General features: G+C 41.2%; 3 protein-coding genes and 1 long non-coding RNA gene across 8 annotated transcripts; 2 read left to right on the forward strand and 2 right to left on the reverse strand.

The window, feature by feature from the left end:
• Window positions 1–7513: 7513 nt before the first annotated feature.
• Window positions 7514–74056, forward strand: LOC140736735 (endophilin-B1-like). 5 transcript variants are annotated; one of them, XM_073062617.1, is made up of 12 exons: window positions 7514–7654; window positions 29836–29977; window positions 32783–32911; window positions 40632–40765; window positions 52639–52731; window positions 59390–59476; window positions 60817–60882; window positions 63045–63068; window positions 66059–66148; window positions 66353–66453; window positions 67420–67639; window positions 73404–74056. In XM_073062617.1, exons 1-12 carry the CDS (start codon window positions 7592–7594, stop codon window positions 73509–73511), a joined length of 1257 nt encoding a protein of 418 aa, XP_072918718.1. In that variant the 5' UTR covers window positions 7514–7591; the 3' UTR covers window positions 73512–74056. The 5 variants fall into 5 exon arrangements, with proteins under 5 accessions (XP_072918718.1, XP_072918719.1, XP_072918720.1 ...); XM_073062618.1 differs by having other exon boundaries at window positions 59390–59428; XM_073062619.1 differs by lacking the exon at window positions 60817–60882.
• A 56837-nt stretch (window positions 74057–130893) lies between these two features.
• LOC140736738 (uncharacterized) lies at window positions 130894–134817 on the reverse strand. Its single transcript, XR_012100994.1, has 3 exons — window positions 134754–134817; window positions 134527–134656; window positions 130894–130994 (listed from the first exon to the last, which is right to left on the reverse strand). It is a non-coding gene; the product is annotated as an uncharacterized lncRNA (long non-coding RNA).
• Window positions 134818–142426: 7609 nt separating this feature from the next.
• On the reverse strand, window positions 142427–205421 carry selenof (selenoprotein F). Its single transcript, XM_073062622.1, has 5 exons — window positions 205269–205421; window positions 195159–195326; window positions 160139–160202; window positions 147580–147629; window positions 142427–143054 (listed from the first exon to the last, which is right to left on the reverse strand). Exons 1-5 carry the CDS (start codon window positions 205314–205316, stop codon window positions 142923–142925), a joined length of 462 nt encoding a protein of 153 aa, XP_072918723.1. The 5' UTR covers window positions 205317–205421; the 3' UTR covers window positions 142427–142922.
• Window positions 205422–205711: 290 nt separating this feature from the next.
• Window positions 205712–383717, forward strand: hs2st1a (heparan sulfate 2-O-sulfotransferase 1a). The gene is made up of 7 exons (XM_073062623.1): window positions 205712–206189; window positions 342128–342366; window positions 343833–343918; window positions 363940–364078; window positions 369187–369284; window positions 377690–377847; window positions 380651–383717. The coding sequence occupies exons 1-7, from the start codon at window positions 206066–206068 to the stop codon at window positions 380875–380877; spliced, it is 1071 nt and encodes a 356-aa protein (XP_072918724.1). The 5' UTR covers window positions 205712–206065; the 3' UTR covers window positions 380878–383717.
• Window positions 383718–576716: the final 192999 nt, after the last annotated feature.

Here is a 576716-nt window from a genome sequence, read left to right on the forward strand (position 1 = left end):
TACCTCTTTCTAATGATTTGATTTCATTTTGTACCAACAGAGCAATGCCGTTCCCTCTGCCTTCTTTCCTATCCTTTTGATACAACATGTATCCTTGGACATTAAGCTCCCAGCTATAATCTTTCAGCCTTGATTCAGTGATGCCTGCAACATCGTACTTGCCAATCTGCAACTGTGCTACAAGCTCATCTACCTTAATCCGTATACTGTGCAAATTCAAATGCAACCCCTTCAGTCCTGTATTCATCCTTTTCGATTTTGTCTGCCTTTTATGTTGCAACTCACCTGTTGACTGCAACTTTGCCCTATCAATAACTCCTCCTCACTACAGATTGCCTCTGTTTGTAAATCAGATACCTCATCTTGAGTACTAGTATCCACCTTTCCTAGAGTACTTCTAACATTAAAATATAGGCAGCTCAGGACACTAGTCATAGCATGCTCATCCATTTGATTCCTAACTTTGTCTGAGGTCTTACCAACATCTGCCTCACAACCTCTCCACTATCTGTTCAGCACTCGGGTTCCCATCCCCCTGCAACTCTAGTTTAAACCCCACCATGCAGCATTAACAAATCTTCCCACTTGGATATTAGTCCCCCTCCGGTGTAAACCATCCCTTCTGTACAGGTCCCACCTTCCCTGGAAGAGAGCCTAATTATCCAAAAATCTTATGCCTTCTCCCTACATCAACTCATTAGCCACGTATTAAACTGAATAATCGTCCTAGTTTTGACTTTACTAGCACATGGCATGGGTAGCAATCCTGAGATCACAACCCTGGCGGTTCTACCTTTTAACTTAGCACCTAACTCCCTGAACTCCCTATGCAGAACCTCATCACTCAACCTATCCATGTCATTGGTTCCTACATAGACTACAACTTCTGGCTGTTCACCCTCCCACTTACAAATGCTGAGCACTCGATCCAAGATATCCTGGACCCTGGCACCCAGGAGCCAACATACCATCCGAGAATCTCGTTCTCACTCACAGAACCTCCTAACCGTTTCCCTAATTAACAAATTCTCTGCCACCACAACGCACCTCTTTTCCCCACTTCCCTTCTGAGTCGCAGAGTCATACTCAGTGCCAGAGACCCAACAATATGACTTCCCTCTGTTAGCTCATCCTCTCGACAGAATCCAAAGTAATATTCCTGTTGTTGAGGGGAATGACCACAGGGGTACTATATTCTGGCTCCTTAACCCCTCCCCCTTCTTAATTGTCACCAAGTTTCCTGTGTCCTGCACCTTGGGTGTAACTCCTTCCCTATATGTCCTATCTATCACCCCCCTCAGCCTCCCGAATCATCCGGTGTTCACCCAGTTCCAGCTTCAACTCCTAACAAATGCATTTTGTTAGAAGCTGCGGCTGAATGCAATTCTCACAGTTATAGTCATCAGAGGCACTGGAGGTCTCCCTGCCTTCCACCATCCAGCAAGAGGAGCACTTCCCTATCCTGCCTAGCATCTCTATTGTCCTAGCTGAGCAAGTATAAAGAGAAGGGAAAAAAAATCTTGCATTTTTCTTTTGCTTTCTCTGACTGCAGCTTCTCTTCTTTGAAGCCTTGAAGAGCTAAAGCCTCAGGATCACCACTCTGACAATGTCCACTTGGATGATGGCCACTGCACTTGTCCATGCCTTCCTTTAATTTGCTCTTACTAATCAATTCCAAACATCAACTGGTCGCTGGTCAAAGCTCTTTATCGATGGTGCGACCTGCTGCTGCCTTTTATCCTTGGGCGGGGCACCTGATTGAAGTCCCCTTCTCTCCAAACTTCTGATGTCCGGATTGGCTGCTAGTCAAAGCTCTGAGGAAACAGGGTCAACATGTCAGTTTGGAGACTCTTCGTCAACAATGTTCGAAGAGTCTGCTGGAGGTTTTTAAAATCTCATAGAACACAGAACATAGAACAGTAGAGCACAGGAACAGGCCCTTCAAGCCCACAATGTTGAGCCTGTTACGTTCCCCGTAACTGGGTGACTTACCAGCAAAGATAGAGAGGTCCGCTGAAGTCTGATGCTACTATTTTCAAACGTTTTTATTTATAAAGGGGCACAAACATATGGTTAATACAAAACATTCAGATCATAAACGTCGTCAATACTCAATTTAAAGCACAGGTATAGTAATAATCAATCAGAAATAAGCTCTATCGTTGTCTAGGGGATAATACTGAGTCCAATGGAAATATAAAAGTCACTCATAAATCTGCAGGCTTTTCTGTTTGGGAACCGCTGGCATTTTACGTGTTGGAGAGAGAGATTGGTGAGAGAAAGGAACACTTGCCCGTTGTCTTTTCAAAGCAAATCCCTGTTGTTAGTTAAAAACGGTTTTTCCTTTGGTTTCAGCCACAGACTCCCGATCCGGAATCTAACGCACGTGGCTTCCTTCAAAATGGCTTCCCGCTCCGACGGGAAGCACTATCGTGTCTTCTTAGTGTGTCTCCTTGGTGCGTCTGAGGGGCCGCCTCGGCAGCCCACCTTTTATCGGGACTTGCAGGGTTGTAGCTGTCAATCAGGGTGGGGTGAGGCAATCTCTCCTCATCTCCCAGTCCACGTTGCCCTGAGGGTTTGCACGTAACCCAGTCCCCATTCCACAAAGGTGTCTCCAAGAGACAATGGCCATTTCCGTGGCTTTTGTCTGGCTGAGAGGCCAGACCACATTCCAAAACCTGGAGGCCTCTCCCTCACTCTCCTGAGTCCAATTCAGCACGTCGCTCTCTCTCTTGGGTCATTGACCCCCCCCCCCCTTCACTAGGCTCTTGCGATTCTCACAAAGGAGGGGGCTGGGGTCATAACAAGCCGAATGAATTAAACTAATAATCAAATGGCAAACTAAACTAATGTCTTCTGCCTACACAATGTCTATATCATTCTATTTGCCTCACATTCATAAACATCTCTTCAAAGCTCCTAATGTTTCTGCCTTTACCACCACCCCATGCAGTTCATTCCTGCCATCCACCACTCTCTGTGTAAAGAACTTGCAAATTCCCCACCTCCTTAGAAATTATCCCCCTCTCACCTTAAATGGATGCCCACTGGTTTTAGACATTTCAACCCTTGGAAAAAGATATTGTTGGTCTACTCTATCTCTGCCTCTCATAATCTTATACTGTACACCTCTATTAGATCTCCCCTCAGCCTCCGCCTCACTAGAGAAAACAACCCAACCAAACCATAATGAAATGGAGATTTTAAAATCATCTTGGTCCAGTTTCACTAAAGGTGAACAAGAGTATCTAAAAACAGAGCACACATCGGTTTATTAATTAAACATATACCAAAGCACGGTGAGGAACCTGCCTTGCATATTGTTGATACAGATCAAGACATTATGACAGTGCATTGAGGTAGTACTGTTAGTTACTGAGGAATTGCAGTGCAGGCAGACAATAAGGGACAAGGTCATAGACTCATAGAGCACCACAGCACACAAACAGGCCCTTTAGCCCAAACAGTGCATGATGAACTAACCTCCCCACTTGGGCCATAGCCCTCTATAACACTCCCATCCATACACCTCTCCAAATTTCTCTTAAATGTTGAAATCAAACCCAAATCCAGCAGCTCATTCCACACCCTCACCACCCTCTGAGTGAAGTTCTCTCTCATGTGCACCTTAAACAGTTCACCTTTCACCCTCAAACTAATTTTAGTCTCACCCAACCTCGTGCTTGCAATTACCCTATCTATACCCCTAATAATTTTGTATGCCTCTATGAAGTCTCCCTTCATTCTCCTATGCTCCCCAGAAATCTTAACCTATTCAACCTTTCCCTATAGCTCAGGTACTCACGTCCTGGTGACATCCTTGTCAATTTTCTCTGTATCTTTCAGTCTTATTGATATCTTTCCTGTAGGTAGGTAGCCCGAACTGCACACAAATTAGGCCCCCCCCCCCAATGTATACGACTTCAACATAATATCCCAACTCCTCCACTCGGTACTTTGATTTATGAAGGCCAATGAAGGCCTAAAGCTCTCTGTGTGACCCTATCTACTTGTGACACCACATTCAAAGAATGTATTCCCAGATCCCTCTGTTCTACCACACTCCTCAGAGCTCGACCATTCCCCACATAAAATCTGATTTATCTACCCAAAGTCCAACACTTCACACTTGTATGCATTAAATTCTATCTGCCATTTTACAGCCCGTTTTTCCAGTTGGTCCAGATCCCATTGTAAGTTTTGATAGCCTTCCTTGCTGTCTACTATGCCCTCAATCTTGGCATCATCCACAGATTTGCCAAAAAAGGCATGTCAGAAGGGCAATGTTATGATAATCGTTAGGGACTTTAACATGAAAGTGGATTGGGAAAATCAGGCAAATACTGGTCCTTAAAGAGAATTTGTAGAATGTCTGAGGGATGGCTTTTTAAAACAGCTTGTTGTTGAGCCCTCTAGGGGATCGGCTGTACTGGATTGGGTATTGGGCAATAATCCAGAGGTGATAAGAGAGCTTCAGGTTAAGGAACCCTTAGGGAACAGTGATCTCAATATGGCTAGAGTTTCTGTGAAAAATGAGAGAAGTGCAATACAGATATATACCAAATAAGAAGAAATTTTCGAATGGAAGAAGGATACTATCGTGGCTGACAAGTGAAGTCAGAGCCAAAGTAAAAGCAAAAGAGAGGGCATGCAAGGAAGCTAAAGCTAGTGGGAAGCAAGAGGATTCGGAAGCTTTTAAAAACTTGCAGAAGGAAACTAAGTTCATTAGAAAGGAAGAGATGAATTATGAAAGGAAGCTGGTGACTAATATCATGAAGATATGAAAAGTTTTTTTAAGTATGTAAAGAGCAAAAGAGAGTTGAGAGTAGATATAGCACCAATAGAAAATGATGCTGGAGATATTGTAATGGGAGACACAGAGATGGCAAAGGAACTGAATACGCATTTTGCGTCAGTCTTCACAGTGGAAGACATCTGCAGTATACTCTACCTTACATTCAATGTGTCAGCTTAATGGTCTGAGGGTGGATAAATCTCCTGGACCTGATGGAATGAACCCTTGGGTTCTGGAGAAATTTGCTGGAGAGATTGCGGAGGCATTAACAATAATCCTTCAAGGATCGATAGTTCCTGGCATTGTACCGGATGACTGGAAAATTGCAATTGTTACTCCGCTATTTAAGAAGGGTGGGAGGCAGCAAAAAGGAAACTATAGACCTGTTAGCCTGACATCAGTGGTTGTGAAGTTGTTGGAATCAATTGGTAGGGATGAGATTACGGAGTACTTGGGAGCACATGACAAGATAGGCCAAAGCCAGCATGGTTTTCTGAAAGGGAAATTCAGCCTGACTAACTACTGCAATTTTTTGAGGAAATTACAAGCAGGGTGGACAAAGGAGATGCAGCAGGTGTGGTGTACTTGGATTTTCAAAAGGCTTCTGACAAGGTGCCGCACATGAGGCTGCTTAGCAAGCTAAGAGCCCATGGAATTACAGGGGAGTTACTAGCATGGGTGGAGCAATGGCTGATCGGCAGAAAACAGAGAGTGGGAATAAAGGGATCCTATTCTGGCTGGCTGCCGGTTACCAGTGGAGTTCCACAGGGGTCGGTGTTGGGACCACTGCTTTTTACTATGTGTCAATGATTTGGACTACAATATTAATGGATTTGTGTCTAAATTTGCTGATGATACAAAGATAGGTGGAGGAGCGGGTAGTGTTGAAAAAACAGAGAGCCTGCAGAGAGACTTAGATAGTTTAGGGGAATGGGCAAAGAAGTGGTAAGTGAAATACAGTGTTGAAAAGTGTATGGTCATGCACTTTGGTGGAAGAAATAAACAGGCAGACTATTATTTAGATGGGGAGAGAATTTAACATGCAGAGATGTAAAGGGGCTTAGGAGTCCTTGTGCAGGATACCCTAAAGGTTAACCTTCACGTTGAGTCGGTGGTGAAGAAGGCAAATGCAATGTTGGCATTCATTTCTAGAAGTATAGAATATAAGAACAAGGATGTGATGTTGAGGCTCTATAATGCACTTGTGAGACCACACTTGGAGTACTGTATGCAGTTTTGGGCTCCTTATTTTAGAAAGGATATACTGACATTGGAGAGGGTTCAGAGAAGATTCAGGAGAATGATTCCAGGAATGAAAGGGTTACCGTATGAGGGATGTCTGGCTGCTCTGTTCTAAAAGGACATCCTTCAATCCTGAAGTCGTGCCTCTTATCCTAGACTCCTGTACCATGGGAAATAACTTTGCCGTCTCTAATCTGTTCAAGCCTTTTAATATTCGGAACGTTTCTATGGGATACCCCCCTCCCCACCCATTCTCCTGAACTCCAGGGTATACAGCTCAAGATCATTCCTAATTTAAGTTACTGATTTGATTGAGGGAACCAAACATAACATCTTTAAGTTTGCTTTTGACAGAGAACTAGGTAGGAACATGAGTAGCAATGAGTGAGGAGAGACTTAAGAAAGATAGGGTCTAAGCTGAGTGCCAAAGCAACAACATAGCTGATGAAGTCCAATCTGGTTCTTATGTACAATAAGGTTACGTACGTAGAAACTAAAACAGAAAGCTGTACACTTCCTAATTAGTAGAAGATTGAGAAATGATTAGAAAAAAACTAATCTTTATTACAAAAGAACTTGAGTACAGGAGTAAAGTATGACCTATTATAGAGAGCCACTATTGATACTATAACTGGGGTATTTTGTGAAGTGTTGATTTCCTTACCTACATTAAGATGAAAAGGATGAGTGCAGCAAAGATTGACCATGCTTGTTCTTTAAATGGTACCTCTTATATCTTCATGTTGCAGCTGTACTGTGAGATCGCTTCAAGGGATTGTGACTTTGAAGAAGCCTTCCTCCAGATCAGCTGAAGTCTCTGGACCCAAAACATCAAATGTCTATTTCCCTCAATAGTTCATTTCTGAACTGCTGAGTTCCTCCAGCATTTTCAGTGTTGCTCCCGATTTCAATATCTGCAGTTTTTTTTGTGTGTGTCAGAAAATCGGGAGAGATTGAGTTAGCCCTATATTCTGTGTTTAGGAAAATGGTACGTCCTTATTACAACATACAAAATTATTAGAGAGTAAAACAGGGAGGATGTTTTATCTGTTTAAGGAGACCGGATGTTAGTTTCATGGTTCCAAAATAGTGGGTGGTCTATTTAAGACTTAAAAAGAGGAGAAATATGTTCATTGAAAGCGTAGTCAATATTTGGAGTTCTCTACTCGAGATGACCGTGGAAATTCAGTCAATGGGTTAATTGAAAACGGAGATCCATGGCTTTCTTGATTTTACAGGAACAATGTAGATCGGAATAAGACAAATATAAGAAATAAAGTAAAGATGTAAGGTTAGTCGTGATCTGATTGAATGGTTAGGATTTTTTCTTATTCTGATTGGCTGTGCCTGTGTCATATTCACGCATTTGCTGGATGTGTTAGTGTCGGACAGATAATTGGTTGATTCTGTGACTCCGGTAGATGATTGGTTGTAGCGGTGTAAAATCAGTACTCTGATTGGATGTAACGCATTGGAGGCGGGTTGTAGGGCGTCGTTGGGAGTGCAAGTGGAGTGGCGGCGGTGCCGCCCGGTGTTGATATCGGTTGTGTTACCATGGACTTTAATGTGAAGAAGTTGGCGGCGGATGCCGGCACTTTCCTCAGCCGGGCGGTTCAGGTAAAGTGGGCTAGTCGTCACCGGCCTGCACCTCCCGATAGAGCCGGTGCCGAGGTGACACTAGCGATGAGGCCGAAGGCTGCAGGGTAACTGACAACAGGCGGGCCGACGAGATACAGGCAGCTGGGCCCAGGGCGGTAGCTGAGAGTAGGAAGCAATCCCCGTTCCCTCTGATTGCCCAAAGGTCAGCCGCAATGACCACACTGCCGTCTATGTGCAAATTGGTTACCTCGTTTCCTGCTTTACAAATAGATTAACTTCGTAATTTATAGTATTTAGCATGATTTGATCATGATAGGTAACTGGTTGAATCATTACTTTGAGTAACTAGGAGCTGTTGCATTGGGGCACTGAGTTGTACTGCATTTCATAGTCTATGTTGTGCGAGAACGGTTAACAGTGGAGATTTATTGATTTACAACAAGGGCTGTACTTCTGCTTTGGAGTGTCCTAAAAAGGGTGTAAAATATGTTCTTACCACGTATAATAAAGTTGAACCCTGCTCTGTACCAGACAACGCCCAATGACTGAAGTTTTGTCAAATGGTTTGACTGTTCGTAGCTCGGGGGTTCTCTCTCTCCTTTTTACTAGGGCTTTAAATTGTACGCGAATGCCTTTATACCATGCTGTTTTCTATTGTTCAAGGCAATTGGGAAGTTCAGTGAAGTGGTTACACCTGGAATATTGTGTTTTACTCCCAAATGCTTATGGAAGCTGTCTGATTTCCTTATTTTATAACTTTTTCCAGTTGTGGCATTGCATTCTTTATAAACTTGAGGTGTCACTTTTAACATATCTAATAGACAGTTCCTTTTCTCGTTCTACATAATGCATACTTAAAATTAATACTTCTGAGTAACTCATTAGAATGTCCAGGTAAAAGTAGGATAATGGTGCTGATGGAACATAATAACTTTAGTAATGAGGGTTGTTTAGTTTTCAGAATACTGACCATAGGAGTAGAAATGGGTCATTGAATCTGCTCTTCTTGAACCCATCACCTCTGTTGAGGCATAGGCTGCTGACAGCAGCTCACTGGCCCATCTTAATCCATCCTCTTCAGGGATGAGGTCTTTGGAACTTCTAGCATTTCTGTACCTCTTAGGTTTTTTTAACAGTACTATATAGTGTTGCTAGCTCCATGCCTCACGCTCCTTTTCCAGTTGGGCTTGGGACCGTCTATGGCAGTTATCATGTCTGCTCAGCTTTGGCTATCTCCAGCCCTCCCTCCCCATCTGATTCATCTGCTCATCAACTTCTAATCGCCTGTATCCACTTATCACTTGTCAGTTCTTGATTCACCTCTTTCCGCTGCCTATCTCCCCTTTGTACTCTCAAGCCCTGATGCAGGGTTGTGATCTGAAACATCAAGTATCCTTTTACCTCCAGAAATGTTGCCTGACCCGCTGATGTCCATAAGACGTAGGAGCAGAATTAGGCCATTCAACCCATTGAGTCTGTTCTGCCATTCCATTTATGACATGACCTTTAGAGCAAGGATTGCCAACCTTTTTTATGCTACAGATCCCTACCGTTAACCAAGGAGCCTATGGACCCCAGGTTGGGAACCTCTGCTTAGGGGAATCCTGCATGAGAACTCCTAAGTCCCTTTGCATCTCTGATTTCTGAATTTTCTCCCCATTTAGAAAATATTCTATGCCTTTCTTCCTTTTACCAAAGTACATGACCATACACTTCCCTACACTGTATTCCATTTGTCACTTCTGTGCCCATTCTTCTAATTCATCTTGGTCCTTTTGTAGACTCCTGCTTCCTCAACTCTACCTGTTCCTCCACCTATATAAAAGTGGGGCTACTGTACTGATGAAACCTAGTAAGCCCTTTAGTAAAGAGGGATGTGGGGAAATCCTTTCTAGATTTCATTCACTTGTATTACAAAGAATGCTTCTCTGATTCTCTGTGAAACATTGAAGAAAGCTTTAGATCTTCCTTAGTTAAGATTGTGATTTCATCCATAACTTGGGGAGGTAAATGGATGTTGTATTTATTGCTTAATGCCCAATTGGAGTCCTAAACAAACAAAATTAATAAGAGTTATTATGCTGTTATCTTGATTACTGCAATAAAATATGATTTGTCAGTTTTTTTATAGAAACTTTTTTTTAGATGTGGGAATGGGTTGGGCCCTAAAGAACTCTCCAAGGTAGCCCATGTATTGGAACATAAAAGCTGTCATGGAGGTAAATGTTAGGGGTGGGTCAAAGTATTAATTTTAGTGAGATGTGTTTTCAATGTATATGCGGGGCACTCTACATTATGCTTTGCAAATTAAGTCTTGACGTGAGAGGTCCCATCCTACTTTGAAGTGCAACTTCATTAAGTAAGCAGAGCTTCCAACATTATCTGTGTTACACCTGATTTTTGAAGGACTCTACTAAACACTCAAAGGCTTCAACAATGGTGTAGCAAATATACACAGCAGCTTTGAAAACAGCAACTCAACAATGTGCCAGTTGACATCCTTGACTTTCTGTCTCGTGGTTGACTTGCCATTTGTTCCTCTTGCATAACACATTATTGTTCTGAACTCTTGACAGTTTAAAAAAAAATAAGCATTGTAGATTTTAAAGATGCCATTGTGTATGAATGACACTGGGGAGGGAGGGTGGCAAGTCCAATTGGACCAAGATTAATACCTGACTACAGTATCTGAACGTGTACTGGAAATGTTCATGATGTTAAAATATAGGTAAATGTAACATTAATAAAAATATGTATGCTTCAATTTCCAGTAATAGAAATATTTTGATTTTTTTTTATCAATTAGCCCATTAGATAGAAGATGGTCTTTGGTACTTTCACTTGGTACTATGTGAGTCCAAACTGATGCCCAGAATAAGGCTGATCGAATTAGTCAAGGCAAGGTATTAATTGTTGCATCGGTAACCCATTTCCATCAAGAATTGAATTGTGAGTCATTTACTTTGGGTAAGTTTACAACATGCTGATTGTAAGGCTGAACTGAGAAGAGCACTCCTGCACCTGGTACTGCAGATAATTGTTTTGCTTATTAATTAAAGGTCTGAGAAGTTTGACAGACCAAAGTTGCTGTTCCGCTCACTAGTGAGTAAAGTTGTAGTAAGATCTTTCCTCAAGTTTAAGGCTTCTAATTAACGTATGCTGCTGCTCGAGCAGTTAAAATATGATGGCTGCAGAGTTGGCAAAGGAGCCTCACTTGCACTAGAACCCATCAGTAACGAGCCACATATCAATAGCTTCCCCTTTGGCTCAACTAGAATTCCTGACATTTAAGTCTAGGTGTGAGATTCATTGTGGTCTGTTTTAAACAGCCGTTGGTTCCTGGAGTTAACAGAGAGAACTCCTACCTGGTTTTCTCTGACTGTATGAAAGGAAAGTGTTAATGTAGCTCTTTATATCTCCTGAATTGCTTTATCTATGGTGCAATCAAATATGTTCACAAAAGATTTAATATTCCTAGATAAAAGGACTAGTAAAACTTGTTTTTTAACCTTCTATGAGATTAAGCTACGATAGAGATTAAATGAATAAAATCAGCAGACACCTCTGAAAATATTCTATTTAACATCTGATGGACCCAAGTGATCTACAACCTACCCTGAGCCTCTTAACAAATTTACTTTGTCAGTGAAAGGATGGCACAGAAGAAAGGAAGCATTTTTTTTAAAGAAACCTTTAATTCCAAAAAAAGAATCCGATAACTGGCCTGGTCTCAGTCCTAGTGCATGCTGGATTTTGCTGGCGCCTACAGTTGGAAGTTATTCATTTGTCTTTATGTATGGAGTAGATTGGATCATGAGCATTTTTTCACAAGATCTGCACTGTTATATTCAATTCATGCTCTGATTAACGTTATTTTAATCTAGTATTGCATAGTACTAGAAATATTCATAATATGAAGAAGCAATAACATTGTGGTTAATTTACTGGGCCAGCTATCTAATGTGGTGGTTAAGTTACTAGGCTTATAATGATACAGATAATCAGTGAGTTAATTTCATTGTTACAATTGCTAGTTTTGTATTTAATTAACAAGACAATAGGTGCAGGAGTGGGCCATTTGGCCCTTTGAGCCAGCACCACCATTCACTGTGATCATGACTGATCATCCACAATCAGTACCCCGTTCCTGCCTTCTCCCCATATCCCTTGACTCTGCTATCTTTAAGAGCTCTATCTAACTCTTTATTGAAAGCATCCAGAGCATTGGCCTCCACTGCCTTCTGAGGCAGAACATTCCATAGATCCACAACTCTCTCTACGTGAAAAAGTTTTTCCTCAACTCCATTCTAAATGGCCTGCCTCTTATTTTTAAACTGTTGTCTCTGGTTCTGGACTTCCCCCAACATCGGGAACATGTTTCCTGCCTCTAGCGTGTCTAATCCCTTAATAATCTTATATGTTTCAATCAGATCCCCCTCATCCTTCTAAATTCCAGTGTATACAAGCCCAGTTGCTCCAATCTTTCAACATATGAAGTCCCGCCATCCCAGGAATTAACTCGTGAACCTATGCTGCACTCCCTCAATAGCAAGAATGTCCTTCCTCAAATTTGGAGACCAAAACTGTACACAATACTCCAGGTGTGGTCTCACCAGGGCTCTGTACAACTGCAGAAGGACCTCTTTGCTCCTGTACTCAACTTGACTAATATTAACAGCTTTGTCATTGAAAGCTTATTTGATTTTCTGGTGTCCTAGGAATATAATTTACTGCCATTACCCCAGTTAGATTGTATCTGCTTTGGAAGCCAAAATAATGTATTTTAATTGTCTGCTACCCTTTGAAATCAGCTAACAACTTACTCAGTGATATTAAGGCATTAACTAAAGCAGTAGTGTAGCAGTTAGCATAACACTATTAGAATGCCAACATCCCACATTCAATTCTGCCACTGTCTGTAAAGAGTTTGTATGTTCTCTCTGTGACTGCATGGATTTCCTCCAGGTGCTCCAGTTTTCTCATACTATTCCAAAGACTTGCAAGTTAATGGGTTGTTCACATGGGTGTAATTGGGCATCACCGCCCTGTTGGGCCAGAAAAGCCTGTTACTGTGCTATATCTCTAAATAACAAAACTCTGCATGGAGAAGGACATGGGAATAATGCAATCAGGAGGGGTATGCTGATTTTCCAGGGCATCTTGATCAAAGTTCAAAGTAAACTTATTAATATGTATATGTTACCACCTACTATCTAAACTCATTTTCTTGAAGGCATTTACAGGAAAAATGAAATGAAATAGAATCTTACTAAACACCCTATGTAGACAAAGACTATTGAGACTAGTTAGTTCAAGGTCAGCCATAGCTGTGTACATTGATACAGGGTATTACCATATGGAGAGCAAGCTATTGCCATTGCAGTAGGCTCCCCCCTCCATGCAAAGACAGATACAATTTGGTATCAACAGTGTTGCAGGAGTTGCCAATTAGTGTTGAACTCAATGTAAGACAGCCTTTGGGACTTCAGCTCCAGATTTTTTCCTCAGGATTTACTCCCAAAGCTTTCCCCATGAGTGGGTGTAATCACAAGGCAGCAGAGATTTGAGATCAGTTTTCTTCCTCCCAGATAACCTGCCAACCATTGCTGACAATCCCATCCACCCAAAGTAACTGGTTTTAAGGTGCCAGTAACCTGCCTTTGCCCCTTCTCCTGTCAGTAGAAGTGGTTCTGCTAGGCTTAGTAGCTAAACCACGCTTGAAGGCCAGGAACTGGACAAAGACTGATGGACTTTGATATCAAGGTTTTCAGTTATTTGAAAAACACTGAGTGGATAAATCCATAGTACACAATCTTTCCCAAGTTATTGAGAGAAGCAGAAAACTTTGTTTGCATGCCATCCATACCAATTATTTCATTACAGTAATGCATTGAGGTAGTACAAAGGAAAATAATAAAATAATACAGAATTGTTAGTACAGAGAGATTGCAGTGCAGGCAAACAGTAAATTGGAAGGCCATAGCAGGATAGATTGAGGTTGAGCTAGGCTTGCATTCAACAATAGGATGGAAGCTGGCTTTGAGCCTCATGGTATCTGCTTTCGGGCTTCTGTATCTTCTGCCCATTGAAAGGGGGAGAAGAGAATGTCTGGGATGGGTGGGGTCCTTGATTATGTTGCCAGGGCCTTGACAGATACTTGTATCCTCTTTAGCCACAGGTAAGATCCAAGAAGACTGGAGAAGAGCCAGTGTTGTTACTTTAAGAAGGGTAGAAGGGACAAATCTGAAGGTTATAGCCTGTGAGCCTTGCATTATAGGGAAATTATTGGAGAAAATTCTTATAGATGGGGTCTCCTTATATTTGAGGAAAAACATGAACGTATTGGGGGTAATCAGCACATATTTGTGTAGGGGAGGTCATGTCTTACAAACAAGATAAAGCTTTTCTGAGGAAGTAGTAAAAATGATCATGTTTAAGGCAGTGGATATTGTCTACATTGACTTTAATAAAGCACTTAACAAGATCCCTCATAATTGGTTGATCCAGAAGATTGAGGCACATGGAATCCATGGAGACTACTTGGTAAATGAGATTCGAAATTAACTTGCCCATCCAAGTAGTGATGAAGAAGTGTTATTCTGCTTGGAGGCCTACAACAGTGATGTTCATCTGTTGGGACCTCTGATTATATAAATGAGTGGGGGTGAAAATGTAGGTGGGTTGATGAGTGAATTTGGAAAGGCGCACAGATGGTGGAAATGTGTGTAATGAGGAAAGTTGTCAAAGGATGTAGCAAGATATATCTGTTGCAATTACAAGTGGAGAAACGGCAGATGGTGTTTCACTTTGGGAGGTCAAATGTAAGGGGAAAGTGCAAAGTAAATGGCAGGAGCCTGAGGGGCTTTGGTGTGCAGGGAGTCTACAGCTCCCTGAAAATGGCAGCATGAGTAGATACAGTGGTAAAGAAGATGTTAGCACACTTGCCTTAATTGGTTAGGAAATTGAGTATAAAATTTGGAAAACTTTTTTTGGGCTACATTTAAAGTATTGTGTCCAGTTTTGCTTGCTGTATTACAAAAAGGATGTGAAGGCTTTGGATGTAGTCCAGAGTGTATTAGCTGAAAGGAAAGGTTGAACAAACTTGGATTGTTTTCTCTTGCATGTCAGAGGCTGAGGTGGTGATCCAATAGAAGTATTTAAAATTATGAGAGGTATAAATAGGTCTGTTTATTTCCCTGGGATCAAATCTTAGAGGACATAGATTTAAGAAGAGGACAAACTTTCAAAACATGTTTGCAAGGCAAGTATTTTTTTAGACATTGGTGCATGGAACTTGTTTTGAGAGGAGGTGGTGGAAGCTGATAGAATAGTATTGTTCAAGAGGCACATGATGGGCATGAATGGAGAATGGACCATTTACAGGCAGGTGGGATTATTTTAATCACAAACGAGAAAATCTGCAAATTTTGGAACTCCAAGCAACACAAAAAATGCTGGAGGAGCCAGGTAGCATCAGTGGAAAAGAGTAAACAGTTACTCTTGTTAATGATGAAGGCTGAGACCCTTCATCAGTTTAAGTTGACATAGGTATTATGAGCCAAGAAGCTTGTTCTTGTACTATTCCGTGGACCAACTTTTGTGAGAACTATTGCAGATGAGCAGTAAATTTACTATGGATATCTGTCTCCGGTTAATGTACAGTACTGTGCAGAAGTGTTAAGCACCTAAGGTGCTTACAGTGTTTGGCACAGTATTGTAAATGGCAATGAGGCTTGCTCCCTGATGAGCTTGATGTATCTTATGCTTACAAACAAGCTGGATGAACTCAGCAGGTCGGGCAGCATCAGTTGAAATGAGCAGTCAACGGATGCTGCCCGACCTGCTGAGTTCATCCAGCTTGTTTGTACGTGTTGATTTGACCACAGCATCTGCAGTGTACTTTGTGTATCTTGTGCTTGCTGTTAGGGAGTATTGTAGAATTGTGTAAATATAGCAGATACTAATTCAAACAAGAACCAATCTTCAGCTAATGTAAATTGCAAGTAGAAAATCGAAGTTACTGTACTGTGCAAAAGTCTTTTTACTGTGCAAAACACCCCAGCTTCTATATATGCCTGAGACTTGCAGTACTGAATTTAGAAGAGACTTTCTGTTTGGCTGGAATTTTACAGTGCATGAACAATAATTCAACCTCTGTCATCACAGCAGTAAATGCGTAATTTGAATATTGAAGCTAATCTGTCTTCACCTTGTACACAATTCAGTTAAGACAAGAAAGACACAAAGGTAACTTATAGCTTTTAAGTTGTAAGATGAAAAGTTTGAAATTCTCTGTGCTACAGTAACTATTTTTGTAGAAAGACTAGACAATGTTGAGAATTCGGCTTGCCAAGGCAGTGAATAAGAGAAACCAAAAGCAAGATTTTAAAAATTCTCTCTGCATTTATTTGAAGATTTTGATAACAGTAAACACGTTCAGGTTAGTTGGTGGATACAGGAATGGCATGTGACAGTTGTTCTCATTTTGGATAAATTGGTGAAGGCAGAAATCTTAATTTGAAGAAAAATGCTTTGAAGTGATGTTTTATTGAGAAGGCAAGGGGTCTAATGCTTCTGTTTGTCAAAGTACTTGCACATGGATCAAATTCTGTAATGTTTTTAACTCTGTTTAGCATGAAATGTACAAAATATTTGCAAGTCAGAGATATCTCCTTTGTTTGGAAATTGACTGTAATTGATGGCTATCATGGAGATTTCAAGGAATTTTCAGAAATGTAGCATCTTCCTTGTCATTAGCAGCCCTGTCACCTTTCCCTATCATCAGAGAAATTCTCTTTTTTTCATCCAGTGATAACATAGTCACTTTTTGCAGAATATGAACAAATCAAGAGAACAAATGGTTCGTTTTCAAAAATGGACATTGCAGGAGGGGAAGGGGTGACAATTTGAACTCGGCTAATTAAATATTCACAGCTAGCTGCCTAGTGTTACACCTCATAACCAAGAAAGTGAATGATGCACAGCCAGTAATTGAAGGATTCTTGGAAATTTGACCTATAATGCCCAAACCACTTTAGGTAGAGAAAGAGGCCAACTTGACCTCCTCTACTACCATCAGGCTACTTTCAGGTCTGAGGAACCGCACTTCATATTCTGCCTGGGTAGCCTCCAATCTGACAACATGAACATCGATTTCTCTGATTTCCAGTAACTTTTCTCCATTTCCCCTCCTCTCTTTCCATTTCCCATACTTACCTTTTCTCTTTACCTGCCTACCACCTCCCTCTGGCAGTGCTCCTTTTTTTTCTCATGATTCACTCTCCTCCATTTGATTCCTCCTCCTTCAATCATTCTCACCTATCATCTTCCAGCTTTTCACTTCATCTCTGCCCTTCTACCTACACCCTCACTTGATTTCACTTATTATCTTCTAGATTGTATTCCTTCTCCTCACCCACCTTATTCTAACTTCTTCCTCCTTCCTTTCCAGTTCTAATGAAGGCTGTCAGCTCAAAACATTGGCTCTTTATTCCTCTTCTTAGATGCTGCCTGACCTGGTTCCTCCAGCCTTTTGTGTGTGTTACTCTGGATTTCCATAATCTTTTATCAATTTTTTTGTGTTTAGAGCCAAAATGATTCCCTTGTCTTCCCAAATCTAGATGAACCACATAGCAGCATTACCTTCCCTTACCTTGGTCGTAAGGCAGAATTTTTCTTGCATGCCCCATCTGAGCTTTTCCACACGAAATGACTCTCTTAGCTCCTTTACAAGTGAAATGACTACTTCCTAGTTTCCCTTCCTGGCTTCCATACAAATGTTCATTGCTTTTGTTTAAATTTAGGCATTATTTAATTAATTCAAAATCTAACTGTGCTATTGTCCATTCATCCCTTCAAAATCTTTGACTGGTGGCCCATCTGTGCCCACTCACTCCCACAATATCAATGCTAATTTTTGTTTGGCTTCATTTGCATTTTTGCCTGGCCAAACTTAGAAATGGTTCTAATACATCACAAATGAGATCCTTCATAGTTGTGGTTGTGTATGATTCCACTTTGTCTTCCTCGATTTCTGCAGCTGTTGGCACAGTCAGCCACAAGATACTTGCACATGCCTTATCTGTGATGTAAAACCCTATTACTTGTGTCAATTGGAGCAGTATATCTGTATCAGGAGCTTTTCTAATTTCCGCACCACATTCACATGCAAAGTTTTATCTATATTAACTGCCTATGCTACTTCCTTATCTACCTACCAGCAGAAGAAGTAGTTGTCTTCTGTGGCACAGGTTGGGTCTACTTCCACATCTTCACCATCTGTCAGATTTTGCACTGCTTTCCTAATGTTGGGCTGTTGGTCCATTCTGTCTTAAATGAGCCACATTCTCCTTCCGCTAAATATTTGTAAGGATGTGGATGCTTTAGAGAGGTTGCGGATGAGATTTACCAGGATATCACAAGCAAGAAATTCTGCAGATGCTGGAAATACAAAGCAACACACACAAAATGCTGGACGAAGCAGGAGACTTCTAAGGTGATTGGAGGAAAGTATGGAGAGATGCCAGATATAAGTTGTCTTTTTATTATACTGAGTGATGGGTGTGTGGAGCACACAACCAGAAGTATAGTAGTACAGACAGATGCATTAGGAGCATTTAAGAAACTGTGTGTAGACTCATAATTAATAGAAAAATGGAGGGCTATATAGGAGGGGAGAGTTTGATCATGGAATAGGTTAAAGGGACAGCACAGCATTGTGTGCTGAAGGGCCTGTAGTGTGCTGTAATGTTCTATATTTCGTATGATCTAAGTCTCAATTACATATCTGTATATATCATCCAACAACGTAAAAGCAGTTAAGTCATTAGGACATGGTGATCGTACGGATGTTTCTTCTAGCAGTGTGAATTAAAAGGTCCATTGCTTCAAAACACTTTCTAAAAATTTGATGTGCAAGTATTGTCATTGTTAATGAAAAGTCTTGTTTCTTGTCATTTGCTTGCAGGTTGTCTGTAGTCTAGTGCAGTTTTTATGTTGTTTTACTTAGTCTAGTGTAGCCTTGTGCTGTCTCACATAGTCTAGTATAGTTTTGTGTTTCATGTGGCACCAGGGTCCTGGAGAAACGTTGTTTTGTTTTACTGTGTACTGTACCAGCCGACTATGGTCGAAATAACAATAGACTTGACTTGACATGAAGTGCTGGTGTCTTTTTAAGAAAGTTTGGTGGATTTGTAAAGTTTTACTATTTTTTTTACTTCTGTCATTTATTTTGTTAGCAGTCACTGCTCAGTTGTTAGCTTTTGGTTTTTTGCGTGTGTCAGTTTGGTTGTGATTGTCAAAAAAATTATCTCTGCATTTCCAACATGTAGAGTTTGCCTCTTGGGTTTTATGACATTCTGGGAATAGGAGTTTTCATCTGTTGGATCCAGTTAACTGTATAATAGCAAGATAAACCTTTGGCATGTTAAGTTGATGCTTTTGATATAGGATATGTTTTGCACTTGTGCAGTTATGCTGTTGAAAATTTTATATCCTACAGTTCCTGTACTATCCCTTAAGCAATGAGGTGTTGAATGAACTTGCTGTTTATATTTTCGTTTAGTCTCCAGTAATTTGCTTTCATGTAATCTAGAGTTATTTCTTTGCACCATGGAAGCTAGCATGTGTGAAATTGTGTCACTGGGTGGTACATTAGGCTATGTAACTGTATTTGTAATTTATTTATTGCTCTGATGGGATATGAATATTTTAGCATTTTTTCACAACAGATGCACACAGACCTAGAACTGTACTTGAGGGTGGTAATAAATACTATAACACTCAAACCAACTCTTGGAAGTTTTGCACATCCAGACAATGGAATCTTGTGCATGACAACACAATGCAGTGAGTGTACTTGTGAACTTTGGGAATCTCATTATCTTCTGTTCTCATTGCTAAATTCTCAGTCAGATGTTAATTTGGTATTTATTTTAAATTTAGCACAGTCTTGAAATCTGATTGTTTTAGCAGATTGTATTTCTTTGCTCTACTGCAAAAATCAACCTGCAAATTTACCTTTGGGGAAACCTGTACCAGAATTCCTGAAGTACCTTTTGCACCTCTGATTTCTGAACTAACTCCCTGCTTAGAGAACAGTCTATGCCTTTGTCCTTCTACCAAAGTGCATGACTACACACTTTCCTACACTGAATCTGTCACTTCTTCGCACATTTGTCAAAATCCTTCTGCAGACTCAGTACCTCCTGCCCATCCACCTATCTTTGTATCATCCGTAAACTTTGCCACAAGTCATCCAAATCATTGACATATAACATGAAACGAAGCGGTCTCAACATTGTTCCCTGTGGAACACCACTGGTCACTGGCACCCTTTAGTCCCACTTCCTATCTCCTGCCAGTTCCCCTCTCTCTGTCCATGTTAATATTGTTCCTATAATCACAGGCTCTTATCTTGTTTAGCAGCCTATTGTGCAGCACTTTGTCAAAGGCCTTCTGAAATCCCAAGTAAGCAACATCCATTGACTCTCCTTTGTCTATCCTGCCTGTTAATTCTTCAAAGAATTCCAATCAATTTCTCAGAAAAGAATTTCCCTTAAGGAATCTATGCTTGCTTTGGCCTATTTTATCCTGTGCTTCCAAGTACATTGAACCTCATCCTTAATTGTTCTTAACATCTTGCCAACCACTGAATTCAGGCTTGTAATTTCTTATCTTTTGCCTCCCTCTCTTAGTGGAATGACACTTGTGATTTTTTTTTTCTCTCTAGATCCATTCTTTCATTAGTCTTGTCTCTTGCAGTGTCTTTCCTTGTTTAACTTTATTGCCCAGTTTCATAACACTGGATTCTGAATGTTTCTTTTGATTCCATGTCCACTAGTTTGAAGTGTTCTGGCAGAGCAAAGTAATTTAGTCCTTTCTATCCAGTCAAATTTTATAACACCAGTCAAAAGTAAATATTTTCAGCACTCTTCACGTTCAGATTTCCAAGCACTGTGGTCCTTTGTATCTGACGGGTCCTGCATCGTTTTCTTAAGTCTCTGGTACTTTCCTCATCCAGACATCAACTGATTAACAAGTTTTTACCACTCTCTCATCCAGCACCCCTACCACTTTTGTCATTCAGATTAACTTGCTCTCTACTCTATCACAGATATTCCTTTTGTCCTTTCCCTTCTCAGCAATTTGAAGCAAATTTGTTTTACGATCTCTCATCTCTGATGACAGGTAATTAACCTGAAGCTTTAATGCTGATTGCTTCTCGAATAGATGCTGCTTGACCTGATGAGTATTTCCAAAAATTTTGTTTTGATTTTTACCATGGTTTCAGGGAATGAGAGAAAAGTGTGGTATTGTTAGAACATGGAACATGTTTAGAAAGATGGACGTGCACAGCAGGGAGATGGTGTGTGTGTGCAGAAATAGTTGATTTACCCTTTGAAATTGTTGGGACATGATTGTTCTGTGTGGGTAGCACAGTGCTATATTTTAACATGGATTTTGTATATTGCTTTTTCATAATCAGCAAATAGAAAGCTGACATTGTAATTGAGGATACACAACACTTTACAGTTTATTCTGAAATAGCTATTTGGCCCAGATGTCTTTTCAGCACCAAAATGCTTTAGAGCACAGACAGATTTTGAACAATGGTACCATTCAGTTTACAGCAGCTGCCTCCTAATTTTGCCAGTTGCTCAATCACAGGATAAATGGGGGGAAATGCCATGGTTAACTCTTCATCTGCCTACTTTTATATTCAACTACACCAAATCTTGTATTTGTTTGGAGGGGATATTAGAAATGTAACTAGTGTACAAGAAATCCTGATTCAAAAAAAAAGCTTCAAATAAAAATTTGGTATGGCAATAATTTGTACAACCCCCTCATCCCACTGCATCTATGCCAACTGTTGCGCATCCATTTACAATAGTCCTACACGGATCCCATATAGAACAGTACAGCACAGTAACAGGCCCTTCATCCCATAATGTGCCAAACCAGCTAAAAGGTAAATCAAAATAAAACGCAAAAACTACACTCCTACTTACACAATGTCCATATCCCTCCATCTTCCTCACATTCATGGGCCTATCTAAACGTGTCTTAAAAGCCTCTAATGTATTTGTCTCTACCACCACACCAGGCAGCGCATTCCAGGCATCCAACATTCTGAGTGGGGGCGGGGGGGGGGGGGGAACAACTTGCCCCCCCCCCCCCCACATCCCCTCTGAGCCTAGCCCCTCTGACCTTCAATGCATGCCCTCTAGTGTTAAACATTTCTACCCTGGGGGAAAAAGATGCTCCCTGTCTATTCTTTCTATGCCTCTCATAATCTTAGTTCACTAGTTCAATTTAATATCAGAGAAATGTGTGCAAGATACATCCTGAATTCTTATAACCATATAACAATTACAGCATGGAAACAGGCCATCTTGGCCCTTTTAGTCTGTGCCGAACGCTTATTTTCACCTACTCCCACTGGCCCGCACTCAGCTCATAACCCTCCATTCCTTTCCTGTCCATATACCTATCCAATTTTACTTTAAATGACAATACTGAACCTGCCTCTACTACTTCTACTGGAAGCTCATTCCACACAGATTTCTGAGTAAAGAAATTCCCCTTCGTGTTACCCTTAAACTTTTGCCCCCTAACTCTCAACTCACGTCCTCTTGTTTGAAACTCCCCTACTCTCAATGGAAAAAGCTTATCCACGTCAACTCTATCTATCTCCCTCATAATTTTAAATACCTCTATCAAGTCCCCCCTCAACCTTCTACGCTCCAAAGAATAAAGACCTAACTTGTTCAACCTTTCTCTGTAACTTAGGTGCTGAAATCCAGGTAACATTCTAGTAAATCTTCTCTGTACTCTCTATTTTGTTGACATCTTTCCTATAATTGGTGACCAGAACTGTACACAATTCTTTTGTGTTTTCTTCAATGTCTTTTCTTCAGATGTTCATGAAAACAGAAGAGTGCCACAAAGAATGAATGACAATTAAAACATTAGAACCCCAACCCCCTGTCCTTCCTCCCAGGCACATGCAGCAGCAGGGATGTGTCTACGGAAAATAGCGCCTATGGCAAGCACTGAAATTGCACCCTTGCCCATACATCTAACACCCATCTTTTAGATAACTTTACTGTAATATCAGCTCAAAAATACAAGTCAAGCTTGTTAATCTTTTAATTAACAAATTATAGCCCTACATGAAAATTATAACTGCACCCTCCTTGTTTTCACTGATGCAAATTGGTTAAAGTCAGTTTTTTCAGTTTCTTCTCTTTCTACACTCAGCAGAACAAGATCACAGAGTCTGCCTTGACCCATGGAAGCTCTCAAATACAAAATTATTAGTTTTAACTTGTTGAATGATTTCTCACAGCTGGCGATCGAGACTGCAATGGTTAGCAATATCTGAATAGCAATGCAAAGATTGGGGAAGACACTGTCATCTCCATACTGAAAGATAAATTCAAGAAGCTGTTCAGGTCTTGATATTTTCACGTTGACCAGCCTTGATAGCAACGTTCTGCCATCCAAAAATTTCTTCATATAGCTGCTATCCATCAACATCAGAGCTGTACAATTTGCCCACATTTTCACACTTCTTTAGGTCGTTACTGTCAACACGTAACACAGTCCCTCGACATCAAGAAGGAACCCAAACTTGGCGTCAGTGTTGTGCAAACGCGCGACCTTTCCTCCTTAGCTGTTAACCCAGTGTCTCTCAAGTTCTCATCAGCCATTCATTTCTTTCGTCTCTGATGTCTTTCAACTTCAGTATTCCATTCTTGACAGAGACTGACTCCTTCAGGTGACTCACTGACCAACACCTCTCTTTCATCATAAAATTATCTCAGAGGGCTTTCAAGTCCAGGGCAGCATCGTGGAAGTTCATGCTAGGATCCTGCAGCCTCCTTTGAATACGATCAATGCGAATGAGTACTTTGTTCCAAAATCCTAGCAAAATCAGATAATCATAACTCAGCATGAGTTTGTACAGTTCTTATTTCACTGGTCTCGTTTTCATTGCCTATTGTGTCCTGGAGAACTTGAAGTACCTCCTCAAGATACTTGGTAACAGGCTTCACTGCTTCTGTCCTTGCACTCCACCTGGTTTCGGACTCTGACTTAACAACCACAGGCATGGCATTTTTGAGTTTTTCCCAGTGCTGTGTTGAACGAGAGAAAAACATGTAGAGAGCTTCGATGGTTCCAAAATACGTGACCAGCATTGTATCCTGCTTGGCTGTGTGTACACCAACCAAGTTGAGTGAGTGATTGTCGCAAATCACAAACACTGCCAGGTTGTTTTTCTCACTTATTCTTTGATGAACACCACTTCTGTGTCCAGCCATCACAGCAGCGTTGTCTTAGCACTGTGACCGACAATCTTGTAGCTCCATTTCCTCCTCCTCTAGCTGTTTCAAGATGTCTTCAACCAAGCTCTCAGCATCCTTCTGGCTTATCTGGATAAAACCAAGGAAGGACTCTCTAACACGGACTGTTTTCCTCTCAAAATCAACTTCCACATACCTCATTACTTCTGACATCTGCTCATGGTGTGCCTGATCAGGAGTCAAGTCGAACATGAGACCATAGTACTTGGCTTTATGAATGCTTCTCAGTAAACTTTTGCGAACAGTGGATGCCATCATGTGGATGAATTTGTTCTGGACACCCGGTGAAAGATAAGACATGGATCCAGGATGACTTTCCACATGAGTGAGGTGTTCTTTTATGACGGGGTCAAAGATGGGCAGTAGTTTCAGTAAGCCAAGGAAATTTCCCACATTGGAGTCATCGTCTAGCTGAAGTGACTCCCTGTGTCTTCGCAAAGCCAGGTTCTGAGTTGCAAGGAATTTTATGATTCTCTTCAAGATATCACGCCACTTCTGCTTTTCCTTCTCCATCTGTGACTGAAATACTGCGTCAATAACTCCTGTTTCCAGCTAAATTTCTTTCCACTGTGTGAAGCATTCCCAATGGTTCTTGGCATTTTCATGAACACTAATCCTTTCAGGTGCTTTCCACTGGTTGAATCTCACTTTCCTGCTCCAATGAGGATTAATGGTTTCACTGGGAATAGAGAAGACAACAGATACAAAATACAGACTTTTTAGAAGGGGAATAGACCAGCCATGAGCGAGTCATTTCCTCACCACGACCATTTCCCAATTTCCTCTTAAAGCAAGTTTTGTTCATTGAGCAATTATTTGTTGGTAGGAAAGGCCCCTCACTGTTCTGGAACTACTTCGAACCCAGCTTTATTATTTCTGTTCTTAACGCGTCAGGTAGAATTAATTTTCCGGTATCCTTGTTGAACTTCAGAAGTCCAATGTCATGCTGTTCAATCACTTCTGGTATGACAGTTCGAGGCTCTTTGACACCATCCAGTTCACTGGGTTCAGTGTCAGGTAAAATCTCGTCAATAAACTCAACATCACCATCACCACCATTGTCTTCCCCTCCTGTCATGTCCACGTCCTCTGTGGTAGCCTCACTCTTAATCTCATCATATTCAGATTTATCTGACTTGACTTCCTCCTTGGCTTGTGATCCACCTTCGGATTCTAACAAACTTGTAGCAGGTGCAGGCGACTCCATGGAACGTGTCGAACTACTTGTTCCGGTCTTTTCAAAGAAGGGCATGAAGAACTTGCTCGACTTCTTGGCTTCCTCCACCTCCAACTTTCGTCTCTTCTGTCCTTCAGCTCCACTTTCCTTCTTCGTGAAGAAACGTTTCATGGTCTTACACAGTGCTCTGAAATAAGGCCATGCTAGGGCTTCTCGCCCATGAGAATCAAAGACAGATCAGACATCTGAAGAAAATTCTTTATTCACTATCCGAGGTTGGGTTGTCTGACTTTAAGAGAAACTGCTCAGTGGTGCCCCCCTTCAAGTGGCACCCATGGCACGTGCCGTACCTGCCATACCTTAGATGCGCCACTGAGCAGCAGGAAAGCAATGGCTCTCCCCCACCCACTTCTGCAAAAAAAAAGTATCAGCACTCTCAACCACCAAGCATGGAATAGCAAAGCCTCCCATAAAGACCATAATCTGTAGTACAATAAAAACTAATCATTCATCTGACAATTTTCATGCCACAGGCTCTTGTGCTCTCTCTCTTCCCCCCCCCCACAAATAAAGGGAAAAAGTTGTTGCCTTTCACAACGAGAGAGGAGACACAACAAAATCACTTGCTGATTTATAGTGTTAACAGTCTGTTGTGCCACATTTTTTTAAACCAGTTGTGTCCCAAAAATTGGCAACAATTTCACCCACCAACGAGAGGGGGAGAGGGAACAAATCATTGAGTACAGAGCCTTTTACAGCTGATCCACTGTTCCTGATGTTCCGTTCTGTCCTGCAACACCTCATTCGGTGACACTGACTCAGAATCGGCTCATCCACAAGGCAGCAAATTCCTTGGGCCATCCGCAGGACCGCAAATACTTCGGAACCCCCAAAGTGCGCTCATCTTCTTGACCACATCCTTGGGATATTGAAAAGTGGCCAGCCATGAGCCCCCTGTGAACGGGCCCCACCACCACTAAGAAAGCAAAGTCTGAGTGTAACTCAACATCAGGGTCTTCAACAGAAACCGCCCCCCCCCCCTCCCCCCCGGCCATCCACCCTGAAAAGGAGAGACAGCAAAGGAAAAAATCAAGCTTTTTTTTTAAGATGAACACGGAGTCGCAAATTAGTGCCATCATTACTCAGCCTCCGTCTATGTCTTGTAAACCCATTTTGCTTTGAGAATAAAACTGCAGAAGCTAGAAATCTGAAAGGCAGAAAATTAAAAGCACATTTATTATCAGAGCATGTATAAATTATACACTTTGAAATTTGCTTACAGGCAGCTACAAAGCAAGAAACATGAATTTTAAATTAAAAAAAATTAAATTTAAGATTCAATTTTTTTTAAAAAAGACCAAAAAACCACTGTTGGGGGGGGGGGGTGGAAACACACATCATTCAAATCATGCAAACAATAGAAGCAATACTTGTTCTAGTCTTGCATGGTCTGCTTTTGATTTTTGAGACTATGGTACAAAGTGCTAGACTCCCTATCTGGGTGGAACACATTCCTCGTATCTACTTTGTTACATCATCAAAAAAAGTTAGTGAGTTTCGAAGAGATGACCATCATCTTCTAAACTCTCTAGTATAGAGACCTAGTCTGCCTGATCTCTCTCATTTAACAGGCCTGCCATTCCAGGAACCAGGCTGGTGAATCTCTACTGTGCTTCCTCTAATAGCAAGTATACCTTTTTAGAGATAAAGATGAGGTTTGGCCACGAGAATATTGCGCGGTGGTGTAGCAGTTATTGCAATACTATCACAATTATTGTTCAGTTCCTGCTGCCATCCATAAGGAGTTTGTACTTTCTCCCTTCACTCTGTGGGTTTCCTCCAGGTGCTCCAGTTACCCCTCTCAACCCAAAACATTTATGTCAGTAGATTCATTGGCCTGTATTTGGGGAGTGTGGGCTCATTTAGCCAGAATGGCCTGTATTACTCTGTATCTTTAAATAAAAATAACATGATCATTTCAGAAATACAAATTTTTGCACAATTTTTATTCTCCACGCAACAGTGTGCAGTATATCATTTGGTATTTAAGCATTTAATTTTTTTATTGTTTTTTTTTAAGCCGGTGCTTCTGTTCTGAGTAGCTTTTATTTAAATCATCATAGATTTAGTTTATTGTACTAGTTTAGATATCACTTCTTTTGGGTGAGACCACAGCAAAAGAACTTGGTAGTGATCAGGATATAGGGTTAAAACTTCTGGACCTCCAGACTTTTCTTTGCCTTTAAATGTGCAGGAAGTTTTGAGCATCTGTATCTGTGTCATTAATAATTGGTTTCTCCTGGCAACCAATATGGTCAATGCATTGCTCTTGATCGTACAGGGGAAATGTGTAAAGCTTGAGATGAAAATTGTTGTCTTATTTGTAAATTTAAGAAGCATTATGTTGTCCAGCTACCCTCTTTGAGAAATGTGGCCTCCCATTTTACATTTCCACAGCTACTAAGTCAAAATATGAATTTGGGCAGCGTTGTTTGTTTCAACTGTCCCTAATGAAAGGAAAATGTAAAAAATTATTCAATTTCTGCATGTTTATTGTTGAGGGCAAAACAGCTCTTCTGTATAACTAATGTTACCTCTTGAAGACTTACATCATCTGCTTTGAGTTAATGGTAACAATGGATGGGAAAGGAAGTTTCTGTATCCAATGATGATGCTTCTCAGTCTACTGAATTGCTTTGAATACATTGCCAGTTTTGGCAAGTAGGGTGAAATTGTTTGCACAATTCAGCAATGGGGAATTAACTGTTAACGGACAACTGCAGGAATTTTAAAAAGGTTTTATTTAATGTTTAGATAATGCAAAAGACAAAAATGAGTATTCTTTGGATAGGCAATCTTGTAACCTTGTGTACAGTAATTGCCTCTGAATACTAAGCAGATAGAACCTGATTTTAGTATACTGGGAAGTAACATGAAAGTTCTTCCAGCAGCGGTTTCTAATGCCATTTGGGTCCTACAAATTCTGTCCAACAGCTTATTAATGCAAGATTCTGGGAAGCTGTTGGTCAGAGCTGAACTTGCTCAATTAAAAATATTGTAGGGCTTGCATTAACTCAGAAATACAACTTCAACCTTCAGCAATAGTTTTGACTTCATTACAAGAAAACTGTGCTGTAATATTTCAAGTTGGAATTTAGTGAAGTGTATTGGTGAGTCAATACACTGGGGAAAACACTGGTAAAGTAATTTTCTCACTCTCTGGGTATGGTGGCGTTTTTTTATTTTGAAAGACTAATGCTTTGGCTTGCATATAAACACTATTATAATTGCTTTGGCACAGGAGAAAGTTGCAATTTAATAATTGTCATTACTGAGTTTGCTCTGCCTCCAAAACATTACAGGCAACTGCCCCATTATGGAAGGTTATGGAAGTTCATCCTTATGAAATTCACAAATCCAACCCAAAAATTGGAGGTGTGGAATTTGTACAGAGAATTCATTAATACTCATTGTCCATCTACTGGAAGGGTGTCATGTGGCTGGAAAGAGTACAGAAAGATTCTTGATGATGTTACCAGGAGCAGAGGACCCTAGTTGTGAAGAAAGACAAATGGGTACAGCTTTTGTTCCTGAAGGAGGTATATAAAATCGTGAGGGGCTTAGTTAAGTTTTCCCCTCAGCGTGGGGAAACTAAAACTAGAAATCATGGGATTATGATGAGAGGTGGAAGATTTGAAGTGGGACATGTAATGAGATGTCAGATCAAGCAGTTAAATTCAGTACAATCACACACTTAAAAAATATTTAGATGGGTACACGTATAGATAGGAAAGGTTGAGTGATGTGGGCCAGTCTTGGGCAAATGGGGCTTTTTGGCCCTCTTCCCTCCAGGAGAAGGTTCAGGAGCTTGAAGATTCTTGCGGCCAGATTTGGGAACAGCTTCTTTCCAACTGTGATAAGACTGCTGAACAGATCCTGACCCAGATCTGGGCCGTACCTTCTAAATATCTGGACCTGACTTGCACTACCTTACTTTCCCTTTTCTATTTTCTGATTATGATTTATAATTTAAATTTTTTTGTATTTACTTCAATTTGTACTTCAGGGAGCACAAAGTGCAGAATCAAATATCACTGTGATGATTGTGCACTCTAGTATCAATTGTTTGGTGACAATAAAAGTAAAGTAAATGTAGGCAATTTACTTGGTGTGAATGAGTTGGGCTGACAAGCCTGTTTCCATGTTAACTTTTTGACTTAAAACTGCAAAAGAAAAACAATTGTCATTTTTTATTTTTAGTCACCAGGACTGTGGGGGGGGGGGGGGTGGAAATAAGGTTTGAATATGTCAAGTCCGTCCTTTGCCACACCCTTTCTCTTTTGAGAGTAATGCTGCCGTGCTCTTCATCTTCAAAGCATTCTCTCTGACCCACTGCAGTGTGGGAAGGCCCAGTAGCTACGGCCAGCTCCTTAGGGTAATCCTTTGACCTTTGCTCTATTTTCTCTGTCACTGGGTTTGAACCAACTAACTTAATTCTCTAAACACTGCCTTACTTCCTGATCCTGAAATCCCATCGCTTACCCTGATATCGTCACTTTCTTATCTTTTAGTCCAGAAGCCTTATTCATTAGAGAAAGTACCTTTTTTAAGAGTCTGCAGTTTTTAATTTTCATCTCTTTGGTTTGCTTAAGTTTACAGAGGAGAAGTTTGGTCAAGCAGAGAAGACAGAGTTGGATGCCCAGCTGGAGAATCTTCTGAGCAAAGCAGAAACTACAAAAATATGGACAGAAAAAATAATGAAGCAGACAGAAGTATTATTGCAGCCAAACCCAAGTAAGTAAGCTGTTTTCTTTTTAAAAAAAAGAAACAAATTAAAAATTACCAGCCATTTGTGGTAACAAATTGAATTAAAGTCAAGTTTGATTACAGTTCACAAAGTGCTTGGAAGTTGCAATATAGAAAGAGGACCTTTCATTGCAACTGATCTAAACTGGATGTTGTAATTGAAATGAGTACAGTACATAAACTTAACTCGCGCTTTACCTTTAAACTTTCCCCTGTCGTATTAAAACTGTCTAGTTGTATTTAACATTTCTATAGATTCTGACTATCGTGCAATATCTATGTCCCTCTTAATTTTAGAAACTTCTCGGGTCACTACTCAGTTCCTTTGCCCTAGGGAAGCAAAGCATAGTCTATCCATACTCTTCCCACAACCACAGTCCTCCAATTCAAGTAGCATTCTGGTGACTCTTTTCTGTATTCTCTCTCATCCATTCACATTCTTCCTATGGTGTGGCATCAAGAGATGCAAAGACTACCCCGTGTTGCCTAAAAGAGTTCTGTATAGTTATAACATAGTGCAGCAACTCTTGTTGTCCTGACTTCTATGGCATACTTGCCTTTCACACCACCCTATTATCCTGTACTGCTACTTTTGGGGAACTATTTACTATGTCTTATGTCTGCATGACTTCCCACACTTGCTGGGATTAAATTCCAACCACCAGTGCTCACCCAAATTTCCATTTGATCTATATCCTGTTGGAACATTGGACAACCTTCCTTTATCCACAATGCAACCAATTTTCCTGTCATCTACAGACCTACTAATCATTCTTCCTACATTCATATACAAGTTGCTTCACAAAGAACAATGGACCCATTTGGTGCATCACTCATCAGAGACTTGTATCAGGAAACATCCATCCACCACTTCCCTTTGCCAAGCCAGCCATGAATTTTGAATCCAGTTAGCTAGTTCATCCTGGATCCCATGTTCCTTGTCCTTCTGGACCCACCCTATCATGAAAACTCATTGACTGCTTTTAGACAACATCACCTTCATCAAACTCCTTCACACAAAAAGATCAAATTCTTATGCCTAGTTTCCACCACTTCTCCCTAAAACTCACAAAGTCATACTCACTAACATTAATAATTCCTTGCCTTTCCACACAAGAGGTATATCCTGTTGCTTGATTTTCCTACCTTGATGTATGACTCCCTGGCCTATAGTTGTAGCTACCTGGCTTATCTAATTGTCTTTTTAAATAAAAAGTTGGGCAACCTCTAGTCTTCTGACACCTCACCTGGGACTAACAAAGATGCAAAAAAACTGTCGGGACTCCAATAATCTTTTCCTCAATTTCCCATAGTATAAATTTCACCTGCCTCTGAGGACTTGTCTTCGAATGCACAAGGGCAGATATCTAACAGATCCATCTACGTAATACCTAGAGTATATGCTATAGACAATCAGCATATTCCTCCCTCCATGCCCTTATTAAATGTTACAGGTGAAGAGTGTTCAGTTATGCTTGTATTGGCCTTTTCCATCTTGGTGGGAAGGAAGTCTGGTTGTCCACTCTATCTCTTATCTTCTACACATCTATCAAGTCAACATTTTAAGAACAGCTTATGCCCTGCTGCCATCAAATTTCTGAATGGACAATCAACAACCTGTTTTTTTCCTTTGCTCACTTTCTGTACTTTTTTTTTAACATGTACATATATAGAAATTTAGTTTTTTGATTACTTTCCAATGGCGTACTGTATTTCACGGCATGGTGTATGCCAGTGATATTAAACCTGATTCTTTTATCTTCTTTCTCTACAAAGAGAAAAGCCCTAGCTCACTCAACCTAACTTCATAAAACCTGCTCTGTAGTGTAGGCATCATCCTGGTAAAATATTTAACTGAATGACCAAAATTCTGAAATAGACAGTAGGTGCAGGAGTAGGCCATTCAGCCCTTCCAGCCAGCACCACCATTTACTGTGATCATGGCTGATCATACACAATCAGTACCCCGTTCCTGCCCTCTCCCCATATCCCTTGACCCCCCTATCTATAAGAGCTCTATCTAACTCTCTCTTGAAAGCATCCAGAGACTTGGCCTCCACTGCCTTCTGGGGCAGAGCATTCCACATATCCACCATTCTGAGTGAAAAAGTTTTTCCGCATCTCTATTTTAAATGGCCTACCCCTTATTATTAAACAGGCACGTACACTAAAATATCACTTGGATGTTTGTATTGTTTATGTACAGTACTGTGCTAAGGTCTTTAGCACATATGCCTAAGACTTTTGCACAGTACTGTTTTTGTCAATGTAGAGCAGAGAGCCAGTTTGCAAATCTGACAGGAGCAAAAGATGTTGGGAATGGTGAGGGTGGAGGGCCCCGGGAGGATTGTGGGATAAGTGGCAGATAAGAAATGCCAGGAACTGGTTTGGGGAGTGATGGTAGTGGCATGTCTGCAGACACACCCAGGACTGAGACACCAGGCAAAGTCATGGGATTCCAAACAATTGGTTTATTGATAATAAAAGAATGTCTCTCTGGTGCTTCCTCCCCTCTCCCTTCCCCTTTTCCCGACCATGATTCCCTTCTTGTCCCACTTCCCACTCTCAGTCCGCAGTAGAGACCCAAATAGGAATCGGATTTATTATCACTCCTATATGTCATGAAATTTGTTTTTTTATAAAAAAATATTAAAAGATGTAGGTCAATATAAATATAAACGACTTCGGCACTATTATAACAGAAAATTCATCTTCACTTACTGTCTTGTGATACAACCATGCATGTCCAATAAATAAATCTGATTTTATTTGGTTCATTATTTTCACCTATAGATACCAGAATAGAAGAATTCGTTTATGAAAAACTGGATCGCAAAGCACCGTCTCGAATGAATAATTTTGAACAATTAGGGCAGTATATGCTTGATGCTGGAAATGATTTTGGTCCTGGAACTGCATATGGTAAGCGGAATAAGGCATTTTCTAAAATTAACTTCCTGTGCTAAGTAGAGCTAAATACTATTTATTTTATTGAGGATTCTAAACATATGGAGGTTGACTGGCAATAATTTCACTATGTGCCCCACAGGCATGACAGACTGAATAGCTTCCAGTTTTATATTTTATCAAATGGGCTGCTCTGTAATTTTAAAAAGTAGCCTTTATCCTGATAAACTTCTGCTTTTTTTTCTCTCTTTCTAGAGTTGTTATCTTGTGATCAGAGTCGGAAAATTTGATTAGATTTGGTAATTATTTAAGGACATAAGAGCAGAATTAGGCCATTTGTGCATCGTCTGCTCTGCTATTCCATCTGTACTGATTTATTAAGCCTCTCAACTCCATGCTTCCTTAACCTTTGATGTCCTGACTAACAAGAAGCTGTCAACCTCTGTTTTACATAGACTCAATAACTTGGCCTCCACAGCCGTCTACGGCAAAGAATGCCACAGATTCATCACCCTCTAGCTAAAGAAATCCCTCCTCATTGCTGTTCTCAAGGGACATCCTTGTTATTGAGTCATAAGACACTGAATGTAAAAATAGGCCCTTCAGCCCATCTAGTCTGTGCCTGATGAAGGGTCTCTACCTGAAACGGCAACTATACTCTTTTCCATAGATGCTGCCTGGGCTGCTGAGTTCCTCCAGCTTTTTGGATGTGTTGCTTGAATTTCCAGCATCTGCAGATTTTCTCTTGTGATTAGAAAACTATTAATCTGCCTAGTCCCAGTGACCTGCACCTGTACCATAGAACTCCATAACCCTTCCATCCATGTACTTATCCAACTTTCTCTTAAATGTTAAAATTGTCTCCAGAATTGTGTGCATTCACAACTTGCATTGGCAGCTTGTTCCACACCATTACCACTCTGAGTGAAGATGCTCCCCTTAAACATTTCACCTTTCACTCTTAACCCATGGCATCTAATTGTAGACTCACCCAACCTCAGTGGAACAAAGCCATCTTGCATTTACCCCGTTTACACCTCTTGACAATTTTGTATACCTCTATCAAATCTCCCCTCAATATTGTACGTTCTAGGGAATAAAGTCCTAACCTGGCATATATGATGAATAAACTCATCCATCTCTGGCTTCCAGACAGGTATAGGTATTGATTCTAATCGATGTTTCGATGATAAACTCTTGCCATCTTCTTCAGGGATGATGCCTGGGCATGTCTAGTTTGATGGTATTTATCTCCCTGTATTCCATCCCTCCTGACTGGTTAGTCCTTACCCACAAACAAGAAAATCTGTAGATGCTGGAAATTCCAAAAAATACACATCAAATGTTGGAGGAACTTAGCATTCCAGGCAGCATCAAAGGGGGGGGGGGGGGGTGGAAACAAAAAAGTAAACAGTCAATACTTTGGGCATAGACCTTTTATCAGAACTGGAGAAAAAAGATGAGAAGGCAGAGTAAGGAGGGGAGGAAGAAATGCAAGATAGTAGGTGATGGGTGAAACTGGGAAGGATAAAGTAAAGAGCTGGGAACTCAACTGGAGAAAGATAAAGGGCTGGAGAAGGGGGAATTTGATAGAGGACAGAAGACCATGGAAGAAAGGAAAGGGGGAGGAGCACCAGAGGGGGGTGCTGGGCAGGTAAGGAGATGAGGGGGGGGAAAGGGAGTGGTGAGGGAGGGAGGGGCGTCCATTACGAGAAGTTTGAGTAATTGATGTTCATGCCATCAGCTTGGCATCTACCCTGATGGAATACGAGGTGTTGCTCCTCCAACCTGAGTGTGGCCTTATGGAGGCAGTAGAGGAGGCCATGGACTGACAAGTTGAAATGGAAAGTGGAAGTAAAATAGGTGGCCACTGGAAAATCCTGCTTTTTCTGACAGATAGAACACTGTGCTCAGCGAGTCTTATTGACTCTATCTACATGTGATGGCACTTCCAAAGATTTCTGAATCTATTCCCAGGTCCTTCTGTTCTACAGCAGTGCCAAACTGCTGAGTTTGTAAGACCTACCCTGGTTGGTCCTCCCAAAGTACAACAGCTCACACTTTTCTGAATTAAATTCCATCAGCCATTTTTCAGCCCATTTCACCAGCTAGTCCAGATCCTGTTGCAAGCCAAGATGGCCTTCCTCACTATCTACTACGCCCCTAATTTTGGTATCATCTGCAAATTTGCTGATCCAGTTTACCACTTTATTATCCAGATCATTGGTATAGATGACAAACAACAATGGACCCAGCACCGATCCCTGTGACACTCCACTGGTCACAGGCCTCTAGGCAAAGGGGCAACCATCTACGACCACTCTCTAGCTTCTTCCGCAAAGCCAATGTCTAATCCTATTTACTACCTTATCTTGAATGACAAGTGAATGAACCTTCTTGACCATTCATCTCTCTTTCTCCCCCCGCCCCCCCCCCAACCAATGTGGAGCCTTGTAAAAATGCCTTGCTAAAGCCCATGCAGGCAACATCCAATGAATGCCCTGCTTTTAACTTTCTTGGTAACTTCCTTGGAAAAAACTCTAAGATTAGTTAGACAATTCTTACCACGCACAGCACCATTTTGACTATTGTTATGTACACGCAACCCTGGGGAAAGTACCTCTTACGTGCACGTAACACTAAAAGTTTCAGCAGCAATGGAACACATCTAGAGTCTGTTTTTGCTGTTAACAATCACTACTTTATTAGTAACTATGTAATACAGTAACTTAAACCAGGTAAACCAAGGGTTAGCAGTGTTATGCATATATAGGCATATAAATAAAGTTCCCAAACTTATTCAAGCTCAGGTGGCAAGAGTTAGTCTTACGATGGTATGTAAGAAAGTTCTGTTCAGTTCAATCCATGGAATTTGAAGTGAGAGAGAGATTTGTAATCCAAACAAACAGGTGTAGTTGATCTTCCCATTGTCCTCTGAATCCTCTCATGAAATATCACCAACAGTAACTTCAAGGGAACCACCACCCAGGCAAGGGTTGACACACTGGTAGATTCCACAAGGTTACCCCAATCACACATATGATATCCACTTACCCAGTTTCATGGCATACGAAATAACTCCAACAGTGATTTGCCACAGGGCTGCCTTTCTTCAGTGAACTACCGGCTGCTGCATTGCCTCACATCCATTGACTGTGTCTGTCTCCTGAGTAAATACAGATGCAAAAACCCAATTAAGGTCTCCCCATCTCTTTTGGCTCCGTACATAGATTATCACTCTGACCTTCCAGAGCACCAATTTTGTCCCTTGCTGTCTTTTTGGTCTTCATATATCTGTAGAAGCCCTTGGGATTCTCCTTTGCCTTGTCTGCAAGAGTAGCCTCGTGTTGTCTTTTAAACCTCCTCCTTCCTTTCCTTATTCTATACTCATCTAGTACATCATTTGCTCCTGCCTACTAACACCTGCTATGCAACTTTTCTTCTCTCCTCTCCCCACACCCCCCCACCCCCCACCAAGTATACCAAGCATACCTTTGCCAGAAATTAATCAGCCCCAATCCACTCTTGTCAGACGTATTGCTACTGCCGGAAGTTCCTACCTGCTTCAAAAGGGCAACAGTTGTATCAGTGTCCAAGAAGAGCAGTGTGAACTGCCTCAACGACTATCATCCAGTAGCACTCACATCTATGGTGAGGAAATGCTTTGAGAGATTGGTCATGGATAGAATCCACTCTTGTCTCAGCGAGGACTTGGACCCACTGCAATTTGCCTATCAGTAGATGCAATCTCATTGGCTGTCCACGTGGCCTTGGGTCATCTGGACAATACAAACACCCACTCTGTTTATTGACTACAGCTCAGTGTTTAACACCATCATTCCTACAGTTCTGATCAAAAAGCTCCAGAACCTGGGCTTCTAACTCCCTCTGCAACTGGATCCTCGACTTCCTAACCAGAAGACCACAATCTGTGCGGATTGGAAATAATATCTCCAGCTTGCTGACAATCAACACTGCCGCACCTCAGGGATGTGTGTTTAGCCCACTGCTCTACTCTCTCTCTACACCCATGACTGTGTAGCTAGGCACAACTCAAATGCCATCTGTAAATTTGCTGACAATACAACCATTGTTGCCAGAATCTCAGATGGTGACAAGAGGTTGTACAGGAACAAAATATACCAGCTAGTTGAACGGTGTCGCAGCAACAACCTTGCACTTGATATCAATAAGACAAAAGAACTGATAATGGATTTCAAAAGGGATGAGATGAGAGAGCACACACCAGTCCTCATAGAAAGTGGAGGAAATGAACAATTTCAAGTTCCTAGGTCAGTATCTCTGAGGACCTAACCTGGAACCAACATGTCGATGCAGACATAAAGAAGGCTATATTTCATTAGGTGTTTGAGGAGATTTGGTATGCCCCAAAAAACACTTGCAAGTTTTTATAGATGTACCATGGAGAGCATTCTAACTAGCTGCATCCACAGTCTGGTATTGGGGTGGGGGGGGAGGGGGGGGAGCAGTGTGCTACTGCACAGGATCAAAGTAAGCTGCAGAGAGTTTTTAGATTTGTCAGCTCCATCATGGGCACTTGCTTCTGTAGTATCCAGGATATCTTCAAGAAGTGGTGCCTCAAAAAGGTGGTTATTATTATTAAAGACACCATCACCTAGGACGTCCCCTCTTCTCATTGCTATCATCAGAAAGGAGGTATGGAAGCCTGAAGAGAGATTCTCAACGATTCAGGAACAGCTTCTTCCCTTCTGCCATCCGATTTCTGAATGAACAATGAACCCATGAACACTACCTCACTACTTTTTTTTACACTAATTTAACTATGTATCAATTTTTTGTATATAATATACAATTACACATGCAAGAAAATGTTTGTAAACCCTTTTGCAGTTACGTGGTTTTCTACATTACTCATAGAATGTGGTCTGATCGTTATCTTAAGTCACAATAATAGACAAACACAATCTGCCTAAACTAAAAACATACAATCAATTGTACTTTTCATGTCTTTATTGAACACGATGTTTAATCATTCACAGTCCAGGCTGGAAAAAGTATGTGAACTGTTGTATTTGATAAGTAGTAGAACCTTCCTTAGCAGCAATAATCTCCACCAAATGTTTCATGTAGCTGCTGATCAGATTTTCATAATGGTGAGGAGGAATTTTGGACCACTCCTCCATATACAACTGTTCTAGTTTGTCAGTATTTCTGGGATACCTTGTAAGAACAGTTTCCTTCAGGTCATGCCACAGCATCTCAATTGGGTTAAGGTTTGGCTCTAACTTGGCCATTCCAAAAACACAAATTTTCTTCTTTTTAAACCATGCTGTTGTTTATTTACTCTTGTGTTTCAGATCATTGTTTTGTTGCATCATCCAACTTCTATTAAGCTTCAGTTGATGGACTGTCACCCTGTAAAATGTTTTGATACAATTTTGAATTTGTTGTTCCCTTAATGATTTCAAGGTGTCCGGGCTCTGAGGCAGCAAAGCAGCCCCAAACCATGGTAACAACACACACAAAATGCTGGTGGAACACAGCAGGCCAGGCAGCATTTATAAGGAGAAGCACTGTCGACGTTTCGGGCCAACGAAACCACACACCAGCATTTTGTGTGTGTTGTTGTTTGAATTTTCAGCACCTGCAGATTTCCTCATGTTTGCCCAAACCATGGTGCTCCTTTCACCATGCTTCACCTTTGGGATGAGGTTTTGGTGTTGGTGTGCAGTGACTTTTTCCCTCCCAAACATGGATGTGGATTTCTGCCAAAAAAAATTAAATTTTCGTCTCATCTGTCTACAGAACATTGTGGAACATCCAGGTGGTCTTTGCAAACTTGAGATGTGCAGCAATGTGTTTTTTTTTTTGGAGAGCAGTGGTTTCCTCCATGGTGTTCTTCCATAAATGCTGTTCTTATTTAGTGTTTTACTTGTAGTGGACACATGAACAGAGACTTTAGCAAGTTCTAGCGATGTCTGCAGATTACCCTTGGGTTCTTTTTCACCTTTTCTGCATTGCATGTTGTGCTGTTGGTGTGATCTTTGCAGGATGCCCACTCCTAGGGAAAGTAGCTGCAGTACTGGATTTCCTGCATTTGTGGACAGTTTCTCATACTGTGAACTGATGAACACTCAAGTCTTTAGAAATGTTTTTGTAGCTTTTCTAGCTTCATGCATTTCTATATTCTTCTGAGATCCTCTGAAAGTTGTTTTGGTCGAGGCATGGTGCACAAACAGATCTTTGTTGAGAAGAATGGGCTCTGTCAGACTTATGCAGGGCACCTCTTCAACCCAAACATCTAATCTCAGTTCATTGATTGGAACATCTGACTTACCCCAGAGGTACTTTTGAATCTAAACTGTGATTGTTTAAATAGTGTACTCAGTAATGATGAGAAGTAGTACAATTAGTTTAGGCAGATCATTTGTCTATTATTATGATTTAGATGAAAATCAGACCACATTCAGTAATAAATGCAAAAATAAATAGGCAACTGCAAAGAGTTCATAAACATTTTCTTGCTATATTTTATTTTTTCTTCCCACCCCACTTCCCTTCCAAGTGACAGAGCCAGACTCAGTGCCAGTGACCTAACTGCTGTAACTTTCCTCTGCTAAGTCATTCTCTAACCCCTGCACCCCCCCCCCCCCCCAGCAGTGTACCTATTGTGGAGGGGAGCAGTCATAGAGATACTCTGCACTGGCTGCCTATCCCCCTTTTTACCCCTCCTGACAGTCACCTGTGTCCTGCACCTTGTATGTAACTACCTCCCTGTAATGTCAACCCATCAGCCTCCCAAATCATCAGTAGCTCATCCAGTTCCAGCTCAACTCCTCAACACTGTGAATTAGAAGCTGCATCTGAATGCACTTCTTACAGGTGTCGTAAAGGACACTGGAGGTCTCCCTGCCTTTCTACGTCCCTCGAGCAGTTTCCACTATCCTGCCTGGTATCCTTACTGCTCTGAATGTGCAATAAGAGAAAGAATAAATAATGGGGAAAAAAATCTATTTATGTCTAGCTTTTCCCTTCTAAAGCCATTGAGCCACAACCTTAATTGCCCACACTCCAACACTAGCCACCCCGCTTAAACCTAACTTTTTATTGGACTTTGCCAAGTGCATAATTATGCACAATCTAATGTCTCCTTGGAACTGGTGTGCAAAATGTGACAACTGTCCCCCGCTCTGCCTCCAAGCAATCCAGTGTCTCCCCGTGACTGTGGTGCACAGTTTGTATTCTGAGGCTGTGTCTTCTGATCCTAGATACTGTATAGGAAAAAAACTCCACATCCACTCTAGGCCTTTGAATATTTGATAGGATTCATTGATATTCCACCCCCCATTCTTCTAAACTCCAGAGAGTACAAGCCTAGAACCATCAGATGCTCCTCACATTTAAATGACTGGCACAGAGCTATCCTTTGAGCAGTCAACTTTTGGCTATTAATGATTTATTAGGAATAACTTTATAGTGAAAAGTTGCTATGATTTGGATAAACTTAATGTTTAATCATGTCAAAATGTTTTGTCTCACTGTCTTTGGAAAATGATTTTTTTTTAAAATAGCAACTGAATGCAAACACCTTTGAATGGCAAACTACTGTGTTAGCACAACCGAAAGATTGCAAATTCAATGGCGCTTATAATTTTTAGCACAACAGGGAAAAACTTCATTAAAGTAAAAAATGAAGATAATTTTTATAAATGAGTAGAATAATTCCAATTTGTTCTTTTTTTCCCCCCAACAGGCAGTGCTCTGATTAAATGTGGAGAAGCTGAAAATCGAATTGGTTCTGCAGAGAGGGAGCTAATACACACATCAGCAGTTAGTTTTTTGGCACCTCTTAGGAACTTTCTGGAAGGAGACTACAAAACAATATCTGTAAGTTGGAGGTACTTTGTCTTGGCTCTTCACTCAAAATATTGCTGCTAAAAGTCTTGACTATGCATGCATGCAGTCCATCACTTCCTGAGATCTAAGTTTATTTGAGGGTGTGAAGTTCCTCCTCTTCCTGGCAACATCCACATTTCAGCACTTTGTGTAACAGAAAATCAACCTTTCAGAATTCACAAGTTGCTAACCCAAAACAAATTGTTAACCTGTTTTGCTCCAATGGAATTTGTCAGGAGAAGGGGAGTAAAAGATAAACCTTTCAACTGTCATTTCTTGGCTATGGAAGAAAGAGCCATCTGTTTAATACCAGAGGTAAAGCAAATGCCCACAGTTTCTTGATGAGCAAGGAGTGAGAAATGCTTTCATGGATTGATGGGAAGGTGGATTTTGAGGTTAATAGACAGATTGGATTATAGACAGGATGACTATAATATTAAATGGCTTCCGAGGCCAGGATATCCTAGTCATAAGGTCACACAGCACAGAAACCATCCCTTCATCCCACCTTGTTCATGCCAGCCACTGTACTTAACTAGTCTGGTATGGACCTCTTTGGTCTACGGCCTTCTAGTCAGAGAGTGTTAAATCTGTAGAATTCATTGCCACAAGCAGCTGTGGAGGCCAAGTCATATTTAAGGCAGGGGTTTGATAGATTCTTGATTAGTCAGCGCATGAAGGGATACAGGGAGAAGGCAGGAGATGAGATGAATCAGCCATGATGAAATGACAGGGCAGACTTGATGGGCCAAATGGCCTAATTCTGCCCCTATATCTTATGATATTTCAAGTTCTAGTCTGAATGCTTTTCTAAATGTTGTGAGTGGACCTACAAGCCACTATCTCAGGGAACACATTCCAGATTTCAACTATATTGTGTAGAAAGTATTTCCCCTCTTGATCCCCTCTAAGCTTTTTTCCTGTTATCATATGCCTATTGTTTTGGACATTCCCACAATGGGAGAAAATTTCTTGCAATCCACTCTATTTATCCACCAGTACACTTCACGTCACTCCTCAACTCCCTCTGTTCCAGAAAAAACAAATCTAACCTACCCAGTAATGTCCCTTTCCCACTGGTTCATTCTATCTCAGCAAGCATCCAGATGAATCTCATCTGCATCCTCTCAATACGATCACATGCTTCATATAACAGAACTGCACACTATAGCCCAGATATGGTCAAAACAATGTTTTACAAAGTCGTAACATGAGATCCCCGTAGATACATTCTTTGCCACTGCTGATGAAGAAAAATTGTTTTTCACTCTGCTACTTTCAGGGATCTGTGGATTTATATCCTGAGGTCCTTCAGTTTGCCAACACTCCTGAATATTTACTGAGTACTTGCTTTTCTTGTGTGACCTTGCAAAATGCATCACTTTGTATTTGTCAGATTTATTCCATCTGCCATTGCTCTGCTCAACTTTCTGGTTGGTCAATTACGCTGTCACCTGAGACGATCCTGTTCACTGTCTACAATGTCACTACGTTTCTTTTCTGCAGTCTTGTCATACCTCCTACATTTACACCTAGACTGTTAATGTACAGGGGAAACATTTGGGGTCCACTACTGATCCCTGTGGTACACAACTGGTCATGGATGTCCAATCAATAAACAATTCACCAGCATTCTTTGCCTCTCTATTAACAAGCCAGTTGTGGAAACAATTTTTCAGCTTGTAATGAAGCCCAATGTCTCTAACCTTTTGGATCAACCCACTCTGCATCCCCTTCAGAGACCTTAAAGTACCTTTAGGCAATATCTACTGCATTAACCTCACCAATGTACATAGTTACTTTACAGTATTTAATCAGGTTAGCAAGACATAATTTCTCTTGAATTACTATTATGACTATCCCTAATTGATCGGTGTGTTTAAGTGTAAGTAAATTCTGTCCATTTTCCTCACCATAGATGTTACTCCATGTCCTGTAGTTTATTTTGCTGTCCTTAAATAATTGAACTACATTAGTAACTTCCAGTTATCTGATAACCTCATCTATACTAAATGAAGGTGTTAAAATTCTCCACTACAACCCCAGTAATCTCCTCTGTTGTCTTCTAAGATCTTGGCAATTTATCCACTTCTATGCTGCAAGCATGAAGATTCGTACGGCCAGATTTGGGAACAGCTTCTTTCCAACTGTGATAAGACTGCTGAATAGATCCTGACCCAGATCTGGGCCATACCTTCCAAATATCTGGACCTGACTTGCACTACCTTATTTTCCCTCTTCTATTTTCTAATTATGATTTATGATTTCAATTTTTATTATATTTACTTTGATTTGTACTTCAGGGAGTGTGAAGCTCAGAAACAAATATCAATGAGATGATTGTACGCTCTAGTATCAATTGTTTGGTGACAACAAAGTAAAGTAAGGTATCAAATACCTTAATGTTATCATGCTCTGGAATATCTTGTCCTTGTTCAAGAATCTACCATGTCTTTCTGCATAGTGAATACAGGGGAAGAATATTCACTTATGCTCAGTGGCAAGCTTATTAGAACCATAGAACATTACAGCACAGAAACAGGCCTTTTGGCCCTTCTTGGCTGTGCCGAACCATTTTTCTGCCTAGTCCCACTGACCTGCACCTGGGCCATATCCCTCCAAACCCCTCTCATCCATATACCTGTCCCAAGTTTTTCTTAAATGTCAAAAGTGAGCCAGCATTCACCACTTCATCTGGCAGCTCATTCCACACTCCCACCACTCTCTGCATGAAGAAGCCCCTCCAATGTTCCCTTTAAACTTTTCCCCCTTCACCCTTAACCCATGACCTCTGGGTTTTTTTCTCCCCTGGCCTCAGTGGAAAAAGCCTGCATGGATTCACTCTATCTATACCCATCATAATTTTATACACCTCTATCAAATCACCCCTCATTCTCCTACGCTCCAGGGAATAAAGTCCTAACCTATTCAACCTTCAGAGTGGCCACTGAATATGTTCATAGTATTCTGCTGTAGCCCATCCATTTCAAGGTTTGACTTGTGCATTCCAAGAAGCTCTTCTGCATGCCACTGTTATGATGTGCTTATTTGAGTTGCCTTCCTGTCAGCTTGAACCAGACCAGTCATTTCCTTCTGACCTTTCAACAAAGCATTTCTGCCCACATAACTGCTGCTCACTGCACGTTTTTTGATTTTCACACCATTCTCTGAAAACTCTAGAACAGGAGTTTCCAACCTGGAGTCCACAGACCCCCTCTGTTAATGGTAGGGGTCCATGCAGAAAGGTTGAGAACCCCTGCTCTAGAGACTGATGTGCATTAAGTCGCTGCCGTGTAATTGGTGGATTAGATATTTGTATTAAAGAAAAGGTGTACCTAAGATAGAAGCCACTGAGGAAATATCAACTCGCTCCACACACTTCGCCCATTGGTCCCTAAAGGGATGTATCCTTTCCCTGGTTAACCTCTTGCTCCTAACAATAAAATGCCTTTGGTTTCCCCTCAATATTGTTTGCCAGTGATATGTTAATCTTTCCTCCTAATTTTTCCACAGTGAACATAAGAGTGTTAAGTGCAGTAGAACAGGGGGATCTGGGAATACAGGTGCACAATTCCTTGAAAGTGATAGCACAGGTAGATGTGCTTGTAAAGAGAGTTTTAGGCATAATTGCCCTTCGTAAATCAAGTAGTGAGTACAGGAGTTGAGATGTTGTCCTCGAGTTGTACAAGATGTTGGCGAGGCCTAATTTGGAGTATTGTGTGAAGTTCTGGTCACCTACCTACAGGGAAGATTTCAATAAGGTTGAAAGATCACAGAGAAGGATGTTGGCTGGACTGGAAGACCTGAGTACTGGGGAAAGATAGAATGGATTAGGACTTTAGGAAACCATGCTGACTACGGCCTACTTTATCATGTGCCGCTAACTACTCCAAAACCCCATTCTGAGCAATCAATTCTAACATCTTCCCAACCACTGAGGTCAGACTAACTGGCCAATAGATTCCTTTCTTCTGCCTCTCTCCCTTTTTGAAGAGTGGAGTGACATTTACAATTTTTCAGTCTTCTGGAACCATTCCAGAATCTTGTGATTCTTGAAACATCATTACTAATGCCTCCATGATCACTTCAGCCAACTTTTTCAGAACTCTGGGGTGTACACCATCTGGTCCAAATGACTTATCTACCTTTAAACCTTTCAGTTTCTCAAGAAGTGTAATGTAATGATGACTTCACACACTTCATGTCCTGACACCTGGAACTTCCACCATACTGCTAATGTCTTCCACAGAAAACAGTGTTGCAAAATACTTCAGTTTGTCTGCCATTTTGTTGTCCCCCATTAATACCTCTGCAGCATCATTATCCAGTGATGCACTCTCTCCTCTCTTTTACACTTTATGTATCTGAAGAAACTTTTTGTGTCCTCTAATATTGGCTGGCTAGATTTCATACTCCATCTTTATGTTAATAAGTTTTTAGTTGTCTTCTGTTTGTTTTTAAAAGCTTCCCAATCCTCTAACTTTCCACTAAATTTTGTTCTATTATATGTCCTCTCTTTGTTGGCTTTGACTTCTCTTGTCGGACACAATCATGTCAATTTTCCTTTAGAATATTACTTCTTCTTTGTGATGTATATATCCTTCGCCTTCCATATTGCTTCCAGAAATTTCAGCCCTTGCTGCTCTGCTGTCATCACTGCCAATGTTCTTTTCCAATCAAATCTGGCCAACTCCTCTCTCATGCCTCTCTAATTCCCTTTACTCCACTACAATACTGATAGCTTCTCCTTCTCAAATCTCAGGGTGAATTCAATCATATTCTGTTTGCTTACCCCTTAAGATCTTTTACCTTAAGTTCTCTAATCAATTCTGGCTCATTGCACAACACCCAATCCAGAACAGCTATTCCTCTAGTGGGCTCAACCACAAGCTGCTCTAAAAAAGCTATCTCATAGGCATTCTAGAAATTTTCCCTTCTGTAATCCAGCACTAGCCTAATTTTCCCAATGTACCTGCATATTAAAATACCCCATGCATTTTCTATCTCCCATTGTAACTCTTAAACCACATCCCTTCTACTGTTTGGGGGTCTTTATAATCTCCCGTCAGGGTCTTTTTATTCTAACGGTTCCTTAGCTCTATCCACTATGATGCAACACCTTCTGACCTTATGTTACTTCTTTCTAATGATTTTATTTCATTTTTTACCAACAGAGCAACACCATCCGCTCTGCTTTCCTGTACGTCCTTTAGATACAATGTGTATCCTTGGACATTAAGCTCCCAGCTATAATCTTCTTTCAGCCATAATTCAGTGATGCTTACAACATGTTTGCCAATCTGTAACTGTGCTCTAAGTTCATCTACCTTATTCCTTATACTGCACACATTCAAATGTAACACCTTCAGTCCTGTATTCACTCTTTTTGATTTTTGTCTGCTCTTTATGTTGCATCTCATCCTGTTGACGGCAAGTTTGCCCTGTCATCAGCCTCTCTTTGTTAGGAGTCTCACTACACATTGCCTCTATTTGTAAATCAGCTACCTCACCTTCAGCTAAATTAGTTTAAACCCATCCAAACAAATCTAGCCAACCTGCCCGTAATGATATTGGACCCCTCTGGTTCAGATGTAACCATCCCTTTTGTAGAAGTCATATCTTCCCCAGAAGAGATCCCAGTGTTCCATAAATCTGAACCTCTGCCTGCTGCACCAGTTCCTCAGTCATGCATTCACATGTCAAACCATTCTGTTCTTACCCTCACTGATAAGTGGCACAGACAGCATTCCAGAAGTTATTACCCTGGAGGTTCTGTTTCTCAACTTTCTACCTAGCTCCCTAAAAATTCTCTTCAAGACCTCCTCACCTTGTCTACCTATGTCATTGGTGCAAATATATGCCAAGACTTCTGGCTGCTCGCCCTCACCCTTGAGAATGCCATGGACTCAATCCGAGATATCCCTAATCCTGGCACCAGGGAGGCAACATATCTTCCCGGTGGCCCCGTCTGGCCATGAAGTAATAAGAACAAAGGGAAACTTATCGGATATTTACCTCACCCAAGCTTGGTAAGCCAAAGCCACTCTAAACACTGGCATATTGAGAGGAATGGCCACTCCACTGGCACTTGAGTTATTTTTATTGGCCCTTTCCAATGAATCTCTTGTTGGTCACTCCCCAACTCAAAGAAACCTCTGCCTTTAAAATCTCAATCGAGGTCTTGATTAAAAGGTAGCTCTTTTTACATACTCCTGATGTTGATTGTCCGACATATTGGCCTTGGACCCTCAAACGTCTCATTTTTAAAGGGATCTACTTAGAATCATAGAAATGTCCAATGCAGAATTGAGCCCTCTGAGTGGCTGACAATAGTTTTTAAATTGTATCTGATTCCACCATCATATTTGACAGCACATTCTGGATGTCATCGGTCTGTGTACAAAATAGAATGTCTTCCACTTAAACCTTTTGTTTTGATACCCCTACCATGTTAAAAAGATTTTAATTGTCAACCCTATCTTTACCGTAATCTTGTATACTTCTATCAGGTCACTGTTGGCCTTTTTGCTGATGGAAAGCAAGCCCCTAACTAAAATCTTCCATTCCAAGAAAAATCATGGCAAATTTCCAATGCAATCACATCCCTACTACGGTGTGGTTACTGGAAATGCATGTAATATTCTAAGAGTGGCTTAATCAGTGCTTTGTAAATTTGCAACATAGTGTCCCATTTCTTATATTCAGTGTCTTGATCTATCAAGACAAACATGCCTGGAGAGGGTTCAAAGGAGGTTCACAAAAATGATTCCATGTTTGAATGGCTTGTCATATGGAGAGTGTTTGATGGCTCTGGGCCTATATTCACTGGAATTCAGAAGAATTCCACCAGGCTGACCTCATTGAAATCAATCGAATGGCGAAAGGCCTTGATAGAGTGGATGTGGAGAGAATGTTTCCTATGGTGGGGGAGTCTAAGACCAGAGGACACAGCCTCAGAATAGAGGGGCGTCCTTTTAGAATAGAGATGAGGTGGAATATCTTTAGTCAGAGAGGAATGAATCTGGAATTCTTTGCTACAGGCAGCTGTAGAGGCCAAGCATTTATGTATATTTAAAGCAGAGGCTGATAGATTATTGACTGATCATAGCATGAAGGGATATGGGGAGAAGCTAGAAGACTGGGCTGAGAGGAAAATTGGATCAGCCATGGTGAAATGATGGAACAGACTCGATGGGCCGTATGGCATAATTCTGCTCCTATATCTTGTGGTCTTATGCCCTTTTCCCTGTCCTATCTACTGGTGTTTGCATTTTTTGGGAAACTCTAGGCATGGGCTCCTAGGTTTTTCTATGCATTAATATGCCTTGGTGCCCTACCTTTAACTATATATGCCGTTATTTGACTTCAGTTGATGGATATTCAACATACAAGCAGCTGCTCCCAGTTTACTTTTGCCAGATTCTGTTATTTAAGCCAGCCTTCTCCTAGTTTGAGACCTTAACATAGGAAACCACAATTGTCCCTTAAGTTCAAAATTCAATGTAAAATTTATTATCGGTGTACATACATGTAACCACGTAAAAGTCTGAGATTCTTTTTCCTGTGGGCACACTCAGCAAATCCTAGAACAGTAACTGTAAACAGGGTCAATGAAAGAGCAAAAGTGTAGAAAACGATAAACTATTGAAATACAACTATAAATAAATAACAAGATAAAGAGTCCTTAAAGTGAGATCATTGGTTGTGAGAACATCTCAACAGATGAGTGTAATTATCCATTTGTTCAAGAGCCTAATGGTTGAGGGATACTTTGAAACTTGTAGAATTATGATCACTAACCCCCACATGCTCATTCACTAATGTTTTCACCACTTGCCTGGCCTCATTTGTCCAGATTAGGTCAGTGTTGTTCTGTGTCTAGCAATAATACCTGATTTTGGTCAAAAATGTCTTCTAGGTGCACTTCAAAAATTTCACCCCATTTAAGCCCCATTTTCATGTTAAACAAATTCCAATCAATTTTGGGGAAGTTAAGATCATTATGTACCATATTACTTTACTACCTTTGTGATTGTCTATATATATTCTAGTTTGTATTTTTTTGTGTGAGGGGGATGTATTACCTCATTTCTGTTAGATGATCAACTGCCCCTTATGTGGTTTGTCTACATATCTCCTCTACCTTGTTTTTTCCTTTGAGGGGAATGTACTATAACTCCAAGAAGGTATTGATTACCTCTTATTTTTAAGCTCTACTCATTTGGCCTCATCCTTTAGGGCATTCATTCAGAAGTACTGCAGTGAAGTCTAATCAACATTGATTTTGACAAAGGACTGTACGATATACTAGCCCAGAAAGTTAGGGCACATAGATTCCCATGTGTTTTGGCAAACTGGGTACAAAATTGGTGAAGGAAAGCAGAGGGTAATATGCATCTTTCTGACTGGAAGGCTGATAACAGTGGTATCCTGAGAGATCTCTGCTAGGATTTTTGTTTGTAATGTATAACTTGAATGAGAATATAGGCGAACTGATAAGTTTGCTGACAGTGTAAAAACTGTTGGAGTAATAGATAGAAAACATATGCATAGTTGCTACACTATCTGTAGAGTACCCTGTGTTGCATATGTATTGTAGCTAGCTACTTGTGAGGGGGTAGTGGTAAAAGTGAAAGATTTTGTTGTGTATTTGTGCTTTGTTCTAATCAATTTGGAGCTAGGGACAGTTGGGGGTCATATCTTTTGACCACTTAATTACATTTGAAATTGCTTAACTCAAATTCGCTTGGTACATTTACTATCACTAGTTTTAGTTTTATCACTTCAGGATTGTTTGTTTTGCTAGTTACTAATAAATACATTCGACTTCTGAAGCATTGATCTAAGGGTGCATCATACAGGATAACTCCATGTGGTCTTTAGCAGCGGTGTTGGTTTGTTCATGTTACCATTATAGTAAATGAGGTTGTGAAAGGATACAGAAGGACATAGATTAGTGTATGAGTTCATAGTTCTCTGAAAATAACATTGATACGGAAGCAAAGAAGATATTTGACATACTTAGCATGAAAGGCTGAGATGTTGAGCAATGAATGTGATTTTTCTCTCTCCTTTATTGACAACATAGCACTGACTAGAAAAGTGCTGACTGCAAGTAGCACTGACTAGAAAATGGAAACTACCACTAAATCTGCCTTTTTAAATTTTGTAGGTGCTGACATTAATTGTAACTACAGGTGCCCCCCCGCCCCCCAAACGTTCTCTTTACGACAGCTCGCTGTTACGAAAGACCTACATTAGTACCTGTTTTCGCTAACCAAAGAGGATTTTTGCTTTTACGAAAAAAAGACGCCAGCTTTATACATGTGTTTACCCTGAGAAAGACTACCATGACTGTGAAGCCTTGTGCAAACAGTTGTGTGTGCATGCGTGTACATGCGTAGGCATGTACATGCTGATTTTTTTTTTCTCTCCAAATCTATTTTGGCTCGCTGTCTTCCCGATTTTTGATACGTGAAACTACACCGTACATACAATATTTCTACTTTATATAGGCTGTATATTTATCATATAATTCCTGCTTTTACTATGCATTAGTGTTATTTTAGGTTTTATGTTTTATCTCTGATAGGTAGGATTAATGCTATTAAGATGGTTATTTTACCTAAGTTTTTATATATTTTTCAAGCAGTACCAACTTTTATTCTGAAATCTTTTTTTTACTAATGTTGATTCAAAAATTTCCTCATATATATGGCAGAATAAAAATCCCAGGTTAGGTAAAATATACTTACAGAAGACAAAGAAGGAAGGTGGGTTGGCATTACCTAATTTCAGATTTTATTATTGGGCAGTTAATATTAGATATTTGTTATGTTGGTTGAAAGACTGGGATGGATCTTTTGGCCCTCATTGGGTGAGTTTGGAAATTAAATCGGTACCAGGTTATGCTCTGGGTTCTATTTTAGGGACTTCTCTCCCTTTTGCTCTTTCTAAATTGCCGAAACGAATTGACAACCCGATAGTTAAACATACTTTACATATATGGTTTCAATTTTGGAAATTTTTCGGGTTGACTCAATTCGTTTTAAATATTCCTATTGTATCTAATTGCTTTTTCCACCCTTCAATTATAGATCAAGCTTTTTTGGCTTGGAAAACTAAGGAATTACTAAGATTTTCTGATTTATTTTCGGACAATTGTTTTATGTCTTTTGAGCAATTATCTAATAAATATAATTTGCCTAGATTTCATTTTTTTAGATATTTACAGGTTAGGCATTTTTTAAGTACGGTACTTCCTACGTTTCCAAATTTTGTGTCTTCAGATATTTTGGAGAGTTTGTTTGAATTAAACCCTTTTCAAAAAGGGCTTATATCAAAACTTTATAATATAATTATGAAGATACGTTCAGAGCCCCTTTATAAGACAAAAAATGATTGGGAAAGAGAACTTAATCTTATTATTCCTATTGAGAATTGGAATAGAATTCTTCAATTAGTTAATACATCATCTATATGTGCCGAACATTCATTAATACAATTTAAGGTCGTACATAGGGCCCATATGTCCAAGGATAAATTAGCTCATTTTTATTCTTATATAAACCCTATTTGTGATAGATGTCAATTTGAAATCGCGTCTTTAACTCGTATGTTTTGGTCATGTCCGCTTTTGAAAAAATATTGGAAAGATATTTTTGATATTATCTCTGCGGTATTGAACATCGATTTACAACCCCATCCTATTACCACAATTTTTGGTTTACCAATGATGGACTCACTTCATTTATCTTCTTCCGCCTGTCGAATGATTGCATTTCTCACTTTGATGGCTAGAAGATCTATTTTGTTGAATTGGAAGGAAATTAATCCTCCCACTGTATTTCATTGGCTTTCTCAAACTATGTTATGTTTAAATTTAGAAAAAATTAGAAGTGGTGTATTCGATACTTCTATTAAATTTGAAAAGATATGGAGACCATTTATTTAATATTTTCATATAATGTAATATGACCCTGTTCCAAGCTTATTTGATTTTCCAGCTTTAACCTTATTTATGTTGAGAGGATCGGAGTTGACGACACTGATGATTATGTATTCATGTGAGATATTATAAACAGCCTTTTTTTCTTTTTCTAGTTTTTCTTTTTTTTTCTTTTTTTGCTTCTTTTTTCTTCATTAGCTATTAGATTAGTAGTTTAGTCAATTTTGCAAACTTTTTTTCTTTTTTCTGTTTTTTTTATATCATATATTATGAAATACCTAGATTTACCTTGTTCATACATATACTGTATGGTTCATGTTTTGGGAAAACTCATTTATACTGTAATCATTACTTATGTATTCTTTCATGTGTAATGGGAATTTGTATGTTTGTAATCCCTTTATTAATATATCAATTGTATTTTGTTCATAATATTATTAATACTAATGAAAAGATTGAAAAAGAAAGAAAGAAAGGTTTTATGTGTTATTTGGTGTGATTTGGTAGGTTATTTTTTGGGTCTGGGAACACACAAAAATTTTTCCCATATAAATTAATGGTAATTGCTCCTTCGCTTTACAACATTTCCGCTTACAAGCGGTTTCATAGGAACGCTCTACCTTCGAATTGCAGGGGAAACCTATACCAGATATAGCTCAATGCATTCAATGAATATCGTTCCCTGTAACTGTTACATATTGTCCAGCATCTAACCTGTTTAGGGTCATCTCTAATGCATTTGGTAGTGAAGATCAGACCAGACCAGCACTACACTGACAGCGGTAACATGGCGAAATAGTCGTTAATACCATTGCGTAAAACAGTGGCTTAAAATTTCATTCACTGTACAATCTGTTTCAGTTTGAATTTTCAGGGTTTTATAATGTGTGTACCTGTGATCTGTTAATACTTTCAGAAAGAACGTAAGCTCTTGCAGAATAAAAGACTGGATTTGGATGCAGCCAAAGCAAGACTGAAAAAAGCGAGGGTTTCAGAGTCCCGTTCAGCTGTAAGTACAGCATTAGTGATGTAATTCAGTGCCTGATCCATTAGGTATTCCGATTGAAGATCATTGAGGGAGGGCTCTTCCTGTAATTTGCTGTACTTTTGAAATGTAAAAGTAATGTTGTATTCAATCTGAAATAGTTTTAAATATAATTATTGTATGGCAGTAATTTTCTTTGGAAATTTAAATATTTCAGAGAAACTGAAATGTGATTCTTCCTAGCTACATCGTGTTTGAGTTAATATGAAGTCTTCCAATCTTTAAGTAGCTTACTCAAAATGCTATAATAGATTTATCTTGGAGGAAATATATGATCTTTGAATTGCAGATAAATGATAAATAATATAATCAGCCACATCTTTGTGTTGGCATTCTCATCTTGATTTTTGGATTATAAGTTGAAGTTGCATTGCTGAAACTTGGAACACAAGTATGCAATACAAAACATTTCTGATCAGATTTTAGGCGAAGTTTCTAGTTGCCTTTTTGGCAAAAATCTCATAACTTAATTTCACAGAAATGTTCAGGACTTCCACTCTGACCTAGTCTATGTACCACTGGTAATGACACTTGTACAAATCAATTGGTGATTATAATAGTGAGACCTTGTTAGTCAGACGTTTGCCACCACATCGCATACATTGCTACAGTAAGCAAATTTGAGTGCAGCATCAGATCAGTAACAATCATTTTGTTCTTCTTTACACTTGTGTACTGGGAATAACATTAAACAATTTTAAATCTTGAAATTAGACCATAAGACATGGGAGCAGAATTAGGATACCATAGGAAGCATCCTCTCCTCATCCACCCTAGCTAGTCCTTTCAACATTCAGTAGGTTTCAATGAGATTGCTCATAATTCTCGTAAAGTATTTGAGTATACCTTTTGCACTGAATAAAGGCACAATCCAAACCATCAAGTAATCTGTTGATATGCCACAGTGTTGATAGAAACAGTTCAATGTCTATTCTTTAATTCTTAATGTGGGTGTGCAGTGAAGAAATGGGCATAATCTGAGGTGAGATTGATAAACAGATGACCCTAAATCCATTGCTTTCTCTTTTCTGCAATAAAACCCAATTGGGATCATTTGCAGAGAACAAAATTAGATGTAACTTTTGTATCATTGTGCAACAAACCCTTATTTTCTTTATGAATAGTCATGTTTCAAATATTGATTGATGTAATTATGCAGTCCAGAAGAAACTACAGACCAACTGTATGAAGCTAGGTTTTTGTAAGTTAACCTTTAAGCTCTGCTTTTGTAATGAATTGGTGACCTACACTAATTAAGATTTGTGTTCAGTCTGCAAACTGATCACAGTACGTATTCCCAATTGCAGACCAAAACTCTGCAGCTACTGTAATGATTCTTTATGTTCTATCATGTGGTTCGGGGTGAGGGGGAGAACAGGAAGGAAGAGGAGGAAGCATTGTCTATATAATTATGTTGCCTTGGCAGAGAATTTATTGTCGTTTTGGCCAAAGTGCTTGTGGAAAATGGAAGACTTTTTTTTAAAGTAATAAATTCATTGAGATCTTTTAAAGGAACATATGGAAAGCCAGTTACTACATAAAAAAGCAATCAATCTTTACATTTTAAGCACATCATTGGGCTCATCACTTATAAATGTTAATGGAAAACCTGCTCTGCAAAAACATGTAAAGGTTGGCTTTACATGTATGATGGAAAGTCCAGAAAGAGAAGGGAGGCTGTGAGACGGTGATGGATTTAGATAAAGAACTGTGGAAGAAATGTCACCCTCTCGAATTGAGGACTTGTTACAAGAGGTAGTAAAAAGCAGGCTTAAATTTAACTTTTTTTAAGATATGAGAGTTATTCAGCAGTGAACTAATGAGTGCTATTGATAATGAGGTGATGATGAGTCCTTGAATTGGTAATCTGGTTAGAATGCTATTACAGTCGGCCCTCCTTATCTGTGAATTCCGCATGCGCAAATTCAACCAATCGTGAAAACCCGGAAGTGCTCTTTGAGCACTTCTTGTTCGAGAATGTACAGACTTTTTTTCTTGTCATTATTCCCTAAACAATGCAGTATAACAACCATTTTACATAGCATTTACATTGTATTAGGTATTATAAGTAATCTAGAGATTTAAAGTATATGGGAGGATGTGCGTGGGTTATCGTGGATCAGGATCGAAAAAAATCGGAAGTTCTCTTACTACGTAAGTTCGAACAGGTACTTCTGGTATTATTTAGAGTCAGTCAAACATTTGTCTTAGTATACAGTATATATTTTACCCTTCTATGCATATAAAACACTTAAGAGTGTATGTTTTAGCGCCGGACTCGGAACGGAAGTTCTCGGGACTCGGGACAGATTGCTCCTGAGTGCACTCTCCACCGAGCTGGGTTAATGTGGAGGATCAAAAACCCAAAACTCAATAATTAAACCACTGTTGCTTAGTAATAATTGTAGCTTTCATCAGGGCAGAGCCTTTCTTATTTTATCTTTAAAGTTGTTCCGATTGTTGACAGACGTAGCGTAGCGCTTTTCCAGTGACTGATGGCATTTCACTTCTTTCCGATTGCTTTATTATTTACACTTTATTTTCAATCGTGTTTGTGATTATTTTCGCGAACAGAAGTACTGTGGATTCAGATCTCTGCCGCTGGGCCCTAATGCCCACCGCACGCAGACAGGCTAAATTAGGTCTGGGGTTCGGCTGGGTCCTAAGGTCCAGCGCATTGAGTCAGGTTGAATAAGGGACTTGAGCATCCGCGAATTTTGGTATCTGCGGGGGGGGGAACCAATCCCCTGCGGTTAAGGAGGGCCGACTGTACATAGAATTTAATCCTGGCAAGGTGATGTACTTTGAGTATGAATACGGGTAGAACATAATGGCAGTATTGAGGTGCTGATAGACTACATTGAACAAATCCAAGGGTCCCTGAAGCTGTAGCGTAAGTAAATATTTTCAGGCTGGAAGGCATTCTGGACACTTGCCTTCATAAACCGGGGTATAGAACATAAAAGCAGCAAGATTTTGGTATAACAATTTAGGCAGCAGCTGGATTACTAGGCATTTCTGGTTGCCAAACAATAGAAGGATGTGATTGTACCTGAGAGGGTGTTTAGTTGCTTCACAGGATGTTGTCTAGGATGAAGTGCCTAACCAGACTGGCTTTTCATTAAATAGAAAAGCTGGCGGGTATCCTGACTAGTATAAAAAGGAACATAAATAGTGGGGAAGATTTCACCCAACAGCAGAGGTATCTAGACTTGGAGGGCATAGGTAGAAAGTTTAGAGGCAGAATCTTTACATCCAAAAGGTGGTTAGAATCTGAAACACTGCCAATGTGTGTTGCAAAGGCAAGTAGTCCCACAAAATTTTAACACTTTAAGTTGGCAAGATAATGAAAGGCTACAAATAGGTATAGATAGTATGGAAATGGTGGGCTGAAGGGCCATCTGCTGGCCTTGGACCCCATTTAGGAATAAATGTATGTATGTAGCCCAAAAGTACAATAATGTTGTGCCTGAAAACCATAAAGAGGTAAGAATGAGCAAATACTAGGTTAAAATCAAATTGCTGTGTAGAATTGCAGAAAACTGTATGAAGATTTAAGTGGTTGTAATGATTGGAGGGAAGGGGTGATGACTGGTAGGTTAACTGGAGCTGGTCCCAATGTGGCTAAAATTAAATCACTTGACTTGAACTTAGAATCTTTCCCAAGTTATTGAAATGCAGCAAACATGTCAGCCATCAGTTCTATACATTATCATTTATTAGACATTTGCTTTTCTAATGGATGGGCTCCCTATAGTGCATTGAAGCAAGAAAGAGCTTACTCCCACAGTCATCTGTTGATTTGCTGCAGTTATAATAGAAGGAACCAAATAAATCAGAAAATTCAACTACTTAAATGCTACTAATCATCATGACCTTTGGAATGGGTGCTGCAGTGAGCAGGATGGTGCCCTTTTATCTCTGCAGTTAGCAGTGGAATCCAGTTTGAAATGACTTTTTTTTATATAGTGCTTGCTTTAGACTGTAACATCTAATGGTTCCTTGCAGACAGCAGGAATTTTGTTTTTAGTCCAGGTAGATGGCAAATGAGTGGGATCTACTATATAAATTAAGCAAATATCGATTATGTGCATCAACAAATGGATCAAGATATAAAGAAAATTAACAGCAATAGGGAAAATATTTACTTGGGTAACAAAGCCATTGTCAGTTTACTTGAAGATGGAGATTTTCATGCCTAGATACTCTGCTCATCCATGAATGTTCTTGTATTGGATCTTAATGATCATGGATATGTAAAATACAGATAGAAATGGGCAAATAGTGTGAAATAGACAATGAAATAGAAAGCACTTAATGAATTTGTGGTGCTGTTGGTACCTGAGGTATGTAGTATGCTTTCAGAACTGAAGTAGAGAAGACCCTGTGTTTCTCATGCTTGGTTCAGCATTTAGAAGGCTCTTGACTGATCCCCTGACTCCAATCCACTTTCCATCCTGATCATATTTGCATATTCCTTCCTTGGAGTCATAGGTTATATATAGCACAGGAAACTTTTTGCCCCAATGTGTCTGTGTTGACTAAGGTTGCTACCTCAATTCGCTTAATTTATCGCCATATCCCTCCGGTTTTAGATTCTTGCCCTGAGCAAAATACTTTGATCATTCCCCTTATCTATGTCCCTCATGGTTTTTATATACCTCTAAAAGATCACTCCTCAAAATGTTGTTATTTCATGAAAATACTCCTCAGTTTTTTTTTAAACAACACTACTAGCCACTGTTATTTGGCCTTCCCTGTAGGTTAAGCCCCCTCATCTAGTCAGCATATGCCACAAGATTCCAAAGTACATGCACTCTCCTTGGGAGCAAAGCTGCACACAGTACTCAAAATTAGGTCTTGCCAAAGTCTTGTAAATCCCTTTTTTATTATTTTAATCGCCACCCCCCCCCCCCCCCCATGCACTAAATTATTTTCCGAATTGCTTGAAATACATGTACAAGTTTATTTTCTCCCTCTTGGAATTGAGCAGTCCAGATCCTTTACCTACTAACAGTTATTAGTTTCTCTGGGTTTTTCTATTCCTACTTAACACATTTTTCACTCAAACATTTTTTTCTTGTGTAATGCCATGTTGACAGTGTGTCTGGCTTGTGTTCAGTGCACCCTATTACTTCATCCTTTAATGATGGATTCCAGCATTTGCTGAGGGGGAGATGTTTGAACTGTAGTTGAGTTTGCTTCGTTCCAATCAGCTGGTCTATTCAAGAAAGGTACATCCAGGAAGGCCATTACAATGCACTTACTACACATGGTGGAAGTTAAACATCACCAGATCAAAAATTAAAATCATTAATTTTAATGATTTACCGCTCAGCGGTAACTTGCTGCAGTATCAAGATGAGCAAAATTGTATTTTCCTACATAATGTGGGATCTGGAAAAGCCAGACTGGGTTAGATAGTGCACTGAAAATGTCTTCCCTTGGGAAAAAAAAATTGCACTACAGTGTTATTTGGAATGTCCTGACCAGCTGCATCACCATCTGGTGCAGGAATTGCAATGCATCTGACTGTAGGTCCCGACAAAGGATTCTAAGGACTGCTGAGAGGATTGTCAGGGTTTCTCTTCCACCAATCAGATATTTAACATTAACACTGTTTATGCTGGACTGTTGGACCTTTAGCATTGTCAATGATTCCTCTTATCCATCCAAAGATCTCTTAATCTCCTACCATTAGGTAGGAGGTAGTGCAGCATTAAAACAAGGACTGTTAGGTTGAGAAACAGCTTCTTCCCGCAGGCTATAAGGCTGCTGAACTCCCTGCCACCACTCAGTCTCTTCACATCTGAAGTGCCAGTAGTGTCATACTGTTTACTTTTTTTAAAAAGGTGCATTAATAGCACAAATTATGAATTTATTTGTGGTACTGTTACTTTATATGTTGTGTGTGAGTTGTATGTACTGTGTGCACCTTGGTCTGGAGGAACATTAATTTGTTTGCGGTATATGGCTGAATAACAGTGAACTTGAAAATGTTTGAAATTAAACTTTTGTTCTATAAATCTTTGACTGCAAAAAAATCAGAGTAAAACTCTGCAAAACCCTTGGGTGACAATATTGCACTCTTATTCTACTGCATTTGCTCTTTATTTTATTTGTACTGAACAAGATGAGATCCAGAGTTGGTCCAAATTAGATTAATTCTTTACCAGGTTAAGAATTGTATACTCAAGTGCAGAGATCACATGATTTCAAGTTTTGGGTGTCAGTCTTGATACTAAACAGAAGTAAATTGGCTGGTTGCTACATCATCTTGTGATGAGATCTTAATGAAAAGAATTGTATGTAGTTATAATGACCTCCAATAAAGTATATGGTCATTGTTCTGTGATCAGCTGGTCAAATTACTGGTCCTTTTGATACCATACTACCAGCAAAATTCAAAACTTTTGTGAGGTGGAGTAGAATAGAAATTGACAATTAGAACAGTATTTGGCTATGCCAACCAATTTTAAAAGTTGATTTTTAGAACCGAATCCAATACCAATTAAAGTATGTAATTTATACTGTGCATGGCTCTTCAGCTTTGCTGCATAACCTAACATAATCTATCTAATATGTGTTTCTTGTCCTTATCTATGTTACCTGAATGTTCCAGCAACTAAACGCTTCTCAACCTCAGGGAGACAACTTTATGGTAAATTTCTCTTACATGCTCAACTTGCTGCATGTAACGTGGCTGAAGGTTTGTTGGCCTTGTGTGTTTTGACTTTAAACTTGAATGCTTACTCTTGCTATCTCATCTGAGTGTACCCTTGAGTTGACAATATTTGTTACCTCAGGTAAACTGAATTTCAAAGGGATAATGTTTTAATTTTGAACGGTCTTCTACCCATTTCAAAACATCTGCCAGCATCTGTAGATTTTTCTCTTGCGTTTGATTCTACCCATTTCACTCCAGTTCACCTGACTTTTGTTTTCCTGCCCAGGTTCAGTGTTTTCAATTTTTTCCACTGTATAAACCACCAATATTTTGGAAGGTGGATTGCACATTTCTGCTGTAAAATGCTGATTGAATCAAATTAAGGTTTTAGTTTATGATGTGTCTGTTTAAATGGTACGCTGATACCATACTTTCCAAATGTTTGCTTACCACTATTTTGGGAGGGAAGGAAGGGACTGCTTATTTAAAATCGATCCACTTAGTCTTGATAGCAGTACAGTGAAACTTGAATAATCTACTATCTTATTATTAGGAAATCTGGCTCATTATGTCCTTTCCAGTGCTCCCTTAAATTCACTTAAATTCCTTTAAATTCATTAGGGTCATGTTTCCCACACTGGCCTCAAAACTCACTGGACCCAGTTTCCCATGCTCCCTTTAAGCTTTGTCATTAGGAAATTTATTTCATTTTTTTAAAAGTCAGTTAAAGGATTGTTGACATAATAGTATTCATCAGTATGGAAAATCTTCTAGTCTAGCACCATCAAATTCCTGAGGGTGCCAGAATATCAGAATTTAAATGACATTCAATTTGAGTGAGTTCTGTAAGTGTGAGTAATATTGAAGAAAGAGTTTTCGATAGCAAGAGGAAGTACTGATGTTATACCATGCCATTTCTGTTTCTTCACATCTAAATTTATTTTTTTATAAACCCTTTCAGTACTGAATATTGTCATTAAATTTTAATTCAAAATACTTGCAAAATGTTTTCACAAATGAAATTCCACCAGAATTGGAGGCCCATGTAGAATTAAAGCATCTAATCAGTGTCTTTGGGATTCTGTATGAATTTTACCTCTGACTTGTGTGTACTGAAGGAGTTTTTTTAAACTGGAAGTGAGAGGAAGTGTTGCTTTTGACCAAGAACTGGTGAAAGTGTGGATGTTGCTATACTTAAATGCTGCAGTTCAAGCAGTGCAGTATTTTTATGCATAAATTTTAAAGCCTTGGTGTTCAAAACCAGTCACAGTTATTGATGGTAATTCAGGAATCTTATTTCAACATTATCCCTCTAGTAGAACTTTCTTGGCAAGTTTTCCACTGGTAAATTTAAACTTGTTTTATTCTCTGCTCCTCATTAGAATTGCCTTGCTCTCTCCCTCCCTTGTGGTTATGACAGAATTGTTCTGGATCCTGTAGCACTTCAGGTACACAACTACTTTCACTCACCCCCAACCTCATGCACTGTCACAACGCGTATATCCTCAGTGTTAGTAATCCCACTGGTACAAATCTTGCATATTTCTCAGTTACTTTACCTGCCATGTTTTACTTCTTCTGACCAAGAAACAAGTGTATGTTGGGAGACGATGTTTTTACAGGCCAACTTTCCCTTGTCACAAGTTCTGCTCCCACTTCAGTGAAAGATTATCAACCTGAGATTTTTCCCCACAGATGTCCCTCAGCCTGCTGAGTATCTCCAGTATTTTCTGTTTACCACTTCAGTTTGCCACCTACTTCTTTGCTTTGCTGTGATTGAAAATGTTCACTGCACACGTGAACCTGCAAACAGTGGTGTAATGTTTCTGGCATGTATACTTGAAGCACAGCACCTCAGTGCAGTATCTGCAAAACAACTGACTGGATTTTTTTAGCATATTAGTTGCTCAACCCTGCTTCCATTTTTAATAATCTCTTCCATCCCTGGCCAATTATCTGTTCACTTTTTCCTTATTGCTGCCAGTTCATTCAAAAGCAAATTTCACATTTTCATCGTTCTTAAGAATTTTCTCATAAATTTTTAGACACCAAAAATGTAAGAGTGTCACTTCTGCTTTTCAAATTAGTACTTAATTTTTATTTCATCCTTTTGCATGCCCAATCATCCCTACTCTGAAGTCACCACTGTTGGTTGGTAGGCAAAATGCTTTAAATTCATTTTGATTTCAAGAGTTGCGACAGTGAGTTTAAAAATTCTTGCAGTATAAACAATGAGACTTTGAAATATTGTCATCTTTTTCAAAAGCTTATGCACATTTAAGGTCATGGAATGATTACACAATGATTGTAGCTGACTTGCAAACCTTTGGGCATTCCTGAATGTCCAACAAAATGCCTCTCACATTTCATTGCCCTCTAATGAACCTTGTTTGGCATGGACCTTAAATTTCTGCTTCACAGCAAAAGTTACAGGGTTCCCATCTTTTCCTGACACAGGTTTGGGCAAGAAATCTATTGGTCAGGTCCACGTTCCCATTTGAAAGAAGGATTGTGCAATGAATTGCAGAAATTAAACTTCTGTCTTCTGACTTCAGCTTTTTTAAAATAGAGAATGCAGGTTCTGGAATCTAGAAAAAAAATTGCAGGAACAACCCAGTGGGTCAAGCAGCATTTATGGAGATAAAAGGTGCAAGTCACCATTTTCGGGTCAAGATGCTGCATCAGAACGGGAAAGTTTGCCTGTATTTGTGTGTGTGGGGGGGGGGGGTGGTAGTTGGGGCTAGATGGAGAGGATATGATGGGCAGATAGAACCAAGTGTGGGGAAGGAAGAGGAGCGATTGAATAAAGGGAGGAGAAAACTCACTGGACTTGCAAGTGTGTGGGGTGGGAGGAAAAGGTCACTGGGGTGGTGGGGGAGGTGGAGAGGAGATTCCCTGAAATTGGATAATTCAATAACCTATCCATTGGGTTGTAGGATACCAGAGTGAAATATGAAATGGTTTTATGTAGTAATGGAGAAGCCAAGGGCCTACAGGTCAGTGTGGAAGTGGGAAGGAGAGTTAAAATGACATATTGGCGATCTTTTCCCTCTTGACCCTGATGCAGGAAGCTGACTCAGGACGTTGACTAATGCTTCTTACCACCACAGATGCTGATTGGTCTGCTTTTAACTCTCTGTTCACAATGCCCGTAACATCAGTCTGTCTCCTGATGGATCTTCACAACTGTTATAATGTACACATGTTCTAACAGAGATTTGTATGTGGTAACGATATTTTTAGCCAGTACTGTAGGGTTTTTCTGATACTTCACTGTTCTTAATTTTTCAAAATTCCTTAAAGTAGCTTTTGAATTTTAAATCATTCAAAAACTGAACTTAAATCAGTCTGAAAGGAACAAAGATTTGGGTCTGAGATAAAAGAAACTAGAAGGTTAACCTGAGGTTTACGGTTAGTCTTCAGATTAAGAGCATGCAGCATTTATGTTTGAGATAGCTTTATCTTTGTAGTCATGCATGTTTTTCTCAGTCACAAATTTCATTATAAAGCATAGTTAAAATAAACTTGTTTATCATCAATTTTGTATCACTTCTAAGCAAGTATATTGTAAATAGTGATTTTTTTTGTTATCTGTTTAAATGCTTAACAGCTTTGGGCAGAGGAAGTGACAAAAGTAAGTAAAGTAAAATAGTTTCCTTATAGTAATAAAGTTGAAACTTGTCTATTTAGGGTGAAATAATTTGTATTGCTTTATTAAGAAAATGTTTTGTGCAGAGGTCAGAATAAATGCCAGTTTCTACTTTAAATATTAGTTCTAAGTTCTGCTGTGTAAAATGACTTTCTCTTCTCAGCACATGATATTTCTGGGAGTGAAGGGGCCTTAGATCGTGCAACACTGCCCTTTTTATTATTAAAATTGTTATCTCTTCAACCTTGCAATGTAGGTTAACTGTATTAACATGTCAGTTTTCTTTTAGCGTTAAGTTTTGATCTGCAGCAGGAAAGTGGCACTGTTTTACTTTAGGAAGGGATAAAGTTGAGAATTTGATGTCTGGGTATTACTAAGGAAAAGGAAAATGGCACAAGGATATTGGCAGATCAAATGTAAAATCTGATTTAATTATGTTACTTCAACTTAGTTGCTGTACTGCCTGTTCTTTTAAATGCAAAAGGTAAAGTATAATTCAAAGCGTTTTTGTAAGTGAAAGTATGCATTCATTGTGAATTTTATCAGGCAAACTTTTCACCTATTCAAACATGCCATATACAATTTGCTTTAACTGGTATGTATGAAAGTTGTCACAAAGCAGCTTGTTAATTTTCTTTGGCCCAACCATTGTAATTCTTTTCTCTTTAAAGATATAGTATTGTCTGTATTCCATAAAGCCTACAATAACACATTTTAGACCAGTAGCTTTCTAAGCTTTGCAGTCTGGAAGTCCCGAAATTAATTGAGACTCTTCATGTTCCTAACATTCAAAATATAATTATCCAAAGGAAATCTATGCTATACTGAACTACAAAAGATGTGTTAACTGATGGGGTGAAAAAGCTAATGACACATGCTGGTCATTTAAGTATTTTCCTGTATGCTCGAGGCAAATTGAATGTAAGATGTGCAGCAGTATTTTGAATAGACAAGGCAGATGACAAGTTTGTGTAGGGGAACACTTTGCATCTAGCGATCACAGTGCCATTACTTTCAAATTAAATGTGCAAAAAAAATGGGTCTGGTCTGTAGATTGAGATTCTAAATTGGAGAAAGGTATCAGAAAGGATCTGGCAGGTGTGAAGTGGGGCAGGTTGTTTAATGGCAAAGGTGTATTTGATAAAAGGGAGACCTTCAAAAGTGAAATTTTGAGAGTACAAAGTTTGTACGTTTACTCAGGGATGGACGCAGAGTCTTTAGAAGTGAGGCAAAACAGCATCAACTTCATGGACTCTGTATAGATCACAAAGAAGGTGTTTGCTGTCCTGAGGCAAGTTAGGGTGGGTAATTCCCCAGAGCCAGACAAGGTGTTCCCTCTGACCCAGTGGGAGGCAAGTGCAGAAATTGCCATGACCCAAGCAGAGACATTTAAATTGTCCTTAGTGACAGGAGAGATACCAGAGGATTACAGGATAGCCAAGATTGTTCCGCTGTTTAAGAAAGGCTCTTAAAAATAAAGCAAGAAATTATAACAATACACACAAAATGCTGAGGGAACGCAGCAGGCCAGACATTTATGGAAAAAAAGTACAGTTGAAGTTTTGGGACGAGACACTTCGACAGGAAATTATAGTCATGTAACCCTGACATTAGTAGTTGGAAAGTTATTGGGAGGTATTCTAAAGGTTGTATGATTATTTGGAGATATATTGGACTGATTAAGGATAGTCAGCTAGGCTTCATGCATGCTGGGTCATGTCTAACTAACTTTAGTGTTTTTCAAGGAAGTTACCAGAAAAGGGGATAAAGGCATGGCAGTGAATGTTGTCCACATAGACTTCAGTAAGGCATTTGACTAGGTCCCACATGGGAGGTTGGTCAAGAAGGTTCAGTCGCTTGGCATTCAGGATGAGGTAGTAAATTGGATTAGGCATTGGCTTTGTGGGAGATGCCAGAGAATGGTAGAAGAGAGTTGCCTCTCTGACTGGAGGCCTGTGAATGGTGATGTGCCGCAGGGATCAGTGCTGGGTACATTGTTGTTTGTCATCTACATCAATGATCTGGATGATAATGTGGTTAACTGGATCAGCAAATTTGCAGATGAGGAAGGCTATCATGACTTGCAGAAGGATCTGGACCAGCTGGAAAAATGGGACAAAAAATGGCAGATGGAATTTAATGCAGATAAATGCAAGGTGTGGCACTTTGGTAGGATCAATCAGGGTAGGTCTTACACAGCGAATGGTAGGGCACTGAGGAATGTGGTAGAACAAAGCGATATGGAAGTGCAGGCCACAGGTTGATAGGGCTATAAAGAAAGCTTTTGGAACAGGAGATTTAATGTATTGCATACAAGAGATGGGATGTTATGTTGAAGTTGTATAAGACGTTGGTGAGGCCTAATTTGGAGTATTGTGCAGTTTTGAGCACTAACCAAAAGGAAAGAAATAAGTAAGATTTTCTGAAAGAGTACAGAGAAAATTTACAAGGATTTTGCCGGGTCTATGAAAGAACTGAGTTATAAGGAAAGATTGAATATGTTAGGACTTTATTCCTTGAACATTCAGAGGAGATGGAGATATACAAAATTATGAGGGATATAGATAGGATAAATACAAGCAAGCTTTTTCCATTGAGGTTGGGTGTGACTACAACTAGAGATCATGGGTTAAGGATGAAAGGTGAAAAATGAGGGAAACTTCACTCAGATGGTCATGAGTGTGTAACGAGTTGCCAGCACAAGTGGTATATGTGAGCTAGATTTCAACATTTAAGAGAAGTTTCAATAGTTGTATGGATGGCTGTGTCTCAGTGCAGGCCGATGGTGGTAGGCAGATTAAATAGTTTGGCATGAACTAGGTGGGCTGAAGTGTGCTGTGTATTATGTATTTTCATGAGGAAGTAAATTGTCTGACAAGTAAATTGATTGGGTTTGCCCTGCATTGTGACTAAATTGTTTACTAGCAAGCAGATTTTTGCCTGGCTTTCAATTAAAAACAAACTCTCTTACACAGGCTGAGCAGGATGTCCGGATTGCACAGAGTGAGTTTGATCGACAAGCGGAGATTACAAGACTTCTGCTTGAAGGAATCGGCAGTACACATGTAAGTTTCCTTTGCTCTTGTCACTGTACTTGCTCTGGCTTTGATCTCAATCCAGTTGTTGTAGATTAACAAGCTCCAGTTAAAATACTGCTCGTGTATTTATGTGTACTATTTTGCCTTTTATAGACCTCAAACACTCTTGGCTCTAGTTCATGTCATTGGTTCTAAAATTAACTGTCACTTTTTGTTCCTTTTCTTGCATAGACACATCACCTTCGCTGTTTGAACGACTATGTTGATGCCCAGGTGACCTACTATGCACAATGCTATCAGTATATGGTTGATTTACAAAAGCAGCTTGGAAGGTAATTTGGATTTAGATTGGGAACTTTTTCCCATTAAGTAGTATCTCAGAGGAATACAGTAATTTTAAGCACCTTATGATTTTTGTACATTGCTGCACATCAACTGATTATTTTTTTTAACTCCCCTGAAAAATAATTATCTGTAAAGTGCCTTGGAACAGCCACCTTGATCAGGCATGGAACAAGAATAAAGTTCCATATCACTTTTTTCTATTTAATAATTAACATGCCCTGGGTGATGTGCATTAACATATTATAATGCAAGGCAACGATGTTTTATTAATGTTTTGTGTTGTATAGAGTCATGGAGTTGTACAGCGCTGAAATAGGCTCCTCAGCCTAATTGGTCTATGCCAACCAAGATGCCCCATCCAAGCGAGTCTCATTTACTAGAGTTTGGTCCATAACCTTCTTAACCTTTCTAATCCATGTACCTGTCCAACTGCTTAGAAGATTGTTATAGTAACTCCTGCAACCACTTCTTCTTGCCAGTTCATTTCCCATAGTTACTATCTTTTATGTATATTTTTTTTAAAAACTGCCCCTATTAAATCTTTCCCCTCACTTTAAACTGATTCCCTCTAATTCTTCATGCACCAACTCTGGATGTGGGGGGGGTGCATTCATCCTGTCTATACCCCTCATGATGTTGCAGCAGTTTGGAATTTGATCTATCCTATAGATTAGCTTGGCTGCTGACAGAATTTTGGCTAGCTTCTGTAATACCTGATTTTTCACTTCTGAACTTGTTGCTTACATATCATGTTGTAAATCTAAACATTCAAAACTGTAAATATCATAACTGTTGGTATATTTTGACTAGTGATATCACTGATATCTGATTCTCTCATACCTGTTATCACTTGTAACATGTTGCTAAAGCTAACTTAAAGGGGCTAATGTAGTATGATGTGTCTTAATTTGTGGCTTTTCCTCTGCATTCATGTTAACAATTTTATTTTCTAGTTTTCCAACGGTGTTTTCTTCCAACAACAATCAGACTACCTCAGCATCAGCTATGCCCAACACCGTGCCCCCACTTTCTGCATCTTCAGTCCCATTGTCCACTCTAAACAATCCAATAACCACTGACTACAAGCTGTCATCTAGTGGCACCAGAAAAGCTAGAGTTCTCTATGATTACGATGCTGCAGACAGCAGTGAGTTGTCACTTCTGGCCGATGAGGTGAGTAAGGTTTCTACTTGAGTGTACTTACAAATCAGCCTTGTCATTGAATAACAACATTTCCTTTGTATTTTTATCTTTGCTCCATCTCTCCCAAAAACCAACAATGCTCCTTTGGAGCAGGGGTTTCCAACCTGAGGTCCACGAACACCTCGGTTAATGGTAGGGATCCATGGCATGAAAATTGGGAACCTCTGCTTTAGAGGTAGTGTGCCTTTCGCATCTCTTTCTATGTTTCCTTTATTTATTGGGTATAGTTTGTGGGTGGCAGGGTGGAGATGTGCACCTTGGCCAAGGTGTCCTACCTGCTTAGCCTCCCCAATTAATTTCCGGTGAAGCCATGGGAGCAGGTGGTGAATGTTCTTGTGTGCAGCCAGTGCATATTACAAGTCCTGGTTATGTGATCACTGATGCCAGGCAGACAATCTCTGAAAAGTATTGATAATAGTTGGGGTTACCCATTGTGTAAAGACGCTGCTCAGAAGAAGGCAATGGCAAACCACTTCTGTAGAAAAGTTTGGCAGGAGCAGTCGTCGTTATGGAGACTATGATTGCCTGCATCATATGATATGCCAAATGACAGTTTATAGAACAGTACAGCACAGGCCCTTCAGCCCATCATGCCACTGCTGAATATGCTGGCAAATTAAACTAAATCCCCTCTGCATGTACATAATCTATGTCCCTGCTTTCTCTGCATATTCTGTGCATGTCTCTTTTAAGAGCCACTGTCATATGTTTCCACCTTCTACTGTGTGAAATAAAAAAAACACCCCACATATATTAAACTCTACCCCTCCCCCACTCTCTCAACTTAAATACGTAAATGCATGTGCTCTAGTATTTGACATTGTCTATTCAGAGATGCAGCATAGTAACAGGCCCTTTTAGCCCAAAGAGCCCATCCCCACCCCACCCCCCAATTACATGCATATGTTTAATCAGCCTACGAACCTGCAAGTCTTTGGAGTGTGGGAGGAAACCAGGGCACCCAGAGTAAACTTGCATGGTTACAGGAAGGAGGTGCAGACAGTGGCAGAATTGACAAGGCATATAACAACTTGGAGATGGGGCAAGTTTCAATTGAGAGAGGTATGGTGAGGAAAAGCTGGATGACCTACAAGTGGGGGGGGAGGGAGGAATTCTTCTTGGGATCACACGAGAAACAGTATGTGGATGAGAACCAGGAAGAGCCGAGCCCCCCCACCAGATGTTCAGATACCAGAAGTGACAATTCACATACAGGAATCAAAGGTTTTGTGATGATTATATAACCATATAACAATTACAGCACGGAAACAGGCTATCTCGGCCCTTCTAGTCCGTGCCGAATGCTTACTCACACCTAGTCCCACTGACCCGCACTCAGCCCATAACCCTCCATTCCTTTCCTGTCCATACACCTATCCAATTTTACTTTAAATGACAATACCGAACCTGCCTCTACCAATTCTACTGGAAGCTCGTTTCACACAGCTACCACTCTCTGAGTAAAGAAATTCCCCCTCGTGTTACCCTTAAACTTTTGCCCCCTAACTCTGAACTCATGTCCTCTTGTTTGATTCTCCCCTACTCTCAATGGAAAAAGCCTATCAACGTCAACTTTATCTATCTCCCTCATAATTTTAAATACCTCTATCAAGTCCCCCCTCAACCTTCTATGCTCCAAAGAATAAAGACCTAACTTGTTCAATCTTTCCCTGTAACTTGGGTGCTGAAACCCAGGTAACATTCTAGTAAATCTTCTCTGAAATCTCTCTATTTTGTTGACATCTTTCCTATAATTCGGTGACCAGAACTGTACAGAATATTTGTACAGATTATTTGTGGCTTAACAGTGAAGAACGTAATTAGGTGAGTATATTTCCATTTGTCATGGTGATGGTGGGTTGTTGTCCACTACCTTTACAGTGTCACACAATGAGGGATAGGTTGCCCTTTCATCAGGTGTTCTGACAATTGTGGAAACCTGGCTGTCAGGGGTGGGAAGAAGTAGCTTAAATGTTTTGGGGAATATTTGCCTCTACCACTTCAAGGAACCCATTCATATTTCAGGTTGGTAAATGGTTAATTATTGCAACATTTTCCATAGTACAGTTTGTCATCCATACAAATCAATTCAATATATCTCTCTGCCTATCCATCATCTAAGATGATGATGGTTCCTTTCAGTCAGTTAGTGGGATTTGAATGATACCCCACTCCTCAGGAAGGAACAGCATGTGCGAGAATGAATTTTACGTGAGTAGGGGGTTGCACAGGTCCAGACTCACCCTCTCAACATCCTTCTCGGATCCAGCGGCATGGTGGGGTCCAAGATGGGTGGGGAAGTTCTGTTGCAGTGAATGGCCAGACCAAGCTTCGACGCAAGGGATGCCCTTCCCGCGCTTCACGGCACGTGTTTGCTGGATGGCTGTTGACCCTATGAGAGGGTTCATCCGCCCTTTGACAGGTCTTGTTTTTTGTCTTGCAGGGTGTCTAGCCACCCTCCTCACCAGGCAAGCCTAGTGGGGGAGCTGGTTTAGTCACCGACCACCCGACCATGTGACAGGTAGTACTGGGTTACATGATACCAGAAGCACTCAGACCAGTGACCTGACCTTACGAGTGACCTTACATTGATGTAATGAAATGAATGCATGGCATGAAACACAGGGAAAGGCAGTAACAGAGAAAGGGCAGTGGTAGACAATAAGGTGCAAGGGCCATGGTGAGGTATAGGGTGAGATCAAGGGTCCACTTTATTATACAAGTGTTACCTTTCAGTAGTCTTAATAGTGGGATAGAAGCTGTCCTTGAGACTGATGGTACATGTTTATATCTGCCTGATTGGGGGGGGGGGGGATCAGATTCCAAATCTTAATGAATGGCTGAGCAGATTTGAAGGAACTTATAGCTAACTCTTATTTCTATTTGTGTTGTTAAGAGGATAAGGAACTAGTGCCTCACAAAGACGAGGGCCAGTTTAAGAATTCAGGTGTATGAGGATTAGTGGGGAGAGGTTAGTGTGCTGCAGCTGAGGAGTTTGCGGAGGACACATGAGGTGAGGGCAAGGAAACAAAGTGTAAGTTTGGGACTTGGGCAGCAAATATCCCTTTGAAGTATAATCGAGGGCCACCTTCCTAAAAGTATTAGACGCTGAATCACAATTAATAAGGTTCTATCTCTAAAGTAAAATGCTGTAGAAACTCAAAGCCAAAAACAAAATGCTGGAGGGACTAGTCAGGCAACATCTATGAGGTGAGAGTCACACACACACACACAGAATGCTGGAGGAACTCGACAGCTCAGGCAGCATCTATGGAGAGGAATGGAGAGACTGTGTTTCAGGCCGAGACTCTTCAAGCTTGGAAAAGAAGGGGTAAGAAGCCAGACTCATGGCTTCAGGAAAGTCGACCACGTGAAATGGTAACTCTCACATATTTTGTTTGGCAAATAATGAGCATTTTCAGGTTCTTCTGGTTCTATGTCATGTGTTTACCTACAAGACCTGGAACAGAGTTGGGAAGTGGGATTAGGAGAAATTGTTTTTTTTTGTAAATACGTGTGCAATAGGCCAAGGATCTCAGTCCAGTGATTTTTTTTTTATTATTATCCTCTCATCATTATTGGCCCTGGAAAGCCATTTTAATCATTTTCTTGAATTCTATCAATTTTATTTCAGTTTGGTTTCAATTAACCTGTAAACATTGCTCCAACTAAAAATGCAGCTATCTGTATGTTAACTACCTTTGAGTAGCTACTTGTCAAATGGTTCATAAAACTGGAAGATAATTGTTCATTTTCTCAATGAGATGTATGGGTAAAGCAACTGAATAGATTATTGAGTTCTGAATGGTACTTCAGTAAAAACTGGTGTATATAACCGAATGTTAGTGGACAAAGCATTCAAATATAGTCACTGATATTACACACACTGTACTCTTAACTTTAAAAAAAATTAAGAATGTTTGGTGTTTTAATTGAAATATTCCCACTCCTGATTTTAAAAACCCCGTGAGTCCCAAAAGTGCTCACTTCAAGCCTTTTCAGCTCAATATTTTTTTTGCTATTAGTTTTGAGGATGTAATCTCTTGGTCACTTGGCAATAATGCCTGGGTATGGCCCATCTGACTAAGGACATTATTTCAGCAGATGATATGAATCTAAACACAGAAAAATCCTTAAATGCTCAGTTGGCCAGAATATGTGAGTTACTGTCAAATTTGAGAATACAGGGTGATGTCCCTTTTGAAGCATTCATTTGCTTTGTCTCTCCAAGGCTGTTGTCAGTTCTGCTTAGTGCTTCCAGTTCCAGTAGCATTTTGTTTCAGAATGTGTTGAAAGCTTTGCACACAAATTATTTTTAACTTGTCCACTTTATTTTTGTAACTCATAGTTAATTGTACATATGCTAAGAAACCATGTTGGGAAATTTGCATTCGTATTTGATTCCAATTCATTGGATAAAAGCTTAATAATTTACTCATTTTCTTCAAACATCATATGACAGGGATAAATATAACAAGCCGCAGAATGAAGGAGAGAAGAGGTTGAGGAAAGTTCAGTGAAGCAACATAAAATGCTGGAGGGACTGAGCAGGTCAGGCAGCTTCTGTGGAGGAAAATAAACAGTGAATGTTTCAAGCCAAGACCCTTCATCAGTACTGATGGGGATTCATGAGTCCTGACAAAGGCTCTCACCTGAAATGTTGACTCATTATTCTGCCTAGATGATACCTAACCTGAGTTCCTCCCTCATTTTGTGTGTGTTGCCTCTGGATTCCAGCACCAGTAGAATCCCTTGTGTTTATTTACTGCAGTTGAAGACTTGTTAATGGAACAATAGGCTTGTAAGTGCTATCACATCGTTTACACAGTTACACTACCCTTCCAGTTTAAGAGGATGCTGGGAACTAACTATAAAGTAGTTTACTGTAAAGTAATTTGATGGGAGTAGGCAGTTTAAGTGGTCCCCTATGGACTAGATGGGCTGAAGGGCCTGTTTCTGTGTTGTACTTTTCTGTTACTTTTCGTTCAGCTGCTGTCTCCCTCTGAAATGTCCAACTACTTGAGAATAAGCCCTTTGCCATCTATAAGCTTATTGTGTCTGATTACACTGATGTGACCTTGCCGGACACTTGGTAGACATGTCAACAATTTTCTTCTTTTATGAAGCCTCCACCTTCTGCTAATTATCTTGCCCAAACCTTCAACTATAACCCAATATGAGCTCTTTCTCTCTGATTTCTCCAAGTTCACTCACTGAAGAAAGGGCACCATACATCTGAATTTCACTCCCTTAATGCCAAGTGCTGGAATTCCCTAATCACCACCACCTCTCTGTCCTCAAGGAATTTCTTTAAACTTGCCTAGTGTAGTTCAGTGAAGGCTTGGTTAATCTCCTGTGGAATATTTCTGAAATCTTGCTGTGGAGCACTGTAGGACATTTTATTCTGATAAAGATTATGTATGAAAGTATGTTTCCAACACATCATTTCTGATGAAAGGTTATTAACCTGCTGCTTGTTGAGTGTTTCAATCAATATATTTCAATTATAAATGGTCTGTATACTGTATGCAGATACTGTATAACAGCTTTGTTCTTCCATTGCTGTATAGGTAGGATGTAATTATATTCTCTAAATTTTTAAATATTTCCCTAATTTTTCCCTTCACTCCCATCGATCCCTTTTTCCCTCTCCTATATGCATCTTCTGTAATGATTCTTCCTTTAGCTTTGTCACAGCCTGCAGAATAATAAACAATGGGTTATTTTTTTTTAGGTGATCACTGTGTATAGTCAGCCTGGAATGGACTCTGACTGGCTGATGAGTGAACGAGGGAATCAGAAAGGAAAAGTCCCCATTACATATTTGGAGCTGCTGAACTGAACATGTCACTGCCCATCTTTTAAAAAAAATATTGGTTGTAATTGCGATATTTAATTGCAGCTAACTTTGTATAAAACAGTTTGAAATGTCTTCCACATAATTTGTCCCTGAACCATTTGGGACCATGTGAGTTACATGTATGGCAAAACATGCATGTTGGTTGCTCCGTTTGTCCAGGCCAATGTGACTCCCTTGCTTTTGAAAACATTAAATATTTTTGTGCCATGAATGTTATTTGCTAAAAAGTATCAGCTTCATTTTCTATTTAATATTTCATTTTTGCATACTAGTGCTTGAAAAATCATTTCTTTATTAAACCAACTTGAATACAATGTCCTTATATTTCTAAAACTTTCTTATTGCCAGAAATATGGAACTTAACTTGTAAATTACATGTGCTTAATTAAATGTTGAAAGTGATGTAGACATTGCCAAAATAAAACTCTGTCAAAAGATCTATTCACATGGTTGTGTGCTTGGACATCATAACCATACTGGCTTATGTACTCATATTTGATTAAACTTTTGTTCTTGTTAATCATGGAGTTATATGTGAATGGCTGAAATTTTGCAATAAGGAATTGAGGAATCTTGCAGTGAGGACTTCTTTCTTCTGTTATGAAGTGTCTTGTGGTTATGGTTAATGTAATTGTTTTCCTCTCTGGGGAACTATGCTCTCCATAATGACACCAGCATTATTTGAGACAAGAGTCACTTTTCTAATAGATATTTATCCACTTCTAATATCAACAGGGTGTGGGAAGATATTCCATATGACTGAAAAGTTCAGTTTTGGCAAGTCCAGTATACCTTGTACCTAGCACTTTGGTCTGTACCAGGCTGTAATGTCCTTTCAGCCCAGTGTTTTGCAGACCTTTTAACCTACTAAGATCAATCTAACCTTTCCCTCCTGCATGCCATTCCTTTTTTTTCCATCAGCCAAGTGTTTATCTTGGTTTCATAAATGCCCTGAAATGTTATGCACCTTCTCAGAGAGTAAAGGACCTTTCACCCAGAGCCAAATCATTTCATGCAAGACATGATAAAAAAAAACCTTAAAAGTGCCCACAGAATTAAGGCCAGTGTTTGATCTACGAGAAACTATTGAAATAACTCTGTATTGTGCTGTGGACAGCTCTTATGTAGTGGTGTTTATAGTCTCACTCGAATTCAATATAGAGTGGGGAAATCAAACCCAGAAAGCTTCCAGAATTATTGGGTGAACAGATGGAAACAATATTGGATTTATTCTGAACCTTCTGAAGTTTCCCAAATAAATGGAACTGTTGCCTGCACTTTGCAATCAATTAAGCAGGAGAGTAAGGTCAGAAAGTCTTGAATAACACATACAAAATGCTGGGGGAACTCAACAGGTCAGTTAGCACCCTGATTTCTAGCATCTGTGGAATTTCTTCTGCCTTGTGTTTTCACATAACCATTTGTTCTCAGAAGGTAGTATTAAAATGATGGACTGGCATGGAAATGCTGGAGTTATTAATCCAACGATAGGTGTTCAGATTCTGCCACAACAAAATGAATTTAAACAATTACCGGTAAGTAAATGTGTAATGAGAAGTTTACCTTCTAAACCTGTTTTGTATGTGGTCGAAACCCCACCAGTATGGATGACTGTCCTCTGTCGTACTGAATAATCCATTTGACAGTGTACAGGTGAGTTGTTTCTGTTGCTTTCAGTTCCTTCTGTTGGAGGAACAGAGGGCGCTTGGGGTCCACATCCATAAATCCCACAAAGTCACCGCACAGTTGATAGGGTGGTTAAGAAGGCATATAGTCTGTTAGCCTTCATTAGTCAGAGAATTAAGTTTAAGAGCCATGAGGTAATGTTGAAGCTCTATAAAACCCAGGTCAGATCACTCTTAAGAGTATTTGTTCAGTTCTGGTTGCCTCATTATGGGAAGAAGATGGAAGCTTTAGAGATAGTACAGAGGAGATTTGTCAGTATACTGCCTGGATTAAAGAGCATGATTTATGAAGAAAAGTTGAGCAAGCTAGAGGTGTATAAGACTGAGAGGCATTGAAGGTAAACAAGCTGTGCCTTTTTCCCAGAATGGAAATGGCTAATTTCAAAGGCCATCCATTTAGGGTGAGCAGAGGTGTTACAAGAAGCAGATTTCTTTTAGAGTGGCAGGTGCCTGGAACACACTGCTGGGATTTGGTAGCAGATATGAGAGAGAGGCACTCTGATGTAAGAAAAATGGAGTATTTTGGGCTGTGTTGGAGGGAAGGATTAGATTGGTCATCCTTACAAACTGCTACAGGGGGGGTTCCGGTGACGTCATCGTCGAGAATGGCGGCTTGAGTCACTAGCTCCTCCGGAAAAACGCGTATTAAGCCCCGTTAACCCGTCAAATATAATATTTTTCGAAAAATATTTGAACTGAAAAGAGGGGCAAGAATGGGGAAAAGAAATGGAAGTTTAAAAAGCGACACTGCGGAGCCTGCGTCCGAGAGGAGAGCAGCGAGCGAGGCGGCCGCCGGGCCTCGTTCAGACTTCGAAATCCTGAAAGAAATAATGGAGGTCCAGAAAGATATAAAGCAGCAGCTCCGTCATATTAAGGCAGAGCTCGCCAGCGTTAATCAAAAAATAGCAGGGGCAGAGACTCACATTGAGAAGGTGGAAGATCGCGTTCAAAACGTGGAACAGATACTGAGACCTGGAGGGAAGATCACGGCGGAAAAATATCAGAATCTACAACGTTCCCAAAGGAGCGGAGGGCTCGCCTATGACAGAGTTTGTTGGAAAGTTACTGCGGGATGCGCTGGATCTTCCCCCGGCTATGGAGCTGGAAGTGAAAAGAGCCCACCGCGTGTTAGTCCCAAAACCTACCCAGGATAGAAAGCCACGCTCAATAATAATTAAATTCCTTCGGTACAGCGCCAAGGCAGAGATTCTAAGAAGGGCCTGGGGAAAGAAGAGAGTGTTTTTAGAAGATAAATTAATATATTTCGACCAAGATTACCCCCACCCCCCGCGGTCCTCCAGAAACACATACAATACCCTGAAGTAAAGCGAGTGCTAAAGCAAAATAAGTTTAGATTTCAAACTCCGTACCCTACTAAACTTCGAGTGTTTTATGACAACGGGACACGGTTGTACCAGATGGTGGAAGAGGCGACTACAGACATGAAGGCCAGAGGGTTGCCCGTCAGCGTGACCAAAACGAGGGAAAGCCTGACAGAGGAATTATCCCGCTCCGCTTGGGAAATAGTGCGAGAATCGAGAAGGCAGGAGACAAGAGGAGGCCGAGAGAAATATATCAGGAAGAGACCGGGAGTTTCCCAAAGACAGTCCTCACCCCCTTCAGAAGAGCCATAAGGTTTGGCTAACTTTAAAAATGTTGAGAAGCTAAGCAGAAGCAAAAGTACACGGTGATATACCTATCTCGAGAAGTACTTACTATAATGTGGATTTTATATTACTTAGTTGTTATTCTTTATTCGCTCACTTAATCCTTTTTCCCCACCAAAATGAGAATATATATATATATTTGTGTCTGTGCATATATAAACCCCCTTTCCAGAAAAGTTGGGATATTTTCCAAAATGCAATAAAAACAAAAATCTGTGATACTTTAATTCACGAGAACCTTTATTTAACTGACAAAAGTACAAAGAAAAGATTTTCAATAGTTTTACTGACCAACTTAACTGTATTTTGTAAATATACACAAATTTAGAATTTGATGGCTGCAACACACTCAACAAAAGTTGGGACAGAGTTAAAATAAGATTGAAAAGTGCACAGAATATTCAAGTAACACCGGTTTGGAAGACTCCACATTAAGCAGGCTAATTAGTAGCAGGTGAGGTATCATGACTGGGTATAAAAGTAGCGTCCATCAAAGGCTCAGTCTTTGCAAGCAAGGATGGGTCATGGCTCACCCCTTTGTGCCAAAATTTGTGAGAGAATTGTTAGTCAGTTCAAAAGGAACATTTCCCAACGCAAGATTGCAGAGAATTTAGGCCTTTCAACATCTACAGTACATAATATTGTGAAAAGATTCAGAGACATCTCAGTGCGTAAAGGGCAAGGTCGGAAACCACTGTTGAATGTGCGTGATCTTCGAGCCCTTAGGCGGCACTGCCTAAGAAACTGTCATGCTACTGTGACAATTATAGCCACCTGGGCTCCAGAGTACTTCGGAAAACCATAGATGGTTTGTATTCTGCATGGAGGTCGGTGACCTGTGGTGTTCTGCAGGGATGAGAGGTGACCTGATAGAGGTGTATAAGATGATGAGAGGCATTGATCATGTGGATAGCCAGAGACTATTTCCCAGGGCTGAAATAGCTAACATGAGGGGGTATAGTTATACTCCCCAATGCCATTAGGCTTTACAATTCTACCGCCAGGACTTAAGAACTTTTTAAAAGCTATTATTAATGCTTTTTGAGATAGTGATTTAGATGAATATCATATTTTTTTACTGAGTTAAGTATTGTATGTAATTAGTTTTGCTACAACAAGTGTATGGGACATTGGAAAAAAAGTTGAATTTCCCCATGGGGATGAATAAAGTATCTATCGATCTATCTATCTAGTTTTAAGGTGCTTGGAAGTGGGTACAAGGGGGATGTCAGAAGTAAGTTTTTCACACAGAGAGTGGTGGGTGCGTGGAATGCATTACCAGCAATGGCAGTAGAGACTCTTAGATAGGTACATGGAGCTTAGAAAAATAGTTATGCAATAGGGAAATTCTAGAGTAGGTTACATGGTTGGTATAACATTGAGGGCCAAAGGGCCTGTAATGTGCTGTAGATTTCTATGTCCTATGTTCTAAGACTATGGGAAGGGGAGGAATACAAGAGAGAAGTTATGGGCAGGTGAGAAGGTCTGAGAGGGAAACAAGAATGGGAAATGTTGAAGGTGGGGCAATTACCAGAAGTTCAGGTAATCGATGTTCATGCCATCAGGTTGGAGGCTACACAGACAGAACATAAGGTTTTGCTCCTCAAACCTGAGTGTGGCCTCATCGTGGCAGTAGAGGAGCCCATGGTCTAATGTGTCAGAATGGAAATGGGAAGTAGAGTTGAAATGGGTGGCCAATGGGCAATCCCACTCTTTGTGGGATAACTCACTGTCCATTAGAAATATCAGACTGGTTAATATTATGATCTTGCACTATTAACCTGCATTGCACTTTTTCGGTAGTTTTTACACTTTATTCTACATTTTACACTTTAGTATGTACAGATACTCCTGTACCTTTATGTACTTACGATCTGTATATCTATCTATATATGTATACACACACACACACACACACACACACACACACACACACACACACACACACACACACACACACACACACACACACACACACACACACACACACACACACAAATCTTATGTATGTAACCCCTGGGTCGCCTCAGGCATCGCTCAAACTCGTTCTCGTCTAGGGGGAGCAGCCTTCGGCCCCGCCAAACTGGGTAATCAGCTGGTGTGGATGCTGTGTGATGTCCCCGCCTCGCCCAACAAACAGACAGTACACCTTATGCGATTAAATGAGTACAATTTATAAAGATTACTATAACTAAGCGATTACTAATGATACAGTATATATGAATAAGAGAAAAAAAAAGAAAAGGCGCCAAACTTATCAAAGTCCAAACCACTTCGTGCACAACCATTGGAGCTCAATTACTGAAGTCTTCTGGCCACCATTCGATCCCCTCCGAACTCCTCGACCCGCCTCCTGGGACCGCCACGGTGGTCGACCAGTCGCTCCACACTCCTCTGTCTCTGTCTTCTCTCATCACCGAAAACCTTGGGCCGGAGACCGTCGCCCAGCTTCCAGCATCCCGTCCTCTCTCTCTCACTCCATCGCCCCAACTCCCCAAAATCCCGCCAACAATCAGTTTACAGTCCCAAACAAGCTTCCAGCACTTATCATAACAAAGACGCTAGCATTCCTACTATTAACACAGGCGCCAGCATTCCTACTTTTAACAAAACAAAGACGCCATTTTGATTACATACACAGTAACAAAGAAAAAGAAAAAAAACCCCGTTACATGTACAAACCCCATTTCCCAAAATGCAATAAAAACAAAAATCTGTGATATGTTAATTCACGTGAACCTTTATTTAACTGACAAAAGTACAAAGAAAAGATTTTCAATAGTTTTACTGACCAACTTAATTGTATTTTGTAAATATACAGATTTAGAATTTGATGGCTGCAACACACTCAACAAAAGTTGGGACAGAGTTAAAATAAGATTGAAAAGTGCACAGAATATTCAAGTAACACCGGTTTGGAAGACTCCACATTAAGCAGGCTAATTGGTAGCAGGTGAGGTATCATGACTGGGTATAAAAGTAGCATCCATCAAAGGCTCAGTCTTTGCAAGCAAGGATGGGTCATGGCTCACCCCTTTGTGCCAAAATTTGTGAGAGAATTGTTAGTCAGTTCAAAAGGAACATTTCCCAATGCAAGATTGCAGAGAATTTAGGTCTTTTAACATCTACAGTACATAACATTGTGGAAAAAATTCAGAGAATTCAGAGACATCTCAGTGCGTAAAGGGCAAGGTCGGAAACCACTGTTGAACATGCGTGATCTTCGAGCCCTCAGGCAGCACTGCCTAAGAAACTGTCATGCTACTGTGACATAGCCACCTGGGCTCCAGAGTACTTCGGAAAACCATTGTCACTTAACACAGTCCATCGCTGCATCCAGAAATGCAACTTGAAACTATTACGCAAGGAGGAAGCCATACATCAACTCTATGCAGAAACACCGGCGAGTTCTTTGGGCTCGAGCTCATCTCAGATGGACCAAAAGACTGTGGAAACTTGTGCTGTTGTCAGATGAGTCCATATTTCAGCTAATTTTTGGAAAAAACGGGCGTCAAATTCTTCATGCCAAAGATGAAAATGACCATCCTGATTGTTATCAGCAAAAGGTGCAAAAGCCAGCATCTGTGATGGTATGGGGGTGCATCAGTGCCCACGGCATGGGTGAGTTGCATGTATGTGAAGGTACCATTGACTCTGAGGCGTATATTAGGATTTTAGAGAAACATATGTTGCCATCAAGGTGACATCTCTTCCCGGAACGTCCATGCTTATTTCAGCAGGACAATGCCAGACCACATTCTGCACGCGCTACAACAGCGTGGCTTTGTCGACACAGAGTGCGTGTGCTTGACTGGCCTGCTGCCAGTCCAGATCTATCTCCTATTGAAAATGTATGGCACATCATGAAGAGGAGAATCAGACAACGGAGACCACAGACTGTTGAGCAGCTGAAGTCTTATATCAAGCAAGAATGGACAAAATTTCCAATTGCAAATCTACTACAATTAGTATCCTCAGTTCCAAAACGATTAAAAAGTGTTATTAAAAGGAAAGGTGATGTAACACAATGGTAAACATGCCTCTGTCCCAACTTTTGTTGGGTGTGTTGCAGCCATCAAATTCTAAATTTGTGTATATTTACAAAATACAATTAAGTTGGTCAGTAAAACTATTGAAAATCTTTTCTTTGTACTTTTGTTGGTTAAATAAAGGTTCACGTGAATTAACATATCACAGACTTTTGTTTTTATTGCATTTTGGAAAATATCCCAACTTTTCTGGAAATGGGGTTTGTATATATGTATATATAGGAGGAGTACACAGGGAAATCTTTTCTGTGTAATGGATTTGTTCACTGACTTTTATGAATACTGCAATGGGGGCCCTCAACTCACAAGTAGGAGGGGTTATCCCCCACAGCTAGACATTTCCTCTAGCTCAATGCAGGGTCATCTACTAGAGACCTCAACCTTGGAATCACACGTTCATTGCCATTTTTGTTATTATTTGAGTTTCTTAGTTCTTATTTGTTCAGGGAGTAGATCGATTATGTTTTATTCTAATTTCAATGATACATTGACAGATAAATACAGATGGCTAAGGACAAGGTAAAATTCGTTTCTTTTAATGTAAATGGGCTATTAAATCCAATCAAATGTAAGAGAATTTTATCCAAAAGGAAAAAAGAACAAGCCCATGTAGTATATTTACAGGAAACTCATTTAAGTGATAATGAGCATAAAAAAATAAAGAGAATGGGCTTCACTAATCTGTTTTTCTCCTCATATAAATCAGGACATGGGAGAAGAGTTGCTATTCTTATCTCAAGTAAGCTAAATTTTGAAAAAATGTTCGAAATGGGAGATAAAGAGGGCAGATATATTCCGGTAAGGGGGAATATAGATGACAATTCAGTTACTCTATTGAATATATATGCACCCCCGGGAAGTGATATTGACAATAGACAATAGACAATAGGTGCAGAAGTAGACCATTCGGCCCTTTGAGCCTGCACCACCATTCTGAGATCATGGCTGATCATCTTCTATCAATACCCGGTTCCTGCCTTGTCCCCATATCCCTTGATTCCCCTATCCATAAGATACCTATCTAGCTCCTTCTTGAAAGCGTCCAGAGAACTGGCCTCCACTGCCTTCTGAGGCAGTGCATTCCAGACCCCCACAACTCTCTGGGAGAAGAAGATTTTCCTTAACACTGTCCTAAATGACCTACCCCTTATTCTCAAACCATGCCCTCTGGTACTGGACTCTCCCAGCAGCTGGAACATATTTCCTGCCTCTATCTTGTCCAATCCCTTAATAATCTTATATGTTGCAATCAGATCCCCTCTCAATCTCCTTAATTCCAGCGTGTACAAGCCCAGTCTCTCTAACCTCTCTGCGTAAGACAGTCCGGACATCCAAGGAATTAACCTCGTGAATCTACGCTGCACTTCCTCTACAGCCAGGATGTCCTTCCTTAACCCTGGAGACCAAAACTGTACACAATACTCCAGGTGTGGTCTCACCAGGGCCCTGTACAAATGCAAAAGGATTTCCTTGCTCTTGTACTCAATTCCCTTTGTAATAAAGGCCAACATTCCATTAGCCTTTCAGATATTGGTTTCTTTCAGAAAATTACTGATATGGTAACGGAAACAGAAGGTCTCCTGATATGTGGGGGAGACTTAAATTTACAATTACAACCAAAGTTAGACTCCTCCAATAGAAAAACCTATGAAACAAAATCTTTACTTAAGAAAGTTAATACACTTTTTGAGGATGTTGGTTTAATTGATATATGGAGGGACCTTTTCCCTGACAGATGGGATTACACTCATTATTCTGCTCCACATTCTGTATGTACAAGAATAGATTATTTCATAACATTTGGAAAAGACAAAGACAAAATAAACACCTGTGGAATTGAGACAATAGATGTAAGTGACCATGCACCTATATATTTATCCGTTGATTTTGACCTACAACCAAAGAATACTATTTGGAAACTAAATTCAAGTCTACTCAATGATCCGTACTTTAAGGAACAAATTAAAAAAGAAATTGGTCTCTACTTAGAATTTAATGATAATGGAGAGGTTTCACCTCCCATTTTATGGGATACTCTGAAGGCGGTCTTAAGAGGGAAAATTATAGCGATATCTTCATATAAGAAAAAAATAGGGAATATAACATTATTAGAGGAATTATGAAATAGGCTGAAGGAACTAGAAAAAAAAACAAATTGAATTTGGCACAGCATACACTAGGGGAAATTAAAAGAATTAGGAATGAAGTTTGGCAAATAATTTGACTACGCAAGAAATCAGGAAAAACTTTTTCTGTTTCTGAAAAAGAGGCATTATGAAAGTGGATCGAAATCTATGAAAATACTGGTGTGAAAACTGAAAAAAAAAGATAGCAGAAAATACAATTCATAGAATTAGGGACCCAAGAACGAAAATGATAAAAAATAAGCTAAGTGAAATTCAAGAAGCTTTTGAAGTGTTTTACAAAACTCTATATTCCAAAGTTCCAGGGGGAAGCATAACCCAAATTGACACCTTCTTGAATTCTCTAGAGTTACCCACTTTAAGCGAAGAACAAAATAGAACTGAAGTTGAATTAAAAGCTGCAATTAGTAGGCTTAAATTAAGCAAGTCACCAGGATCAGATGGGTATACGGCAGAGTGGTACAAAGAATTTAAAAATGAGTTAATTCCTGTTTTACTCCCCACACTGAACTGGGCTCTAAAAAAAGGCACAAATGCCACCCAGTTGGAAGGAAGCGATAATCTCAGCTATACCAAAAGAAGGCAAGGATAAAATGGAATGCGAGTCATTTTGACCAATATCCGTTCTTAATGTAGATGATAGGTTATTTACCTCCATCATGGCCAAACGATTAGAGGAGTTTTTACCCATACTGATACGTAATGATCAGACAGGTTTTATACGACAATGCCAGACTCAAGACAATATACGAAGGACACTTCACATTATGGATCATATTCAAAAAATAAAATCGAAGCAGTAGTGATAAGCATGGATGCTGAAAAAGCATTTGATTCGGTTAATTGGAATTTTCTTTACAAGAGTTTTAAATAGATATGGTTTCCAAGATACAATTATTAAAACTACAGACACTATATGACAATCCTACTGCTAGGATTAAAATCAATGGATATTTATCAAATAGTCTTACCCTAGAAAGGGGAATGAGACAGGGTTGTGCATGGTCACCACTACTCTTTGCGCTATATCTGGAACCATTAGCTCAATACATCAGACAAAATAGAGATATCAGGGGAATTACTATTAAAGGGACAGAGCGTAAATTGGCTTGTTATGCGGATGACATTTTGATCTATCTAGGGCAACCAACATACTCTTTACCTAAATTGATGCAATCCTTTGAACAATATGGTCAATTATCAGGATAAAAGATCAATATCAATAAAACCCAATTACTTTCATATTACTATAGCCCACCAAGAGAAATTGAAAGTCGATACCCCTGGGCATGGCACACAGAGTCTTTCAAATATTTGGGCATTATTATGCCAAAAGATTTGGCAAAATTATCAGAATGTAATTATCAGCCTTTATATAAAAATTTAAAGAAGATGTGGCAAGATGGAGCCTGATTCCTTTCTTCAGTCTCAGTTCAAGGATTGAGTCTATTAAAATGAATATACTGCCCAGACTGTTATATCTCTTTCAGACCCTACCAATAGAGATTAATCAAAATCAATTCAATGAATGGAACAAGATGCTATCAAGGTATATTTGGCAGGGTAAAAGGCCTAGAGTTCATCTCAAAACTTTGCAATTAGCAAAGGAAAAAGGGGGATGGGGCCTACCTTCTCTTAGAGATTATTATTTTGCAGCACAGTTGAGAGCTGTGATGTGTTATTGCAACCCATCATATGACGCTCAATGGAAAAACATTGAGGAGCGGGTACTTCCCATCCCCATACAAGCAATTTTGGCTGATAACATCCTGCAAACGTACATAAATACTATTGATAACCCATGGGTGAAATTGACTCTTAAAATATGGAAAACTACTATAAAAGAATATAATCTAGAGGGAGATACTGCAATTCTTAAATGGTGTGCATATGACTCGGATTTTACACCAAATAAATTGGATGCTAGATTTAAGGACTGGATAGCTAAAGGAATAACAGTTCTTTGCAACATAATGAAAGAAGGAACACTGTCCAGTTTTGAAATGCTAAAAGAGAAACACATTAGAAAAACAAGATTTTTATCAGTATTTACAGATGTGACAATATGTTAATAAGACACTTAAAAATGTAACCAAGGTAAATACATGCTTGATAGAGCTCTTTAGAAAAGCATATAATTCAGATAATGGTAGTAGAATCATTTCAAGCATGTATAAGGGGTTGTCAAATCTTAAAACACATTTGACTTCATATATTTAAACAAAATGGGAGAAGGAAGGAGGGATAATTATATCTGAGGAAGAATGGACAACAATATAGAGATATCAATGGAAGTGTACCAGTTCACAGAAATGGAGGGAGTTTGGATGGAAAAACTTGATAAGATATTTTATTACACCCTCTCAGAAATCCCATTATGATAGTAACCTCCCTGTTTGCTGGAGAAATTGTGGAAATCAAAATGCAGATCATTATCATATTTTTTGGGACTGCCCTGTTATCAAAAACTATTGGAGGGGGATACACAATGCCCTACAAGACATCTTTAAATGTGAAATACCCTTAGAGGGTAAGACCATATATTTTGGATATATACCTCAAGAATGGTTGAAAAGAGATAAATATTTAATGAATATACTGTTGGTGGCTGGTAAAAAGACTCTTACTAGGAAATGGTTATCACAGGAGAGCCCAACTTTAAATGCATGGATGGAAATTACAATGGACAATTACAAAATGGAGAAGATAACAGCATCTGTTAATCATAAGCTGGAACAATTTGATTCATACTGGGAAAAATGGTTTAACTACATAATGCCTCATAGGCCTGATTTTATACTCACAAATCAATGAATCTGTTGTAAAAAAAAGATCACTCCCTACTTGTACATAGTTCTTTCCTTTTGCTTGTTTTTTCTTTCCACGCTTTTCTATAAGTGTATACCCCAGATAAATACTTTGTGGAGATTTTGTGATATATATGATTATATGATATATATGTACAATGTCTGAAGTACATCTTATGGAAATGTTTGTTTGATGAACTTCAATAAAAAAATAAATTACCAAAAAAAAAGAAAAAGAGGAACTTCTTGAGCCGGCACAGACAAGATTGACTTGATGGCCTCCATCATTGCTGCATGATTGTACTATTAAACCCCCTGGTGTAAAGAATCATAACAGACCTGGTGGCTTAAGGTTCTCTAATCATTTCTAGCTTCATTATAACATCAATTGCAAGGTTCGGCTTTAGAATTTAAGTTCACACTTGAGGAATGGTTAATCGGGTAATCGGCCATTTAATAGGGGCTACATGACTAAACTTGCAGCATAATGAGTTCAAGTGATGAAACTGAAATCAAGGCAACCTACTGCTGCCAAATGTGATTATTATAAATTGTTTCTTTCATTATTCAGAACGTGTATGTTATTGACAACTTCAGCATTGATTATCCATCCTTAAAAGCTCTTGAGTTATAACACAATTGAATGGCTTGCTCTGGTATTTCAGAGAGCAGGGAGGAGTCAACCTAAATATCGTGAGTCTGAAGTCAAATCCAAAAGAGAATGGAAGAGGACAGCAGGCTTCATTCTCTGAATGAGATTAACAGACAGGTTTTCATGACAATTCAGCACTTTCATGTTCATTATGAATAAAACTTTATTTAAAAAATCAAAAAAAAACAAAATTCTACAGGAATCTACAACAACACACAATGATGAAAGAACTCGGCAAGACAGACAGCGTTTACGGAGAGGAATAAACAGTCAACGTTTCAGGCTGAGACTGTTTCAAGACTGGAAAGGAAGATAGAGTAAGTTTATAAAGGTCAGCACAACATCATGTGCTGAATGGCCTATTCTGTGCTGTGCTGATCTATGTTCTGAAAGCTAGAATTGAACTGTAAGGACAGAGAGGTCATTCCTTTGAAAGTTATTTTTAGATCCACTAATTATGTGTTGAGTCCTTTTAGAGTAAGTTGTGCAATTGTACTTGCATACTGCTTCCTGCAGATGTTACAATAATTCACTGTTGATTAGATCAATCAAAAGCAGTAGATTTGACCTTGATGTTGAGAATATTAAAAATGAAAAAATAAATGTCTGTTTCAAAGCAGTCCATCACAAAGGAGCAGCTGTAAAGCAATGAATTCATTCTAAACTTTTTAAACTAAGTTTTATTTTTGTAATAACTAACATTTCTGAAGTCTAAAGCAATGTAAATTTCAACAAAGAAAAACTATAAACCTGAAAGGGAAAATATATTTGAACAGAAGCTAATGATTAACATAACATTTTGAGAAAAATGGGCTGAACAATGGTAGATGAGATTTAATGCAGAGTGAGGTTTTGCACTTTAGGACAAGCCAGAGTAAGATTTACACAGTGAGCAGTAGGTCACGGAGTTCTGTGGTAGAACAAAGTAACCTGGAAATATGGATCCATACTTCCTTGGAAGACGTGTTGCAGGTAGTAAAGAGAAGTTTTGGCACATGGGCCTTCATAAATTGGGTTATTGAGTTCAAGAGTTGTGATGTTATATTGAAGTTGTATATAGAACCATAGAACATTACACACGGAAACAGGCCTTTTGGCCCTTCTTGACTGTGCCCAACCATTTTTCTGCCTAGTACCACTGACCTGCACCTGGGCCATATCCCTCCAAACGCCTCTCATCCATATACCTGTCCAAGTTTTTCTTAAATGTCAAAAGTGATCCCACATTCACCATTTCATCTGGCAGTTCATTACACACTCCCACCACTCTCTGTGTGAAGAAGCCCCCCCCCAATGTTCCCTTTAAACTTTTCACCCTTAACCCATGACCTCTGGTTTTTTTCTCCCCTGGCCTCAGTGGAAAAAGCCTGCTTTCATTCACTCTATCTATACCCATCATAATTTTATACACCTCTATCAAATCACCTCTCATTCTCCTACGCTCCAAGGAATAAAGTCCTAACCTACTTAACCTTTCTCTGTAACTCAGTTTCTCAAGTCCTGGCAACATCCTTGTAAACCTTCTCTGCACTCTTTCAATCTTATTAATATCCTTCCTGTAATTAGGTGACCAAAACTGCGCACAATACTCCAAATTCGGTCTCACCAATGTCTTATACAACCTCACCATTACATTCCAACTCTTATACTCAATACTTTGATTTATAAAGGCCAATGTACCAAAAGCTCTCTTTATGACCCTATCTACTTGAAATGCCATTTTTAGGGAATTATGTATCTGTACTCCCAGATCCCTCTGCTCTGCTGCACTCCTCAGTGTCCTACCATTTATCTTGTATGTTCCACCTTGGTTTGACCTTCCGAAGTGCAATACCTGACACTTGTCCGCAATAAACTCCATCTACCATTTTTCAGCCCATTCCTCCAACTGGTCCAAATCCGTCTGCAAGCTTTGAAAACCTTCCTCACTGTCCACTACACCTCCAATCTTTGTATCATCAGCAAATTTGCTGATCCAATTTGCCATATTATCATCCAGATCATTGATATAGATGACAAATAACAACAGACACAGCACTGATCGCTGTGGCACACCACTAGTCACAGGCCTCCACTCAGAGTAGCAATCCTCCACTACCTCTCTCTGGCTTCTTCCATTCAGCCAATGTCTAATCCAATTTACTACCTCTCCATGTATACCTAGCGACTGAATCTTCCTAACCTCCCATCTGGGACCTTGTCAAAGGCCTTACTGAAGTCCATGTATACAACATCCACTGCCTTCCCTTCATCCACTTTCCTGGTAACTTCCTCAAAAAACTCTAATAGATTGGTTAAGTATGACCTACCACGCACAAAGCACAATATGTTGACTTTCCCTAATAAGTCCCTGTCTATCCAAATACTTGTAGATTGTATCTCTTAGTATTCCTTCCAATAATTTACCAACTACTGATGTCAAATTTACCGGCCTATAATTTCCCAGCTTACTTTTTGAGCCTTTTTTAAACAACGGAACTACGTGAGCTATCCTCCAATCCTCCGGCACCTGACCTGTGGATATTGACATATTTCTGCCAGGGCCCCTGCAATTTCAACACTAGTCTCCTTCAAGGTCCGAGGGAATACCCTGTCAGGTCCTGGGGATTTATCTACTCTGATTTGCCTCAAGACAGCAAGCACCTCCTCCTCTTTAATCTGTATAAGTTCCATGACCTCCCTACTTGTTTGCCTTGTTTCCATAGACTCCATTCCAGTTTCCTTAGTAAATGCGGATGCAAAAAAAAAAAGCCCATTTAATATCTCTCCCATTTATTTTGGTTCCATACATAGCCAACCACTCTCATCTACAAAAGGACCAGTTTTATCCCTTACTATCCTTTTGCTCTTAACATACCTGTAGAAGCTCTTAGGATTACCCTTCACCCTGACTGCCAACGCAACCTCATGTCTTCTTTTAGCCCTCCTGATTTCTTAAGTATTTTCTTACTCTTTTTATGTTCCTCAAGCATCTTATTTCCTCCCTGTTGCCTATACATGTTATACATCTCTCTCTTCTTCTTTATCAGAGTTCCAATATCCCTCGAGAACCAAGGTTCCTTATTCTTATTCATTTTGCCTTTAACCCTGACAGGAACATACCAACTCTGCACTCTCAAAATTTATCCTTTGAAGGCCTCCCACTTACCAATCACAAACTTGCCAGAGAACAACCTGTCCCAATCCACGCTTTTTAGATCCTTTCTCATTTCTTCAAAGTTGGCCTTTTTCCAGTTTAGAACTTCAACCCAAGGACCAGATCTATCTTTATCCATGATCAAGATATGAAATGGATGAGGCCAAATTTTATAGGTAGGTCACTAGAACTGTCTGGTGGGCCTTTCTGGACAACTACCTACAGGAAGGATACTAATAAGCTTAAAAGAGTGTAGAGAAAATTTACAAGGGTGTTGCAGGCACTTAAGCACCTGAGTTACAAGTAAAAGCTGACCATGTTAGGACTTTGTTCCCTGGTGCGCAGGAGATTTGCACTATAAGGGGAGATCTTATGGAAGTATACAAATTTATGAGGGGTATAAATAGGGTAAATACTTGCAAGCTTTTTCCCCTCAGGTTGGATGAGACTAGATCTAGAAGTCATAGCTTTAGGGAGAAAGATGAAATATTTAAGGGGAATCTGAGGTGGAACTTCTTCATTCAAGAGGTTTTATGAGTGTAGAATGAGCTGCCATTGGAAGTGGTGGATGAAAGTTCAAGATTGTTCAATGGCATTTCCTGTACACAAGTGTAAGAACAAAATAATGATTTCTCAGAATCCGATACTGCACAAAAAACAAAAGATAAAGACTACAATAATTTTTTAAAACACAAATATAAATACATATTTGCTTTATATACATTGATTGTATATCCATAAAGTGATGCTAGGTTGTAATAAGGTGACTGACGGGAAATAATAAAGTAGTGGTGGGGTTAATGGGTGGAGGTGTTGATCGGACTTACTGCTTGCTGAAAGTAAGTCTGGTGGTCCTGGTGTAGATGCTACATAGCCTCCTATGGAAGTGAGATAAACAGTCCACAAACATGTTGTGTGGGATCCTACATTATATTACTGGCTCTTTTCTGCACCTTTCTGTATATGTATCCTTGATGACGGATAGGTTGATACCAGTGATGCATTGGGCAGCTTTGACTACCTGTTGTGGAGCCTTTCTGTCTGTCACAGTGCAGTTTCTGTACCGAGCACTGATACAGCTTGTTAGGATGCTCTCTACTGTGCGTCTCTAGAATGACATGAGTGTGAATGTGCAAAGTCCAGGCTCTCTTCAGATTCCTCAGAAAGTAGAGGTTCTTGTGAGCTTTCTTGTGTTTTAGGATTATGAGAGATTGTGTGTGATGTGCACCGCCAGGAGTTTGAAACTGCTTACAGTTTCCACGGCTGTGCTTCCAATGTAAGGGGGGGGGGGGGTGGATGTGAGTGATGCAAGTTCTCCAGAAAGTGATAACCATTTTCTTTGTCCTGCTGACATTAAGGAAGAGGTTATTTGCCTGGCACCAGGTTCCCGCTCTTCCACCTATCCTCTGTAGGCTGTCTCATCATTGTTGGTGATGAGCCCTACCACTGTCGTGTCATCAGTGAACTTGACATTTAAGAAATTGTAACATTTATGAAAAGTTTGGATAGATATATGAATGAGAGACTTGGTGCTGGTGATGGGCTTAAGCTGGCATGATCTAGACGGGTAAATGGCTTGTTTCTGGGCTGTGGTTCTCTATAACTCTAAAACAATGGAAAACACTCAAATACTCAAGAATGAAGAACCTTTATTTAGACCGGGACAGAGAAGGAACTTTGCTTGAAATATTAACTCTGTTTCTCCTGCAGATGCTGTCTTAACCTTCTGAGTCTTTCCAGCATTCTGTGTTTTTTAAGATTACCAGTATTTGGAGTGTTTAGTTTGATTTTCACAAGTCAAAGATAATATTGTAAGAGCAAAAATGCTACCAAGTGCAAAATGGATCCAGTCTGGGTTCCTGATAGTGATTGGAGGGTCTGGGTTCAGTTTAGTGGGCAGTAGGGGAAAGAAAAGATATTTTTTCTGAAATCCAAAGCAGTAAGGTGTAGTCTGTTTATTGCCTGGTGGACACACACATTGTTAAATAAAGTATACTGTTATAGTTTTCAAGGATAAGGTACTCCAAACTTGAAGAATTTTGGAATAACCTGACCCTGATGTCACTGAAAAAATTATTACTAAAATAAGGAACCAGAGTCTATGTAGATATTTACTGGTTATTTGGACAAATACCTCTGCAAAGTAGTTGTCATTATTACGCTTTGCTGGAGTGTGAATTGTAATTGATACATCACGTGGGTGACAATGGTGTAGCAGTTAGTGTAATCACTTTACAGTGCCAACAGACACTAATTGAGGTTTGATACATGCTACTGTCTTTAAGAAGTTTGTATATTCTCCCCATGACCAGGTGATCCAGTTTCCTCCCACCTTCCAAAGACTTATAGCCAGAGTTAGTGAGTCGTGGGCAGGTTATGTTAGCACTGGAGACATGGTAACACATGCGGGCTGCCCCCAGCATAATCCTTGGACTTAGTTGGTCAGTTACACAAAAATGAGACATTTCACTATATGTTTCAATGTACTGCACATGTGACAAATAAAGCTAATCTCTCTTTTTATGTATGTATTAAACCTTGCTAATGTTCGTATTAAATTACCATGGATCAGAATTTGCAATGCTAAATGTTTAAGTGAACAGAACTAGCTGCAAATCCTCTCTTATTGAGAACAACACCTTGCACGTAGGATTTGGCAGATCTCTCAAAAACCAGCAATGTGTTTCCACACCTGAGGTATTAATTTCCTCCAGAGATCTGTGCATCACCCTGTGATAACTCCTGCTGTGCACTAGAATCTTTGCAGACAGAAGTTATGGTGCTTTTTAATGCGCCCTCCCCCTCGCCCCTCTGACATTTGCCATAATTGATCGGTTGGGACTCTTTATGATCAGTTTTTGATGATCACCTTGGGCTATTCAGCAATGCGTCAACACTCCCTGTACCAATTCCATGAAATACACCCCCAAACTCACACCTTCTATAGAGCCACTATTAAAAATGTAGTGACCAGAAATGGGCACGTAGTCCAGATATGGCTAACCAATGCTGGATTATAAGACATAAACACAAGAGATTCTGCAGATGCTTAAGACCATAAGATGATGGGGCATTATTGTGCCATTAGATTAGATTAGCTTTGTCATATGTATATCGAAACATCAAAATGCAACGGTTTTTGCATCAATAAACAACACAGTCCGAAGATGTGCTGAGGGCAGCCCGGAAGTGTCACCATGTTTCTGGCATCAACATAGCATGCCCACCACTCACTAACCCTAGCCATCTTGGAATATGGGAGGAAACTGGAACACCAGGAGGAAACCCACACGGTCAAGGGGAGAACATACAAGCTCATTACAGATGGTAGTGGGAATTAAAACCTGATCTTACAACTGGCAGTATAATGCATTATGCTAAATGCTACGCCACCATGTTGCCCCTCGAATTTCTTCTGTCATTTAGTCATGGCTGATTTAAGTTTTTTTTTCAGATTTATTCTCCTGCATTCCTCATGTCACACTTAATTGCTTTACTAATCAAAAACCTATCAATTTCTGCCTTAAATACACCCAATTTCTTGACCTTTCATTGCCATCTGATGCAACCAGTTCCAGAGATCTGCCATACTCTGGCTGAAGAAATTCCTCTTTTCAGTTTTAAAGGAGCATTCATTTATTCTGAGGCTGGTCTATGACAGATACAGTGTGACCTGCTGAGTTACTCCAACATTTGTTGACATGGTAGTGTAGTGGTTAGTGCAATGCTTTTACAACTTGGTGCTTTGGAGTTCCACACACAATTCTGACACCATCTGTAAGGAGATTTTATGAACTGCTTGTGAGTATGTGGGTTTCCCCCAATACTCCGGTTTCCTCCTACATTACAAAGATATGCCGACTAGTAGATTCATTGATCAGGAAGGAAGGTGGAATGTAGGGAACGGATCCTCTCTTACTGCAGTGTATTGGAGATCCCTCAGACTCCTGCAATAACAATAAATAATCAGAGGGTGGATCAGTAGAGTCCTCCATACACTGCTTGGGACAAGTCTTAATTCAATAATTTATTGCCACTTGCTGCTGCACTTCTCATTATAAGCAGATGGTGGAGACAAACGTGCAAGTTTGCCAAAACAGCGCTTCATTTCTCTGGGGGAGAGAAAGGATGAGACGTGATAGATGTGAAACTAAAATAAACCTGATTTTTTCAGACATAATTAATGAATACTGATTCTAATAGTTTGCAAAAATGTCTATGCCAAAAAAAAACACAATTCAGCATACAGTACAGTACAGCCTACAATTCATTACAGAGTACAATTCAACAGAGCACAATTCAGCACAAAGTACGATTCATTACAGAGTACAATTCAGCATAGAATACAGTCAGCACGGAGTACAATTCCACACAGACTACAATTCAACAGAGCACAATTCAGCACGGAGTACAATTCAACACAGTACAATTCAACACAGTACCATTCAGTACGGAGTACAATTCAGTATACAGTACAATTCAGCAAAAAGTACAACTCAGCACTGAATACAATTCAGCATAGAATACAAAGAGAACTGCAGATGAAAGAAATCTGAAAATAAAAGCTGAAACTGCTGGAAAAACGAAGTGGATCAAGCAGTGTTGTTGTGAAGCATGTTGTTTTGTGGTAGTGGTAGTGGTACCGTGCAGCAGAAAGTTACAATAAATGAATAAATAATACAAAAGAAGAATAGTGAGGCAGTGTTCATAGGTTCATAGACCATTCAGAAATTTAATGGTGCAGGGGAAGAAGCTGTCCCTAAAATATTGTGTGTGTACCTTCATGCTCCTATTCTTCCTCCCTGATGATAGCAATGAGAAACTGCGATGTCCTGGCTGGCAAAGGTCCTTAAGGTTGGATGCTGCCTTCTTGAGGCATCACCTGAGAAGATGTCTTCAATGCTGGGAAGGATTGTGTCTGTGATGGAGCTGGCTGAATCAACAACCACCTGAAGCCTCTCACAATCCTGTGCATGGGAGTCTCTGTTATGTTTTGTAAGTTCAAAACTAATCAGAAGAAAAACATGGAGCCTGGGAGATAACTTGTGTATCTTTTGTGCATCGTTTTTGCTTTAGTGATGCCCGCAAAAAAATGATGTGGCATAATGACATGTTCCGTTCACCTACTTCACACATGTAACCCATAATGAATTATGTAAATGACAAAGAATATTTCATCAAACATTACATCTACCATATTACTCAAATATTACTGAAATATTAAAAACACAACACTCCTCCCTGCTTAGCTCTAAACTCCAACTCAATAATAAATGCATTTCAACTCAAATATGTAAAATATTGCTCTCTAGTCACTCTAGTCATATATATGAACACAATATGCTATATAATAGAAATCCACAGCATAGTAAATTTTAAATTGTTCCATTCAGGCCTAAAGGTTTAATCGCTGTGGAGGATTTCTTACTCTTGTGGGTTAATGTCTTTCCTGACAAGGGGGTTCCCTCTGCTTGGCAGGAGAGACTTGTGACTGTGAAACAATCTCAGGTTCTGTGACCTCCTCTGTGGTGGTTGTAGGAGTTGACTCTGGGATGGAAGGAAGTGGTTCTGGCAGCTCCTGTTCTCTAATAATGACTCTGATTGCCTCAACCGATTGATGTGTCGTCTCCAGGAGATACAACCTCCACTGTGTAGAAGAGTAGTCCTGTCCTGCCCTTAATCTTTCCAAGAATCCACCTTTGGTCATCTCTGTAGTCCCTCACCAGGACTGCTTGTCCATCAAACCTCCTTGTTTGATGAACCCTCAATTTGTCTCTGCTGTTTATCCAATTTTGAGATTGGATTTGAGGAGATCTAAGCATGAGAGCAAGGGATGAATAAGAAACAGCATAGCTGGTGAGTTGTTAGTTGTGGAGTGTGCTGCATTGTGATATGCAAGGAGGAAATTAGCGAGCTTCTGGTGTAGTGCATTCTGCTGATATCGCTCGTAGTGCGATCTTTAGACTCTGGTCGCACTTTTCCGCCAAGCCATTTGTAGCTGGTGCAGATGTAATACGGCTTATTCTATTCACTTTCAGGAATGACCAAAACTGTTCTGCAACAAACTGTGTCCATTATCTCTGAAGCAGCATTCTGGAACACCAGTCCTTGACAACACATGTGCTTCTCAACACATCACCAGTGTGTGAGGCTGTAGTGGAGGCTATTGGGAACATGGCTGGCCACTTTGTAGCTGCATTCACTACCACAAGAAATTTTTGCCCACAAACAATCAGGTAAAATCTACATGAATCCTCTTCCAGGGCAATGCAGGCCATTCCTAGGGATGGAGAGATGCTGATCTTGGCATCCTCTGTACGTGTGGCATCACAAGCAGTGCATGGCAAGCTGTTCGATCTGCTGATCTATCTCAGGCCACCAGACAGAGCTTTGAACCTACACTTTCACTTTGACCACGCCTAGATGACCAGCATGTAGCTCCTCCAACACTTTAGCTCTCAATGCGAAGAGCACAGCAAATTTCAATCTCCACATTAGGCAACCTGGTCAAGGGCAAGTTCAGCCGGTGCTGATAAAAACAGGAGAACTGAAATTCCTGCAGCACATTCCAGCCATTTTTGATGGCCATGTTTACCTGAGACAGTGCGGGGTCTTTTCTGATTTCTCTTTGGAGACTTCCAATTTGCATAAGAGAGAACACATCAAGACGACTGTCCTCTTTTGTAAATTTTTTCAGGTTTTTCCTTTTCCAAGGGTAAACAGGACAATCCATCAGCATTTCTATGATTAGTTGTCCTCGTGAATTCAATCTTGTAATCGTGTCCTCCGAGAAACGGAACCCATCTCTGCATTTACGCTGCTGTTGTTAGTGGATTGAAAACAGACACTAGTGATTGATGGTCAGTAATGAGGGTAAACTCTCTGCCATACAAGTAATGGTCGAAATGTTTCACACACCAAACTAGACTCAAGGACTCTCTGTCAATCTGTGTGTAATTTTTCTCTGTGATGGTAAGGAACGTGATGAAAATACAATGGGACGTTCACTTCCATCACTCATAACGTGACATGACTGTAACTATAACATAAAGCGAGGCATCACTGCATGATGTGGATCATAATGTGTGAGTATAGTGTTTGATGTCACCGTTTCCTTTGTCTTTTGGAAAGCCACTCCTCACTGCTTTGTCCATTATAATTTCTTCCTGATCTGTAGTAATGTGTTCAAGTGGTGGAGAACAGTAACCAGGTTTGACAGGTACCTGTTACAGTAATTGACAAATCCTAAAAAGGACCACAACTGTGTTCTTTGGCTTTGGGGCATCCACCACTGCTTGAATTTTCTCGACACACTTGTGTAATCCTTGGTACAATCTTAGTGAGAGATGCTTGTTTAAAGAATTCACACTTGTTTCACTGTGCTCTAAGTCTATTATCTTCTAAACCTTTTGTTTTGAGATTTTGTAGAGGGTCCTTGTCTTCCTTATCAGTAACGATGTTAACTGGATAACACTGCATGCCTGGGCAGCCTTGCAACACCTATCCCATAGCTTTCAGCCAGTGTGTTGGTGCAGATAAATAAGCCAAATATAGTGAGAAAAGCCCTTTTGAGTACTTATGGTGAGAAACTCCTCTCCCATCTCCATCTGCAGGTAGGCCTCAGCTGAGCTGTTTTTATTGGAGTATGAAAGTTGCATTGTTTGCTGTGTAACCAAAACTATGTAGTCAGCTTTGAGCTTGCTATTTGCTATGCATGTATCCAATTTAGTAGGAAAATGAAATCTTAAGAATGTAGAAGACAATGGTGTGTTAAAGAGAGGTAGCTAAGAGATGTAGATTAGAACATGATTAAGTCAATGGGTAGAAACAATAGTGGTGGATGTACTTGTGATACGCAACTGTAGACCGATTGGATATGCTAATGCAACTAAACCAGGAGATTGCTATAAAAAATGCTATGCACAAGGATCGGTGGGCAATCAGCGACTAACTCAATGACTGTCTCAGCTTTGATTTGCAAATTAAAGTTTAATACTTCTTGAAGAATCTTCTGCGTCTCCTGGTCATTTGTGGGGCACAAGAAACCACGACATTTTCCTCCAGAAAGGTTTGCCATGATACCCTCTATCCTGAGCAGAGGGTAATAAACTACTTACAGTACTGGGCTGAAGGTGACCTTAAAAAGGACAGACACATTCTTCTTGGCTACTGGGACCACTCGTGTTGCCCTTGGGCTCTGCTCATCCTTGGAAAGAATTCCTTCAGCCTCCAAGCAATCTAACTCACTGGTTACTTTATCACGGATGCTACAAGGAACCATCCAGGCTTTGTAAAACTTGGGTGTGGCATTTCCATTTAACACTTGATATGCTTGAATTTTCCAATGTCATCCTTGAACATTGCTGTGGCATCATCCAGTACCTTTCTAAATTCACTTTCAGTTGATGCTATTGCAGGGGGATTAGCATGCAAATTACAGATGGATCTCCAAAGCACATGTCCACAATGCTGGCCCTCCTGTTTTTACCACACACAAGCCCAATGTGGCTTGTTGGTTGTTGTACTTCACTGTTACAAATGTCATTCCCACAGGAGTTATCTTCCATATAAGTTCTTGGGTGGATATCTGCAAGCATTGAAATGCCATTCAAACTTATTTTGTGAAATGACTGAAACAGCTGAGCCAGTGTCCAATTCTGTAATGAACAGGGGTTTCAATTCTAAATGCTCCTGCATTACTTTCATGATATCAGCAAAGTCAATTTGACTGGTTTGGTTGGAGCAGTTAAACTTCAAAGGAAATTGTATGCCTTTTCACCAATTGCACTCAGCAAAACTGGCACCTGTTTCTCATTGGCTATGTCACTTCCTTCAAAATACTGTTCAATTCATTCAGTATACATCCGCCAGTTAACTTTTGTACAATCGAATGTGTCTATCTTTCCGATGCAGCTGGCCATTTCTGCTTTTTTTTTACATTATTATTATTATTATTATTAACACACTTTCATGAACACATGAATTTTGTCTGTTTTCTGCTTTTTTAAAAACTTGATCATCTTTCTCCCCTTGGAAAGAATACATACTATGTTTTTTTACTCAAACATTTTTCTCTCCTCTTGTGAAAAAAGCATTCAGTGCTTTTTTTAAAACTTGAACGCTTCGCTGCACTTCAATAAGTAGGTAGTCGTCTCGGGTTTGTTTTAAAACTTCCTCATCACCACCATTATGTTTTATAACTCAAAAACTAATTGAAAAAAAAACACAGGAGCCCAGGAGATAACTCATCGATGTACTTCAGTTTTATTTCAGTGACGCGCACAAATATGACATATGCCATTCACGTACTTTGTACGTATAACCTGTAACAAATTATGTAAACAACAAAGAATGCTTAATCAAACAATATATTTACACCATTACTGAAATATTAAATACACCAGTCTCCATACCAGGCAGTGATGTGATCAGTCAGAACATTCTCCATGGTACAATTATAGAAATTTGCTGGAGTCTTTAGTGACATTCACATTTGAAAAGATCTTTCCATAAGTCTTCCTTGACAACGCAACTGAGCATAGAACTTTACAACACAGGAGGAGGCCCCTCAGCCCATGATGTCTTTACTGACTATGATGCCAATTTATACTGTGTATCTGCCTTCCTCTGTTTCCTACCTGCTCATGTGTCAGTCTAATTCTTTCTTAAACATTGTTTTGTATGGTAAATAAATATATTTTCCCCAAAGCCACCGTGTTCTACATTTATTCTCTAGGAGAGAGGCTTAATGAAGTTTAATATGCTGAGTGGGTTTGCACAGCTCCTAGATCTGGAAGGTAATGAGTACAAGTCACCCTCTGGGAACTCAAAAACCAAAATCAGGATGAATCCAGCAACTTGGGTTCAATTCCCGCTGCTGTCTGTAAGGAGTTTGTATGTTCTTCCTGTGAGCAAATGGGTTTCCTCCGGGTTCTGGTTTCCTCCCAGGTTCTGACGCCAATCAGTTAGTAGGTTAATTGGTCACATAGGTATGATAGGGAGACACAGGTTCATTGGGCTGGAAGAGTTTGTTAGCATGTTGTATGTCCAAACAAAATATTAAAAAAAATATGTTCCCCACACATGCAAATTGTCTCCAAACAATCACACACACACACATACACACACATGTTCAAACATCCAACACACATGTACACACACACACTCACGCACACATGCACACAAACATCCACAGACATGGGCACACACACATGTACACACACACACTCACGCACACATGCACACAAACATCCACAGACATGGGCACACACACATGTACACACACACACTCACGCACACATGCACACAAACATCCACAGACATGGGCATACACACATGTACATACACACACACACACACATGCACACAAACATCTACAGACATGGGCACACACACATGTACACACACACACACACACACACCTCTCGAGCCTGATCTCACACTACAGAGGCACAGGCCAGTACTTGCTTATTGTTTTCTGTTCCTCAGTGACTGGACAAAGAACTGAGTCATCTTCTCTGGGTCTCTTTTATCATCATCCTTAGATAAATCAACACCACTCCTGAAGTGTTCAGCCAATTTCCTTTCTTCATATATAGAGCAATTTATTTTCCAAACTAAATGTAGTTTGCCACTGATCTACCCACTTACACATTTTGTCTAACTTAATTTATAACCTGCAAGCCGTTTCAAATGCCCTTTCTAATCTGTTATCAGAGGCAAATTTAATCAGGTTCTATTGAGCTTCTGAATAAATATCCCAAACGCAACTGGGAAGCAGCAGGGATTTCAACACTGATGGATAGAGTGATCTGTTCAGTGCCTGATACAGCTGCTTCAACACCTACCTACCTGTTAATATCAACTTTCAACCAATTTGTAATCCATTCCCAGGCTTATGCACACCAGGACTTACCACAGTTTATGTAGAAGATAGAACAGGAGAGCATTAAGCAGGCAAGTTGTTGTGCTGACCTTAGACCATTAGACATAGAAGCAGAATTAGGCCATTTAGCCAATCGAGTCTGCCCTACCATTTCAATGTGGCTGATCCATTTCCCTCTCAACCCCAATCTCCCACCTTCTCCCTGTATCCTTTCACAACCTGACTGTTAACCTCTGCCTTAAATGAACCCAGTGACTTGGCCTCCACAGCCACCCATGGCAACAAATTCCACAGATTCACCACCCCCTGGTAAAAGGAATTCCTCCTCACCTCTGGATTGCCACCTGTGCCAGTCTTGAAGCCAATTTATGCAAATGCCCTCCTCCCTATGTCTCCTCCATATCCCTCGATTCACTTCATATTCCTGTGTCTACTTAAAAGCGTCTTAAACTCAAAAGGAGCTACCAACATTTCAAGTTGAAACCCTGCATCATGACTGAGAGTGGAGAGAGGATAGAGTCAGTATAATGAGCATAGAACATTACCATGCAGTGCAGGCCATTTGGCCCACTGAGTTGTCCTAACCCTTTTAACCTACTACAAGATAAATCCAATCCTTCCCTTCTTCATAGCACTCTGTCTTGCTTTTATCCATCTTCCCATCTATGAGTCTCTTAAATGTACCTAATGTATCTGCCTCTACCACCATCCTCGGCAGTGTGTTTCATCCATTCACCTACCACTTTCTGTGTAAAAATAACTAAAAATAACTACATCTGACATCCCCCCCATACCTTCCTTCAAACACCTTAAAATTATGCCCTCTCATTTTAGCCATTTCCACCCTTGGAAAAGGGCGCTAGTTGTCTGATCTACTGTATGCATCTTATCATCTTATATACCTCTATCAGGTCACCCTGCATTCTTCTAAATTCCAGTGAGTACAGCTCCTCATATGTTAACCCCTTCATTCCTGGAATCATCCTCCTGAACCTCCTCTGGACTCTCTCCAATGACAACACATCCTCTCCGAGATCTGCGGCACAAAACTGGTGATAATACTCCAAGTATGGCCTGACTAGTGTCTTATAAAGCCTCAGCATTATCTCCTAGTTGTTATAATCTATTCCCCCTGAAATAAATGTCAACATTGCATTTGCCTTCTTTACACGGATGCAACCTGCAGATTAACCTTCTGGGAGTCTTTTTGCACCTCAGATGTTTGAATTTTCTCCCCATTTAGATCATATTGTTCCTTTTACCAAAATGCATTGTCGTACATTTCCCAACACTGTATTCCATCTGCCACTTTTTTGTCCATTCTTCCAATTTGTCTAAGTCCTGCAGCAATCACATTGCTTCCTCAGCACTGCCTACCTTTCCACCTCTCTTGATATCATCCACAAATATTGCCACAAAACCATCAATTCCATTATCTAAATTATTGACAAACAATGTGAAAAGTAGCAGTCCCAATACTGATCCCTGAAGAACACCACTAGTCACTGGCAGCCAACCAGAAAAGGCCCTCTTTATTCCCACTCGCTGTCTCCTGCCTGTCAGCCATTCCTCTATCCATGCCAGTATCTTACCTGTAATGCCATAGGATTTTATCGTTTTAAGCATCCTTGTGTGAAGCACTTTATCAAATGCCTTCTGAAAATCTAAGTAAATGACATCCACTGCCTCTCCTTTGTCCACACTGCTTGCTACTTCCTTGAAGAATTCTAACAGATTTGACAGGCAAGATTTCCCTTTTACAGAAACCATGCTGACTTTGACTTACATTATCATTAGTCTCCAAGTACTGTGAAACCTCGTCCTTAAAAATGGACTCCAACACTTTCCCAACCTCTGAGGTTAGGCTAACTGGCCTATAATTTCCTCTCTTTTGTTTTCCTCCCTTCTTAATGAAGGGTCTCAGTCACAAATGTCAACTGTTTGATGCTTTCTAATCTATTAACCAGTAAATCTTTGGACTGTTAGAGGAAATCAGAGTATCCAAATGAAATCCATGCATTCCTGGGGAGGAATATGCAAAGTCTTTACGGATGCCATCAGGCCACTTACCCATCGAGTCTGCTCTGCCATTTCATCATGGCTGATCCATTTCCCTCTCAGTCCCAGTCTCCTGCCTTTTCCCCGTATCCCTTCAAGCCTGACAAGCCAAGAATCTGTCAAACTCTGCCTTAAATGTATCCAATGAATAGGCCTCCACAACCACCTGTAACAATAAATTCCGCAGGTTCACCACTCTCTGGTTAAAAAAATTCCTCCTCATCTCTGTTCTAAATGGACCCAAGCTCTGACTCCCCAAGCTGTAACAGCATCGCACTACTGTACCATATTGAATGTGTTACTCACAATCCAGACTTGTCCAGCCAATATCCCAAGAGAAGAATTACACAGTTTGAAATCAGACTGGAGATTAAATGCTATAGAATCAATATCACTCTTAACAGCCGAGAGCACCTCCCAGTTCATTGTCTGTCCTATCTTTTATCTCTGTTGTCAATTTTCCCCAGCCAATTTTCCTCACACTTGTGTGCAGCGTGTTATCTATGCTGTGAGAGACTGCAATGCTGTGAGATGCAGAGGGAGCTGGGTGTCCAAGTGCTTCATTCTCAGAAAGCCAGTACACAGGGAACAGCAAGCAATTAGGAAAGATAAGAGAATGTTATCGCCTATTGTGGTGGATTTTAGAGCGGGAGATGTTATGGATAGCTACATAGAGCATTGGGGAGGCCACATAGAATGTAGAAATCAGAGCAGTACAGCACAGGAACAAGCCCTTTGACAACAATGTTGTGCTCAGCTAATGGCACCTACTCCCTTCTGTCTGTACATGGTCCATATCCCCCCATTTTCTGAATATTCATGTGCCTCTCTCTACTGCCTGTTCCACCGCTGGCATTTAGGGCAGCCATGAAGGTCCTCCATCTCTAGGGGTGGTCAGGGCTTCCTTCATCGTGTCAATAGCTTGGCTTTCACTACTGCAGTCATGCATGTCTGGGTGGTGACCCAGGAATACCATCACGCTCAGATGTAGAGGATCCTTCATTGTTGTTTCCATAACAGTTTTATTTGACCCATCAGGGTTGTTAGCCCTGAGCTGAACCCCCGAACCTGGAAGACTGTGGACCACTCTCAGTCTGGCTTCTACCCTTCGACCTGTTTGGCATGGGTGACCCTACCAAGAGCCAAAGCATAAAGCACTGATTCCAGGCAACATCGCTCTCCAGGTCACTGAGGCATTCATGTGCCTAAGAGCCTCTTAAATGCCTCTCCTGGATCTGCCTCCAACATCCCTGGCAGCTCATTCCACACACCCGCCACTCTCTGTAAAATCCTGCCCACACATCTCCTTTGAATGCTCCCCCCCCCCCCCCCCCCCACCCGACTTGAGTGCGTACTTTCTATTCGTGAACACTTGACCCTAGGAAAAAGATTCAGGCAGTGTAATCTGTCTATAACATAATTTTATAAGCTTCTATCACAGTTCAAAGTAAATTTCAAGCTAAATTTATTATCTAACTCTTTATATATGTCACCACATACAACCCCGAGATTCATTTTTTGCAGGTGTTCACAGTAAATACAAAGAAGCACAATAGAATGAGTGAAAAACTGCTCTTAACAAACAGTAACAAACAACCAATGTGCAAATACAAAAAAAATTTAAAAAGCTAAATAATAATAATAATAAATAATAACTATTGAGAAGATGAGTGGTAGAGTCCTTGGAAAGTGAGTCCATAGGTTGTGGAATCATTTCAGTGTAGGGGGGAATGGAATTATCCACCCTGGTTTTTTGATCCTGAAAAAGGGCCCCAAAACATCAAATGTTTATTCCTCACCATAGATGCTGCCTGACCTGCTGAGTCCCTCCAGTATTTTGTGTGTGTTGCTTTGCACCATTCAGTTGTTTTGTGCTCATCACTGTACTTATTGTATTATTATTACAATGCACACTGTTTACACTGACAGCTTCACACAAGCATGGAATTTCATTGCTGTCTGGTGTGTGTATGACAATAAACTACTCTGAATCTGAATTTCAAAATCCAAATCCAATTCAGAATCTTGTTTATTATCAGGGACATGTGCTGTGAAACTTGTTGCTCTGTGGTACATAAAATATCACTAAAAGTTACAATAAGAAATATACAACAAATAATTAAATAGTGCAAAAAGAGAGAAAAATAGAGATTTAATGCGTTCATCTGAATCTTATCAAAATGGTGAGGTAGTGTTGTGGGTCCATGGACCGTTCAGAACTCTTTTTTTTCAATCTCTTTATTATTATTAATAATATTATGAACAAAATACAATTGATATATTAATAAAGGGATTACAAACATACAAATTCCCATTACACATGAAAGAATACATAAGCAATGATTACAGTATAAATGAGTTTTCCCAAAACATGAACCATACAGTATATGTATGAACAAGGTAAATCTAGGTATTTCATAATATATGGTATAAAAAAACAGAAAAAAGAAAAAAAAAGATCGCAAAATTGACTAAACTACTAATCTAATAACTAATAAAGAAGAAAAAAGAAGCAAAAAAAGAAAAAAAGAAAAACTAAAAAGGAAAAAAAAGGGCTGTTTATAATATCTCACAAGAATACATAATCATCAGTGTCGTCAACTCCGATCCTCTCAACATAAATAAGATTAAAGCTGGAAAATCCAATAAGCTTGGAACAGGGTCATATTACCATTCAGAACTCTGATTGTGGAGGGGAAGAAGCTGCTCCAAAAATGTTGAGTGTGAGTCTTCAGGCTCTGGTAATAATGAGAAGAGGGCCTGTTCCAAATGGTGGGGTCCTTAATGATGGATGCCACCTTCCTGAGGCATGGCCTTTTGGAGATGTCCTCGATGGTGTACCCATGGTGGAGCTGGCTGTATCTACAACCCTTTGCAACCCTTTGCAACACTTTGCAATCTTGTGCATTGGCGCCTCTGTACCAGATGGTGATGCACAAACTGATCGTGTACCTATTACACGTGCTGTAACATTTTGCTTGCAACCTTGCATCAATGAGAACGTGATAAGCTTTCATCCTGGAACCTACATTTATTTATTTCTTTAGAGATACAGTGCAGAACAGGCCCAATGAGCCACGCAGTCTAAAACCCTTGATTTAACCTTAGCCTAATCACAGGGTAATTTGCAAAGACCAATTAACCTCCTAACTGGTACGTCTTCGGACTGTGTGAGCAAACTGGAGCACCCGGAGGAAACCCACACACTCATGGGAATTATGAATAAACTCCTTACAGACCGCACTGGAAGTGAACTCTGAACTCGAAAGCCCCGAGCTGCTTTGGCATCGTGCTAACCGCTACGCTACCATTCTCAGAGATGCTTGAGAAGCAATCACTGCCATATAACTTGGAGAGTGAATCTGATTTCCACTCTGAATATTCATGGAAAACATTAACCAGGATGCACATCAAACTGACACTACTGATCATTTTGGATTAGAAAGAGATGCTCAATACATAATAAAGATGGTCTCATATTTTATAGTGTATGTCACGTTTAATCAGAGCTACATGCTTGGAGGTAACTGGAAGTGACAAATAACCATTCTACACTGCAAATAAAAGTCGTTTGTTAATTCTTGATAACAACATGATCATTAATTTAACGAGCATGTGTCATTCAAGCAGTAAGAAAATCTTTCTCTAGTCACCTGTTCCTCAGTAAATTGGTAAGTTTGTTTAATTTATTTTGCTTTATCTAGAGATACCCCACAGAACAGCCCTTGGAGCCACTCCACTGATTTCTTTGTTCCTCTCCGTGCTCAGTGGCGCATCGGGCAGCAACCTTGCCATTTGTTTAACATTTGTCAGTTCTTTATGAGCCCGAGTTGCTACCTCCTTGCTCAATCTAGCATGGGATGGAAAGGGAACAAGGAGCCAGCCGGGTTCGGATCTGAAACTATTCACTTCGAAGTCCGGTGCGGATGCCACTTCAGCACCGGCTGGCTAACCCATCAATTTAACCCTAGCCTAATCACGGGACAATTACAATGACTAACTAACCTACTAGCTGGTATGTCTTTGGACTGTGGGAGGAGACCAGAGCACCCAGAGTAAATGCACATAGACAGAGGAACAACATGAGACTTCATTCGCTGGGATCTCGAAGATTGAGCGAAGAGTTAATAGAGGCACACAAAATTATGAGGGGTATGGATAGGGTAAATGTGAGCAGGCTTTCTCTACTGAGGTTGGGTGAGACTACAACTAGGGGTCATGGGTTAAGGGTGAAAGGTGAAAAGTTTAAGGGGGACATGAGGGAAATCCTCTTCACTCAGAGCGTGGAGAGAGTGTGGAATGAGCTGCCAGTGCACGTGGTGCATGCAAGATCGATTTCAATGTTTATGAGGAGTTTGGATAGGTACATGGATGTTAGGGGTATGGAGGGCTATGGTCCCAGTGCAGGCACTTTAAATGGTTTGCCATGGGCCAGATGGACTGAAGGATCTGTACATGTGCTGTACTTTTCCATGAACCTGACATACAAACTTGCTTACGTAGGATGTCAGAACTGAACTCCATACTTCGATGCCCCAAATTTTAATAGCGTCACGCTAACCGCTATGCTACTGTGGCACCCAGAATTACAGTGAAAAACTCGTCTCGCACCACACACATGGATCAATTCATTACAACGATGCATTGAGGTAGGACAAAGGTAAATCAATAACAGAGAGCAGCATAAATTATTACAGCGACAGTGCAGATAGACAATAAGGTTCAAGGATATGATGAGGTTGATTGTGAGTTCAAGTGTCCACCTTATTGAATGTGATGTCGGCTCAGAAGCATTATAAAGCTGTCCTTGAGCCTGGAGTTACGCGCATTTAGGATTGGTATCTTCTGCCCAATAGAGGGGAGAGCAGAGAGGAAGTACAGTGCAGGTAGGCAATAAGGTGCAAAGCACTGGCGGCACCAGAGGCTTTTTCTTGCTGGTGCTGCAGTGGGGCTGAATTATTCAGTGACGGTGCTGAGGGATGTACCGTATGGTAATATGCATTCGCAAGGCCAGACCCGTGGCGTTCAAAAGTCAGTTTTAAGCATTATGTGCCTACTATAAATGCTGCTGTTGATTCACAAGCAACAGCAATTGATAGATCTAATATGGAAGTGAACTGTGACAGTGTCAACAGCATCGGAGACAACCCGGGCTACACAGTGCATAAACAAACAAACCAACAGAGCATCCGACCCACAGCGCACAGCATGAATCACGCACCAATCCCGCAATCAGCGTCAAATGCGTGCTTTTCAACTGAAAAGCACAACACTAACCCACAATGTCCACTGCTAGTCGCATTACATAGACAGACAATGCCAAAAGATACACCGTTATTAAAGTCAAATAAGGCAAACAACAGATGCAAGGCTATACCAGGAGCCGGACAAATCGTACTCTGATCATGCAATACCTCAAATAATTCATCTACTGAATTTAAAACAATAATCAACAGAATCACCGCTTGGAAGCCTAAGCAAAACTAGTAGGTTTAATAGCAGTATGTGTAATATTTTAGGATTTGCAGGAAACATAAGGACTATGGGGTATCCACCACAAAATAATAATTATAATCAGCATTAGTCTAGGCCCAAATTTTTAAAAAATCAACTGCACTCTCTATTGATATTTTCAGAAAAGCACAATCCGTCTGCTGTTGTGATTTGGTGGCGAAAGCATCAGTGATTTTCTGGATGTCAAGTGCCTTGGTTCTCTGGCTGTTTATGGCCAACAGGGCCAAGTTACTGTTCTGAGCATTGCCACTGCTATTCCTTAGGTAGTTTTTGAGGCGTCTGAGGCAAGAGAAACTCCATTTGCATGAGGCAGATGTCACAGGCAGAGTCAGTGATATGCAGATTAATTTGTATAAATCTATAAATGCATTGCGGTAGGGTGTCATTAGAGCTGGAAATTCCACTGTGTCATTCACTGTCTGTCCTTGCTTTTGTTTTGTTCCCAACAGACGCTGAACCTGATGTAGCTCTGCAGTCAGGTTCACTTCAGTCAGTCCATTGTATTGGGCCATTGGCCAAAGACTGTTCTTGTCTAGGAAGAGCTTGTGTTTGGGACTCAATGCTGAGACTCCAGTCAGAACACCCCCAGTCTCAACTGAGAACCGTCTTTTCATTTCAGTCAGAAGTCTGCCTATAACCGGATAGAAACAGTGCTTGCGAAGGTCATCAGAGGATGTGACAGGTGTGCATTTGGTTTGGGCCTCAACAACAAAACCATGTAGGCGGCGGGGTGGCTGGGCCTATATCCTTTCATGTGGTCTGCTCTGTCTACCGGCCTTGACGCACAGGTCCCTAGCTCTTGCCTGAATTTCTCTCCATGATTTCTCTTCCTGTTTTGCTGAGAGTGCTTCGATAACAGACTGAGCCAAGCCTACAGCAGATGAAAGCTCCAAACTGGGAGATTGTAGCTGGTGACTCGGAATAAATCCTCAAACAAAGTGAGAAGTAAAGCAAACTGCTCATCAATCATTCCATTTACAGCTTTGTCCTCCGTTTTCCTCCGTGCATTTGGTTGACCCATAATATCCTGTAGTGTAGCTAGAATGGCAGGGAGTCTTTATCTTGATCTTTATTGTCATTATACATAGATACAATGAAACTCTGTTTAGCTTCCTCTCAGGCAATTAAATAAACCGGTAGATAAAAACAAGACAGTAATAGAAAAACAGTATTATAAGTTGCAGCAGCACAAGAATATCACAGTAATGCACAAAGTACCATTACTGCAAGTATTTGAGTCCTTGTGTGTGCTCACAGTTTCAGTCATTGTTCTGTGGGAGTGGTGTGATGGAGGCCACAGCTCTGGTAGAAGCTGTTCCTCAGTCTGTTTGTTCTGGCTTTAAGTGTCCTGAACCTTTTGCTGGATGGCAGCGGGTCCTGGCAGTCCTGGGAGCTCCATCCTGACAATTCGCTGGGCCACGATTTCCTTGTAGCCCACAAAGCTGTACAGTACTGGCATGTGCAGGGGACATTAAACAATAAGGCAATGGATTGGTAATGTTTTTTTTTTCTGAAATGATTAAGATTCTTCAATTAGGATAATGAAGTAATTTTGACAATGATATCAGTTGCAACACTGGCATTAGAGATGGTCAGAGGAGGTTGACGAAAACAGTGCCAGGAATGAAAGGGTTAACAGATGAGGAGCACTTGATGGTTCTGGGCCTGTGCTTGCCAGAGTTAAGAGGAATGAGGGGGGATCTCATTAAAACCTATTGAATATTGAAAGCCCTATATAGAGTGGATATGGAGAGGATGTTTCATACACTGGAGGAGTCTAGGACCAGAGGGCACAGCCTCAGAATAGAGGGATGTCCATTGAGGATAGAGATGTGGAGGATTTTCTTTTGCCAAGGAAAGTGAATCTGTGGGGTTGATTACCAGGATTAGTCAGGGCATCAAAGGTTATAAGGAGTAGACGAGAGATTGGGATTGAGAAGAATAATATTTAAATCAGCTATGTTGAAATGAAGAGCAGATATGATAGGCCAAATGGCCTATTCTGCTCCTACGGTATGTCTTACAGTCTAAATGAAAGCTAGATTTAGCCATTGTAATAGTACTTTCATACCCTGTGCACCAAATCGGGAATGGTTTACTTAGTGTCGCATTATTGGGAAATTTTACTAAAGCTAAACTTCGGTGGTACAATAGTGTGTCAGTTAGAGCGATCGCTTTACAGTGCATAACATAATCCTTGATCATGGTTCACTCCCGGTGCTGTCTGTAAAGAGTTTGTACATTATTCCTTTGACTGTATGGGTTTCATCTGGGGGCTCTGATTTCCTCCCACATTCCAAAGATGTACAATTAGTGCTAGTAAATTGCAGGGATGATATGGTGTTATTTGTGGACTGCCCAGAACAATCCTTGATGATTCGATTTCGTGCAATCAAAGTATTTCACTGCATGTTTCTATTAAACCATAAGATATAGGAGCAGAACTAGACCGTCTGGCCTATCATATTTTATCTGCCATTTCATCATGGCTGATCTATTTTCCTCTCATCCCCAATCTCTTGCCTTCTCCCTGTATCGCTTCATGTCCTGACTAATCAAGGATCTATCAACCTCTGCCTTAAATATACCCAAATGACTTGGCCTCCACAGCCACCTGTGGCAGCAAATTCCATAGATTCAACACTTTCCACCCAAATTTTTTATTTCTAGCAAAAGGGAAAATAGAACAAGCTATTTTGATGTACATTTGACAAATAAAGCTAATCTTATTTTTCAGTCATTAAACGTGGACATGGGGTGAACAGTAACAAACAGAAACCAAAGTTTCTCAGTTGGTCTTGATTTTAAAAAGCTACGGCTTTCTCTGTGACGACTTTTAAGCAAGCGACTGCAGGACTTTGTGCATTCTCAGAGCCCCCATCCCTCTTGCTGACTGGTACATTATTTAAAAAACTGACAAACCAGTCCATGGGAAAAATGTTCTATATTGTTTATGCAACACTGAATCAGAAGAAAATAGACGAGCTTGCACTTCCCATGAATACATCAGGTCAACGGCATTCACAGAAAGTTGCATTCTTCATCAATATTAAATGAATTTTGAACCTTTGACAATGACAAAGATAATTGTGATTGATTATGATGGGCCTAGTCAGTTAAATAGTTGATATATCAGACTATCCAATTGAGCACATCTACAAGAAGCAGTGCCACAGAAAGGCGCATCAATCATCAAAGACCCTCACCACCCAAGGCATGCTCTCTTCTCACTGCTGCCATCAGGCAGGAGGTACAAGAGCCTATATCCCACATCACCAGGTTCAGAAACAGTTCTTGACTGGACACGGCATCAAAGGTTACAGGGAGAAGCCTGGGGAGTGGAGCTAAGGAGGGGGAGAAAAGGATCGGCCATGATTGAATGGCAGACTTGATGGGCCAAATGGCCTAATTCTGCTCCTGTATCTTATGATCTTATTACCCTACAAACCATCAGGCTCCTGAACCAGTAAGGATAACTTCACTCAACTCTGCTCCCCAATCTACGGACTCACGTTCAAGGGTTTCATAGTATTACTCAATGGTTCAGCAGTTCCATTTAATATCAGACAATGCATACAGTATACAACTTGAAATTCTTACTCTTCACAGATATCCACAAAACAGAAAAATTCCCAAAGAATGAATGACAGAAATGTTAGAGCCCCAAAGCCCTCCCCCTCCCACACACAAGCAACAGCAAAAGCATCGATCCTCCCCCTCCCCCTCACCCGACTTGCTCCAGCAAAAGCACTGACCTCCCCGCCTCCCCATGCAAGAAATAGCAAAGCTGAGAGAAGAGAGAGAGGAAGAGAGAGTGAGAGTGAGAGAGGGGAGAGAGACAGAGAGGGAGGGAGAGTGAGAGTGAGAGAGAGACAGAGAGGGAGAGAGAGAAAGTGAGAGTGAGAGAGGGGATAGAGAGACAGAGAGAGAGGAAGAGGAGCTTTCTTCCGACAGCAGCATACATTTAACTACTTATTCTGATAGTCACTCTCCTGCTGTGTTTTCACATGCCCTGATGCTACCCAGAGGAGTTCCTCTTGCCGTGAGGCACTTTGTCACTTTATCATTTCCTGTCAGAGTAACCTTGTGTTCAGATATAATGTCGCTTTATATACAGACAATCAGACTATGTGCACGGTATAATCTAAACCTAGGGCATCTCGGGGCAGATGAAAACACCGCGACAGTGTAGGTATGAGGTATGGAGTGTAAGTGTAAAGCGGCGGCACATGGGGAGAATGAATGTTGCTGAGGAGCTGGGATTTGGAGAAAGAATCATTTTATTCTCCTTTACACTTGTGTACTGAAGGATGACAATTAATAATCTTGGGTCTTGAATCTAAGCGCCGGTGGCATTATACGGTTTACATTTTTAACTTGGGTCGTAAATGCACCTTATTATTCATACAGTCATAGAGTCAGAGAAACGTACAATACAGAACAGGCCCTCTGGCCCATTTAGTCCTTACATTTAAACTTCCTACTCCCATTGACCTGTACCAGAACCTTAGCACCCCCATACCCCTACCATCCATGTACCTATCCAAACGTCTCTTAAATGTTGAAATCAAACTTGCATGCGCTACTTGCAATGGCAACTCGTTCAAGTTTCCTCTCATGTTCCCCTTAAACTTTTCACCTTTCCCCCTTAACCCATGATCTCTTGTCTATTTGTTAATTTATTTGTGATAATATTGTGTTGTTTACACACAATATTATCTGTGTGGGGTTATATGTTCTATGTTGTGCACCTTGGTCCAGAGGAACATCGTTTCATTTGGCGATATACATGTGTACAATTGGATGGCAATAAACTTGAACTTGAATCAAGCTGCTCCACAAATCCTGAAAAATGCTGAAGGAAAGATAGCATTTCATACAGCTATGCCTTGTGCTTAATGCAGCTTTTGACTGTGCATTTGCTAAGGGCTATTTTAAAACCAATGCACATTGCTGTAAACATAACAGAGGTGGCTCTTTTAACTACAAATAGAACTAAATAGATACACATAAATACTTATTAGATTGCTCCTAGGGTGGCAATAATACATATTAGCATTTCTGTGTGGTTACCTTTTGTTAAATGCATGTAATAAAGAGCACAGAGCTTTCCAAAGAGGCTTTTGTGCTGTGAAGCATGACACAAGTGAAATATTCCATCTGCTCAGGTTTAGAATTTTATTACCTCTTCCATTCAATAATCTTCAAAAACGTGAATAGCGAATGGGATGTCAAGAAAGCAGCCAAAAAGACAATCAGCTCTAAGTCATCCGCATTTGAAAATTGACCAATAGATTTCCAGAACAACTGTGGATCTCTCTCAGTTTAAGTTACTGTTTTTAAAAAAAGCCAAACTAAAATATTATCCACCAACAAAGATTAGGTCAGCTTTCTGACTCCTAAAAGGACTTTAAAAGGGAAATAGCAAGATTTACAAAAAAAATACAGAGACGTCAGAAGTATATTTGACCCAATAGGAAATCAATTCTAGGCAGGAACTAAAAAAGAGTTCTTGGGTTTCTCTCAGAAAGATTAGTTTCTCCTGTTCACTTAGGGAGAGCGTAAGACCCTATGCATTTTCACTTTCAAGAAAAGGTCTAGGTTTCACTTTAAGATTACACATACGAGGTTGGAAAATTTCAATCTAAAATAGAAATTTTAAATATATACTGCACTGTACCACTGACACAAGTAACAAATTTTGCATCATCTAAGTCAGTAATAATAAATCTGATTCTGAATATTAGAACTAAACAGAAAGTAGAAAAGTACAGGCCCTTCAACCCACAATGTAGTGCCAACTCTTTAACCTACGCTAAGATGAATCTAATCTAACGTTGCCCTCTATTTTCCTATCATCCATGTGCCTATCCAAGAGTCTCTTAAATGTCTCTAATATATCTGCCTCTACCACCACTTCTGGAAACACATTTCACACAGCTACCACTCAATGTGCAGAAACCCTACCTCTGACAACCCTCCTATAGTTTCCTAAGATAGGTTATGCCCTTCATATTAGCCAAAGTCTCTGGCTGCTCACTCTTCTCATCTTATACACCTCTATCAAGTCGTTTCTCATCCTCCTTTACTCTAACGAGAAAAGCCTCCCTCAATCTATAGTGTGGCACAATGGCATAGTGGTTAGCACAAAGCTTTACAGTACCAGCAAACCGGGTTCAATTCCCAGACTGCCTGTAAAGAGCTTGTACTTTCTCCCCATGGCAGCGTGGGTTTCCTCCGGGTTCAAAGGTCCAGTTTAATATCAGAGAATGTATACAGCATACAACCTGAAATTTTTACTCTTTGCAGACATCCACAAATCAGAGAAGAAAAACACCAAAGAATGACAACAAACATTAGAATCCCAAAGACTCGTCCACCTCCCACGCATAGGCAGCAGGAAAAGCATCGACCCTCCCCCTGCTTGCTCCAACAAAATGTATCAATCTCCTACCACATCATGCCCAAGCAACAGCAAAGCATCCAGAGACCATGATCCAGAGTCCATCAAAAACTATTGTCTATCACAACACTTCAACATCTCAGACAGACTCTCTTTCTCTCTCTCTCTCTCACTAGTGAAAAAGAGAGATATCACTCCTGCCACAATGACAGAGGAGACCAACAGCTTGCTGTTTTGATGTTACCAGTGTAATTGGTCATTGTAAATCGTCCCAGGCTAGGGTTAAATCAGGGAATTGCTGGGCGGTGCAACTCAAAGGGCCAGAAGGGCCTATTCTGTGCTGTATTTCAATAAATAAAAATATCCTCATAAGACATGTTCTATTAGCAGATAGCATCTGATATATCTTCACTGCACCCTCTCTAAAGCTGCCACATCTTTCCTGTAATGGGAATCCATATGTTAACATAATTTGTGAAATTATTGTTTATGAGTTTGAGGTATTAATTTTTTAACACAGTGGATGAAAGTGCATGGAATTTGCAAATTAAAGTTATGTGGTGATTAATTTGAAAATGATAATTTTCCTGTTTAATGATTTCAGTGCTAGACAGAAAGTACAGGTATAATTAGGATGATTAATCTAGGTTTTAAAAAAAGCAAGTGATAATATTTTCACAGTTACTGATTAACCGCAGGAGTTTTTTAATCTGCACTCTCCTCTGATTTCACAGGTGCATGGTGCCCTCTGGGCTGCTACCAGCAATCTGTCGTTTGAAGTGCTATCCGATTGCAGTGGTGGGGAGGGTCACCACAACTGGTCCAATGTACATATAAACACGGTCACATGTGCTTTTCTCATCAAATGTCAATGTTTCAAGATCAAGCACGAGAACCTCCCAAGCCTTAAGGGCACTGTCAATCACTGTTCCTACACTGCTCTGCGTGAGTGGTTAAGTCGGCATTGACTGGAACAGTAATCTTTGATCTTTTGGTCAACATGGCACAACTTGAATTTATGCCTTAGCAAATAAACTATCAGGGGAGTGAACTGGGCGAGATAGTTAAAAGAAAGCCTTAGGCATTTCTAATGTCAAAAATAAATCATGATTAATAAGAGTCGATGTACTGTTCCAAATAATATCACAGCAAACTGTATTCAATGCATACTTTTTAAATGTAAAGATTTGTATTGGTTTAATGCAAAATATTTCAGTCACAGCTATGGAATTTGATGAAATAATCCACTTGAATATTAGCATATACAAATGCAGCTGTGTTACATGTTGAAATAGACAACTAATTATATTTTGGTTACAGGAGGTGACCATGATAAAACATTTTGGCAGAAAACATGTTTGAGCACTTACTGAAGGGAGGAGCAGTCCTTTTAAGAATGAGCACTCTTAAATTTCTCTGACACGCTGAGTTCCTCCAGCATTTTGTATGTGTTACTCTGGATCTAGATCTGCAGAATCTTTTGTGTTTAATTTCTCTTATTTGTTCTTCAGTACAAATGTTTGGCAATAATTAGTAAGTGGTGATCTGTCCATGGATTATATTTTAATCAATAGTAACATTGATCCTACAACCAAACTCTTTAACCCCACCCCACACCCTTTACTTTCTGCATGGCTTGTTCTCTGTGTGATTCCCTCGTCCTTCTATTTTCCGCCTCCTCCCCCTCCCCCACCGCCCACCCACTAATCCCGGCACTTAACTCTGCAAGCAGAAGAGCTGAAGAGCTACACCTGCTCATTCTCCTTCATTCAGGGCCCCAAACTGTCCTTCCAGGTGAGGCCACCAATCACCTGTGAATCTGTTGGGATCGTCTACTGCATCTTGAGCTCCCAGTTAGGTCTCCTCTACTTCGGTGAGACATGGTATAGATTGGGGGACCTCTGTGTCGAACACCTTCGCTCCATTGCAACACGCAGGATTTCCCGGTGGTCAATGATTTCAATTCCTATCCCGATTCCCATTCTGACGTGTCGGTCCATGGCCTCCTCTTCTGCCACGGTGAGGCCACTCTTCAGGTTAGAGGAGCAATACCTCTTATTCCATTTGGGGAGCATCCAACCTGATTGCACGAACATCGATTTCTCCAACTTCCACTTAATTTCTCCTCTCCTCCTCCTTTTCCTTTTCCATTCTACATTCTGGCTCCCCCTTACCTCTTTTTTTCACCAGCCTATAACCTCCCTCTGGTGTTCCTCCTCCCTCCCTTTCTTCCACGGTACACTCCCTGTCCTATCAGATTCCTCCTTCTCCAGCTCTTTACCTCTTCCACCTATCACTTTCGAGCTTCTCACTTTATCCCCCCTCCCCTACCCACCTACTTTCCTGCTCACCTGGCTTTACCTATTACCTTGTAGCTTGTACTCCTTCCCTTCCCCTGCCTTCTTATTGTGGCTTCTTCCCCCCTTCCTTTCTGGTCCTGATGAAGGATCTCAGCCCAAAATGTTGACTCTTTATTCCCCTCAATAGATGCTGCCTGACCTGCTGAGTTCCTCCAGTATTTTAGGTGTGTTACTCAGTACTTCCAGCATCTGCAGAATCTCTTGTGTTTATTTTATATTGCAGTTTTTTTCACTTGTAGTTATTTATTTAAAGATACAGCATGGTTACAGGCCATTCAGGACCAATGAGCCCACATCAGCTAATTACACACGGAACCAATTAACTTACTAACCTTTACAACATTGGAATGTGGGAGGAAACAGCCACAGTATCAGAGAGAACATACAAACTCCTTACAACAGTGGCGGAAATGGGCACAAGTTACTGGTGCTGTAAAATATTACGCTAGCCGCTACACACCCGTGCTGCCCTCATCATGACTGGACTCAGTGTTAAACAGTTGTCTGGTCTCAGGGATCCCTCCCTCTCTAACATCCACGAGCCCTATACATACTGAGATGGTTACATTACAGCAAATTTTAGAAGCATATGAAATAGGAGACAATTTGACAATATGAGAGACGATATAAGATCTAATGAGCAGAATGTTAAATCCATCTGACTAAAGATTGGGAATATATATAACGGGGAAAAAATCACAGGTGGGAGTTGTCTATCAGTCACTGAATAATAACATTACTGAGGCATGTAAGAATGGAACAGCAATTATCATGGGAGACTTTAACTTGCACATAGATTGGGTGAATCAAATTGGACGATGCAGTCTTGAAGGAGACTTCATATAATGCGTCTGTGATGGCTTTCTTGAATAGTCTGTTACTGAACCTACAAGAGAACGTACTATCTTAGATCTGGTGTGCAATGAGACAGGTAACATTAGTGATCTTGTAGTTAGGAAAGAATGATCACAGTATGCTTGAGCTTCTCATAGAACTGGAGGGTGCAATAGTTCAATCTAAAACCAGTGTATTATGCCTAAACAATGGAAACTACAATGGGATGAGGGAGGATTTGGCTAGTGTAGACTGGGAACACAGGCTATATGGTGGGACAGTTGAGGAAGAGTGGAAGACTTTCAAAGAGATTTTTCACAGTGCTCAACAAAAGGATATTCCAGTTAAAAGCAAGGACAGAAAGGGTGGGGAGAGCGAGCCTTGGATAACTAAGGAAATAAAAGAAGCATCAAACTAAAAGCTCATGCATACAAAGTTGCCAAGAGTAACGGGAAACTGGAAGATTGGGAAAACTTTAAAAAGCCAGAAAGAACGACTATGAAAGGGAAGCTAGATTATGAAAATAAACTAGCACAAAATATAAAAATGATAGTAAAAGTTTTTATAATTATATATAAGAAAAAGGGTGGCTAAAGTGAATGTAGGTCCCTTGGAAAATGAGAAAAGGGAATTGATATTGGGTAATGAGAAAATAGCTGAGGCTTTGACTATTTTGTGTTGGTTTTCACGGTGGAGGACACATCTGACATGCCAAAGAGAGATGTTATGAATGTGATGGGAGGTGAAGATTTCAATACAATTGCTATCACTGAAGAGGTAGTGCTGAGCAAACTTGCGGGCCTGAAGATAGATAAGTCCCCTGGTCCAGATGGAATGCATCCCAGGGTACTGAAAGAAATGGCAGAAGTTATAGTAGAAGCTTTGGTGATAATTTACCAAAGTTCTCTGGACTCTGGGCAGGTCCCGGTGGATTGGAAGACAATGAATACGATGCCACTGTTCAAAAAAGGATGTAAGCAAAAGGCAGGTAACTATAGGTTTAACATTTGTTTTTGGGGAAATGTTTGAATCTATCATTAAAGAAGAAATAGCGAGGCATCTGGAAAGAAATGGATCCATCAGGCAGATGCAGCATGGATTCAGTAAAGGCTGGTCCTGCTTAACAAACTCACTGCAGATCTTAGAGGATATAATGAGCGCAGTGGATATAGGGGAACAGATGGATGTTATTTATTTGGATTTCTAGAAGGCGTGCGATAAGGTCCTGCATAAAAGTCATATCCATAAGATAAGAATGCATAGAGTTGGGCATGATGTATTAGCATAGATAGAGGATTAGCTAACCAATAGAAAGCAGAGAGTTGGGATACAAGGGTGTTTCTCTGGTTGGCAATCAGTAGTGAGCTGTGTGCCACAGGGTTCAGGCCGGTAACTGTTCACGATATACACTAATGATCTGGAAGAGGGGACTGTATGTAGTGTTTCTAAGTTTACTGATGATACTAAATTGAGTGGAAAAGCAAATTGTGCAGAGATACGAAGAGTCTGCAGAGGGATCTCGATAGGTTAAGCAAATGGGCAAGAGTCTGGCAGGTGGAGTACAATGTTGGAAAATGCAAGGTCATCTACTTTGGAAGGAAAAATGAAAGAGCAGGTTATTATTTAAATATTAAAAATTGAAGCGTGCTGCTGTGCAGAGGGACTTGGGAGTGCTTGTGCATGAACCCCAAAAGGTTGGTTTGCAGGTGCTGCAGTCTATCAAAAAGGCAAATGGAATGTTGGCCTTCACCAGGTTGATTCCAGCGATGAAGAGATTAGACTATGAGGAGAGATTGAGTCGCCTGGGACTGCATTCACTGGAATTCAGAAGAACGAGAGGAGATTTTATAGAAACATATAAAATTATGAAAGGGATAGATAAGATCAAGGCAGGAAAATTGTTTCCACTGGTAGGTGAGACTAGAACTAGGAGACGCAGCCTCAAGATTTTGGAGGAGAATATTTAATACAGAGATAAGGAGGAAGTGCTTTTCCCAAAGAGTGGTGAATCTGTGGAATTCTCTGCCCAATGAAGCAGTGGAGGCTACCTCAGTAAATATATTTAAGATAAGGTTGGTTGGATAGATTCTTGCACAGTAGGGGAATTAGGGGTTATGGAGAAAAGGCAGGTAGGTGGAGATGAGTCTATGGCCAGATCAGCCATGACTTTATTGAATGATAGAGGAGGCACGACGGGCCAGATGGCCGACTCCTACTCCTATTTCTAACGTTCTTATGTTCTCGTGCTCTTGCTCCACCAGCTAATAAGAACATTATTCGCCTCATCATAGGAAGAATGCATCTTTAGAGAAGGTGCAGAGAAGACTTACCACGGTGCTGATTTCACTAGAGACACATCCTTTGAGGATAGTTTGACCAAGCTAGGGCTTTTCTCTTTGAAGTAAAGGAGGATGCAAAGTGCCTTGATTGATGTGTAGAAGATAATATGAGGCATAGATAGATTGAACAGCCAGAGACATTCTCCTAGCTAAGAGAGCATAATTTTAGGGTGATTGGAGAAATGTATAATGGGATGTCAGCGATTTAAAAAAAAATTTTAAACTCAATTTTTAAGATAATTACATAGAATGAATAGTATAATAGAATAATAGAGTATAATATCAGCGCTTCCCCCATCCCTTAACCCTTCCCCCCTTAACATCCCCATCTGAAAAAAAGAAGAAAAAAAAAGAAAAAGAAAGAAGAAAGAAAGAAAGATTGCCCGGATATTGGAAGATCTCCACATGCTCCACGGAACTGAAAATAACTTTAATATATATATTTCTTTCTTTCCCCAAATGGCTAATAACTTTATCTTCAAAGGGCCTATATATTTAATCCTATCTTTTGTAAATAAGGATGCCAAATTTTCAAAAAATATATCATATTCATTTCTTAAATTATAAGTAATTTTTTCAAGTGGAATGCAGCTAAAAATTTCATTATTCCAACGGTCCGTAGTTAAGTATGAATCTGATTTCCAAGTAACTGCAATAGCCTTTTTGGCTACTGCCAATGCAATTTTTATAAATTTTTTCTGATATTTGTTCAATTTAAGTTTTGGTTTTATCCCTTCAATATCACCTAGCAAAAATAATATTGGGTTATGTGGAAGTTGTATTCCAATGATTTGTTCCAATAAAACTCTTAAATTTATCCAAAAAGGTTGAATTTTAAAACAAGACCAAGTAGAATGTAAAAAAGTACCAATTTCTTGATTACATCAGAAACATTGGTCAGATAAATTTGGGTTTAATCTACGGTATTTATTTTTTTGTGGTGTAATATATAATTGATGTAAAAAATTATATTGTACTAGTCTAAGCTGGACATTTATTGTATTTGTTATACTGTCAAGGCATAGTCTTGACCAACTTGTTTCATCAATTTTAATATTCAAATCAGTTTCCCATTTTTGTCTTGACTTATGAATTCCTTGTTTAATTGTCTGTTTTTGAATCAAATTGTACATACAAGAAGTACATTTTTTAATTTTACCTTTTTGAATTAAAATTTCTATTTCATTAGGCTTCGGCTTTAACATTGTTTGACCCAGTTTATCTCTTAAGTAAGCCCTTAATTGGAAATAACAGAAAAGAGCGTTATTTGATATTTGATATTTATTCTTTAGTTGATCAAATGACATCAATTTACCTCCTTCAAAACAGTCACCTATATATCTAATCCCTTTTTGAAACCAGTTATATAAAAGTTGGTTATCCATTGTAAAAAGAATGAGTCTATTTTGAATTAGGGGTCTCTTTGCTAATAAAGATTTCTTTATCTCATCATCAACATTTATCTTATTCCATAAATCAAATGTTTTAATGTAAAAGATTCTTTCTTTTCCCGTATCCATCTGGATTCCCATTTATATATAAAATCTTCTGGTATATTTTCTCCTATCTTATCTAACTCTATTCTAATCCATGCGGTTTATCTTCATCAAAAAAAGATGCAATAAATCTAAGTTGATTTGCTTTATAATAATTCTTAAAATTTGGGAGTTGTAACCCTCCTAGGTCAAATTTACATGTCAATTTTTCCGATATTCTTGACATCTTGCTGATGATGTTCTGATTTATCTAACAAAGCATTTTTTTTAACACAGAGATTGGTAGGTGCATGGCATGCACAGCCATGGGTAGAAGGAGATACATTAGGGACATTTAAGAAGCTGTTAGATAGGCACTTGGATGATAGAAAAAATGATGGCCTTGCAGGACATGGAAAGTGTTAGATTGATTTTGGAGCAGGTTAAAAGGTCAGCACACCATCAGTGGCTGAATGGCCCATACTGTGCTGAAGAGTTCAGTGGTTCCAGTTAATATCAGAGAACATACAATATACAACCTGAAGATCTTATTCTTACTCTGTGTTCTAAGAATATGGCTGATCTTTCACCCAGGCATCCACTTTCCCGCATTAATCCTTAAACTACTGATTTCCCTTAATACCAAAAATATATTTCCCAATGACTGAACTCCAAGGTCCTTTTGGATCGAGGGTGCTCCTCACAATCTGCACTGCCACCCACTTTGATATCATCAGGCATATACTGGCCCAAAACACATGTGATGTTATTGCCCCAAGTGAAGGAAAGACTGCTGTGTAAGAACTTCCTTCTCTGCTTTTGCTTGTAGGATGTTTAGCTGATTAAAGTTTATTTTATAAAATGATAGAAACAGAGATAGGGTAGATAGTCTCTTTCCCAGGGTAGAAATGTCAAATAGCTTTAAGGTGGGAGGGGGAAAGTTTAAGGAAGATGTGTGGGGCAAATTTCTTACACAGAGAGTGGTGGGTGTCTTGAACATGCTGGTAGGGGTAGTGGTGGAATGCAGTTGCATTTAAGAGGGAATTAGACAGATATGTGAATGTGAAGAGAATGGAGAGATATGTAGGGCCTGAGTTATAAGGAACGATTGAATAGTTTAGGACTGTATTCCTTGGAATGTAGAAGATACAGAAGAGATTTGTTAGTGACATACAAAATTATGAAGGATATAGACAGAATAAGTGCAAGAAGGCATTTTCCCTCTGAGGTTAGGTGGAACTACAACCAGAGGTCATGGGTTAAGGGTGAAAGGTGAAAAGTTTAAGGGGAACATAGGGAGAAATTTGTTTGCTTAGAGTTATGAGAGCTGCCAGCATAAATGGTGCATGCAAGTTCGATTTCAACTGTTAAAGGTGTTTGGATAAGTACATGGATGGTAGGGGTAAGGAGGTCTATAGTCCCAGCTTGATGGAAGTAGGCAGTTTAAATGGTTTGGCACTGAGTAGATGGGCTAAAGTTTCTGGTTCTGTGCTGTACTTTTCTATGACTCTATATGGATCATCGGCTGGCGGCGCAGTGACATCAGCGCCGGACTCCAGAGCAAAGGTTCCTGAGTTCGAATCCAGTCAAGCTGCTCCATCTGTGCCAGGTTGAGTGTCGAGCTCGCAACTTGGCCTCGTTAAAAAAAACACTGCGCTGTGAGAAGGATGTGGGGGACCACTCACAGAATCCTTCCTCCAAGACAATCACTTGAAAAAATAATAAGTGGTCGCCGAGGCTCTGGCAGAGTATGGCACACAAAAAAAAAAGGATCATGTGAAGGCAGATGGGAGTAGTTTCATTTGACATCAGGACCACATGGACACTGTGGGCTGAAGGCACGGTTTTGTGCTGTACTGTTCTGCATGTCCCTTTGTACTAGAGGAATCTACAGTTTGTGTGGTAAAATTAAGATCATGCTGTGAATGGTTAGCAATGTATTGTTCAGAACTACTCTTCCGTCTGTTGCCTAGAATTCTGCTCTTGTCTGAACTGTGTGTAGAAAATGTACATGAAATAAAATATGTAAGCTTGTAAAGCCAAAGACAAGCTAAAGGGGAAAGTGAACAGGGTTTTGCAGCTTTTATCCAAAGGATGCACACTAACAACTTATTCCATCAAATATATTGAGCGTTAATGCAATGAGTCTTTAATTATACCAAATAAAAAATCACCACTCTTACCAAATCATCAGCTCTGAACAGTTAAAAGAATGGAAACAGGGCAATAAAATACCACCAGAATTCATTTAAGAATGAGATCCTCTGCAATATTCTATTATAAATATCAACAAATATAATTAAAGGTTTAATCAATAAAGAAACAGTTTAAGGATTTGCACATTTAGCTTTGCATGCAAGCTTGACTGATAATTGTGTCTTCAAAAATGCTTTAGTGCACAATGTTATTGCTTTAATTAAATAGTTCATAATTTATGTTGTAAGTTGAAGGAGTTTTCCGATATATAATGCAGTAACTGTGGGACCAGTTTGAAAGTCTTAAGTAATTAATTTTCATTTTAGAGAACTTATTAACTCCAAACCTCATTACCTCTGATACCTTAGACATAACAGGTGACTAAGTCCCTCTGTGCAGAAGATGACAGTTTGACCTTTGCTCTGAATCAGAAACAGTGTTACTATCACTGGCATATGTCTTGCACATCAGTACATTGCAATACATAAATTATATACAATAAGAAGAACATATTAAATTAAATTAAATAAGTAGTGCAAAAAGAGAGGAAAAAATGCTGAGGTTGTTTTCATGGATTCATTGACCATTCCGAAATCCGATGGCAGAAGGGAAAAATCTGTTCCTAAAATGTAGAGTGTGTGTCTTTAGGTTCCTGTACCTCCTCCTTGATTGTAGCAATGAGAAAAGGGTATGTCCTGGGTGACAGGGTCCTTAATGATGGACACCGCCTTTTTGTAAGGCATCACCTTATGAAGGTACCGTCGATGCTGGGAGACTAGTGCACATGATGGAGCTGTTTCAGTTTACAATTTTCTGCAGCTTTTTCCAATCCTGTGCAGTGGCCCCTCCACACCAGACGGTGATGCAACTAATTAGAATACTATCTGCATTGAACACCATGGGACCATCAGGGATGCAACAGGATTCAAGTGCCCTTAGATTAAGGAAGCGAGATACAAGGAACAGAGGGAGATAACCACATGCAACAGGCCAGGCAGCATCTTTAGGAAGAAGTACAGTTGATGTTTCGGGCCGAGACCCTTCGTCAGAACCTGATGCTGCCTGGCCTGCTGCGTTCCACCAGCAATTAATGTGTGTTGCTTGAATTTCCAGCATCTGCAGATTTCCTCATGTTTGCATTTTTAACCATGTGCAAAACGGGCAAGGTCCCCCTCTCTGAACGTTAGTAGTTGTGCACATGGAGATTTGAGACAATAATAAAATGAGGTTCTGTATTTATCAGTAATGTCATTATCTCCGTAACTACCTCCAATGTGAGCTGTGGCTCTGTTGGTGGAAGTCCAATGTCTCAGCCAGGAGATGTACAAGACACCCCATAGACTATGTACAAGGGAGGATGCAGTGCTGAGTGTCCGTTCTTCTAAAGTTTAATTATTCCAGAACTAACATGATGGAAATCAAAATCTACTCTTCTCTTCATCAACAGCATCACCAATTTCTGTGCCATTGACTTACTAATCATTCCCCTACATTAACATTTGAATAACAGTTAGTACGAATCACTACTAATCCCTGTGGTATGCTAGCTACTGGTCACAGACTTCCAATGCAATAGCAAGCCTCAACCATTACCTTCTGCCTCCTATCACCAAGCCAATTTTGGATTTAGTTATCAACTTGCTTGGATTATATGGGTACTTGCTTTCTGGAGCCAGTCTCTCATGTGGGAACCTATCAAAGGCCTTACTGAAGTCCACCTCAATTGCATCACCTCATCAATGCACTTTCTTAGAACTTAGAAAAATTCAGTCACATTAGTTATACAGGATTACACCTTATCAAAACCATGTTGGTAGTTCTAAATTAATCTCTCTTTCTAAGTGCAATTTAATCCTGTCCTTTCCAATAACATCCCTATGATGATATTACTATTAGTGGAAGCTTGTACACAATCTGCCTGCTGTTTTGCTGTTCCACAACACTGATTTCATGAGATGTAAATCACATTGGAACATACTGATACTAGGAAAGGCATTAGATAAATCCAAATTCCCTCATCACTGATAATATCCTGATGAGCCTTGAGGAGAGGGTAACATCTACCTTCTGGGCGAGCTCTGGGTTAGCAATCAATTAAAGTCTTCAGGACAATAGAGAATTGCAAAAACATTGCAAGGTAATTTTTGCAAAACTAACAAAAATGAAGCAATTTTGTCCAGAAGGGATTTGGATAACTGGATTTTTTTTTTTACAGTTTTCTACAGTAAATGGACAGCTGAATTCACCACAAAGAAGTGCTCAATACACTGCAGCAGATACAGTAAACATTACTGTTTAAATAAAAGAGATTCTGCAGATTGCTGGAAATACAGAGTATCACAAACAAAATGCAGGAGGAACTCAACAGGTCAGGTAGCCTCTGAGGAGAGGAATAAAGGGTCGATGTTTTGGGCTGAGAGCCTTCATCAGGACCATTGGCTGTTTGTTCCTATAAGACCATAAGATATAGGAATATTTGGCCCATCGAATCTGCTCCACCATTTCATCAGGGAGATGCACTTTCCATTTCAGCCCCAGTCTCCTGCCTTCTCCCCGTATCCCCTCATGTCCTGACCAATCAAGAATCTATCAACCTCTGCTTTAAATATACATGAAGACTTGGCCTCCATGACAGCCTGTGACAAAGAATTCCACAGATTCACCACTCTCTGGCTAAAGAAATTCCTCCTCATCCCCATCCTAAAGGGACACCCCTCTATTCTGAGGCTGTGTCCTCTGGTCCTAGACTCTTCCGTCATGGGAGACTCCCTCTCCACATACATTCTATCAAGACCTTTCACCATTTGATAGTTTTCAATGAGGTCCCCCCTTATTCTTCTAAATTCTAGTATATACAGGCCCAGAGCCATCAAATGCTCTTCATATGACAAGCCATTTAATTCTGGAATCATTTACATGAACCTCCTTTGAACCTTCTCCAGTTTCTATGATAAGGGACTCAGAATGGCTCATAGTACTCCAAGTGAAGCCTCTTCAGTACTTTATAAGGTCTCAACGTTACATTCTTGCTTTTATACTCCAGTCCTTTTGAAATGAATGCGAACTTTGCATTTGCCTTCCTCACCACAGACTCGACCTGGAAATTAACCTTTAGGGAATACTGCACAAGTCCTCCCAATTCCCTTTGTGCCTCCGTTCTTTTTGTATTTTCTCTCCATTTCGAAAATACTCAATCTTTCATTTTTTCTACTGAACTGTACGACCGTACACTTCCGGACACTATATTCCAACTGCCATTTCCTTGCTCATTCTCCTAATTTGCCTAAGTCTTGTAGCCTCACTACTTCCTCAAAATGACCTGCCCCTCCACCTAACTTCATATCGTCCGCAAGCTTTGCAACAAAACCATCAATTCCATCATCCAAATCACTGACATAAAGATAAAAATAATTGGTCCTTATACAGACCCCAGTAGAACACCACTAGTCACTGGCAGCCAACCAGAAAATGTTCCCTTAATTCCCACTCTTTGCTTCTTGCCAGTCAGCCACTGCTTTATCCATGCTAGAATCTTTCCTGTAACTCCATGGACTCGTAGCTTGTTAAGCAGCCTCACGTGTGGCACCTTGTCAAGAGCCTTCTGAAAATCCAAGTACACATCAACCGATTCTCCTTCGCCTATCCTGCTTGTTATTTTGTCAAAGAATTCCAACAGATTTGTTAGGCAAGATTTTCGCTTGAGGAAACCATGCTGACTACAACCTACTTCATCATGTACCTCAGTACCCTGACACCTCATCCTTGACAATTGACTCCAACATCTTCCCAACCACTGAGGTTAAACAAATTGGCCTGTGGTTTCCTTTCTACTGCCTCTCTCTTGAAGAGTGGAATGACATTTGAGATTTACCAGTCTTCAAGAACCTTTCCAGAATTTAGTGATTCTTGAAAGATCATTACTAATGCCTCAACAATCTCTTCAGCCACCTCCTTCAGAACCCTGGAGTGTACACTATCTGGTACCGGTGGCTTAGCTACCTTCAAACCTTTCAGGTTCCCAAGAAACGTCTCTCAAGTTATGGTAATTTTACACACTTCATGACCTCTGACACCTGGAACTTCCACCATCTTCCACAGTGAACACTGATGCAAAATACTTATTCAATTCATCTGCCATTTTGTTGGCCCCCATTACTACCTCTTGATAGGTCAAAATTGCAGTCAACAGGATGAGTTGACTGTCCAGCATCATTTTCCAGCGGTCCGATATCCACTCTTGCCTCTCATTTACCCTTTATGATTCTGAAGAAACTTTTGGTATCATTTTTAACATCATTGGCTAGCTTACTTTCGTATTCCGTCTTTATCTTCTTAACACTTTTTAGTTGCCTCTTGTTGGTTTTTAAAAGCCTCCCAAACCCCTAGCTTCTCACTACTTTTTGCTCTATTATATATCTTCTCTTTGGCTTTTTTGTTGGCGTTGATTTCTCTTATTAGCCATGGTTGTGCCATCTTTCCTTTAGAATATCTCTTCCTCTTTGGGATGTGTATATCCTGTGCCTTCTGAATTGTTTCCAGAAATTCCAGCCATTGCTGCTCTGCATATCAATCCTGCTGGTGTTCTTTTCAATCAATTCTGACTAACTCCTCTCTCATGCCTCTGTAATTCCCTTTACTCCACTGTAATACTGATATATCTGACTTTAGATTCTCCTCAAATTTCAGGCTGAATTCAATCATGTTATGATCACTTGCCCCAAAGGATTCTGTTATCTTAAGCTCTCTAATTAATTCTGGTTCATTGCACAACACCCAGTCCAGAATAGCTGATCCCCGAGTGGCTCAACCACAAGCTGCTCTAAAAAGCCATCTCATAGGCACTCTAGAAATTTTCCATCCTGTAATCCAGCACCAGCCTGATTTTCCCAATCTACCTGCATTTTGAAGTCCCCCATGACCACTGTAATATTGCCCTTTTGGCATGCATTTTTAACTCCCATTTCTATTTGTAGGCCACATCCTTACTACTGTTTGGGGCGGGGGGGGGGGGTCTGTATACAACTCTCATTAGGGCATTTTTACCTTTGCAGTTCCTTAGCTCTATCCACAATGGTTCGACATGTTCTGACCCTATGTCACCTCTTTCTAATGATTTCATTTCAATTTTTACCAGCAGAGCAATCCCACTCCCTCTGTCTTTTCAATACAACGTATTTTCTTGGACATTGAGCTACCAGCTATAATCTTCTTTCAGCCATGATTCAGTGATGCTTACGACATCATACTTGCCAGTCTGCAACTGTGCTGCAAGTTCATTTACCTTATTCCATATTCTGCGTGCGTTCAGACAGAACACCTTCAGTCCTACATTCACTCTTTTTGATTTTGTCCGCCTTTTATGTTGCAATTCATCCTGTTGACTGCAATTTTGACCTATCAGGAGCCTCTCCTCACTACACATTGCCTCTGTTTGTAGACCAGCTACCCTATCTTCAGTACTATCATCCACCTTTTCTACAATACTTTTTGCATTGAAATATATGTAGATCAGTCACACCATGTTCAACCTTTTGATTCCTAACTTAGTTTGAGGTCTTACCATCCTGTGCCTCCACAACCTCTCTACTCTGTTCTGGCACTCTGGCTCCCAGCCCCCTGCAACTCTAGTTCAACCCACACAGTGTGCATTAACAAACTTCCCACTAGGAATCTAGTCCACCACCAGTTCAGGTACAAACCATCTCTTCTGTACAGGTTCAACCTTCCCTGGAAGAGAGCCCAGTGATCCAAAAATCTTATGCCCTCCCTCCTACTCCTTAGGCTCATATTAAACTGTATTATCTCCCTATTTCAGGCCTCATTAGCACATGGCATGGGTAGCAATCCTGAGCTCACAACCCTGGAGGTCCTGTCATTTAACTTAGCACTTAACTCCCTAAGCAGAATCTCATCATGCGTCCTACTCATGTTATTGGTATCTATATGGACCACAACTTCTGGCTGTTCACCCTCCCACTTAAGAATGCTGAGGACTGGATCTGAGATATCTTGCTCTTGCCCACAGAACCTCCTGTCCATCCCCCTTCCCCCTTCTTCTTCTTTCCCCTTAACTTCTGTGTCACAGAGGCACACTCAGTGCCAGAAACCCAATCACTGTGACTTTTCTCTGTTAGATCATTCCTCCCGGCAGTGTCTAAAGTGATATACCTGTTGTTGAGGAGGATGGCCATAGGAGTACTCTGCACTGGCTCCCTAAACCCTTTCCCTTTCCTGACTGTCACCCAGTTTCCTGCGTCCTGCACCTTGGGTGTAACTCCCTCTTTATATGTCCTATCTATCATCCCTTCAGCCTCCGGAATGGGATCCGGAGTTCATCCAGTTCCATCTCCAGCTCTTTAACATGGATTGTTAGAAACTGCAGCTAGATGCTCTTCTCACAGTAGTAGTCATCAGCGACACAGGGGGTCTTCCTGCCTTCCCACATCTCACAAGAGCAGCATTCTACTATCCTGCTAGGCATCTCTATCATAGCTGAGCAGATATAGAGAAGGAAAGGAAAAAAGCAACTTAACCTAGAGCTTTTCTTTTCTTTACTTTCTTTGACTGAAGCCTCAAAATCACAACTCTGACTCTGTCCACTCAGACGATGGTTGCTGTGCTGGTCCCTGCCTTACTTTAGCGGATGCTGTCTGATCTGCTGAGTTTCTCCAGCATTTTGTGTGTGTTACTATACATTATGCACCCTGGTATGCATCTGAACTTTGTTCATGCAAAAAAAAAGCCAGATGACTTAATAAGGTTTTGTTCGTCAACTATTGATTTATGTCAATTGGCCAGGTAGTGTGTCCAAAAGTTAGCTAGTCAAAATGTTAATTGCCAACAATCAGACTTTGCTCATTATGGTTGGAACAAAAATTATACATGACCAACATCTTGTGAATCTATTTAAAGGTTCCATCAACAGCTGTGTCTAACCTGAATTCTTCAGTCAGTCTGGAGAGAGGATAGCTCATAATTCTTTGTAATCTATTTATTAGACAGCCTAGACTTCCTGGTTAGGGTTATATTTGGCAGCTTTCACCTGGTTCAGCTGTTCTTCTAAAGCAGACTTGATTATAATGTTAATGAAGAGCTCTGCAGTAATGTTTTTACCACAGAAAAAGCCTGTAATTTTGTTTCAATTATTATTTTATTATGATGTTGAAGGGTGAGAATAGTTGTTTCTGGTTTGATCTTAAACACTATGTCTTTTTCTCTTGACATAGCAAATACTGCTGATATTCTGGAGGTCAGGCAGCATCTGTGGAAAAAAAAGTGGAGTTAACATTTCTGGTTGGTGATCTTCACTCGTCTTGTTACAGTTTGAGCTGCAGCCTCAAGGTGAGATCACAGAGCAGCAAGATGGCACGGAAGCACAGAAGGAAGACAAAGCAGGGAAGTGCAGAAGGGAAGAGTTTTGTATCAAATCTTTTCGGAGTTAACCCATAAATATCAAAGTAAAAGGAAGTTCAAATCGAATTCCCATTCACATTCTGACATGTCTGTCCATGGTGTCCTCTACTATCACAATGAGGCTGAACTAAGGTTGGAGGAGCAACACCTTACAGTCCATCTGGGTAGCCTCCAACCTGATGGCATGACCATCCATTTTTCCTTCTGTTAATTACTCCACCCCTCCCTTCTTCTCTCTTTTTCTATTCTCCAATCTGATTACCCTTTTTTTTCTCATCTGCCCATCACCACCCTCTGGTTCCCCTCCTCCTTCCCTCGATTTCATGGTCCATAACCCTCTTCTATTTATATTTCTTCTTTTTCAGTGCTTTACCTCTTCCACCTATCTCCCAGTTTCTTACTTCATCCTCCCCTCCCCCTCACCTGGTCTCGCCTATCACCAGCCTGCTTGTACTCCTTCCCCTCCCCCTTCCTTCTTATTCTAGCTTCTGCTCCTCCCCTTCCTTTCCAATTCTGGTGAAGGGTCTCAGTGAAAAACATTGACCACTAATTCCCCTCTGCAGATGTTGCTTGACTTATTCAGATCCTCCAGCATTTTGTATGTGTCAGTCAATTAAAAGGAAATTTCTGGTCCATCATATCAAACCAAGGAGTTTATCTAGTGCTGAACTCTAAAGGATGTAAGATACTTTGTTGGAATTTATAGTGTAGATATCCTAAGACTGTACTCTGAACATGATTCTCCTGGTTAGTACTGAGTCCCACTCTACTTTCCAGTAAAGCAAAAAGCTGGAAGTTGGTTGCAGAGTAGAAAAACTTTGCAACAATGACTCTCTCTCTCTTGTTGTCCTCTCCAAATCAAAGATAAAATTGCAGGTACTGATAAACTGCAAAGATGGAAATTTAAAAATAAAACTGAAACTATTAGAAACACTCATCAGATCAGGCAGCAGCTGTGGAGACAGAACCAGAGTTAACGTTTCAATTTAAGGACCCTTCAACAGAATGCTCTCTGCTTGCCCTGCCGACAATTTCCAACATTTTGATGGTGGTGACTTCTGTGCCACTGAAAATTAGACCATTGTTATCCCAGTCTTAATGCATTATGTTCATATACAAAGTTCTGGTAGCTGCTAAATCTAAATATTAGTTTTATCGGTCATGATACTGGATAACTTCACGGAATTGAAAAACAGATATAGCACTTATTAAATTAATTTTAATTAAACTGAGACTATGCCAATGGTAAACAAGGAAAGCCCAGGAAATTAAAAACAAAATTAATTTCAAGCCTGGGGTATCATCTTAAGAAACTCCTTCTGCAATCTCTCAATGCCCAAAATAGTAAAAGCATTTAGCCTCTCCATTCCAAAGAATAGTGCAGCAAGATTGTGCTCTCGCAAAGAGACACTGAATAGTAATTGATTTAGGACGGTTTTGCATTGTTAACTTTTGAAATTAAAATTTTCTTTTGGAAATTATTGACAACAGGGCTGAAAATGAGAGAACTCATTCATTCAAAACAAATAAGCACCTTTTATATAGGGATTGTTGCAAGGCTTCCATCCTTAATTACCCCTGCAAAGCTGGAGCTGAGCACTCCTTCAGTCTGTGAAAATACTCCATTGTGCTTTTAGTAAGCTTCAGCATTTTGATCAAGGAACAATTAAGATATCACAGTTTCTCCCCCCAGGTCAGGATGTGAGACTTGGAGAGAAACTTGCAGGTGGTGGAAAATCTAAACGTCTCCCCTTAGTAAATTCACCATGCTCTGGGTAGGGGTGCTGTTGTAATATATTTTGTGGATGATTACACACTGTAATTAGTGACACCATGGTCACATTACTGGATGGGTTTGGATTGTCATCCAGGAGCAAGGTCAAATATATGATGGCTCCAGGATTTAAATTCAGTTAATAAAAAAGCATCATTAACATTGGCCATTATACTATCTGGCTCATTACTGTTTCTTGAGAAAGGAAACCTGCCATTGTTAACTAGCTTATCAGGTGCTCCAGGCTCACACTGAAGTGAAGTGAGGGCCTCCGTCAGTTGGAGTTGACCGTGGATATTGCATCCTAGCTGTCTAGTTACGCAATCCTGTGCAGTACGATATGGAGAGCAAGCTGTTGACCATGTAGCAAGCTCTCCCTCTCCATGCATCTGATGAACCCAAAGGAATGGCAGAGCCTGACACAGTTTAATACCAGGAGCATCGCAGGAATTGCCAGTCAACATTGAACTCAGTGTAGGTCTCCCTTAGGGACTCCAGCTCTGGATTTTTCCCTTGGGGTTTACTCCTGAAGCCTTCCCCATGAGTGGGTATAGCCGCAAGGCAGCGTTGGTTTGAGATCAGAGATTTCCTTCTCCTAGATGAGCTGCCAACCACGGCTAACAAGTCCCATCTGCCCGAAGCGACTGGTTTTAAAGTGCCAGTAATCCGCCTTTGCCCCTTCTCCTGTCAGTAGAAATGGTTCCACCAGTAAGCCATATGTGAAGGCCAGGAGCTGGACTTGGTTATCAGAGGCTACTTGAGGTGCTCGCCATTGGGAGCATTTAATAGGTAGTGGGAGTTCGACCCAATACCACCCCTGGCTATAGCAACCTTAAGGAACCTAAAGATTAAGCATTAAATGACTCAGCAGGTTTCTCAGCTTTACTGAACCTCTGACATAGGTTAAGATAGAAAACACACAAATTTTAGTTCAATTCTTTGAAGAAAATTTAAACTCCTGCCCTACATTTCCAAAAAGCTCAAGATCAAAGGAAAACCTACAATGGATGTGGAGGATGCATCAATGCCAAAAACGAAAATATCAATCCCAAAGGAATTTTTTCTTTAAATAGGAACAGGGTTCATATCAGGGGAAGACAAGGAACATAATTAACTTGCCTTAATATGCAGCCTTAGTGAATGGCTGGCAAATAAAGCAGTACAATCATTGTCTAGAAATGTATTTAAAGTGTGATCATCTTGGCAAATTACTGGTGCATGTCAGAACCTATGGAAACCCGCCTTAGCAAATGTGAGTCATTATCTTTAAAATTACAAATAAAATGCTGTCCTGAAACCAGTTTCACCACCTTTCCCATGGCTCAGTGTGTTAAATTCCAGCAAAAGTAAATGCTTGGTCAATTTGGATAATTTACTTATGGATGACCTGTGGTAAAACACAGATCTTTACATTACTATTATGTATAGTTTATTAATTCTCATAATTTTTTTCCCTAGATACCAGCAAGAGACCAGGTGGCTAAGTTGTTCATTGACACCAATACGCTCCTCTGAGCTATTAAAGGCCTAATTTCTACTATACTGAGTGAAAAGGTGAAATTCTCCAAGCGGTATTTAAATAAACAGGAACATACGCCCTACTCACATTTAAGGATAGCTTTACATTGTACAATGTTCCCATAATGTCTTAATGCTTTAGTGTTGTCAACTAGTAATATCTGTGTTGTGGACACTCCAGACACTTTCTCCTTCTACTGTATAGAAGGGGCAAAACTCTGAAAAAAAAACACGAGAGGCAGGATTTATGAACATTTGAAGAGGCATAATATGATTAGGAATAGAAAGCATGGCTTTGTGAAATACAGGTCGTACCTTACGAGCCCGATTGAATTTTTTGAGGATGTGACTAAACACATTGATGAGGGTAGAGCTGTAGATGTAGTGTATATGGATTTTAGCGAGCCATTTGACAAGGTACCCCATGCAAGGCTTATTGAGAAAGTAAAAAGGCATGGGATCCAAGGGGACATTGTTTTGTGGATCCAGAACTGGCTTGCCCACAGAAGACAAAGAGTGGTTGTAGACGGTTCATATTCTGCATGGAGGACGGTGACTAGTGAGGTTCCAGAGGGATCTGTTCTGGGATCCCTCCTCTTTGTGATTTTTATAAATGACCTGGATGACGAAGTGGCGGGATGGGTTAGTAAATTTGCTGATGACACAAAGGTTGGGGGTGTTGTGGATAGTGTGGAGGGCTGTCAGAGGTTACAGTGGGACATTGATAGGATGCAAAATTGGGCTGAGAAGTGGCAGATGGAGTTTAACCCAGATAAGTGTGAGGTGGTTCATTTTGGTAGGTCAAATATGATGGCAGAATATAGCATTAATGGCAAGACTCTTGGCAGTGTGGAGGATCAGAGGGATCTTGGGGTCCAAGTCCATAGGACACTCAAAGCTGCAACACAGGTTAACTCTGTGGTTAAGAAGTCATGCAGAGCATTGGCCTTCATCAACCATGGGATTGAGTTTAAGAGCCGAGAGGTAATGTTGCAGTTATATAGGACCCTGGTCAGACCTCATTTGGAGTACTGTGCTCAGTTTTGGTCGCATCACTACAGGAAGGACATGGAAACCATTGAAAGGGTGCAGAGGAGATTTACAAGGATGTTGCCTGGATTGGGGATCATGCCTTATAAGAATAGGTTGACTGACTTGGCCTTTTCTCCTTGGAGCGACAGAGGATGAGAGTTGACCTGATAGAGGTGTACAAGATAATGAGAGGCATTGATCGTGTGGATAGTCAGAGGCTTTTTTTCCAGGGCTGAAATGGCTAGTTCTGGAGGGCATAGTTTTAAGGTGCTTGGAAGTAGGTACAGAGGAGATGTCAGGGGTAAGAGAAGCGAGAAGCAGAGAGAAGCGAGTGTGTGGAAATGGCTGTGGATAGGGTCTTTTAAGAGACTCTTTGGTAGGTACGTGGAGCTTAGAAAAATAGAGTGCTGTGCGGTAGGGTAATTCTAGGCAGTTTCTAGGGTAGGTTACATGGTCGGCTCAACATTGTGGACTGAAGGGCCTGTAATGTGCTGTACATTTCTATGATAAAAGGTAGCAAATGTGAATGGGAAGTCGGATGATTGGGAAGCTTTTAAAATCCAACAAAAGGCAACTAAAAATGCTATAAGAAGGGAAATGAAAAATGAGGGCAAACTAGCCAATAATATAAAGTAGGATACTAAAAGTTTTTTCAATTATATAAAGAGTGAAAGGCTGGTGAGAGTTGATATTGGACTGCTGGAAAATGATGCTGGTGAGGTAGTGTTGGGGGACAAAGAAATGGCAGGTAAATTTAATGAGTACTTTGCATCAATCTTCACTGTGGAAGACAGTAGCAGTGTGCCAGAGGTCCATGAGTGTCAGGGAGCAGGAGTGAGCACCATTTCTGTTACAAAGGAAAAAGTGCAAGGCAACCTCAAAGTGGATAAGCCACCAGGACCTGCTGGACTACATCCCAGAGTCCTGAGAGAGATAACGGATGCACTGGTCATGATCTTTCAAGAATCACTTGATTCTGGCGTGGTCCCAGAGGACTGGAAAATTGCAAATGTCTCTCCACTAAAGGAAAAAGAAAAGAAATTATAGGCCAGTTACCCTAACCTCAGTGGCTGAGAAAGTGTTGGAGTCTATTATTATGGATGAGGTTTCAAGGTACTTGGAGACTAATGATAAAATAAGTCAAAGTCAGCATGGTTTCTGTAAAAGAGAAATTTTGCCTGACAAGTCTGTTAGAATTCTTCAAGGAAGTAACCAGCAACGTGGACAAAGGAGAGGCAGTGGATGTCAGTTACTTGGATTTTCAGAAGGCCATAAGACCACAAGACAAAGGAGCAGAAGTCGGCCATTCGGCCCATCGAGTCTGCTCTGCCATTTCATCATGAGCTGATCCAATCTCCCCTTTAATCCCATTCCCCCGCCTTTTCACCATAACCTTTGATGCCCTGACTACTCAGATACCTATCAATCTCTGCCTTAAATACACCCAATGACTTGGCCTCCACTGCTGCACGTAGCAACAAAGTCCATAGATTCACCACCCTCTGGCTATAAATTTTTTTTCGCATCTCTGTTCTGAATGGGCGTCATGCAATCCTCAAGTCATGTCCTCTCGTACTAGACTCCCCCATCATGGGAAACAACTTTGCCACATGCCTTTCAACATTCAAAATGTTTCTATGAGGTCCCCCCTCATTCTTCTAAACTCCAAGGAGTACAGTCCAAGAGCGATCAAATGTTCCTCATATGTTAACCCTCTCATTCCTGGAATCATTCTAGTGAATCTTCTCTGAACCCTCTCTTATGTCAGCACATCCTTTCTTAAATAAGGAGCTCAAAACTGCACAGAGTATTCCAAGTGAGGTCTTACCAGTGCCTTAACATCACATCCCTGCTCCTAAACTCTATTCCTCTAGAAATGAATGCCAAAATTGCATTCACCTTCTTCATCAGCGACTCAACCTGGAGGTTAACCTTAAGGGTATCCTGCACGAGGACTCCCAAGTCCCGTTGCATCTCAGAACTTTGAATTCTCTCCCCATTTAAATAATAGTCTGCCTGTTTATTTCTTCTACCAAAGTGCATGACTGTACACTTTCCAACATTGTAATTCATTTGCCATTTCTTTGCCCATTCCCCCAATCTATCCAAGTCTCTCTGCAGGCTCTCTGTTTCCTCAGCAATACCGGCCCCTCCACCTATCTTTGTATCATCAGCAAACTTAGCCACAACGCTATATATTCCATAATCCAAATCGTTGATATACAACGTAAAAAGCGGCCCCAACACGGACCCCTGTAGAAAACCACTGGTAACCGGCTGCCAACCAGAATGGGATCCCTTTATTCCCACTCTCTGTTTCCAGCCAATCAACCAATGCTCTATCCAAGTATGTAACTTTCCCATAATTCCATGGGCTATCTTGTTTAGCAGCCTCATGTGTGGCACCTTGTCAAAGACCTTCTGAAAATCCAAACACACAACATCCACTGCATCTCCCTTGTCCAGCCTACTTGTAATTTCCTTAAAAAATTGCACTAGGTTTGTCAGGCAGGATTTTCCTTTAAGGAAACCATGCTGAGTTCTGCCCATCTTGTCATATGCCTCCAGGTACCCCATAACCTCATCCTTGACAATCGACTCCAACAGCTTCCCAACCACTGATGTCAAGGTAACAGGTCTATAATTTCCTTTTTGCTTTCTTGCCCCCTTCTTAAATAGCGGAGTGTCATTTGCAATCTTTCAGTCCTCCGGAACTAGGCCAGAATTTATCGACTTTTGAAAGATAATTGTTAATGCCTCCACAATCTCCACTGCTACTTCCTTCAGAACACGAGGGTGCATTCCAACTGGTCCAGATTTATCTACCCTTAGACTATTCAGCTTCCTGAGTACTTTCTCTGTCGTAATTGTGACTGCACATATTTCTCTTCCCTGACACCCTTGAATGTCCGGTATATTGCTGATGTCCTCAGTGAAGACTGATGCAAAATACTCGTTCAGTTCCTCCACCATCTCCTTATCTCCCATTACAATTTCTCCAGCATCATTTTCTATTGGTCCTATATCTACTCTCACCTGTCTTTTACTCTTTATATACTTGAAAAAGCTTTTAGTATCCTCTTTGAAATTGCTAGCTTCCTTTCATAGTTCATCTTTTCCCTCTTAATGATCTTCTTAGTTTCCTTTTGTAAGCTTTTAAAAACTTCCCAATCCTCTGTCTTCCCACTAATTTTTGCTTCCTCGTATGCCCTCTGCTTTGCTTTTACTTTGGCTTTGACTTCTCTTGTCAGCCATGGTTGCATCCTTTTTCCTTTGAAAATTTTTTCTTCTTTGGAATATATCTGTCTTGCACCTTCCTCACTTCTCGCATAAACTCCAGCCACTGCTGCTCTGCCGTCCTTCCCACTAGTGTCCCTTTTCAGTCAACCTTGGCCAGTTTCTCTTTCATGCCACTGTAATTTCCTTTACTCCACTGAAATACCGACACATCGGATTTTGGCTTCTCTTTCTCAAATTTCACAGTGAATTCAATCATGTTATGATCACTGCCTCCTAAGGGTTCCTTCATTTCCATCTCTCTAATCACCTCTGGTTCATTACACGATACCCAATCCAGTACAGCCGATCCCCTAGTGGGCTCAACAACAAGCTGTTCTAAAAAACCATCTCTTAGACATTATACAAATTGTCTCCCTTGAGATCCAGTGCCAACCTGATTTTCCCAATCCACTTGCATGTTAAAATCCCTTACAATTATCATAACACTGACCTTCTGGCAAGTCTTTTCTATTTCCTGTTGTAATTTGTAGTCCACATCACTGCAGCTGTTTGGAGGCCTGTAGATAACTGCCATCAGGGTCCCCTGTGATTTCTAAGCTCAACCCATAAAGATTCTGTACCTTCCGATCCTATGTCATTTGATAAGGTGCCACACATGAGGATGCTTAACAAGATAAAATCCTGTGGTGTTATGGAAAAGATACTGACATGGAGAGGAATGCCTGACAAGCAGGAGACAGTGAGTGGGAATTAAAGGAGGCCTTTTCTGATTGACTGCCAGTGACAAGTGGTGTTCCTCAGACTGCAACTTTTCACAATGTTTGTGGATGATATGTAGGTGGAGGTGTAGGTAGAGCTGAGGATTGCAGCAGGACTTTTGACAAATGGATGAATGGGCAAAAAAGTGGCTGATGGAATACAGTATTGGGAAATGTATGATAATGCATTTGATAAAAGGAACAATAGTGCAGACTATTATCCAAAATGGGGAGAAAATTCAAACATCAAGAGGTGCAGAGGAACTTAGGAATCCTTGTGCAAGACTCTCAGAAAGTTAACTTACAGGTTCAATCAGAGGTAAAGAAGGCAATTACAATGTTGGTGTTTATTTCAGGGGAATAGAGTATAAAAGCAAGGAGATAATGCTGAGGCTTTAAAAGACAGAAGTCAGGTCGTACTGGAGTATTGTCGACAGTTTAGGGCCCCATATCTTAAAAATTATGTGCTGTTGATCGAGAGAGTCCTGAGGAGGATCATGAGGATGATTCTGGGAATGAAGTGTTTAACATATGAGAGGCGTTTGGCAGCTTTGGGCCTGTACTCACTGGAATTTAGGAGAATGCCGGGGGATCTCACTGAAACCTACTGAATGTTGAAAGGACTAGATAAAGTGGATGTGGAGAGGATGTTTCCTATGGTGGAGGTATCCAGAACCAGAGGGCATAGCCTCAAAATTGAGGGGCAACCTTTTAGAACAAAGGTGAGGAGGAATATTTTTAGCCAGAGGGTAGTGAATCTGTGGAGTGCTCTGCCGCAAAATGGGGCAGAGGCCAAGTCTGTGGGTATATTTAAAGTAGATGTTGATAGTTTCCTGATTGGTCAGGGCATCAAAGGATATGGTGAGAAGGCATGTGTACGGGGTTGAGTGGGATCCAGGATCAGCCATGATGGAATGGCAGAGCAAACTCAATGGACTGAATGGCTTAATTCTAGCCCTATGTTTCATAGTCTTATGGTCTTATCTACCTCATTGTGACCTTGAATCTTACTGTCTACCCAGACGGCACTTCCATTGTACTTTAACACTTTATATTGCACTGTTATTTTCCCTTGTACTACCTTGGTGCATTGTTGCAATTAAATGATCTGTATGGATGGCATGCAAAACAAAGTCTTTCACTGTATCCTGGTACTTGTGTCAATAATAAACCAATTTTCTAATGTAAATTTACCAATTACAGAGGCAATGCAGTAAAAAGCACTTTGGAAATTAGGAACTTGATAAACACAGACTTGGTGAATAACAGGGAACCTATTCGCTCTCAAATGTTGTAATATGGTATACACATGCACAGTGGTTTCCGGTTAATTGGTTCAGCTGCTTATTTGGGACAAGAACAAAAGCTAATCCAGAAAAGGGCCAGCATTCCCTTTGTTTATCTGGGACACTATACCATTTAATTGGGACAGGAGATTGTTGTCCACAACTTCTAACAAGTGTCGGTTGCATGCACTCGTGTGGCTGATGATACCGTGCACAGAGCAAAGTTTTTAAATGGCATCAGTTGCATGTGTTTGTGTTGAAAAATCAGTTATCGTTGCCATTAAATGCAAGTAAGCAGCAAGACAATTCAGAACTATGCTTGCTCACTGTGGTTTCAAGCATTCAGGCTTGGAGATGTCAGAAAAGGACAGGAGTGAAAATGAAACCATTTTACTACTTCAATAAGTTAGCAAGTCTGGAGGATTTGAAGGTATTGACATACATACTGAATGGTACTCTTAGAGTGATTTTTGGGTTTAGTACATTTAGCAGATAACTTTGGTCACTAGTCTTCAGATCTGAATTGTGGATTTAATTTAAATGCAGCTCTGAACAACAGGTTCACAGACAAGGCAGACCAGAAACAGGCATTTAGCTGATTGTCTGCGTGTGCTTGAGTCCAATCAACATTCCACTGCATGGATATGACAGTGATTAACACTTCTTTTGGATGTGATGGTGGGAAGATTGTAAATATGGATCTATTTGAGTTCTCCTGAATTTTCTTTGATCTTTAGTACATAAAATGTGTGTGGTGCTGGGCATAGGCAGACCTTTTGACGGAAAGCATTCCCATATGATGCTTGTTGCACTTTGTTTATTCAAATAAAGAAGCTGCTTCATTTCTATCAATACTGTTCTCTGGTGACTTCATTCACGCAACAAGTTACATTAAAAATGAAAATTTGGAGGATGCAATTGTCAAAAGCATTGCTTAAAGGCAGTACATTATCTGTACTCCCTACACTAACTTGTTCATTTACAATCAAAGAACAGGGCAGCATACACTGGATGAATTCATCTGTTGATAAATATTAGGAACTAATGCAGTTTTATAGTACTGTAGCAGTATTAGTAGTGTAATAATTTGTTCTGTGTTTCATTTAGATACATAACTTATTACTCACTTACTGCCCCTTATGCTGCTGGTATTTAGGGCAGCAACGAAGGTCCTCCATCTCTGGTGGTGTTCAGGCTTTCTTCATTTTATCAGTAACTTCCTCTCTGTTTTTATACCATCAGTTATGCAAGTCCTGGATGGAGATGCAGAAATACCACCACACTCAGATGTAGGATTCTTCATTGCTGCTTCCATGACAATTTTGTTTTTCCAATTAGGGTTGTTAGCCCTGAGCTGAATGCTTGAACCTGGAAGACTGGTGGAATGGTTTAAAGAGTTGCTGACAGTTTTCAAGAAATAAGTGCTTGAACCCAGAATACAATAGGCCAATGACCAATACAATCTGAGGTTGTGTGGGAGGCAGCACTCTGAGTGTTGCCATGCTTCCGTCGCCAATGTAGAATGCCCACAACTTACTATCCCTAACCCTTATATTTTTGGAATGTTGCAGAACCCAAGTCACAAACAGAGTGCCGGAAGTTGAACTCCAGTCACTGGCACTGTAAAGCATTGTGCCAACCTCCATGCTGAAAGAAACATCAAACATAATGCTTCGGAAACAGCTTTTATTATTCCAACATTCCAGTTTCAAACAATACCATCTTCCCAAGCTGTTTTTACTTCAGCAGAGCAGAACACCAGTCAGTGCACAAAACATCTGGCTATACATATCCTCAAAGAGGTTTCATGTTTAGCCTTCACAAAAGTGCAACTCCTTAATGTATCTTGTCCACTGTAGTAAATTGCAAGCACCATACTACCAATAAAAGCCATTTAGAGCCAAAAGAATGTTACAATGGACCCAAGAAGTACAAATATACAGTACATTACAAATTTAATGTTCAACAGCACATTCATTTATGCTGGAAAAGAACCGACTAACCAAATCCAGAAAATTCTATTGATGGTCAGGGTAATAAATCTATTCAGTGCAATGTAAGATTAAACATGATCATTCTGAATCATCACTTAACTAGTATGACCAGGGAGTTCTTGAAATATTAAACTGATATACAAAATGGAAACCTGACCTGTAACAATTTGTAATTTATAAACGCTCTAACTTTTCACTGAGGAACTCTTCCACACTATCTGTGTTCCATTTGAGAATGCTTAGTTCTTCAGCAATGTCCCCTTTGTCATCCAGGAGCTTTAGCACAGGGTCGGAGCCACGCACATACTAGAAAACAAAAGCACATAATGATTATCCAAGTCATTTATTGTAAGTAACAGCTTATAAACTGAGCCAAGTCATTATTTATTCTGTTCTTTTAAATAAGAGATAAGAGGGCGGCACTGTAGTGTGGTGGTTAGCCCAATACCTTACAGTAGCAGCCACTGGATTCAAATTCTGCCGATGCCTATAAGGAATTTGTACATTCTCCCTGTGGGCTTCCTCCGGGTGCTCCAGTTTCCTCCCACAGTCCAGATGTACAATTGGTCATTGTAAACTGTCCCGTGATTAGGCTATGGTTAAATTGTGGGGTCGCAGGGCAACACAGCTCGAAGGGCTTAGTCCACATTCTACTTCAATAAATTAATCTCGCACAATAATGTACACCAATTTTTCTGCTGCTTATACAAATGACATCATTTTTACACACTCAGTTCTAAAAAATTTAAGTTATTTTATATATAAAATGGTATAGGCTTATTAATTTACTTACTGCCAACATCTTAATGAAACAATTTTACATTTACACAGCTACTCAGCATCAATTTCCCATGACATTTTTGGCCACGTACTTTTTACTGCAACAATTAGTGTTATCTTGCTGTGCCAGCTCCTTCAATTCACAGCTAAGGTAATTTATGTGCTTTATGTTCCTCCCCCACCCACCTCCATGCCAAACTAGTGGCAGGTTTTACTGCTAAATGTATAATTACTGCAGCATCTTCTTATTTCAGGGAAAATCCTTGAATTTTAAATCGTGGTTTATGAATATATGACAAACTATTTACCAACAGGTTTACTCTATGCATTACAATAGAGTCCATTTTATCATAGGAAAATTGGCATTATGGTACATGGAAATTATATTTCAGAAAATCTAAAATTACAATGCATATTACTGAACTTCCATGACATCAAACAATGCTAGATAACATTTACACTGTATTATATGAGGAAAGCTATATGTCTAATAATTACCCATTTGTTAGCATTCTGTTTTCTGCACTTTGTCAATTTTGTCAAATTTTCCTAAAACAAGCCTGTTAGACGGTATTACATTACATCAATTACACCATCCTCTCTAACCCTGTGCATTAATGTTTTATAAAATCAAATCAGTTAAACATAGAGTTGCTTTAACAAACCCAAGCTGTCTTTCTTTTAAATTAAACAATTCTGAATGTGATCTAATATTCTCTTGATCAACCCCAAATTTAATTACTTCATTGACAATTAAACCTTTGGAATTCAATTAATAAATTCCCGCACTCTCTTTTCTTCTTCAGCACACTCCTTTTATTCTCTCTTTGACCAAACTGGTCATCAGTGCTATCAGCTTTTGCAGTTACTTAAGGGGCCATTGAGAAACTGTTTTCTGTGGCAGATGTGCTGGTAGGCCAAATGAAGTAATGAGAAGTCACAAGATGCAAAATATAAAATACTGGAAGAACTTGGTGGGCCAAGCAGCATCTGCAAAGGCAAAGGGATAGTCAATGTTTCAAGTGAAGACTCTTTATCAGACTTGATTCCTGATGCAGACAGGAGCTTAACCCAAAATGTATACCATCCCTTTGCTTATACAGATGCTACTTGATCTGTTGAGTTGTTCTAGCAGTTTAATTTTTGCTGAAGCAGCAAGGGCTGCACTTGATTCTTCATATAAACAAACCTAAACTGTAAATAATTCAAATTTTAAAGGCATGGACTCTTATCATAAAGTTAATTACATCCAAGTTGCTCAGTGGATGTTTAACTACCTTAGACTGCACTACCTTACTTTGCACGATTTTGTTGTTTTTGCACATGTTGCATTTATTGTTACATTCTTTACCATTTACCCTATGAGCCTCACATGAGCAAGGAGGTTTACTGCACCCTGATGAATATGATAAAATAACTTGAATTCCAGGTCCATATTCTTCTATGCCTAAGCAATACAAATGCTCATTTAGAGGCTTCTCAAATGGAATCATAGAGCTCTTCAACACAGAAACAGACTCTTTGGCCTATGTAGTCCATGCCAACTGGTCTTTAGCCTTGACCCATCTACCTGCACCTGGACCACAGCCCTCCATACGCCTCTCATCCATGCACCTGTCCAAACTGCTCTTAACCTTTTGGACCAGCCTCCCACGACTGACTTTGTCAAAGGCCTTACTAATGCCCATGTAACACGACTTTCCTACACAAACTTTCTTGATAACCTCCTTAAAAAGCTTTATAAGATTTGCTAAACATTACCTGCCAGGCACACACCATATTGACCATCCCTAATTAGGTGCTGTCTCTCTAAATACATATATATCCTGCCCCTAGAATACCTCCCAATAGATTACCCATGACTGATTATCAGGCTCACTGCCTATATGTAATGCCCTGGTTAATATTATGTTTCTACTACCTTCTGCAAACACGGTGTATCCTGTTAGCAAGCTTCATAGACTAGTGTTTTGGCTCTGGCTAAAGATAAGGAGCCATTTGCCCAATTTAGGTATGTTGTGTCAGCCAATTGGGTTTGTCTTGGTAACGTACCCTTCTGCCTAGTGGGATGCTACAGAAGATTTGAGAGCTGGGCGGGATCAGATTTCTGAAGGACAGTAGTCTGGTTTGGAGTCTTTTGTGAGGAGGTGTAGAAAGAGCACAAGGGAAAACACTTAGGGGATCCCACCCAAATAGGAGATCCTATTTCAAGGAGTGCTTTGTGCAGATGAATGGTTTCAGGGCAGTTCGTCCTGTGGCTGGTGACAGGAACTCTGCGCCTTGAGTAAAGCAATATACCTAACAACTATAGAAAAGAGCTCCAATGCTTATGTGCACATTTAGACTGGTTTAACAGTAATGGGCCCTTTTATGTTTCTTTACTTTTTTCTGTTAACTTCAAGTTGAAATATTGATAAATATAGTTCCTTTGCAATTTTATGCTGGTGTAAGATCTGTTATTTCCTGGTGAATGATAACTTAGCACGGAGCAGCATTTATATAGCATTCACCAGAATTAATTTCCCTCATTGGAATATTCCCACTTTTCTGTTTGATTGAACCCAAATTATACCAACCCTAGACGTGTATGCTTATTGGAGGTGGCCTTCTCACCGGTACCCATGCGTTAGCTAACAAGCCAAGTTTGTTACGAGTCCTGTGAGAGGGTTACCTATAATTTTCTGGTTTATGCCTTTTGAAAACAACAGAACAACATTAGCAGAGTAGCACAAGACAGTTGTTAACAGAAGTGAGAACCAGCCTGACAATATAAAGTTCAGAGTAAAGTGAAAATGGAAACAAGAGATAGCAAGAAGTCTGGAAGCAAACAAAAGGAAATCCCCCAAAAAATTCTGTAGGCATGTGAATTAGGGAAGAGTTGTAAGAAATGGTCCTAATCAGAGACCAAAGGGTAAATTAATTCACAGAGAAAGACCGAATATCTGAAGTACTTAATGAGTACTTGAAATCAGTTCTTATCAGGGAAGAAATTACTAAAAGTTGATAAAGAAGAGGTACTAGAAAGGCTGTACTTAAAGTGATTCAATTCAACTGAAATAATGTGACTGTTTTTTGTCTCCAGAGGTGGTTGGAATCTGGAAAATGGGATTAATGTAATTAAGTACAATGACTGATATGAACATAATGGCAGAAGGGCCTGTTTTTGTGCCGTATGATTCCATTATTCAACTTCTTGGTTTGGATGGAATGTACCCTCAGTTGCTGACTGTAATAAGGAAGGACATTGTGGAGTCTTGATGATGTTGCTACAAACACCTACAGAGCTACATCTAAGGAGAACAGATTCAAAGAAAGGGAATAAGAAAAACCATATAGAGCAATTGGATGCTGGAGAATTAACTGACTCTATTAACTTTTGTTCTGTCCGATCAGAACTATCATACAATATTGCACTGTATTAACAAAGCCTTCACTATTAGAAGAACATTGACAGCTTCAAACAATTGGACAGAGGACAAAACAGCTGTGAATGTCACAAAAGATTATGAATTTCACTTGGTTAGCCAAAGAACCACAAAAGAAAGGTAGATTTACTGCAAATTAGCATCTCTGCCTTATTGTTATTTAAAAAAAATTACTTATTGAAATGCCGAGCAGAATAGACCCTTCCAGCCCTTCGAGCTGCATCTCACAACAATCCCCCGATGCTACAGTCAATAATCAAGAGGAAAATATTAATCATTAGGAACGCTGAATATAATTAAATCTAGTCAACATGGGCTTATGAGAAATAAAACACGTTTGGCAAACTTGCTGTCTATCTATTTCGTTCAAAGTTTAAAACATTGCATCTTCCTAGGGCATCTAACTGAAAATGCTTGCTGTTGTGAAACCTGTTCAAAGATACCCAATGAACTTGATACATCTGCAGGATTAGCAGAACTGTGTGGTGGAATGGCAAGCTTTTGCAAAATGTTAATGGTTAACATTAAATGTGGTGAACTGCATAAATCCTGCAAGAACAAAACTTCCATTTTTATAAAATAAACTGCTTGAAAAGCACCTTATAGATTTTTTTTTTTTAAATTACCTTGATCTGTAGACCCTTGAACATCTTGGGCTTATCACTTCTGACAAAAGCTGGAAAAGATTTTTCAATAATAAGTTAGTGAATTTTCATTTCTTACTCAGATTAGTTTACTCTAGTATCAATACTTAATTACCTCATTGAAATTCAATATTGTTGTCTCCCAAAGCACACAGCAGCTGAACAATAAATTTCACCCATTATCAAATATTTTGAACTAGATTCTTCTCCAACTGCACAGAAAGCAGTACAACATCCACAAGTTTAATTCTACGCAAGTGACCACAATTCATAGAACAGAATATTACAGCACAGTACAGGCCCTGTGACCCACAATGCTGTGCCAAACATTTAACCTACTCTAAGATCAATCTAACTCTTCCTTCTTACATAGCCCACCATTTTTGCATTATGTATTCACTTAACTAAGAGTCTTTTAAATGCCCCTAACGTATCTGCCTCCATCACTACTCTGGCAAGGTGTTCCATGAACCCACCACTCCTTGTGCAAAGAATTTACTACTGACATTCCCCCTATACTTTCCTCCAATCACCTTAAAAATATGCCCCTTTGTATTAGCTACGCAATTCTTGTTATAATTAAGCATGGATGACCAAAGAGCAGACACACATTGGAACTGTTTTGCTCAGTAATGAGTTCAAATGCGGACACTTCCAAATTTAGAATTATATTTTTATTTATGAAAATTGAAAATAATACAGCACATTGAAATGTGCTGGAGCCATCTAAAAATCAAGAGACTTCTGCAATGACATGGGAGTTAGCAACTACTGCTGTAATACAATCAAAGAATGGCTGGGATTGAATTATTAATGATCTCATATTGCACACGCCTTGCTGTAAATGAGTGGAAAGTTGCCTGTTCCTGATACAGGATGGTAGCACTCCTCAAAAAAAGTCTATTGGCTGCGTCCAGAAATACGCAGGGCAAATCCTTAAAAGCAGCAAATTAGTATAGAGTACAGTTGAATTACCACCTCTGCCTCGAGTTCCTCTCAGATTTTATTCAAATTGAAAGAGGTACATGAAATTAAATTATAATTCCCGGATATAGCTGATAGTGTGATAGAGAGTGGCTTCTGAGGCAAACAAGGAGAAAACCAGTTCTAATTTTGAGATTTTAGGGCATTACAACATACTTACCATATGGAGATTGAAATATGAACAGCTGAGCTTTTAGGGGGAAAATTGGCTTTTATGATTTTTTTTCTGAATGACCTGCAGTGTTGCCTTTAAAGCTTAATGATCACATTTCAGGACTGGGTAATGGCACACATATTATATTCACTTTCTTCTTTCATTTATTTAATGCCAATTTCATAGTACAGCTATGGTTACAGGAGTTAATTTTTATGTCAGTTCTATGCTTGTCTTGTCATAGTACATGGCCTATACTGGCCCACTGAGGGCAATTCAAGATGGAGGGAGGCAAGAGATTCACTCCCACAAACCCCAACCCCTATTCTTCACATTGGCCCTTTCTCAAGACTAATGTTCAACTCTATTATATGTACAATAGGAAAGTGGAGGGAACAGAGATGGAGAGGATGTTTCCATTAGTAGGAGAGTCTAGGATTTGAGGGCACAGCCTCAGAATAAAGTGATATCCCTTTAAAACTGACATGAAGAGGAATTTTTTCAGTCGGGGGTGGCGAATCTGTGGAATTCATTGCCACAGAGGGCAGTGGATAACATGTCTTTGGGTGCATTTAAGGCAGAGATTAATAGGTTCACGATTGGTAAAGGGCCTAAGGGCTACAAGGAAAAGGGAGAGAATAGGTCTGAGGAATTTAGAAAAATAGTCATGATTGAATGACAGAGGAGACTTGATGGGTCAAATGGCCTAAGTCAGCTCCAATGTCATATGTTCTAAGGTAATAACATTAAATTTCAATTTACCTTTGCCTAGCACATTAGCTTGAAGACTTGAGAAAAAAAAGATCAGCACTTTGAAGAGATGGACTTCCTTAATAACTTACTAACTCACTTTCATTATAAATATTTTTTTAAGATAGGGAAGAGACAAAAACAACTTATAAAGATCAAGCGTATACATCCATTTCATGTTTTGTGCCTTCTAATGCACAGACTAGATTGGGCAAGATCTGGACAAAATTACTCATTTCACAACAGAAAGTCATAACAAAAATCTAAAATGGCAAGAAAAAAGCCATTATGTTCAGATATTATGTACCCCCATTGTAATAGTGTAATATATGGAAATCTGCTCCATTAAAATATTACAATATTGGGACTGGGAAATAGTGAATTTCCCTGTTGTTGGGTTTATAACCAAGAGGGTTTACAGAAATTACTGCAATAGAATTTACATATAACTATGGCAAATAAATTGATAGTAGTGGGAATCTAAGAAAGCACCGTTAACAGGAATGAAATTAGTCAGACTTTCACTGAGATTAATTTACAAATTCTCTATTAATACAAAATGAAATGTTGTATCAATATGAACAGATCATAATCTAAAGCCCAGGAGAGATACTTTGAAAAACTGCACAACCTTCTCATCTAATGCTAAGGAAGCCATGGATCTTGCTTGATGTCCACACTGACATTTAGAAATAGAGTTATTATTTGTAAAATGGAAGGTGTCATCAGTATGAAAACACATCTTTTCCTGCACCAAGGCAGGGCAGTAGTCACTTGCACAAATCCCAATAAAGATTCACTATGGAGAAAGTGGTGACAACTAGGTTTCTCCTTTATGTTGGTTCACTGTCTTTTGCAGGTACTGCACTGTCCTTTAGAACTTCACCTCCTTGGTCAGTGGTGATGCAACCAAGTCACTCAGTGATGAACATTTTGAAATTCCCTAACCAGAGAACACTGTGTGCCCTTGCTAATTTCAGTATTGTTCAACATGAAGGAGTACTGAGCAGAAATCGGTAGGTTTCCTTGCCCATGTTGCCATACAACTTTGTGGAATTTGGAGACAAATCCACACCTATGCTCCATCTGCCACACATGGAACTTACTGGTGGCTAAACATTTTAATTCCAATTCCCATTCCGACATGTCTATTCACGATCTCCTCTTGTGCCAAGATAAGGGCTCCCTAGGGTGGAGGAGAAACACTTTCATATTCTGTCTGGGTAGCGTCCAACTTGACAGCATGAATATCCATTTCTCCTTCTGGTTAAAAAAATATTCCCTCCTCCTCCCCCTCTAGTCTTCTATTCTCCACTCTGGCCTCTTTCCCTTTTCACTTCACCATTTCCTCCCATTGGGTCCCCTCATCATTCCCTTTCTCCTATTATCCACTCTCCTCTCCAGCCTCTTTATCTTTCTTAACCACCTGGTTTCACCTATCACTTTCTAGCTATTTTCCTTCCCCTCCCCCGAACTCCTTTTTATTCTGGTATCTTCCCCTTTCCTTTCCAGTCCTAAAAAAAGGAATGTTTTTTCAGCCTGAAATGTTGATGTTTTTTTCATTTCTATATATACTGCTTGGCCTGCTGAGTTCCTCAGGCATTTTGTATGTGTTGATTTGGAGCCAATGTTGAGGACTTCTAATACAACTACTTCCTACCTGTATGCCGCTGCACAGGCCCTCTGGAGGGTCTTCCTTATCAGTAGGACTGGATATATCCAAGTGTAGCGATTGAAGTGTCTGGCACAATCATATTCATAATGGCATACCTCATGGACAATACAAGGCCATTGCCTGACTGGTCTGAACAGCTGCTCTTCCAATTTAGACATGCAGGCCCAGATGCTTGTGAACCTACACTGAGAATCTGGAGTTCATGTTGTGGCCAAAGGCTACTCCAATTTTATTTGTTTTCTATTTGACTCTTGCAGTCTTGGTACAACAGATTTGCTTGTGAGGTTCAGAATAAACCAGATCGGATGGGTATGAAGTTTCTTTTTTTTTTTATTAGTTTTTTTATACATTTTCTACATAGCTACAGATTTAAAAAAAACCCCGGACCAAAATGAAGAACATTGATACAGTGCAAAAATAAACATACAATAATAATATGATACAAGGAAAGATAATTGAGAAAGCACCCAAATTGAAGACATGTAAAATTAGTATCCTCCCTAAGCCCCGCAACAAAAATAAATTCCAGACCAACCACAACACACTATAGAGAATATAAATCAGGACAATCAAACCCCCAAAACTGTAAATACACTTAGCAACAGAAGATATTAATGCCTACTACAAAAAAAAAGGAGCTGAAAGCAAGGGACCGAAAAAAAACTTTAGTTAAGAGGAAGGTTATGAAAGTACTCAATAAAAGGTCCCCAGACCTTATAGAACTTTAAATCCGAATTAAGGACTGAATAATGAATTTTTTCAAGGTCTAAGCAGGCCATAATATCGTTAAGCCATTGAGCATGTGTGGGCGGGGCAACATCTCTCTATCTAAGGAGGATTAAACGTCTAGCCAGGAGAGAGGCAAAAGATAATATTCGACACTTAGTCAAACTCAGACGTAAATCTGTCTCACCCCAGAAACCGAACAAAGCAATTAAAGGGTTAGGGTCTAGGTGGTGATTCAGAATATACGATAACGTTATGAAGACATCTTTCCAAAATTTCTCCAAGCTAGGACAAAACCAGTACATATGAATGAGAGAGGCCTCGCCCCTTTTGCATTTATCACAAAGCGGACTGATGTTAGGGTAAAATTGAGATAATTTAGATTTAGACATATGGGCTCTATGAACAATCTTAAACTGTAAAAGGCAATGGTGAGCACAAAGAGAGGTTGAATTAACCGATTTGAGAATCAAGTCCCAAGTCTCATCGGATAAAGAGGTATTTAAGTCATGCTCCCATGCCATTTTAATTTTATCCACAGGGGCACGTCGTAGGGCTGCTAATTTATCACGAATAAATGATATTAAATCTTTACCTAGTGGATTAATAGAAAGAAATAAGTCCATAACATTTTTCTCAGGCATTTCAGGGAAGTTAGGGATTAAAGGAATAATAAAGTGTCTAATTTGGAGATATCTAAAAAAATGAGCATTAGGCAGATTGAACTTAGCAGAGAGCTGTTGAAAAGAGGCGAAGCGATTATCAATAAAAAGATCTTCAAAATGTTTAATGCCCTTCCTATACCAATCATGGAAGGCTGAGTCATACGTAGTAGGTAAAAAAAGGTGATTATGTAAGATAGGGCTAGAAAAGGAAAAACGATGGAAACCATAAAATTTCCTAAACTGAGCCCATAGATGCAAAGTGTGTCTGACAAGAGGATTAACTATTAATCTGGACAAACTACTAGGGAGTACAGAGCCGAGAAGTGCAGAGATAGATAATTCTTTAGTGGAGCTCAACTCCATTGCCACCCAATTAGGGCACTCGGGTTGGCCATGGAAAAAAGACCAAAAGGTAGCACAACGTATATTGGCTGCCCAATAATATAAACGAAAGTTAGGTAAAGCCATGCCACCCTCTTTTTTAGATTTTTGGAGATAAACTTTGTTAATTCTAGAGCGCTTATTCTTCCACAGATATGACAAAATAATAAGAGTCTAAGGAATCAAAAAAAGATTTAGGAATAAAAATTGGGATTGATTGAAATAGATGTAAAAGTTTAGGGAGAACATACATTTTAACAACATTAATACGACCTACCAAAGACATAGATAGAGGTGACCATTGTAACAGACTCTGTTTAATAGTATATGAAAGATTGGCAAAATTTTCACGAAAGAGATCTTTAAACTTCCTTGTGACTGTAATCCCAAGATAAGTAAATTGATTGTGGACTACTTTAAAAGGGAGATCACCAAATGTTAATTCTTGTGCTTCTTTATTAATTGGGAAAAGTTCGCTCTTATGTAAATTAAGTTTATATCCAGAGAACTGGCTAAACTGGTCAAGAAGTGAAAACATTGGAGGTAAGGATGTAGACGGATTTGAAAAAAAAAGTAATAAGTCATCAGCATAAAGAGAAACTTTATGCTCAACACCCCCTCTCCAAATCCCAGTCAGTTCAGGACAATTTCGAAAAGCTATCGCCAAAGGTTCTATAGCCAAATCAAAGAGAAAGGGACTTAAAGGGCATCCCTGACGGGTGCCAAGTTTGAGGTTAAATAACTGGGATTTCTGAGAATTAGTTAAAACAGAGGCAGTAGGACACAAATACAGCAATTTGATCCAAGAGATAAAACTTTGACCGAAGTCAAATTTTTCTAAAACTGCAAAAAGGTAGTTCCACTCTATATGATCAAATGCTTTCTCCGCATCAAGGGAAATAACACATTCAGGAATCCCAGTTGGAGGTGAATATAAAATGTTAAATAAACACCGAATGGGTATGAAGTTTCTAGCATCAACAAAATATATTAAGTACAAATGGGAGCTCGAAGTGCTGTTGGACACCTCACCACTGGGATAATATTCACATTTGGATTCAGCCAGGTCACTTCTCCATTCATAACGTAACAAGGCATAGCCTTCTGTGCAGAGAATTGTAGCTGCAAAATCAGTGCCTATATATGAAATGCCACTGATTAAAATCACCACCTGTATAAAATTCTGAAACAGTCAGTTGGCCATGAACCTGCAAAAGAAGACATTTGGTTTTTGCAAGACTTTTTTGATCATTTTTAGATTAGCTCCATGCGCAGCTGCATGACCAACGTGTGCACTGATATTACCCTTTGCAAAGAATTCATTTTTACTTAATGTGTGAATCTGGCGTATATACTCAGTTCCATTCACATTCCGCTGTCAATATTCTGAATGATATGAGGGACTCGGCCAGATAGAAGATGGGATAAAAATCTACAAAGAAGTGTAATATTTTTTCCCAAACTATCTGAAGTTTATATATAATACTCATCAATCTTATGATTAATTGTGAATCAAGGACATTTTAATAGTGGTAGTCAACAGATGAAAGTATGAAAACAAAACACTTATGTACTTTAAACTAAAACAGAAAATGCAGGAAATAAGCAACAAATAAGGCAGCATTAATGGAGATTGCCTTTCATAAGAAGCAGTAGGTCTAGAATATGTTCGAGTTATTAAAAAAAGGGGGCGGGGAAGAGAAAAAAAATCAATAAAAATGCAGAAGCCAAGAGACTAAATGATACAAGTGTCAAGTCAAAGTAAAATTGTTATCAAGGTAACGTACAGTACGTCACCATATACTTCCTTGATACTAATTTTCTTGCAGGCATTTACAGGAAAGTAAAGAAACACAAAAAATTTATTAAAACACTACAAAAACTGTGGTGAGTTTGACATTTGTAGTTAATGGGCCAGGGAGATGTCAATTAAGATGGAAATGCTAGGCTTGACAAATTATGATGACAGGAGGACTACTTGCATTATAGCTCTTGACACAAAATACCGTAGATTCCGGACTACAGAGCGCACCTGATTAAAAGCCGCTGGCTCTAATTTTAGAAATAAAATCAATTTTTTACTTGTACAAGCCGCACCGGATTTTAGGCCGCACCGGATTTTCGGCCGCAGGTGTCCCACGTTGTAATATGAGATATTTACACAGAAAGATATTACACGTGAGGATTTTTTAACTTTTAATTAAATCCATATGGTAACAAACAAATATATATTGCAAATGCTTTTTTTCGAACCGTGCCTGTAATACGTCTACTTTTAAATATACATACGTATCGGTAACACAAATTACGTTGCATATACTTTTTTACTGAACAGCACGAACAACATTCCAATATCTCCTAGCGACTGGTAAAAATATATATACTGCAGCCTACCAGGAAAAGTTATTGATCGCCTTTAACTTAAAAGCAGCGTTTTCGCTCGGGTCTGATGAGCTCGCGTAACGCGATCGGGTCTAATCGGGTCTAATGAGCTCGGCTAATGTGCTCGGGTCTGATGTGCTCGGGTCTAATGAGCTCGCGTAACGTGATCGGGTCTAATCGGGTCTAATGAGCTCGGCTAATGTGCTCGGGTCTAATGAGCTCGCGTAACGCGATCGGGTCTAATGAGCTCGGCTAATGTGCTCGGGTCTGATGTGCTCGGGTCTAATGAGCTCGCGTAACGCGATCGGGTCTAATGAGCTCGGCTAATGTGCTCGGGTCTGATGAGCTCGCGTAACGCGATCGGGTCTAATGAGCTCGGCTAATGTGCTCGGGTCTAATGAGCTCGCGTAACGCGATCGGGTCTAATGAGCTCGGCTAATGTGCTCGGGTCTGATGTGCTCGGGTCTAATGAGCTCGGCTAATGTGCTCGGGTCTGATGAGCTCGCGTAACGCGATCGGGTCTAATCGGGTCTAATGAGCTCGGCTAATGTGCTCGGGTCTGATGTGCTCGGGTCTAATGAGCTCGCGTAACGCGATCGGGTCTAATCGGGTCTAATGAGCTCGGCTAATGTGCTCGGGTCTAATGAGCTCGCGTAACGCGATCGGGTCTAAACGGGTCTAATGAGCTCGGCTAATGTGCTCGGGTCTGATGAGCTCGCGTAACGCGATCGGGTCTAATCGGGTCTAATGAGCTCGGCTAATGTGCTCGGGTCTGATGAGCTCGCGTAACGCGATCGGGTCTAATGAGCTCGGCTAATGTGCTCGGGTCTGATGAGCTCGCGTAACGCGATCGGGTCTAATCGGGTCTAATGAGCTCGGCTAATGTGCTCGGGTCTGATGTGCTCGCGTAATGCCCCCACCTTCCCGTTTATCGCAAACCGGTATTTCCCACAAGACGCGGCGAAACCGGATGTGACGTCTAGCATTCCGGGCTGTAGTACAGAAAACATACTAACAAATGAATTACTAAGCGAAAATATTATAAACTAAATAACTGCCATAAAGGCAGCACAATGCTTTTCTTCGAGTGTTTTCCATGTTGATGAGGGTGAGTACAAATGACTGATTTACAATAATTTAATTGTGAAAGTGCGCTTGATTTATCGTACAATTTCATTGGACCTCTGTGAACTACTCATCAATTTTATTGGTCTACTGTTACGAGGCAAAATGTTTTTGGCGGCATGAAAAAAAACCATGTATTAGCCGCTCTGTATTAAAGGCTGCAGAGTTCAAAGCTGTTCAAAATGTGGGAAAAAAGTAGCGGCTTATAATCCGACATCTACGGTAGTTATAACCAAACTTTGATACCCAAAGATATCCAAAAATAATATATAGCGGAAGTACTCAACTTTTTTCTCTCAACAACAGATTATGTTTTTCTTCAAAAATAAAAGGTTCTCAAAATCAGTCCTAAATTTGATCTGCATTTGGCAAAACTGATTATTTTAAGCAAAATATACTTTATTCAAAAATGAAATTATTTACATTGAACCATTAAATGACATTCAATCCATTACAGACATTTCCTCTACATTCTATCCATTTCCACATGCTCAGCCACTTGCATAGCACTATGCTGGTTCATCTTTACACACCATTGTTGAGGGGTATACTCTCTGCCACCCTACCCCTCAACTCCCACAGAAGAACTCTAAACTGTGGTCCTTCCCCACTGGGCCCTTGCGGTGACTGCACCAAGTTTCAATGCATCCCTCAGCACGTACTCCTGCAGCCAAGAGTGTGCCAGTTGGCAGCATACCCCCACGGACATCTCCATGTGTTGGTAGACCATCAAGTTTTCGGCTGACCAAAGAGCGTCTTTCACTGAGTCGATGACCTGCCAGCAGCACCGGATGTTGGTCTCCGTGTGCGTCCCCGGGAACAGCCCATAGATCACAGAGTCCTCTGTTACGCAGTTGCTGGGGATGAATCTCGACACTGTCCCTTCCATCCTCCTCCGCGAACCCACAGTGTGCAAACAGGTGGGTCACCGACTCCGCACTGACAGTCCTCCCGTGGGCAGCGGGGTGTGGAGACGACATTCTGGGCGTACAGGAGGGATCGGACTGGGAGGGCCCGTCTCACCGCCAGCCAGGCAAGGTCTTGGTGCCTGTTGATGAGGTCTGGCGATGAGGCATTTTGCCAGATGAACTGGACGGTCTGCTCAGGGAACCACTCCACTGTGTCCATCATGTCCTTCTCCTGCAGTGCCTGCAGGACATTACATGCCGATCATTGCCTGATGGCCCTGTGGTCAAAGGCGTTGACCTGGAAGAACGTTTTTTTTTTACGAAGGACGGGTATGGCAGCAACGACCAGCTGACTGGGGTGTTGCACGGGAGTGGGGCCAGACCCCATCCTTCGTAGCCAGGGTGACAGGTAGAACCTGGGCATATAGTGGTACCTGGTGCCCACATACCTAGGTTCCACACACAACCTGATGCAGCCACACACAAAGCTGGCCATCAGGGTGAGGGCAACATTGGGGATGTTTTTGCCCCCATTGTCCAGGGACTTGTGCATGGTGGCCTGTCTGACCCACTTGCGCCAAGTACAGCAGCCCTGAGAGCACCTCACACCTGATGACCATGTTCTTGCCCATTATCGAAAGGGAGTGCCCTTCCCACAGTCCCTGTTTGTTTCATCTTGGCAGTCCGCTCCTGCCAGTTCTTACTGCACGTCTTGGCCCCTCCGAACCAGTTCCCCAACACCTTCACATGATCAGACCTGATGGTGAAGGGGATGCTGGATCGGTCGGGCCAGTTGCCGAAGAGCATGGCTTCGCTCTTTGTGTGGTTGGCCCTGGCCCCCGACGCCTGCTCAAACTGTTCGCAGATGCTGATCCCCCTGCGAACTGACCTCGGATCAGAGCAGAAGACGGTGACATCGTCCATGTACAGGGAGGTTTTGACTTGGGTCCCTCCATTGTCTGGCAGTGTCACCCCTCTTATGCCCTCATCCCTCCTGATGGCTTCAGCAGAGGATTCTATGCAGCACACAAACAAGACAAGGGAGAGAGGGCAGCCCTGCCTGACTCCAGACCTGATGGGGAAGCTGGCTGTATCCCACCTGTTGACCTGGACTACACTACAGATGTCTGTGTAGAGCAGTTTGATCCAATTCCGGATTCCCTCCCCAAATCACATTTTGGAGAGTACATCCACCATGTACGTGTGCAATATCCTGTCAAAGGCATTCTTCTGGTCCAAGCTGACCAGGCAGGCATCCATCCCCGTCCTGCACGATGGTGATGGTGTCTCTCAGCAGCACGAGGCTGTCCAAGATCTTCCTACCTGCTACAGCACAGGTTTGGTCTGGGTGGATCACCTGTTACAGAGCAGACTTGACTCTGTTGGCAATAGCCTTGGACAGGATCTTGTAGTCCACATTCAGGAGTGAGATGGGCCCCCAATTTCTAATGTCCTCCCTCTCCCCCTTCTGCTTGAAGATGAGGGTGATGATGCCCTTCTGCATGGATTCTGACATGCTGCTGGCCAGAAGCATAGCGTTGTGCACTTCCAGTAGGTCATGGTCCATCCGGTTCCACAGAGCCGGGCTGATGCTGTTGTTTTTGTTTCAGGATCTGGATTGCAACCTCATACAGTCTGTACTGAGTAGTCAAACTTCACAAACTTATATTTCCTTTTACTGCAGACAAGGTTGTTAAAGAAAACAAAGGAACAAAAATGATCAATAAAATGCAGCTGAAAAACAAAGGCTTCAAGGTCAGTTACAAAAGCTTTTAATGTAACCTGTTATTCCATCACTTTCACACCAGTGGGACACCAATATGCTGATTCTGTGTGAATACTAAAGGAAATAAATATCCTAGTGGGAGTCATTAGATACCAAAATCAAATCACAATTAAGAAGTGTGTTGAAAGAATAATTAATGACAGATTTATACAGCTCAATACCACCTAAAAATACCACTTGAAAAGCTGTTTATTTTTTTCTTTGACCTTCGGATAATCTCAATTCCAGGAAAATAAACAATCTGAACATTTTGCATAAATAAGATTAAGCAAGTTTTGCCCATGGAATGTCTACACTGCATCTACACACAACTTAAAAAATCACATGGTTTTACAATCCCTTATCTCCATTACCTCTCAATCTTTCTAGACTTGTTTAACTGTCCTAGCTAACCTCTACTACATGGAATGCCCATCATAAAAAAGTCAATTATTTACGGGGCACAGAAATACTTGTGACCGTGACATCTGGCCTTTTTACTGGCTCCCTTCCCACTCTCCACTGACTTGAACATTTCTTCCAGAGGCTGTAATGCTTCATTTGCACTTCTTCCTATTTATTGTATTGAATTTGGTGCCCATAATGTGATCTCCTCCAGACTGGAGATGCCTTAAACAAATTGGATATATGTTTTGCATAACACCTTTATTCAGTCCATGAGACCGATGCTGAGCTTCCAGTATCAGTCATTTTAATTTTCAATTCTATTTCCACTCTGATTTTGAGTCACAGAGTCATAGAACAATATTACTCAAGATACTGGGTAATTGGATTTCTGTGCTCAGGCACTGAAATGGGATTATAATCCACTATCATATAAATTGGAGGTAAAATTGTTATCACTTACTTAAGAAGGCATTATAGTTTAGCATTTCCTATCTACGAGACCAATAGAAGATTTCCATGCAGCAACATTACAAGTTATACATGCTTTGACTTTCAGTTATGAAGGTTTAGTTGTACTAAAACTAAGATTACATTACAAGAAAGGTTTTATAAACTTACCCTGGACTTGAGGGAACCTGCCCAATTTTCATCCACATACTTCAAGGACAGCTCCAGCATACAACTGAAAAGAAAAGAAACAAATAATAGTCTGTATCAAAAAGCAAATTATGCAAGATCCTCAAGTCTCTGTAATCTGCACGATTAACACAGGGTTGTTTAACGATTTAATCATGTTTTAATTATTCAATATTCCTGAATAATTCACCTTTAAAAATGGAACTACCTCAGCGTCTCTCTGGGAAGTAGTGTGACCAGTATTCAGTTCTTAACGTAGGTATGTTATCAATAAAGATTCAAAGGATTGCTCCATCACCTTTTCTGAGTCTGTCTAAAATCACGTCTTTGTGTCTGTGATGATCAACCCATTAGTCCAAAGGCAAAAGCAGAAGTTCAATAAGCAGATGTTGAAGTTATAAAACTACATGAAGGACTTTTACAGATACTTCATCAAGTTTATTGTCATTTCGACCATAAACTGCTGGTACAGTACACAGTAAAAATGAAACAACGTTCCTCCAGGACCCTGGTGCTACATGAAACAACACAAAACTACACTAGGCTATGTGAGACAGCACAAGGTTACACTAGACTATGTGAAACAACATAAAAACTGCATTAGACTACAGACCTGCACAGGACTACATAAAGTGCACAGAACAGTGCAGGGCAGTACAATAATTAATAAACAAGACAATAGGCACAGTAGAGGACAAATTACAATATAATAATAAATGATGTAGATGTCAGTCCAGGCTCTGGGTATTGAGGAGTCTGATGGCTTGGGGGAAGAAACTGTTGCACTGTCTGGTCGTGAGAGCCCGAATGCTTCGGTACCTTTTGCCAGACGGCAGGAGGGAGAAGAGTTTGTGTGAGGTGTGCGTGGGGTCCTTCACAATGCTGATAGCTTTGCGGGTGCAGCGTGTGGTGTAAATGTCTGTGATAGCGGGAAGAGAGACATCGATGATCTTCTCAGCTGACCTCACTATCCGCTGCAGGGGCTTGCGATCCGAGACGGTGCAATTCCTGAACCAGGCATGATGCAGCTGCTCAGATTGCTCTCAATACTGCCCCTGTAGAATGTGATGAGGATTGGGGGGGGGGGAGGGGGTGGGAGATGGACTCTTCTCAGCCTTCACAGAAAATAGGAACATAGAAAACCTAAAGCACAATACAGGCCCTTCAGACCACGATGTTGTGTTGAACATGTACTTACTTTAGAAATTATTTAGGGTTACTCATAGCTCTCTATTTTTCTAAACTCCATGCGTCTATTCAGGAGTCTCTTAAAAGACCCTATCATATCCGCCTCCACCACCACGCACTCACCACCCTCTGCGTAAAAAACTTACCCCGACATTTCCTCTGTACCTACTTCCAAGCACCTTAAAACTATGCCCTCCAAAACCAGCCATTTCAGCCCCAGGAAAAAGCCTCTGACTATCCACATGATCAAAGCCCCTCATCATCTTATATGCCTCTATCAGGTCACCTCTCATCTTCCATCGCTCCAAGGATAAAAGGTGAAGTTCACTCAACCTATTCTCATAGGGCATGCTCCCCAATCCAGGCAACATCTTTGTAAATCTCCTTTGCACCCTTTCTAGTTTCCACATCTTTCCTGTAGTGAGCTGACCAGAACTGAGCACAGTACTCCAGTGGGGTCTGACCAGGGTCCTATAAAGCTGTAACATTACTTCTCGGCTCTTAAACTCAGTCTCATGGTTGATGAAGGCCAATGCACCGTATGCCTTCTTAACCACACAGTCAACCTGTGCAGCAGCTTTGAGTGTCCAATGGACTCGGACCCCAAGATCCCTCTGATCTTCCACATTAATTACCATTAATACAATATTCTGCCATCAAATTTGACCTACCAAAATGAACCACCTCACATTTAAATGGTTTGAATTTCATATGCCACTTCTCAGCCCAGATTTGCATCCTATCAATGTCCTGCTGTAATCTTTGACAGCCCTCCACACTATCCACAACACCAACAACCTTTGTGTCATCAAAATGATGCAAAGGTTTCGATTCAGGGATGCATTTCTACAATTTGCAGATGACACAAAGTTGGGTGGTAGTGTGAAATATGAGGAGGATGTTAGGTGAATGCAGGTGACTTGGATAGGTTGGGTGAGTGGGCAGATGCAGTTTAATGTGGATAAATGTGAGGTTATCCACTTTAGTGGCAAGAACAGGAAGGCAGATTACTATCTGAATGGTGTCAAGTTAGGAAAAGGGGAAGTACAATGAGATCTAGGTGTTCTTGTACATCAGTCACTGAAAGTAAGCATGCAGGTACAGCAGGCAGTGAAGAAAGCTAGTGGTATGTTGGCCTTCATAACAAGGGGAGTTGAGTATAGGAGCAAAGAGGTCCTTCTGCAGTTGTACAGGGCCCTGGTGAGACCACACCTGGAGTATTGTGTTCAGTTTTGGTCTCCAAATTTGAGGAAGGACATTCTTGCTATTGAGGGAGTGCAGCGCAGGTTCACGAGGTTAATTCCCGGGATGGCGGGACTGTCATATGTTGAATGATTGGAGCGATGGGCTTGTATACGCTGGAATTTAGAAGGATGACAGGGGATCTGATTGAAACATATAAAATTATTAAAGGATTGGACACAGTAGAGGCAGGAAACATGTTCCTGATGTTGGGGTAGTCCAGAACCAGAGGCCACAGTTTAAAAATAAGGGGTAGGCCATTTAGAAAGTTGAGAAAAAACTTTTTCACCCAGAGAGTTGTGGATCTATGGAATGCTCTGCCTCAGAAGGCAGTGGAGGCCAATGCTCTGGATGCTTTCAAGAAAGAGTTAGATAATGCTCTTAAAGATAGCGGAGTCAAGGGATATGGGGAGAAGGCAGGAATGGGGTACTGATTGTGGATGATCAGCCATGATCACATTGAATGGCGGTGCTGGCTCGATGGGCCGAATAGCCTACTCCTGCACCTATTGTCTATTGTCTAATTGACCTGAACTATGGAACTTGACAGTGCTTCACAAACTTCTTTTTATTTATAATCTGGTTAGGCACATGCTGTCAAGCTCATGCACATCATGAACATCAAAAATATATGATCATGTAGGTGGGGAAGGGAAATTTTATGGTAAAATACATTTTCAGGAGACACAAAACGACTGTAGATGGTGGGATCTGGTGCAACTAAACAAGGTGCTGAAGATTTCCTTCTGCACCTACTGACTGACCTACTGAGTTCCACCAGCAGTTTGTGCTTTTGCTATATAGTTTTTGCTGTTCACCTAGATTTTTGGAACTAGTATCTCCTATTTGTTGCATACTTATTCAAAAGGCCATAAGCAAAGATGTTTTAAAATTATTTTTCTTCTTAGCACATCACACTTTAAGTTAGGAAAATTCTGCCAATAGGTGATGCTTTAAAGCAGATTAAAGATACCTTATAAACATGAGAAAGTCTGCAGATGCTGGAAATCCATTATATTCAAAGATACCATTATAATCAATGCCTCTATACATGAACAGTCAACAATACACACTCTAGCTTAGTGACTCACTATGAAGAGTCACTAAGAAGGGTCTACAACCAGAAATGGCAACTTAATGTCTCTTTCAACACATGCTACTTGATCTGCTCAGTGTTTCCAGCACTTTCTATTTTTATTTCAGATATTCAACAACTGCAGCGTTTTTAAAAAAAAATTTCCATTCAGTAACCCAAACAAATATGCAACCATGTAGATCTGTGGATTTTGAGAGATGCAATTTCAAAGTGCAAATTAATGTGTCACATATGCCCATGAAGTGTGAATTCTATGACAAGGAGCTGTGAATATAAAGGTCTTCTCATGTTTTTGAAGAGAACACTGTATCATATTGATGAATTTCTTACAAGGAATGTGGGACCCTGGGACAAATAATAAAAGATTTACTGTCTAACTTCTAATTATACAGCACACATTTTTTTTCTCCATTACCAATGGCCACTGGACAGTAATTTCCCAGCTGCAGCTGGAAGCAATTAGATATTGCAGGTACTATGCAATTGCATGAATTTCATTTTTTTTGTCTAAGCTGGTACCTTCCTATCCCAATCACGTCTTCTCTGCCCATCAATAGATAGCTGCTAAACAAGACAAAAATCCAATTATCCCAGACAAAGAAAACTAAGTTTCCCCATCAGATTTAATGCTATAACAATTGGGAAGGGAACAAAAATGTGGAATGAAACACATAATACAGAATGGTAATTACAGACAATTCAATTGAACAATATAACATCTATTCTCAACTATTTGTGACTGTCCATGGGTTAGCTATTAAACAAGAAGGCATTGTTCTCATTTTATTGAATGCCTTCAACCCAGCACTCTGCAGTGATCAACAAATTATAAGTGTGCTGTTCATTAAATCCTCAAAATAAAAGCAGTAATTATTTACCAGGGGAAATAAAAGAAACAACCCCCAATTAAGGGGAATGTGCTGTTCAAATGCATAACCTCAAAGAAGTTTCAGAATAAATTAAAATCTAACAAGGGTGTTGGGCCTAACTGTAGAAATTAGTGAAGGGAGCAAACAATATGTTTAATGCGACACTACTCAAAGTATACACGTTACTATACACCACCTTGAAATTCATTTTCTTGAAGGCATTCACAGCAAAACAAAGAAATAAAATAGATTCAATTTAAAATTACACACAAACACTGACAAACAGCCAATGCGAAGAAGAAGACAATTAGTGGATTTCTTTTAAGTAAAGAAATAATACTAAAATAATGAGTTGTGGAGTCCTTGAAAGAGAGACCATAGATTATGGAATCAGTTCAGAGTTGAGGTGAGTGACTTTATTCACACTGGTTCAGAATCCTGATAGTTGAAGGGTAATTGCTGTTCCTGAGCATGGTAGTATGGGAGCTAAGCTTCCCGTACCTTCTTTCTGACGGCAGCAGCGAGAACAGATTATGGCCTGGATGGAGGGGGTATTTGATTACAGTATATATCTATGGTTATAAATCAGTGTGTGATCATTTATTATCAAAAGTATACAATAAACATTTAAAATACAGGTGTGCACCACTTAACCTACATTCAGACAATGTCCAATCACATATACATCTGTAGTCCCGATCGGAGTACGTGATGTAGCGGACGTAACCAATCTCATGTATCACGCGCCTCGAGTGTAGCAGCGTTATCTCTCAGTTTAACTTTCTTTTGAAAATATTACCGTAAAGTGCACCATGGCTTCCAAACGCAGCAAAACCACTCCTAGTGACAGCAGCAGCAAGAGGCAAAGGAAAAGTACTGATTTGGAAGTGAAACAAAAGGTTATTAAACAATATGAAGGTGGAAAACCAGTGAATGCTATTGCTCGGAATTTAGGCATGTTGCACTCGACCTCAACAATCCTGAAAAACAAAGAAAAAATTCTCCAAGCTGTTAAAGGATCAGCTTCACTGTAAACAACAAGGTTCAGGAAAATGCAAGAGGGACCTATATCAGATATAGAGAAATTGCTAATGACATGGATTGAGGACCAAACACAAAAGAGAATCCCTCTCAGCACGTTGACGATCACTGCTAAGGCACAGAGCTTGTTCAAAATGCTTAATGAAAAAGCAGGACCAGACTACGATATCAAGTTTAGTGCTAGCTCTGGGTGGTTCAAGCGCTTCAAGCAAGGTTTTTCGCTGCATAATGTGAAAGTTAGTGGTGAGTCTGTGAGTGCTGATGCAGAAAAGAAAAAGCAAACTAGGCAAACAACACTGGACATATTCCTGAAAAAGCCAACACCTTCTGAAGAAGTGGAACACTATGAGGAAGTTGAGAACAGTCATGTGGATGATCCTAATCCTCTTTGATAAATTGTGTGTGATATAGGCTAAGAAAATGTTTACATAAAAGTTTAAAAAGTGAAAAAATTAAAAAGTTTAAAATGAAATAAAAAACTATAGTGTATGTATTATAGTGTACAGTATACAGTTTTAGTGTAAGCTCTTGGTTACTTAGTCAATACAGGGACACTACAGTACTCCATATGAGTTTGCTAAATATATAATATGGTGTTCGCACAACATCCGAATCACATAACATCCAATTTCACAGAACATATCGTGGAAGATAAGCAACGCATACCTGTACACATCACATTTCAACAATGTGAAATGTATGATTAAAAAAAAAACTATTTTAGCATTAAACATGTCAATCAGCTTTGAACAAATACCTTTCCAAGTCTAGGGTACAGGTCATTACTTTTTATACTCCGCATTCAAGTTGCACTGTGATACTGTAGTAAGGTTTCAATACATCCCGTGTTGAAGCACAGCTGTACTATGTACTTCTTATATTTGAAATACAAGTGACTAATTTCTACTCAACACTGTATCTGATGTGAGAGGGACAAATGTAGAGCTTACTAAGTGTTTACTGCATTCCAACAATGCAACAGTTGTGAATTTACATTTTAAAAGTTCTCTGGGCAACACTCACACGAAACAATGGCAGTATATTGTTGCCAGCTGCTCAATTTAACTAATAAATTAAACGAACCTTCACTAAATACATGTTTACAATTAATTTCAAGTGAGTTTTAAAATAAAGAGAATTACCGTAGATTCCGGACTACAGAGCGCACCTGATTAAAAGCCGCTGGCTCTAATTTTAGAAATAAAATCAATTTTTTAATTGTAAAGGCCGCACCGGATTTTAGGCCGCACCGCTACTTTTAAATATACATACGTATCGGTAACACAAATTACGTTGCATATACTTTTTTACTGAACAGCACGAACAACATTCCAATATCTCCTAGCGACTGGTAAAAATATATATACTGCGAGCCTTTAACTTAAAAGCAGCGTTTTCGCTCGGGTCTGACGCGCTTGCGTAACGCGATCGGGTCTAATCGGGTCTGACGCGCTCGGGTCTGACGCGCTTGCGTAACGCGATCGGGTCTAATCGGGTCTGACGCGCTTGCGTAACGCGATCGGGTCTAATCGGGTCTAATGCGCTCGGGTCTTGCTTTTCTTCGAGTATTTTCCATGTTGATGAGGGTGAGTACAAATGACTGATTTACAATAATTTAATTGTGAAAGTGCGCTTGATTTATCGTACAATTTCATTGGACCTCTGTGAACTACTCATCAATTTTATTGGTCTACTGTTACGAGGCAAAATGTTTACGAGGCGGCATGAAAAAAAACCATGTATTAGCCGCTCCGGATTAAAGGCCGCAGAGTTCAAAGCTGTTCAAAATGTGGGAAAAAAGTAGCGGCTTATAATCCGGAATCTACGGTATTCTTTAGCAAGACCAACAAAATGCTGGAGGAACTCATAGGGTGAGGCAGCATCCATGGAAGTGAATAAGCAGTCGACGTTTCTGGCCAAGGCCCTTCTTCTGCTGTATCCTTTATATCTAAAAAGACTGTTAAGGTATATATTCAAAATAATGTAGAGATCTATGAATAACAGATAAAACTATTAATAACAAGCAACATTTTGGTGAAAGTAGATAGACATAAAGAAACCTAAGTATTACAGATCAAAGCTTCCTTTACCTTTTCTTCTTAGATTTTTATACTTTCCAAATACCAGCAACCTACATAATATATAATAACCTGACGAAGGGTCTCGGCCCGAAACGTCGACAGTGCTTCTCCTTATAGATGCTGCCTGGCCTGCTGTGTTCCACCAGCATTTTGTGTGTGTTGTTTTAATATATAATAATATATCATGAACTTGGGCCATTGCCACCCTGGCAAAGAGATGTTGACTGTCCAATCCATCTATACCTCACAATCTTATACAGTTCTATCAAATCGTCTCTCATCTTCCGTCACACCATATAATATTGATATCATATTCTATTTACTATGTTCTCCGAACTGTGTGCGAAGCTCTCTTATTCCATGACACAAAGTTAAAAGTCCTGTTTAAGAAGTACCCATGACAAAAAGAGGTAATGGTTAGCAAACTTACATATTGTGCACAAAACAGGAACAATAGAAACATATATGGCACCATATATATGGCATATTTGGTTGAGCTGTTAAGTTTTTGTACAAGGGACAGGTTGGGGTATTTGGGATTTGCGAGGTTTTGTTTCTTTTTCTTTTTGTGCAGGGAGGGGGATTGATGATTTTCTTTCAACTACTTAAATGATTTTCTGTATTCTATGGCTATTTGGAGAAGACAAATTCCAGAGTTGCATTCTGCATACATACATAGATAATAAGATCAACCTTTGAACCAGCAATCCAAAGAAATGTATAATTTCTCTTTAGAGGTAAGTACATTTACACACAAATAAACAAGCAACACAACACCATGGAAGAGGTCTTTTGGGCTGTCATCTCTGTGCTGGCTCTATGCAAGAGCAAAACATTCTTAGTGTCACTATCTCACAATCTCACTATAGGACTGCAAATTCTTTCAGACATTGATCCAGCACTTATTCCAAAGGCTACAATTGTGTGTAGCTATACTGGTAGCCCTGGCAGTGCCTCCAGACTCTCGCCACTTAAGTGAGAGTGTCACCAAACTACACAAGCCATAATCTCTGTGCAAACGTCAGTTCTCTGAGCCCTTCAATTCTGTAAGCAGGCAGTCAAATTTTCAGATAGCAATGACAACACAGCCAAGTTTATTGCTTAAGCCATGTCATAAGTATGTTGCTCTTGGATACTACACGAGAAGGTTGTCTTGAACTTAAAGAGAAAGCTGGAATGAACTGCTAACTTAACCACACACAAGTCTCTCACTTAGGCAAGTACATACATAGAATTTATTCAAAATATATTAAAATTATGCAAAATACTATATATATTTTCAGCAACTAGAAATTTTTTGGGTAATTTCTTCTGAAGTTTTTACATAGTTGATAGCATTTCCAGTACATCCTTCTGTTTAACTGACTGGAAAAATGAAACATCTGGTTAATTCAAAACAAAATGTTTTAGCATATACTGTGCACCCACGTTTCACAAGATGTAATGTCAAATGAAGGTGGATAGATCAGGAATTAAATATTATCATGTTTTTCTTCAGTAGTAGAGCAATGAAATACAGTACTTCAAAAGGGTGATTGCTGCAAATTTTAATATGATTAAAGAAATTCTGAGGATAAGATACAAGAAAGTTATATTTATTCCTGGTAACTATTGCATTAGAAAATAGCCCAATTCTGAATCTTCAGTATTTCTTCACAGAAGTGATAAAGTGGAACACAAAACAGAGTTCTATTTGCAGAACGCACTTCAGGATAGCTGACCTGCAGGAGTTGTTTTTACATTGTTCCAAAGTCAGTCCATATGGGGTTGAATACAGTAAAGGTTCCTTAATTAATTAGCAGTTTCACCAACACAATAAGCATTAATATCTTGATAATGTCAGAAATGGCTATTTTTCTATTATATTAAATACAGTTTTAGCTATGAGCCAGGAGTGATTTGATGCTCTGCGGGAAAATTTACTTGACTGCACATTAATAAAATGAATACAGCAGCCAGCTGACAGCCGTATGCAGCATCCCAGTTTGGCTGGTTTTCTGAAGAAAAGGATTGCATAATAGTAAAGGGATCAGCTAACATTACTGAAGGCTAGAAAAAAAAAGAAAAACGGCAGTAGGGTTGGGCAATTAAATCACAAATTTTGAAATAAGCTTTGATCTGCAAGACGTACTTCAGCAGAAAATGTTTAGCAGAAAAACATGAGGCAATTTGAATGAGGTTAGTGGATAGGTAAATAAATAGTAGAAGCAATATGGTGCAGATAAATGAAGCCAAGATTTTAAAAAAAAGGCAAGAGTATTTTTTAACTAGTGGTGAACTGGAAAATGTTGATTCACAAGTAATCTGTTGTCCTTGTACACATGGGTGCAGCAAGCAGTTATGAGGACAAATTTTACGTTGGTATTCATTGCAATAAGATTTGAGAATAGGAGCAACAGAAAGACATAGAAACAGGAGTGGACCACACGTTTTTCAAGCCTGTTCTGCCATTCAGTAGGATTAAGGCGTACCTATCCTTGCTTCAAATTCATTGGAGCACTTCAGAAGACATTTTTAAGACTTGCAGTTTTGGAGTTCCATATAGTCCAGATTGAGTGGATTTTCGCCTCTGAAGGGCATAATTTAACCATATATTTAAGTTTCAAGATCATAATTTCTATAACTGTTTTTCTTTTAGTTCTAGATTAGTTGAACCTGAACTCTATGATGTGAACTAAACTGATATTCCTAGATTGTTAGACTAAACCTTTGGATTACTACACTATGCATGAAATGCTGGAGGAAATCAGTAGGTCAGACAACATCTATGGAAAGGAATACACAGTTGACATTTCTAGCTGAGGCCCTTCGTCAGAACAGCACCATTCATATATTTTCTACCCATTTTCACAGTGGAATATACTGAAAACACATCAGAAATTATAGGTAGCCTACAGAAAAGAAAGTAAAGGTACCTACAGCAATTAATAAAAACATGAGAAATGCAAGGCAAACTAATAAAACAAAGCACTGACAAATACCCTGGGCCTAAATGACCTACATCCTAGTATTCCAGAGTATCCGCAGAGGCAGTGGATGTATTGATTGTCATATTCCAAAAATTGCTAATTTCTGGAAAGGTTCCAATGAAATGGTGAGGAAGGCAAAAGGTCTAGAATATAAGAACAGGGATGTGATGTTGAGGCTTTATAAGGCACTGGTGAGGTCTCACCTTGAGTATTGTTGAGTACTGAGTATTGTCCAGAGGACGTTCACAAGAATAATTCCAGGAATTAAATGGTTATCATATGAGGAACGTTTGATGGCTCTGGGTCTGTACCTGCTGGAATTCAGAAGGATGAGGAGGGATCTCATTGAAACCTTTGGGATGTTGAAAGGCCTAGATAGAGTAGATGTGGAAAGGATGTTTCCCATTGGGGGGGGGGGGGGGGGAAGGAAAGAGTCTAGGACAAGAGGGCACAGCCTCAGGATAGAGAGGTACCCTTTCAAAACAGAGATGCCGAGAAATTTCCTTAGCCAAAGGGTGATGAATTTGTGGAATTTCTTGTCACATGCAGCTGCGGAGGCCAGGTCGTTGAGTGTACTTAAGGCAGAGATTGATAGGTTCTTGATTGGACATGGCATTAAAGGTTACAGGGAGAAGGCCAGGATCTGGGGTTGAGGTGGAGATTAAAAAAAAGGATCAACCACGATTGAATGGTGGTGCAGACTCGATGGCCTAATTCTGCTCCTATGTCTTATGGAAATGGAAATTAGCAAATGTCACAATATGTTGTAGAAAGGTGGAAGCAGCAGGCTAACTAGCCTAAGAGGAAAATTCTATTCAATTTTAAGTAGTTTCTTCAAAAAGGGAAAAGGGGTTTTGGAGTAAGACCAAAGCTGAGGACCACAAGACTTAGGAGTAGAATTAGGCAATTCAGCTTAATTCAGTCTTCTCCTAAGCAGCTGTACAAATTGACAAAAAGAAGCTAGACAACTTTGACTAAGTAACGAGAAAATTGTGGATGCGGAATTGCAAAAAAGGTGAATTTAGATCAACAGACCAAGTGGATCAGACTCAGGGATGATAGGTCCCCATCAGTGCTGATAATGAAATCCAAAAGATTCAGAATCAAATCAACCACACGTATTCTCATTACATGAAACACTATCAGTAACAGTGGGTCTACAACAGCCTGGTGAAATGTCAAAGTAGTAAACCTTTAAAATTCAAAGCTGGAATCATTATGTACTAAAAAGTGATTAATTCATAAGACCATAAAACACAGGAGCAGAATCAGGCCATTCAGCAATTGAGTCTGCTCTGCCATTCCATCATGTCTGACTTATTATCCCTCTCAACCACATTCTCCTGTCTTCTTCCCGTAACTTTTGATGCCCTGACTAATCAAGAAGCTATCAACCCCCACGTTAAATATACCAAATGACTTGGCCTCCACATTCCTTAGATATTCCACCCTCTGGCTAAAGAAATTCCTCCTCATCTATTCTAAAGGGATGTCCTTCTATTCTGGGTCTGTGTCCTATGGTCCTAGACACCCCCACAAGAGGAAATCTGCTCCTTATCCAGTCTTTAAATATTCTTCTGAACTCCAGTGAGTACAGGCCCAAAGCCATCAAACGCTCCTCATACATTAACCCTTTTATTCCAGGGATCATTCAGATGAACGTGCCCTGGTCCCTCTCCCTTGCCAGAACACCTGTTCTTAGATATAATGGAGTTGATATAAGTGGATATAATGGAGTTGATTCAGCGGGGCTTAAACTAATGACATTTTAAATTATGTACCCTGGAGACATTTAAAAACCTTCTTTGCTATTTTAGCCATGTCACTCGAGTTCTGGTGATTACAAAGTGTTAAGGGCCTCGGCAACTACGGCAGATAAGTTTGCATAAAGGATGACCACAGTAGATTTTGCATGCAAAAGATCTGCAGCAGCAAGAGCTGGACCAATATTTTTATTATATCATTAATTATTTCTCTATCCTATTTGAAATTGCATATAATAAATATCATGGCTTATTCCCAAATGTTTCTTCATTGCTGGAATTAATTTAAATTAGCTGATAATTTCGGTTACCATTTAACACCATTGAGTGAGAATTTAGTACTATTTGCATCAAGGTGATAATTTGCAAGACAATTAGATAAACTTTACAAAGGGCATCTTTACTTTAAATGTGTGCATACTTACATTTGTTAGACAGGCACAGAATAAACGAGGAATCAGCACAAATATACAAAACATTAGTTAGACCACAGTTGAAGCAGTGCAAAGTTCAACATTCATAGAAAATTTATTAATGAAGTATGTATATGTCACCATATACAATCCTGAGATTTATGTTCTTATAGGCTTTCATAGCAGACCAAAGTAGTACAATAGAATCAATGAAAAATTACACACAAAGACTGACAAATGAACAACATGCAAAATAAGACAAACTGTGCAAATACAAAAAAATACTTGAGTGTGAGTCCACAGGTCATGGAATCAATACAGTGTTGAAGTGCGTGAAGTTATCCACATTGGCTTTCCACTGACGTTGAGTGGGAATATAACCAGAGCTCGTAGGTTAAGGGTGAAAGGGGACATGACGGGAAACTTCTTCACTCAGAGAGTGGTGAGAATGTGGAATGAGCTGCCAGCGCAAGTCATGCATGTGAGCTCGATTTCAATGTTAAAGCAAATTTTCGATAGGTACATGAATGGTAGAGGTATGGAGGGCTATGGCCCTAGTGCAGATTGATGGGAGTAGGTAGGTTAAATAGTTTTGGCATGGACTAGATGAGCCAAAGGGCTTGTTTCTGTGCTGTACTTCTCCATGACTCTATGGTTCAGAAGCTTGATAGTTGAAGTGAACTGTTCCTGAACCTGGTGGTGTGGAATTTAAGGCTCCTGTACCTACTTCCCATTGGTAGCAATGAGAAAAGAGCATGGCCTGAATGGTGGAAGTCTTGATGATGGATGCTGCTTTCCCGTGGCGGCACTCCCTGTAGATGCTCTAGGCAACATACTATAGGATGGATGAGTTTACACCAGAGCAGATGTAGAGGACATATGTCAGGTTGTTGAGATTCAATTGAGGAGAGACTAAGTAAACTAGGCTTGTTTTCTTTGGAGCAGAGAAGGCTGGAGCAATAATTTGATTGAGGTATACAAAATTATGAGGGAGACTGATAAAGCAGTAGATAAAGGACATTTCTTCAATACGTGTCCATGACTAGAATGTACAGAATTAAAGTAAATTATAAGAAACTTAAGAGAGCGCATAAGGAAGAATTTCTTTTCACCCAGAGGATAGTTGAAATCCACATTACACTTCTTAAGGTAGTGATGGAAGCAGGCACACTGCAACACTTAAGGGAGTATTTAGATGAACATTTGTAACACATGAAAGGCTGGAAAAGCTGATCTATATATAAAGATACTTGATGGCCAGTACATTCCAAATGGGCTGAATAGCCTGTTTCCATGTGGGTAATTTATGAACACAGATGGAACACTAACATTACTAATTATTAATTCTAGGGCAAATTAACTATATTAGATTAAACATGTACACTATTTTTAAAATATTTAACCATCATTGACTGTAGTTTTGCATTGAATACTATTATCTCATCAAAGCTAATCAATAAGCTTTAAGACATTGGCCTCAATACCAATTTATGCAACTGGATCCTTAATTTCTTTATTTGCAGACCCCAATCTTTTTGGATTGGAAACAACATCTCCTCCACAAACCTCCATCAGCAGAGGTACACCACTAGGCTGTGTGCTTAGCTCCCTGCTGTACTCACTTTACGCTTATGACTGTATGGTTAAGTACTGCTCGAATCAAAGGTAGTGACGAATCAGCAAAATAGAGGGAGATTGAAAATCTGGCTGAATGGTGTCACAACAACTGCCTCTCACTCAATGTCAAAATAACCAAAGAGCTGATTATTGATTACAGGAGGAAGAAACCAGAGGTCCATGAGGCAGAACTCAACAGGGGATCAGAAGTGGACAGTATCAGCAATGTTAAATTCCTCTGCATTATCATTTCAGACGATCTGTCCTGCATGTAACTGCCATTACGAAGAAGGCACGGCAATGCCTCTACTTTCTTAGAAGTTTGCAAAGATTTGGCATGTCATCCAAAACGCTGACATCTTCTATAGATGAATGGTGGAGGGTATACTGACTGGTTGCATAACAACCTGGTATGGAAACACCAATGCCTTTGAATGGCAATTGTGGAAATTGCTACATTAAGTAGTGGATACAGTCCATTCCATTGTGGGCAAAGGCCTCCAAACCATTCAGCAGATCTACAAGGAGTGCTGTCACAGGAAAAGCAGCATCCATCATCAAGGACACTCACCATCCAGCTCATACTGTCAGGGGCCAAGCTGTCCCAGGCCATCAGAGGGGCAAAATGTGCATACGCCCAATGAATCCACAGTCACTTCCAGGACAGCAGTGACATGCGGCACATGTGGAAGGGCATCCAGGACATCACCAATTACAGGATAACATCATCTGACTGTGCGGGTGATGCCTCCCTCCCAGATGCGCTGAATAACTTCTATGCCCGTTTTGAGGCAGAAAATAACGTGGTGGCGAGAAAGCCCACCCCTCCTACAAATGACCAGGTGCTGTGTCACATCGTGGCCGATGTGAGAAGAACTCTGTGCAGGGTCAACCCACGGAAGGCTGCTGGACCTGACAACATTCCTGGTAGAGTTCTCAGAGGATGTGCAGGCCAGCTAGCAGATGCTCTCACTGACATCTTCAACATCTCCCTGAGCAGTGCCACCATTCCAACGTGCTTCAAGATTACCACCATCATCCTTGTGCCGAAAAAGTCTTCAGTGGCCTGCCTCAACAACTACCGTCCCGTTGCACTCACACCCATATTCATGGAGTGTTTCGAGAGGCTCGTCATGAGGCACATCAAGACCCTGCTGCCCACCTCACTGGACCCCCTGCAGTTTGCGTACCGTCCCAACTGCTCAACAGACGACGCCGTTGCCATCACCCTCCACCTGGCCCTAACCCACCTGGACAAAAAAGACACGTACATTCGAATGCTGTTCATAGACTTCAGTTCAGCATTCAACACAATCATCCCTCAGAAACTGACTGGAAAGCTGAGCCTACTGGGCCTCAACACCTCCCTCTGCAACTGAATACTAGACTTCCTGACTGTGAGACCTCAGTCTGTCCGGATCGGGAGCAGCATCTCCAACACCATCACACTGAGCATGGGGGCCCCCCAGGGCTGTGTGCTCAGTCCACTGCTGTTCACTCTGCTGACCCATGACTGTGCTGCAACACACAGCTCGAACCATATCATCAAGTTCACCGATGACACGACCATGGTGGGTCTCATCAGCAAGAACGATGAGTCAGCTTACAGAGAGGAGGTGCAGCAGCTAATAGACTGGTGCAGAGCCAACAACCTGTCTCTGAATGTGAACAAACAAAAGAGATGGTTGTTCACTTCAGGAGGGCACGGAGCGACCACTCCCTGCTGAACATCAACAACTCCTCGGTAGAGATTGTTAAGAACACCAAATTTCTTGGTGTTCACCTGGCGGAGAATCTCACCTGGTCCCTCAACTCCAGCTCCATTGCAAAGAAAGCCCAGCAGCGTCTCTACTTTCTGCGAAGGCTGAGGAAAGTCCATCTCCTACCGCCCATCTTCATCACATTCTACAGGGGTTGTACTGAGAGCATCCTGAACAGCTGCATCACTGCCTGGTTCGGAAATTGCACCATCTCCGATCGCAAGACCCTGCAGCGGATAGTGAGGTCAGCTGAGAAGATCATCGGGGTCTCTCTTCCCGCCATTATGGACATTTACACTACACGCTGCATCCACAAAGCAAACAGCATTTGAAGGACCCCACGCACCCCTCATACAAATTCTTCTCCCTCCTGCCGTCTGGGAAAAGGCACCGAAGCATTCGGGCTCTCACAACCAGATTATGTAACAGTTTCTTCCCCCAAGCTATCAGACTCCTCAATACCCAGAGCCTGAACTGACACCTTACTGCCCTATTGTCCTGTTTATTATTTATTGTAAAGCCGGCACTGTTTTGTGCACTTTATGCAGTCCTGGGTAGGTTTGTAGTCTAGTGTAGTTTTTTTATGTGTTTTTTTACGTAGTTCAGTCTAGCTTTTATACTGTGTTATGTCACACCATGGCCCTGAAAAAACGTCCTCTCATTTTTACTATGTACTATACCAGCAGTTATGGTCGAAATGACAATAAAAAGTAACTTGACTTGACTTGATACTCTCTTCTCACTGCTGCCATCAGGAAAGTGGTACAAAAGCATTAGGTACCACGCCAGCAGATTCAGGAACAGTTATTTCTCCTCAACTATCAGGATCTTGAACGAGAGGGCACAACTTCACATATCCAACAGTGAACAGATTTCACAACCCATGGACTCACTTTCAAGGACTCTACAACTCACGTTCTCAATATTTACTGCTTATTTATTATTATTATTTTGTTTCTCCCCCACCCCCACTTTTTTTGTATTTGCACATTTTGTTATCTTTTGCACACTGGTTGCTTGTCCGCCTTTGTTGTGTGCAGATTTTCATTGATTTTATTGTGTTTCTTTGCATTTACTGTGAATGCCCACACAAAAAAAATCTCAGGGTAGCATATAGTGACATATAGGTACCTTGATAATGAATTTACTCTGACTTCACTTTGACCTTCTACTTTACACACAATCTACCCTAGCACACCTATACTTTTCAATGACCACACCATTTGTATCTATAGAAAGTATCTATACTGCACTTCATCTATTCTACTGACTACTACAGGCTGTGTATGGATAGAGGCTACTTTGTTTTGATATTGAAAAGTTCTTTATAATGGTTCAGAATATTCAGCTTTGTGAAACAATGTTAGCTCAGCCCACATCATTCCAATTAGAGAAGGAATAAACATAATGAATGGATAATTAGATTACATATATAATTAACCAATGGTTAATCACAAAAAGCTGCATCAAGAAGCACTTACTCAACAATAACAAGTTCATCAAAGCACAGTTTAACTTTGGCCAGGATCAGGTGGCCCCAGCCTTCATTGTAACGTTGGTCCAAACATGGACAAGACAGCTGTAATGCAGAGTGGCTGCAGGCAGCATTAATGTCAACATCTGATTGTATATCAAATTATGCATTCCTGATAAAATTGAAACCAATAGGAAACTTTCCACAGGCAACATCTCATACAACAAAACATTCATATTCTTCTGTGCCCTCCCATTATGCACAAGATACATATGCCTGAAAGCGTGTACAACCAGACTCAAAGACAGCTTCTATCCCACTCTTACAAGTATTGAACAGCAGTTGTGACCTCAATCTACCTCATGATGTCCTTACAACTTATTCCAAGTCCATGGCCTCCTCTTGTGCCAAGTTGAGACCACCTTCACGGTGAAGGAGCAAAACCTAATACTCCGTCTAGGTAGCATCCAACCTGATTGCATGAACATCGATTTCTCCTTCTGGTAAAAAAAATTCACCCCTCCCCTCCCCCCTCTGACCTTCAGCACCTATCACCTCCCCCAAGTCCTCTCCTTCTTCCCTTTCTCCTAGTGTCCACTATCCTCTCCTATCAGATTCCTTCTTCTCAAGCTCTTGACCTTTTCACCCACCTTGCCCCCCCACCCTTTTTATTATGGCATCTTCCCCCTTTCCTCTCAGTTCTGAAGGGTCTTGGACTGAAACATTGACTATTTATTCATTTCCATAAATGCTGCTTGACCTGCTGAGTTCTTACAGCATTTTGTGTGTGTTATAGGTTTCCCCCGCGATTCGAAGGTAGAGCGTTCCAATGAAATGGTTTGTTAGCCAGAATGTCGTAAAGTGAAGAAGCAATTACCATTTATCTATATGGGAAAAATTTGTGAGCCTTCCACATCCAAAAAAATAACCTACCAAATCATGCCAAATAACACATAAAACCTAAAATGACAGTAACATATAGTAAAAACAGGAATGTTATGATAAATACACAGCCTATATATAGAAATACTTTTCTGCAATCATTGCAGTACAGTACTGTCCACCATAGCGAGTCTCACGCAAGCGCTCTTGGTGGAAGCATTCAGCGCAAGCACTCTCGGCAGAAGCATTCTCCAGTAAACTTTAACCTATGAAGCTGCCAAATAAAACCAAATAAGAAATCATACCAAATAACACATAAAAATACACAGCCTATATAAAGTAGAAATAAGTGTAGTTTCACTTACTGGAATCGGGAAGACAGTGAGCACACTGAGGATGGTGCGTTAGGCTGAGTCGTCGGAGGTTGGGGTGGTGGGAGGTAGAGAAGACTGGGGTGTCATCTCATTGTCGTCTGTTTCCATCAAGGCAGGCAGGTCACCTTCTTCTATGTCTGCCTGCCTCGATGTCAAAGGTCGAGGTTCGTCGTCTGCTGTGGCTGACGTGGAAGGCTTGAAAAACGACAGTATGCTTGACTGCTTAGCCTCGCGCATTTTTCTATCATACAGTTCTTTGTAAGCGCTCAAAGCATCCTGCAAACCTGCCCTAAACCTACGTACCCTTTCAAAATTAAAGTCATACTTTTCTGCAGTCATTGCAGCGAAAATCTCACGCAATTGCTTCACGTTCAGTTCCTGGATGACTTCACTTTTGTGCTGTTCGCTACTGCGTTCGATTTTGATTGTTATCCTTTCCTCTTCCAATTGCATCAGCTCTTCATCTGTCAGTTCTTGGTCATGGGATGCCAAAACCTCTTTAGCATCACCTTCGTCAATTTCCACAAACCCAGCCTCCTTAGCCAAACTCACTATTGCTGTATTTATTGTTGATGGTTTAACATAGAAACATAGAAAATAGGTGCAGGAGTAGGCCATTCGGCGTTTCGAGCCTGCACCGCCATTCAGTATGATCATGGCTGATCATCCAACTCAGAACCCTGTACCTGCTTTCTCTCCATACCCCCGATCCCTTTAGCCACAAGGGCCATATCTAACTTCCTCTTAAATATAGCCAATGAACCGGCCTCAACTATTTCCTGTGGCAGAGAATTCCACAGATTCACCACTCTCTGTGTGAAGAAGTTTTTCCTCATCTCGGTCCTTAAAGGCTTCCTCTTTATCCTTAAACTGTGACCCCTCATTCTGGACTTCCCCAACATCGGAAACAATCTTCCTGCATCTAGCCTGTTCAATCCACAGTTTGAAGCCTTTAAAATCATTCACTGCTTCGGGACATAGTTTCCTCCAAACGCCATTTCTCATCCAGACTGTTAGCCTATCCAGAACATCTCCGATGTTGGCGATTGCCAATTTTATATTGTACTCTTTCCAGACCTCTCGCAAAAATGCTTCGGAGTTACCCTCACTGTCAATGGCACTTACAATAAAACGTATCACATTTTGCGTATAGTAAGCCTTAATTGTGGCTATTAGGCCTTGGTCGCACGGCTGCAGCAACGATGTCGTATTCGGTGGTAAGAACGCAACACGAATGTTACCGCTATACTCGGTAATGCCAGGTGGATGCGCAGCACAATTATCGACAATCACAAGACACTTATTATCGAGGTTATTTTCTCTACAGTATTTTTGCAGTATGTATTCAGAATAAAGCACTTGGGTATTCCAACTACTTGGATGCGAACGGAGCACAACGGAAAGTGTTTTCTTATCAATGCCTTTAAGTGCCCTCGGATTTTCTGAATGTTACACTAGTAGAGGCTGAAGGACAACATCACCAGTAGCATTAATAATAGGCATTAGGGTAAACCTGTCTTTCGATGCCTTGTGTCCCTTAGCCTGCTTTTCTTCTATCGAAATAAATGTCTTGCTCGGCAATTTTTTCCAATAAATTGCAGTTTTGTCACAGTTAAACACTTGCTTATATGAATAACCATCTTCTGTAATTATTTTCTTCACTTCTGCTCGGAACTTTTTGGCAGCTTCAGTATCAGCCGAAGCACTCTCTCCAGTAAACTTTAAACTATGAAGCTGCCCTCGCCTCAGAAACCGATCAAACCACCCATGACTGCCTTTAAATTCCACTTTCGCAACACTTTCCTCACCATCGGCCAGTGCTTTCTGTTTCAGCTTATTAAAAAGACTGACTGATTTCTCCTTAAGCATAAGATAACTTAACGGAACACCACGCTTTGTACACCCATCAATCCACTCGAGCAATAGACTTTCCATTTTATCCATTATTGGATGCCGACTAAGAGAGACCACTTTGCTATGAGCAGAACCAACAGTAACATTGACAGCTTTCAAAATTCTTTCTCTCTGCATATAAATAGTGCGAATGGTGGACGCAGGCAAATTCAACGCGCAGACAATGTCCTTACTTCGTTCACCACGATCGAAACGCTTAATTATGTCTAGTTTTAAGTTAAGTGTAACACCCTTACGAGCTCTTTTAGGCTTTTCCGATACAGGTATCTTAGAACTCATCTTGCTAAAAGATGCAAAATAAATCGACATACAGTAAAGCACAGATGCTCACAGGCAGGTGTTTAAGCAATGACGGCTAAATGCAGTTCTGGGGAGGAGCTTGGCTGCCTTTTTCGCGCGCTGTCTTTCGTAACAGCGACTTGACGTAAAGCGAACATTCGAAAAACAGGATACACCTGTATTGTTTACCTGTGCTGCGCTGCATTATGTTTGTAACAGTAACACTTTATTCTGGCACTGTTACTGATTTCCCTTGTACTACCTCAATGGACTCTTGTACTGAAAAGATACAACATGGATGGCATGCAAAACAAAGCTCTTCCCTGTATGTACCTCAATATGTGACAATAGCAAACTAATTTACCAATTTTTTACTTGACAAATTTAAAGTATTGTGTATAGTTCTGGCTGTCACACAACAGGGAGGATAAGGTGGCAACAGAGTGTCCTAAAGAAATTCATCAGGATGTGGGTTGGAATGGAGGGCTGTGGCTATAAGGAAAAATTGGATGGGCAAAGTACCTATGTCACCATATACTATCCTGAGATTCGTTTTCTTGTAGAGTTTCTTCTCATTGGAGACTGAGGGGTGACCTGATAGAGACATATAAAAAGATGAATGGTATAAATGGGATAGAGAGTCAAAATCTATTTCTCCGGGCAGGAGTGTCTAAACGTACAGGGCACCAGTTTAAGGTGAGAGGGGATAAATTTGAAGGCGATCTATTTGGTATATTTTCCACAGAGGGTGGTAAATATATGGAACAAACTGCCAGAGAAGTTGTAAAGGGATCAGGATCAGAAACAGGTTTATTATCACTGGCATATGTCGTGAAATGTGTTAAAATAACAGCAGTTCAATGCAATACATAATATAGAAGAAAAATAAACAAGTAAATCAATTACAGTAAATGTATATTGAATAGATTAGAAATCATGCAAAAACAGAATAATATATATTAAAAAGTGAGGTAGTGTTCATAGGTTCAATGTCCATTTAGGAATCGGAAGGCAGAGGGGAAGAAGCTGTTCCTAAATCACCGAGTGTGTGCCTTCAGGCTTCTGTACCTCCTACCTGATGGTTAACAAAGAGAAAAGGGCATACCCTGGGTGCATACCTGGGAAGATACAGTTACAATGTTTAAAAGATATTTGGACAGGTCTTTGGATAGAAAAGATGGAGGAGGATAAGAGTTTAATGCTTACAAATTGTATCAGTAAAGATAGGCACCATGGTCAACATCGATGAGGTAGCCTGAAAGGGCCTGTTTCTTAGCTGTATGTTTCTATTATCTGAAGTTGTAGGAAATTGCCTGAGTCTCTCAGAGCAATGCTCTGGGTCCAATCATCTTCTGCTTCATTATGAATTCATAGAGTGCATTAGAGATAGTTTCCTGGAACCAACCAGGGAAAAGGCCATTTTGAATCTGGTAGTGAGCAATTTTGCAGTTTTAATAAATGACCTCAGAGTAAAATATTCCCTAGGAAGCAGAGATCATTGTATGTGCACCCATGGCTGAGAAGGGAAATTAGGGATAGTATCAAGTCCAAAGAAGAAACATATAAATTAGCAAAAAAAAAGCGGCACACCTGAGGACTGGGAGAAATTCAGAGACCAGCAGAGGAGGACAAAGGGCTTAATTAGGAAAGGGAAAAAAGATTATGAGAGAAAGCTGTAAGGGAACATAAAAACTGACTGTAAAAGCTTTTATAGGTACGTGAAAAGAAAAAGATTGGTCAAGACAAATGTAGGTCCTTTACAGTCAGAAACAGGTGAATTGATCATAGGGAACAAAGACATGGCAGACCAATTGAATAACTACTTTGGTTCTGTCTTCACTAAGGCGGACATAAATAATCTTCCAGAAATAGTAAGGGACCGAGGGTCTAGTGAGATGGAGGAACTGAGGGAAATACATGTTAGTAGGGAAGTGGTGTTAGGTAAATTGAAGGGATTAAAGGCAGATAAATCCCCAGGCCCAGATGGTCTTCACCCCAGAGTGCTTAAGGAAGTAGCCCAAGAAATAGTGGATGCATTAGTGATCAGTTTTCAAAACTCCTTAGAATCTGGATTAGTTCCTGAGGATTGGAGGGTGGCTAATATAACCCCACTTTTTAAAAAAGGAGAGAAAAACCGGGGAATTATAGACCGGTTAGTCTGACATCGATGGTGGGGAAATGCTAGTCGGTTATCAAAGATGTGATAACAGCACATTTGGAAAGAGGTGAAATCATCGGACAAAGTCAGCATGGATTTGTGAAAGGAAAATCATGTCTGACGAATCTTATAGAATTTTTTGAAGATGTAACTAGTACAGTGGATAGGGGAGAGCCAGTGGATGTGGTATATTTAGATTTTCAAAAGGCTTTTGACAAGGTCCCACACAGGAGATTAGTGTGCAAACTTAAAGCACACGGTATTGGGGGTATGGTATTGATGTGGATAGAGAATTGGTTGGCAGACAGGAAGCAAAGAGTGGGAGTAAACAGGACCTTTTCAGAATGGCAGGCAGTGACTAGTGGGGTACCGCAAGGCTCAGTGCTGGGACCCCAGTTGTTTACAATATATATTAATGATTTAGACGAGGGAATTAAATGCAGCATCTCCAAGTTTGCGGATGACACGAAGCTGGGCGGCGGTGTTAGCTGTGAGGAGGATGCTAAGAGGATGCAGGGTGACTTGGATAGGTTAGGTGAGTGGGCAAATTCATGGCAGATGCAATTTAATGTGGATAAATGTGAGGCTATCCACTTTGGTTGCAAGAACAGGAAAGCAGATTATTATCTGAACAGTGGCCGATTAGGAAAAGGGGAGATGCAACGAGACCTGGGTGTCATTGTACACCAGTCATTGAAAGTGGGCATGCAGGTACAGCAGGCAGTGAAAAAGGCAAAAGGTATGTTGGCATTCATAGCAAAAGGATTTGAGTACAGGAGCAGGGAGGTTCTACTGCAGTTGCACAAGGCCTTGGTGAGACCGCACCTAGAATATTGTGTGCAGTTTTGGTCCCCTAATCTGAGGAAGGACATTCTTGCCATAGAGGGAGTACAGAGAAGGTTCACCAGATTGATTCCTGGGATGGCAGGACTTTCATATGAAGAAAGACTGGATCGACTAGGCTTATACTCACTGGAATTTAGAAGAGTGAGGGGGGAATCTTATTGAAACGTATAAAATTCTAAAGGGATTGGACAGGCTAGATGCAGGAAGATTGTTTCCGATGTTGGGGAAGTCCAGAACGAGGGGTCACAGTTTAAGGATAAAGGGGAAGCCTTTTAGGACCGAGATGAGGAAAAACTTCTTCACACAAAGAGTGGTGTATCTGTGGAATTCTCTGCCACCGGAAACAGTTGAGGCCGGTTCATTGGCAATATTTAAGAGGAAGTTAGATATGGCCCTTGTGGCTAAGGGGATCAGGGGGTATGGAGAGAAAGCAGGTACAGGGTTCTGAGTTGGATGATCAGCCATGATCATACTGAATAGCGGTGCAGGCTCGAAGGGCCGAATGGCCTACTCCTGCACCTATTTTCTATGTTTCTATGATAGAATGTTGCTTTTAGTTTGAGGAGGAAAAGTTAACACAGTTGTTAAAGGGTGTTACAATGGAAGGAATACAACATTTGCTGAAACAGACTTAGTTGACAAATTATCAGAAGACGGAAGTCAACAGACACTTAGAGGTCATTCATGATACTCAGTCAAAATGTAAAGAGGAATGAGTTTAAGGGAGGGATGGCAACCCAAGGAAGTTAAGAAGGGTATTAAGTTGAAAGAGGAGCATATTGATAAGAGGAGGTTGGTATCCTGTGAGCAGTTCTGGGACTACAATTAATGACTTGGAGGAAGGGAGCAAGGGCAAGTTGGAACTCTTGTCACCGGATTATCAAAGATTGAGAGACCATGCTCTTCAAATATGTAAGATCCTTAGATGTTTAGACAGGGTAACTGCGGAGATGATGTTTTTTATCATGGGGAAGTTCAATATCAGAGAGCGTGATCTCAGAATAAGGAGTATCAGATTGAGTCAAGGAAGAATTGCTTCCCTCAGAGTTATACAAGTCTTTGGAACTATTTGCTACAGAGGTCTGTGGGGCTACAGTCATTAAGTCTATTTAAGGAAGAGATAGATTGATAATTAATAGGGATGTCAAGACATGGGAAAAGATAATGATTAAATTAAAAACAATTTCAGCAAAATTGGATTTATTGGAATAAATTCTTACATATGAATGTGTATAGATATAGCACAGAAAGAGGTGTTCCAGTCACACATGCCCATACGGGTATTAATATTTCACATAAACCTCTCCCTTTTTTCTCCACCCAAATCTTTTCAGCAAAGTCTATTTATTTATTCGCTCATCCTGGTATTAAATTTTCTTTTTAGTGAACATACATTCCTATTTGTATTCACACCATTCTTTGCAAGATTACAAGTTACTCCACAATTATAGAAAATAGATGAGTGACAATACCTTCATGAGGAATATGCAGCATAGAATGTGGAAATGTACAGAGCTAAAGAACAAAGCCTAAAGAAAATAGACAGCCCACCATATTTCCTTCTGTACCCCTTAGGTCTGCGCTCATGCTGCTGAAGCTGAAAGCTATTAAGTAAAAAGCCATATTTTGGAAAGCATCCAAATTTTCTTGGCTCCAGGCACATTGCTGTTTCTCTGCCAGCACAGGACTTAAGCCACAAATGATTCATCCTTTATAGTCTTGCTTTTCAGATTGGCTGAATGAATTCAGTAGATGCCGGCATTGTACATGTAGTATGAGAAGATACAAGCTCATGGACTAGGAAAAACATTGTTGCAGCATATTCAAGGCAATAAACACTGAACCTCGATACTTAAAAAAAAGTATTTCATGAATTCTTCAATTAAAATAAAATGTCAATATCCTAATGGTGAAATGTTAATCATATCTGAAAAAGGGTCTAATTTCAGGAAGAAATGACAACTGTTAAATAGGTCAGTGTATCTGTTATAATCAGATTTGGCTTTAAATATGTTAATGATAAATCTCTAGCTACAAATGTAAATTTGAGACTTTGCAGTTGTCAGCTTTAGGCTTTAGAGCACATAGCAGAATACCGGATGATTTCAAGATAATGGAAGGAAGAATGTGGAAGGTTAATCAAGAGCATGTCATCTCCAAGTAACATCAGTGGTGGATGAGGGTTTCAGCACACCTAGATTAAAGCAAGATTGAATTCAGTGATGATAGAAATAAGACATCTTACTGAAAAAGTTAGAAGCTCAAAGTACATTTATATAGAACTACTAGAACAGGCCCACAGCCTCAATCCATCATACTGTGAACCAAAACATTACAGAGCTCGCAGACAAAGAGCCCAGAGCAGAACTGCCTGATCCTCACCTCCGGTCCTGACACCCTGCCTCTTCAATCAATCCAGTCCTGTTTTTAAATTATCTGAACATCGGGTTATTCCTCGCTCTAAGACCCATTCTCATTCATATGCTCTGGGCCTAGACCTCGTCACCACATTCTGGCCAATATCTGACCTTTCCAATCAAATCGACCTGGCGCTTAAATCATATTATCTACACAATCAAGAAGCTGTTTGGTATTCCTATCACTCATTAATGGAGATAGAACAAGTCAACTATATCCAACAAGGCAACAAGTCAACAAGGCAAATGCAATGTTAGCATTCATTTCAAGAGGACTACTAGAAGATAAAAACAAGGATGTAATGTTGAAACTTTATAAGGCACTGGTGAGGCCTCACTTGGAGTATTGTGAGCAGTTTTGGACCCCTTATCTTAGGAAGGATGTGCCAAAACTAGAGAAGGTTCAAAGGAGGTTCACAGAAATGATTCCAGGATTGAACAGCTTGTCATATAAAAAGCGCTTGATGGCTCTGGGCCTATATCCACCAAAATGCAGAAGAATGAGAGGTGACTTAATTGAAAACTATCAAATGTTGAAAGGGCTCGATAGAGTGGAAATGGAGAGGTTGTTCCTATGGTGGGATAGTCTAGGACCAGAGAACAGAGATAAGTTAGCCAGTGAGTGGTGAATCTGTGGAATTTGTTACTACAGGCAGCTGTGGAGGCCAAGTCTTTATCTATATTTAAGGCCAGGGCATGAAGGGATAGGGGGAGAAGGCAAGAGATTGGGCTGAGGGGAAAAAATGGATCAGCTATGATAAAATTGTGGAGCAGATTCACTGGGCCAAATGGCATAATTCTGCTCCTATATCTCATGGTCTTCTGGTCTAACTGCCAAGACATTGGAGGGGTTGCTTAAGGTAGCAGTAAGGAAGGATTAGCATTGTAAGCATATGCAAGTAAATTTTTACTGTTATCGGTTAGTATCACTGAGACACAGCACACTGAGAAGAAACTGGAAGAGGCTAGTGACAGAAGATTCTATAGTCAGGGGCACATGTATATACGTCTATGACCACAAGTGCGATTCCAGGGCAGTTTGTTTTTCCCTGGTACCAGAGTTACGGATGTCTCTGAACATTCTGAAAGGGGAGGGTGAGCAGCTAAATGTCGTGAGCCATATTGAAACTAACAATATAGGCAATTACTGCTGAGTCCATCCACCATAGTGGTCACTTATTCATCAAATTGCTAAGAGGGAGACACGACAAGTCCATTATCACCAGGACTATATGTAATCTCAAGCATCTTTCCTGTAGCTATCCAGCTTCTCAATATCCTGACTGTCCCTGTATAACATCCATTAAATAGTCTTTCCTGCTCTCCTTGTTCTGTTGACACTTAGTCTGTTCATATGTTCACATTTATTTTAGTCTGATTACAGGCAGTCCTCGAGTTACGAACGACTGATTTACGGACAACTCGTACTTACGAACGGAGGGAGGAGAACGCCGTTCGCCATTTAAAATCAGATCATGACGCCGTCCGCCATTTTAAGTCGTTGCCATTAAGTAGAGTAGAGTGTAGAGTGTAGAGTGTAGAGTGTGTAACTTTGTATTTGGCTTAAATATTTCTTCACAAGATTCACCCCGAACCCCCTCCTTTTCCAGTCAGCACCGCCCCCACTTGTCCCATTTAACCTTTCTCAGTACAGGTGGACTTTAGAACCCAGAGCAGCACAAGAACCGCCACCCACAGCTGCTGCTGTATATTTTTTATTAAGTACGATTGCGAAAGTTAAAAAGCAGGACCACTGGAGTTGTACCTGTGCCATGTGCTAGTGAGGCATGAAATAGGGCGGTACTACACTGAATGCATGGCTAAAGAGCTGCTGTAGGAAGGAGAGTGTCCTGACGAAGGTTCTCGGCCCGAAACGTCGACAGTGCTTCTCCTTATAGATGCTGCCTGGCCTGCTGTGTTCCACCAGCATTTTGTGTGTGTTGTAGGAAGGAGAGCTTCAGATACTGGGATGACTGAGATCTCTTCTCAAGCAGAGTCCTGTACATGAAGGACAGGTTACAGCTAAACTGGAAGGACATCAATATCCTGGCAGGGAGGTTTGCTAGAATTACTCAAGAGGATTCAAACTCAAATTGCAAAAGGAGATGGGAAAGGAAACAGTAAATATGTGTTATTTGTGTCAAGTCAAATCAAATCGGTGAGGATTGTTCTGGGCAGTCCACAAGTGTTGCCATGCACCTGGCATCAACATAGCATGCCCACAACTTACTAACCCTAACTGTACTTCTTAGGAATATAGGAGGAACCAAGCACACCCAGAGGAAATCTATGTGATCAAGGGGAGAACATACAAATTCTTTACAGAGAATGGCAGGAATTGAACCTCGATCTTACTACTGGTGCAGTGATAGTGTTACACTAATTGCCAGACTACCGTGCTGCCGGCCAGTAGATCACCAGATGGAGAGACTGACGACAAGGCAGTGGTTAAGTCCAGCAACATAGTATATTAGTTAGCATAATCACTTTACAGGGTAAGCAATTACCGATTGGAGCTCGATTCCTGTTGCTGTCTGTTAAAAGAGTTCCTACGTTCTCCCTGTGACCACAAGGGCTTCCTCTGGGTACTCCAGTTTCCTCCCACAGTCCAAAGATGTATGCTTCGGGGTTGGGTTAATGAGTTGTGGGCAAGCTATGTCAGTGCCAGATGCATGGCGATACTTGAGTTGCCACCAGCACAATCCTTGGACTGTGTTAGTCATTGATAGAAAACAACATATTTCACTGTATGTCTTGATGTACATTGACAAATAAAACTAATCCTTTTTTTCGTTTGAAAGATAGGAAAGATAGTCTGAAATGTAGTTATTTTAATGCAAGTATATTGGATAAGGCAGATGAACCTAAAGCCTGGAACTCAGATATTTGATTACATGGAAACTTGTTTAAAAGGGCAAGACTGGGAGCTCTACACACATATTGGACATGAATGACAGGGATGGAAAAGAGATGGGAATGTTGCATTACTGATTTGGAATAAGGCCATTGCTGCATTAAGAGGGGCCATCTCATAGAGCTCATTCAGCAAAGCGTTATAGCTAGAAATAAGAAGGATGTGACTACCATAATGGGTACAAACTTTCCAATAGCCAAAAAGAGTGACAGGAACACTGATTTCCCATTTGTATACTCAATGCCCCTTTCACTACTCTATGCACCCATGTCACCACTTTCAGGGAGTTAAGGATTTGCACCCACAGGATTTTTTGTGTACATTACACAAAATGCTGGAGGAACTCAACAGGTCAGGCAGCATCTATGGAAATGAATAAACAGTCGACGTTTCAGGCCAAGACCCTTCTTCAGGGCTGAGCCTCTACCTGAAACGTCAACTGTTTATTCATTTCCAAAGATGCTGCCTGACCTGCCAAATTTCTCAGGCATTTTGTGTGTGTTGCTTTAGATTTCCGGCATCTGCAGAATCTCCTATGTCCTTGTACATCAATTTCCCCAAGTCACCTGCTATTTCCTCTTAATGTCCCAAAAGACTCTGACCTCTCAAAGTGCATTATCTCATATTTGTCTGGTTTAAAATCCATCTGCTGCTACTCTGCCCAATTTTGCAGTAAATCTATATCCCACTGCATCTTTAATCAAACTTCTTTGTTACTGATGACACCAGCAATTTTTGTGTCATAATCTACAAACTTACTATTTACACCCTCTACACTCATTCAAGTCATTAACAAAGCATCAGAAGCCACATTTGACATTCTGTGGAAGAATCTCCTTTCCTAGATATAATTTGTAAATTCATTTCTAAATTATTCAAGGTAGAATTATTAATTTGATGTTTGGCAAAACTAAATATCTAACCATTAACCAGAAAGTAACTGTTTTCTGTCAAACAACACACACAAAATGCTGGTGGAACACAGCAGGCCGGACAGCATCTATAGGGAGAAGCACTGTCGATGTTTCAGGCCGAGACCCTTTGTCAGGACTAACTGAAAGGAGAGATACTAAGAGATTTGAAAGTAGTGGGGGGAGGGGGAAATGCGAAATGATAGAAGACTGGAGGGGGTGGGATGAAGCTAAGAGCTGGAACGGTGATTGGCGAAAGTGATACAGAGCTGGAGAAGGGAAAGGATCATGGGACGGGAGGCCTCGGAAGAAAGAAAGGGGGAGGGGGGCAGCACCAGAGGGAAATGGAGAACAGGCAGGGTGATGGGTAGAGAGAGAGAAAAAAAACAAGCAACTAAATATGTCAGGGATGGGTTAAGAAGGGGAGGGGGGCATTAACGGAAGTTGGAGAAGTCAATGTTCATGCCATCAGATTGGAGGCTACCCAACCGGTATATAAGGTTGGAGGAACAACACCTTAACTTCCGTTAATGCCCCTCCTCCCCTTCTTACCCCATCCCTGACATATTTAGTTTTTTTTTTTCTGTCTCTCTGCTCATCACCCTGCCTGTCTCCATCTCCCTCTGGTGCTCCCCCCCTTCCCCTTTCTTTCTCCCGAGGCCTCCCGTCCCATGATCCTTTCCCTTCTCCAGCTCTGTATCACTTTCGCCAATCACCTTTCCAGCTCTTAGCTTCATCCCACCCCCTCCGGTCTCCTCCTATCATTTCGCATTTCCCCCTCCCCCCACTACTTTCAAATCTCTTAGTAGCTCTCCTTTCAGTTAGTCTTGACGAAGGGTCTCGGCCCGAAACGTCGACAGTGCTTCTCCCTATAGATGCTGCCTGGCCTGCTGTGTTCCACCAGCATTTTGTGTGTGTTGTTTGAATTTCCAGCATCTGCAGATTTCCTTGTGTTTTCTGTCAAGTAGCTTTCAAAGTTAAATATTGGATATGAACACAAAAAGGTAATAGTTGAAAAATGTAATTATTATGAAATTTATCTTCAACATGAGCCTGGAGCAGAGAAGAGTACCCAGACAGTGGAAAACATCCTGTATTGTCCCGGTACCGAAGAAACCACAACCAAAGGAGTTGAATGACTTCAGACCTGTTGCCTTGACGTCGCACGTGATGAAGACCATGGAGCGGCTGATAATACAGAATCTGAGGCCACAAACCAGGCACGCCCGGGATCCTCTTCAGTTTGCGTATAAGGAGAAGATGGGAGTGGAGGATGCTATCACGTATTTGCTGCACAAATCACTCTCTCACCTAGATGGGGTCAGTTGTGCTGTGAGGATTACATTCCTTGACTTCTCTAGTGCCTTTAACACCATCCAGCCCAAGATCTTAAGGCACAAACTAACGGAGATGGGAGTAGACTCTCACATGGTGGATTGGATAGTGGACTACTTGACAGATAGACCTCAGTATGTGCGGTTGGGAGACTGTAGGTCTGACACGGTGGTAAGCAGCACAGGGGCGCCGCAGGGAACCGTACTCTCTCCGGTCCTGTTCACCCTGTACACATCAGACTTCCAATATAACTCGGAGTCCTGCCATGTGCAGAAGTTCGCTGATGACACGGCCATAGTGGGGTGTGTCAGGAATGGACAGGAGGAGGAGTATAGGAAACTGATACAGGACTTTGTGATATGGTGCAACTCAAACTACCTGCGTCTCAATATCACCAAGACCAAAGAGATGGTGGTGGACTTTAGGAGATCTAGGCCTCATATGGAGCCAGTGATCATTAATGGAGAATGTGTGGAGCAGGTTAAGACCTACAAGTATCTGGGAGTACAGTTAGACGAGAAGCTAGACTGGACTGCCAACACAGATGCCTTGTGCAGGAAGGCACAGAGTCGACTGTACTTCCTAAGAAGGTTGGCGTCATTCAATGTCTGTAGTGAGATGCTGAAGATGTTCTATAGGTCAGTTGTGGAGAGCGCCCTCTTCTTTGTGGTGGTGTGTTGGGGAGGAAGCATTAAGAAGAGGGACGCCTCACGTCTTAATAAGCTGGTAAGGAAGGCGGGCTCTGTCGTGGGCAAAGTACTGGAGAGTTTAACATCGGTAGCTGAGCGAAGGGCGCTGAGTAGGCTACGGTCAATTATGGATAACTCTGAACATCCTCTACATAGCACCATCCAGAGACAGAGAAGCAGTTTCAGCGACAGGTTACTATCGATGTAATGCTCCTCAGACAGGATGAATAGGTCAATACTCCCCAATGCCATTAGGCTTTACAATTCTACCGCCAGGACTTATAACTTTTTAAAAGCTATTATTAATGCTTTTTGAGATAGTGATTTAGATGCATATCATATTTTTTTTACTGAATTAAGTATTGTATGTAATTAGTTTTGCTACAAGAAGTGTATGGGACATTGGAAAAAAGTTGAATTTCCCCATGGGGATGAATAAAGTATCTATCTATCTATCTATCTATTATTTGAACACATAATACTGTAAATCTGTCAAGTTCAGCACTGAGGCTGCTATGTACCATTGCTGAGTGACCTCAGGTACAATTTGCAATGAAATTAATTGCCAAATCACTACGAAATCTAAATCTATACCCTCCCTCTCTGAACAAAGTTGGAAATCAAGTGACTACTATGTGCAAAAATTCTGATTTATGAATTTTTATCATGTCAGCATTAAAAGCATATAATATACAATAGTTAAGAAGCAGAAGGAACTTTAGAAACTAGGGCTTAGATGGCCATTATAAATATGAAATTCTACCATGCCACAAGAGAAAGGAAACATCACCGCTGCATATAAGGCTGTGAAACAAAACAGGAGCCCATAGTATTACAAGGAAGGTATTAGTATGGATACAAGATTGACTGACTGACAAGGCAAAGAGAGGAAATAAAGAGGTCCTTTTGGTTGCCGGTGACTAGTGGTGTTCTGCAGGCATTGGTGTGGGGAATGTTACTTTTCATACTATGTGTCAATGATATGGAAGATGGAACCCATCGCTTTATGGCTAAGTATATTGATGATACAAAGGTAAGTGGAGGGGCAGGTAGTTTTGAGGAAGGAGGGAATCTGAACAGAGAATGGGCAAAGAAGTGGCGAATGGAATACAGCATATAGTCCTGCACTTTGGTAGAAGGGATAAGGTAGAGACCAAATGGTGTGAGAATTCAGAAATCAGCAATGCAAAGGGACTTGGGAGTCCTCATGCAGGATCCCTGTAGGTTAACTGCAGGTTGAGTTGGTGGCAAGGAAGGCATATGCAATGTTAAAATTCATTTCAAGAGGACTGGAATACAAAAACAAGGATATGATGCAGAGGCTTTATAAGGCATTGGTCAGACCACATTTGGAGTATTGTGAGCAGCTCTGGACTCCATATCTAAGGAAGGATTTACTGATGGAGAGAATCCAGAGGTTGTTTACAAGAATAATCCCAGGGATGATGATGGGCCTGTACTCACTGGATTTAGAATAATGGTGGTGGGGACATCTCATTAAAACCTTGCAAACTTTGAAAGCCATAGCTTGACTGGACATGGAGAGGGAGCAGCCTCAGAATTCCAGGACAAAGAGCAGAGATGAGAAATTTCTTTAGCCAGAGGAATTCATTGCCATAAACAGCTGCAGAGGCCAAGACACTGGGCAAACTTAAAATAAAGTTTGATAGGTTCTTAATTTGTAAGGGTGTCAAAGGTTATGAAAAGAAAGCAGAATTGGGTGGACAGGCAATAATAAATCATTGAATGAAAGCTGTTTCAATGGGCTGAATGTGCTAATGCTGCTCCTATATCTCATGAAGGCCAAAGTCTGACAAAAAGGGTGTGATTTAAAGAACAGATGAGGGTGGGAACTGTGGAGAATGTCCCCAATGCAGTTAACCAAAACATACACAAGTTCTTCAGCAGTATCAAAACAATCTCTGGCCCACACAGCACAGAGTCAAAAATGGGAGAGCCTATCAAGAGGTAGTCGGCACCTGTAGAATGTAGGGACTTTGAATGATTCCTCAGTTGTGGCCTTGTGTTTAATTCCATCTACTAGCAAACCAGTTTCATTACCACTCCAGAGTGCTAATGTTCTAAACTCTACATGATGAATGCTTCACATTGCCACTTGCCCATTCCACCCTCTCCACCTCTATTGTCTAACACATTTTTCACAAGACTGTTAGAGTTGAGCATGTTTCCATGCTGAACATGATGTCTAACCAAGTTAGTCTTATTTGCCTGCAACTAGACTATGCCCCTCTAAACCAGGGGATTCATGTATATGAAGGATGTAAGTAATAAAGTCAATTCAATTCAATCTTGTCTGTGACATGGATCAATACTGTTAACCAAGGTTGGGAATCCCTACTCTAAACCTTCCCTATGCATGTAATTGTCCAAATGTCTTTATAGAATATAATATCATTAACAAACCACCTATTTGATTGCAGGAAAAGTAGCAATTTTTACTAAGTCTAAAGTAACAATGTAAAAATAAAAATGATGCAACAATACCAAGAAAATCTTAATTAAGTATCCATTAATTAAAATGGCTCAGTGTAAATAAAACTTGTGAAGACCTTGTGAATGTTTCACTAATTTACAACAACAAAGCATGCCTATGTAATCAGCGCACTTTCACAATGGTTTGCAAAATACAGTACATCACAAATCACTTAAAAAAATACTAATTCTACCGAAAGTAGAATCTGAAAGTTAAAAATGCCATTGACAAGAGAATTACTTGTGTATTTGTTCTTGAATAAAGAAGAATTAGTACCTTTTTCTGCTCCAACTGGGCTTCCTCTTGACAGCATTGTCTGCAGTCTGGATCTAGTTGGTTGAGCCCAAATTGACCAAGGAGGTCACAAGAACTGCAGAGTAAGTTACTGGAAAAGCCAAGTTCTCGGCAGGCTTCAGATGATAGACTCGCACTACTTGTAGCTATCTGAAATCAGAAAACAATAATGAATGATAGTTCCGATGAAGGGTCTTGTCCTGAAACAACTACTATTTATTTCTCTCCATAGATGCTGCCTCACCTGCTGAGTTCTGCCAGTATTTTGTGTGTTACTCTGGATTTCCAACATCTGCAAAATCCCTTGTGTTTGTAACTAATGATATGATCAGTCAACAGGAAATGAATGAATATTATGAAAGCAAACAAAGTAGTTTTCAGACCCAAAAATAGACTAGATTTTAGACTTGAATTAAAGTGATAAAATTGAAAGACACATAGTAAAACTAATTTTTCCAACTGATCAACATGGCGTGATCACTAGTATGTGTTATGAATATTTCTTCAACCAAGCCTAGAAAATATTCCAGTTTTAGTTGATAAATGACCATTTAAAAATAAAGTGGTCAACAATCAAGGACATTACCACTGTCAATTTCCCACATTCACGTGTCACTCGAGTGCTGAGGCTACCAGAGCCTGACTGGAGTTTGGAATCCTGCAACGTATGGATCACCCAGTAATGGCCAAAATACTCTTATTGCAACATAGCAAATGATTATGGAATGTTTCCTACTTTAATAGTATGCAGTAACATAAATACTACAACTTCCAGCACAGGGCAGTTGACACTTTGTCCACCATCACTGACAATCACCTTGATTGTTTTTGTATGAATGAAGAGAATTGCCAAATGGCAATTTTCATTCTTAATTATTGCAAAAAGCAGCAGAAAATCCTTTGAACTATACAAGTGTATTTGCTTGCATTTTACGTAGTTCAGATATACATATAAGTGTTGGCGCGTGGCCTAGTGGGCAAGGCATCAGACTAGTAACCTGAAGGTCACTGGTTCGAGCCTCAGCTAAGGCAGCGTGTTTGTGTCCTTGAACAAGGCACTTAGCAACACACTGCTCTGCGATGTCACCAGTGCCAAGCTGCATGGGTCCTAGTGCCCTTCTCTTGGACAACATCGGTGGCGTGGAGAGGGGAAGGCCTGCAGCTTGGGCAACTGCCGGTCTCCCGTACAACCCTGCCCAGGCCTGCGCCCTGGAAACTCCAGGCACAGATCCATGGTCTCTCGAGACCGACGGATGCCACCACCACATATACATATAACTGTTTAATATGCCTTTAGTAGCTGTACAAAGTATAATTCCAGAAAGCTCTGAAATACCTTTTGTTCTGTATTATTTGAATAAGTGCTTTCCCATTTGTTAACTTGGTACTTCAGTATTTGAATAGCTTTCTAATTGGCTAATTCTTATACATAAATTTAAATGGGATTTTTCTTATCTCTGTCACATAATAATAGCTGTTCTATACAAGGCACTACCTTATTCCTTTGTCTCTCTCTTTGCTTAGTAGGCCTCTGTCACTATTGCAACTTTTTTGTTCTATCAACTCTTAATAAAACAATTGTGAAGAAACAGGTTTTGTGCCTCTTTCCTGGCTTCTAAGAGAACCTTGGATCAAAATCATCAGAATCGAACACAAGATTGGCTTTTCATAGGCAGTAAATGAATCATGGAACAGTGTTACTCTTACAGCCAGTACTTCACGCTTAGACTTTCAATACATCAAAAATGAGATACTTTCAATCTTCAAATCAAAATACTATTTATCCAAGCACAAAGTTATAATATTCTCAAAATCCTGGATTGGCAATAACAGACCAAACTATCGAAGATAAAAATAAGGCCCTTCAATGGCACTCTATCACCACATGAATATATATTGCATTTTGTTCCTGTGCTGCATAAAAAGTCTACTTTCAATATATTTTACAGCACATATCTGGTGAATAGCTTGACATTTTTTAATCCATCGCAGTTGTACATATACAGTTTAAAACAAGAATGCAAAGATAAGAGGAGAAACCAACTTCGCAGTTTGGTTTCTGAACTGTCCTTAGTTTTCCTTGTACCAATACATCATACTTGCTTCATATTGCTATTTAAAAACCTTGAGTACAACAAGTTGCTCTTTCCATGCTTATATATAGAGAATTTTTAACATTAGGATATGAGAATAATTCAACAGAGATGACTCAAATTTGAAATTGTTCTATGATAATTAACATTTTTTAAAAAAATAAACTTTTTTGTAATTTATTTTTTATTGAAGTTCATCATCAAACATTTCCATAAGATGTATTTCAGATATTGTACATATATATCATATAGTCATATATATCACAAATCTCCACATAATATTTATCTGAGGTATACACTTACAGAAAAGAGAGGAAAGGAAAAACAAGCGAAAGGAGAAAACCATGTACAAGTAGGGAGTGATATTTTTTACAACATATTCATTGATTTGTGAGGATAAAATCAGGCCTATGAGGTGTTATGTAGTTAAACCATTTTCCCAGTATGAATCAAATTGCTCCAACTTATGATTAACAGATGCTGTTATCTTCTCCACTTTGTAAATGCCCATTGTAATTTCCATCCATGCATTCAAGGTTGGGCTCTCCTATGAAAACCATTTCCTATTAAGGATCTTTTTACCAGCCACCAGCAGTATATTCATTACATATTTATCTCTTTTCAACCATTCTTGAGGTATATACCCAAAATAGATAGATAGATAGATACTTTATACATCCCCATGGGGAAATGCAACTTTTTTTTCCCAATGTCCCATCCACTTGTTGTAGCAAAACTAATTACATACAATACTTAACTCAGTAAAAAATATGATATGCATCTAAATCACTATCTCAAAAAGCATTAATAATAGCTTTTAAAAAGTTCTTAAGTCCCGGCGGTTGAATTGTAAAGCCTAATGGCATTGGGGAGTATTGACCTCTTCATCCTGTCTGAGGAGCATTGCATCGATAGTAACCTGTCGCTGAAACTGCTTCTCTGTTTCTGGATGGTGCTATGTAGAGGATGTTCAGAGTTTTCCATAATTGACCGTAGCCTACTCAGCGCCCTTCGCTCAGCTACCGATGTTAAACTCTCCAGTACTTTGCCCACGACAGAGCCCGCCTTCCTTACCAGCTTATTAAGACGTGAGGCGTCCCTCTTCTTAATGCTTCCTCCCCAACACGCCACCACGAAGAAGAGGGCGCTCTCCACAACTGACCTATAGAACATCTTCAGCATCTCACTACAGACATTGAATGATGCCAACCTTCTAAGGAAGTATATGGTCTTATATAAGGGTATTTCACATTTAAAGATGTCTTGTAGGGCATTGTGTATCCCACTCCAAATCTTTGATAACAGAGCATTCCCAGAAAATATGATAATGGTTTGCATTTTGATTTCCATAATTTCTCCAGCAAACAGGGAGGTTACTATCATAATGGGATTTTTGAGAGGGTGTAATAAAATATCTTATCAAGTTTTTCCATCTGAACTCCCTCCATTTCTGTGAACTGTTACACTTCCATTGATACCTCCATATTATTGTCCATTCCTCAGATATAATTATCCCTCCTTCCTTCTCCCATTTTGTTTTAATGCATGAAGTCGAATGTGTTAAAAAATAAACTTTATGTGAAAATACATAATATTGGGAACACAACTATTTCAGTGGGTCCAACACATTTGCAGATAACCAGAAGTTAAGGAAGATATTTTGTATTTGTGGGATTTCTTTTTTCCTTGAAAAGAATGAGAACTTTTCAAATAATAGTTGTTGGTCATTTAATGCTAATGGGTGTGGCAGGTCAATGACACAAGCCTGTAATTGAAAACTGTTTTGATTTATCCTATCATTTATTTACTTCTTTCTTTCCTTCAATGTGCCCACTGGGCTATGCAGACTCTTTAAGCAATGTGTCAGTTTGACAATTCTCATTTTGACAATTGCTCCTTTTTACCTTATCACTTTTTTCCCCAGCCACAAAAGCCTTGGAGGTCTTTACCTTGAATTTTGGTATACTTTAACTGCTTCATCACTTTCAAACATGACCTCAGCTGCCAAAGCCTTAGGTTCTGATGAAGGGTCTTCTAGTTGAAGTATTAGGGTTAGGGTCTGACTCCAGTTGAAGTATCTAGTCAGTTTCTCTTTCCACAGATTCTGCCTGACCTGCTAGAGTGTTTCCAGCATTTTCTGCTTTTATTTCAGACTTACAACTTCTGCCATTTTTCTTTTATCTTTATTAAGTTCTAGGAGTTCCCTCCGTAAACCAGCCTGCTCAAGATCCTCCTTCAAACCCAGTTCTTGACCAAGCTCGGGTCATCTGTATCAAAAATTTTTTTACACTATGTACTAAGTTCTGTTTGCTGAAGTGTTATGGACCAATTGCTATAATAAAACACTTTGTGAATACAAATAAGTTTCAGACTTTATCCCTTACAAGAAAACTAAAAAAAAAAATTAAGGTATTAAGTGATGGAAATGAAAACATAAATTGTATTCAAATAGACGTCACTATGTTTGGCACAAGAACAGCTTAATTTTAGCTTCTTTCTGATTTTGCAAAATTGCTTTGCATATACTTCATATTGCTGTCATGCCAGTCACAAGAGTGTTTAAGACATAGGAGCAGAATTAGGTCATTTGGCCCATCAAGTCTGCTCCACCATTCCATCCTAGCCAATTTATTATCCCTCTCAAACCCATTCTTCGGCCTTCTCCCCATAACTCTGACTAAATGAGAACCTATTACTAATGCTTTAAATATGCAGCCTCCACATCTGTCTGTCGCAATGAATTCCACAGATTCACCACTCTCTGGTTAAAGAAATCCCTTCTCATTTCTGTTGTAAAGGGACATCCCTGTATTTTGAGACTGTACCTTCTGGTCCTAGAAACTCTGCAATAGGAAACATCCTTATCTGTGCCTTTCAATATTCACAGGTTTGAATAAATCTGCCCCTCAGTCTTCTAAACTTCAGAAGTACAGGCCCAGAGACATCACATAACCCTATTACATTAACCCTTTCATTCCCTGAATCATTCTCGTGAACCTCCTCTGGACCCTCTCCAATGCCAGCATATCTTTTCTTAGATAGGCTGGTGCGTGGAATGCACTGCCTGAGTCAGTGGTGGAGGCAGATACACTAGTGAAGTTTAAAAGACTGCTAGACAGGTATATGAAGGAATTTAAGGTGGGGGGGGTTATATGGGAGGCAGGGTTTGAGGGTCGGCACAACATTGTGGGCCGAAGGGCTTGTAATGTGCTGTACTATTCTATTCTATGTTCTATAACAGGCCTCTCTCACAATATTCCAAGTGTGGTCTGACCAATGCCTTACACAGCCATAGCATTCTATCTTTGCTTTTACATTCTAGTCTTCTCAAAATGAATGCTAACCCCTTGCATTTGCCTTCTGTTGGATTGTAATGTTTTTGATTCAGGTTCTTCAGAAGTCAAAAATGAGGCATAAAACTTGTTTCTTACATCCATTTTTATTAAGTTTTGAAAAGACAAAGGAATTAGGAAAGGGAACTAGCAAAAGCAGACTCTAGATGTGAGAGGAAGCTGAAGGTGTAATGAACCGATGTGGCCTGGTCTTCTTGTACCAATTTGCTAATAGCAAAAAATTCCACTGCTTGAATCAACCAATAAGATAGCCCCCATTCAAGTAATGTGATACCTGCCACTGAAACTGTGAAACTTCTAGAAAAAATACAGAGGAACTGTAACCATTAAAAAACCCAATAAACAATTATATAAAAATAGGTAACTACATAAAAGTACAAACAAGCTTAAGAAAGGTAAACTACAAGGAAAATAACAATTATTCAGTCTAGTGCAAAACTTCCTTACTAATGACTGAAATTGCAAATTAACCCTCAGGAAATCTGGCAGAGAACTCCCATGTTCATTTGCACCTCTGATCTCTGAAATTTTGCATAACCATACACTACAACAACACTATATTCCCATTTGCCACTTCTTTGCCCATTCACCTAATCTGTCTATAATCCTTTTACACACTCCCTGCTTTCTCAATATTACCCACCCCTCCACCCATCTTTGTAGAAATCACTAGTATAAAATCAACATAGTTGACCACAGTATGGTTTATCTCTTTAATATAACATCTTCTCAATGTACTGGAACTAACACTCAACTTCTTAGTGGCAAAGGAAGAACATGACCCATCCCTAATTTTATATTTCTTCACCTGACTTTTTATAAAGCTTTCTTTTACTGCCAAATTCACACAGAATATAGTATCATTTCAAAGCCACCAGAAGAACTTTTGTACAGTAACGTGTAAAATTCTTAGGTACATATAGTTAGGGTGCCTGAGACTTTTGACAGTACTGTATTTGTCAATGTGGAGCAGAGAGCAAGTTTGTAAATCTGGCAGGAGCAAAGGATGCTGTGAATGGCAAGGGTGCAGTGCTGCAAGGAGGGGTGTGGGACAGGTGGCAGAGTGCTGGTGGTGGGGGGGGGGGGGAGAGTGCTGCAGATGCATACACACTCAGCCCTGAGGCACCAGGCAAGATCAGTTGATTCTAAACAATGGTTTACTGATCATTACAGGATGCTGGTCTGGTGCTTCCCACCCCCTCCCCTTTTCCCCAACCAGAATTTCCCTCTTCCTACTCCTTCCCACTCTCAGTCCACAATGGAGACACATATCAGAATCGGGTCTCTCATTACTTATGTATGTCATGATTTTTTTTGCTGCAGTAGAACTGTGTAATACATAAAATTACAGTACTGTGCAAAAAATCTTAGGCACCCTCAATATATAGATATGCCCAAGACTTTTGCACAGTACAGTCAATAAACCATTTATATCTTTGAATGTCATTAAAAGTAAGTAGAATTTTTACACTGCATTCAAATTTTTGACTGGGTCAAAGTCATTATCAACTTCATAATTGCAGTAGTAACATCTTCCAGATATTTTGCTGATTAATTTTCTCTTGTCTCCTAGACCAGAGAACCTGTCAAACTTAGAATCCCATTTATGGCTTTATTTTTTGAATATCTTACTTCATTGCATGTGAAGTGCTCTTAAAGTTTGTAAAGCTGCATTTGTACAATATCTCAGTGTGCCATAGAGCACGTTCCAGCCAAAGTACATTTTTATAATACATGGACACACTTCTGCAGAGTAGCAAACGTGGTGGCCAACTTGTATATAGCAGATTGGCACAAACAATGTTTGGGGAGGTGGGACATGTTCAGACTGGATGGATGGCATCTCAACAGACCTGTGTCCATTGACTTGAAAATTTACCCATGCTGTGTGGTGGGGGAAAGGAAGTTCAAACAAGTTTGGAATGGCTTTGGGCCAAAAAGGATTAGGAGAGATAAATATCACCAGAACAAGAAATGTAAATCTTTTAGACTGAAATATATAAGAGAATTCAAGATCTAAGCTTGGATCACAGTATACTCGCACAAATACAAGTATATTTTAAAAGTTTGATGAGCAACGGGCATAATTAATGACCTGGATAGCAAGAATGTGCACCAACAACAGAAACCTGGCCAATAAGAGGGCAGGAGTGAGTTCCAAATGCTTGGATACAAGATTTTCAAGAAAAACAGAGAAGGGAACCTACTGATTCTCACAGATATCTTGACTATATCTCTGTCCACCCTGTCACTTATAAAATTGCTAATCATATCTGAGAGTTCCTCCATCTCTACCACATCTGGATGAAGCTTTCCACTCCGGAGCATGAGATGCCATTGTTTTCAAAGAATGGGGTTTCCTTCAAATACCATCAATGCAGCTCTCACCTGCATCTCCTCCATTTCTCACACATCTGCCCTCATTCCATCTTTCCACTGTCATAATATGGATAGGGCCCATCTTGTTTATACCAACAGCCTCCGTATTCAATACATCATTCTCTGTAACTTCCACTATCTCCAATGGGATCCTATCACTATGAACACCTTTCCCACACCCCTACCTCTGCTTTCCATACACAGCTCCCTTGTTTACTTGACTCTTTCCACTGATCTCCCTTCTGGCATTTATCCCTGCAAGCGTGACAAGTGCTACACCTGCCCTTACACCGCTTCCCTCACCACTATTCAAGGCCACAAGCAGTCCTAGATGAGGCAACACCAACTGTGAGTCTTTCAGGGTCATCTATTTTACCTGCTGCTCTCGGGGTGGCCTCCTTTACGTTCGGTGAGACCGACGCCAATTGGACAACCACTTCATCAATCATCTTTGCACTGCTCATCATAAAAGGCAGGATCTCTCAGTGGCTACCCATTTCAGTTTCACCTCCCATTCCTATTCGCTACCACCTAGATGAGGAGAACAATGCTGTATATTCCACCTGGGTAGTCTCCAACTTGATGGCATGAACATCAATTTCTCTAACCTCCAGTAATTACCTCACCTTCTCTCTTTTTCCATTCCCCCTTTCTGGTTATCTTCTCACCCCTTCTCTTTACCTCATTGGCCTATCAGCTCCCTCTGGTTCCCTCCTCCCTTCTTTTCTTCCATAGCCCACTGCTCGCTCCTATTAGAATCCTTATTCTTCAATCTTTTCCACTTATCTCCTCCATTCTTACTTCATTCCCCCTCCCCACCTTCTGCATCACCTATCACTTGCCAGATTGTACTCCTTCCCCCACTGACCACCTTATCCTGGCTTCTTCCTGTTTCCTTTCCAATCCCAATTAAGGGTCTCAGCCCAAATCTTCCAGTTTATTCCCCTTCACAAAGTGAGTGAGTGTGTGTGTGTGTGAGAGAGAGTGTGAGAGAGAGAGATACCAAAATTTCTATCATCTGCAAAATCTCTTATTCTTAAGGAAGGGATGTGTTAAGAGTAGATTAAGGAAAATATTGTGTTACTGCAGAAAGGATGTCATGGAACAATTAAGAACCAAATCCCTATTTAGAAGTAAAAAAAAATGACACCACTATTCACTAAGGCATCTGACGATACAGAAAAGATATTGAGAAGCAAATTTGCAAGTTACTTGCAGATATGTGCAAAAGTCACAGAGTAGTGATAATAAAAGACTTCAATTGTCCAGGTAGAACAACAACATAAGGGAACAAGAACAGGAGGAATTTCTGAAATGTTTTCAGCAGAACTTTCTGAACAAAATGTTTCTCATCCATTAAAGAAGGCAGCATTGCTGGATCTAATTTTGGGAAATGAGGCAGGCCAGGAGAAATCAGCACTAGTGGAGCACCATCTAGGAAACAGTGATCATAATATTGCAAGAGTTAAAAAAGCTATGGTTAGGGATGTGGACCTCTTCAAGATGAAAAACAGTCAAAGGGAGAAGGGCTGGTTTTGATAAGATCAGAAGAGATCTGATGTGGGCAAATTAGAATCAAGACATAGACTAAAATTTACGAGAATAATGGGAAACTTTTATAGAAGGCATGTTTCTGGCACATTACCATGAGGTAAAAAAAGTTAGATCTTCTTGCAAGAAACATATCCTCAAGAAAAGATTTCTTTTAAAGAGTACACAGTTAAATGAATTTTTTTTCCTTGAAATATACCGACCTGTTTCGGTACTCAATGCATCCACATTAGATGAAATGTGTGCATTTGAAGTCCCAGAACCACCATGCTATCCACAAGAATTTGTTATTTTTCTTCAAATCTAACATTTACTTTTATGTTCAACCATACACCTGTTTTCCTCTATAACCACGAAGTTTTAAAAGCTCGATATTGACGAACTAATAGTACTTTCGGATTCATTACAAATAAACTAAAGGATCACATGAATTTAGGAAAAATGACTTTCTAGATGAGTTGAACCAAAACAGGCAACTGAAATACAAAATAAAATTTTCGTGAAGTTTTTTAGACTATTTCCTATTTTAATAGTCACGACAGTCATTGACCACGTCACCGAAACATTTCCTGGTGGAGCTGCACCTCTTCTATTGAGGCCTACCCCATTCTAGAACTAAGATATCCTATCAAAAATCCAAATGATTTAATTCACTAAAATGGCACAAATCACTAAGAAGCTGAGCAGAATGCGAATAACAAATGTTCAATAATTACCGCATTTAACAGGGAGAAGAACCACAAGAAATACATCTCCACCGCCATCTTAGCCAGCCAAAGCCCCTATAAGGGGGCTTTTATCGCCAGACGATAAATTACAGCATGGGATTAAATTGCAGAGTCAATATATTTTTATAAATTGGTTAAATTAATAAAATAGTCATATCTTGGTTGTTTTATGGTTGCTTTAAGTTTACAGGCGAATTAAGCAGACTACTATAGTGCATTGTCCCAAAGGAACAGAGAGCTGGCCGCGAAAGGGGCGTTGCGGGAACTTTTTGTCTCGAAGAAGATTGGCAGGCAAAGTGTTCAATCAAAACAGGGGTCTGCCGGACAACTGGTCGGGAGCGTGCGTCAATCAAAGGGTGAACGTCGAATGGGAGGGAAGGGGGCGGGAGCAGCTCGCAGCCTCCGCACGTTTTCACCTGGGGGAAGAGAGCGTCGCTGGGGTGCGCGAGAGGCGGCGTTTGGTGTTCGGACGCAGCGCGCGGAGGGAGGCCGGCCCTGGTGCTAGTGGGAGGGCCGTCTGGGTGAGGCAGCGAGAGGAGACGCTGGCTGGCTGGCGGGCGAAGAGCACTGAAAATCGGTGTCTTTGACGGGAAAAAAACACTCCTTAGCCTTCAGCATTGGCGTGTCAACGCATTTGGCGAAATTCTCCATGTTTTCTCGGCGCCTGGGATTTCCCACGAGTTCCAAGCCGCGTCCGTCGTGCGATTTTACTCCTCGCCACCTCTTCCACCTTTTGTAATTTTATTGTTTTTTTTAAAAGACTCGCGTTATGTCTTGATAATTTCATGGGGCTTTTAAGAATTATCATGCCGCCTAAATTGCAGCTGCTTGTGGTTGTGGCATTTGTGGTCGCCGTGCTGTTCTTGGAGAGGCAGATTCAGAAGCTGGAGGAGTCTCGGGGAAAGCTGGGTAAGTCGGCACATTGTGGGCTAAAAGGCATCGATGTATACCCGAGTCTTGTGCTAATGCAGCCTGGAACTGGCAATCCCGTTACAAAATTGTATTTCCTATCTAGAAAAAAATCTATGTTAATCTCTGTGTCATCACCTTTGTGTTCTATTATCACTAAGGCAGCAACTTTTAACAATCCTTATCCTTGATTTGTGCCCGCCCCATTGGTAAGCTAGAAGCTGGGCCTCTGCTAAATAGTTGGCCAATATTTTGAAAATGTGCCCATTTATATTGCTTTAGAGTTGGTGTATGTATGTGCCATTTGAATGGAAAAGCATTGGTGCATGCGATGTAACTTGTTCTGTACCTAGCAAACTTGCTGTAGATGTTGTACATCATGGTCTTATTTTTTTATATAAAGGTGGGGAAGTTGAATTTGATTTTTTTTAGAAAGTGGCATTGTATTCCATCTAAGGGACTTATCGACAGCCTGCGCATTACTTAAGGAAATGTTACATTGCTGGATATGCAAACTTTTCGATGAAGTAATAAGCAGGTTCTTTGAAGTCAATATAAAACAGATACCATGAAGAATAAGCGTTATCCTTGGCATCTTAATCAGTATGTGTTTGTCAAACGAACATTTTTTTTGTCGCGAATGTATATGGGAGCTTGCCGTGTTTGTTGGATGCTGCATTTCCTATAGTTGTGTTGGTACACCAAAAAATATAAAATTGCCTCTAACATTGTGAACGATACGTGAAATCCGCTTCATAATTAGGCTTATTAGTACTCTAATTGTATGATGTACACTTTTTAAAGAATGTTTGTGTAAGGCAAAACAAATTCTGTGAAACATTCTGCTGTCTTTTGAGCTCCCAAGCCGAGAAAGAAGGAAAGCCTAGTGGAGATGCAGTGACATTTAGTTGTCTCATAAACTGACACATTTAGAAGCAAATTTGTCATGATAGATTTCCTTTAAAGAATTTTCAGATCTTGCAATTAGCGTGATTATCTGCTCATTGATGGCGTAGATATTCTATCAACATTAAAATGTGAAAGACCAGTGACCTAGGAAATCAGAATGGTTTAAATATTGTAGCTTGCGAAATAGGCACAATTGCTCAATGACACAACAGTACAAGTTGGATCACTGTAAGTAGCTGAGCTTCAAGGAGGGAATTTTAATCAGTTGCATATTTCACATTCTGCCTCCTACTGCAGACTAGTTACTCTTCCCATTCTTAAATGGTAACAGGAACAAGCCATCTACCTGCTGTGTTGGAACTTGCTGACTTGCAACTAAGGCTTCAGGAGGTGTAAACTGGGTTAAAAATTAAGAGAAGAATGAAATAAGAAATTGCTCAGAGTAGAAAAGTTAAACGCTGGATCTGAGATACAAGGCTGGAATGATTGATTATTTGAAATTGTTAAATTTAATTTTCAGAGAATTATCCATTTTAGCCTTGCATTTTGCATTTCCAGCAATCAGTTTTTGTCTCAACCACCTTAATTTCAGATTTTTTTGTACTTTGACCAGACGTGTTTTGTTATTCCGACTTTTATTTCTTTTTCCTTTGCACTTGTCTCATACCATCTTTGCCAATCTCCCTCCTCTTTGTTTCTTTATGTACTTTCTTTGGATTGTTAAACTTATAATAATTGTGATAGTGTTAACTGCTTTTCTTTAGTTGTAGAGTTATTTTCAGCATTTCCTATTTTTACAGTTTTCCAGAATGCATAGTGTCTTATTTTTGTTTCATTGCAGTGAAGCTGACAAAACTTGTTCCAGGCTTTAAAATTTTTCATTTGTACACCCTTCGATCTGCTCTGTCCACACAGACACACACACAGTCTCACTGGATTCTAGATAATTGGGACACATTAGGTCCAGTACATTTTGGCCAAATTAAGCGGCTGCCCCAGTTAGCGGAGTTTCATGGAAATTTCAAAGTAAGGTGTATCATCGGTATACATACATGTCGCGACATGCAAACCTGAGATCATCTTTTTCTGCGGGCATACGCGGTCTTAATAAATATATAGAACGCTTACTCTAAACAAAATGGAGATATAAATAATGAGCATGAAATAACATAGAAACATAAAAAATCTACTGTGCAATACAGACCATTTGGCCCACAAAGTTGTGCAGAACATGTCCCTACCTCAGAAATTACTAGGCTTACCTATAGCCCTCTATTTTAGTATGCTCCATGTACCTATCTAAAATAGGCCCTATTGTATCTGCCTCCACCACTGTTGCTGGCAGCTCATTCTACGCACTCGCCACTCTGAATAAAAAAAGTACCCCTGACATCTCTGTACCTACTCCCCAGCACCTTAAACCTGTGTCCTCTTGTGACAACCATTTCAGCCCTGGGAAAAAGCCTCTGACTATCCACACGATCAATGTCTCTCAACATCTAAAACACCTCTATCAGGTCACCTCTCATCTTCCTTTGCTCCAAGGAGAAAAGGCCAAGTTCACTCAACCTGTTCTCATAAGGCATGCTCCCCAATCCAGGCAATATCCTTGTAATCTCCTCTGCATGCTTTCTATGGCTTCCACATCCTTCCTGTAGTGAGGCAGCCAGAACTGAGCACGTACTCCAAGTGGGGTCTGACCAGGGTCCTATATAGCTGCAACATTACCTCTTGGCTCCTAAATTCAATTCCACAATTGATGAAGGCCAATACATTGTATGCCTTCTTAATGACAGTCAATCTGCGCAGCTGCTTTGAGCGTCCTATGGACTTAGACCCCAAGATCCCTCTGATCCTCCACACTGCCAAGAGTTTTGCCATTAATACTATATTCTGCCATCATATTTGACCTACCAAAATTTTCACACTTATCTAGGTTGAACTCCATCTGCCGCTTCTCAGCCCAGTTTTACATCCTATCAATGTCCCGCTGTAACCTCTGACAGCACTCCACACTATCCACAATACCAACCTTAGTTTCATCAGCAAACTTACTAACCCATCCCTCCACTTCCTCATCCAGGTCATTTATAAAAATTACAAAGAGTAAGAGTCCCAGAACGGGTCCCAGAACAGATCCCTGAGGCACTCCACTGGTGACTGACCTCCATGCAGAATATGACCCATCTACAACTACTCTTTGCTTTCTCAGGTCAGTTCTGGATCCACAAAGCAATGTTCCCTTGGATCCCATGCCTCCTTACTTTCTCAATAAGCCTTGCATGGGGTATTTTATCAAATGCCTTGCTGAAATCATATACACTACATTTACTGCTCTTCCTTCATCAATGTGTTTAGTCACATCCTCAAAAAAAAAATTCAATCAGGTTCGTAAGGCACAACCTGTCCTTGACAAAGCCATGCTGACTACTCCAAATCATATGATCCCTCTCTAAATATTCATAAATCCTGCCTCTCAGGATCTTCTCCATCAACTGACCAACCACTGAGGTAAGACTCACTGGTCTATAATTTCCTGGGCTATCTCTTCTCCCTTTCTTGAATAAAGGAACAACATCCGCAACCCTCCAATCCTCAGGAACCTCTCCCATCCCCATTAATGATGCAAAGATGATTGCCAGAGGCTCAGCAATCTCCTCCCTTTCCTCCCACAGTAGCCTGGGGTACATTTTGTCTGGTCCTGGTGACTTATCCAACTGGATGCTTTCCAAAAGTTCCAGCACATCCTCTTTCTTAATATCTACATGCTCAAGCTTTTCAGTCTGCTGCAACTCATCACTACAATCACTAAGATGCTTTTCCATAGTGAATACTGAAGTAAAGTATTGATTAAATACCTCTGCTATTTCCTCCGGTTCCATACACACTTTCCCACTGTCACACTTGATAGGCACACTCTTCTTTCACATCTTTCTTCACATACTTGTAGAATGCCTTGGGGTTTTCCTTAATTCTGCCCGCCAAGGCCTGCTCATGACCCCTTCTGGCTCTCCTATTTCCCTTCTTAAGCTCCTTCCTAGCAGCCTTATAATCTTCTAGATCTGTAACATTACCTAGCTCTCTGAACCTTTTGTAAGCTTTCCTTTTTGACTAGATTTATTACAGCCTTTGTACACCACAGTTCCTGTACCCTATCATAATTTCCCTGTTTCATTGGAATGTACCTATACAGAACATACACAATTATCCCCTGAATATTTGCCATGTTTCTTCCGTATTTTTCCCTGAGAACATTGGTTTCCAATTTAAGCCTCCAATTTCCTGCCTGATAGCCATATAGTTTCCCTTACTCCAATCCCTCCGTGGCGTCCACCTTTTCTGCAGCTGTGCCACTATCTCTGATCAACAGTACCACACCCCCACCTCTTTTGCTTCCTCCCTGTCCTTTCTGAAACATCTAAAACCCGGCACTTGAGGTAACCAATCCTGTCCCTGAGCCATCCAAGTCTCTGTAATGGCCACCACATCATATCTCCAAGTACTGATTCATGCTCTAAGCTCATCTGCTTTTTTCACAACACAACATTGCGGAGTCCTTAAATTAGTGTAGGGAGTTGTTTTGTTCAGGAGCCCGATGGTTGAGGGGTAGTAACTGTTCTTGAACCTGGTGGTGCGAGTCCTGAGGCAGGTACCTTCTACCTGATGGCAGCAGTGAGAAGAGCGCCTGAGTGGTATGGATATTTGGATGCTGCTATTCTATGGCAGTGTTTCATGTCAATGTGCTGAATAGCTGAGAGGGCTTTACCTATGATGTATTGGGCCGAATGCACTACCTTTTACAGGATTTTCCACTCAAAGGTACTGGTGTTCCCATACCAGGCCCTAATATAGCCAGTCAGCTTGCATTCCACCACAGATCTACAGAAGTTTGACAAGGTTTTTGATGACATGCTGAACCTCCACTGACTCCTGAGCAAGTAGAGGTGCTGTCGTGCTTTCTTCACAACTATATTTATCTGATTGGTCCAAGACAGATACTCTGAGATAGTAAACACAGGAATTTAAAGTTACTGACCCTCTCTCTACCTCTGATCCTTCGATGATTACTGGCTTAAGGACCTCTGGTTTCCCTCTGATGTCTACAATCAGCTCCTTGGTCTTATTGACACTAAGAGATTGTTATTACACCACTCAACCAAGTTTTCAATCTCCCTCCTGTATGCGGATTCATCACCCCCTTTGATAGAGCCCACAACACTAGTGTCATCAGCAAACATATACATGGTGTTGGAGCTGTACTTAGCCCTCTGCTCTACTTGATTTACACCTATGACTATGTGGCTAAGTGCACATCCCTGCGGTGTTTGAGGGTTGATAGAGATTGTGGAGGAACAAACAAGAGAAAGTCTGCAGATGCTGGAAATCTTGGCAGCATACACAAAATGCTTGAGGAACTCAGCAGGCCAGGCAGCATCTAGGAAAAGTGTACAGTCGACATTTTGGGCTGAAATGTCGACTGCACTCTTTCCTAGATGTTGTCTGGCTTGCTGAGTTCGTCCAACATTTTGTGTGAGATTGTGGAGAAGATGCTTTTGCCAATCCAAACTAACTGGAAGTGAGGAAGTCCAGGATCTAATTGGGCGCATTAAGGCCCAGTTCTTGAAGTTTACTGATTAGTTTTGAGGTGATGATGGTGCCGAGCTGTATTTGATTAAGAGCATCCTGATGTATGAATCTTTGCTGTCCAGATCTTCCAGGGTTGTGTGAAGTGCCTGCGAGAAAGCAACAGGTCTACAGCAGATGAAATGGACCCAAGTTGCCATTCAGACAGGAGCTGATGTGTTTCAACACCAGCCAAGTTTCATCACTGTGGATCACTGGGTGATAGTCACTTAGACAGGTTACTACACTCTTGGGCACAGGTATGATTGAAGCCTGCTTGAAGCAGGTGGGTACCATTCACTGCCGGAATGAGTGTGAATATACCAGCCAGTTGGTCAGCACAGGTCTTTAGTACTCCACCAGGTACTCCATCCGGACCGGATGCTTTCCTTGGAGTCACTCTCTTGAGACAGCCTGCACGTCATCTTCAGTTAACTGAGATCAAAGGAGCATTGGGAGACATAGGGATGCGAGATGGTTCCTCCCTGTTCTGGTGGTCAAAGTGAACACAGAAGCCATTGAGCTCATCTGGAAGCAAAGCTCTGCTGTCCCCTATGTCAGAAGATTTAACTTCGTAGGAGATTATGGCATTCAAACCGTGCCACAGCTGTCGAGCATCCCTTGTTGATTCCAGTCCAGTCCGGAATCTCCACTTCACCCGGGAGATGGCTTTCCATCTGCACCTCTTGTAGCATTCTTGATCTACAATTGAATGCCTCTGATCTGGTTCTCAGTAGGGTCCGGGTTTCTGATTGGGGAAAACTCTGAACGATTTTGTGTGTCATACTCATCCACAGCTGTTTTAATGAAGTCTGTAACGATCCTGGTGTAGTCATTCAGGTCCTCAGATGAGTTCTTAAACACAGCCCAGTCCACTGACCCAAACGCAATCCTGTCACTGTTCCTCAGCCTCCCGCAACCACCTCTTAGCTGTCTTGATCTCTGGAGCCTTGCTCTTTAGGCTCTGTATGCAGGTAGTAGAAGTACAGCCAAGTGATCCAACTTGCCAAAATATGGTCTCAGGAAGGAACAATAAGCATTCCTTATCATAGTGTAGCAGTGGTCTAGTGTGTTGGGACCTCTGATGCAACAGCTTACACGCAATTGATAATTAGGCAGGGTTTTCTTCAAACAGGCCTGGTTAAAGTCACTGACTGTAATTTAAAATGCACCGCCGTTTCTTACAGTCTTGCAAGCGCTTGCTTATAATCGGCCACTGGTGGTATGCAAACTGTGGTCAGAATCACAGATGAGGACTCAAGGCAAGTAGAGTGGTCCACATTTAATCGTTAGTTGTTCTAAGTCAGGGGAACAAGAAGTTGACGTAACCCCAACATCCACGCACTAACGAGAATTAACTATAAAGCATACACCGCCACCATTTTCCTTACCAGAATTTGAGAATTGATTCATTCTGAAAATTGTAAAACCTTCTGGTATAAAAAAAACCAACTACCATTTAATTGTATAACAAGTTATGTATTTAAATCCAGAACAAATTGGAACACTACCAATGCCAATACAGGATTATAAAACTGTTTTAGTTCCTAATAGTGATTGATGGAGGAGTCCATCCACTGTATGCTGTTGTGTATGGGTTGACAGGGAGGGGTAGCACCTCTGGTGAAAGGTCTTGTTCTGCCCATTCTGGGGCAGCTTGCTCACTGATTTTTTTTGTCCACAACAGATACTCAGCTGTCTCTTGTGGCTCCAGATAGCTGTTTGCATGTGACAGTAGTTGGTATACAGCTTCGACAGGTGGGCTAAACTAGATGAGGGTAGCCGGCACGCCTCAAACCTGGTAAGATAAGGACATGCCTGTCTGAGGCGGATGAGATCCAATGGCCAAGAAGGTGGTTCTGCAATGCTTTGTGGAGAACGAAGGGTATGATAAAGCACAGAAGTTATGGTTATCTGCTGCAACCAAGGAAAACCCCAGTTTATGATGACTACTCATACCACTGGACCTGGACTTCTGAGGTTGAGAGAGAGGACTGTCTCAGTACAACGGCATTTCTATTTTAAAACCTCTCCTGCCCAGGTTTCACTGTTATCATCGGATACAGCAGACAACCAGCAGGCCACAGTGTTCTTTTGATTGACTGTAAGTGAGCAAAACCAGTGCAGATAATGGACTGTCTTCATACAATGCTTTTGACAATTGCAACCTCCAAATCTTCATTTTCATTGTAACATTCAAAATGATTATTCATATCTTCAAATTCTTTGTAATTCCTAAATTGTTGAAGTAGTGAAATTGTTTAATTTTTCACTCCCAGCTTTTTCTGGCATCCCGAAGACTGAATGCTTAACACCGCAATGAGCAAAAGGATTCTAGATTTTCTTTCTGCTTATTTCCTGCCAACTATCAGCGACAAAAATTACTTGCATTTGGAACAGAAACACAAACAAATTATGCTATTTAAAATCTATTTGCTTTAAAGGCAGTGTAGTGTCTAATGACCACACATTCACGTGACTAAGGCTAGTTGAAAACTGTTTAGCAACAAGTCTTCTGTCCCAATTAGGAGGCATAGTATCCCAAATAAATGAAGGAATCCGGCTGTTTCCTCAATTAGTGTTTGTCTTTTTTTAAAGCGTTGTCCGAAATAAGTGGCTGCCCTATTAACTGATAGACCAATTAACCAGAATCCACTGTATATAAATATTTATTTATATTATACATTGAGTGGCCACTTTATTAGGTGCAAGATTAGAACCTGGTGTGATCTTCTGCTGTTGTAGCCCACCTGCTTAAAGGTTCAACATGTTATGCATTAGGAAATGCTCTTTTACTTTACTTTATTGTCACCAAACAATTGATACTAGAGCGTACAATCATCACAGTGATATTTGATTCTGCGCTTCGCGCTTCCTGGAGTACAAATCGAAGTAAATATAATAAAAATTTAAATTTTAAATCATCATTAAAAAATAGAAAAGGGAAAGTAAGATGGTGCAAAAAAAAAATGAGAGACAGGTCCGGATATTTGGAAGGTACGGCCCAGATCCGGGTCAGGATCTGTTCAGCAGTCTTATCACAGTTGGAAAGAAGCTGTTCCCAAATCTGGTCGTACGAGTCTTCAAGCTGTTGAACCTTCTCCCGGAGGGAAGAGGGACAAAAAGTGTGTTGGCTGGGTGGGTCGTGTCCTTGATTATCCTGGCAGCACTGCTCCGACAGAGTGCGGTGTAAAGTGAGTCCAAGGATGGAAGATTGGTTTGTGTGATGTGCTGGGCTATGTTCACGATCCTCTGCAGCTTCTTCCAGTCTTGGACAGGACAACTTCCATACCAGGACGTACAAAAAAGCTGGATGAACTCAGCAGGTTGGACAGCATCCGTTGAAAGAAGCAGTCAACGTTGCGGGTCGAGACCCTTTGTCAGGACTAAAGGAGGGGGCAGGGGCCCTATAAAGGTGGGGGGAGGGTGGAACAATCAGAGGAAAGATCAAGGGGTGAGGGAGGGGATAGGCAGGAGAGGTGAAGAAGGAATCTAAGCGGAAAGCACTATGGGTAATAGAAGAAGTGACGGGAGATGCTCCACTGCCACTTCCAACTGCCGGGGGCCCAGGCTGTCAATCAGGTCAGGCCCCGAAGCTGACACTTAATCCCAGAGGGCTGGACTGCCGGCTGAAACAAGTCCATGAACTGAGTCACAGTTGCAGAGGCCTCTGCAAGACTCAGCCGAGCCCTGGGCTCAATTTCCGAGGTTGGTGGCGGAGGCCTCACTTCCGGCAGCTGTAGATGCCACCAACGGAGCTCTACAGTGGTTGCTCCGGGGAAGTGTCTGGGGTATCTTGAGGTCTCCGTCGCTTCTGTGTGGTCATATGCTTCGGAGAGGTGCTGGTTGGAATGGGCCGCGTCTCCAGGCGCTCTGACACGGTAGCAGGCCGCGGGTGTCTGGGAATGTGGTGGACCTCGGACCAGGCCTCGCTGATCGGGTCCAGGTGTGGTCTGGAGTTGAAGAAGCAATTCTAGTGCGTCGGTGATCTCCAGCTGGGTCAGTAGCTTCGCCAGGGTGTTGTTGATCTTGCTAGATGTAGCAAATTGGAGGTTTAGAAGGGTTTCTCGGGTATAGAATAGTGTAGAGGGCAGTTTGCTCGGGAGAGCACACGCAGAGTCTCCAGATACCGGCGCCATCTTAACTTAACCTCTTCTGCACACCTCTGTTGTAACGTCTTTTTTTTTGAGTTGCTGTCATCTTCCTATCAGCTTGAACCTATCTGGCCATTGTCCTCTTGATCTCTCTCATTAACAAGTCATGTTGTCCACAAAACTGCCACTCACCGGATGTTTTTTGTTTTATTGGACCATTTTCTGTAAACTTTAGAGACTGTGTGTATTAATAAGTAAATCCCAGGAGATCAGCTGTTTCTGAGGTACTTAAACCACCCCATTTGGCAGCAAAAATCATTCCACATTCAACAATCGATGATTTGGGCCAAGACCCTCTCCTCAGGACTCAAGATCCTGATGAGGGGATTTGGCCTGAAACGTAAACTGTTTACTTTTTCCATAGATGCTGTCTGACCTGCTGGGTTCCTCCTTCATTTTATGTGTGTTGCTTAAATTTCCAGCATCTGTAGATTTTCTCGTGCTTGAGATTCCACAAAGTCACTTAGATCACATTTCTTCTCCATTCTGGTATAGTTACATTTTCATAAACAACACACAAAATGCTGGAGGAACTCAGCAGGCTAGGTAGCATCTATCGAAAAGAGTAAACAGTTGACATTTCAGGTCCAGACCCTTCATCAGCACTCAAAGCTGCATAAATAGTTTTTCACCTGGAGCTAATAATTTGAGTTAAAGAATGAGAATCGGGTTTAATATCATTGGCACATGTAAAATTTGGTGTTTTGCTGCAGCAGCATATGGCATTACATAATCTATAATTTACAATAAGAAATTATAAAATATTAAGTAAAAGGTTCAAAAAGAGCAAACAAAAAGGAAAAAAATAGTGGGGTTGTGTACATGGGTTCATTGTTCATTCAGAAATCTGATGAAGGGGAAGAGGCTGTTCCTAATGTGTTGAATGTGTCTTCAGGCTCCTGTACCACTTCGATGATAGTAATGAGAACAGGGTATGTTCTGGGTTCAGGCAGGTGGGGCTCGAAAGCCTTGTCTGGCAGACCACCTAGAAGTAGGAAAACTCTGATTTTAAACCTCCTATGCCTTGTGGCCATACTCACCCATGGGAAAGGCTTCGGGAGCAAACCCTGACAAAGAAATCTGGATCCGGGGTCCCTAAGGTAGTTTGATGTTTACAACTTTACTCTGGCACCCTCTGTGATGACACCAGTGCCAAGTTGTATCGGTGTTTGCCTTTCCCTTGGACTACATCAGTTTGGGTGGTAGCAAGCTGCAGGTGTAATCCTTGACCACCCTCTCAAAGCATTTGCTTATTATTGAGGTGAGTGCGACAGGATGCCAGTCGTTCAGACATGTTACCTTGGTCTTTTTACATACAGGGACAATGGTGGATGTTTTGAAGCAGGAGGGCACTCTACACTGGGAGACGGACAGTTTAAAAATGTCTGTAAACACACCTGCCAGTTGTGCTCTGCACAGCCTGAGTACTTGTCCTGGGTCTCGCAGCGATGTGACTGCCCATTCATTGGAAACATCTGCGTACCTCAGCCTCAGATGACCAGGTTGCAGGGTGAAACAGTGGCTTTCCTCGGAGGCTCAAGAGTTAGCAACATCGAACCGAGGGTAAAGGTGATTGAGCTCATCTGGGAGAGAGGCCGCGATGTTGGCGGCACCACTATGTTTGGCTTTGGAGTCTGCAATGGTATGTAACCCTCACCACAAGTCACGTGTGCTGTTTGTTGTGAATCTTGACGCAATCGTGTCCCTGTATTGTTTTGCAGCCTTGATAGCCATACTCAAATCGTTGCTGCACAAGATACTTCACGACTAAAAGAACATATGTAATTGAGTGGAGTTCAAATGTTGATGGGTAAAAGAGATGGTGATGCATGCTGGTGGCTAATCTGGAGCAGGGGTTGTCAACCTGGAGTCCATGGACCCCTCAGTGAATGGTAGGAATCCATGACATAAGGAATGGTTGGGAAACCCTGGTCTGGAGGAAAGTGAGTAAAGATAGATCAATTAGGTTATCATGGAAAAATGGAACTATGAAATGCAGAATGTTGTTGGATATCTAAAATAGAATGTTGGAAATTTCCAGCAAGTTAGGCAGCATCTGTGGAGAGAGACAGGTAGCATTACAGGTAGATGATTTTACATCAGAAGTGTTCAGCTCTGATATACACTGAGAACACTAGTTATTTCAAATTGTTGAATTAATACCTAGTCAGAAACTGCTACTACCTATGTGAAAATCCAAGAAAATGAGGATGTTGGAAATCTAAAATAAATATACGCTGCAAATACTGTGCAAGTCAAGAAATTCTGAGCAGGTTGAAGACCTTTGTCAGAGCTGGGGAAGGAAACAAAAGGTTGTTGAACTGTTGCTGTCTCGAGGGTAAAAGATTTATGTTGGGAGTGTCAAAATATGGGAAAATGAGGGCACAGTGCAATGGGAAATTGAAGTAGTGGGCAGATGAAAATTGTTACCTTTATACACAGAACAGGGTCGCTCAAAGCTTTACAGAGTTCTTGAATGAAAATTTTAAAATCAAGGAATTTTTAACAGCCAGAGACATCCTCAGCTTTCTGTCATTGTAGTCAACTTGGTGATTATGCAGCAAGAAGTTGTGCAGTATCTGTTAAGCTCGATTGACCCTCTTTTTGAAGCCAATGCAGCTTTGGATAAGAGTAATGGTTTACTTTTAATGATTTTCAAGTCACTGCCCAAGAGCGCTGGATATCTACAACCTGGAATACGCAGTTTCTTCAGTTACATTGGGAGCAGCCTCCCAAAAGATATCATATTAATAGTGCACATCTCAAAATTAATGTTAAGGTGGAAAGGATAAAATCTATACTTAAGAAAATTCTGAAGTATTTCCAGGATTTTCTGATTATTTTTCTGTCTTCCAACATGTGGAGTATTTTGCTTTTGTACTGATAATTAACTTTGAGGGTTGCTTCTTCCCTTGTATGCTCCATCCTTCTGTATAGAGTCTGCAGTTTCTGCCATTGACTGTGATCCTCTACTAGATGTTCATTATTACCTTTCTTAGCTTTTGATTTGTCTATTTTTGATGTTCCAGCCAGTCTTCCACCTGCACTCTTTATAAACTTGAGCTTGTCCAAATACCTTTCCAAATACCAATCGCATTGACAGGTCCTCAATAATATGCATTTTTATATGGCAAGGGGAATAAGGCTATATATATTCTTTGACTGATTTGATAGAATCAAAAGCAGTGAAAAAGGGCAGGAGAATGTTTGTGTTAATTGCAAATTGCAGTATGAATCTTGGCCAAAAGAAAGTTTCTGCACAGTAGCATAGTGGTTAGTGTAATGCTATTTCAGCTTAGGGCATTGGAGTTTGGTCTTCAATTCTGGTGCTCTTTGTAAGAAGTTTGTACATTCGTCATGTGACCAGGTGGGTTTCCTCTGGATGCTCAGGATTCCTCTCTCAGTCCAAAGAAGTGCTCGTTACGTTAATTGGTCATTGTAAATTGTCCTATGATTAGGCCAGGGTTAAATAGGTGGAATGTTGGGCGCTGTGGCTTGTTGGGCTGGAAAAGTATGTTCCACGCTGTTTCCCTAAATAAATGAAGGTGTGGTAGCTTTGGAAGAGTGCAGACATCTGGACAGGTAATCCAAAACCAAGCAATTCTCAGACTTGCTGCAGACATCCACCTTTCTACTTCATTGTATACAGCATAGTGACAATACTGCAAGAAGTTGATCTGCATTAGTTGAAAGATTTTAAGCTAAATTGTACCCACTTTCAAAGGCATTGAAGTATTTAAACTATATTCGTTATATATACAGTAAACATTATTGGTACAAATCTTACTCTATGTTAATTGTACAGTCAGTTCAATACATTCAATAAATAGTATGTCAAAGCAGCTGATGTCTTCTCAAACAATGGACCTCTGAAGGCTTTTACAGAGGGCCCAGTCCTTCAGTGCCCAGTGGCAGCAGTAATCTAGACTGTTGTCCTTCCCCACAGAGCCTTTGTTGTGGCAGTGCTGAACTTCAAAGTATCCCTCAGTATGTGCTCCTATAGTTTGAAATATTCCTCTTGCATCAGTTGATTTGATTATGGACCGGCAAGTGAAAGTATTAAGGACGATTGTAAAGGTATGGATTTTCTCTCTCGGCACGCAATAGGTTTGGCGAGGATCACTGGACACCTACACCTTGAAATACATTTTCCGATCACAGCTGAGGTCCAGATTTCTTTTGGGAGATTAACTTCCAACGTGTCACCTTAATAAAATTAAAGTTGTTATTATATTCCAAATTTTAAATGACTGAAAATGCATAGACTTAAAAATAATTAAAATATGCAAATGAACATAAATCCAATTATAAGCTCTATGTGTCTTTCTCCTCACAACTGATTTATCATATTCATTAGAATGGGTCTGCTAGACTGGCTGCTGTTTGATAGGCATTTAGTGGTGAATTTTCTCTCTGAAATCTGGGAGAATGTGCACGGTCCCTCTCTGCCTCGCTCCTCTTTCAACTTTCTGCTTCTTTATCTCTACAGTTCTTTCATGCTTATCCCCTCCCCCTCTATCTTTCCTCTGATTGGTTTTCCACCTGGCGCCTCTAGGCCCTACCCCCCTCCCCTATCTCTATTACTGGGCTTCGGCTCTCTCTTCCCCCCCATTCTTGATGAAGGGTCTCAGCCCGAAACGTTGGCTACTCTTTTCTCACGGGTGCTGCCTGACCTGCTGAGTTCTTCCAGCGTTGTGTATGTATTCTTTGATCCACAGCATCTGCAGTTGTATTTTTGTGTGCAGAAACTCTCACTGCTTCATTAGTCTGAGAGAAGTCCAACCAGGTAATGCAGAAGTTACTGGTCGATTCTTTGAGCAGAAAGTTGCAATGCTTACTTATATTTGCTTGCCAGAAGAGCTGTCATAGATCCTGGCAGAAGTCTTGCCCCATTAACTTTCATATACACATTTTTTCCAATGTTATGTGCAGTTTGGCACCATCTGTAGGGCATTTGTGGCATGAAGTAACAATTTCATCAATATAGCAACAGACAGTCATATTAAGCAACTCTTTTGCCAACAAACCAAGATCTAAGATTAGCTTTATTTGTTACATGTATATTGAAACATACAATGTAATGTGGTGTTTATGTCAAATCAGTGAGGATTTTGCTGGGCATCCCGCACGTGTCACCATGCTTCCAGTGCCAATACAGGTGGCCCCTGTTTTTCGAACGTCCGATTTACGTCAACTCGCTGTTATGAAAGACCTACATTAGTTACCTGTTTTCGCTAACTAAAGAGGATTTTCGCTTTTACGAAATAAAGATGCCCGCTTTATACGTGTGTTTACCCCGGGAAAGGCTACAATGACCATGAAGCCTTGTGCAGGCAGTTGTTTGTGCATGTGTGTACGTGAGTAGGAGTGTACGTGCACATGTGTGTCGGTGCCAATTTTTTTTCTCCTCCCTCCCTCTTCTCTTTCCCCCCCCCAAATCTATTTTGGCTCGCTGTCTTCCCGAGTCTGATAAGTGAAAGTACACTGTACATACAATATTTCTACTTTATATAGGGTGTATATTTATCATATCATTCCTGCTTTTACTACATGTTAGTGTTATTTTAGGTTTTGTGTGTTACTTGGTTTGATTTGGTAGGTTATTTTTTGGGTCTGGGAACACTAAAAAATTTTGCCCATATAAATTAATGATAATTGCCTCTTCGATTTACGCCATTTCGGCTTTCGAACGGTTTCATAGGAAAGCTCTACCTTCGAATAGCGGGGGAAACCTGTATAGCATGCCCACAGCTAACTAACCCTAACCCATATGCCTTTGGAATGTGTGGGGAATACTGAGAACCAGAAGGAAATCCACACAGTCACAGGGCGAACATACAAACTCCTTAAAGGCAGGAGCAGGAATTGATGATTCTGTAAGATTCAGAGGTTCATTTATTATCGAAGTATACGACTCTGCAATTCTTCACTGGGTTAGCAATGAAACCAAGAAAGAAAGGAAAGGCAGCATGATCATCAACCCCCAAATCCCTCCTCTCACTCAAAGAAAACAAACAAAAAAGAACAGGCATATCAACCCCTAAATCCCTCCTCCCACACACAAGCAAGCAAAACGGAACAGGCACATTGGCCCCCATATCTCCCCCTCTGTGCAAAAAACCGAGAAAGATTGGGTGGAAAAACACAATGTAAGCTATAAGACTGGACAAAGACTAGTTCAAGTCCACATCCAAAATGCAACGCTCTTCAGGAATGGTGGCAGGCTTTCCCCTCTCCGGTAGCAGAGTGATCAAAAGACAGGCAGCTAGTGCTCACTCTCCATACGCGCTTTGATGATTCAAGCTCCCTTGTTGCTTTAATCGATGTGTAACGGAAGCTTTAATCTGTGAAATGGAATCAAACATTGTCTTGGCCCCCCCCCCCCCCAACCTTGTCCCAAAGTCTGCCTGCCACGAGGTTTGTGCACATTGCCTCTATCCTAGAAGCCTCTCAGACTGCAAAGTGCTGAAGCACCCAAATGATCTCCAAACTTCTGCATTCACCTTGATGTTTCAATCTTCCCTCATCGTTTTAATCGGAGAAATAGAGTCGAACATCGGCTCGTGGCCCGTCCCACAGCTTTTTCACCACAAGGTTCCCGCATGCTGCCTCTGCTTCCTGGAATCCCCTCAGAGACTGAGGAGCACTGAAAACCCAAACAATCCCCAAACAGCAAATCACTGACTGCAACTGTTCCAGAGTTAATCCAAGATGAAAAACAAACGTAAAAGACATAAAAGAAGTGAAATAAATAGTTTCATGATTGATCCAGAAATGTCGACTGAAGGAGTATTGTACACAGGCATTGTGCTAACCACTATGCTATTGTGTTATCCTAAGGAGAGTTAAAAACACCCTATTTTATAATGCTTTAATGTTTTGCAAACGATTATGCCAACCGTACAGTATGGAACCCAATATGTTGAAATATTAGTTTTATATATATATAAGTTTTTAAACTTTAATATTTACAAAACTAAAGAGTTTGACAGTTTTGTTTTTGGCCCAGTTCACAGATTTCTCAAGAAATATATCAATGTTACACAGTTGGAAATGCTATCTTTTTCAAAAGGTGTCAAACAAGGCAGGGTTAAAATGGACAAACAGCATTGGACTGTTTTGACAAGTTTGGTGACATTATCCCCCATGTCTTGATCAATATTCATTATGACGAGAGTCCGTACAGGAGTGAGGTATGCCAACTAGTGGAGTGATGAAGCAGCATCAACCTGACACTCAATGTTAGTAAGACGAAAGAGCTGATTGTGGACTTCAGGAAGGGTAAGACGAAGGAACACATACCAATCCTCAGAGGGATCAGAGGTGGAGAAAGTGAGCATGTTCCTGGGTGTCAAGATCTCTGAGAATCTAACATATCGATGTAGTTATAAAGAAGGTAAGACAGCTGCTATACTTCATTAGGAGTTTGAAGAGATTTGGCATGTCAGTAAATACACTCAAAACTTCTATAGTTGTACCGTGGAGAGCATTCTGACAGGCTGGATCACTGTCTGGTATTGGAGTGGTGGTGGTACACAGGACCGAAAGAAGTTGCAGAGGGTTGTAAATCTAGTCAGCCACATCTTGGATACTAGCCTACAAAGTACCTAGGACATTTTCAGGGAGTGGTGTCTCAAAGGCAGTGTCCATTATTAAGGACCTTCAGAAAAGGGTATGCCCTTTTCTCACCGTTTCCATCAAGTAGGAGGTACAGAAGCCTGAAGGCACACACTCAGTGATTCAGGAACAGCTTCTTCCCCTTTGCCATCCGATTTCTAAACAGACATTGAATCTTTGGACACTACCTCACTTTTTTGAAATATACCATATTTCTGTTTTTGGCATGTTTTAAAAAAAATCTATTCAATATACATGTACTGTAATTGACTTACTATTATTGATTTTATTTATTATTATTTTTTCTTGGCTAGCTTATGTATTGCATAAGCAGGTTATGCCCATATTCACTCAAACTTAGAAGAACAAAGGAATCTCATAGAAATATACAGTATATAATTCTAACAGAATTAAACAAATTAGATGCAGGAAATATATCCACCATAGGGTGGAACAAATAGCCAAGATTCCCTTTGTTTACTTGGGACATTATGCCACTTAATTGGGACAGAAGACTCCTGCCAAACTGTTGCACCAGTGTTGATCGTCAGCGAGGAAGATATATTATCACCAATCTGCACAGATTGTAGTTTTCCAGTTAGGAAATTGAGGATCCAATTGCAGATGGAGATACAGAGGCCCAGGTTCTGCAATTTCTCAATCAAGATTGTGGGAATGATGGTATTAAATGCTGAGCTATAGTCGATGAACTGCATCCTGCCAAGGTGTTTGTGTTGTCCAGGTGGTCTAAAACCGTGTGGAGAGCCATTGAGATTGCATCTGCTGTTGACCTATTGTGGTGAAAGGCAAATTGCAATGGGTCCAGGTCCTTGCTGAGGCAGGAGTTCAGTCTAATCATGACCAACCTCTCAAAGCATTTCATCATTGTCGATGTGAGTGCTACTGGGCAATAGTCATTAAGGCAGCCCACATTATTCTTTTTAGGTACTGGTATAATTGTTGCCTTTTTGAAGCAAGAGGGAACTTTCGCCCGTAGCAATGAGAGGTTGAAAATGTCCTTGACTACTCCTGCTAGTTGGTTGGTGCAGGTTTTCAGAGCTTTACCAGGTACTCCATCGGGATCTTCTGCCTTGCGAGGGTTCACTCTCTTTAAAGACAGCCTAATATCGGCCTCTGAGACAGAGATCACAGGGTCATCAGGTGCAGCAGGGATCTTCATAGCTGTAGTCGTGTTCTCCCTTTCAAAGCATGCATAGAAGCTGTTAAGTTCATCTGGTAGTGAAGCATCGCTGCCATTCAAGCTCTTGGGTTTCACTTTGTAGGAAGTAATGTCTTGGTGATCCTGCCAGAGTTGCCGTACATCTGATGTTGCCTCCAATCTCGTTCGAAATTGTCTCTTTGCCCTGAAATAGCCCTCTGCAAATCATGCTTGGTTTTCTGGTATAGGCCTGGGTCGCCAGACTTGAATGCCACAGACATAGCCTTCAGCAGACGATGTACCTCCTGGTTCATCCACGGTTTTTTGGTGGATCTTGGTCAATCTTTTTACTGCTTCCATGGTAAGCATCTCTTTCCTCAGATGAAAAGCCCAAAACAGTACTCCTGATGCAGTTTTACGAAGGCCCTATAAATCTGCAGCATTTTAGTCTTGGGCCAATCTTTTAATGAAAACCAACATGCCTGTCACCTTCCTAACTACTATTTGCACATGAATACTTGCTTTTCAGCTGCTGGCATGCAAGGGCACACAACTCTTACTGCATTTTCCATTTTCCCAATCTAAAATTTTGCTGTTAAAGAAAATTACTGACCTCACTTATTCATGCTAACCTGGAGCTATCAGGTATTTATCCATTCACCCAACTTGTCTAAGTTAGGTTGGAGCATCTTTGCATACTCCTTGCAATCTTCATTCCCTCTTTCTGGCTTTGTGGGTTTTATAGTGCTTGTTTTAGAAAAACACTGATTTTCATTTCTCTTGATTCTGTGTTAATTGCATCTGTGAAGTTTGTGGAACAGCAGGATATCAATGAAGTTCTTGTCAAAATTGACAATGAGACCAGTGCTTCCTTGCCCATTATTGTTGGTGAATTCTAAGCTATAAACCTGGTTTTATTTTGGAAGGTTGAAGAAAATACGAACTGCACATCTCCAAATGTCCCATCAGAGATGGTGAAAGGAGGAGGAAGAATTTGATTTAGCTCTTGCTGTCATTTTCAGCACATCGTAGATAAATATAGACTATAGTCAATATAAGCAATAAATTTTGAGTTTTTAGGATGTATTGAATAGAACTAAATGAAAGCAAATGATTTTGAAAGTGATCACTTCTAAGATGAAACTTGTATTGTTAATCTTTGTTTTGTCAAATGAAGTAAATGCATTGCTACCTTTTCAAACTTTAATTATTTCTAAAGTATTTGCAATGTACATTAATACTTCTGAATATCTATGACTTTCTAATTATTTGTCTTTTTTTAAAATTCCTTGATGTAAAACAACATTTCATATCATTTAAGTCCATAATAATAATCGGGGTGGTTCTGATTCTTTGTTGGACGAAATAATGTGGATTTGTACAGCACCTGTTCTGAATGGCCCAAAATGCTGTGCGTCTATAAAGAACTTTTGAAGTTGCCTCACTGTTGTAGGAAACACAGTAGTCGGTTTGCTTTCAGTTAATTCTCAGAAACAGCATTATTTTAATTGTAGCCAATGAGAATTTAAAAAATTTTATTCACATGGTGATTTTTTTTGTTTGAGCAAGGATTGGGTAGCATTTTATTCGCTGGTATTGACTTTGATTATTGGAAATATTTTGTTTCTACAAAGGAATTTCTTCCTCGTGCTTTGTTCTGTCTCTCCACTTCATGTTCCCTCCTGTGGTATTGTGGGTCTCTTCCATTATATTATGAGCACATTCTCCATTCCCACTCATCTTGCTCCTCTTTAATTTGACATCATTGTAGATTCTTTATTTTCTGTGTGGGTTTCCTCCCACGTTCCAAAGATATACAGGTTAGTTGGTTAATTGATCACATGGGTGTAATTGGGTGGCGTGGGCTTGTTGGGAAGTAAGGGCCCTAATTCCATGCTGTAACTCAAAATAAATAATATATTGATTATATCATCTTTAATAGTTTCCCACTGCTTTAACAGCTAAGGATGATATAGCCAGCTTGAAGATTCAGAGGAAAGACAAAATTGCAAAGAATTGAGGAATGTGTTTGAGATTGTTGTATATAAGAAAATTTGACGGAAGTATCTGGAGAAAGCATAAATCAGGGGTTCCCAACCTGGGGTGCCTGCACCCCCAGGGGGTGCGAGATGGAATTTCAGGGGGTTTGACAAAGAGTGGCTTGTGTCCTTGAGTGACGAGTCATCACTCAGCCAGCTGCCAATGTGCCTTGAGAAGTGGTAGTAACATTTGTCCCAAGCACGCTCCAGTCTCCCACTGCCCGAGTCAGCATTGAGGATTCTCATCAGTGTTACCTGGGAGTTACACCTCAGAGTTGAGGAGTCTCATCAATGTTAGCTAGAAGGTTACATCACAGAGTTAAAAATCATCTCATAATGCCAAAATCTTTATACATCCCAAATCAACCATCGAGAAACGACTTCGCGTTAAAACCAAACCCGCAGACAGTAGGTAAATTATTCAATTATAAAATTTTAAAAAGCCGCATTTTAATAAAAAGCAGCTGAAGTCATTCATTCGTATTTGTCTCAATGCATTAAAGAAGTTTTTGAATTTCAAAGGTTTTTTTCTTGAATCGTTGATAATTTTGAATTGTGTTAGTTGAGGAGGTATCATGGTTAGCACTGAGGACTTTGAATCGTGTGATGGGAGTTCATATCTCCGGTAATCTTCGGAAATAGGTGTGTAAATTCAGTAGAGAGTAGCCTAATAAGTCGCATCATGTCCCCGTAGCATTTCCACCTGACGACTTATCTTGGCGTAACTGCAGATAATATCATAATATAATATTCAAAAGCGTATTTCTCGCGAAACTTTGCTATAGGCATTCTGGTTGAGTAAAGCGGTCATCCCTGACTTAGATAGTTTTTCTCATATTAGCTCATATTTTTCTCTTTACCCGTAACCCTTCATCATGTCAAAAGAAGGAAATAGAATGATGACTGTCTGCTTTGGTTTCATTTGCACAACAGGAAATGATGGCTTGCAAAAACCCCAGTGCATTCTTTGTAGCATTGTGTTTTCCAACTCAAATCTGAAGCCATCCAATCTTCAAGAGCACTTCAAGAACAAGCACGGAGGAGCTGATGTTGAAGGACATGATGTTGGGTCATTGAAAATCAAAAGAGCTTGTTTTGATTCACAAGGAACTCTTCCAAAATTAGGTTTTGTTTCTGTTGAAAAACTACTACTACTTGCTTCATACCAAGTGGCATATAAAGTGGCCAAATCCAAGAAGCCCCATACAATTGCGGAAGATCTCAAGCCATGTGCACTGGAAATGGCAACAATTATCCTGGGCAAAGAAGCAAGAAAAGAATTTGAACAGGTGCCCCTATCAAATAATGTCATTCACAACCGAATCAGTGATTTGAGTAAAGATATTTTGGACCAAGTCATCTCAGATGTCAGAGCTAGTCCTCTTAAAATCTCTATTCAGTTGAAGGAGTCAACTGATGTCTCCAGTTGTAGTCAACTTATCACATTAGTGAGGTATGTCAAAGATGGTGCTGTGAAGATTTCTTGCTTTGTAAAGATCTGAAAACAAACACAACTGCAAAGGATGTGATGCAGCTGGTGAAAGACTTCTTTGCCAAACATGATCAAAGTCATTGGTTCTGTGTGCACTGACGGGACACCTGCAATGCTTGGAAATAAATCTGGCTTTTCTGCATTAATGAAAAAGGAGATTCCAGACTTGCAAGTTAGCCTTTGTTTTCTTCATCGGCATGCTTTGGCATCAAAAACATTGCCTCCAAATTTGAAGAAAGTCCTTGATACGTGTGAAGATCATCAACTGGATCGGGGGTGTGCTTTGAACCATCGCATCTTCAAATCATTTTGTGAGGATCTGGGAAGTGAGCATTCAGTTTTGCTTTTCCACACAGAATTCAGTTGGTTGTCACGAGGACAAGCTTTAACCCGCTTCTTTGAACTGCGGGAAGAAATTCCTGGAGGAGTGTGAATGTGATCTGGTTGGGGCAATGGAATCACAGGAATTCGCCCAAATGCTGGCTTGCTTAGCTGACATTTTCACTCGTATGAATGACCTGAGTGTTTCTCTTCAAGGAAAAGGGATAAACATATTGAATGCTTGTGAAAAGTTGAATGCCTTCAAAGAAAAGTTACATCTTTGGCGTCAAAGGATGGAAAGAGGTAGTCTCCCAAATTTTCCTTCACTAGAAGAGATGGTTGATGAAGCTGGATCCATAACTCATACTGTGCGTGAAGAAATTGTGGCTCATTTGGAAATGCTGTCAGAATTGTTTGATGGATATTTTGCTGCTGGAGACCTGAAGATTTCAGAAGAATGGATCATGAATCCATATTCCTACAATTTGGAGAAAATGTCAGATCATGAAGAGCTGAAGGAAGATCTTATTGATTTGCAGACCAATCGAGCTCTTGAAATGCAATTTGAAAGCAAGACTTTGGAGGAGTTTTGGTGTGCAGCACTGGATATGTTCCCAAGACTTAGTGGAAAAGCATTCCGTGTCCTCATTCCATTTGCAACAACATACTTGTGTGAATCTGGATTCAGTTCTCTTTTGTCAGTCAAGACAAAATCTAGGAATCACCTGAATCCACAGGCAGACCTGCAGATTGCAGTCAGCAAGAAAGTTCCACGTTTTGACAAAATCGTGAATGAGAAGCATCAGCAAAGAAGTCATTGAATTTTATGTTCATAATTGGGATTGATTTTACTGTTTACAATTTTTTCTGAATAAATTAGAATCTAATTGCTCAATTTATATTTGCATTTTATGCACGAAGTTAAAAGCTTATTTTTTTTAAGTTCAATTTGTTCACCCGCAGTATTGTATGTGGTTCAATTTGTGGTTTAAAAAATTAGAAATTAGGCTTCTTCTTCATCTTCAAATGTGATATTACTTTTGTAAGGGGTGTGAACATTAATCAAACATTTCCTAGGGGTGTGGCGCATAGAAAAGGTTGGGAACCACTGGCATAAGTGGAAAGAATGAGAAGTAGAGGAAAATTTCAGATGCAGCTGACCATAAAGGAAGAGTGAGCAGAGAGAAAAGGTCTGATTTGAGCCACATGAGCATACATAGATATTTTTCAGGAAAAAACAGCAGAGGTTGGCAAAATGATGTCATTACACCCAACAAAATGATTCCAGTTGACATTTCAGGCCAGTCCTGATGAAGAGTCTGGGCCCAAAATGTCAAATGTTTACTCTTTACGATAGATGCTGCCTGGCTTGTTGAGATTCTCCAGCATATTGTGTGTTGCTTGGATTTCCAGCATCTGCAGATTTTCTTTTGTATGAAAATAGTTCCAGATCAGGATTGATTGTCATGCTTGATATTCAAATTTATTTTTTAAATCATGCTTTCTAAGCAACCAATGAGTGGAAATTTTAATGTCTTTTTTTTATGTAGCCTGTTTCCTTCAACATAAAGGACTAATAGACTGGTATTTAATGATCATTAACTTCCTATTCTTTAGGAAAATCAACAACATATTAAATTTACTAATATTGAACTATGGTCCAGCTTGCTATCATTGGGGTGGGTGGTACATTTGTGCACAAATTATTTTGAAAGTCCAAAGCAGCCTGGAGAGTTTATAAATAAATTCCATCAGTGTCTCAAAGTCATAGTTGAAAAAATTTAATTCAAATTACTTTACTCTTTTAATGACAAATTTTGTGAACTTCTGCAATATAAAATCTGAATCAAAATCTATTGAAGCTGTTAAAACATTTGCTTAATCAACATTGGTGTTGCATTGGTTTTCTAGTCTGGTAAATACTATCAGAGCTTCTATTATTGATAAATGCATTTGATCTTCTATCATTGGCAAATACATATATTGCCCCAGTGTTAAATCAATCCTTCCTCAACTTGCAAACAATTAATTGGATTAATTTGCTCTTTAATTTATACACACTACTGAAATAGTTTATTGATTGTTATATCATTTCATTATCTTTTATTAATCGTGATTTATAGGCCCTGGTTACAGATAAGAGAAAGTTGGCTTTCCCCAAAACACCAGAACCAACAGCTTGTCCTTGGATCCTTGGATTCTCTGTTATGTTCTTTTTTTTTTAAACAGTTTTCTTGGATAAAGGAAAGACTTTAATTCTAATTTATTTCATAGCCTGAATGTGGAAGTGAAATTATCAGTCTTTGCTTCATGCCATTCACATTGAGTTAAAATGTATTGGCATTATATATGTTTAGATAAATGGTTAGTGAGCTCAGGGAATGTTTTAATAAACTATGTTCGTATTGATAACTTAGTTTTGGCTTTTCAAAACAATATTGATCATAGTGACAGGCCAAATTAATTCTGTGGTTACTGGATCAGGGCAGAAGCTGAATGCTCAGAGCTGCCTTCTGATGCTCTCACCTGCCACTTGTTCCCTGCACCCCACCTTATTTTTACTATGGATGTCTAGTCGTTATACACCTCCATCCCCCACCAGGAAGGCCTCAAAGCTCTCCTTTTCATTTTGGACACCAGACCTAATCAGTTTGCCGCCTTCACTCATCTAGTGGAACTTGTCCTCACTCTTAATACTTTCTCCTTTGGCTCCACTCACTTCCTTCAAACAAAAGGTATAGCCATGGGCACTCGCATGGGTCCTAACGATGCCTGCCTTTTTGTCAGCTACATTGAACAGTCTATTTCAAGCAACCCCCACTTTTCCTATGCTACATCGATGACTGCATTGGTGCAGCTTCCTGCACCCAGGTGGAGTTCGTTGACTTCATTAACTTTGCCTCCACCTTTCACCCTGCCCTCAGATTTGTCTCGTCCATTTCTGATACCTCCCTCCCCTTTCTCAGTCTCGCTCTCTATATCTGGAGAAAGTTTATCTACTGATTGACATAAACCCACTGACGCCCACTGCTACCCGGACTATACCTCTTCCTACCCCGTTACTTGTAAAAATGCCATCCCCTTCTCTCAATTCCTTTGTCTCTGCCACATCTGCGCTCAGGCTGAGGCTTTCATTCTAAAATGAAGGAGATGTCCTCCTTTTTCAAAGAAAGGGGCTTCCCTTCCTCCACCATCAATGCTGCCCTCAACAGCATCTCTTCCATTTCACGCATGTCTGTTCTTGCCCCATCCTCCTGCCACACTACCAGGTATAGGGTCCCTCTTGTCCTCACCTCCCACCCCACCAGCCTCTGCATCCAGCACATGATTCTCCGGAACTTCTGCCATCTCCAACAGTATCCCACCAGTGAGCACATCTTTTCCTCACCCCTACTTTCTGCTTTCCACAGGGATAGCTCCTCTACACGACTCCCTTGTTGATTCATCTCTCCCCACTGATTTCCCTCCTGGCACTTGCCCTTGCAAGTGGAATAAGTGCTACATCTACCTCTACACCACCTTCCTTGCTACCATTCAGGGCCCAAACAGTTCTTCCAATGAGGCAACACTTCACCCGTAAGTCTGTTGGGGTCATATACTGTGTCTGGTGCTCCCATTGTGGCCTCCTGTATATCAGAGAGACCCGATGTACATTGGGAGACTGCTTCGCCGTGCACCTATGCTTTGTCTGCCAAAAAAAACGTGATCTCCCAGTGGCCACCCATTTTAATTCCCATTCCCATTCCGACATATCAATCCATGGCATCCTCTAATGTCGTGATGAAGCCGCACTCAGGCTGGAGGAACAACACCTTGTATTCCATCTGGGTAGCCTCCAATCTGATGGCATGAACATCAATTTCTCAAACTTCTGGAAGTGGACCCCCCCCCCCCCCCCCCAAATCACCATTTCCCGTCCCCTTTTCCTTCTCATCTCCTTGCCTGCCCATCACCTCCCTTTGGTGCACCTTCTCCTCCTCCCCCCCCCTTATCTATCTTCCATGGCCTTCTGACCTCTCCTATCAGACTCTCCCTTCTCTAGCCCTGTATCTCTTTCACCAATCGACTTCCCAGCTCTTTGCTTCATCACTCTCCTTTCCTCCTCACTTATCTTGTGTTTCACTCTCCCCTCCCCTCCTTTTAAATCTACTAATCTTTTTTTCTCCAGTCCTGCTGAAGGGTCTCAGCCCAAAAGGTCAACTGTACTTTTTTTTTCCATAGATACTGCCTTGCCTACTGAGTTTTTCCAGTATTTTGTGTATTGACTGATTGGTAAGTTGGTCATTGTAATGTTACGTACCCCGTAACTGGGTGTCTGACCAGCAGAGAAAGAAGAATCCGTTGGAGTCTGGTGGTACTATGTTCAAAAGTGTTTATTAGTAAAATAAGCAAAACAATACCACTAATGAAAATATATATATATAACACAAGTTAGCAATAATAAACCTAATAGTGTAGGGATAATAATAAGCAATAATAAACAAGCTCTATCGATGTCTAGGGGTAAATGAATTGTCATAAAAAAGTATAAAGTTCAGTTCAGTTCATGCGTGCTGAGGTAGTTATGGTTGTTGTAATCGTTGGGGAGAGAGAGAGAGAGCAAGCGAGATGTAACAGCAACTGTTGCGGCAGGCAAACCTTTTACTCCTTTCTTAATCCGTCCTGTCGTTGTGGCCATTCAGTTATGACCCCCCTGTCGTTCAGCTAGACCGTTCTTCTGTGGTGGACTCGTCACTCTGGCATGAGTGGACACACACACACAAGTCCCCACCGGCCCTGCTGTAACACTGTGAGTTTAACTGACCGATCTCCTGGTTCGGTCTCCGATGCCCCCACCTTTCCTTGTGGGTTCCAACACTCAATCAGTGGCCACTGGTGTGTCTGGAGGTTGTCTCTCCAGACCTGTCTTTTATCCCTACTCACGGGGTCTCAGCTATCAATCAATTTTGAATGACTGTGTCCATCAAACCAGCCCACTCCTGCAGTCCACTGAGGAATGTTAATGAGCAAAATAGTAGAAGATAAATAATCCTTGTAGAAGTCATAAATCAACAGTCTCTCTCCCCTCTCATCTGTAGCAGATGTTCTTGCATGTTTTCCATCTCTCTTTCTCATGGTCAGCATAGCAACAGTAATAGTTCGTAGTTCTCAGGAGGGGGTTTGGGAATGGTTAACTCTGCACCCCATTGTCCATCAGGTCTGTTCCTCACTCATAAAAGTAAATTGTCTCGTGATTAGGCTAGGATTAAATAGGAGGTTGTTGGATGGTGTAGCTCGAATGGCCGGAAAGACCAATTTCGCACTGCATCTCAATAAATAATAAATTCAAAGCTTTGCAGTTTGTAATATTCATGAAAATGGTGAATACTCATCACTAAAATAATAATAACACTTCCTGTGAAGCTACTGCAAGTAGTAAACTAATGATAAAAAATTAAGGGTAGGTACTCAGAGATGAGCCGGCAAGATGCTGCCAGTGACCAGCGACGACATCTTGTTTACAAAACTGCTTGATGTTCTTCATCTAAATGTACTTCTAGGATCTATTGCAGTCCATAATTTCAAGACAAGCACGTGCAAGATTAAAAAAAGGTGTGCTAACTTAACTGAATGTGGAGAATAAAATCAGTAACCAAAATAAAAATTCAAGTTTTGACCCAACAACAAAAGCTTCCTGGTACTTTGCTCGAAAACAACTGCAAAGCTCAGTGAGATCTGAACCAGGCAAAGCCGCTGTAGTCGAATGATAAACAATTTGCATGTTATTCTGAAGACAGTATCACTGGCAATGCTGATTGATTAATATACCATATGTAGTCTCTACCCTCTACACAAATTTACTGGTGAGTTTACAGAGATAGTCATTTTCCTTGAATGGATTAGGCTTGTTTACGAACTGGTCTTAAATCTATGCACCAAAACTAAATGACATAATCTTTAAAACTTCAAATTCCAATGCAGAATCCATAGTGCTGATGGATAAAACAAGTAATATTAGTTTCAGTAACCTATTTTGTAACTTTTCCATTTTCAAAGTAATTTATTATCAAGGTATGTATACAGTATACACCCATGAGATTCGTCTTCTTACAGCCAGCCACAAAGGAACACCATAGAACCCATTTAAGAAAACCGCCATATAAGATGTGCGAAAAAAGAACAAATCACACAAACATGGAAAAGTGAACGAATACACACAAAACATTGAACATCAAACTGTAGAGTCCGCAAACATGAGCCGTTGAGTCGAGTGAAACCTGTTCACGAATGGATAATTGTGGCCACAGCCACTGAGTCACTCAGTTCAGCGCTGTCGATAGCTGCAGGCCACCACTGCAAATCCAGTTCTGCACCAAAGCACTTCGATCAAATTGTGCAAATAGTAAAGCACATTTAATGTTGCTGGCATTAAAATCAAGCCACAGCAAGAGGGAGACCAAGCAGATGGCACTGAGCTCCTGTTTGTTGTCTCTTGTCCTCATTGCTTTTAATCTTGCTCGATGCTTCACTCGGCAGAGTAACTGAGTCAACCATGGATTTGCATTCTGCCATTAGTAATCAATGCGGTGTACCCCTCTCTCCCCCCCCCCCCCAAAATGATGGCCATAGCTGCACTCCATGATGAATCCCCCAGAAGGTCGCAGAAGAGCCAGATTGTTTTAGTCAGCCCAAAAATACATTCTTAAAAGGGAAATTACAGGCTACAATCAGTTACAGTTCAGAAGTAGTACAGTCTAAAAGAAGGGAGCAGAGCACTTCTCTGTCGGCAGAGCTAGTATAAAAGGAGAACATCATGGACATTCGGACATTCCAGAGGGTCCAGTCAGCGCTGGGAGCAGAGTACTGCGAATTAAATAAAAGCACACAAGGGGCAAGCGGGGTGGCCGCTGTTGGGAGTAGGCCAGCGGTGAGACTGGGAGCATCAGGCTTTGACTTGAGACTTTGACGAGAAAAGGCTGGGGCCAGAGAAACAAGTTAGAGGATTTGGTCTTGGTTGCCCATTGTACAATGCAGGCAGGATGGCAGATAATGGCAGTGGAATGCTCCTCCTGTAGGATGTGGGAATTCATGAAACCTGCTAATCTCTCTGATGACTATATCTGCGGGAAGTGCAGCCAACTCCGGCTTTTGAAAGACCACCTTAAGGAGCTGGAGTTGGATGAACTTGGGATCATCCAGGAGATAGAGCAGTTGATAGATATGACTTTTGAGAAGGTGGTTGCACCCAGAGTACAGAATTCGGGGAGTAGATGGGTGAAGACCGAGAGAGGTAAAGGGAAAAGGAAGTCAGTGCAGGGTCCCCCGTGGCCATTCCTGTCAGTACCCTTTGGATACTACTGGGGGGGTATGACCTATCTGGGCAAGGCAGCAGCAGCCAGACCAGTAGCCCTGCAGTCGGCTCTGAGTTTCAGAAGGGAAGGGTGAAGTTAGGCAGAGCAAATAGTCAGAGGAGACTCGATAGTTAGGGGGACAGATAGGAGACTCTGCAGCTGCAAAAGACACTAGGATAGTGTGTTGCCTCCCGGGTGCTAGGGTCCAGGATATGTCTGAACCGTTGCAAAACATTCTTGAAGGGGAGGGTGAGCAGATTGTGGTTGGTACCAATGACATAGGCAGGAGAGGGGTAGAGGCCCTGCGTAGTAAGTTTAGGGAGTTGGGAAGGAGACTGAAGAGCAGGCCCTCCAAGGTCATAATCTCCAGATTACTCACGAGCTACTGAAGGTCAGAACAGGAAGATAGCACAGATGAATGAGTGGCTGAGAAGATGGGGCAGGATTTCAAGTTCTTGGATCATTGGAACCTTTTCTGGGGAAGGGGTGCATCTGAACTGGAGGGGAACCAATATCTTGGGAGGGAGGTTTGCTAATGCTATTGGGAAGGGTTTAAACTAGGTTTGCAGGGGGGTGAAAACTGAAGTGAAGAGGCAGAGGATGGGGCAATTGGCACACAAGTAGTGATAGGTTGTAGGGAATTTATGAGGAAGGATAGGCAGGTGATAGAACAAAGAAGCATTCATCCAGATTGTTTGAGATGTCTCTTATTAATGCAATGAGTATCATGAGCAAGGTGGATGAACTTAGAGCATGGATCAATACATGGAACTATGATGATGTGGCCATTATTGAGACTTGGTTGACTCAGAGGCAAGAATGGCTGCTGAGTATGCCAGGCTTTAGATGTTTCAAAAAGGGCAGGGAGGTAGGCAAAAGAGGAAGGGGAGTATTGAAGCTGCAGAAAAAGAGGAAATCATGGAGAGATTGTCTACTGAGTCACTGTGGGTGGAAGTCAGAAACGGGAAGGGGGCAATAACTCAGTGTTTTTATAGACCCTGCCCTCCCATCGTAACAGAGCCATTGAAGAGCAGGTAGAGAGGCAGATTCTTGAATGATGCAATAATAATAGGGTTGTTGTGATGGGTGTTATTTCCTAATATTGACTAGCATTTCCTCAGAGCAAGGGGGTTTAGATAGGGTGAAGTTTATTAAGCGTGTTCAGGAAGATTTTCTGATGCAATATGTAGATAAGCCAACTAGAGGAGAGGCTGTATTTGATCTGGTATTGGGAAATGAACCTGGTCAGGTGACAGATCTCTCGGTGGGAGAGCATTTTAAAGGTAGTGATCACAACTCTTATCTCCTTTTAACATAGCACTGGAGAGGGATAGGAGCAGACAATTTGGGAAAACAGTTAATTGGGGTGGGGGAAATAGGATACTATTAGGGAGGAACTTGGAAGCAGATGTTCTCGGGGAAATGCACAGCAGAAACGTGGCAAATGCTCAGGGAACATTTGCAAGACGTTCTGCATAGGTATGTTCCTTTGATGCAGGAAAAGGATTGGAGGGTAAAAGAATTATAGTGTACAAAGGACATAGAAAATCTAGTTAAGAAGAAAAGTTTATGAAAGGTTCAGAAAGCTAGGTACTGTTATAGCTCTAGAAAATTACAAGGGTGCCAGGAAGGAGCTCAAGAATGAAATTACCCAGGATGAGGCTTTCCGTTCCAGGACATCTCAACTGTCCTCTTTCTTTAAGAATCTTGGTTTTCCTTCTGCCGTTGTCAATGATGCCCTCACCTGCATCTCCATTTCCCGCACTTCAGTCCTCACCCCATCCTCCTGTCACCACAACAGGGACTGTGTTCCCCTTGACCTCACCTACCACCCCACCAGCCTCCGGATCCAGCATATTATCCTCCGCAACTTCCGTCACCTTCAACAGGACGCCACCACTAAGCACATCTTTCCCTCTCTACCCCTCTCTGCTTTTCGTAGGGATTGTTCCCTCTGCGACTGCCTGGCCCACATGTCTCTCCTCACAGATCGCCCACCTGGTACTTATCCCTGCAAGCGTAAGTGCTACACATGTCCCTACACCTTCTCTCTTATCACCATTCAGGGCCCCAAACAGTCCTTCCAGGTGAGGCAACACTTCACTTGTGAATCTGTTGGGGTAATCTGTTGCATCTGGTGCTCCCGGTGCAGCCTCCTCTACATCGGCGAGACCCAACGCAGCTTGGGGGACCGCGTCGTCGAGCACCTCCGCTCCATCCGCCACAACAGACAGGATCTCCCGGTTGCCACCCACTTCAACTCTGCTTCACTTTCCCATTTGGATATGTCCATACATGGCCTCCTCTACTGCCATGATGAGGCCAAGCTCAGGTTGGAGGAGCAACACCTCATATGCCATCTGGGTAGTCTCCAGCCCCTTGGTATGAACATCGAATTCTCCAGCTTCCAGTAATTCCCTCCCTCCCTCTCCCTTCCACCAGCCCACTTCCACTCTGCCTCCCCTTCCAGCTGCCTATCACCTCTCATGATTCTGCCTTCTACTACTACCCATAGTGTTTTTGCCTTACATTCCTCTTTCACCTCTCTTCTTCACCTATCCCCTCCCTGCTTCTCCTCCCCCACCCCTTGATCTTTCATCTGATTAGTTTTTCACCTGGCACCTTCCACCCTGCCCCCCCCCCCACCTTTATAGGGCCCCTGCCCCCTCCCTCTTCAGTCCTGATGAAGGGTCTGGGCCCGAAACGTTGACTGCTAATTTCAACGGATGCTGCCTGACCTGCTGAGTTCATCCCGCTTGTTTGTACGTGTTGATTTGACCACAGCATCTGCAGTGTACTTTGTGTTTATGAAATTACGGAAAGGCCTTGCTGAGCAAAATTAAGGAAACTCCCAAAACATTCTACAAGTATGTGAAGAGCAAGAGGATCAGCTGTGTGGAAATAGGACCAATCAGCAGAGGTACTTATCTTCAGTATTCACCAGTGAAAAGACCTTGGCAGTTGTGGAGATGACTTAAAGTAGACTGAAACACTTGAGTATATAGACATTAAGCAAGAGGATGTGCCGAAGCTTTTAGATCAGTTGGATAAGTTGCCGGATGAGATATACCCCAGGCTACTGTGGGAGGCAATGGAGGATACTGCTGAGCTTCTGGTAATGATCTTTGCATCATCAATGGGGATGGGAGAAGTACCAGCGGATTGCAAGGTTGCAAATGTTGTTCCCTTGTTCAAGAACACGTGGCTGAAGACATGGTGCAGGAGGGAGGGCTTCAGATTTATAGATAATTGGGCAGTTTTCCAGGGAAGGTGGGACCTGTTCCGGCGGAATGGTTTATATCTGAACCGGAGGGGGGCAAATATTCTTGCAGGTAGGTTTGCTAGAGAGGCTCCAGTGGATTTAAACTAGATATGGGGGGGGAGGGGAACCAGAGTGTAGGAACAGATGTATGGGAGAAGGAAGAAAAAGAAGTTAGTAAAGTTCTTTGTACTGTTAGAGATAAACAGAGAGGAAGATATGGAGAATTTCTTAAATGCATTTATTTTAATGCTAGGAGCATTGTAAGAAAGGTGGATGAGAGAGCATGGATTGATACCTGGAAATATGATGTTGTAGCTATTAGTGAAACATGGTTGCAGGAGGGGTGTGATTGGCAACTAACTATTCCTGGATTTCGTTGCTTCAGGTGTGATAGAATCGGAGGGACAAGAGGGGGAGGTGCTGCATTGCTTGTCAGAGAAAATATTACAGCAGTGCTCTGGCAGGATAGATTAGAGGGGTTGTCTAGGGAGGCTATTTGGGTGGAATTGAGGAACAGGAAAGGTGTACTAACACTTATAGGGGTGTATTATAGACCACCTAATGGGGAGCAAGAATTGGAGGAGCAAATTTGCAAGGAGATAACAGATATTTGTAGTAAGCACAGGGTTGTGATTGTGGGAGATTTTAATTTTCCACACACAGATTGGGAAGCCCATACTGTAAAAGAGATGGATGGTTTGGAGTTTGTAAAATGTGTGCAGGATGATTTTTTGCAGCAATGCTTAGAGGTACTGACTAGAGAAGGGGCAGTGTTGGATCTTTTGTTAGGGAATGAAGTAGGTCAGGTGATGGAGGTATGTGTTCGGGAGCACTTCGGGTGCAGTGATCACAATGCCATTAGTTTCAATATAATTATGGAGAAGGATAGGTCTGGACCCAGCGTTGAGATTTTTGATTGGAGAAAGGCTAACTTTGAGGAGATGCGAAAGGATTTGGAAGGAGTGGATTGGGACAATTTATTTTATGGGAAGGATGTAATAGAGAAATGGAGGTCATTTAAAGGTGAAATTTTAAGGGTACAGAAGCTTTATGTTCCAGTTAGGTTGAAAGGAAAGGTTAAAAGTTTGAGAGAGTCATGGTTTTCAAGGGATATTGGAAACTTGGTTAGGAAAAAGAGAGATATCTACAATAAATATAGGCAGCATGGAGTAAATGAGGTGCTTGATGAATATAAAGAATGTAAGAAGGATCTTAAGAAAGAAACTAGAAAAGCTAAAAGAAGATACGGGGTTCCTTTGGCAAGTAAGGTGAAAATAAATCCGAAGGGCTTCTACAGTTATATTAATAGCAAAAGGATAGTGAGGGATAAAATTGGTCCCTTAGAGAATCAGAGTGGACAGCTATGTGTGGAGCTGAAAGAGGTGGGGGAGATTTTGAACATTTGCTTTTCTTCGGTATTCACTAAGGAGAAGGATAATGAATTGTGTAAGGTAAGGGAAGCAAGTAGGGAAGTTATGGAAACTGTGATGATTAAAGAGGAGGAAGTACTGGCGCTTTTAAGGAATATAAAAGTGGATAAATCTTTGTGTCCTGACAGGATATTCTCTAGGACCTTGAGGGAAGTTAGTGTGGAAATAGCAGGAGCTCTGACAGAAATATTTCAAATGTCATTAGAAACAGGGATGGTGCCGGAGGATTGGCGTATTGCTCATGTGGTTCCATTGTTTAAAAAGGGTTCTAAGAGTAAACCTAGCAATTATAGGCCTGTCAGTTTGACGTCAGTGGTGGGTAAATTAATGGAAAGTATTCTTAGAGAGTATATATAATTATCTGGAAAGACAGGGTCTGATTAGGAATAGTCAACATGGATTTGTGCGTGGAAGGTCATGTTTGCCAAATCTTATTGAATTTTTTGAAGAGGTTACTAGGAAAGTTGATGAGGGTAAAGCAGTGGATGTTGTCCATATGGATTTCAGTAAGGCCTTTGACAAAGTTCTGCACGGAAGGATAGTTAGGAAGGTTCAATCGTTAGGTATTAATATTGAAGTAGTAAAATGGATTCAACAGTGGTTGGATGGGAGATGCCAGAGAGTAGTGGTGGATAACTGTTTGTCAGGTTGGAGGCCAGTGACTAGTGGTGTCCCTCAGGGATCTGTACTGGGTCCATTGTTGTTTGTCATATACATTAATGATCTAGATGATGGGGTGGTAAATTGGATTAGTAAGTATGCAGATAATACTAAGGTAGGTGGCGTTGTGGATAATGAAGTAGGGTTTCAAAGCTTGCAGAAAGATTTAGGCCAGTTAGAAGACTGGGCTGAACGATGACAGATGGAGTTTAATGCTGATAAGTGTGAGGTGCTACATTTTGGTAGGAATAATCCAAATAGGACATAGATGGTAAATGGTAGGGCATTGAAGAATGCAGTAGAATAGAGTGATCTAAGAATAATGGTGCATAGTTCCCTGAAGGTGGAATCTCATGTGGATAGGGTGGTGAAGAAAGCTTTTGGTATATTGGCTTTTATAAATCAGAGCATTGAGTATAGGAGTTGGGATGTAATGTTAAAATTGTACAAGGCATTGGTAAGGCTGAATTTGGAGTATTATATACAGTTCTGGTCACTGAATTATAGGAAAGATGTCAACAAAATAGAGTACAGAGAAGATTTACTAGAATGTTACCTGGGTTTCAGCACCTAAGTTACAGAAAGGTTGAACAAGTTAGGTCTTTATTCTTTGGAGCGTAGAAGGTTGAGGGGGGACTTGATAGAGGTGTTTAAAATTATGAGGGGGATAGATAGAGTTGACGTGGATAGGCTTTTTCCGTTGAGAGTAGGGGAGATTCAAACAAGAGGAAGAGTTGAGAGTTAGGGGGCAAAAGTTTAAGGGTAACATGATGAGGAGCTTCTTTACTCAGAGTGGTAGCTGTGTGGAATGAGCTTCCAGTAGAAGTGGTAGAGGCAGGTTCAGTATTGTCATTTAATGTAAAATTAGATAGGTATGTTGACAGGAAAGGAATGGTGGGTTATGGGCTGAGTGCGGGTCAGTGGGACTAGGTGAGAGTAAGCATTCGGCACGGACTAGAAGGGCCGAGATGGCCTGTTTCCGTGCTGTAATTGTTAAATGGTTAAGAAAAATAGTTGAGAAAACCCAGGAAATTATAGACCAGTGAGTCTTACTTCAGTAGTGGGCAAATTGTTGGAGAAGATCCTGAGAGCTGGATTTATGAGCATTTGGAGAGAGACTATCTGATTAGGGATAGTCAGCATGGCTTTGTCAAGGGCAGATCATGCTTTAAGAACCTGATTGAATTCTTTGATGTAACAAAACACATTGATGAAGGTAAAGCAGTGGATATAGTGTATATGGATTTCAGTAAGCATTTGATAAAATTCCCCATGTGAGACTCATTCAGAAAGTAATAAGGCATGGCACCCAAGGAGACCTTGCTCTGTGGATCCAGAATTGGCTCAATCACAGAAGGTAAAGGGTGGTTGCAGATGGTTCGTATTCTGCATGGAGGACGGTGACCAGTGGTGTTCCACAGGCATCTGTTCTAGGACCCCTCCTCTTTGTGATTTTTATAAATGACCTGGATAAGGAATAGAAGGGTGGGTTAGTAAGTTTGCTGATGATACTGAAGTTGGGGGTGTTGTGAGAGTTGTCGGAGGTTACAGTGAGACATCAGTAGGTTGCAGAACTGGGCTGAGAAGTGGTAGATGTAGTTCAATACAGATAAGTGTGAAGTGGTTCATTTTGGTAGGTCAAATTTGAAGACAGAAAATAATAATAAAACCGTAAGACATAGGAGCAGAATTAGGCCATCTGGCCTATTGAGTTTGCTCTGCCATTCAATCATGGCTGATCCATATTTTTCTATCTCCTCCTTAACCCCAGTTCCCAGCCTTCTCCCCAAAACCTTTGATGCCATGTCCAATCAAGAACCTATCATTCTCTGCCTTAAATACACCCAATCCAACTCAGATAAAGATCAAACCATATTATATGAATAATTAATACAGAAAATCAGGTAATTGCAAAGGTACATTTGATGTCGCACCAAAAGTATACAAGATCCAAAGGAGTATAGGAAATTAGATCCAAAACTGAGTCAGTGACAGAAAGACACAATGACCAGAAGTCTGCTAGCAGGGGCTTCCACAGGGCTGGTCTTTGTACAATAATTAGATCTAAATCTAAAGGAAAATATACAAGAAACTGGTTGTGGGGTTGATATACGAGCAGAATGCTATTGTACCTGAGCAGAGGTACGTAATAAGATCATAAGATATAAGAGCCATCTGGCTGATCGAATCTGCTCTGATCCCTTTTTTAAAAATCTCCTCCTCAACCCCGCTTCCCAGCCTTCTCCCCATAACCTTTGATGCCATGTCCAATCAAGAACCTATCAATCTCTGCCTTAGGTACACCCAACGACCTGGCCTTTGCAGCTGTATAATTTCTCCACATCTGTTTTAATAGGGTAACCCTCTAGCCTGAGGCTATGCCCTCTTTTCCTAGACTCTCCCATCAAAGGAAGCATCCTTTCCACACCTACTCTGTCTCAGCCTTTCAACATTTGAAAAGTTTCAATGAGATCCCACTTCATCCTTCTGAATTCCAGTAAGTACACACCCAGAGCCATCAAACCTCATATGATAATCATTTCATTCTTGGAATCATCCTTGTAAACCTTCTCTGGACCCTTTCCAATGCCAGCACATCTTTTCTAAGATGAGGGGCCCAAAACTGTTCACAATACTCAAGGTGAGACCTCACCAGTGCCTTACAAAGCCCCAGCATCACATCCTTGTTCTTATATTCTGGACCTCTTGAAATGAATGCTGTTACGTACCCGTGACGTGACAGTGGTACCCTTGTCCTGTGACTGGGGTTGAAGCTATACTGGAGGTAGTGGTCTTGTGATGGTGGAGTGATGTCATTTTCCCACCAGTAGAGGTCATGTGACAGTTTTTTTTTACAGGGAATAAAAGGAGGACCCCTCCCTGTGAGGAGGGGCAGTTCGTGGCTGGATTTGCCATGTTGACTTCATGCCACTGCGTGATTTAATGTTATGACGCAGTTTAGTTGAAAGATGAAGTTTTATTTAATGCCTAAAGTTTAAAAGGTCATTGCCAGCAGTTTCTTTATAACACTGCTAGTTGAGATTCAGTGGAGAGTGAAGATCAGAGTTCGGGAGATAAAAGATCGAGGAGAATCGATTTCAACAGTGAAACAGGTTCGACCTTGTTTGATCCTTATTTGGGAGGAATTCGTTGACTGTTCTCGTGTTAATCCCTGTGAAATATCAGAAAGGATTGGGAACAGTGTTGTAAAGGAAAGGTCAGTGCCTTTAAGCCGTTTCGTTTTGTAAATTCTTTGTGGGAAAAGTTCGATTTGGGAACCGAAACAACACGACGTGAAAGAGAATTTAAATTGTCTTAAAAAGTCTCTCCCTTAAATGGACCGTGAGCATTTTGAACTTTTGGCAATACTACTTTGAAGAACTTTTTTTTGCAACATCGCTTTAAGAACTGTTTAAGCTGCCGCACAGCAGCTGATTTCCGGTTACGTTAGTGATTTGTTTACTTTTGGGGGGTTTGTTTTCAGTGTTTAATAAACAGGTTATTTGTTATAAAAACCCCTGCCTAACTCATATATTTATTGTTGCTTGAATCCGTAACAATGCTAACATGGCATTTGCCTTCCTCGCCACTGACTCAACCTGCAAGTTAACCTTTAGGGTGTTCTGCACAAGGACTCCCCAAGTCCCTCTGCATCTCAGGTTCCTGCTGTTGTTTTGCTGTTGCTTTTTTGTGTTCTGTGTTGTTCTGCCGAGCATTGGTGGCATGCTTTGTTGGTGCCAGAATGTGTAGGGAGACTTGCGGGCTGCCCATCACACCATTAGGTTATGTTGATCATGAACGTAGAAGTGCTGATTTACTGTCAAAAATGTGTTTTTAGTAGGATGTGATAGAAAGAAAGTTAGGACTACTGAATAGGTTATTCTGTCTTTTTCCTTGCCACTGTTGCCTACACTCTTTCCTTTTCATTACTAATAAGAACTGAGAAAATTCTTGCTGGCACTACAGAAGGGCTTAATCCATGGAAGAAATCCAGCACTTTAAAATTCCAGGTATAGAATGTAGGAGAATAATTCTCAAGAGTGATAGGAAACTTAACTCAAAATCATCCTTTCAATTTTTCTTTTGGTAGCACTTTTTATGGTTTAACAACTCCAAAACAGAAGCTGCTTAGTTTTAATATATGCAAAATAATTGACAAAATTGCGTAATTTATTTCTGTAGCCCTTTTAATGTATTTCAGAGATGTTAGTTAATAAAACACCTTGTAATTTTATGCAAACCTCTTCTGTTGTGTGATAATTAAAACTTAATGTGGAAGTTATAATTTACCAAAACTTTGTAATGCTTATTTCTTCTGCCTATTTATTGGTTCTTGTAAATTTTACCTCTTACAATTCTTTATGGTGATATATTTAATTATTCTCCGTCTTACTGTTTATAATTTATGAAAGAGTTAACCTTAATTAGAAATAGTTTATTCTGCACAGTAACAACAAAATGCAATTTTTACTGTTACTGAGTGCCATGTTTTCCTCATTCCTGTTATAATCAATTATTGTAAAAATCAAATCTGCTTGCTTTGATGGTGGCATTCCCAATATTAGCTTGTTGGATTCATTTATTCATTTATTGGATTTGTGTGTGTGTGTCATTCAGAAAGTTACGCAGATAATGTGCTTTGATCTTCATCTGAGTCACAACAATAGACAAACGTTATCTTCCCTAATAACACGCAAACAATTGTATTTGTTCTCATTCTTCCCCCAAGCTATCAGACTCCTCAATACCCGAAGCCTGGACACCTTGCCCTACTGTCCTGTTTATTATTTATTATAAATGCCTGCACTTTTTTTGTGTACTTTATGCAGTCCTGTGTAGGTTGTCTGTAGTCTAGTGTAGCTTTCTCTGTTTTTTTTATTATGTAGTTCAGTCTAGTTTTTGTACTGTGTCATGTAACACCATGGTCCTGAAAAACATTGTCTCATTTTTACTACGGTATGTACTGTACCAGCAGTTATGGTCGAAATGACAATAACAGTGACTTGACTTGATTAAGACTGAATACACTATTTGAACAATCACAGTCTAGGTTCAGAAACGTATGTTAACCTTTGGGGTAATGCCTTCTACAAAAGCTATTTGGAGTTAGGTGTTCCAATCAATGACATGAGATTGGAGGTGTGGGTTGTAGAGGTGCATTGCCCTATAAAAAAAAGACACAACAAGTCAGTAATTCAGAAAACCAGATAATTATAAAGGGTTCCCAAACTTTTTCTTGCAACTGTATATCAACTTGAATAGTTGCCTACAAGTTTAAAAGAACAAAATCAAATAAAATCTAGTTCCAGGTTTTCTCAAATTCAATTAATGAAGCACTTGAAGTACATGGGTAAACTTTGAAAATAATGTTCATTATTTTGCTTGTATTACCAAATTTAATACGAATGGGGTACAATTTTGGATGGTAGAATTATCTTGCCTGTGGCTGTTGATGGTTTACAATAGGATTTCAACTGAGGCTGTAAGCAAACAATTATGCATGTCTCAGAGATTATTAGATGGATTCCTTGATAAGGTCAGATTATGTACATGCATTTTGAGCTTTCCAACTATTGTCACATAGGCATACAATAATAACTGTGCCAGTGCAGTTGTCTCCCGGAGACTTAAATTTAATTTGAAAGGTTTGCCTCAAAACTGTTGGTGGTTTTGACCCAACCAGCAAGTGACAAAGGCTATGTTTCTCAAACTGTTGCTTCTGTTATATTTCAATTGACATAAAAATGACAAGTCAAGATCATTCATTCATGCCTATTTTGAAAGCCTAATCAACCAGAAGTTTGCTTAATTCTTAGGAGTTCAGTAGTAATTCTGATGGAGAAAAAGATTAAATAGGGCAGTTGAAGCCCTCGGCAGACCACTTTACTTGCATGCAAGTGCTTGCTTGTTTTTTTTAGACTGCAAATAGTGACACGGCCTCCTCTTAGAATTACTTAAAGCACAGTACCCTAATGGTATTGTAATTTCTAATCTGTCCTAATGAAAACAATGATAAAATTATGTGTGTCTTTGCACATTTAATAACAGCAAATTACATACTGCTAATAATGCCTGGATATTTGAAGGAAAATTCAGAAACTGCAGCTGTTGGAAACCTGAAGTAAAAGTGATAAATGCAGGTACCATTCAATTGACCAGCTGACTGGCTCCAGCAGTTTTTAATGGCCAAATAATTAAAATATTTGAAGTAATGAGTCATCTCATAATCCAGTGGATTCCAGTAAATTTGGCCGTTGGTTAATTGCGACTTCTGCTTATTTGGAATTACTCTTAAAGATCAAAAACTAATTGTGATAAAATAGCTGAGATTGCCTTCCTTTATTTAGGACACTATGCCACTTAATTGGGACGAGACTGTTGAACAGTTTCTAACTCATGTCAGTCGTGCACATTTGTGGCCGTCAGTTACTACACCATAATTCGAGTAAACAGTTTTTGAATAGTTTAAAAACGGATGCTACCCGACCTGCTGAGTTCATCCAGCTTTTTTGTACGTCTTGATTTGACCACAGCATCTGCAGTGTATTTTGTGTTTAGTTTTTGAATAGTGTTACTTGCATGCGCCTGTGTTCAAAAAGCAGCAATTTGTTGTTACTGATAGTAGGTGAGAAGGAAAAATCAGTAAGACAGTTTGGAACTGTTTTCCGTACTGTGGGTTTCAAGCTTGAAGATATCAGAAATGGCCAGAACTGAAAATGAAACAATTTCACTACTTCAAGTTAGGAACTACGAAGAATTTGATACTATTGACCATCATCTTGACTGTTACAATAAAATGAATATTTGATGGATGCAGTCACCAAAAGCATTGCACGAAGGCATGTCATTATCTGCATTAGGTGCCTGTGTTGATTCTGTTCATTTACAGTCAGTCAAGAGCACAGCAGCACATTCTGGATGAATTCCCTCTAACTATTAGGAACTAATACAGTTTTATAGTACTGTAGAAGTATTGGTAGTACAGTATTCTAATTTGTCATATATTTTGTTTAAATACGTAAATCATATTTAGTTAGATGATTGCTTCTCTTTTTTTTAAAAAAGCTATTTCCATGAAACTGGCTAATTAGGACTGCCGCTTAATTGGCCCAAAATATACTAGTACCGATGTATCCCAGTTAACCAGAATCTACTGTATTAACTTGGAAAAATGCAATATGTTAATATTGCTTTAGAAAATTCATCAAGTAAATATTAAACACCTAAAGAAGTGTGACCACATTTTTTTTAGATTGCTTCATTTCATCATGCTGCATAAGGCTGCAGAATTCTGTTTCAGTGATTCAGTAATGCTGCAATGTAAGCTAAATCTGGAAAGAAGGATTTTTCTTGAGTAAGAGGGTAAGTGTCCAACCTCAATTGAGTACAATATTTTTTAAGCCTGTTTCTAGGAGCCTTAGTGTATCTACCACTTCCCTAAGGCTGAATAACTAGTAGTAAGGTTGCATTTTAAAATATTTTGGTGCTTTTCATAATTGCCTTTATAGGAAAAGCAGGGGAACTGATTGTTATGCTCTGATATTTATCCCTTAATGGGCATTTCAAAAACTATGGTTGGTGTCGCATTTGTGTTTGAACATTTCTGCATGTGTTGGCTGCTGCTTTCCCAATATGGCTTTGGTGGCTGCAATTTAAAAAAATAGTATTGGCTGTTCTCTGGTTAAGAATGCCCATGGATACCATGACAGGACTTTTAGATATTATAGGAGTTTGTATGTCATGGTACAAACATGTTTGTCCCTTAAAAAAAACAACAACCACCCACTAAACTAGTTTTCCTCCTCTGTCCAATTGAGTAATGGTCTTTTGATGCCAGTCATTATAATGTAGTTTGGTTATACTGAGCAATTTTTTTGTGTATGTTCTGACACTGGTGGCGTAGTGACATCCACGCTGGACTTTGAAGTGAAGGCTTCTGAGTTCAAATCTAGCCAACTCCCTTGCATGCTTTCCATCCATGCTGGGTTGAGCATCGAGCTAGCCACTCGGCCTCATAAAAATAAGAAAGCCGGCTAAAAAAAAAAGCTGTTATGATGGCGTCCCGATGACTCCACTTGGAGATAAGGGATTTCTTCTCTTCTCTTAATGATATCTGAAAACAGAACACATTTGTTACCTGAGAATCATCTGTACCTGCAGGAATTGTTTGCTTAAAAAAAAGTTAGCTTTTTTGAATGCATTATCAATGGGAGCATCTCTCGTTTTAAAGTAAGAGTAAGATGTATGGTGATTTTTAATTTTATGTTGTACAATATTTTAATGGAAAATTAAACGAGAGGTTAAACAGTACAGATGAAAAGGCAATTGTTAAGGTCCTTATGTGAACACAGTTTTCTAATGTGCATTAAAGGATGGGAAATTCAGCGAGCTTGAAGATCTGTAAATTGAAACATTCAATATGCAGCTGACCTTTGTATTATGGCTATTTCAGTAATGCAAAAACACCATTAAGGAGTTTACGATTTCTACCCAAAAAAAATCGGAGTTGTGGAATAAAACATGCTCTCGTGTTAACTTTCATTTTAATTTCAGCTCCCTGCTTCTTGATGTATGTGTAGGTGGTGTGGCTTTTTGTTATGTGATAGAGATGGGTTTTCTCGGAATGTGGTTTCACCTCCCGGTGTTGTCTCTAACTGCTAATTTGCAAATCCTGAAATGCTACCAGCAGTTCTTTAGATCAAATCCATTTTGACAATCTTTAACAATTAAATTTGTTGAAGTCTGCAGATTGCTGGATTAACTTTTAAAAACAATGCAATGCCATGGTTAAGTTTTCTACTGTTATGCAGTAACTATTTCATTTTGGCAGCTTCTGCAAAAGCAGTGCGTCCTGCTGGTAAAATGCTTTGCTTTAGGCTAAAGGTAAGAAGCCCTGCTGCTCAGCTTGGGAATGTTGTGTCAGCCAATCAAGATGGTGGAATCAGAAGTTTCTAGAGAGCTGGGTGGAGAGAGATTTGTGAGAGACACTGGTGGGGTTCATGGTCTTTTTGGTGGGAGCTGCAGAGAGGACAGGAGGGAAGATGGCTGAGAATGTCATGGGATGGGATGTCCCCATTGTACGAAGTGCTTTGTGCAGATGAATGGCTCCAAGGAAGAAGGGCCAATACTCCTGAGAGGGATGTTCGAGATGGATTTTGAGCAAGGTTCGGAATGTGATTTGTGCTTTCATGTAGACCATGCGTCCAGCACATGACTGGTTTAACTGTATTAGGTCCTCTTAGTTTTGTAAAAATACTTAATTTTATGTGGTGTACAGTCTTTTTTCCTGCCAAGCGACAATTGTGTATGGATAGTATTTACATAACAGTCGCTCAAATCAAGGTTTCTTTAATCAGAATATCACAACATTCTTGTTTGGTTGAACCCCAAATCATTAGCAACCCTAGCTGTATATTTATGAAAGCTGGCCTTCTCACCGCTGAGTCCTGTGGCTTTTAGCAGAGCCAGCTAATGAGCAAAGTTTGCACATGAGCCCGGTGAGGGGTTACTCACCTCAAATGGATCTGAATGTGTGACTGAGGAACTGGTGCAGGAAGCAAGGATGTACATTCTTGGACCACTGGGTTCTGTTTTGGGGTAGGGATGAATTGTACAAAAGGGACGGGTTGCACCTTAATATAGGCAGGGGACCAGCATTCTGGCAGACAGGTTTGCCACTGCAACACGGATGTGTTTAAACTAAGTAGTCGGGGGGAGGGGATGAACTGGAAATATAAGGATGGAGTTAAAGGGAAAGTGAAAATAAGAAAAATTAAAAAGGACAACAGAATCAATGGAGTAGAAAGCTCAAGAAGAGATCATACAGTATGGCCAAGTGAAATAGGAATTGATATGAAAGGAGAGGGGAGTAACAAATTAAAAGTATTATATATGAATGCACGAAGTATAAGGAATAAAGTAGATGAGCTTGAGGCTCTGGGAAATGGGCAAGTACGATGTTGTGGGAATAACAGAGACATGGCTTCAAGCGGACAGGGCCTGGGAAATGAATATTCAAGCATATACGTCTTATCGAAAGGACAGACTGAGTGGCAGAGGGGGTGGGGTGGCTCTGTTGGTGAGGGATGATATTCAGTCCCTTGCAAGGGGGGGGGGGGACATAGAATCAGGGGATGTAGAGTCAGTATGGATAGAACTGAGAAATTCTAAGGGTAGAAAGACCCTAATGGGAGTTATCTACAGGCCCCCAAACAGCAGTCTGGATGTAGGGTGTAAGTTGAATGAAGAGTTAAAATTGGCATGTCGCAAAGGTAATGATACTGTTGTCATGGGGTATTTCAACATGCAGGTAGACTGGGAGAATCAGAATGGTACTGGACCCCAAGAAAGGGAGTTTGTGGAGTGCCTCCGAGATGGATTCTTAAAACAGCTTCTACTGGAGCCTACCAGGGAGAAGGCAATTCTAGATTTAGTGTTGTGCAATGGACCAGATTTGATCAGGGACCTCGAGGTAAAGGAACCATTAGGAGGTAGTGACCATAATGTGATATGTTTTAACCTACAATTTGAGAAGGAGAAGGGAAAATCGGATGTGTCAGTATTACAGTTGAACAAAGGGAACTATGGAGCTATGAGGGAGGAGCTGGCCAAAGTTCAATGGAACAATACCCTAGCAGGGAAGACAGTGGAACAACAATGGCTGGTATTTCTGGGAATAATGCAGAAGGTGCAGGATTGGTTCATTCCAAAGAGGAAGAAAGATCCTAAGGGGAGTAAGGGGCAGCCGTGGCTGACGAGGGAAGTAAAGGGCAGTATAGAAATAAAAGAGAAGTCTAACATAGCAAAGATGAGCGAGAAACCGGAGGACTGGGAAGCTTTTAAAGAGCAACAGAAGATAACAAAAAAGGCAATAGGCCAAGAAAAAATGAGGTACGAAGGTAAACTAGCCAAGAATATAAAGGAGGATAGTAAAAGCTTCTTTAGGTATGTGAATAGCAAAAAAATAGTTAAGACCAAAATTGGGCCATTGAAGACAGAAATGGGTGAATTTATTATGGGGAACAAGGAAATGGCAGACGAATTGAACAGGTACTTTGGATCTGTCTTCACTAGGGAAGACACAAACAATCTCCCAGATGTAATAGTGGCCAAAGGAACTAGGGTAAAGGATAAACTGAAGGAAATTTATATTAGGCAAGAAACGGTGTTGGATAGACTGTTGAGTCTGAAGGCTGATAAGTCCCTGGGACCTGATGGTCTGCATCCCAGGGTACTTAAAGAGGTGGCTCTAGAAATCGTGGATGCATTGGTAATCATTTTCCAATGTTCTATAGATTCAGGAACAGTTCCTGCTGATTGGAGGGTGGCTAATGTCCCACTTTTCAAGAAAGGAGGGAGAGAGAAAACAGGGAATTATAGACTGGTTAGCCTGACGTCAGTGGTGGGAAAGATGCTGGAGTCAATTATAAAAGAAGAAATTACGACACATTTGGATAGCAATAAAAGGATCAGTCCGAGTCAGCATGGATTTGAGTTTTTTGAAGATGTAACTATGAAAATGGACAAGGGAGAGCCAGTGGATGTAGTGTACCTGGACTTCCAGAAAGCTTTTGATAAAGTCCCACATAGGAGATTAGTGGGCAAAATTAGGGCACATGGTATTGGGGGTAGAGTACTGACATGGATTGAAAATTGGCTGGCTGACAGGAAACAAAGAGTAGCGATTAACGGGTCCCTTTCGGAATGGCAGGCTGTGACCAGTGGGGTACCGCAAGGTTCGGTGCTGGGACCGCAGCTGTTTACAATATACATTAATGATTTAGATGAAGGGATTAAAAGTAACATTAGCAAATTTGCCGATGACACAAAGCTGGGTGGCAGTGTGAAATGTCAGGAGGATGTTATGAGAATGCTGGGTGACTTGGACAGGTTGGTTGAGTGGGCAAATGCATGGCAGATGCAGTTTAATGTGGATAAATGTGAGGTTATCCACTTTGGTGGCAAGAACAGGAAGGCAGATTACTATCTAAATGGAGTCAAGTTAGGAAAAGGGGAAGTACAACGAGATCTAGGTGTTCTTGTACATCAGTCAATGAAAGCAAGCATGCAGGTACAGCAGGCAGTGAAGAAAGCTAATGGCATGCTGGCCTTTATAACAAGAGGAATTGAGTATAGGAGTAAAGAGGTCCTTCTGCAGCTGTACAGGACCCTGGTCAGACCCCACCTGGAGTATTGTGTGCAGTTTTGGTCTCAAATTTGAGGAAGGACATTCTTGCTATTGAGGGAATGCAGCGTAGTTCACAAGGTTAATTTCCGGAATGGCAGGACTGTCATATGTTGAAAGATTGGAGCGACTGGGCTTGTATACACTGAAATACATTTAGAACAGATGCGGAAAAACTTTTTCACCCAGAGAGTGGTGGATACGTGGAATGCTCTGCCCCAGAAGGCAGTGGAGGCCAAGTCTCTGGATGCATTCAAGAGAGAGTTAGATAGAGCTCTTAAAGATAGCGGGGTCAAGGGATATGGGGAGAGGGTAGGAACGGGGTACTGATTGTGTATGATCAGCCATGATCACAGTGAATGGCGGTGCTGGTTAGAATGGCCTACTCCTGCACCTACTGTCTATCGTCTACTTATGTTACAGTGGTGGATGTTATCATCCGGGGACTTGCTGAATGCTGTGTAATTGCTGTTAAGAATTGATTAAATGGTTTGTATGTTTAAGCCTGTGTTTAAACTGGTGTTGGGGAAGTAACTGATGTGTTTTATTATGGATTAAGATTTGGTGTGATTCAAAGAGATTATCCACAAATGCTTGTGTTTCGAGTTGACTGGATGTCTGAATTCCCAGTGAACTCTTATTCAGAGTGCTAAGTTCTGTAACAATTCTGGGGGAAAGGTGCGCAGATTGTATGGCGTTTTGACTAGTCGGCTGGTAAGAATGTTGTGTTAGTCCAGACTAGCTGCTACATGACTGAAGTCGCGCTGCCTGATTGGTTGGGGGATGTTGGAGAGACATGGCCATGGGTAGTCCATATTTTTAGAGAAGGGGAGGGGCATGTAGCAGAGGGTGAAGACTTTAAAGACAAACTGTTCTCATTTCTGCAAAATGAGGGAATAGAGTTGTGTGATGTGAAAGGTCTAATGGGTCCTTTATTGGTTGATAAAGCTGAGCTGATCTTGGCTGTTACTTCACTGACTGATAAATGCAGAAGTATACCTGTGGAGAACTGAAGTTATTGTAGGCTGAGAGTGTTCTCTGGAGTCAAGCCCACACTGATGGGTAAGAAGAATATGAGACTTGGGCTGAGCAGATATCTCAGATACTGGAAACACACAATTTATAGGTGGCTACACAGTCATGGGTAAAGAGAGAATAGAGCAGTGGGCTAAGCGCACATCCCTGAAGTGTGCCAACGTTGATTGTCAGTGAGCAGTTGATGCTATTACAAATCCACACAGATTGTGATCTTTTGGTGATTATCTTAGGGTCTGAGTGTCTGTCCTGGGACTAATGCATTGATGCAGCCACAAAGAAGGCAGTTGGTTAGGAGTTTAGAGAGATTTTGCATGTCAACAAAGACTCTTGCAAATTTCTATTGATGTTCATTGGGGAGCATTCTAACTGGTTGTCTCATAATGATGTGGAAGCTTCAGTGCACAGAATCATGAGGCTACAGAGGATGTAGTTTCAGTCAGCTCCATCACAGACACAACCCTCCTCTTTCTCGAGGACATCTTCAAGAGGCAGTGTCTAAAGAAGATGGCATCCACCATTTATGACATGACTTTTGTCAAGAGGAGGTACAGCAGCCCTGAAGACCCACACTTAACAATTCAGGAATAGCTTATCAGTTGTTTGAACAGCTCTCAAAGGCTACCTCACTGTTCCTTTTTATTTTTCAGTATGTATTTATTTTGTAATTTATAATTTTATATTTTTGTACTCTACTGCTGCCGCAAAGCAAAATATTTCACGTCATGTAAAACAGTGATAATAAACATTCTGATTTGGAGATGAGCACATGTAGGATGAAGCAATGGCTGCTCATTTTGGAATGTGATAAATAAGGAAGGAAATAATGGGAAATATTAGGGGTTCCACCTCCATTCAACTTTGATGTAGACTGTGACTTATTGACAATTCCTTGCCCCACTCTGCTCTGGATGTTGCTCAACTGCAGAATTCTTCTCAAAGATTGTTGCTTCAAATTCTAGCAACTGCAGTCTCATGTGTCAGCCTTTTTTAAACTTCTGCTTTAAGTAAAAAAACAAAGCAGATTTTTCATCTGGTGTATGTTATACCAAATCAATTTACATCCAGGGAAATTATATGTAACATGCATACTTAGATTTATTGATTTATTGTTAGCAAGCAGCATTGCAGTTTTAAGCAAAATAAAGTTTGAAATACCTTACTAAGTTCAAGTTTGAAGAAAATTTATTATCAAAGTATGTGTGCCACATACAACCTTAAGTTTCATTTTTACAGACATTCAGGTAGGATATTTAGTGAAGCTATTAAGCTATATTATTTAATTATGGAGTTGTAAATTAATAATTTGGTTTGCAATCCTATTTTAGGCAGCTTAAAATCAATATGATTATTTTTATTTTTAATTGCATTTGTTTTTTATTATTAATTTTGTCATGAGTTTCATTCATAGCCATTCTTCCTAAGGAATATATTCCCTAACTTTTGGATATTATGCTTTTAAGACGAAAAAAATCAAAACTTCGCAGTACAACATGTACAACATATTTGACATAGTAAATGTATGCTAAGTTAGAAAATTTGTATAGTAATGGACAAGTTTAATTACTTGAAAGTAGGATAATTGATTTGCATTGTAGCTTGCTATCCCATTGAAATATTCTGATTAAATCAGAGCTAATGGCTATTGTAAAGTTCACAGACATAATATGCAAATGCAGGCAATTCTTGTGTTATGGCAACGTGAATGACAGGAATTTGCTCTTTTAGAATTCATAAGCCACTTCCTAAAAATTCACTCACAAAATTCGTGTGGAGAAGTAAATACAATTTTTCTCCTAACCTGTTCTTCTTCATGTACAAACAGATGTGGCTTTGTGTTCTGTTTACTTGAAACACAATCCCCCGCTAACCCCAGTAACATGGGGCTAGCCTGCAGCAAAAAGTTAAGACACATGTTTTTTCGACTTGTGTTTGCAGTCTCTTTTTCTAAAGACCATTAATTAGTATTGACTACTTTTGCAGTTTTTACATATTTTAAATTCCTGCAGTTCAAAGTTACAGGTTTGCTTTAGTGTAAAAGCTACCACACTAAATTATAAGCCTGAAACCCAGACTGCATTCTCCTCGCGTTCTTTGATTGTTGTGCACCTTGAGTTTGACCTCTTCAGAGAACTCTGATTGCATTACTACTAAGTAGGACACTTTTGAATATTCCATTCCAATGTTCATTGAATCTGATGATGATCTGGTAGACTTCATGGCACTTGTTTGAGCATTTCAGTAGGCAATGGAAGACAAATGTTTTTGAGAATTATTACAGGAATTACTGCTTCTAAACTTGTTGATTGTAGCACAGAACAAAAAGAATTGATACTGACTTGTTCTCCATTCTTTTTCAGTTCATTGCTTTGTGTAAGTAGTGCTCTTCACATAAAATTAGGAGATAGAAAGGAAATGAGCCTGTTCAAATATTAACAGATATTTTGATTATTACTATTAGACTTAAGTAGACATTGTTCAATTTTTAGAAATAGCATAATATTTTTAATGTTAAAGTAACTATTTCTTAGTAACTCTGAATAACTATCCACAAATCCTTGAGTTACTAATTATTACTAATTTGAAAGAACTTGATGGAAGCACAATCCTAAAAGACCGCTGGTTGGATGTTCTCCAAGGTTTGAAAACACAAAGTGCAGGCAAGGCTTTGCTATGTTTTGTCATCTTATTGTCCTTTCTTTTGCATTCATAGCTGGAAGTATTCATTGTACTGAATGTATTTCCTGTGGTCCTAGTGTCACTTTGCTTCAGTTGGCAGGACTGCTTCAAGCAACAGTTCAGAAGTTTTAATGCATAATGCTTCCTAGCAATCCATGAAAATCTTAGGAAAAAATTGTTAAACTGGTGTCCAGTCTGTATTTTAAAAATATTCAAATTGTAAGCTAATCATGTTAATGACATTGTGCTTAAAATAGAGTATTATGACTCAATATTACCATGCTACATGCATATTCTTAAGGAAAAACAGTAATTGCTGTTACTGTTTTGATGACTTTTTAAAATCTAGGATTTGGCCAATATCCCTACTTCCAAGACCGGGAATTTTACTACAGTTCTTAAAAGCTACTAGAGTTATCAGCATCAGGTTTATTACCATTGACATGAAATGTTTTGTTTTGTGGCAGTAGTATAGACAATAGACAGTAGATGCAGGAGTAGATAGATGATAGATAGATAGATACTTTATTCATCCCCATGGGGAAATTCAACTTTTTTTCCAATGTCCCATACACTTGTTGTAGCAAAACTAATTACATACAATACTTAACTCAGTAAAAAATATGATATGCATCTAAATCACTATCTCAAAAAGCATTAATAATAGCTTTTAAAAAGTTCTTAAGTCCTGGCAGTTGAATTGTAAAGCCTAATGGCATTGGGGAGTATTGACCTCTTCATCCTGTCTGAGGAGCATTGCATCGATAGTAACCTGTCGCTGAAACTGCTTCTCTGTCTCTGGATGGTGCTATGTAGAGGATGTTCAGAGTTTTCCATAATTGACCGTAGCCTACTCAGCGCCCTTCGCTCAGCTACCGATGTTAAACTCTCCAGTACTTTGCCCACGACAGAGCCCGCCTTCCTTACCAGCTTATTAAGACGTGAGGCGTCCCTCTTCTTAATGCTTCCTCCCCAACACGCCACCACAAAGAAGAGGACGCTCTCCACAACTGACCTATAGAACATCTTCAGCATCTCACTACAGACATTGAATGACGCCAACCTTCTAAGGAAGTACAGTCGACTCTGTGCCTTCCTGCACAAGGCATCTGTGTTGGCAGTCCAGTCTAGCTTCTCGTCTAACTGTACTCCCAGATACTTGTAGGTCTTAACCTGCTCCACACATTCTCCATTAATGATCACTGGCTCCATATGAGGCCTAGATCTCCTAAAGTCCACCACCATCTCCTTGGTCTTGGTGATATTGAGACGCAGGTAGTTTGAGTTGCACCATATCACAAAGTCCTGTATCAGTTTCCTATACTCCTCCTCCTGTCATTCAGTAGGCCATTCAGCCCTTCTAGCCAGCACCGCCATTCACTGTGATCATGGCTGATCATACACAATCAGTACCCCGTTCCTACCCTTTCCCCATATCCCTTGATCCCGCTATCTATAAGAGCTATCTCTTATTGCCTATCTATAGTGCAATACATATTTCTTACAATTTATAGAATATGAAATATGTACTCTGTGACCACTTTATTAGGTACATCTGTTTATGCAAATATCTAATCACTCAATCATGTGGCAGCTCAGTGCATAAAAGCATGCAGACTTGGTCAAGAGGTTCAGACATTGTCCAGACCAAATATCAGAATGGGAAGAAATTTGAACTAAGTGACTTTGACCATGGAATGATAGTTGGTACCAGACAGGGTGGTTGAATGTAACCTTAGGAACTGCTCATCTCCTGGGATTTTCATGCACAACATTCTGTAGATTTTACAGAGAACAAAGAAACAGGCAGTGAGTGACAGTTCTGTGGGTGAAAATGCCTTGAGAGGTCAGAGGTGAATGGCTAGACTGGTTCAAACTGATAAGAAGGCTACAGTAACTCAAGTGCTCAAGCATTTCAACAATGGTGTGCAGAAGAGCCTTTCTGAACACAACACATTGAACCTCACATTGAAGTGGATGGGCTATAGCAGCAGATAACATCGGTTTCCACTCCTGTACTTAATAAAGTAGCCACTTGAGTCTATATATAAAAAATCGAATTAAGTAAGTACAGGTAGTCCCCGAGTTACGAACATCCGACTTACGGACAACTCGTACTTATGAACCGAGGAAGGAGAATGCCGTCCGCCATTTTAAGTCAGATCGCGACACCTTCCACCATTTTAAGTCCTTGCCGTTGACACTGTGTTGAGTGTGTAACTTCAGATTCAGGTTCAGTTTATTGTCATTTAGAAACCACAAATGCAATGCAGTTAAAAAATGAGACAACGTTCCTCCAGAATATCACAAAAGCATATGACAAAACAGACTACACCAGAAAATCCATATAACGTTTGGCAATCCAGAGTCCGGAGAGGCTGCTGCGTATTAATATCGTGCTACCGTCTTAGCGCGTTCTCCAGAAAGGAGCTCCAAATCCACCAGACAAACAAGACCGAAAACTAAAGCTACAAGACCTGCACAAAACCACATAGTTACAACAGTGCAAACAGGAGCATAATTGATTAAAAAAAACAGACCATGGGCACAGTAAAAATAGTCCAAAAAGAAATCACCACACAGTTTCCAGAAGTCCTCGGTCCCGATAGACTTATCATCCCATGCCGGCAGCAGAAGGGAATTCCCCCGCTATGGACTTCCACGGCGCCGCCTGACTCAGCCTCGCAGACGCAGCAGAGAATGAAAGCTCCGTCAAAACCAGCCTCGCAGACGCAGAACGCACCGACAGCGACCTGACCGCAGCGGACTCCGAGTCCGTCGAAACTCCGAGCCGATGACCATTCCCTCCGGCACAGCTTCTCCGAGCACCATCCTCTGCTGAGTGTATTAAGACGGCCCTGCCAACGGCCATGGGCAACGCGACCCCAAGGACTGGGGGCCTTTTCTTCCCAGCAGAATCCTGGACCTCACAGCAGTAGCAACGAAGAAGGTGTCCTGGAGATTTCCAGATGTTCCTTTATATTTGGCTTAAGTTTTTCTTAGCAAGGTTCACCCTGACCCAGCACCCCCCCCGGCCCCCCCCCCCCCCCCCCCCCGGTTCCGGTCGGCTAGTGGCGCAGTGAGATCAGCGCCAGGCTGGAGAATGGAGGTTCCCGAGTTCGATCCAGTGACAGACTGCTCCCGTGCTGGGTTGATGTCGATCCAGTGACTCCTGTACCATCCATGCGGGGTTGATGTTGAGTGTGCAACTTGACCTTGTAAAAAAAACCAGTCACCTCCAGTTTAAATTCCCACGCAGAATATTGTGGAGGATCAAATACAGTACTCTAACCCAGCACAGCCCGCACTTGTCCCATTTAACCTGTCTCAGTGCAGTGGACTTTTGGACTCAGGGAATTCAGTGCAGTGTTTCTGTTCTGTTGATGGGAAGCGATCGCAATTGAAAATAAAGTGGAAATAATAAAGCGTTTGGAAAGAGTTGAAACGCCATCGGTCATTGGAAAAGCGTTAGGCTGCAGTCGATCAATGATCGGAACAATTTTAAAGGATAAAGTGAGAATAATGGAGCATGTGAAAGGCCCTGCCCTGATGAAAGCTACAATTATTAGTGAGCAGCGCAGTGGTTTAATTATTGGACTACATACATTTCTTAAGTGTTTTATATGCATAGAAAGGTAAAATATATACTAAGACAAACATTTGGCTAACTGACGCTAAATAATACCGTATATACTTGTTCCGACTTACGTACAAATCCGACTTAAAGATGGAATCTGGAACAGAACTCCTACGTAACCCAGGGACTGCCTGTATTGTTAAAAGGTAGCAAAAATATTGAGGTAATATTCATGGGTTCATTGTCCATTCAGAAATCTAAAGGTAGAGGAGAAGAAGCTGTTTCTATAACATTGAGTATGGTTCTTCAGTTCTTGTACTTCTTCTCTGATTGTAGCAATGAGAAACAGGCATGTCCTGGGTGGTGGGCTGGAAAATGGTAATTCTTGGCATGCAACTCTGAAGGAAATCATCATATATTCTCATTTAAGACTACTATAGCTAAAATCTACAGTTAATATTATTTTAAGACATTTTAAGAATCTATTAATCCTCAAAATCAGTAGACTCTGAACTGCAGACCTTTATTAAGAGCGCAGTTTCCTTTTAAGAGTTATCAAAGTTCAAAGTAAATTTATTGTCATATGACATGTATATCATGATATATCACCCTGAGATTAATTTGTTCACCAAACTGAAAACTTGTTGATAGTAATATTCTCAGATCCAAACTGTTGTGCATAAATTGAATTTAAAGTATATTTTTTGGCAGAAAATATTGTATTGTGGTCTTGTATCTAATTTTAAAGCCTTTAAAATTATAATTAGCAGGCTGTATTGTAATATCAGCTCACTATACCAAAATTCTCACTGCAAAGAAATGGGTGTAGCTTTGCTTTGTATTTTTCGTTTTGTTCTGGATTTTGCTTTGTAGAAAGAAGGCAAACCCTGCCAGAGTTGACGTGCATCTAATGTTGCCTCCAACCTCTTCAGGAATTGTTTCTTGGATCTTGAAATAGCTCTCTGCAAATCAGACCTTGTTCTCTTATACAGACCTGGATTGCCAGATGGAAATGCCACAGATCTAGTCCTTAGCAGACTGTGAACCTCCTGATTCATCCATCTCTTTAGGTTTGGGAATGTACAGCAAGTTTTCATGGGTGCACACACTCATCCACACAAGTTTTAATGAAGTCAGTGACAACTGTGGCGTACTCATTCAATGTCAAAGATGACTCCCTGAATACAGTCCAGTCCATCGATTCAAAGCAGTCCTGTAAGTGATCCTGTGCTTGCCTCCCTTGTCCATATCTTCTTGGTCCTCATTACTGGTGCTGCAGTCTTCAGTCTCTGTCTATTCTCAGGGAATAGAAATACAGCCAGATGTTCAGGCTTGCTGAAATGTGTGCGTGGAGTAGCATGGTAGGTACTCTTAAACTTAGTGCAACAGTGGTACAGTCTGATGTATCACTCTGATACTACAGGTGATATGTTGATAATAATTCTTTAGTGACTTTATCAAGCTGGCCTGGTTAAAATCTCTCAAAATGATGGTGAAAGCATCAGGGTGTTCTGTTTCATGCCTGTTGATTGCATCGCTCAGTTCATCGAGAGCTTGTTTGACATTAACTTGAGGTATAGCACAAAATGTCGCTGAAATCTCTCATGGCAGGTAAAATGGTCAGCACCTAGCCAGGTCTGGTGAGCAATATTGGGATGTCACTGACACATTAGTACACCACAAGGAGTTGATCATGAGGCATACACCACCACCTCTGCTTTTGAGAGACTTGACTGACCTGTCATGGCGATGTATTACGAACCTGTCTATTTGAATCGCTGTATCTGGCATGGAAGGGATTAGCTAAGATTCCATAAAACAAAGGACACGTGTTCCTGAAGACAACACTGTAGCTCTGAGATTGTCATAGAAACATAGAAAACCTACAGCACAATACAGGCACTTCGGCCCACATAGTTGTGCTGAACATGTCTCTACCTTAGAAATTACTAGGGTTACCCATAGCCCACTATTTTTCTAAGCTCCATGTACCTATCCAAAAGTTTCTTAAAAGACCCTATCGTATCAGCCTCCACCACCGTTGTCGGCAGCCCATTCCACGCACTCACCACTCTCTGAGTAAAATAATGTACCCCTGACACCTCCTCTGTACTTACTCCCCAGCACCTTAAACCTGTATCCTCTTGTGGCAACCATTTCAGCCCTGGGAAAAGCCTCTGACTATCCACATGATCAATGCCTCTCATCACCTTACACACCTCTATCAGGTCACCTCTCATCCTCCGTCGCTCCAAGGAGAAAAGGCCGAGTTCACTCAACCTGTTTTCATATGACATGCTCCCCAATCCAGGCAACATCCTTGTAAATCTCCTCTGCATCCTTTCTATGGTTTCCACATCCTTCCTGTAGTGAGGCGGCTAGAACTGAGCACAGTATTCCAAGTGGTTCTGACCAGGGTCCTATATAGCTGCAACATTACCTCTCGGCTCCTAAGTTCAATTCCACGACTGATGAAGGCCAATACAGCATTTGCCTTCTTAACCACAGAGTCAACCTGCGCAGTTGCTTTGAGTGTCCTATGGACTGGGACCACAAGATTCTTCTGATCCTTCACACTGCCAAGAGTCTTACCATTATATTCTGCCATCATATTTAGAAACATAGTCATAGAAACATAGAAAATAGGTGCAGGAGTAAGCCATTCGGCCCTTCGAGCCTGCACCGCCATTCAGTATGGTCATGGCTGATCATCCAACTCAGAACCCTGTGCCTGCTTTCTCTCCATACCCCCTGATCCCTTTAGCCACAAGGGCCATATCTAACTTCCTCTTAAATATAGCCAATGAACCGGCCTCAACTGTTTCCTGTGGCAGAGAATTCCACAGATTCACCACTCTCTGTGTGAAGAAGTTTTTCCTCATCTCGGTCCTAAAAGGCTTCCCCTTTATCCTTAAACTGTGGCCCCTTGTTCTGGACTTCCTCAACATCGGAAACAATCTTCCTGCATCTAGCCTGTCCAATCCCTTTAGAATTTTATACGTTTCAATAAGATTCCCCCCTCAGCCTAGTTTTGCATCCTATGAATGTCCTGCTGTAACCTCTGACAGCCCTTCACACTATTCACAAGACTCCCAACCTTTGTGTCATCAGCAAAGTTACTAACCCATCTCTCCACTTCCTCATCCAGGTCATTTATAAAAATTATGAAGAGTAAGGGTCCCAGAATAGATCCCTGAGGCACACCACTGGTCACTGACCTCCATGCAGAATATGACCCATCTACAACCACTCCTTGCCCTCTGTGGGCAAGCTTGTTCTGATCCACAAAGCAATGTCCCCTTGCATCCTTGCCTCCTTGTCAATTTTATTTATCAGAGACTGCATGTTTGCCAAGATAGTTGGTACTGGGAGTCAAAAACCTTGTTTATTTTTCAACAGACCAGCACATCAACCTCTCTTTTGCCAGCGACTTCTTAAAGGGGTGGTGTGCCTGCCTCAGTCCGGTCTATTTCCATCAGTTTTAAACAATGATAGATCATTCAATTGCATTAGAACTTCAGTGTACGCATCATAGATGTAGTATGGTTCTCTGCTGTAACAGGAAAATTTGATGCTTTCCATCATATTCACTAAGAGCTGCTGCAGGGGTTGTCTGTGATATTGGCTCCCCGGAAGTGGATTCTTTTTAAACCATTTTCTAAAAACTTTCTATACTTTTGCTCTGTGGCTACTGTGTTGGACAATAGGTGCAAAAGTAGACCATTCGGCCCTTCGAGCCTGCACTGCCATTCTGAGATCATGGCTGATCATCTACTATCAATACCCGGTTCCTGCCTTGTCCCCATATCCCTTGATTCCCCTATCCATAAGATACCTATCTAGCTCCTTCTTGAAAGCATCCAGAGAATTGGCCTCCATTGCCTTCCGAGGCAGTGCATTCCAGACCCCCACAACTCTCTGGGAGAAGAAGTTTTTCCTTAACTCTGTCCTAAATGACCTACCCCTTATTCTCAAACCATGCCCTCTGGTACTGGACTCTCCCAGCATCTGGAACATATTTCCTGCCTCTATCTTGTCCAATCCCTTAACAATCTTATAAGTTGCAATCAGTTCCCCTCTCAATCTCCTTAATTCCAGCGTGTACAAGCCCAGTCTCTCTAACCTCTCTGCGTAAGACAGTCTGGACATCCCAGGAATTAACCTCGTGAATCTACGCTGCACTTCCTCTATAGCCAGGATGTCCTTCCTTAACCCTGGAGACCAAAACTGTACACAATACTCCAGGTGTGATCTCACCAGGGCTCTGTACAAATGCAAAAGGATTTCCTTGCTCTTGTACTCAATTCCCTTTGTAATAAAGGCCAACATTCCATTAGCCTTCTTCACTGCCTGCTGCACTTGCTCATTCACCTTCAGTGACTGATGTTATGATCCCAGCCCACTCCTTCCTGAGAATCGCAAGATCGCTATTAATTCGGGTCTTGGACCCAGGAAATGAGAGAGAATCCTCAGAAAGACAACGCAACGGATTTGACCATTGTTTCTTGGAGACACCTTTGTGGATTGTGACCCTATGCTACGTGCCAGCTAGCAGGGCTACGTGTACACCCTCGGGCAATGTGGGGTGGGGATTGTATCACCCCAACTTGATTGACATCTACAACTCTGCAAGGCAAGATAAAAGGGAGGCTGCAGGAAGCAGTCCCCTGGCGACGCACCAGAAGGAGACACCATCGCTCATCGCTCCCGTGATAACGGGAAGCTATTCGGAAGCCATGTGTGGTTTGTTTCCCCTAGCCTGGGGAACGAGTGGCTGATAACACCGAAAAGGACTTCGAACTGACAACGGGGAACCCACGTTCCCGATTCAACGGTTTGCATCCAAAAAGACTGGCAAGTTTCTTTTCTCACCAAAAATCTCTCTCTCTCTCTCTCTCTCTCTCTAACACGTGAAACCCAGCGGTCCCCAAAAGGCTAAAAGCCTGCATGAACTTGAGAGACTTTTATATTTCCATCGGACAATATTTTTACCCCTAGACAAAACGATAGAGCTACTTCTTATTGATGATTATTACTATACCCGCGCTTTAGATTGAGTATTGACGACGTATATTATCTGAATGTTTGTATTAACCTTACTTTTAATGTCATCTGCCAAGTTCCTGCCCACTCACTCAGCCTATCCAAGTCACCCTAAATTCTCCTATCATCCTCATCACATGTCACACTGCCACCCAGCTTAGTATCATCAGCAAACTTGCTGATGTTATTCTCAATGCCCATCTAAGCTGGGTGGCAGTGTGACATGTGATGAGGATGTTAGGAGAATTCAGGGTGACTTGGATAGGCTGGGTGAGTGGGCAGATACTTGGCAGATGACGTTTAATGTGAATAAGTGTGAGGTTATCCACTTTGGGAGTAAGAACAGGAAGGCAGATTATTATCTGAACGGTGTAGAGTTAGGTAAGGGAGAAATACAAAGAGATCTAGGAGTCCTTGTTCATCAGTCACTGAAGGTGAATGAGCAAGTGCAACAGGCAGTGAAGAAGGCTAATGGAATGTTGGCCTTTATTACAAAGGGAATTGAGTACAAGAGCAAGGAAATCCTCTTGCATTTGTACAGAGCCCTGGTGAGGCCACACCTGGAGTATTGTGTACAATTTTGGTCTCCAGGGTTAAGGAAGGACATCCTGGCTGTAGAGGAAGTGCAGCGTAGATTCACGAGGTTAATTCCTGGGATGTCTGGACTGTCTTACGCAGAGTGGTTAGAGAGACTGGGCTTGTACACGCTGGAATTAAGGAGATTGAGAGGGGATCTGATTGAAACATATAAGATTATTAAGGGATTGGACAAGACAGAGGCCGGAAATATGTTCCAGATGCTGGGAGAGTCCAGTACCAGAGGGCATGGTTTGAGAATAAGGGGTAGGTCATTTAGGACAGAGTTAAGGAAAAACTTCTTCTCCCAGAGAGTTGTGGGGGTCTGGAATGCACTGCCTCGGAAGGCAATGGAGGCCAATTCTCTGGATGCTTTCAAGAAGGAGCTAGATAGGTATCTTATGGATAGGGGAATCAAGGGATATGGGGACAAGGCAGGAACCGGGTATTGATAGTAGTTGATCAGCCATGATCTCAAAATGGCAGTGCAGGCTCGAAGGGCCAAATGGTCTACTTCTGCACCTATTGTCTATTGTCTATAAATCATTGATGTAAATTGTAAACAGCTGTGGTCCCAATACCGAGCCCTGTGGCACCCCACTAATCACCACCTGCCATTCCGAGAAACACCCATTCACCGTTACCCTTTGCTTTCTATCTGCCAACCAGTTTTCTATCCATGTCAATATCTTCCCTCCAATGCCATGAGCTCTGATTTTACCCACCAATCCCCTATGTGGGACCTTATCAAATGCCTTCTGAAAATCGAGGTACACTACATCCACTGGATCTCCCTTGTCTAACTTAGTTGTCTTCATTGAGGACTGGGAATCCTAGGATAGTTACAATACATGTGAGGAATCTAGTTTCTTATTCTTCTGTCCTATCGTCATAGCTGGACGTTCTTTACTTTTCGGTCCTTTATCGAACTACTGAATCTGCTCTTTCTACTTGTGGCAATATATTCTTGACTGTAATTACTGTGTGTATGTGCGCATGCACACAAACATAAATTTTATTTTTTTCCCTTATGTTTTTGTTCTTTTAGGAATTATCTTCATTCAATGTCCTCTGATTCCCAACCCACATGTCAGTGGGAACAGTTTTGCTATGAAACCTACCATTATGTTTACTAATTTTAATTCTACATCAGATCACCTCAGTTTCAAGGAGGATAATCTTAGCTTCAACAGTGCTTCCAGACAGCAAATCCCCTCATCCTTGTATTCCTTCCATGAATCTCTTGTAGAACCTTCTAAAAATGGGATATTCTGAATTGGACCCATATTTCAATTGTTGACAGTTTTTTGAAGCCCTTTGCGCTTCTGCATTGTGTTTTATTTATAAGATGTACTATGTTTTTCAAACAATTTCACAACCTCCCAAGTCACCAGTTATCTGAACTCCTAGCTTTTTGTATATTACTGTCTTCTCTTTGTTCACTTAATCTCTGAGTACTATGATTGTACAGCAGTTAAATTACCATGGAGGGTTGAAGTAACAATTCAGAGACTCAAATTCAAACCCCAGCGGTGAAATTAAATTCAGTTAATGACTTGGGTTTTAAAAAAAGGGAAAAGCTAGATTTTATAGATGACTATAAAACTACTATGCATATAAAAACCAACCTTCACCCATCTTTACACCCCAGCAAGCTACTCAATTCAAGGACAGTTATGGATGGCAATAAATGCTGACTTAGCAGTTCAGGTCAGATCCTGCAAAATGAAGTTTCTGTGGTGGAATAAAGCTTCATTCAGCACTGATTTGATAGGAAGCAGCTGTTTCACACCCACCAACAACTGGCCTTGGGAGACACAGGTGGCTCTAGTTCAAGGAACAGATCCTACTGACTTGCCAACTGCTCTTCTCATGGAAGACTCTTGACCAGCGCTTTTTCTCCTTCTACTGGTCACTGAGTTCTGACCTTTAGTCCATGTGCCTCAATTATTTATACTTGTTCAACTGTTTGGTTGAATGTCTAGGATAGAACATTCAGCATTCAGCACAGTTCTTTGCCACAGAGGTCTGTTATTGTTCTCTCGAATTGCAGTTTCAACATACAGGTGCCCCCTCCCCCCACCCTTTTACAAAGGTAGAGCATTCCTATGAAACCTTTCTTAAGCTGAAATGGCGTAAAGTGAAGAACCATTAATTTATATGGGAAAATTTTTCGTAAAAGCGAAAATCCTCTTTGTAATGCGAAAGCTGGTTATTAATGTAGGCGGGGGACACCTGTATTATTTTAAAGCTGTTCATGTTAGTGGAAAGGATACTGGAATCATCTGGTTAAAAAGTGATCATTTGCACAAATGTTAATACAAGAGATTTTGCAGTTGCTGGAAGTGCGTGTTACTCTACATTTGCACAAATATTTAATCTTACTCAGAGAAGCTCCCACATTGATGTGGAAAATGCAGTTCTGTGCTGAAAAAGGTTGGAAGGTACTTTATTCTGTAATTGGCTCTATGACACCCGATCTTGGAAGATGTGCAATGTTTTAGTGATTACTTAGTTTGTAACTTCATTTATCGTGACTAATTTTGGGGTGAAATTTCCTTTCACTCCGGTGAGATAGCTCTATTTAAAAGTTTAAGTAAGGTTTAGTTCCACATTAACCCCACTGCCTATCTTTTATGTATTTCATTCATCTTCCTATAGTGAACTTCCGTTTGAGATTATTAAATTGAAGCCCAAAGTGAGGCATTTTATGGTGTTGAAGTACTAACATAAATACAACTTTATTGTGAAGTGTGTCAAACGTGGAATTTTTGCCTCTTGATTTTACGTTGTTAGACCAGAATATTTTCTTGTAACTGGCTGCAGTCTTTTGTTAATGCATTTTATATTTGATACCCTTTTATTTGACTAAATGACATTACTTTAATCTCAGGAGCATTGTTGCTTTTCTTTAAAGAGTTTAAGAAGTAGGTAGAACAGTATATCTCAAGGACAAACTCTTCAGCTTGTGATGTCTTTGCCAATCATGTTGCCAATTTAAACTGCACACTTGCTGCATGTGGTATTTATCACCCAATTCCTTGCCTGCTCATGTGCCTGTCTAAATGCCTCTTAAACATTGCTTGCTTCTACCTCTTTCCATTTAAACTCCCTCACCTCATAAAATTCATGAAGACCTGAATTTCTATTCTGGATTTTAAAAAAACTGCCTATTTACCTGACTAAAATTAGCTGATCCCACCTATGCCTCTCTTGGCAGCTGGGATTGATTCCATCAGGTCCTGGGGACCAATCCATCTAAATGCTCTTCAAGAGAGTCATAGGTAAGTGGACAGCTAGCAGCATTTGCCTAGAGTGGCAATGGGTAATTTTAAAGTGCTTGGAGGAAACTTACGGGGGAGTGGATGTCAGAGGTAGTTTTTTTTCCACAGAATGGTAAGTTCCTTGAATGTAATGCTAGGCTGGTGGTAAAGGCTGATACATTACAGATATTTAAGAGATTCAGGCACAAGGATGAAATAATATTGAGAGGCTATGTGGGAGGGATTGATATTGGAGTAGGTTAAGAGGACAGTATGAAGACCTGAAGGACCGAAGGGCTTATACTATGCTGTGCTATGTTCAACATACCTTTTAAATCTAAGGACATACTTCCCTGATCTTACTATTTTTCATGTCGTTTTCCTTGGTGAATACTGCTGCAAAGTACTCATTTAGTACCTCGCCCACTTCAAGCTCCAGGCATAAATTCACTCTTTACCCTTGAGTGGTCCTACCCTTTTTTTTCAATGTATGTGTAAAATGCCTTGGGATTCTCTTTAATCCCACTCATTCCCATTCATCAGGGACATTTCAGGTCAGGTGCAGAATGCTAAGTGAGGCAAATTTCTGAGAGAAGCTTGAAACCATTTGAGTTTCATTGTGAAGAAATTCACCAAAGTTTGAGTGGTGGACTCCTCTATTCTTAAAAGTTGAAGCGAACATAGTCATTTCATCCAAACAGGTATTCTGTAAAGGCAATACCAATAACTAATATCAAAATTATGATATCGTAACTGTTTATAAGTAACACATGCCAAAATGATTGTTAATTGCTATCTGTGTTGAATGGTCATTATCCTCTGAAAGACAACTATTTTTTTAAAAATCCAATTGGACACATGAAATATGTGATGCAATAATTTAACTTTGTATACCAGAGCTTGTAAATGTTATATGCTTTGATTGTATGTAGAGTTATCATTTTATTCTTGTTGGAACCTTTAAACTGGATCTACAGTGTATAGATTTATTGGCTATACCTGTAAATGCAATCACACACATTTCCAGTCACAATTTCTTGGAAAGAAGAATGAGTAATGTATTTTTCCCAGTTCTCTTTTTATTTATTATTATATATAAAATATTAAAAAATCACTGACAGATAGATCATTTGGGACATTGCTGTTTTTTTCTTTTTATGCATGATGTTTATAAAACACAAATGTAATATCCTAATTTGTTTTTGTGAACATCCATAATACGAACGTCTGACTTACAGATAATTCGTACTTACGATCTGAGGAAGGAGAACGCCGTCTGCCATTTTAAGTCGTTGCTGTTGACACTGTGTTGAATGTTTAACTTTGTATTTGGCTTAAAATTTTCTTAGTAAGATTCACCCAAACCTTCCCTCTTCCCCCCCCCCCCCACCCCATTTCAGTTGGTTGGTGGCGCAGTGAGATCAGCGCCGGGTTGGAGAATGGAGGTTTCCGTGCCGGGTTGATGTCGATCCAGTGATCCCCTTACCATCTGTGCCGGGTTGATAACGAGCTCACAACTTGACCTCATAAAAAAAACACTGCCACCTCCTGTTTAAATTCCCATGCGGAATATTGTGGATGAGCAAATACGCAAACCCAGCACAGCCCCCACTTGTCCCATTCAGCCTGCCTCAGTGCGGTGGTCGTTAGGACCCAGCGGACCTCGGGACCTGCTGCCCGCAGTGTTTCTGTTCCGTTGACAGTGTGCGGTTGTCCTTTAGACCCAGCGGACATAGGGAGCCGGCACAGCTCAGGAACCCCCCCCCGCCTGCAGTGTTTCTGTTCCATTGATGGGAAGCAATGGCGATTGAAAATAAAGTGGAAATAATAAAGCGTTTGGAAAGAGGTGAAACGCCATCGGTCATTAGAAAAGCGTTAGGCTACGGTCAGTCAACGATCGGAACAATTTTAAAGAATAACAGATAAAGTGAGAATAATGGAGCATTTGAAAGGCCCTGCCCCGATGAAAGCTACAATTATTACTAAGCAACGCAGTGGTTTAATTATTGGAATACACACATTTCTTAAGTGTTTTATATGCATAGAAAAGTAAAATATATATTAAGACAAACGTTTGACTAACTGACGCTAAATAATACCGGATGTACTTGTTCCGACTTATGTACAAATCCGACTTAAATATGGACTCAGGAATGGAACTCGTACGTAACCCGGGGACTGCCTGTACACTGATTAATTTTTCATTGTACACTGGATATCTCAGTTCTTGATTTGGAAAATGTTATTTACTTAACTCAATGTGCAGTGAGCTTAGTGGGCATCTTTGTTCTAATTGTGACTGTTTAATAAGGAAAACCAGTGACAGTGGGCAGTAGATTTTTGCTACTGTTTATTGGAATAAAATAGTATTCTGATCATGTCAAAGGTCAAGCAGTGTTTTAAACATTTTTTGGTAAATTATGTAACCTTTCAAACAAGTCTGTTGCCTTTAGATAATCAAAGTATATGTGCCTTCAGTGGATTCTCTCAGATGTACAAATCTCTTGACCACATTTTTTAAATTCTGTACTCTCATCCAAATTGAAAGCTACTTTATGGAATTGTACTCAGGTTTTAGTAAAGTCCATCATGTATACACTGTACCTTGCTTAATTCTTTCAGTGAAGAAAAGCATTATGCAATTAGGCTTACTTTCAAATTTTTGGATCAGAATTGTTTTTATGTATTCTCCTTATGAAAACAAACGTCACAGTTGTTGCACTTGAATGAGTCAATATTGACATTTGTATACACATCTCACTGGTAACATGTGGTTATGTGGAGTGAAAACCATCCAGAAATTTTCTGGCAGACAAGCAGCAAAATAATTAAATTGATAGGAAAGTTTCTATGAATACTTAATTGAAAAAAATAATAGGAACATTTTTTTGCTCTCAATATCTTGAATTTTAAAATTCATTTAGCTGAAGTTATACTAAACGCTCTTGTTATATGACCTTATGCTTGGGTTGATAATGGGTAAGATGTATTATTAGCAGTGAATCTGTTGTATCTAGTTTAATTATACAAATAACATTGAAACTGAAAGGAGCTAAATTGAAAGATAATGAAATACACACTCCAGTTTCATGGATGTTTAGATATGCCACATCCTGTTAAAGAACATAAGGCATATTTCCACTGCTACTTGTATGTTGTTCCCGTGACTGCGTGGGTTTCCTCCGAGTGCTCTGGTTTCTTCTCACAGTCCAAAGACTTACCAATTGGTAGGTTAATTGGTTATTGTAAATTGTCTCGTGATTAGGCTACAGTTAAGTCAAAAGTTGCTGGGCAGTGTGGCTCGAAGGACCTATTCTGCACAGTATCTCTCTCAACAAACAAATAAATAAATAAAAGCATAATTGGCCATTCGACCCATCAAGCCTGCTCCACCATTCCATCATTGTTGATTTATTATCCCTCTCAACCCCATTCTCCTGCCTTCTCCCTTTAACTTTTGACACCCTGATTAATCAAGAACTTGTCGACCTCCAACTTGTGTATATACCCAATGACTTTGCCTTCACATCTGTCTGTGGCAACGAATTCCACAGATTCACCACCTTTTGGTTAAGTAAATTGTTCCTAATCTCTGTTCTAAATGGATGCCCCTCAATTCTGAGGTGTGTTCTGTGGTCCTAGACTCGCCCACTATAGGAAGCATCATCTCTGCATTCGCATTATACAGATTGCAATGAGAAATATCCCCTCCATTCTTCTAAATTCTAGTGAGTACAGACCCTGAGCTATCAAATGCTCCTCGTATGTTAAACCTTTCATTCTGGGGATCATTCTCGTGAACCTCATCTGGACTCTCTCCAATTCCATTGCATCTTTTCTTAGATAGGAGGCTCAAAACTGTTCACAGTACTCCAAATGCAGATTGATCAATGCCTTATTAAGTTTCAGCATTACATCCTTCTGTATTGTAGTCCTCTCGAAATGAATGCTAATATTGTATTTCCCTACATTATATTCCAACCACCACTATTTTGCCCATTCCCCAATTCTGACCAAGTCCTTCTGCAGATGCACTGCTTCCTGAACACTACCTACCCTCCACCTATCTTCATATTGTCCACAGATTTGGCCACAAATCTCTCAAATCCCTTCCTGCAAATTGACATACAACGTGAAATGAAGTGGTCCTAACACCCACCCCTGCAGCATACTACTAGTCACTGGAAGCCAACCAGAAAATGGTTTAACCCTTTATTCCCACTCTTTGTCTCTTGCTAGTCAGCCAGTCTTCTATCCATGTTAATACCTTTCCTGTAGTACCATGAGCCCTTATTTTGTTAAGCTGCCTCTTGTATGGTACCTTGCCTTCTGAAAATCCAAATAAGTGACATCCACTGACTCTCCTTTGTCAATTCTGCCTGTTTCAATTTTTTTCCCTCAAAAGAATTCCAACAGAGTTGTAAGGTAAGATTTCCTCTTTAGAAAGCCATGCTGACTTTGGACTATTTTATAATGTACCCAGAAACCTCATCTGTAATAATAGACTCCAATGTCTTTCCAACCACTGAAGTGAGGCTAACTGGCCTATAATTTCCTTTCTTCTGCCTTCCTTCCTTCCTTCCTTAAAGAGCGGAGTGCATTTGCAATTTTCCACTCCTTGGGAACTATTTCAGAATCTTTGTGATTTTTGAAAGAGTATTATTATTACCTCTACAGTCTCTTCAGCTACCTCTTTCAGAAAGACCTGGGTTGTATTACATCTGGTTCAGGTGACTTATCTAACTTCAGACTTTTCAGCTTCTCAAACACCTCCTTGTAATAGAAAGACATTCACTTTTGTCCCTTGACACTCACACATTTCTGGCATTCTGCTAGTGTACTTCACAGTGAAGAATGATTTAAAAAAAAACAAGTTCCTCTGCCATTTTATTGTCTGACATTACTACCTCTCCAACGCCATTTTCCAGTGATCCGATATCCACTCATCTCTTTTACTTTTTATATCTGAAAAATGCAACTTTTTGTATCCTCTTTTATATTATTGGTAGCTTACCTTCTTATTTCACCTTTTCTCTCCTTATGGGTTTTTAGTTCCTTTCTGTTGGTTTTTAAAAGCTTTCCAATCCAGTCTTTTTTATCCTATCTTTTTTCCTTTGTCAGCCACAGTTGCCTTATCCTCCCTTTAGAATACTACATCTTTGGGATGTATCTTTCCTGTGCCTTCTAAATTGTTTCCAGAAACTCCAGTTGTTACTGTTCCCTGCTAAGGTTTCCTTCCAATTGACTATCGCCAGGCCCCCTCTCATGCCTGTCATGTACCCTGTGACCGGGTTACCGAACCAGCAGAAATGGAATAATACGTAGGAGTCTGGTATTACTGTAACTAATAGTGTTTATTAGTAAACTAAGTAATACAGTACTATAAAATACAAATATATATAAAGCAGGTTAGCAATGATATATACAGCAGTGTGGAAATAGGAATCAAAACCAAGCTCTTTCAAAGTCTAGGGGTAAATGAATAGTCTTATGATGGTGCAGAGTTCAGTTCAGTTTAGGTCAAGGTAGTTGCTGGTGTGTCATTGGAGAGAGAAAGAGAGAGCGAGAGGTGATGCAGTTGCCGTTGAACCTTCCGTTGTCTTCCTGTCCTGTTATGGTCACCGACTGTGACCCCGTACCAGGCACGACCGTTCTTCAGTGGTAAGCCTGTCACCCAGGCAAGGGTGGACACACACACAAGCCCCCACCGGTCTGCCTTCACACACTGTGAACCTCTGATCGATTCCCCCGAATCGATCCTCCAAACCCCCACCTTCACGTGGGTGCACAACGCTCTTTCAGTGTCCCATGGTGTGTCTGTTTGTGTCCTCGCAGACTTGTTTTTTATCATCACTTGCAGGACACCGGCTGTCCATCACCTGGTCCCGCCTTGCTGTCTCAGGCAAGAATCTTACAAGCAGGCAAAGAAAGTGTCCTTGGAGCAAAAGTAAATAATCAGCCATGGAGCCATAACTTTAAATCTTTGTCTCTCTCTCTCACATCTGCGCTGGGTGCCTCCCCAGCACAAACAGTGTCCAAAAGCCAGTCTCATTCTCCTGACATTTTAAAGTGGTTGTCCACAGAAAATATGAACCCTAGGGGTACCTAACATGCCTGGGTAATTTTTTTTTACTCCACTCCAATACTGATACGTTTGATTTTTATTTTCTTCTCAAACTGCAGGATGAATTTTATTATTATGATCACTGTCTCCTAAGGTTTCCTTTACTTAAGCTTCCTAATCAAATCTAAGTCATTACATAACACCCAATCGAGAATTACCGTTCTCCTCGTGGGCTCAGCCACAAGCTGCTCTTATAAGGCATCTCATAAGTAATCTACAAATTCGCTCCATTGGGATCCAGCATCAAGCAGATTTTCCTAATACACCTGCATATTGAAATCCCCATGATTGCCCTTTTTTAAAATACGTTTTCTATCTTATGTGGTAATTTGTTGCCCACATCCTGGGTACTGTTTGGAGGCCTGTTTATAAACTCTAATCAGGGTCCTTTTACCCTTGCAGTTTCTAAACTCTACCCCAAGGGATTCTACATCTTCTGATCCTATGACATGTCTTTCTGAGGATTTGATTTCATTTTTTAATCAACAGAACCACCCCACCCACTCTGCTGCCTGTCCTTTTGATACAATGTACATCCTTGAATGTTAAACTCTCAACTATGATCTTGCAGCCATGTCTTGAAAGCCTACATCATACCTACCAATCTCTTAACTGCGCCAGGAAATCATTTACCTTAATCCATATACTGTGTGCATTCAAATATAACATGTTCAGTCATGTATTCATCACCCTTTTCAATTTTGGCCCCATTATATTTTAACTCATCCCACTGATTGCAATTTTGACCTATCATCTGCCTGTTCTTCTTTAGAGTCTCACTATACACTGCATCTAGTTTTATACCAACTGCCCCATACTCAGCCCTTATAACTGTAGTTCCCAACTCCTTGCCAAATTAGTTTAAACCCTCCCCATCAGCTTTAGCAAACCTGTCCTCAAGGATGTTGCCCACCTCCTCCCCCCCCCCCCCCCCCCCCCGGGTTCAGGTGTAACCAGTCCTTTTAATACATGTCATATCTTCCCCAGAAGAGATCCCAATGATCCAGAAATCCCTTCCCTTCTGAGCCCCAGAGCCATACTCAGTGCCAGAGACCTGGTCACTGCTCCTTTCTCCTGGGAAGTCATCTCTCCCCCCCCCCCCCCCCCCCAGCCCCCCACTCCACGCAACAGGATCCAGAGCAGTATGCCTATGGTAGAGGGGATTGGCCACAGGAATACTGTGCACTGGCTGCCTATTCCATTTTCCTCTCCTGACAGTCACCCTGCCTCATGCAACTTATGGGTGACTACTACCCTGTTGCTCCTATCTATCACCTCTTCATTTTCCCTTGTGAAGTGAAGGTCATCCATCTGCATCTCCAGTTTTTTAACATTTTTTCTCATGAGCTGCTGCTTGATGCGCTTTGTGCAGATGTAGTTTTCCTGGAGAGTGGAGGTCTCCCAAATTTCCTACTTCTCACACAATGAACATTCCATTACCTTGGGATCTATTCTCAGCTCACTAGCTATCTACTAACAGGAAGAAAATCATTCTAGAAACTTACTTTCTTACTTAGAATCTCCACCTGCGTTTGCCCAAGGCTGTTGAGCTGACCACTCTAACACTGGCTCACTCCAACAATGGCCAGTTCATTTACACCTTTTTATAGGCCCCACACAGATTTCAGCCCGCCAAACAAAGAAATGGGCTCTGTATTTATTATTTATAACTGATTTAGAGGGTGGTAACACATCACTTTGATCAATTACAGTCCTTGATATTTCTGTAGAACTGTAAAATAATTACAAAGTTTTACCTTAGTGACAAAATTATAAATGATGTATTGGATGGCAGTATGGTTTCCTTGCATCTGCTGCTGTTGAGCTGGACAGTAGAACTTGCAGCTTATAGGATGGCATTGAATTGACTTTATTTCTTACATCCTTCACATACGAGGAGTGAAAATCTTTGTTACATATCTGTCTAAATGTGCAATCATAGTAATTTATAATAAATGGAATAGTCAATGTAACCTAGAAATACACTCAAATCAGTTTGATGGCCTGGTGGAAGAAGCTGTCCCGGAGCCTGATGGTCCTGGCTTTTATGCTGCTGTACCGTTTCCCAGATGATAGCAGCTGGAATAGTTTGCATTTGGGGTGACTTGGGCCCCCGATGATCCTTAGGGCCTTTTTTTCCAACCTGTCCTTGTAAATGCCCTGAATCATGGAAAGTTCACAACTGCAGATGTGCTGGGCTGTCCACACCACTCTCTGCAGAATCCTGTGATTAAGAGAGGTACAGTTCCCATACCAGGCAGTGATGCAGCCAGTCAAGATGCTCTCAGTTGTATCCCTGTAGAAAGTCTTAGGATTTGGGGACCCATACTAAACTTCCTGTACTGTCTAGGGTGAAAGAGGTGCTGTTGTGCCTTTTTCACCACGCAGCTGGTGTGTACCGTCCTCGTGAGGCCCTTGGTGATGTGTTTTCCGAGGAATTCAAAGCTGTTTACCCTCTCAACAACACCAGAACTGTTGATATCAATAGGGGTTAGCCTGTCTTCATTCCTCCTGTAATCCACAACCGGCTTCTTTGTTTTTGCGACATTGAGGGAGAAGTTGCTTTCTTGGCACCACTATGTCAGATGACTTCTCTGTAGGCCACCTCCGTTATTGTTTGAAGCACTGGTGAGCTGCTGCAGTGCACTGTGAATACTACGCTGTGCTGATGCAGTAGAGGATGTATGTTGTAAAGTTCAAGATAGGTGGTAAATGCTGTTTTTAGAGATGGACCAGCTATTGAATGTTACCAGTTTTTACAGGCAAGCCCTGTGTTATAGTAGTTTATTTAACAAATTCTCCTCTGTGCAATTGCAAAATCACTACAAAAAATAGGAGTTATGGAATAAAAACTCACCAAATTTGCAGCAGGGGGTGGTGGAAAATAATTTATTTTCAGTTCTTGATACATGTGGCTTTGTGTTATGAAAATTGTGATTATAGATAGTGTTATAGGAATTCAATCCCACCCTCATTGCATGTAGAAAAATGGGAACATTCTGGGGAGTTTGGATGAGCCACTTGCTACAGATACATGATTGCAAAATTATCTTTCTATTGGAGATGGCCATTGCTCACATTTTGATAGTGTGTATGTTACTTGCCTCTTAATGTGAATGTTATTGCCCAAAGCGTGTTCTGTGTGGTAGCTCTGCAGTAGGATATGTGCCACTTCATTGTGTGCTGGATCATATCCAATTTTGTCCTGTTGATAAAATAGCTGAAGATAATTGATGTAAAACATGTCTGACCCAAAGGTTATTGGTCTCCAGCAACTAAGATCATCTTCCTTTGTTGTAAATATGGCACCATCCAGTGGAGTGTTTTTCCCTTGATTTCTGTTGACTACTAGATTTTGTTGCAGATCCTTGTTGCCACATCCTGTTTGATTTTATCTTGCCTATGAGAGAGAGATCTCCTGCAATAATTACAAATCACCTCTTTTGAGTCAAAGCTGGAGAATGGTTGAAAACCTAGACCTGGTAGAAATCTACGTGACCAGGTTGATAACAATGTCATTGATACGCTGATGCTCAAAAGATTGATATGCTAAATTGGATATATCCTACATTTGGTGGGTAGAGTATAAATGGGTGATTTGAAAGATTTGTATCGGTTTTGCAACATCTTGACTGGAAGTGCATTCTGGAGGCACAAGCTTTCTCTACAGCTCAGCTGCTAGGTTCAGTAAACTGCTGTATCTTAAGCATTCAGCTGTTACTACTGGGAAGCATGTGAAGTGACTGAATAACAACATGTGTGGAATCTCAATGCTAGTTGCCTGAAACTACTTGTTAGAAACGGGCTCTTAGAATTCAGTATGCAGATAACAATGGGGTTGATTTCCCACTTTGATAGTTTAGTTCCCAGCACAGTACACTCTTAGATTTGCCAAGATTTTGAAATTTGGTCTGTAGGGCTATCATGAGCTGACTTGACTTGCCCTGTGGTATTTGCTTCTGTTCTTTAGCATCCTGTAGCTTTACCACACTGGCAACCTCTTTTTGAGTATACCAAGAGCAGCTGCTGGCAAACTGAATGTGCTGAGGTGAAAGAATGCATTGACTGAATGTTGTGGTGAAGGATATGTTGTGCCCAGAGAATAATAGTGGAATATATTTTTACAGTCGTGCAAAAAATCAATTTAGTAAAGCTGGTGTCACTGATTCACTAAGATCCTTCAGGGAAATGATTGTTCTTATTTATTTGATGCCAGAGTAAAAATCATAATTAACTTTTACTTGCCCACTGAAATTGTCCAACAAGCTGCTGAATGCAGGAGTTGTTTGCGATAGGCATTAATGCTGGTTCTCAATGAACGTTATTCTATAGCCATAAAAGAAAATTTGTGAGGGTAGATGCAACCACATCTTTACTGTATAGTGTTGATGAGAACTATATGTAGCACATGAGCTGCACTGTAACCAAAATGAAAACTAAATCTGACCTTGCTGAATACTCCCAGTATTTTCTATTTTTATTTTGGTGTTGTGTATAGTTTAAATATAATCTGCCTCAGTTGTGTTCTATATACCTTGACTAAATGAAGTTCGGTGTTCACTTTATTGACTTTATTGGCCTTATTGACCTGTTCTCCTACCTTTATAACTCTTTGAATGTACTGCAATGTCCACAGGTTTATCCATGCCACTCAAATCACCAACATTTGAGACCTTGCGTATATTACGCAGCCTTGTTGTATCTCTCTAGGTGTTTGAATCTTGAATCTTATTGGCCATTTCTATGATCAAGCTATCAGACCATCTGTCTGCCTACTGTACAAGCTTTCCTTGCTCTCGAGTAGGCAATCAGTTTCTTTTGCATTACGTTCATTTTGGTTTAAATTATTCATCTAAATTACAAAAAGCAAGGTATTGACTTGTTGAACCTTTGTTGAAACTTGTTTGATAAAGGCCTTCCAGCTGAAAAGCCACTCTTAAACCAGCAAGGCGGAGATGGCCATTTCATTCTTTCATCATCAATCCCATTTTCCCATATTTCCCTGTAATCTTTCTCTTATTTGCTCATCAGCTACTCCTATGCCACCTAACTTTCCAGCTACCAGCTTGCAGTCAAGGTAATATTTCATGTTTGGGTCGGGTGGCGGTGGGATGACTGCATGATTGGGAGGAAGAACTCTTGGATGTGGAGAACTTGTGTTATGTTTGCACCTGAGTCAATGGAGCTGCTCAACCTGCTGTGCTACAGTCCTTCCCTTGTAGTTCTTGCCTCTAGAATCCAGTATGTCATACTCTTGGATACCATGTGCTCTTACTTTGTGTAGTAGTCTGCTTTATGGGGCACTGTCAAAAACATGTGGGTTGCCTTGTTCAACTCTTGCAGTTGATTTTTTTAGAGTGTAATTATTGGCCAAATCAGATTTCTCCCCCCCCCCCCCCGAATAAATCCATGTTAACTCTGATTATTTTTGTCTTCTACAAGAATTATACCATACATTAGAAATGGATTTCAGTCCTGGATTTTCACCGCCAAAATTGTAATAATTGGCCTATTGTTTTAATCTCACATTCCATTTTAAACAATACTATGCAGCAGCACTTGAACACTCTGGCTACATTCCTGAAACATTTGCATTTTGTGCGGTCATGGAGTTAATGTGTGGAAAAATTTAGGATTACTTGATAAGTACCTTTGGTTATAAGAGCAGAATATCTATGTGCTGACAGTTGATTCTATAAATAAAATGAAAATAAAATAATTTATGCTTTAACTTATTTTGAAAATTGTATTCTTATTTGTAACTGGGGAGATTTTGGGTATGATTTTAAATCTTGTGAATTAGTTACACACGGTTATATTCAGCCCTTTCTATGCTGGAGTAGTTCATGTAATTAAATGTCTGTCTTAATTGATTACCTTGGATAAAAATTATAATTTTAAGGATGCCACACATAGTGTTCTGATTCCTCACGTAGACAATAATCAAATTGCTTTCTGCATGTAAACTGAACAATAGCTTTAATCAAGGTGTTTACAAATGTAATTTTCAACTTTTTAGTTGGAAAGCTGAAATCTGCAGATGCTGCGCATATGAAACGAGACTACTGGGTCTACACAGCAAATCAAACAGCATCTGTTAAAAGGAAGACTGAATTTTAAAAGTGGACATTGTAATTGGTTTATTATTGCCATGGTACATAGATAGTGAAGTGCATTTGCTTGCATGGCATCCATTTAGAACATTTCAAACATTCCATCAAGGTAGTAAAAGATAAACAATGTCAAATGTGGCGTTAGAGAAAGGTAGACAAAATGCAAGGGCCATGAGAAAGGTTTACTGGATCATGTCAAAGCTACCTATAAAGGCCTTGAAAACATGTTATCCTCGATGTTGTAATATACTTAGATTTTGAGAGAAAATTTTAGAGCAAAGTCTATAGGTAATTGCCAATGTTACTGAGCAGCAGAGATTTGATTGTCGTTTGAAGGTTAACAAGAAAAAGTCATGAAATTTGAAATTAATTAAAAAGTAGGCTTTGCCAGACTAACAGATAGTATGTAATAGAGCACGAGATTGAAAGTCTTGGAATGCTAATTATAAATGAGTATTTGCTTTCCTGTTCCGTGATTCAGTAATATAGCTTATAAGCTGTTCATTTTAACTATTAAATCTGCGCTGGGTTGCTTGAGAGTGGTGTTGTTGACACACCTAACTGTTTAATGCTGCGTTGAATATATATACCACTGAAGTGGTCAGAAAATAGGAATGAGATTGATATTGTACGTTGCAGTAATTTGGAAAATTAGCACAATTATTTCAGATTTTATTGTTGTACCATTAAATTACACGAACCTAGAAAATAAATTTAGCAATATTAGCAAATAATGATTCTGTCAAGCTATTTAGGTATAAGTACCCTTCACCTGTGTGAAGTGTTCACTGCATTTGGCCCCCAGTATGCTCTGGGTTTCACAAAGGAATAGGGAGTATATTTGGGTGCTCTAGATCAGTATTGTCACATATGAATCTAGTATGTTGTCAGCTTTCTTCATATCACAATTCTTCCTCCAAGTAATACTGATCAATTAGTGGATGAATTTACAGATGTGATTTCATCCAAGCAAAAAATAACTGAACACCTTGCCATCAAAAGTCTCAAAGATTAGATGCAATCAGTTAGTGGATATTAAGTTTCATAGTTTGGAGTAGATGAATTTCTGCAGCAAAAACTTTATATTTATTTACTTCATGCAGGAATGAGATTAATCATCAAGCTTCATTAATAATGATTCTAAATTCATGAGAAAAATGTTGTTGAATTATAATACGTATAAAAGGATTAAACAGTTTAATAATGAGAATTCCAATTATACACTTGAAAGTGGATGTGGATAATTTCTCAATGCAATTAAAACATACAGATTTGTATCAATTTATGCATTGATGAGGATTCAGTGTAGTGTTAATTTATTCTACTTTATTCTACTTAATTTTTTAAAACTTTAAATCTTATCCTCTTACAGAAACAGAATGCACTCTATGGCCACTTTGCTAGGTACACCTACTCATTGATACAAATATCTAATCAGCCAATCATGTGGCCGCAACTCATTGCATAAAAGCATGCAGACATGGTTAAGAGGTTGTTCAGACCAAACATTAGAATGGGGAAGAAATGTGACTTTGACCTTGGAATTATTGTTGGTGCTAGACAGGGTGGTTTGAGTATCTCAGAACTGCTGATCTGGAATTTTCATGCACAACAATCTCTAGAGTTCATAGAGAATTGTGGGAAAAACAAAAAAAAACACTCAGTGGCAATTCTGTGGGTGGAAATACCTTGTTGAATGAGAGAGGTCTGAGGAGAGTGGCCGGACTGGTTCAAGCTGCTAGGAATGTGACAGTATCTCCCATAACCACACATTGCAACGGTGGTGTGCTGAAGAGCATTTCTGAATGCGCAACAAATCGAACCACCTATTGAAGTGGATGGGCGTCAGCAGTAGAAAACCACACAGGGTTCTACTTCTGTACCAAATAAAGTGACCAGTGATGTATGTGTTCCTTCTTTGTGCAGGACAAATGCATTGAAGTTTGGTAATCTTCCAAATATTGCAAAATTGATGTAATATGTTATTTTTCAGTATAACTGGTAATTGAGTAATTATTTTGTTATAGCTGTTCTCATTAGCATCAAGTATGTGCATTGATTCCAGGTCTTCTGACCCTGTTAAAATTGTGAAGAATTGAGAATTGTTGATTGTTCTTTTGGATTTTATTTTAAGAGTATAAATTTAAATTTATAACAATTATCAAAAATTGGAATTAACTGCAAAACATGCGCAATAGTCGCAAAACATGTGACTATTCCAAGAGTCACAGTTGGATGTAGGGAGGTAACTTAAAATTTAATGGTGCTAATTAAGCTGCTGAAAATAAATTGTATTTGCGATTATCTGATAAGGGATGTGCTGATATTGGAGAGGTCCACAGGAGGATCATGAGAATGATTACTGGAATGAAAGGCTATCATATAAGAAGCAATTTGATGGCTCTGGGCCTTACTAGAATTCAGAAGAATGAGGGGAGGTTCTCATGAAACCTATCAAATGTTGAAATGCCTAGATAGAGAGGATGTTTCCTTTGGAGTCTAAGACCAGAGGGAACAGCCCCAGAATAGAGGGACCTCCATTTAGAGTTGTTACGAACACCGTAACTGGGTGTCTTACCAGCAAAGATAGGAGTATCCATTGGAGTCTGGTGATACTATTTTCAATAGTATTTTATTAGTAAAAATACACAAAAATAATATTAATGCAAATATACAGATAATATACGTCATCAATACTAAACCTAAAAGTGCGGGTATCATAATAATCAATAAGAAATAAGCTCTATCGTTGTCTAGGGGATAATGAATTGTCCGATGGAAATATAAAGTTCAGTTCATGCAGGCTGTGGTAGTTGTTGGTAGCTGTGTTGCAATTGTTGGAGAGAGAGAGAGCAGTAACAGCTATTGACTTGCCGACTTTCCTTTACGATCTTGATCCGTCGATGCCTTGTTGTTGTGGCCATTCACGTATGACCCCTCCGTCCTTTAGCTAGACCGTTCTGTGGTGGACTTGTCGCCCAGGCAAGGGTGGACACACACACAAGCCCCCACCGGTCTCATAGCGTCTCTCCTGGTGCGTCTGAGGGGTGTTGCCCCAGACCCTACTTTTATCCCCACTCACGGGGTCTCAGGTGTCAGTCAGGTTGGGATGATGCAACCCATCAAACCCAGCCCACTCTGGTTGCCCCCTGAGGGGGGTTTCAATGAATAGAACAGTACTCAATAAACAATCCTTCTCCATGAGACAATAGCAGTAATCTCTCTTTTGTCAATAGGAGACATTCCAACCTGTGGGCCTCTCTCTCATTAATTTACATGAGCTGTGATCAATAACAACTGCCTTTGGTGTTATCTCTCTCATTTCCTTGGTATCAGACCCGAAATAATAGTGATTTTACGATTCTCAAAGGGGGGGGGGGGGCGACTTTGTACCCTTCTGCCCATCAGAGTTGCTCCTCATTCGTAACAGAATGAAGATGAGGAATTTCTTTCACCAGAGGAATCTGAATCTGGAATTTGTTGCCAAAGGCAGCTGTGGTAGAGAGGTCATTGGGTGAAAGAATACGTACACAACACTGGAAGAACTAAGCAGGTCAGGCAGCATCCGTGCGAAAAGAGTAGCTAAAATATTAAAGTGCAATGGAGCACAATGGTTTTTTTCCCCATATGAAACATTATTTTAAAGTGTTTCATTAATAATGTTCAAGAGTAACAGATGTACACTTATCAGTTTTGTTAAGAGTTATCATACCTTGACAGAGACAATTTCTTTTGCATCCAGTTTACCCTGGAGATCATGAACTCCAACTTTTGGGACAGTTGTCATGTGGAGTTGTTAAAGATCATATTTGAGTCAAAGAACAAGCCCATAAGACATTGGAGCAAAATTAGGACATTCTGCCCATCGACTCTGTTCCGCCATTTCAACATGGTTGATCAAAGTCAAAGTACATTTATTATCGAAATATGTATACTTTATACAACCTTGAGATTCGTCTTCTTATTGGCAGCTACAAAGAAACTCAATAGATTCCATTAAAACAAAAGAAGAATGTCAAACACCCAATTTGTAAAGACAAAAAGAAAAAACCTGCAAACAATAAAAGCAAGCAAATAGCATTCAGAACTGAAGTTCATAAAGGTGAGTCCATACTGTGATAGTTGCAGGACACATCTATAGTTCAGTGAAGAGATGAATACATCTGGGGGAGTAATAAATTGAAGTTCAGTGCAGAGACGAATAAACCTTGTGGAGCAGTGACTTGTGCCACTTCGATATGCTCTCCGTGCCCCACCACTTCAATTCTGCCCGTACCTAACTTTTCCAATTCAGCTCGGCACTAGAAATCGATCAAACCTCGGGACTTTCCTCACTCTCGGGCATCCACTCCACTTGCCTTGGTTCTACCGAATTGAACTGCTAGGTTCGCCCTAGGGATGGCTTGACATTGGCTTATTCTCTGCTCTCCGGCTCAGACCCCACCACCTTGAATCAGCCCATGCACCTTCATGACTCCAGTTCCCACTGCAAAAAAGAATGTTAGGTCATACAAGCAGTTCAAATGCTCAACTCCAACGGGGAAGTTACAGTCTATTGTTTGTGGTGATCATTTAGCAGAAAAAGTGTAATTAAGTACTTTATTAAACAAACTTTAATTTCTATTTTTTCCTCATCCTGATGAAAGGCCATTGACCTGAAATGTTCACCATTTTTTCCCCACAGATGCACTCTGAAATGAAGTCACTATTTTCAACTTTTTAAATATTTGATTCCCTACACTAGACAAGAGTGTACAGAATGTGTACAGAACAAGTTTGATTAATAGTTTTGAGCCAGTAGCAAATTTAACACAGCAGAACTTAAAGCATGCTAATTATTAGTACTTTTATAATCAGTAGAAACACACTGCAGGAAACAACTTCAATCTCAAACAATACAATTAACAGTATATAATCTCTTAGCAGCAAATTAATTAATTTTTTTGCTAAATTATTAATTATTAAATTATTAACGAGAGGTCACAGTTTAAGGATAAAGGGGAAGCCTTTTAGGACCGAGATGAGGAAAAATTTCTTCACACAGAGAGTGGTGAATCTGTGGAATTCTCTGCCACAGGAAACAGTTGAGGCCGGTTCATTGGCTATATTTAAGAGGAAGTTAGATATGGCCCTTGTGGCTAAAGGGATCGAGGGTATGGAGAGAAAGCAGGTACAGGGTTTTGAGTTGGATGATCAGCCATGATCATACTGAATGGCGGTGCAGGCTCAAAGGGCCGAATGGCCTACTCCTGCACCTATTTTCTATGTTTACAGTGGAAAGGAAAGAATGGAGACAAAGGTATCAGTTGTGAAGTGGTAGTGAGTGAGAAAAGACGGTGGTATAAGTTTGTAAAAGGTTGTTAATCACAGCTGTTCTGTAGGAATGTAACTGGATATGAATGAAGTCAGGAGAGTGCAATTTAAAAAAATACTGAAACTGTGGAATAGAGCATTGCAGTTGCTAGGCCTCTGAAATAAAAAAGAATTCTGGAAAATAACAACAGGTCATCATACATTTGTGAAGAGTGACAGCCAGAGAGTTAAAGTTTCACACAGATGACTTTTTTTGAACTCTAGATGGGAAAGGATTGTGATCTGAAATAGTTGAATTTAGTGTTATACCCAAAGTCTGTCATATGCCCTGCATTCGCATGCTGTTTCTTTATTGGATTATTATTATTATTATTATTTATTGGAATGGTGTAGGAGGATGTGGTCAGACTGAGATGGCAAATTAAAATAATAAGGGAAGGAAGCTTGTTGGCTGAACAGAGCTATTGCACCGAACAGTCACCCGATCTGTGTTTTGTTTCTCCAATGTTGGGAGCAGTGTTGTGAATATGAAATGCAGTATGCCAAATTTGAACAGAACTAAAACATTGCTTTGCCTGGTTCCTATGATGGTGGGAAAGAAGTGGGTAAAAGGATCGGTATTACAACTCTTGAGGTTGCATGAGGTGTTCTCATGAGACATGGAATGGGCATTAGTGGAGATGGAAGAGTGAGATGGGTTGGAGGGGACAATTCCTTTGGATTGCTGAGAGTGGGAGAGGACAATGTGGAATTGTGAAGAAGACTGTGGAATGAGTAGGCTATTATGATGTAAATAAAGGCAAAGAGATTGGGGGAATGGAATGAAGACTGAAGTGCAAGAAATAGAATGAATACATTGAAAACCCCATCTACTATTCTGAAGAGACCATTCCTTCTGTGGCTTGCTGATTCAATATTCCATCTGCACCAAAACCCACACTGCCTCTTACAGCAATTTCCCACACAACTGCTGGAGATGGCACCCTACCCAGTTGTTGTCATCTTACCATTCGTGGACACAAGCTTTTTTTCATGTAAACATCAATTCCAATGAGTCACTGATTTGCAGGAGTTCAATATGCAAATCTTCTGCCATCACTCTGTTGATCTGGGAGATGTTGTTGGTTTGTAGAGCTCTTTTTGCTCTGACAAAGAACATTCCATGCATGGGAATATGCTACTAAAATATTCAGTACATTTTACTTTGTTTTAAAAGTTTATAAATTTTTGCTTGAGTTTTTCAGGGAAGCAACCCTTATACAAATTGAAGAAAGACCTCTTCATTTGGTGCTCTCAATGGGGTCTCCACATTGAAGAAACCAAACACAAATGGGTAACTTTTGTATAACATGGGAGTGACCTTGAGCCTCCATTTTTGCCTATCACTTCTATTCTGACCTTGCCCTTTTGCCCTGTACCAGAGAAGCACAATACAGGTTTCCCCCACTATCCGAAGGTAGAACGTTCCTACGAAACCATTTGTAAGCCAAAAAATGTCGTAAAGCGAAGAAGCAATTACCATTAATTTTTTGGGAAAAACTTTTGAGCGTTCCCAGACCCAAAGAATAACCTACCAAATCATACCAAATAGCGCACAAAACCTAAAATAACACAAACGTATTAAAAGCAGGAATGATATGATATAGACACAGCTATATAAAGTAGAAATATTGTATGTACGGTGTAGTTTCACTTATCAAAATCAGGAAGACAGCGAGCCAAAATTGATTCAGAGAAAAAAAATCGGCACATACGCACATGCACACATACATGCCTATGCACGTACATGCACGCGCACACAACTGCCCACACAAGGCTTCATGGTCATGGTCGTCTTTATCGGGGTAAACACACGTATAAAGCAGGTGTCTTTTTTTCATAAAAGTGAAAATCCTCTTTGGTTAGTGAAAACAGGTACTAATGTAGGTCTTTCATAACAGCGAGCTGTTGTAAAGCGAACGTTCGAAAAACAGGGGCCACCTGTATGAGCTTGTGGCCAGCATCTTCCAACAAAGCATAGTATAGGCCTCAGGTTTCAACACCGGTTAGTTTTTATGAGAACAGGCAACTTTGATAGCTTTTATTTCAGATTCATGTAGGTCCTTGCTTTTGGTAAGCATTGTCAATATTTACTTGTGCTTACCAAGCTCACAATTTTGTAAACTTAACTAGCAGAACTAATATGATTAAAAGATAATGAAAAGTAACACACAAAATGCTGGAGGAACTCAGCAGGTTGGTCAGTATCTCTGGAAATGAATCGATAGTTGACATTTCAGGTTGATGCCCTTCAGGACTGAGAAGAATGGGGGAAGACACTAGAATAAAAAGGTAGGAGGGGAAGGTGATAGGTGAAGCCAGGTAGGCGAGAAAGGTTAGGGGTTGGAGAAGAAGGAATCTGGTAGAGGAGTGGACCATAGGGGAAAGGGGAGGAAGAGGAGATCCAGGGGAAGCAACAGGTAGATGACGAGGTGAAAAGTCAGAGTGGGGAATAGAGAAAAAGGGGAAGGGGATAAAGAAATTGCTCTATTAAGATGGTGTGGATGTGTTCTGTGATTTTTGCTTTGTGTGAATTCCATTATTTCCTTTATTAAACTGTTAGAGATACTCAATGCTCAGCGGAGATTTACTAAGTACATCTGCACTATAATGTTTTGGGTCAGGATGTCATGTGCTGCATTAATATGTACATAAACCAAGCTGACACCAGTGTTATTCTGATGGAATTCTGAATTTCATTAGTGATGCTCTTTAGATATTGCAGTATTGTATCCATTGATAATTGATGACTTCTTCACATATTACTTCAATGGCTATGAAAGGCTTTGAGTTGCACTGAAAATGAGAAAGGTGCTGCAGAAATATTTTTAGGTCCCTTGATTCCTTTTTCCTGTCTGCTCAGATATTTTTGTTCCACATGCTAGCCAATACTTTTCTTTCCTTGTTCACTCCTTCAAGCTACCATCCTCACCATAGTGCTCAAGACACTTTATTCAGCCCTATCTATCTTTCCAGTTTGCTGTTTATCTTCCCTTAATATGTTGCATCTCAGCCTGTGTGCATATTGGGTAACTGTCAAATTTCTTGTTCCAAATTTACTGTATTCTTAAATGTTTTGTTCTCCTCTTCCTCTCTGTAATTTTCTATTTACAGCACTCAGCTTATTAAAATTATTTTTTTCTAATTCATAGTTTATACTGTGAATTATCTACTGTACCTATAATTATGCTACATGTTTGTTTCTCTATGGTGTTATTTGGCTTTGCAGTCCTGTTTGCTTTTCTGGTTAATGACTATGTAAGTCTATTCTCTTCCAGTCTTTCAGAGTACAGTGAATTCTGGTTAGTTGGACACATTGGGACCAGTATATTTTGGCCCAATTAAGCGGCTGTCCCAATTAGTTGAGGTTTAGTGGAAGTAGTTAAAAAGGTATAAAAATGCCAAATTAATTTTAATTGAGGAGCAAATTATGTTTTTAAATTAAATATAGAACAAATTAGAATACTGCTAATACTACGATACTATAAAATTGTATTGGTTCCTAATAGCTATCAATGAAGGAATTCGTCCAGCGTGTGCTGCCATGTTCCTTTGACCATAAATTAATAAAATCATCACAGGCACTTTTGGCAATTAATGGACTGCCTTCATTCATCTTCACTTTCATTATAGCATTCAAGATTATTGTTGATGCCTTGAAATTCTTTGTAGCTCTAACTTTCTGAAGTATTGAAATTATTTCATTTTCACTCCCTGATGTTTCTGGCATCTCCAAGCCTGAATGCTTGAAATTAGAGTAAGCAAAACAGTTCCAAATTGTCTTGCTGCTTATTTCTTGCTAACCATCAGTGACAAAAATCTGTACCTTTTGAACACAAACACATGTAACTAATGCTATGTAAAAACTGTTTGCTCTAAGCATGATGTAGTTTCTAATGGCCACACAAGTACGCACGACTAATGCTAGTTGGCAACTGTCTCTTGGCCCAATTAAGCAGCATAGCCTCCCAAATAAAGAGGGAATCCTGGCTATTTTTTCAATTATTTTCTGTCTTTTAAGAGTTTTTCCAAATAAGCAGTTAGCCCAATTAAGAGTGCCACGGTAGCATAGTGCCACGGTAGCATGATTCTTTACAGTACAGGTGACCCAGGTTCCATTTCAGCTGCTATATGTAAGGAGTTTGTATGTTCTCCAGGTGCTTGGGTTTCCTCCCATTTTCCAAAGACTTGCTGGTTGGTAGGTTAAATGGTCATTGTAAATTGTCCTGTGATTAGACTCTGGTTAAATCATGGGTTGCTGGGCAGTGCGGCTCGAAGGGCCACTGTATCACAGTAAGTAAATAAATAGAAAGTGGAATTCACTGTATAAGTAGTTATCTCCTAAGTCTTTCCTGGCCTCCCTCAACTACATCAATAAACGCATGCAAAATGCTGGGGGAACTCAGCAGGTCAGGCAGCATCTGTGGAAAGAAGTACAGTCGCTGTTTTGGCAGACACCCTTTGGCAGGACTGGAGGGAAAAATGATGAGTAGATTTAAAAGTTGGAGTAAGGGGAGAGAGAAATACGAGGGGATAGATGAAACCTGAAGGGGGAGGGATGAAGTAAAGAGCTGGGAAGTTGATTGGTGAAAGGGATACAGGGCTGAAGAAGAGGAAGCCTGATAGAAGAGGACAGAAGGCCATGGAAGAAAGAAAAGGTGGGGGGGGGGGGAAGATGAGCTGAGAGAGGGAAAAGGGGATGGGGAATGATGAAGGGGTGGGGACATTACTGGAAGTTCGAAATATCGATGTTCATGCCTTCAAGGTGGAGGCTACCCAGACAGAATATAAGGTGGTGTTCCTCCAAACTAAGTGTAGCCTCATCACGACAGTGGAGGAGACCATGGATAGACAAATCGGAATGGGAAATGGAATTAAAAAGGGTAGCCACTAGGAGATCCTGTTTCTTTCTGGTGGGTGGAGCATAGGTGCTCAGCGAAGTGGTTTCCCAATCTGAGCTGGGTCTCACTGATATTTAAGAGGCCACACTGGGACCACCAGACACAGTATATGGCCCCAACGGACTCACAGGTGAAGTGTCGCCTCACCTGGAAGGACTGTTTGGGACCCTGAATGGTAGTGAGGGAGGAAGTGCAGGAGTAGGTGTAGCACTTGTCCTTGCAACTGGAACAAGTGCCAGGAGGGAGATCAGTAGGGAGGTGCAAGGATAAGTGCCAGGAGGGAGACTATATCAATAGTTTAAAATCTTCTCATGCATTTTTATTTTCCAAATTTGTTTAAAAGATTTTATCCTTTCATGATAGCTGCTGAACTCACAGTAATCTGGGTTCTCTCTGGAATGTTTTCCCTAAATCTGTATATTCCTGAGTTGAAACAATAAGCTTTGTGACATTATAAATTCTTTTGATGTATCTTCTAATTCTCATTGTGGCTAAGTGGCTTTTCCATTTTTGACATCTCAAAGCATTGTAATGTATTTCCTATTACAAGAGAAAAATCAGATTTTACTGGGGGGGGGGGGGAATGAACAGTCAACATTTTTGACCACATGCTTACACAGACCTTGTGTTTCTCTCTTTCCTCCCGCACCTTTTAAATCTACTTCATTTTTTTTCCTCCAGTCCTGCTGAAGGGTCTTGGCCTGAAACATTGACTGTACTTTTTTTCCATTGATGCTGCCTGGCTTGCTGAGTTCCTCCAGCATTTTGTATGTGTAACTGGTTCCTACCATTTTTATGCTGATTGTGTAGGCAATAATAAGTCAGTAACATTTCAGCTTCAGTATTGCCCAGTCTGTTTTCTTTATCTTCCAGTTCCAGAGAAGTCTCAACAATTCCAGAGAAAACATTAACAAACTTCACCAGTAGGTTTCTGATTGCTCCTTCTTTTGGGTGCAGCAATAAATCACAGAATCATATATATGTATATGTGTGTGTGTGTATGTGTGTATATATATACACATGTACTGTATATATACATTATGTTGATATTGTGTAACATTGAAGTTCTTTGCAATTTGATTTGAAATATTCTTTTTCTGTAATACCTTGCACTTCATTGCTTGACCCCAAGGCAAGATGTATGACTCTTATAATTTAGCAGATGACAGATTATTGTAACAATAGTGTCCAGTGTTCATTGCCAGATAGGTATGAGCTTTAAATAGAGAATTCAAGAAAAAAGGTTGAAGAGGGGTTCCTTTCTCTACTGCAGTTTGTACGGAGATGTGTTTTTGTGATTTGTTGCATACAACTAGACGAGAATTTCTCTCTTGACTCTTGACAAACCGATAAATGCAGTTCCAAATCCTTCACTGGGGCAAGCCATTTACTGCAGTTTTCTATTGATACTGTTTAATAACAGTCTGAAAGAATGTGAGCATGAATGCTATAGATTGGAAGCCATTGGGTTTTCATCGACTCAAATTACACATTGGGAAGGTGATGCTAAATATTTCAATTCAAGAGATTTTTGGTGCAGATGATTTTTGTAGATTGCACCACACTCAGTGAGTTCTTTGCAAAGGAAATATACTGCTTGTGATCAGTTTGTATTGTGCTTTGGTACTCATGCAGCATTACCCTTTGAGTATCTGTTGTGCCTTTGAATAAGTGTTGTGGAAGCATCAGTTTTAAGACAATTCTTAATTTGAAATCTTGAATATTCATGAACTGTATTAATGAAAGCATGGACTAAAACAGAGAAAATGAATGACGTTTGCACAGCAGAAATGTGAAGGCTATTTAGCGACTAATTGTATGGGATTCTGGATAGGTTTGCCCCACTGAGACCAGGAAAGGATGGTAGGGTAAAGGAACCATTATAATCAAAAAGAAAACTTCTTCACTTAGATGGTGAGAGTGTGGAGAGTGTGTTGAAGATGTCTGCAGAGAGTTAGAATTTCAAATTGTATATATACTCTTGCATTAAATGGAACCATTGAACCATTAATCCATTGAATGAACTGCCAGCAGAAGTAGCTGATGTGAGTTTGATTTCAACATTTAAGAGAAATTTAGGTAGGTACATGGATAGGGGGGTGCAGGGTGGGGGGAGTTGTATGTTACAGGTCTTATGAAATAATAAGACCGTGGAATTTGAAGTTGCTCACCCTCTCCACATCTGATCTGATGAGGACTGCTTGTGAACCTCTATTTTCCTCCTGAAGTCAATAATCAACTTCTTAATCTTGCAGACAACTGTGTGAAAACTATTTCAGACCTGGAGATTCACTTTGAAGAAATAAGACGATTACGCAAGATGTTCCTACAGAATGAGTGCAAGGTGAAGGAAATCAGTTGGGCTCTTAAAAGGGCTGACAGAAAAACCAGGAAAACTAACAATGAGGAAAAATACGTTGCTACTGCCTGTCTTCCCTGTATTCTACATTTTCTGGAGGATGGCCAGGATCCTGAAGATTAATGCCATCCACAAACCTGTAAGGAAGCTCAAGTCACAGCTTATGCAGGTCAAAGATGACCTGGGATTTGTGTCAGCTGGCATTTACAGGCACTCCTTTGAATGCGAAGCAGTGTAAATTAGCCAGATGGGATGCATGGTGAAAATCTTCATCAAGGAGCACAGGAGCTGTTTCCATTTCGGTAACCTGAAGAAATTGGCGGTAGCAGAACACTGCATTCGTAGTGGTCATGAGATTGACTTTGCTACCACAAACTACAGAGTCACGCCAATGGTGTTTGGGACCACCTGGTAAAGGAAACATACCTAGGGTTTAGGAAACAAAACACAGAGTAGGCTTTTGAAAATTACAAGGTAGCCAGAAAGGAGCTTAAGGAGTGAAGCGAGAAAGCTAGGAGAGGACATGAAGGCTGTGGTTAGTAAGACTAAGATAAGCCCCAAGGTATTCTACACCAAGGGTGATGTCTAAAGTGAGGATAGGAATGCTCAGTGCTAAAAGGAGAAACATGCCTTAATGAATACCTGTCTTCAGTATTCACCCTGGAGAAGGACTTTGAATGTGAGGTCAGTGCAGAACAGACTAATGTGCTGGAGCATCTTGAGGTTAAGAAAGAGGCAGTATTAGATCACCTTGAAGGCATTAGGACAGATAAGGTCCTGTGGCTGAGCAGGATATACCTTGGGTTACTATGGGAAGCAAGGTAAGAGGTTGCTAGGGCATTGCATTGCATTGATAATTATCTATGTGTCATCCCTGGCCACAGGAGTGATATCAAAGTATTGGAGGATGGCCATCATACTTGTTCAAGAAAACTAGTAGAGATTACCTTTTTATAGATCAGTGAATCTTGTGTCAGTGTTGAGCAACCTATTGGATAGGATACTTAAGGACAGGATTTATGAGCATTTGGAGAAGCACAGTCATTTCATAGCCAGCAAGGCTTTCTGAGGTGCAGGTCATGCCTCATGAGCCTGAAAATCTTTCAAGGAGGTGACAAAGTGATTTGATAAGGGTAGGTTGGAAGATGTGTATATGGATTTTTGTAAGGCATTTGACAAGGTTCCCCCATGGTAGGCTTATCCAAAAAGTGATGAAGCATGGGATGCATGGAAACTTGGCAGCATGAATTTGGAATTGGCTTGTCCACAGAAGGCTAGATGGTAGTTGTAGATGGAGCGTATTCTGCCTGGAGGTTGGTGACTAGTGGTACTCTGCATGTATCTGTTCTGGGACCACTGACCATTGTGATTTTTTTTATAAATTACTTAGATGAGGAAGTGGAAGAGTGAATTAGTAAGTACAGTTGGCCCTCCTTATCCACGAGGGATTGGTTCTGGGACCCCTCGCAGGTACCAAAATTCGCGGATGCTCAAGTCCCTTATTCAACCTGTCTCAATGCGGTGGACCTTAGGACCCGGCGGCAGAACTCTTAAATCCACACTGTTTCTGTTCATGAAAGTAATCACCATTGAAAATAAAGTGGAAATAATAAAGCGATCAGAAAGAGGTGAAACGTCATTGGAAAAGCGTTAGGCTACGTCGGTCAACGATCGGAACAATTTTAAAGGATAATGTGAGAAAGGCTGTGCCCCGATAAAAGCTATAATTATTGTTAAGCAACACAGTGGTTTAATTATTGAGTTTTTGATCCTCCACATCAACTCAGCACAGTGGAGAGCCCACTCGGGAGCGGTCCGTCACTCGATCAAACTCGGGAACTTCCGATCCCAAGCCCAGCACTGAAACATACGTTCTTGAGTGTTTTATTTGTATAGAAAGGTAAAATATGTACTATATACTAAGACAAATGTTTGACTAACTGACGCTAAATGAAACCGAATGTACCTGTTCTGACTTACTTAGTAAGAGAACTTCAGATTTTTTTCGATTCCGATGCACGATAACCCACACACATCCTCCCATATACCTTAAATCATCTCTAGATTACTTATAATACCTAATACAATGTAAATACTATGTAAAATGGTTGTTATACTGCATTGTTTCGGGAATAATAACAAGAAAAAAAGTCTGTACATGCTCGAACAACAAGTGCTGGAAGAGCACTTCTGGGTTTTCACGATTCGCAGTTGGTTGAATTCACACATGCAGAATTCGCGGATAAGGAGGGCTGACTGTATGCAGATAACCTATGTTGTCATAGGTTACAATAGGATATAGATAAGATGTAGAGTTGGGCTGAGAAGTGGCAGTTGGTGTTATATCTGGAAAAGTGTTATATGATGCACCTTGGAAAAGCAGACATGAAGACAGTACAAGATCAGTGAAGAGGAATGGAGGGCTCTTGGGGTCCAAGTCCATGGATTCCTCAAAGTTGCCACACAAGTTGATAAAGAAGATGGTGCGCTAGCCTTCGTCAGTTAGAGGATTGAGTTCAAAACACTGGTCAGATCATACCTGGAATATTGTGTTCAGCTGTGGTCGCCTTATAGGATGGATGTGTAAGTTTAAGAGAAGGGGCAGAGGAGGTTTACGGGGTTGCTGCCTGGATTAAAGAACATATTCTGAGGCTAGGCTTTTGAATATTAGAGTGACGGAGGATGAGAGGCAACTTGATAGAGATGTACAAGATTGAGGCATACATAGCATAGACAGCAGCACCTTTTTCCCAGGGTGGCAATAGCTGATGTAATTATATCTGTTTAAAGTGAATGGAGGAAAGTTTAGGGGAGATGTCAGAGGTATGTTTTTTACGTAGAGCGTGGTGACTGCCTAGAATGTACTGCTTGGGGTGGTGGTAGAAGCTGATGCAATAGGGATATTTAAAAGACCCCTAGAGGCAGGTCCACCAATTTAAGGTTACTCGTTAAGGTTGGTGAACAAAGTGAAAGTATATGAAAATGGGAGTAAAATAAAAGCATGAAATAGATTGAAAGCCAGTTACAGCATGGTAGGAATGAACAAGCCCTCTTTAGGTTAGCAGCGAAACATTTAGAAAGGAGTGGTTCCATTAGACAGGCGCAGCATGGATTCAGAAAGGGCAGGTGTTGTTTGACAAACTTGCTGGAGTTCTTTGAGGGCATAATGAGTGCAGTGGATAGAGGTGGATGTTGTACACCTGGATTTCTAGAAGGCGTTTGATAAGGTGCCGCACAAGAGACTTGTAAAGAAGATGAGGATGCATGGAGTCAGAGGAAGTGTATTGGCATGGATAGTAGATTGGTTAACCAATCTTTGTGATATGGTGCAACTCAAACTACCTGCGTCTCAATATCACCAAGACCAAGGAGATGGTGGTGGACTTTAGGAGATCTAGGCCTCATATGGAGCCAGTGATCATTAATGGAGAATGTGTGGAGCAGGTTAAGACCTACAAGTATCTGGGAGTACAGTTAGACGAGAAGCTAGACTGGACTGCCAACACAGATGCCTTGTGCAGGAAGGCACAGAGTCGACTGTACTTCCTTAGAAGGTTGGCGTCATTCAATGTCTGTAGTGAGATGCTGAAGATGTTCTATAGGTCAGTTGTGGAGAGCGCCCTCTTCTTTGTGGTGGCGTGTTGGGGAGGAAGCATTAAGAAGAGGGACGCCTCACGTCTTAATAAGCTGGTAAGGAAGGCGGGCTCTGTCGTGGGCAAAGTACTGGAGAGTTTAACATCGGTAGCTGAGCGAAGGGCGCTGAGCAGGCTACGGTCAATTATGGAAAACTCTGAACATCCTCTACATAGCACCATCCAGAGACAGAGAAGCAGTTTCAGCGACAGGTTACTATCGATGCAATGCTCCTCAGACAGAATGAAGAGGTCAATACTCCCCAATGCCATTAGGCTTTACAATTCTACCGCCAGGACTTAAGAACTTTTTAAAAGCTATTATTAATGCTTTTTGAGATAGTGATTTAGATGCATATCATATTTTTTACTGAGTTAAGTATTGTATGTAATTAGTTTTGCTACAACAAGTGTATGGGACATTGGAAAAAAAAGTTGAATTTCCCCATGGGGATGAATAAAGTATCTATCTATCTATCTATCTATCTATCAATAGAAGGTAGAGAGTTGGTATAAATGGGTGTTTCTCTGGTTGGCAATCAGTGGTGAGTGGGGTGCCGCAGGGGTCGTTGCTGGGCCTGCAGCTGTTTACCATTTACATTGATGATTTGGAAGAGGGAACTGAGTGTAGAGTAGCAAAATTTGCTGATGATACTGTTATGATCCCAGCCCCCTCCTTGAGAATAGCAAGATCGCTATTAATTCGGGTCTTGGACCCAGGAAATGAGAGAGAATCCTCAGCAAGACAAAGCAAAGGATTTGGCCATTGTTTCTTGGAGACACCTTTGTGGATTGCGATCCTATACTACGTGCCAGCTCTCAGGGCAACGTGCGCACCCTGGGGCAATATGGGCTGGGGATTGCATCACCCCACCCTGATTGACATCTACAACCCTGCAAGTCAAGATAAAAGAGGGGCTGCAGGGGGCAGTCCCCTAGCGACGCACCAGAAGGAGACACCATCGCTCATCGCTCCCGTGATAACGGGAAGCTATTCGGAAGCCACGTGTGGTCCGTTTCCTCTGGCCTGGGGAATGGGTGGCTGATAACACCGAAAAGGACTTCGAACTAACAACGGGGAACCCACGTTCCCGATTCAACGGTTTGCATCCTAAAAGACTGGGCAAGTTTCTTTTCTCACCAAAAATCTCTCTCTCTCTCTCTCTCTCTCTCTCTCTCTAACACGTGAAACCCAGCGGTCCCCAAAAGGCTAAAGCCTGCATGAACTTGAGAGACTTTTATATTTTCATCGGACAATATTTTTACCCCTAGACAAAACGATAGAGCTACTTCTTATTGATGATTATTACTATACCCGCGCTTTAGATTGAGTATTGACGACGTATATTATCTGAATGTTTGTATTAACCTTACTTTTGTGCCCCTTTATAAATAAAAACGTTTAAAAGTAGTACCATCAGACTTCAACGGATCTCTCTATCTTTGCTGGTAAGTGACCCAGTTACGGGGTTCGTAACAATACTAAACTGAGTGGAAAAGCAAATTGTACAGAGGATGTGAAGAGTCTGCAGAGGGATATAGATAGGTTAAATGAGTGGGCCAAGGTCTGGCAGATGAAATACAACGTTGGTAAATGTGAGATCATCCACTTTGGAAGGAATAATAGAAGAGCAGAGTATTATTTATATGGTGAAAGATTGCAGCTTGCTGTTGTGTGGAGGGACTTGGGAGTGCTTGTGCATGAATCGCAGAAAGTTGGCTTGCAGGTACATCAGTTTATTAAGAAGGCAAATGGAATTTTGGCTTTCATTGCTCGAGGGATTGAATTCAAGAGCAGGGAGGTCATCCTGCAACTATACAGGGTACTGGCGAGGCCGCACCTGCAGGTCTGGTCGCCATACTTGAGGAAGAATATACTGACTTTGGAGGCAGTGCAGAGGAGGTTCACCAGGTTGATTCCAGGGATGAAGGGGTTAACCTATGAGGTGAGACTGAGTCACCTGGGACTATACTCTGGAATTTTGAAGAATGAGAGGGGACCTTATAGAAACATACAAAATAGGTGAGACTAGAACTAGGGGACATTTCCTCAAAATTCATGGGAGAAGATTTAGGATGGAGATGAGAAACTTTTTCCTAGAGTGTGGTGAATCTGTGGAATTCTCTGCTCGGGGAAGCAATTGAGGCTTCTTCACTAAATATATTTAAGATACAGTTAGATAGGTTTTTACATAGTAAGGGAATTATGGGTTATGGGGAAAAGGCAGGTGGATGGAGCTGAGTTTACAGACTGATCAGCCATGATCTTATTGAATGGTGGGGCAGGCTCAATGGGCTGGATGGCCTACTCCTGCTCCTATTTCTTATGTTCTAGACACATGAATGTAAGGAACATGGAGAGTTATGGGCATTGTAGGAGGGACAATTGGATTGACTGTGGAGTAAGTTTATATAGGTCAGCACAACATTGTGGTTCGAAGGGCCTGCACTGCACTATGTTCTAGCTGATCTATTAAGTAAAGTCTAATAAGTTTTAATAGCACCTCTGCAAACCAAAAGGTAAGCTCAGTAAGTTAATTAATATTGGTGAAGTAGAGCGCTGCTAATGATTCAACTAAGTTAAAATAGACAAGTTACAAGGGGAATTTAGCCATCCAATTAGTTGCAATAAATTAATCTAGAGAATGGACATGATTAAGGTGCTAATTTCTTTTATTAATGTATCAGATGAAATATTAATACAAGTTACTTAATTTATTTTGGTAAGAGTTTATAGAAAAACTACTGTTGAACATGTCTTTGGGTTGGATTTTTAGAAATGTAATGACAGTAAAATTCATTATTTGCTGCTGTTTCTTTGTGAAAGCTGGAGCAGCTGCAATTTTTGTGCATCCCAATCGAACACATATTTCACTGCCTGGTTTACTGCTCTCCATAGACTTGTTGACATGCAAACTTTAAGCCTTTAGCAAGAGAAGTAAGTGAAAGTATCAACAGTTCACAAATGCCCTTGGAAACATTTATGCTTAGTTACCTGATATCCATTCATTTTATTAATTGCGCTTAACATATTCACTGTTTCTGAAAAAGGTGTACTGATTTTATGTAAATAGATTAATATTACCTCAGATAAGTACTTGGAAATGTAATGAATTTTAGGGGGCAAGACTTTCCACTGATGATGAGCTGCCCAAGCTTCCTAGCCACTTAGCCACACTGTTTCTTCCAACATGCTCTCAGGTGAGGTCTTCATAAGAACCCAGTTTCCAACTGAGATGCAGCATTACACCGGGCTTCTCAGTAGCATTTCTGTAATGCCTCTTGCAGCCAGCAAACTGCTCAAACACCAACCGTCCATTATCCTCCTTCCATCCCCAGCCAACCACAAGATCACCAGGTGTCACTGAGGTGAAATACTGGAATCTTTGACATATTGCCCTTTATTTTCTTTAAAAGCCCACAGGTAATTAAATACATATATTAACAACTGAACTAAATTAAGTAGAAATTAAATTTCTTTTTTCCTGGCAGCGATTTCTGCCTGTTGCTTTTAGTGGTGATACTGAATTATGCCATGTCCAACCAGATAGATTCAGTAGTAGATTTCTTAGCTGAAAAGCTAGGAAATTTAAGAAAGTCTGCATTGCCCTCTTGAAGGACAGATTAAATGTATTAATTATCACGAGCACAACTGTCAATGGGTGTGAAGTCCCAAGTTTCCATCCAGCTGTATTGGTAAAGTCAGCAGGTGCTTTTAGACACAAGGTATGCTGCATTACCGGCACTCCCCACAATATGAAAGGGTATGATATCTTTTCTTTCAATGACTTCCACTGCTTTTTCTGTATTTCATGGCTGTCTGGAGAAGATGAATCTGAGTTGTCATCTGCATCCACACTTTGATAACAAAATGAACCTTGGAACTTGTGAGAGCTGTTCACGTCAGAAATTAACCAGGAACATCTGTGATGGAAGGCAGGCTACCAGCCATCCTCATTAACTTGATGAGTGAGGCTTCTCAGTGCTCTCAACTTTACTTGGCTTAACCTAGATCGGGCAGAGGTCAAGGGAGAAGGAACACAGAAATGTTCAATACTTTCTCAACTGGCTGCCGTTGATCACTTTATACTGACATGAAAGCAATCAACATCGGATTGGGGATTGTGGACACGAGAGTGATCAGAAGTACTTTACTGACGATGAAAAAGATCCTATGGTGGGTGCTATTATTTTTGTGTCTCAGGATATAATCTTGATCTTTCTGGCATTGGTGGACCAAAACTAACTTAATATGATTTGTATTATTAATGTAGAGCAATAAATAGAAGGGAGGGAGGGAAAAAAAGGAAATTTTAGGCCAGTTAGCCTGACCTCAGTGGTTGGGAAGATATTGGAATCCATTATTCAGGATGAGGTTTCAGGGTACTTGGAGGCACATGATAAAATAGGCCAAAGTCAGCATGGTTTCTTACAAGGCCACTAGTGACAGGAAATGTGTACAGTGTGGTCATTGTATAAGAATAAATTTTTAAAAATCAATCTTGTTCAAATCTATAAAGTATTTATTTTAACCCTCTTGTGTTTCCATTAGTTTTTCTCATAATTTTCCAATTCTTATCCTATTATTTTATAAAATATGATATTTTAATGTTTTTGAACGATGGATGTCAATCACAGCTATCATATATGGTATAATTTTATTTCTAGATCCTAGAATATGGGATATTTCAATAAAATCTCTAGGCCTGAAGATATGTATGGGCTTTAATGAGTTAGATGCTTGTTTCATTTTCAATTGTTATAAATTTCATCAGTAAATTTGACATGATCCATTAAATTTTGGAATTGTTTTATATTTACATAAATAGCAACATCCTAAGTGGTGACTTTTGGTGGAGACTGCAGCCCCGTATCTAAATTCTCTCATTCATCATTTGGGATTATTTCTTGACTCTGTACACTTTTCAGTTTCATTTGTCATTCTATATTACAGAACATTTAAATCTGGAATCTGGAAGTTGATTATCATTTGCCATGGAATTGTGTGATAACAGCAAACCAAACTACCAATCACCATTTTTTTCCTGATGTACTTAAGGTTGCCACATGGAACTATAGTTAAACAGCAACTCTCTTTTGCCACTAATAGTTGATTAAATTGGTTGATGGAACTGTAAGCCTAATTACCGTAGATTCCGGATTATAAGCCGCTACTTTTTCCCCACATTTTGAACAGCTTTGAACTCTGCGGCCTTTAATCCAGAGCGGCTAATACATGGTTTTTTTTCATGCCGCCTCGTAAACATTTTGCCTCGTAACAGTAGACCAATAAAATTGATGAGTAGTTCACAGAGGTCCAATGAAATTGTATGATAAATCAAGCGCACTTTCACAATTAAATTATTTTAAATCAGTCATTTGTACTCACCCTCATCAACATGGAAAACACTCGAAGAAAAGCATTGTGCTGCCTTTATGGCAGTTACTTAGTTTATAATATTTTCGCTTAGTAATTCATTTGTTAGTTAAAGTTAGAAGTGTTTTAACTATATTTGTTTTCTGTACTACATCCCGGGATGCTATGACGTCACACCCGGTTTTGCCGCGTCTTGTGGGATACCGGTTTGCGATAAACGGGAAGGTGGGGGCATTACGCGAGCTCATCAGACCCGAGCACATCAGACCCGATCGCGTTACGCGAGCTCATCAGACCCGAGCACATCAGACCCGATCGCGTTACGCGAGCTCATCAGACCCGAGCACATCAGACCCGAGCACATTAGACCCGAGCGAAAACGCTGCTTTTAAGTTAAAGGCGATCAATAACTTTTCCTGGTAGGCTGCAGTATATATATTTTTACCAGTCGCTAGGAGATATTGGAATGTTGTTCGTGCTGTTCAGTAAAAAAGTATATGCAACGTAATTTGTGTTACCGATACGTATGTATATTTAAAAGTAGCCGTATTACAGGCACGGTTCGAAAAAAAGCATTTGCAATATATATTTGTTTGTTACCATATGGATTTAATTAAAAGTTTAAAAAATCCTCACGTGTAATATCTTTCTGTGTAAATATCTCATATTACAACGTGGGACACCTGCGGCCGAAAATCCGGTGCGGCCTAAAATCCGGTGCGGCCTGTACAAGTAAAAAATTGATTTTATTTCTAAAATTAGAGCCAGCGGCTTTTAATCAGGTGCGCTCTGTAGTCCGGAATCTACGGTACTTAGGTGTATTTTAGAGGCACAAAAACAGGGATGAGTGATCTGAAATTGCATGAAATCGCATCAGAGCCCAGTTTCCTTACCAAAATTTTAGGAAATGATTACTCAGGATGGACTTCTCTAGTCAATGCTTAAAATGAACATTAAATTGTATATTCAAAGGCAACACGAGTGAATCTGCAGATGCTGGAAATAAATAAAAACACAAAATGCTGGCAGAACTCAGCAGGCCAGACAGCATCTATGGGAGGAGGTAGTGACAACGTTTCGGGCCGAAACTCTTCACTCCTGATGAAGAGTTTCGGCCCGAAACGTTGTCACTACCTCCTCCCATAGATGCTGTCTGGCCTGCTGAGTTCTGCCAGCATTTTGTGTTTTTATTAAATAGTATATGCTTGTTTATATAAAAACACACAAGCTCTCTTTACTGAGTGGAAGTGTTATTGCAATTTACATTTAATAATAGGTTTCTGTGCGTTGGTGAATTGAATAATACTCCGTTTTGGTATTTGAATGTACAGTAGATTTTATCCTGTAAGTGTGAGCCGGTAAACTGACTGAATTAGCAGTTACAAATTGGGTGCGCTAATCCTATGTGGGGGTGGGGAAGTAGTAGTTTGATACTTTAATTCTTATGACCAAGACCCAGGACACTATTACTGATTTGTTTCTTATTTTTAAATCCTCAGCTCAAGTAATAAATATGGAACTTGATTTATTTAGTTTATGCAAAATTATTTAATCTTATGAGAAAGGATATGGCTATCCTCTTTACTGAATAAAGAAAGTCAGTGTTCCATAAACTTGAAACATCCATGTAACAGAAATAGCATTTCACTCATTTGGTCACCAATAATTTTGAAAAATAACACTGTTTTTCCCAATGTCGATTAAAAATGATAAATTCACTGATATCTTAAAAGCAGGGTTTTTTGAGATTATATCATGTTAACAGTACTCATCAAAGTTCAAAGTAAGTTTATTATCAAAGTACATATGTCACTATACACTACCCTGAGATTTCAAGTCAAGTCACTTTTACTGTCATTTCGACCATAACTCCTGGTACAGTACATAGTAAAAATGAGACGCTTTTCAGGACCGTGGTGTTACTTGACACAGTACAAAAACTAGACTGAACTATGTAAAAAAGAGAAAAAAAACACACAACAACTACACTAGACTACAAACCTACCCAGGACTGCATCAAGTGCACAAAACAGTGCAGGCATTACAATAAATAATAAACAGGACAATAGGGCAGTAAGGTGTCAGTCCAGGCTCTGGGTATTCAGGAGTCTGATAGCTTAGGGGAAGAAACTGTTACATAGTCTGATCGTGAGAGCCCGAATGCTTTGGTGCCTTTTCCCAGACGGCAGGAGGGAGAAGAGTTTGTATGAGGGCTGTGTGGGGTCCTCCATAATGCTGTTTGCTTTGCGGATGTAGCATGTAGTGTAAATGTCCGTGATGGCGGGAAGAGAGACCCCAATGATCTCAGCTGACCTCAGTATCCGCTGCAGGGTCTCACAATCCGAGATGGTGCAATTTCCAAACCATTTATTTTCTTGCTGGCATTAATGGTAAATATAAAGAAACATGATAGAATCACTGAAAATGAACAAACCAAACAAAGACAAATAGCCAATGTGCAAAATACAACAGACTGCAAATACAAAAAAAAGTAATAATAAATAAACAAACAATAAATATTGTTAACTTGAGTTGTAGAGTACTTAAAAGTGAATCCATGGCTTATGGACACAAACATGAGGAAATCTGCAGATGCTGGATATTCAAGCAACACACACAAAATGCTGGTGGAAAGCAGCAGCCCAGGCATCATCTATAGGAAGAATTACAGTCAACGCTTCAGGACGAGACCCTTCGTCAGGACTCATTGAAAGAAGAGATAGTGAGAGATTTGAGGGGGGAGGGGGAGATCCGAAATGATAGGAGAAGACAGGTGGGGGAGGAATGAAGTTAAGAGCTGGAAAGTTGATTGGCAAAAGGGATACAGAGCTGGAGAAGGGAGAGGATCATGGGATGGGTGGCCTAGGGAGAAAGAAAGGGGGAGGGGAGCACCACAGGGAGATGGGGAGCAGGCAAGGAGTGATTGTGAGAGGGACAGAGAGAGGAAAAAAGGGGGAGGAGGGGAAAATAAATAAATAAGGGATGGGGTAAGAAAGGGAGCAGGGGCATTAACAGAACTTGGAGAAATCAATGGTCATGTCATCAGGTTGGAGGATACCCAGACGGAATATAAGATGTTGTTCCTCCAACCTGAGTGTGGCTTCATCTTGACAGTAGAGGAGGCCATGGATAGACATATCAGAATGGGAATGGGACGTGGAATTAAAATGTGTGGCCACTGGGAGATCCTGCTTCCTCTGGTGGACAGAGCGTGGGCGTTCAGCGAAACAGTCTCCCAGTCTGCATCAGGCCTTACCAATATATAGAAGGCAACACCGGGAGCATGGGACACAGTATATCACACCAGCCGACTCACAGGTGAAGTACTACCTCACCTGGAAGGACTGTCTGGGGCCCTGAATGGTGGTGAGGGAGGAAGTGTAAGGGCAGGTGTAGAACTTGTTCCGCTTACTAGGATAAGTACCGGGAGGAAGATCAGTGGAAGGGATGAAGGAGGGACGAATGGACAAGGGAGTCACGTAGGGAGCGATCCCTGTGGAACTTCCTGCCACCCCACTAGGGATAAGGGTTCCCCTTGTCCTCACCTACCACCCCACCAGCCTCCGGGTACAACATGTAATTCTCTGTAACTTCCGCCACCTCCAACGGGATCCCACCACCAAGCACATCTTTCCCTTCTCCACCTCTGCTTTCCGCAGGGATCACTCCCTACGTGACTCCCTTGTCCATTCGTCCCCCCACCATCCCTTCCCACTGATCTCTCTCCCGGCACTTATCCTTATAAACAGAGCAAGTTTCTTGCTCCTGACTTTAGGAAGAAGGTAGAAGAGCCTCAGCACATGCAGCACCATGTTCAAGAACAGTTACTACCTGATGCACCATCAATAACTCTCTGAGACGGGAGGCGAGATATCGGCTTTTATTGACTGCAAGAAAGAACAAGCTGTAATTGACCACCATACTACATCCTGGAGACTAAGGGCAGGGCTCAGGCCTCAATCGCCTTTATACCGGGGTCTGTGGGAGGAGCCACAGGAGCAGTCAGCAGGGGGGGGCGTGTCCAGATAGGTATATGTAGTTCACCACACTACCCCTCAACCATCAGGCTCTTGAACAAAGGGAATAACTACACTCACTTGCCCATCCATTGAGATGTTCCCACAACCAGTGATCTCACTTTAAGGACTCTTTATCTTGTTACTTCATGTTCTCATTGTTTATATTTACATATGCAGTTTGTTGTCTTCTGCACTCAAGTGGATCATTTAATGATCCTGTTATAGTTACTAGTTCATCGATTTTCTGAGTATGTCCGCAGGAAAGTGAATCTCAGGGTTGTATATGGTGACATGTATGTACTTTAAAAAAATTTACTTTTTAACTTTGAAGCTGTGGGTTGTATTCAAACATTAGTGAAGTCTAGCTTAATTTCATGGATTGTGCGTTTTCTTTAATATTGTCTAAAATGTACTTGTGTAATGGGTAGTGACAGTGGAGCGGGGCTGAAAATAAATGATGTTAAAAGTTCACACAAAGTCAGAAATAGAAGGGTTGTGTGTGGTGGTAATAATCTTCTGAGGTGTGTCTATTTCAATGTGAGGAGTATTGTGGGGAAGGCAGACGAGCTGAGGGTGTGGATTGACACATGGAATTATGACATTATAGCTTTTAATGAAACTTGGCTACACGAGGGGCAGTACTGGCAGCTTAATGTTCCAGGGTTCCGATGTTTCAGATGTGATAGAGGCAGAGGGATGAAGGGTGGGGAATGGGGCGTGGTGGCATTGCTAGTCAGGGAAAATGTTACAGCAGTGCTCAAGCAGGACAGATTAGAGGGCTTGTCTTCCGAGGCCATATGGGTGGAGCTGAGAAACAGGAAAGGTATGACCACGTTAATGGGGTTGTATTATAGACCACCCAATAGTCAGCGAGAATTGGAGGAGCAAATCTGCAGAGTAAAGTTGTGATAATTTTCCACATATTGATTGGGCTTCCCATACTGTTAAAGGTCTAGGCGGGTTAGAGTTTGTAAAATGTGTTCAGGAAAGTTTTCTAAATCAATATATAGAGGTACCAACTAAGGAGAATACAATATTAGATCTCCTATTAGGAAACGAGTTTGGACAAGTGAATGTAGGGGAACACTTTGGGTCTAGTGATCATAAAGCCATTAGTTTCAACTTGGTCATGGATAAAGATAGATCTGGTCCTCGGGTTGAGGTACTAAACTGGAAAAAGGACAAATTTTTGAAGGCATGAGAAAGGATCTAAAAAGCGTGGATTGGGACAGGTTGTTCTCTGGCAAGGATGTGATTGGTAAGTGGGATGCCTTCAAAGGAGAAATTTTGAGAGTGCAGAGTTTGTATGTTCCTGTCAGGATTAAAGGCAAAGTGAATAAGAATAAGGAACCTTGGTTTTTGAGGGATATTGGAAATCTGATAAAGAAGAGAGATGTGGGAAAGGTATAGGCAACAAGGAGCAAATAAGGTGCTTGAGGAGTATTAAAAAGTGCAAGAAAATACTTCAAGAAATCAGGAGAGCTAAAAGAAGACATGAGTTTGCTTTGGCAGTCAAGGTGAAGGATAATCCAAAGAGCTTCTACAGGTATATTAAGAGCAAAAGGATAATAAGGGATAAAATTGGTCCTCTTGAAGATCACAGTGGTCGGCTATGTATAGAACCAAAAGAAATGGGGGAGATCTTAAATGGGTTTTTTGCATCTGTATTTACTAAGGAAACTGGCTAGGTGTGTCTATGGAAATAAGGCAAACAAGTAGTGAGGTCATTGAACCTATACAGATTAAAGAGGAGGAGGTGTTTGCTGTCTTGAGGCAAATCAGAGTAGATAAATCCCCAGGACCTGACAGGGTATTCCCTTGGACCTTGAAGGAGACTAGTGTTGAAATTGCAGGGGCCTTGGCAGATATATTTATAATGTCGGTATCCACAGGTGTGGTGCCAGAGGACTGGAGGATAGCTCATGTTTCGTTGTTTAAAAAAGGCTCTAAAAGTAATCTGGGAAATTATAGGCCAGTAAGTTTGATGTCAGTAGTAGGTAAATTATTGGAAGGAGTATTAAGAGATAGGATCTACATGTATTTGGATAGACAGGGACTTATTAGGCAGAGTCAACATGACTTTGTGCGTGGTAGGTCATGTTTAACCAATCTATTAGAGTTTTTTGAGGAGGTTACCAGGAAAGTAGATGAAGGGAAGGGGGTGGATGTTGTCTACATGGACTTCAGTAAGGCCTTTGACAAGGTCCCGCATGGGAGGTTAGTTAGGAAGATTCAGTCGCTAGGTATACGTGGTGAGGTAGTAAATTGGATTAGACATCGGCTTAGTGGGAGAAGCCAGAGAGTGGTAGTGGAGGATTGCTTCTCTGAGTGGAAGCCTGTGACTAGTGGTGTGCCACAGGGATCAGTGCTGGGTCCATTGTTATTTGTCAACTATATCAATGACTTGGATGATAATGTAAATTGGATCAGCAGATTTGCTGATGATACAAAGATTGGAGGTGTGGACAGGGAGGAAGGTTTTCAAAGCTTGCAGAGGGATTTGGACCAGCTGGCAAAATGGGCTGACAAATGGCAGATGGAATTTAATACAGACAAGTGAGGTATTGCACTTTGGAAGGAAAAACCAACGTAGAACATACAAGGTAAATGGTAGGACACTGAGGAGTGCAGTAGAACAGAGGGATCTGGGAATACAGATACATAATTCACTAAAAGTGGCGTCACAGGTAGATAAGGTCTTAAAGAGAGCTTTTGTCATATTGGCCTTTATAAATCAAAGCATTGAGTATAGGAGTTGGAATGTTATAGTGAGGTTGTATAAGACATTGGTGAGGCCGAATTTGGAGTATTGTGTGCAGTTTTGGTCACCTAATTACAGGAAGGATATTAATAAGGTTGAAAGAGTTCAGAGAAGGTGTACAAGGATGTTGCCGGGACTTGGGAAACTGAGTTACAGAGAAAGGTTGAATAGGTTAGGACTTTATTCCCTGGAGCGTAGAAGAATGAGGGGAGATTTGATAGAGGTGTGCGCAATTATGATGGGTGTTGATAGAGTGAATGCAAACAGGTTTTTTCCACTGAGGCTAGGGGAGAAAAAAACCAGAGAATATGGGTTATGGGTGAAAAGGGAAAAGTTTAAAGGAAACATTAGGGGGAGCTTCTTCACACAGAAAGTGGTGGGAGTGTGGAATGAGCTGCCAGTTGAAGTGGTGAATGCAGGCTCACTTTTAACATTTAAGAAAAACTTGGACAGGTACGTGGATGAGAGGTGTATGCAGGGATATGGTCCAGGTCGAGGTCCGTGGGACTAGGCAGAAAAATCATTCAGCACGGCCATGAAGGGCCAAAAGGCCTGTTTCTGTGCTGCAATGTTCTATGGTTCTAAGCACTACCATAAGTGCTTCTTATCATGGGGTTCATCTAGGAACCCCACCATCCAGGTCATGCTCTCTTCTCAATGCTGCCATTGTGAAGGAGGTTCAGGAGCCTTTGGTCCCACACCACCAGGTATAGGAAAAGTTATTATCTGTCAACTCGTCAACCATCACTCTCCTGAACCAGTGTGGATAACTTCACTCACCTCAACACTGAACTATTCCATATTCTATGGATTTGTTATTTATTTATGTATTTGTACAGATTGTTGTCTTTTGCACATTGGTTGTTTATTTGTCAGTTTTTGTAGTTTTTCATTAATTCTTTTGTACTTTGCAAATGCCTGCAAGAAAATAAATCTCAAGGTAGTATATAGTGACTTTAATAATAAGTTTACTTTGAGCTGTAAGCTGACATCCATGATAATATAGCCTACTTGTTTGGCCTTTCATCCACCACCAGCATACTTCACCATCATCTCCCATTTATATCAACTGCATAGATTTACTGCCATTTACCATTAGAAACATAGAAAGCCTACAGCACAATATTGGCCCTTCGGCCCACAAAGGTGTGCCAAACATGTCCTTACTATAGTATTTACCTAGGGATACCCATAGCCCTCTACTTCTCTCAGCTCCATGTACCTATCCAGGAGTCTCTTAAAAGACCCTATCATATCTGCCTCCACCGCTGTGGCAGGCAGCCCATTCCACGCACTCACCACTCTGCGTTTAAAAAAAAAAAAAACACACAACTAAACTTGCCCCTCTTACCCCTGACATCCCCTCTGTACCTACTTCTAAGCACCTTAAAACTTTGCTTTCTCCAAGTTAATGGCTAACTTGCGTGGGAATATATTATTGGTTCCTCATTTTTGGTAATCTGGTGATTTTCAGAGTACAATCACCAAGCTTCTTGACACTTGGGAATGGGAAAAATAGTGGCTCATAGAGCATCCTGTAAGTTTACAAAAATATCTTTAGTTACATCAATCTAACATTTAGTTCCACCGTAGCGTGCTTTCTGATTTTTTTTTTAGTCTCGATGCTTCCTCCATTTGTCTGTCCCAGTCCCCAATGAAATGAACATTCTTACCAACTTCTCTTGGCTATTAGCTATTTTGCACTATTGTTAGTGGCACAGATGACTTCTCTTTAACTCCCGGATGTTCAATAATTGGCCAGTTCTTGCATTCCCACTTTAACAAGTTTTCTCCAGTTGCCTTCCACTCTGTTAATAGGCTGATAGTGACTACAAGCTTGGGAAAAATGGGGTCCAATTTATAGATCCTCACTTTGGAATATTTTAGAAGTGGAACAGGGGAATGTGGAATGCTGTGAAAGAGAAGGACCAGAACCAGGAACACATTGGTACGTTGTATGATAACGATTACCTGATGGTATATACTGGGGAATATTACCTATGAGTAATAAATATATGTTGGGGGGGCCAGCTTAGCCAAATAACAGCAGGAGGGGTTGGTTTACTTAATGTTTAATTAAAACGTTTAAGGTTGCAAAGTGTAGTCATCTTGACACAGATACATTGTTATTAAGTACACTTGGATGAAAATTATCTGTAGCATAGCCAAATACCGAGCGAGGGTCTCAGCCCAAAAAGTCCACTCTTTATTCCTCTCCATAGATGGTATCTGACCTGCTGACTTTCTTTAGCATTTTGTGTTACTGGAGATTTCCAGCATCTGCAGAATCACTTGTGTTACCAAGTAATAATTTCTCCTTTGTTGCAGCATTACTCAGAGTCGAGGTCATAAAGTCCCTACTGCATGTGGCATACATTCCCTTTACACTGCCAGCATCCTGTGGCGCCTGTCTCCACTTTGTACTCTGCAGACAGAGAGAATTTCATCCTGCCTGACTAGTATGGATTTAAATACAGATCTAAGGTGACAAACAATTATGTAATCCAGTGTACAGCTTGGTTTCTAAGCACCCTGCTGAGATTATTTTAAAAATAATCAGCCTATTTCAATTCTCCAAGTGTTGCCTTTTTAATGAAATAACATCTGAGTTAGTTAATCGTAGGACTGCAAGTAGAAAGCAAGTTTGTCTCCTGCCAGCTTGCTGATGCTGAACTGTCACAATCTCAAACCTTTTAAAACGATACATAATATGTACAATATTGATCTGGTGTGCGTGTCATGAGCATTGTGAGAATCAGCCAGCTCAGCTAAGAAATAGCTTGTTGAAGTTAACACAACTGACAAACATATTCACAGTTTGAACAATGTATTAATGGATTAGTTTTCACTATCCTATTGATTTTGTGGTATTTGTGAGGAAACTTGAAATTGTACAGTGCACATCCTGCAAAACCATATCATCAATGTCTCAAGTACTTGGCACTCTGAATTTGATCCACAAGTTGTATTTTTGTACCTGCGTGCTCTGTAAATTTGAAGAATGGTATCTCACAAGTTAGTACTAAAAATCATTTTCGGCTGTCATTTGGGATTGAGGATGACTTCCACTCTGGTTTTGAGGATTCTGATGAGCCAAATATGAAAACTGCAGACAAATAGGGCAGGTAGTGGTTGGCCAGGCAGTGTGTTCGGTAGCTTGAGAGTCAGATTGTCTGTGTACTCCTTAACACATTGACTTGATCTCAATACCATACTGAATGCCTCTTCTCCAGTTGGAGGAGTCATCAGGCAACAAATCCCAGAAGTCGCTGTGGATGTTGCATTTCTTCACTCTTTTCATCTGACCTGGTAATCTCTTACCATAATAGAGATTGAGAGTCTGGGGTGAAGCATGTGAACAATATGGCCTGCCTGGAATAGCTGACTGAGTGTTTTGCCTCAGAGAGGACATCAATGGTTGACCTGCTGAGTTCCTCCAGCACTTTGTAGATAACAATACGTACTGGAATTACCTTCCTGTATGTATTGTCTGAAGTCAGCTTTGATGTTCTTGCAATTTTGCCTTTGTTCCTGTGCCTTGTCATGCCTGCTGTAGGTTGACCCGGTCTCCAAAGCATGTCAGTGGGCAGGGATGAATGCTACCTGATAGATAATTATGGCCCAGTTTATGATGGCGCTGGTGAATCTCAGTGACTGCTGGCTAATGAAACAAGGAAAATATAGGGGAATTAATGGTTATGGGGAAAAGGCAGGTAGGTAGAGGTGAGTCTGTGGCCAGATCAGACATGAACTTATTGAATGGCAGAGCAGGCTCAATAGGGCAGATACCGTACTCCTGCTCCTATTTCTTATGTTCTTATGTTAAAACAACTAAACATTCTTTTTCTAGTAAATGATCACTGCAAGCAATAATCCATTACTTCCCTTTGGACTTGGAGGCAGTTTGATGTGGCAGAACTGAGGTGAGGCAGTGGGCCCATCACCGAGAGCAAGGAAGACCTGATGTTTGATCAATTTAAGTGCTGGGCCAAATTGGAAAAGTCGGGTATGGGCAGAATCGAGGCAACTGGGTACAGGCCCCAGAGCATATTGAAGTACCGGTAACTGAACCCGATGTCTAGACGACGATTTAGGCGTCAGGCCGGATTGAAAAGGTCAGGGGGTTAGGACCCGAGGCGAGGAATGGTTCAGTTCAGCTTGCTGCTCTGCTCAGTACTGAACTGAGGGTCTGGGGACTGACTCTCTGTGGACTTCAGTTCAGAACACTATTTGCTTGCGTTAGTTGTATAATTTGTTTTTTTCCTCTGCACCTTAAGTGTTCGGTCTTTTTTTAATGGGTTCTGTTGGGTTTCTTTGTTTTGTGGCTGCCTGTTAGGAGACAAACCTCAAGGTTTTGTAATGTGTACATACTTTGATAATAATTCAAACACCCTGTCCCTTGGCCGAAAGCTATGCTGATGCTTTGGAAGTGATGGTGAATTTCACCATCAAAGTCTGCCATTGGCAAGAGGTGATGCCTGGGATATAGGAAGTGATACATGTTTTTCAGGGTCTTGCCATGAGGATTTATTTTAAGAGGGCAATGTCCAGTGCAAATATGATTCATTATGCTCAAGTACAAAAAAACCCCACAAATACAGCATTAAATCTTTTCTTTTCAACTCTGACAAATGTTGTTACTGTTCCATTGGTCTGAATGCTATAGAGACAAGATTGTGCTCTGCTGTTCTATGTTCTATACGATAAGCAGGCAGAAGAGATTAGTTTAATGAGGCATCATTCCTGTGCTGTACTGCTTTTAAGTTTCATTTGTATTTTTTCCTCTGAGTTTATTGCACTATCAAAATTTGGAGTGCTATGTTTCTCTTTGGACTGGCAACCCCTGTGACTTCTGGGATTTTGATGTTGAAGTGCATACCCAATTCTTTTAATAACTTGCATATAGATTTTATTTTAAGTTAAATAACAATCAGGAGCATCTAACAGTTTTATTATCACTCTCAAATGTCATAAAATTTGTTGTTTTGAAGTGGCAACAACAGTGCAAAACAAAATAAATACAGAAAGTCCCTGGGTTAAGAACGTCCAACTTACGGACAACTCGTACTTACGAGCGGACTGCCATAAAGCCTATTATATTAAAAATTTGAAAACATTGCGCGGCTTCTGTTGTTCGTCAGCTCGAGGAAGGAGAATGCCATCCACGATTTTAAATCGGATCATGTTGCCGTTAACACTGTGTTGAGTGTATAACTTTATATTTGGCTTAAATTTTTCTCTTATTTACCCTTGTAACCATGCCTCCAAAGCGTAAATCCGATGCAAGTGCTGATGATACATCAAAGAAAAGGATCACGATTGAAAATTAAGTGGAAATAATAAAACAATTGGAAAGAGATGAAACGCCATCGGTCATTGGAAAAGCATCAGGCTACAGTCGGTCAACAATCGGAACCATTTTAAAGGATAAAGTGAGAGTAATGGAGCATGTGAAAGGCCCTGCCCCAATGAAAGTTACATTTATTATTAAGCAACGCAGTGGTTTAATTATTGAAATGGAAAGGCTATTGATGATTTGGTTAGACGATCAAAATCAGAGTAATATGCCTATTAGCCTTACTTTAGTGCAAGAAAAGGCTTGAAGCCTTTTCAATGATTTAAAGCTGCACGTGCAGCAAGTAAAGGTGATTGTGATGAAGAATTCATTGCGAGTAGGGGTTGGTTCAGTCGTTTCCAAGTGAGGGCAAATTTACATAATATTAAACTGCAAGCTGAAGCAGCGAGTGCTGATGCAAGCACTGTGAGTGATTTTCCTGAAATATTGAAAAAAATTATTGAGGAGGGAGTTTATTTGCCAGACCAAATATTTAATGTAGACCAGACTGGCTTATTTTGAAAAAAAAATGCCTGAAAGAACCTACATTTCGAAAGAGGAAAGAAGTGCACCAGGGCATAAGGCATCGAAGGATAGGCTAACATTATTGCTTGGGGGTAATGCATCCAGGGATTTCAAGCTCAAACCTTTGCTTGAGTATTGCTCCCTAAATCCGAGGGCACTCTGCCGTATCATTAAGGCATCTCTTCCCATTATTTGGAAGGCAAATGCAAAGGCTTGGGTTACAGTTGCCATCTTTGAAGATTGGTTTTTGAACCGTTTTTGTCCCTGCTGTTGAACGTTATTGCTTGGCCAAGAAAATTCCTTTCAAGATTCTCTTTGTGCTTGACAACGCACCTGGAAATCTAAGCACTTTAGATGACCTTCACCCCAATGTAAAAGTAAAATATATACTATACACTAAGACAAACTTTTGACTAACTGACGCTAAATAAAAACCGTAGGTACCTGTTCTGACTACCTACAAAATCTTCTTAAAATCTGACTTGGGAACGGATCTCACTTGTAACCCGGGGACTGCCTGTAGTGCAAAAGAATAATGCGGTAATTTTCATAGGTTGATGGAATGCTGATATGAACCAGAGACCATTTTAGTTTATGTAATGAGAATCGGGGCAGGGGGAGCAGATGCTGGTAATCTGAATTTAAATTAGAATATGCAGAACACAGTTAATTAGGCAGTACCTGTGGAAAGAGAAATAATTAGCATTTGAGGTCCACACTCTCACAAACCTCTGAGTGAAAATGTTACCTCTCATGTTCCCCTTAAACATTGTAATTACTAGTAAGATAATTTTTGGCTTCTTGAAATCCTGGTACTAATTCATTTTAAATTTCAGCCTTAAATTTGTAGAGTATTTGTAGCTAAGCATTGTTAATTATTGGAAAACAATGATCTTTAATATTAGTGTACATCTGAGTGAATTTGTGATAATGTGGTAACTTTTAATTAATGCCATACCTCCTCTGACTAAAAATTGATTGCTACAAATGTGCACTCTCAATCAAATTTAGAATTTTGATGAAGAATTTATCTCCCTCTCAATTCCATCTTTTTACTTCACCTTATTTCACCTCAGTTGTGTGATCTTTATGCACATGATTAAAACTTCTAATTATACTTGATTTGGACCTGGGGTGTGAAGATCCCTCCATCTGTTTGTAAGAGGCAATTGGTTGCTTTTCTGCAACAGATTTTGTAATGTGGGTTGGAATTCTGCTTCTATGCTTCAATAACTACAAGTCACAACTCAAAAAACCTACAAAATGTTTGTAGGCAGCTGGAAATGCATTTTGTTTATTGCTGACTACACAAATACAGACTATTGCCTCAAGCCTAAAGCAAAATGTCAGAATTAAGTTGAGATTTGATAGCAATAAAACACTTTGATAGGATTACTGAATTCAGCCCTGAGTCTTGTACATAGCTTATTAAAAAAATCTACGCAGTATCTTGATGAAAACGAAGAAAATGAATACTTTTGAACTAATGCAACTCTTGATAAAATGCAGCAAAAATGTCACTTTCCTGGTGAATTACCTGTGCAATTACTCTTATCTGTGCAATCATCTCTTTCTTATAGTGTGGCAATCAGAACTGTGAACACTACTCCAGTTATGGCCTAATCAGTGTTTTATAATGTTGTATCATAACTTCCATTCCCCACTGTTACCTTTTCTCTTCTCATCGTCTGGCTATCACCTCCCCAGCACCCCTCCTTCATCCCTTTCTCCCATGGTCCACTCTCTTATCAGATTCTTTCTTCTTCAGCCCTTTACCTCTTCCACCTATCACCTCTCCCAGCTTCTCACTTCATGCCTCCCTTCCTCTCCATCTACTTGGCTTCACCTCTCACCTAGTTTCCTCCTCCTCCCCAACACATTCTTAAATTCTTTTCCCCTTTCCTTTCCTGTCCCAATCTCAGCCAGAAATGTTGACTGCTTATTCCTTTCCATTGATGCTGCCTAACCTGTTGAGTTCCTCCGGCATTTTCTGTATGTTACTCTGGACTTCAGCATCTGCAGAACCTCTTCTACGTATCATAACATCCTTGCTCTTGGTTTTTCTGGGTAACTTCACATTCTGTCCAGTTCCTGCATTCTACTAAGAACATTCCATCTTTCCAATTTGGAACAGTTTCAATGCCTTTTATTACCACATTATTACCCTTTTGCCACGCATAATAATATCTGACCATTTTCTCCTTCTGCAGTCTATCCCATCAGAAACATTACATTTGCACTGCCCCTTCCCTTAACTCAATGACTAGCTCTTTGTTTTGTTAACATTGATCAATTCATCATCCATATCATTAACATGATGTGAAAAGTAGTGGACTCCAATGCCAACCCCACAGAACATCACTAGCCACTGGCAGCCTCCTTTATTCCCAATCTTTGCCTTCTGCCAATCAGTCAAACTTCTATCAATGCTACCATGAGGAAATCTGCAGATGCTGGAAATTCAAACAACACACACAAAATGCTGGTGGAACACAGCAGGCCAAGCAGCATCTATAAGGAGAAGACAATGCTTCTCCTTATAGATGCTGCCTGGCCTGCTGTGTTCCACCAGCATTTTGTGTGTGTTGTTTCTATCAATGCTATTACCTTTCCTGTAATTCTAGCAATCTCAAGGACCTTAAGAAAATCCAAGTACAGTCGGCCCTCCTTATCCACGAGGGATTGGTTCCGGGACCCCTCGTGGATACCAAAAAATGCGAATGCTGAAGTCCCTTATTCAACCTGTATCAATGCGGTGGACCTTAGGACCCAGCGGAATCCCAGACCTTATTTAACCTGTCTCAGTGCGGTGGACATTAGGACCCAGTGGCGGAGCTCTGAATCTGCAGTGTTTCTGTTCACGAAAATAATCACGATCACAATTGGAAATGAAGTGGAAATAATAAAGCAATTGGAAAGAAGTGAAACGCCATCGGTCATTGTAAAAGCGTTAGGCTATGTCGGTCAACAATTGGAACAATTTTAAAGGGTAAAGTGAGAGAGGCCCTACCCTGATGAAAGCTACAATTATTACTAAGCACCACAGTGGTTTAATTATTGGGTTTTGGGGTTTTGAGTTTTTAATCCTCCACATCAACCCGCCACAGATGGAGAGCGCACTTGATAGCGGTCTGTCACTGGATCGAACTCGGGAACGAGCCGGATGCCGAAACCTATGTTCTTAAGCGTTTTATATGTATAGAAAGGTAAAATATAATCTATATACTAAGACAAATGTTTGACTAACTGACGCTAAATAATACCGAATGTACCTGTTCCGACTTACTTAGTAAGAGAACTTACGATTTTTTTTCAATCCCGATCCACGTCAACCCACGCACATCCTCCCGCATGTTTTAAATCATCTCTAGATTACTTATAATACCAAATAGAATGTAAATGCTATGTAAAATAGTTGTTATACTGCATTGTTTAGGGAATAATGACGAGAAAAATGACTGTACATGCTCGAACAACAAGTTGCTGCAAGAGCACTTCCGGGTTTTCTCAATTCAGGGTTGGTTGAATTCGTGAATGCGGAACTCGCGGATAAGGAGGGCCAACTGTAAATAATGTCCAGTGACTCTCCTTTGTCTAGCTTGATTGTTACTTCCTCAAAAGGATTCCATCATATTTATTAGGCAAGATCTCCCCTTAAGGTAACTTTGGCTTTTTTTTAATCTTCCAAATACCCCAAATACTCATCCTTAACAATAGGCTCCAATGTCTTAACCAACCACTGAAGTCAGGAGGAGGATGAGGAAGGTGGGTGGTGAGAACAGATGCGTAGGAAGTTGATGAAGTGCTTGAGAACTACATTAACTACTGCAGACACCAAGGCATGTTTTTTGAAGGAGAAAGATCACCTCCCAGTCTCTGTCTCATGATCTCATCCTCTTCTGGCTATCTTCCCTCTCCACTCTACACTGATTTATGGCCACTCCACAAATGCTGTTTGATCTGCTGAGTTTTTCCACAGTTTGTTTTTTCCCTCTTGAATCCAGCATCTGCTATCTCTTATGTCTTGGTGATACTGTATTCCCTTGTGCCCTTGGGTTTTTAAATGAATTCAACCAGTGAACCCAGACAGGCATCTGAAATTGTGAATTCCAACTCTTTGGTTAAAACAAAGGGAAATATCTTTCCTCACTCCTGAAGGAACGTGAATTATCAATCAGCCTTTATCTTCAAATATATTTTTTCTTATGAATGATCAGTTTGCAGATGCATTTGGAGTTCCTTCATTCCAAAGCAAAATGTAAGTCGGTAACTTTATTTTTTGACAGAAACAAGATCTATTCTTAAGTATATGATGTACACTTTTGAACCTGTTTCAAAGGAAGCATGTTGTGATGTTCCCTTGATGTGGTCTATTAAGTGCTGAGTTGCAGTTACAGCCACTTTTTCATGATTGGGCAATTAAAATGAAACTGACAGATTACAAGCGAATACTAACAGATAGCAAGCCAGTGAGAACAGCAGGAAGAGTTAAAAAGAAGACAACTTATAAAGCAGGCATCGGAAGAGTGGGCGATGGAGTAGAGGGAGAAAGAGTAGGAAGGCTTTGGCTCAACGATTACAAGTCGAGGCAAGGTAGCTTATCTGTGTAGATTATTGACTGGAAGTATGTGTGTGAGGCCGGTTTTCTGTGCTTGGTGTCAGATGTGGGAGGTCCGGGAGACTCCCAGCTTCCCGAACGGCCACATCTGCACCAGGTGCGTTGAGCTGCAGCTCCTTAGGGACCATGTTAGAGAACTGGAGTTGCAGCTCGATGACCTTTGTTTGGTCAGGGAGAGTGAGGAGGTAATAGAGAAGAGCTATTGGCAGGTAGTCATTGTGGGGCCTAGGGAGACAGATAGGTGGGTAACAGTCAGGAGAGGGAAGGACAGGAGTCAGAGGCTAGAGAGCACCCCTGTGGCAGTACCACTTGACAATAAGTACTCCTGCTTGAGTACTGTTGGGGGGGAATGGGGTACCTGGGGGAAGCAACAGTGGCTGCGCCTCTGGCACAGAATCTGGCCCTGTGGCTCAGAAGGGTAATGGCAACATTGATAGGGGACTCTATAATTTGGGGGGGGGGGGGGCGGTCAGACAAGCAATTCTGTGGACGCAGGAAAGAAGCACGGATGGTAGTTTGCCATCCAGGTGCCAGGGTCCAAGATGTTTCTGATCACGTCCAAGATATCCTGAAGTGGGAAGGAGAACAGACAGAGGTCGTGGTACATAATGGTAGCAACGACATAGGTAGGAAAAGGGAGGAGGTCCTGAAAACAGACTACAGGGAGTTAGGAAAGAAGTTGAGAAGCAGGACCACAGAGGTAGTCATCTCGGGATTACTGCCTGTGCCATGCGGCAGTGAGTATAGGAATAGAGTGAGGTGGAGGATAAATGTGTGGCTGAGGGATTGGAGCAGGGGACAGGGATTCAGATTTCTGGATTATTGGGACCTCTTGGAGCAGGAGTGACCTGTACAAAAAGGACGGGTTGCACTTGAATCCCAGGGGGACCAATATCCTGGTGTGGAGGTTTGTTAAGGCTACTGGGGAGAGTTTAACTAGGATTGCTGGGGGGTGGGAACCAAACTGAAGAGACGGAGGGAGAGGCAGTTGGCTCACAAATAGAGAAAGCTTGGAGACAGTGCGAGAGGGAGGATAGGCAGGTGATAGAGAATAGACGCACTCAGACTGAGGGTTTGAGATGTGTCTATTTTAATGCAAGAAATATTATGAACAAAGTGGATGAGCTTAGAGCGTGGATCAGTACTTGGATGTTGTGGCCATTACAGAGACTTGGATGGGTCAGGGGCAGGAATAGTTACCTCGAGTGCCAGGCTTTAGAAGTTTCAGAAAGGACAGGGAGGGAGGCAAGAGGTGGGGGCGTGTCATGGCTGCAGAAAAGGAGGAAGACATGGAGGGAATGTCTATGGAGTCTCTGTGGGTGGAAGTTAGAAACAGGAAGGGGTTAATAACTCTACTGGGTGTTTTTTTTTAATATATAGACCACCCAATAGTAACAGGGATATCAAGGAGCAGATGGGGAGACAGATTCTGGGAAGGTATAATACTAACAGGGTAGATAGATAGATAGATAGATACTTTATTCATCCACATGGGGAAATTCAACTTTTTTTCCAATGTCCCATACACTTGTTGTAGCAAAACTAATTACATACAATACTTAACTCAGTAAAAAAAATATGATATGCATCTAAATCACTATCTCAAAAAGCATTAATAATAGCTTTTAAAAAGTTCTTAAGTCCTGGCGGTTGAATTGTAAAGCCTAATGGCATTGGGGAGTATTGACCTCTTCATCCTGTCTGAGGAGCATTGCATCGATAGTCATGGTGGGAGATTTTAAATTCCCAAATATCAATTTGCATGTCCCTAGAGCGAGGGGTTTAGATGGGGTGGAGTTTGTTAGGTGTGTTCTAGAAGGTTTCTTGACACATTATGTGGATAAGCCTACAAGAGGAGAGGGTGTACTTGATCTGGGAAATGAACCTGGTCAGCTGTCAGATCTCTCAGTGGGAAAGCATTTTGGAGATAGTGATCACAATGCTATCTCCTTCACCATAGCATTAGAGGTGGATAGGAACAGACAGGTTAGGAAAGCATTTAATTGGAGTAAGGGAAAATATGAGGCTATCAGGCAGGAACTTGGAAGCATAAATTGATAACAGATGTTCTCAGGGAAATGTGGCAAATGTTCAGGGGATATTTGCATGGATTTCTGCATTGGTATGTTCCATTGAGACAGGGAAAGGATGGTAGGGTACAGAAACTGTGGTGTACAAAGGCTGTTGTAAATCTAGTCAAGGAAAGAAGAGCTTACAAAAGGTTCAAAAAGCTAGGTAATGTTAGAGATCTGGAAGATTATAAGGCTAGCAGGAAGGAGCTCAAGAAAAAAATTAGAAGAGCCAGAAGGGGCCATGAGAAGGCCTTGGGAGACAGGATTAAGGAAACCCCAAGGCAGTCTACAAGTATGTTAAGAGCAAGAGGATAAGACATAAGAGAATAGGACCAATCAAGTGTGAAAGTGGAAAAGTGTGTATGGAACTGGAGGAGATAAGAGGTACTTAATGAGTACTTTGCTTCAGTATTCACTATGGAAAAGGATCTTGGCGATTGTAGGGATGACTTACAGTAGACTGAAAAGCTTGAGTATGTAGATATTAAAAAAAGAGGATGTGCAGGAGCTTTCGGAAAGCATCACGTTAGTTAAGTCACCGAGACCAGACGAGATGTACCCCAGGCTACTGTGGGAGGTGAGGGAGGAGATTGCTGAGCCTCTGGCAATGATCTTTGCATCAACAATGGGGATGGGAGAGGTTCCGTAGGATTGGAGGGTTGCAGATGTTGTTTCATTATTCAAGAAAGCTAGTAGAGATAGCCCAGTAAATTATAGACCAGTAAGTCTTACTTCAGTGGTTGGTAAGTTGATGAAGAGGATCCTGAGTGGCAGGATCTGTGAACATCTGGAAAGGCATAATATGATTAGGAGTAGGTGGCTTTGTGAAAGGCAGGTCATGCCGTACGAGCCTGATTGAATTTTTTTGAGAATGTGACTAAACACATTGATGGTAGAGCAGTAGATGTAGTCTATATGGATTTCAGCAAGGCATTTGACAAGGTACCCCATGCAAGGCCTATTGAGAAAGTAAGGACGCATGGTATCCAAGGGACATTGCTTTGTGGATCCAGAACTGGCTTGCCCACAGAAGGCAAAGAGTGGTTGTAGATGGGTCATATTCTACATGGAGATCTGTCACCAGTGGTGTGCCTCGGGGATTTGTTCTGGGACTCCTACTCTTCGTGATTTTTATAAATGACCTGGATAAAGAAGTGGAGGGATGGGTTAGTAAATTTGCTGATGACACAAAGGTTGGAGGTGTTGTGGATAGTGTGGAGGGCTGTCAGAGGTTACAGTGAAACATTGATAGGATGCAAAACTGGGCTGAGAAGTGGCAGATGGAGTTCAACCCAGATAAGTGTGAGGTGGTTCATTTTGGTAGGTCAAATATGATGACAATATAGTATTAACGGTAAGAATTTTGGCAGTGTGGAGGATCAGAGGGATCTTGAGGTCCGAGTCCATAGGACACTAAAAGCTGCTGCGCAGGTTGACTCTGTGGTTAAGAAAACATATGGTGCACTGGCCTTCGACTGTGGGACTGAGTTTAAGAGCTGAGAGGTAATGTTGCAGCTATATAGTTCCTTGGTCAGACCCCACTTGGAGTACTGTGCTCAGGTCCACCTCACTAAAGAAAGAATGTGGAAACCATACAAAGGTTGCAGAAGAGATTTGCTAGGATGCTGCCTGGATTGGGGAAGCATGCCTTATGAGAATAGGTTGAATGAACTCTTGCCTTTTTTCTTCGGAGCAACGGAGGATGAGAGGTGACCTGATAGAGGTAGATAAGATGATGAGAGTCATTGATCGTGTTGGTAGTCAAATGCTGTTCCCAGGGCTGAAATGACTAACATGAGAGGGCACAGTTTTAAGGTGCTTGGAAGTAGGTACCAATGAGATATCAGGGGTGAGGGTTTTACGAAGAGTGTGGTGAGTACTTGGAATGGGCTGCCAGTGGAGGCAGAAACGATAGGGACTTTTAAGAAACTCCTCGACAGGTATATGGAGCTCAGAAAAATAGAGGGCTATGGGTAACCCTAGGTAATTTCTCAGGTAAGGATAAGCTCGGTACAGCTTTGTGGGCTGAAGGGCCTATATTGTGCTGTAACTTTTCTATGTTTCTAATTTAAAAAAATAATTGTTGTATCACTTGTGTTTGCACCAAGTTTGAAAATTATTAAACTACTGAATGTTTGCTGGTGACTAAAATTAAAATTAGTGACACCATTCACTATTTCAAACTCAGATTTGGTTCAGTAGTGTCAGTCAACCTCCAAGGTAATTTGAATGTTGAACCGTAAAAGAAGACATGCTCTGCATTGTATTAAATTATGTTATTACAGTTTTTGGAGTCAATTCAGCCCACCAAATCCAGAAACAAATTTATAGTTTAAGGAACATTTATTATCAAATTATGTATTCTTTATACAACCTTGAGATTTGTTTCCTTACAGGCAGCCACAAAATAAAGAACCGCAATAGAACCCATTAAAAACAAAAGAATACTGTCAAACACCCATTGTGCAGACAGAACTAAAACAAATTGTGCAAACAATAAAGCAAGCAAACAGCAATTATACAGCATTCTATGTGGCCTATCAGTGGCTATAAACAGCACCAATCGTGAGTTAGATAGTAGGGAAGGTTCAGGAACAAAAGGGAGACACTGCCTAGTGGAGCGCTCATCAAAGGAGCAGTCATCGACAGAGATCTGAGGTAGAGTGGTAGTGCTTTGGTGAGGTATGTGGGTGAGTGGACTTGGTTTTTTTTCTTTCCTTTTTTTTAAGAGTAATAAAGAGCATGTCTGTAGGGTTAGTACTTTGCTCTGGGTGTCAGATGTGGGAATCCTGGAATTTTCCAGTCTCCCAGATGGCCACATCTGAACCAGGTGCAGCTCCTGAGAGACCGTGTTAGGGATCTGGAACTGCGGCTTGATGACCTACTGCTTATTAGGGAAAGTGAGCAGGAGATAGGAGCTACAAGGAGTTAGTCAGCCCAAGGCTATAGGAGTTAGATAAGTGCGTGACTGTCAGTGAAGGGATGGAAAGAACTCAGATAGTAGAGAGTACCCCTGTGGCCATCCCCCTCAGTAATCATTATCTCGTTTTGGATGCTGTTGAGGGGGGTGACCTGACAGAGGACAACCATGCCGATCGGGTCTCTGACACTGAGCTTGGTTCTGTGGTGCAGAAGCGTGAGAAGAAGATGAGGAATGCGGTAGTCATAGGGGATTCCATAGTGTGTGGAACAAACAGGAGGTTCTGTCAGCCTGATAGCGATACCCGCATGGTGTGTTGCCTCTGAGCTACCAGGATACAGGATGTTTCGGATTGGGTGCAGAGTATTCTGAAGGGAAAGGGTGAACAGCTAGAAGTCTTGGTACACATTGGTACCATTGACATGTAGAAAAAGGGAGGAGGTCCTGAAGAGAGAATTCAGGGAGTTGGATAGGAAGCTGAAAATCTCAGGATTGCTGCCTGTGCCTGGTGCTAACAAGTGCAAAAATGGCATGATCAGGCATATTAATGTGTGGCTGAGGGACTGGTGTAGGGGGCAGGGCCTGTGGGTTTCTGGATCATTGGGGCATCTTCTGGGGGAGGGATGACATGTACAAGAAGGACAGGTTACATCTGAACCCAAAGGGGTCCACTATCCCAGCAGGCAGGTTTAATAGAGCTGTTAGGGAGGGTTTAAACCAATTTGGCAGGGGGATGGGAACTGGAGTGATAGGGCTGAGGAAGGGGAAAACAGAAATAAATCAAAGATAGCATACAGAAGAGATGATAGAAAGGACAGGTAGGAGATGAGGCATAATCGCAGCCAGTGGGATGAGTTACAACAGGGCAATAGAGGCATAATGCAGTTAAAATAGAAAGCAACATATCCTGGACTGAAAGTGTTGTACATTCGGCCCTCCTTATCCGTGGGGGATTGGTTCCAGGACCCCCCGCGGATACCAAAAAATGCAGATGCTCAAGTCCCTTATATAAAATGACATAGTATTTGCATATAATCTACACACATCCTCCCGTATACTTTAAATCATCTCTAGGTTACTTATAATACCTAATACAATGTAAATGCTATGTAAATAGATGTTATACTGTATTGTTTAGGGAATAATGACAAGAAAAATGTCTGTACACTAGACGCTAGGCGAACAATGCTCAATCAACAAGTGCTGGAGAGAGAACTTCCGGATTTTCCTGATCCGTGGTTGGTTGAATCAGCGGTAAGGAGGGCCAACTGCATTTGAATGCACACATCATAAGAAATAAAATGGATGATCTTGAAATTCAGTTACAGATTGGCAAAGTATGACGTGGTGATCATCTCTGAAACTTAGATAAAGAATGGCTGCCATGGAAGCTGAATGTCCAAGGTGCAGCAGAAAGATGAGTTAGTAGGCAGAGGGGGTGGTATGGCCCTGTGTATAAGAAATAATACTAAATCATTAGAAAGGCATGACATAGGATTGGAAGGTGTAAAGTCACTGTGGGTTGACTTAAGAAATGGCAAGGGTAAAATGACCCTAATGGCAGTTGTATATAAGCCTCCAAACAGCAGCTGGGATGTGGATTACAAATTACAGCAGAAGATGGAAAAGGCATGTCAGAAGGGCAATGTCATGATGATCATTGGGGATTTTAATATAAAAGTGGGTTGGGGAAAACCAGGCCAGTACTGGATCTCAAGAGAGAATTTATAGGATGTCCAAGGGATGGCTTTTTAAAACAGCTTGTTGAGCCCACTAGGTGATCAGCTGTGCTGGATTAGGTGTTGTGCAATGATCCAGAGGTGTTGAGAGAGCTTAAGGTTAAGGAACCCTTGGGGAACAGTGATCACAATATGATCGAATTTGCTTTGAAATTTGTGAAGGAGTAAGTAAATTACAATGTGTTGGTATTTCAGTTGAATAAAGGAAATTACAATGGAGTGTAACTGGCCAAAGTTGACTGGAAAGGGACACTGGCAGGAAGGACAGCAGAGCAGCAATGGCTGGAGTTTCTGCGAAAAATAAGGGAAATGCAAGACATATATTTCAAGTAAGAAATTTTCAAATGGAAGAATGACACCACTTTGGCTGACAAGTGAAGTTACAGAAAAAGTAAAAGCAAAAGATAGGGCATACAAGGAAGTCAAAGCTAGTGGGAAGATAGAGGCAAACTTGAAATCTGCAGATGCTGGAAATTCAAGCAACACACACAAAATGCTGGTGGAACGCAGCAGACCAGGCAGCATCTATAGGGAGAAGCACTGTTGACGTTTCAGGCCGAGACCCTTCGCCAGGAAGTCCAGACGAAGAGTCTAGGCCCAAAACGTCAACAGTGCTTCTCCCTATAGATGCTGCCTGGCCTGCTACATTCCACCAGCATTTTGGAAAGATAGAGGATTTGGGAAGCTTTTACAAACTCGCAGAAAGAAACTAAGAAAGTCATTAGAAGGAAAAGATGCATTATGAAAGGAAACTGGTGACTAAAATCAAAGAAGATACTAAAAGTATATAAAAGGTAGAAGAGAGTTGAGGGTTGATATAGGACCAATAGAAAATGATGCTGGAGATATTGTAATGAAAGGTGCAAAGATGGCAAAGTAACTGAGTGCATATTTTGCATCAGTCTTCACAGTAGAAGACTGGACATTCAAGAGTGTCAGGGAAGTTAAGTATGTGCAGTGAAAATCTTGACTGAGAGGGTGCTCAGGAAGCTTAGTGGTCTGAGGATGGATACATCTGGACCTGATGGAATGCACCCTCAGGTTCTAAAGGAAATAGCTGGAGAGATTATGGAGGTGTTAACAATGATCTTTCAAATATCGATAGATTCTGGCATTGTACTGGATGACTGGAAAATTGCAAATGTTACTGCGCGATTTAAGAAAGGTGGGAAGCAGCAGAAAGGAAACTATAAACCTGTTAGCCTGACATCAGCGGTTGCGAAGTTGTTGGAATCGATTGTTAGGGATGAGATTACGGAGTACCTGGAGGCACATGACAGGTGAATTTCCTTTTCCTTTTCTGAAAGGAAAATCATGCCTGACTAATCCTGCCTGACTAACCAAGTTTTTGAGGAAATTACAAGCAGGGTAGACAAAGGAGATGCAGTAGATGTGGTGTACTTATATTTTCAGAAGGCCTTTGACAAGGCGCTTAGCAAGATGAGATCCCATGGAATTACAGTGGAGTTATTAGCATGGGTGGAGTATTGGCTGATCAGCAGAAAACAGAGTGGGAATAAAGGGATCCTATTCTGGCTGGCTGCTGGTTGCCAGTGGAGTTCCACAGAGGTCGGTGTTGGGACCTTTGCTTTTTACGATGTATGTCAATGATTTGGACTATGGGATTAACGCACTTGTGGCTAAATTTGCCAATGATACAAAAGTAGGTGGAGGAGTGGGTAGTGTTGAGCAAACAGAGCCTGCAGAGATACTTAGATAGTTTAGAGGAATGGGCAAAGAAGTGGCAAATGAAATACAATGTTGGAAAGTGTATGGCCATGCACTTTGGTGGAGGTAATAAATGGGCAGACTATTATTTGGATGAGGAGAGAATTCAAAATGCAGAGATGCAAAGGGACTTGGGAGTCCTTGTGCAGAATATCTTAAGGTTAACCTCCAGGTTGAGTCGGTGGTGAAGAAGGCAAATACAATGTTGGCATTCATTTCTAGAAGTATTGAATATAAGAGCAGGGATGTGATGTTGAGGCTCTGTAGGCACTCGTGAGACCACACGGAGTATTGTGTGCAGTTCTGGGCTCTTATTTTAGAAAGGATATACTGACATTGGAGAGGGTTCAGAGAGGATTCACAAGGCTGATTCCAGGAATGAAAGGGTTACTGTATGATGAACATCTGCCAGCTCTTGAGCTGTATTCCCTGGAGTTCAGGAGAATGAGGGGAGGGGTCTCATAGAAACATTCCAAATGTTAAAAGGCCTGAACAGATTAGTTAGCAAAGTTATTTCCCATGGTAGGAGAGCCTAGGACAAGAGGGCACGACTTCAGGATTGAAGGATGTCCATTTAGAACAGAGATGCAGAGAAATTACTTTAGTCAGAGGGTGGTAATGTGTGGAATTTGTTGCTACGAGCAGCTGTGGAGGCCAAGTCATTGGGTGCATTTAAGGTAGAGATGGTTCTTGATTAGCCAGGGCATCAAAGGTTATGGGGTGAAGGCAGGGGAGTGGGAACGACTGGAAGAATTGGATCAGCCCATGATTGAATGGTGGATCAGACTCGATGGGCCAAATGCAGTTCTTTTTACTTGAGCAAATGATTAAATTCGTTTGCCATTTGTAGAGACCACCTGATCCTTTTCTGAAGTCATGCAGAGTCAGCGCAATCAACATCAGATTATTTGAAAAAAAAACTTTGTACAATGGAAAAGTCTGAGGCACATGTATATAGCTAGGGTGCCTAAGGCTTTTGTACAGCTCTGTTTGTTAATGTGAAGCGGAGAGAAAGTTTGTAAGCAAAGGATATTGAGAATGGCAAGGGGGAGCAAGGTGGGAGGGCTTGGTGCGGGTGCAGACTGACTAGCACTGAAACATCACGGTAATTTGATTTCTAACAATCGTTTTATTCATCATTACAGTATGTCTCTGTGGTGTTTCCCGCTCCCTGCCTTCTCCCTTCCCCTTTTCCCAACCATGATTCTCTTCTCCCTGTCCCCTTCGCACTCTTAGTCCACAAGTGACTCATATCAGAATGGGGTTTATCATCACTCACATCTCATGAAATTAGTTTTTTTTTGTGACAGTACAATACATAAAATTACTCCAGTACTGTTCAAATGTCTAGGGCACCCTAGCTATGTAGATTTGCCTAGGATTTTTGCACAGTACTATTAAGTATCTAGTATTTTGGACTGTTCTTAAACATAAGAGATTCGATGCTGGAAATCCAAAGCAGCACTCACAAAATCCTGGAGAAACCCAGCTGGTCAGGCAGCATCTATGGAAAGGAATAAACACGTTGATTTAGACCAAGACCCTGTATCAGGATTGGAAATGAAGGGGGAAGATGCCAGAATTAGAAATGTGGAGGGAGGGGAGGGAGTACAAGCTAGGTGATGGGTGAAGTCAGGTGGGTGGGGGGGGGAATAGGAAGCTTAGAAGTGGTGGGTGGAAAATGTAAATGTCTGGAGAAGAAGGAATCTGATAGGAGAGGAGAGTGGACCATGGGAAGGAGGGGAGGCACCAGCTGGAGGTGATAGGTAGATGAGGAGAAGTGGCAAGAGGCCCGAGTGGGGAATTGAAGAGGGGAGGGGGAGAAAAATTACCAGAAGTTGGAGAAATTGGTGTTCATGCCATCAGGTGAGAGGCTACCTCGATGGAATATGAGGTGTTGCTCCTCACATTTTGGTGTTTAATTGGGGAAAGACGAACTTCAGTGTTGTATACAGCATACATACTTTGAAAATAAGTATACTGTGCCTTGAACCCTGAATCTGAGAATGGACTCATTGTGCCAGAAGAGGAGGCGGTGGACCAAAATGTTGGAATGGGAATGGGCTATTTGGACTATTATTGCTTTTTTTAAAACCTAAAGTGGTGGAAATGGTTCTTCTATTAACTTCTGGATGCCAAATCAATTGAAAGTTTTCAAACCAAAGTTGATAAGTATATGCATGGTAAACCTTGATAGGCACTAAAGTGAAGTTCAAGCTTAGATTAGCCATGATGTAATTGAAACAATTCAGGAGGCTAAATTACCTAATTACCTGCTTATGTGCTTGAAAATATAAATGACTGCAGAGGCTGGAATCTGGAGCAACAACCTGCTGGAGGAATTCAGTGAGGCGAGTGTAATTGCCAACTGATTTGTTTCAACCTTATTAATACATTGACAATTCCTTTTTCCTCTACAAATGTAGCTCGATGTACTGAGTTGCTGCAGCAGGTTGTTTGTAGTACTTTTATTCTTGCATGCCTGCTGAAAACTAATTTATATATTTAATCCCTCTATATGTCCAGAAATTAAGAATTTTCAAATTGCTGTAGGGAGTCCTTTCATGAAACACCCATAACACTGCACTTTAATGTATATTTATTTGTAACCCAAATCATTATGTGGGGATGTACAACCACAGCATACTTCCAACTACTTATTTTAAAATAATGGAATGTAGTGTTTTGGAATATTAGTTTGATTTGTTATCATAACCATTTTGATTTGAAATCAAGAGAATGCCCCAGCTTTGCTATTTTTGTAAAATCTGAATTTAGAATGAAACTAACATTTTAATTCAGAAATTCATGGGTCAGGTGTGCATTAGGGCTTGATGGTTCCTCCTTTATCTAAACTGATGAGATAAAGGTAGATATCAGAACCTAACAAAGGCATCAGCAACGTTTTCTCAGTTTACACTACATAAATATCCATTACAGTGACATATTGCACTTTATTGCAGATTAGCCTTTCATTTATTTCTTTGCCATTTCTGAGAATTATTGAGGCACAAAAGTGCTTTATAAAACTTGCTTTAGAAAGTCAGTACATGCATTTAGGCCACACTCCTTTTATCACCAATTAATAAGAGCACTAATTATGATTGACTTTACATTCGAGTTCTCAAAAAATCTGAAAGCATTTTCACTACTCTAGGCTAATAATCCAGTAAATTAATGCAATAACAGAGAGAATGTCTTAAATCGAACAAAGATTAGGAGGCTTGCTATGTTCAGTAATAACTGAAAATACTTGGCAGTTCCTAACCTTGATGGACTTTGTTAATCAAAGCCTCTCTGTTGGGAAGAGAAAAAATCTGCATGCACCAAAAGGGACAATGAAAAAAAAATCACTGAATACATTCTTCAGTTACCTGGCATAAAATTTACTGTGCTAGGTTTCCAGTTGTGCTTGTCACCATCTTGACTGGATGAAGACTCCTAGATTAAGTTCCTGGTTAATTACTGGAAAATTGGAATACTTTGTTCATACACAAAACTGAAACAAGAAGTAGCTTTGAATATTACTGAAATGTGATTTTCAGAATCAGGTTTGTTGTCACTGACAAGTTCAGAAATTCATTTTGTGGCAGCAGTACCGTGTAGGCTTAACAAATTGCAGTAAGTTATAATGAATTAAATATTGCAGAAGAGTAATAGTGAGGTAATGTTCGTGGGTTCATCGACTGTTAAACTGTTTAAACTTCTGGTTAAACTAGCACTACTGAACGCTGTCTGGTAGTTAGAAAGTTAACAAATCCGACTAAAAACATCACTAAAAATATCTTTTCTTTTTTCCCCCTCTTTTTAAATATTTATTTATTTATTAAATTTTAGAAAATTACAAAGAATAAATGTGATGATAAATAGTGAGAAAAATAATATTAACCCTCCCCCCTCCCCTTAACCCTTATCTAAAGAAAGAAAAAAAAGAAAGATTGCCTGGATATCGGAGGATCCCCACATGCTCCATGGAGTTCAAAATAATTTTAATATTTATTTTTACTTTCTCCAATTACTTTATAATTTTATCTTCAAAGGACCTATGTATTTAATCCTATCTTTTATAGGTATGGGAGCCAAATTTTCAAAAATATATCATTCATTTCTTAGATTGTATGTAATTTTTTCAAGTGGAATACAACTATGTATTTCATTATTCCAACGATCCATAGTCAAATATAAATCAGATTTCCAAGTAACTGTGATAACTTTTTTGGCTACTGCCAATGCAATTTTTATAATTTTTTTCTGATACTTATTCAATTTAAGTTTCGGTATTGTTCCTTCAATGTCTTCTATGAGGTAAATTGTGTTAAATTGTTGCTACAAAACAGTGAAGGGGCATGCAACAGCAAGAGAAATTTGGGGTGGTAGTGAGCCAAATGGTGTGCTGCAGAATCATTGCAGATGGAGTTCCACTGCCCATACAACTGGTCTGGATATGAGTTTGGATTACTCTGGGTGCCTAGAGAAGTCAGGGCCTGGGCAGACGAGTTTTGATGCCTATATAACTGGCCTGGGTGTGAGGTTGGATTGCTCTGGCCACTGAGCTGATCTGAAGTGCCTGAGAGTGGATTTGGGGCCTAGAGCAAGGTATGATCCACTGTTCAGAGAATTTAAACGCTGGACTAGATCAGAGGTGAGAGCTGATTTCGTACTCTCTCCACGATGTTCACTTCTCTCTCCAGGGCGCTGGAGCCTTTTGTTCTTCCGTTGTTAGGTCAAATTAACAGCTGGCCCAGGTAGACTGAAGACTGGATATCAGGATCGTGGGTAAGAGCGGATTTTGCTCGTTCTCCGCAATGGTCATTCCCCTCTCCATGGCGCTGAGGCTGTGAAGACTGCCTTGGCTGCTGTGCTCCGTTCCCACTAATATGATGATCTGATAATCGAGTCTTTGAGCCTACTCTGGACAGTTCCAGAGTTTGGATCTGAGGACTCAATTCTGGTTAGGAATGTTGTTTGCAAGATGTTTTTTTCTTGTGCATTTGGATATTGATCTTTTATTTTTATTCTTATTTATCTTTAACTGAATCCTTTTGGGTTTCTCGCTTTGTGGCTACCTGTGAGCAAACAAATTTCAAGGTTGTTTAACTTGTACATTCTTTGATAATAAATGTACTTTGAATCTTTGTTCAGAAATCTGTTAGCAGAGGAGAAGAAGCTGTTCCTAAAATAGTGTGGGTCTTTAGATTCCTGAACCTCCTCCCTGATGGTAGTAATGAGAAGGTGGCATGGCTCAGATGGAGTCCTTAATGATAGGTGCCAATTTCTTGAGGCACCGCTTTTGGAAGATGCCCTCAATGGTGGAGCGGCTTGTGTCTATGATGGAACTGACTGAGTTCAAGTTCATTTTGATTATCTTTCAACCATGAATAAATACAGCTGAACGAAACAGTGCTCCTCAGGGGCCATGGTGAAAAACATACACTGCACGGCACAGCACAAGGCACGCACACCATATTCAAGATAGCAAGAAAACATACAGTCACGCAAAAAATATATATAGATATAGGCTAAGTCCCTGAGTGATATGCCTCACAAATTGATGGTGCAGTTCCCAGCAGTCTGCAGACAAACACACACAATCCAGCTTGTCATTCCACAGATCAAACACTGGCTAAGTCTACAGCCCTCTGATGCCTCTTGCAATCTCATGCATTGGTGCCTCCATAGTAGATGGTGCTGCAGCCAGAGAGAATGCCATGGTACTTCTGCAGAAACTTTCTTGTGTGGTGATCTATCAAATCTCCTCAAACTCCTAATGAAGTATTCCCTTTGGCTTGCCTTTGTCATGATTGCATCAATTTGGTAGGCCCAGGATAGACCCTCTGAGATGTTGATGCCCAGAATTTGAAACTGTCCCCCTTTCTACTGCTTACCCCTCAATAAGGATTGGTGTATGTTCTCCCAGTTTCCCCTCCTTGAAATCTAAAATCAGTTTCTTGGTCTTCCTGAAATTGAGTGCAAGGCTGTTGTCATGACACCACTTGACCCACCAATCTGTTTCACTGTCATGTTCCTCCTCACCATCTGTGGTTTTGCCAACAGTAGTGGCATCGTTGAAGTTATAGTTGGTGTTTGAGCTGTGTCCGGGCACACAGTTACGAGCGTAAAGAGACTAGAGAAGTGGACTAAGCAAAATTCCTTGAAATGCACTGTGTCAATTGTCAGGGAGGAGGTCTGTGGTCTTCCAGTGTAGAAGTCAAGAATTTCCACACTGGTTTTGGCAGATGTTTTGTTGCTTGTTGATTCGTATGTGGGGGTGGGGGAGTGGATGATCATGTTAAATGCTGAGTTGTAATTGATAAACAGCAGCATGACATAAGTATTGCTATTGTCTAGGTGGAAACCCCAGTGGAGAACCAGTAAGATTGCATCTGCTGTAGACTTGTAGCAGTAGACAAATTGCAATGAGTCCAAAACCTGCTCAGGAGTTAATTCTAGCTCTCACCAATCTCACAGTAGGTGTGCATGCTACTGGGCAGTAGTCATTGAGGTGACTTGCCCTGTTTTCCTTGGGCACCAGTATGATTGATGCCCTTTAGAAACAGGTGGGAACCTCCAGCTGAAGCTGTGAATAGTTGAAGATATCCTTGAACACTCTAGCCAGTTAGTCAGTACAGGTTTTCAGTATCCTGGTTTAAAATTAGGCCATACCTTCTTTCTCTCCTGTATCGGAGCATCCTTAATTTTATTACTACTCAGCCATAAGATTTTGCTCCTTGACTAACAAAAGTGAAGGTTCAGCTTGCTACCAATGTGATTAAAATATTGTATAGAATTAGAGATCAAAATTCCATTTGGACAATGAAGCAGTAGTTAACAGGACCCTGATTATTCATATTCTTTACTGTGCTCAAACAAGGCCCACCTTATCATTGAAAAACAAATGCATAATTTGACCAAACTATTTTTACCCATTGTCATTTCTTAAGATTTTGTTTTGGTGGGACTTGGTAGGAGGTGTGGAGAAATAAAGTAATTGTTCAACCAAAGTATCAGGATGGGTACTGAAAAGACTTATTCATGATTACCGGTAGTTGTGTTTCTGCATATGTAATGGTATAACATAAAAATGCAGTACCATACTCCAGATCTGTAGTTAAAATTTTGAAATCCAATCTGAAATGCCACAAAAAGGTACATCCTTAAAATACATCTCCATTGACTCTATTTATGAATAGTAGTTGAGTGAATTGTAGTATTGATATTGCATAGTGTTGGAATTGGTTTTGAATGTAATTAGATGAAAAAATTAAGTTAATTTTTCTTCCTGAATGTAAGAAATTTTGCTTATTGACTGAAACAGCATTTTCATTTCATTACCTACATGTGACATCAGCAATCTATTATTTTGTTTTTATTTATAGTCAATACTGGAATTATCAGTGTCCTTGAAACTGCATTTGAACAGTGTTAAGCTGACGCCCTTGAATGATGCATTTCTATACTCCATAATAATGCAGATTTTTGTTACCGTAACATTCTGCAGTGGTTTAGCAATAGGAAAGATATGATTGCAATTACCATTCTGCTTGGTTGATTGTTTTCAAGATCAGCATTAAGTCAGGAAGGAATTCGATGAACTCTCTATCTGGGTTTGCGACTTTGGGCAAACACATTTTTTTAAAAAATGGCAATCATTAAAAATTTCTGGAGCAAAGAGGTAAAAATCGGAAAAATTTTGTCCAGTAAGCATGATAGAGGTGGTAATCTAAGCAAAATTTGCTTCTGCAGTGAAATTGATTATTGACTGTAATTTGCTTTGACTGCAACTTTTGTTGGAATTGGGGTGAACTAATATGGACCTTGGCCATGGTTTAACTTCTCATCTTCTACACAGCTTAGAAGCAAAACACAAGAGATTTGGCAGATGTTGTAAATTCAGAGCTATCTCTCAACTGATACAATTTTCTTTCTTTCAATTTCTGCACTATCATGTCCACTATATACAAGGCTTTAGTCAGGATTGTAATAGAATACTTTTCTTGCCTGGATGAGTGCAGCTTCAGCAGCGCTTTGGAATCTTGACACCATACAGGGATTGCAGTGTGCTTGATAGGATCCCCAACCACTACAATCAAGTCACTCTACAGCTCAGAGTTTCTACCTTTATACAGGATGCACTGCAGCACCTCACGGAGACTCTTCAGACAGCACCTTCCAAACCCAGTATCCTTAATAGACAATAGACAATAGGTGCAGAAGTAGACCATTCGGCCCTTCGAGCCTGCACCGCCATTTTGAGATCATGGCTGATCAATTCCTAAATGCTAGGCTATCCGTCCAGTCAACTTTGGCCAGCTCCTCCCTCATGGCTCCATAGTTTCCCCTGTTCATCTGCAACACTGACACCTCCGAGCTGCCCTTATCCTTCTCAAATTGCAGATAAAAGCTTATCATATTGTGCTCACTACCTCCTAATGGCTCCTTTACTGCGAGATCACGTATCAAATCCTGTTCATTACATAACACTAAATCCAGAATAGTCTTGTCCCTGGTCGGCTCTCGTACAAGTTGTTCCAAGAATGCATCCCGTAGGCACTCTACAAACTCCCTATCCTGTGGTCCAGCACCAACCTGATTCTCCCAGTTCACCTGCATGTTGAAATCCCCCATAACTACTGCAACATTACCTTTGCCACATGCCAATGTTAACTCCCTATTCAACTTGCACCCATTATCCATGCTACTGTTTGGTGGCCTGTAGACAACACCCATTTGGGTCCTTTTGCCCTTACTGTTCCTCAGTTCTATCCACACAGACTCTACTTCTCCTGACCCTGTGTCCCCCCTTGCAAAGGACTGAATCTCATTCCTCACCAACAGGGCCACCCCACCCCCTCTGCCCACATTTCTGTCCCTACGATAGCACGTATACCCTTGTACATTCATTTCCCAGGTCTGATCTCCCTGCAACCATGTCTCTGTTATCCCAACAACATCATAGTTACCCATTCGCACCTGGGCTTTAAGCTCATCCGCCTTATTCCTGACACTTCGTGCATTCAGATATAGAATTTTTAACCCATTTCTCCTCTCTCTGTTTGAATTGCTGCCTATTGTGCTTAACCCAGCTCCCCGAACTCCCATCGGGCTATACGCCCCTAGAATTTTGTTGTCCTTCCTACATTTACTTATTCTTTCAACACATTTAACTCCATGTTCCATCAGACCATCCCTCAGTACACGAGTCCTCCTTATCACTTGTTCCGCCCCACCTTCCTCTACTACACACTTAATATTCCGGAACCATGTAGTCCCCACCTGTCCTTTATTCTTCCTCTCGCTATCCTCTCTCACATTCTGGATCCCCGCCCCCTGCAAATTTAGTTTAAACCCCCCCCCCCCCACAAGAAGCTCTAGCAAACTTCCCTGCAAGAATGTTAGTACCGCTCCAGTTCAGGTGTAAACCGTCCCTTCGGAACAGATCCCACCTTCCCTGGAACAAGGCCCAATTATCTACAAACCTGAAGCCCTCCCTCCTACACCACCCTCTCAGCCACGTATTAATCTTTATAATCCTCCTGTTCCTTGCCTCACTCGCACTGCTAGAAGGACAAGGACAGCAAAAACCTGGGAGCACCACCACCTGGAAATTACTTTCTAAGCCACACACTATCCAGATTTGGAAATGTATCATCATTGTTGGGTCATAATCCTGGAACTCACCCTAACTGCAAACCCACACCTCAAGATTTGGTGTGGTTCAAGAAGGCAGCTCACCACCACCTAGAGTACAACTAGAGATGGGTGATTAAATGCCAACTTGGCAAGTGCTGCCCACATCCCTTGAATGCTAGTGACTGCATAAGTAGCATTGAAGTTATCCAGTTACAAAATATGGAGAACAAGAAACTAGGAGAACATAGACTGCTTTTATTCTCCTCTGAGAAATGTTTCTAATTTAAGCTTGCTAGCTTGGCATAGGCAGGATTCAAACTCATGGCATCAGCAATTCAGGATTTGGAACCTAAGTAATTAGGGCTAAAAAAAATTGTCGCCACCTTAGAAGCACAGATGTTTAGTGAAGCTCCATATTGCATTTGCTTAAAATCTCACCAACATTCTAAATTAAACTGATGCTTTTAATCTTGTATTTCATCATGATTATTAAGCCATATATTATTCAGTGTTCAGAAATCACAGTAAAAAAATATGAGCTGCCTTGATGATTAACTAATTTGTTTTAGTTAAAATTGAAGGCTTGGAGATGTTCATTTGAAATACTCTTATGCCAAGGCCATGAAACTCTAATTAATTGAAACCAATTACTTAATAAAGAAATCCTAGTATCTATATCTACATTCTCTAAAATAGAACTTTGTAATTTAAAATGGTGCTACCAAATCTGAAATTAATCGTGTGTGAATTAATTTAAAATGTGGCTTTGCATCCTTGCAATACCAGTTTTAAATAGATTTGAAGAATCAAGTGTAAATGTGCCAGCTTATTTAAACTATGCTGCGTCTTTGAATTAATCAAGAAGGAAATCCAGGAGTAATAACTTTGGTTTCAGAATATTACACTGCTGTGGTGTGTAACTGTCTTGCATTTTTACTCTCACATATACCGTAGTTGTCAAATACAAAGGTCAGGAAGCATCCGCAGAGATGAACAAAGCCAATACCCTCTTAATAGCAGGCACCACTATCCCCACTCCTTCACGCAAAGATGTTGACCTGAAACACCAAGCCTGATCCCTTTTCATGAGTGTGATGGACTTGCTGAAGGTTCCCTGTATTGCCTGCTTCTAAATTAGATCTGGCTAATTCTAATATAAAATGATAGACTTGTAATGTTAACTCAGTTTTTTTTAGTTTCCACTGTTAATGTCTGATCTGTGAATGTCCAATATTCTTTTAAATCTGGACTTCCAACATCTGCTGGACTTTGAATCTCTCCATTCTAGCTTTGTTTACTTTTCTCTTTGATTCTCTGTCCATTCTCTTTACCTCCAAGCAGATTAGTTGCCTTCATCCCTACTCTCTCGACTAATACAATTTTCTTTCAATTTCTGCACCATCATGTACGTTTTCTGTATAATTTTAATCTGTGCCATTTCTAACCTTTCCTCATTCTGCTGAACACTCATTAAGAAATATTCAGATGTGTGCTTTCAGATGGATGAGGCATTTGCAGCTTATTGCCTGAAAATTCAGTGGAGGCCAAAGCAATCTGTCACCCCGGTGGTATCCTATGTATGCCTAATGTAAAGTCAGATTATTAAATGATTCCAGTTGCACGTGTAACAAGTAGAAGGTTCTGTTAAATTTTAATTTATTCTGGGTGGCACGATAGTGTAGCAGTTAACACAATCTCTATAAACTATCAATTTGGGTTCATCACCAGCTGCTCTCTGTAAGGAGTTTGTACGTTCTCCCCATGACCTCTTTGGTTTCCTCCCACATTCCAAAGACACATAGATTATGGTTAGTGATTTGTGGGCATGCTTTGTTGGTACTGGAGGCCTGACAACTCTTGTGGACTGTCCCCAGTCCGCAATGAAATCCTCAGATTGTATTGGCGATAGACACAAAACAGCACATTTCATTATATGCTTCAATGTACATGTGGCAAAAAAAAGCTAGACTTTAAAAATCATTAAATTTTATTCAAGCAAATAACCAGCATTACTTAAATTAAATTGTTGAAAATTTTGGAACACACTCTGGGTGTGTTTCATCTGTTTCAAAAATTAAAGGTGTTTTTTTAATTAATGGTACATGTGAAGCAGAAATGGAGTTGATCTGCAGCTCCACAGGCTGTGCTATGTATCTGAAAATACATACAATGGTGTGAAATTGTGGTACTTAACCAGTTGCTTGCTAAACAGATGTCAACAAGTTACGTTGTTGCAATCGAGTGAGCGAATTTTCAAATGTGGTAACTCATGAATTTCTGCAAGAAATCTCTTGGGGTTGTCAGTTTAATTGTAAATGACTTCTCATTCCTTCAGAGGTTTCTTGAAATTAAATTCAAACAAAAACAAAAAAAAATTTGATTAAAAACTAATAACCTCAATAAGTGTCTCATAGTCTGCAATAGATGCTGTAAGTGCTTGTATGAAAAGCAGATTTTGTTGCCGAATGTTTTTAAAGAAGTGATTGCTTAAAAGCTTCTCCAGGCTATGAATAGCTTTGTTCAGGCAACTAAGGAAGAGTCCTATGGCAAACAGGATCAATGATGAGCCCAAGTAAGGAAAGCGATGCAATAATGCGCAGTTGTGTTTGATTTCACATTTGGCTGGAAACCAGACTGGATATTCTGACTGAAATTGTATCCATACTTAATATTTTGCAGACATTTTGACCATTTAACCACAAATTTGATTGTTATGCAGTGATTATGAAGCTGTGTATTTCCTATCTACGTGGTATTTAGTTTGTGTGGATATAAATTTCATTTTTTTCTGCAATGCTTCACTTGCCCATCCTCAATCTACTTCCCCTTTTTATCAATGTATTTTTCAATTCCTTTCTCATATACTCAGACCTTGAAATATCTCTGAAATTTGAATCTATGAAGATTAAATCGACTTGTGGTGATGTCACTTGAGGGGTGTGAAGGATTGTTAATTTCAAAGATTGCACAGTAGAAGCATAAACACCCAGTGTTAGGCAGCCTCTTCCTCATTTTTTCAATTTCGAATTAAAGCTCTTGTATGTAAATTATTAATTCGATTTTGCTGACCGTAGAGCCTGTCTGATGTACTGAGTGTTTCCAGCACCCAAAATTTGTCTCAGTTCCATAATGTGGTAGCAATTTCTAAATCATAACCACATATTAAATTATCTAATTGCAATAACTGGTGCTAATATCTTCAGGCAATGCAATTTGAATAAGTAGAAATTGAGTGTATGTTGCATTGGAGAAATTCATAATTCAAAAAACAATCTGCTATTTCCAAAGTAATAATTCAAGGTACTTTTTAACTTGTAATTATTGCCTTATGTAGATGAGTTGCTAGTCAGCCTTCAAATCTTGGATTTTTCTTTTACAGAGAGGGCAATTGCAAGGCATGAAGTCAGAGAGATTGAACAGCGCCACACAATGGATAACCCGAAGCAAGACCTAGGAGGAGACGAGATGGATGACATCATCATCCTTTATAACCGTGTACCTAAAACAGCCAGCACTTCGTTCACAAACATTGCATATGACCTGTGTGCAGTGAACAAGTACCATGTCCTGCATATCAATACAACCAAAAATAATCCCGTGATGTCCTTACAAGATCAGGTGAGTCTTTAATTTTTCTTCCAGGTGTGCAGTTGTCTTTCCTGTTTTATTAATATACCCAAAATAAAACCAGTGAACAAGTATCCAATGCACATGAGTAAATATTGGATAGATTTTTCTAAAAGATGATTTTTAAAGGTTGTATAGTTTAACCATTTATGAACAGAGCCACACAATTGTCTACATGGTATTCAGTTTGTGTGGAGATAAATTTCACTTTTCAGCAGGTTAGATTAAAAATTGGTACTTGGACAATGACTGTAGCTGTGATAGTTGCATCTGTTACTCTGTTACAGTAGCGTAGCAGTTAGCGTAATGCTCATGCAGCTCAGGGCATCGGGGTCCGGAGTTTAATTCCAACACTGTCCAAGAAGTTTGCACGTCTTTCCCATGAGTGCCTGGGTTTCCTCTGGGTGTTCCGGTTTCCTTCCACAGTCCAAAGATTTACCGGTTAGTAGGTTAATTGGTTATTGTAAATTGTCCCGTGATTAGGTCAGGGTTAAATACGTGGGTTGCTGGGTGATGTGGCTTATTGGGCCAGAAGGGCCTGTTCAGAGCTTTGTCTCTAAATAATTATTTGTCAGTGTTGATGCTCGTCTTTGTTTTACATGACCGTTATTTAAATTAAATAAGTAATCTGGTTCAAGGTAAATGAAAACAATTAAGTTACTTTAGAGGTAGGTACTTAACCTCAGTCTGAAACAGAGTTCAGCAGTAAATTGATGCAGCTTTGTATATCTTGGCCTTGTTTCACATTCTGGAGAGTAATAAATTCCAACATCAAATTTTAAATTATCATGTTTTTGTATGTAACTCTCGCTTCAGCTAGCGGCTTAATATAGGGCATGATAGTCCCCGGCCCGGCCAAAGTTAAGAAATCTCGTTTGGGTGGATGCTGCGTGATGAGTCCCCTGTTACAAAACAGTACCCCAAAATTTAAAAAAGTACACAATATGCAATTAAACGATTGAGCTTTATAATTCTTACTTTGGCTATATGGTTCATAAAGAAAACAAAAAAAAGAAAAATGGCCCATTCTCATGAAACAGTCTATTATGCAAGTTTGGAGTTCACTGATAAGCCAATCGTCCACCATCGACCTCCTCCGATCGCCGCTGACCTTCGGACCCTCGCTCCAAGTCCATTCCGTCTGGTGGTCTACCACATCTCTCCATTCATGTCTTCCCTTCTCATCTCTCCCTGGCAAAAGTGAAAATCTCTCTTCCAGACTCACAAGAAAGAACAACATTTCTCTCATTGGATAGCCCCAGCATTAGAAACCCCATCACCTCTAGTCATAACCCAAACATTGCTGCTACAGAGAAACCATTACATTAGCAGTGAAACATTACAGCATGTTACATGTATTTTTGTAATTCCATTATGATTTTATTCATCAAGTATCTCTGTCAATCTAATTTAATATGAATAACTTAATTCATAAGTGTAATCTTGTTTTAATGCAGGCAAGATTTGTGAAAAATGTTACAACATGGAAAGAAATGAAACCAGGATTTTATCATGGACACGTAGCGTATCTGGATTTTACAAAGTAAGTGAGTTAATTCACAAGCCTCATTTCTTTGGGTCATTAAAATATATATATTCACTATCTCTATCATCTTTTGGTTAAGCATTTGCAATGCAAAATATAAAGTGAGCAACTAATTCATATGGGATATAATTGTTTTGTTTCAAGGCAGAACATAAACTGTAAATTTATAAGTGGAAGAAACTGCAGAAAGTGGTTGGCATCCATTTTCTAGAATGGTACCCTGGATATTACTGTGCTAATGACAAATTGATATTGAGAATACATGAGCACGTTAATCAGTGTAGTAACCTAGAAGAAAATCTTTCATCTGTCAGTTATCCTCTGGTCAGTCTCTTTCTACTTCTGAGTGCTGGTATTTGAAGATAGAAATTTATGTGTATTCTACTTCTAAATGATTTCATATTCTCTCCAAACCAGCAGTATAGAAAGTTAGCTATCTTTGGATCAAATGAATTTGCATATTTGATATTTAAATCCATACTTATTGCATTTTGCCATTATGACTAATGCACATTGTATTTTAAAATTTAGATGGTAGGTGACTTTGGGTTTATGCGGAATTGATATTTTACAGTTTAACGAAATGTGTTCCAAACAGTTGTAAACTGTATCGCTGCCTGACCTGCTGAGTTCTTCCAGCATGTAGTGTGTATAAACAGCTTTGATTTATAATCAAAGAAACAGTTCAGGCAGTCTAATTTATTTTCACTTAAGTACAATTGTTTACATTACATGACGAAATGATGCATTTCGAACAATTTTCCTTTTTCAGTATTGTTAGTTAGATATTTTCAATGATACTTTTTATCACCCTATTAACATTATAGTTCAATCGAAGGTCATTGACCTGAAGTGTTAATCTGACCACTTGCACGTACTTATTTAATAGATTTCAGCAGATATTTCAGAGTCATAGTCATAGAGCACTACAGCACAGAAATAGGCCCTTCAGACCATATAGTCCATGCCAGCCTGGTATTCTGTCTCACCTATCTACACCAGGGCAATGTATAGCTGTTATTTCCCCTTTTTCATCCATGTGCCTATCAAAACTTCCTTTAAATGTTAAATTGCATTTGCATCTACCATTTGTTCTATATGCTCACCACCCTCTAAGTGAAGAGGTTTTCCCTCCTGTCCCCTTAAATATTTCATCTTTCACACTAAACCTACTATGTGGTCACTAGTTCTCGTCTTGCCCAGTCTGTGGGGGAAAAGGCCTGCAAGCATTCACTCTTTCCATTGGTTTCAGAGTTTCATTGGTTTGCTTAAAACAACATTCTCATTTCCCACTTCATAATGACCAACCTCTTCTTTGAAACTGCCTCTGATACTACATTCCTCAACCAAATGAGATACCATCCCTGTTTCAATCTATCAAACATAAGAATTTTTAATATCTTAAATGAAATCATCTCTGCTGCTTCTAAACTTAAGAGTTCATCCATTTCTCCTCCACTTCCTAGACTTCCAGGAACCTGTTAGCCATCTATGCACAGGGAGACCAGATGTGATGAGCAATATTGTGTGTGTCTAATTTAATGCCTTCAGTGTTGTTAACATATACCTACAAGCTGAGGGAGCTCAGACAGCAATATAATTGTATTAAATAATTTTTTAAAATGTCATGGACCTGCTCCTCTAGTTGTCCCCGCTGGGACATGCCCCTCCTTTTCAAGACCTTCAGACCTGTATGTGAACAGCAACTTGCCTTGCATGCCAGATGAATCCACTCCAGGTTTGTCCTTAAGCAGTCACTTGCTATCCAGTCCGAGTGGCTCTACTCAAGGACTTACAGTAGCAATGAGAGGCAGTGACTTGCTTAGGAAGGGTGGTAAGAGGGCTGGGCTGAAGATGAGGATGAAACAGCATGGGTCCAAGATAATCCTCCCCAGTATATTACTAGCTAATGTCCAGGCCATCAAGAGCTGCGTTGATGAACTAAGAGGAGAAAACTACCTGAAAGGGAAGTGAGGGATTGTTGTGTGCTATATATCACTGATACATGGCTTACAAGCTGAAGGCTTCTCAATTCACCAGGTGGACTCTATAGCATCTTCGGCAAAATTAGAGGTGAGGGCTTCTTAATCAACACCTCGGGGTGCTTGGATGTGACAGTTTGGGTGAACTCCTGCTCACACAACTTAGAATAACTAGGAGTGAAGTGTCACCCATACAACCTGCCACAGGAATTCACCAGCTGTCCCGATGGCAGTTTCATCCCACCTCAAACAGGTGTGAAGCCCACAATCAATGAATTTGGTGTCATGACAATCTTTCCCTCAATGCCAGCAAGACAAAAAAGCTGGTCCCTGTGATCAGAAAGTAGGTGGCACACATGCACCTGTCTCAATCAACTGTGCTAAGAGTTGAGAGCTTCAAATTCCTCGGAGTGATCATCACCAATAGCTTGTCCTGGTCCAACCACATAGATGCTAAATCTACTTTGTCAAGAGGTTAAAGGATTTGGGCACTTCCTCATATCAGTCTTAATCAATTTTTTTTGCTGCAGCATGGAAAGCATCCGATCTTGATGCATCTTGCCTTGGTTATGGCCGTGACTAAAAGAAAGTGCAGTAAGTTGTGGATACAACTCAGCATATTACCGAAACTAGCCTCAACTCCCTGGACTCTGTCTATATTTCTCACAGCCTTGGATATTCATTCCGGATATTCTCTCTCCTACTGGGTGCAAGATACAAAAGCCTCAAATTACATATCACCAGCTTCAAAGACAACTTCTACCCGGATAATATAGGATGATTGAATGGTTCCTTGGCATAATAAGATGGACTCTTAACTCTCAATCTATCTTGTTATGAATCAGAATCAGGTTTATAATCACCGGCATGTGACGTGAAATTTGTTATCCTAGCAGCAGAGTTCAATGCAATACATAAGCTAGAAGGGAAAAAAAATAATAAATTAAATAAAAATAATATAATAAACAAGTAAATCAATTGCATATATTAAATAGATTAAAAAATGCAAAAACAAAAATACTGTATATTAAAAAAAGATGAATTAGTGTCCAAGGATGCAATGTCCATTTCAGAATGGGATGGCAGAGGGGTAGAAGCTGTTCCTGAATTGCTGAGTGTGTGCCTTCAGGCTTCTGGACCTCCTACCTGATAGTAATGGTGAGAAAAGAACATACCCTGTGTGCTGAGGTCCTTAATAATGGACGCTGCATTTCTGAGACACCATTCCCTGAAGGTGTCCTGGGTACTTGGTAGGCTAGTACCCAAGGTGGAGCTGACTAGATTTACAACCCTCTGTAGATTCTTTCAGTCCTGTGCAGTTGCCCCCCCCTCCCCCCACCACCACCACACCAGACAGTGGTGCAGCCCATCAGAATGCTCTCCACAGTACAACTATGGAAGTTTTTGAGTGTATTTGTTGTCATGCCAAATCTCTTCAAACTCCTAATGAAGTATAGCCACTGTCTTCCCTTCTTTATGTTTACATCGATATGTTAGGACCAGGTTAGATCTTCAGAGATCTTGACACACAGGAACTTGAAACTGCTCACTCTCTCCACTTCTGACCCTTCTATGAGAATTGGTATGTGTTCCTTCATCTTACCCTTCCTGAAGTCCACAATCAGCTCTTTTATCTTACTGACGTTGAGTGCCAGGTTGTTGCTGTGGCATCACTCCACTAGTTGGCATATCTCACTCCTGTATCTCTTGACCACCTGAGATTCTACCAACAATGGTTACATCCTCAGCAAGTTTATAGATGGTATTTGAGCTATGCCTAGCCACACAGTCATAGGTATATAGAGAATAGAGCAGTGGGCTAAGCACAACACCCCTGATGGGCACCAATGTTACTTGTCAACAACGAGGCTAAGTTATCACCAGTCTGCATAGATTGTGGTCTTCCGGTTAGGAAGTCGAGGGTCCATTTGCAGAGGGACATGCAGAGGCCTAGGTTCTGCAACTTCTCAATCAGGATTGTGGGAATGATAATCTTGCACTTCATTGTCTACCTGTACTACACTTTCTCCAACTAAAATTTTATTCTGCATATGTTGTTTTGCCTTGTAGTATCTCAGTGTGACAAATTGATCTGTGTGAACAGTGTGCAAGATAAGCTTTTCACTGTATCTCAGTATATGTGACAGTAATAAGCCAGTTCTAAGTCTGCACTTAATAAATGCAGTATTCAGTACGTCAATCCTGCACTGTGTCCCTTGCTAATTCTGGCGACTGCTAACGAAGTTGGGAATGAAGCCCTGCAAACTGGTCAAGCAAAAGCTTTTGATGTCATACTCTCAATCTTGGTTTTCAGTAAATTTGTTGGATTTTTCTATTGCCTTTCCAATGTGTGCCTTGATCACTAAAGGGACAGAGCACAAGTCAGGACTTGGTGGAATAGATGGTACCCCATGCAAGGCTTGTAAGGAGGCATGGTATCCAAGGGGACATTGCTTTGTGGATCCAGAATTGGCCTGCTCGCAGAAGGCAAAGAGTGGTTGTAGACGGGTCATATTCTGCATGAAGGTTGGTGACCTATGGTGTGCCTCAAGGATCTGTTCTGGGACCCCTACTCTCCATGATTTTTGTAAATTACCTGGATAAAGAAGTGGAAGGATGGGTTTGTAAATTTGCTGAAGATACAAAGGTTGGGGGTGTTGTGGAGGGCTGTCAGAGGTTACAGCAGGACATTGATAGGATGCAAAACTGGGCTGAGAAGTGGCAGATGGAGTTCAACCCAGATAAATGTGAAGTGGTTCATTTTGGTAAGTGAAATATGATGGCAGAATATAGTATTAATGATAAGACACTTGGCTGTGTGGAGGATCAGAGGGATCTTGGGGTCCAAGTCCATATGACACTCAAAGCTGCTGTACAGGTTGACTCTGTGGTTAAGAAGGCATACGGTGCATTGGCCTTCATCAATCATGGGATTGAGTTTAGGAGTCAAGAGGTAATGTTGCAGCTATATAGGACCTTGGTCTGACCCCACTTGGAGTACTGTGCTCAGTTCTGGTTACCTCACTATAGGAAGGATGTGGAAACCATAGAAAGGGTGCAGAGGAGATTTACAAGGATGTTGCCTGGAATGGGGAGCATGTGTTATGAGAATAGGTTGAGTGAACTTGGTCTTTTCTCCTTGGAGCGATGGAGGATGAGAAGTGACCTGATAGAGGTGTATAAGATGATAGGCATTGATCATGTGGATAGTCAGGCTTTTTCCCAGGGCTGAAATGGTTAGCATGAGAGGGCACAGTTTTAAGGTGTTTGGAAGTAGGTACAGAAGAGATGTTAGGGGTAAGTTTTTTACGCAGAGAATGGTGAGTGTGTGAAATGAGCTGCCAGTGACAGTGGTGGAGGCATTTACGATAGGGTCTTTTAAGAGACTCCTGGATAGGTACATGGAGCTTAGAAAAATAGAGGGCTCTGAGTAACCCTAGGTAATTTCTAAGGTAGGGACATGTTCCGCACAGCTTTGTGGGCCAAAGGGCCTGTATTGTGCTGTAGGTTTTCTATGTTTCTAGATAGGACCATCACACTTCTTGACTGTTCACACCTGTTTTACACATTCAATGGGGAGGCCAAATCCCCTTTTCATGCAAACAGCTTTGATTATATATTCTTTGGTATTACCATTGATGTGGAAGCTTGGCACCAGACTCTAAGGGTGGTTTGAGCTATTAGCACCATCAGGATTGTTTCATCATAATCAACAGTCTTGTATTCTGTCAGTTTGTGATTTTTTCATCAAGGCAGATGACCAATTTGGTTCCATGAAGAGAGCTCTGGCTTCTAGAGGTGCAGGTCATTTTGTATGAATATCACTTCCAAAACATGTTATTTTTCTTAATAATTTCCTACACAGGTTAGTTTTAATTCAATTTGAAGTGCCCAGTTGAAAGTCTCATCTCCATCCACTCTTTATTTGCCAATGAAACAGTATTATCTTCTCACAAGTAAAGGAATCTCCTGAAGAAAGCTTTGTCTTGGCTAATTTTTTGAAAAGGTGTTTAGCTCGCTGCATAGTTTTGTAGTGAGGACAGCAGGAGGAGTATAGGAAACCGTGCAGAAGTAGTACCAGAATAAATAAGGTATCTGGTAGCAGTCTGGTGAAGGAACAGGAGACTGCAAATGCGGAATCTGGAACAATATAAAATCTGCTGGACGAACTTAGTGGGGTGTGCGGTATCTGCTTTGGGGAGAGGAAATCAGGATCTTATGATGTGCAGTCTGGTCACCCAGCCATAGAAAGGATGTCATTAAGCTGGAAAGGGTGCAGAGGATCTTGCTGAAGCTGGAGTGCTTGAGTTCTAAGAACTTGATGATAGGCTGGTACTTTTTGCCCTGGAGCATAGGAGGCTGTGGCGTGATCTTACAGAAGTATGTAAAATCTTGAGGGGAGTAGATAAATTGGGTAATCAGTCCTTTTTCCAAGGCGTGGGAATCTAAAATTTAAGATAGATTTAAAATGAGAGGGGAAAAATTTAAAGGGGTCCTGATGGGCAGGTTTTTTTCCACACAGTGGGTAGTAGGTACTTTGAGGAAGCCGTAGTGGCAGTTGCAATTATAATGTTTGAAAGATATGGGCAGGTACATGAATAGAAAAGGCATAGAGCAGGGGTTCCCAACCTGGGGTCCACAGACCTCTTGCTTAAAGGTATTGGTCCATGGCATAAAAAAAGTTAGGCCCTAAGGGATATGGGACAAGGTCAGGCAGGTATTTTCATTGGCATGGGTGAGTTAGGCCAGTGGGCCTATTTTTATGTTTTATAACTGATTCTGTGCCTGTAATCATGAAGTTTGCAGGTGCAGCAAGTGATCAGAAAGATAAATGGGCACGTGTAGCCAAGGGGTTGGACCAGAAACCAGAAGTAATGATACAATTGTACATGTTGGTGAGGCATGCTGTTTTTAAGAAAGGAATTGGTCACATTTTATCAGGGATTCACTAGGCCAGAGTTTCCCAACCTGGGGTCTACAAACCCCTCAGTTAAAGGTAGTGGCCCATGGCATAAAAAACATTGGGAACCCCTGCACTGGGCCCCTGGAATGAGAGGGCTAAAATAGTTTGATCTGTTTTGTTGTGCAGTTTAAAAGAATGTAGGTTATCTTATTGAAATGTGTAATCCTAGAATGAGGGTGAGAATGTTGGTCCCTTGACATGGTAGATGCTGAGATGTTTTCACTTGTGGGAGCATCTTAAACAAGGTGACATAATTACAAGATTTACAACAGAATTCTCTACCCCTGAGGCTTTTGGAGGCTATAATATTGGAGGTATTTAAAGTGGGGATAGGTATATTTTTGAAAGGTGAAGGAATTCAGGGTTATGAGAAGTTGGCACAGAAGAATAATTGAGGCAGGTCAGCCATAATCATCTTGACTGGCAGGAAAGGCTCAAGATGTTAGTTCAACTACTACTTTCTTGTATCTCTCTATTCTATTATTGTCAGAAGCTGGAAGCAAGTTTTAGTCTACCCATTCAGATGTAGGATACCTTCAGGGCAAGTCTGCTCTGATTACTGTTCATGTAAACTGTCCGAAATACCAAACAAAAACAAAATGATAGCCTATTGTGCAAAACCACCATAGAGTGAGTGATGTCTGATGACTTTCTGTAGACCTTTCAACTGTTTGTGTTATGCTCCCACACCAGCAGGGGGCAGTGTTGCACCACATTGTTGATTATAGATAGTAAAAAAAACTAACAATTACATAACATTAGCGAGATAATGACTATAAGCAATTACACACTTTTCAGAATAATGCCAATCTGATTAACATGTTTGTAAATTATGAGTTTGAGCTATTTTTGTTGTTGTTTCTTATCTCTAAGCTGGAAATGTATTCTGCATTAATTGGTTTTGAGCTGTAGACTCAGAGATCCTACCTAAATCATGTTAAACTACCTCATACAATAAGTTCATAATGTACTGACACCTGGCTCATTAATCTATTTTTACAGTTTCACATCAGAAGCTCCAAATGTTCATGTGAATCAGCCACATTATATGTTATCATTACTTCAGTAATCACTTCAGCCTCCTAAGCGAGCCATTTCATGATGCTATTACCCAGGCCAGGTTCCCAGCCCAGTTCTGTAACATTTACCAGGTTGATGTTTTCAACGATCTAACTGAATATACAATCCATCAATAGCCAACCATGAAGACAGATTCATGAGGTGAAATGAGATTCACTGCCCTTGATATGGTCAGATTAACTTGGAACCACCTTGAAGTTGGAGAGGATCAGGTCTACAGGGAAATACAGGAATAACATCTTTTAATCAAGAATTTTGTTACTGCCGAATCCTCAATTCAGCAATCTTTAATTGCTTCAATGATATATCCTCTTTGAAATGTGGTTGTCCAGTGCCTATCGCACCTACAGGTCAACAGAGGACGCTCTCTCCACAGCACTTCACTCTGCCCTGACCCACCTTGACAGCCCCAACTCTCCTGTCAGAATGCTGCTCATTGACTTCAGTTCAGCATTCAATACTGTGACCCCCTCCAAGCTGATCGCCAAACTTTGCCAGCTTGGTACCAGCTCATCCCTCTGCAATTGGACCTTGGACTTTCTGACTAGCAGACCTCAATCTGTTAAGTTAGACAACCTCTCCTCCTCCACTCTCACCCTGAACACCAGCGTGCCTCAAGGCTGTGTGCTGACTGCGTTCCTGTACATGGTTCTAACTCCATAATCAAGTTTGCAGACGACACCACGGTGGTTGGCCTGATCAGAGGGGATGATGAGACAGCCTACAGGGACGAGGTCCAGCACCTGGCAGCATGGTGTGCTGACAACAACCTGGCCCTTAACACCCAGAAGACCAAGGAGATCATTGTGGACTTCAGGCATGCTAGGAGCCACACTCACGTCCCCATCTACATCAGTGGAGCGTGTATCAGCTTCAAATTCCCTGGTGTCCACATTTCCGAGGATCTCACCTGGTCCCTGAACTCCTCCAGCCTGATCAAAAAGGCGCAATAGTGCCTTTATTTCCTGTGGAGCATCAGGAAAGCTCACCTCTGTCCCAGGATACTGACGGACTTTTACCGCTGTACCATTGAGAGCATACTCACCAACTGCATCTCAGTGTGGTATGGCAATTGTCCCGTATCGGACCGCAAAGCTCTCCAGCGGGTGGTGAAAATTGCCCAGCAGATTTTCAGCACCCAATTGCCCATCATTGAGAACATTTACCATAAGCACTGCCTGGGCAGGGCGAAAAGCATTATCAAGAATGCATCTCACCCTAACCATGGACTTTTTACTCTCCTCCCATCCGGTAGGCGCTTCAGGAGCCTCTGCTCCCGCACCAGCAGGCACAGGAAGAGCTTCTTCCCTGAGGCTGTGACCCAGCTGACCCTCACATCACAGCGCTAAGCAGTATTGTACCCATATTGTACTGTCTCAGTATTTTTATATTTGTGTGCTGTAGCACTTTTTATTCACAGTTATTTTGTAAATAACACAATTCTTTGCATTTCTGGTTAGATGTTAACTGCATTTCATTTGGCTTGGTATTGGTACTCGGCACAATGACAATAAAGTAGAATTTAATCTAATCTAATTGCATGGTTCAGTTTGACAGATGAAAAAGTCAGTATCTGCATGCAGCAAAGTCCAGAACACGTGAAGGCTTGGCCAGTAACTAGCATATACAACATGCTTGTTGGTCAGTGGCCATTTCTAAACAATTGCACTTTTATCAATATCTCAAATTCTTGGGCCCCCATAACTTAGAAAATGGACACTGACTCATGCATGGATTGGCCATTCATTTGCTGAGGCTGATAGTTCAGGATATTCCACAGCTACAACAGTGCCCAAGGAACCAACCATATTCTGGTCAATTGTCATTAACGGTACTAGCCTGAGCCTCGCTGTACGTGGGTTGCATTGTGAATAATCCACATAGTGTGTTGTAATAACTCATATAGTTATTATAACACATCAGGAATTCTCTTAAATGTTGAAATCAAACCAGCATCCACCCCAGTGGTTCAGTAGAAAGAGCAATAGAGGCTTCAGGGTCAGCCAGGGACAGGTAATTATGCTGAATTATCTACATTTGTTGGGATCACAATGATTTGGTCAAAAATAACCCATCCTTGGAGCACTCTGGGCTTGTCTAGTTCAGATCTTTACTTAGCCCTGAAAGTGTACCATTTTGAAGTTACTGTGGCCCTAAGGTCTGAGGATTACCGTACTTTATTTAAAGGCTATTCTCAGTTGATCACGGAGCAATTGAGAACTGCAAGTTTTGACAGTCTTTGGATAATTAGAGCTATTTTCATCATGCTGAAGTGACCAGTTCAAAGTAGTTTTTGAAGAGCCAACTATTTTGACATTGAGTTTTCATTCCCATTCTGTTCATGAGAGCTGAGTGACACCAACAGCTCAAGAGTAAGAGCTCCAATAAAATTGAACATGGTGATGAAAGGTCTGAGTCAGTTCCCTTGCTGCATACTCAAATATCAGTGGTTATATCGAGATCCTGTTTACTGACCAACAAAATAGTTTTCACTGAAAATCTTCCAAAAAAAAACCTGTCTGATCATTTTGCAAAAAAAAAACTTGAGTTCATCTGCATTTTGTGTATGTCGTCTGATCTTTTTTTCTTTATCCCTTTTAAGAGCTTTATGAAATTCTTCTGTGACACACTTCAGAAGTTTAAATTATGAAGCAGAACTCTTGGAATGTTTGCCATTTACAGCAGAACTTAACCATCAGGTGGGACTTTGACCTCATTGAACCGAACAGTAGTTACATTCCCCCCCTACTCCTGGGAGGGGGGAGGGGTTTATTACCCAGCCTCTTGAAACACTGCCATTTATGGACTGTACTAATAATACTGGATATGGTGGGGTCAGATTATTGACTGGACCACAATGTCAACATCCAGCCACATAGGCTTGCTGTGCATTTTGATTTTTGCCATATCTCTAAATGAAACTAAAAAAAAAATAATGCACCCTTCCGACCCAACAAATCCACAATAAACCATGCAGATTTTATCCTTGCTGGTGGCAGTCATGGATTAGGAGCTAGCATCCATAGTATCCAGGACATCCAAGGAGCGAGGTCTCAAAAAGATGGCATTCTTCATTGAAGGACTCCCATCACCCAGGACATGCGTTGCTCTCATTGCTACCATCAGGAAGGAGATACTGAAGCCACATACTCAGTGATTCAAGAGCAGCTTCTTCCCGTCTACCATCTGATTCCTGAATGAACGTTGAACTCATGGACACCACCTCAATACTTTTGTACATTTTTTGCACTACTTATTTAACTTAACTATTTAACGTGTGTATGTTTCGATTGTCCGTCATTTTCTGACGCTGATGAAAACCTGAGTGGGACAAGTTGTATAGTGAAAAAGCCATTGCACTGGGGTAGTTCCACTCTCTCTCCCTCAAAAATCTTGTACAAAAAAAAAATCATCACGACTGGATACTTGGCTGCAGTGGAGAGCCATAATGCCATCTGTGTCTTGTCATGCCCTTCGCTCTACATGAAGCATTGCAGCTCTGCATTCTTGGCCGTTGGATCTTGTAGTTGATCTATATAATATATATAATTGTGCAATATATTATACTTCTGTAATTGTTTTTCTCTATTATTACATATTACATTGTATTGCAGCCGCAAAGTCAACACATTTCACAAAATATACTGTTGATATTAAACCTGATTCTGATTTATAAAAAATAGTCGATTGGGGTCAAGAATTTGAGGAGAAAATTATGTTGCTGCGACTCAGCCAAATGGTCAATGATTTAATAATGAGAGGTTTCATTAAGAAAATTAGTAGCTTGGTTATTTAAAGGAAGGCATCTTTTATCAGCAATTTCTGGTGCACCTGTATGCTGTAGGCTGCAGAATGCTGAAATGTTTAAGAGAAACTAATCCTTAGTTAAAAAATATTGAAGGAATGTGTGCCTCATTCCAAGAAGAATGTCCTTCATGTGCGCTTTATTGCCACAGGTATTAATCACTGAAATCTCAAAGTAATATTTAGTATCAGATATTCTAGGAGCAGATGCTTAAGTGTTTGAGAAGGAGGGTAATTTTTGTAAACATTCATGAAGGGATGAAGTTTGACAATGGCCTGGAGCAAGTCCTTTGAAGTCCTATTTCCTAAAAAGTGTTAATGTAAAATTCTATTTGCATTTCTTTATTTGCAAGGTGAGACCCTCTGTTTATCAAAACACTGTGGATCCTGGGCAGGTCCTGGTGGATTGGAAGACATAGATATCATGTCACTGCTTAACAAAGGAAATGAGCAAAGGCAGGTAGTTGTAGGCCAGTTAACTTAATGTCTGTAGTCAGGAAAATGCTTGGAGCTATCATTAAGGAAGAAATAATGAGACATCTGGATAGAAATAGTCCAATCAGGCAATCGCAGAATTCCTTCACGAAGGGCAAGTTCTGTGTGACAAACTTGACTTTTTTGAGGACATAAGGAGTTCATAAGATAGAGGGGAACAGGTGGATGGATGCTGTATACTTAGATTTCCAGGAATATTCAATAAAGGTGCCCCTTAAGACTTATCCATAAGATAAGGATGCAGTGGAGTTGGGGTTAATATACTATCATAGAGGATTGGTTAACCAGTGCAAGGTAGAGAGTTGGGATAAATGGGCATTTCTCTGGTCGGTGGTCAGTTCTGAGTGGAATGCAGCAGGGTCCACTGCTAGGCCTGGAACTTTTCACAATGTACATTAACGATTTGAAGAGAACACAGAGTGCAGTGTATTCAAGTTTGCCAATGATACTAAATTGAGTGGAAAAGCAAACTGTGCAGCAGGTGTGTACAGTCTGCAAAAAGATATAGGTTAAGTGAGGTGGCAAAGGTCTGGCAGATGGCATACAATGTTGGTTAATGTGTAAGTCATCCACTTTGACAGAAAAAATAGATTGAATTAATATTTAAATGGTGAGAGATTACAGTATGCTCTTGTGAAGAAGTACTTTAGAGTGCTGGTACATAAATTGCCAAAGATTAGTTTGCAGGTGCAACAGGTTATCAAGAAGGCAAATGGAATGTTGGCCTTCGTTGCTAGAGGAATTGAATTTCAGAGTAGGGACTTTACGCTGCTGCTGCTGCTGCACTAGGGTACTGGTGAGGCCTCACCTGGAGTACTGCATGTGGTTCTAGCTTCCTTACTTGAGGAAAGATACGCTGGCTTTGGAAGCAATGCTGAGGAGGTTCACCAGATTCATGAGGGGGTTAGTCTGTGGGGAGTGATTGAGTCACCTGGGATTATACTTGCTAGAATTCAGAAAAATGAGAGGGATTCTTACAGAAAAATATAAAATTATAAAAGGGTTAAATAAGATAAAGGCAGGAAAGTTATGTCAGCTAGCCAGTGAGACTACAGCATCAAGGGAGAAGATTTGAGATGGAGATAAGGAGGAACTGGTTTTTCCAGAGTGTGAATCTATAGAAACCTCTACCCAAGAAGCAGTAAAGTCTAGCTCATTAGACAACTAAGACATCGAAGTAGAATTAGGCTATTCAGCCCATCGAGTCTGCTCCACCATTCTGTCATGGCTGATCCTGGATCCTACTCAACCCCATACACCTTCTCGCCATGACCTTTAATGCTCTGACCAATCAGGAATCTATCAATTTTCACTTTAAATATACCCACGGTCCACAGCTGTCTGTGGCAGAGCGTTCCACAGATTCACCACTTACTGGCTAAGAGATTTCATCCTTAATTCTCTTCTAAAGGGTCTAAAGTCCCTCAATTTTGAGGCAGTGCCCTCTAGTTCTGGACACCCCCACCTTAGGAAACATCCTCCCCAAATCCACCTGAGCTAGTCCTTTCAACATTTGGTAGGTTTCAATGAGATAGACCCTGCATTCTTCTAAATTACAGTGAATACAGGTCCAAAGCTGCCAAACATTCCTCATATGTTAACTCCTTCATTTTCAAAATCATCCTCATGAACTTCGTCTGGAGTGTCTCCAACGACAACACATCCTTTCAGAGATATGGAGCCCAAAGCTGTTGACAATACTCCAAGTGTGGCCTGACTAGTGTGTCTTATAAAGGCTTAACATTATATCCTTGCTTTTATAGTCTATTCCCCTTGAAATGAATGCCAACTTTGCAGTTACCTTCTTTACCACAAACTTGACCTGTAAATTAATCTCATGGGAGCCTTGCATGAGGACTCCTAAGTCCTTTTGTACCTCTGATGTTTGAATTTCCTCCCTATTTATATTTTCTCCCTCATTATATATTTAAGACAGTTAGACAGCTTTTTGTATAATGGGGGAATTAAGGGTTACGGGGTGAAAGTATGGGGGTGGAACTGTGTCCACAGCCAGATCAGCTGTTGAATGGCAGAGCCGTCTTGATGGGCCAGATGGCCGACTCTTGTTTCTGTTTTTTACGTTCAATTGATTTTTATTCCCACTTGACAATTGTGTAGAACAGAGAGAGAACTTTGGACATGGAGGAACTGCTGAAAACTATTGTTAGGTGTTTTAACAGAGCAATATAGTTCTGTGAAAGAGAAGTTATGTTTGACTATTTTATTGGGAGCTCTTTGGGGAAAAGTTAACAAATGGTATCAGTAAAGAGGAACTAGCATAATTTGAAAGTATAAAAGCTCATGGCATAGGAAACAAAGCAATGTGGATGGAAGATTGGTTAGCAAGTATGAAACCGAATGACATAAATAAGTTTTTTGGTTGGTGAGGTACTTTAAGTAACATATCAGAGGGATTTTTGAGAAGGCCTCAATGCTTTACAGTTTATAAGAATTGTGTTTATTAATCCTGATAATAACTGGATCACATGTTTTATGAAATTTGTTTTGCGGTGGCATATGCATGGAGGACTTGGAGGAAAGCACCAAAGGCATCTTTGCTAAATTTGCTGTTTGTGCAATATGTTTTGCTTCAGATTCCAGCATCTGCAGTTCTGTGATTCTTTCCCCTTCATTTCCAGTCTTGGGGAAGGGTTTCAGCCCTAAAAGTTGACTGTTTATTCATTTCCATAGATGCTGCCTGATCTGTTTCTCCAGCATTTTGTGTGTGTTGCTCTGAATTTCCTGAATTGGTAGAATCTCTTGTATCCGGGGGGTGAGGGGGAGTTGGGAATATGGGTAGAATAAAGTGGAAGTAGTGTTGGTGGATCAGTGAAAAAGAAAGTGCTTAATGGTCAGCTTGGTCTATGCTTCAGTGTTGTTTGCCTCTAACTGTGCAAACATTGTCAACCTCTCCAGTGCCATCTCATAACTGTTTCATCCCAGCCATCATCTGGTGAATCTTCCCTACACTCTCTCCACTGTACACATATCATTCCAATACTCTTAAGCGCCAGAAATGCACAGTACTTACTGTGGCCTAACTAAAGTTGTTACACAATGTTTCTCATGTATCCTGTACCTAGTTAATGAATGCAAGTTTCCTGTATACTGCTTTAACCTCTTAATCTCCTATCCTTCCACCTTCAGGGATCTTTGGATATGTACACTAAGGTCGCATTGTTTCTCATGGTATTCTGGCTCAATGTCTATGTCCACCTTTATTAAGATTTAAGATTAGCTTTGTCACATGTGTGTTGAAATATACAGTGAATTGCACTGAGGATGTGCTGGACGCAGCCCACAAGTGTCACTATGCTTCTAGCACCAACATGGCACGCCCACAATTTACTAACCCTCAATCATACATCTTTGGAATGTGAGAGGAAACTGGAGCATCCGGACAAAACCCACATGATCATAGAGAGAACATACTGATCCCTTGTAAACAGCGTTGGGAATTGAACCTCAATTTTACAGCGGTGGGAATTATTATTAATCCTCCCAAAGTGCATCAACTCAAATTTTGCAGGATTAGGTTCCATCTGCAGTTGCCCAGCCCATTTTACCAACTCCTCACTGTTTTGGGGCCAAAGACTGCATTCCACAACATTGAGACCACAAGTTTTCTTTTCTGTAGACTTATTAGTTATACCTCCTACATTCACTTCTAGGTTCATGTATACACATCAGTGAAGAAACAATCTAGTATCAGTGGGGTGCATCCTAAGTTGCTGCAGGAAGTAGAAGGGAAATTGCTGAGACCCATCTTCCACACACCTTAAAGGTTCAGAGATGGCACAGAAAGAGGAAAAAACAGTGTAAAAACATTTGTTAAAAATAAGATTATACTGTAACTACAGACCAGTTGGTTCATCCTTACTGGGGTAATTAGACAAATAGTAATCAACAGCAGAACTGGCCATTGTTTGGACAAAGTATGGATTGATTAGAGACAGATAGTGTAGATTTGTTGATTGTGTTGAATTAATTTTTAAGAGTTTTTTGGATGAAATAATAGGTCATTGAGTGAAATGCAGCTGATAGGGTATGAGCTAATGGCCACAAGATGTTTGATTTACTATCCCATACAAAGCTTGTCATCAACGGTGAAGCCCTCAGAATAAAAAGTATAGTATTAACATGGCCAGAGTAAACAAGAAATAGCAATAGTGAAAGGGTTTATTTAGACTGGAGAGAAATGTGGTTTGGAGTTTCTTTGGATCAGTACAGCTTGTCCATAGTTTGGATTTGGGTTTACGGGACACAATTTCCAAATCTGCAGATGCCGCAAGCTGAGGTGTAGTGAAGCTTCAATTTTAGCATTCAGAAGAATCTAAAAGGAAAGAATGTGCAAGGCCTGGTGAGAGGGCATAATGTGATATTGTCTAACATGGAACTCAGTAAGTAGGAGCTCAACAGGCCAAATAGTCTACTTGCATAACCACTCTATCGTTTTATGTTCTGTCAATTTACTTGCGTACATAAGAAAGCAATTAAAAAAGTGTGTGCTATGTTTTCCTAATATAGTGGTTTTTTGAGTCATTGATAGTTTTTGAGAAAGCAAATCTCTTTATCTCATTCTAGTGTGTGACTTTGGACTCTAAGCAGCGTGGTTGTTCTCGACTGTCGTTCCATTATATTATATCAGACCGCCTTCTTGACTAACAAGAACTGGGACATAAATGTGCGTCTTGCTGGTGATTCTAAGTGACATTATTTGCCTATGAAAGCAATTTCCTAGTAAAGGATAGTAATTTTTAAAGTCGCTATGAATTGTAGTGCAATTCACCTGACTACTGAAATATTCTAGGTCAACAGTAATTTAAATTCAGTTTTCTTGTAAAATGTCTTGCTCTGTTCCAGATGGAATGGTTAGTAAGCAATCCAAGTGGATGTTGATCAATACTCTCCTTGTACAACTATAAAATAGCTGGTGTTGAGACTAAATATATCTTTTTTAACATGGTAGCTGCTTTCACTGTGAATGCAAAAATTATTTGGGGATCTGTAGGTATAAGTTTGATAGAGGGTAGGCTTCCAGTTAATGCATTTGGCCACTTTCTCAAAATAGAAAATAGTTTTCTAATTTAAATGATCTTTTTCCTAAACTTGCATGTTGTCAACCTGTAACTGTTACCTGCTCAGTTGAGGAAAAACACCAGAGACACGAAATTACCTCTGAAACAGTTTTTATTCAGAGAGGAGTTCGCAGCCCCACGCACTTCGGGCGTAAGGTAGCCAACTCCCAATTTGTTGGTTTACAAAGGTCATACTTATACCCAAAAGCAGGGTACTACATTCGCAAATATGGTTACCGATTCGAAATCATCAATTGATTGGCTATTGCATAGCTAAGCATGCGAAATACTCAGAATTTAGCAAAGGTTAAAGTGTAATACCTAGCATTAATACTGACGTACTTCAGGACACTTGAAATAGGTATCCTTAAACTATTTTGCCAAGCACATTGTCTTGTGGTTGTAGGTTCCCTTTTCCTTGTGGTCTCCACGTCTGGCCTGGCACCTTATTTTAGCTACCTCTCCTTACTTCCCCAATGACGTACCTCTCTCTTATCCTGTCTACATATTTTGCTACACTTACCCCTCGCCCACCCCTCTACATGTACCCCTTACCCTCTTCACATTCTCAATGTACTTTAGATAATCTCCCATGAATAAAACTATTTGGAAATAGATCTGATAATTTAACAGGGGGCTTGCCCTATGAACAGTCTTTAGAATTGCACAGGAGTCTTCTAAGTGTGATTATACAGCATGATTGAAGAAAATGCATGTTGGTTGGAAAATCTATCCCACCTCTTGGGGTTCATTAGCTTTAAGTTGCTATAGCTCAAAAGAAAAATGATGTTTACTTAGGTCTGAACTTATCACAGTGGATAAACCATCTCTTGAATTTTCCAAGTTTGTAACCCCAACAATCGTAAAAAGTTAATTGAAGCACATAACAATAGTAATTTTAGTGACTCTTCCTATTAGTGACTCATAATGTGGAATTCATTGCCACAGACAGCTGTGGGGCCAAGACATTGGGTATATTTAAAGTGGAAGGTGATTGGTCCTTGATTAGTCAGGGCATCAAAGGTTACAGGAGAAGGAAGGTGAATAGGGTTGTGGGGGATAATTGATCAGCCATGATAGAATACTGGAGAAGACTCGATGGGCCAAATGGTCTAATTCTGTTCCTATAAATTGTGTTTTTATTAAAATTATCTGCCACAATAGTTTTTAAAACTGCTGTCCAACTTATTACAAATGCTTTTTCCTTAGGGTTTGAAAAGCATTGCATTTTGAACATAGTTTGCTTTAATAATTCAGCATATTTTTTGAATGTTCTGATTATGTAGTTCACCTTTAACTTGCACAGCATTTCTGTAAATCTAACATTTTAAATCTATATCTTGGACATTGATTTTAATGGAATAATTATCAGTTTTAATGTAAATTCAAAAATGGATTCCAAATCTAAAAATAGCACAAATTTTCTTTCTAGAATTGTATTTCCTACAGGGAAGAAACCTAGTTTTTTCTATTCCAAGTACTTTTGCTATTTACTGTGTAATATCTATTCACAAGTTTATACAAAGCTGCTGTATATATACAGACCAGTTTCTCTACTTGTTTTACAAAATAGTTATGTAGGTGGAGAAGCAGGCAGTCATTTGTTAAGTAGTAGAGAAGTGGGGGTAGATGATGGTGTTTTAACAGATTATTGAACAGATTGCTTATTGTCATCAAATAGTGAGTTGAAACGTCTTTCAATTTTTGCAGTTGGTGGATTGGTTACAAAAACTGATGGGGTAATACAGTACAAATGAGTATCAGACACATTATAGTTTCCTTGAAACATTTGTGATGCTATGTTATGCATGCATTTGAGATTTTCCATTTCTATGTAAAATAATCAGAGGGAGTCACATATTTAATTTGTTTCTGCAACTTTTTTAACTTGGCTTTGGATTATCATAAATTCATTATATCTTTAATCTGCTAAAATTTATTTTCTGATAGACTGCAGGTAATTCTTATTAGCAATACAGACAACAATTTTTGAATCCAATGAACCTCGAGTGCAGTGGTATTCTGAATTATGACGGAGCATATAGCACTGATTTTGGAATACTTTTGAGGAAGTATTGCTAATGCACTATAAATTGATGCCATTCAAACAAATGCCTGCAGTGGCCCTGATTTATTGTCCATGAGAGATTAAGATTATTTTGCCTGATCAGTGAGCATATGCCTGTTTTATTTTCTTACCTATGGTCTACTTTCAATGAAAATGCAAAATTCTAGTTTAAAATAAGTTTTCAGTCTACTGATATTTTGATTAAATAATCATTGTTTATTTATGACACCCAACTGTTTTGACATTTTATCATTGTGGCTGTATAATGAGCAAATCTGAACTGGATTGTAATCACTTGGGAACAGGTGACTATTATAACAGTTGTAGTGTTCTGCAGGCAATATCAGGTAATTTGGCAGCAACTGGAGATTATACCCGTAGTATTTTGTGATCATGTACAACTACACAAGGATAAAATTGTTCACCATGAAACCCATATACCCTATCAGGACTATTGAAGGTTTCTCTATTCATCATTGTACAGAAGATTTACTTCACATTAAAAACTGAATTATCAATGTAATATTTCTTCTACCCATTACTTGCAGGTATGGAGTGAAAAAGAAGCCCATATATGTAAATGTAATTCGAGACCCGATTGAAAGATTAGTGTCCTACTACTATTTTCTACGCTTTGGTGATGACTACAGGCCAGGACTAAAGAGAAGAAAACAAGGAGATAAAAAGGTAAAATTATTTAGGCCAGTGAATGTAATCTTTACAGTAGCATAGTGGATCGATATTTTTAAAAGCTAAATACAATGGGCAAGAGTGGAATACTGTGGCTTGATGTTATCAAAATTGATTGTTAGAATGTTTTAATTTACTTAGTTACTTAGAAACATAAAACCTACAGCACAATACAGGCCCTATGGCCGACAAAGCTGTGCCGAGCATGTCCTTACCTTAGAAATTACCTAGGGTTACCCATAGCCCTCTACTTTTCTAAGCTCCATGTACCTATCCAGGAGTCTCTTAAAAGACCCTATAGTATCTGCCTCCACCAGCGTCGCTGGCAGCCCATTCCATGCACTCGCCACTCTCTGCGTTTTTAAAAAAAAAACTTACCCCTGACATCTCCTCTGTACCTCCTTACAAGCACCTTAAAACTGTGCCCTCTCGTGCTAGCCATTTCAGCCCTGAGAAAAAGCCTCTGGCTATCCACACGATCAATGCCTCTCATTATCTTGTACACCTCCTCTGTTTCTCTAAGAAGAAAAGGCCAAGTTCACTCAATCTATTTTCATAAGGCATGCTCCCCAATCCAGGCAACATCCTTGTAAATCTCCTCTGCAACCTTCCTGTGGTTTTCACTTGACTGAAGATAGATGTTGTTCTAATCTTCTGGATCACATCTCTGAAAATTCAGGTCTGATCTGGGCCTTGGGAATGACGCAATGCAGTAAAATAAATTTATCTTTTGCCTTTGCTGGGATGACATCCTGGAAACTACTCCTTTATTGTTTAAGTGAGCTGTAGGGAAGTAAAATCATTTCACTGAGTTAAGAGGTATCATTGATCATGTTACTGGTTATAATTGCAAGTTAATTTGTTTCTAGAGTAATTTTTCCATCATGTTTCTTGTATCATTGCAACTATCATTGCTTGCTATGCTTTCTCTGCTCAACTGTTTGCGTAAAGAGGAATTCTGAAGAGAAGAAATCCATTCACGGCGAAGATATTTATGTTTTGCTTAATCTGATACTTTGACATATTTTTCTTTAATTTCGTTTGCAATACATGACTTGTTTTATGGCTTCATTTGGGTATTACTACAAATTAAGGAAATTAAATTTGGGTTTGCTTGAAAGCACTGTGACTTTTATACTTTTAACAGTTCAGTCACATCGATCAGAAAGTTCCAGACTTAATCTCTGCCAATTTAGAATTAACTCGTATCTGCCAGGCCAGAGATGGAAATGCTACTCCTTGCATTAAGGCTCCCATTTAGAGTTTGGAAAATTAGTAATCATCTCTGCAGAAAGTCTCGGAATGAAAGTTGCTTGTGCCATTTCACGAGAATGGGTACAAAGTAATATGTACTTCAATTAGAAAATTTCTTGAGTTGAAAAATCAAGTTGCCCATATATTTTCCACAACCTTCAAATATTGCATTGAAGGAGAACATTCACTTTGTTCAAGAGCCTTGGAGTTCTAAATAGTGAAACCAATGTTCTATGCTAGTCTATGCATTTCTGTGTTTCATGTGAAAATAGAATTGTGGCTGAACACTTTGCTTAACTAGGACAAGAAACTGGAATCATGTAGCTGTTTTCTAGCAGTAACTTTTAAAAAGCTTTATTTTGGTACATAGAAAACGATGATATGATACCCAAGGAGTCCATCAAAAGGTGTCTGTAGGCTTTCACTGAAATCGGCCAAGATTCCCTCTTAAGTCAAATAGGCTGTTGATGATAATTAGAGCTGGATAAAGCTTATGGCTTATAAACTTTGGTGTCATTCTTTACAAAGGAATGTGGCACAGCACTTCACTGATATCAAAATATTTTAAACGTAGACAGTGTAATATGGGGACCATCTGCACACTGCTGAACACATTACACTATTGATGTAATAAAGGAATAATCTACTTTGGGTTAGCACTATAATTTCTCTTTATCCTTGGTTGTGGAGGAGCTTAGATTCTCCTGGTTACTAGTATGATTTTGGTTTAACTTGAAATGAAGGTTTAAAATGAAGGTAATGCTCTCTTGGTACAGCACTAAGATAAGGTGCTCCTATTTCATAACTGTGATTTAACCCCATTTACTGCTCCTGCACTGAGTCCAGAGTCTACAGATTTGTTTGCCAAAATGTAGCCTTCATGATGCCATACTGATTCAGCTTGTTTAGCTTCATCAAGCACCTCCGGTCCATCTGCCAAAAGTAGAACTGCTTTGTGCCACAATGAAGTCACCCTCAGAGTAGAAGAGTAACACCTTATGTTGCGCCTGGGTGGCCTCCAACCCGATGGCATAAATATCGATTTCCTCTGCTCTTCTGTTCCCTACTCTGCCCTCGTACCTCTTCTCATCTGCCTATCACTTCCCTCAGTTTCCCCCCCCATTCTCTTTTTCCTAAGGTCTACTCTCCTCTCCTATCAGATTCCTTCCTCTCCAGCCCTTTATCTTTCAGCCCAGCTGGCTTCACCTATCACCTAGCTATCCTCCTTCACCTCCCCTCCCCTCCACCTTTTTATTGTCATCTTCTCCCTTGCCCTTCAGTCCTGAGGAAGGCTCTCGGCCCAAAATGTCGAATGTTTATTCTTTTCCATTGCCTGAGCTGCTGAATCCCTCCAGAATTTTGTGTTGCTGCTTTGGATTAGCTACAATTTTCCAAATCAAGCACAACAGAAATTGATTTTTTTTTGTGAGCTGGCACCATTTCATGCAGATGGATACTTAGTACCTTAATTAAAAAATTTACTGTTGAAAAATCATGTTGCCCGTGTTTTTCCACCGCTTTCAATTGTTGCATTGAAGGAGAGCCTTTGAAGTTCAAGAGTTTTGCAACTTTAATTGGTGAAATCAACATTCTTATCTAATCTACGCATTTGTGTATTTCATGTGAAAATAAATTGTGTCTGAGCACTTTAAGGACAACCAACTGGAATGCTTAACGGTTTACTAGCAAGGCAGTGACTACAAGGGGCAATTACAAATCCTCGTTTTGGTGCATAGTATGCAAAGGGGCCATATGATATCCAAAGTGTCAGTCTGCTTGTACTGAAAGTAAGCAACATTTTGCAATGAATAGCAGGCCACTCCTATTTAGCTCACAGCAAGATTGTAGAACTATTTTAGGTTTGGCAAAACAAAGAAAGTTGTTCATGCTGGAATCCGTAATCAGAAAATGCTGCACAAGCTCAGCCATCTAAGCAGCATCTGGAAAGAGAAACCCAGTTAAAGTTATGGGTCAAGAATTTTTTTTCTCAGAACTGGAGTAGATTGGAGGGAGGAATGAGATGTCGGGTAATTCCTTCCCTCTCCCTTCCCCCATCCCAGTTTCAGTCTGCATCCTCCTCCAGCTGCTTATCACCTTCCTCATGGTTCGCCCTCTTTTACTACCCATAGTGCTTTCCCCTTACATTCCTTCTTTACCTTTCCTGTCTATCCCCTCCCTGCTTCCCCTCCCCCACCTCATTGATCTTTCCCCTTACTGGTTTTTCACAAGGCACCTACCAGCCTTCTCCTTCCCACCCTCCCCCCACCTTCTTTATAAGTCCCTGCCCCCTCCCTCTTCAGTCCTGACAAAGGGTCTCGGCCCAAAATGTTGACTGTTTGTTTCCACGGATGCTGCCCGACCTGCTGAGTTCCTCCAGTGTGTTGTGCATATATCTTTGACCCCAGCATCTGCAGTATTTTGTGTTTAGATGTAAGAGATTGGTGTATGGAGATTGGTTAAGACTGATCAAATAATATGGAGCACAAGGTGATAATGCTGAAACAATTAAAAAAAAGTGTACCTGAAGTTGGAAAATTCAATCTTCATTCTAGAAGATTGCAAAGTGCCCAGACTGGAACAGTAGCAAGATTGAGAATTAAAGTGGCATGCAACAAGAAGCTCTGATCACCCCTGCAGACTGAATACAAGTGATCCAGAAAGTGCGTGCCCACTCTGGTTTCCCAAATGAGGAGACAAGATGGGAAGAAGTGAAAGTGAATTAATGTTTCACCCCGGAGTAATTGTTTGGGCCTCGATGGTGGAAAAAGACAGGTCATGGATCATAGACACAGGTCCTTCACCCCACCACATCCAGGCTGACCTTTTTGCTCATGTACACTTAACCCATTTGTCCGCATTAAGTCTGTGTCTTTCTATGTCTGTTAAAGTGATTGTCTAAATGTCTTAAATGTTGAGATATACCTGACTCCACCACCCCCTTGACTGTGAGTTCCAGATATCAGCCACTCTTGATTGTAAACAGAACACTTCACCTTTAAATTCCCTTAAAAGCTCCTTCCATTCACCATAAATCTGTACCACTTTGTGATCCTCCTACTATTGGAAAATAACTATCCATTCTATGTATTGTGTCTCTGGTTCCATGGGAAAGCACTGTGATGGGTGGGAACAAAAGGGCAGACTAGGGAGCCTCAAAGTGAACAGACTCTGTGATATGCAATGAGGGGAAGACTGATGGGGTCATGGTGTAATTTGCAAAGGGGTAGATATTTTGGTATGGTTCTTCGTGGAGGTAAAATAATTGAGAATGGATGCTAATTACTTTATAATTCTTCTTTCCACAATTGTTGAACTTTCACACCTGAGACTTGTGGGTAATCCAAAGACAGTGATCGATTTTCCTTCGTACCAATGAAGTACAATAGTAAACTCAACAATTTGTTAAGCTAAATTTTATTAGAATGAATCTTACCAAAATGTTTAGTAAGGCTGTTGTTGTTTTGTAAAAGAGTAGCAGGTTGATGAAGTATTTTCAGCTAGCCTTTCTAATTTAAAAAATAGTTAATGGGGAAAAATCAAATTCTATTCTGAAAGGCTTTGGGTACCATAATCATTTACTGCAGTGATTTAGTCAATGTGTGGTTTGTTGTAGCATGTTGAAATGTAATTGTGTTAAAGATTGTGCATTAAGATGTCTTCAGATTGGAGTACTGACTTTGACATCATCAGGTTTCTGAAGTATTGGTTTGAAAGTCTGAATTGACTGGCAGCACTTAATACTGCTTGTCCTGCATTGACTGGCTGTATTTATTTCTGCCCGTTCTGATTTACTGTTGGCTTAAAGCAATTCCTTTTTTTTCCCCCCTGCACCCCCCCAACCCCCACTCCAGACATTTGACGAATGTGTTGCAGCTGGTGGGTCAGATTGTGCTGCAGAGAAACTTTGGCTTCAGATTCCTTTCTTTTGTGGCCACAGCTCAGAATGTTGGTAGGTACAATGGGAAAAAAAGTATTTTTCAAATTTAATGAATGTAAATAAAGTGCATTCTTGCTATTTATTATGTTTTATTTGACACATTATTTACTACATCTTTACAGATATACTAATTTATAGAAAATGTTTTAAAAAATCCATTGTAACTTCATTTTACAAAGAATAGAGTTTGAATTACAACCTGGATTAATGATGCTGAGAATTCCTGTTTTCATTGTGTGGATATTAGATAAATTTATAAGAATGTGCTTGGGTCAGAAGGCTATCCGTAGGTTAGGGCTAAACTAACAAAAGAACAATGGGGATTATGGGTGAAATGGCAGGTTAGGGGCATCAGTAATGATGGATAAGTGCAGATGTAGCTAGATAAGGTGGGAAATTCACATTGTTAGTGTGTCTTATGTTTTTAATGTTCTTTAACATGGCAGCAAGGGTTTTGGTTCACATCAGCATGATTGGATTAAGGTAGGAAGCCATTGATATTTAACCATAATTCTGTTATTGACAAATCTGAAGAACTGATTCTTCTGGCTGTATTGAAGCTATATCTGGATTACCAATTGTTCTACATTGCAGAATTATTAGTTCCACAGGTAGGCTATGTTGTAAAGTTTGAACTGTGATTTCTACAGTCTTAGAATGAGGAGGGCAAGGAAAGGGCTTGATGCAGATACAAATTTATTGGTATCTGGTAAATTCAAGATTTGTGTACACTAAGGAAAAGATTGATGTGGAAAGAACGTAAGGAAATGCTGGCAAAAAGATGTTTAGAAAGATGATAGATTTGTGAACATTTTTACTAAAGATGTTGCAACTGAGCTTCAAATGATGTTAAAGTAGCATTGTATAAATTCTTGTTGGTAATCATTCTGGAATTGTAGCAGCAATTTTGGGAGGAGGTTTAAATGGATCAATGATTCTTTTCTTACTATGTAGATTAAAATTCAGATTTTCACTCCAGCGGACTGTTAAAATGAATTCACTGAGCCCCAACCCTGTAAACTGCCCTATATGAATTAATTTAGTATTTCTTTGTTACATGCCTACTTCTTTGAATTGTTTTGAATCAGCTTATTTTGAGACAAAGTGTCAGAAAAATAGTTGTGGTATTTGTCTGAGGTTAAAACACACTATGTGGTGATATCAGTTTGTATTGTCAATGTCCAGGTTTTGGAAACTTGTACCATGGGTGATGGGGTACTACCATTATAATGGAACGGAGCGACTCGGAAGTACAGGGGCCTAGTTTATTGAAAGCAGTGTCATAGGTAGACACATTGGTGAAAAAGACATTTAACATGTTCTTCACCAGTGAGGGCACTGAGTAAAGAAGTTTGGACATTATGTTGCAGTTGTATAACTATTTGGTGAGGCCACACTTTGAGTACTGTGTACAGTTTTGGGTTTCCCTGTTATAGAAAAGACAAGGTTCAACTGGATAGAGCGCAGAGAAAACTTATGAGGATGGTGCTAGGATTAGAAGGCCTGAGTTATGCAGAGGGGTAGGGCAGGCTAGATCTTTATTCCTTAAAATGTAGGAGAATGAGGGGCAGCTTATTAGGTGCTTTTAAAATTGAGAGGCACAGATAATATGGATGGTTTATTGTCTTTTAAATAGGGTTGTCATCATCATGTGCCATGTCATATGACGTGAGTGATCATGGTCTCCGTGACCATGAGTGTTCTTGGTAAATTTTTCTACAGAAGAGTTTGCCAGAGTTCAAAACTAGAGGGGGAACAGTTTAAGAGACATGAGGGGCAGCCTTTTTATGTGGAGTGTATGGAATTAGCTGTAGTAGGAAGTGGTTAAGGCAGGTACAATAGTATAATTTAAGAAGCACTTGGATAGATACTCGGAGGATTGGGGAAATACGGGCCAAATACAGGAAACTGGTTCATGATGAGTGGGTACCATGATTAGCATGGACTAATTGGGCCAAAAGGGCCTGAATTTGTGCATTATTGTTCCATTCCATGACTCTGACTCTGTTGAATGTTATGGCAGCTGGTGTGACCATATGAAAATCTGCCGTGTGCCTTAGAAAAACATAGAAGGGTCATTTTCAGTGTTACTGTATATAACTTTTGTTACTATTGTCACAACTATGATTGATATGAATTTCCATCCCTGACCTACATCGTACCATCCCAGGAAACAGTCTTGTGAATATTTACTGCCCTTCTCATCTTCTAAAGGAGAAAAAATATAAAATTACACGTGTAACTTCCATGTGTGGTCTCTCAAATGTGTATACTTGTAATTTATCTGTATTCTTACATTCAAATCCTCTTGCACTAAAGACAAACATAGCACCAACTTTCCCAGTTGAATATCAGCATTCACGCACTTGTGGGCAAGATAGTCCACTCCCTTGAATATCAATACTCAAAATCTTTCACCATTTGAAAAGTGCTTAGCATTTCTGTTTTTGTTAATAAAGTTGATCAATCTCATATGTTCTCACATTGTACCTCACATCTACCTGATTGTTGCCCACTCAGTCAACTTGTCACTTGTGTTCTTTAATACAACTCATATTCTCAATAAGTTTAATGTCATCAGCAAACTTAAAAATTAACATTAATGTTATACAGTATTATGGTATCATCAGATTATTCATTGATAAAGTTTGATCCCTGCAAGATTCCTCTTGCCACAGCCTGCTAACATAGGAACATAAGAAATAGGAGCAGGAGTAGGCCATCCGGCCCATTGAGCCTGCCCCGCCATTCAATAAGATCATTGCTGATCTGTCCGTAAACTCAGCTCCATCTAACTGTATCTTAAATATATTTGGTGAAGAAGCCTCAAATGCTTCCCTGGGCAGAGAATTCCACAGATTCACCACTCTCTGAGAAAAATAGTTTCTCCTCATCTCCGTCCTAAATCTTCTCCCATGAATCTTGAGGCACTGTCCCCTAGTTCTAGTCTCACCTACCACTGGAAACAACTTTCCTACTTCTATCTTATCTATCCCTTTCAATATAACGACTGTGCTACAACACACAGCTCGAACCATATCATCAAGTTCACCGATGACATGACCGTGGTGGGTCTCATCAGCAAGAACGACGAGTCAGCTTACAGAGAGGAGGTGCAGCGGCTAACGGACTGGTGCAGAGCCAACAACCTGTCTCTTAATGTGAACAAAACAAAGGAGATGGTTTTTGACTTCAGGAGGGCACGGAGCAACCACTCCCCACTGAACATCAATGGCTCCTCGGTGGAGATCGTTAGGAGCACCAAATTTCTTGGTGTTCACCTGACAGAGAATCTCACCTGGTCCCTCAACACCAGCTCCATAACAAAGAAAGCCCAGCAGCATCTCTACTTTTTACGAAGGCTGAGGAAAGTACATCTCTCCCCCCCCCCCCCCCCCCCCCCCCCCCCCCCATCCTCATCACATTCTACAGGGGTTGTATTGAGAGCATCCTGAGCAGCTGCATTACTGCCTGGTTCTGAAATTGCACCATCTCGGATCGCAAGACCCTGCAGCGGATAGTGAGGTCAGCTGAGAAGATCATCGCGGTCTCTCTTCCAGCCATCACGGACATTTACACTACACGCTGCATCTGCAAAGGAAACAGCATTATGAAGGACCCCATGCACCCTTCATACAATCTCTTCTCCCTCCTGCTATCTGGGAAAAGGCTCCGAAGCGTTCAGGCTCTCACAACCAGACTATGTAACAGTTTCTTCCCCCAAGCTATCAGACTCCTCAATACCCGAAGCCTGGACTGACACCTTGCCCTACTGTCCTGTTTATTATTTATTGTAAATGCCTGCACTTTTCTTGTGCACTTTATGCAGTCCTGTGTAGGTCGTCTGTAGTCTAGTGTAGCTTTCTCTGTGTTTTTTTTATTACGTAGTTCAGTCTAGTTTTTTGTACTGTGTCATGTAACACCATGGTCCTGAAAAACGTCGTCTCATTTTTACTATGCACTGTACCAGCAGTTATGGTCGAAATGACAATAAAAGTGACTTGACTTGAAGATTCCCTCTCATTCTTCTGAATTCCAAGAGAGTATAGTCCCAGGCGACTCAATTTCTCCTCATAGGTTAACCCCTTCATCCCTGGAATCAACCTGGTGAACCTCCTCTGCACTGCCTCCAAAGCCAGTATATTCTTCCTTGCGTATGGAGACCAGAACTACACGCAGTACTCCAGGTGCAGCCTCACCAGTACACTGTATAGTTGTGGCATGACCTCCCTGCTCTTGAATTCAATCCCTCTAGCAATGTAGGCCAACATTCTGTTTGCCTTCTTAATAACCTGTTGTACCTGCAAGCCAACTTTTTGTAACTCATGAACAAGCACTCCCAAGTCCCTCTGCACAACAGCATGCTGCAATCTTTCACCATATAAATAATAATCTGCTCTTCTATTATTCCTTCCAAAGTGGATGATCTCGCATTTACCAACGTTGTATTCCATCTGCCAGACCTTGGCCCACTCGTTTAACCTATCTATATCCTTCTGCAGACACTCCACATCCTCTGTACAATTTGCTTTTCTACTCAGTTTAGTGTCATCAGCAAATTTTGCTACGCTTCTCTCAGTCCCCTCTTCCAAATCATCAATGTAAATGGTAAACATATGCAGGCCCAACAGTGACCCCTGCGGCACCCCACTCACCGCTGATTGCAAACCAGAGAAACACCCATTTATACCAATTCTCTGCCTTTTATTGGTTAACCAATCCACTATCCATGCCGATACACTTACTCCAACTCCATGCATCCATATCTTTTAAGTCTCTTGTGCGACACCTTATCAAACGCCTTCTGGAAATCCAGGTGTACGACATCCACCTGTTCCCCTCTATCGACTGCACTCATTATGCTCTCAAAGAACTCCAGCAAGTTTGTCAAACAGGACCTGCCCATTCTGAATCCATGCTGTGTCTGTCTAATGCAACCACTCCTTTCTAAATGTTTCACTGCTAACCTAAAGAGGGCTTGTTCATTCCTACCATGCTGTAACTGGCTTTCAATCTATTTCATGCTATTTTACTCCCATTTTCATGTACTTTCACCTTGTTCACCAACCTTAAAGAGTAACTTAAATTGGTGGACCTGCCTCACAGCATCACGCACCCAAATTCAATCCTGACCTTGCGTCATCTGTGTGGATTTCCTCTCTTCTCCAGTTTCTTTCTCCATTCCAAAGACACACAGAGTGGTAGATTAATTGATATGTAAATTCTCCATTTTGTGTCAGCATAGGAATAATAAAGAGTGCCTGCAGGAATGTATCTTAGGTGATGTCAGCAAGATCAGCCTGTAGATTGTGGGTTATCCATTTCTATTCCTGCCTTTAACAGGGCAATGACCTGCAATTCTGTTGCTTTGGTAGTTGGCTGTGAAAGGCCCAGTAAGTCGTCTCGCCCCAAAATACTTCAGAATTTTGTCACATCTATTTCCTATAGTGTTGTATTGAGAGGGAGCGAGTGGGTAAATATCATACTGCTATTCTACAGAAGTTCCTGTATTCCATAGTCACCTCCATTCACTGCTGCTGTCTTTTAGAAAATGATACAACCAAAGAACAGATGAAAGTTTTACTTTGCATTATGTAGTGTCTTTCTGAGGTCAGTTGGTCGTACTCACAATTTTAGACGGAAATGTGTAGGTGAGACCAGAATTCTGAATTAGAATGTATGATCTAGATTCACACTTGAGTAGTGTAACGAAATGCCCTTTGAATAGATACTACCTGAGGTCTGTCCTTTACAAATTATACTGTAACGTTCTCAGTAAGGGTCTAAATTTGCAGCAGCAGATTCAATTTTCAAACCGTTTATAGTCTGATATCCATTAAAAATGATCATTTTTCTTAATAAGGAGCTAATCACTATTTGAAATTTTTTTAAAAAACTACGATTGCTGTAAATATAAATCAAAACAAAAAATGCAAAGAAAATCGGCTAGTCAGGAAGCATCTGTGGAAAGAGAAACAGGTCACTGGTCCTTCAGAACCTGTGTGGATCTATATATTAGGGTCTAGGAGAAAGTTAACTTTTGGTCTCAATCTCCAAAGGTGCCTTTAAGTTGTGAATGTTGAAAGTGTGCAGAGGCTGCATTTTTTAACAAGCAGCATTGTTTCATTGCTTAGAGGTAAAGCTTGGGAAACAATTTATTGATATTAAATCCTTCACTTAAATGGTGCATGTACCGTAGATGTTGGATTATAAGCCGCTACTTTTTTCCCATGCTTTGAACAGCATTGAACATAGCGGCTTATAATAAGGTGCGGCTAATAGAAGGTTTTTTCCCATGCCGCCAAAACATTTTGCCTCGTAACAGTAGACCAATAAAATTGATGAGTAGTTCACAGAGGTCCAATGAAATTGTACGATAAATCAAGCGCACTTCACAAATTATTGTAAATCAGCCATTTGTACTCACCCTCATCAACATGGAAAACACTCGAAGAAAAGCATATGATGCAGCTTTTAAGTTAAAGGCAATCAATCTGGCGGTTGAACAAGGAAATCGAGCTGCTGCGCGTAATCTTGGCATACATGAATCGATGGTGAGACGGTGGAGATTTAATTTGGGACTGCCGCTTCAGGTCAGGAATGGCTCACGTGATATTAGACAGCAGTACAAGGGAGGGAGGGAGCGAAACTGAGGATTCTGCTGCACCGAAACTGCTAGCGATTCAGTAAACAAAAAAACAGTAAAACTCGTGTGTGAATGGTATCGGGCCAATAAGGACACGTGTCCGATGTTACCAAATACCGGTAGGTATAACAAAGTTTAGCCTTACCAAATATGTGTAGCGAGGGTTTGGTTTGGGGGAAAAAGGAGTATAAATAAGAGCAGAATGTAAGGGGAAGGCAAAACGCGTTCTGCAATAAAGCCACGCTGCACTGTAATCCGGTGTTGGTTGTCTCTCTTCCAAAACGAACACAGGGCAGAATTTGAAGCCCAACACGTGTAATATCTTTCTGTGTAAATATCTCATATTACAAGCGGCCGAAAATCCGGTCCGCCGGAAATCCAGTGCGCCGAAAATCCGGTCCGCCGGAAATCCAGTGCGCCGAAAATCCGGTCCGCCGGAAATTCGGTGCGGCCTAAAATCCGATGCGGCCTGTATAATTAAAAAATTGATTTTATTTCTAAAATTAGAGCCAGCGGCTTTTAATCAGGTGCGCTCTGTAGTCCGGAATCTACGGTATTACATTTAAGGTTGCAGCTGACTTAATAGCTGGGTTCTGATCATGATTTAAAAGATTAGCTTTATTTGTCACATGTTCATCGAAACAGAGTGAAATGTGTCATTTGTGTGGAAGTTATGCTGGGGGAAATCCTGCAAGTGTGGCCATGCTCCCAGCACCAACATAGCATGCCAACAACCTATTAACACTGACCCATACATCAATGTGGGAAGACACTGGAAGAAACCCGCACAGTCAAAAGGAGAATGTACAAACTCCTTATAGACAGTGGCAGGAACTGAACCAAGATCTTGCAGCTAGTGCTGTAAACTGTTACACTAACCACTATGCTACTGTACTGTGATCACCTTTACAATTTTAAAAATGATCTATAATTCATTTAAGCGAAACTACAGTTTTAGAAAAATGAAAGCTGAAATGTGCTTCATTGGACTGCAGAAAATTGCAGACTAGCTAAAGTGCTACTGTGATAGTAAATTGCTTGTGACCATCATTAAATATTAGCTTTAAAACAAAATGTACTGGTCATATCCAAAAGAAATTCAACTTCACTGGTGATTATCTTTTTAAAGTGTTTTTAACATGTACTGCAATTGTGTGTGATTTCATATTGTGTACAGCCAAACTGGCTGATTATACCAGTAGTAGCAGCAGCTGGGACTTCTATGCCAGCAGCTACTTTTTTGCAGAGATGTCCACATTGAGTTTCCTTTTTTTAAATATCATTTTGCTTCTAGCCAAGAATCTCCAAATTTTCAATTTGGCCAGGTTTTGTGCAACTCCAAAGTACATTGGGATATAACTTGCATTTTATTTGAAAACTGAGAAATTGCTGTTCTCCATGGGATATATTCTCATAATAAATCTGTAGAATGTACTGATGCTTTTCCACTGACTGTGCTAAAGACCAGCTGACTGAGACTAGTACAGATTATAGACTCCCTGATGATCAGTGGCATCATTTGGTAGAGTGTCAGTAAACCTACCGGGCTTGAAGGTCCAAGGCTGCAAATAAAGCTTGTTATTTGCCTTGTTGAAAAGAGTGGCTCCTGTGACCTATTTCCTAAACACCTCTGTTTTTAACAAGATTGTAACCTAGTGACAGCAAAAGATTAATTACCTGTCCTGTTTTAGCTGCAATTAACGTGGGTGAGGATCTGCAGAAATCCTCCTGTCTATAGTCTACAAGCGATCATTACTCTTTGTCATTATAGGAATGTTGGAAGCAAATGGGCTTTGGAGCAAGCCAAATACAACCTTGTTAATGAGTATCTCCTCGTCGGAGTAACTGAGGAATTGGAAGACTTTATAATGCTCCTGGAGGCAGTCTTGCCACGCTTCTTTAGAGGAGCAACAGAATTATACCGAACAGGTTAGTCAGAAAATGATTTTTGCATAGATGTGTACTGTTCTGTTAATATAAAGAAATTCATATTTTAGTGTATATTTAAATACCCTGTTTTGGATATCTTTAAAATCATCTGTTAACATACAATTCTCCTGGGTTGTAAACAAAAAATAGAAGATGCAGGGAAAACTTAGTTAATTTGTTTTCTCTTTCTCATTTCTGATAATCTTTGACCTGGAACATTAACTGTTTTTCTTTCTATAGATGCTGCCTGAACTGAGTTTTGCTACCAATTTCTGATTTTGTTTTGGATTTCCAATGTTTTTTAAAAAAATTTCCCTTTAAGTTCTGTCATGAAGAATAGATACATTTTAAAAAGTGCTGTGCACTGGAAGTTGGAGCTATTGATAAGTAATATACTCCATTTTATTTCTAGGGCAGGATTCAAGAAATGTGGTTTAAACAGTTCTTGTGTTCTACCAGAAAAAGTTGTAACTGAACCATAGTTATTAAGTGCAGAAACAAGACTTTTGGCCTGACTCACCTGTATCATGCTAAATAAACTGTTCCTATCCATATACCTGTCCAAATGTCTTTTAAGAATTGTAACTGTACTTGCCTCTTATCACTTCCTCTGGCAACTTGTCCCATATATGCCACAGCTTGTGTGAAAAGTTTGCTCCTCAAGTCACCTTTAAATTATTCCTCTTAATTTAACCCTGTGCCCTCTAGCTCTATATCCACCTACCGTGGGGAAAAGGCTGTGGCCATCTGCCTTATCCATGCCCCTCATTATTTTATATACACAAAATTATACTGAGGTTATACCTCAGTTGTCCTTCTTGCAGGAAAAAATAGCTCCAGCCTATCCAGTGTTTCCTTCTAACTCAAGCCAGAGTGATGAAGAAGCCATTTGCCATGTACTTCATTGAGTACATGGTATCGAGTACAGGAGAGTGCTTATCACGTTCCAAATTTACAAGTCTTGGTGAAACCACATTTAGGTTAGTGTCCATAGTTTTAGTCGGCCAGCAATAGGAAGGATGCCATTAAGCTGGAAAGGGTGCAGAAAAGATTCACAAGGTTGTTACCAGGACTGGAGGGCTAGAGAAATAAGGAGACACTGATAGGTTGGAGTTTTGTTTCCCTGAAGAGACTGAAGAGGGACCGTAAAGGGTTATAATTTCACGAGGAGCATGTATGTGGTAGATGGTAAATGCTTTTTTTCTTGGGGTAAGGCTTTCTAAAACTAAATGACATAGGTCTAAGATGAGAGAGAAAAGATTTAAAAGGAACTCTCCGGGCAACATGTTTCACCCAGAGGATGGTGCATATATGGAACGAGCTGCCAAAAACTGTAGAGGTGGGTGCAAAAACGCAATGCTTAACAGTAACCTGGATGGAAAAGATTTAGAGGGATGTGGACCAAATGACAAATGGAACTAACTCATAGATATCTTGGTCAGCATAGACAATTGAGGTCAAAGGGTCTATTTTTTTGCTCTATGTTTTTGACTCCATGAAGCTCTCTAGTCCTGGCAACATCCCTGTCTAACTTTTCTACACCTCCAGTTTAGTCACATCCTTCCTGTGGTATGTCAGCCAGAACCATACAATGTTCCAAGACCAATCTCACCAGTGTCTTTTACAGCAGTAACATCACTTCCCACTCTTGTCCTCAATGGGCAATTATAAAATATGCCCGTTTTACTGCCTTGCCTACCTATGTCACCACTTGCAGAGAGCTATGTAATTTGTATGCCCTATGTTCTGCAACATTTCCTGGGCCCTGACATTCACCAGGTATATCTTGCCCTGGAGGTTGGTGGGGAGGGGCGAATGTCCTCCCTCTAGGCACATCCCTGCAAGCAGTCCATACACCTCCTCCCTCACTTTCATTCAGAGCTCCATGCAGTCATTCCAGGTGAGGCTACGCATCACCTTCAAATCTGCTGGGGTCAATTATTGTGTCCAGTGCTCTGAATGCAGTCTGCTCCATATTGGTGATACCCATTGTAAATGAGGGGTTGGTTTCGTCAGGCTCCTTTGCACCATCCACCACAAGCGGAACACCCTGGTGGCGAAACATTTTAGTCCCAATTCCTATTCCTATTCCTGTTCTGCTCAGTCTATCCATGGTTTCCTCTTGTGCTAAGATGAGGCCGCCATCAAGGTGGAGGAGCAGTACCTCATATTCTGTCTGAGTACCTTCTAACCTGATGGTATGAATATTGATTTCTCCTGGTGAATAAATTCTCCTCTCTATTCCCCCTCTCCTCTATTTCCCATTCTGACCTTTTATTTCTCACCTGCATAACTTCCCCCTTGGTCACCTCCTCCTTCCCTTTCTTCTATGGTCCACTCTGCTATCCTATCAGAATCTTTTTTTTTTCTCCAACCTTTAACCTTTCCCACACAGCTGGCTTCACCTTTCAACTAACCTTTTTCACTTCCCCCTACCTTTTAATTCAGTCATCTCCACCCACCCCGCCATCCTGAAGAAGGGTCTCAGCCTGAAACATTGAGTTTACTATTTTCCTTAGATGCTGTTTGACCTGCTGAGTTCCTCCAGCATTTTGTGTGAACTGGTAATTAAAAATGGTAGTTACGTAGGAGTTGACCTGGCCATGCACTCAGCAATGCTGCTGCTTTGGCCTGACCACCTACAATTCAATGCCTCTCCATTGACATGGCTCAATATTTATTTGTGTGCTGTTTAACAAAACTTTTACTGTGTAACCTATAAAGTTGGTCAATGTATTGCATATTGGAAAGTAATGGCTCTTCTGTTGTCCTTTCCTTTTTTTTTTGCTTTCCCTTCATTCAGGAAAGAAGTCTCATCTTAGAAAAACAGCAGAGAAGAAAATGCCTACTAAAGAAACCATAGCTAAACTACAGCTGTCTGAGATCTGGAAAATGGAAAATGAGTTCTATGAGTTTGCTCTGGAACAATTTCAGTTTATTAGAGCTCACGCAGTGAGAGAAAAAGATGGCGAACTTTACCTCCTTACCCAGAACTTTTTGTTTGAAAAAATCTATCCGAAAATAAATTGAACAGTTTTTACTCTAATAACCTGGAAAAACTGCATTGAGAAACAATTTTTGCTGAATCAGTTGTAATTTTGAAAAACTGCCCTTTGATTTCCCCCCCTCAGTAAGTTCAGAAAAGGAAACTGCAGTTCGTATCAAATCTGCTCTGAGACTCTTAAATCTGTAAAGGTTTAATGCCAAGAATTACATGAATCAATGAGCAAATGAGCAAGTAAAATCATTTACACAAACAGTATCCCAAATGTGTAGATGGCATTCTGTCATGATTACTAATCAAATTGTGGTATGTTTTAGGGACTCCTGTGTCTTGTAAACTTTTACCTGTAGAACTATTTTTACTAGGATGCTTTATAAAGTGTTTCAAAAGTAATGTAATTTCAGAGTAAGATAAATGATAGTGCTGTACATATTGCACATTTTCTGTGGTTGGACCAAAAGTTACAAAAGGGTTTGAAGTATTTATTTTGCACCAGTTTTATTACAGGTGGTGGAATTGAAAACATCACATTCAACATGCTGTACATCCTTTTTGTGTAAATTTGAATTTGTAGTCTAAACTTTTCCTCAGTTATTTGTATCATGAAAAAATAATATTGCAAAACCAAGTACAAATGTGCTATGGAGAATTGGCCATTACTGGGAAGCCATTGTGGGTGTTTTTGTGTAGCACTTTTGGTTGCATGCACCTGCAGTTAAAAACTAAATGAGCTTCCCCAGTGGAGAGCCTGGTTTGATTGAAATTACCTACAGTATTGTTAGGTTTTTATCACTTTCCAACTCCAATTGAAAAAGTTATGTAGACTAGTGTATTACATTTCTAAATACATTTTAATTGCACTTTTATCAGAAATAATGATTTATCCTATAAACTTGCTATGTTTTCAGAGAGGGGGCATTGTGCTGCTGAATTTCACAAAAGCAAGATTCCTTATATTTAGCCTTGTAACTGCATGCTGCCATTTGGCCATTTGAGTATGGCTACCCCAATCCCTGTACACAGTGATCTGTGATAGAGAAACTTTTATTTGCAGATACCTTCACTAGTTTCTTTGTATTTTGTTTCTATTGAAAACATTCTAGCCTCTAAGATTAGGAGACATACCTTTTTTAAAAAAAAATGTTACAGCAAAAACTATTTATTAGACTCACTTGGCTGTATTTTGCAATGGGTGGTAAGACATCAGTGGACAGAGGGTGGGATATTTACTCACAAAGCTCTGCTGTGATCCATCTTGTTATTCATGGTTGGGGTCTATATATTGGGGAGCCTGGTAGCGTAGTGGTTAGCACAGTGCTTTACAGTACAGGCAGCCCAGGTTCAATTACCACCACGGCTCGTAAGGAGTTTGTATGTTCTCACTGCGACTGTGTGGGTTTCGTCCAGATGCTCCGGTTTTCTCACACAGTCCAAAGCTGTACTGGTTGGTAGGTTAATTGGTCATTATAAATTGTTCCATGATTAGGCCAGCATTAAATTAGGGGATTGCTGGACAGCATGGCTTGAAGTGTCGGAAAGGCCGACTCCACACTGTATCTCTATAAATATTTGCAGAATGGCAATGCTGTTTGACAGCAGTTTGCCATGATGAACCAGAAAACCATGTAGAATAGTGGCTACTACAGTGCAACTTTGGGGAAAATGAGCAGTAAATGACAATTGTACCAGAATCTTCCAAAGGTATCATTGCTGACGTAACCATGACTGATCTTACATCAAGCCTGATAGTGATGGGGGGAGGGAGGCAGAGCATTGGAAACAGTAACCATGACCATGCTCCATGCCCCACAAATTCCTCCCCCCCAGCCCGCAATATTTCAGTGACCTTCATAGTTCTGCTTCAGCTGGTATACTTTTGGCTATGTACCTGTAAGCCAGCAGAATGAAGACATAAAAGTAGGTTTATTTCCCTAGCCTTATTTCAAGCTATCCATTCCATAATTTGGACAGGGCATATAAACAAGGCTGACTTTAAAGATGTCAGATTAGTGATGGCTTCCACACCTCCTGGAAGACACCTGCTGTAAGAATGTCCAGCCCTTTAATGCAGGGAAAGCCTCTCAGATCTTTACCTAATCAGCAGTATAAAATGTGAATTAAGGAAATGGCTTATTGGAATCTGAAGGGCGAACATTCAATGTCCTTTCAAAGTTACTGTGGGAGCAGGAAAATTGTATTTTCTGTATTACCAAGTCTGAACTTGATTTCTTTTCTAAATGCTGAGAAGACTCTCCTGTTCAATCAGGTGCTGAACCTCAAAAACATTGTTGTATTATCTCTGTTATGGTACTACTGATCTTTCAGCCGCTGTAATCCCTGCACTCTTCCAGGAATATGGGACAGTGGGGGCGTATTCAGAATTAACCACTACTAAATAAGTCTCGAATTTTACACACACCTGGTCTGAGGTTCTCAATATTTGGTGTTAGAACTTTAAGCTTTTAGATGTTTGCTGTATATTTAGAGGTGGAGTTAAACTTATGTACCAGTGTCTGATTGGTGTTATTCCCAGCATTGTGCCCAACTTGCAAGGAGCATAGTGGTGGAACTGAAGGCATGAATAAACAAGGTACAGAATGTAAATACTGGGAAAATATGGATTGTGTTCTATATAACTGTTTAAAACACAAGCAGCAGAATAGTGCCTTCCTCATCACAATCCATGTTGTAAAAAGTGTACATTTTTACTTCATTTGAGTATCATAAACAATACCAATGTCTGGACATTTTGTGTAGAATTATTTAGCGGTAATTGTTCTGTTTTCTCCTTGGTAAGGCTTTTTGGTTGTAGCTTTTCAGTTTTTCTGAAGCAAATGCTCTCTAATAAATAAACCTGTCTGAAATATTTGCATTGTATTTTATTTTATGTGCACTGTAGCAAGTAACTCTACAGCCTCTGAAGAGCTCCCAAAGATGTTTCTGAGTAATATTTACTGCACTACTTTTTTGTTTTGAAAATGTTATCACAAATATCTTACTAAAAACTGTGATTTTTGTAAATGACCTGGATGAAGAGGTGGAAGGCTGGAGATTGGAGGAGTTGTGGATGGAGCTGTAGGTTGTCGAAGGTCACAAGAGGATTTAGACTGGATGCAGAGATGGGCAGAAAAGTGGCAGATGGAGTTCAATCCGGATAAATGAGGTGATGCATTTTGGGAGGACAAACCAGAAGGCTGAGTACAGGGTTAATGGTCGGTTACTTAAGAGTGTGGATGAACAGAGGGACCTTGGGGTTCAAATCCATACATCCCTGAAGGTCGCTGCACAAGTTGATAAGATAGTTAAGAAAGCCTGTGGGATGTTAGGCTTCATTAATAGGGATATTGAGTTCAAGAGTAGAGAGGTCATGTTACAACTCTACAAATCTCTGGTGAGACCACACTCAGAGTATTGTGTTCAGTTCTGGTCACCTCATTATAGGAAGGACGTGGAAGCTATGGAGAGGGTACAGAGGAGATTTACCAGGATGTTGCCAGGATTGGAAAACGTCTTATGAGACAAGGTTAGCAGAGCTGGGACTTCTGTCTGGAGCATAGAAGGATGAGAGGGGACTTGATAGAGGTCTACAGATTATGAGAGGCATAGATAGCCAGTACCTGTTTCCCAGGGCACAAATAGCAAACACCAGAGGGCATATGTACAAAGTTAAAGGAGGGAAGTTTAGGAGAGACATCAGGGGTAAGTTTTTTTTACACAGAGGGTTGTGGGTGCCTGGAATGATTTGCTAGGGATGGTGGTGCAGTCTAAAGCATTAGGGGTATTTAAGAGCCTTTTGGACAGGCACATGGATGAAAGAAAAATAGAGGGTTACGGGGTAGTGTGGGTTTAGTACTTTTTTAAAGGAATATATGGGTCGGCACAGCATCAAGGGCCAAAGGGCCTGTACTGTGCTGTAGTATTCTAGTGTCTAGTAAAAACAAATGCTGATGGAACTCAGCAGGTGAAACAGTGACATTTTGTGTCATAATGCTGCATCAGGATTGAGAGTATAGAGGAAAGGTGGTCAGTATAAAGAGTAGTATGATGGGCAGGTCACGAGGATGTCCCTGCATTTATGAGGAAAAGAAACTACAAATCACAGCCATATCACAAGAAAAAATGCTGATTATTTTAAACAGCTATTGGAATCTCAAAACAAACAGAGTAAAGCTTTTGTTAATAACGTCACAGAGAGTAAAAAGGTTCAGGAAGCAAGTTATTTAGTAGCAGAATTTATTACCCAGGAAAGGAAAGTCGCAGAGTTGATGAGAACCAAATAATGCCAGCATGTAAAATTATAGGTAGTAAAATGCCAGGACAGGATGCAGTACGAGAAATTGAAAAGGAAAAGGTTTCACTCTCCTACAGCAGAGTAAGTTGACATACTGATGACATGTCAATTGATGCTGATGAGGTTTTATTTGATAAGCTGAAAAACAGCAGCTTCTCTATCCAGGTTGTTGAGTCTACATATTTCACCAATACATTTCATGTTGTAGCATTTGCAAGATTTGCAAATGATGGTGAAATTAAAAAATACTTTTTTTGTTGCAAGGAGCTGTCTGGATCAAGCAAAGGCTAAGATCTTTCTAATGTTTTGTCTTCATATCTGGAATCAAAAGGCCTTTCTTGGTGGAACTGTTTTGGCATCTGTATGGATGGTGCCCCATCAATGGTTTGCTCCATGAAAGATTTTGTTTCTCTTGGGGGAGGGAGGAAGAGAAAATCCTGACATTGTCTAAACACAGTTTTCTTCACAGAGAGGCACTGATGTCAAAAACTCTGCGATGAAATGTAAAAAGTTCTGGACGATGCTACAAAAATGGTTGACTTTATTAAACAAGTCCAGTGAACTTGAGAATGTTTTTTTTTAACTGAAAACCTGGGCAAAGAACACCAATCTCCTGTTACATACAGAAATCCAGTAGTTTAGCAGAGCAAAAGTTACAACAGGGTGTTTGAGCTGAAAGGTGAATTGCAGTACTTTTAAGAAAATAGTAGGCTAGATTTTGCTGAGTGCTTTGAAAATGAAGAATGGCTGCAGAAACTAGCCTACTTAGTAGAAACCTTTCATCATATGAACCAATTGAACAAGTCTCTGCAAGGCCCTGGAGAAAATGTTTTGACTTCAAGTGACAGAATTCTTGGATTTAAAAGGAAACTGAATTTTTGGAAAAAATATTATGTTGCAAAAGGAAATCCTGAAACGTTTCCAATGCTGTATGGGCTTGAGAGTGATAAAGGATATCAAAAAGTCTCGAGTCTTATTGAAAACCATCTGGAAGAACTGCAGAACAAAATTGAACAGTATTTTTTCCTCCCTTTCAGCAAAAGTGTATGACTGGGTGAGAAACCCTTTCTCTGAATCTTCTGCTCAGACTGAGAACTTGACTTTGAGAGAAGTGGAAGAACTTTGTGAACTGCAGTCTGATCGTGCACTGAAAATGAGATTTACTGACCTGCCCCTAGATAAGTTCTGGATTTCTGTGGAAGAAGAGTCTCCTGCCATTCACAGGAAAGCAATAAATATTTTGCTGCAGTTTTCAACTTCTTAGATGTGTGAGCAAGCTTTTTCTTGATTAGCAATGATCAAGAGCAAGGATAGAAATTGTCTCTTTTCATTTGAAGGTGAAATCAGTGTGTGCTTATCACAAATTCACACAGAATTGAGTATTTGTGCAGCAAAAAAACAAGCAGAAGTTTCATACACTAGGCCTATATTTGAGCCTGATCAAATCACTTGGTAAGAAAATGTTTTTTCAAAGTCTTGTATAAAATTGCGTCTTAGGCTATATTTTTTTATTCATATTGCTTTGGCTTATGGTTTTTAGTAACTTCACTATTCAACATTGTCAATAAATTTTCCTGTTGTAAATGAAATTAATTAAAATCAATTTACAGCCTTTAATCTTAAATCTACTGAGCCTATCTTTAGAAAAATTAAATTCCATTTTGGCTTAAACCAATTAAAATTTATGAAAGGGAAAGAAAGATTAATTTCAAGAAAGGTAAAATAAGCTTAACTACCTTTTTTCAAGACAGATTGGCCAAAAATTTGTTCTCTATTCAAAAGAGCATTGACAATTATTCTAGGATTATTACTACAACTTACAGACACGATAACATACTGTGAGCTTTAGATATAATAATTTTTATGCAGGGGTTCCTCCAGGGCTAAAAGGTTGGGAAAGGCTGCCCTAACCTATACACCTTTGGAATGTAGGAGGAATCTTGTGCACCCAGAGGATGCCCACACTGTCATGGGATAAACATACAAACTGCTCACAGACTGCAATGGGAAATTGAACCCTGATCACTGGCGCCATAAGCATTGCATTAACCACTATGCTACCATGGCACCTTAGGAGGAGATACCAGGAATTGGTGAATTGGACAGGGAAGGTTTAGAGCAGTGTTGTCCAAATAGGTCAATGTTAGAGGAATAAATATGAAGCTCACCCTGAGAAGCAAAAATGTCACCCCTAAATCTTCCATCCACCAACAGCTTGTATCCTTCAACTTTTCTCCTCTGCTGCCTCCTTTTCAACAACACTTGCTTCACTTCATTGGTCTGGCGTCTCAAACCTCCCAAAGCAAAGTTCTCAGCCCAATTCTTTCTCCAGCAGTCCTAAATTCATTTGTGTCATCTAATATTTCATAAGGCATTGGACTCAGCTTTAATTGCCTTGATTACAGATGCAAGAAAAAGTCTGTGGACCCTTTGCAATTACCTGGTTTTCTGCATAAATTACTCATAAGATGTGGTCTGAGTCACAATTATAGACAAACACAGTCTGCCTCAACTAATAACACACACTCAATTGTACTACCACTCGTCATTACTGAGTACACTGTTTAAACAATCACAGCCTAGGTTCAAAAAAAGTATGTAAACCTCTAGGTAATGCCTTCTGCAAAAGCTATTTGGGGCTGGTGTTCCAATCAGTGAATTGAGATTGGAGGTGTGGGTTGTAGAGGTGCCCAGCCCTGTAACCTGCCTTGTATGTCTTTTTTTACTGACAGCCTGCATTTCTCAAGAAAGATCTCTTTATGTACACTATGACACAATCAAAACAACTTTCAGAGGACCTTAGAAGAAATGTAGAGATGCTTGAAGCTGGAAAAGGTTAAAAAAGCATTTCTAAAGACCTGAGTGTTCAACAGTGCACAGTAGGAGAAATTGTCTCCAAATGGATGAAATTCAGTACTGTTGCTACTCTCCCTAGGAGTGGGTATCCAGCAAAGATCACACCAAGAGCACAATGTGCAATGCTGAAGGGGGTGCAAAAGAATCCAAGGGTAACATCAAAAGAACTGCAGAAATCTATAGAACTTGCTGAAGTTGGCGGTTTGATGTTTATTTTTAGAAGCTTTCTATATGACGCATGGCTCCGGGGTTGTGCCCTCAATGGGTTCTTTTTTTCTCTCACTTGCTTAGTAGGGTTTTTTTTTATTCACAAAAATTTTCAATCTTTAAGATAATTTTTTTGAGGCATTGTAAGTGTTGTTACTTCGATGTACCTGAGTATTTTTGAATAATAGTAATAAGATTTGAAAAGAAAAAGAACTTGCTGATGTATCTGTTCATGGGTCCACTATAAGAAAAACACTAAACAAGAATGGTGTTCATGGAAGGACACCACAGAGGAAATGACTGCTCTCCAAAAAAAAACATTGCTGCACGTCTCAAGTTTGCAAAGGCACAATGCTTCTGGGACAATGTTCTGTAGACAGGTGAAAAAAGTTGAACTTTTTGGCAGAAATGCACTTTGTTGTATTTGGACCAACAACAAAACTCCATCCCAACTGTGAAGCAAGGTGGAAGAAGCATCATGGTTTGGGGCTGCTGTGCTGCTGAAGGACCTGGACAGTTTACAATCATTGAGGGAACAATGAATTCAAGATAGTATCAAGACATTTTACAGGAGAATTTCAGGGTAGCTGTCAATCACCTGAAGCTTAATAGAAGTTGGATGGTACAACAAGGCAATGATCCATTACACAAGAGTAAATCAACAACAGAATGGTTTAAAAAGAAGGGAATTCATGTTTTGAAATGGCCAAGTCAGAGTCCAGATGTTAACCCGATTGAGATACTGTGACATGACCTGAAAAGGGCTGTTCATGCAAGGTATCCCAGAAATACTACTAAACTGAAACAGTTTTGTATGGAGGAATGGTCTAAAATTCCTTCCAGTCGATGTGCAGGACTGATTAGCAGTTACTGGACACATTTGGTTGAAGTTATTGCTGGAAAAGGGGGTCACACCAGTTGCTGAAAGCAAAGGTTCACATACTTTTTCCAGCAAATACATGTAACATTGGATAATGTTTCTCAAATAAATAAACAAGTATAATGCTTTTTGTGTTCATTATTTAAGTGGGTTCTCTATCCAGTTTTTGGAGTTATGTGAAGATCTAATCACATTTTAGGTCATATTTATGCAGAAATAGAGAAAATTCTAAAGGGTTTAGACTTTCTAGCACCATTGTACATTCGCTTTAACCTGAACAGGTAGATTCACTTCCATACTGTCCAAGATTACCATTGAAATTCTCACTCCAATTTCCATGTCTGTCCTTGGCCTTCACCACTGTCAAGCTAAGGCTAAACAAAAAATTAGAGTAGTAATGCCTCATTTCCCATCTGGGCAGTTTGCAACCTGGAGTCATAAATATTGAATTTTTCAGCTTCTGGTAACTGCTCCCCCTGCCCCACATTCTTTTCTCGTTCCTTCTGTTCAATCTGACCCCCATCACCATTTCTTCCCTTCCCCGCCTCCCTTCCTTTATTCCATCCACTATCTTCTTTTCCTATCAGATTCAAGAGGTCTAGAACGATCCCTGCCGAAAGCGGAGTGTGGGGGAGGGGGATTTGGTGGTACGATCCTTTTAGAGGTGGCAGAGCTTGTGAAGAATGATGTGTTGGAAATGGATGTTGGTCGGGTGGTAGGTAAGGATAAGAGGAACTCTATCACTGTTAACATGACAGGAGTATGGCATGAGTATAGAAGTCCGGGTTATTGTGTAAGCTTTTAACAGTAGTATATAGTGTTATCTGGTAACTGGAAAGACATAATATGTAGTAAATTTACAGCTTCGGGAACTGAGGACCGGGTTACGGTGATAAAACAGCAGTGATGCAAGACATTAGGAATCATCAGAAAAGTCCTGAAAATTGTTATTTCATTTACTATCAGGAGGAGGCCAAAGAAAACATACAGTCTATATTTGCATCATCTTTTTTCCAAGATGTATTCACTGCTGCAGCTGGAACAGGTATCCTTTGAAAATGTGCAAAATCAGCACCCACTACACCAGCTTAATTGGAAAGATTCAGAAATAAAGCTGCATGAGGGATGTGCTGGAATTTGGGAATTACATGCTTAAGGACCAGAGAGATTTAAGATCAGAGCAGCTGATAATGTTTTTTTTTTCTGGAAATGTGCAGGTTGTTGGTGTTGAAAGTAAAGGGTGCACCATCCAGGCCATGCTCATCTCACTGCTACCTTCAGGAAGTAGTTATTACCCTACAGTGTGGAAACTTCACTCACCTCAACACTGAATTCATTCCAGAACCTATGCATTTATTTTTATAGACTCTACAACTCATGTTCTCAGTAGTTATTTTTATGTATTGGCACAGTTTGTCTTGTGCTGTTTTTTGTTGGGTTTGTGTGTGTAGTTTTTCACTGACTCTATTGTATTTCTTTGTTCTATTGTGAAACAAAATGGTAGTATATGGTGACAGACATAAATTTTGATAATAAACTTACTTTGAAGAGGGAAACATTTGTAATGTTTGCAGTGCAAGAGACTGCAGATGCTGGAATCTAGAGCAACGCAAAATGCTGTTGGAACTTGGGTCAGGCAACATCAATAGAGGGATATGCACTTTCAATGTTTCTGGTCGAGATACTTCCCCTGGAATGAAATATAGATTAGAAAAGGTGGAGCAAGAGCTGGCAGACAATAGGTGGATACAGATGAGGGGGTGATAGGGAGGCAGAGCATCAGAAGCTGGGAGGTGATATTGCAAAGTAAAAAAGAACAGAAAATGATAGACCATCAAACATAGGAGCAGAATTAAGCCATTTGGCCCATTGAGTATGCTCCGCCATTCGATCATGGCTGATCTTATTTTGCCCCTTCTCGGCCCACTGCCTGGCCTTCTCCCCATAACCTTTCATGCTGTGGCCAATCAACATCCTATCAATCTCCAGCTTAAATACACCCAACAACCTGACCTCCACAGCTGCCATGGTAACAAATTCCACAAATTCACCACCCTCTGGCTGAAGAAATTTCTCCACATCTCTGTCTTAAATGGATGGCCCTCTATCCTGAGGCTGTGCCCCCTTGTCCTAGACTCCCCACCATGGGAAACATACTTCCTACACCTAGTCTGTCTAGTCCTCTCAACATTTGAAAGGTTTCAATGAGATCCATGCCCGCCCCCCCCCCCCCCCCAATCCTTCTGAATTCCAGCGAGTACAGGCCCAGACTATTAAACATTCCTCATATGCTAACCTGTTCATTCCTGGAATCATCCTTGTGAACCTCCTCTGGACCCTCTCCAATGCCAGCACATCTTTTCTGAGATGAGGAGCCCAAAACTGTTCACAGTTCTCAAGGTGAGGCCTCACCAGTGCTTTATAAAGCCTCAGCATCACATCCCTGCTCTTATTTTGTAAACCTCTTGAGATCAATGCTAACATTGCACATGCCTTTCTCATCACCAACTCTACCTGCAGGATAATTGTTAGGGTATTCTGCACAAGGACTCACAAGTCCTTTGGTATCTCAGATTTTTGGATTTTCTCCCAGATTAGAAAATTGTTCACACATTTATTTCTTCTACCAAAGTGCATGACACTTTGCCACTTTCTTGCCCATTCTACTGATCTGTCTGTCCTTCTGCAGCCTACCTGTTTCCGCAACACAACCTACCCTTCCAATAATCTTCGTATCATCTGCAAACTTGGCAACAAAGCTATCTAGTCCATCATCTAAATCACTGATATACAGCATAAAAAGAAGCGGTCCCAACACCGACCCCTGTGGAACACCACTAGTCACTGGCAGCCAACCAGAAAAGGATCTTTGTATTCCCACTCGCAGCCTCCTACTTATCAGCCAATGCTCTCTGAAAGCATAGTTAGTAACTTTCCTGTAATACCATGGGCTCTTGGTAAGCAGCCTCATGTGTGGCACCTTGTCAAAGGCCTTCTGAAAGTTCAAATATACAACATCCACTTCATCCCCTTTATCTATCCCACTTATATTCTCATCAAAGAATTCCAACAGGTTCATCAGGCAAGATTTTCCCTTAAGGAAATCATGCTGACTTTCTCGTATCATGTCCTGTGTCAGCAAGTACTCCATCACCTCATCCTTAACAATTGACTGCAACATCTTCCCAACCACTGAGGTCAGGCTAACTGGTCTATAATTTCCTTTCTGCTGCCTCCCTCCTTTCTTAAAGCATAGGGTGACATGTGCAATTTTTCAGTCCTCTCGCAATGGTTTTTGAAAGATCATTACTTCACAATCTCTACCTTTACCTCTTTTAGAATCCTAGGGTGCAGGTCATCAAGTCCGGGTGACTTACATTCCTTTAGGTCTTTCAGCTTTTTGTGCGCTTCCTCTCTTGTAATAGTAACTGCACTGACTTCTCTTCCCTTGCATCCTTCAACATCCACAGTGAAGACGGATGCAAAATACTCATTTAGTTCATCTGCCATCTCCTTGGCTCCTATTATTATTTCTGCTAGCCTCATTTTCTAGCAGTCTTATATCCACTCTCATCTTTCTTTTATTTACATACTTGAAAAAGCTTTTACTATCCACTTTGATATTGCTTGCTAACTTGCTTTCATGTTTCATCTTTTCCCTCCTAATGATTCTTTTAGTTGCTCTTTGTAGTTTTCTAAAAGTTTCCCAATTCTCTGTCTTGCCACTAATTTTTTTCTTTGTTGTGTGCCCTCTCTTTTGCTTTTACATTAGCTTTGACTTCCTTTTCTTTTCAAATCTTTTTATTATCAATCCAAAATTAACAAGAGCACATCGAAGTAAACATCACTGACAAAGCCTCAAAGAGGAAAAAAAGACATTCATATTAAAAGATTGAAAACTTTTTTTGTGACAGAAAGAAAAAAAGACCCTACTAGAGGAAAAGAAAGTGGGGAAAAAAAAGCCCTTTGGGTGTTCAACCCCAGAGTCATGTGTCATACAAAAAGCTTCTAAAAAAAGATAAACATCAAACTGGCAGCTACCTCAGAGTTGACGTTCTCCCTATCAAATTTCAAGTTGAATTCAATCATATTGTGATCACTGTCTTCTAAGGGTTTTTTTTACCTTAAGCTCCCTAATCACCTCCAGTTCATTACATAACACCCAATCCAGTATAACCGATCCCCTCGTAGGCTCAAAGCCAAACTGTTCTAAAAAGCCATCTTGGAGGCTTTCGGCAAACTCCCTCTCTTGAGGTTCGTTACCAACCTGATTTCACCAACATGTTGAATTCTCCTGTGACTGTCTTAACATTGCCCTTTTGACACACCTTTTCTATTTCCTCTTGTAATCTGTAGTCCACATTCTAGCTACTGTGCAGAACTCCAATCAGGGTCCTTTTACCATGGGAGTTTCTTAACTCAACCTGCAAGGATTGTATAAATTTGCTGGAATCTTCGGTGATTAACAAATCTCCTCAAGCTCCTACTGAATTATAGCTGCCGGTGTGACTTCTTTGTAATTGCATCAATATGTTATACCTGACATAAGAATAAAGACAACAGCCTTTTGTGTTGAAACAATGGCAAAAAGAACAGTGTGTTCATGTGAATAATGCAAATCCTCTTTAAATATCTAATTATTAACCACGCTAATTTCTTGCTGAAGTAGGCATTTAAAGATATAGTTGCAGGTAAGGTTGGTTTTGCTATTTCTAAATTTAATTACAGGACTGTTGCCAGGACTCAAGGGAGAAGTTGGGCAGGCAAGGATGTTACTTCATGAAGCATAGGAAGCTGTGGGAATGATCTTACAAAAGTGCACAAAATCATGAGTGGTACAAATAGGATGGTGGCCCTGAGTCTGTACTCACTAAAGTTTAGCAGAAGGAAGGGGAAATCTTATTAAAATCTATCTAATATTTAAAGGCCTACATAGAGTGCATGTTTCCTATTGTAGAGAATTCTAGGACCGGAGGGCAGAGTCTTAGAAATGAAAGACGTCCATTTAGAACAGAGATGAGTAGGAATTTCTTCAGATACAGGGTAAGGGTAAGGAATATGTGGAATTAATTGCCACAGATGGCTACTGAGGCTAAGTTAAGGCAGAGGCTAATAGGTTTTTGATTAGTCAGGGCATCAAACATTAAGAGAAGAAGACAGGAGAATGAAGTTGAGAGGAGTAATAAACCAGCCATGATGGACAGGCATAGCAGACTTGATGGGCAGAATGGCCTAATTCTGCTCCTATGTCTATTGATCTTATGTCTTATGAATGTATTCAGCCTTTTATCCCAGAGATGGGGAAACCAAGAATTAGAGGTCTAAATTCTAAACTCTTGAGGTTTAATGTGAGAGGGGGAAAAAGTGAATAAAGGGTAACTTTTTTCCAATGAAGCGTGGTCCTTGAGATGCAAGAGGAATTAGTTGAGGCAGGTAAATTAATATTGATAACACATTTAGACAGGGTAAATGGATGGAAAAGGTTCAGAGCGTTGTGTGCCAGGTACAGAGAAATGGTCATCCTGGTTACTCTAATCAGCAAACATAAGAGATTCTTCAGATGCTGGAAATCCAGAGCAACACACACAAAATGTTGGAGGAACTCGGCAGGTCAGTCAGTATCTATGGAGAAGAATAAACAGTTGATGTTTCAGTCTGTGGACCCTTCATCAGGACAGGAAAGGAAATGAGAAGATCCAGAATAAGGAGGTGTGGGACGGAGAGAAGTAGTACAAGCTAGAAGGTGATAGGTGAAACCTGGTGTGTTGAGGTGGATGAATTAAGAAGATAGAAGGTGTTAGGTGAAAAAGGTAAAGGGTGGAGAAGAAGGAACCTGATAGGAGGAATCTGAGCATTGAGACAAAGAGAAGGAGAAGGGCACAAGGGGGAGCCGATAGATAGGTGAGACCACTCTTAGAAATTCTCAAAAAATTAACATATCATCTGAAATATTGACAGACTTCTACAGATGTGTGATTCAGAGTAAATTGAGTAGTTGCCTCATGGCCCGGTATGGAAACAACAATGCCTTTGAATGAAAGTAATGGATTTGGCCCAGTCCTTCATAGGGAAAGCCTCCTCACCATTGAGCATATCTATACGGAATGCTGTCGCAGGAAAGCAGCATCCATTATCAAGTTCCTCTTCTCGCATCCCCCCTCCAGGTTATGCTGTCTTCTCACATCTACCATAAAGTCGAAGGTATGGGAGCTTCAGCCCCCACACCAGGTTCAGGAACAGTTATTACCCTTCCAACATCAGGCTCTTGAACCAGAGGGAATAACATAACTCACCCCATTACTCAACTATCTCCACAACCTATAGACTCACACTTAAGGACTCTACAACTCATTTTATCGATATTTATTGCTTGTATTATTATTATTATTTTGGTTTTTTTTCTCATTTTGTGTTTACACAGTTTGTATTTCTTTTGCACATTGTTTTTTTTTCATCCTGTTGGCTGTGGTCTTTCACCGATTCTATTGTTTTTCTTTTATTTACTGTGAATGCCCACAAGAAAATGAATCTCATGGTCATAGAAATATACTTCGATAATAAATGTACTTTGAACTTTGAACTCAGGTTGGAGGAGCAACACCTCGTATTCCATCTATGTAGCCTCCAACCTGATGACATTAACATTGATTTCTCCAACTTCCGGTAATTTTTCCCACTTCCCCTTCCTTTTCTTCAGTTCCTCCACTTATTTCTTCTCCTGTGTTTGTTACTATAATTGGTAATCAGTTTTCATGTAACCACTAACATGGCTGACTGCATTATATAACTTTAGGATTTATATTCAGATTCATCAAAACATACAGTGGAATGCATCGTCTGTGTCAACAACCAACTCAATCTAATAATACAAGATTGTTTAATATCATTTCCTGTATGCAAGTGTAAGGGAGGACAAAATTATTAAGGTGGGGTTAAGAGGAATAATATATCAGCCATGATGGAATGGCCTAATTCAGCTCCTATGTCTGATGGAATTATGTCCTAAATATGATGGAATAAATATTAGGAATGACTTGGATCATCAAAATGTCCATTTAATGGTTCAAACTTAAATATAATGTCCTTGGAGTCATTTTGCCGGGAACTGCTGTGCTGCTATTGGGACGTGTTCTGGAAATGTTATACATAAGACCTCTTGGCAATGCCTCTGATGCTATTCTAAACAGGGAAGTTTTAGCTTATAATAAATTATATCAAGGATTTGTGAGGCTTTTGAGTGTGCTCTGATAATTAACTAAAACTGTATTCCTTCCATCCAGCAGAACATACAAAACCCTGAAGGTTTACCCCACTAGGCTCAAGAACACATTCTATCCTACTAGAATACTATGTAATAGTCCCTTAGTGCAGTAAGATGGACTCTTGGCCTTACAATCTACTTTGTTATGGCCTTTCATCTTATTGTCTGCCTGCACTGCATTTAATCATAGAAAAATACAGCACAGAAACAGGCCCTTCAGCCCATCTAATCCATGATGAACCATTTAAACTGCCTACTTCCATTGACCTGCACTGGGACCATACCTCTACCATCTGGGTACCTATCCAAACTTCTCTTAAGCATCAAAATCAAGCTTGCATGCACCATTTGTGCTGGCAGATCGTTCCACACTCTCATCATCCTGTGAGTGAAGAAATTTCCCCTCATGTTCCCCTTAAACATTTCACCTTTCAATCTTAACCCATGACCTCTGGTTGTAGTCCCGCCCAACCCCAGTGGGAAAACGCAAACCGAAATCTGCAGACACTGGAAATTCAAGCAACACACACAAAATGCTGGTGGAACGCAGCAGGCCAGGCAGCATCTATAGGAAGAAGTACAGTCGACATTTTGGGCTGAGACCCTTCATCAGGACTAACTGAAAGAAGAGATAGAGATTTGAAAGTGAGAGGGGGAGGTGGAGATCCGAAATGATAGGAGAAGACAGGAGGAGGAGGGATAAAGCTAATAGCTGGAAAGTTGATTGGCAAAAGGGATACAGAACTGGAGAAGGGAAAGGATCATGGGACAGGAGAAAGAAAAAGGGAGGGGAGCACCAGAGGGAGATGGAGAACAGGCAAGGAGTTAATTGTGAGAAGGACAGAGAGAGAAAAAAGGAGAGAAGAAAAAGGGGAAATAAATAAATAAGGGATGGGGTAAGAAGGGGAGGAGGGGCAATAGTGGAAGTTGGAGAAATCAATGTTCATGCCATCAGGTTGGAGGCTACCCAAACGCAATATAAGAAAAATATAAGGCGCCAGAGAAAGCAGAATCTCCCAATGGCCACACATTTTAATTCTACGTCCCATTCCCATTCTGATATGTCAATCCATGGCCTCCTCTACTTTCAAGCTGAAACCACACTCAGGTTGGAGGAACAACACCTTACATTCTGTCTGGGTAGCCTCCAACCTGATGGCATGAACATTGATTTCTCTAACATCCGTTAATGCCCCCCTCCCCTTCTTACCCCATCGCTTATGTATTTATTCCCCCCCCATTTTCTTTCTCCCTCTGCCCCTCTCACAATCACTCCTTGCCTGTTCTCCATCTCCCTCTGGTGCTCCCCTCCCCCTTTCTTTCTCCCTAGGCCTCCCTTCCCATGATCCTCTCCCTCTCCAGCTATGTATCCCTTTTGCCAATCAACTTTACAGCTCTTAGCTTCATCCCTCCCCCTCCTACTTTCAAATCTGTTACTATCTCTTCTTTCAGTTGGTCCTGACGAAGGGTCTTGGCCCAAAATGTCGACAGTGCTTCTTCCAATAGATGCTGCCTGGCCTGCTGCGTTCCACCAGCATTTTGTGTGTGTTGCTCAGTGGGAAAAGCCTGCTTGCATTTACCCATCTATTCCCTGTTTGTGTTTATAATACTTTATTCTGGATTAGTTATTACTTTTCCTTTTCTACTACCTCAACATGATGAAATGATCCCTGTGGATGGCATGCAAAGCTTTTCCCATGTTGTAACTACCTTAATTTTCTTTTTCTTTGAAGGTGTTGGTTAAGTATTCTATTTCCTCCTTCAGAGAAGTGAATATAGTAAAGGAGTTCTTCATTGGCTGTAGAGTGGATTGAAGTAGCTGGGTTCAATATGGCACAATAAAGCCAATGCTTTAGTTTCTTCCCTAAATCATTGTTTCATGAAACTGCTTGGCAAAATATTCCCTTTTTGCTTTATTAAGGTGTCCAGATGATCTTTTCCCAGCCACCGAGACCGTCATTCAACCATGAAATGCTTTATTCATGTTGAATTGTTAATGGTAATATAAATCGTGTAATAGTTCTATCCTGATGACCCAAAGTAGCCTTAATTTTCAAAATCTTTCTGATTTCTGCCTTGAATGTACTCACCAATAGCCATTTTGTGATCTTGGAATCAGAATCCGTTTTATTATTGCTGACACATGTCGAGTACTTTGTTGCTTTCTGGCAGCAGTACAGTGCAAGACATAAAAAATACGAGAAGCTACAAAAAAACCTGCAAAAGAGGAATACTGAGGCAGTTTTCATGGGTTCATGGACCATTCAGAAATCTGATGGTGGAGAGAAGGAACTGTTCCTGAAACGTTGAGTGTAGGACTTCAGGCTTTAGTACCTTCTTCCTGCTGTAGTAATGAGAAGAGGGCATGTCCTGGATGGTGAGGGTCCTTAATGACAGATGCCACATTCTTGAGGAACTACTTTTTGAAGATGTCCTCAATGGTGCAGAGGCTAGAGTCCGTAATGGAGCTAGCTGAGTCCGCACCTCTCTGCAGATTCTTTCAATGCTGTGCATTGGGTCTCGTCTTTTCCAATACACTCCTGCTGACTGTCCCCTTGTATCACCTCTGCAACATTAGAGTCACCCTAACCTCTACTGTTCATGCATTAACAATCACCAGGTAATGTTCACTAACAGGAGTCTGTCCACCTGTGGTGAACTACATATACCTATCTGGACACGCCCCTCACGCTGACTGCTCCTGTGGCTCCTCCCATGGACCCCGGTATAAAGGCGATTGGAGACACAGCCCCGGCCTCAGTCTCCAGGATGTAGTGTGGTGGTCATTTGCTGCTTGTTCTTTCTTCCAGCCAATTAAAGCCTATATCTCGTCTCACGTCTCCGAGAGTTATTGATGGTGCATCACCACCTACCTTGGCATTCAATAACTTTGCCAGCACCAAGCTCCCCATCTTCATATCCCTGAATCCACACAAGTGAAGCAGCTGCAGAAATATTGTGCTACAAGCTCACGTCGTAGGTGGGGTACCTCATGTCCTTACGTTGCAAAGTGTTTAAAAAGACACAAACAGATAGAATGCTCCCTATTTGCCTGGTTAAGTACAACTTCAAGAATTCTCAATAATAGACAATAGACAATAGACAGTAGGTGCAGGAGTAGGCCATACGGCCCTTCTAGCCAGCACCACCATTCACTGTGATCATGTGATCATACACAATCAGTACCCCGTTCCTGCCCTCTCCCCTGATCCCTTGACCCCGCTATCTATAAGAGCTATCTATAATGCATCCAGAGACTTGGCCTCCACTGCCTTCTGGGGCAGAGCATTCCACATATCCACCACTCTCTGGGTGAAAAAGTTTTTCCGCATCTGTTCTAAATGGCCTACCCCTTATTCTTAAACTGTGGCCTCTAGTTCTGGACTCACCCATCAGCGGGAACATGCTTCCTGCCTCCAGTGTGTCCAATCCCTTAATAATCTTATAGGTTTCAATCAGATCCCCTCTCATCCTTCTAAATTCCAGTGTATACAAGCCCAGTCGCTCCAACCTTTCAACATATGACAGTCCTGCCATTCCGGGAATTAACCTTGTGAACTACGCTGCACTCCCTCAATAGCAAGAATGTCCTTCCTCAAATTTGAGACCAAAACTGCACACAATACTCCAGGTGGGGTCTCACCAGGGCCCTGTACAGCTGCAGAAGGACCTCTTTACTCCTATACTCAATTCCTCTTGTTATAAAGGCCAGCATGCCATTAGATTTCTTCACTGCCTGCTGTACCTGCATACTTGCTTTCATTGACTGATGTACAAGAACACCTAGATCTCGTACTTCCCCTTTTCCTAACTTGACTCCATTTAGTTCAACATTTAGTCCATAAGTTCAACATTGTCCAGGAAGAAGCAGCTGTTTGATTGGCAGCTCATCCGTCACCCTAAGGTTTTACCCGTACACTGTGCCTGCGCTGAATTCACCCAGACTACTCTGACAGCAACTTTACCACGGTACATTAGGAACATCACCATCTACATATCATTATGAGCTGCTGAGCACATAGTGGTTAGTGTAACACTTTCAGTGCCTGCAATCCGAAGATCAGGGTTCAATTCTCGCCACTGTCTGTAAGGAGTTTATACGTTCTCCCCATGACCACGTGGGTTTCCTCCCGTATTCCAAGGACATATGGTTAATGGTTAGTAAATTGAGGGCATGCTACGTTGGTATTGGAAGCATGGCGCCACTTGTGGGCTGTCCCCAGCACATCCTTGGACTGTGTTGTTGTTGATACAAATGGCACATTTCACTGTATGAAGTGATGTACATGACAAATAAAGCTAGCCTTTAGATCTTTAGATCATGACCTGAAACTGTACTGTCGGCCTGTCATTGTTCTAGAGCTGAAATCCTGGAACTCGCTCCCCAGTAGCACTATGGCAGCGGTCCAAGGAAGCAGCTCCCAGCCATTTTTTAAAGGCCCATAAGGGACTGGGAATAAATGCTGGCTTCGCTAGTGATGCTGAGATTATTAAAAAATAAAACAAAAAGGCTGACTGTGCTAAATCTGCATTTGCCTGCAAGGTGGCTGCAGCAGATACAAGTTGTGACTCTTGTCAGTGTGTGTCAGCATGCGTCCAGTGGTGTAGGGACAGAGGAGAAACAGATGACCAGAACATCTGAAACCACCTTTATAACCACTCCTTCCTATCAAGAGCTAATGTGATAAAATGAAATGATACAATACTTCAGACATGAAATTTACTTATTCTTACTCTCTGCTTTTATTTACCAAATCTCAGTTACTACCAAGCACGGCATGGTAGTGTAGTGGTTAACATAACACCATTACTGCCACAGTGACCGTGTGGGTTTCCTCCAGTCTCATTCCACATTCCAAGGACATGGATTAAATAGTCACACAGGTGTAATTGGGCACGTGGGCTTGTTGGGTCGGAAAGGCCAGTTAAAAGATTCAAGAATCAAAGTACATTTACTATCAAAGTATGTATACATTATACAACCCTGAAATTCGTCTTCCTCACAGACAGTCACAAGACAAGCAAACCATAGAAAAATATCAAAACCTTTCCCATGCGCAAAAAAAACACAAATCGTGCAAATGGGAAAAAAGAGCGAGAAACACAAAATTGAAAGTGCCCAGACACGTTCGATTCAGCTCTATCTCTAAATAAATGAATGAGTAAAATATTGCCCTTGTGCTGGAAGTACTAACTGAAATCAACATTACAAGTGTCTTCTGTAAATCTATCACTGGTTCCTGGTTACCTGCCTTGGTCATTCTTCCTGCAAAGACTCGTGGGTTTGCTAAACACCATCTCTCTGTCATTAAACTATGATGTATTCCTCTCTTTACATTTCTGTTCTACTGAATGGAGATATGTCTCTACCAAAGGAGGTGTAAGCCACTCCTTTCTGCTAGCCTGCAGGTGGCTGTTGGGCAACGTGAAACATCTCCAATCCCAATCAAGGCCACGTGACACCATGGGACCAGGTGGTGGATGGTCATATGAGCAACTAGTGTATATCATACTTCTTTATTATGTGACCAGGCAGACAATCTCTGAGGAGTTTTGTAAAGACACCGCCCAGAAGAAAGCAATGGCAAAGCACTTTTGTAGAAAAATTTGCCAAGAACAATCATGGCCATGGAAAGACCATGATCACCTACGTCATACGACATGGCACATATTGAATGAACACTTAATGGCCAATTCATCCTGTACCTAATAAAGTGGCCTCTGAGTGTATGTTTGTGATCTTCTACTTTTGTAGCCCATCTGCTTCAAGGTTTGACGTGTTGTGCGTTCAGAGATGCTCTTCTGCACACCACTGTTGTAACGTGTGGTTATTTGAGTTACTCTCCCTATCCTGTCAGCTTGAACCAGTTTGGGCATTCCCCCTCTTTCATTAACAAGGCATTTTTGCCCACAGAATTCTTGCCTACTGGATTTTTTTTTCTGTTTTTGCACCATTGCCTGCAAACTCTAGAGACTGTTGTGTATGAAAATACCAGGAGATCAGCAGTTTCTGAGATACTCAAACCACCCTGTCTGGCACCAACAACCTTTCCACGGTCAAAGTCACTTAGATCACATTTCTTCCGCCACTCTGATGCTTGGTCTGAACAATAACTGAACCTCTTGACCACGTCTGCAAGCTTTTGTGCATCAAGCCGTTGCCACATGGTTAAATGATAAGAAATTTTCATTAATATACAGGTGTGCCTAATAAAATGGGCACTGAGTGTCTGTTTCAAGTGAACATCTACCTAGGTTATTATTTAGGGTATCTGTTTCTATTTTTGAAGCCTGGTGAAGCTGCTGATGAAGTTGTAAATCCTTAGAGGCTGAGAATTTTTTTGCCTGTTATCAGAGACGACGGTATGTTATGCCGCAGATGAGCTTAAGGATAATTTTGTCCATAGAAGAATGTTTTCCACATATTGAAATTTTGTCTCTGCTAATATCTCATTTTTTGTCAATATAATTTGTTAACATATGTATCTATAACAGGTGAAATACTTACGGGGAATCTGAGGGGAGACTTCTTCACTCAGAGAGTGGTGTGAGTGTGGAATGAGCAGCCAGTAGAAGTAGATGCAGGTCCTGATGAAAGATCTCGGCCCGAAACATCGACTGTTTATTCATTTCCATAGATGCTGCCTGACCTGCTGATTCCCTCCAGCATTTTGTGTGTATTACTACGGGTTGAATGCTAACATTTAAGAGAAATTTGGATAGGTACATGGATGGGAGGATTTTGTAGAGATGTGGTCTGGGTGCAGGGAGGTGGGACTAGGAAGATGGTCAGGTTGCATGGACTTAATAGACTGGAAGGCCTGTTTCTGTGACTATGACAGATCACTATTTCAGCCAAGGTTGCAGAGATCTCTTTTTTTCCAGATATTAGCCCTCAACAACAATGACGTTAGGCACAGAGAGCATCTCTATTTCTGGAAAAGGACCTTTATTGGCTCAGTTAACAAGCATGTAATTAAATATCCTTGTGCACACCCACTAGGTTTCTCTGACCCTCCACGCATAGTCAAAGAGTAGAAAAGGTAATACCCAGGAAAAGCAGGCTATGCTTGTGAGGCATTCTCTCTTGAAACTGATGTAATCTCCATATTCCCAACATGAGGTCATCCACCTGTAATAGTTGGTCTCCCATAATCCTCCAGTTCTTATTCTTCTCCCTATCAGATCAATCTATGATCTTTCAATTTTGTTTGCTCAAGCTCATCTGACTGACCTGGCTCAGCTTCTTATTGGACCTAGCCCAAGGTTCTTTCCCCCATCTTATATTTTTTAGCAATACAGTGTGGAGTAGGTTTCTGAGGCCCTTTGAGCGCAAGGAGAAACCCACACATTCCACAGGGAGGATTAACAGAGACTCCTTACGGAAAGGAGCTGGAATTGAAATCCAAACTTTGGAACGCCCTGCACTGTAGTAGCATCATGCAAACCATTATGCTACCATTGATTTCCGTGCCCTGGGTGATTTCTTTTGTCATTTCCAACTCAGACTGGTTCAAAACAGTCCACCAGCTAACCAGGTCAGCCAAAACCTGGGCCCAGACCAGCAGATCACAGACGGCTCCTTCTATAAAACTTCCATTTTACATAATAAGCAGCTTCTTATTTGAAAATGATCTCAGATTTAGCCAATCATCAGCAGAAACTCCTTGTGTCCATGTTCAGTTTCTCTGATTAAATTATCTCTGAACAACAACCAGTTCACTAAAGAGTTCACAAAATGGCAGTCTCCTTGAACAGCCTCATAAAATAGCAACCGCCATTCCTGCGACCATATGGCAAGAATAAAGACATTTACTTTGTCTGTTTCCACTGTTCTTGCCTCATTCCTGTTAGTTGATTACTAGATTTTAATTGTTTCTTTATTCACCCGAGTAAGATGAGATTTCATGGAAACCGGCAGTATTCTAACAGGAGTGGACAGATTCAAGGGTAGGAAGGATGTTCCTGGAGGGAGCGAGAAACTTTGGTCACAGTGGGGTGGTAGGGGGTACAATTACGAAAAGGAGAGACTTCTAACGGAGAAAGGTGAACTAATGGAACTCACCGCCCCAGAAAGTGGTTTAAAGAGAGATCAGTATATACAGTATATTGACAAAGAATATGGATATTTTCCTTTGGGCTGGAGGGGTCAAGGCGTAAACTAGAACAGGATTCGAATGCTAATCAGCTAAAGCCGTATTGAATGGAAGAGCAGTTCGAAGGACTGATTCTTGGCCCTTTTTCTGACACAACATGCTTCTATCCAGCTGCCTTTCTGCTCTTATGAAAGGTTTCTCAGCCACCTCCCACCTTCCCAAATTAGCTCAGCTCTCTGATCACTTAATGGTCCTCTGGAGTCTGATTACCTATTCCATTCAGCCGTTTCCCACACCTGACACACTGAACCTTTCCTAAACAAGGAGAGCACTAAAGAGGAACCAAAAAACACTAGAGATTCTGCAGATGCTGGTAATCCAGAGCAACACACGCATACTGTAACAGTTGACAGTCATCGGGACTGGGTCTCGGCCTGAAATGTGTTTCTTTATTCCTCTTCATAGACACTGCCAGACCTGCTGAGTTCCTCCAGCATTTATTGTGTAATAAGTCTAGAATTAAAGACAGTGATGACTTTAATGGTATAATACTAGGCATGGAAGAAGTATTTTGATAATAGCTGATCAAGGCTTTACGTTTCATGAATTTTATCCAACGTCTTCATGGAGTGAACAACAACTGAGGCTTCAGCTGCACAGTTCTTGTGGTGCGGGTTTGGTCCTGTCTTCAGAAACTATCTGTGTGGAGTTTGTCAGCTTCCTCTCTCTGCCTGGGTGCTCTGGTTTCCTACCATGTCCTAAAGGTGTGCTGGTAGGTTCATTAGTCACTGGATGTTGATCTGGAGCAGAAAAATCGAGGAGTTGATGAGCCGTGAAAGAGAATAGTGGGGGAATAAATCAGATGGGAAAACTGTGAGAGTGAATGGTCTCAGTGGGCCAAGTGGCCTCTTTCTACATCTTAGGAATATAGGAATTGTAGTTGAGGCAGTGGTATGATTAGCTGAGTTGAGTATGATGTCCTCCTAAGGGGTTATTCTCTTAATGGAGAACACCTAACATGACTTTGTTTAAAGTGGTGAGGCTAGTGCACAGGCAGTCAGATTGGGTTCAGAGTCCAGTGGCACGGAGTGCAAGATGGCCCTTCATTGCTGCAGATTTCCTCCTGCCATTGTGATGTGTTGACATCTTCTGCAAGCTCCACTGTTGAAGTCTTGTTGGATTTCTCTTTGTCTGGAACATTAAAGTTCAAAATAAATTTATTATCAAAGTACATATATGTCACCATATTCAACCCTGAGATTCATTTTCTTGCAGGCGTTCTCTGGCAGCACGGTAGCATAGAGGTTGGCACAACGCTTTACAGCGCAGGCGACTGGGGTTCAATTCCCGCTGCTGCCTGCAAGAAGTTTGTACTTTCGCCCTGTGATGCTATGGGTTTCCTCCGGGTGCTCCAGTTTCCTCCCACAGTCCAAAGACATAGGTTAATTGGTCATTGCTAATTATCCCATGATTAGGCAAGGGTTAAATTGGGGGATTGCTGGATGGTGTGGCTTGAAGGGCTGTATCTCGACAAATAAATAAATAAATAAATAAATAAATTCAAGAAGCATAATAGAATCATTGAAAAACTACATCCAACAGGGCGGACAAACGGCCATTGTGCAAATACAATAGAGAAAAAAATAATAACAATAAAAAATAAATAAGCAATACCTTACTGCAACGGGTGATCCTACCAGGAACAAAGCGTTAGATGGCTAAGCTCCAGCCAGCATTGCTCTCGAGATCTCAGGAATTCACATGCAGATCCACAATGACAAGGTGACAATCCTAGAGGAAATAGCAATGGAGCCCTAAACCTGAAGGCAATGGACCAAAAGCATGAGTGTGAGATGAAAATGGTGGATTTTTGGCATGCAGGGCTTGATGGGCCAAATGGCCTCTTTTTTGCTATAAATTTCTGTAATCCCACTGTGACTTCATTAAACTGGAAAGAATGCAAAATCCATAAAACTATAAGACATAGGAGCAGAATTAGGCCATCTGGCCCATCAAATCTGCTATGCCTTCTCCCCGTAACCTTTGATGGAATGACCAATCAAGAACCTATCAATCTCTCCCTTAAATACACCCAACGACGTGACCTCCACAGCTGCAGATTGCAACAAATTCCACAAATTCACCACCCTTTAGCTAAAGAAATTTCTCTGCATCACTGTTTTGAAAGGGCACTGCTCTATCCTGAGGCTGTGCCTGCTTGTCCTAGACTCCCCCACCATGGGAAACATCCTTTCCACATCTACTCTGTCTAGGCCTTTCAACATTCGAGAAGTTGCAGTGAGGTCCCCTCATCCTTCTCAATTTCAACGAGTACAGAACCAGAGCCATCAAACATTCCTCGTATGATAACCCTTTCATTCCTGGAATCATCCTTGTGCACCTTCTCTGGACTCTCTCCAAAGCCAGCACATCTTTTCTAAGATGAGGGGCCCAAAACTGTTCACAATACTCAAGGTGAGGCCTCATCAGTGCCTTATAAAGCCTCAGCAACACATCCCTGCTCTTGTATTCTAGACCTCTTGAAATTAATGCTAAAATGGCATTTGTCTTCCTCACCACCGACTCAACCTGCAAGTTAATCTTCAGGGTGTTCTGCACAAGGACTCCCAAGTCCCTCTGCATCTCAGATTCCTGGATTTTCTCCCCATTTAGAAAATAGTCTGCACATTTATTTCTACTACCAAAATGCATGACCATGCATTTTCCAAAATTGTATCTCATTTGCCAATTTCTAGCCCATTCTCCTAATCTGTCTAAGTCCTTCTGCATCCTGCCTGTTTCCTCAACACTACCTGCACCTCCACCAATCTTCGAATCATCTGTAAACTTGGCAACAAAGCCATCTATTCCATCATCTAAATAGTTTATATACAGCATAAAAAGAAGTGGTCCCAACACCGACCCCTGCAGGTTAGTAACTTTCCTGTAATACCATGGGCTCTTAGCATCGTCATGTGTGGCACCTCGTCAAGACCTTCTGAAAGTACAAATATACAACATCTACTGATTCCCCTTTATCCATCCTACTTGTAATCTCCTCAAATAATTCCAGTAGGTTTGTCAGGCAGGATTTTCCCTGAAGGTAACCATGCTGACTTTGTACTATCTTGTCCTGTGTCACCAAGTACTCCATCACCTCATCCTTAACAATTGACTCCAACATCTTCCCAACCACTGAGGTCAGGCTAACTGGTCTATAAATTTCTTCCTGCTGCCTTCCTCCTTTCTTAAAGATTGGAGTAACATTTGCAATTTTCCAGTCCTCTGGCACCATGCCAGAATCCAATGATTTTTGAAGGATCATTTCTAATGCCACCATCATCTCTAAGGCTATCTCTTTCAGAACCCTAGTTTGCAGTTCATCTGGTCTGGGTCACTTTTGTACCTTTAGGTCTTTCAGCTTTCTGAGCACCTTCTCTATTGTAACAGTAACTGCACCCACTTCTCTTCCTTCACACACTACAACATCAAGCATACTGTTAGTATCTTCCACAGTGAAGACCGATGCAAAATATTCATTTAGTTCATCAGCCATCTCCTTGTCTCTCGTTATTATTTCTCCTGCCTCATTTTCTAATGATCTTATATCCACTCTCATTTCTCTTTTATTTTTAACATACTTGAAAAAACTTTTACTATCCACTTTGATATTATTTGGTTTCATATTTCATCGTTTCCTTTCTAGTTATTTTTTTAGTTGCTCTCTGTAGGTTTTTATAAACTTCCCAATGCTCTATTTGCCCACTAATTTTTGCTTTGTTGTATGCCCCTTCTTTTGCTCCTACAATAGCTTTGAGTTCCCCTGTCAACCCCGGTTGTACTATTTTACCATTTGAGTATTTCTTCATTTTTGGAATACACATGACCTGCACCTTCCTCATTTTCCCCAGAAAAACACACCATTTCTGCTCTGCTGACATCCCTGCCAGCAGCTCCTTCCAATTTACTTTGGCCAACTCCTCTCTCATACCACTGGAATTTCCCTTACTCCACTGAAATACTGCCACATCAGACTTTACTTTCTCCTTATCAAATTTCAAGTTGAACACAATCATATTGTGATCACTGGTTCCCAACAGTTCTTCTACCTTAAGCTCCCTGATCACCTCCAGTTCATTACATAACACCCAATCCAGTATAGCTGACCCCTAGTAGGCTCTAAAAAGCTATCTCTTAGGCATTCAACAAACTCACTCTCTTGAGATCCTTTACCAACATGACTACCATAACATTGCCCTTTGACTCGTCTTTTCTATTTCCTGTTGTAACCTGTGGTCCACCTCCCAGCCACTGTTGGGAGGCCCATATATAACTTCCATCAATGTCCTTTTACCCTTGCAGTTTCTTAACTCAACCCACAAGGATTCAACATCTTCTGATCCTATGTCACATCTTTCTACTGATCTGATGCCATTCTTTACCAGTAGAGCCATGCCGCCCCCTCTGCATACCTTCCTATCCCTCCAATATAAAGTCTAACTTTGGAATTCAGCTCCCAACTACAACAATCCTTTAGCCACAGTTCAGTGATGGCCACAACATCATACCTGGCCATCTGTAATATTGCAACAAGATCATCCACCTTATTTCTTATACGACGTGCATTTAGATACAACGTTCAGTACCGTATTTGCTATCCTTTCTGATTCTGCATCCCTAATGATTTGATACTCAGCCTGGTGGCTACGACTATGTCCCATCACCTGCCTGCCCTTCCTGACAATCTGACTGCATGCCATCTTTACTTTTTTTACCATCTATCCTTTCCTGAGTCCCTTCACACCTGTTCCCACCCCACTGCCGAGGTAGTTTAACCCCTCCCCAACAACTCTGACAAACTTGCCTGCAAGATTATTTGTCCCCCTTGGGTTCAGGTGCAACCCGTCACTTTTGAACAGGTCATACCTCCCCCAGAAGAGATCCCAATGATCCAAGAACCTGAAGCCCTGCCCTCTGCACCAGCTTCTCAGTCACGTATATATCTGCCAAATCATCCTGTTTCTACGCTCACTGTCATATGGCACAGGCAGCAATCCAGGAATTACTTCCCTGGAGGTCCTGCTTCTCGGCTTTCTACCTAGCTCTCTAAATTCTCTTTTCAGGAACTCATTACTTTTCCTTCCTATGTCATCGGTACCAGTATGTACCAAGACGTCTGGCTGCTCCCCCTCCCTCTCCAAAATGTTGTGGATGCAATCTGAGACATCCCTGACCCTGGCATCTGGGAGGCAACATACCACCCGGGTCCCATTCACGTCCACAGTATCTCCTGCCTGTTCGCCTCATTATCGAGTCCCCTATCACTAACGCTCTCTTCTTCTCCCTCTTTCCTTCTGCACCACGGACCCATGGTCAGTGCCTGTAACCCGGTTGCCGTGGCATTCTCCTGGGAGGTCATCCCCCCCAAAAGTATCCAAAGCGGTATACTTGTTTTTGAGGGGAATGACTACAGGGGTGCTCTGCTCTAACTGCCTATTTCCATTTCTCCTGATGGTCACCCGGCTACTTGCCTCCTGCAACATTGGGGTGACTACCTCCCTGTAACTCTGATCGATTATCTCCTCACTTTCCCGTACAAGCCGAAGGTCATCCAGCTGCTGCTCCAGATCCCTAGCACGGTCTTCAAGGAGCTGCAGCTGGATGCACTTCTCACAGATGTAGTTCCCCAGTAGAGTCTGGGTCTCCCAGTTCTCCAACATCTGGCACAAAGAGTTAGAGTAAGAGAGGAAAAAAACACCAAAAAGGAACCCTTAACAGATGCTTTACACAGAGTCGCGCCTCTTCCAAGCCAAAGCCTCTTCTGAGCCAAAGCGTGTCAGTTCTATTCTCACCGCTGGTCTACTCCCGACAATGGCCACCCGCTTATCCCTTCTGTACTTTATAGAGCTCTGTTGATGCTGCTGATAGGCCACGTACAATGAACAAACACTCTCGAAGCTCCTTTTTAAAATAACCGCCGCCTTCCTGTGAGATATCTCTCGTGGTAGAACTCTATTGATGCTGCTGATAGGCCATGTGCAATCAATTTACAAGAATTTTACTAGAACTGAAGGACTTGAGTTATAAGGAGAGACTGGACAGGTTGGAACTTCTTTTCCCTCTGGAAATGCTGGAGGCTGAAAGGTGACCTTCTAGGCAGGGTTTCCCATCCTGGGTACCACAGACCCCTGGGTTCATGGTAGGGGTCCATGGCCTACAAAAGATTGGGAGCTTCTGTTGAAGTGGGTACAATCATAACTTTTTAAATATATTTAGACAGTTACATGGATAAGAAAGGTTTAGAGAGATTTGTGCAAAATGCAGGCACATGGGAATAACTGAAGTCGGCAGCTTGGTCAGCATTGACGAGTTAGGCCGAAGGGCCGCCTACTGTGCTATATAACCCTGCCGCCCGAATTTGTGCAGCAGGTTGATTTACTTCTGTGGTTCCCTGGGAGATTAATAATCCCTGGGTTGGCTGGTTTGGACAGATCAGCAAGAAATGCTTTTGTCAACAACTTAAAAGCTGTGTTAGGGAATGGGAAGCCACTGCGGCTGGAGAGCAAACCTGTCCACTTATCCCTTAGAAGAGTTTTATGGCACAATTACATCATTGGAACATGATGAATTGCTGCACAAAGGAGCACTGAAAATGATTTTCATTTTAAACGCTTGGTCTGTTACTTCAGCAATTCACGCAAATGCACAAGCCTTCAGATTATATAAACTCTGCAGTACAGAATGATTTTAGTTCGAACGCTGCTATAAACTGCAGTGGAATTGGCACAGGCGTTGTTTTAAACTGTCCACTCGATGGCAGCATAGGAGCAGCAATAAATGTGTGCAAACCCTAGGTATTTGACAGCACATCAGCCTCTAAGTGAATGTAATCTTGTTCTGTTCATTAGCTTGATTGCTGTGCCTTCACTTAGTTCTAGGTTATGTTACTCATCTCAGCTTCTGGGAGCTCTGATGTCATTGTTCCCATGCAAAAATAAATTACAGAGAATAATAGTGCAACATCTTCTTGCTGAAGCCAAATTGTGTGCACAGCTCAACACATCACAGGAACCAGCCTTCTCTCTAGGAACTATTTTATTATCATATCTCTATTAACCAATTTATATTTACCATATACCAATTTAGGAGTCATCTTCTCACAGGCATTTATAAGAAAATAAAGAAATTAAGGATCAAGGTTCAACTTTATCCACCATCTACATTTACACGTATTAGGAGTTTGCTGTGGTGTTGTTCAGGGCAATACATGCAACAAAAACAACATTCAACAATTATAAACAATAAAAATACATAAAAATAGAGGTGTAAGTACAGATATGGAATAAAATGTGCATAAATACATAAATATCATCAGGTATTTACAATGCAAACCATTATAAAAAGTTACTCAAAGCATTTACAGTGCAGGGTAGTGACTGAGGTAATAGAGAGGTGGGGTATATAACTAGAATGGTTAATCAGATTAACTGCCTGGGGGAAGAATTTTTAAGATGGCGTGGTTTTTAGACTATAAAACCATAAACACAGGAGCAGAATTAGGCCATTTGACCCAATGGATCTGCTTTACAACTACATCATGGCTGATTTATTATCCATCTCAAACCCATTCTCCTGCCTACTCCCTGTAACCTTTCATGTCCTGACTAATCAAGAACCTCTCAATATAAAAAGTTATATAAACTGCATGAACTTTAAATATACTCAGCGACTTTGCCTCCACAGCCTTCCGTAGCAATGAAATCCACAGATCCACCACCCTCTGGCATATAAAAAAATCCTCCTCATCCTTGTTCTAAGTGGATGTCCATCTATTCTGAGGATGTGCCCTCTGGTCCCAGACTCACCTACTATAGGAGATATCCTCTCCGTGCCCACTCTATCTAAGTCTTTAAATATTCATTAGGTTTCAATGAGATGCCTCCTCATTCTTCTAAACTCCAGTAATTATAGACCCAGAATCACCAAACACTCCTCATACGTTAACCTTTTCATTCCCTGAATCATGCTTGTGAACCTCTTCTGGACCCATTTCAATGCCATCACATCTTTTCATAGATAACGGGCCAAAACTGCTCAAGGTACTCCAAATATGGTTTGGCTAATGCCTCATAAAGCCTCAGCATTGCATTTTTCCTCTTATATTTTAATTCTCTTGAAATTAATGCTAACTATGCATTTGCCTTCCTTACCACTGATTCAAGTTAACCTTTAGGAAATCCTGCACGAGGAGCCCCAAATCCCTTTGCACCACAGATTTTTAAATTTTCTCCCTGCTTAGAAAATATTCCATGCCCTTATTCCTTCTACCAAACTGCATGACCGTTTATTTCCCCACATTATATTCCACTGCCGCTTCTTAGCCCATTTTCCCAATCTGTCCAAGTCTTTCTGCAGACTTCCTTCTTCCTCAAACCTATCTGCCATTCCACCTACGTTTTGTATCCATCTACAAGCTTGGCCACAAAGCTGTCAATTCCATCATCCTAATCGTTGACATATAATGTGAAAAGTAGTGATCCTAATACTGACTTCTGCAGAACGCCAATAGTCACTGGCAGCCAACCAGAAAAGCCCATTCTTTACTCCATGCCAGCCAATCAGTGTTTTATCCATGCTAGCGAGGCCCTCCATTGGTTGGGATTGACCACGGATGTTGCATTCAAGGTCCCAATGTGACAGGGTGGTGGGATATGGGGAGCAAGCTGTTGCCCGTGCAGCAGGCTCCCCCTCTCCACGTCGCTGATGGACCAAAAGGAATGGGCGGTGGGTGATACAGTTTGGCATCAGTGATGTTGCACAAGGTGCCAGTCAGTGTTGAACTCAATGCAGGACTGTCTTTGGGACTCCGTCTCTGGATTTCTCCTCCGCGTTCAATTCTGAAGCCTCCCCTATGGGTGGGTGCAGCCGCAAGGCAGCAGAGCTTTGAGATCAGAGTTTTCCTTCTCCTAGATGAGCTGCCAACCGTGTCTGATGAGCCCTATCTGCCCCAGGTGACTGGCTTTAAGGCACCAGTAATATGCCTTTGCCCTTTCTTCTGTAAGTAGAAATGGTTCCACTGGGCTTAGTAGCTAAGCCACACGTGAACGCCAGGAGCTGGACATGGTTGACAGAGGCTATTTGAGGGAGCATTTAATAGATAGTGGAAAATTATTCCCACTACCTCCCCTGGCTATAACAATCTTAAGGTTCCTCTAATACAATGAGTTCATATGCAGCATCTTGTCAAAGGCCTTCTGTAAATCTTAGTGACTAACATTCACTCACTCCTTTGTCTATCCTGACTGTTATTTCCTCAAAGGAATCTAACAGATTTGTCAGGGAAGATTTCTCCAAAAGGAAATCCTGCACCACTTCCTCTGCCATTCGTTCATCTTTATCTGGCTGGCTGGTGGCACAGTGGCATCAGTGCTGGACTTCAGAAGCGGAGGCTCCAGGGTTCGAACCCAATCGGCCCTCCAACCCGCCCTGGGCGCACTTTCCATCCGTGCTGGGTTGAGCGCCAAGCTAGCCACTCGGCCTCGTCAAAAACGAGGGTCAAATCAGGAACGTTCATACCGTGACCCGGTTAATCCGAAAGGAGACCAATCCTGACACCACGCACCAGACAAGAATGGCTGACTCTCTGGTGTGGCAAGCTATGAAATGAATCTGTATCATTCTATTCCTGCCCTCACTATCATGAGGTAATGGGAGTAATCCAGAGATTATTACCTTGGAGATGCTTCTCTTCAGCCACTTCCCTAACTCCTACACTCTCTGCAAAGGACCTCTTCCCCTTTTCTACCTATGTCATTGGTGCCCATGTGCATCTTGGCTTCTGGCTATTCACCCTCCCTCCTGAGAATCTTCTGCAGCTGTTCTGAGACGTCCTGGACCCTAAGATCTGGAAGGTATCCTGACATCCTTTGCTGAATCTCCTGTCCCAAACTATCGAGTCTCTTATCACTATCACTCTGTCTGACTTTACCCTTCCCTGCTGAGCCTCAGTCAGCCATTGTGCTGTGATGCTGTGCCTGGTAGCTCATTCCCTCCACTCCCAGTAGTATCCAAAAAGGTATACTCATTGCTGAGGGGAATACCAATGGGGAACCTGTACAAGCTGCTTACAATCTTTGCTTCTCCTGGTGATCACCCATCTACTAACTGAAGCCTGAATTCTGGGTGTGACCACCTGTGAAAAAGTCTCACCTATGAGGTTTTCAGCTTCCCAGATGGTCCTGAGTACTTCCAGTTCCTGCTCCAGTTCTTTGACCTTGACAGTTCTACCCTGCATCTGTTGAGCCAAATCCTGACCACTCTAGCACTGATCCTTTCCCACAATGGCCGCTCCACGTACATCGCATTTCTTTTTATTGGCCCGGGCCAAGTGCCTAAAAGATCGCAATGATTGCAGCCCGCCAGTAGGTTCCAAGGGCTCCGAGCTCTTTTTAAACCTTGCACAACCTCACCAGCAAACAACATCTTGTGATGATTGTAGCTCATTGAAAAGTTCCAAAAGGCCCCAATCCTTTTTTAAACCTTGTGCAGCCTCACCAAAGAATGACCTCTCGTGACGATTATAAAACCCTGCCTGTCTTACAAAAATCTTTATAGGGATAGTTGCATTGTCACAGCCCTATAGAGCTTTCCAAAAGGGAGATTTTGGAAACAACAGTTTGCTGGGGAGGTACTCTCGAAAACCGAACTTCTGTACCAGCCTCCTCCTCTGTGTAGTCCCGGTGAGACCCAACCACCAGTCATATCGGACAATGGGGTAGCGCTGAAATGTTCTGACTCTTTCACATACTTAGGAAGTGCTGTGACCTACACCAACTCATCAGATCTGGGAGTTGAGAGGAGAATTCAATCAGCTACAAAAGTCTTTGGTGCTTTGCAGAAGCGACTTTGGTCTTGCCACGACATTAAAATGGCAACCAAGGTCAAAGTGTATAACAGAGCCGTTTTACCATCTCTGCTTCATTCAACTGAAGCGGTGACATTGTATCGGAAGCACATCAAGAAATTGCCCAAGACACAACTTAGGCATTTACGCCAAATATTACACATCAAGTGGCAAGAGAGGGTACCAGACGTGGAGGTGCTCAAACATGCTGGGACAGTCAGCGCAGAATCGCTCATCACAGCTTCTCAGCTGCGTTGGACCGGTCATGTCACAAGAATGAGCGATGATCGTTTACCCAAAGCTGTCTTCTATGGCGAGCTACTTGAAGGAAAGAGGAAGCATGGTGGTCAGAAGCTGCGCTACAAAGATGTGCCCAAGCACCATTTGAAGAACACTGACATGAATGTCAACACCTGGGAGAAAGATGCTTTGAGCAGAAGAAGTTGGCGCTGCATTGTCAAGAAGTCAATCCCAGCTATCAAGGTGAAAAGGCAGAAGAAATATGAAGCAGGTCATGAACGTAGACATTCAGTGCTAGACCAGTCAAATCACAAGTGCAACCAATGTGGGAGACGGTGCTGATCCAATTCTGGTCTTGTGGCCCATAAACGTGCCTGCAGAGACTAAACTCTCAGCACAGTCAACATCGAAATCGATGGACAGCTGAAGAAGAAGAAGAAGACTGTCCACTAAGGACTCTGCAGACCCTGTCTATTCTTCTTGCTGCCTCAGTAAAGCAGCAAACATAATCAAATACCTCCCCCCCCCACCCAGGATGTTCTCTCATCTCCCTTCTCCCATCGGGCAGAAGATACAAGAGTCTGAGAGCAGGCTCAAGGATGGTTTCTATCTGACTGTTATCAGAATCTTGCGTGCACCACTTTTATGATAAAATGGACTCTTGGCCTCACAACCTACCTCATTATGACCTTGCATTTTATCGTTTACCTGCACTGCGCTTTCTCTGTAGCTTTTACACTTCATTCTGCATCATTATTGTCTAACCTTGTTCTACCTCAATGCACTGTGTAATGATCTGATCTGTATAAACAGCATGCAAGACAAGGTTTCCACTCTATCTTGGTACGTGTGACAATAATAAACCAATTCCAATAGCAATCCCTGAATTGAAAGTGGTAATCTCATTGTTCACAGTGCTGGACAAATATTTTCAGATTGTGCTTGTTCCTGTATCAGAGGTTGAAGTGCTGGACTAACTCCAGATACGTAGATAAACACATAACCTGACCTGCTATTCCAATACCATCCTCATAGGTGCTATGCTGTATGACTTGGGTGATTGTGGTCCCATGACCATGATTGTTCTTGGCAAATTTTTCTACAAAAGTTCTCTGCCGTGCTTCTGGGCAGTGTCTTTACACATTATCAATACTCTTCAGAGATTGCCTGATGTCAGTGGTCATGTAACCAGGAGTTGTGATGCTGCTCATATGACCATCCACCAATTGCTCCCATGACTTCATGTGACCCTGACTGGGGGTGGGGGGGGGGGGGGGCTAAGCAGTTGCTACATCTCGCCCAAGGGTGACCTCAATGTCAGCAGAGGGAAGGGGTGCCTTAAACCTCCTTTGGTAGAGACGTATCTTGCTACTGCTACCCACATTCCTATACAGTGCAGGGGGAAAATATTTGCAGTATTGGCCTATTATTGTCACATCAACCAAGATTTAATTCTAGGAAATGTGTTTCTTGTATCTACTGTGAAAGCCCATAAGAAAATGAATCTCTGGTTTGTATGTGGTGACATACACACTGTAAGTACTTGGTCAATAAATTTATTTTGAACATAAACGTTGAATGGTAGCAGCCTTTTCCCCAGTGTAGAGAAGTTCAAAAGTAGGGGACAGAGGTTTAGGGGGAGAGGGAATGTTTTAAATTGGATCTGAGGGGCAACCCTTTCACGCAGAGGATGGAATGATCTGCCAGAGGAAATGGTTGAGGTAGATGCAATAGTATCTTTTAAGAAGCATTTGGATAGCAAGCAATAGTAAATCAAGGCAACTGGACCTACTGTGTTGGCTAGAAGACATTTTGCTACTCATCCAAGAGGCTTCTTCAGTTCTGATCCATAGTGGGTAGTCTTTTGGCTTATAAACTCTGTGAGCTGCTTAAAGGTATAGCAATCACACGAGGGTCATTAAAAGTCATAGAGGTAATGAGAAGGTCATTAGTCCTAATGTTCCAAGAATGGAGGTGCTGGGGTAGAGATGTTAGGACTGCATGGTAAGTATCTGATAGGTGGTGTCGTAGCCCAACCCCCTCTGTTCCGGGATTGGTTTTCCAGTTTGACAAAGATGGCTTCTTTAACCTCTCTTTCAAACCACCTGTTCTCCCTGTCAAAATGTGCACATTGTTATCAGCAAAGGAGTGTCCCTTGTTCTTTGGTGTAGATATACAGCCGAATCTTGACCTGAGGTGTTAGTCCTCCAATGTTGGGCCACCTGTTTGTGAAGAGGTTGTTTTGTCTCGCAATATACAGACCTATGCATTGGATAGCATATACAATATTTCTCTGTTGATGTTTGAGCGTAGGATCCTGTCTGAGTGTGTTTGTAGGTTTGAAAAACAGAGGGATTTGGCATTTGTTGACAATCTGGACTTTCACTGAAACCCCAACTACATATGGGATGACTATGTTTTACCATCTGCTTTGGTTCCTATCTCTGTCTGGTGCGCCAATGACCCTGCTGGTTTTTGTTTCTGTCTTGATGAAGGCGCTGTCAGGGTAGCTGCACGCATTCAAGGCTTCTCTCGAATACTTGCACTCCTTGTCTTTAGCTGTAATGTTGGTGGGCACATTCTTGGTGTGGTTGAGAATGTGAAGAGGGTAAGGTGTATGTGTAGAAGGGGTGGGCGAGGGGTAAGTGTAGCAAAATATGTAGACAGGACCAGGGAGAGGATACATCATTGGGGAAGTGTAGGAGGACAGGGAAGAGGTAGCTAAAATAAGATGCTAGGCAGCATGTGGCAACCACAAAGAAGAGGAACCTTGTGACCACAAAGAAGAGGATCCTTGCGACCACAAGACAATGTGTTCGGCAAAGTATCTTGAGCTATTTCCCTATTTCGAGTGTTTTGCTTGTGTCCATACCCATTCCAAGTATTACGCTTACATCTATGCTTTTCCCGAGTGTTTCGCATGCTTAGCTATGCAATAGCCAATCGATGAAGTTGAATCGGTAACCATATTTGCGAATGTAGTACCCTGCTTTTGGGTATAAGTATGACCTTTGTAAACTGACAAATTGGGAGTTGGCTACCTTACGCCCGAAGTGCATGGGGCTGCGAACTCCTCTCTGAATAAAAACCGTTTCAGAGGTAATTTCATGTCTCTGGTGTTTTTCCTCAACTGAGCAGGTTAATAATTTCAGGTTGACATGGTGATGTAGTGTTCTGATAACCCCCAACTTACATTCTAATGGGTGATGACAATGAAATCATAGGTATTGATCTGTGTGGGTTGGTTTCCTATAAACTTCAATATCTAGATATCCATTTTCTTTGAGAAATATTGCACAGTCTAAAAAAGCCAGTCTATTGTACTCGACGTCTTCTCGTGTAAAGTTGATGTTATTATCCACTGAATTGCACCTCATCGCTTTGATCTTGACCCAGGTGCTATCCATGTACCTGAACCAATGACTGGGTGATGTTCCATGGAAGGTGTTCAAGGCTGTCCTTTCTACTTCTTCCATGTATAAGTTAGCTACAATAGGAGACACTGATGAACCCATGGCACACTGTGTTTCTGCCTGTAGAAGACATCTTTGTATTTGAAATAGGTAGTGTTGAGACAAAGGTTGAGTAGAATGCACGCCTGATTCGAGTCGAGTGTGGTTCTACTGTCCAGGGTACTATCCTGATGTAGCCATGTTCTTACTGCCTTGATAGCTTCTGAAGTGGGCATGGATATGGACACCATGGTCTCGTCTATATTCAGCTTCAGATGCCGAACTTACTTGAGAAAGTCCTTGGAATTTTGGAGTGTTGCTGACCGAAGGATTGAGAGTGGTAGTAAGGCATAGTGCATTGTTGTAAGTAATTGAGTTATTGCTGCTCACAACTGGCCTGAGAGGGATTCCTAGCTTGCGAATCTTGGGGAGTCCGTGTAAGGATGAGATGGCATCTCCCAGATAAAGGCAATGATATAAGGCCTGATCAATGACTTTGTTTTTCTCTGAATGTTGCAAACAGTCTATGATCTTCTTCTTGTAACCACTGTAAGATCCCCCTTAAGTGCTTCATATGTTTTAGGAAGCATGTATACTTTGTAGTGGCAATCCTATGTGTTGAGAACAATGGTACACCTTCCTTAGTCTGCTGGTAAGATGGTGATATTCTTTGTCAAACAGGAAAACTCATCCCTGAACTGAGACGGTGGGGTACGACACCACCTCTCAGCTACTTACAGTGCAGTCCTAACATCTCTACCCCAGCAAAGATACAACTAATGACCCACTCATTACCTCTACAACTTTTAACAGCCCTCATGTGATTGCTATAACTTAAAAAAACTCACAGAGTTTATAAACTGAGAAACTACCCACCATGGATCAGAAGACCATGGAAGAAAGGAAAGGAGGAGGAGCACCAGAGGGAGGTGATGGGCAGGTAAGGAGATCTGGTGAGAGAGGGAAACAGGAATGGGGAATGGTGAAGGAGGGGAGGGGGGTATTTACCAGAAGTCTGTGAAATCGGTGTTCATGCCATCAGGTTGGAGGCTACCCAGATGGAATAAAGGATGTTGCTCCTCAAACATGACTGTAGCTTCATTGTGGCAGGAGAGGAGCTCATGGACAGATGCTGCCTGGCCTGTTGTGTTGCTTTCGATTTCCAGCATCTGCAAATTTTCCTGAATTTGGGAGTGTGTGTGTGTGTGTGTGTGTGTGTGTGTGTGTGTGTGTGTGTGTGTGTGTGTGTGTGTGTGTGTGTGTGTGTGTGTGTGTGTGTGTGTGTGTGTGTGTGTGTGTGTGTGTGTGTACGTGCGCACCATGGCCAGTATGGACTGGATAGGCCGAAGGGTCTGTATCAGTGCTACATTGTTCTATGGAGATTTTCAATGAAAAGTTTTGCTTCAGTGCCATTCTGTCAGGTGATGCCACACATTAATACTTCCAGACAGTAAAGGAAAAGGCAGAATGCTACAGGGAAAGTGCAGTACAGGTGAACAAGTAAAGTGCAAGGGTCACAAAGAGGCAGATTGAAAGGTCAACAGCATGTGAGAAGTCTGTTCAAGAGTTGGATTACAGAGGGAATATGGATTAGTCAAGGGACCATCATCTTGGACGAGGTGCTAAAGAGCATTTTAATGAAAGAAAAAGATAAAAGGGAACTATCCCAATGCCCTGGCAGAGGACTTGTCCTTTTGGCAACATCAGCAATGAAAAATACGATCGAGTCATTAATCTGATTACCTGGCCATGGGTTCCCACATAATAACAGTGATTAAAAATTGGCAGCAAAGCTCTTCTGCATAATGCGAAGGCATGCAAATGTCACACCAATGCACATCCTAAAAGGGGAAAAGACTTTTATTTCTGTGAGGACTGTGCTTCAAATGCAGTAGCAACAACTATTCCTTTGAGAAGTCTTGCTGCTGCTGCTGCATTTCAGATGTCACAAAATCTCTCTCTGAGTTAGCCATTCCAATTATCCTACTCTCGTTATCCATTGCCCATTAACATCATACTCGAGGGCCAGTACTGACTGTAAAGACTCAATTTCACCCTTAACAATAAGAGTTATTTAAAATAACACACACACACACACACACACACACACACACACACACACACACACACACACACACACACACACACACACACACACACAATGCTGGAGGATCTCAGCAGGTCAGACAGATAGGCTAAACGCAAACAGGCTTTTTCCACTGAGGTTGGGTGAGACTATAGAGGTCATAGGTTAAGGTTGAAAGGTGAAATATTTAATAGAAACCTGAGGGAAAACTTCTTCACCCAGAGGATGGTGAGAATATGGAACCAGCTGCCAGTGCAAGTGATGGGTGTGATTTTGATTGCAATGTTTATGAGAAGTTTGGATAGATACTGTACATGGATGGAAAGGGTATGGAGGATCCAGGTCCAGGTTCAGGTTGATGGGACTAGACAGTTCAGTTGGCTTGGCATGGACTAGAAGGGCTGAAGGGCCTGGTTCCATGCAGCCATTTTCAATGACTGTCTCTGTAGAGAGGGATAGAGAATCGATATTTCAGGGCTGATGAAAGGTCTCGGCCTGGAACATCAACTCTTTATTCCTCTCCATAGATGCTGCCTGATCTGCTGAGTTCCACCAGCATTGTCTATGTGTTACTCTGGATTTCAAGCATCTGTAAAATCTCTTGTTTTCTTAAGTTATATAACATCTTTCACAGAGCAAACTGTCCCAGGACATGTGACCACTGATCATCTCCATAAGTCTCCTCTTGTTTCTCCGGAGCCTTTACTAATCAGGTCATTTTTACTTCGATAGTTAGCCAATTAACTAGTGGCTAACCTCCCTTGTTCTATGCTTCAGAAATCTGTCACTCACCCAAACTCTGTACCACGTTGACCCTTACAAATCATTTTATCAATGCGCTATAGAATGCACCCGATCTGGCTCACACATCCAGATATCACTTGCACAAGCGCAAGAGATTCTGCGGATGCTGGAAATCCAGAGCAACTCACACAAAATCTCAGATGAACTCTGCAGGTCAGGCAGAATCTATGGAGTGGAATAAACAGGAGACATTTTGAGCTAAGACCCTTCATCAAGACGAAGATAACCCTGCTGATGTTTCAGACACAAGCAACTGGAATCTCTTATTGTCCTCAGAGCAAAGGAGTGTAGGTCAATGTGTCATGGGAATACTTTTGAAGGTGGAATAAGGGATGAGTGTTTGGAAAGGTTTAGGGAGAAAGTTTCAAACAGGCCAGAGGCAGCTGAAATATCCAGCCCACATTATGAAGGATAAAGATTAGCTTTATTTGTCACATGTACAATGAAACAGTGAAATGTGTAGTTTGCACCGATGACCAACTCAACCCGTGGGTGTGCTGGGGGCAGCCTGCTAATGTTGCCATGCTTCTGTCACCAATGTAGCAAGCTCACAACTTCTTAACCCTGATCTGTATGTCTTCAGAATATGGGAGGCCTGCAGATAATGAATACTGAGCTGAAATGAATATGCCTGAACTCTTTTGATTTTGTGTTTTCTGTTCTATGTTTTTCATCTGTTTTTCTTTTGGTTCTCTTTGTGCAATTTGTTTTTTTTTGTATGTTGGTTGGGGGGGGTGGGGTTGATGTTTTTTATTTGAACGGGTTCCATGGTTTTCTTTGTCTTGTGGCTGTCTGTGGGGAAGACAAATTTCAGGGGTGTATACTGCATGCATAGTTTGATAATAAATGTACTTTGAATCTTTGAATGTTTGGTCACAGAGAGTATATACAAACTCCTTATAGACTTTTGTGGGAATTGAACCCCAGTTGCTGATCACAGGTGCTGTAAAGCATTCCACTAACCGCTATGCTACCGTGACTCCCCCACCGTCCAGGCTAGAGGATTTTGAAGAAACCTTGAGACAATCAGTAAACATTAGAGAAGGGCCAAAGACTAGAGAAGCATGTCCCGAAGTGCTGATAGCGCTAGACGGAGACGCTTTTGCTTGCATCTTTGGAAACAGCTCTATTTCTGTCTTTGATATCTTTTTTTTTCCTTTCCTAGGTTCTTTTGAGGACTCTGACCTGGAGTTACATGCTGACTTCGGTTCTTTGCGGGAATGGGACCCGCCCTCAGGACCTCACGACCGGCTGCTTTTCGATATCCCAAAGGCACGGTCTGGATTAGTGGTGCCAGATTTTCGTGGTTCTGGAGAAGGGCTGATTCAAGGCCGGTGCCCCTGACTGAGGCATCACGGGACAGCATGGAAGATCACCAGAAGCGGGTTAGCTGCCGTGTAACAAGAAACCAGAGCTCTCTGGATGCAAAGCTCAGCAAAAGACCATAAGACGCAGGAGCAGAATTAGGCCATGGTTGATCTTTTTTTCTATCTCCTCCTCAACCCCGCTTCCTGTTCTCCCCGCAACCTTTGATTCCATGTCCAATCAAAAATCTATCAAGCTCTGCCTTAAATACACCCAACGACCAGGCCTCCACAGCTGTCTGTGGTAATAAATTCCACAAATTCACCACCCTTTGGCTAAAGAAATTTCTCCGCATCTCTGTTTTGAAAGGTCTCCCCTATATCCTGAGGCTCTGCTCTCTTGTCCTACACTCCCCCACCATGGGAAACATCCTTTGCACATCTACTCTATCTAGGCCTTCCAACATTTGAAAGTTTTCAATGAAATCCCCCCTCATCCTTCTGAATTCCAGCGAGTACACGCTCAGAGCCATCAAATGTTCCTCGTATGGTAACCCTTTCGTTCCTAAAAAGCAACGCAATAGACTTTTAGCATCAGTGAGTTGTTTGTTATGTTTCCCCTCTCGCTGTGAAATGGGGACACTTCTTTTTCCCTTACTAGGTATGTCGAATACCAGGTGAACGAGTAATCTTTGGAGTACTGTAAGTCTGTGTCTTTAATGACGCTTTGCTGCGCGCTTGAGTGCTCGGTGAGGGGTGCTGATTATTTTTTACTGGTGGGGAGGTCATTGTCTTGCTGCTGCTTGTGTGTGGGGGGGCTTTGGGGTTCTAACCTTTAACTGTCAGTCATTCTTTGGGGCATTCCTCTGTTTTCATGGATGTCTGTGAAGAAAAAGAATTTCAGGATGTATATTGTATACCTTTCTCTGACATTAAATGCACCTGTTGAAACCTACTGAAACCTATTGAAACATGAAAAGATTGGCAGAGCAAGGGATTTCTAGACAGTACTGAATGTGTAGAGGATGAGATAGCTTAGGCAAGGGTAAGTGATGAGCCGTGAGATTGTAGATTCTGTAACGTGCAGCAAAAAGCACTCTGCAGAAGGCATTCAATGGGCTGAGCAGATCTGTGAGGGGAATGGAACTATTTATGTTTCAGGTTGAAATCCCACAGTTAATTCCTTTCCCTTCACAAGTGCTGCTGGACTCGCCGAGTTCCTCCTGTTACAGGGAAACGTGATAGAAGATAGAACACAGTACAGTAGGTCGTGTACAGATTGGAGTGTGGTGAGTAGAGCTTAGGGTGAAACCGAGGCTGGATAGAGGGAGTCTAACAAGGACAGTGAGACAGTGGTGTCAACAGGGATGATGTAGGGAGTGATAAATCATGTTGAAGAAGTTGAAATGAGTGATTTTTGCAGCGGGTGGATGGTGAAATTTGGAGCTCAGTTCCATGCCAAACAAGACAATAAAATCACATCTGGTCTGGTTCAGTTTGACTGCGCCACCAAGAAAGGACAAAGTCAATGGCAATAGAGGAACTTCTGCAGAATTTCCACTGTTTGATCTGGGAGAGCTGTGACTCATCTAGATGTATAGGTTACATGGCTAGTGTAGTGTAGTAGGGAGGCAGGAGACTGGGTGAGTTGATAGGCATGTAAGAGAAAGTAGTTGCAGGGAGATAAAAGGGGAATGGGTTTGGTGGGAATCCTCTGGGAAGAGTCAAAGGATTCCTGCTATGTCATGAGGAAATACATATTATTGTCACATGGACTGAGATACAGTGTATTATCTTTCTTTGTGTGCCGTTCAGATAGATCGGGGAGCGTTGAAATCATCGAGGAGTGAGCGGAAGGTGGGTAAGTGTTCGACGCTGTCTACCAGCCTCTCGCTTGCTGCTGCTGGAGAGAGGGTACTGTGTGTGATAGTCTCCCTCTTTCCCTCTCGCTCAATGCTGTTGGAGGAATCCTGGGTCTAGGGCAAGGTTTAATTGGCGCGTTTGTGAAGTGGAGTCTGTAGTTCACATTATGATTATTTCTGGTTTTGGTTTCTTCTTCCTTGTTTCCATTTTTGGCGATTTTCATCGAGGTGGTTTGCAGATAACACTGCACTGGATCTAACTGGGTAGGCTGAACTGAATATGCCGTGACTCTTCCATTTTTGTGTTTTGTATTCTGTGTTTTTCTTTTATTTTTGCCGTTTGCACATGGGGGAGTGGGGTACTGCTTGATATTTTTCTTTTGGGCAGGTTCCAGGGTTTTCTGTTTCTTGGCTTGTCTGTAGGAAGAGGAATCTCAGCGTTGTATACTGCAAACATACTTTGATAATAAATGTACTTTAAGACCTTGAATCTTTGACCAGTACAGTCTGAGAAGTGCTGAGGGCTGCCTGCAAGTGTTGCCACGTTTCCGGTTCCAGCATAGTGTGCCCAGAATGGAAAGTAAAATGCCCACAGACGGAAAGGCAGAGGGGCCACTGGAGGTGAATGTTGAGGTTCTTCATGATGAGTGGTTATGCATTCCATCTTCAAGGACATCATTAGTGACACGGTGGACACTGACTGCTGAACATTAAGATTCAATTAACCATTGGTAGAGAGCTGGGAAGCATTGGTATGTACTAAATTGCTTCAGGGGACTCAGAGTGTTGGTGGTGAGCCTGCAACCACTGCGTGTTCCCAGATGTGCTCACTTTCCAAATCAGATTTATTATCACTGGTGGATATGACATGTAATTTGTTGTTCTGTGGCAGCAGTACAATGCAAAGACATAAAATTACTGTAAAATCTCAAAATAAACAACTTGTGTACTTACTACCCTTTATACTGCTGGCATTCTGTCTGTCCTTGGCCATCATCTCTTTTATGCCCCAGAGGTGGTTCTGGGTCAGTCATGCACGTCCTGGGCGGAGAGTCAGGAATACTGTCATACACAGATGTGGAAGGGTTCTTCATGCTGTTTCCACGACAACTTTGTTTTACCAGTCGGGGTTGTTAGCCCTGAGCTGAACCCCTGAACCTGGAGGACCGGTGGATCACTCTTAGTCTGGCCTCTACCCTTTGACCTATTTGACATGGATGACCCTACCAAGAGCCAAAAAGAATTGAATTGAATTGACTTTATTACTTACATCCTTCATATACAAGAGGAGTAAAAATCTTTATATTATGTCTCTATCTAAATGGGCAATGTGCTATTTATAGTAATTTATAATAAATAATATGTAGAACAGGACAGTCAATATAACATAGAAATACAATTGTATCTGCATGGATTAATCAGTCTGATGGCCTGGTGGAAGAAGCTGTCCCGGAGCCTGTTGGTCCTGGCTTTTATGCTGTGGTACTGTTTCCCGAATTGTAGCAGTTGAAACAGTTTGTGGTTGGGGTGACTCAGGTCCCCAATGAAACTTCTGGCCCTTTTTACACACCTTTCTTTGTAAATGTCCTGAATCATGGGATGTTCACATCTACAGATACGCTGGGCTGTCCGCACCACTCTCTGCAGAGTCCTGCAATTGAGGGAGGTACAGTTCCCATACCAGGCAGTGATGCAGCCAGTCAGGATGCTCTCAATTGTGCCCCTGTAGAAAGTTCTTAGGATTTGGGGGCCCCATACCAAATTTCTTCAACCATCTGAGGTGAAAGAGGCACTGTTGTGCCTTTTTCACCACACAGCTGGTATGTATAGACCACGTGAGATCCTCGGTGGTGAGTATGCCGAGGAACTTAAAGCTGTTCACCCTCTCAACCCCAGATCCATTGATGTCACTAGGGGTTAGCCCGTCTCCATTCCTCCTCTAGAACACAAGCAGCTCCTTTGCTTTTGCGACATTGAGGAAGAGGTTGTTTTCTTGCCACCACTGTGTCAGGGTGATGACTTCTCTGTAGGCTGCCTCATTATTATTTGAGATTAGGCCAAACAGTATAGTATTGTCAGCAAATTTATTTAGTAGATTGGAGCTGTGGGTGGCAACACAGTCATGGGTATACAGAGAGGACAGGAGGGGACTTAGGACAAAGCCCTGAGGGGCACCTGTGTTGAGGGGCAGAGGGGCAGAGGTGAGGGAGCCCACTCTTACCACCTGCTGGCGATCTGACAGGAAGTCCAGGATCCAGTAGCTCAAGGCAGGGTGAAGGCCAAAGTCTCTGAGCTTCTTGTTGAGCCTGGAGGGAATTATGGTGTTGAATGCTGAACTGTAGTCCAAGAACAGCGTTCTCACATAAGCATCCTTCTTCTCCAGATGCGTAAGAACGGTGTGTCGAGCTGTGGGGGATTGCATCATCTGTTGATCGGTTGTGTCAATTGACGAATCGTAGGGGGTCAAGTGTGGGGGGCAGCATGCTGCAGATGTAGTCCTTGACCAGCCTCTCAAAGCATTTGCTTATTATTGAGGTGAGTGCGACAGGACGCCAGTCATTCAGACATGTTACCTTGGTCTTTTTACATACAGGGACAATGGTGGATGTTTTGAAGCAGGAGGGCACTCTACACTGGGAGAGAGAGAGATTAAAAATGTCTGTAAATACCTGCCAGTTGTGCCGCACACATCCTGAGTACCCGCCCCGGGATGCTGTCCGGTCCTGCAGCATTGTGACTGTTCACTCGGTGGAAACTCCTGTGTACTTTGGACTCAGAGATGACCAAGGTGCAGTCCCTTCAGGGGCACAGTGTTGGCAGCATTGAATCAAGCACAGAAAAGATTCAGCTCATCTGGGAGAGAGGCAACGATGTTGGAAACTCCATTGCATTTAGTTTTGAAGTCTGCGATGGTGTGCAGACCTTGCCATAAGCTGTGTGTGTTGTTGGTGCAGAGTTGTGTCTGGATCTTTTCCCTGTATTGTCGTTTCAATGCCGTGATGACTTTTCGCAGATCGTAGCTGCATTTCTTGAGCTCCTGCTGATTGCCGGCAACGTAAGCTCTGCGTTGTGTGGTAAGTGTTGTTCGCATGGAACTGCTGATCCGGGGTTTCTGGTTTGGATAGACCCTGACCGATTTTTTTTTTGGGGGACAACATCCTCGATGCATTTCTGGATGAAGCTCGTACCCCTTCCGCGAACTCGGAGACATCCTCATCGTGGATGACATTCTGGGTGACGTCATCAAAGCAGTCCTGCAGCATGGAGGCTGATTGGTCGGACCAACAGTGGACGGTTTTAACAATGTCTGCCTTCCGATTCAGCTTCTGCCTGTACCTCGGCAGCAGCAGGAAGGAGGAGTGATCTGATTTTCCAAATGGCAGGTGGAGGAGTGCTTTGTAAGCATTGCGGACGGGAGAGTGGCAGTGGTCGAGTATGCTATCTGCCCGTGTGCTCACCTGGATGTGCAGACTCCAGGGTGCTGATGGCCTCGCACAGTTCCTTGAGAGCCAGGTCAGTATCAGCCTGCGGTGGAATATACACCGCTGTGATAATAACAGCCGCGAACTCCCTAGGCAGCCAGAAAGGTCTACACCGCAGCACAAGGTACTCCAGATCCGGGGAACAAAAGGATTTGAGGGCATGCATGGTCTGAGGGTTGTACCAAGCATTGTTGACCATGAAACACACCCCACCTCTTTTACTCTTCCCAGAGAGGCTTTTTGACCTGTCTGCCTGGACTCCAGCCAACATACTGTAGCTCTCTGGGCCATCGAGGTCTGCAAGCCTCCAAACCACAGCAAGATTGTGGTCCTCTTGGAGTGAAAATAAATAGTGCAGAAAATGGAATAATGATGCCGTGTTCATGGGCTCGTGGACCGCTGATTAGAGCAGCGCCGTAGCTTGTCGGAATACAGAAGATAACGCTAGAGGGGCCTAGGTAGCACATACAATATATGCTATGTGAAATAGTGCCTTGTGCCTGCTTCCCCAGGATCATGGCTCCCCTCTCACATCTTTGACCATTTTCCTACCTATTCCTTGATCCTCATCTGATCCAAAAGTGTACTGATCTCTGTTTTAAATATACTCAACGACTGAGGCCTTTCTGTGTAGTGAGTTCCGGTCTCAAAACTTTTACTGGGAGTTCACGCTCAGAAAGATCTGTTCATTGACTTGAGAAAGAGAGCAGTGCGTACGTCCCTGGCTCCATCAACAACGCTGAGGCTGAGGCTGAAGGCATGTACCACTAGGGTGAAGGACAGCTTCTAACCCATTTTTAGAAGACTATTAAACGATCCCTAGAGCAATAAGATGGACAGTTGACCTCATAATCTATAATCTGCCTTGTACTTCATTGCCTTGCTCTGCGACTGTAACACTTTGTTCTGCAGTTTGTTATGTTCTCCCCTGTACTACCTCAATGCACCGATACGATGAATTTATCCATATAGATGCAAGGGGCACAATTTTAAGGTGATTGCAGGAAAGTATATCTGTTCAGAGGTAGTTATTTTTACACGGAGAGTGGTGGGTAAGTTAAACGTGCTGCCAGGGCTGGCGGTAGTGACAGATACATTTGGGACATTTAAGAGACTCTCAGATAGGCATACGGATGATGGAACAGAGAATGGTCTTTCCCTGCACTTGTGTTCTTACTCCTGCAGCCAGCCCAATCCTTAGTCCAATCCAATCAGCATTACCTTCTTGTTCTTCCTCGCTGACATGTTTACCCAGTCTCGCTTTAGATTTATTCTCCAAAAATACTCCTTATGTTAGTAGTTTCCATGTTTTTAACACTCTGGGTAGAAGAGCAAAATTTTCTCTCAAATTCTCGATTAGACTATCTTGCATGTAATGTCCTTGCATTATGTCCTTCCCCACAAGCAGCAATGCTCCAATTATCAAATGTTTGTTTCACTGTCATAAAGAACTCAGTGTCTTTGCCAAGGAAAGGAACAGCTGGGTTATGATGGAGCAGACTCGATGGGCTGAATGGCCCCATTCTGCTCTTCTGTCTTATTGTCTTATAACCTCTCCCATATCACGCTTGTGAATGTCTCCGGTGCCTTTGCTGATGTCTTCATAACTTTTTTATATGAATAAGAGTTTTAAAAATTTGCCATATAGAACTTAAAAAATGAAGAAGGAATTTATTTTAATGGAAAAGAATGTGGAAGTTTACATTTTGTAAATCTATCGAAAAGTGTTAAGAATCATTGGAATGAAGTGTTTTAGACAGGAAGCAGGTCATGGGTGTTGTTAACATTAAATTGTTTCCATAGATGTTGACAGTACATAACCGTATTACAGCACCAGTGACTCGTGTTCAGTTCTGTCGCCGTCTGTAAGGAGATTGTGCGTTCTCCATGTAACCGTGTGGTGCTCCGGTTTTTTCCCACATTGCAAAGATGGAGTCATGGAAGTCATACAGCACTGCAGCATAGAAACAGGCCCTTTGGCCCATCAAGTCCATGTCAAAGTACTATGCAACCTAGTCCCATTAACCTGCACCCAGCCCAAAGCCCTCCATACTCCTCCCAACTGTGTACCTATCCACATTTCTCTTAAATGCTGAAGTCAAACCTACATCCACCACTTCTGCTGGCAACATGTTCCACTCTTTCACCACCCTCTGAGTTAAGAAGTTGCTCCTCATGTTCCCCTTAAACATTTCATTCCTGATGCATGATCTCCGGTTGTAGTCCCAGCCAACCTCAGGGGGAAAAGCCTGCTTGCATTTACCCCATCTATCCTAAGATCCAAGATGTACGGTTAATAAGTTAATTGGTCACATGGGTGCAATTGGGCGGTGTGGGATTGTGGGCCGGAAGGGCCTGTTAACGTGCTGTGTCTCTAAATAAAAAATAATTAAATAAATTTTAATTTGTTCATTAAAATAAGGGCAGGGCAGAACAAACCATTTAGGCAAAATCTTGCTTCAAGACATTATCTGCAGGAGCTCCTTAATTCCAAGTACTCAGCTGACTCCGAAAATGCACCAGGTGTTCACCTTCAGGAATGCAGTGTAGGTAAACACAATTTACCAGAGGGGCCAAAATCGACTTGACTGACAAAATTGCCTGGTAAACATGCAATTATGTCTGCAGATATTGGTCAGGTAGCTTCTGTGCAAAGCACAAAAATAAAATTAATTACTCTGCCTGTTACAACGACTGATAATTCAATAGCACTGACACGTGCACACAATCCCTAGTTCTGATCATTTTAAACTTTTGTTTTACTCTGTGTGGAATCTAAGGGATGAGGCTCAATCCCTGAATGTGGATGTGCTCATTCTGGACTGCACTCCCCTCCCCTCCAGAGGTTGAGGTCTGGTGGGCGGCTTCGGGTCTGCGAGTCCACTGGAGAAGTCGTAGGCCTGAAGTCTGCAAATCCACCAGTCTGCCGGAGGCTGGAGGCTGAAGGCAGCTTGTCCTGAGGCTGGAGGACTGCGTGCGTGCATGGGTGGCCGAGTTGGAGGAACGGGGCTTGTTTTGCTGTTGTTGCTGTGTCGCCCGGTATGTCTGTTTCATTGTTTTGTTCTGTGCTCCTCTGACAAGCACGGTAACCATGATGTGTTGACGCCGGAATGTGCAGCGACTCTTGCTGACTGCCCCCCGCAATGACTGTGTTGGTTGTTAATGCAAAATGATACCTTTCACTCTAGGTTTCGATGTTGGTGTGATAAATAAATCTGACTCTAAATCAGAATCCCCTCTCCCTAAAAAGAACTGTGAAATGCAAAGCCAGGCATCCAGTAAGTAGATATCTCACCGCCTTGATGGGAGATAACGTGTACCCTAATCCATCAGGTTGATAAACATCACGGGTAAAATGAACAGTGTTTCAAACCCAGGAGAATTGGGTTAAACTAGTTAGTGATTTATTGTTCATAAATGCCTCCTAGAGTTACTATAAGTGCAAATGAACCTCCTGCACCTCCCCTTTGATAATTCCCATTTGTATTGTGTGTTTGCCACACATCTCCAGAAATTCCAGCTGCATCTCCATTGTTCAAGATGTGGGGTGGTGAAATCATACAGAGAGCCCAAAGAAGACTGATAGAGTTTTGTTATCTTCTACAGATGTTGTATTATAATTTCCTGTTCAAAATGAAGTAATTTTATATCAGCACTATTACCTCATTCTGCGGAGCCCCAAATTTCTCCCCTGGCAAAACATTTCTCACAATTTATAAGTGTTGTGTAGACGTATCTCACGACTGTGTAAAACCCAGGGGTCAGGATTGCATTAGGCGGACCCCTTTATCTGAACATTGTTTTTTTTTAATAGAGGCTAATTAATTTTCAAATTGCCAACTTGCTCCTGGTAAAGTTATTACTGAAGCAATGGGAAGCAGTGGAAAGAACTGTTTTCCATGGAATCCGACAAGAGAGACAGGAAGCGTAAGGAGATCTGTTTCTCAAGTAACAATACTGTTTATATAGAACATTTTAATATTTTCAAAATGTACCCCTGAAGCACTCTGCAGGGAGTGTACAGGGAGAGGGATGTTGATCTCTGGACTGACAACCTGGGGTGGGAGAGAGTAGAATCTGAAGTGGAAACATGACCTTAGGCCTTTAGTAGAATCCGGAATAATAAGACGAGGGATTTACACAGTCAGAACCAGAGAGCTGGGTAGTAGTTATTACTCAGTTTGGGTGCTAGTAGAGAGAACGCTTCTCAGTTCCCACTGGGTTTCTTATATCTCGAGGACATGCCGATAGGTTAACTGAAACACAGACAGACAGAGCATAGCAACTGGCACGTCAACCTGACAAGTCCACAACAATCATCAAATACCCATTTACATTTATTCCTTTTCTTGTTCTCCACACTTTCTACCCTCAAATTTATTCACCCACTACCACACAATAGCCACTAAATTAACTAAAATAAGAAAAATAATTTAAAAATTATTCTCTCCCCTCTTCTTCTATTCCCCACACTGATTTCTTACCTCTCACCTCTAGCCCTTCCCCCTGTGTCCCTTCCTTACGGTCCACTCCCCTTCCAATCAGATCTTCTTCTACAGCCCTTTTCCTTTCCTACCCACATGGTATCAACCTATCACCTTCCAGCAACACACATAAACTACTGGAAGAATTCAGCAGGTCAGGCAGCATCTATGGAAATGAATAAGCATTCGACGTTTCAGGCCGAGACCCTTCTTCAGGACTGGAAAGGAAGGGGGAAGATGCCAGAAGAAAAACGTGGAGGGAGGGGAAGGAGGATAGCTTCTATATACATAATACAATATAGAATTATACAGCATATTGTATGATATGGTATCAGTGGTTATTGCGTGATCTATAGAGCCATTGGCATTCAATTCATGCTACTGTTTGTAAGGAGTTTGCACATTCTTCCGATAATTCAACTAGGTGCTCCAGTTTCCTCTGACATTCCAAAGATGTACGGTTAGAGTTAGAGTTGGTATGTTATGGGCCTGCTACAAGTAAGCCGGCTAGTGGAGATGTTGAGATGAGTGGTCCCAGGTTCAAATCTGGCTGGCTCCTTACATGCTTTATGTCCATGCTAGATTGAGTGTTGAGTTAGCCAAAAACAAATAATAATAGGCATCCGTTAGTCTGGTGAGACCATGGATTTGCGCCTTGGAAGGTTTCCAGGGCGTAGGCCTAGGCAGGGTTGTACGGGAGACCGGCAGTTGCCCAAGCTCCAAGCCTTCCCCTCTCCACGCCACCGATGTTGTCCAAGGGAAGGGCACTAGGACACAAGCAGCTTGGCACTGGTGTTGTCGCAGAGCAATGTGTTGTTAAATGTCTTGTTCAAGGACACAACACGCTGCCTCAGCTAAGGCTCGAACCAGTGACCTTCAGATCACTAGACCGATGCCTTATCCACTAGGCCACGCGCCAACACAAACCCAAAAACAAAAACGCTAAAGAAATGGCAAGGTTGCTTCCTGATGTGGGAAGGAGCAACGCATGCTACAGCTATATTGTCTACCCTTGTGGGCTGCCCCCAGCGCAGTCACCAGACTGTGTTGGTCGTTGATGCAAACAATGCATTTCACAGTTTGTTTCCATATTTCAATGTACATGTGACAAAGAACACTGATCTTTTTATTATTATGGTGTATTAAACTATATCTCTGCTATTGTAGATTAAGTAGGTACTGAATAATCAAGGGGTATACGGTGAGCATGTGTGAGGCAGAGTGCAATGTTTTGGGTGTATGAAATGAGGAGGAATGAGACTGAAAGGATTACTCTGTTGACAGTTGGCATGAAGTTGATGGACAGAATGGTTTTCCTGCAGAAGTAATAGAGAGTGGGACAAGGCAGGTAAGACTCTTCTAAAATAGAGCAAAAATTACTGGGAAGTTAGAGGATTGTAAATCTTTTATGCCCTTTTTTCGCCTTTTATGTTGGCTTTGGCTTCCCTTGTTAGCCACGGTTATATCATCTTTCCTTTGGAAACCTTCTTCCTCTTTTGGATGTTTATTTCCTGTGCCTTCCAAATTGCTTCCAGAAATTCCAGCCATTGCTGCTCTGCCATCATCCATGCCTGTGTTCTTTTCCAATCAATTCTGGCCAACTCCTCTCCATACCTCTGTAGTTCCCTTTACTCCACTGTAATACTGATACATCTGACTTTAGCTTCTCTTTTTCAAATTTCAGAGTGAATTCGATCATGTTATGATCACTTGACACTGAACTTTCTTTTACCTTAAGCTCTCTAATCAACTCTGGCTCATTGCACAACAGCCAATCAAAAATACTGATCCCCCTTAATTGGCTCAACCATGAGTTGCTCTAAAGTGCCATCTCGTAGGCAGTCGAGAAATTCCCCGTCCTGGAATCCAGCACCAACCTGATTTGCCCTCTCTACTTGCATATTGAATTCCCCCATCTACTGTTTGGAGGTCTGTATACAACTCCCATCAGGGTCTTTTTACCCTTGCAGTTACTTAACTCTATCCACAATGATTCAACACCTTCTGACCCTACTTCACCTCTTTCTAATATTTTGATTTCATTTTTTACTAACAGAGCAACACCGCCCCTCTGCCTTCCTGCTTATCCTTTCAATACAATGCATATCCTTGGTCATTAAGCTCCTAGCTATAATCTTTCAGCCATGATTTGGTGATGCCTGCAACATCATATCTGCCAAACTTCAACTGTGCTGCAAGTTCACCTACCTTATTCCTTATTCTGTGCTCATCAGATACTACACCTTCAGTCCTGTATTCACACTTTTCGATTTTGTCGCACCATGCTCAGCCTTTTGATTCCTAGCTTTTTCTGAAGTCTTACCAACATCTTCCTCCACAACCTTTCCACTAACTGCTCTGGCACTTTGGTTCCCAACCCCTTGCAACTCTAGTTTAAACCCCACCGTGCAGCATTAGCAAACCTTCTCACTAGGATATAAACTTGAACCTGAACCTGAACTAAACGCCCATCACCCAGGGCATGCTCTGTTCTCATTGCTCCCATCAGAAGGGAGGCATGAGACTCTGAAGTCACACACTCAACAATTCAGGAACAGCTTCTACCCCTCTGCCATCCGATTTCTGAATGGACATTGAACCCATGACCACCACCTCATTACTTCTTCATTTTTATTTTTGCACTACTTATTTAATTTAGTTATTCAATACATATATACACTTATTGTAATTCACATTCTTTCCATTATTATGTATTGCATTGTACTGCAGCTGCCAAGGTAACAAATTTCATGACATATGCCGGTAATATTAAACCTGATTCTAATTGTGACTTGAAATGTCAGTTGAGTTTAGTGTCAAAAACACAAATACATTCGTGCACAGGTGCAATGAAAAACTTGCAGCAACATCACAGGTGCATGGCATCAAATATACAACATTCACAAGAAAAGCACAATTAAAAATAAATTACACAAATATTATACAAAACGGACATAATTAGAACAAAATATCTCCAATGTAGTGCCAAGTGATCACAGTGTTGCTGTACTGAGGTTCTGGTTAGGTCTGTGCAGGTTGGTTGAAAAACTCATTGTTTGAAGAGAAGTAACTGTTCTTGGTGGTATGGGAATTCAGGCTCCTATACCTCCTGCTCAACAATAGCTGTGAGAAAATGGCATGGTCTGGGTGGTGGGGACCTTTGATGATAGATGTTGCCTTCATAACGCAATGTCTCGTGTACATTGTCCTAATGATGGGAAGGGACAGTGCTCTGATGTATGGGGTTCAGTCCACTACACTCAGTAGTTTCCTGTGATGCTGCATATTTGAATTGTCGTGATAGACTAAGAAGCAGCCAACTTTCAACAAAACATCTGAAGAAGTATGAGTGTTTGGTGACAAACCAAAACTCCTTAATCTTCAAAAAAGTAAAGACGCTGGTATGGCTCTCTTGTGATTGTAACTGTGTGCTGGGACATGTGTTAGCAAATGCAGAGAAATACTGGGAGTCCTGCTGGAGGGTCTCAGCCCAAAACGTTGGCTGTACTTTTTTTTCCATAGTTGCTGCCTGGCCTGCTGAGTTCCTCCAGCATGTTGTGTGTGTTGCAGGGAAAGAAAACATTATTTTGGACTAGAAGGGAAAAAAAAGTACATGAAACCATAACTTATTTAACTCATCCTTTATATAAACACAGGATGTGAACCTGGTTGATGATTCTAGCATTTATTTTCTTTGAACTTAGGAGAAAGCTTCTGAAATCTATGTCGGTGGGTCTGGAGTCACAGGAATAAAGTTATCTGTGAACCCTGGTGGATTTGTATATTGTGCTGGTAGTTTCTTGGTAACTGATATGGAGACTATCTTTAAATCTACATTTCATCTATCCAGTTACAGGTAGACAGCACGGTGAAGAAGACTATTGGAACACTGAGTACAGAAGCTGGGATGTCACGGTGCAGGTGAGGCTGAGCTTGGAATATTTTGTTCAGTCTGGCCGCCCTGCTACTGGAAAAAAAGTGTTATTAAACGGGAAAGAGTGCAGAAAAGATATACATAGGATATTGCAGTGACTTGAGGGACTGAGTTATCAGGAGTGGTTTGTCAGGCCTGGATTTTCTTCCTTAGAGCACAGGAGATAGAAAAGTATTAAACAATGAGGATTATAGATATGGTGAATTAACTCAATCTGTTTCCCAGGGTTGGGGAAACAAGAACTAGAGGGCATGGGTCTAAAATGAGAGAGAAAAGATTTAATGGGAACTTGAGGGGCAAATTTTACACTCAGTATGGTATCTATGAGGAATGAAATGGCCAGAGGAAGTGGCTAAGGCAGGTACAATAATAACTTATAAAAGACAGTTGGACAGGTACATGGAGCAGAGAAGTTTAGAGGGACCAAATGCTGGCAAATGGGATTATCCTGGAAAAGCACCTTGGTTGGTATGGATCAGGTGGGCTGAATGACCTGTTTCTGCACTATACAACTATATGACATAGAACCATAGATCATTACAGAACAGAAACAGGCCCTTCAGCCCTTCTTGGCTGTGCCGAACCATTTTTCTGCCTAGTCCCACTGACCTGCACCTGGACCATATCCCTCCATACCCCTCTCATCCATGTACCTGTCCAAGTTTTTCTTAAATGTTAAAAGTGAGCTCGCATTTACCACTTCATCTGGCAGCTCATTCCACACTCCCACCACTCTCTGTGTGAAGAAGCCCCCCCTAATGTTCCCTTTAACCTTTTCCCCCTTCACCCTTAACCCATGTCCTTTTTAACCTCAGTGGAAAAAGCCTGCTTGCATTCATTCTATCTATACCCATCATAATTTTATATATCTCTATCAAATCTCCCCTCGTTCTTCTACGCTCAAGGGAATAAAGTCCTAACCTATTCAACCTTTCTCTGTAACTCAGTTTCTCAAGTCCTGGCAACATCCTTGTAAACCTTCTCTGCACTCTTTCAACCTTATTAATATCCTTCCTGTAATTCCCAGATCAAAACTGCACACAATACTTCAAATTCGGCCTTCACCAATGTCTTGTACAACCTTACCATAACATTCCAACTTTTATACTCAATACCTCGATTTATAAAGGTCAATGTACCAAAAGCTTTCTTTACTACCCTATCTACCTGTGATACCATTTTTAGGGAATTTTGTATCTGTATTCCCAGATCCCTCTGTTCTACTGCCTATGGACAGGAGGAGGAGTATAGGAAACTGATACAGGACTTTGTGATATGGTGCAACTCAAACTACCTGCGTCTCAATATCACCAAGACCAAGGAGATGGTGGTGGACTTTAGGAGATCTAGGCCTCATATGGAGCCAGTGATCATTAATGGAGAATGTGTGGAGCAGGTTAAGACCTACAAGTATCTGGGAGTACAGTTAGACGAGAAGCTAGACTGGACTGCCAACACAGATGCCTTGTGCAGGAAGGCACAGAGTCGACTGTACTTCCTAAGAAGGTTGGCGTCATTCAATGTCTGTAGTGAGATGCTGAAGATGTTCTATAGGTCAGTTGTGGAGAGCGCCCTCTTCTTTGTGGTGGCGTGTTGGGGAGGAAGCATTAAGAAGAGGGACGCCTCACGTCTTAATAAGCTGGTAAGGAAGGCGGGCTCTGTCGTGGGCAAAGTACTGGAGAGTTTAACATCGGTAGCTGAGCGAAGGGCGCTGAGTAGGCTACGGTCAATTATGGATAACTGAACATCCTCTACATAGCACCATCCAGAGACAGAGAAGCAGTTTCAGCGACAGGTTACTATCGATGCAATGCTCCTCAGACAGGATGAAGCGGTCAATACTCCCCAATGCCATTAGGCTTTACAATTCTACCGCTAGGACTTAAGAACTCTTTAAAAGCTATTATTAATGCTTTTTGAGATAGTGATTTAGATGCATATCATATTTTTTACTGAGTTAAGTATTGTATGTAATTAGTTTTGCTACAACAAGTGTATGGGACATTGGAAAAAAGTTGAATTTCCCCATGGGGATGAATAAAGTATCTATCTATCTATCTATCTATCTATCTATCTATCTATCTATCTATCTATCTATCTATCTATCTAACAATCTATCTATCTATCTATCTATCTACCATATACCTTGAATGTTCTACCTTGGTTTTTCCTTCCAAAGTGCAATACCTCACACTTGTCTGTATTAAACTCCATCTGCCATTTTTCAGCCCATTTTGCCAGCTGGTCCAAATCCCTCTGTAAGCTTTGAAAACCTTCCTCACTGTCCACTACACCTTCAATCTTTGTATCATCAGCAAATTTGCTGATCCAATTTACCACATTATCATCCAGATCATTGATATAGATGACAAAAAAAAAATGGACCCAGCACTGATCCCTGTGGCACACCACTAGTCACAGGCCATCACTCAGAGAAGCAATCCTCCCCTACCACTCTCTGGCTTCTCCCATTGAGCCGATGTCTAATCCAATTTACTACCTCACCACGTATACCTAGCGACTGAATCTTCCTAACTCACCTCCCATGCGGGACCTTGTCAAAGGCCTTACTGAAGTCCATGTAGACAACATCCACTGCCTTCCCTTTATCCACTTTCCTTGTAACCTCCTTGAAAAACTCTAATAGATTTGTTGAACATGACCTACCATGCACAAAGCCATGTTGATTCTCCCTAATGAGTCTCTGTATATCTAAATACTTGTAGATCCTATCTCTTAGTACTCCTTCCAATAATTTACCTACTACCGATGTCAAACTTACTGGCTTATAACTTCCTGGATTACTTTTAGAGCCTTTCTTAAACAACGGAACTACATGAACTATCCTCCAATCCTCCAGCACCTCACCCGTAGATACCGACATTTTAAATATATCTGCCAGGGCTCCTGCAATTTCAACACTAGTCCCCTTCAAGGGTCCGAGGTCAAGTCCTGGGGATTTATCTACTCTGATCTGCCTCAAGATAGTAAGCACCTCCTTCTCTTCAATCTGTATAGGTTCCATGACTTTACTACTTGTTTGCCTTACTTCCATTGACTCTATGCCAGTTTCCTTAGTGAATACAGACGCAAAAAACCCATTTAAAATCTGCCCCATTTCTGTTGGTTCCATACACAGCTGACCACTCTGATCTTCAACAGGACCAATTTTATCCCTTACTATCCTTTTGTTCTTAATATACCTGTAGAAGCTTCTTTGGATTATCCTTCACCTTGTCTGCCAAAGCTACCTCATGTCTTCTTTTAGCCTTCCTGATTTCTTTCTTAAGTATTTTTTTGCACTTTTTATACTCCTCAAGTATCTTATTTGCTCCCTGTTTCCCATACATGTCATAATCTCTCTCTTCTTTATCAGAGTTCCAATATCCCTAGAGAACCAAGGTTCCTTCTTCTTATTCACTTTGCCTTTAATCCTGACTGGAACATACAAACTCTGCACTCTCAAAATTTCTCCTTTGAAGGCCTCCCACTTACCAACGACATCCTTGTCAGAGAACAACCTGTCCTGATCCATGCTTTTTAGATCCTTTCTCATTTCTTCAAATTTGGCCTTTTTCACGTTTAGAATCTCAACCGGATTCTATCTTTATCCATGATCAAGCTGAAACTAATAGTGTTATGATCACTGGAACCAAAGTGTTGCCCTACACACACTTCCATCACCTGTCCTAATTCATTTCCTAATAGGAGATCTAATATTGCATCCTCCTAGTTAGTACCTCTACATATTGATTTAGAATACTTTCCTGAATACATTTTACAAACTCTATCCCGTCTAGACCTTTAACAGTATGGGAATCCCAATCAATATGTGGAAAATTAAAATCCCCTACTATCACAACTTTATGTTTCCTGCAGTTGTCTGCTATCTCTCTGCAGAATTGCTCCTCCAATTCTCGCTGACCATTGAGTGGTCTATAATACAACCTCATTAATGTGGTCATACCTTTCCTGTTTTTCAGCTCCAAATATATGGCCTCGGTAGACAAGTCCTCTAATCTGTCCTGCCTGAGCACTGCTGGAACATTTTCCCTGACTAGCAATGCCACCCCCCACCCCCCCACCCTTCATCCCTCTGCCTCTATCACGTCTGAAACATCTAAACCCTGGAACATTAAGGTGCCAGTCCTGCCCCTCCTTTAGCCAAGTTTCGCTAATGACTACAATGTCATAATTCCACGTGTCAATCCATGCCCTCAGCTAGTCAGCCTTCCCCACAATACTCCTCGCATTGAAATAGAAACACCTCAGAAGATTACCACCACACACAAACCTTCTATTTGTGACTTTGCATGAACCTTTAACATCATTTATTTTCTCTCCCACTCCACTATCTACTCTAGCATTCTGGTTCCCATCCCCCTGCAAATCTAGTTTAAACCCCCTCAGTTACCTAACTACTTGAAATTAAATTCCTGAAATGTTGTGATTCCAGATCAGTTATTCAGAACTCTGCATTCTGGTCCAGTAACTTAACCACTGGCCTGATTTTTATTTTTGTTTATGTGATGAGGGCAAGGGGATAGGATGGCAGTCTAGTAGTTAGCACAATGCTTTACAGTACAGGCGACCCTGGTTCAATTCTTGCCACTTCCTGTACATTCTCTCCAGGACTGTGTGGGTTTCCCTCTGGGTGCTCCAGTTTCCTCCCACAATCCAAAGACAAGGTGGCTGCTAGGTGAATTGGTCATTGTAAAATTCCATGATTAGGCTCAGATTAAATTGAGGGATTGATGGGCGGGGCCTATTCTACCCAGTGCCTCAATAAATAATTAGATATTGGCTTGACTTCCCTGGTTTTCTTTTGGGAGAATGAAGGACTCTGCCTCGCAACACGCACAAATTGCTGGAGGAATCAGTAGGCCAGGCAGCATCCAGTTTCCGGCTGAGACCCTTCATCAGGACCGTAAACAAAGGTCAAGAAGGTGGGGAGAAGGGTGGAAGAAGTACAAGGTGGTAGGTGACAGGTGAAACCGGGAGAGTTGGAAGGGGGGAAGTAAAGGGCTAAAAAGCTGATAGGTGAAAGAGATAAAGGGCTGGAGAAGGGGGAATCTGATAGGAGAGGGTAGAAGGCCATGGAAGAAAGGGAAGGGGGAGGAGCACCACAACAAGGTGACAGGCAGGTAAGGACATGAAGTGAGAGAGGGAAACAGGAATGGAAATGGTGAAGTGTGGGTGGGCAATTATTGGAAGTTTGAGAAATCTATGTTCACGTCATCAGGTTGGAGGCAACCCCGACGGATTACAAGGTGTTGCTCCTCCAACCTGAATGTGGCCTCATCACAGCAGTAGAGGAGGCCATGGACTGACACGTGGGAATGGGAAGTAGAATTGAAGTGTGTGTCCTTAGGAGATCCCACTTTTTCTGGCGGATGGAACGTTGGTACTCAGTGAAGCCATCTCCCAAGCTACATCAGGTCTCTCTGATATAGAGAAGGCCACACCGGGAGCACCGGGTACAGTAGATGACTACAACGGACTCACAGGTGAAGTGTCGCCTCACCTGGGAAGACTGTTTGGGGCCCTGAATGGTAGTGAGGGAGGAGGTGTAGGGGCAGGCATGACACTTGTTCCACTTGCAAGGATAAGGAGGGCAATCAGTAGGGAGGGATAAATGGACAAGGGAGTCGTGTAGGGAGCGATCCCTGCAGAAAATGGAAAGTAGGGGGGAGGGAATGATGTTAGGATCCCATTAGAGATGGTGGAAGTTATGAATTATGGCATGACCATCGGTTTCTCAAACTTCTAGTAATTGCCGCCCACTTCACCATTCCCATTCCTGCTTCTGTCTCTCACCTCACCTCCTTACCTGCTCATCACCTCCCTCTTGTTCCCCTCCCCTTCCCTTTCTTCCATGGTCTTTTACCCTCTCCTATCAGATTCCCCTTCTGCCAGCCCTTTATCTCTTTCACTATTCAGCTTCCCAGCCCTTTACTTCCCCCCTCCCTCTCTCCCGGTTTCACCTGTCACCTACCACCTTGTATTTCTTCCTCCCTTCCCCCCACCTTCTTGGTCTAACTTCTCATCTATTTTTCCCATCCCGATGAAGGGTCTCAGCCCAAAACACCAACTCTTTTCCCTTGATGCTGTCTGGCCTGCTGAGTTCCTTTTGCATTTTGTGTGCGTTGCTTGGATTTCCAGCATCTGCAGATTTTCTCATCTTTGTAAGGACTCTGCCTAATGGATCATCAGAATGAAGGCTTTAGCAAGATGCTGTGAACATTTATGGGATAATCACTGAATTCTGCGCACAGTACAAGTGAGAATCTCACTGAAAGGGGATATTTGATAGTAAATTAGATTAAAGATCTTAAAGATTAAAAAGATTAAAGATTAGCTTTACATTTCGTATGTACACTGAAACATTTAGTGAAATGTCTTGTTGGTGTCAATAACCAACAGTATCCTGTATGTGCTGGGGCTGCCCACAAGTGTTGCCAAGCTTCTGATGCTAACGTAGCATGCCCAGAACTTACTAACCCTAACTTGTACTTCCTTGGAATGTGGGAGGAAATTGGAGCACCAGGGGAATCTTACGTGGCCACGGGGAGAATGAATAAACTTCTTATGGTCGTGGCGGGAATTGAACCTCGAGCTTACAGCCAGCACGTCAAACATTACGCTAACCGCTATGTTAACGTGCCACCCTGGATAGAAGTGAAGTTTGAATGGTGGGTGGAAACTTGGGACTTCCCCCGGTTGAAGGGGTTTTATGTTTAAACTTCCTTTGGGAGGTCGCAGGTGGAGACACAGGAGACTGCATATACTTGATTTACCTGTCAACTTTCACCTTCTCGCAATCCACCGATCACCTCTGGCCCCTGTCTGACCCCTTCGCCCTCTGTTCTTCATATTAGATTTCTCCCCTCCCACTGTCAGCCACACTTTGTTTTTTATTTAGAGGTACAATACGGTAACAGGCCCTTCCAGTGTAACAAACCCCCCCCCCCCACCCAATTACCTCCAAGTAAACTATAAACTCTTGCCCTAACTACTTTTTTGGAATATGGGAGGAAGACAGGAGCACCTGGAGGAAACCCATGTGGTCACAGCGAGTATCTAAAAACTCCTTAAAAACAGATATGGGAATTGAACTGGGGTCTTACTTACAGGACGTAGCAATTTAGGACAATCACCACTAATGGGGCATCGTCTGCTGACTGCAGCTCACAAGATTCCTATGTCCTGGGCCAGTCTTTCAAATTATTCCTGCCCTTCCTTCTTTTGCAGCTGGTTTTAGGACCAACCATGGTGGAGTTTGAACCCGTGTTCCTGGCACTTTAATAGCATTATGCTGACCGGCGTGCTGCCATGCCATCCCAACCATGTCCCACTGCAGGATTTTGGCCTGAAACATCAGCAATTTCTTTACACCTCCCCCACCCCCCAACATGCTCGGCCCACTGAGTTTCTCCAGCAAATTGTTTGTGCTGAGGAAGAACCTATTGTATTTGACACTTGTCTTTGTCTTTGTTGTTAACTGATTTTTAATCAATAAATGGGCTTGTTTTCAACTTACAATGCACAGTTCAAAACTGTAGGAAAACCAAGGTTTTTATTCCAAAATCTGCTAATTAAAAAGAAGACTGACAATGAACTAGCTTTCATTTGAATAATAATGCTCTAGTCAAAGTCCATCCTTTACTGACTGTAGTCCCATTGTAATTCTTTGTGGCTGATGATTAATTTTTGAGCGTGATTTGTTTTCATATAAACTGCAGCTTGCCTGACATTCTAAAGCACTTGTAGCTGGGTTCATGAGCACAAAAGCACTTAATGTTGAATTCATAAATAGAGTTTTCTCCCCCACCTTTTGAACTATTGTCATTTGCTCCGAGAAATATCACGATTTGCATAAACCAGTGCGTCAGCGGTCACACGCTGCAGAAGGAGTGATTTTGAGAGGCAAAGGATATGTAAGATCTCACATCTCGCTGCATGATTTTGGAGTAGATTTATCATGGGCTTTAATACAGTAGAAAGTCTAGAAGTATGTATTTAGTGTAGGAACAGAACCGAAAAGGTAAAACATGGGAAAGGTTGAAAAAAAGTACCAGTAAGTAAAATCAAAAAAAATCTGAAGTTATTTTATGAGAACATAAAGAGCTAAAGAATAACTAAACTTGGCATTATTCAATCTGTGATCCCCTCAAAACTAACCAAAGAAATTCAAGCCCATGACCTCAATATCTCCTTAGAAACATAGAAAACCTACAGCACAATACAGGCCCTTCGGCCCACAAAGCTGTGCTGAACATGTCCCTACCTTAGAAATTACTAGGCTTACCCATAGCCCTCTATTTTTCTAAGCTCCATGTACCTATCCAAAAGTCTCTTAAAAGACCCTATCGTATCCGCCTCCACCACCGTTGCCGGCAGCCCATTCCATGCACTCACCACTCTCTGAGTAAAAAACATACCCTTGACATCTCCTCTGTACCTACTCCCCAGCACCTTAAACCTGTGTCCTCTTGTGGCAACCATTTCAGCCCTGGGAAAAAGCCTCTGACTGTCCACATGATCAATGTCTCTCATCATCTTATACACCTCTATCAGGTCACCTCTCATCCTCCATCGCTCCAAGGAGAAAAGGCCGAGTTCACTCAACCTATTCTCATAAGGCATGCTCCCCAATCCAGGCAACATCCTTGTAAATCTCCTCTGCACCCTTTCTATGGCTTCCACATCCTTCCTGTAGTGAGGAGACCAGAACTGGGCACAGTACTCCAAGTGGGGTCTGAGCACGGTCCTTGTGCAATTGGATCCTCAAATTCCTCACTTGTAGATCCCAGTCAGTTCAGATTGGCAACAACATCTCCTCTACAATCTCCATCAGCACAGGTGCACCACTGGGCTGTGTGCTTAGTCCCCCACTCGACTCAATTTGCATTTATGACTGTGTGGCTAAACACAGCTCTGAAGCCAAATTTAAGTTTGCTGATGACACGCTATCGTTGGCCAAATCAAAGGTGGTGGCGAATCAGCTTATAGGAGGAGATTGAAAATCTGGCTCTGTTGTGCCAGAACAACAAATCAATGTCAACAAGACCAAGAAGCTTCAGGAGGAGGAAACTAAAGGTCCATGAGCCAGTCCTCATTGGGAGATCTGAGATGAAGAGGGTCAGCAACTTCAAATTCCTCTGAGGACCTGTCCTGGGCTCAGCACATAAGTGCAATTAAGAAGGAAGTGTGGCAGCACCTCTACTTTAGGAGTTTGCGAAGATTCAGCATGATATTTAAAACTTTGACAAAATTATGTAGATGTGTGCTGAAGAGTATATTAACAGGCTGCCTGTTAACAGCTTGGTATGGAAACACCAATGCCTTCGAATGGAAAATCCCTCAAAAAGTAGTGGATACGGCCTAGTGCATCATGGGTAATGCCCTCCCCACCATGGAGCACATCAACACAGAGCATTGTTGTAGGAAAGAAGCATTATAAGGGACCTCCATTACACAGGTCTCTTCTCGCTGTCCCCAGCAGGAAGAAGGTACAGGAGCCTCAGGACTCACACCACCAGGTTCAGGAACAGTTTTTACACCTCCACCATCAAGCTCTTGAACCAATAACTTCACTTGCCCCATCACTGAACTTTTTCCACTATCCATCGACTCATTTTCAAGGACTCTTCATTGCATGTTCTCAATACTTATTTATTTATTTATTTATTTATTTACTCACTTACTTATGTATTTATTATTTGTTTGTTTGTTTGTTTTCCTTCTTTTTGTATTTGCACAATGGTTGTCTGCCCTGTTTGTGTGGCCTTTCATTGATTCTATTATGGTTATTGGATTTATTAAGAGCGTCTGCAAGAAAATGAATCCTAAGGTTGTACAGAGTGACATACATGTACTTTAAAAAATAACTTTACTTAGAACATTTGAACATTGAATTTTGAGAATGGCCCCAGTAGGTAATATGTATATACTGAACCATGTTCATGGCTAAGGTACATAATGAACAGGCTGTATTTATAAAAGAGGGGGATAGAAAAGTATTTAAAAGACTGTAAGACATAGGACCAGAATTAGGCCATTCAGCCCATCAAGCCTGTTCTGCCATTTACTCATGGCTGATTTATTTTCCCTTTCAACCATGTTCTCCTGACTTCTCCACTTACCTTTATTGCCCTTCTAATCAAGAACCTATCAGCCTCTGCTTTAAGTATACCCAAGGATTTACCATCCACAGCTGTCTGTGGCAATGAAGTCCTAAACTGCCCCACTGTTGGAAGCATCATCTTCACATCCACATCCGTGCCTTTCAATATTTGGCAGGTTTCAATGAGATTCCCTCCTCATTCTTTTATTCTGCAGTGAGTATAGCCCCAGAGCCAAAAAACGTTCCTCGTGCATTAACCCTTTCAATCCTAGGATCATTCTCCTAATCCTTCTCTGCACCCTCTCCAATGCCAGCACAGGTGTTTACGAAGATACGAGAGACTGCAGGTGCTGAAAGCTGAAGCCAATGAGCACACTGCTGAAATAACTCAGCATGTCAGGCAGCATCTGTGGAGGGAAATTTACACAGTCCAGATGAAGGGTCTGAACCCCAAGCTGTCTGTTTTCTACCACGGATACTGCCTGTCCTGCTAAGTTCCCCCTGCAGTTTGTTTTCATATGCTTGAGGAGGATGACTGCAAAATATTGGATGGGACCAACAGTAAGGGAGGAAGTATTAAGGAGTTCAGGTTTCCTGAAAGTGGATAAATTATCTGGCCCAGATGAAAGGCTTCTTTGGAAGTTACTCAAAGAAGGATTATGGAAGCTTTGAGTACAGTATTCCAATTCATTTTGGCTGCATGCCAGATGTTTGAGGATTAGAGGATTGCTAATGTTGTACTGTATTTAAAAAGAAAATTAGGGCTAACCAGGCAATTGCAGGTAGATTTATGTTTGGTGATGGGAAAGTAATTGGAATGAATTCTGATAGGTGCAATAAACTTTCATTTTGAAAGGCAGAGGTTAATCGGGAACATTCAGCTTGAACTTGTCTGACTAATTTGATTGGATTGTTTAAGGACATAACAAGGTGCGTCAAAGAGGACAGTGAATTTAATAGGGTCAATGTGCATGTTAGCAAATGTTTTTGACAAGGTTAAAAAAAACTGAGGCCCTCTGAATTGCAACACAAAGTTCGCAAATTTCATAAACATAAGTGAGTGGTTGGTAAGTTGATGGAAAAGATCCTAAGAGGAAGAATTTATGAACATTTGGAGACACATGATATGATTAGGAATAGTCAGCCTGGCTTTGTCAAAGGCCGGTCATGCCTGATTGAATTTTTTGAGGATGTGACTAAACACATTGATGAAGGATAAGCAGTAGATGTAGTGTATATGGATTTCAGCAAGGCATTTGACAAGGTACCCCATGCAAGGCTTACTGAGAAAGTAAGGATACTTACTGAAAGTATCCAAAGGGACCTTGCTTTATGGATCCAGAATTGGCTTGCCCACAGAAGGCAACGAGTGGTTGTAGACGGGTCATATTCTGCGTGTTGGCATGTAGCCAAGTGGTTAAGGCGTTCGTCTAGTTATCTGAAGGTTGCTAGTTCGAGCCTTGGCTGAGGCTTGCGTGTGTGTCCTTGAGCAAGGCACTTAACCACACATTGCTCTGCGATGACACCGGTGCCAAGCTGTATGGGTCCTAATGCCCTTGGACAACATTGGTGGCATGGAGAGGGGAGACTTGCAGCTTGGGCAACTGCTGGTCTTCCATAAAAAAAACCTTGCCCAGGCTTGTGCCCTGGAAACTTTCCAAAGTGCAAATCCATGGTCTGTTGAGACTAACGGAGGCCTACAAATATTCTGCATGGAGGTCGGTGACCAATGGTGTGCCTCAGGGATCAGTCCTGGGACCCCTTCTCTTCGTGATTTTTATAAATGACCTGGATGATGAAGTGGAGAGATGGGTTAATAAATTTGCTGATGACACAACGGTTGGGGGTGTTGTGGATAGTGTGGAGGGCTGTCCGAGGTTACAGCGGGAGAACAATAGGATGAAAAACTGGGCTGAGAAATGGCAGATGGAGTTCAACCCAGAAGTGAGGTGGTTTATTTTGGTAGGTCAAATATGATGGCGGAATATAGTATTAATGGTAAGACTCTTGGCAGTGTGGAGGATCAGAGGGATCTTGGGGCCTAAGTCCATTAGACACTCAAAGCTGCTACACAGGTGGACTCTGTGGTTAAGAAGGCATACGGTGTATTGGCCTTCATCAATCTTGGGACTGAGTTCAAGAGCCGAGAGGTAATGCTACAGCTATATAGGACCCTGGTCAGACCCTACTTGGAGTACTGTGCTCAGTTCTGATCAGCTCACTACAAAAAGGATGTGGAAACTGTTGAAAGGGTGCAGAGGAAATTTACAAGGATGTTGCCTGGATTGGGGAGCATGCCGTATGAGAATAGGTTGAGTGAACTTGACCTTTTCTCCTTGGAATGACGGATGAGAGATGACCTGATAGAGGTATATAAGATGATGAGAGGCATTGATTGTATGGATAGTCAGAGGCTTTTCCCCAGGGCTGAAATGGCTAACACGAGAGGGCACAGTTTTGGAAGTAGGTACAAAGAAGATATCAGGGGTAAGATTTTATGCAGAAAGTGGTGAGTGCGTGGAATGGGCTGCTGGCGACAGTGGTGGAGATGGATACGATATGGTCTTTTAAGAGAGCCTTGGATAGGTACATGGAGCTTAGAAATATAGAGGGCTATGGGTAAACCTAGTTAATTTCTAAAGTAAGTACATGTCCAGCACAGCATTGTGGACTGAAGGGCCTATATTGTGCTGTATGTTTTCTATGTTCTTCATAAGAGATTCCGCAGATACTGCAGATCCAGAACAACACACACAAAATGTTGGAGGGACTCAGCAGGTCAGGCAGCATCTACAGAGAGGAATAAACAATCAATGTCTCATCAGATTGCAGATGTCTCAAGGACAGCTTCTATCCCACTGTAATCAGAGTCTTGAACAGACCAACTGTAATGATAAAATTGGCCATACAATCTACCTCGTTATGATCTTGTTTTTTATTGTTTTCTCACACTGCACTCTTGATAGCTTTTACACTTTAGAACATAGAACTTTGAACAAGCAGGAAGAGGCATCTTGGCCAACAACGTTGTACTGAACCAAATAAATTAATAATCGAATGACGACTAAACTAATCCCTTATGCCTACACAATGTCCATACCCTTCCATTTTCCTCACATTCATGTGTCTATCTAAATGTCTCTTAAAAATACGTGAAGTATGAATCTCTACAACCAGGCAATGCAACCCAGGCACCCACCACTCTCTGTGCAAAAAAACATGCCCCTTGCATCTCCTTTGGAATTACCCCTCCTGAAATCAGCATCAGCATCTTTATTTTGCATTGTTAATGTTTTAGTTCAATGCTCTGTGTAATGTTTTGATTTATATGAACCATATGCAAGACAAGCTTTTCACTGTATCCCAGTACCTGTGACAATAATAAACCTGTATCGTATTTCGGACATCTGAGACAAATGCATAAAATGCTGAAAGACTCCGACGTCTAGCAACTTCTGTGGAGAGAGAATCAGGATCTGATGATCCAGGTTGAAGACACTTTTTCGAAACAGAAGACTCTTTTCCCTTGCATTAACTCTGTTTCTTTCTCCAAGATGCTGCCCGGCCTGCTGAGTGTTTCCAGCATTTTGCTGTTACTCTTTCAGAACCTACTCTGTCCAAGGGAGTGGTGCAAATTGAGTCCAAACCTGTCTCACAAAAAAGGCTCAATAAATCATAAATTGAGAGTATATCATGTAGAAACATAAAAAATTATGAAAGGGATAGATAAGATAGAGGCAGGAAAGTTGTTTCCACTGGTAGGTGAGACTAGAACTAGGGGACATAGCCTTAAGATTTGGGGGAATAGATTTAGGACGGAGATGAGGAGGAACTGTTTTTCCCAGAGAGTGGTGAATCTGTGGAATTCTGTGCCCAATGAAGCAGTGGAGGCTACCTAGGCAAATATATTTGAGACAAGGTTGGATAGATTTTTGCTTAGTAGGGGAATTAAAGATTATGGGGAAAAGGCAGGGAGGTGGAGATGAGTCCATGGACAGTTCAGCCATGATCTTAATGATTGATGGAATAAGCTCAATGGGCCAGATGGCCTACTCCTGCTCCTATTTCTTATGTTCTTATTGAGATTCAGATTCAGTTTATTGTCATTTAGAAACCACAAATGAAATGCAGTTAAAAAATGAGACAACGTTCCTCCGGAATGATATCACAAAAGTATATGACAAAACAGACTACACCAGAAAATCCACATAACGTTTGGCAATTCCCAATCCAGAGTCTGGAGAGGCTGCTGCGTATTAATATCGCGCTACCGTCCTAGCACGTTCCCCGGAAAGGAGCTCCAAATCCACCAGACAAATAAGACCAAAAACCAAAGCTACAAGACCTGAACAAAACCACATAGTTACAACAGTGCAAACAATAGCATAATTGATAAAAAAAAAGACCATTGGCACTGTAAAAATAGTCCAAAGATGTTAAAGGACAATAAGTTCAAAAGAAATCACCACACAGTTTCCACAAGTCCCCAGGGTCCCGACAGACTCGCCATCCCACGCCAGCAGCGGAAGGGAATACCCCCGCTATGGACTTCCACGGCGCCGCCCGTCTCAGCCTCGCAGACGCAGCAGACAATGAAAGCTCCGTTGAAACCAGCCTCGCGGACGCAGCACACACCGACAGCGACCTGACCGCAGCGGACTCCGAGTCCGTCGAACCTCTGAGTCGACGACCATCCCCTCCGGCACAGCTTCTCTGAGCACCATCCTCTGCCGAGCGTATTAAAACGGCCCCGTCAACGGCCATCGGCAACGCGACCCCAAGGACTGGGGGCCTGTTCTTCCCAGCAGAGTCCCAGACCTCACAGCAGCAGCAGCAACGAAGAAGGCCTTCCTGGAGGTTCCCAGATGTTCCTCCGTGCTCCCACGTCCGTTTTCAATCGATTATGATTGCGCACGGCACCCCACTTCACAAATAACAGATAATCAGCTCCGGAGTGGCCGCTGCAAGCTGCGTCGCGCCACCATCTTGGTTCTTCTCCCAGGCTGTGAGACATTTGATCACCGTTTCCACCCAGTTCACACTATTTATGACAGCATTAATAACATTATACTGTTGTATATTATCACCAGTACGTTCTGCCCATGACCATGTGGGTTTCCTCCGGGTGCTCTGGGTTTCTCCCAAAGGTGTACTGATTGATAGGTTAATTAGTCATTGTAAGTTGACCCGTGATTAGGCAAGGGTTAAATTGGATGTTGCTGGGCAGTGCAGCTCGAAGGGCTCGAAGAACATATTCTGCACTGTATCTCAATTAATGAATGTGTGCTTTGTGCTCCATGCTATGTGCTGTTGGTAGCGCATTTTGCACTTTAGATCTGGAGGAACACTGTTTCATTTGGTTATATTCATGTATGGTTGAATGATAAAGTTGAGCTTGAATGTTGCTAGAATATTTGGTGACTCTGGGTCTGGGCCTGTGCTCAGTGGAGTTCAGAACGAGAGGAGAGACCTCCTTACAGAATATTGGATATTGAAAGATCTGGATGGAATGGGCATGGAAAAGATTCAAGAATCAAGATTCAAGGTTGTTTATTGTCATTCCTGCGTATACAGGTGTAAAGGAGAAAGAAACTGACTGTTACTCTGATTGTTTCCCTTAGTTGCAGGGTCCAGGGCCCTAGAGTGCAGCCTCAAAATAAAGGGACGTTCCTTTAAAGGTGGAATAAGGAGGAATTACTTCAGCTAGCAGGTGGCGGATCTGTGGAACTGTTGCCACAGAGAGTTGTAGAGGCCAGTAATTGGGTGAATTTATAGCAGAGATTGGTTCTTAATTAGCAAGTGAGTTAACATTTATGGGGAGAAGGCAGGAGAATGGGTGTAAAGAAAATTAACCATGACTGAAATGTGGAGCACTTTTGATGGGTCAGATGGCTTAACTGTCCTTCTGCATCTTATGGTCTTATGCTGCTTTTGGGAGGATCCTGGTGTAAAATGATTGCTGCCTGTGCTGCATTACAATATTGACTTCACTTTCAAATCCTAGACTTCCTGACTGGGAGACCTCAGTCAATCTGGATCGGGAGCAGCATCTCCAACACCATCACACTGAACATGGGGGCCCCCCAGGGCTGTGTGCTCAGTCCACTGCTGTTCACTCTGCTGACCCATGACTGCGATGCAACACACAGCTCGAACCACATCATCAAGTTCACCGATGACACGTCCGTGGTGGGTCTCATCAGCAAGAACGACGAGTCAGCTTACAGAGAGGAGGTGCAGCGGCTAACGGACTGGTGCAGAGCCAACAACCTGTCTCTGAATGTGAACAAAACAAAGGAGATAGTTGTTGACTTCAGGAGGGCACGGAGCAACCACTCCCCACTGAACATCGACGGCTCCTCGGTAGAGATCGTTAAGAGCACCAAATTTCTTGGTGTTCTCCTGGTGAAGAATCTCACCTGGTCACTCAACACCAGCTCCATAGCAAAGAAAGCCCAGCAGCATCTCTACTTTCTGCGAAGGCTGAGGAAAGTCCATCTCCCACCCCCTCATCCTCATCACATTCTACAGGGGTTGTATTGAGAGCATCCTGAGCAGCTGCATCACTGCCTGGTTCCGAAATTGCACCATCTTGGATCGCAAGACCCTGCAGCGGTCAGCTGAGAAGATCATCGGGGTCTCTCTTCCCGCCATTACGGACATTTACACTACACGCTGCATCCGCAAAGAAAACAGCATTATGAAGGACCCCACACACCCCTCATACAATCTCTTCTCCCTCCTGCCATCTGGGAAAAGGCTCCGAAGCATTCGGGCTCTCACGACCAGACTGTGTAACAGTTTCTTCCCCCAAGCTATCAGACACCTCAATACCCAGCGCCTGGACTTACTGCCATATTGTCTTGTTTATTATTTATTGTAATGCCTGCACTGTTTTGTGCACTTGATGCAGTCCTGGGTAGGTCTGTAGTCTAGTGTAGTTTTTTTCTGTGTTGTTTCTTATGTAGTTCAGCCTAGTTTTTTGTACTGTGTCATGTAACACCATGGTCCTGAAAAACGTTGTCTCATTTTTACTATGTACTGCACCAGCAGTTATGGTCAAAATGACAATAAAAGTGACTTGACTTGACTTGAAATTGTATCATAGGACTGGCCAGAATAGTGCTGTGAAAATACATAGTCACAGAGAATTTCAGCACAGAAACAATGTCTTTGGCCCAACTAGCCTCAACAAAATAGTATTCTGCCTAATCCCATCGACCCATTCCCTGGACCCTCACACTTCATATCCCTCCCATCCATGAACTTATTCAAACTTCTCTTAAATGCTACAACCGAACTGGCACCTACTACCTCCACTGTCAGTTCAATCCACACTCGCATCACCCCCTGAGTGAACAAGTTCCCCCTCAGGTTCCCTTTAAATATTTTGCCATTCAAACCTAACCTGGGACCTTTTGTTCTAGTCTCACCCAACCTCGTTGGAAAAACATGGTTGCATTTACCCTGTCCATACCTTTCATAATTTTGCATTCCTCTCTCAAATCTCCCCTCTGTCTTCTACAGTCGACTAAATAAAGTCCTAACCTATTCAACCTTTCCCTATAACTCAGATCCTTAGGTCCCGGCAACATGCTTGAACGTATTCCCACTTCTGGTGGAGGTTCTGGTGAAAATACTCACACAGTGATGATAGGGAGAGAGTTCCAAGGTTTTGACCCAGTGATGATAAAAAACTAGTGAAATGTTTCCTAGTCATGATGATGCACAACGTGGAGACAGTCTGTGTGAGGAGGTATTGCCATCCACCTGTTACCCCTTTGCTGGTAGAGGTCATAGGCGTGGGAGGGCCTGTCAGGGTAGCCTGGGCGAGTATCTCTACTGCACTTCAGAGATCAAAGGTCAAAGTAAATTTTATTATCAATGGACATACAGTATATGTCACCATATACAACTCTGAGATTCATTTTCTTGTGTGCATACACAGCAATTCCTACGAATAGTAACTACAACAGGATCAGTGAAAGATCAACCAGAGTGGAGAAGCCAAAAAACTGTGCAAATGCAAATATAAGTAAATAACAATAATGAGAATATGAGATAATGAGATAAACAGTCCTTGAAAGTGAGATAATTAGTTCTGGGAACATTTCAATGATGAGGCACATGAAGTTGGGTGTAGTTATCCCCTTCTATTCAAGAGCTTGAAGATTGAGGGGTAGTAACTGTTCTTGAACCTGGAGTTGTGAGACTTGAGGCTCCTGTACCTCCTACCTGATGGGAGCAGTGAGAAGAGAGCATGGCCTAGGTGGTGGGGATCTCTGATGATGGATGCTGCTTTCCTATGACAGTGTTTCATGAGGATGTGCTCAGTGGTGAGGAGGGCTTTACCCGTGATGTATTGGGCTGAATCCATTACTTTTTGTAGGATTTTCCATTCAAGGGCATTGGTGTTTCCATAAAAGACCATGATGTATAGAGTACAGTGGAGTGTCAAAATTCTTTCCACTAAACATTTATAGAAGCTTATCCTACAGCTCACATTCTCAGTACTTTTAGTTATCATTATTATTTTGTATTTACTCAGCTTGTCAGTGTTTGTTCAGATTCAGATTCAGATTCAGTTTATTGTCATTTAGAAACCACAAATGCAATGCAGTTTAAAAAAATGAGACAACGTTCCTCCAGAATGATATCACAAAAGCATATGACAAAACAGACTACACCAGAAAATCCACATAACGTTTGGCAATCCCCAATCCAGAGTCCGGAGAGGCTGCTGCGTATTAATATCGCACTACTGTCTTAGCGCGTTCCCCGGAAAGGTGCTCCAAATTCACCAGACAAAACAAGACCAAAAACTAAAGCTACAAGACCTGCACAAAACCACATCGTTACAACATATAGTTACAACAGTGCAAACAATATTTGTTCTACTGTAAAAGCCTACAAGAAAATAAATCTCTGGGTAGAATGTGGTGACAAATATATATTTTTAGAATAAATTTACTTTGTACTTTGTATTTTTATGCTATTATGAAAGCTCCCTGATTGGCTTATCTTTAATTTCAGGTTTCTTGTTTAAGATTCTCATACTAGGTGGCATTTCTCATCTACCAACTGGATCAATATCTTTCTAATCTTTACACTGTCCCACAAATCTTCCAACCTTAAAGAAAAACAGACCTCGCCTTTATTTTAGTTGTGAACTTAAGCAAGTGGAGTGTGATTTCTTAAAGGAATGACCTGCTAACCACTTCAATATTACAATAACTGTATCAGAAGTGCCCATGAACAAAATGAGGTAAAAACATTCCTTCATTTTCTCAAAAGAAAATCTGTTGTACCCTTTTTAAAGGTTGGCTCCAAAGTAGAATTAAGATAAATCTTAGTTTCTGGGAACTCAGCAGGTCGGGCAGCATCAATAGAGGAGAATAAATAGCCAAAGTTTTTGGCTGAGGTTCTTTATCAGAATTCATCATCCTGACGAAGGGTCTCAGCCCAAAATGGTAACTGTTTTCTCCTCTCTAGAGATGCTGCCTGACCTGCTGAGTTCCTCCAGCATTTTGTGTGTGCTTCTCTGGACTTACAGCATCTGCAGAATCTTTTGTGTTCATCTTAGTTTCTGTGTCATTGATGACAAAAAAAAATACATTTGTCAGGACCCACACAAAACGCCAGAGGAACTCAGCAGGCCAGGCAGTCATCAGGATGAAGGGTCTCAGGCTGAAACGTCGACTGTGCTCTTTTCCACCGATGCTGCCTGGCCTGCGGAGTTCATCCAGCATTTTGTGCGTGTTGCTCGGATTTCTAGCATCTGCAGATTTTCTTGTCATATTTGTCAGGACACTGTCACCAGAGACCAGGTGACTTTACATCTGAACAAATGTAAGCTGATTAGTGAGAACTGATGTAGATACAGTTTGTGAATCTAATCACAAACAAGAGAAAATCTGCAGATGCTGGAAATCCAAGCAACACACACAAAATGCTGGAGGAGCTCAGCAGGCCAGGCAGCGTCTATGGAAAAGAGTACAGTCGACGTTTCGACAGCATAATGCTTTACAATACAGGTTACTGTACTCTTTTCCATAGATGCTGCCTGGCCTGCTGAGTTCCTCTAGCATTTTGTGTGTGTTGTGAATTTAAGGTTGTTTTCAAACAGCCTGGCTAATACTGAGGTTATCATAAGCAGGTGAATGTGTCCATATTTACTTATTTATTTGTTTGTTGAGATAAAACATGGAATAGGCCCCTCCAGCCATTCGAACTCTGCCGCCCTGTAACCCCCAGATTTAATCCTAACTAATCATGGGACAATTTACATTGACCAATTAACCTACCAACTGGTATGTCTTTGGACTGTGGGAGGAAACCAGAAAACCCAGAGGAAACTCACACAGTCACTGTGAGAATATACAAAATCCTTACAGGGAGTGATGGGAATTGAACTTGGGTCGCCTGTACCATAAAGCATTATGTTAACCTCTATGCCTTGTGCTGCCCCATTGAAAACATGGATATTTAGGAGATCATTATCAAAAACTGAAGAGCATAGGATTGAAAACTGTGACATGGGCTGTTAATAGATTGGAAGACAGGTAATGTGGGAAACAGCGAATAAAACAGTTTGGCTTGGGTGATGTAGCAGCTGGTGTTTAGCAGGGACCTGAATTGGGACCTCATCATTACACTATATAAATCAATGATTTGAAGAAAGGAAAGTGCCAATGGCTTTGTGTCAGCTATTCAGATAGGAGCAGGAAATTGCAAAGAGCCAGAGACAGATTAAGTGGCTGACAAAAGGATTTAGGTGCTTTGGGCACGAATGGTGAAACTTGCAGGTGAAATAATGAATTAGAAAGGCAAGTGTTGGCCTCTATCCTTCGAATCTGTGAGTCTGATTTGAACAGTTTTGTTCTGATTTTGAAGATACATCCAGTGGCCACTTTATAGGGTGTACCTGTACACCTCCGAATATATAATCAGCCTATCGTGTGGCAGCAACTCAATGCATAAAAGGCATGGAGACGTGGTCAAGAGGTACAGTTGTTCAGACCAAACATCAGAATGGGGAGGAAATGTGATCCAAGTGACTTTGACCATGGAGTGATTGTTGGTGCCAGATGGGGTGGTTTGAGTATCTCAGAAACTGCTGATCTTCCAGAATTTTCATGCACAACAGTATCTAGAGTTTACAGAGAATGGTACGAAAAAATTCCAGTGAAAATGCTTGTTATTGAGAGAGGTCAGGGGAGAATGTCCAGACTGGTTCAAGCTGACAGGGAGATGACAGTAAGTCAATTAAACACATGTAACTACAGTGGTGTGCAGAACAGCATCTCTGAACCCACCACACATCAAAACTTTAAATAGATGGGCTACAGCAGCAGTTGACCATGAGCATAAATACATTGAGTGCACATTGGCTTGGGAAAGTGTAAAACACTCAAATGAACTTAATGTTCGCCAATGGTGACTTGCTTACATTCATGTCCTGATGCCTGAGTTTAGAGCTTCAGTCTAGAGCTGTGCAGAGCATTTAGACTGCCACCCCATTGCTGATTTGTTAGAGGTTTCAGACACAAATTACACTGGGGGGTGGGGGGTGGGATGGAGAGAGAGGTGGAAATTGAGAGTGATGATCAACCATGCTGGTATTAAATGGTGGAGAACAATCACAGTGATCTCATGGCAATGTTCCTCTAATTAGCCTTGCCCCTATTAGCACCTCCATATGGGGGAAGGGGTTCTCCAGAACAGTCCAAGTAACCTCAGGATAAGAGAAATTTAGTTGATAAGTATCGACACTGCATCACGGAACAGAACAGTATCAGAATGGATCAGTAACTGTGGGAGCACAATCCATGTGGGATTATCTTGAAGTAGGTTCTGTTCTATCTCGCTGCATAGAGCAGGAAATGCCAACCTTCTTTATGCCATGGACTGCTTCCATTAACCAAGGGGAGTCTGTGGACCCCAGGTTGGGAACCCCTGGCTTAGAGGCATAGAACCATACAGCACAGAAAAAGGCCTTTCATCCCAATCACAAAGAAGAGAAAATCTGCAGATGCTGGAAATCCAAGCAACACACACAAAATGCTGGAGGAACTCAGCAGGCCAGACAGAGTCCATGGAAAAGAGTATAGTCAACGCTTTGTGCTGAGACCCTTCATCAGCACCATTCTGGTCAAGATGTCCCATCCAGCTAAGTCCTATTTTCCAGCATTTGACACAAAACCTTCTGAACCATTCCTATCTGAATAATTGTCCAAATGCCTTTTATAAGATAGCATTGTACCTACCTCAGCCTCATCCTATGGCAGCTCATTCCAAATAGAACAGTACAGCACACTACAGGACATCTGGCCCATGATGTCTTGCTGACATTTAACTTACGTGCTGCCTGTTAGGGTGTTGAAATTTATGGCAGCAATGAAGGTCCTCCATCTCTGGTGGTGTTCAGGGCTTCCTTCATCATGTCAGTAGCTTCCTCTTGGTTTTCACTACCAAGAGACTTGCATGTCACTCATGTAAGTCCCGGGTGGAGACTCGGAATACCATTGAACTCAGATGTAGAAGGATTCTTCATTGCTGTTTCTGTAACAATTTTGTTTGATTAGTCAGGGTTGTTAGCTGTGAGCTGAAACCCTGAACCTGGAGGACGGGTGGATCACTACTAGTCTAGCCTCTACCCTTTGACCTGTTTGGCATGGGTGACGCTACCAAGAGCCAAAGCATGAAGTCTTGACTCCAGCTACACAGGCCTCCAACCCCTATGACAAGATGTTGTCCCCTTGGAGGGCCGAAGTTTTAACCTGTTCTAAGATCAATCTAACCCTCCCCCCGCCCATAACCCTCCATTTTTTTAAAATCCATGTACCTACACAAGAACTCAAATGTCCTTAATGTAACTGCCTCAATCAGCATCCATGGCAGGGTGTTTCATATGCCCACCACTCTATCCATAAAAAAAATCTACCTTTCACATCCCCCCATGCTTTTATCCAGTCACCTGAAAATTATACCCCTTCCTATTAGCCATTTCTGTCCGGAGAAAATGTTTCTGGCTGTACCACGCTTTGGGTATAAAAGTTGTCCCTCAGGTTCCTATTAAATCTTTTCCCTCTTGCCTTAAGCCAATGCCCTCTAGTTTTTGTTTCCCCAAAAGGGAAAAAGACTCTTAGCAATTGTCCCTCAGGTTCTTAATAAATCTTTTCCCTCTCACATTAAGTCAATGTCCTCTAATTCTTGATTCCCCAGCCCTAGGAAAGAAACTGTGAGCATTGACCCTATCCACCTGTCACTTGAGGTGTGTGTCTTGTTCCCTGTACACCAGAGGATCCCTGCCAGAAGTGCAAATTTGGAAAATTCCCCCTGTTATGCATTAACCTAGATTTGATTATAGATATCAATCTACTTGAGATAATATTGTTTTTCCCAACTGCCAGATAAGATTTGATCTTAAAAGACTCTGCAGTATTATAATTAAGAGATTTACGTTCACCTGTTAATTAAAGGTAAAAAATCCTATCTGATAAACTCTGTTTGTCTCACCAACTGATTAAACAAAAACTACTGAAGCTAAAATGTTCCCTTTTTAATGTTCCTGAATCTTGTATCAAGTATGATGGATGGACACTTTTGGTTCAACAAGCTGGTAATAGCATTGTGGTGGAATAGAGTCATGTCAGATTGACCGGGAGATCCCAGATTTGACATCTGGTTAAATTAATCTTAGCCAGAGTAGCTAGAATAATGCTTGGTTAGTGAGGACAAGCAACTTCACCATGTGCTTTGGCCATGCAGGGATAGCTTCTTCACTAAATAAGAACATATGGCAGCAGTAACATCATTGTAGATAGAGTTAATAAACTGCGATGGGTGTTATGTACAAGTCTGCCAACAGTAGCCAGGATGTGGGATACAAATAGAAAAAGCATTTAAAAATGGCAATTTTACAATGGTCATGGGGGATTTCAATATGCAGGTAAATTGAGAATATTAGGTTGGTGCTGGATCCTAAGAGAAAGAATTTGTAGAATGCCTACAAGATGGATTTTTCGGGTAGCTTGTGGTTGAGTTCACTAGGGAAGGGGCATTGTTGTGTAATGAACCAAATTTGATTAGGGATCATAACGTAAAGAAACCCTTAGGAGGCAGTGGTCATAATATGATAAAATTCGCATTTGCAGTTTGAGTGGGAGAAGCTAAAATCAGATTACAGTATCAGTATTACAGAGGAGTAAAGGGAATTACAGGAGTGTGAGAGAGGAGTTGGCCGAAGCTGATTGGAAGAAGACACTAACAGGGATGATGGCTGGAGATTTTGAGAACAGTTCCGAAGGCACAAAGAAGAAGTATTCTAAAGAGAGGATGAGGCAGCCATGGCTGACAAGGGAAGTAAGGACTGCGCAAAAGCAAGAGACAATATAACAAAAATTATTGTGAAGCTAGAGGACTGGAAAGCTTTTAAAAGCCAACAAAAGGCAACTAAAAAGGAGTAAGGAAAGAAAAGATGAAATTTGAAGGTAAGCTAGTCAATAATATAAAAAAGGATGAAAGAAGTTTTTTTTCCAGATATGTAAAGAGTAAAAGAGCAATGGAAGTGGATATCAGACATCTGGAAAATACTGCTGGGAAGGTGGTAATGGGGGCAAAGAAATGGCGACTGAACTCAGGAGGTATTTTTTGTCAGTTTTACTGTGGAAGACACCAGCAGAATGCCAGAAATTTGAAAGTGTAAGGAGGCAGAAGTGAGTATAGTTGTTGTACTAAAGGGAAGGTGCTTGAGAAGCTGAAAGGTCTGAAGGTAGGCAAGTCACCTGAACCATTTGGACTACAGAATCACAATCAGAATCAGGTTTATTATCACCAGCATGTAACGTGAGATTTGTTAACTTAGCAGCAACAGTTCAATGCAATACATAATATAGAAGAGAAAAAAAAATTAAATCAATTACAGTATGCTTATAGTCTAAATCAGAATTAGTGTATATTAGAAAATAAGAGAGGTAGTGTCCAAGTGTTCAATGTCCATTTAGGAATCGGAAGGCAGAGGGGAAGAAGCTGTTCCTGAATCGCTGAGTGCGTGCCTTCAGGCTTCTGTACCTCCTACCTGATGGTAACAGTGAGAGAAGGGCCTGCCCTGGGTGCTGGGAGTCCTTAATAATGGACACTGCCAGGATTCTGAAAGAGGTAGCTGAAGATATCGTGGAGGCATTAGTAATGATATTTCAAGAATCAATAGATTCTGGAATTGTTCCAAATACTGGAAAATTACAAATGTCACTCCACTCTATAAGGAGTGAGGGAAGAAAAATAAGATAGATAGATAGATAGATAGATAGATAGATAGATACTTTATTCATCCCCATGGGGAAATTCAACTTTTTTCCAATGTCCCATACACTTGTTGTAGCAAAACTAATTACATACAATACTTAACTCAGTAAAAAAAAAATATGATATACATCTAAATCACTATCTCAAAAAGCATTAATAATAGCTTTTAAAAAGTTCTTAAGTCCTGGCGGTAGAATTGTAAAGCCTAATGGCATTGGGGAGTATTGACCTCTTCATCCTGTCTGAGGAGCATTGCATCGATAGTAACCTGTCGCTGAATCTGCTTCTCTGTCTCTGGATGGTGCTATGTAGAGGATGTTCAGAGTTATCCATAATTGACCGTAGCCTACTCAGCGCCCTTCGCTCAGCTACTGATGTTAAACTCTCCAGTACTTTGCCCACGACAGAGCCCGCCTTCCTTACCAGCTTATTAAGACGTGAGGCGTCCCTCTTCTTAATGCTTCCTCCCCAACACGCCACCACAAAGAAGAGGGCGCTCTCCACAACTGACCTATAGAACATCTTCAGCATCTCACTACAGACATTGAATGACGCCAACCTTCTTAGGAAGTACAGTCGACTCTGTGCCTTCCTGCACAAGGCATCTGTGTTGGCAGTCCAGTCTAGCTTCTCGTCTAACTGTACTCCCAGATACTTGTATCTGAAATAAATGAAATTACAGGCCAGTTAGCCTTGGAATATATTGGAGTTCTCTTTTAAGGATGAAGCTTTGGTGTACTTGGAGGTACATGATAAAGTAGGCTGAAGTCAGCATGGTTTCCTTAAGGGGAAATCCTGGCTGACAAATCTGTTACAATTACCATCAGTGGGTGCATTTGAATGAATTAGGTCTATGTACGTCTGCCATCTCACTTCTGTAAAACTGTGGACTTGGCTGTGGGCTTGGTACAAAGGGAACTAGGGCCCTCTCTTCACCCAAGCACTGCTCTGTACTGTGATCAGTGGGTGTCCAGCCACAGAGTGGACAGTGAGACACACCGGCATCTAATCTTCAGGACGTCCTGAAGACGTCCAGGACTGCTGTTCTTGGCCGAATGTGCTCAGAATCTCAAGCCTTTTTGAGACAGAACTACCAGTCACCTCACTGGGTCTGATGTCTCCAGACAGAGCTCTCCACTTACATGGAGGCCCATGTGGGCCTGTACAATAACTCATCTTGGTTCTGCCACACTTTCCCTTGGTACAAGTATAAAGGCATGGATATTTGGGCTCATGTCCAACCAGCAACATAGAGCATAGAACAGTACAGCACAGTACAAGGCTTTTTGCCCAAGATGATGTGTTTATCTTTTCAAAATTCAAAATATCAAAGTACATATATGTCATCATATACAACTCTAAGATTCATCTCCTTTTGGACATTCACAGTAAATACAGAGAAACAAAAATTGTAATTATAAATAAATAAGCAATAAATATTGAGAAAATGAGATGAAGTGTCCTGGATGGTGGGGGTCCTTGATGATGGATGCCACATTCCTGCGACAGCACTTCATATAGAAGTGCTCAGTGGTGGGGAGGGCTTTATCAATGATGGACTGGGCTGTATCCAATACCTTTCAGTTCAAGGGCTTTGGTGTTTCCATACCAGGCTGTGATGCAAGCAGTCAATAAAGCCCCCACCACACATTTATAGAAGTTTGACAATGTTTTAGATGACATGCTGATTCTTCACAAACCTCTAAGAAAGTAGAGGTTATGGCACTTACGTGCTGAACCCAGGCACATACTCTGAAACGATAACACCAAGGAATTTTAAAGTTGCTGACACTCTCCGCCTCTGATTCCCCATTGAGTTAGCGGACCTCTGGTTTCCTCCTCTTGAAGCCTGTTATGTTTTGTAGCTCAAATATTTTTGCAGATATTTCTGCCCTTTTTTAAAAACTTCACCGTGTTCTCTCTCTCTCTCTCTCTCTCTCTCTCTCTCTCTCTCTCTCTCTCTCTCTCTCTCTCTCTCTCTCTCTCTCTCTCTCTCTCTCTCTCTCTCTCTCTCTCTCTCTCTCTCTCTCTCTCTCTCTCTCTCTCTCTCTCTCTCTCTCTCTCTCTCTCTCCTGAAGAGACACGTGCCCCGCTGCTTTTTAAAACTTGAACATCTCGCTGCGCCTCAACACGTAGTTGATTGTCTCGGGTTCATTTTAAAAACACCTCATCACCACTGTTACATTTTCTAACTTCAAAACATAAAAACTAATTGAAAGGAAAAAACACGGAGAGTCCGGAATGCGAGTCTAAGTTTGTTTTTACTTTAAGTGGGGCACACACGCATCACATGGTAGTGTCATGATGTATGCAATTCACGTTATCTTTACATATAACCTGTAATAAATTATTTAAGTGAACAATAATGTTTAATCAAACAATGTATTTACAATATTACTCAAATATTAAATACACAACAACTTCCACATCTTTCCTATAATGAGGCGACCAGAACTGAGCACAATATTCCAAGTGTGGTCTAACCGGAGTTTTATAGAGCTGCAATATTACCTTGCGGCTCTTGACTTCATTCCCCTGACTAATGAAGGCCAACGTACCACACGCTTTCTTAACCACCTGTAGGAGCAAACTGAGAGATCACACGGAATTGGTGTTAGAAATAACAGGCTATTTTATTAAAAAAGAGCTGGTGCACATCAGGAGAGCAGTTAATGCTGATCTACTGAGCATGAATTTGGTACTAATTTTACATCCTCAGTTGATGAGATTACCAGTAAAACTACACTTTGATAACAGAATTGTGGTGACAGGAAGACTTAATTATGTAACAGGTGAAGGCCTGATTATGAATAAAATGATTTTCCACAGGTATGATATTCTATTATAAAATGGGTGCATGCTATAACATAATTAATAAAGTTCCTGAAATGCTGCTGTATTCCATATCTCTCCTTTTGCCTGCGGTTCCCTGTTACCATTGTAACACAATCCACACCTCTGTTTACCCTAATTAACCCTTACTATTCTTTTCTCCAACAACACTAACCTATCAACTTACATAACAACTTTGAGGACGTGGACCCCAAGATCCCTTTGTTCCTCCACACTGCTAAGAATCTTGCCGTTAACCCAGTATTCTGCCTTCAAATTCAACCCTGCAAAATGAATCACTTCACACTTTTGTGAAGAGATTGAGGTCAATTATGCAACTCCTTATAAAGTCTTGCAATCTTTGGCCTTCTACTGTGTGCTTTCTTTATGTTAGTCATCCAGCTTGTGGCTTTTAATTTTCTATTTTATTTTTGGCTCAACTCCTTAATCACGTGAAGTAGTCTTGGAAAGTAATTTGAGTTACTTCAGAATAAGTGGGTCATGAGAAGGTTGCACAGAGATGACTGTCCTCAGCAGTGAACAGGGAGAATTCATTTCCAGTTTTAATTACAGAACATTTAATATTTCTGAGGAAATCCGGTAATCTCCTACTTGATCCTGTATTTATAAATCTAGTGCCATTGTACCCTTGGAACTCATTGAAGCAAACATTGAAAATAATCTCCAGGTGGCAACTAATCGACACCAAAAGGCTCTTGACCCTTTCGGCAGAATCTCTTATTACAGAATGGTTTGCTGTTATGTTTCTATGGCACTTCATCTTAGTGCTTCTCTGACTGTACGCTCCAGTTTTTCTCAGCATGAATGGAGATTATTTTTCTGTCATGGTCAGCAGGACTTCCATCTGCCTGATTGGGACACTATAAAGAATCTGCAGATGAGGCCACAAGAAAGCAGCATCCATCATCGGGGACCCCCACTAACCAGGCCATGCTCTCTTTTCACTACAAAAAGTCCTTTAATAGCACTAAAGGTAAACTTATAGGCTGAGTCAGTGGTAAGGATGGCAAATGCAGTTCCAGCATTTATTTCAAGTGAACTAGAATGTAATTCTGAGGCTTTATAAGGTGTTGGTTAGACCGCACTTGGAATATTGTGAGAAATTTTGGGTCGTTTATCTAAGAAAAGGTGTGCTGACATTGGAGCGGGTCCAGAAGAAGTTCATGAAAATGATCCTGGAATTGAAAGGGTTGAAGTATGAGGAGTGTATGATGTCTCTGGGTTTGTACTCTCTGGAGTTTAGTAGAATCAGGGGAATCTCATTGAAACTTACCGAATTTTAAAAAGCTCAGTGTGAACGTGGAAAGGATGTTTCCCATAGTGCGAGATTCCAGGATCAGAGGGCACACCCTCAACACACAAGGATGTCCCTGCAGAACATAGATGAGGAGCAAGTTCATTAGCCCGAGGATGGTGAATTTGTTGAATTCATTGCCATAGATGTCTGTGGAAACCAAGTTATTGGGTATATTTAAAGATGTTCTTGGTTAGTAATGGTGTCAAAGGTTATGGGGAGAAGGCAGGAGAATGAGGTTGAGAGGGATAATAAATCAGCCATGCTGGAATGGCAGAGCAGATTCAATAGGCCAAATGCCATAATTCTGCTCCTAGGTCTAATGGTCTTATAGGACCAACCATCAGAAGAGTGTTACATCAGTGTTTAATGGCAAAACAGTGAAGAGAGAGTGGAAGTAACATACACAAAATGCTGGAGGAAATCAATAGGTCAGGCAGCATCTAAGGAGGGGATAAACAGTGGATGTCCTAGCCAAGTCTTCATTTGGAGAGAGTGGAAGAGTGTGATTAACTGGATTGCTGCTCCAAAGAGATAGCATAGACTCACAGCACAGAATGGCCTTAATAACGCTGTGTGGTTATATATTCAGTGGCCAATTTATTAGGTACCCACTGTACCTACTAAAGTGACCACTGAGTGTATGTTCATGGTCTTCTGCTGCTGTAACCCATCCACTTCAAGGTTCGATGGGTTGTGCATTTAGAGATACCTTTCTGCATGATATTGTTATTACAAGTGATATTAGAATTACTGTCTCCTTCCTGTCAGCTTGAACTAGTCTGACCTCTCTCAGTAACAAGGCATTTTTGCTCACAGATTTCCTAGATATTTTTGCAAACTCTGTATTTTTCTCTCTCTGTAAACTCTAGAGACTTTTGTGCATGAAAATCCAAGAAGGTCAGCAGTTTCTGCCTCAAACCACCCTACCTGGCACCAACAATCATTCCAAGGTCAAAGTCACTTAGATGATACTTCTTCCCCATTCTGAATCTCTGAACCTCTTGGCCTTGTCTGCAAGCTTTTATGCATTAAGTTGCTGCCACGTGATTGGCTGATTAGATATTTGCATTAATGAGCAGGTGTGCAGGTGTACCTAATAAAGTGGCCACCGAGTATACACTTTTTGCTTTTGCGTTGATTACAAAGGATTCTTGGAGTTTTTTGTTGATACAGAGTGGACAGCCAGTGCCTCTTCCCCAGGGCACCACTGCTCAGTACAAGAGGACATGGCTTTAAGGTAAGGGGAGGGAAGTTCAAGGTGGATATTAGAGGAAGGTTTTTCACTCAGAGAGTGGTTGGTGCGTGGAATGCACTGCCTGAGTCAGTGGTAGAGGCAGATACACTAGTAAAGTTTAAGAGACAACTAGACAGGTACATGGAGGAATTTAAGGTGGGGGGGTTATATGGGAGGCAGGGTTTAAGGGTCGGCATAACAATGCGGGCTGAAGGGCCTGTACTGTGCTGTATTGTTCTATGTTCTATGTGCACATCAATAGTATCAGAGTAAAGGGGCCACTTATAAACCTGTCATGTAAATGTGTGAATTTATATCACCGAAGTGCCACCGGGTAATTTGTTCCATACTCTGCAATGTTTAATTTATGCATTCTATGTTGTTTATCTATGTGAAATTCATTTGTAGATTCAATTCTTACTTTCCCGTTACTGTGTGTTATGTGAACTATTGTGCCTTATACCCTGGACCGAAGAAACATTGACTCGTTTGGCAGTATCCATGTATATAGTTAAATGACAATAAACTTGATTTGAAAGTAGTCAAAAGATTTGCAATCCGTATCAATGTAAGGCGCGGTATCCTGGCTGGAGTTGGTACAGGCCCTCCACCCATGTGCTGTGTTGTGGTGGACTGCAGATTTCTGCAGCATTCAAGGAATCAGGGTCTGAGCCATAGATATTTTTCTGTGATTGTATTTTACTGATATCCTATATGCACTTGCTATCTTGTATACGTGGCGACTAGGCCTCAGCTGTGGTGTTGCCTGTTTGCAGCCGGCAGGAAAGGGGTGCCGGAGTAGGTGCGCTCCTCCAGGGTCAGCACGAAGTGGCACCCAGACTGGATTCGATGCTGACCCCAGTGTTGCAGCTGACTGCAGATATCTGTGGTATTGATGGACTCAGGGTCTGGACTTTTTTTTATCGTGTGGCTGTATCTTACTGGTATCTTTATGTGCTTGCTGTCTTGTACATGCTAAATGTGCTTTATGCTGTGTGACTGCTGGTATTGTGTTTGGTATTTTGGCCCAGGAGTAATGCTATCTTATTTGGTTGTATTCATGGGTATTCATGTATGATAGAATGACAATTAAACTTGAATTGATTTGAATTGAATTGAAATCCTTCCCGAATCTCATGATGTCTTGATGTGTCTTAAAACCATCGAGTACTTCAAATACAAGCACCATTGTGATCCAGGAACTGACTGAAAAATCAATGTTAAAGTGACTATCAAACAAACTGCAGATGCTGGAAATCTGAAATAAAAATAGAAGATGCTGGAAACACTCAGCAGGTCAGGCAGCATCTGTGGAAACAGGAAGAGAGTGAACAAGAATTGGACTTGAAAGATTAAATCTGCAATGGGAACTCTAGCAGATAGGGTCATAGAGTCATAGAGCACTACAGCACAGAATCAGGCCCTTTGACCTTTTAAATATTTCAAATTTTATCCTTAACCTGTGACCTCCAGTTCAAGTTTCACCCAACCTTGGTGGAAAAGTCTTGCTTGCATGTGCCCTTCATAATTTGGTACAGTTCTATCAAATCTCCTCTTGTTATCCTATGCTTCAGTGTAAAGGTGACAATGAGATAGCTCGGTAGAGCAAGAGTTGAAGAGTTCATGGCAAGCGAGGTTGACATTGCAAACAGAACAGGCATAATTTTATTGAACGATGGATTAGGTTTGAGAGGCTGAATGGCCTACTCCTGCTCCAAGTTTGTAAGTAAAGAAGACTGATACCTTCCAACGATGGGTAAACATTTGATTCTGCATTTTGACTGTTTACACAGTCTTGGTGGGAATCGAAAGCACTTCCCGTCAAAAAGCAGAGCTACAGCATGTATGTGGCATAACATCATCTGCCATGTCAGTTTGTTTAGGTGCAGTAAGGCACATGTTGAGTCAGATCTGCTCAGCATGACTCTGTTCCTGGTGATGTGAGCATAGTGCACGTGCCCGTATCAATCCACAAGAACAAGTATGTCGAAGATTCACAGCGAACCGTGCAGCTTCCTGGAGGGCTTTTCTCTGTCAGCGTTCTGTACTCAATCAATTCCTAAACTCAGCTTTAACTTACTGTACATAAATAACAATATAGTCTCCACTTGCAAGTTCCTATGCGTTTGGTGTCTTGCTTTCTCTCTTTTAATTATTGATGTCAAATTCGTCCAAAGGAATTGACTCTGAATGAACATTAAGCAGATGGGTGTGGGGAGGGGGAGTGCAGCATGACAGAGTGGAAATCACACTTTTGAGCATTATTGGACCACAACACACCTGAGTATGCTTAATGAGTTTATAGTGCTCCATTCAAAATATCTTTCATCTTCTGTTAAGTCTTATTTCAAGCTCAAGTTCAATTTTATTGTCATCTAACTGTACATACAGAATATAGAATAGACATCAGTTAGTCTCGTGAGACCATGGATTTGCACATTGGAAGGTTTCCAGGGCGCAGGCCTGGGCAGGGTTGTATGGGAGACCGGCAGTTGCCCATGCTGTAAGCCTTCCCCTCCCCACGCCACCAATGTTGTTCAAGGGAAGGGCACTAGGACCCATGCAGCTTGGCACCGGTGGCATCGCAGGGCAATGTGTTGTTAAGTGCCTTGCTCAAGGACACAACACGTTGCCTCAGCTGAGGCTCGAACAGTGACCTTCATATCACTAGACCAATGCCTTATCCACTAGGCCACATGCCAACACTCATACAGAATATACATCAATCTTATTGAAACCTATTGAATATTGAAAGGCCTAGATAGAGTGGTTGTGGAGAAGATGCTTCCTAAAATGGGTGAGTCTAGGACCAGAGGGCACAACCTCAGAATAGATGGGTGTCCATTCAGAACAGAGATGAGTAGAAAAATCTTAAACCGGAGGTAGTGAATCTGTGGAATTCATTGCCACAGGCAGCTGTGGAAGCCAAGTTATTGAGTATATTTATAGTGAAGGTTGATAGGTTCTTGATTAGTCAGAGCATCAAAGGTTACCGGGAGAATGCAGGAGAATGGGGTAGAGAAGGATAATAAATCAGCCATGATGAAATGGAGGAACAGACTTGATGGGCCAAATGCCTAATTTTGCTCCTATCTCTTATGGTCTTATGGTCAAACGAAACAACGTTCCTCTGGAGCGCAGTACACCCACAATACATATATTACACAGAGCATATAATACAAAAGAGATAAAGCCCTTGTCTCTATTTACATGAGGTGGATTTCATGGACCAATTGTATGCCAAAAACATTGGACTAATGATAAATTTCTAATGGCTTTTAATGCTCATGAGCAATGCCGTATGTTTAATTTTGAATGATATTTTAAGGACAAGAACAATTTCTTCACTTAGCAAGTGGTGAGAACGTAGAACTTGCTCCCTCTGTACAGCAGCTGACGTTTTGAAGAGGTGGGACTGCACTTGTTAATAGACCTAATAGGAAGGAGGCTGGAAGGGAGAGAAATGTCAAATGATCTGCTTCCATGTTGTAGACATCTGCATAAAAACCCACACCATCAGGTTCAGGAACAGTTATTACCCCTCAGCCATCAGGCTCTTGAACCAGAGAGGATAACTTCACTCAGCTTCACTCACCCATCACTGAACTGTTCCCACAACCTATCAAGGAATTCCAAGGGCTCTTCATCTCATGTTCTTGATAGTTATTGCTTAATTATTTCTTATTATTATTTCTTTTATCTTTTGTATTTGCGTGTTTCGTTTTTTTTTTTGCACATTGGTTTATGGCCGTCCTTTTAGGTGTGGCCTTTCATTGATTCTATTCTTGCATTTATTGAGTATGCCTGCAAGAAAACAAACCTCAGGGTTGTCTATGGTGACATATACTGTATGTACATAGATAATAAGTTTACTTTGAACTTTGAGCCAAGAGCATTTATATAATGTATTTGTAGTTTCTTTTCAGAAAATCACTTACACCCAAAAGGTGAAATTCTTCCTCAAAATCATAAAGTGGCCTCAATACCTGACAAAATTATATAAAGTTACGAAAGCACAGACAGGGTCAACAGCCAGAATTGTTTGCGACATGCACAAAATGCTGGAGGAACTCAGCAGGTCAGGCAGTATTTATGGAGAGGAATAAACAGTCGATGTTTTGGGCTGAGGCCCTTCATGAGGACTGGAGAATCTTTTTTCCCAGAGTAGATATCCTCACACTGTTAGGAAGGTTAGGCTGCAAGGTAAATCTCTGGCTAAGAAAAAGAGAGAGGCATTCATAGCACTGAAGCAATTGTGAACTAGTGACTCAATGGACTACCCGCACCTACCCTCTTGGTTACCTTCCTGAAGAACTCCAAAAGAGATAGGAACAATAAATAATCAACATTTTGGGCTGAGGACCTTCATTAGGATTCAGCAATCTTTCACCCAGAGCAGATATCCCCAGGCTGTTAGGAGGCTTCACAGGATAAAGCTCTGGTTAATAAAAAGAGGAAAGCATTCACAGCATCTATCTCTTTTCAAGTTCTTCAAGGAGGTAACAAAGAGCGTCGATGAGGGTAAGCCAATAAATTTTGTCTATATGGACTTTAGCAAGGCTTTTGCCAAGATCCCTCATGGCAGGCCAGTTTTGAAAGTTAGATCACATTGGATCCATGGGGATCCAGTGCGAGATAGCAGATCAGATTTATGATTGGCTATGCTGTAGGAAGTAGATGGTGGAGATTGAGGGTTAAGTGTGCCAAACAGTGACTAGAGTTATGTCCTATCGTTGGTTGGGTTATAAAGTAGTACCACACAGAAACAGTCCTTTCAGCCCACTACGTTCACACAGACCTTTCTGTTCATCCAGACTAATCCCTTTTCCTTGTATTAGGGGTGTATCCTTCTCTGCTTTGCCTATTTAAGTGTCTGTCTAAATGCCTCTCAAATTAGTGAATGTATCTTTGTTCACCTGCTCCTCTGACATTGCATTCCAGATGCTTATTTATTTAGTGATATAGTGCTTTTCATGCCCTTCTGGCCCAATGAGCTGCACCTCCCAGTTATCCACCTATTTAACCCTAGACTAATCACAGGACAATTAACCTAATAACCTGTACACCTTTGGACTGTGGGAGGAAACCGGAGCACCCGGAGGAAACCCACATGTTCATGGAGAGAAATGTACAAGCTCCTTAAAGATGATGCCGGAATTCAGCTCCAAACTCTGATGCCCCAAGCTGTAACAGTGTCGCGCTAACTGAGAAGGTACCATGATGCCCCACCAAAATGGGACCAAGTAGGCACTGTTGCTAAGTGGGACATCCAGGAACGTACGTCTGAAAGATTGCAGCTGCAATTCCATCTGCAAACACTAGAAGGAAAGGTTAGTTGAATGACGACTACTGTAACATCAGATTAGCTCCTATTCATAGAACTTGCTGTTATGTTTGGTCACTGTCTTGGCTTCCAGTAATTGGCTTACACTAGCAATCCCTATTGGCAGCTAATGGGATGTGGTTCACGCAGATGTGCAGACATGCCCTTGGAGTATTTCTCTCAGGCAACAACTATCAATGTCAATGTGTTACCTTTGTGGCAGAGAAATGATTTAATTTCCCAATTAAAAAGCTTCATGTTACCAATTTATATGGGCCAAACCACTCCATCCTAAATGGCAGCTCTGTGAAGAGAGGCCAGTTCTGTTCTTAACCTGTTCTGAAAAATAAATAAATCTCAACTACAAGATGGAGTTCATGGGTCACCTTGGGAACTTAGAACTGACAGGGCTGATTAATAAGATTAAACAGATTTCATTTACACAAATGGAGCCATCACAGTTCCAAAGCGTAGTGACATTAACCCTTTCTGGGCAAGGTGAAGCTGATGTAAGCCTTCTGAATAATTGGAATGTGGTAGACACAGGGACGTAGATGAACATGTATTGAGGTATTTTATATATACATATTATAATTATATATAAATTAAATAAAAGTACCTAAGATAGTTTATATACATAGATTGATTTTACGTCCATAAAGTGATGGTAGGCACAGGTGTGTCTATGCATAAGGTAACTGGCAGGAAATGATAAAGTACCAGTGGCTGGGGGTGTGGAGCGGTTGGTTAGTTGCTTTACAACACTGCTTCTCATACATACATATATTAGGGGTCCTAAGTTTGAGGATAAAACATAGAACTTACAAATCTACAGCACAGTACAAGCCCTTCAGCCCACAATATTGTGCCAACCAGGTAACCTACTCTAGAAACTGCCTAGAGTTTCCCTACTGCATAATCCTCTATTTTTCTAGGCTCCATGTACCTATGTAAGAGTCTCTTTAAAGACCCCATTGTATCCACCGCTACCACTGTCGCTAGCAGTGCATTCCACACACCCACCACTCTCCGTGTGATAAACTTACCCCTCTGTAACTGCTACAAAGCACCTTAAAACTATGCCCCTTCGTGGTAGACATTAGCCAGTTAGCCAGGATGTTACATATTGCGGTGTTGCTCAGTCAAGCTGATGCACCATCAATAACTCACGCTGAGACTTAGGAAGTGAGATATCGGCTTTTATTGACTGGAAGAATAAACAGCACTACATCCTGGGGAAAATGAGGGAGAGCAGCAGCCCACAGTCGCCTTTATACAGGGGTCTGTGGGAGGAGCCACAGGAGCAGTCAGCAGGGTCTGTGGGAGGAGCCACAGGAGCAGTCAGACAGGTATATCTAGTTCACCACATAAGCCATCGATGCATTGTTGGAATTGTTATGTATAAGCTCTGTTTGCGGTATCCAGCATGGGAGTGTGTCTTTCCGCCGCACTTGTGTTCCGGCAATGCCAGTCTACATCACAACAGAAGGGCCCCACGATATAATGGACCCAACAGAGGTTGAACAGCGGCTTGGACATTGGTCAGCTGGAGGTGAGGATGCAATCTATTCTCTAGTGAACATACTGAGTCTTTGCTCCAACTGTTTCCAGTCTTAGAATATAGAACGGTACAGTACAGGAACAGGCCCTTTGGCCCAAAATGTTGTGCCGAACCAGCTAAAAAGTAAATCAAAAACATATTCCTTGTATTCATGTGTCTACCTAAATGTCTTTTTAATGTATTTGCCTCTACCATCATACCAGGCAGCGCATTCCAGGCATCCACCACTCTCTGAGTAAAAAACTTACCCCACACATCTTCAGTCTTAGTTTCTCTTGTCCTCACTCTGAATTCCGAGCTTCTCTAGTCCATGTTCAAGGCTTTTTCTAAGGTACTCAAGGCCAATAAGGTTCACTAGGTCTCCTGTGGCCTTCCATGTTTTTCAGGTTAGTTCTACGTTTAAGAGATTTATTCAAAATTCCCGTGTTCATTCCATGTTTCCAAGTTATATTTGATGTTTCTGAGTAATATTCAAAGTGTCCTACATTTATTCAGGTCTGTCTTGAGATTACCAGGCCTGTCTCAAGCCCTGTCTAGAACTCCCCAGGCCTGTCTTGAGATCACCAGATCTGTCTCAACAAATCTATAACAGAATCAAAGAAAGACCACCTGACTAGAGTGCAGAAGGCAACAAACTGAGCAAATACAAAAAGAAGAAATGATTTCAGTGGTGGGGAAAGTGAAGTTGGGTGAAATTTTCCCCTTTGGTTCAAGAGCCTGATGGTGAGGGGTAATAACTGTTCCTGAACCTGGTTGTCTGGGCCTTGAGGCTCTTGTATCTTCTTCCTGATGGCAGCAGTGAGAAGGGCAAATGTCCAGGATGGTGGAGGTCCCTGATGATGGACGCTGCTTTCCTGCGACAGCGTTCCATCTAGGGCAAAAGTCTCCGTACAACCACTCTATTAATGCCTCTTGTACCTCTCATCCAAAGAGAAAACCTTTATCTTGCTCAACCTATCCTCTTAAGACATCTGTAGGAGAAAATAAATTATCAATGTATCAGTTTGAAGCCCAGCTTCGGGATTTTTTATGGATTGTTTTTCCCTGGATTATTGGATTTCGACCATGAACGTTGACAATTCCTTTCCTACCACAGTGCAACCAGCCAAGATCTTTCAGCAGATGGTTTCTTTCTCCAGATTCCAGCATCTGCCGACTCTTGTGTCTTCAAACTACGGGAGGAACTCAGCAGGTCCAGCAGCCTCTGTGGAGGGAAAGGAAATATTAACATTTCAGGTCGAGATCCTGGACCAGCACTGAGAGTGGGTAGGAAGGCAGTCACCCCTACATGTCAAAGATACCTTTCCTTCACAGATGCTGCTCTAGATTCCAGCATCTGCCGTCTCTTGTGACCCAATTTTGAAATCGATGATGAGTTCTGAGTCACAGGTGCTGCCCAATCTCCTGAGTATTTCCAGCAGCAATTTTGTTTTTCATTATCAACATAACTTCCCCACTTCTGAACCCTTTACCTCTCTGAATGAATCCACTTGAAGCATGGGGAAGGAGTGTTACGCATCTGTGGTAAGGCTGAAGAGAGATGAGCTTACCATGCTTTTGCCCTGATTGTGGGATGTGTTGCCTGTTATGCAAATAGCACATTTTACCATCCTGAGGCCATCCTCAGGATGGAGGAGCAACACCTTATATTCTTTCTGGGAAGCCTCCAACCAGAATGAATATCGATTTCTGTTTCCAGAAACAAATGCCACCCTACCCTCACCTTCCTCTATTCCCCACTCTGACCTTTTACCTCTTCTCACCTGCCTATCACTTCCCCTTGGGTCCCCTCCTCCTTCCCTTTCTCCCTTGGTCTACTCTACTCCCCTATCAGATTCCTTCTTCTCCAGCCCTTGACTTTTCCCACCCATCAGGCTTCACCTATCATCTTCCAGCTTGCCTCATTCCCCTCCCTCTATCTTATTATTCTGGCATCTTCCTCCTTCCTCTCAGTCCTGAAGAAAGGTCTTGGCCTGAAACGTGGATTGTGTATTAATTTCCATAGATGCTGCCTGACCCACTGGAGTTCCTCCAGCATTTTGTATGTGGCACATTTCATTGTAAGTTTTGATGTAAACATGACAAGTAAACCTGAATCTGAATACATATCTGAATTCTCCAATCTATAAGATCATAAGACATGGGAGCAGAATTAGGCCAATTGGCCCATCGAGTCTGCTCCGCCATTCCATCATGGGTGATTTATTTTCTTCCCAATCCCATTCTCCTGCCTTCTCCCCATAACCTTTTATGCCCTTATTAATCAAGAACCTATCAACCTCCACCTTAAAAGGATCACTCAGTTCAAGTGCTGTATGCCAGTGTTCACTGTCACTTTAGTTTTGTTATAGTGAAGGAAAAAGGAGCTATACATGATAATTCAGTAACAGTTTTTATATTCTGAGGCTGTGCCCTCTGGTCCTAGACTCTCCCACTATAGGAAACATCCTCTCCATGTCCACTCTCTCCAAGCCTTTCAAAGTTCTCAACACAAGAAATCTAAAGCAACACACGCAACATTTGATAGGATTCAATGAGATCCCCCTTCCCCCTATTCTTTTAATTCCAGCTATAACAGGCCCAGAGCCATCAAATGTTCCTCAGACATCAACCATTTCATTCCCGGGTCATTCTTGTAAACATCTTCAGGACTCCTCTTCAATGGCAGCACAACCTTTCTCGGATAAGGGGCCCAAAACTGCACACAATGGTCCAAATACAGCCTTGTAGATTGTTCAAGGTCAAGTATGTTGACTGCTCCTCATCACGTTGGCCTCAACAACAGAGACTGAGGGAGGTCTTGAGTTGAGGGAAGGAGGGAAACTTTTTCTTAAATGTCACAGGTCCGAAAAGTGCTGGAAGAAGAGATAGTGTGGTGGGAACTATATTTGTAGATAGCCGTTAGTACAGAGAAAAATACTTGAATAGAAATTAAGGAGCGATTTTTGACTGAATCACACCCAGCTCATTGGGTCACAGATTGAATCCAAATGGTTTCTGCTTTGTGATACTGATCCTTGTATCAAAGCAGCTTCTTTCCTGGATTTATTGTTAGAGCAGAGAAGCAGAGGTACTACTTATCAGGAGTGATAATCTAGTCAGGCTTCAGTACTATTGCACTGGGCCTTTAATGATTAAGTAAGTTGCTGATGAAAATTCTGCTGGTTTCTCCATGTTTATTCATGGATAAAAGTCTTTGGTTATGGTATCAAACCGTTTTAAAATTCAGAAACCGTGATCAAAGGCCAAAGCTTGCAATCCTTCTCATTGAAAGAGGAAATCTGTTATCCTTATCCAGTCTGACCAAATGTGTCTCCAAATCCAGATAACTGCCTCTTAACTGCCTGTTGGAGTGGCCCAGCAAACCTAGGGATTGTTAATAAAGGACCATCCTGCAAGAGATCACCACATCCTGTGGTGGAATAAGAGATTTGATTGCAGAGTGAAGAATGTCATGGAAATGTATGGCCAGAAGGAGGCTATTTGGCTCATTATTTATATGCCTGCCAAAAATGGACCTGTTTAATTCCACTTCCTTGTGTCTGTAGCCTTGCAGGCTAAGGATCTATATCAGTGGACATCTAGGTACTGCGTCCGGTGCTCCTGGTGCTGCCATTTATATATTGGTGAGACCCCACTCAGACTGGGAGACTGTTTCACTGAATACTTACGCTCTGTCCACCAGAGAAAGCAGGATCTCCCAGTGGCCACACATTTTAATTCCACATCCCATTCCCATTCTGATATGTCTATCCATGACCTCCTCTACTGTCAAGATGAAGCCACACTCAGATTGGAGGAACAACACCTTATATTCCGTCTGGGTAGCCTCCAACCAGATGCAATGAACACTGATTTTTCTAATTTCTGTTAATGCCCCTCGTTCCCTTCTAACTCCAACCCTGATTTATTTATTTCCCGCCTCCTTTTTTTTCTCTCTCTGCCCATCACTCTTTGCCTGTTCTCCATCTCCCTCTGGTGCTCCCTTCCCCCTTTCTTTCTCCCTAGGCCTCTCGTCCCATGCCTTTCCCTTCTCCAGCTCTGTATCCCTTTTGCCAATCACCTTTCCAGCTCTTAGCTTCACCCCACTCCCTCCTGTCTTCTCCTATCATTTTGGATTTCCCCCTTCCCCCTCCCACTTTCAAATCTCTTACTAACTTTTCTTTCCGTTAGTCCTGACAAAGAGACCCGGCCTGAAACGTCGACAGGCCTGGCCTGCTGCGTTCCACCAGCATTTTGTGTGTGTTGCTTGGATTTCCAGCATCTGCAGATTTCCGTGTGTTTAGGTACTGTGATGAGAGTTTCTGCCACCCTTTCAGGCACCCTTTCTCACTGCCGCCAGAAGGGAGAAGGTACAAGAGCCTCAGGACTCGCAAAACAAGGGTCAAGGACAGTTACTACCCCTCAAAAATCAGGCTCTTGAACAAAGGGGATAACTACATTCACTGCCTATCCATTGAGATGTTCCTAATGATCTCACTTTAAGGATTCTTTACCTTGTTATTTCATGTTCTCATTATTTATTACTATTTATTTGTATCTGCATTTGCAGAGTTTGTTGTCTTCTGCATTCTGGTTGATCTTTCATTGATCCTGTTTATAGTTACTGTTCTATAGGTTGGCTAAGTATGCCCACAGGATAATGAACTTCAGGTTTGTATATGGGGAGGTACTTTAATAATAAATTTTGTTTTAAGCTTTTGAACTTTAAACTTTGCAGATCCTCATCATGAACTGAGAAAAACTCAATTCTGTTTTTATCTTTCTGTTCTCTGGTAATTTCCCTCTCTGCTAAAGGATACATGATATCACAGTTCACTCTTCCTCAGACACAATTAAACTTTTCCTCAGTCCGAACCTTTCCAAAGAACTATTTTTACCTCGCTGATAACGAACACTGGTGCACCTCAAGAATATGTGCTTAGCCCACTGCACTACTCTCTCTACACCCATGACTGTGTGGCTAGGCATAACTCAAGTACCATCTATAAATTTGCCGACAACACAACTGTTGTTGGCAGAATTTCAGATGGCGAACCAAAGAAGTGATTGTGGACTTCAGAAAGGGAACACATGAGAGAACACACACTAGACCTTATCGAGAGGAAATAGTTAGCAATTTCAAGTTCCCGGATGTCAACATTTCTGAGGATATGTCCTGTCTATCATGGGCCCAACAAAGTGATGCAGTTACAAACAAAGCACAATAGTGGCTATACTTCATTAGGAGCTTGAGTAGATATGGTATGTCACCAAAAACACTCACAAATTTCTACAGGTGTACCATGAAGTGCATTCTAACTGTCTGCATCACCATCTACTATGGGGGAGGGGCACTGCACAGGATAAAAATAAGCTGCAGAAAGTTATAAACTCAGTCAGCTCCATCATAACCTCCCTATGATCCAGGGACACCTTCAAGGAGCGATGCCTCAAAAAGGTGGTATCCATTATTAAGGACCTCCATCAACTAGTACATGCCCTCTTCTCATTGCTTCTATCAGCAAGGAAGAGCAGGAGCCTGAAGGCGTTCATCAGACTGCATTTGGACTATTGTGAGCAGTTTTGGTCTTCTTATCTAAAAGAGGATGTGCTGGCATTGGAGCGGGTCCAGAGGAGGTTCACGAGAATGACCCTGAGAATGAAGGGGTTAACCTATGAGGAATGTTTGATAGCTCTGTGCTGGGAGAATGAAGAGGGATCTCATTGAATAGTCCGGGCAGAGTGGATGTAGAGGATGTTTTCAATAGTGGAAGATTCTAAGTCCAAAGGGCACCACCTCGGAATAGAAGGACATCCCTTCAGAACAGAGATGAGGAGGAATTTCTTTAGCCAGAGGGCGATGAATCTGTGGAATTCACTGCTATAGATGCCTGTGGAGGCCAAGTCACTATTTAAAGCAAAGGTTCTTGATTAGTCAGGGCATCAAAGGTTATGAGGAGCAGGCAGGAGAATGGGGTTGAGTGGGAAAATAATTCAGCCATAACTGAATGGTGTAGCAAGCTTAATGGGCTGAATGGTGTTCTTCTGTTCCTATGTCTTATGGTCTAAAAACCTTTGTTTGTATGCCATCCAGATAGATCATTCTATACATAAGGTCATCACAGTAGTTCAAAAGGGAAACAGGATAAAGGATATAGTCCTGACGAAGGATATAGTCCTGAGTCCTGACGAAGGGTCTCGGCCCGAAACGTCGACAGCGCTTCTTTCTATAGATGCTGCCTGGCCTGCTGTGTTCCACCAGCATTTTGTGTGTGTTGTTGTTTAAAGGATATAGTGTATCCTTTGCAGAGAAAGGGCAGTGCAGGTAGGCAATAAGGAGACAGGGTCATGATGAGGTAGACTGTGAGATCAAGTGTTCATCTGTAACATACAAGAAGTCTATTCATGTATCTTATAACGGCAGGATAGAAGCTGTCCTTGGACCTGCTGGTGCGTGGTTTTAAACTTTGGTATCTTCCGACTAGTGTCAGAGGTGAGAAGAGACAATGTCCAGGTGGGAGGGATTCTGGATTATGTATACTGAGGGAGCAGGAGGTTTAGACAGAGTGGAGGCATCAAAGGGTCTTCCAGCCCTTTGTTGCCTTAATCTATCATCTACTAGCTTCTGGTAGCATTCACCCCCCTCTCCTCTCCTATCTGCTGATCTCCATCCAATTCACCCTTTAACGGGATGGGTTGCATTGCAGGGGGGGATGGGGTTACCAGCGAAACAGCAACTCATGCTCCATTACTTCACCCAACTTCACTTGCCCCATTTTTGAAATGTTCCCACAACCAACAGACTCACTTTCAAAGGCTCTTCATCTCATGTTCTTGATATTTATTATTTATTTATTATTGTTATTTCTCCTTTTTGTATTTTGAATAGCTCGCTGTCTTCTTGCACTCTCGTCTGGCGGTCTTTCATTGATTTCATTGTTATTATTCTATAGATTTGTTGAGTATGCCCAGAAGAAAAGGAATCTCAAAATGGTATATGGTGATATGTATGTACTTCATTAATAAATTTGCTTTGAACTTTGAATTAGAATGGGCGAGCTTGGACTCCGGCCCCTTCCTTGTGGAGTCTGGGTGTGAATAAATAATTATGCTCAGTTGCTGTGGTTTGTGAAATGTGCCCACAATCTCCCTCCCCCACACTCAGGCATTCCTTTCTTGGGGGGAAAAAGCAGCTCCAGAGTGTTATAATTAAGAGCACCTGTTTCCTTTTACAGGATCTCGGTCGCTGGAGAGGAACTTGATCATCAAAGCAGCCACCTCGACGTTTATTGAATGGCTCTTTTGTTTCAACCGCTTGCATTTGTGCTGCAGCAGTGTTTGATATTCCAGTCCCCCTCACAGCAATACATGCTACCAGGTGTAGGGATAACCCCATCATCGGCCTTCCTACACAGCCACCAGGACATTAGAGTAGAACAGGGCACTTCATCTGTATCCAGGATGACTTCTGATCTTGGCCCAGATTATGCCCACCTTTATGGCAGGTCAGAGACTTTCCTGTCTATTTAACAAAGGAAATGAGAACTAACACTTATGAGAAGTCTGCAGATGGTGGAAATCCAAAGCAACACACATAAAATGCTGGAGGAACTCAGCAGGTCAGGCAGTACCTATGGAAAAGAGTAAATAGTTAACGTGTTGAGTCGAGGCCCTTCTTCAAGACCCATCTGCCATCTGGCAATTGCAATCTTTTCTCCGGGCATGGATCATGTGACCTCTACCCAAACGCCCTTTCTCAGAATGCTGTTTTTATTTTTGTAAATAACACGAAAGGCCATAATTATAAGATGATTGAAGAAAATTATAGGGGAATGCCAGATGCAGAGAGTAGTGGGTGTGTGGAATACCCTGCCAATGGTGGCAGTAGAGGCAAATACATTAAGGGACATTTAAGAGACTCTTAGACAGGCAGATGGATGATAGAAAAATGGAGGGCTATGTGGGAGGGGATGGTTAGATTGATCTTAGAGTAGGTTAAAAGGTTGACATAACATAATAGACCTGTAAATCATAAACAGGAGAATTTCCACAGATGCTGGAAACCCAGAGAGACGCACACAGAATGCTTGAGGTACTCAGTAGGTCAGGCAGCATCTATGGAAATGAGTAGACTGTTGCCTTTCAGGCTGCGACACTTCTTCAGGATTGGAAAGGAATGGGGAAGGTGCCAGAATAAAAAGGGAGAGGGGAAGGGGCATAGCTGTACTGTGTTGTACTGTTCTATGTTCTATATGAAAAAAACTTTTTTATTTCATTTCCTTTTTTTAAAAAAGTTGTTTTTTAAAGCATATTATTCTTTATACAGTACTATGATTTTTCCCCCTCAAGGAGCCTTCATGACTTTAATTCTTATAAACCAAAGGTGATGAGAGATTAAATGGAGCTAATATTTTGTGCACAGGTTAATTAGTCAAGTTAAAGGACATTGGGCAGCCCAGTCATTCAAATAGAATCACAGTTGAGCTAGGCTGAAAGTAATTAGATAAGTTTTTTCATGGACTGTGGAGATCACTGACAAACCTTACAAAACTGACAAACAGTCCATATGACTGGATTACTAAATTTTATTGGAGGGCAGATATGAACCAGCAGTTTAGTTGGGTCTGAAGTCACAGCACATGATACAACATCCTGAAAGCATATTCAAAAACAACTTCTAGCTGTCTTGGTCCAATCACGGCCAAGAAATCTCACCAATGCCTCGATTTCCTCACACAGCTAGAGAAATTTGGCATGTCCCTGTCAACTCTTCCCAATTCCTATTTTTGCACCATAGAAAGCACTCTGGATGCATAACAGATTAATATAGGAAACTGCAGAGAATTGTGGACACAGCTCAGCACAGTGTTGAAATCAGCCTCCTCTCCATGGACTCCATCCATACTTCTCGCTATCTTAGTAAAGCAGCCAATGTAATCGAAGACCCTATCTACCCGAGAAATTCTCTCCTCTCCCTTCTTGCATCAGACAGTAAAATAAAAAAGCCTGAAAGCACATACCACCAAGCTCAGGAACAGCTCCTTTTACGCAGATTAATTGAACTCTTGACCTCACAATCTATCTCATTGTTACCTTGCACATTAATGTTCACAGCACTGCACTTTCTCTGCAGCTGTTACATTTTACGCTGCATTGTTAGTGATTTCACCTTGTTCGACACCGTGTAATGATCTGATCTGTGTGAAGACAATGCATGCAAGCTTTTAACTGCACCCTGGTACATGTGGCAATAGTAAACCAATTCTAATTCCAATTTCAACATGTCATGATGAAGGGGCCTGGCCCAAAAATGTTGACTTTTTATTCCTCTCCAAAGATGATGCCATATTTTAGCTGGCATGACACATTCACCCTGCATTAAAAGTGGTTAGGCACAAATATCTCCCACTCCTCAGTAACGGATGGAAAGTAAAACTTGCTTGATCTTAAAGAGTTGCCCAAGAAAAGGAATTAGCAAGGTTGTACTTTTAACAATTCAATAGTTTCTCAATCATTCTTACTGATGTCACAATTTTAAATTAAATTTTACGATGTTGCTCAAATTCAAGTCTTCCAGCTGATGTGAGGAATTTCTCATTGCTATCAGATAAAGAGGCATAGGGGAGGGACATAGGTCAAATGGTTGAGTGGGGTTGCTAAGATAACATTGCACTCTCTGTCATCAAGACCAAGGAACTGAATGCAGACTCGAGGAAAGGGAAGTCAGAGATCAGTGGTGGAAAGGTTCAAGTTCCTGGGCATGAATATCTTGGAGAATCTATCCTCAACCTAACACATTGATGCAATCACAAAGAAGGCACGCCAGTGGTTCTCAAACTCATAAGAAAGTAGGAGATTTAGCATGTCACAAAGACTCTATAGATAAGAAAAAATCTGCAGATGCTGGAAATTCCAAGCAACACACACTCTAAATGCAGGAGGAACTCAGCAGGCCAGGCAGCATCTATGGAAAAGAGTAAATAGTCAAGGTTTCAGGCCAAGACCCTTCATCAGGTTTGGAGAAAAGAGATGAGAAGTCAGAGTAAGAATGTGGGGGAAGGGGAGGAAGATAGTAGGTGATAGATTAAACTGTGAGAGGGGGAGGGGTGAAGTAAAGAGCTGTGAAGTCAGTTGGTGAAAAAGATAAAGGGCTGGAGAAGGAGGAATCTGATAGGAGAGTTCAGAAGGCCACGGAAAAAAGGGAAAGGCTGAGGAGCACCAGAGGGAGGTGATGGGCAGGTAAGGAGATAAGGTGAGAGACGGAAACAAGAATGGGGAATGATGGGTGGGGACAGTTAGTGGAAGTTTGAGAATTCGATATTCTTGCCATTTTTGGAAGATACCCAGCTGGAATATAAGGTGTTGCTCCTCCAATCTGAGTGTGGCCTCATCACAACAGTTGGAATGGGAATAGGAAGTAGAAATAAAATGGGTGGCTACTGGGAGATCCCGCTTTTTCTGGTGGACGGAGGGTAGGTGCTTGACAAAATGGTCTCCCAAACTATGTCGGGATTCACCGAAATACAGGAGGCCACATCAGACCATATGCAGCAGATGACCTTAACAGACATGGGTAAAGAGTCACTCCACCTGGAAGGATTGTTAGCAGCCCTGAAGGGTAGTGAGGTAGGAGTTGTAGAGGTGTACGTCACTTCTTCTACTTGCAAGGATAAGCACCAGGCAGGAGATCAGTGAGGTGGAATGAATGGGCAAGGGAGTCACGCTGGGAACGATCTCTGCAGGAAGCAGAAAGTGGAGAGGAGGGAGGGACGTGCTTAGTGAGGGCAGACGTGTGTGAAATGGAAGAGATGCAGGTGAGGACAGCGTTGATGGTGGATGAAGGAAAGCCCCTTTCTTTGAAGAAGGAGGATATCTCATTAGTTCTGGAATTATAGTTTCTATAGATGTATAGTGGAGAGTATTTCGACTGGTTGCATCACAGCCTGGTAGGGAGGGTCCAATGGATAAGCTAGCAAGCATCTGCTAAGGGTTGTAGACCCATCCAGCTCCATGTCATGCACACCCCTCTGCACCAACAAGAACATCTTCAAGAGCAGTGCTGTAAAAGGTAGCATCCATCACTAAAGACTCTTTCCATCTAGGACATGTTGTCTTCTCATCACTATCATCATGAACCAGGTACAGGAGCCTGAAGACCCAAACTCAAAGATTCAGAAAAAGCTTCTTCCCCTTCACCGTCAGATTTCTGAATAGTCCCTGAACCCAGTAACGTCACCTCGTTATTCCTTTATTTTGAACTATTCAGCTATTTTGTTATTCATATTAATGTATTGTTTTTGTACTGTACTTCTGCTGCAGACCAACAAATTTCATGTCATATTAAGCTGATTCTGATTCTAACTTCTGAAATAATCTTCTCTTTCAGTCCCCTTTCCCAGAGGTGCTGCCACATCCCTAAACCACTCTCAGTTATTCTATTTCTATCTCTCTCGGTTATTCCATTGTTGTCACTTTTAACATTTCTCTTTGCACTACTTCAATTGCACCACACCATTTGCACCATTTCATTGTACTTTGCACCATGAAATGTTGTTTTAGACCATAAGATATAGGAGCAGAATTGAACAATTTGGCCATCGAGTCTGCCCGGCCATTTCATCGTGTCTGATCCATTTCACTCTCAGCCCCATTCTGCTGCCTTCATGCCCTGACCAATAAATAATCTATCAACCTCCGACTTTTGTGCTCATCACTATTTATTGTTGTATTATTTTTACAATGTAGACTGTTCACTCTGCCAGCTTCACAAAAGCAAGGAATTCCATTGTTCTCTGGTGTGTGTATGACAATAAACTACTCTGAATCTGAACTCATTACCTAATTGTGAGATGCTGATGGATAAAGAAGGCCATTCTGTTCATCTGAATTCATTTATTCAGATCCCTTCTGCTCTTCTGCTCACTGTTCTAGTTAGCCCTGAATTGATTCAAAGTCTTTGACTCAGCCCATTGGTGCATCAGTCCCATGTGTCACTTTTCTCTGTGCCAGAAACGTTGCATACATCCTGCTTACAGACTAGGAGTGGTGAGTACTGTATATACTACCTTCTTCTTTACTGGTGGCCTGGGAGCTGGCTTGTAAAGTTGTGCAGTGTTTCTCCCACCTTCACAGGTCTCCCCCATGTTCCAATGCATGGACTCAAGATTCTCAATGTCACCCCAGCTGCTCCACCTTCATTTTGAGTGACGATGTACTGGAAATTCCCAGGAGCACTTCTCCATGGAAGCTTTGAACTCATCCCTGAATGTTCTGCTGTGTTAATCCCTTCTCACACTATGGAGTGTCTGTTTTGAGAATCTAGTTTGGGTAAGTGAATGGCCTGTCCAATGCAACTGACAAAGCCTCAGACCCAATTTAAATAGATCTTTTTCTTCCTCCCACCCCCACCCACCTCCTCGCACTCTTCACTTTCTGTAGGGCTTTCTCTCTAACTGACTCTCTTGTCCACTCATCCCTCCCAAATAATCTTCCACCCGGCAGTTAGCCCAGCAAGCGTGACAAGTGCTACTCCTGCCTCACTATCATTCAGGGTCCCAAACAGTCCTTCCAGGTGAGGTGTCAATTCACCTGTGAGTCTGTCCGTGTCATCTATTGTATCCGGTGCAGCCTCCTCTGACGTAGATTGGAAGACTATTGACCTTCACTTTGTTCACCACAAAAGGCAGGGTCTCTCAGTGTTTACCCATGTCAATACACCATGCTGTTCCCATTCTGAAATGTCTGTCATTGTCTCATCTGCTGTCATGATGTGGCTATCCCAGGATGAAGGAGTAATACCTGAACTCCTGTCTGGGTAGCCTCCAATCCGATGGCATGAACATCAATTTCTTCAACTTCTGGTCATTTCTCCTCCCTCCCTCCTTTTTTCCTTTTTCCATTCCACATTCTGCTTGTCCCCTCACCCCGTCTCTTCTCCTGACCTGCCACTCACTTTTTTGTGGTTCCCTTCCTCCTTCCTTTACTCCCATGGTCCACTGTCCTCTCCTATTAGATTCCTTTTACCCCTTCCACGTATCTGTCCCAGCTTCTTGCTACATCACTTTTCTCCCACCACTTACCGTACCTTTTCCAGTCCTGACGAAGGGTCTTGGCCCAAACTATTGACTGTTTATTCTTTTCCATCAGTGCTTCCTGACCTGCTGTGTTCCTCCAGCATTTTGAGTGCATTATTTTGATTTCCAGCATCTGCATATTTTCTCTTGCTTATCTTTCCCCTAATCTGTTTTCACCTCTCACCAGCTAGCTTGTACTCCTCCCCCTCACCCCACTTTCTTATTAGAACATAAGATGTAGGAGCAGAATTAGGTCATTTAGCCCATCGAGTCTGCTCCACCATTTCATCATGTCTGCTCCATTTTCCATCTCAGCTCCAATCTCCAGTCTTCTCGCCATATCCCTTCATGCCCCAGCTAATCAAGAATCTATCAACCTCTGCCTTAAATATACCAAATGACTTGGCCTCCACAGCTGCCTCTGGCAACGAATTCCACAGATTCATCACTCTCTAGCTCAAGAAATTCCTCCTCACCTCTGTTCTAAAAGGATGCACCTCTATTTTGAGGCAGTATCCTCTGGTCTGAGACACCCCCACCATAGGAAACATCCTCTCCACATCCACTCTATTGAGGCCTTTCAACATTCAATAGGTTTTAATGAGATCCCCCCTATTTCTTCTGAATTCCAGTGAATAGAGGCCCAGAGCCATCAAATGCTCATCAAATGATAAGCCATTCACTTCTGGAATCATTTTCATGAACCTTCTTTGAACCATGCCCAATGTCAACACATCCTTTCTTAGATAAGGTGCCCAAAGCTGCTCACAATACTCGTGAGGCCTCTCCAGTGCTTTATAAAGCCTGAACATTACATCCTTGCTTTTATATTCTAGTCCTCTCAAAATGAATGCTAACATTGCACTTGTCTTCCTCACCTTCAAATTAACCTTTAGGGAATCCTAAAGGTTTCTGTAGAAGCATTGTTATTTTTGCTTCTAACCCCTTCTCTTTTTGACTTCTTGCTCCCCTCCATAGATGCTGTCTGACCTACTGAAATCTCCCAACATTGTGAGTGTGTTGCTCAAGATTTCCAGCATCTGCAGAATCTTGTGTTTATAGTATGAATAGGTCCTTAGTACTGGAGATTTTGATCTAGGAAAGGATGGTGATGTTGGGTCTTTATCCTTCTAATGAACAGAGGATTTTACATTTTATTCTGCATTGTTATTACTTTACCATGTTTTTACCTTATCTTACCACAAAGCGCTGTGCGATGATCTGATCTGTATGACAATAATAAACCAGCATCAATACCAATATTGCAGGGACAGTTTTGCAGCACCTGTTACAGATACTCATGTTCTCCTAGAGATCTGGTTAGACACCAGAAACCCTGTTCTTATTGCTCATCTTTATGAATAAGGTGTTGTTAGCCTATGTCAAAGGGTGGAGAAGGTATGAGGGCTTCCTAATTCATGTCTTTATATGTTTATTATGATTATACCTTTTTGGGGGGAAAATTACTAAAGGATGAGTAATACCTATGGAAGGCTTGGCCACAGAAGTGCCATGGCTTCCAAAAAGAAGCAATTATTAGCATCAATAGAGGCAGAGAGAGACCCCACATGGAAACAGGTCCTTGGCCTAGGAACTTTGTGCTGACCGTCAAACATCCACTCATTTCCATTAATCCAATATTAAAGATAAAATTATTCAAAGTATATTTATTAGCCAAGTATGTATGCAGTATACAACTCTGAAATTTGTCTTCCCACAGAGAGCCACAAAACAAAGAAACACTGTGGGATCTGTTCAAAGAAAACATTAAACACCCAAAGTGCAAAAAAAAAGAACAAATCGCACAAACAGCAAAAAATGAGCTAAAAACACACGGAATATAAAGCATCAAACCTCAGAGTCCTTGAAACAGTCTAGAACCGTTCCATTTAGTTCAGTTCATTTCACGTTAGCGCTGTGTTGTTTGTTAACTGCAGGCCACAGAGTAATCCACTCTGATCAAAATCATACAAAATAGCAATAAACAATGAAGTAACCAGAAACCAGAAAAACATGAAGAGTCCAATCCACAAACTGCATCAAATAATCCTTGCCCAAGACCCAAGACTCCAGCACTACCCTCTGGCAGCAGTGAGCAAGAGAGAGAGGGAGAGAGGCTGGTCAGAGGCAGGCAGATGGTGCTTCCATTGTTATTCACCCCACGTTCCATCAGCACCTCCCAGATTCTATCGCTCACCTACACTCTAGGGAAAAGTTACACTGGTCAATTAACCTAACAACCCCGTGACTTTACATTGTAGGAAGAAACCAGAACACACAGACAAAACCTATATGGCCACAGGGAGAATGTGCAATCTCCTGGCAGTACCAAAAAGTCAGAATTGAACCTGAATCTCTGAGGCTTTGAGAAAGTGGCTCTCCTAGCTGCTGTCCTTAAAAGACCACAAAGTTGGCCATCTATTGTGGCCTGAAAACTCCAAAAACTCCAAAGGACTCTCGCTCTGCACTCAGAAGCCAGAAATATGGATCGGTGACAAAGGACATCAGGAGACTAAGTTTCCACTGCTTGCTCGAAGGCCAGTGAATTGGATATCTGTGGATATTGAGCTGCCTGATATTGCTGGGCCTTGCGACTGTGCAAGCAGAAGGAACGAGGGACAGTGAGTCAGAGAATACCCTGAGTGTGGGGGTCAAAACTAGGATTGAAGAGAGAAGGCTGATTGGAAGGCAAATCCAGATGGCTGAAGCCTGGAGATTGGAAGTCTGGAGACCAGGGGCTGTCCGAAGGAGGAAGGAAAGGGTCTTGTTCTGTTACTTGTTGTGTCCCGTTTTGTTGTTGAGCCTGTGTTGTTCTACTGAGCATTGTGGGCTGCTATGTTGGCACAGAAATAATAATAATTAATAAAGAGAAATCTTTGGAGAAGGAAAATTTGCTGCACAATGTTCTGATGTTTGAATTTACATATACTCGTGGTAGCACCATGGTGGCATAGCAATTAGCGCAACGCTATTACAGTTCGGGAGTCAGAGTTCGGAGTCTGTTTGTTCTCCCCGTGAATGTGTGGGTTTCCTCCGGGTGCTCTGGTTTCCACCCACAGTCCAAAGACATATCGGTACGTAGGTTAATTGATCATTGTAAATTGTCCTGTGATTAGGCTTGGGTTAAATAGGTAGGTCGCTGGGTGATGTGGCTTGTTGGGCTGGAAAGTCCTGTTCTGCACGTTATCGCTAAGTATGGTGCATGGTGTTTGCTCTGTGATAGCGAAGTTCAGCCCGTGCACCATCCAGGGCCAGCATACTCTGGATGTTTATATAGGGTGTTTCATGACCCCAGGGTGCTTTATAACCAATAAAGTACACTTACTTTTGAAATGTAGTCACTGACTCTCACATCCTGGGAACCTCAGCATCAGTAAGCACAGCAACTTAATCTTGCTTGTCGAGTGTTTGTGCTAATCTCCCAATATATTACTCACCTTTAAGGCATGCTTTCCATTTAATTATTAATACTACATAACGCTTTAACCTGACAAAGAGCAATTTATGAATAAAACTGATTACATTTCTCTCTAAGATGTGATATGTAACCCTGCGATGCTCATTCCAAGTGAGTCACATCAAGGAAATTAATCACGGCCTTATATAATGATATTTCATTTATAAAGCATTAAAGAAACTGACGTCTGGAATCACTATATATTTTGACAGTGATGTTTGTTCTTCAAAGACAGGGATTTATTAATCACCAGATGTATATTTTTCTAAGAAGGACTGCACTGAAGCTATTTAATGCTGTGGTACTGTGTTCAGCAAAACATCTCCCTACGTAATATTACTAATGGATTTTGATTTTTTGCTGGAATCAGTCTATACATTAGGACTAATCAGACTCTGGCAGATTTTTAAATTTAATTTTAATATACCAAGGGCTCCAAATGATTTACATTCCTCAGCTGGGGTTTCATGTGGTGTGCAATATCCTCTCATAACAGCAGATTGCACAGTAAAAATTATCCGAGATCATAAGTCTTGCACCCCTACAAATTTTATTAATTCAGCAAGGTTGTATTTCAAGTGGTTTATTATTGAAACATCTGCAACTAATAATTAGCTGCTACAAGTCCATTTTTTCTCTCTCTTCTAAAGACATAATGAACTCTTGATCAAGTCGTGGCACTGTCTCCAGGTGCTTGTGTCACAGCCTGGACTCAAGTTCCACTCCCATGGTAACAGAAGGGGTTTTACTTTTTTCAAAACCACGTATCAAGCTTCTGTAAAACGAGGCGTGCATCCCCTCGTCTGTGAGCTGCCCCAAAGCCATATCCAACAGCTGTTTCCAATGAGTCCTGGGCAAGTCTCAGACCACATGTGTAGAAATAGCATCCCTGGATTAGCCTTACATTGAATGCAGAGCGATTGGAATCAGGGCAAACACGAAGGCATGTGCATGGGATAAAAGGGTGTGTAATGTGCAATAAAACAAAAGCCACTAGTGGACACACGTTGTCAGCATTTTCTGCCTTTTGAAGTGAGGCGGAGAACCCATAAATAGTCCAGCTTTCTTTATTGATTCGACCACTGCCTGGAACTGAGGCTGGTCCATTCAAGCAACACTAATAAAATGCTAAGCAACACACACAAGATGCCAGAGAAACTCAGTAGGCCAGGCAGCATCTATGGACAAGAGTAAACAGTCAACATTTTTGGCCAAGATACTTCATCAGGCCACAAAATGCCGAAGGAACTCAGTATGTCAAGCAGCGAATATGGCGAGGAAAAAAGGAGTCAACGTTTCACCGGCACTCATCAGGATCATTCACTGGACGCTGCCTGACCTGCCGAGTTCCTCCAGCATTTTGTCTGTGTTGCTCCAAGACTTCCAACATCTGCAGAAGCTCTTATGTTTATGATTGCCTTTGTCAAGCCTCAGCAACATTCATGGATAGTGTCACTTTATTATGTTTAAAATGCAGTTTTTTGCTTCTCCTGTGGAAATTGGAGACAACAACAAAAGGTACAGGCCATACACAACAGGTCTGCCAGCTTCTGCAAAAATAATACGTTATTGTTTCAGCGACATGACCTTTTATCAGCTCTGGAGCCAATTTCCAGCAAGGACAAGGCAGGAAAAGGATAATGAAAGGAGAAAGTAGAAGGAAAATTTGGCATGGAGCAAACATAGAACATAGAATAGTACAGGCCCTTCAGTCAATAATGTTGTGCTGACATTTTAACCTGCTCTAAGATTAATCTAACCTTCCTCTTCTACATAACCCTCAATATTTCTATCATATAACCATATAATAATCACAGCACGGAAACAGGCTATCTTGGCCCTTTTAGTCTGTGCTGAACGCTTACTCTTACCTAGTCCCATCGACCTGCACTCAGCCCATAACCCTCCATTCCTTTCCTGTCCATATACCCATCCAATTTCTTTTTAAATGACAATATCAAACCTGCCTCTACCACTTCTACTGGAAGCTCATTCCACACAGCTACCACTCTCTGAGTAAAGAAGTTCCCCTCGTGTTACCCCTAAACTTTTGCCCCTCAACTCTCAACTCATGTCCTCTTGTTTGAATCTCCCCTACTCTCAATGGTAAAAGCCTATCCACGTCAACTCTATCTATCCCCCTCATAATTTTTAATACTTCTATCAAGTTCCCCCCAACCTTCTACGCTCCAAAGAATAAAGACTTCACTTGTTCAACCTTTCTCTGTAACTTAGGTGCTGAAACCCAAGTAACATTCTAGTAAATCTCCTCTGTACTCTCTCTATTTTGTTGACATCTTTCCTATAATTCGGTGACTAGAACTGTACACAATACTCCAAATTTGGCCTCACCAATGCCTTGTACAATTTTAACAATCAACCATTGCCTATCTAAGAGTTTATTAAATGTTCCTACTGTATCTGCCTCCACTATTACCTGTGGCAAGGCATTCCACACACCCACCACTCTCTGTATAAAAAACTTGCCACTGAAAATGTTATCTGCAGTTACAGCCTCTCTATATCTGACAGTGTATGTGTCAATGCAAGTGTGTAATATTGCCCAGGACTTACCCTGCCACATCTCACTGGCAGCATGTTTTTGATAACTCTGATTAACAAATTTGCCCAAATCTGTTCATCCAAAGCTCTGTTACGGAGTCATATACAGTGTAGAAACAGGCCAATCAGCCCAGGTGGTCCATGCTAACCAAGACTTCCATCTAAGCTTGTTCCGCTTGCCTCACTGAGCCCATATCCTTCAATATGTTAAAAGGTACTTGTCCAAGTATTCTTTAAAATGCTGTTACTGCACCTGCCTCAATCACTTCCCCTGTCAGCACATACAATGCACTCACCACTCTTTGGGTGAAAGTGTTGCCCCTCAGGTCAGCCATGGTCCTATTAGCCTACCGTGGCTCCTGTTTCTTATGTTCCAGTTAAACCTCTTCCCTCTTACCTTAAACTGCTGCCCTCTAATTTTTGTTCCACAACCTGAAGAAAATGTTGATTCTCATTCACTCCACCATGTTGGGTTGTGGGGTGGAGATACGTCTCTACCAAAGGAGGTGTAAGGCACTCTTTCCCTCTGCTGGCCTGCAGGGCACCCTTGGGCAAGGTTTAGCCCCTCACCACCACCCCCCTCCGATCAGGGTCACGTGAAGCCATGGGAACAGGTGGTGGATGGTCGTATGAGCAGCTGTTGCCTGTCACAAGTCTTGGTTATGCGACCACTGATGCCAGGCAGGCAACCGCTGAAGAGGATTGATAATGGCTGAGGTCACCAGTCTTGTAAAGACACTGACCAGAAGAAGGCAATGGAAAACTATTTCTGCTGAAATATTTGCCATTAACAATCATGGTAATGGAAAGATCATGATCGCCCACGTTATAAAGATCCACATCATGATGGCACAGACCTCCATAAGGTTACGCCATATTCTATCATGCACTGAGTTAAGTCCCAACCTGCTTAAACACCCTCCATAACTCAGTTCCTGCATCATCCTTAGTTACCTGTGTTTTGTCACACACTGGATAACATTCACATGTCAGCTTACTGTGCACCTTACCTCAACATTTGATTATCTCGATTTCAAATTCCAGTGTTGCCTTGCCTCGCTCTGCCTCTATAAACTGGAATATAGCAGCAGGGATGTAATGCTGAGGCTTTACCAGGTATTGGTCAGACCACACTTGGAGTATTGTGAGCAGTTTTGGTCCCCTTATCTGAGAAAGGATGCGCTGGCATTGGAGAGCGTCCAGAGCAGGTTCATGAATATGATCCTGGGAATGAAAGGGTTAACATATGAGAAGCATTTTCTGGCTTGGGGCCTGTACTTGCTGGAGTTTAGAAGAATGAGACCTATCACTGAAACCTATCAAATTTGATAGAGTGGATGTGGAGAGGATGTTTCCAATAGTGGAGGAGTCGAGGACCAGAGGCCATTGCCTCAGAATACTAGAGAACAGGAGAAGAGGAGGAATTTCTTAAACCAGAGGGTGGTGAATTTCTGAGTCTGTAGCCAAATCATTGGGAATACATAAAGCAAATGCTGACAGGTTCTTGATTAGTAAAGCTGTCAAAGGTTACGGGGAGAAGGTGGGAGAATGGGGTTGATAGGGATAATAAACTAGACATGATGAAATGGATCTGCAGACTTGGGGGGCTGAATGTCTTAATTCTGTTCCTATGTCTTATTGACTATAAGTCCACTATACTATGAGTCTGCCAGTATTTACATTTCTCCAGTTCCGGCACCTTGCTCATCCTCACCATCCATGGCTGTGTTTTCTTCTGAGCTATGCTAAACTTGTCTTGTCTCCCTCCCCTTCTCCTTTTAAATCTTACTTAACACCTTCCTTCTTAACCAGGCTTATATCATCTGTCTTGATGTATCTCCGGAGGGTTGGCATAAATATTTTATTGATAACACTCCTATTATCTGACATCTTACTGCTTTAAAGGTGCTACAGTATATAAATTCCTCTTTTGCGTGATTGTGGTCAGGTAGTTTAGTTATGGATGTGTGCTGCACAAAATTCAGTAATTGGAGTTTTAGATGATTTATTTTCCTTTTAAGTTCTAAAGTACTTATACTTTGTGTCCTGCTGTATGGATTTCAAACAGATTGTAAATAAAAAATGGCTTACAGTGTGTTTGGGCAAACACGAGGAAATCTGCAGATGCTGGAAATTCAAACAACAACACACACAAAATGCTGGTGGAACACAGCAGGCCAGGCAGCATCTATAGGGAGAAGTGCTGTCGACATTTCGGGCCGAGACCCTTCGTCAGGACTAACCAAAAGGAAAGATAATCAGAGATTTGAAAGTAGTGGGGGGAGGGGGAAATGCAAAATGATAGGAGAAGACCGGAGGGGGTGGGATGAAGCTAAGAACTGGAAAGGTGATTGGCGAAAGTGATACAAAGCTGGAGAAGGGAAAGGATCATGGGACAGGAAGCCTCAGGTTAAAGAAAGGAGGGGGGGGGGGAGCACCAGAGGGAGCTGCCTGGCCTGCTGTGTTCCACCAGCATTTTGTGTGTGTTACAGTGTGTTTGGTTTTGTTTAACATGTATCTTTGTAAGTGGTCAAAGACAGAGCTAAAAATAACTGATCACGAAAGAAATGGAAGAGCCCAATCAAAGTTCAAAGTAAATTTATTACAAAGGTATGTATTATTTGTTTATGTTATTTATTTTTTGAGATACAGCACAAAATAGGCTCTTTGAGCCGTGCCATCCTGATTTAATCCTAGCTTAATTGCAGAACAATTTACAATGACCTATTAACCTACTAACCGGCATGTCTTTAGAATGTGGGAGGAAACTGGAGCACCCGGGGAAGATCCACACATTCCACAGGGAGGACGTACAGACTCATGACAGAAAATGCTGGGATTGAATTCCGAACTCCAAAGTTACACTACCATGGTACCCTAAGGGTTCATGTTCTACACAGAAAGACTGACAGGCATCCAAAGTGCAAAGGAAGGTAATCTGTGCAAATACAAAAATCAGAAGCAAATTGATTAATTAATAATCTGGCAAATAAATAAGTAATACTGAGAACGTGAGCTGTAGAGTCCTTCAAAGAGAGTCCATAGGTTGTAGAATCAGTTCAGAGTTGAGGTGAGTGACGTTATCTACGTTGGTTCAGGAGCCTGACAGTTGAAGAGTAATAACTGTTTCTGAACTGGATGGTGTGGGATTTGAGGCTCTTGTACCTCCTTCCTGATAGTAGCAGTGAAAAAGAGAATGGCCTGGATAGTGGTACAGTAGTCCCTGATGGTGGATGCTACTTTCTTGTGGTAGCACTGCTTATAAATGTGCTCAATGATGGGAAGGGATTTGCCTGTCATGGACTGGACAGCATCCATCACTTTTTGTGGGATTTTCTGTTCCTGGGCATTGGTGTTCTTATGCAAGGCTGTGATGTAATCAGTCCGGATGCTCTCCGCTGTGTATCTATTGAAGTTTGTCAAAGTGTTAGATGATATGCTGAATCTGTGCAAACTTTGAGGAAGTAAAGGCTTCTAAGCTTGTTGTGCCTTCTCTGTAAATGTACTTACATGCTGGTCCCAGGACAGATCCTCTGACAGGAAAGTGCTAAGGAATTTTATGTTACTGACTCTCTCCACCTCCAATTCCCTAATGAGGACAGGCTCATGGACCTCTGCTTTCTTCCTCTTGTCGTCACTTTGGTTTTGCTGTTGTTGAGTGAGAGCACCATTCAACCAGATTTTCCATGGCCTCTCTATATGCTGATTCATCCCCACCTTTGATTTGATCAACAAAAGTGCTGTCATCTGCAAACTTCAATATGGAATTGGAGTTGTGCTTAGCCACACAGTTATAAGTATAAAGCAAGCAGAGCAGGGGCTAAGCACACAACCTTGTGGCGCACCTGTGCTGATGGTGATTATGGAGGAGATGTTGTAACCAATCTAAACGGACTGGGGTCTGCAAGTGAGGAAATCGAGGATCCAATTGTATAAGAAGGTATCGAAGCCTAGGTCTTGAAGCTTAGGTGATTAGTTTCAAGAGGATGATATTGTTGAATGCTGAGCTGTAGTCAATGAATAGCATTCTGATTTATGCACCTTCACTGTCCAGATGTTCCAGAGCTGAATAAAGAGCCAATGAGATGGCATCTGCTGTTGACCTGTTGTGATGATAGGAAAAGTGGAGTGGATAGAAGTTACTTATCTGGCAGAAGTTGATATGCTCCATGACCAGCCTCTCATAGTCACAGTGGATGTTAATTCTGCTGGATGATAAACTAAATGCCTTGGGCTATGAAGGCAAGCATACCATACACCTTCACCAATCTGCCTACCTGCATTAACATCTTCATCATCTGTCTTCTTGTGTCATTACATTCAGGAAAATATGCTCTTTAACTTGTTATTATTCAATAACCCTCCCTAGAACCAGCCATTCATTCATTCTTCATGGGATGCAAAGATGCTTACAGTTACACAGCATAAAAGCAGACCCTTTGTGCGGCATAGTGGCGTATTGGCTAGCACAATGCTTTATGTACCAGGGACTCAGGTTCAATTTTGGCTGCTGCTGCAAGGAGTTTGCACATTCTACACATGACTCTATGGGTCTCCTCTAGGTGCTCCAGTTTCTTCCCACATCCTAATGACATACCAGTTGACAGGTTAATTGGTCATTGTAAATTGCCCTGAGATTAGTCTGGGGTTAAATTGGTGGGTTGCCGGGTGATGTGGCTCAAAGGGCTGAAGAGCCTATTCCATGCTGAATCTCAATAAGAAATAATAAAATAAATTGTCCAAGCCGACCAGGACGCCTTTCTATGCTGACCTCATTTTCCCCCAATTTGTCCATAGTCTAATGGTAAGGCTCCATGGCATATAAAATAGGTTGGAAACCCCTTCTCTAACCCTTTACTCTCTATGCATTTTTTCAAATACCGTAATTATATTCACCTCAACCACCTGGCCTGGTTTACCTTTCCAAAATGCAACACTTTGAATTTGTCTGAGTTAAATTCCTTCTGCCATTCACAGAGTTAGAGATAGAGATAGAGAAGGAGAGATAGAGAGATAGAGGTAGATATATAGAGAGTGAGAGAGGGAGGTAAGTAGGTAGGTCAGAGTCTTGTAATCACAGCTAAACTTTTAATGCACACACTTGCACTATTAGTCTGACCTAGAGAGGTTGCTGTAATCAAGCGTGCTGCTATCTTACCAGAAGTACAGAATCAGTCAGAATGGTATATCTGTGGAAAACAATGGTCAATGGTTGCCCTCAGGGTATTGAAGGTGTGGACTTGGTGATGGTAATGGCTTGAATGTCAAGGGTAGATAATTGAACTTTCTCTTAGTCAGCGGTTCCCAACCTGTGGTCCATGGAACTCTTGTGTAATGGTGTAAGTCCATGGCATAATAAAGGTTGGGAACACTTGCTCTTAATGGATATAGTCATTGTTTTACACTCTAATGATGAGAATGTTGTTTGCAACATACTGGTCTGTGTCTAGATCTTTCCACATGCAGTCATTGGCCACTTCATTTGCTGAGGAGTTATATGCAGAATTGAGAATTGTGGAGTTATTGGTGTCGTTATGATGTAAGGAAGGTCATTGATAAAATGGCTGATGGGACAGTTAATGACTCTGTCCATCGTGATTAAGACCAGAGTGAATGGATGGTAGTTAGTGTGGCTGTGAACATCTTTGGTAAATTTAAAAGGCATTTGGACAGGAATTTGGATAGGAAAAACACAGAAGGGTAGAGTGGGATTAACGTGGGTAGTTATCATGGTTGTTGTGGGAAGGTGGCCTAAGAGTAAAACCTGGTGAAGATCGGGATTCTGAGAGGAACGGAGAAGTTAGATGCAGAGGGAATATTGCAGCTGACTCAGTGACAATTGAGTCCTTAGCTTCAGACCTGGAGAACATTATCGACAGGCCCTCTGCATCATGGCAATGAGGTCCAGTCAACCAAAAACAAATTTCAAATATCTGCTCAGTCAGTGTGATGCTGGAGTAAGGTCAATGAAGTATCTGGTGGGTAGGTCCACAAATATGTTGAGTTCTCCATCCCTTTTCTGGCTTTGACCTTTATGACCTGGGATTAAAACATGAAGAACCGGGTCATGAAGAACAGAGTTGGTTTATTGGTCTAGGAGCTGAAAGGTGCTGTAATTGGCTTCAGTGACCCACAAAATAGGTCATAATTTCCTCTGCTGGTGATTGTGTTTTGAAAGGTTTGGGCTCGACTGTGATATAACAACTTTCAAACTTTTGGCAGACAGAAGAGCAACTGAGCGATGGCTCAGGAAGCTGGTGTAAACTGCAGCAACTGATTATTTGCATGCTCACATTGGAACATCGAAGCATACAGTGAAACGTGTCGTTCTGCATCAACAACCAATACCATCTGAGGATTGTGCCGGGGGCAGCCCGCAAGTGTTGTCATGCAGATCGAACTAGGACAATAGTCAAGTGGCAGTGCAGGAGTTTGGACGGAAACATGCAAGCTTCCTCCCTCTTGCACCCTAGCCCACACACACACATGCATTCGCACACAAACACACAGATGCACTCACATGCAGAAGTTCTCACACACACACACACACACACACACACACACACACACACACACACACACACACACACACACACACACACACACACACACACACACACACACACACACACACACACTTACCTTCACATACGTATACACATTATAAAATCTTGGATCTCAATGTAACCTCCCTTTACCAGACAGACAGGCTAAGTTGACAAAAATGGTCTAATCGGCTCTATTTGTTCCTAATCCATGTATTTGACATGCTTTCCATGTACACTGTAGGTTCAGCTCACTTTATAGCACAGGTCAATATTCAATTTCTTTATCTCTTGAGCAACCTCTTTAGTAAGTTCTGAAGAAAAATATTTGTTAAAAATCCTACCCATTTCTTGTGGCTTAAGGTATAGGTGGCCCTGCTGATCTCCGATAGGACCTACTCTCTTCCTAGCTACTCTTTCATGCTTAATAGTTAGAGAACTTCCTGGAGTTTTCCTTAATCTTATCAGCCAGATCCATCTCATACTCTTTCTTTGTCTTCCTGATTTCCCTCTTAAGAGTATTCTTAATCTTTTTATAGTCATCAAGGGATTCACTCGTCCCCAACTTCCTAAACACAGAGTATGTTTCCTTTTTTTTCAACCAGAGCCTTCAAATCCCTCCTCAACCATGGTCCCTTAACTGGCCAGGTTTATACTTCAACCCAAGAGGAACATGCTGTGGTGAACTACATATACCTGTCTGGACACGCCCCCCCCACCCCCACCGCTGACTGCTCCTGTGGCTCCTCCCACAGACCCCTGTATAAAGGCGATTGGAGGCACTGCTCCTCCCTCAGTCTCCAGGATGTTGTGTGGTGGTCTCTTGCTGCTAATCGTGGTCTCTTGCAGCTAATAAAAGCCTATCGTTCGCCTCCCGTCTCCGAGAGTTATTGATGGTGCATCACATGCTTCCCTTGGCATCTTGATATACTCATTTATTCCCTTCAAACAGGCTATGCCAATCAATATTGCTAGATCTGCCTATTGTTCTTCGTGAATTCCATTTATTTTTCCCGTAAATGCCTGCAAAAAAAAACAATCTCAAGGTAGTATATGGTAGCATTGAATTTAGAACTTTGGACCTAATTCTCCCAAAATTAGCCCAGCTTAAGGCCCTAACCTGCAGACTGCCCTTTTCTATCACTATCTTAAAACTAATAGAATTAAGATCGCTAAAACGAAAGTGCTCCCTGACTGCCATTTCAGTTACTTGCCCTGCCTTGTTCCCTAATGAGAGGTCCAGTATTATACCCTCCCAACCATGCCACTCTATATATTCACTCAGGAATTTTTTCTGGACATATTTCATACCCTGGGTGCCTCACTATTTAAAATCTCTCACTAATACAACTCTCATACACAAAATGCTGATGGAATGCAGCAGGCCAGGCAGCATCTATAGGAAGAAGCACTGTCGACGTTTCAGACTGAGACCCTTTGTCAGGACTAACTGAAAGGAAAGATAGTAAGAGATTTGAAAGTAGGAGGAGAGCTCCTGCTTTCTCTAGTGGAAAATTCAGGGCCTCAGACAGTCCTTCCAGGTGAGGCGACACTTCACCCGTGAGTCGGCTGGTGTGGTACACTGCACCCAGTGTTCCCGGTGTGGCCTTTTATATATTGGTGAGACCCGACGCAGACTGGGAGACCGTTTCGCTGAACACCTACGCTCTGTCTGCCAGAGAAAGCAGGATCTCCCAGTGGCCACACATTTTAATTCCACGTCCCATTCCCATTCTGATATGTCTATCCATGGCCTCCTCTACTGTCAAGATGAAGCCACACTCAGTTTGGAGGAATAACACCTTATATACTGGCTGGGTAGCCTCCAACCTGATGGCATGAACATTGACTTCTCTAACTTCTGTTAATGCCCCTCCTCCCCTTCTTACCCCATCCCTGATATATTTAGTATTTTCCCCCCCTTCCTCTTTTTTTTCTCTCTCTCTGCCCATCACTCAGCCTGTTCTCCATCTCCCTCTGGTGCCTCCCTCCCCCTTTCTTTCTCCCTAGGCCTCCCGTCCCATGATCCTTTCCCTTCTCCAGCTCTGTATCCCTTTTGCCAATCACCTGTCTGGCTCTCAGCTTCACCCCACCCCCTCCGGTCTTCTCCTAACATTTCGCATTTCCCCTCCCCCTCCTACTTTCAAATCTCTTACTACCTTTCCTTTCAGTTAGTCTTGACGAAGGGTCTCGGCCCGAGTGTCGACAGTGCTTCTCCCTATAGATGCTGCCTGGCCTGCTGTGTTCCACCAGCATTTTGTGTGTGTTGCTTGAATTTCCAGCATCTGCAGATTTCCATGTGTTCACTAATACAACCCTATAAGTTTTGCATTTCTCTCTGCACCTGCTCCTTAAGTTCCCACTGACAAGGATGACCACTTTCTTCTTGTTTCTAATGTCTATCCACATAGGCTCCAAGAATATCATCACTAAGTTTTGCCATTATGTCACCCCTTCTGCAAAAGGTAACTTGCCCTCAACATAGTAGTTAGCACAATGCTTTACAGTGCCAGCAATCAGCGATTAAGGTGCTTTCCTTCCACTGTCTGTAAGGAGTTTGTACGTTCTCCCAGAAACCGCATGGGTTTCCTCTGGGTGCTCTGGTTTCATCCCATATTCCAAAGATATATAGACCAGGGTTAGTAAGTTGTGGCCACTCTATGTTTGTGTTAGAAGCATGGCGACACTTGTGGGTTTTCCCAGCACATCCTTGATTGCATTGGTCGTTGATACAAATAATGCATGTTTTGATGTTTCAGTGTACACATGAACATGACAAATAAAGATAATCTTTCTTTCTTTTCTTTCACTTACCAAAACCGCTGTCTTACTTGTGGCATCTGTATCCTAGAAAATTGATCAGCCACTCCTGCCTTTCTGCCAGTTTTGTTTCTGCCGTGGCTATAACATCCCTGTCCTGAGAGTCAATCCATGTTCTGAGTTCATCCACCTTACCTTTTCAGCCTTGGGCATGGAAATAAATGCAGTTTAACTGAGCATTCCATTCCCCACTATGACTGTGCCGCTGGCTATCCTGATTACTAAACTTGCTCTCATTGGCTACTGCTTTATCTGATGATCTGCTCCTTCCCCCATACCCCTGCCAAATTTGTTCAACCCCATCTGTGTAGCATTAGCAAATTTCCCTGTAAAGATATTGGTCCCTTGCTGGTTCAAGTGCAACCTATCCCTCTTGTTCAGGTCACCTCTACCTCAAAAGAGATCAAAGTCAAAGTTAAAGTAAACTTATTTTCAGAGTAGGTATACTACACACAACCTTGAGATCCATCTCCATACAGGCAGCCACAAATGAAAGAAATCCAATAGAACCCATTAAAAAAAATGACCATCAAACACCCGAAGAGCAGGAAAAGAAATTGTGCCAAAATCAAAAGTAAACGAACTTCACAAAAGTGAGTCCGTAGCAGTCTTCATCCCAAAGGTCCAAGGAGCTGAATTCCTATCTCCTGCACTACTAATTCATCCAGCCTATCTTTTGATTCCTGGACTCTCAAGCGCATGACACAGGGAGTAATCCAGAAGTCACTTCCACTGAGGTCCTGCTTTTTAACTTTTTACCTAACTCCATACACTCATTCTGCAGGATCTCAGTCCTTGTTATGGAGGCATATTAGTGAAATGCTTTACTGCTTAGCAATTTGAAGATCAGGGTTCAATTCTTACTGCTCTCTTTAAGGAGTGTGTATGTTCTCTCTATGACCACGTGGGTTTCCATTGAGTGCTCTGGTTTCCTCCCACAATTCAAGGACTTACAGGTTAGGGTTAATAAACTGCGGGCATGCTATGTTGGTGCTGGAAGCATGGTGACCCTTGTGGGCTGCCCCCAGTGCATCCTTAGACTCTGCTGGTCATTGACACAAACAACACATCTTACTGCATGTTTCAAGGTACATGTGACAAATAAAACTAATCCAACAGCGCACAGTTCACCTGTTGTCAGCCTGTCCCCACTCCTCCTCACACTCCTGACCTCTGATGCCCAGATCCGACCTCCTCAGTATGAAGCAGTACGAAAACCTGCATAATACTCAAGTGACCATTCCTGATTTAAGGATTGTTCTATGTGCTGATTGGCTGTGGAATTTTCTTTCTCTTTGGTTATAGTTGGTTATCCCCTGACAGCAAGCAGCACCAATTCGAGAACAGCCACAGTAATAAATAGCAGACGTCTGGGGACTGAATGAGAGGAGACAGTATATCTGGTCTGAACAAGCCCCATTTTACTTATTTTCCATTTCAAAATGCTGACTATTATTGGATAATATGAGTCCTGATGAAGGGTCTTGGCTCGAAACATCAACTGTTATTCCTCTCCATAGATGCTGCCTAAACTGCTGAGTTCCTCCAACACTTTTGTGGGTGTTGCTCGGGATTTCCAGCATCTTCAGAGTCTCTTGTGTTTATGAAGATTAACTAATTAAGGGTGGTGGTCGAGGCAGATATGTTAGGGACCTTTAAGAAACACTTAAGAATGATAGAAAAATGGAGGGCTAAATAAGAGGAAAAGGTTGATTTTAGAGTAGATATAGGGTTGGCAAAACAATATGGGCCGAAAGGCCTGTATTGTGCTGTGATGTTGTGTCTTACTATGTTCTATGTTATATGAAATACTGTTGGATGTTTATAGGTGGCACTCTGAACATAAAAGGGTTAATTTTATTCAAAAAGTGCTGTAAAAACCCATCTAACTATGTTGATTTATTACAAAAATAAATATATTCTAAACATTGCTAACTTTTTTACATGCATGGCTTCTATCTGCAAACAGTGTGGGGGGACATGACCTTTGATTTACTTTGCACTAAGAATTAAAGTGACCCCTCCAAGACATCAGAATGTCAGTGATGCCACTTTGACTGACAGGAGCCCTTTGCTGTTTATAAGACACCAGTGTCAAGAATTGGTGGTATTCGTATCTGCAACAGCAAGTAGTTGGCTAGTAGCGGTACACTGTAGTATATTTAACTGCAGTGGATTCTGGTTCATTGCTCTATCGGTTAATCGGGGCAGCCACTTATGTGGGATAACTCTTAAAAAAACCAAAAATTAACCCAGAAAATTGCCGGAATTCCCTTTGCTTATTTGACACAGGAATCTGTTGCCAAACTGTTTCTAACTTGTGTCAGTCGTGTGGACTTGTGTGGCTGTTAGACACTTTACAGTGCTTAGGGAGAACAGTTTTTATATAGCATCAGGTGCATGTATTTGTGTTGAAAAAGTGGTAACTTTTTGTCACTGATAGTTTGCGAGAAATAAGCAGTAAGACAAATCAGTACTGCTTTGCTCACTGTAGTTTCAGGCATTCAGACTTGAAGATGCAAGAACCGGACAGGAGTGAAAATGAAATACGATTTCACTACTTCAACAATGGACCTGTAAAGAATTTGAAGGTATTAGTAATCATCTGGAATGTTACATTGAAAATAACGATCTGGAGGATGCAGTCGTTGAAAGCATTGTATGAAGACGCTCAATTAACGGCACTAGGTGTCTGTGCTGATTTTGTTCATTTACAAATTTACAGTCAATCAAAGAACACAGCGACATGCACTCAATTAATTCCTCTGTCAATACCTATTAGGAAATAATACACAGTTTTATAGTGCTGTAGTAGTATTGGTAGTGTCATGTATTTCATTTAAACACAGAATTTGCTATTCAGTTAAACAGTAGTTTGTCTTTTTTACACCTTTTAATTATTTCCATGAAACTTCAGCTAATTAGGGGCTGCCACTTAACTGGGCGGAAATGTACTGGTCCCAATATGTCACCATTAAACGGAATCCACTGTATATGTCACCTATGTCAACATGTACATTTGCGGAATATTCATCTTTTTCCAGCATTTCACTTTTCCCACCCACCTGGCTTCACCTATCACCTCCAGCTAGCCTCTTTCCTCTCCGCCCCACCTTTTCATTCTGGCATCTCCCCCTTTCCTTCTCAGTCCTGAAGAAATGTTGACCGTTTACTCATTTCCATTGATGCGCGATGACCTGCTGAGTTCCTCCAACATTTTATATATAACAATCACAGCACGGAAACAGGCCATCTCGGCCCTCCCAGTCCGTGCCGAACTCTTAATCTCACATAGTCCCACCTACCCACACTCAGCCCATAACCCTCCACTCCTTTCCTGTCCATATACCTATCCAATTTTACCTTAAATGACACAACTGAACTGGCCTCTACTACTTCTACAGGAAGCTCTTTCCACACAGCTATCACTCTCTGAGTAAAGAAATACCCCCTCGTGTTTCCCTTAAACTTTTGCCCCCTAACTCTCAAATCATGTCCTCTCATTTGAATCTCCCCTACTCTCAATGGAAACAGCCTATTCACGTCAACTCTATCTATCCCTCTCAAAATTTTAAATACCTCGATCAAATCCCCCCTCAACCTTCTACGCTCCAATGAATAGAGAACTAACTTGTTCAACCTTTCTCTGTAACTTAAGTGCTGAAACCTAGGTAACATCCTAGTAAATCGTCTCTGCACTCTCTCTAACTTATTGATATCTTTCCTATAATTCGGTGACCAGAACTGTACACAATATTCCAAATTTGGCCTTACCAATGCCTTGTACAATTTTAACATTACATCCCAACTTCTGTACTCAATGCTCTGATTTATAAAGGCCAGCGTTCCAAAAGCCTTTTTCACCACCCTATCTACATGAGACTCCACCTTCAGGGAACTATGCACTGTTATTCCTAGATCTCTCTGTTCCACTGCATTCCTCAATGCCCTACCATTTACCCTGTATGTTCTATTTGGATAATTCCTGCCAAAATGTAGAACCTCACACTTCTCAGCATTAAACTCCATCTGCCAACATTCAGCCCATTCTTCTAACCGGCATAAATCTCCCTGCAAGCTTTGAAAACCCACCTCATTATCCACAACACCTCCTACCTTAGTATCATCGGCATACTTACTAATCCAATTTACCACCCCATCATCCAGATCATTTATGTATATTACAAACAACATTGGGCCCAAAACTGATCCCTGAGGCACCCCGCTAGTCACCGGCCTCCATCCCGATAAACAATTATCCACCATTATTCTCTGGCATCTCCCATCTAGCCACTGTTGAATCCATTTTATTACTCCAGCATTAATACCTAACGACTGAACCTTCTTAACTAACCTTCCATGTGGAACTTTGTCAAAGGCCTTGCTGAAGTCCATATAGACTACATCCACTGCCTTACCCTCGTCAACATTCCTCGTTGACTTCTTCAAAAAATTCAATAAGGTTTGTCAAACATGACCTTCCACGCACAAATCCATGCTGGCTACTCCTAATCAGATCCTGTCTATCCAGATAATTATAAATACTATCTCTAAGAATACTTTCCATTAATTTACCCACCACTGATGTCAAACTGACAGGTCTATAATTGCTAGGCTTACTTCTAGAACCCTTTTTAAACAATGGAACCACATGAGCAATATGCCAATCCTCCGGCACAATCCCCGTTTCTAATGACATCTGAAAGATTTTGTATGTGTTCCTTTGGACATCCAGCATCTGCACGCTGTTTGTGATCTCCAGAACATTTTTATTTGTTGACATTATTGTGTTAATATTATTTATGCACTGTATGAGATCTATATACTAGTATATAGGGCCCCTAAGGAACATTGTTTCATTTAGATGTATATACAGTATGTGTACGCTTGAATGGCTATAAACTTTAAATTAAACCTGACAGTAATGTGCTTTTTGTAGAATGTGGAGGAGAATATTTTAGTAGATTACCAATATGGCACGTTAATAGTAAAATATAAGACTGTGATTTTAAAACAAAACTCTTTGGTTCATTTTGTCTTAAGTGACAAATTAACTCAACTCAACAACATATTGCTTGTCCAATTTGGGTTCAGAACATAAGGAACATAGCAAACAGTCTGGAATCTAACACTTTTGTGGAACAATGTAAATAAAAAATGCTCTCATAAATTCTAGATGTCACTGTAAGAATAAAAATCTGTGCTGGCTCTAATAAATCATTGTTAGTGATTTTAAACGCATTACTCGTGTCACCTTTAATATTTCACCAATTAAGGATCTCATGTGTAGTTCAAAGCCAGGCATTGGTGAGCTGGGATCATTAGTTTTTATTAGCGCTGAGGTGAAAATATAGAGTGGGACTCATGTGTCGTTTGTAAATGTTTTCTTGTCCCAGTGGTATTTGTCACTTTTGCCAGGAAGACTATTCGTCGCTGAATCTTGTGATGTTTCCATGCAAACTGACAGTAGAAGGATAAAATAAGCAGCTACCATTTTATGAGGCTGGCCATGGACTGTGTGTTGAGGAGGGTAAAAAATGACTCAGTTTATTTTTGGGTCACATAACAGCAAAAACAACCTTTCCTCACTCCTGCTGTCCTCCCTTCCCAGCCACCCATACACATGGACGGTCCTCCAACTGCAGGGCAGGTCGTCACTTTCCACATCTGTGCCTCACACATCAGCTCTGAACTTGCCCCCTCTTATCTAAAATGCATGCTCTGTAGTATTGGATGTTTTGACCCTCAAAGAAAGATAGGGGCAGTATACTTTACCTAGAACATGGAATCTGGAAGAGTATAACAGAGTACAGGTCTTTTGGCCCACAAGACTCATAGAGTCTTACTCATCTCTTCTAGCAGCTCATTCCATACGCAGGCCACTATCAGCGTAAAAAAAGTTGTCCCGTCTTCTAGTTCTTGATTCCCTAACCCAGGAGAATATACTGTGTGTGACCCCCGCCCCCATGATCTTATACACCTCTGTAAGATCACCTGTCAGTTACCTATCCTCTAGAGTAAATGTTCTAGCCTGTCCAGCCTCACTCTTTAATTTGGACCCCTGAGTTCTGGCAACATCCTTGTAAATCTTAAATGTGAGAGAATCTGCAGATGCTGGAAATCCAAAGCAACACACACAAAAGGTGCTGTTTAACTCTAACTCAGTGGGCCCAGCATTGACCCCTGGGGTATCCCACTAGCTTTGAGCTACTGGTGCGGGAAACAAACTTCCACCATCATTTAGGCTATTTTGATAGCAGCTCCAATAGACTTTTGACATCAAAAACCATCTCATGCTTGTTTGCCCACACTGCACTTTCTCTGTAGCTGTTACACTTCATTTTGCGTTGTTATTTTTATTTACCTTGCTCTGCCTCAACGGGCAGTGTAATGATTTGATTGTATAAACAGTATACAGCACAAACTTTTCACTGTATCTAGGTATATGTGACAATAATAAACCAACGCAAACCATGATGTATTGGGCTGTGTCCACCGCTCTCTGAGCCTGACTACCGGACATCTTTCAAGTGGGCGAATACATGAAAGGGGTTTGGTTCAGATGCGTACCTGGTCAACTATTAAAGATCTGCGCAGACCAGTTGGGCATATTCAACCTTTCCCTTCTGTTGTCTAAGGATCCCAGCTACTTTAAAATGACAGCAAATGTATCAGTGCCCAAGAAGAGCACAGTGACCTGCCTCAACGACTACTGTTCAGCGGCACTTCCATCAGAAAGTGTTTTGAGAAGTTGATTTTGGCACAAATCAATTCCTGCCTCAGAGGTGACCTGCCTGTGCTCCAATTTGCCTACAGCCACAACAGGTGGCTGTAAATTAGATGCAATTTCTTTGGCTTTCAGCTGTGCTCTGGACCAGCTGGACAACAGGAACTCATATGTCAGGCATACATGGTCATTCATCGACCACAGCACAGTGTCTATCACAATCATCCCATCAAAACTCAAAGTCACTGATAATACTACTGTTTTTGGATGAGTCAAAGATGGAGATGAATTAGCTTACTGGAGTGAGATGGGTCACTTAGTTGAGTCGTGCTGCAATATGCAGGTATGTAAGATACTTAAGAGTAGTGTCATTGTTGAATTTTGTACAGTATATGGCTTTGAAGCTGTGCTTAGCCACAGAGTAATGAGTGTATACGGAGTAGAGCAGGAGGCTAAGTACACAGGCATGAGGTGCATCTGCGTTGATGAACAGCGAGAAGAAGTTGTTACCAAGCATGGTAATTGGTGTCATGGGAGCCGGCAGCACTCTTCTCAGAAGCAAACTCTGAGACTCTGTGAGTCTCTGTAAGGATGCTCCAACCCAAAGTTTGGAGACTTCCCCTTTGGAGTAGTGTAAATGTTCTTTGCTCACTTACAGATGTGACCTAGTCATTTCAGTCACATCTTTTTGTTTCTACTGATAGGAACATTTTTCTTATCTGTACTGAATTTCAGCTCTTCTTAGAAGCTCATGATACCAAGTATGATTTCCTAATTTTCCCACCTTTTTCATTTTTTTTCTACCTCTCTTCTTGCAGATTGATCAAATTCAACAGATTTAGCTTTAAAAACATTCTATCTTCCAACGATTCCGTTCATGAAGAAATTTCAATGATCCTTCTCTTTCTGTGTTTACCTTGTAAGTACAGACTCATGCCTCCTTCATCTGCCACTTGAAGTCATCAGCGTTCATCTTGTCTATCCCTCTTCCCTATCACTCTCCAACACTGAGTTCCTTTCATGAAGTTTTACCAAATACTGAGACTCCCACAGGAACCCCTTGCAGGTACTGACACACTTTGAGGACCCCTCTGAGCCACTGACACTATATCAAGGATTCTATTTCAATAATGATGTTTCACTAAGGACCCCTCTCAAATATTGACAATCTCTCAGAGGCCTCTCTCAAACACTGAAGGACACCTTTCAAACACTCTCAAGAACCTCTCTCAAACATTAGCACTCTTGCAGGTCAACACTTATTAATATTAAAATTTTATAGAGTGCACAAATCCAGGAGCAAAAGCAAAATAAAGCTCTTCTAGGAACTTTTACATTGAAAAATTATGTCTGCCCCTTTCTTACTGGACTCCATTCTGGTTTCTACCATAGTCCTTTCTCCACTGCTCTCTCAAATACTGACAGCCTGTGATACTTGCCATGGATACTTCCCAGACACGAAAACTCTCTAAGGGACATTTTTTCAAACATCAACAGGCAAGAATTCCTGTCAGACACAACATTCTCTCAGGAAATCCTTTTTCATGTTAATGTATTGCTGAGAACCTCTCCTAAAAACTGACATTTTCTTAGAGACTTTGCTTTTAATTCTGGAACCTGTCTCCAAAAATGACACTTTTGCAGATATTTCTCTTGAACGCTGTCACAATACTCTTGAGTTCAGGCATCCTCTTAGGAACTCCGATCACACACAGACCCTTCCACAGAATTGTGAAATCTGTTATTTTGCATCAACAGTACAGAGCAATATATAAAAAAATTACTATAAGTTACAACAAAAATATATAAATGGCTGGAAAAGGGAGCAATAGAGTGAGGTAGAGTTCATGCACCGTTCACAATATGATGGCAGAGGGAAGAAGTTATTCCTCATACATTGAGTGTATTTCTTCAGACTCCTGTCTTCCTCACTTATGGTAGTAATGAGACGAGGGCTTGGCCTGGATGGTGATGTTCGTTCATGATGGATGCTGGCTTCTTGAGGCATTGCCTTTTGAAGATGTCCTTGATGGTAGGGAGGCTAGTGCCCATGATGGATGGAGCTAGTTGAGTTTATAACCCTCTGCAGTTTTTCTTAATCCTGTACACCTGGAGCCTCGACACCAGGTGGTGATTCAGCCACACAGAAAGCTCATCTGTAGAAATGAATGAATGAATGATCTTTATTGTCATTATACATAGATACAATGAAACTCTGTTTGGCTTCCTCTCAGGCAATTAAACAAAGTGGTAGATAAAAACAAGACAGTAATAGAAAAACAGTATTAAATAGATAAGCAGCAGAAAATAAGTTGCAGCAGCACCAGAATATCACAGTAATGCACAAAGTGTTGTTAGTGCAAGTATTTGAGTCCTTGTGTGTGCTCACAGTTTCAGTCATTGTTCTGTGGGAGTGGTGTGATGGAGGCCACAGCTCTGGGGTAGAAGCTGTTCCTCAGTCTATTTGTTCTGGCTTTTACTGTCCTGAACCTTTTGCTGGACGGCAGCGGGTCAAACAGGGAGTGGCCGGGGTGTGTGGTGTCTCTGGTTATGCTGATTGCTTTCCAACTGAGTCTGCTGGAATAGATGGTGTCCAGTTCTGGGAGCTCCATCCTGACAATTCGCTGGGCCGCCTTCACCACACGATGCAGGTCTTGTTGCTCAGTGGCTGTTTGCTGGGGTCTTTGGTGGCATACCAAATCTCCTCAGACTCCTAATGAAGTATAGCTTGTGGCGTGCCTTTCTCATGATTGCATCAATACGTTGGGTCCAGGATGGATCCTCTGAGATGTTGATGCCAAGGAACTTTTATTTTGTATTTATTTATTAAGCTACTTTGCAGAAATAGGCCCTTCCAGCCCTTGACCTGCAGTACCCAGCAGCCCCCAATTTAATCCTTGACTAATCATGGGACAATGTACAATGATCAATTAACCGACCGGTATGTCCTTGAATGAACTGCTCACCCTTTCCACTGCAGACCGCTTGGTGAGGACTGGTGTGTCTATCCTATAAAGGACCTGCTGTCCAAAGTTGCTAGTCTCTCGATGAGGTCCTTTAAAGTGACAGATGCTCCCTCACTGCTAGACACACTGCTTGCCATCTATAGTAACAACCTAGACAACAATGTTGATAACATGTCTGTTGGTGTAGCAGACAGTGAGAAAGGTTATCTAAGATACAATAGGACCTGGACAAACTGGGTGAGAGGGCCAAGGAACAGCAGATGGAATTAGAGATGACGAAATTTGGTTATACTGTAAATGGCAGGTCCCTAGACAGTGCTGTGGAATGGAGAAAACTAGAGGTGCAGGTACATAAACGCAGGATATTCTGTGGATGTTGTTTTGGAAAAAGAGGAGAGAGAGATACCGCTTCTACCTCTTCCAACGATTCTGAGTGAGGCACAGAGAGATCTGTATTTACTGACAATTACCTTTATTGTTCAAACTAACAAATACGTGAATTCATGCACTAAATACCTTGTGCGCACACCTGCTAAGTATCCCTGACTCTCCTGGATAGTCAAAGAATAGCAAAGGTATTACCCGGGCGGAGGAATTTACGCTGGCCAGGTGCTCCTTGTTCCTCGTGGTCCCGATTCACTCTCCACGTGCTTCACGCAGGGTTCTTCTGACTTGTATCTGCAATGGTTATTCTTCGAAGTTACCGCCACCGGCACACACAAAGCATCCACTTTTATATCCATTGCTTATCGATTCAAATGTCGCATTCCCGTGTCATTGGCCGCAGGTCATGTGTCTGGCCTTTAACACCTGGTCATTGGCTCTGGTCCAAGCCAGCATCCATCTATTATCCTCTTCCCATCAAGGGACAGTTGCTGACTCATGGCTCTTTGTTCTCAGTCAGCAATGAGCTTGAATCACCTCAGGCATTCACAATCCTGCATGTTATAGCCAACCAAAGAACACCTCACAAATAACTCCTTATTTGGAAATGACCTCCAGTCCAGCAGATTACCTGAAGAGTCTTTGTGCCTTCTTTAAAACACTGATCAAGTTCAGCATGTCAAGCTCACAAAATGGAGAATCGAGTGTCTTCACAAAATGGCAGCCTCCATCCCCCAAGCACACGGCAAGAACAAAGACTGCTTCCACTGTCCTTGATTCATTTGAATTCACTGATTTGAAGATTGTCATTCTTTCTGGCCATCATATCCCTCCTCTTGATCCAAAGATTTATCTTAGGATCACTATCCTCCTCTATTCTATTGACCATCCACTGGATTGCCATGGATCCCCAGCAGGTGTGCTCCACAATCCACAAGTTTTTGTCTAGTCATCTCTTCTGGACAAGCCCAGTGATTTCCCCCCTCAATGACATTTCGATAAATCTATTCCTTTTCCGATACCATTCATAACAATATCATGTTTTGGTGGGTTGCTTAAGGATATCCAAGTATTCTCATGATATTTACCTATGTTGTGAACCCTTTTCAAGGAGTAAGTTAATTTATTTCCATGATGGGGAATGTGGAATACTGCACCCACATAAAACCTCCCTTTATCATCATCACAAGTACCCAGTACCCTATGGAATATTTAATGTTTTATCCACACACATCAAACCATCTACCCCAGCATAATACAAATTCGAGTCTTCCATTTCTTCCACATGCGCCCGTATTACCCATATCCATTGAGAAAAGTTTCTTTTGATCACCGAATAGTCTTCATATAACGACGTTGTTGTTGACAAGTTCATCAGCAGTAATGTTTCGGAAGCACAACCAATCATGACCCCAGTCATGGTCAATTCCATCACCATAAAATGCATTATTCTCTTCATATTGAATTAAATCTGTAAATACACAAAAGGTAATATCTGCTCTTATTTCCAGTTTCAATCTTGAATTACTTTAAATCCATGTTTTCTATCTGGGTTTCCAACCCATGCAATCTAGGCTCCCAATCATCTTTGGACTCAAGTCGTCCATCTTTTCTCACCCAATTTCGTTTCAAGACAGGGGAGGCAGCAACCAATGTATTTCTCCTTCTTATTTTATTTACACATCTCCCCTGTTTTTCAAACTGAGAAAATGGAAAAACTCTCCTTGGTCAGATCTGTTGCCATCTTCTTGGAATAACTGTTCCAAATTCAGATCTTCCAAATCAGAACTATTGTGTACATCAATTGCCAAGTCTCCAAAATTGGGACTTTCATGTACATCAATTGTTACATGTCGATGATGATAATTTTCCTGTTTCTCCCCCGCCAATTTCAACTGGTTGATGTGGTACCATCCACTTTTATCTGGAGAAGTTAGCACCCTGTGTACTGATGGACTTGCTTTGTCTATGATTTCATAGGGCCCTGCAAACCTTGGATTTAAAAATGAAGTGGGTTGGTGTATTCTAATCATCACTCTTTGTCCGGGGCTTAATTCTATGGGACTGACTTTTGAGTCAAAGTAGGCTTTACTCTGAGGTAGAAGCAGTATCTCTCTCTCTCTCTTTTTCCAACAGAATTGGCGTCCCTGGGTGGGCTCGAGGTTAAATCTCTTGTTGAGTCAGCACCAGACTCGAGCCGGACCATGTGGGTGAGAAACAGAGAAATCGGGGCTGGGTAACTGGTTGGTGGTGACCCAGGATGAAGAATTTCGGGAAATCTGCAAGTCCGAAGGACTTGGATAGTTTTGATTGGAGGGAATTCCTCCAGAAGTACGTATTGGGGAAATAGTCACAATACGGGGAGTGTGCTGGACACACCAGTGGTAAAGGCGACAAATGTTGTTTAGAATTGCCCGAGGGAAATTGTCGGACAAGGAATTTAAGCGACTACTGAAGCCAGTAGCAGTTGCCTGCCTCATTGGGGAATTAATAGAAGCCGACGCTGAGAGAGATAAGTTAGTAGACGAAAACAAAAGAATCCGAGAGGAGTTAGAAAACGAAAACAGAATGCTCAGAAAGGAGTTACAAATCCTCAAGGGAAATTTTACAGATTTACAGGGACAAAGAAGTATGGATTTGGTGCATATGAATCAGTTTCAGCTGAAATGCGAGAAACTTGTTAAAGAACAGAGTAAACTGGAAAAGGAAGCTAATTTAGCCAAGAGCCAAGCAGAAGAATTAAAGAAACAGTGCAGTGATTTAAAAACAGCTATAAATGTGATACAGAAATCAGTTTCTGATACTTTATATTTATTCTTTAATTGATTGAATGACATTAATATACCTCCTTCAAAACAATCTCCTATATATCTAATCCCTTTTTGAAACCAATTATATAAAAGTTGATTATCCATTGTAAAAGGAATAAGTCTATTTTGAATTAAAGATCTCTTTGCTAATAAGGATTTCTTTGTCTCATCGTCAACATTTATCTTATTCCATAAGTCAATCAAATGTTTTAATATAGGAGATTCTTTCTTTTCCCGTATCCATTTAGATTCCCATTTATATATAAAATCTTCTGGTGTGTTTTCTCCTATTTTATCTAGGTCTATTCTAATCCATGCCGGTTTATCTTCCTCAAAAAAAGATGCAATAAATCTAAGTTGATTTGCTTTATAATAATTCTTAAAATTTGGAAGTTGTAACCCTCCTAGCTCAAATTTCCATGTCAATTTTTCCAACGATATTCTTGACATCTTACCTTTCCAAAGAAACTTCCTCACATATTTATTTAGCTCTTAAAAAAACTTCTGGGGTAATTGTATTGGTAGTGTTTGAAATAAGTATTGTAATCTAGGGAATATATTCATTTTTATGGTATTTACTCTACCTACTAATGTTATTGGTAATACCATCCATTTATCAAGATCTTCTTGAATTTTTTTCAATAGTGGTAAATAATTTAATATGTATAAGTTCTTTATGTCATTATCAACTCTTATACCTAAATATTTTATACCATTTGCCGGCCATCTAAATTGGGTTATTAATCGACATTGACTATAATCTCCTTTAGTAAGAGGTAAAATTTCACTTTTATCCCAATTTATTTTATAACCTGATATTTTCCCATATTCTTCTAATCTATAGGATAATTTGCGCAATGAGTGCAATGGGTTTGTTAGATAAAGCAGAACATCATCAGCAAATAAGTTAAGCTTGTATTCTTCCTGATTAACTCTGAAACCCTTAATGTCTGGGTCCATTCTAATCAATTCAGCTAATGGCTCTATCGCCAACACAAATAAAGCAGGTGATAATGGACAACACTCTTTTTTTGTTACTTTCAACTAAGGGCTTATTTAAGAGAAAAATTAGGTCAAACAATGTTATTACCGAAATCCAAAGAAATAGAAACTTTAATTCAAAAAGGAAAGATTAAAAAATTTATCTCTTGTATGTATAATTTGATTCAAAAACAGGCAATTAAACAAGGAGTCCATAAGTCAAGACAAAAATGGGAAAGTGACTTGAATATTAAAATTGAAGAAAAAAATTGGTCAAGACTATGTCTTGAGAGTATGACAAATACAATAAAGTGTCAGTACAAGTTTGCATTTACCTTTCAGGGACAGCAATATGCATGGACGGCCCTACCACAGGGGTTCCATAATTCCCCATCGATATTGCACCAGCAGTTAAAGGAAGGCTTAAAGAGGTTCTCAAAGCCTGAATGCTGGGTCCAATACGTAGATGATTTACTCCTGCAGACGGAAACTAAGCAGGAACATCATCAGCTATTGACAGAACTGTTGCAATTATTGCAGGCATTGGGACTAAAGGTAAATCCTAAAAAAGCACAGGTGATGAAACAAGTAGTTCGTTATTTGGGAATGACCTTGACACCGGGAAAAAGAGAAATTGATAAATGAAGAGTAGAGTCGGTTATGAAACTGCCTATTCCTCAAGATGTGATCGGGCTGAGGTCCTTCCTGGGGCTAATAGGCTACTGTAGGGATCACATTGATGGCAGCTCCTTTAATGGAGTTACTGAAAAAGAAAGTGACATGGGAATGGAAATCAGAACACACCCAGGCCATCACAGCTCTGAAGCAAACACTGGCCATGGCGCCTGCTTTGAAAACCCCAAATCCGAATGAACCATTCTCATTGGAGGTGGCTACAACTGAGACCACCCTCTCAGCAGTCCTATTACAGGAGACACATGGGAAGTTAAGACCAGTAGCGTATGCATCACGCATGCTCTCACCAGTAGAACAGGGGTATACTGTATGTGAAAAACACTTGTTAGCGGTTTTCTGGGCAGTACAACATTTCAACTACATAGTGGGACATAATCCACTTATGATATTGACAGAACATACCCCCATACAATTACTGTTAGATGGAAGGATTAAAGATGGCTCAGTAAGCCAAAACAGAATTGCCAGGTGGACATTGCTGTTGCAAGGGAGAAATATAACTGTAAAGCGAGTAAGTGCCACCACTGTGTTAGCTGACAACCTGGTGTACCAGGGTGGTGAACATGAGTGTCAGCTTCTGATAGCAAATGATCCCAAGGGACCATCTGTATCAAAACAAACAGGAGGGGGTAGAGACAAATCAGACAAAATAATGCTTGAGACCAAAGACACAACAGAGAAGGGAAAACCCTATTTTAAAATTTTTGTGGATGGCTCCTCATCAGTACAGGATGGTGAGAGGAGAACTGGGTGTGGCATCTACGTAGAGGATGAACAGGGACAGGAAAGGTATAGTATAGCTTTAAAGCTACCCAAAACCATGAGCGCACAAGCAGCAGAATTGGCAGTTGTAGCATACGTGGTTAGCCACCCAGAATATTTTCCACCTGGATCAGTCATACACTCTGATAGTACGTATGTTTGTAACAGCCTTATAGAACATTTGCCTCTGTGGGAAGCAAGAGGGTTTGTTTCAGCTGACAGAAAGCCCCTTCCATCTGCTGCTTGGCTGCAATATATATTTGAAGAAGCAAAGGGGAAAGAATACGGAGTTGTAAAGGTGAAAGCTCACTCTAAATTGTCCCCTGAGGGGAATAAGAAGGCTGATGAGTTAGCAAAGCAAGGTGCTTTAAATGGGCAGGAATGGCAACCACAGATTGGGGAGATGGGAAGGCAGAAGGAACAGCAGATTAAGGTTATGGATTTATCTGAGGAGCAGAAGAAGGATAAAGAATTTAAAAAAATAAGAGAAGGAGTAAGGTCAGAAATGTATGAAGAATACAAGGGTGTACATGTTAAAGATGGAGTAGTGCTATATGAAGGAAAGTTTGTGGTTCCAGAGTTAGGAAGAAATCAGATGATCCACTGGTACCATGATTTATGGGGACACCTGGGAGCTGAAAGAACCCCGGAAAAAATCAAGTTGTGTTGGTGGCCTAGGATGAAGGAGGATGTGGAACACTATGTCAAGAATTGTTTGGTTTGTGCACAATATAATCCTGACGGAAATGTAAAGAAAAGAGCCCTCCGACATACCAGACCAGTGGAAGGACCTTGGACTAATTTGCAGATAGATTATGTTGGACCCTTGCCACCAACCCCAGGAGGGTACAAATATATTCTTGTAGTAGTAGACACTTTCACCAAATGGGTGAAAGCTTTCCCAACTAAGACTAACACAGCCAAAGCTACTGCAAAAATCTTATTGGAAAGGGTTTTTACTCGTTGAGGATTACCTTGGAGTATAGAGTCAGATAGAGGCACACATTTTACAGCCCAGATAATGCAAGATGCCATGGCACTTTTAGGAATTAAGCAGAAATTTCACATACCCTATAGACCACAGTCTAGTGGAATTGTGGAAAGAATGAACCAAACTTTAAAAAACATGATGGCCAAAATGGTACAACAACATCGAACAACATGGCAAGCAGTTCTGCCTTATGTGTTGATGGTAATAAGGAATACAGTGGCATCTTCAACAGGTTACAGCCCTTATAAACTCATGACTGGAAGAAACATGAAAGGTTAGAGGAGTTGTTATGGTTAGATTTGTCAGAACCTGAAATAGATGGGATTGTGTCAGAAAAGTAGGTACAACACAGTTGGTAGAGACAGTGAAAGAGGCCAATTATGTGGCGGCTCATCAAATAGGAAAGAAGAAGCAGCAGAGTAAAGCCTACTTTGACTCAAAAGTCAGTCCCATAGAATTAAGCCCAGGACAAAGAGTGATGATTAGAATACACCAACCCACTTCATTTTCAAATCCAAGGTTTGCAGGGCCCTATGAAATCATAGACAAAGCAAGTCCATCAGTATACAGGGTGCTAACTTCTCCAGATAAAAGTGGATGGTACCACATCAACCAGTTGAAATTGGCGGGGGAGAAACAGGAAAATTATCATCATCGACATGTAACAATTGATGTACATGAAGGTCCCAATTTTGGAGACTTGGCAATTGATGTACACAATAGTTCTGATTTGGAAGATCTGAATTTGGAACAGTTATTCCAAGAAGATGGCAACAGATCTGACCAAGGAGGAGTTTTTCCATTTTCTCAGTTTGAAAAACAGGGGAGATGTGTAAATAAAATAAGAAGGAGAAATACATTGGTTGCTGCCTCCCCTGTCTTGAAACGAAATTGGGTGAGAAATGATGGATGACTTGAGTCCAAAGATGATTGGGAGCCTAGATTGCATGGGTTGGAAACCCAGATAGAAAACATAGATTTAAAGTATTTCAAGATTGAAACTGGAAATAAGAGCAGATATTACCCTTTGTGTATTTACAGATTTAATTCAATATGAAGAGAATAATGCATTTTATGGTGATGGAATTGACCATGACTGGGGTCATGAATTGTTGTGCTTCCGAAATATTACTGCTGATGAACTTGTCAACAACAACGTTGTTATATGAAGACTATTCGGTGATCAAAAGAAACTTTTCTCAACGGATACAGGTAATACGGGCGCATGTGGAAGAAATGGAAGACTCGAATTTGTATTATGCTGGGGTAGATGGTTTGATGTGTGTGGATAAAACATTAAATATTCCATAGGGTACTGGGTACTTGTGATGATGATAAAGGGAGGTTTTATGTGGGTGCAGTATTCCACATTCCCCATCATGGAAACAATTTAACTTACTCCTTGAAAAGGGTTCACAACGTAGGTAAATATCATGAGAATACTTGGATATCCTTAAGCAACCCACCAAAACATGCTATTGTTATGAATGGTATCGGAAAAGGAATAGATTTATCGAAATGTCATTGAGGGGGGAAATCACTGGGCTTGTCCAGAAGAGATGAGTAGACAAAAACTTGTGGATTGTGGATTTAATACTTATGAAAATTGCTCATTGTCTATTTTGCCTGTGGGTAATGATTTTTTTCTGCAGTATGCACTGGTGGGACAAACATATTATATAGAAACATCAACTATGAGTTATACCAAGGGATGGAAAGAGTGTCCTTTGGAAAGTCACAATGTTGCAATTGAGGATGTGACTTTAAATTTGACTATTGGAGGACAAACTTTGCCTAAACCAGCAGTGGAGAAGGTAGTGGAGGAAAGTCTTTCAATCCAATGAACTAATACGGATCGATATTTGTGGGACTATGTTGTAACTCAGTTGCCACCGATTCCTCATTTGACTGCAGACTGGACACGAGTGGTGGAGGAGGCAAAGGAAATAATCCATCAGTGGGCTGAACATTTAAAAGTTATTAAGACACATGCTGAGAAGGCAAATGAAATGTTGAGTGACTTAGACTTTTGGGATAAATTTTGGAATTGGGGATCAAATGTTCAAATACATCCATGGGTGAGGATAATCTCACATGCTGCAGTAATATTAATTTTTTGTACACTGATGATTGTATTATTTAATGTGTATCAACTCAGAAGATGGAAGGCTGAAATTATGCAAAAGGTAGAGGGGAATGATTTTGCACTACTGAAAAAAGATGGCCAGTATAAAAATTGTATGAATGTAGTAAGTAAAAGTTATAATGTAAGTGCAGCACACCTGCTGGGGATCCATGGCAATCCAGTGGATGGTCAATAGAATAGAGGAGGATAGTGATCCTAAGATAAATCTTTGGATCAAGAGGAGGGATATGTTGGCCAGAAAGAATGACAATCTTCAAATCAGTGAATTCAAATGAATCAAGGACAGTGGAAGCAGTCTTTGTTCTTGCCGTGTGCTTGGGGGATGGAGGCTGCCATTTTGTGAAGACCCTCTATTCTCCATTTTGTGAGCTTGACATGCTGGACTTGATTAGTGTTTTAAAGAAGGCACAAAGTGATGCACCATCAATAACTCACTCTGAGACGTAAGAAGCGAGGTATCGGCTTTTATTGACTGGAAGAATGAACAACACTACATCCTGGGGAATGAGGCTGGGCAACAGGCCTCAGTCGCCTTTATACAGGGGTCTGTGGGAGGAGCCACAGGAGCAGTCAGCAGGGGTCTGTGGGAGGAGCCACAGGAGCAGTCCAGACAGGTATATGTAGTTCACCACACAAAGACTCTTCAGGTAATCTGCTGGACTGGAGGTCATTTCCAAATAAGGAGTTATTTGTGAGGTGTTCTTTGGTTAGCTATAACATGCAGGATTGTGAATGCCTGAGGCGATTCAAGCTCATTGCTGACTGAGAACAAAGAGCCATGAGTCAGCAACTGTCCCTTGATGGGAAGAGGATAATAGATGGATGCTGGCTTGGACCAGAGCCAATGACCAGGTGTTAAAGGCCAGACACATGACCTGCGGCCAATGACACGGGAATGCAACATTTGAATCGATAAGCAATGGATATAAAAGTGGATGCTTTGTGTGTGCCGGTGGCAGTGACTTCGAAGAATAACCATCGCAGATACAAGCCAGAAGAACCCTGCGTGAAGCACGTGGAGAGTGAATCGGGACCACGAGGAACAAGGAGCACCTGACCAGCGTAAATTCCTCTGCCCGGGTAATACCTTTGCTATTCTTTGACTATCCAGGAGAGTCAGGGATACTTAGCAGGTGTGCGCACAAGGTATTTAGTATATGAATTCACGAATTTGTTAGTTTGAACAATAAAGGTAATTGTCAGTAAATACAGATCTCTCTGTGCCTCACTCAGAATCGTTGGAAGAGGTAGAAGTGGTATCTCTCTCTCTCTTTTTCCAACAGTTGGAAATCCAGAGCAACACACACAGAGTGCTGGAGGAACTCAGCAGGTCAGGCAGCCTATATGGAGAGGAGTAAACAGCTGATGTTTTGGGCTCTGCCCTTTCATCAGAACTGAAAAGGGGGGGGAAGAAGAATATGAATAAGAATCCTTCTTCCCCTTTCTTGTAGGAATAATGAGAAGGAGAAGGTGTACAAGTTGGCATGTGACAGGTGAAAGCAGGTGAAGAGAAAGGTGGGCGGGTGGGGGAGAGGGAATGAAGTAAGGAGCTAGGAGGTGATAGGTGGAAGAGGTAAAGAATTGAAGAAGGTGGAATCTGATAGGAGAGGGGAGTGGACCATGAGAGAACGGGAAGGAGGATGGGAATCAGAGAGGGTAATGGGCAGGTACATAGATCCTTGAAAGTGACAACACAGGTAGACAGGGTGCTGAAAAAGACATTTGACATGCTAACCTTTATCCGTTGGCACACTGAGTGCAGAAGTTGAGGTGGCACCTTGCAGTTGTACAAGACGTTGGTGAGACCCACTTGGAGTATTGGGTGCTGTTCTGGACACCTAGCAAAAGGACAGATGTTATGAAGCTGGAAGGGATGCAGAAAAGATTCATGAAGATGATGCCAGAGGCAGAGAGCTTGAATGAAAAGGAATGATAGGTTGGGGCTGTTCACTCGGGTGTAGGAGACTGAAAGGTGAGGTTTATAAAATCATGTGGGGTGTAAATGGTCACAGTCTTTTTCTCAGGGTAGAGGAGTCCGGACATAGAGTTAAGGGGCGAGGGGAAAGATTTGAAAGGGACCCAAGGTGGCAATTTTTTACCCAGAGGCTGGTTTATTTTATGGAGTGAGAAGTCAAATGAAGTTGCAGGGGTCAGTACAAGTATATTGTTTAAAATTAATTTGGATAGGTGGACAAGGTTTGGAGGATATTGGCCAAACACAGGCAAATATGACTAGTCTGGATAGACACCACTGAGGGGTCATCATTGATAAGATAGCCCCAAGGTCCTATGATTTAGGAACCACTAGAGCCTATTATTTTTAAAGGGCACTTCGTAAATACAGGAAATCTGTTGTGGTCATCTCAAACACTAACACACTCTCATGAGATCCTCTCACATACTGGCCAACTTTCAGAAACAACTCTGTTGAATAAATGTATTAATAAGGACTCTTCCAAAATACTGACTCACTCTTTCAAATGCTGATACTCTCTGAGGAATCTTTTTTTAAAGTATTAGTGTATTACTATGGACACCAATCCGAAACTGCTGTTCTTGAGTAATACGTCTTAAAGCTTAATACAGCACATACTCCCAGAGTGATTTGCAAATTCCGCAAAGGTGAATTTCTATCATCTGAACTACAGTAACACGGAGGAACACTGAATTCCCAATCACTGACACTTCCTCAGATATGCAATTCATGCAAACCCTCACACAGACACTATCAAACAATCTTATTCTCTTAGGGACCATTTTAAATCTTAATTCATTACAAAGATCCCCCCTCATATAATAACATCTCGGCAACTATACTCAGATAATAAGGAAACATATCAATTATTGTCACTCTTAAGGGATCTCTCTCAAATACTGATACTTACTCAGTGATAATTCTTCAACCTACAAATTCCCCTTAAGCTCTGGTACTCCTGCAGGGGTTCCTTTTTTGGAGCAGAATTAAGCCATTTGGTTTATTGAGTCCACCCTATCATTCCATCGCGATTCATTATTATCACTCTCAAACCCATTCTCCTGCCTCCTCCCCATAACCTTTGTAGACAAGAAACTAACAAGCTCTGCTTTAATATACCCAATGACTTGACATCTGCAGACATTTTAGGCAATGAATTCCACAAATTCATCACCCTCTAGCTGAAGAAATTCCTCCTCATCTCTGTTTCAAAGGGACATACCATCCATTCGGAGGCTGTGCCCTCTGCTCCTAGACTCTCCCACTTAGTTCTTCCAGCAGCTCACCTTTTTTCCTTTTATAATATTACTGTATTATCAAGGACCTCTTCCAGATACTGACGCTCTCCTAGAAAACCCTCTCAAACACTGGACACTCTCTTAGAATTTCTCTTCAACCCTGCCCTTCTCTCAATGACCCTTCTCAAACATGGAAAATCTGTCAAACATTAAAGGACCACTTTTAAACACTGTTACTTTCTCCAGAATTGGTTTTTAATATTAAAATAATACTAAGCACCCCTCTGAAACTCATCTCTGTCTCATGGGTTAGGGTTAGTAAGTTGAGGGCATACTATGTTGGTGCTGAAAGCACGCCAACAATTGCAGGCTGCCCAGCACAATCCTTGCTGATTTGATTTGACGTAAATGATGCATTTCACTGAATGTTTTGATGTACAGTATATGTGACATATAAAGCTAATCAAAAACTGATGCTCCCCAAGAGGTCTTCAATATTAACATGTTTCTAAGTGCTCCTCACAAACTCTAACACTCTGGGGCCTCGCTCAGGGTAAATCTTACTAACAAAAACAGTTTACAAAGATCTCCACTCAAACTCTGATACTCTCTCAGTGACCTGTATGTCTAAGCCTACACTGTCTCTCAGAGGAACTGTGTTTCTGACATTTCGATGGCTCTATTCATTGAACTTTTTCCTGCGCAGAAATGGTTAAAATGAGAGGGCATAACTTTAAAGTGATCAGAGGAAAGTCAGATGTAGGTTTTTACACAGAGTGGGAGGTGTGTGGACCTTGCTGCCAGGGTTTGGGTGGTAGAGAGAGATACATTAGGGACATTTAAGAGACTCTTAAACATAAGAGATTCTCCTGATGCTGGATTTCCAACACACACACACACACACACACACACACACACACACACACACACACACACACACACACACACACACACACACACAATGCTGGAGGAACTCAGCAGGTCAGGCTGCATCTATGGAGGGAAATAAACAGTCGACATTTTGGGTTAAGGCCATTAATCAGACAGTTGAAGTTTCTCGTCCTGACGCATCGACTGTTTATTCCTCTCCTTAGATGTTGCCTGACCTGCTGAGTTCCTCCAGCATTTTGTGTGCTTTACTAAGAAGTTCTTGGATAGTCACTTGGATGAAAGAATAATAGAGGACTATGGGGGAGGGAAGGGTTTGATTGATCTTAGAGTAAGTTTGGCACAACATCGTAGGCTGGAGGTGGTGTACTGCTCTACGTATGTTCTTGTCTTTCCTTGAGAAACATTTTCCTATTTTAGACAGTAAGGTCATAAGATATAGATGTAGAATTAGGCCATTTGGCCCATCGAGTTTGCTCTGCCATTTCACCGTGATTGATCCATTTTCTCTCTGAACCCCAATCTCCTGCCTTCTCTCCATATCCCTTCGTGGTCTGACCAGTCAAGAATCTATCTAAATCTGCCTTAAATATACATAAAGACTTGGCCTCCTCAACCACATGTGGCAATGAATTCCATAGATTCACCTCTTCTTGGCTTAAGAAATTCCTCCTCGACTCTGTTCTAAAAGGACACCACTCAATTTTGAGGCTATGTTTTTTGGTCTTAGATTCCCCCACCAAGGGGCAACATCTTCTCCATATCCATTCAATTGTGGCCTTTCAGCATTTGATAGGTTTCATAAATTGTTTCTAAACTACACTCAAAGCAACACAAATAAAGATCTAGAAGTTCAATGTATAGAAAAAAATAAGGAACTCTTGACCCCAGGTAAAGAGTAACTTGAAACCAGTATCAGCACTCATTGATCATCTTGTGATCCCCCATAGTAACCCTAACCTCTCATTAGGCAGACAATTGTCTGTCATGTATACAGAGCACAGGATGATGCAAAACGAAACCAATATTTCTTGAGCGTAAGGTATTAGAAATCACTCAAGAATTTGTCTAGTAAACTGTGTTTTCATTACTTTTTCCCTCTGTGATTCATCAATCATCTGTTAAGTTGTACTCAAAGCACTTCAGTTCTCCCTGATACTGAGAGCATGTTTTATGTTAGTGGCCGTTGAACCCACTGTTCAAAGTACACTTTATTCTGCACTGCTGAATGAGGAGGAATCAGACTGGACTGATTCAAACAGCACAAGAAGACACAGGGAAGCATAAAAGATGCCTTTCAACTTAATCATATGCCATTCCTTAAGTTAATCTCAGAGGAGAATTTTGCTATGAAATACAGCAAAGTTTGACCCTGAAATCTGGAAGCCAAGGTCTGTTGGCTGTAGCCGAATGTGTGAATCTCTGAGAGACTGCTGGGGAGGTCTAAACCTGGTGTCTGCTATCCTGAGTCCAAGTCTGTTGGAGGCTTGTGCTCAAAGTTCAAAGTAAAGTTATTATCAAAGTATGTATACTGTATGTTGCCATATGCTGCTCAGAGATTCACTTTTGTGTCCTGGGGTTAAAGGATGATGTATGTGTGTGGATGGGAGGAAGGAAAGGGGTTTGTTACGCTGTTGCTTGTTGTGTTCTGTGTTGTTCCGCTTAACATTGTCGGCATGCTACATTGGGACTGGAAAGTGCAGTGACACTTGCAGGCTGCCCCCAGCACGTTTTTGTTGATTGTTAATACAAATGACGCATTTCAAAGACTCAAAGTACTTTTAATGTCGAAGTACGTATGCGTATACAACCCTGACAGCGGACAGCCAGAAAACAAAGAAAACCCTGGAACCTGTTCAAAGAAAAACATCAAATCCCCAATGCGCAAAAAAAGAACAAATCGCACAAACAGCGATTAAAAACCACAGAATATAAAACACGCAACCACAAATCATCAAACCAGTTCAGGCATGTTCAGTTCAGCTCAGCTTATTTCAGTCTAGCTCCATGTAATTTTTTAACTTCAGGGCGCAGAGCCAGTCCACTTTGATCAAAATCACATAACGTACCAACAAAAAAGGAGTGACCAGAAGCTAGAAACACATCATAACCTAAACTACAGAGTCCAATCCACAAACTGTGTCGATTAAACCTTGTCCAAGACCCTGGACTCTGGCACCATCCTCCGGCAGCATTGAGCGAGAGGGAGAGAAAGACTAGTCAAATGTAGGGACCTTCCTTCGGGAGTAGTAGATGAGAGGGTGAGTGAAGACATCACACATAGACACCTTTTTCCAGCAGCAGCGAGTGAAGAGCTAGAAGATGACATTGAACACCTGCTTGCCTTTTGCTCACACTTTGATGATTTCAGTCTTCCATTTTAGCTGGTGAGATTGATGAGAAGAGGAGTCAATCATGGGCTCATGCCCTGTCTCCAGGCTTCTTGGCCTCCAGGCTGAACACTTCGCTTGAAACCCTCACAGAACACCCTCAGAGACAGAAAAGTGCCAGATCGCTCAATCGGTCTGAAAACACACCACTAAACTGTAGGTCACAGGCTCCAATGATAGCAGAACCACATGTTAAAGAAAAAGAAGTGAAAGAAGTAGTTTTGTAAGCTGTCTGAAGGACAGTATGCTTCGATGTATACATGGCAAATGGGCGCCACCGTAGTGTGACAGAATTACAACCTGGGCATCAGAATCTGGTGTCAAATTCCACTGCTGTTCTGGACGGAGTCTCTGTCATCCTCACCATGGAATGCGTGGGTTTTGCCCGGGTTCTCTGGTTTGCCCCACAGACTAAAAATGTACTGGCTACGTTCATTGGTTATCTGCAAGGGTTATTGGGGGTTGCTGGGGCAGCATGGCTGGAAGGTCCAGAAGGGGTACTTTTGTGCTGCATCACTAAATAAATAAATTTGAATCCAGAATCAAAAAGGAATAATTGCAGGGTTACATCATCTAGGATGTAAGTATCCAGATTTGAGCTTGCAAACTGACACCGGGGTCTGAGAGACTTGTTCAAAGATGTTCTCATTTGCTTCAGCTTTGACCGGGTCATTCTGCTAATTGACTTTAGGCGGGGCTTTTGTGAAAACACGGATATAAAGTATTGCACAGCTTTTCCACAACTGCATTCAATTTTTTTTTTGTTCCTCTAATAAGCCTCGGGCACACAGATGTCAAAAGGCAAATTCCGTTCTGGATTATACTCATGCAAGCCTCATCGGTGAAAGTCAAATGCCAAGTTTGTGGTCAGAAATCAAATTAAGTTTACTTTGCCTGTGTTGCGGAAAGGATGCGAAGGCCTAGAGGCTGCTGAGGTTTGAAGAAGGTTTACATTGTTTTTTTGTAAAATTATAGTAGGTAGTTTGGACAGGAAACGGGTTTACTGGGCTGTCCATCATCACTGAACTGGCACCTGTTCTCATACTAACTCTACTTGGAATATTTATTGTAACCTGAAGCACTGCAATGTGTTTTTTATTAGGTGCAACCTTTTCAACTTGTTCAGTTTGAAACTGTTATCTTAAGTATTTTATCAGAAGAAGCAAGCGTGTTCTATTTTGACTTTTTTTGGGGTCTGTTTTTCTTCTGCATTGTTAGAAGGGAGATTTTGTTACCTAAAGCAAACACATTTGATTCTATTTCCTCCTCGTGTTGACCCTGTAGCTCTCACTTTGCAGCACTGAGACAGATCTAATAATTATTGTTGATATGAATGGATCCTGTTAGCCAATCCCAGGAAGGAACTTGCCCTGTTATTACTGTGAAAATAGAGTAATAAAATCATAATGTAGCACAGTGCTAACGAAGGCTGTTCAGTCTGCTGGGGTGATGTTGTTTAAAAGAGATCGATGAAGGCCAGGTCCTGCAAGACAACGCATCAGAGGCAGAGGCCTTAGAGCATAGGACAGTGCAAGCCCTATGGCCCCTGACGTTTTGCCATTCTTTTAACCTACTTCTTGATCAATCTAACCCTTCCCTCCTACACATCCAATAACCCTCCATGTGCCTATCTAAGAGTCTCTTAAATGACACTAATGCATCTGCCTCTACCAACACCCCAATGAGTGCTTTCCTGGCGCATACCATTCTCTGTGTTAAAAACCCACCTCTGACATCTCCCCTAAACTTTCCTCCACTCACCTTCAATGGAAATTTTTTGGTCTTCGGCATTGCCATCCTGGGAAAATGTCACCAACTGTCTTCCCTATATACACCTATTATCATCTTATACTCCTCTGTCAAGCCACCTTCATCCTTCTTCGCTGCAAAGACACTTTGGTGAACTAAATCAGAAATTGGTTTGGTTCCAACAAATGATCCCAAAGAATACTGAACATGTTTGATTTTCTGATAACCTCATATTTCACCATAAAACCATAAGATACAGGAGCAGAATTAGACCATTCAGCTCATCAAATATACTCTGCCATTCAATTATGCCCGGTTTATTTCCCCATTCTCCTGCCTTCTCCCCATAACCTTTGAAGCCCTTACTAATCAAGAGCCTATCAAGCTCCACTTTGAATATACCTAATGACTTGGCCTCCACAGCTGACTGTGGCAATGAGTTCCAAAGATATGCCACTCTATGGCTAGAGAAATTCCTCTTCATCTCGATTCTTAGAGCATGGATCAGTACTTGGAGCTCTGATGTTGTGGCCATTACAGAGACTTGAATGGCTCAGGGGCAGGAATGGCTACTTTGAGTACCAGGCTTTAGATGTTTCAGAAAGGACAGGGAGGGAGGTAAAAGAGTTGGGGGCATGGCACTGCTGATCAGAGATAGTGTCATGCTGCAGAAAAGAGGAAGTCATGGAGGGATTGTCTACTGAGTCTCTGTGGGTGGAGGCTAGAAACAGGAAGGGGTCAATAACTCTATTGGGTGTTTTTTTATAGACCACCCAATAGTAACAGGGACATTGAGGGGCAGATAGGCAGACATATTCTGGGATAGTGGAGTAATAATAGGGTTGTCGTGATGGGGGATTTTAATTTTCCCAATACCGATTGATATCTCCCTAGCGAGAGGGGATTAGATGGGGTGGAGTTTGTTAGGTGCGTTCAGGAAGGTTTCCTGACGCAATATGTAGATAAGCCTATAAGACGAGAGGCTGTACTTGATCTGTTATTGGGAAATGAACCTGGTCAGGTGTCAGATCTCTCAGTGGGAGAGCATTTTGGAGATAGTGATCACAATTCTATCTCCTTTGCCATGGCATTGGAGAGGAATAGGAACAGACAAGTTAGGAAAGTGTTTAATGGGAGTAAGGGGAAATATGAAGCTATCAGACAGGAAGCATAAATTGAGAACAGATGTTCTCAAGGAAATGTATGGCAGAAATGTGGCAAATGTTCAGGGGAAATGTTCTGCACAGATACGTTCCAATGAGACAGTGTAAGGATGGTAGGTTACAGGAACTGTGGTGCACAAAAGCAGTTGAAAATCTAGTCAAGAAGAAAAGAAAAGCTTATGAAAGGTTAAAAAAAAACAGGTAATGATAGAGATCTAGAAAATTATGAGGCTAGCAGGATGGAGCTTAAGAATGAAATTAGGACAGCCAGAGGAAGGCCTTGGCAAACAGGATTAAGGAAAACCCCAAGGCATTCTACAAGTATGCGAAGAGCAAGAGGGTAAGACGTGAGAGAAAAGGACCAATCAGGTGTGACAGTGGAAAAGTGTGAATGGAACTAGAGGACGTAGTGGAGGTACTTAATGAATATTTTGTTTCAGTATTCACTACGGAAAAGGACCTTGACGATTGTAGGGATGACTTACAGCGGACTGAAAAACTTGAGCATGTAGATATTAAGAAAAAGGATATGCTGGAGTTTTTGGAAAGCATCGAATTGGATAAGTCACCAGGACTATACGAGATGAACCCCAGGCTACTGTAGGAAGCGAGGGAGGTGATTGCTGAGCCTCTAGCAATGATCTTTGCATTATCGATGGGGATGGGAGAGGTTCTGGAGGATTGGAGGGTTGCGGATGTTGTTCCTTTATTCAAGAAAGGGAGTAGAGATAGCCCAGGAAATTATAGACCAGTGAGTCTTACTTCAGTGGTTGTTAAGTTGATGGAGAAGACCCTGAGAGGCAGGTTTTATGAACATTGGAGAGGCATAATATGATTAGGAGTAGTCAGCATGGCTTTGTCAAAGGCAGGTCATGCCTTACGAGCCTGACTGAAGTTTTTTGAGGATGTGACTAAAAACATTGATGAAGGTAGAGTAGTAGATGTAGTATATATGGATTTCAGCAAGGCATTTGATAAGGTACCCCATGTAAGGCTTATTAAGAAAGTAAGGAAGCATGGGATCCAAGGCATCCTTGCTTTGTGGATCCAGAACTGGCTTGTCCTCAGAAGGAAAAGAGTAGTTGTAGACGGGTCATATTCTGCATGGAGGTCGGTGACAATTGGTGTGCCTCAGGGACCTGGGATCTGTTCTAAGACTCCTTCTCTTCGTGTTTTTTATAAATGGCCTGGATAAGGAATTGAAGGGATGGGTTAGTAAATTTGCTGATGACACAAAGGTTGGGGTTGTTGTGGATAGTGTGGAGGGCTGTCAGAGGTTACAGCGGGACGTTGATAGGGTGAAAAACTGGGCTGAGAAGTGGCAGATGGAGTTCAACCCAGATAAGTGTGAGGTGGTTCATTCAGGTAGGTCAAATATGATGGCAGAATATAGTATTAATGTTAAGACTCTTGGCAGTGTGGAGGTTCAGAGGGATCTTGGGGTCTGAGTCTATAGGGCACTTAAAGCTGCTGCACAGGTTGACTGTATGTTTAAGAAAGCATACGGTGTATTGGACTTCCTCAATGTGGGATTGAGTTCAAGAGCCGAGAGGTAATGTACAGCTATATAAGACAGTGGTCAGAGCCCACTTGGAGTACTGTGCTCAGTTTGGGTTGCCTCACTACAGGAAGGATGTGGAAACTATAGAAAGGGTCCAGAGGAGATTTACAAGGATGTTGCTTGGATTGGGGAGTATGCCTTACAAGAATAGGTTGAGTGAACTTGGCCTTTTTTCCTTGGAGCGACGGAAGATGAGAGGTGATCTGATAGAGGTGCATAAGATGATGAGAGGCATTGATCATGTGCATAGTGGGAGGCTTTTTCCCAGGGCTGAAATGACTAACACAAGAGGACACAGTTTTAAGGTGCTTGGAAGTAGGTATAGAGGAGATGTCAGGGGTAAGTTGTTCAGAATTAATATGTACGATACGGGCATTTGTAGGGATTGTAGGGAGGGCAGTCATCAAGAAGTTGTGCGGCATACTGTATACTGATTGTATTCAGATCCCTTGAAGTGCAAAGGAAACATTTCATTGCTAAATTGAGACCTTTGGGACAGTCACAGTTTAACCTGGAAAGTTTGTTAGGATATAAGTGTATATTTGACTTTCTGGAAAGCATCAAACGTTTTGATATTATTTGAGTATTTTTTGGGGGGGAGGTGGAATTTAGTGGGTATACTTCCTGTCTCTTTGCTCCACACTCCACCTCAATGCACCTGATATTGGTTTGTCAACTGCCATTAAACTTTACAAGAAGGATAAACAGAGTTGTTTAGACTAAACATCAGAATGGGGAAGAAATGTGATCGAAGTGACTTGGATAATTGGCATTCTCTAGAATTTACAGGGAATGGTGCAAAAAAAAGTAAAAGTACCCAGTGAGTGGCAGTTCTGTGGGCAAAAATGAGATGAGAGAGTTCAGAGGAGAATGGCCAGACGGTTTCAAACTGACAGGAATTTGACAGTAACTTAAATAACCATGTTCTACAGCAGTGGTGTGCAGAAGAGCGTTTCTGAATGCACAACACATCATATCTTGAAGTGGATGGGCTATAGCAGCAGAAGTTCACAAACATAAATTTAGTGGACACTGAGTGTATTAACTTCTGAGAACAAATATTGAAAATACGTCCACCGAACTAAAAGGCAGTGAAAAGTGAAACCTGAAACAGTGGTGTGTTAAAAGCTTTCTCCTCATGTAACCTTTTATTCTTTTGTCAATTACCTTTAATCTGTGTCTTCTGGTTAATGACTCTCCAGTCAATGTAAGTAGATTTTTATCCAGACTTTTAATACTGGTGTAGATAGTGCCAAAACGATTTCTTAAATTGGTTCCATGATGAGAGATTTCAGTTAAAATGTTAGATTGAAGAGGTTTTGTCTCCCCTTCTAGCAAAGGAAGTCAAGAAGAATTTAGATGAAGGTGCATGTCTTCATGAGGGGTTTAGACAGGATAAATAGAAGAAACCTCTTCCCATGGATCGGAGGAACAGATTTAAATTTTTTGGACAATAGAGGGATGGCATGAAGAACAGGTTCAGGAACAGTTATTTCACTGCAACCAACAAGCTCCTGAACTTATGTTGGGTAACTTCTCCCACCGCAACATTCAACTGATTCCACAACCTGTGGACTCACTCTCAAGGTCTCTACAACTCATGTTCTCAGTATTATTGTTTTTTTATTTGCACAATTTACCTTCTTTTGGACATTGGTTGCTTGTTAGTCTTTATGTATGGCTTTTTCATAAATTCCTTTGTATTTCTTTATTTTCCTGTAAATTCCTTCCAGAAAAGGCATCTCAGGGTAGTATACATGTACCTTGATAATAAATTTAATTTAAATTATTTGTACACAAAGTGGTTAGGACCTTAAATTCATACTTCGGGTGGCACAGTGGCAGACTGGTTATTGTAGCACTATTGTCCTCAGTTCCATTCCCACCACTGTCTGTAAGGTGTTTGTATGCTCTCCCCTGTGACCGTGAGTGTTTCTTCTGAGGGCTCCGGTTTCTTCCCACATTCCGAAGGTGTAGGGTTTAGTAGTTTTGTTGGACACATGGTTATAACTGAGCACCATGGGATTGTTGTGCAGAAGTGCTTGTTTCCATGATTATTCTTTAAATTAAAAAAAATCAAAATGTATTTTGTGGGCACTTGAGAAAGAATAAATGCTGGTGTGTGGGAAGAATAAGAAAAGGGGAAAAATGGGAATGAGGAATCCTCTACTTCAAAGTTCAAAGTAAGTTTATTACCAAAGTACATATATGGCACCACATACAACCCTGAGATTCATCTTCTGACATGCATCCATAGTAGAAATTCAATATAATCAATGAAAACTACACACAAACAAAGACTGATGTCACAAGGAGTGTTGTGAACAAAGCAGATGAGCTTAGAGCATGGATGTCTATGGAGTCTCTGTGTGTGGAGGTTAGGAACAGGAAGGGGTCAATAACTTTACTGGGTGTTTTTTATAGGCTGCCCAATTGTAACAGGGATATTGAGGAGCAGGTAGGGAAACAGATCCTGGAAAGCTGTAATAATAACAGAGTTGGCTTGATGGGAGATTTTAATTTCCCAATTATCGATTGGCATCTCCCTAAAGCAAGGGGATTAGATGGGGTGGAGTTTGTTAGGTGTTGTTCAGGAAGGTTTCTTGACACAATATGTAGATAAGCCTACAAGAGGAGAGGCTGTACTTGATTTGGTATTGGGAAATGGACCTGGTCAGTTGTCAGATCTCTCAGTGGGAGATAGTGACCATAATTCTATCTACTTTACAATAGCATTGGAGAGAGATAGGAACAGACATGTTAGGAAAGTGTTTAATTAGAGTAAGGGGAATTATAAGGCTATCAGGCAGGAAATTGAAGCTTAAGTTGGGAACAGATGTTCTCAGGGAAAAGTATGGAAGAAATGTGGCAAATGTTCAGGGGATATTTGTGTGGAGTTCTGTATAGGTATGTTCCAATGAGACAGGCAAGTTATGGTAGGGTACAGGAACTGTGGTGTACAAGGGCTGTAAAAAATCTAGTCAAGAAGAAAAGAAAAGTTTACAAAAGGTTCAGAGAGCTATGAAATCGAGAAACATTATAAGGCTACTAGGAAGGAGCTTAAGAAGGAAATTAAGAAAGCCAGAAGGGGCCATGAGGAGGCCTTGGCTGGCAGGATTAAGGAAAAACCCTAAGGCATTCTACAAGTATGTGAAAAGCAAGAGGATAAGACGTGAAAGAATAAGTCCTATCAAGTGTGACAGTGGGAAAGTGTGTATGGAACCAAAGGAAATAGCAGAGGTCTTAATGAATACTTTACTTCAGTATTCACTATGGAAAAGGATCTTGGTGATAGTAGTGCTGACTTTCAGCAGACTGAAAAGCTTGAGTATGTATATATTAAGAAAGAGGATGTGCTGGAGCTTTTGGAAAGAATCGAGTTGGATAAGTCACTGGGACCGGAGGAGATGTACCCCAGGATACTGTGGGAGGCGAGGGAGAAGATTGCTGAGCCTCTGGCAATGATCTTTGCATCATCAATGTGGATGGGAGAGGTTCCGGAGGATTGGAGGGTTGCGGATGTTGTTCCTTTATTCAAGAAAGCCCAGGAAATTATAGACCAGTGAGTCTTACTTCAGTGGTTGGTAAGCTGATGGAGAAGATCCTGAGAGGCAGGATTTATGAACATTTGGAGAAGTATAATATGATTTGGAATAGTCAGCATGGCTTTGTCAAGGGCAGGTCGTGTCTTACAAGCCTGAATGAAATTCTTGAGGATGTGACTAAACACATTGATGAAGGAATAGCCGTAGATGTAGTGTATATAGATTTCAGCAAGGCATTTGATAAGGTACCCCGTGCAAGGCTTATTGAGAAGGTAAGGAGGCATGAAATCCAAGGGGACATTGCTTTGTGGATCCAGAATTGGCTTGCCACAGAAAGCAAAGAGTGGTTGTAGACGGGTCGTATTCTGCATGGTCAGTGATCAGCGGTGTGCCTCAGGGATCTGTTCTGGGACCTCTTCTCTTCGTGATTTTTATAAATGACCTGGATGAAGAAGTGGAGGAATGGGTTAATAAGTTTGCTGATGACACAAAGGTTGGAGGTGTTGTGGATAGTGTGGAGGGCTGTCAGAAGTTACAGCGGGACAGTGATAGGATGCAAAACTGGGCTGAGAAGTGGCAGATGGAGTTCAACCCAGATAAGTGTGAAGTGGTTCATTTTGGTAGGTCAAATATGTTGGCAGAATATGTTATTAATGGCAAGACTCTTGGCAGTGTGGAGGATCAGAGGGATTTGGGGTCCGAGTCCATCGGTCGTTCAAAGCAGCTGCTCAGGTTGACTCTGTGGTTAAGAAGACATATGGTGTATTGGCCTTTTTCAATCGTGGAACTGAATTTAGGAAATGAGAGATAATGTTACAGCTATATAGGACCCTGGTCAGACCCCATTTGGAGTACTGTGCTCAGTTCTGGTCGCCTCACTACAGGAAGGATGTGGAAGCCATAGAAAGGGTGCAGAGGAGATTTACAAGGATATTGCCTGGATTGGGGCGCATGCCTTATGAGAATAAATTGATTGAACTCAGCCCTTTCTCTTTGGAACAATGGAGGATGAGAGGTGACCTGATAGAGGTGTACAAGATGATGAGAGGCATTGATCATGTGGATAGTCTGAGGCTTTTTCCCAGGGCTGAAATGGTTGCCACAAGAGGACACAGGTTTAAGGTGCTGGGGAGTAGGTACAGAGGAGATGTCAGGGGTAAGTTTTTTACTCAGAGAGTGGTGAGTGGAATGGGCTGCCAGCAATAGTGGTGGAGGCGGATACGATAGGGTCTTTTAAGAGGCTTTTAGACAGGTACATAGAGCTTAGGAAAATAGAGGGCTATAGGTAAGCCTAGTAGTTTCTAAGGTAGGGCGTGTTCGGCTCAACTTTGTGGGCCAAAGGTCCTGTATTGTGCCTTAGGTTTTCTATGATTCTATGTTTCCAACAACCAATGTGCAAAGATGATAGACAGTTCAAATACAAATAAATTATCAATACTGAGAATATGAATTGTCGAGTCCTGGAAAGTGAGTCCATTGGCTGTAGAATCATTTCAGTGTTGCGGTTATCCATGCTGGTTCAGGGGTCTAACGGTTGATAGGTAATAACTGTTCCTGACCCTGCCGGTGTGGGACCTAGACTTTTGAATCTCCTTCTCGATGGCAGCATGTCGCTTAGAGCCTGTACAGACTCAATGGGCTGAATGCTGATTCCGTCGAAGTTCTCCTTAGCCTCTTCTGCTGAAAAGGGAAGAGATCCTGTTTTCTTCAGAAAGTTTCAGAGGACTTTATAACTCTCATTGATCAAATGATCTTCATGAATGGATTGTGATGCATATATACCTGTCTCCACATTCATTGCTACTTATTTAAGAAGTAGTGCTCCTAAAACAAGTAGTACTTCTAAAACTATTTGTACATTGAGACTTTTAACTAACTGGCTGAATGTTTCTCTTATACGACTGAGATCCCGGCACTCAACATGACTATTCTGTGCATTAGGATCACAATAATTATACACAGGAACATGCTTAAAGACTGACAAAGAACTAATGTACAAAAGAAGATGGACTGTGCAAATACAAAATAAACAAATAAATAAATAAGCAGATAAGTAAATAAATAAATAAACCAGCAAATAAGTAAATAAATAGATAGATAGATGGATGGATATATAATTAGTTAATACTGAGAACGTGAGTTGTAGAGTCCTTGAAAGTGAGATCATTGGTTGTGGCAACACACACAAAATGCTGGTGGAACACAGCAGGCCAGGCAGCATCTATAGGGAAAAGCACTGTCGACATTTCGGGCCGAGACCCTTACATTGACAGTGCTTCTCCTTCAATCCTCTTTCTATAAGTAACTATTGTTTTGGGTTGTGTATAGGACAACACAGCATCTGCCAGATTGGAGAAGGTTGGGTAATTTCTCTGTCATTGAGAATTGATCGATATACTCTTTAGCACATGACCTTTAGGCATTTTCACCAGCTCAGTATATCCTTCTAGAGAAATTACCCTGATTGTTTCGAGAGAAGTTGTTACATCTTCTCTTTCTTGCCCTCTTTAAACAAACTCCATTTTCTGACCAAATTGACATTGTTTGGTGTACAATAGATTGTTCACGACAAGTTATCTGCTGTTCATAATTTCATTTTAAAAATTTTATTTAGAGATATAACACAGAGAGATCACAAAGTGATCTAAATTAATTATAAATATAAAACACAAAATAATTGATTGCATAAGTATTCACCCCTATTTAATATGACACACCAAATCATTATCGGTGTAGCCAATTGGTTTTGGGAGTCATATATATAATTAGTTAAATAGAGATCTGTTTTTGGAGACCTGTGTGCAGTCAAAGTGTTTTACATGATTGTAGTAAAAAGTTTATCTTTTTTCCTGTGTCTGGAAGGTCCACCTCCTTGTGAGTCAGTATCCTGGCAAAAACTACACCATGAAGACAAAAGAACACTCCAGGCAACTCCGCAAAAAGGTTATTGAAAAGCACCAGGAGATGGATACAAGATCATTTCCAAGTCACTGAATGTCCTTTGGAGTACAGTTAATCAATTATCAATTAAATAGAAAGAATATGGCACAGCTGTAAATCTGCCTAGAGCAGGCTGTTCTCAAAAACTGAGTGACAGTGCAAGAAGGGGACTAGTGAGGGAGGCCACAAGAGACTTAAGACAACTCTGGAGGAGTTACAAGCTTCATTGGTTAAGATGGGAGAGACTGCACATACAACAACCGTTGCTTGGGTGCCTCACCAGTCGTAGCTTTATGAGAGAGTGGCAAAGAGAAAGTCACTGTTGAAAAAAATCTCACATGAAATCTTAGCTAGAGTTTGGCAGAAGGCATATCAGAGACTCTGAATTCAGCTGGAAGAAGGTTCAATGGTCTGATTAAACCAAAATTGAGTTTTTTGGCCATCGGACTAAATGCTATGTTTGGCATATGCCAGATACCGTACATCATCAAAAACACCATGCCTACTGTAAAGCACGGTGGTGGCTGAGTCATGCTGTGGGGATGCTTCACTGCAGCAAACCCTGGAAGACTTGTGAAGGTAAAGGGTAAAATGAATGCAGCAAAATACAGGGAACTCCTGGAGGAAAACCTGATGCAGTCTTCAGGAGAACTGCAACTTGAGAGGAGATTTGTTTTCCAGTAAGAAGAAGACCCCCAAGCATAAAACCAAAACTACACAGGAATGGTTTAAAAAACAAGAAAGTTAATGTCCTTGAGTGGCCAAGTCAGAGTCCAGACCACAATCCAATTGAGAATTTGTAGCTGGACGTGAAAAGAGCTGTTCACACACAATCCCCATGTAATCTGACAGAGCTTGAGCAGTCTTGTAAAGATGAATGAAGAAAAATTGCAGTGTCCACATGTGCAAAACTGGTAGAGACCTACCCACACAGATTTAAGGCTGTAATTGATGCCAAAGGTGCATCAACGATATACTGACTTGAAGGGGGTGAATACTTATGCAATCAATAATTTTGTGTTTTAGATTTATAATTAATTTAGATCACTTTGTAGGGATTGTTTTCACTTCGACATGAAAGAGTCTTTTTCTGTTGATCAGTGTCAAAACAACAAAAGAAATCCACTGTGATTCAATGTTATAATACAACAAAATATGAAAACTTCCAAGGGGGTGAATACTTTTTATAGGCACTGTACTTGGAGGGTGGGACTTTGAGGGATATGGGCTGAACGCTGGAAACTGAGACCAGTTGAGTGGGCACCCTGGTCAGCATGGACTGTTTGGGCTCTATGACTCTTTGTGTGTCCATAAGACATAACAGCAGAATTAGGCTATTCAGCCTATTGAGTTCTCTCAGCCATTCCATCATGCCTGACTTATTATCCCTCTCAACTCCATTCTCTTGCATTCTCCCCATAATCAAGAGCTTATCAACCTCCGTCTTAAATATACCCAATGACTTGACTTTCACAGACTCAACACTCTGTTGCTAAAGAAATTCCTGTTCTGTTCTAAAGAACAATCAATGTTGTATTCTAAAGCTGCAACTTAGTCTTTTGCTACGTGCCTGTGAAACTGTTGCAAGTTTTTCATTACACCTATGCATACATGTAGTTGAGCAGTTGACAATAAACTCAATGTTGACTTTTAACTTTGACCTTCAAATACCCTTTCTGTCAATCATCCTAAAGCAATGACTACCCATTGATTTTGATTATCTATTCTATGTCTGTCGTTGAGATTCACTATATTGAAAGTATTGAGGACACGGTCTCATATTAGAGAGGTGTCCACTTAGAACGGATATGAGAAAGAATTTCTTTAGCAAGAGAGTAGTGTATCTGAAGGTTTTTTTGCCACGGGAAGCTGTAGAGGCCAAGTCATTGGGTGTACTTAAGGCAGAGGTTGATAGATTCTTGATTAGTCAGGTCATGTAAGAATATGTGGAGAAGGCAGGTGATTGGGGCTGAGAGGGAAAATGGATCAGCCATGATGAAATAGTGGAGCAGACTCGATGGGTCAAAAGGCCTAATTCTGCTCCTATATCTTATGGTCTTACTTAGCTTTCTCTCAGGTAAATGTATATGTTTCCACTGTGTTGAATAAATAGGAATTTCTACAATAATATTATTTTGGCCAGGGTTATTCTCAAGTTTTGGTTGTTAGTTTATTTCTAACCATTGCACCTTGCTGTGGCTAAACTGGGTTAGTTGATCTTTTACTGTTATCACATGGAAGAGGTGTTAAATTCAGAGACTATTAGTTGTTCCATGAGCAACTCAGGAAGATCATGTAAAAACTTAACCTCGTGATTTCATTCAGGACCAGAATGTCAGCCAAACTCTGCCTTAGCTGGTGAATGAATCCTTTAAATGATACAGCAGCTGTAGGCAGCAATGACATGGAGTGCCTGAACAACAACAGATGGCCATTGTAGTCAGACAAAGGAGACGTGGTTAAGGTGTTTGGTAGTACATATTTTTTGTATAGTTCTGGAGGTTGACACATCTCCTTATCTAGTTGAGTTAATCAGATCAGAGGCTGTATAAACACTGGTCTGATTAGCCTTTTAGTGGCTCTATTCAGAAAGGTTGAAGATAACCCCAGTCCAGGAATTAAACCAATGGTGGTGCGTGCCAAATCTTCATGCACACATGGATAACAGAGACGATGTTGGAACCTTTTCCCAGCAACCGAGACAAGAACAATAAAGCCAAGATTGTTTCCATTGAACAAGTCACTTACTAGTTACTTTTATTTTTAAATGAGTAAACTTTACCCGTTGCAAGTTCTCATGATAAGTCCATCTCTCAGATAATCAAATTCTTATCATAGTCTAAAAGTTTTCATAAAGTTACACCAACAACAAATAGCAGTTACATTGGGCCTTTAACATAGTAAATATCCCCAAAATGATCCATTGGGGTATATCACAATAATGCATACAAAGTTCTGGAGGAACTAGGCAAGTCAGGCAGCATCTAGGGTGTGGAAATGAGTAGGCGATGTTTCAGGCTGAAATGTTGACTGTTCATTTCCCTCCATAGAGGCTGCCTGGCCTGCAGAGCTCCTCCAGCATTTTGTGTGTGTTGCTAAAAGTTTCCAGCATCTGCAGAATCTCTTGTGTTTGTATCAGAATAGCGCTTGGTGTAACATAGAAGGAGAGATTACATTAAGAAGTGAGTGCTTTAGAGGAGCAGAGGGAGGCAGGGGCAGATGGGTGTCAGAATCAGAATCAGGTTTAATATCATCGGCATATGTCATTAAATTTGTTAACGTTGTGGCAGCAGTACAATGCAATACATGATAAATATTTTTAAATGAATTACAGTAATTATATATATATGCATATTAAGAGTTAAGTTAAAATAAGTCCTGGAAAAACAGAAAATAAAAAAGTATTGCGGTAGTATTCATGAGCTCAATGTCTGTTTAGAAATCGGGTGGCAGAGGGGAAGAAACTGTTTCTGAATCACTGAGTGTGCACCTTCAGGCTCCTGTACCTCCTTTCTGATGGAATAATGAGAAGAGGACATTTCCTGGGTGATGAGGTCTTTAATGATGGAAACCGGCTTCCTGAGGCACTGCTCCTTGAAGTTGTCTTGGACACTACGAGGCTAGTACCCCTGATGGAGCTGACTGATTATACAACTTTCTGCAACTTTCTTCAACGCTGTGCAGAAGCACCCTCCCCACCCCCCCCATACCAGATGGTGATGCAGCTAGCCAGAATTTTTTCCACAGTACATCTGTAGGAGTTTTTGAGTGTTTCGGTGACAAACCAAATCTCCCAAACTTCTAATGAAAACAGTTGCTATCTTGCCTTCTTTATAGCTGCATTGATATGTTGGGACCAGGTTAGATCCTTAGAGATATTGACACCCAGGGTGTTGAAATTGCTTACTCCCTCCATTTCTGATCCCTCTATGAGGATTAGTTTGTGTTCCCTCGACTTATCCTTTCTGAAATCCACAATCAGCTCTTTGGTCTCAGTAATGTTAAGTGTAAGATTTTTGCTATGACACCACTCAACTAGCTGGCACATCTCACTCCTGTATGTCCTCACATCGCCATCTGAGATTCTGCCAGCAATGGCTGTATCATTAGCAAATTTACAGATGGCATTTGAGCTGTGCCTAGGCACTGCCATGGGTGTAGAGAGGGAGTAGAGCAGTGGGCTGAGCACACATCCTCGTGATACCCAATTTCCCTCGGGATCAATAAAGTCTGTCTGTCTGTCTGTGCATCAGTGCTGATTGTCAGTGACAGGAAGATGTTGTTTCCGATCTGCACAGACTGTGGTCTTTCGGTGAGGAAGTCGAGGACCCAGTTGCGGAGGAGGTACAGAGGACCGGGTTCTATAGCTCTTCGATCAAAATTGTAGGAATGATGGTGTTAAAGTGAGCTATAATCAATAAACAGCATCCTGACAGAACTATTTGTAATGTCCAGGTGATCTAAGGCTGCGTGGAGAGCCATTGGGATTGCATCAGTTGTAGACCTATTGTGGTGACAGGCAAATTGCAGTGGATCAGGGTCCTTACTGAGACAAGAGTTACTTCTAGCCATGACCAACCTCTCTAAGCACTTCATCACCTTAGATGTGAGTGCTACTGGATGATAATTATTAAAGCAGTTCACACTGCTTTTCTCGGGCACCAGTATGATTATTGCCCTTTTGAAGCAGGTGGGGATTTCTGACCATAATAATGAGAGGTTGAAAATGTCTTTGAACGCCCACACCTGTTGGTTGGCACAGGTTTTCAGAGCTGTACCAGGTACTCCAATGTGGCCTGCCACCTTGGGAGGGTTTAATCTCCTGATGTCGGTCTGTGAGCAAAGATCACAGGGTCATTGGGTGCTGCAGGCATCCCCGGAGTTGTAGTTTTATTCTCCCTTTCAAAGCAGGCATTAAAGGCGTCAAGCTCGCCTGGTAGTGGAGCATCAAAAACATTCATGATGTTGGGATTTACTTTGTAGGGAGTAATAGCCTGCAAACCCTGCCAGAGTTGATGTGCATCCGACATAACCTCCATCCTCTGTCAGAATTGTTTCTTAGCTCTTGAAATAGCCCTCTGCAAGTCATACCTGATTTCCTTGTACAAAATTTAGTGTTGGGACTAAATTCTAGAGCTCATGATGAAGTAATGATTGTTAACAGTCAGAGTCATAGAGTTGAACAGGCACATGGATTGGAAAGGTTTAGATGCTTACGGGCCAAACTCTTGCAAATAGATCTAGCTTGGATATGGCATCTTGATGGGCATGGATCAATTGGGCTGACGGACTGATTTCTGTACTGTATTTTTTGAGCAGCTTCTTCCCCTCTGTCATCAGATTTGCATTGTTCCTCACCCCTCTTCCCTCTGCTCTACGTTGTGCGAAGGCTAACGTCTGTCGGTCAGTATCAGCTATGGATATGACCTAGATGTCTAGAGGCACAAGCCAGTGGAGTACGATATGAAGAACAAGCTCCGTATTGACAATGAACCAACCCATGAACACTACTTCACTAATTTTGCTCTCTTTTCGCACTGTTTATTAATTAAATATTTTATATATAGTGTATGTATACAGTGTTTATAAAAAGTATTCACCACTCTTGGAAGTTTTCATGTTTTAATGTTTTACAACAATGAATCACAGTGGGTTTAATTTGGCTTTTTTTGACACGGATCACCAGAACAAGAGTTTGTGTCAAAGTGAAAACAGATCTCTACAAAGTGATCTAAATTAATTACAAGTATAAAACACAAAATAATTAATTGCTTAATTATTCACCCCTTTTAATATGACACACATAATCATCACTGGTGCAGCCAATTGGTTTTAGAAGTCACAAAATTAGTTAAATGTGTGAGGCCAACATGTTTCAGCTGATTGTAGTAAAAATACACCTGTATCTGGAAGGTCCAACTGCTGGTGAATCAGGACCCTGGCAGAAACCACACCGTGAAGACAAAAGAACACTCCATGCCACTCTGTGAAAAGTTTATAGAAAAACACAAGTCAGGAGGTGGAGACAAGAAAATTTCCAAGTCACTGAATATCCATTGGAGTACAGTTAAGTCAGACATCAAGAAATGAAAAGAATATGGCACAGCTGTAAATCTGCCTAGAGCAGGCTGAGTGACCGTGCAAGAAGGAGACTAGTGAGGGGAGGCCACCAAGAGACCTATGACAACTCAGGAGGAGTTACAAGCTTCAGCGGCTGAGATGCGAGCGACAGCACATACAACTGTTGTCTGGGTGCTTCACCAATCACAACTTTCTGGGAGAGTGGCAAAGAGAAAGCCATTGTTGGAAAAAAAACTCACATGAAATCTTAGCTAGAGTCTGCCGTAAGGCATGTGGGAGACTCTGAAGTCAGCTGGAAAAATGTTCTAAGGTTTGATGAAACCAAAATTGAGCTTTTTGGCATCAGACTAAACGCTATGTTTTATGTAAGCCAAACACTGCACATCATCAAAATCATCGCTGATGCAGCCAGTTGGCTTTAGGAGTCACATAATTAGTTAAATGGAGATCACCTGTGTGCAGACATGGTGTTTCAATTGATAATAGCAAAAATACACTTCTGTCTGGAAGGTCCAACTGCTGGCAGTATCCTGGCAAAAACTACACCATGAAGACATCCCTACTGTGAAGCATGATGGTGGCTGCATCATGCTGTAGAGATGCTTCACTGCAGCAGGCCCTGGAAGACTTGTGAAGGGAGAGGGTAAAACGAATGCAGCAAAATACAGGGAAATCCTGGAGGAAAACCTGATGCAGTCCACAAGAGAACTACGATTTGATAGAAGTATTGTTTTCCAGCAAGACAATGACCCCGAGCATAAAGCCAAAGCTACACAGGAATGGCATAAAAACAACAAAGTTAATGCCCTGGAGTGTCCAAGTTAGAGTCCAGACCACAATTGAATTAAGAATTTGTTGCTGGACTTGAAAAGGGCTGTTCACCCATGATCCCCATAAAATCTGATAGGGCTTGAGCAGTTTTGTAAAGAAGCATGGGGAATAATTGCAATGTTCAGATGTGCAAAGCTGATAGAGACCTATCCACACAGACTCCAGGCTGTATTTGCTGCCAAAGGTGCATCTACTAAATACTGACTTGAAGGGACTGAGTAATTATGCAATCAACTATTTTGTCTTTAATAACTGTAATAAATTTAGACCAATTCATAGAAATTTGTTTTCACTTTGACATAAGAGTCTTTTTATGTTGATCAACGTCAAAAAAGCCAAATTAAATCCATCGTGATTCAATGTTGTGAAACAATAAAACATGGAAACTTCCAGGGAGCAGGGGGTGAATACGTACTTTTCATAGGCACTGTATGTATTTCTTTCTGCAATTTATAATATTTGTATGTATTGTGCTGCACTCTGCTGCAGAACAAAAGGATCATACATGTACCCAGCCCTACCACCTTCTCTGGAAGCTTGTTCCGTAAGTTGACCAAACAGTGTTGAGAATAAGCAAATGATGCAGAAGGTGCGAGAACTGGAAGAACAAAGATTCCTCTGAGGTTTTTACAGCCTTGGCAGGTTCCATAAATAAGGAGGAGTGAAGCCATGGAGGGATCTAAAAATCGGCACTGGAGATTTTAATTTGTGGTTTTCTCGGACAATGCTTTGGGCAGATAGGGCTCGTTAACCATGTTTGGCAGGTTATCTAGGAAAAGGAAAACTGATCTCAAACCTCAGCTGCCTTGTGGCTATACTCACCATGGGGAAGGCTTCAGTAACAAACCCTAAGGGAATAATCTGGAGCTGGAGTCTCTAAGGCAGGTCTACACTGAGTTTAGTGCTGATCGGCAACTCCTGAAATGCTGCTGTGCCAAACTATCAGTCACTGCCGTTCCTTTGGGTTCAGCAGATGCATGGAGAGGGGGGAGCTTGTTACATGGGCAGCAGCTTGCTCTCCATATTGTATTGCCCAGGCTTGTGTATCTAGATGGCTCGGATGCATCCATGGTTAACTCTGAGCAACGGAGGCCAACCTTCACACAACGTAGAGCAGAGGGCATTGGGATGAAGAACAAACAGAACTCAGTGCTGGGATGGGAGCAACAACATTTTGGATGAGTTTGACTTTAATAACCTGCCGGCCAGCTAGAAATTATGAAATAGTAGCTTTTGGAGATGTTAGAGGCATGACTTGATACAAGCCAATGCTACCCTACCAAAGTGGGTGCAGATAGTAATGGAGAAAACCTGGGATAAAACTGTTCCTGTTGTCATTGTCCGATCACTGATAAATCAGAAGTCTCACACACAAAATGCTGGTGGAACGCGGCAGGCCAGACAGCATCTGTAAGGAGAAACACTGTTGACGTTTTGGGCTGAGACCCTTCGTCAGGACTTCTAGATCAGAAGTCTAGAAGCTAGAACTTCGAATCAGTGAAATTCTGAAGTCCGCTGGGAAAGTCAAAGGCCCAATGTTTGTGAATCTGTGAGTCAGGTGGAAGCTGATGTCTGAAGAAGGCCTGTCCTAGGTTAGAGAACTGTGCGTGTGCAAGTGTGGCTTGGTGCATAGGAGGGAGGTACAGGGCTTGATATGTCATTGGTACTTTGACGCTTGTTAAGTTCTGCTTTGTTGTGTTCTGTGTGACACAGGAGTGTGTGGTGACAGTTGCAAATTGCCCCTAGCATATCCTTGGTTGTGAACATGAACGATGCATTTCACTGTATGTTTTGATGCTCATGTGCATAAATCTGAATGTAAATCTGAATCTGACCGAGATACTACCAAGATGAGGCCACTCTGAGGCTGGAGGAGCAACACCTCATATTCTGTCCGGGCAGCCTCCAACCTGATCGCATGAAAATTGATTTCTCTAACTTCTGGTAATTTCTCCTCCGTTCTCTTTCTGTTTTTTTTTTCCATTCCCATTCTGGCTCCCTCCTACCCCTTCTCGTCTCCTCACCTACCTATTACCTTCCTCTGGTTTCCCTCATCTTTCCCTTTCTCCCATGGTCCACTCTCCTCTCTCATTAGATTGCTTTTTCTTCAGCCCTTTGTCCTATTCTATCTTTCACCTCCCAGCTTCTCACTTCCTTCACCCTCCTCCACCCACCTGGCATCACCTATCACCTTCTAGCTTGTACTCCTGCCCCCCACTACCCCCACCTTCTTATTCTGGCTTCTTCTACTTTCCTTTCCAGTCCAGATGAAGGGCATCAGCCCAAAATGTTAACTCTTTATTCCTCTCCAAGCAAGCTGCCTGACCTGCTGAGTTCCTCCAGCATTTTGATTGTGAGCCCCACTGGAATATACTCATCAGGTTATAGGTAGATGCTGCTGAAATTTCCCCCTTTACGCTGTGCAAGCATCAGGTTGTGAGTCAGTTTTGCCCGGAGAGCTATTGGAGACCAATTACAATGCTGAAAACTGTTTAAATTACTGAAAAAATATATTTATTAGCATTCCTGACAGCCTCTGCAACTAATTATTTTTTGGCTGGCTCATTGCATTGTTTGGAACAATCTTCCTGGCCCCCTGTAGAATGCTGCTACATTCAGAAAATTCACTCCTGGAGTATTGGCATGGATCTTTAGTGCATAGCAGGAGCTGGATTCGAACAGCACCCTCACAATGGAATTACTGAACACAGTTCTGAGAACGTTCTCTCTCCCTATGACAGCTGACTTGAAGTAATTACATCTCTTGCTCCGAGGAGGGTGAAGCAACACTTCTAATTTCTGACATCAAGGCATATTTGACCTCTCCGAAACCATGCCGTCCTACCAGTCTGTTTAAATTAGCTGTGTTTATTTCACATGAGTGTACACTGACTGCACTCTGTCTCCTTGAACCAGCTGAGTCTGGCATAATTGTGAAAGCAGTTTATGTGTTTATAACATGACGGCAATAAGTAATGTTCCTCTGATCTGAAAACTGTAAAAGATGATTTCTTACAAACAGCAACATAGAGTCTAGCCTCACAACCTAAAAGTATTACAATATATATCTTAATCTCATTTTTCAGTTTTATTTATCTCATGTGCATTGAAACCCACACTCAAGGGGCACTTTCCTAGGTATCTCCTGCGCTTAATGATGAAGCCACTGAATGTGTGCGTGTTTTATTGTCTTCTGCTGCTGTAGCCCATCCGCTTCAAGGTTCGACATTTGTGTTCAGAGATGCCCTTCTGCACAGAAAAGCAAGGTTTTTGAGTTACTGTTGCCCTCCTGTCAGCCTGAGCTAGTCTGGCCATACTCATCTGACCCACCTAGCACCAACAGCCATTCCACGGTCTAAGTCACTTGGATCGCCTTTCTTCCCCGTTCTGATGTTTGGTCTGAACAACAACTGAACTGCCTGACCATGTTTGCATACTTCTACGCATAGAGTTGTGGCTGATTAGATAGAGTCATAGAGTCCTAGAGAAGTACAGCGCAGAAACAGGACCTTCAGCCCATCTGGTCAGTTCCAAACCATTTAAACTGCCCACTCCCAGTGACTTGCATGGGGACCGTATTCCTCCATAGCCCTACCATTCATGCAGCTGTCCAAACTTCTCTTAATGTTGAAAGCACGTTTTGCATGCAAAACTTGTGCTGGCAGCTTGTTCCACACTCTCACCACCCTCTGAGTGAAGAACTTTCCCCTCATGTTCACCTTTCACCCTTAACCCATGACCTCTTTATTTGTAGTCCCCCCCCAATCAGAGGCCATGGGTTAAGGGTGATATAAGGGGAGATATTTGCATTAATGAGCAGTTGTATAGGTGTACCCAATAAAGAAGACATTGAGTGTATAGCTTGGCCTTTCAAGCTAAGAGCATTACAATGACATATTTTAATCTCAGATCTGATCATTCATGTTTCAGATTTATTTATCACATGTACATCGAACCCCACAGTGAAATGCACCGTTTCCGTTAACAACCAAAAATGTGCTGGGGGCAGCCTGCAAGTGTTGTCTGACATTTCACTGCCAACATAGCATTCCCACAATGTTCAGCAGAGCAACACAACACCAGACAACACAAGCAGCAAACCCAACAACAGCAAAGCAAGTCCTTTTCTCTAACCTAAACGAATAAAACAAGTAAATCAATGGTTGTTGTAATCGCAGCTGAAGAATGTTACATCTGATGAAATGTTAAAGGAATGCCATGTAACTAAAATCTAAGCAGCAGAATTTAAACCTTAGTTATAAAGTTCAGTAATTCTGCACAAGGCTACAGTAGTTATGAGCAGTTGCACATTCTTTGTTGTTAACAGAAATGGGCATTTCACTGTGGATTTCAATGTACATGTGATAAATAAATTTGAAATCTGAATGATTAGATATGAGATTAAAATATAGCATAATAATGCTCTTAGATTGTAGGGCCAAGCTATATACTCAAAGGCTTCTGTAAAGCCAAGCTGTACACTTAATAGCCTCTTTATTAGGTACATCTGTACAACGGCTCATTAATTCAAATATCTCCCCTTGTGTCACCCTTAACCCATGACCTCTTGTTGGGTGGGACTGCAACTATAGAGGTCATGGGTTAAGGGTGAAAGGTGAAAAGTTTAAGGGGAACATGAGGGGAAACTTCTTCTCTTAGAGGGTGGTGAGAGTGTGGAACGAGCTGCCAGTGCAAATGGTGCATGTGAGCTCAATTTCAACATTTAATGGTAACTATTTATACAGAAGCACTAATCTGTAACCATTGCAGCAGGGAAGGTGACTGCTCTTTTAGCTCCTCAGCGCCTTTTAGCTGTCAGCAATGTCTCATTGCTAGCACTCCATCCTCAGCATCATGTGAATTCCTTGGTAGTGCAGTGGTTAGCACAACGCTATTGCAGCTTAGGGCGTTGAAGTTTGGAGTTCAATTCTGCCATCCCCCATAAGGATTTTGTACATTCTTCCTCTGGGTGCGATGGCTTCCTCCCACAGTCCAAAAATGTACTAGTAAGTAGGCTAATTGGTTATTGTAAATTGTCCTGTGATTAGGACAGAGTTAAGATGGAGGTTTGCTAGGAGTTGAGATGGAGAGAGCTAGAAGTGCCTGTCTGCACTGCTACTCTAAGTAAATAGATAAGTAAATAAAATTCTGAGATATTTTGAGGTATTGTTACAGTTGTAATACCAATCATACAAAAGTGACATGTAGTGACATCTCAAATGTGCTTTGTTGTATCTGAGATTCTTTGAAGTATACAGAGGTCTTCAAAATTATGTTAAGGATACGAGGGTTTCCCAACCTTTTTTATGCCATGGACCCCTACCATTACCCGAGGGGGTCCATAGATTCCAGGCTGGGAACCCTTGGCTTAGATTCAATCTTTCCTTCTCCACAGTATGTCAATTAGTTAACACTCCTGTCAGTCTGCAAGAGAGTGTGACCCTTCAGACATCCCACCTTTCAGATAGGACTGAAGCCCTGTCTGCACACACAGGTTGATGTAAAAGGACCAATGGCACTATGTTGAAGAAGAGCAGCGGAGATTGGCAGGATATGAATACTGTTGATATTTGATGTCTATCCTTATCAGTCCATTGCATAAAACATATAACATAGAACATTACAGCACAGTACAGGCCCTTCAGCCAACAATGTTGTGACGCTTATTTTAACCTACGTCAATATCACTCTAACCATTCCAATATCTGTGATGCTGTCCTTAACATTGCACAAAGTTCTCACAGAAAATAGTGAATTGAATTAAATAGCCCTTCATTTTTATGTAATTCATGTATCTATTAAGAGTTCTTAAATGCCCACCATGTATCAGTCTTCACTGTGAAAGACACTAGCAGTGTGCCAGATGTTGAAGGATGTAAGGGAAGAGAAGTGAATGCAGTTACTACTACACGGGAGAAGGTGCTCAAAAAGCTGAAAGACCTAAAGGTACATAAGTCACCCGGACCAGATGAACTGCACCCTAGGGTTCTGAAAGAGGTAGCAATAGAGATTGTGAAGGCATTAATAATGATCTTTCAAGAGTCATTGAACTCCGGCATGGTGGACTGGAGAATTGCAAATGTCACTTCACTCTTTAAGAAAGGTGGAAGGTAGCAGGAAGGAAATTATAGACCATTTAGCCTGACCTCAGAGGCTGGGAAGAAGATGGAGTTAATCGTTAAGGATGAGGTTATGGAGTACTTAGTGACACGAGAAGAAAGGACAAAGTCAGCAGGGTTTCGTTAAGATAAAATCTTATCTGGTGAACCTATTAGTATTCTTTGCAGAGATTCCAAGTAGGATGGATAAAGGGAATGTAGTGGATGTTGTATATTTGGACTTTCAGAAGGCCTTTGACAAGGTGCCACATATGAGACTGCTTACCAAGTTAAGAGCCCATGGTATTATAGGAAAGTTACTGGCATGGTTAGAGCATTGGCTGATTGGTAGGAGGTAGCGAGTGGGAATAAAAGGATCCTTTTCTGGTTGGCTGCCAGTGACTAGTGATGTTCCGCAGGGGCTGGTGTTGGGACCGCTTCTTTTTATGCTGTATATCAATGATTTAGATGATGGAATAGATGGCTTTGTTGCCAAGTTTGCAGATGATACAAAGATTAGTGGAGGGGCTGGTAGTGTTGAGGAAATGGGTAGGCTGCAGAAGGACTTGGATAGACTAGAAGAGTGGCAAAAAAGGTTCAAATGAAATACAATGTTGGAAAATGCATGGTCACGCATTTTAGTAGTAGAAATAGATGTGCAGATTATTTTCTAAATGAGGAGAAAATCCAAAAATCTGAGATGCAAAGGGACTTGGGAGTCCTTGTGAAGAACACCTTAAAGGTTAACTTGCAGGTTGAGTCAGTGTTGAGGAAAGCGAATACAATATTAGCATTCACTTCAAGAGGTCGAGAATACAAGAGCAGGGATGTGATGCTGAGGCTTTATAAGACACTGGTGAGGCCCCACCTTGAGTATTGTGAACAGTTTTGGGCTCCTCATCTAAGAAGAGATGTGCTGGCATTGGAGAGGGTTCAGAGGAGGTTCACAAGGATGATGCAGGAAATGAAAAGGTAATCATATGAGGAATGTTTGATGGCTCTGGGTCTGTACTCGTTGGAATATAGAAGGATGATGGGGGGATCTCATTGAAACCTTTCGAATATTGAAAAGCCTAAACAGAGTAGATGTGGAAAGGATGTTTCCCATGGTGGGGGAGTCTAGGACAAGAGGGCACAGCCTCAGGATAGAGGGATGTCCATTTAAAACAGAGATGTGGAGAAATTTCTTTAGCCATAGCATAATGAATTTGTGAAATTTGTTACCATGGGCAGCTGTGGAGGCCAGGTTGTTGAGTGTATTTAAGGCAGAGATTGACAGCATCTACAGATACAAGGAGAAGGCCGGGGAACCGGGGAATGGGGTTGAGAAGGAGAAAAAAGGAGGGGAAAAAAGGCCTAATTCTGCTCCTATGTCTTATGGTCTTATCTGTCTCTATCACCATCCATGACAGAGTGTTCCATGCACTCATCACTCTCCATGTCAAGAACCTACCTCTGTCACCCCTTCTATACTTTCCTCCAATTTCCTTAAAGCTATGTACACCTTGAATTACCCATTTCTGCCCTGGAATTCTTCATTTTGCATTTTGAGAGTCAGCATTGTTGTGGGTTTGGAGTCACAACCGGACCATTCCAGGTAGATTCCCTTGCCTGAAGGACTTCAGTGAAACTCATTCCCAAAGTAGCTTTTCATTCCCTGGCATTTGCTTAGTTGAATGTAAAGTGCACTTGTGGTTGATTCAAACCCGTAGACCACTAGGCCAGATTCCCAATGCCAGTCCAGGAATGGTTCCAATACCATACCCAGTAGTTCTACCAATATTTATCCTTCAACCAATCAATTGATTATCTGATCATCATTACTTTGTTGTTTGGGGGTATCTAAACAAGTGAAACTGGCTCTTGCATTGTTTACATTAGAAAGGAAACAGCATCCAAAGCATAAACCAAGAGATTCTGCAGATGCTGGGAATCCAGATTAACACACACAAAATGCTGGAGGAAGTCAGCAGATCAGGCAGCATCTTTGGAGAGGAATAATCAGTTGACAGTTTGGCCCAGGCCCTTCATCTGGACTGGGAAGAAAGGAGAAAGAAGCCAGAATAAGAAGGTTGGGAGGAGGGGAAGGAGTACAAGCTGGCAGGGGATGCATGAAGCCGGGTGAGTAGGAAGGTAAGTAGGTGAGGGAGGGGCTGAAGTGAGAAACTGGGAGGTGATAGGTGGAAGAGGTGAAGGGCTGAAGACAAAGGAATCTGATAAGAGAGGAGAGTGAACCATGGGAGAAAGGGAAGGAAGAGGGACACCAGAGGAAGAATGAGAATGGATAAGAGACGAGCCAGAATGCAGAATGAGAAAAGAGAGAAGCAGAAGGGAAGATAAATTACTGAAAGTTAGAGAAATCAATGTTCATGCCATCAGGTTGGAGGCTAACTCATTGGAATATAAAGTGTTGCTTCTCCAAGCTGAAAGTGGCCTTATCATGGCAGTAGAGGATGCCATAAACCAACATATCAGAATTGGGAAGGGGAAGTAGAATTAAAATGGTTAGCCACCGGGAAACCCTGCCTGCTGTGACAGATGGAAAAAGGGTGCTCAATGTCGTTTAAGCATGCTTTGTTGTTTTAAGATTGTCCTGAAATCTTGAAAGCTTGATTGGGGTTTAAGGAAAGCAAGATCCCATTAATAGTAAAGTGACAAATGCCAAATGGTCTAATTAAAAGTTCAAAGTACGTATATGTCACCATATACAACCCTGAGATTAGTTTTCTTGTGAGCATATCAATAAATCCAAGAAACATTATAGAATCAATGAAAGAGTGCACCCAACAGAACTGACAACCTGTGTCCAAGAGACAACCAACTGTGCAATTACAAAAAAAAGAAATAATAATAAATAAGTAAATACAATAAATATTGAGAGTATCAAATAACTAAATAAATATCTCCTAAGATCTATTGCAGCTACAAGTACTTGTAAGTCTGAGATATAATTCTCACCTACAAGAGAAAATCTGCAGTGATTGAACTTCAAGCAACACACACAAAATTCTGGACGAACTCAGCAGGCCAGGCAGCATCCATGGAAAAGAGTACAGTCGACATTTCGAGCCGAGACGTGGACTGTACTCTTTTCCATAGATGCTGCCTGGCCTGCTGAGTTGCTCCATCCAGCATTTTGTGTGTGTTGCTTTAAATCTCATCATTGTTTTAAGGGATTTGAACATTTCCCCCGTGACTGCATGGGTTTCCTCTGAGAGCTCCAGATTCTTTTCTCAATCCAAAGATGTACGATTAGGGTTAGTGAGTTGTAGGTATGCTACACAAACAAGAGAAAATCTGCAGATGCTGAAAATCCAAGCAACACACACAAAATTCTGGAGGAGCTCAGCAGGCCAGGCAGCATCTATGGAGAAGAGTACAGTTGACTTTTAGGGATGAGACCCTTCTTTGGAACTGGAAAGGAAGGGGAGAAGTCAGAGTAAGAAGGTGGGGGGAGAAGGAGAAAAGGAAGAAGTACAAGGAGGCAGGTGATGGGTGAAACTAGTAGAGGGTGAGGGGTTGAAGTAAAGAGCTGGGAAATTGTTTGGTGAAAGAGATGAAGGGCTGCAGAAGGTGGGGTCTGATAGGAGAGGATAGAGGACCATGGAAGAAAGGAAAGGGGGAGTAGTACCAGAGGGAGGTGATGGGCAGGTAGGGAGATAAGGTATGCTAAGTTGGCACTGGAAGCATGGCAACTTTTGTGGGCTGCCCCCAGGACAATCCTCACTAACTTGAAAAGTCATATTTCACTGTATGTTTTGATGTACATGTAACAAATAAAGCTAATCATTAGTCTTCATCTTTAGTGTAAAGTCTACATCAGAGAGAAGTTCCCCTCCTGTTCTGTATCATTTAAATAAGCTTTTATTAAGTAAAACTTTGTCAGGCCTAGTGCTTGTGTTGACTGATGGGGCCTGAAACCAAATACCTGCAAGGTCACAGTGTCTGGGGTGGGCTGCAGGTGGTCACTCCAGGGCAAAGTGGCTGTTTAACATTATTTTCCTTTAGCCCAGCTGTAGAGTGACGATGTTACAAAATTTTGTGCGAAATTTTAAAAAGAAACAAGCTATGTTCCTCCATAGACCTTTCAAAAGATTTAGAGCGCATAAAGGAAACGGGAGCTTATTGTTAAAAGAAGAAATTCTATTTTTTCTTAAAGAACTATTTCCTCGCCTTCTCAGTAGGTGGCATACAGTCCCACCGGAAGCAATGCTCCTTAAGGCTATTTACTGCAGAGGCTACATTGTGAAGGTTAGCAGGTCATTGACTTGAACCCATGACCTTCTGTTTCAGATGACTTAACTGCACGTTTCGATGTACATGTGACAAATAATGCTAATCTTTAATCACGGACACTGAGAAGTGAAGCAGCATCTATGGAAAAGAGTAAACAGTCAATGTTTTGGACCGAGACCCTTTATCATTTATTATTATGTTTATTATTTATTGTAATGCCTGCGCTGTTTTTGTGCACTTTATGCAGTCCAGTGTAGGTCTGTAGTCTAGTGTAACTTTCTCTGTGTTGTGCTTTTTTATTATTTAGTTCAGTCTAGTTTTTTGTACTGTGTCATGTAAACCATGGTCCTGAAAAATGTTGTCTCATTTTTACTATGCACTGTACCAGCAGTTACGGTTGAAATTACAATAAAAGTTGACTTGACTTGACTTGAAAACTGGCAAGGAAGGGGAGAAGTCTGAACTCTGACATCTCCCCTTCCTTTCCAGTCCTGATAAAGGGTCTCGGCCCAAAACATTGGCTCTTTACTCTTTTCCATAGATGATGCCTGACCCTGCTTAGTTCCTCCAGCACTTTGTGTGTTTTGCTTTGGATTTCCAGCATTTGAAGATTTTCTAGTGTTTGTGATACTGAGAGGTGATATTGTCAAAACCTACTTAAATTCTTACAGGGCTTGATAGGCTAGATATAGAGTTGACCTTTCCATTGCTGGGGTGTGTCATCTCTAAATGAGAGTTAAGCCATTCAGCAAGGAGTTGAGAGGGAACTTCTTCACCCAAAGGATAAAACATCTTTGGAACTGCCTAACCCAGAGCACTGCAGAGTATGATTCTGTCAGAGAATATAGAACATAGAACAAAACATTACAGCACAGTACAGGCCCTTTGGCCCATAATCTTCAGCCGACCTTATAACCTACTCGAAGATCACTCTAGCCTTCCCTCCTACATAGCCCTCCATTTTACTATCATCCATGTTGCTTATCAAAGCGTTTTTTTAAATGTCCCTAATATATCTATTTTAACTGGATATGACCAGGATTTCACATGAGAGAGTGGGGTTGTTAGACTTCAAGAAAGTTTGAAGATACTGGAGTTCAGAATAGTGTGTTTCAGTAGCCTGATGTCAGACTTGTGAACAATGTGACCTTCAGGTTGGAGGTGACTGAGTGGAATGAGGGCTTTGAAACTGGTGAGGGAAGACACCAACAATGATAACTCTATCCTGCCAGTGGTTCTGGAGGGTCCTGCGGAGAAAGAGTCTTTCATGAAGAACATGGATAGGCTGGATGGTTATGGTCTTTTCTCCAGTGTTGGGGTGCCCAAAACTCGCGGCCACAGATACAAGGTAAGAGGGGTGAGATTAAAAGGAGACCTGAGAGGTACCTTCTTTTCACAGAGTGTAGTGAGTACCTGAAATGGGCTGCCAGAGGAGTTGGTTCAGGTGGCTGGTTTATAACTACTGTCAACTACTTTCTTTGGTAGCTTCTTCCATATACACCCCAGATTCGGAATAAAGAAGTTGTCATGCAGGTCCCTTTTAAATCTTTCTTCTCATATTAAATCTATACCCTCTAGTTTTTTGGTTCCTCTTCCTTGGGAAAGTGACTGTGTGCTTTCACCCTATCTATGACCCTCATGATTTTTTACACCTCTATAAGCTCACCCCTCTGTTTCCTACACTCGAGGTCCTTGCTACCCAACCACTCCCTCTAATTCAGGACCTTGAGTTCAGGCAGCATTCTTGTAAGTCTTGTCTGCACTCTTTCCAACTTAATAATGTTTTTCTTTTCATGACCAGAACTGTACACATTATGCCAAGTGTATACAATAGATCAGGGCCATGATAAAGATTGGGACTGAAGTAAAATCACTTTTATTATCATTGACATATGCCGTGAAATTTGCTGTTTTACGGTACAATACATAAAATATACGATCAGTTACAGTAAGAAATATAAAAAATTAATAAGTAATGCAAAAAGAGAGCAAGATAGCGAGGTAGTGTTCATGGGCCGTACAGAAATCTGATGGTGGAGGGAGAAGCTGTTTCGGAAAGGATAAGGGCTCCTGTACCTCCTCCCTGAAGGTTGTAATGAGAAGGAGACATGTCCAGGGTGGTGGGAGTCCTTAATGATAGATGCATTGTCTGTTGAAGATGTCCTCGATAGTGGGGAGGCTAGTGCCGATGATGGAGATGTCAGAGTCCACAGCCCTCTGCAGCTTTTTCTGATCCAGTGTACTTCCGACTCCGTACCAGGCGGCAAAGCAACCAGTCGGAATGCTCTCCACGGTACATCTGTAGAAATTTGCTAGAATCTTTGTTGACTGAACATTGCTGTCAAAGAGATGGAACAAGCCTGTGACCGCACTCTGTATAACTGCATGATTCTCTGCCTGATCTCCACATCTTACATCTGTCTGAGGGAGCCCTGTATTTCCACTAAAGCAGTTCTGATGGCTGCTCTGCTAGAGAACGACACAGAATTGATTTGTCATTCTGTAGTTAAAAAGTCTGAGCAGAAGTGATGTGACGGGGTAGTACTGCAGAAGAAAAACCCTTTGCTCTCTCACTGGAACACTTAGTAATGCTCGAGTGGATTCCTGTCACTGCTGCCTTCAATTTGCCAGCGAGAGAAGTGGCTGTAAGCAGGAAGTGACAACAACATGCATTCTCTAATATGATGTTGTTCTCCTCAGGGAGATACCCAGAAGTAGCTGCTTCATGTTAAAGGTACTTTAAGTCCTGTCACTTCACAAAGTGACGTCTCCTGTAATTTTTTCAGAAGCAAAGCTTTTTTTTGTTTAACCCAGTTGGGGAAAGCAACAAGATCACCTGCCGCTGAACTCATTTGGAAATGTCAGACTGAGGCCAGGAGTTCAACCTAAGGTTTATGATTAGCTTTATTTTGTCACGTTTACATCGAAACAAACAGTGATATGTGTCAATTTTGTGAGAAACCAAATCAGCAGGGATCGTGCTGGGGGCAGCTCGCAATATCGCCACAACTCTGGGGCCAACATAGCATGTCTCCGACGTTCAGCAAAACAGCACAAGCAGTGGCAACAACAACAGCAAAAGTTCAAAGCAAATTTTATTATCAAAGTACATATACGTCACCATATCCAACCCTGAGATTCACTTTCTTGTGGGCAGACTGAACAAATCTATAGAATAGTAACTATAACAGAATCGGCGAATGACCGCCAGACTGGTGATCTCAACCAGAGTGCAGAAGACAACAAACTGTGCAAATGCAAAAAGAAGAAACAATAATATAAATAAATAAGCAATAAATATTGTGAACTTAAGATGAAGAGTCCTTGAAAGTAAGTCTTTCTCCCACAGACCCTAAACGTCTTTTGGACTGTGGGAGGAAACCGGAGCACCCGGAGGAAACCCATGCGGTCATGGGGAAACGTACAAACTACATACAGGCAGCAGTGGGAATTGAACCTTGATCACTGGCACTGTAATTGTGTTACGCTAGCTACTACGCTACTGTGCTACCCAGTTCACGGGAAATAAATGATGATCGGCTGGCATTACCAATATTGTTTATTATTTTCACAGGGAAAATCTTTGTTCTACATACAAATCATTTCATCACATCAGTGCATTGAGGTCGAACAAGGGAAAACAATAACATAATGCAGAGTAAAGTGTTACACTTACAGAGAAATGACAGTACAGGTAGATAGTAGGGTGCAAGACCAAACGAGGTACATTGAGATCAAGAGCATCTTGTTTACTAGAGGACCATTCACTAGTCTTATAGCAGTGAGTTAGAAGCTGTCTTTGAGCCTGCAGCTATGTAACTTTGGGCTTCTGTAACAGAATCTCAGAAGCTGAGCAGGCTCAGGATGGGTTAGTGCTTGGATGAGAGATTACCCGGGATTAGCAGGTGCTACAGGCTTTGGGCAGCAAGGTAACATAGGATTTAGCATAATACTAGTACTGAGCCAGCAATCTGGGTTACAGTCCATGTACTTAGTCATTCATAGTTATAGGTATTTAGCATTGGCCAAAGGTAAACTCCTCCCTGGGTGGGTGGTGACTCTGTAGAATGTATTGCTAAAGGCTAAGCCATTGGGTATATTTAAGGCAGAGGTTGATAGATTGTTGATTAGTCAGGGAATGAAGGGATATGGGGAGTAGGCAGGTGATTGGGGCTGGGAGGGAAATGAATCAACCATGATGAAGTGTGAAGTAGACTCCATGGGTCAAATGGCCCAATTCTGCTCTTGTGTGTTATGGTCTCTTCATCTCAGTGGAGTGCATTGAATGCTGAACTATCTTTTGGATGGAATGCAAAAACCATGTTTCCTTCTGGATGGATAAGTCCATGTTGACACTGAAAGAAGTGTGGGGAAAGTGACCTGGACAACTTTGCTCCTTTGCTCCAACTGACAAACAGATTGCAGGATCTTAATATGTGCAATCTGGCTATTTAACTTTCTGGAAAGTGAGTGGCTATATTTTAAAAATAATCTTGCGCTTGTAAAACATCTTAGCAAATCCTAGAAGTGTGAGTCAGCGCACATTAAGTGCAATTTCTTTCTTTGGAAGTTTGTGCAACGTGCATTTAAAATAATTGAGTTATAAACCTGCTTTATAATCACTTCGCTTTGGTTCTGGCATATGTTCATGGTCTTCTGCTGCTGGAGCCCATCCACTTCAAGGTTCGACATGTTGTGCGTTCAGAAATTTCTTCTGCACACCGGTGTTGTAATGCCTGGTTATTAGAGTTACTGTTGCATTCCTGTCAGCTTGAACCAGTCTGGCCATTCTCGCCTGACCTCTCTCATTAACAAGGTGTTTTTGCCCACAGAACTGCCATTCACTGGATGTTGTTTTTTAATTTTCATACCTTTCTCCATAAACTCTAGAGCAAGAGTTTGCAACCTGTTGTCCACGAACCCCTTGCTTAATAGTTTTGGTCCATGGCATAAAATAGAGTGGGAACGCATGCCCTAGTGTTGTGAAAATCCCAGGAGATCTGCAGTTTCTAAGATACTCAAAACACCCTGTCTGGCACCAACAATCATCCCAATGTCAAAGTTACTTAGAACACACTTCTTGCCCATTCTGATGTTTGATCTGAACAAGAACGGAACCTCTTGACCATTCCTTCATGCTTTAATGCATTGACTTGCTGCCACATGATTGGCTGATTAGATATTTGCAGGCATACGGACGTGCCTAATAAAGTGTCCACTACGTGTATATCACATTTTCCCAGTTGCAAGAGACACTATTGTCTGCTTCTTTCCAATATAAAATTATTGTCAGTTACGTTAAATAAAGGATTGAAGGGGTTAATATTATGCATCTTTTAAAAAGGGTACACTGCAGCCTTGGCCATAACCTTTGCATTTATCCAAGGCAAATCCACATTGGCAATGTGTTTTTTTAAACTGGGCCTGTCAAATCTACTTCCTGGGTGATTGGTGTAATGTAAATACCAGGTGAATGCACACTGGCAATGTGCTCAACTAACAGGATGAAAAGGTTCTGCAGAATAAGGATTTGCAACTTTTAAGTGATAAAGAGAACAGTTTTAATTAAGTTCATTTGTGTATGAAGGTGTGCAAATATTTATAGAGCCAGTCCTGTTTGCATGTCTGGTTTAGTTGGTTCTTTTCAGCTCATTCTGTTCCTATTCTCTGCCATACATAAGATCAATAGGAAATAATTAACAATAAAATTCCAGGTGGTTAACCCACTGATCTTTCACCTCCGGGACCTGAGTGAAATGTTCTTCAAAAGAGTCAATGACACAATACCATGCAAATTACTGATTTACATGGTGTAACACAAAAGCCTGTTCCCTGTTTCTCTGCCTTAGTCATTACGTTGGACATCTTTCCATTTGTCTTGGGGTCTATAGCAGATCCTAAGACCATAAGACATAGGAGCAGAATTAGGCCATTCGGCCCATCGAGTCTGTTCCAACATTTCACCCATTTCCCTCTCAACCAATCACACCCAATGCTGACGTCCCTTGGGATGGCCATGGTGGGGAAGGGGTGGCCACTCACTTTGCTAAGAGGCTATGATGAGGATGCGGACACCCCAGCAGCTGCTTATCAGAGGACTCACTAATTGATGACTTTACCCATGAGCGCACTTGGAGACAGACATTAAGTGCTGCTGGAAGGACATCAAAGATGTCCTTTGGTCTGTCCAGTACAGCAAAATGTCCATCAGGGAATGCTACTGACTGGCACAGTCCAGGCTGCAGGAGTATAAGACCATAAGAGATAGGAGTGGAATTAGCTATTGGGCTGCAATTTCATCATGGCTGACATTATCCCTCTCAACCCCATTCTCTTGCCTTCTCCCCATAACCTTTGATAACTCTGACTAACCAAGAAACTATCAACCTCTGCTTTAAACATACTCAGTGACTTGGTCTTCCTAGCCATCCATGGTAATGAAACACAACCCTCTTACTGAAGAAATCCCTTCTCATCTGTGTTCTAAATGCACATCCCTATATTCTGAGGCTGTGTCCTCTGGTCCTAGACTCACCTTCTATAGCAAACATCCTCTCCACATCCACACTGTCTGGGTCTTCCAATATTCGATAGGTTTCAATGAGAACACCTCTCATTCTTCTAAATTCCAGTGAGTGCAGGTGCAGAATACTCAGTGGCAGTGTGGAGGATCAGAGGGATCTTGGGGTCCAAGTCCATAGGACACTCAAAGCTGCTACACAGGTTGACTCTGTGGTTAACAAGGCATATGGTTCATTGATCCTTCATCAGTCGTGGGATTGAGTTTAAGCGCCGAGAGGTAATGTTACAGCTTTATAGGACCCTGGTCAGACCCTTCTTGGAGTACTGTGCTCAGTTCTGGTCAGCTCACTACAGGAAGAATGTGGAAACTATAGAAAGGGTGCAGAGGAGATTTACAAGGATGTTGCCCTGATTGGGGAGCATGCCTTATGAGAATAGGTTGAATGAACTCAGCCTTTTCTCCTTGAAGTGACGGAGGATGAGAGGTGACCTGATAGAGATCTATAAGATGATGAGAGGCATTGATAATGTGGATAGTCAGAGGCTTTTTCCCAAGGCTGAAATGGCTAACACAAGAGGGGACAGTTTTAAGGTGCTTGGAAGTAGGTACAGAGGAGCAGTCAGGGGTGAGTTTTTAACGCAGAGAATGGTGAATGTGTGGAATAAGTTTTTTACACAGAGAATGGTGAGTGTGTGGAATTGGCTGCTGGTGACGGTGGTGGAGTTGGGTACGATAGGGTCTTTAAAGAGACTCCTGCATAGATACATAGAGCTTAGAAAAATAGAGGGCTATGGGTAACTCTAGGTAATTTCTAAAGTAAGTACATGTTTGGCACAGCATCATGGGTCAAAGGGCTTGTATTATGTTGTAGGTTTTCTATGTTTCTATAACACTCATCATACATTAACCCTTTCATTCCCAGAATCATTCTTGTAAACATCCTCTGGACTCTCTCCAATGCCAGCACAACTTGGATAAGGGGCCTGAAACTGCTCACAATACTCCAAGTACAGTCTGACCAATGCCTTATAAAGAGTCAGCATCACATCCTTGCTGTTATAATCTAGTCCTCTTGAAATGAATACTAACACTGCATTTCCCTCCGTACCACCAAATCAACCTACAAGCTAATTTTTAGGGAATCTAGCCTGAGGACTCTCAAGTCCCTTTGCACCTCTGAGTTTTGAGTTTTCTCCCCATTTAGTAAATAGTCAATGCCTTCACTCCTTCCACCAAATACATGACCATACACTGCATTCCATCTGCAAATTCCTTGCCTGTTCTCCTGAATAAATCAAAGTCTTTCTTCCTCAATAAGTCCTTGCTTCCTCAATAGTAACTGCCCTTCCACCTATCTTTGTATTGTCTGCAGTCTTGGCCCCAAAGCCATCAATTTCATGTCATCCAAATTGTTGACACTGTGGTGAACTACATATACCTGTCTGGACAGGCCCCCCCGCCCCCCCCCCCCCCCCCCCGCTGACTGCTCCTGTGGCTTCTCCCACGGACCCCGGTATAAAGGTGAATGGAGACACCGCCCCGGCCTCAGTCTCCAGGATGCAGTGTGGTGGTCAATTGCTGCTTGTTCTTTCTTCCAGCCAATAAAAGCCTATATCTCGCCTCATGTCTCCAAGAGTTATTATGGTGCATCAGACATATAACATGACAAGAAGTGGAACACACTAGTCACTGGCAGCCAACCAGAAAAGGTCCCTTTTATTCTGACTCTTTGCTTCCTGACCATCAGCCAATCTTCTATCCATGCTAGTGTCTTTCCTGTAATACCATGGTCTCTTATCTTGTTAAGCAGCCTCATGTGTGACAGCTTGTCAAAGGCCTTCTGAAAATCCAAGTAATCAACATCCAAAAACTCTTCTTTGTCTATTCTGCCTGTTATTTCTTCAAAGAATTCCAACAGATTTGTCAGGGAACCTTTTCCCTTAAGAAAACCATGCTACCTTTGGCCTATTTCACCCTCCAAGTATCCCAAACCCTCATCCTTAATAACGGATTCCAACATCTTCCCAACTACTGTCTCTGCTGAGGGATGCACTAAAGCTCAGTGCAGCCAATGCAAAGGCTCTGAGGGAAAGGATGACAGTCTAAACTCTTTCCACAACCACACATGGAGAGGCTGAATCAAGAGCAAAAGTTCTTCAAATAGTACAGTACATCAGTCCAAGGAGCCACATGGTTTGGCAATAGTAGCACAGTGTTTAACATAATGCTATTGCAGCCCCAGAGACTGGGGTCCAATTCCTCCCCCTATCTGTAAGGAATTTGTACATGCTCACATTGGCCGCTTGAGTTTCCTCCCACATTCCAAAGACATACGGGTTGGTAGGTAAATTAGTCACTTGGGTGGAATTGGGCAACACAGCCTTACTGGGCCAGAAGAACCTGATCCTGTGCTGTATCTTTAACTAAAAAAATATAAACACAAATGACAATTTTGCTGTGTTTTTTTAAAAAAAGGTTAACACCACTGAATCTGTTGAGAATGAATGCAAAAGCTTTTGCACAGTGTTTATTCTTTAGTATATATTTTTATTATATTGTATTTTGAAATTAAATAAACTATTTGGAACTGTGCTTAAATTAACAAATTCGCTTCACTTTGGAGCCCGTAGAGAAAGAAAGTCTTGCATATTTGACCTCATTTAATAAAGTGCAATAGAAGTCTTTTTAGGAAAGGAGACACCCAACAAGTCTTTATTTTATCGTATTTTCATTTAGAGTTACAGTGTGGGGCAGGCTGCTCTTTCCCAATGAGCTTCACTGTCCAGCAGTCCATCTATTTAACCCAAGCTTAATCACAGGACAATTTACAAAGACCAATTAATCTACTGAATTGTCTGAGTTTGGAACGTGGGAGGAAACCAGAGCACCCAGAGGAAACCCATGCACTCGGAGGAGGATGTACAAACTTCTTGCAGATGGCACTGGAATTGAACTCCCAACTCTAACTGTAATAGTGTCATGTGAGCCGTTAAGATACTGTGGTGCCCGTTCTTGTAACTAGCAATGTAGGAATGACCAAGTAATCTGGAGACGGCTGATTACAGAATCTTGAGCTACAAGAAGCTAGAGGAGGAAGTCAGTAAGGGAGGGAGGGGTTACGTGTAAGGAATTGTTGATGCTGTAGGTTGAAATCTGTATCAGGACTGGTCAGGAGCAACTAACAATTGGATGGAGGATCTCAAGAGGGCAATCAGCGTCTGCAGGGGAGGAAGGAGTTGCCCATGTTTTGATTTGAAACCCTGTGTCTGAATGGCCAGGTAATCAGCTTTAATAACATTGATTGATGAGGAACAAGAGAAGATCTGCAGATGCTGGGAATTCCAGCAACACACACAAAATTCTGGAGGAACCCAGCAGGCCAGGCAGCATCAATAGAAAAAAGTATAGTTGATGCTTCGGGCCAAAACCCTTTAGCGGGACTGGAGATAAAAAGCTGAAGAGTAGATTTAAAAGGTGGGGGGAGGGGAGGGAGAAACACAAGGAGACATGTGAAACCAGGAGGGGGGAGGGGTGAAGTAAAGAGCTGGGAAGTTGATCGGTAAAAGAGATACAGGGTTGGAGAAGGGGGAATCTAATAGGAGATGACAGAAGGCCGTGGAAGAAAGAAGAGGGGGGAGGAGCACCAGAGGGAGGCAATGGGCAGGCAAGGAGATAAGGTGAGAGATGAAAATGGGGATGGGGAATGGTGAAGGAGAGTGGGGGGGTGGGGGGATTGCCAGAAGTTCGAGAAATCAATGTTCATACCATCAGGTTGGAGGCTACCCAGATGGAATTTAAGCTGTTGTTCCTTCAACCTGAGTGGCCTAATCATTACAGTACACTCAGGTTGGAGGAACAACACCTTGTATTCCGTCTGGGTAGCCTCCAACCTGATGGCATGAACAGCGTTTTCTCGAACTTCCGGTAATGCCGCCCACCCTTACCCACCCTCCTCACCATTCCCCATCCCCTTTTCCCCCTCTCACCTTATCCCCTCATCTGCCCTTCCTCTCCCTCTGGAGTTCCTCCCCTTTTTTCTTTTTTCCAAAGCCTTCTGTCCTCTCCTATTATATTCCCCCTTCTCCAGCCCTATATCTCTTTCACCAATCAACTTCCCAGCTTTTTTACTTCACCCCTCCCCTGACCAGTTTCACCTAACACCCTGTGGTTTTCCTCCCCTCCCAGCCCTCCCGCACCTTCTAAATCTACTCCTCATCTTTTTTTCCCCAGTCTTGCTGAAGGGTTTCAGTCTGAAACATCGACTGTACTCTTTGCATAAACGCTGCCCTGGCCTGCTGAGTTCCTCCAGCATTTTGTGTGTAGATTGATGAGGACAATGGTTTAACCTCCCTGTTCTCTATAAAAGCTGCCGTTGAATCTTTCACAAGTTCTATACAGTTAAGATTTGTGAACAGAAACATTTTAATCAAGTTAATTTGTGAATGAAGGTGTGTAAACACTAGAATCAGTTTGTTGATGCTGTATGTATATATACACCTCTCATGAAAGATCACACCTCTAACAATGCAGCACTCCCTCATTACATCCAGAATTGAGGGGAAATTTTTATATTCCCTCTTCACTGATTTAAAAATTAGTTTTATCTGTCACATGGACATGAAAACATCAAACTACACAGTGAAATGCATTAGTGTCAATGACCAACACAGTCTGGGATGTGCTGGGAGCAGCCCACAAATCCTGTCATGCTTCCGGTGCCAAAGTAACATTCCCGCAGTTTATTAACGCTTACCTGTACATCTTTGTAATGCTGGAGGAAACCGGAACACCCGGAAGAAACCTGCAAAATCACGGGCTGAGTCTACAGGCTCCTTACAGAGGCAGGAATTAAGATGGAGATGAGAGGATATACAGGAGTGAGATGTATCAGTCAGTTGTGTGACTTTGCAGCAACAAACTTGCACTCAGCCTCAGTAAGACCAAAGAACTGATTCTGGACTTCAGAAGGGGTAAGATGACAGAACACACACCAGTCATCATAGAGGGATCAGAAGTGGAAAGAGTGAACAGCTTCAAGTTCCTCGGTGTCAATACCTCTGAGGATTTAACCTGGAGCCAACATATCAATGTAGCTACAAAGAAGGCATGACAGTGGCTATACTTCATTAGGCGTTTGGGAAGATTTGGCATGTCAACTAAACCACTGGAAAATTTCTACAGATGTACCATGGAGAACATTCTAACTGGCTGCATGGCTGTCTGGTATGAGGGGTTCGGTGGAGCTACTGCACAAGATTGAAGTAAGCTGCAGAGAGTTGTAAAGTTAGTCAGCTCCATAATGGGCACTAGCCTTCATAGTATCCAGGACATCTTCAAGGAGCGATGTCCATCGTTCAGGACTCCCATCGCCTAGGTCATGTCCTGTTCACATTATTACTATCAGGGAGGAGGTACAGAAGCCCAAAATCACACACTCAATGATTCAGGAACAGCTTCTTCCCTTGTGCTATCCAATTTCTGAATGGCCATTGAACCCATGAACATTACTTCACTACTTTTTATTTCTATTTTTGCACTACTTATTTAATTTAACTATTTAATATATATATATATACTTACTGTAATTCATCTGTTCTCTATTATGTATTTTATTGTACTGCTGCCACAAAGACAACAAATTTCACAACATATACTGATGATATTGAACCTGATTCTGATTCTAATTCTGATCTAGCAGCTAACGTTGTGAAGAGTTACATTAACTGCTATACTAGCATGCTGCACTGGATTTGAACTACAAAAAGAGGCAAGATTTCAAACCCATAGCACTTCCAGTTCCCTGAGGCCACATTATTAAATATATCATTTGCCTGCTTATTCTCTTTAACGTAAGTGCATTCCACTTACACTTTATACTGCCTATAAACGCTGGGCACTTTATATTGACTGTTCAATTGAGTGGGATTCAATGAAATGTTAAATGATCAAATGCCAAGACAAGTAAGTTTAGTTGACAATATAAGGACACATTAACCAAGGAAAGAGACAAATGGAAAGAGTGGCATTGCATTTGTGTAATGTAGTTCATAACCTCAAAATGTTCCGAAGACTTTACAGCCAGTTGTGTACTGTGGAGTTGCTGTCACTGTTGTGATGTAGGAAAGGAAGAAGGCAATTTGCAAGCAGTGAAGCATCATGGGAAACCAGAAAAGGAATCAAGGGATATGATGTAATGCAAGAGGTAATGATGTGGTGTTGAGGTAAAATCTTGTGAAAAGACTGATAGGTGCAGGGTTGATCCTATAGGATAGGATAGGATAGGATAGGACTGATAGGATAAATGGTTGATAGGATAAATGGTTGATCCTATTTCTTTTTTTTCTTTCTTTTTTCAATCTTTTTATTAATATCAAAATAGTGGATATACATAGTATTGCTACACAATTGTTGGGATTACATTGTTAATAGATAACGTATATAATTATATATTCAGTTAATACAAAGGTAATAAACCTCCCAAAAATGTTTAAATACAAATGTAGAGTTCATTTAAAAAATTAACATATCCAAAAAGAAAAAAAGAAAGAGAAAAAAATATATACCCCAAAAAAAACCTAAACTAGCAATACCAATCTAACAGAAAAATAACTAAGAAAAGAACATGGGCTGTTTATAGCATCAAAAAAAAACAGGACCATTAGTGTCACCAGCTCCAAACCTCTCTACATATATTAACACAAGAATAGGTTTGGAAAGAGGTCAAATCACATCATATGAAAGTGTTGAATAAAAGGCCTCCAAGTCTGATCAACTTTAATAGAAGGGTCGTATATAACACTTCCGATTTTTTCTAAGTTTAAACATAACATAGTTTGAGAGAACCAATGAAATTTGGTGGGAGGATTAATCTCCTTCCAATTCAGCAAAATCGATCTTTTAGCCATAGGTTGATCCTATTTCTTGTCTGTTTTTTATTCTTAAGGTGATTCCTATGGTGGAGGATTTTAAGACCAGAGGGCACAGCCATTTAGAACGGAGATGAAAAGGAATTTCTTTAGCCTGAGAGTCGTGAATCTGTCGAATTTGTTGCCACAGATGACTGTGGAGGCCAAGTCTCCACAGACATGGCAGACATTGATAGATTTTGATTAATCAGGGCACGAAGGGATACTGAGAATGATAGGAGATTGGGGCTGAATGGATCAGCCATGATGAACTGGTGGAGCAGACTCAATGGGCCAAATGACCCATAAACTAAGACTAATAGGCACTGGAGAAGTTTTTTCCCTACTGCGGTCACTTTGCTGAACAGTTAACTGCCGGTTAACTGTCAGCTAACTATTACTTGGATTGCACTACCTGTATGTATAATTTACATTTTCATTTATATTTATCATTATTATTGTTATGAGCAGAGAGACAACATCTGTCGGAAGTAAATTCCTTGTATGTGCATAGGTACTTGGCGATTAAAGTCTGATTCTGATTCTGATTCTGATTCTGATTCTGCTCCTATGTCTTATGGGTAGTTCTTGACAAGGATTCTCAGCTCCTGATAAAGAGTCTCAACCCAAAATGTCGGTTATTTATCCCTCTCGAGGAGTAGTTCATGATTTAGCATGGTAGCGTTGTGGCTAGCACAATGCTTTACAGCACCCACTCTAAAATCAGGGTTTGACTCCCAGCGCTGTCTGTGCTAAGTTTGTACGTTCTCCCTGTGACTGCATGAGTCTCCTCTGGGTGCTCTGGTTTCCTACCACATTCCAAAGGCATAGGGGTTAGTGAATCGAGTTAGGGTTAGTGAGTTGTGGGCACGCCATGTCGGTGCTGGAAGCATGGCGGCACCAGTTGGCAGCACCCGATTTGTTTTAAATGACGCATTTCACTGTTTGTTTCGATATACAGGCGACAAATAGAGCTAGTCATATCTTGAAACCAGCTCTGTCATTGAACATCACACAGCACACACAAAACACCTGAGAAATTCAGCAGGTTCAGGCAGCATCTATAGAGGAAAATGGCCAATCAACATCGAGTGTCAAGACCCTTCAACTGGACTGGGGGACATTGAACATTGTGACCTCTCTGCTCATTGTCCTTAATACAACATCCCTGTCTGTGGTGCTTTGTACAGAGTTATGTAAAAAAAAAGTCACAAGGATGGAGGGCACAGTAATGTCATCACGTGTCTATATGGTTATTTTGTGAGCACATTGTTGATAGAGTGAGAATAAAGACCCTTGTCAGAAGCTTTTCAAGTGCTGTAGCTGGTACTGTAAGTAGAACTTACTGGAACACTAGCAGACCCAAGGTCCACCAGGGCAAATTTTGTGTGCTGTTTCAAATGTAATGCATGGTAACTTATAGCAACCAGACTCTCAAGTTACCGGCTATGCTGGGTCACCAAAAGCACTAAGCAATGATATGTTAACAAGGTTGGAAACTGAACGGGCGATCGTGTTTGCTGTTCTAGCTGATGTTTTGTCCAGATTAAACAGGAATCATGAGATAGGGATTTTTATATTGCAACCTACAGACAAACATCTCCCAAGATTTCTCCGGCGACTCAGCAAGTTGCAGCCCTAAAGCAAGGCAACACACAAAATACTTGAGGAACTAAGCAAGTCAGGCAAGATCTATGGAGAGGAATAAACAGTTGACATTTTGGGCCAAGACACTTCATCAAGATATTCTGCAGATGCTGCTCAAGGTTTCCAGCATCTGTAGAATCTCTTGTTTTTGCATTGCTAATGGGAAGTTTCCTGCCAGAAATGGCCTATTGGCTGAATATTCATAAAGTGTTGGAGGAAATTGTGTCCATATGCTTGGCAGTAAAACACAACAATACCACCTAAGACAAATTACAGCCAGGGAAATGGCAAACTCATCCACTCCAACAAACCCTATTTTTGTACAATGGTGAGTGTTGGAGTCAACAGACCACTGAGCAGGGACTCAGAGATAGGACCTTGGTGAAGCTGACCAAACCTGTTCTATGTAAGATACTTAGTTGGTGTTGAAATCATATTAGAACCGCCTTTGAGGGACAACCGATCACAATAATTTCCTGACGTAAATACACTTTCATTTATTGGGCAGGAATCATGGAAATGTGGTGAGTCAGGACAAGAATTACATGTTCCCTAGACTCAGAAATTAGCATTTTGGGCCCCTTATCTAAGAAAGGATGTGCTAGCATTGGAAAGGGCCAGAGAGATTCACGGGGATGATTCCAGGAATGAAAGGTTTACATATGAGGAGCATTTGATGGCTATGAGCTGGTACTCATTGCAGTTTAGAAGAATGAGGGGGCAGATCTCATTGAAACCTATTGAATATTGAAAGGCTTAGATAGAGTGGTGTTGGCATGTGGCCAAGTGGTTAAGGCATTGGTCTAGTGATTTGAAGGTTGCTAGTTTGAGCCTCAGCTAAGGCAACGTGTTGTGTCCTTGAGCAAGACACTTAACCACACATTGCTCTGCTACGACACCGATGCCAAGCTATATCGGCCCTTGCCCTTCCCTTGGACAACATCAGTGGCATGGAGGGGGGAGACTTGCAGCATGGGCAACTACCGGTCTCCCATACAACCCTGCCCAGGCCTGCGCCTTGGAAATGTTCCAAGGCGCAAATCCATGGTCACTTGAGACTAACAGATGCCTATCCTATGTGGAGGGGTTGTTTCCCATTGTGGGGGGACTCTAGTTCCAGAGGAAACAGCCTCAGGATACAAGGACGTCCCTTTAGAACAGAGAAGAAAAGGAATTCCTTTAGCCAAAAGGTATTGAATCTTTGGAATTGTTTGCCACTGACAGCAATGGAGGCCAGGTCATTGGTATTTAAAGCAGAGGTTGATAGGTTCCTGATTAGTAAAGGTATCAAAGGTTATGGGGCAAAGGTAGGAGAATAAAGTTGAGAGGGAGAACAAATCAGCCATGATGGTATGGCAGAGCAGACTTGAGAGGCCAGATGGCCTAATCCTGTTACTATGTCTTATGATCTTCAGAGTTTAAAATTCCTCAGTCTTAACAACTAGTATAATCTCGGAGATAAGTACATAGATGAGGAGATCAGCTTTTTATTGCTGGTGAGATCACTCTGTGGCGGAGAGGGAAAAGCCTGCCGCTGTGCCCGGAGAATATTATCCAGATTTTCTGCATTTTCAATGTGGACTTGGACTATAGACTTTTTTTTCACTCATAGTTTTTTATATTCTGTGCTTTTTGCCTGATCTTTCTCTTTTGTGTGTGTGTGTGTGTGTGTGAGGGAGGGGGATTTGAGGGTCAATGTACCTGTTCCATTTTTGTTCTTTTTTTGTGTGGGGAGGAGGGATTTGGGGTTGATGATCATGCTGCTGTTCTTTTCTTTCTTGGTTTTGTGGCTATCTGGAGAAGAATTTGATAATAAATTAACCTTTAAACCTTTGAGTCAATAAACTGTGTTTGCAATGACAGCGAAAAATATTCAGATCATTAGCTCCAAAGAAGCAAAGCAACATGGTGCACTTCTGAATAAGAATGTAACTGTCAAGTGGTCATCGGATTCAATATTGGCCTGAAAAAAGACAGAGGTTGGTGATGGAAGGCTGTTAATCTGACTATAGATCTGTGACTAGTAGTGTTAGATTCATACAGTCATAGGCTACCACAGATCAGCAATAGGCCCTTTGGCCCATCTAGACTATGCTTAAATGTTATTCTGCCTAGTCCCGTTGACCTGCACCTGGACCATAGCCCTCCATCCATGTATTCATTCAAACTTCTCTTAAATGTTGCAATTGACCCTGCATCACCACCTCTGCTGGCTGTTCTGGAAGAAAAAGTGCTGGGATGTCTACTAATGCAGGGTGTGGGTTGGGTTAAATAGTAAGCTTACACATGGCACAAATATTGGAGGAATTGTAGACGGTGAAGACGGTTGTCAAAGGATACCATAGATTACAGATCAGTTGTTCGCTTAGGAAGAGAAATGGCAGATGGAGTTTAATGACAACGAGGGTAAGCTGTTGCACTTTGAGAGGAAAGTGCATAGTGAATAGTGAGGCACTTCCGTGCATTGATATTCAGAAGAACTTTGGGTACAAGTCCATAGCAGCCAGCCAGAGAGTATTAATTACATGAAAAGGATAGACAAACTTGGATTGTTTTCTCTGGAGTGTCATTGGTTGAGGGGTGACCTGACAGAAGTGCATACAATTATAAGAGGCAAATACACGGTAGATGATCTGTGTCTTTTTCCCAGGGTGAAGATATCAATGACTATAAATGATAGTTTTAAGGAGAGGGGTTAATTTAAAAGGAAGTTTACTAGGCAAGGATTTTACACTAGAGTGTGGTAATAACCTGGATCACATGGCCAGGGCAATGGGAGAAGCAGATATGATAGCAATTTGGACAGACATACAGATAGGCAAGGAATGGGGGAATATAGACCATGTACAGGCAGATATGGAGTTTAAGTTGGCATTACAGCTTGTTCCTGTGCTGTACTGTTCTATGTTCTAACCTAGTGTCTCTCACTTGCCTATTAACAACATTCAGAATCCTTGACTGTTCCAGCAAAATATAGAGAGAACTTACAAAACCATTCTGCACCTGTTGGCTACTCTCTTTCTCCAGGGTCTTCTCCTCACCTCCTCGTCGATGCCAATTGCTCTCCCCCACCCCCACCCCCCAACTGCCAACAGAGCCACAACTTGAGCCTGTGGGTTAACCCACCAGACCTGTCCTGGCTAGCAATGGGAGAATCTTCAGCTACTTGCTCAATGCTGGCCACTGGTATAGATATTGGCATTGATTTATTATTGTAAACAGCAGAGATTCCAGAAATTTTGAGCAATACACACATAATTCTGAAGGAACTCAGCATGTCAGACATCTTCTATGGAGGGGAATAAACAGTTGAAGTTTTGGGCCGAGACCCTTCATCGTGGTTTATTATTGTCACATGTATTAAGATACAATGAAAAGCTTGTTTTACATACTGTTCATACAGATCAGATCATTATGCAGTGCATTGAGTTAGAATAAGTTCTCAAGCAACAGCAGCGCAGAATAAAGTGTAAAGGGTGAATTGCAGGTTAACAATAAAGAGCAAAATCATAACAAAGTAGACTGTAAGGCCAAGAGTCCATCTTATTGTATAAGAGGTACATTCAAGAAGTTGCTAACAGCGGGGTGGAAGCTGTTGTTGAGCCTGGAGGGATGTACTTCCAGGCTTTTGTATCTTCTCCCCATTGAGACATGAGAAGTGAGAATGACCGTGGTGGGTGGGATCTTTGATTGTGCTGACTGCTTTACTGAGTCAGTGAGAGGTATAAACAGAATCCATGGAAGGGAGACCAGTTTTCATGATGTGATGAGCTGTGTCCACAACTCTCTGCAGTTTCCTGCCCGTCACGTGCAGAACAGTTGCTACACCAAGCCAGTGTGCATCCCAATAGAGTATTTTCTATGGTGCATCAATAAAATTTGGTAAGAGTTGACAGTGACATGCCAAATTGCTTTAGTCTCCTGAGGAAGTAGAGGCATTGGCGTCGGAGGGTTGTGGTCTCCTGATTCAAATGGTGAATTGGCAGTTCTCTCTGGTGAAGGAGATGGATTCATCCCTCCAGTGTTGACATCGTGACAACGTTATTACTCAATGATGCCAAACCACACCATATCTCTGTCTCCTGCTCTGATCCTAACCCACCAGACTGAAAATCCTGCAGCAAGTGACTCAATGTTGCCTGCAAGGGACGTGTCAGCAGCTCTCCCTTGCCTGGATGTGCACATCTCTATCGACACTCACAAAGCCCAACAGCATCCAGGATAAAGCTGCCCACTTGATGGGCATCCCATTGCCCATGTTAACCACTGCTACCTATAAAATGCACTGCAATTCGAGCCATAGAGTCACAGTGTAGTACAGCACCAAAACAGTCCCTTTGGCCCATCAAATCCATGCTAAACTGTTATTCTGCCTTGTCCCATTGGCCAGCACATGTCCACTTGAAGCCATGTCTCTGTTATTCCCACAACATCGTACTTGCCAATTTCCAACTGAGCCTCAAGCTCATCTACTTTATTCCTTATACTTTGTGCATTCATATATAATACTTTTAATTCGTTACTCCCCTCTCCTTTCATATCAATTCCTATTTCACCTGGCCATACTGTATGATTTCTTCTTGAGCTTTCTACATTGATTCTGTTGTCCTTTTTAACTTTTCTTATTTTCACTTTCCCTTTAACTCCATCCTTATATTTCCAGTCCATCCCCTCCCGCCCACTACTTAGTTTAAACACATCTGTGTTGCAGTGGCAAATCTGTCTGCCAGAATGCTGGTCCCCTGCCTATTAAGGTGCAACCCGTCCCTTTTGTACAATTCATCCCTACCCCAAAACAGATCCCAGTGGTCCAAGAATGTAAATCCTTGCTTCCTGCACCAGTTCCTCAGCCACACATTCAGATCCATTATCTCCCTGTTCCTGCCCTCTCCAGCACGAGGAACTGGAAGCAAACCAGAGATAACCACCCTGGAAGTCCTACTTTTCAGCCTTCTTCCGAGTTCTCTCAAGTCCTGCTGCAGAATGTCCTTCCTCTTCTTCCCGATGTCATTTGTGCTGACATGCACTACCACTTCCGGCTGTTCACCTTCACCCTTGAGGGTCCCCTGTAATCGGAACGTGATGTCCTGGATCCTAGCACCAGGGAGGCAACACACCATCCTTAAATCTCGCCTGTTGCCGCAGAAACCCCTTTCCGTACCTCTTACTATGGAGTACCCTACTACCACGGCTCTTCCTGATGTCTGACTCCTCGGCTCTGCTTCTGCACCAATTTTCAGCTCACAGACCTGTCCATCTCTCAGACTGGCAGTATCTTCTGTCCTGACAACTTCCAAGAGGGTGAACCTGTTTACGAGAGGTACATCCCATGGGGTCTCCTGTACTTCAAG

This window comes from Hemitrygon akajei, chromosome 12, assembly GCF_048418815.1.
Source record: "Hemitrygon akajei chromosome 12, sHemAka1.3, whole genome shotgun sequence".
Lineage (NCBI taxonomy): Eukaryota > Metazoa > Chordata > Chondrichthyes > Myliobatiformes > Dasyatidae > Hemitrygon > Hemitrygon akajei.

Bases quoted from the DNA above. Each gene is read 5' to 3' on its own strand.
- hs2st1a (XM_073062623.1), top strand. From the start codon at position 206,066: ATGGGGCTTTTAAGAATTATCATGCCGCCTAAATTGCAGCTGCTTGTG. The intron at 342,367-343,832 runs GTGAGTCTTTAA...GTTTTAATGCAG, and splicing joins TGATGTCCTTACAAGATCAG to GCAAGATTTGTGAAAAATGT. The intron at 377,848-380,650 runs GTTAGTCAGAAA...CCCTTCATTCAG, and splicing joins AACAGAATTATACCGAACAG to GAAAGAAGTCTCATCTTAGA.
- LOC140736735 (XM_073062617.1), top strand. From the start codon at position 7,592: ATGGACTTTAATGTGAAGAAGTTGGCGGCGGATGCCGGCACTTTCCTC. The intron at 7,655-29,835 runs GTAAAGTGGGCT...GGTTTGCTTAAG, and splicing joins TCCTCAGCCGGGCGGTTCAG to TTTACAGAGGAGAAGTTTGG. The intron at 67,640-73,403 runs GTGAGTAAGGTT...ATTTTTTTTTAG, and splicing joins TGTCACTTCTGGCCGATGAG to GTGATCACTGTGTATAGTCA.